The 498,239-nt window shown below is 50.4% G+C and overlaps 12 protein-coding genes, 1 long non-coding RNA gene and 1 pseudogene across 30 annotated transcripts; 7 read left to right on the forward strand and 7 right to left on the reverse strand.

Annotated features, from left to right (window-relative positions):
• Window positions 1–2,436: 2,436 nt before the first annotated feature.
• MRPS5 (mitochondrial ribosomal protein S5) lies at window positions 2,437–33,644 on the reverse strand. The gene is made up of 12 exons (XM_008007931.3): window positions 33,322–33,644; window positions 29,585–29,665; window positions 26,304–26,441; window positions 22,879–23,004; window positions 21,142–21,375; window positions 19,398–19,432; window positions 17,630–17,720; window positions 14,347–14,393; window positions 13,491–13,548; window positions 13,133–13,195; window positions 5,363–5,499; window positions 2,437–2,819 (listed from the first exon to the last, which is right to left on the reverse strand). Exons 1-12 carry the CDS (start codon window positions 33,377–33,379, stop codon window positions 2,595–2,597), a joined length of 1,293 nt encoding a protein of 430 aa, XP_008006122.1. The 5' UTR covers window positions 33,380–33,644; the 3' UTR covers window positions 2,437–2,594.
• A 26,779-nt stretch (window positions 33,645–60,423) lies between these two features.
• Window positions 60,424–82,207, reverse strand: ZNF514 (zinc finger protein 514). 2 transcript variants are annotated; one of them, XM_038004130.2, is made up of 4 exons: window positions 79,878–82,207; window positions 65,921–66,047; window positions 65,456–65,551; window positions 60,424–63,053 (listed from the first exon to the last, which is right to left on the reverse strand). In XM_038004130.2, the coding sequence occupies exons 1-4, from the start codon at window positions 80,019–80,021 to the stop codon at window positions 62,068–62,070; spliced, it is 1,353 nt and encodes a 450-aa protein (XP_037860058.1). In that variant the 5' UTR covers window positions 80,022–82,207; the 3' UTR covers window positions 60,424–62,067. The 2 variants fall into 2 exon arrangements, with proteins under 2 accessions (XP_037860058.1, XP_008006130.1); XM_008007939.3 differs by lacking the exon at window positions 79,878–82,207 and adding an exon at window positions 76,051–77,216.
• Window positions 82,208–83,818: 1,611 nt separating this feature from the next.
• Window positions 83,819–102,701, forward strand: ZNF2 (zinc finger protein 2). 2 transcript variants are annotated; one of them, XM_008007937.3, is made up of 5 exons: window positions 83,819–84,639; window positions 93,613–93,684; window positions 95,204–95,330; window positions 97,863–97,976; window positions 98,791–102,701. In XM_008007937.3, the coding sequence occupies exons 2-5, from the start codon at window positions 93,652–93,654 to the stop codon at window positions 99,786–99,788; spliced, it is 1,272 nt and encodes a 423-aa protein (XP_008006128.1). In that variant the 5' UTR covers window positions 83,819–84,639; window positions 93,613–93,651; the 3' UTR covers window positions 99,789–102,701. The 2 variants fall into 2 exon arrangements, with proteins under 2 accessions (XP_008006128.1, XP_008006126.1); XM_008007935.3 differs by having other exon boundaries at window positions 93,633–93,684.
• A 4,893-nt stretch (window positions 102,702–107,594) lies between these two features.
• Window positions 107,595–108,472, forward strand: LOC140713278 (uncharacterized; annotated as a pseudogene).
• A 5,486-nt stretch (window positions 108,473–113,958) lies between these two features.
• Window positions 113,959–126,943, reverse strand: LOC119625921 (uncharacterized). 2 transcript variants are annotated; one of them, XR_005242137.2, is made up of 3 exons: window positions 126,600–126,943; window positions 124,229–124,342; window positions 113,959–115,600 (listed from the first exon to the last, which is right to left on the reverse strand). It is a non-coding gene; the product is annotated as an uncharacterized lncRNA (long non-coding RNA). The 2 variants fall into 2 exon arrangements; XR_005242136.2 differs by lacking the exon at window positions 113,959–115,600 and adding an exon at window positions 120,502–121,288.
• ZNF892 (zinc finger protein 892) lies at window positions 126,943–185,238 on the forward strand. 4 transcript variants are annotated; one of them, XR_012095434.1, is made up of 7 exons: window positions 126,943–127,315; window positions 128,119–128,207; window positions 130,921–131,023; window positions 131,494–131,580; window positions 180,617–180,729; window positions 183,272–183,327; window positions 185,198–185,238. XR_012095434.1 is itself a non-coding variant. In XM_073023173.1 (6 exons), exons 1-5 carry the CDS (start codon window positions 127,297–127,299, stop codon window positions 180,679–180,681), a joined length of 363 nt encoding a protein of 120 aa, XP_072879274.1. In that variant the 5' UTR covers window positions 126,943–127,296; the 3' UTR covers window positions 180,682–180,729; window positions 183,272–183,354. The 4 variants fall into 4 exon arrangements, 3 of the variants coding, with proteins under 3 accessions (XP_072879274.1, XP_072879275.1, XP_008006125.1); XM_073023173.1 differs by lacking the exon at window positions 185,198–185,238 and having other exon boundaries at window positions 183,272–183,354; XM_073023174.1 differs by lacking the exons at window positions 183,272–183,327; window positions 185,198–185,238 and adding an exon at window positions 181,295–181,826.
• On the forward strand, window positions 183,485–204,282 carry PROM2 (prominin 2). Of its 2 annotated transcripts, XM_008007932.3 has the most exons (25): window positions 183,485–185,243; window positions 185,598–187,962; window positions 188,583–188,632; window positions 189,035–189,237; window positions 189,331–189,451; window positions 189,697–189,760; window positions 190,052–190,141; window positions 190,421–190,623; window positions 190,986–191,060; window positions 191,776–191,839; window positions 192,046–192,205; window positions 192,873–193,025; window positions 194,249–194,372; window positions 194,946–195,037; window positions 195,141–195,225; window positions 197,995–198,141; window positions 198,665–198,736; window positions 199,504–199,596; window positions 199,815–199,868; window positions 200,145–200,225; window positions 200,399–200,467; window positions 201,210–201,299; window positions 201,482–201,588; window positions 201,905–201,977; window positions 202,195–204,282. In XM_008007932.3, exons 2-24 carry the CDS (start codon window positions 187,719–187,721, stop codon window positions 201,966–201,968), a joined length of 2,505 nt encoding a protein of 834 aa, XP_008006123.3. In that variant the 5' UTR covers window positions 183,485–185,243; window positions 185,598–187,718; the 3' UTR covers window positions 201,969–201,977; window positions 202,195–204,282. The 2 variants fall into 2 exon arrangements, with proteins under 2 accessions (XP_008006123.3, XP_008006124.3); XM_008007933.3 differs by lacking the exon at window positions 197,995–198,141.
• Window positions 204,283–210,251: 5,969 nt separating this feature from the next.
• Window positions 210,252–300,378, forward strand: KCNIP3 (potassium voltage-gated channel interacting protein 3). 3 transcript variants are annotated; one of them, XM_008007946.3, is made up of 9 exons: window positions 210,252–210,388; window positions 222,274–222,439; window positions 291,904–292,028; window positions 292,455–292,524; window positions 292,745–292,815; window positions 296,353–296,460; window positions 297,133–297,237; window positions 297,959–298,021; window positions 298,732–300,378. In XM_008007946.3, exons 1-9 carry the CDS (start codon window positions 210,374–210,376, stop codon window positions 298,777–298,779), a joined length of 771 nt encoding a protein of 256 aa, XP_008006137.2. In that variant the 5' UTR covers window positions 210,252–210,373; the 3' UTR covers window positions 298,780–300,378. The 3 variants fall into 3 exon arrangements, with proteins under 3 accessions (XP_008006137.2, XP_072879276.1, XP_008006139.2); XM_073023175.1 differs by lacking the exon at window positions 210,252–210,388 and adding an exon at window positions 210,456–217,972; XM_008007948.3 differs by lacking the exons at window positions 210,252–210,388; window positions 222,274–222,439 and adding an exon at window positions 258,229–259,290.
• Window positions 300,379–317,875: 17,497 nt separating this feature from the next.
• On the forward strand, window positions 317,876–327,394 carry LOC103241057 (oxaloacetate tautomerase FAHD2A, mitochondrial). Of its 3 annotated transcripts, none has more exons than XM_073023181.1 (8): window positions 317,876–318,183; window positions 318,781–319,031; window positions 320,179–320,395; window positions 323,870–323,929; window positions 324,204–324,366; window positions 326,690–326,798; window positions 326,932–327,019; window positions 327,158–327,394. In XM_073023181.1, exons 2-8 carry the CDS (start codon window positions 318,787–318,789, stop codon window positions 327,218–327,220), a joined length of 945 nt encoding a protein of 314 aa, XP_072879282.1. In that variant the 5' UTR covers window positions 317,876–318,183; window positions 318,781–318,786; the 3' UTR covers window positions 327,221–327,394. The 3 variants fall into 3 exon arrangements, with proteins under 3 accessions (XP_072879282.1, XP_072879281.1, XP_072879280.1); XM_073023180.1 differs by having other exon boundaries at window positions 317,876–318,042; XM_073023179.1 differs by lacking the exon at window positions 317,876–318,183 and having other exon boundaries at window positions 318,239–319,031.
• A 14,476-nt stretch (window positions 327,395–341,870) lies between these two features.
• LOC119623674 (oxaloacetate tautomerase FAHD2B, mitochondrial) lies at window positions 341,871–350,747 on the forward strand. 5 transcript variants are annotated; one of them, XM_073023182.1, is made up of 8 exons: window positions 341,871–342,031; window positions 342,784–343,034; window positions 344,182–344,398; window positions 348,080–348,139; window positions 348,414–348,576; window positions 350,043–350,151; window positions 350,285–350,372; window positions 350,511–350,747. In XM_073023182.1, the coding sequence occupies exons 2-8, from the start codon at window positions 342,790–342,792 to the stop codon at window positions 350,571–350,573; spliced, it is 945 nt and encodes a 314-aa protein (XP_072879283.1). In that variant the 5' UTR covers window positions 341,871–342,031; window positions 342,784–342,789; the 3' UTR covers window positions 350,574–350,747. The 5 variants fall into 5 exon arrangements, with proteins under 5 accessions (XP_072879283.1, XP_072879287.1, XP_072879284.1 ...); XM_073023186.1 differs by having other exon boundaries at window positions 341,881–341,948; XM_073023183.1 differs by having other exon boundaries at window positions 341,904–342,173.
• A 199-nt stretch (window positions 350,748–350,946) lies between these two features.
• On the reverse strand, window positions 350,947–363,950 carry GPAT2 (glycerol-3-phosphate acyltransferase 2, mitochondrial). Of its 3 annotated transcripts, none has more exons than XM_073023176.1 (22): window positions 363,887–363,950; window positions 361,190–361,312; window positions 360,926–361,039; window positions 360,157–360,230; window positions 359,645–359,749; window positions 359,307–359,435; window positions 356,859–356,958; window positions 356,289–356,422; window positions 355,881–355,980; window positions 355,573–355,785; window positions 355,073–355,195; window positions 354,820–354,902; window positions 354,373–354,491; window positions 353,674–353,744; window positions 353,336–353,594; window positions 353,098–353,246; window positions 352,831–352,908; window positions 352,220–352,351; window positions 352,017–352,137; window positions 351,871–351,936; window positions 351,579–351,634; window positions 350,947–351,188 (listed from the first exon to the last, which is right to left on the reverse strand). In XM_073023176.1, the coding sequence occupies exons 2-22, from the start codon at window positions 361,250–361,252 to the stop codon at window positions 351,072–351,074; spliced, it is 2,406 nt and encodes an 801-aa protein (XP_072879277.1). In that variant the 5' UTR covers window positions 361,253–361,312; window positions 363,887–363,950; the 3' UTR covers window positions 350,947–351,071. The 3 variants fall into 3 exon arrangements, with proteins under 3 accessions (XP_072879277.1, XP_072879278.1, XP_072879279.1); XM_073023177.1 differs by having other exon boundaries at window positions 354,376–354,491; window positions 363,887–363,941; XM_073023178.1 differs by lacking the exons at window positions 352,017–352,137; window positions 352,220–352,351 and having other exon boundaries at window positions 351,081–351,188; window positions 363,887–363,941.
• Window positions 363,951–442,711: 78,761 nt separating this feature from the next.
• On the reverse strand, window positions 442,712–446,504 carry ADRA2B (adrenoceptor alpha 2B). The gene has a single exon (XM_008007961.3). It carries the CDS (start codon window positions 445,968–445,970, stop codon window positions 444,624–444,626), a length of 1,347 nt encoding a protein of 448 aa, XP_008006152.3. The 5' UTR covers window positions 445,971–446,504; the 3' UTR covers window positions 442,712–444,623.
• A 5,583-nt stretch (window positions 446,505–452,087) lies between these two features.
• On the reverse strand, window positions 452,088–468,620 carry ASTL (astacin like metalloendopeptidase). The gene is made up of 9 exons (XM_038004136.2): window positions 468,419–468,620; window positions 467,595–467,720; window positions 465,392–465,453; window positions 464,030–464,123; window positions 463,376–463,493; window positions 462,529–462,710; window positions 459,722–459,803; window positions 459,372–459,526; window positions 452,088–454,198 (listed from the first exon to the last, which is right to left on the reverse strand). The coding sequence occupies exons 1-9, from the start codon at window positions 468,471–468,473 to the stop codon at window positions 453,777–453,779; spliced, it is 1,296 nt and encodes a 431-aa protein (XP_037860064.2). The 5' UTR covers window positions 468,474–468,620; the 3' UTR covers window positions 452,088–453,776.
• A 7,254-nt stretch (window positions 468,621–475,874) lies between these two features.
• On the reverse strand, window positions 475,875–478,786 carry DUSP2 (dual specificity phosphatase 2). The gene is made up of 4 exons (XM_008007964.3): window positions 477,650–478,786; window positions 477,442–477,566; window positions 476,848–477,067; window positions 475,875–476,731 (listed from the first exon to the last, which is right to left on the reverse strand). Exons 1-4 carry the CDS (start codon window positions 478,035–478,037, stop codon window positions 476,517–476,519), a joined length of 948 nt encoding a protein of 315 aa, XP_008006155.1. The 5' UTR covers window positions 478,038–478,786; the 3' UTR covers window positions 475,875–476,516.
• Between the last annotated feature and the right edge of the window lie 19,453 nt (window positions 478,787–498,239).

A 498,239-nucleotide genomic window follows, 5' to 3' on the forward strand; every position in this document is an offset into this window, starting at 1 on the left:
GATCCGCCTGCCTCAGCCTCCCAAAGTGCTGGGATTACAGGCGTGAGCCACCGCGCCTGGCTGCCTAGTGATTTATTCGATGCCGAGTATTGTATATTTTACTTTATTGGGTATATTTTTGGTATTCCTATATTCTTGAGCTTTGTTCTGGAACACAACGAAGTTACTTGGAAACAGCTGTGTTCCAGTTTGGTCTTGTTTTTAAGCTTTCTGAGTTGGGACCAGGGGTAGTTTTTATATATAGTTAATTTTTCTACTACTAGGGCATCTTAGTTCTCTTCCAATGCCACCTAGATTACAAGGTTTTCCACCGTGGCTGCTGACACTATTTTCTGCTCCAAACACTGTTCCTTCTAATTCTTTTGGGTGAGTTTCCTCACAGGCACGCACCGTTAGTGTGTAACTAAATATTTGATGGAAACTCTCTGCAGATCTTAGTTCTGCTGTGCAACTCTCTCCTCAAAGGCATTCTCCCCGTGAACTCTAGCCATTTCGGCTGCCCAAATGCACCTCAACTCCAGGAGACCGCCAGGTCCTGATGGGGTAACCCTTCCTAGAGCCACAGACTTTCTGCAGATAGTAAGGACGAGTAATTTTGTTTCCCCTCTCCAAAGGATCATTGTCCTTTATTGCTTAAAGTTCATTGTCTTGATATTTGGTAAGTATTTAAGGAAAGAAGGTAAACTAACAAGACAGGTAACTTTTAGGAAATAACTACCTTACTCTAGCAAAATACCACAGAAAAAAAAAGGGACCCCACCCTCACCAGATAATGTCACAGGCTGAAAACTTTCACCATCCAGCCTAACATGGACTTCTCCCTATCCCATGTCATTAGGGTGCTCCTCCTACTTCCAGCAGAATGGCATTAGCAGAGGTCCCGAGGACAGCGGTAGTAGGAAACCTGGATCTCCATCCTCACCAGGCAGTAACGAGCCAGGGCCCCATCCCACACCAGCACCGTCAGAGGAAGCATGCTGAGAGATTTAAATAAGTCCCAGAGCTTCATAACGTGACAGTGACGATGTCCAGGATACAGCCAAAGTCACTCATCATAACAAGAAACAGGACATTGTAAACTTGAATGAGAAAAAACCTCAAGGGATGTCAACACTAAGATGACACAGATGTTGAAACTTTATGACAAGAATTTTTTTTTTTTTTGGAGACAAGTTCTTGCTCTGCTGCCCAGGCTGGAGTGGCATGAACAAGGTTCACTGCAGCCTCAACCTCCTGCGATCAAACGATCCTCCCACTTCAGCCTCCTATGGAGCTGGGACTACAGGCGCACACCACCATGTGTGTCTAACTTTTACATTTACTTTTATTTTTTGTAGAGATGAGGTCTCACTTTGTGGCCCAGGCTGATCTCAAACTCCTGGGCTGAAGCAATTCTCCTGCCTCAGCCTCACAAAGTGCTGGGGTTACAGGCATGAGACACCACACCCACCTGATGACAAGGATTTTAAAGCAGCCACCATAAAAATGCTTCAGTGAGCAATTATAAACACTCTTGAAGCCATTAAAAAAAAAAAGTCTCAGCTAATAGAAAGCCTCAGCAAAGAAACAGGAGATATAAAAAAGAAATCAAATGGAAAATTTAGCTGAAATATACAATGATAGCCAAAGTTAAAGTACTGCATAGATGGTTCAAGAGCAGAATGGAAAGGAAAGAGAAAATAACCAGTTATTCTGAAGATAAAACAATAGAAATTACCTAAACTGAGCAACAGAGAGAAAACAGACTAGAAAAAAATAAACAGAGCCTCAGGGACTCACGACGATAATAAAAGATTGAACATTTGTGTCATCAGTGTCCCAGAAAGAGGATGTGGGTGGGGCAGAAAGAGTATGCAAAGAAACAAAAAAAAAAAAAAAAACGTTCCACAGAATGGGTAAAAACTTTTGTAAAGCATGCATCTGATAGGGGCTTATATCTAGAAACTATAAGGAACTCAATAATAATAAAAAATAATTTTTTAAATGGGCGAAGGCCCTGAATAGACATTTCTCCAAAAAACATATAGAAATGGCCAATCAGCACGTGAAAAGACGCTCAACGTCATCGGCCCTCAGGGAAATACAACGGTGTACAATTGTACGATGGTGTACAATTAATCGCCACTTAACATTCCCAATGTAGCCAACAACTTCCATTTCCACTGTGGAAAAGTTTGGCAGTTCCTCAAGGTAGTCAAGTTACTTAACTGCTCTGTCAAATGAAGTTAATCACGTTCACTTTGGATGAATGAGTTCATATATATCAGCTATAATTGCTACAGCGATTACCACTGTGTACATTATTACCGATCGGGTCAAATTATTAGCCCCGTCTCCCTAATTCATTTACTTTTGTTACTTTGGATGAATATTTAAAGTAGCCTTGAACTGAGAGACGTATGTAAAGGTTCTATCACATTGGCATATAACATGTGCTCAATAAACGAAAGCTGTAATTATTTATTTCTGAAGAGTTTACAGATTAAACTTTCCTCAAAACAAACAAAAACCAAGGCCACACCCCAAGCTGTGAGGGGCTGAGTCTCTCCTGGTCTCTCCGAGGTACAGGAACTGGCTGCACAAGGCCAGAGAGCTTACGTGGCGGCTCTCTTCAAATTAGCCCACACAGAGCGCTTCATCCCCTGCTCAGCCTTCACGTCTTGCCAGTCCAGTTTGATGTCTGGAACTTCCTCTTCTGGCTCCGGATCCTTCCTCAGGGCCCCCCGGGGAGAGGCCACCACAATGGGCAGAGGGCCACACTCCTCCCGGATTTCCACAACATGGAGACCCTTCTTATCAGCCAGCTGCTGATGGGTTTCCTAGGCAAGACCAGATTCCCAACAGATTAGGTCTGAAGTACATTTGCAACATAAAGAGCAGCAACTTCCACAGGCCAGAAGAGTACAGCCTGGGGGAATTCAAAGGCCATGTCAGTGGATTTGGGTTAATGTGTTTTGTGGCTAAACTCTAATAACCTGTCATGGGTGGAGCCATTTCAGCCTCACCTGCCGCATCTGCCCACCCCTAACTGGGACAGAGGAAGGGCCTTGGCCTCTGGTCTCTTGCCTTCTAAACCCTCCTGATTATGCACCATGCTGTGCCAAACCGCGCACTTGAATCTCACCAACCCCCTAGATCTAACTACCAATTTAGAGTAAACACAGGAGAGATAAGACATGAAGGACCCTACAGGTATTTTAGTCAGCAACAGGCCAGGAAGCACCACAAAACAAACAACCTGGTTTCCTCAACAAAAAATCATAAAGGGGCAGGGCGGGAGACGAGGGGAACCTATTTAAAAGGCATAGCAAAAACATACATTAACCTGTTCTGCAAGCTGATTCAAACATATTGTGTAAAAATTTTTTTTTTTAATCTAACAAATGGAATTTGTTCATTTGTATGAACACTGATTGGATGTTTGATGATACAAGTTACTGTTAATTTTTTAGGTATGGTAATAGTATTACAGGATTTTTAAAATCCTTATCTTTTCGAAGATATATACTAAAATATTCAGGGGTGAAATAAAATGTCTGAGATTTCGTTCAAAATAACGGGGGGTGGTACTAAGAAGCAAGACTGGTCATGAGCTGGGTGACGGCCATGGAGATTCACTGCAGAGGGAAGCCACAGAGTTCTGGAAGCAGGCACATCAGTTCAGTAGACGTTATTCATGGTACAGTGACATACCTGCTATGTCAATCCTGTGATCCCGGGCCTTATGGCTGCCTTGCACTATTCTATGTATGTTTGAAATTAGAAAAGAGATGAGCCATTCCACAAACAAAATAAAATAACTTATATTGGTGTATCTTTCAATCAAAGCACATCAGCTAAATTGGTGGCATCTTTTCCTTTATGAGTGGCATATTAAATAATGCTTTTATAGCTGATGGCATTTTAGGAGAGATGATATATGGTAACTACATCAGAAGATTTAAAAGACTAACAGAAAACAAAAATATCACATAAAAGAACAAGCCTAGGCCAGGCACGGTGGCTCATGCCTGTAACCCCAGCACTTTGGGAGGCCAAGGCAGGTGGATCATGAGGTCAGGAGTTCAAGACCAGCCTGACCAACATGGTGAAACCCCGTCTCTATTAAAAATATAAAAATCAGCCGGGCATGGTGGCACGTGCCTGTAGTCCCAGCTACTCAGGAGGCTGAGGCAGGAGAATTGCCTGAACCCAGGAGGTGGACATTGCAGTGAGCTGAGATGGAGCCACTGCACTCCAAACCTTGGTGACAGAGCGAGACTCCGTCTCAAAAAACAAAAACAAACAAACAAAAAAAAACAAAAACAGAACAAGTCTACTGGATCATAAATAACACCTATCTAAAACCAATACCTTAATTAAACCTCTAATGTTTCCATTTAGAAGTGCTCTGAAGGGTGTTTAGACAGTACCTACACACAAAAGCTGTTCGGAAAACAGAAGGCTTTTACCCAAAGCCTTCCTTTTCTTTTAATTTTCCTATTTTAAACAGAGACATGTAAAATTTCTCCATGGATCACTCTAACTAAAACCCACTACTGTACTCCTGAAGTGTCAGGAAGTCTGCCAGAGTCCTCAGCTAACAGGGTCAGCAAATGGAGCCTACTGAACCTGGTTGTCTTTTCTGCTCATCCACCATGCTGAGGTCTACCCATCCTTTCAAGAGACAGGCCAGCCCTGCGGGGCAGGTAGGGCGGCCGCCCAAGAACGGGGGGCCGGTGCAGCCACAGCCCTGCCCTCCACGGTGGGTGACTGGGAGCCGGGCCCAGGGCTCCCACCAATGAGGAAAAGTAACCTGGCATGTTAATGTTCAGAGTCCCACCAACCCAGGCGTCAGTCCGAACCCTCAGTCCGAACCCTCAGTCCGAACCCCTACACAGGTAACCTGGCATGTTAACGTTCAGAGTTCCCTACCAACCCAGGCATCAGTCCGAACCACCTACACAGGTCACAGGGAACTCACTGTGCCTGCTCTGAGTGCAGAGGTGCCCTGGGTGCTTCACCCTAGCCCCAACTGAAAGGACTAAATTAGGAAATAGACTTTCTCTTTTGATTTTACTTTTCCATACTGTTGGAGCTTTAGAACAAGCATGTGTGATTTTCCTAATAACATGTAGACTGTAATTATTGGCTTTAAAAAATGCTACTTAGAAAAACCCATGAAATACTTTTTATAAGGTAATTTTCATGAACTCGTCATTGGATTTAACTAAACTGATATAGTCACAGACAGCAAAGAATGCCCAACTCCTCAGGTAGCCCCAGGAAAGCATCGCCAGGCGGCCCCAGGGCATCGCAGCCCCAACACACACAACTGATATACAAACTAGAACTTCTATTTCAGACCCCAGGGAAGGATTACCTGTCTGGAGAGCCCATAGAAGAGGCCCCGGGTGAGGTTGATCATATTAACAGACCCAGAGACCTTGGCATACATGTCTTTGATGCCAATGAGCCGGCAGATGGTGATGATGGCTCTGTGGCAGCGGAGCCCATAACCTAGAAAAGGAGAACTGGGTGAAACACAGCCCACTCGCCTGCAGCGGGAGGAGTCGCCCTGCTGACTTTCGCATGGCTTCACTCTGGGCTTCGGGAAACCGGTTCACATTCTGGTATCACCACTTCCTGGTGAGTTGACCCTTGACAACTTACTTAACTTCCAGGATGACACTTCAACAGGATACTACAAGGATTAAAAAGATGACACCTACAAATATCCTGAACACGTATCCAGGGCAAAGAAACAGGATTGTTACTGAGATTAACAAACATGCATGGAGACTCCTGACACTCCAGACTCACGCTAACTAAGGACGGAGGGACACACTTCTTCTCACCCTCCTTGATAGTTACGTTACCCTGAGCAGACTGGTCCACTTCCTCCTCCCAGAGAAGCTCTTCTTTTCGTGTTGGTAACACATCCTCTCCTGGCTTTCCTCCTAGCTGTTGGCCTGTCCTCCCCTCCTTGCTGGCCTCTAACTCTTGGGGGGGGGGTCTCCCCTCCAGCCACTTGCCCTACCCTTTTCTGTCTGTAATCCCTTCTCCAGAGAGCTTTAAAAACACAAACCAAACACGTTGTTCCCCATTGAAAGATCCCTCCTTCCCACTGTTCTTGAGATTGAAATAAAGAATGCCATGGCCTATTCACAGCCTTCCGTGCCTGAGAGTCCTGCCCACCTCCCTGACCTCATCTAGAGACGTGACACCTCCTGCTGGCTTCCTCACCTTAAGGACTGCACTTGGGATTTCCTCTGCCTGGAATGTCCTCCCAGCTCCGCCCCCTTGGCTCCTTCTCTTCTTCAAAGTCCCATTCAAATTGCTCCTCCTCAGACAGGCCTTTGGTGACCATGCTAGTCAAGATGGCATCCTTCCTTCTGCCTTCCTCCCTTGTACTCTAACACAGTACCCTGATTAGGGCATTCAACAAAACCTGTTTATCCAATGTTTCCCCTGAATGGAAGACGGCCCCCATAAGGGCCAGGATATTGTTTGCTCACCGTGGTGTCCCCAGAGCCTACAGCAGCATCTGGCAAATGCAGGTGAGTGAGGGAGCTGCAGGGCCCAAGTGTGGCCTCCAACATTCTTATTTGCCAGACGTACGACTCAGCACACACCTCTTATGCTCCAAGGCAGAAGATCTCCTCTGGAAGTTGGACATTACTGGCTTTCCAGTTTGACTTTTTATGGTCAAGAACTATTCCTTCTACTTGAAAGGGCCAATGAACTGTGGCCTCCATAATTATGCCAGAGCATGCAAGACCTTAAGAGGAGAGCTAAAGACAGGTCACAATGGGGTCCTCTGTTCTTCCAGGTGGAGTTATTCACACACAGAACAGGTGCCATCCATGTCTGGATGAGCACGGGTGCGCACACACCTAGAGAGAGGTACACGTGGAAAGGGGCATCGTGCAGATTCTGGAAGGAGCTGAGAGGCAGCCTCTACCCTGACACTGCTCGCTGGATAACCGTGACAAGAAGGCCCCCCCTTAAAATACCTACTTGGCAGGGCTGCTGGTGAGTGCCGCGAAGGTGTGTGATACACAGTACCTGGACCAGCACAGACACTGCAATGAACGCTGCCACTGCGTGACGCACACACCAACACCCACGTGGTCGTGGTCGGTCCAATGGTAATGATTTCACTACCTTCCAGGCAGAGACTGTGTCAAAAAACACTGAATAAACATGGCCAAATTTTGCAGTGCTGTGTGTGGAACTGAACACTGTTCTATAGCCGAGGCAGAAGTGCTCCATGGTGAAATAAATTTGGGAACACCACACCCTCCATTTCTCTTGGGAGATTCATATTGCATGGCAGTGCATTAATGACTGCAACATTCACAAAGACGCACAAACACTTTTGGTGCCTTTCCTTAATCCAGTTCTGCCATTTGGCATCCTTTTTGGAGTAACACCTTTTCTATCTCCTACAGAACTAGTAACACATAGGCGACGTTGTTTAGGAAATGCCTATTTGAACATGTATGTACAAAATGTCTATAAACGTGCATGTATTTAGGAAATGTGTAATGGTCTAGATAATACAAAACCTGAAAAACACAGCTTTGATTAGAAGACAGGAAAGATTTTAAAAGGTAGCTTCTTCAATTAAATTAAAATTACAGCAGTCATTTGAATAGGATTCCATTCCAAGATGGCCGAATAGGAACAGCTCCAGTCTGCCGCTCCCAGTGTGATCGACGCAGAAGATGGCTGATTTCTGCATTTTCAACTGAGGTACCTGGTTCATCTCACTGGGACTGGCTGGATGGTGGGTGCAGCCCACGAAGCAGGGCGAGGTACTGCCTCACCTGGGAAGCGCAAGGGGTCAGGGGATTTCCCTTTCCTAGCCAAGGAAAGCTGTGACAGACTGTACCAGGAAAATCGGGGCACTGCCCCCTACATACTGCGCTTTTTCAACAGTCGTAGCAGACGGCACACCCGGAGATTACACCCCGTGCCTTGCTCAGCGGGTCCCACGCCCACGGAGCCTTGCTCACTGCTAGTGCAGCAGTCCGAGATCCAGCTGTGGGGCAGTCCTGGCTGGGGGAGGGGCGTCCGCCATTGCTGAGGCTTGAGCAGGTAAACAAAGCGGCCAGGAAGCTCAAACTGGGTGGAGCCCACTACAGCTCAACAAAGCCTACCTGCCTCTGTAGACCCCACCTCTGTGTGCAGGGCATAGCTGAACAAAAGGCAGCAGAAACTTCTGCAGACTTAAATGTCCCTGTCTGACAGCTCTGAGGAGAGCAGTGGTTCTCCCAGCATGGTGTTTGAGCTCTGAGAATGGACAGACTGCCTCCTCAAGTGGGTCCCTGACCCCCTGTAGCCTGAGAGACACCTCCCAGTACGGGCCGACTGACACCTCATACAGCTGGGTGCCCCTCTGAGACGAAGTTTCAAGAGGAAGGATCAGGCAGCAATATTTCCTGTTCTGCAATATTTGCAGCTCTGCAGCCTCCACTGGTGATACACAGGCAAACAGGGTCTGAAGTGGACCTCCAGCAAACTCCAACAGACCTGCAGCTGAGGGCCCTGACTGTTAGAAGGAAAACTAACAAACAGAAAGGACATCCACACCAAAACCCCATCACCACCATCAAAGACCAAAGGTAGATAAAACCACAAAAACAGGGAGAAATTGAGGAGAAAAGCTGAAAATTCTAAAATCCAGAGCACCTCTTCTCCTCCAAAGGATCCCAGCTCCTCGCCAGCAACAGAACAAAGCTGGACGGACAATGACTTTGACAAGTTGGTAGAAGTAGACTTCAGAAAGTCAGTAATAACAAACTTCTCCAAGCTAAAGGAGGATGTTCGAACTCCATCACAAGGAAGCTAAAAACCTTGAAAAAAGATTAGACAAATGGCTAAATAGAATAAACAGTGTAGAGAAGACTTTAAATGACCTGATGGAGCTGAAAACCATGGCACGAGAACTACGTGACAAATCCACAAGCTTCAGCAGCCGATTCGATCAAGTGGAAGAAAGGGTATCAGTGATTAAAGATCAAATGAATGAAATGAAGCGAGAAGAGAAGTTTAGAGAAAAAAGAGTAAAAAGAAACGAACAAGCCTCCAAGAAATATGGGACTATGTAAAAAGACCAAATCTACATTTGATTGGTGTACCTGAAAGTGACAGGGAGAATGGAACCAAGCTGGGAAACACTCTTCAGGATATTATCCAGGAGAACTTCCCCAACCTAGCAAGGCAGGCCAACATCCAAATTCAGGAAATACACAGAACACCACAAAGATACTCCTCGAGAAGAGCAACCCCAAGACATAATTGTCAGATTCACCAAGGTGGAAATGAAGGAAAAAATATTAAGGGCAGCCAGAGAGAAAGGTCAGGTTACCCACAAAGGGAAGCCCATCAGACTAACAGTAGATCTCTCAGCAGAAACTCTACAAGCCAGAAGAGAGTGGGGGCCAATATTCAACATTCTTAAAAGAATTTTTCAACCCAGAATTTCATATACAGCCAAACTAAGCTTCATAAGTGAAGGAAAAATAAAATCCTTTACAGACAAGCAAATCTCTCAGAGATTTTGTCACCACCAGGACTGCCTTACAAAAGCTCCTGAAGGAAGCACTAAACCTGGAAAGGAATAACTCGTACCAGCCACTGCAAAAACATGCCAAATTGTAAAGACCATCAATGCTAGGAAGAAACTGCATCAACTAACGGGCAAAATAACCAGTTAACATCATAATGACAGGATCAAATTCACATATAACAATATTAACCTTAAATGTAAATGGGCTAAATACTCCAATTAAAAGACACAGACTGGCAAACTGGATAAAGAGACAAGACCCATCAGTTTGCTGTATCCAGGAGACCTATCTCACATGCAGAGACACACATAGGTTCAAAATAAAGGGATGGAGGAAGATCTACCAAGCAAATGGAAAGCAAAAAAAAAAAAAAAAAAAAAAAAAAAAAAAGCAGGGTTTACAATCCTAGTCTCTATAAAATAGACTTTAAACCAACAAAGATCAAAAGAGACAAAGAAGGCCACTACATAATGGTAAAGGGATCAATTCGACAAGAAGAGCTAACTATCCTAAATATATATATGCACCCAATACAGGAGCACTCGGATTCATAAAGCAAGCCCTTAGAGACCTACAAAGAGACTCAGACTCCCACACAATAATAATGGGAGACTTTAACACCTCACTGTCAATATTAGACAGATCAATGAGACAGAAGGTTAACAAAGATATCCAGGAAGCAGACCTAATAGACATCTACAGAATTCTCCACCCCAAATCAACAGAATATACATTCTTCTCAGCACCACATCGCACTTACTCCAAAACTGACCACATAGTTGGAAGTAAAGCACTCCTCAGCAAATGTAAAAGAACAGAAATTATAACAAACTGTCTCTCAGACCACAGTGCAATCAAACTAGAACTCAGGATTAAGAAACTCACTCAAAACCACACAACCACATGGAAACTGAAAAACCTGCTCCTGAATGACTACTGGGTACATAACGAAATGAAGGCAGAAATAAAGATGTCCTTCGAAACCAATGAGAACAAAGATACAACGCACCAGAATCTCTGGCACACATTTAAAGCAGTATGTAGAGGGAAATTTATAGCATTAAATGCCCACAAGAGAAAGCAGGAAAGATCTAAAATCAACACCCTAACATCGTAATTAAAAGAACTAGAGAAGCAAGAGCAAACACATTCAAAAGCTAGCAGAAGGCAAGAAATAACTAAGATCAGAGCAGAAATGAAGGAGATAGAGACATCAGGAGATAAAAACCCTTCAAAAAAATCAATGAATCCAGGAGCTAGTTTTTTGAAAAGATCAACAAAATTGATAGACCACTAGCAAGACTAATAAAGAAGAGAGAAGAATCAAACAGACACAATTAAAAAATCACCACCGATCCCACAGAAGTACAAACTACCATCAGAGAATACTATAAACACCTCTACACAAATAAACTAGAAAAATCAAGAAGAAATGGATAAATTCGTGGACACACACACCCTCCCAAGACTAAATCAGGAAGAAGCTGAATTGCTGAATAGACCAATAACCAAAAAAAGTCCAGGACCAGACACATTCATAGCCGAATTTTACCAGAGGTACAAAGAGGAGCTGGTACCATTCCTTCTGAAACTATTCCAATCAATAGAAAAAGAGGGAATCCTCCCTAACAAATTTTATGAGGCCAGCATCATCCTGATACCAAAGACTGGCAGAGACACAACAAAAAAAGAGTTCAACCATTGTGGAAGACAGTGTGGCGATTCCTCAAGGATCTAGAACTAGAAATACCATTTGACCCAGCCATCCCATTACAGAGTATATACCCAAAGGATTATAAATCATGCTACTCTAAATATGCACACGTATGTTTATTGCGGCACTATTCACAATAGCAAAGACTTGGAACCAACCCAAATGTCCATCAATGACAGACTGGATTCAGAAAACGTGGCACATATACACCATGGAATACTATGCAGCCATAAAAACGGTTAAGTTCATGTCCTTTGTAGGGACATGGATGAAGCTGGAAACCATCATTCTGAGCAAACTATCACAAGGACAGAAAACCAAACACCGCATGTTCTCACTCATAGGTGGGAACTGAACAATGAGATCACTTGGACACAGGAAGGGGAACATCTCACACTGGGGCCTGTTGTGGGGTGGGGGGAGGGGGAGGGATAGCGTTAGGAGATATACCTAATGTAAATGATGAGTTAATGGATGCAGCACACCAACACGGCACATGGATACACATGTAACAAACCTGCACGCTGTGCACATGTACCCTAGAACTTAAAGTATTAAAAAAGAAAAGAAAAGAAAACGTGAATATAATACATAAACATATGGGGACCTTGCCAGAGAAATTATTTTTAAAATAAAAATTGTAGCAGTCATTCAAAAATCATTCAGATATAAATGTGTCTAAACCATGCTGCCCAACATAAGTATGATCCAAGCCATAAGCAGAAGCCACATACGTAATTTTAAATGTTCTCATAGATACATTTTTTCAAGTTTTTTTTTAAAAAGTTTATTTAGTGATGTGTTTTATTAACCCAACATGTCTAAACATTATCATTTAAAATGTAACCAATGCAATAATATTTGTGAGATTTTATATTCTTGTTCTGTACTAGGTCTTTGAATTCTGGTGTGTATTTGACAATTAGAGCACATCCCAATAGCCACATGTTAAGTGCTCAATAGCCAGGCCAGCTAGTGACTAGTGGCTGCTGTATGGGACAGCACAGATCTAAACCTTGAAGTCCACTTAACACCTTTTCTAAAGACAAAATACGTGGTTTTTATCCAGCACTTAAATCATTAATTATGGCTTTAAAGCAGAAGGCAAGTTCTGATGCATTACCACAACTGATTCTGTATTTGAGGGTTTTTTCCCCTGATTTATTTCCAAGCCATGGCTCTAGCAAAGTTGTATTAGAAGCTTCGATATGAAAATTTAACGTTTTATCTCTTCTGACTCAAACTTTTTGAGATTTAAATACCAAAAGTTATATAAAATTATTTTTTACTGATTTTATATAATCAGTAAAATGCAAATCAGAAGGTTCAAGAATCCTACACTCAGAGACCACCAGGCATGACTGCCCTAGCCCACGACCCTGAACTCTGTCTGCCTGCCTGCTTGTCCACAAAACAGGAAAGGCCATCTCTGCAGCATCCCTAGCGCCCAGCATAGCACCCAGCTCACAGAAGGCATCCAATCAGAATGTCATGAGCAGTAAACACCTGGACCTGAGTAAGTCAGAACAGAAACACCTAAATGCATCAATGAATTCCCTGTGAGGAACTCATGTTCCCACTCCTCCAAACCCTACCACTCGCTCAGGTGCTATTTCCTGTTTCCAATGTGCTCTCCCCACGTAAATTTTTTCTGGAACAGGCCTGTGCTCACAGGAGCCTGTGTGCCTTGACTATTCTTATTTCTCCAAAAGCCTCATCGTTCTTAAACCTAACATAAGCCTTTACATTTTGGTGTTTCCAAGATGAGTTCAACTAAAGATGAACAAAAATAGAGGAGAGGATAGACCTGTTATAATTTCTCTGCTTTATCATCGACAAATGGGAAGAGTTTTAAAGTTACCTTTGCGTTGTTTCTTCATCCTGATACGCGTCCTTTTAAATCTTAATGAAATATCATGGAATACTGGAGGGTAAAAACATAAACACAGAAGGATTAAGTGTGTGGCTTTAATAAGCCTTTGCAAATATCGCAAAGCAATTTATACTAGCCTCAACAGCCAGCACATACTGACCGAAGATAAACGGTAAGCTCTGATTTCATTCACTTTAGTAACCTTCTTAGATTTGTTTTCACACTTCATATATTTGTAAGAGTGTAGTAAGAGAGAAACACAAAGATACTTATAGAGATATATTACCACACATACTTTAACAAATGTAATCCTGCAAATTAAAAAAAAAAATAGATTAACACTCACTTGTATGGTCTTCATATCGCTCTATATAATGCAAATAGTGAACTGCTCTGTTCTTTGCCTGAAAGAAGGAAAATGTTTTTCTTAAATCTATTGTTGAAATTCACATCTTTTCAAGGATTCCAAAAATACCTTTAAAAATGTTTCATTACTAAAAATTCACTTATGCAAAAAGGTTAGTATATACTTCTAAAATATAAGGACTTATTTTTTAAAACTCTTAACCACAATATCGGTATCACCCCTAAAAAAATTAACAATAATTCCTGGCTAGGCGTGGTGGCTCACATCTATAATCCCAGCACTTTGGGAGGCCGAGGCAGGCCAATCACTCGAGGTCAGGAATTCGAGACCAGTCTGACCAACATGGAGAAACCTCATCTCTACCAAAAATACAAAAATTAGCCGGGCCTGGTGGTGGGCACCTGTAAACCCAGCTACTTGGGAGGTTGAGGCAGGAGAATCGCTTGAACTCAGGAGGCGGAAGTTGCAGTGAGCCAAGATCACATCATTGCACCCCAGCCTGGACAAGAGTGAGGCAACGTCTCAGAAAAAAAAAAAAAAAAAAAAAAAAAAAAACTGTACAATTCCTTAGTATCTTCAAACATTCTGTCAGCGTTCAAACTTCCACAGTTGTCTCATAACTTGGCTAGGCAATTAAAAATCTGATTTAAAAAAATGGTGCAAAGGAATATAAGTACTTCTGAAACTGATTTTTACGAGCTAATTAACCCTTGACAGCAAGCCTCATGGGAATGCTTTGGGACAAATTATTACTGCTTTGTGGTTCCCACCGTGCCCAGCATATAACTTATTAATCTTTTACTAAGTGTCGACAAAGGAAAAAAAACGCACATACTTTCCTGAAAGCGTCCATCCGATCAGTGGCTTTCCCAATAGCAAAACCTTTAAACAAAAAAGCAAAAATAAGCAAAGAGACAGAAATTTGGCCCATGTGGTTTTCGCCACATTTCAAGTTTCTGCTCCTACAATATTTCATAGCACTTCATCTTTCTACCACCCACAAAAGACTTGCTATACAAAACCAGTGATAGGCTGGTGTGATGACTCACATCCGTAATCTCAGCAGTTTAGGAGCCTGAGGTGGGACGATCGCTTGAGCCCAGGAGTTTGAGACCAGCCTGAGCAACACAGCAATGCTTTGTCTCTATTAAAAACAAAATTTAAAAAATTTGCCAGGCATGTTGGTGCGTGACTGTGGTCCCAAATACTCAGGAGGATGAGGTGGGAGGATTACTTGAGTTTAGGAGTTTGAGGGTACAGTGAGCTATGACTGCGCCACTGCACTCCAGATAGAGCAATACCCTGTCTCAAAACAAAACCAGAACAAAAAAACTAACAATAACATAGCATGAGGTTACAGAGATCTGTTCTGAAGCATCCTGGAAATAACAAACTTAGATGTATTTTTAAAATCCAAGGTTAGATGCCACCTTTTAAAAATAGCTAGATAAAATACACTCAACTTTTAAAAAACTAAATATGTTCTAAATTAATTAGGCAAATCACTTTGGACATTTAAAGATAGATTAAAATAATCAGAAAGGGGCCAGGTGCGGTGGTTCACGCCTATAACCCCAGCACTTTGGGAGGCCAAGATGGACAGATTGCTGGAGCTCAGGAGTTCACAATGAGCCTGGGCAACATAGTGAGACCCCGTCTCTACCAAAAATACAAAAATTAGCCAGGCATAGTGGTAGGTGCCTGTAATCCTAGCTACTCAAGAGGCTGAGGTCGCGGGATCACTTGAGCTCAGAAGGTTGAGACTGCAGTGAGCCGTGATGGTGCGACTGCACTCCATGCTGGGTGACACAGCAAGACCCTGTCTCAGGAAGGAAAAAATATCAGAAAGGGTGGGAAAAAACATCCACTGCTAGAGAGTAAAACCATGATTTCAATGGAACTTCAAATGGAATCCAGATTTTAATTAACCAGGAAACCAAATTAATGACTTTAGTTTCTGAACACTTCACTAGGAAATACAATTTACCAGCTGTTACAGAGACACTGCCATTATTTGCTGCCACTGTATTTTGTTTTGAACAATGTGTTTTGTTTTTAAATTATACATGGGAAAATAACATAAAACAACACTGCTCCATAAGACACATGGGACCTCTGAGCCCTGGGACAAAAGAGGCTGCGAATGCCAGTTCCTGGTTTAAACAAAACAAACTAAACCACGGAGTCCTAGAGGAAAATACGGGGAAACTTACTGACATTTATAATCTTCAAATGAGGCTTTCTAAGCAAGACACAAACCCAAAGTGGTAACTAATATTTATAACCCAGTAGTGATACAAGACTGATAAATTTGCCACAGAGCTTAAAACTTCTGTGTGGAAAAAAATTAAAACCTAAGTCAAAATATCTGACTAACAAAGAGCTAATGTCCTTAACTTACGAAGAGCTTATACCATTCAATAAGGAAAATAATAACCACCCAATAGAAAAATGAGCAAAGCACATAAACAAACAGATCTCAAAAAGGAAATAACAACAGGCAATAAACATGTAAAAGGGTGTTCAAGCTCTCAGTTTAAAAAATAAAAGTCAGGCCGGGCGCAGTGGCTCAAGCCTGTAATCCCAGCACTTTGGGAGGCCGAGACGGGCGGATCACGAGGTCAGGAGATCGAGACCATCCTGGCTAACACGGTGAAACCCCGTCTCTACTAAAAATACAAAAAACTAGCCGGGCGAGGTGGCGGCGCCTGTAGTCCCAGCTACTCGGGAGGCTGAGGCGGGAGAATGGCGTGAACCCGGGAGGCGGAGCTTGCAGTGAGCTGAGATCCGGCCACTCACTCCAGCCTCGGCGACAGAGCGAGGCTCCATCTCAAAAAAAATAAAATAAAATAAAAGTCAAAACTGAGAGATTTGTTTCACAGATCATATTGACCATCAATAAGGTTTGATGATACCCGAAGCTGGCAAGGGTGAGATGGTGTAGAGGAACACAGACATTGATGTAACCCTTTGTGGGGAGGCAATCTAGCAATATTTATCAACACTTAAAATATGTATAACCTTGGGGCAGCAATTTCACTGCAAGAAGTTTCCCCTATTGATATACTTGCAGCAGTAAAACAAATTACATAAACATGAACCATACTGTTTTTTATAATTAGTAAAAATTTGGAAACAACATAAATATTCAGCAACAGGGAAAAGGTTACAAAAATTATTCATAGACAATGGAACACACTTTGCAAACAGTACAGAGAATCAAGGAGAATGTTTCTGTTAATCTGAGTATTAATATCTCTGAATATAATACTATGGAAGAAAATCAAGGTGCAAAATTATGGCTATAATGTGATTCCTTTGTGTAAATTTTTTTAAAGATATGTGATAATAATATGAACATAAAATTAAGGAAAATTACAAAAGTAGCTGTAAGGCCTGGTTTCCTTTGGCCACATACTATACACATGTATTACTTTTGTTTTGAAAATGTCAGTATGGGCTAACTAGGCCATCTTCCTGTGTTCCTTTCCTTCAAAAGACATGAATACATTTCAAAAACAAGTGTCCACTACGGTAACTATACATAGAAGAAAATTTAAATCATCAGCAAACCTACTAATTGGAGTAAACACTATTAACCTTGACAGTGTATGGTTTTCCAGTCTTTTCTTGGCATATAAATATACTTTAAAAAAAAAACAAAACTAGGATTTGATATGGTCTTATATAAAGCTTTTGTGTTTTTTTAACTTAGCATTATAAGTGATTTCCCATAATTCTTTAATGGATACAGAATATTATACTGTATGGCTACATTGTTTTTATAACCATGACCCTATCGAACATTTAGTGTTTTTCTCCCTGATTTTCCACTATTATACATAATAAAATAATGTCTTCAGCCTTTTATAATATTCCTTTTCCTCAGAGGAAAAGGCAAGTATAGTAGAGTCTATTCTCTCTTTTCTAGGGGAAGTCATGGGCTTACCACAAGCTTTGTGAACTCAAACCACTAAAAAGTTTAATCAGCAGAAAAAGTCTGGCCAGCAGCATGAGCCCATGGGCTCCACAGCACAGCCCCGTGCCACGCCTGTCCCTGCGTGTCACGCCTGTCCCTGCACACCACTGCCACTGTGCAGCCACCACTCCCCATTCACCTGCAGCTCCTTTTCCGTTCCCCACAGCCACCAGGACACGGACCGATTTCTTTCTTCCCTCTTTCGCTGTCATATTGAAAACATTTCTTACCTAAAAGGCAAAACGTCTCATAAATATTGCACATTAAGAAAATCTGAAGGAGGGAAACAGAGGAAGCTGCCTTCCTTGCAGGCATACACGGTGAACAGGCGCACACAGACACAGGCGCACCATCCTCCAGCTCCTGAGCACAGCGGCCTTTCTCCAGATGGAACCTCCTCCTGGACTGTTACAGGAAGAAAACAGAAACGAGACTTTCTCTTCATTTCACAGGCTTATGAGAAGCTTCAACTGAGAAAACCTTTAAAGGTATTTGACATTATACATCTCGACATACCCTATCTCAATGAATGTATCACAAGAAAGAAAAAAGTTGCTGTCAAACTTTGATGTAATTTATCACTGATTATAAGATGCATTCCAATGTCAGAGATGATAAAATGTGAGGAAAATATATACCTTAGAAATTATGATGTGCAGCGTATAGACATAACCAGCACAGGACTGGCGTCTATGCTAACGATGACCATATTTGGAAATACCTGCTTACTCCATGTATTTTTTTCTCATGTATTTAAAAGGCCAGGAACAGCTGGGCGCGGTGGCTCACACCTGTAATCCCAGCACTTTGGGAGGCCGAGGCGGGCGGATCACAAGGTCAGGAGATTGAGACCATCCTGGTTAACACGGTGGAATCCCGTCTCTACTAAAAATACAAAAAATTAGCCAGGCGTGGTGGCAGAAGCCTGTAGTCCCAGCTGCTTGGGAGGCTGAGGCAGGAGAATGGTGTGAACCCGGGAGGTGGAGCTTGCAGTGAGCTTGCAGTGAGCGCCACTGCACTCCAGCCTGGGTGACAAGAGCCAGACTCCGTCCCCCCCCCAAAAAAAAACCTCAAAAAAGGCCAGGAACTACTGAACTGTTAACTAAACTGCTTACATGGCAGCTGGCTCCCTGGTGCATAGCGGTCTCTTATCCCATAAAACGGGGTTAAAAGAAAAGGGAGCTTGAATCCACCTCCATGGATCTTATAGAAAATCACCCACATATATACGAATTCTTCAAAGAGATTAACTTCCAAAAGCTGTAAATGGGAATACCAAAGACATAATATGTATTAACATTTTAAATCCTACAATGGAATTGATATTGAGGAAACAATACAGATAATCGTATTTAACATTGAGCGTTCAGCGCCAGCTCAAAGGGAAGCTGACTATTTTAGAGACTGCTCTGGAGAGTGACAATAGCTTACCTGACACAGGCTTCAGTTTCAAGGGCCCGTGAGCAACCCAGAGACCATTTCCCCATCAAGAACCAGACACGCACCACAACTCTAGGCTTTCCACCCTGCCCAGGGCTCCCCGCAATCCCAGCTTCCCACACAGAGTGCTAGATACAGCTGGTTTATATTCAAACATAGACTCCCAAAGCTACTTTAGCCTTAGGAAGGAGAAAATTTAAACCTCATCTCCAAATCCTGTAGTTAACAATACCACCTTATCATGAGACCTCAATGGTAGCCCCCCAGAAAAAAGAGGGTAGTAGTCAGAAGAGCCAGTGTCAAGTAACTGAAATTAAAGTTGCATAATTTCCTTACCCAGATCAGCTGTGTGTCAGAAATAGTCACGCATCCAAGGCCATCCCTTACAATTCCTCTTGCCCTGTCCCTGCCCCACCCACCCCAACCTCTCCAAAGGCTTAACCAGGTATTTAATTCTGCATGCCTACCTCAAGTACCCTGGTATCAAAATCCTCGTATGTTTCTGTAGAGAGAAAAGAAACAGGAATACAGATGAAATGTGTGTACACAACTAACAGGAAAGCATTTTTAACACAGGCACCATCACAGACGTTTCAGGGAGAAAGAATCTCAGATCTTTTGGTCCCACTCTCAAGGCCACGCCCCAGTCACCCCTCATCACTACAGACCACTCCATCAGTAAGTTCATAACTCAGTCACTGATCTCCCTACCTGCATCCTCCTCCCCGTCCAACTGCCTCTCATCAGTTCCTGGCCCCTCCAGACCCTGGATCCCTGCTCTCCCTCCTGCTTTCCTCCATCTTCGCGGCCTCTCCCCCTCAACCAAGACACCACAGTCCATCATTTCCACCAGACCTTGTGATGCCCTCAACCCCTTCACCCTTTGCTCTCTCCACCACACTAGCCAGGCCTGAATCCATGCAGCTCTCTGGCCACTCCTGAGCTGCTAGGTGCTGCTGGAAAGAAGTCAAAGTATGCATACACAGGGCCCGCTAAAAATCCATGGGCTCCAATTCCATCAAGTCCTCCCTGCTGCCAGCTGGCCTTTATGTACTTTCAATTCGGTCTCTCTCCGTTCACCACTGCAGCCATTTCAGAGACTCTCTACATTCTTTTATTTTTTAAACATTTTTATCACAGACAATTTCAATCAAACAAAAATAGAACAGCAGAAAGCTTTACGTATACATTAGTCAGCTTCAACACGCATCAACCCACAGCCTATCTTCTTTCCTCTAAACTCTGCTCAACTCTCACTCCGTTGGATAATTTTGAAGCCAGTTTCAGATATTCTACCTTTTCATAAAGAAAGAATCTGGAGGCCAAAATCATCAATGTCCCCACCTCACTCTCCGCAGATGATTCCACCTCTTCCTCACAGACCAACTGCGGCCACATCACGCAACACCCCCACCTACCTTTCCACTACAACCCCACAGGCTCACCTGATCCTGCACCCTGCCCTTCCTCCTGTGAACAAGTGAAGCCATTTCCCCAGACTCCGGATCTGGGCCGTCGTTAGGGACTTGGTTCACAGATTTTTTTCTCTCCCTCCCATACCTTCATCCTCCTGACTGAAGCATTTTGATCAGTTCTAAGCATGGTCCTTGGAATCTCTCAATCTCTCCCCTCCTCTTTAAACTTCTTAAGAAAGCAGCGAAACTCTTAACTATTTCTTCTTCCTCCACTCACTGACAAGAACACGTCTCTTGGATGATGTTTACTGCTTTACATACTCAAGGGGGACGGAGGGAAACTTTGTTTTCAAATTTGGCCTAAGTATTTTCAATTTTTGCTTCATGTGTGCTTTTCCAGGGCTAACATGACAACTATCTGCTTTCCTGATTTCTCGACAGAAACAGCATTCCCAAGCCACGCTGCTCCACTGGCGCCCCTGTGGCCACCTGTGTTTTGGAAACAGTGTATCCTACAGGCAGCTCCTGTAGGTCCACAGGGCACATCCCCACATTTAAGGATCTGAGAAGGTACATGATAAACACCAAGAACCCAGTGCTTTCTATCTTGTTAGTGGAATACTTCTGCACTCCACAAAATACAGTTGGGATATTAATGCAATATGTTATTTCAAAGATGTTCAAATCTTTTTGGAAAAAGGTAGTACGAACAGACAAATAATAACACCACTTCAAGGAAATTCTAAACTACAAGTACTCTCTGTCACAAAGGCAAACAAAACCAGGAGTCTGCTACCTCCATTGGGGCCAGGGTCAGGGGGGCCAAGACTGACGCCTCCCCAGGAGTTTCCAGTCCATCCTCGCTCGCGTTTAACCTTTATCTTTCTCTTTCGGTCCCACTCTTCTCTCTGCTGGATCATGTCGGCCTCCACCTTCTTCTGCTCTTCCTTGCTTCTTTGGGCAATGGTCTGCACTGCTCCATTTTTCATAAGAGGGACATTCAGACCAGGCCACAGAAAACCGTAACGCCCTGAAGGTTTAAAAATATAAATAATAATTTTTTTAAAGTACTCATTTTTCAAGTGTTAAAATGCCAGGCAATGCATGTACAGCTAATGACGACACATTGTTCGCTGGAGCTTCAGCTAACATTATTAACTTAATAGGCCACTTGGCACAATCACAATTTTACATAAACTTCATGGTATTACCTAGAGAAACACTCACATATAGGTACAAGGCATATGGATGCTTGGACAAGGACGTCCACTGAAACATTATTTGCAAAGAGAAGAAATGCAAGCTATCTAAATGTCCAGCAATTATGGACTGGTTAAATGAACCACAGCATCTCCAGCAGAGGAAACACCCTGTGCTAAATCAAACGAACAAGGTATCGCTCTAGGTTCTGATGTGGAATGATTTCCAAGACCTATAATTGAGTGAAAAAAGTAAACTGTACGACAGCATGTATCATGTGATATAATCTACATTTTTTTAAAAAAGAAGATACCTATTTATTTTCAGGTATTTATGCAAAAATTAATAAAAAAATTAACACATAATACCTTTTGCATTAATCTTTTTGGGTATTTATGTATAAATAACTAAAATTTAGTAAATACCTTTTTAGGCATTTATGTATTAAAAAAACTGAAGGAAACACACCAATATGAGGCCAGTGGTTTCCTTGAGGGAGACAACAGGATTGAAGAAGGTAGAAGCAGCATCCAGGGGGACTTCATGTTTCTCTATAATCTTCACATTTTTTACTGAGAAAGTATACATACATGATCCTTATAATTTAAAAAAAAGTGTTAAAAAAATAAGATACAATAAAGAAAAACATCCAAGTAGATATGCGATGCTGGAAGTGTGGTGCCAGGTGTTTTCTTTATCCCTGAAGGCCGTTACTATCAAAGATGGTTTGGCAGCAAGCACAGTACAAGATGGGCTGACTGAAGTACACTACACTATTTTTACTCTTCCAAAAGCATGAGTATAAACATTCATGTGTTCTAGGTGTCAACAAACTAAGGCCCACAGGCCAACTCAGTTCCTGGCTTGTTTTGGTACGTGAAGTTATACTGGAACATAGCCATACCTATTCGACTGTGTGTTGTCTGTGGCTGTTTCCTTGCTACAACAGCAGAGCTGAGCGTTTGCAAAACAGACTATGTAACTCACAAAGCCAAAAACATTTACTGTCTTCCCTTTGCAGGGAATATTCGCCAACTCTCCATTTAGTCTCTCTATTTTACCACTGATTACAACCTCCTTGAGGGCAGGCACTGCTACAGGAGCTGACACATAGGGACATTTAATCCTTGCTGAATGAATAAATCCATTTCTATGGGATTTTCCTCTCCCAGAATCCTGGGGCAATGAGTAAGTCAACTGGTTGAATTCTAAAACCATAGATCCTAGTGCCCTTCATGAGAAATGTTTTGATGCTTCTAGTTTGTAAAGTATCTATAAAATCTAGGGTAAGAAACTTAAAAAGCACTTCAGCTATTTTTATAAACAAGTTTACCTTCACCCATGATCTGACCCCTGTTCAGATCCTTTCTTTTCCTCTTTTTAGTTCTTTTGCCTCTTCCTTTTCTTGATCCAGCACCACTCTCCGCTAAAGCGCCTTTCCACAGCTCTTCTGCAGTCACTGTAACGAAACAAGGTTTCTTTTTATAATTCTGTAGTTTTCAAGCAATGGTCTATGCTCTCCTATTGAATCATAAGAGAAGTGGAGGTCTGCTTACAGCTTTATCCACGCATCACTGAGGTGATGAAAGCAAAATCAAATCATTCTTTGCACACATCAAGACGGTTACATTTGGAAAGCCCAAGAAAGACAATTCTATCACTTTCCCCCACAAAACTCTCAGTAAATATTTTGTTTTTCCCTCTAACGGCTTAAAAGCCAGCGTTCCGATCTCAGTTCTCCACAAAACTCTCACTAAATATTTTGTTTTTCCCTCTAACCAGCGTTCCGATCTCAGTTCTCCACAAAGCTCTCACTAAATATTTTGGTTTTCCCTCTAACGGCTTAAAAGCCAGCGTTCCGATCTCAGTTCTCCACAAAACTCTCACTAAATATTTTGTTTTCCCTCTAACGGCTTAAAAGCCAGCGTTCGAATCTCAGTTCTCCACAAAACTCTCACTAAATATTTTGGTTTTCCCTCTAACGGCTTAAAAGCCAGCGTTCGAATCTCAGTTCTCCACAAAACTCTCAGTAAATATTTTGTTTTTCCGTCTAACGGCTTAAAAGCCAGCGTTCGAATCTCAGTTCTCCACAAAACTCTCACTAAATATTTTGTTTTCCCTCTAACGGCTTAAAAGCCAGCGTTCCGATCTCAGTTCTCCACAAAACTCTCACTAAATATTTTGGTTTTCCCTCTAACGGCTTAAAAGCCAGCATTCCGATCTCAGTTCTCCACAAAACTCTCACTAAATATTTTGTTTTTCCCTCTAATGGCTTAAAAGCCAGCGTCCGAATCTCAGTTCTCCACAAAACTCTCACTAAATATTTGTTTTTCCCTCTAAGGGTTTAAAAGCCAAACGTCTGAATCTCAGTTGCTTACCAATAGGTTCGTTTCCCTGACATTTTACCAACCAGGATACAGGCATCTTCCTGTCCTCTTGCCTCCACTATAACCACTAAGATAACTAATAACTGTCCTTCCTAAGTATAAGTTTTCTAGTCCAAACAAGAATCAACATTTCAATCTGAACCCATAAATCTGGAACACAATCTATGGTTATAAAATCAACTGTTGGCCAAGTACAGTGGCTCATTCCTGTAATCCCAAAACTGTGGGAGACTGACGCAAGGGGGATCACTTGAGCCCAGAGTTTGAGACCAGACTGGACAACATAGTGAGACCCCATTTCTACTAAAACTTCAAATATTAGCCAGGTGTGGTGGCATGTGCCCGTGGTCCCAGCTACTAGGGAGGCTGAGGTGGGAGGGTCACTTGACCCCAGGAGTTTGAGATTACTATAATCATGCCACTGTACCCCAGCCTTGGGGACAGATGAGACCCTGCCTTCAAAAAAAGAATGGTTCCATGACCAATTTCTTTAATAAAGAATCAGAACCACAAAATGTTGTAATAGTAAAAAATCTAAGACACATTTATATCTATATACCTGAAACACTAAACAAATTCTAGAAGACAAACGAGTACCTTCATTCTCTTATGAATGCTCAGAGTTTAAAACGTCTACCTACTTGCTTCCTGCAAGGTCTTACGTTGATCCTCTAGGTAGATAACACGAAAAGAGAAAAATGTTTTAGGTTTATAATACTTTTAAATGCTCTATATCTGTACAGCATCCAATTTTTCAAAAACACACACACGTATCACAACTGGTCTTCATAAGCGAGGCTCAGTGAAGTGCGATTCCACGTCGCATGTTGCTTTGGACATCCCTGATCAGAACAAAGGATTCAGCTCATCTTTAAGCTGACTCGAATTCACTTTAAAAGACCACAGGCTCAAAATAAAAGTACCAACCTCCAACCAAACTCTCACTAACGATTTGATTTTTCTCCATAAGTGCTAAAAAAAACGGTGGTACCTATAAATGCCATGGAAAACTTGAAATTCACTTGTAATGGAGGCATACTAAGAGGCCAATCAATCACAGAGTTTTCTTTCACTTAGAATCAGAACTCATAAATCACTCATTACGATTAAAAGAGACTCAATTTTAAAAAGAACTTGACATTGAGACAAAAATGTAAGCTCTTTCGTATACATAGTAAGAGAAAAATAAAATATTTAACTGCATTTGAAAAAGACAGCAAAGTCATTAGTCAATCTTTGAATGCCACTATGCTATTAAAAATGTTTTAATCCTTTTTCAAATTATAAAATAGCTATTTTTTAAAATCTGGAAAATACAGAATGCAAAAATAATCATAATCCCATTACCACTGTTAGATAAGAATGTGTATTCTGCCTTTTTCTTTACACATGCATACATAATATATATTTAAGCAAAATTATACTACATGCACATTTGTATCCTGTTTCTTAATTTAACATTACATTGTGAGTCTTTTCCCATATTCTTAAATATTATTCATCAACACAATTTTGTAATGGCTACAAGGTGAATTAAGTTCTTTCAATAGAAATTTTACTATTTTCACATCAGGTCTAAGATTCTAAATAACCTAAAAGGCTAGTTAGAATACATCTACTATTATTTCAATTCTTTCTGTCATTTTTCCATAAGGGTGCAGTTAGGTTAATACATACACCTATTACTATTATAGTTATAAAAGATTAAGTTCACTTTTTTTTTTTTTTTTTAAACAGAGTATCACTCTTGTCGCCCAGGCTGGAGTGCAGTGGCACGATCTCGGCTCACTGCAACCTACGCCTCCCGGGTTCAAGAGATTCTCCTGCCTCAGCCTCCCAAGTAGCTGGGATTACAGGTGTGAGCCACCACGCCCGGCCAATCCTAATTTATTTTAATCTGCTAATGCGGAGTTTAAATTCAACCTCCATTTATTCCCTGACAAGCCAGTCTCAGTTCAGATTAGACTCTTTTAAACGCTATCACAAATAAGGGTAGTGTTAGTGAACAGTATCTCTTTAAAATTAACTTTTTCCAATTAGATGTCCTGTCTCCTCAACTAAGGCACAAATGAAAACATGAGTATATTCTTGGTGTGAATCTAAGTCAGTAAGAGATATGGGCCATGATTCGATATCCTTCAGGCCTCAGGTGCCCCAAACAAGGGGACTAAAGCAAACTAGTACTCCCCAAAATACAACTGGTAGCATTTGAGATAATTCTAGGACGTACATCAAGGAATATTTTCATTTTAACAGTACATTGTAAACTAATCACTAAAATCTTAATTCATGTAAAAAAGAAGAAAAATTCAGATATAAGAAATTCTTTTCCTGTTTCAAGAAACAGGAAGTTTGTGGCCATTCTACATACATTTAGTGAAGAAACTATATGGTCTATACTGCTGGCCCATCAGGTGACTGGGAGAAGAAACACAGCATTGTGTCTGCAGTGCGTGGCTCAAGCTGGCGTACGGATGGGTGTCTCTGGTTCCCAGTGATGACAAACAGCCTGTAGGCAGAGGGGTTAAACTTTGAGTTACATGTTTCGCGGCTGTGGAAAAACACTGCTAGCATCAAATAATCATTACTAATAAAAATAAGTCACTAAAATCCTGAACTTTTAAGAATCAGATTTTTAGGGCAGTCTTTCTTTTAAAAATAAAACAAAACTTTTGACCAACAACCACCTAAATGCCCAGCCTGGCTGGGAAAGTTATAGTTCATCCGCACAATGGGTGCAGCTGGGTAAAGAAAGAAGTAGATTTGTCCATCCCGGGGTTTCAGCACTGCACTGGCTAGCCTAGGTGAGCAGTCTACGCTGGGCAAATGGCGCCCTCTCCTGTATGCAGCCGGCAACACACTGCTGCCGAAAGACCTGCAACTGGCCAGGTCAGAACAGCAAGGTGCAGAGAGCATGTACACCATCCTACTCTTCCTGTTAAAAAACAAGGAGCGGGTGTGAATGCATTTCACAGACTAACCCAGAAGTACGTAAGAAAACCTGGAAACAACGGTTGCCACTGGGGAAGAAATCTGATACATTTAAAACTGGGTATGAGGGACTTGCTTTTTTTGTTATTTTTTGGAATTGTTATCATCCAGCGCATATATTACTTAAAAAGTTTTTAAACATCCATGTCTTAGAGGCAGCATCTAATCAATTCATGGAGGGTAAAGTCCTGTGAGGAAGGGGGGAGTTGAGAATTGGTGCATGTGAAGAAATGGGAACATTGCTAACAAAAACAGTGCACACACCCTTAAGCTTTGCATTTCAATAGAGAAACTAATGACTCCAAGAGAAGTGAAGGGAATTAAAACGACCCTTGAGAAAAAAAAAAAAAAAGGTTATTTAAGAATACTTGGCTTAAAAAAAGAAAACCAAACAGTGACAACAACATCTATTTTCAAGTCTATGTGAAGTTATGAAGAAGACGGTTAACAGCTGCTTTATGGCCACAGAGGGCCATACACCAGCAATGATCTTACGTGGCAATAACAAGTAGTATTAAATGGTTACAGTAGGCTATCGAAATATCTCCATTGCATAGACATACTAAGAAATAAAGGAATAATCTCCTTTTAATTAAATTAGATGATCTTTAAAACCATTTAAACATCTAATTAAAAGGTTATTCCTCTTTTAATTAATTTAAATGATCTAATTAAATTAGATTATTTAATCCAATCTTTTCATTTTACAAAATAAACTTAGGCCTATGAGGTTAGGGACTTGCCAAAAGTCACAAGGCTAGTTAGTAGCTGGGATTTAAGCACTAGTTCTAATTCCAGATGAGTTACTCAACTGCACAGAGGCAGGGAGATGACACACTGAGTTCCCTCTCAGCGCGCTTAATGAACTAGTCAATAAAAAGTAGACAGGACATACTGGCGTTTCATTTTTAAACTCAGGACTTCATCATTCTAAATTCTGTCATGCAGCACACACTTTAGCTTTAGCTTTTCTTGTATGCTCCTTAATTTTCTTCCTTTTTTTTTTGAGACGGAGTTCTGCTCTTGTCACCCAGGCTGCAGTGCAATGGCACAATGTCAGCTTACTGCAACCTCTGCCTCCCAGGTTCAAGAGATTCTCCTGCCTCCGCCTCCCGAGTAGCTGAGATTACAGGTGCCCGCCACCATACCCAGCTAATTTTTGTATTTTTAGTAGAGATGGGGTTTCACCATGTTAGCCAGTCTGGTCTTGAACTCTTGACCTCACGATCTACCTGCCTCAGCCTCCCAAAGTGCTGGGATTACAACTGTGAGCCATCACTCCTGGCCAGCTCTTTAATTTTCAACAAAATATCTTATTTAATATTGTTATTTATATTAATATTAAATAAGATATTTAATCTTGTACTGTTTAGTACTGCAATCTCTGACATACTTAAAAAGTGTAAAATCATTACTAACAAATGTAGAATTCTTTAACTTTTTTTGAAAGCCTGAAATACTTCCCCAGCTAATAATGTACCTTAAAAGGTCCAACTGTCAAAAGCAGAAATAAATTGACTTTAGAATTGAGAAACAGTCACTTAAAATACACTGTTACTACAACTGACTTTAAAATGTGTTATAATTTTTAAAACAGGAGGTGGCATCAGCTTATGCTAAATTACTCAGTTATAGATTATCCTTCAATGATCAATTATCAGTTTGGGTTTTGTTCTTATTCTCTGAATTCTTATTAATTTCAGACCATGAAGTCCCCATCTTAGGAAACAATTGCCCTGGAATCCAAAATGGGCCGAGCCCAACAAGCACCGTCCTGTGGGTTATGTAAAAATACAAAAATTAGCTGGGTATGGTGGCACATGCCTGTAGTCCCAGTCACTCGAGTGGCTGAGGCAGGAGAATCACCTGAACCCAGGAGGCGGAGGTTGCAGTGAGCCAAGATCAAGCTATTGCACTCCAGCCTGGGCAACAGAGCAAGACTCCATCTCAAAAAGAAAAAAAAAAAGACACATAGTCTGACCTCAAGGAGGATTCCGTTTCAGCATTTACAGTTTTCACTACGATAAACTTCTTCCTCCTAATTGAAATCTCATCTACTAAATCAAACCAGCTGATCAGTGATGTGTTTGAGAGATTTTAGAAAATTATTGCCATTTGTCTGACCAATCTATTGCAGCATTTAGAAAAATACTGTAACAGACACTAAGGAAATTGTTGTAGGAAAAAAAAGAAAATGTAATGATAGAATTCTACCTAACTCAGCTATAAATATATACACAAACTTAACAATAAAAACACTGACCAGAGAGTCTATCAAAATTGTGCTTATAACTATGTTGGAGAAGGCAGGGACAATGAAGCGTTAAATTTTCAATTAACATAACCATTGGTAAATTGAAAATTCAACTCTTCATTGTCCCTGCTCTAAGCCTAATACACAGAAACTACCCTGTAATCGTTATTTAGTTACTATTTTGTAAAGCCTTGAACAATTGCAATCATAAGAAATCTGAAAATCCTCTTCAGACCCTATGTATTTGTATCATAAAGAATGCGATTATTGAAGTAAGACTAACCAGGCTAAAAAGTGAAAAAGAGAGAAAAGAAAAAAGCAGGTGATTACTTGTATTTTTAAAAACTATAGAAACTACTCCGACATTACATCTTATGAGAAAAGGTGGTAGCATTAACGAATCTCACCATTGCTCAGAGCAGTCTTCCATGCCAAAATGGAAGCTGCTGGTAAGGTGCTTAGGGAACGCTGCCTCCCCAATAAATGACCTGCAAATTGGGGGAAAAAAAAAAGATTAAGATACATTTCTACACGAAAAGGAACATTTTAAACAGTAACACCCACAAAATATATCTATAGAATAAAGAACCAAGACAAGGGAATAAGTAATTTCTGGGCTCCAGGGCAACTTGTCAAGTAGCTGACATCATACCTCATCTTCTCCCTTCACCCTCACATCCAGCCAGTTACCAAGCTCTTCAGTCTCCTCAAAAATCAATCCACCTGCCAGCTGTACCTTTTCCTGTGGCCTCAAAGCCCCTTCTTTGCTCAAGCCTCATCACCACTCAGCCACAGAGTAACAAGTTTCCTAGCAGGTTTCCTACTTTCAATCTCTCCCCCTCTGCTTCACGGCTTTTCTAAAATAAAAGGTCTGGTCACTTCACAGCTCTGACAGATTATTCTCTGGCTCCCTTCTACCTTCAGAACAAAGTCAAAACTCCTCAGCATGGCCTACAGGCCTGCCACATGGCCCCAAGCTTCCACACCAGCCTGCTGCCTCACCTTTCTCTCCTCCACCTTCCCTCTGGCCACGCTAGGCTTGTAGTCAGCCTTGAACCTACTGTGCTCTCGCATACTTCTGTGTCTCTGCAAGGTTCTCTGTTTGCCTGAAACATCACCTCTTAGTGAAGCCTCCCCGATCCTACAATGTTCCCCCTTCCCTCTGGAACCCCTGCAGCACCAGGCTGACTGTACTGTGTACTCCCTCACACAGTGTGGTACTCCAGAACAGGATCTGACACAGCATTTATGGGCAAGTGATTTTTGACAAGTGTGTCAAGATCACTCAATGAAGAAAGAATCATGTTTTCCACAAGTGGTGCTGGGACAACTGGATATCAACATGTAAAAGAATGAAGTTGGCACCCTACCTCACACCATATATAAAAACAAATTCATAATGGACCAACGACTTACAGGTAAAGCTAAAATGATGAAACTTAGAAGAAAACATAGAGGTAAATCATCATGACCTTGGATTCTGCAATGGCTTCTTACATGAGACAGTAAAAGCACAGCAACAAAAAGAAAAAAAAATAGATAAATGAGACTTCATCAAAATTTAAAACTTGTGGCTTCAAAAATACTGTCAAGAAAGTGAAAAGACAACACACAGAATGGGAGAAAAATTTTGCAAATCATATATCTGATATAAGGGTCTTGTACCTAGAAAACATAAAGAATACCTACAATTCAACAATAAAAAGACAACCCAATATAAAAGTGGGCAAAATATTTGAATAGCTATTTCTCAAAAAAAATTTTTTTGTATATATATATACACAAATGGCCATTAGCACATGATAATATGCTTCTTATTCATAAGGGAAATACAAATCAAAACCACAAACTGATACCACTTCACATCCACTGGGCTGGCCAGGTATGGAGGTTCATGCCTGTAATCTCAGCACTTTGGGAGACTGAGGCAGGAGGACTGCTTGAGCCCAGGAGTTCAAAACCAGGCTGGTCAACATTGTGAGACCCTGTCTCTACAAATTTTTTTTTTTTTAAATTAGCCAGGCATAATGGCACACACCTGTAGTTCCAACTACTTAGGAGGCTGAAGTGGGACGGTCACCTGAGCCCAGAAGATTGAGGCTGCAGTGAGCTGCAACTGTGCCACTGCACTTCTACCTGGGTAATGGGGCAAGAACCTGTCTCAAAAAAAAAAAGAAAAAAATAAAAATAAAAAAAAACCCACATCCACTAAGATGGTTATAGTCAAAAAGACAGACATTAAGTGCTGGCAAGGAAGTAGAGAAATTGGAAGCCTCATATACTGCTAGTGGGAATGTAAAATGGTGCAGCTTTGGAAAACAGTTTGGCAGTTCCTTGACACCTAAACGTATGTTTCAGCATGGTGGCTCACACCTATAATCCCAGCACTTTGGGAGGCCGAGGTGGGAGGACTGCCTGTGCCCATGAGTTAGAGACCAGCCTCGGCAACATAATGAGATCCGCTCTACAAAAAATAAAGAAAAACTAGCCGGGCATGGTGGCATGCACCTGTAGTCCCAACTACTCGGGAGGCAGAGGTGGGAGGATAGATTAAGCCCAGGAGATGGAGGCGGCAGTGAGCCATGATCGTGCCACTGCACTCCAGCCAGGGCGACAGAAGGGAGTTAAAGAAACATTAAACATCATTTCCATATGACCTAGCAATTACAATCCTAAGTATATACCCAACAGAAATAAAAATATACTTGCAAAAACATTGCACACAAATGTTTCTAGCAAAATGGGCCTAAGAGCCAAAAGGTGGAAACAACTCAAATGTTCGACTGATGAGCAGATAAACAAAATGTGGTATTCATACAATAAAGTCTTGCTACAGAGAGAGGGAAAGCACATCAGTGGTTGTGCTGGAGGCCAACGGGAAGCTGGGAAGTGACAGCTAAAAGGCACAGGTTTTCTTTTTGTAGTGGTTATCATGGCTGCATTGCTCTGGTGATATACTAAAAACCACTGAAATGTACACTTTAAATGGATTCATTGTATGGTATGTGAATTATGTCTCAACAAGGAAGCTGTTACCAAAAACAAAAAACAGGCTTTGGAGCCAGGTGATATGGATGCAAAAACCTGATGTCCACCTAGCCTAACCTTAAGCAAGTTTGTGAATCTACGTGCCTTAACTCCCTCATTTGTAAAATGGGAATAGCAGTACATACTTCATGAAGACATTGCGAAGATTAGGTGAGGAAAGTGAAGGAAAGCTACAACAGCTAGGAGCTATTTGAACAGGGCCTTGAAAAAGGAGGAGACGGCCGGGCGCAGTGGCTCACGCCTGTAATCCCAGCACTTTGGGAGGCCGAGGCGGGTGGATCATGAGGTCAGGAGTTCGAGGTCAGCATGACGAACATGGTGAAACCCCGTCTCTACTAAAAATACAAAAATTACCCGGGCGTGGTGGCGGGCGCCTGTAGATCCAGCTACTCAGGAGGCTGAGGCAGGAGAATCGCTTGAACCCGGGAGACGGAGGTTGCAGTGGGCGGAGATCGCGCCATTGCACTCCAGCCGGGGCGACAGAGTAAGACTGTCTCAAAAAAACAAAAACAAAAACAAACAAACAAACAAAACAAAGGAGAAGACGGAGACAACATGGACAAAAGAATGTTCAAGTCAGATTTTCTGCCAAATGACTTCAGGTTAAAGACTGCCGCTAAATGAGTTTTAAAATACACATATTCGGGCTTTAGGGGTCTTCGGATTTCGAAACTACAAACGCTGGATTGTGGATTCCGGTAAAATTGAGCAAACAGAAAACGCAAAGTCAACCACGGAGCGCTTCCTAGAGATAAACGTTAAGCCGGAGGACAAACCCACACCGATATCCAACGACCCCGGGGGTCGCACGCGCCCCAAAGGCGATGCGTGCCAGTTCCCGCTCCTCTGCGCCAAGCACGCTCAATCGGTTTTGGGAACTGGGAAGAACCTTGGAGAACAACGTCCAGTTCCCCCTCATTTGACAGACAGGAGCTGCGCGACCCAGAGACGGAAGGGACGCGCGCAAGGTCACACAGCGGCTCCGGGGGAGGTGGAAGCACGGCGTACGGAGCCGGCGGCCGCGGCTTCCCGCTTCCCTCCGCCCGGGCTGCTGCAGGCCCCAGGCGAGCCCCGCTCCCAGCGTCCCAGCTCTCACCTGCGGTCCCGCTACACAGCGCCGGCAGCCGGCCCACAACACGCGCCGCGGTCGCCATGCTGGAGCCCGAGCCTCGCCTCGGCCCCCGCCCAGAGCAGCCTCGCCCACCGCCTGCCGCGACTGCTCCTCGTCAAACGGCGAGCCTTGGGCCGCAGCGGAATTCCTGAGGCCCGAGTCCACGCAGCAGCGCAGGCCGGGGTGAGGCACTGTCCGGACGGGCCACACGGCAGGCGGAGCCCGGCGCGGCCGCGGACAGCCCCGCGGGAGCCTCGCGTTAGGACCCGAGGGCGGGGCTTGGGCGGGCGGCCGGGCGGGGCTTGGGCGGGCGGCCGGGCGGGGGCGGGGCTTGGGCGGGCGGCCGGGCGGGGCTTGGGCGGGCGGCCGGGCGGGGGCGGGGCTTGGGCGGGCGGCCGGGCGGGGGCGGGGCTTGGGCGGGCGGCCGGGCGGGGGCGGGGCTTGGGCGGGCGGCCGGGCGGGGGCGGGGCTTGGGCGGGCGGCCGGGCGGGGGCGGGGCTTGGGCGGGCGGCCGGGCGGGGGCGGGGCTAGCTCGCGCCTGGGGCGCCGGAGAGAGGGCGCGCACGGCCAGGTGAGTTTGGCTGCTCGTGCAGGGGCGCTCAGGAGGGGTCCGCTGGCGGGGGACCCTCGGGCTTACCAGAGCTGGCACCGCGGACGCCTGCGAGGTTCACAGAAGCACCGAAGGGGTCCAAGTGCAATGAGGAGCCAAGGGATGAATAAGACGAGGAACGTAGAGAAGGTGTTCATCCCGAACTCCAGTAAAGCTCTGAGTTTCATTAGATTAAGCACCTAAATGACCTGCATTTCACACACACTTGTGGATTCACACTGATTTTAACGTTTGGTCAAACATGTGTATCTCAGCCCTGGGTCATGGTTTTTTATTGCCTCCATACCACGTACGTCTACTCAAGTGACCCACACACCTGCAACACAGCAGGGCACAATGTCTTGTAAGAGGGTAGCCTGCTCAGATAAACGTCTGGTTTTCAAGTCTAGCATAAAATTTTTCAAACATACAGAAGAGTAAAATTACTGACAAGCTAGAGTTAAAGATTATCAAGAGGAACACAGTTGTTTCATCTACTATTTTCCCATTTTCTTTGCTGAAATAGACAACTTATTTCACTCCAGGTTATTTTGATGCACACCATTTTCAACAGACCTTTTACATCTTGAGTTGGTGAAATTAAGAGAAAAGAGATTGATTACACCTATGTGTAAAGCCAACTGCTTCAGCATATTTGGGAACATGGTAAGACCAGCTAATTCCACGAGCAAGGACCTACTGCCACACTTCATTTGCTGTGGAGTGAGTTCCTAGGTCAGAGGCAACAGTGTGTGAAATAATTATTAAGTCCAAGGACAGTTGTTTTGGCAGACGCACTGTGGGCAGGAATAGCAAATCCATATCCAGAGTGTCTATTCCAGTCAGAACAAGTGCTGCCCCTTCCATGGTCCAATGTAATCAACCTAGAGCCAGAGAGCTGGCTGAGCCCCCAGAAGTGGTGCTGTATCAGGAGCTGTAGCCAGATTGACCCTGGCGAGTGAAAGTCCACGTTGACCCCATGTGTAACCTCCATCCCTAGCCCTTTATTCTTGAGTCCATTTGGCTAGGTAAAGAGGCTGACTGACATCCACAAAATGGGTTATTCTATCCACCTCATTAAAATCCTCTGTGGAGGTCGCCCTTTGATAAGCACTCATGTGGGAAATAATTATCTTCACATTCTGGGCCGAAGTCCATCCACATACCTGTTCCCTAGACCTCCTTGTCACCAACTTCCTAATTATGTTCCTCTCAAGTACTGACCATCCAGCCAAGCCATTAGCCACTGCTCATGAAAAAGTATAGATCTATACTTCTAACCAGGCAAAATGAACAACCAGGTACACTACTCTTATCTTCTTCCCACTGGGAGGATCTCCCTTCACCACCATCCTTCAGAAGCATCCCAGAGTGGGATTGCAGTACTGCAGCTGTCCACTTTCAGGTGATACCAGCAGATCATGCAGAACCATGAGTAAACCAAGCCCAAGAGTTTTCTTCTTCAGGCAACTGGTCATAGGTAATTCCTCATGAAGCTGTGGGTAGGGGTTGAGAGAGAGAAGATCATGTAGCTTGCATGTTCAGGTCCTACTCCAGTTCAGTCTCATATGTACCATTTGCATTCGATGATGGAGTGTTGCTGTGCACGCACAACTTTATGGCTTGGTGATCATACAACAGCCAGTTCATGATGAGCAACTTAAACTGCATGGTAAGTTGCTGGTCGATGGTCACGCCTTCAGACTCTGTTAAGGCCCAAAACCAGTTTGGTTTTGATTACTTAGTCGTTTGTTTCTAACTTTTAAATTTAAAATAATTACAGATTCAAAGATACAGATAGGAAGTTGCAAAAACAGTATGGAGAGGTCCCATGTATCCTTTACTCAGTTTCCCCAGATGGTACATCTTACATAACTATAGTACAACATCAAAACCAGGAAGCTGACATCGGTACAATCCAGAGAGTTTATTTAGATTTTATGAGTTTTACATACACTCATTTGTGTGTGTGTGTAGTTCTATGCAATTATGTCACATACAGATTTCTGTAACCAGCACCACAATCGAGATACGGAACTGTTCTATCTCCAAGACCACTTGTGCTTCTCCCTTTGAGTCAAACCCACCCCCTCTTCTATCCTCTCCTCCATCATCTCTAACCCTTGGCAATCACTAATCTGTTTCTCATCTCTATAATTTTATCATTTGAGAACATTATATAAATGGAATCATATAATACATATAATACATGATCTCGGCTCACTGCAAACTCCCCCTCCCAAGTTCAAGCGATTCTCCTGCCTCAGCCTCCTGAGTAGCTGGGATTACAGGCCTGTGCCACCACGCCCAGCTAATTTTCATATTTTTGTAGAGACAGCATGTCACCATGTTGGCCAGGCTAGTCTCAAACCTCTGACCTCAAGCAATCCGCCTGCCTCAAGCAATACACCCGCCTCAGCCTCCCAAAGTGCTGTGATTGTAGGCATGAGCCACTGTGCCCAGCCAGAAATTTTAAAATTGTGGTAAAATATACATAACATAAAAATTGCCAGCCGGGCATAGTGGCTCACGCCTGTAATCCCAGCACTTTGGGAGGCCGATGCGGGTGAATCACGAGGTCAGGAGATCGAGACCATCCTGGCTAACATGGTGAAACCCCGTCTCTACTAAAAAAAAAATACAAAAAATTAGCCGGGTGGGGTGGTGGGCGCCTGTAGTCCCAGCTACTCGGGAGGCTGAGGCAGGAGAATAGCAGGAACCCAGGAGGTGGAGCTTGCAGTAAGCCAATATTGCGCCACTGCACTCCAGCCCGGGCAACAGAGCAAGACTCCGTCTCAAAAAAAAAAAAAAAAAAAAGCCATCTTATTTTTTTAAGCTGTTGCCCAGGCTGGAGTGTAGTGGCATGATCTCAGCTCACTGCAACCTCGGCCTCCTGGGCTCAAGCAATTCTCCTGCCTCAGCCTCCTGAGTAGCTGGGACTATAGGTGCCTGCCCTCATGCCCAGCTAATTTTTGTATTTTTAGTAGAGATGGGGTTTCACCGTGTTAGCCAGGATAGTCTCGATCTCCTGACCTCGTGATCCGTCCACCTCTGGCTCCCAAAGTGCTGGGATTATAGGTGGGAGCCATCGCGCGTGGCCCACCTTAATCATTTTTTCAGTGTGCAGTTCAGTGGCATTAACTACATTCACTTTGTTGTGCTGCCATCACCACCATCCATCCACAGAAGCCTTTTATCTTTCAAAACTGAAACTTCAGCCATTAAACAGTAACTCCCCATTCCCCTGTCCCCCAGCCCTGGCAACCAACATTCTAGCTTCTGTGTCGATGAGTTTAACTACTTTAGGCACCTCATGTAAGTGCAGTTGTATAGTACTGTCCTTTTGTGACTGGCTTGTTTCACTTAGCATGACGTTCCCAAGGTTCATCCAGGTATAGCGTGTGTCAGAGCGTCCTTCCTTTTAATATTACGAATAATGTTCCGTTGTATGAATAGATCATATTTTATTTATCCATTCATCTGTCAATGGACACTTGTCAATTTCACCTTTTGCCTATGGTGAATAATGCTGCTGTGAACATGAGTGTACAGATAATCTCTTCAAATCTCTGCTTTCAATTATTTTGAAATATATCCATCATGTACATGATTTTGTGTGGCTATACGTTTTCATCTAGGGGGATAAATGTCAAGCTGTGAGACTGTCAGATTGTGTGGTAAGTATATGTTTAGTTTCTAAGAAACTGCCAGCTGGGCGCGGTGGCTCACGCCTGTAATCCCAACACTTTGGGAGGCCAAGGCAGGTGGATCACCTGAGATCAGGAGTTAGAAACCAGCCTGGCTAACATGGTGAAACCCCATCTCTACTAAAAATACAAAAATTAGCCAGGTGTAGTGGTGCACACCTGTAATCCCAGCTACTCGGGAGGCTGAGGCAGGAGAATCTCCTGAACCCAGGAGGTGGAGGTTTCAGTGAGCTGAGATTGAGCCATTGTCCTCCAGCCTGGGTGACAAGAGTGAAACTCCATCTCAAAAAAAAAAAAAAAAAAAAAAAAAGGAAATAAAAAGAAAAGAGGAAGGAAGGAAGGAGGGAGGGAAGGAGGGAGGGAGGGAAGGAGGGAGGGAGGGACTGCCAAACTACTTTCCAAAGTGGCCATTCCATTTTATATTCCTGCCAGCGATGTGTGAAAGATCTAGTTTCTCTGTATCCTCACTAACACTCAGTGTTGTCCCCATTGTTTTTAGATGCTCTCATAGGTATGGGGACATATCATCATGGTTTTCATTTACATTTCCCTAATAGCTAGTGATGCTGAATTTCTTTTCATGTGCTTCTAGAATTGCCATCTGTATACCCTCTTGAGTAAAATGTCTGTTCATATCTTTTGCTCATTTTCTAGTTGGATTATTTGGTTTCTTTCACTGCCGTGTTTTGAGAATTCTTTGTCTATTCTACACGTGAGTCCACTTTCTTTTTTTTTTCTTTCGTTTTTCTTGGAAACAGGATCTTGCTGTATCACCCAGGCTGAGTGTGCTGGCACCATCATAACTCAGTGCAGCCTCACACTCCTGGCCTCAAGCAGTCCTCCTGCCTTGGCCTCCCAAAGCACTGGATTATAGGTGTGAGCTTCCACACCCAGTCAAGCTCATTTTCAAATAGGTTGTTTGCCAGTATTTCCTCCCAGTCTGTAGCTTGCCTTTTCATTCTTGCAGAAGGGTCTTTCACCAAGCAAAAGTTTTTAACTTTGATGACGTCCACTTTATCCTTTTTGTTTGTTTTATGGATCATGATTTTGGTGTCATGTCCAAGAATTCTTTCCCTAATCCATGGTCTCAAAGACTTTCTCCTGTGTTTTCTTCTAAAAGTTTTGTTGTCCCGATTTTACATTTAAGTATGTGACCCATTTTGAGTGAATGTTTGGACAAATGTGTGCGGTTTAGGTCAAGGTCTATCTTTTATCTTTATTGTGGTCTGTGTACATCACTCCTGCACCATTTGCTGAAAAGACTGTTGCTCTTCCATTGAATTGTTTTTGCACCTTTGTAAAAAAATCACCTGCACACACTTGCATGGGTTTTCTATTCTGTTCCAAGGCATTTTTCAAAAGGGAAGTTATTACGCACAGAGGATGGCATGGTTTTGCTCCACTACCCTCAGGGTCTGCACTGTGATTCACCAACAGCAGCCTGCCAGAGGCTCCACACAGCATCCCTATCTGCCACTGACGCTTCAAACACAGTCATATCTGCTGGGTCATGGCAGCGTGGCAGAGAAGCTCACACAGCAGTCTGGATCTTCTAGCCATCTCTTGTCTTGAGCCCGACTCAAAGCTAGCAGCTTTTCTGGTTACTCGGTACATAGGTCAGAGTAGCACACCCAAGTAAGACGTACGTTACTTCCAAAATCCAAAAAGGCCTGCTAGGCTTTGTGTCTCTTTCTTAGTGGTCCCCCTCAAGAGGCCAAATGCAACAACTTTTCCTTTACCTTGGAAAGATATCTTGACATGCCTCAGACCACTAGGATCCTACAAATTTTACTAAGGTGGAAGACCCCTGAATTTCTGTGGGATTTATTTCCCACTCTCTGGAATGCAGGTACATTGCCAATGTATGTATCTAGGTTAGTCACCACTTCCTACTCACCAGATCCAATCAGCATAATACGATCAGTGTAATAGGCCAGCCTGATCTCCTGTGGAAGGGAAATGCATTCGAGGTCCTTTGAAACTAGATTATGACTTCGGACTACAGGTTAGATATATGCCTGAAGTAGGACACTGGAGGCGAAGTCCTGACTTTGCCATCTGAAATCAAACTACTTCTAATACTCTTGATGAACAGGATTAGAGAAAAAAAGCATTGATCGCATCAATAAGCATACAAGGTGCTAGGGGATGTACTGATTAGCTGTAAAACCACATCTGAAACAACAGCTGCAAGGGGAGTCATCACCTGATTAGGTTTACAATAGTCCACCATCATTCACCAAGAGCCGTCTATCTTTTGAAGAGGCGAAATGGGCAAGTGTAATGCAGATGTAGTAGGAACTGCCTCCTGGCATCTTTCAAGTCCTTGATGGTGGCATCAATCTCTGCAGTCCCTCCAGGGTTATGACACTGCTTTTGGTTTTCTGTTTTGTGGGTAGAGGCAGTTTCAAAGGCCTCCTCTTGGCTCTTCCTACCCTAATAGCTCTCGTTATAAGGTCACAGAAGCCATGAGGAGATTCTGCCAGTTACTGAGTGTGTTTATGTGAAGTATGGAATCCACAGCTACAGGAATAATCACGGGATGGGTTCTGGAACCTACTGCACCCACCGTGAGACAGACCTGACCTAAACCTCCATCAGTCGCCTGATCTCTTTATCCCTCTGCCCTGACGGGTCACTGTGACATTTTGGGTCTCTAGGAATTGGTGTCAGCTCAGCCAGTGCTGAGTAATCCTTAAAACATCTGATAGTCTCTGTCCTTCACGCATAGTCATCCTAGTAAATGGCTACGGGTACCTTTGGGGAAGGCTGAAAGGAAGATGAACAGCATCCACTTTTGGTAGCGTACCAGTGCCTTTCCTGAGGGGGACCTGGCCTCCCCTTCACTCAGGAGACTCTGGATCTGTGAACTCACTCAAGTCTGGGAATTGATGGAGGAGACATGACTCCCTCTTTTGGTGATTCAAGTCAGACTTCGGTTCACTAGGCCTAGATCTTTTCTGCTTATACAAATCCAGTAAGATTTCAGTAGGTTCCCCATCTCTTTTATTTCCAGAAGCACCAGGTAGCAACGCCAAAGGTCCTGGTGAGCCTGGCTATTCTGATGACGGTGTTTGTTCTACTGTCTATATGGTAACCATATCCAACTTCTGTTCAGTGATTAAATGCTGCCACATAGTACCTGTCACCTCATTATCTTCATTGTGTTTAGTGTTTTTGGGGGGTTTTTTGGTTGGTTTTTTGTTTTTTTTTGAGACAGAGATTTGCTGTTATTGCCCAGGCTGGAGTGCAGTGGCATGATCTCGGCTCACTGCAGCCTCCGCCTCCCGGGTTCAAGTGATTCTCCTGCCTTAGCCTCCCGAGTAGCTGAGATTACAGGTGCTCACAACCACACCCAGCTAATTTTTATATTTTTAGTAGAGACAGGATTTTACCATGTTGGCCAGGCTGGTCTTAAACTCCTGAACTCAGGTGATCCACCTGCCTCAGCCTCCCAAAGTGCTGGGATCACAGGCATGAGCTACCACACCCGGCCTAGTGTTTCAGTCTGATGGTAGCTGTTCTCTCTATATTTCTGACCTAAAGAGCCATGGCCACATGCAGTGGCTCACACCTGTAATCCCAACACTTTGGGAAGCTGAAGTGGAAGGATCGCTTGAGTCTGGGGGTTCAAGACCAGCCCTGGGCAACACAGTGAGACGCCACCTCTACAAAAAGTTTTTAAAATAAAAAATTAGGGCTGGGCGTGATGACTCATGCCTGTAATCCCAGCACTTTGGGAGGCTGAGGTAGATGGGTTGTCTGAGGTCAGGAGTTCAAGACCAGCCTGGCCAACAGAGTGAAACTTCGTCTCTACTAAAAATATAAAAAAGCCAGGCATGGTGGCGGGCGCCTGTAATCCCAGCTACTCAGGAGGCTGAGGCAGGAGAATCGCTTGAACCTGGAAGGTGGAGGTTGCAGTGAGTCGATTGAGCCATTGCACCTCAGCCTGGGTGACACGAGCAAGACTTCATCTCAAAAAAAAAAAACAAAAAAAAATTAGCTGGGTATGGTGGTGTGCGCCTGTAATCCCAGCTACTTGGGAGGCTGAGGCAGGACAATTGCTTGAACCCAGGAGGTGGATGTTGCAGTGAGCCAAGATCATGCCACTGCACTCCAGCCTGGGCGACAGAGTGAGACTCTGTTTCAAGAAAAAGAAGAAAGAAGATGAAGAAGGAAGAGGAGGAGGAAAAGAAGAAGGAGGAGGAGGAAGGAGAAGGAGAAGAAAAAGGAAGAGGAAGAAGGAAGAAGAAAAATGAAGAAGAGGAGGAGGAGGGAGGAGAAAGGAGGAGGAGGGAGGAGGAGAAGGAAGAAGGATAAGGAGGAGGAGAAGGAGAAGGAGGAAGAGGAGGAGGAGGAAGAGGAGGAGGAGGAAGAGGAGAAGGAGGAGGAGGGAGAAGAAAGGAGGAGGAGGAAGAAGGAAGGAGGAAGAGGAGGAGGAAGGAGAAAGGAAGAGAAAGGAGGAGGGTGGAGGAGGAGTGGAAGGAGGAAAAAGAAGGAGGAGGAGAAGGAGGAGGAGGAGGGAGAAGAAGAAAAAGGAGGAGGAGGAAGAAGGAAGGAGGAATAGGAGGAGGAAGGAGAAAGGAAGAGAAAGGAGGAGGGCGGAGGAGGAGTAGAAGGAGGAAAATGAAGGAGGAGGAGGAGGAGGAGCAGGAGGAGGAGGAAAGGTAGAAAAAGCCATCACGGAGCTCTTCGAGGATGCTGAAGCTCATCTTACAACTTATTTCTCACAACTGTAGTGAAAGGAGGATCCTCTGACCCACTCAAGGTGGATGAGCAGGTCTCATAAGATAAATCCACTCTATCATTCTAATCTCCCCAAGCCTTTGGATCTCTTCCTCTGTAGTATACTAATGAAATTCTGGTATTTCCGTTTCTTCTGGTATAGGCTACCCCGGATCTACACTTCTGTCAGTCTACCAAGAAAACTGTTGGTGACATTTTTAGTCTCTTTAGCCGAAACACTGACTCTGAAAGTTTTGCTTAGGGAGCAGTTTCACTTCCAGGGTGGTGTGGTGAGGAGCTATGCAGACCCACTTCCCAGTGAAATAAGCGTAATTGGTGAAAACTATTAAGAAGCTTTTTAATCTCTGGAAATTGTCCTAAGGACGTGCAGCAAACGAAGAAACATGTATTCAGGAGGGTCTACTAAAACTCAGTAGGAACAAAAGAGTCCATGGCACTTGAGCTACAATCCACTCCATCCCTCAGCACCCTCCTTCCCAGCTCAGCTTGATGAAGGTTCCATTCTCACAAGTGTGATGAAGAAGACAGGGCTCCCCTCAGCTCCCAGTCAAGGGATGTGGTGTCTCGCTGGGAAAGGCAGACCACAGGATTCTCATCTCCTCCAACTCCTAGTTGAAGAGGCTCAATTCCTACTGTGTGCGGCTGAGAGATCAGAGACTTCCGTCCTCCACACTGGTCCCGCTTACGGGATAACCCTGGATCACTGGTGCCCCAGGCTGAGCGGATAGGGGCTCCCATTGCCCTCATCTCAGTTCATTCATTGGACAGGGATTCCACACCAGGAGGATCAAGCCAAGATCTGAGGCTACCAACCCCACCCATTGCCTGGGAGTAGTGGCTCAGAGATTTTTCCCAGTGGGAGAGAGAGTCCACAGGACTAGAAAGCTCCAAAGCTACCCCTGAAGGCATTGACTTTATTTAAAGCAGAGTTTGGGGAAGTTCAAACCTAAGGGAACTCTTAAGAACAGTTATTTGTTGGTCAGCAAGTAGGAGGAGTCTGGTAACACCACCTAATTAAGCACAGCCAGCTAGGGGGACAGCCAGAAAGAGATACCTAAGAGGTCTCCAGGGGTCTCTTATTTATTTATAATAAAGAATATGTGGTTTTGGAGGAGGATAGACAGATTGACAGAACAGATTAGAAAATCCAGCAATACACAAATATGCCTGTTGTGTATGGCCTAAAATTAAAGCCCAATAATATGTACTGCTGCCTTGACATCTGGTGAAATCAGGAGGGCTCCTAACGGCCTAACTATAAGATCTATTCCCCACTCTTCCTCATGGATAAGAATCAAACAATGCTTTATATCAAAGGGACCAGGCACAGTTCCTGCTTATCTCAGAGTAATGGAGTTCAGTTCCTGCCAGCCCACAGAATTATTCAAACAAGCCAGTACATCCTCCCGCAGGAACCCGGAGTCATCTCTCCCTCTTAATACCACAAAGCCTGTTTCCCACAGCCCTTGCTGGTTCACTCTGTTTCCAAATGCAGCCCCACATTGCCCAGTGGGCCCAGGGTATCCTCCTCTCAGTGCATGTGGCTCATAAACCACTGTGGGGCTCTTCTTTCCAGTGCTGGGTGTCAGGTGTTCAGCCATCCCCAAACCCCAGAGCTGGGATCTCCCCTCACCAACAGAGTGAATAAGAGGGCATTAAAACAATGCCCAACTGATTTGTTTACTAAAAGGCCAAAGAAATTCAGTAAGGAAAAGATAGCCTTTTCAACAAATGGTGCAGGAAGAACTGGACGACCACAGGCAAAATAAATAAGCCACAACCTGAACCTTCTACCTTATCAAAGAATCAGACTTCTACAAAAAAATTTTAAAAGCTTTTATTCAATGAAAGATTCCATTAAGAGAATGAAATGGGTGAGGCACTGTGGCTCATACCTGTAATCCCAGCACTTTGGGAGGCCACGGAGGGTGGATCATTTGAGGTCAGGAGTTTGAGACCAGCCTGGCCAACATGGTGAAACCCCGTCTCTACTAAAAATACAAAAATTAGCCAGGTGTGGTGTCAGGCGCCTGTAATCCCAGCTACTCAGGAGGTTGAGGCAGGAGAATTACTTGAACCCGGGAGGCAGAGGTTGCGGTGAGCGCCACTGCACTCCAGCCTGGGTGACAGAGCGAGACTCTGTCTCAAAAAAAAAAAAAAAAGAGAGAGAGAATTAAATGACAAGCTACAGACTGGGAGGAAAATATCTGCAAGCCACATACCTGACAAAACACTAGTATCTAGAATTTATGAAGAATTCTCAAAACTCAACAGTAAAATAACAAGCAATTTGATTAGAAAATGAGGAAAAGACATTTCACCAAAAAAGACGTACAGAAGGCAAAGAGGTACCTGAAAAGATGTCCCACCACATTAACCATTAGGGAAATGCAAATCAAACCCACAACGATATATCCCTACACACCTATCAAAATGGCTAAAGAAAAAAGTAGTGCCAGCACCATGAATTGATGAGGATGTGAGAAGTGGGATCGTTGCTGGTGGGGATATAAAACGGTGCCGCCATTCTGGAAGACATTTTGGCAGTTTCTTAAAAAGTTAAACATGAGGCCAGGCACAGGGGCTCACACCTGCAATCCTCGCCTTGTGAGGGGCTGAGGTGGGAGAATCGCTTGAGCCCAGGAGGCTGATGCTGTAGTGACTTGTGACAAGACCACTGCACTCCAGCCTGGGCGACAGAGAAAGACCCTGTCTCAAAAAGAAAAAGGAAAGGTCAATTTCAAAAGGTCACACACTGTATGGTTGAATTTACATAATATTCTTGAAATGAAAAACTTATGGAAATGGAGACCAGATGAGTGGTTGTCAGGAGTTAGGAAGGGGGTGGGGGCAGGAGGGAAGTGGTGTAGCTATACAAGGGCAACCTGAATCCTTGTGGTAATGGAAGTACAGGTGGCCCTCCATATCCATGGGTTCCTTACCTGTGGATTCAACCAACCAAGATAAAAAATATTCAGAAAAGAAAGGATGGTTGTGTCTGTACTAAACAGGTACAGACTTTTTTCTTGACATTATTTCCCAGGCAATACAGTATAACAACTACTTATAGAGCATTTACATTGTATCAGGTGTTATAAGTCACCCAGAGATTAAAGTATACAGGAGGATGTGCATGGGTTATATGCAAATATTATTACATATCATTTTGGATCAGGGACTTGAGTAGTCTCAGATTTTGGTATCTATAGGGGTCCTGGAAGCAATCCCTCAGGGACATTGAGGAATGACTATATTCTGTGTCTTAATTGTATCAATGTCAATATGCTGGCTGTCATATTGTTACTGTTTTGCAAAGTGTTACTATTAAGAAAACTAGTTGAAGGGCACATGGGATTTCTCTGTATGATTTCTCACAACTGCATGAGAATCTACAATTATTTCCAAATAAAAATTTTAATGTAACAAGTATATGAACTCAAAAAAGTTCAGCTGACCATGAGAATGGATATCTTATACCAAGGACTAAAGGAATCTTTTCCCCTACCAAGAATCTTGGCCAAATTTTTTTTTATTAGGAGTTGATAGCCTCTCAAAAATCATAAACTTTGTGATTTTTACAAAGGTTCTTTCTGGTGGTCGCTGGATGTCCAAACCACATCTCATCACCCTTACTCATTTGCTCAAACCAGGCCAGCAAATTAGGCCTCAGTCTTAGGGATCACCCCTATTTCTGCACCCTGGTTATTCAAACCACTTCTCAAGGCCTCCCTCCCAGGTGTTTCCCTGGAAGGACTTGCTACCGATGCTCAGGAGAATTAGATACAGGCAGTTCAGGCCATGGTTAAGGTTCCCCAGTTCCCTAGGGCTGACCTCATCCCCTTTTTTAATAGCTGCATTTTAATATATTTCACATACTACACAATTCACTCATTTAAACTGTAAAACTTGGTGGTTTTTAGTATATTCACAGGGCTGTGCACTCATCATCAGAGTCAGTTTTAGAATATTTATTACTACACGAAAAGAAACCCCACACCCTGTAGCTGCTTCTCCCCTAAACTCCGTCCGGTCTGCCACTCTAGCTTAAAGCAACCACTAACTTAACTAAGAACCCACTGCCAAATCTGAGGTCACGAAATTTAGCCCTGTTTTATTCTATGAGTTTTATCATTTTAGCATTGATGCATTTTGCGTTTATTTTTGTACACTGGGTTAGGTGAAAGTCCAGTTTTTGCATGTGGCCGTACAGGTATCCCAGCACCATTGGCTGAAAAGACTATTCCTCCCCATAGAATGGTCTTGGCACTCTTGCTGAAAATTAGTTGACCACAGACACATAGGTTTATCTCTGAGCTCAAAATTCTGTTCTGTTGGTCTCCATGTCCATACTTTACCAGTTCCATATTATCTTGACTACTATTGCTTTGTAGTGAGTTTTGAAATTAGTAAGTATGAGTCCTTCTATTTCATTATTCTTTTTCAAGATTGTCTTGGCTATTCTAGATACCCTGCAATTTCATATAAATATTAGAATCAACTTTTCAATTTCTACAAATAATATAGCTGGGATTCTTATAGGGATTGCCTTGAATCTGTAGATCAATTTGGTATTGTTATCTTAACAATAGTAAGTCTTCCAATCCATGGACGTGAGATGCTTTTTCATTTATTTATATCTTCTTTAATTTCTTTCAACAGTGTCATGTAGCTTTCAGAATATAAGTTTTGCCATTTCTTTTTTTTTTTTTGGAGACGGAGTCTCGCTCTGTCACCAGGCTGGAGTGAGCGGCGCCATCTTGGCTCACTGCAAGCTCCACCTCCTGGGTTCACACCATTCTCCTGCCTCAGCCTCCTGAGTAGCTGGGACCACAGGCGCCCGCCACCATGCCCGGCTAATTTTTTGTATTTTTAGTAGAGATGGGGTTTCACCGTATTAGCCAGGATGGTCTCGATCTCCTGACCTCATAATCCACCCACCTCGGCCTCCCAAAGTGCTGGGATTACAGGCGTGAGCCACCGCACCCGGCCGCCATTTCTTTAGTTAAATTTATGCCTAAGTATTTTATACATTTTGATGCCATTGTATTATACATGGAATTGTTTTCTTTCCTTCCTTCTTTCTTCTTCTTCTTTTTTTTTTTTTTTGAGACAGGATCATGTTCTATTGCCCAGGCTGGAGTACGGTGGCATGATCATGGCTCACTGCAGCCCCAACCTGCTGGGCTCGAGCAGTCCTCCTACCTCAGCTTCCCAAGTAGCTGGGACTACGGGCCCACACCACTATGCCTGGCTAATTTTTGTATTTTTTGTAGAGACAGGGTCTCACTATGTTGCCCAGGCTGGTCTCAAACCCCTGGGCTTAACCAATCCTCCTGCCTCGGCCCCCTAAAGTGCGGGGATTACAGACATGATCCATCACATCTGGTCTGGAATTGTTTTCTTAATTTCATTTTTGGATTGTTCCTCACACATGTATGGAAATATTATTCATTTTTGGCCAGGCGCAGTGGCTCATGCCTGTAATCCCAGCACTTTGGGAGGCCGAGGCAGGTGGATCACAAGGTCAAAAGATCGAGACCATCCTGACCAACATGGTGAAACCCCTCTCTACTAAAAATACAAAAATTAGCTATGCCTGGTGGCCTGTAGTCCGAGCTACTTGGGAGGCTGAGGCAGGACAATAACTTGAACCCAGAGGTGGAGGTTGCAGTGAACCAAGATTGTGTCACTGCACTCCAGCCTGGTGACAGAGTGAGACTCCATCTCAAATAAATAAATAAATACATACATACATAAATAAAATATTATTCATTTTTGTATATTGATCTTATATCCAGCAATGCTGCTAAACTCATTTACTCTAAAAGGTTTTTAATGGATTCCTTAGCATTTTCTGTATACAAGATCATATCATTTGTGAACAGAGTTTTTCATGTTCAACCAACTAATTAAACATTTACAATATTCTTTTTTTTTTTTTTGAGATGGAGTATCACTCTATTGCCCAGGCAAAAGTGCAGTGGCGTGATCTTGGCTCACTGCAACCTCTGCCTCCCAGGTTCAAGTGATTCTCTTGCCTCAGCCTCCTGAGTAGCTGAGATTACAGGCATGCACCACCCCGCCTGGCTAATTTTTGTATTTTTAGTAGAGACAGGGTTTCACCATGTTGGCCAGGCTGGTCTTGAACTCCTGACCTCAGGTTATCCACCCACCTCTGCCTCACAAAGAGCTAGTATTACAACCATGAGCCACTGCGCCTGGCCTACAGTATCTATTATTCTCTCCCTCTGACATTTCCGTTCACCACTGCGGCACTCTGAATCTTGCCATTCTCCTGTTCCTAACACTAACAAAAGGGGGGGACTTCACAATTGTCTTACCTAACAGACAGTTATGGAACTTCCTGTAGCTCACTCAGATCCCTTAGAGACTCCTGTGAGAACCATGGGCTAATATTTTTGTTGTTTATGATGGATGATACCTTAAAACTGAAACTGGAGGTTATTAAGCAGTATAAACTATTACTAATTTATCTTTAGAATATAGTCCCCTATCTGAGGTAAAGTCAGCCCAGATGGCAGAACTTATCTCACTTACTATATAAAGCTCATCAACTAGTCAAATACCAGAGAGTAAACATATGTACAGATGGCAGACATGCTTGGGAGGAGTACATGACTTTAGGGTACTCTGAAAACAAAGAGGGTTTCCTAACCTCAGATAGAACCCTCTTCAAAAATGAACAACAAATTAAAGAACTTATATTAGATAGATGCACTCCTACTTCTTAGATTGTAGCTGTTACGAAAGCTAAGGCTCATGAAAAGATAGTGCGAGAAGTGATAATATGAAAAAGATAATATGGAAATGAAAGAAAATGCTCTAGCTGATTTCTACGCCAAAGAAGCAGCCTTACCCAAAGCTGTGTTCCTCACTGAACCCTCAAAGGATCCATCTCTGGAGGAATTCCAAGAGATTAAAAAATACCAATATTAAGGCCCTGATTCTGGAAATGAAAAGTGTTAAAAATTACAACCTTCACTCAAATAATCCCTAGTGCTCCCGAAATGGCCATGTGGTTGTGCCAGATTTTTTCAAGTGGGCATCAGCTAAATTTCTCCATTATATTATCCATTATGGTACATATGAATCAGCTACTATCTTAAATTAACATTGATGAAGACACTTTAAAGCACAGGTTTTAAACAGTATTTTTAGGCTGTACACTATCTGTCAACATAGTCCTGGAAAAACTGTAAAGGTAGGACATGGCCGGGAACCAAAGTCTCAAGAGCCCTCTGGAAACCTTCAGATGGATTTTATCCAGCTTCCTCCCTTCATGATATTTGAATATGTTTTAGTTATTGTATGTTTTAGTATTGTATGTGTTATATTAATGGGTTGAAGCATTTCCTCTCTGAAAATTTGCAGTCCTTACAGCCACTAAGAGGTTTCTCACCTGGAACATCCAAACTTTTATAGCAAGTGATCAAGGCACACACACGTTAGGGGAACTGATAAATTAACAGTTTGGATATTTGTCCCCACCCAAAACTTATGTTGAAATGTAATCACCAATGTTCGGTTGGGGCCTAGTGGAGGTGATTGGATCATGGGTGTGGAATGAGTTCTCATGGGATCTGGTCATTTAGGTGATACCTCCCCCTGCCAACTCTTTCTCACTCCTGTTTTCACCATGTGATGTGGCCACTCACCCTTTACCTTCCACCACGATTGTAGCTTCCTGAGCCCACGCCCAGAAGCTGAGCAGGTGTCAGCACTATGCTTCCTGTAAAGCCTGCAGAACTATGAGCCAGTTGAACCACTTTTCTTTATAAATTACTCAGTCTCAAGTATTTCTTTATAGCAATGCAAGAATGGCCTAATACAGAAAATTGGTATCCAGCAGTGGGGCATCGCTATAAAGATAACTGAAAATGCAGAAGCAGCTTTGTAACTGGGTAACAGGCAGAGGGTAGAAGAGTTTGGAGGGCTCAGAAGCAGACAAGATGATGAGGGAAAGTTTGGAACTTCTTAAAAGACTAGTAAAGTGCTTGTGACCAAAATGTTGATAGTGACATGGACAATGAAGTCCAGGCTGCCAAGGTCTCAGATGGAAATGAGAAACATATTGAGAACCAAAGCAAAGGTCACCCATTATGCCTTAGCAAAGAACTTGGCTGTATTGTGTCCATGCCCTAGGGATCTGTGGAAGTTTAAATTTCAGAGTGATGATTTGGGGTGTCTGCCAGCAGAAATTTCTAAGCAGTAAAGCATTCAAGATGTGGCCTGGCTGCTTCTAATAACCCTATGCTCAGATGTGGAAGCAAAGAAATGACTTAAAGTTGGAATTTATATTTCAAAGGGAAGCAGAGTGTAAAAGTTTGGAACATTTGCAGCCTGATCTTGTGGCAGAGAAAGAAGAAGCTTTATTGGGAGAGGAATTCAAGCCACATGTGGAGCAACTACTTGCTAGAGATATTTGCATAACTAAAAAGGATACAAGTGCTAACAGCCCAGACGATGGGAAAAAAGCCTCTAAGGCATTTCAGAGACCATTGTGGCAGCCCCTCCCATCACAGGCCCTGAGGCCTAGGAGGAATGAATGGTTTTATGGGCCAGGCCCATGGCCACACTGCCCTGCACAGCCCAGGAAAATGCTGCCCATATCTGCTGCTTTAGTTCCAGCTGGGGTTCAAAGGGGCTCAGGTACAGCTGAAGCTGCCACTTTGGAGCACACAAGCAGTAAGTTTTGGTAGCTTCCACGTGGTATTAAACCTGTTGGTGTGCAGAGTGCAAGAGTGAAGAAAGCCTATCAGACTCCATCTAGATTTCAGAGTCTGTATGAGAAAGACTCAGTGTCCAGGCAGAAGCCTGCTGCAGGGGTGGAGCCCTCATAGAGAACCTCAACTAGGGCAGTGTTAAGGGGAAATGTGGGGTTGGAGCCCCCACACAGTGTCCCCAGTGGGGCACTGCCTAGTGGATCTGTGGGAAGGGAGCTGCTGCCCACCAGATTTCAGAATGGTAGAGCCACCAGCAGCTTGCAATCTCGGCATGGAAAAGCCACAGAGGTGGAGCTGCCCAAGGCCTGGGAGCCCACCCCTTGCAGCAGTGTGCCCTGGATGCAGGATATGGAGTGAAAGGAGGTTGTTTTGGCGCTTTGAGATTTAATGGCTGCCCTGCTGGGTTTCAGAGTTGCATGGGGACTATAGTCCCTTTCTTTTGGCCAATTTCTCCCATTTGGAACAGGAACGTTTACCCAATGCCTATATACTCCTTGTATCTTGAAAGTAAATAATTTGGTTTTTTATTTTTTAGGCTCATAAGTGAAAGCAGTTCCCTTGTCTCAAATGAAACTTGAGACTTCAGACTTTTGAGTTAACTCTGGAATGAGTTAAGACTTTGGAAGACCATTGGGAAGGCATGATTGTGTTTTGCAATTTGAGAAGGACATGAGATTTGGAGGGGGCCAGGGACAGAATGAAATGGCTTAGATATTTGTCCCCATTGAAATCTCATGTTGAAATGTAATACCAATGGCGAGGGTGGGGCCTGGTGGTAGGTGATCGGTTCATGGGGGTGCAGTTCTCATGAATGGAAAAAGTGCTTACAAGATCTGGTTATTTAAAAGTATGCCTGGGAGGCAGCCATAAAAAAGGATGAGTTCATGTCCTTTGCAGGGACATGGATGAAGCTGGAAACCATCATTCTCAGCAAACTATCACAAGGACAGAAAACCAAACACCGCATGTTCTCACTCATAGGTGGGAATCGAACAATGAGATCACTTGGACACAGGAAGGGGAACATCACAAACCGGGGCCTGTCGGGGGCAGGGGAGGGCAGGCTGGGGGAGGGATAGTATTAGGAGAAATACCTAATGTAAATGACGAGTTGATGGGTGCAGCACAGCAACATGGCACATGTATACCTATGTAACAAACCTGCACATTGTGCACATGTACCCTACAACTTACAGTATAATAATAATAATAAAAGGCCAGAAAAAAATTTAAAAATTAAAAAAAAAAGTTTGGTGGGGAGCCAGGCACAATGGCTCATCCCTGTAATCCCACCACTTTGGGAGGCCAAGGCAGGCAGATCACTGGAGGTCAGGAATTAGAGACGAGCCTGGCCAACATGGTGAAACCCCATCTCTACTAAAAATACAAAAATTAGCCAGGTGTGGTGGCATGTGCCTGTAATCCCAGGGAGGCTGAGGCAGGAGAGTCACTTGAACCCAGGAGGCAGAGGTTGCAGTGAGCCAAGATCACACCACTGCACTCCAACCTGGGTGATGGAGCAAGACTTCGTCTTGAAAAAAAAAAATGTTGGGATGTTGGAGGACGCGAAGGCAGAAGAATGATATGATGGAGCCAGGCGCAGTGGCTCACACCTGTAATCCCAGAACTTTGGGAAGCTGAGGCAGGCGGATCATGAGGTCAGGAGCTACAGACCAGCCTGGCCAACATACTGAAACCCCGTCTCTACTAAAAATACAAAAATTAGCCAAGCATAGTGTCGCATGCCTGTAGTCCCAACTACTCAGGTGGCTGAGGCAGGAGAATTGCTTGAACCTGGGAGGTGGAGGTGGCAGTGAGCTGAGATCATGCCACTGCACTCCAGCTTGGGCAACAGACACTTCATCTCAAAAAAAAAAAAAAAAAAAAAAGAATGATACAATGGATGGACTTCAGGGAGGGAAAAGGTGGGAGGAAGATGAGGGATAAAAGACTATACATTGGGTACAGTGTACACTGCTTGGGTAATGGGTGCACCGAAACCTCACAAATCACCACTAAAGAACTTATTCATGTAACCAAATGCCACCTGTTCCCCCAAAACCCAGTCTCAGGTATTTCTTTATAACAATACAAGAACAGCCTAACACAGGAACCACTATAACAAAACTCCATAAGGAATTAACCCTTACTCAAAAATTATACTTCCTTTACTATCCACAATCTTCTGGAATGCTTGGAAGAATAAATAGCATCCTTAAGTTAAAATAAACAAAATTTTCAGAAACCCTTGTGCTTTCTAGGCAAAGGTACTTCCAGAATCCCTTATGGCCATTTGGTTCACTCCCCTGGGGACATATCAGTTCTCCCGCTAAGAACTGGTAACTGGAAGGCCCACTTATTTAGGGATTTTACCTCCAATACTATATGCTACCATGCTGTATGCAGGCACGGCAAAATAGGGTAAAGGACTCAAGTACTGTCACCAACAGCCTTATCACCAACAGGTTGAGGCCACCTTCCCATATTTTCCTAAACAGCCTCTTTATAATGTTAAATCATAAGATTTTGTCTACTGGAAAAGTCATCCAAGAAAAGCTGCTTTTGAACCTTATTGTGAAGGATGTTATCAGGTACCATTAGCAAAAAATAGAGCAGTGAAACTCCAGGGAACCAATCAATCAAACTCTGGGGAGTCAAGTTGTCCTCATTTCACAACTAAGGAAACAATTAAGAATTAACGTAACAAGATCCCAGCACTTTGGGAGGCCGAGACGGGTGGATCACGAGGTCAGGATATCGAGACCATCCTGGCTAACACGGTGAAACCCCGTCTCTACTAAAAAATACAAAAAACTAGCTGGGTGAGGTGGCGGGCGCCTGTAGTCCCAGCTACTCGGGAGGCTGAGGCAGGAGAATGGTGTGAACCCGGGAGGCAGAGCTTGCAGTGAGTCGAGCCGGCCACTGCACTCCAGCCTGGGCGACAGAGCGAGACTCCATCTCAAAAAAAAAAAAAAAAAATTAACGTAACAAGATGCCTACTCCCATAGAAAATTACAAACTAGGATTCTCCAGGGCATTCTATACATAGCTGATCTTCAGAACTATACAGATAATTCAAGACCCTCAGAATAAACTACCCTGAATGGTAGATAGCCTCTGTGCAAGATGTCAGACCAAGGCCTCTGTGAAGATTGTTTTGTTTGTCCTCTGCTTGCTTATGGTCATTCTTCTTTTCATATTCTTGTTTTTTTTTTTTTTTTTGAGACAGAGTCTCGCTCTGTCACCCAGGCTGGAGTGCAGTGACGCAATCTCGGCTCACTGTAAGCTCCGCCTCCTGGGTTCGGGCCATTCTCCTGCCTCAGCCTCCCGAGTAGCTGGGACTACAGGCGCCCGCCACCTCGCCCGGCTAATTTTTTTCTATTTTTTAGTAGAGATGGGGTTTCACCGTGGTCTCGATCTCCTGACCTTGTGATCCGCCCGCCTCGGCCTCCCAAAGTGCTGGGATTACAGGCGTGAGCCACTGCGCCCAGCCCTCTTCTTTTCATTTTCTATACACCCCTGCTTGTCACCCACCCGCGATGGCCCTTTGTCTCTTTTCTTTCATTTTTGTTGTAATTGTTAGGTCAGAACACACTCATTCTAATGCCATTCTTACATTACCCCAAACAGTAGCCACTGCCCTCCATCTTACACTGGTTACACCATCTGTCACTAGACCACCATGACCAATACATTTGACAAGTTCTAGTCTCATCGAACGCGTCCATAGGGGAATTATAGGCCGTGGCTTTCTCACTTGCACCGACAGAACAAATGACATTAAATAAACACACCTGTGGTTTTACTAGTGTCCTTCTCTCCCAGAAGAAGAAACAATTATGATAATATGTCGATCTGACTCCAGGTAATTCAAAATTTGAACCCAATGAACTTCATAGGGTGATGAGTGAGTTACTATGACCTGGAAGAGACGTTAATAGGAATCCAAATTTGTAACACAGTTAATGTAAGGCCTTTGTTCCAATTTTGAGCCATGAAACCACTCCCTTTTTTTCTGGAGTTTTATGTGCCCCTACCAGGTTCAGGTTCACTTCATGTTTAGCCAGGACATCTATTCTTATTTTCCTCAGATTAAGGAACAGTACTTCAAGACTTGCCTGTGTATTGAAATCCTAACTCTAGTCACCAATGCTGGAAATTCCAACTCAGGCAGGAGCTCCAAAATGAGATCCCTCGTGATTATTCAGGCACTCTACTTGAGGAATTGCTTACTTACTGTTTATGTGAACAGAGCAGTGTTCCAATGGTAGGAAATAAAAAGACTGAAAAAGACCTATCGCTACCTCTGGCAGAATGTATGAATGACACCACCTCTTCCCCAGATGGAACACAGATCTGTCTCAACTCACTGCACAAGTTGTGATGGACGATTGCAGTGCCAGGATTGCCTGTTGGCTAATCAAGGTAGCATCTGTGTCATTGCTATTACTTCTTTCTCTACTTGGATTAATGACACAGACATGGTAGAATAAGCTATACATCACCTTAAAGAAAGCACTTCTTTGCTCAGTGCTTCTGTACAACTGCTCTCTTATCAGACGATTGCCATAATGACACAAGAAAAAGATCAAGAAGATATTCTGGTACAATTTACTACAGAGACAACGAAACAATCTCCAAGTGGTGAAGGTCTGGATGTTGTGCCTTCTCTGAACTGGTCAATCTTTCTCAATAAAGAGAATCATCAAAAAGGAAGTCCTTGACAGTCTTAGTGTTTGTGACTTGTTTATTTGAATAATAATTGAATCATTTTCATATTGATTTGTTTGAGGTTGTGTGCTTGTGTAATAAAGAACTTGGGCCGGGCGCTGTGGCTCACACCTGTAATCCCAGCACTTTGGGAGGCCGAGGCGGGCGGATCACCTGAGGTCAGGAGTTCAAGACCAGCCTGACCAATATGGAGAAACCCGTCTCTATTAAAAACACAAAATTAGCCGGGCATGGTGGCACATGCCTGTAATCCCAGCACTTTGGGAGGCCGAGGCGGGCGGATCACCTGAGGTCAGGAGTTCAAGACCAGCCTGACCAATATGGAGAAACCCGTCTCTATTAAAAACACAAAATTAGCCGGGCATGGTGGCACATGCCTGTAATCCCGGCTACTCAGAAGGCTGAGGCAGGAGAATTGCTTGAACCCGGAGGGCGGAGGTTGCAGTGAGCCGAGATCGCACCATTGCACTCCATCCTGGGCAACAAGAGTGAAACTCTGTCTCAAAATAAATAAAATAAAATAAAATAAAATAAAATAAAATAAAATAAAATAAAAATAAAGAACTTGGCTGGACTTTGTCCCTAGCTCCTGGGAAATCACCTCTAGATCACTGGAATTTCCTGAGGGATAGAAGTACCTTTTACTATTCACGGTACGCCACATCTTGTGGGGGTTCAGTCAGGATGGTGGGGAAAATTATATGACGCAAACCTTCTTGGAAAGCCTGGAGGGTTTGCTCAAGTAATAAACTTGGCTGAAGGCAGCCTTGTCCTCTTAAATAAATTAGAGTAGAAACAAAGGAATGTGGGGAGTTTACCTAACTAGTTTGTTTACTCATGTGGTCCTAAGACTAACCTTTGATGTACAGCGGGTGCTTAACTGCTTTCTACTTGGGAAGTCCACAATGTCAATTACCATCTAGTGGTGTTGACTCAAGCCTCTGTCAATTAATCTTTACTGAATAAATGCAAGTCTCACTGGCTGGCCAGGGCAGCAGTCCCAACCGTTGACAGCACTCTGCTTGGAGTCTGTAAGCAGCCTGGACACTCAGCTGGACTGGCAAAGCAGAACGTCTGTGTGTCAGTGGACTTTATCCATCCATTGTTGGGTCAGGGTCTGCAGGACAGACTCCCGCAGTTTCTGATAGTTTATGCTAAAGAGGTGACTCACGGTTGGCCTCTACTTTATGCTAATGAGCTAACAGGATGGCTGCGATGGCTGCTGGTCATGCCAGAAATACCAAGCATGTAATTAGAGTTGGGGCTTTGAGCCATGTAGTATCAGCCACACCCCTAGGGAGAGGAGGGGGAGCTGGTGATTTGAGTTCCACTGTGAGGTCAATGATTCAATCATTCATGAATACGTAATGAAACCCCAATAAAAACTCTGGACACCAAAGCTCAGGTGAGCTTCCATGGTAGGCATTTCTCTGTGCATTGTCACACATCAGTGTGCCAGCAGGGTAACATGCTGCAGGGGAGACAGAAGCTTTGCATTTGGGGTACTCCCATACTCTTCCCTATGCATCTCATCCTTGGGCTGGTTCTGATTCATATCCGTTTTCTATAATTGTCATCATAAATACAGAACTCTCCTGAGTTGATATTCATTCTAGAAAGTTATCAACCTGCAGGGGTTAGGGGAATTCCTGAATTTGTAGCCAATTGGTTATAAGTAAAGGTAGCCTGGGAACTCCCAGATTTGTGGCTGGTGTCTGAAGTGAGGGCAGTCTTGTGGGCTACTGTGTCCTTAACACATGAAATTTGGCTTAACTCTGGGTAATTGGTATCAGAAGTCATCACATTGCTACAAAATAACACTGAATTTCTATGTAAGCCCCCCTGCTACACACACACCCCAACCTATCCCTAGAAGATGGATCAGTGCTGATCTATATTTGCATTTGAAAAATAACTACAGTAAGCAATATTACATTTTTCTAAAGAAATATTTAACTGGTAGTTTTCTAGAAAGAAGGCTTTTCATCGAGTACAAATGCATGCAGTTGGAAGCACTGAGAAAACTGGGTAACACAAGAGAGGTGTGAGATGTGACACGAAGCAGCTGACAGTCTGCGTAAGTCAAAAATAAAATTCTAAGCACACAACCAACTGAATGGACCCTTCTGCTTGGCCAAGAGCATTCTAAAGTAAACCTGAAACACTAGTTCAGGCCATGACGGGAATGGGTGGTCAGACATACCTCATTATACCTTCCTCTCATTCAGGCACAGTGGACCAGCATTAACGTTAAAACAGAGACCTTAAGGCTGACAAAAACAGACTCTTTGTAACAATAAGGTAACATGACAGATAACAGGCCCTGAGAGAAATCTAAGTATTTTACCCTAAAATAAATTTCTCTTAAGTCTGATAAGAAGCATTTACAATCTACTCTCTCTGAAGCCTGCTACCTTCTGGCTTCATCTCCTAGTAAGAACCTTGGTCTGCACAACACCTTATCTTAACCCAGACATTCCCTTCTATTGATTCCAGGTCTTTGGACAAACCCATGGCCAATCAGAAAATCTTTGAATCCACCTATAACCTAGAAGGCCCTCCCTCTGTCCCTGTCCCTCCCCCACCAGCTTCAAGTTGTCCTGCCTTTCTCTATCGAACCAATGTAAATCTTACACGTATCGATGTCTGACATTCCCCTAAAATGTAAAGATGCATGAAACCAAGCTGTAGCCTGACAGCACAACTGTCTCTTCTTCTCACATATCCTTGCCATGTTAACCATACTCACCAGTTTGAACCCAGTGTCCTGCCCTCCAAAAATCCTTTGCCCTTCCTGCAAGATAAATCCTCACCCCCGTGTGTGGTATACAATGTCCTCTTTAGGCTGCCCCAACCTGCTGCTGCTCCTGACAAGAGCCACTTTGGGCACATGTTCTCAGGATCTCCTGGGGCTCTGTCAGACTTGTTTCTTATCAGACTTAAATCTATTTTGGAGTGAAACACTTTGATTTCTCTCAGGACTTACTGTCATGTTGTTATTGCTACAAAGAGTCTGTTTTTGTTCGTCTTAACGTCTCTGTTTTAAGGCAAAATGTTGGTCAACTATGCCTACAGGTCACTCATATTTGTCTCAGAACAAATCTCTTAAAATATTTTACCATTCGACTTTTTCTGTTGTCAGCTGGTTCAGGAAATAAGAAAGTGGTAAAGTGATAAAAATTATTTAAATAGATCAAGTCGGTGATAAGATTTACCACAAGTCTCGATATCATCCATTTTTTTTTTTTTTTTTTTTTTTTTGAGACGGAGTTTTCTCGCTCTGTCGCCCAGGCTGGAGTGCAGTGGCCGGATCTCTGCTCACTGCAAGCTCCGCCTCCCGGGTTCACGCCATTCTCCTGCCTCAGCCTCCGGAGTAGCTGGGACTACAGGCGCCCGCCACCTCGCCCGGCTAGTTTTTTGTATTTTTTTAGTAGAGACGGGGTTTCACCGGGTTAGCCAGGATGGTCTCGATCTCCTGACCTCGTGATCCGCCCGTCTCGGCCTCCCAAAGTGCTGGGATTACAGGCTTGAGCCACCGCGCCCGGCCGATATCATCCATTTTTAAAAAACTTATGCAAACAAATGTTTATGATTACAGATGGTAAGATATGACTTCATATCAGTTTTCAACAGAACACCTCTCCGAGGAAGGGAAACTTACACGGGTTTCTGACTGATTACGTAGGCTTCAGGTAGGTAGAAAAGGTGCCCCAGGCCGATGGAACAGCTAAGGTAAAGGTTTACAGGCGGAGAAGTAGAAAAGCATGTCTGAGGGACGATAAGCGAGCGTTTGTGCGCAACGGAGGCTCTTGTCAGGAGCAGCAGCAGGTTGGGGCAGCCTAAAGAGGACATTGTATACCACACACGGGGGTGAGGATTTATCTTGCAGGAAGGGCAAAGGATTTTTGGAGGGCAGGACACTGGGTTCAAACTGGTGAGTATGGTTAACATGGCAAGGATACAAGAGAAGAAGAGACAGATTTTGGACAAAGACCAGTTACAAAATTGTGACAGATGTCCAGGTATAAAGCGATCTGGGTAGGTACAGAAAAGGGCACTGGGAAAAAAGGGAGAGATGGAGAAAGAAAATATTTGCTATTTCTGCTCCTGTAAACCTTGGCTGTCTGGGAAGAAATTTCTGTGTGATTTTTGGGCTCCAAGACTGGCATCTCGACCTCAGTTGTCCAAGTACTTCCAGATCCAGATGCCCCCTGTGCATCCTGCCTGCCCTGGCCAACCTTGTGGAGTCTTAGACCCAGCCTGTCTGCATGGGCCCGCTTTGTGCTGGTTCCCTGAATTCTGGGCTCAAGTTCCTCATCTGGACTTTAAATACTTGAAGGATTTCCCTCGGTATAGGCCAATCCTATTAGGCAAGTATCCTTCGGTCTACACCAGCTCCTGGTCTAGGCTTCTCCACCTGGGTTACCGAGCCAACATGGCAGGGACTCTAAAGAAGAGCCTGACAAGGTTCTGAGACCTGGTACATGCAGGGGTAACTATTACAGAAAATAGAAAGTGATACCAAAAATGCACAGATGGCTTGAAGTAACAAACAAAACAGGAACATCTGTTTAGCAATGGTTGGTATATCTGTAAATTTGATTTTGAAAAATGATTTTATTGAAGTATATTTGCCATAAATCTGCCCATATAAAGTGAACAATTCAATGATTTTTAGTGAAGTTACCAAATTATTCGACCATCACCACCATATAGTTTTAGAACATTTTCATCACCCCGAAAAGATTCCTTGTAACATTTGCAGTTACTTTGTTTCTGAAGATCTGCCATTTCTGGACATTTCCTAAAATGGTACTAGAAAATGTGTGGTCTCTGGCATCTGCCTTCTTTCACTTAGAATCATGTGTTTGAGATCTGGATTGTGTATAATGTACCCATATTTTAGTAATTTTAATGTTTAAACAAGGTTTCATTTCATTTCAAAAATTCCAAATCTATTAGCATAAAGATGTAATGAAAATTGCTTTTTGTTCAATCCTAGACCACTCCATTGCCTCACAAAGAAAGGTAACATGTGCTACAGAGAAAGCAGTGCATGGAGGTGTTGTACTGGAAAGGTCCAGTCTACTAATCTCCATGCTGCAGCTGTGAACCACAGGAAAGAGGCCCAGCTGGTCGCTTTTTGAACATCAGTTTCATTGGCTCTAAACTACGACTGGGCTAGATCATGGGTAGCCGTCTACCTTTCTCAGCCTCCACCCTCTGCACCATGCATGGCACCCTGCCCCGTCAGTAACAGCATGAGGAGGCAACGCACAAGTGTGGTTATACAAATGGCCCCACCAGGCAGAAAACCACCAGACAAGGTGGTTTCTCAGCTTCTTTTCAGCTCTAGTTTTATACATCTCAAGTTGGAAAGGAACTTTCCTCACATTCATCATGTTCCCAAGGTCTCTCTTTGAGGTGAATACTGAGGTTTGAACTGTACTAGTCGGTTTTCCCAGTTTCACTAAATTTGAAGAGTTGCTCTGGCACAAATGCTCTAATGTACAAAATCCTCTAATGTGTTTTTGTGGAACATCCATGAAAGCCTTTCCCACGCTCATTACATTACCAGAGTTTCCAGCTAGTAGGGAGAGTTCTAAGGGGCTTATACAGCAATGAGGTTTGGCTGAAGGCGCTCCCACATTGCCCACATTCACAGGCTTTTCTCAGGTATGAATTTTCTGATGCTTAATACGGGATGAGCTCTGACTGAAGGCCTTCTATTTCCTGCTTTCATAGGGCCTCTCTCTAGTATGTGTTCTTGGTGCCTAGTAAAGGAAGAGATACAACTAAAGATTTTTCCATACTTACCACACTTGTAGAATTTCTCTCCAGTACAAGTTATCTGATTTTCTTAAAGAATCAGTATGTAACTGAAGGCTTGCCACACTCACTGCATTGATAAGCCTCCTCCTCAGTGTCAGCTGTCTGATGCTGAATAATATGCATCCTCTGATCGAAGCCTTTCCACATTCATTGCATTTACGTGGTTTCTCACTAGTATGGATTCTCCTGTGTTTGGTAAAAGAGGGGAGACCCACCCGCTCCTGACATTGATAGGGATTCTCTTTAGTAATTATTTCCTGATGTGGAACAAGAGGTGGTCTTCCCATACACATTACACCTTCAGGATCGCTCTCTGATATGAATTCTTTAAGTTCTGGTGATATCTGTACTCCAGCTGAAAGCCCTTCTATATTCACTGAATTCATAGGGGTTTTTTTCCAGCATGACTTCTCTGATGTTTAATAAGCGATGCAGTATGAGCAAAGGCCCTTCCACACTCATTACATTTGTAGGGTTTCTCTCCAGTGTGAAATCTGTAATGTTGAGTGAGAGATGAACTCTGGCTGAAGGCTCTCCCACATTTATTACATTTGTAAGGTTTCTCTCCAGTATGAAATCTGTAGTGCACAATGAGTGATGAGCTCTGGCTGAAGGTTCTCCCACATTCCCTGCATTCATAGGGCTTTTCTCCAGTATGAGTCCTCTGATGCTTAATAAGGGAGGAAGTGTGGCCAAAGGCTCGTCCACACTCATTACATCTGTAGGGTTTCTCTCCTGTGTGAAATCTATAGTGCAGAACAAGAGATGAGCTCTGGCTGAAGGCTCTCCCACATTCACTGCATTCATAGGGCTTTTCTCCAGTATGAGTTCTTTGATGTTTAATAAGGGATGAAATATGACCAAAGGCTCTTCTACAGTCACTGCATTCATAGGGCTTTTCTCCAGTGTGACATCGCTGATGGCGCCGGAGTTCTGACTGGAAGTGAAAGGACTTCCCACATTCATTGCATTTACAAGATCTCTTCTCTGGATGGGTTCTCTGAGAGTTATTTCCCTCTGGAGTCTGCCTGAATTCGGTGTCACATTTATAAGACCCTTCTCCCATTAGAACACTGTGTTGGTTAACAAGGACTGATCTTAAACCTAAGCTTCTCCCAAATCCATTCCATTCGTAATCTCTGCTAAGGGTGGTAGCAGATTTGTGAGTGGTTGACATTTGTTTCAGATGTGTCTCCTGTTTTATCTGCTGCATCTCTAACTGGCCATCGCAACCGCAGGCTGCTTTCAACTTTGAGAACTGCAGCACATCTTGAATATGTTTTTCCACTGATACTACCTGGAATAATTCTTCTTTGGAAATTCCCCAACTTGGCATTGATTCCTTGGATTTAGACCTTCTCTCCCAGTCTGTTTAAAAAAAAAATGAAGGCATTCTAGTATGTAGAATGTCCTATGTATCAAGAAAAGCAAGCTCCTATAATAAATGTGAAATAATTAAGCTTTAAAATAATACCTAAAAGGGATGTATAGATTTTTTCAATAATGGCTTATGTCTGAAAATGGTTTTGGAGTATCGAGAACAAGGGATGAGCAGACGACTGGAGATTAAGAAAATCTGAGAGATCTGTGTTTAGATTCCAGTACACAAGGTGAGTCCAAAGACCAAAGATGAGAGGAGGGTAGGAAGGGTGACAAGGGAAACAGACTAAGTTTAAGGGATGGGGACAAAAATCAATAAACCAAGTATAGGATTATAAGTCACCAGGTACAGATTCTATATTCTCACAATTTCTTCAGGCCTACATAATTGTAACAGAGTTCTACCCAGTCTTCCTACCTCCAGGTTTCCTGAAACCCTTCACTTTCTTCTTTTCCAAATGCCCATTTCCTTAAGTTTCTTCCCAGTCTTAATCTTCCAAAGGCTCTCCAGTGCCTACAGGATAAACCCTTAATCTTTCACTATAGCTCTATAATACTTTACCAGGTCCTGTCCTCTTTTTCAGCAAGTGCCTTGCGCACAGAAACTGGCTGCCTTCCTGTTTCCCATATATCCACTGCCCCTCTCACTACTCTCTTTCTTTAAGACTTTGTGTACCTTTCAGGGACAAGCTCATGTCCTCCACAAAGTATTCCTTTAACACCTTAGTGCATACTCTATATTATTATATACTATGCACATATACATATAACACATATCATATCACTCTACATAATTATGACAGGAAGAGAAACTCTCCCCTAAAGATGCCCATGTCCTAAGCACAAGAACCTGTGAGTGGTCACCTTACATGACAAGAGGGACTCTGCAGATGTGACTAAGGGCTCAGAGCTGGAGATGGGGAGATTCTCCTGGACTATTTAAATAGGTCAAATCTAATCACGTGCTTAAAATCGGAGAGCATTTCCCGGCTGCGCGGAGAGGTGTGTGAGCCGCTGCTGGCTTTGAAGATGGAGGAGGCACACTTTCAGCCAAGTAATCTGGAGTCTCTAGAAGCTGGGAACACCCATCTGTTTACAGCCAGCAAGAGAACAAGGACCTCAGTTTTAGAACTGCAAGGTATTGGTGCTGCCAACAACCCAAATGAAAAGAAAAAGGTGCCCAGACACTCCAGAAAGGTACACAGCCCTGTGGGCATCATGGTTGGAACCATGTGACACATGGGCCAGACTTCTGACCTGTGAACTATGACATGAGTTTGTGTTGTTTAAAGCCACCAAGTTTGTGCCACTCTGTTTCAGACACAGTGGGAAATTAATACAATAATAATAACAGGCACATTTCTGAAGAAGGAAAGGACTGGTAATGCCTAACCAGTGGTCCCAGAGACCAGTCAGAGAGTTTCTGAGTCAGTAGATCTTGTGTGGCTCCTGGGAACCTGAATGTGTAACAAGCTCCCTGGGACATTCTGAAACACAGCCATGCTTATACACCACTGTTAAATAAACAGATGACCAGATCCAGATGTCAAACCCTTGATCTCATTTTGGAAGGAAAAAAGATCAAGTAAGTACCAGTACAGAGGAGATCAGTGTCTTCCCCCTCTGCCATAACCTAGGTTCCTCTCATAAAGCCCAGCCTGTCCTCTCAGGAATTTAGCACCACTTTCCTGAGCTTCAGCTATGGCCACGGGTAAGATTCTGGCTCATGGAAATGAACTGGCATAGACTGTCCTGTGCCCCCAGTGTGCTTGGGTCACACACGGCAGTCAGGAAAGCTTTGAGTCAAGAATTCTGCTCCAAGGCATACAGCCTACCAGGTACTCTCCAGTCACCTAAGAATCCAAGGTCTCAAAGGGAAGCTGTCAACAGCTGACAGGGAGTGGTCTTTGTTCCTGGAATCCCTTTTTTTTTGAGACTCAGCTTAATCAAGCTTGAAGTGTCCTTACCTGGATTTTTCTGACATCTCCTGTCTGTCACTGCCTGTAACCCTTTCATTTCTGGGGTGCTCAACTTTTCTGCCTGATCCCTCACTAACTCCCTTAACTCTGCTGATCTAGGACTGCCTGGCCCTATATGATTGTTGATCCATCTAACATTGACTATGAGACATCTCGTGATGCTGCATGGCACCAATAACCCAGAAGGCATGGGTGGAGATGGGTACCAAACAAAGCATAAAACCTAGAAAAGAAAATGAACATCTCCTCTTCTGACACCAGAAATAATTATAAACTTCAACATACCACAGCTGAGTGCTCCTGCCAAGTGAGCTCATCTTCTGAAAAGACAGCACCCTGACCAAAGGCTCAGGGCTACCTCCCACCCCAGCTGGGCGTTAGCATATGCAATGCTCTCACTCCCTCACTCACCTGAGTAGGCCCCTGTTGAGATTTCTCTCTCCACGATGAAGGGCTCGCCCCCTTCCTCCAACTGGCAGATCACATATGGTCTGGATACTGGAAGGCCTGACGGTAGAGAAGGAAAAGGATTTTGGTAGCGTGTGCCAGTGGCCAAGTCTTTGGATGTTCATCTTCAAGGTGGAGAAACACTGTAGGTGTGGAAAGCCTCCAGGGAACAGGCATTGTGAAAAATCAGGAACACAGCCAGGTAACTTCCTATTTCAACTCCATAAGTAGCTGGATGTTTCCTAGAACTCGGAACAGAAATACCGTACCACTGGGCCCCAGAGAGAATGTAAATGTCTAATTCCAGACTTCCCAAGGAAACCCAACGCAAGACTCAGTCAACTGGCCCAGACATCGCTAACTCTTACACATCAAGGAAATCAAGAAGTCCTGTGGGCAGGCTTTGGGCTTTGGAGGCCTTGTGCTCACCCAGAAAGGCCAGATTCCTGAAGTTCTCCAGCATCACCTCCCTGTAGAGGTCCTTCTGAGCAGGGTTCAGCTGCCCCCACTCCCCCTGGGTGAATTCCACGGCCACATCTTCAAATGTCATCAGGTTCTGAAACACAGAAGACACTCCTGCTGTACCCTGAAGGAGCACCCTCATGGCCCGGGGGAGAAGAGCCGGCAGGCATCTAAGGAGAACCTCAGGGCATGCAACAGGGATTCTCAGTGCTCGCCAGCTATCCCAGTGCCCACAGAGTTGTGGGTTTTGTTATCTCAAAAATATTTAAGCTGCTCCAGGGATTGTACCATCCTTACTACTTGGTATCCCACCCAATGTCCCACCTAATGTCCACTATCAACATGAAACTGCTAGGAAATAGAACCAGTGTCTCAGGTGAATCAGGCCTATGGAGACATTCTTCTTAGTCAGAGGTAAATGTAATACATTTCCTCATCTGTCAAAAGGTCTTATTCTCAATCTAGTTACATTTAATTGGAATCAATTAGAATTAATGATGAATATGCTTTGCATTCTCAAATGCACAAGGATCAACAGTTTTCTAATAAAGTGTTTTTGAAACCTGTGACCTATGATTTGAACAACAGTAAGGCCAAATCAAGTAATCTGGAGCTTATGATAATCTATCCTCCACCTGCCTGCCAGCATACAGTTCTGCAAAAGTAAATCGAGTGGCTTTATGATGAAACAGTAGGTTTTGTGAGTCTGACTAGCATGATCCTTTCCCCCAAAGCCTGATCATTATTCAATCCCTAAGTTTACAAAGCTGAGCATGAGACCCTGGACCCCAGGTCACCCTTGTAAAGTATAACGACTCCATAGGTCCTGGCCAGAACTAGCCTGTCACCTTCAATCTCAGTAATTAGAACACCTCCCATTTGGCTTATAGTGTATGGCAATCCACTAAAAAGCAGAATAGGTGAAAGTACTATAAATTCCTGTTACTTTTACCCCAAAGGGTTTAGAAATCAAATCCCATTTAGATACGGATTCCACAGAAAAGCTGAAGTAACAATTTTATAATATAAAAATCATCCAAAATAATCAAACATGAAAAATTCACTACTATAGTGACCTCTTTTGATAGGTTATATTATTTGTCCAAAATATCCACTAGCCCTCCCTAAAGAATTGAGCTTCTGCCTCCTCCTGCCCCAGGTGGGGTGACGTCATCTGCTTTCTCACATGGAACGTGAAAGACACGAGCTACAGGTGAGCAAAAGCCTTCAGAGTCAGTGGGGGTTCTGCGGTGGTCCTTTCCTGTCTGCCTTGAGAGTGGCAAATGCTCTGAGTGAAGATGTGGGCAAAGCCACGGCTGTCAAGTAACATGGGCAAGAGGGAACCCTTCATGGCGTAAATCTCTGAGGGTTTGCTGTTGCTATCACGGCATAACTGGCCTATACTGACTCATTAAAAAACTGGTACTCAAAGTGGAGTTCTGCCATAATGAAAAGCCAAAAACAGATGACACTGGAGTCCAGGCCAGGCAGTGAGGAAACTTATTGGCAAGGTGGCAACCCATGTAATTTGGTGGTGAACTGTTTGGTGAAACGATTGCCTTCAGTAACTTGAAAGATGAACAATGAAAGCATGAACTTGTGATGTTATGAGAAGAGACTGGAAACATAACATTAGTAGTGTGAGTTGGTTTTATTGGCTGAGTTTGAAAAAGTATTACAAGAAAAAATGAGCTCAAGAGTTTGTGGTTTGCAAAACAAAAACGGAAGGCAATAGGAAACGTCCAGAAATGCTAGGACTTGCAGGGTTGGAGACAAGCAGTTCTCATTTCCAACTGGCCAAAGACAATATACATCAGCTTCTGCATGACAACGACTAATTAAAACTCAGGCTATTATCAGGGACCAAATCATAGATACGGTTGTCAAACCTTTGGTTTAAACCTCTGAGTAATTTCAAAAGGCTCCCAGTAAATCTCCCAATAATTTCAAAAGGCTCCCAGTAAAGGCTTTCAGTGGGACCAAACTGTTTAGAGTGAAAAAAGTATGGATTTTCAAAGGAAATCCAAAAACTCCACAATTAAGGCTAACGAAGGGGGCATATTTCAAAAAGAACTATGGGTCAAACCACTGACACATGGAGACAACTGGAAACAAATTCATAAAAAGCTGACGAAGTTTTTTAGAGTTGGACTTAAAACAATCCTGGGCCACCAACCTACTCTGGCAGGATGAAAAAGCTGCTTTGCCCCCAAGGAAGCTTATTCTCCAGTATCATCTTCATATGACACCAAGCAGGTATCAAAAGGAAGGAACTTCCCAAGGGCAAAGCCAACAGCCAAGGAAGACACTCGGCTGGGGAGCATCACCCAGGGACCAGAACCAGGGAGTAACCTGCAGACTTCCCCACTCCAAGACCAAGGGTCCTCACAGTGTCTGTCCAGTGGAATTTCGCCACTGCTATGGACCTGGGACTGGCTCTTCCCATGCTTCCTCTTTCTGCAAAGGAATGTTTACCAAGGCCATCCTGTCCCCATTGCTCACTGTATATTGTATATTGGATACATAGATTCAGGTAATTGTCCTTTTAGTTTATAGGTATCCAGACCCACAGGATCTCCATCCAGACTATCGCGCCATCCAGGACTTTGATCATGATGCTCTGACTGGATGCGGCTCCTGGGTTAATTCTCTTGGAGGGCATTTTGTGTGCAGGAGAGGGAAGTGAACATCTAGTTAAGAAAATATACAGTGATAGATAAATTACTTGCTTAACATAATCCCTGCTCTTCCCTTTGGGATCCTCACTCTAGGAGGCTAATACTCCCCACTTCATTAACATTAAGACTGGCCACGGGACCTGCAGCAGCCAGTTGGTTGTGAGCAGAAGCCACATGGGCCACTTCTGAGTGGAAGCCCAAAGAGCTATCCCCGGGTTCTGACACTGCTCTTTCCCTCTGATACAAGAACAGCATAGGCTGGGGGAGGGGCGCCCGCCATTGCTGAGGCTTCAGTAGGTAAAGAAAGCAGCCAGGAAGCACGAACTGGGTAGAGCCCAATGCAGCTCAAAGAGGCCTGCCTGCCTCTGTAGACTCCACCTCTGGGGGCAGGGCATAGCTGAACAAAAGGCACTTAAATGTCCCTGTATGAACAGCTTTGAAGAGAGTAGTGGTTCTCCCAGCATGGAGTTTGAGAAATGAGAACGGACAGACTGCCTCCTCAAGTGGGTCCCTGACCTCTGAGTAGCCTAATTGGGAGGCACCTCCCAGTAGGGGCCAACTGACACTTCACATGGCCGGTTGCCCCTCTAAGACGAAGTTTCCAGAGGAACGATCAAGCTGCAACATTTGCTGTTCTGCAATATTCGCTGTTCTGCAATATTCACTGTTCTGCAGCCTCCGCTGGTGATACACAGGCAAACAGGGTCTGGAGTGGACCTCCAGCAAACTCCAACAGACCTGCAGCTGAGGGTCCTGACTATTAGAAGGAAAACTAACAAACAGAAAGGACATCCACACCAAAACCCCATCTGTACATCACCATCATCAAAGACCAAAGGTAGATAAAACCACAAAGATGGAGAGAAACCAGAGCAGAAAAGTTGAAAATTCTAAAAATCAGAGCACCTCCTCTCCTCCAAAGGAATGCAGCTCCTCGCCAGCAACAGAACAAAGCTGGATGGAGAATGACTTTGACAAGTTGAGAGAAGAAGGCTTCAGATGATCAAACTTCTCCATGCTAAAGGAGAAAGTTTGAACCCATCGCAAAGAAGCTAAAAACCTTGAAAAAAGATTAGACAAATGGCTAACTAGAATAACCAGTGTAGAGAAGTCCTTAACTGGCCTGATGGAGCTGAAAACCATGGCACGAGAACTAGGTGACGCATGCACAAGCTTCGGTAACCGATTCAATCAACTGGAAGAAAGGGTATCAGTGATTGAAGATCAAATGAATGAAATGAAGCGAGAAGTTTAGAGAAAAAAGAGTAAAAAGAAACGAACATTTCTCCAAGAAATATGGGACTATGTGAAAAGACCATATCTATGTCTGATTGGTGTACCTGAAAGTGACGGAGAGAATGGAACCAAGTTGGAAAATACTCTTCAGGATATTATCCAGGAGAACTTCCCCAACCTAGCAAGGCAGGCCAACATCCAAATTCAGGAAATACAGAGAACACCACAATGATACTCCTTGAGAAGAGTAACTCCAAGACACATAATTGTCAGATTCACCAAAGTTGAAATGAAGGAAAAAATGTTAAGGGCAGCCAAAGAGAAAGGTTGGGTTACCCACAAAGGGAAGCCCATCAGACTAACAGCAGATCTCTCAGCAGAAACTCTACAAGCCAGAAGAGAGTGGGGGCCAATATTCAACATTCTTAAAGAATTTTCAACCCAGAATTTCATATACAGCCAAACTAAGCTTCGTAAGTGAAGGAGAAATAAAATCCTTTACAGACAAGCAAATGCTGAGAGATTTTGTCACCACCAGGCCTGCCTTACAAGAGCTCCTGAAGGAAGCACTAAACCTGGAGAGGAACAACCAGTACCAGCCACTGCAAAAACATGCGAAAATGTAAAGACCATCGATGTTAGGAAGAAACTGCATCAACTAACAAGCAAAATAACCAGCTAACATCATAATGACAGGATCAAATTCACATATAACAATATTAACCTTAAATGTAAATGGGCTAAATGCTCCAATTAAAAGATACAGACTGGCAAATTAGATCAAGAGTCAAGACTCATCAGTGTGCTGTACTCAGGAGATCCATCTCACACGCAGAGACACACATAGGCTCAAAATAAAGGGATGGAGGAAGATCTACCAAGCAAATGGAAAGCAAAAAAAAGCAGGGGTTGCAATCCTAGTCTCTGATAAAACAGACTTTAAACCAACAAAGATCAAAAGAGACAAAGAAGGCCATTACATAATGGTAAAGGGATCAATTCGACAAGAAGAGCTAACTATCCTAAATATACAGGCACCCAATACAGGAGCACCCAGATTCACAAAGCAAGTCTTTAGATACCTACAAAGAGAGTTAGACTCCCACACAATAATAATGGGAGACTTTACACCCCACTGTCAACATTAGACAGATCCACGAGACAGAAAGTTAACAAGGATATTCAGGACTTGAACTCAACTCTGCACCAAGCGGACCTAACAGACAGCTACAGAACTCTCCACCCCAAATCAACAGAATATACATTCTTCTCAGCACCACATCGCACTTAGTCCAAAATTGACCACATAATTGGAAGTAAAGCACTCCTCAGCAAATGTAAAAGAACAGAAATTATAACAAACTGTCTCTCAGACCACAGTGCAATCAAACTAGAACTCAGGATGAAGAAATTCACTCAAAACTGCTCAACTACATGGACACTGAACAACCTGCTCCTGAAAGACTACTGGGTACAAAACGAAATGAAGGCAGAAATAAAGATGTTCTTTGAAACCAATGAGGACAAAGACACAACATACCAGAATCTCTGGGACATATTTAAAGCAGTGTGTAGAGGGAAATCTATAGCACTAAATGTCCACAAGAGAAAGCAGGAAAGATCTAAAATTGACAACCTAACATCACAATTAAAAGAACTAGAGAAGCAAGAGCAAACACATTCAAAAGCTAGCAGAAAGCAAGAAATAACTAAGATCAGAGCAGAACTGAAGGAGATAGAGACACAAAAAATCCTTCAAAAAATCAATGAATCCAGGAGCTTGTTTTTTGAAAAGATCAACAAAACTGATAGACCGCTAGCAAAACTAATGAAGAAGAAAAGAGTTAAGAATCAAATAGACGCAATAAAAAATGATAAAGGGGTTATCACCACTGATCCAACAGAAACACAAACTACCATCAGAGAATACTATAAACACCTCTACACAAATAAACTAGAAAATCGAGAAGAAATGGATAAATTCCTGGACACACACACTCTCCCAAGACTAAACCAGGAAGAAGTTGAATTCCTGAAAAGACCAATAACAGGCTCTGAAATTGAGGCAATAATCAATAGCCTACTAACCAAAAAAAGTCCGGGACCAGACGGATTCACAGCCAAATTCTACATACAAGCAGGAACTGGTACCATTCCTTCTGAAACTACTCCAATAGATAGAAAAAGAGGGAATCCTCCCTAACTCATTTTATGAGGCCAACATCATCCTGATACCAAAGCTTGGCAGAGACACAACAAAAAAAGAGAATTTTGGACCAATATCCCTGATGAACATTGATGCAAAAATCCTCAATAAAATACTGGCAAACTGAATCCAGAAGCACATCAAAATCCACCATGATCAAGTGGGCTTCATCCCTGGGATGCAAGGCTGGTTCAATATATGCAAATCAATAAATGTAATCCATCATATAAACAGAACTAAAGACAAAAACCACATGATTATCTCAATAGATGCAGAAAAGGCCTTCGACAAAATTCAACAGCCCTTCATGCTAAAAATTCTCAATAAATTTGGTATTGATGGGACGTATCTCAAAATAATAAGAACTATTTATGACAAACCCACAGCCAGTATAATACTGAGTGGGCAAAAACTTGAAGCATTCCCTTTGAAAACTGGCACAAGACAGGGATGCCCTCTCTCACCACTCCTATTCAACATAGTGTTGGAAGTTCTGGCCAGGGCAATCAGGCAGGAGAAAGAAATAAAGGGTATTCAGTTAGGAAAAGAGGAAGTCAGACTGTCCCTGTTTGCAGATGACATGATTGTATATTTAGAAAACCCCATCGCATCAGCCCAAAATCCCCTTAAGCTGATAAGTAACTTCAGCAAAATCTCAGGATACAAAATCAATGTGCAAAAATCACAAGCATTCCTATACACTAATAACAGACAAACAGAGAGCCAAATCATGAGTGAACTCCCATTCACAATTGCTTCAAAGAGAATAAAATACCTAGGAATCCAACTTACAAGGGATGTGAAGGACCTCTTCAAAGAGAACTACAGACCACTGCTCAATGAAATAAAAGAGGATACAAACAAATGGAAGAACATTCCATGCTCATGGATAGGAAGAATCAATATCGTGAAAATGGCCATGCTGCCCTAGGTAATTTATAGATTCAATGCCATCCCCATTAAGCTACCAGTGACTTTCTTCACAGAATGGGAAAAACTACTTTAAAGTTTATATGGAACCAAAAAAGAGCCCACATTGCCAAGACAATCCCAAGCCAAAAGAACAAAGCTGGAGGCATCATGCTACCTGACTTCAAACTATACTACAAGGCTACCATAACCAAAACAGCATGGTACTGGTACCAAAACAGAGATATAGACCTATGGAACAGAACAGAGCCCTCAGAAATAATGCCACACATCTACAACCATCTGATCTTTGATAAACCTGACAAAAACAAGAAATGGGGAAAAAATTCCCTATTTAATAAATGGTGCTGGGAAAACTGGCTAGCCATATGTAGAAAGCTGAAACTGGATACCTTCCTTACACCTTACACAAAAATGAATTCAAGATGAATTAAAGACTTAAGTGTTAGACCTAAAACTATAAAAACCCTAGAAGAAAACCTAGGCAATAGCATTCAGGACATAGGCACGGGCAAGGACTTCATGTCTAAAACACCAAAAGCAATGGCAACAAAAGCCAGAATTGACAAATGGGATCTAATTAAACTAAAGCGCTTCTGCACAGCAAAATAAACTACCATCAGAGTGAAAAGGCAACCTACAGAATGGGAGAAAATTTTTGCAATCTACTCCTCTGACAAAGGGCTAATATCCAGAATCTACAAAGAACTTAAACAAATTTACAAGAAAAAAATCAAACAACCCCATCAAAAAGTGGGCAAAGGATATGAACAGACACTTCTCAAAGGAAGACATTATGCAGCCAACAGATACATGAAAAACTGCTCACCATCACTCACCATCAGAGAAATCCAAATCAAAACCACAATGAGATACCATCTCACACCAGTTAGAATGGTGATCATTAAAAAGTCAGGAAACAACAGATGCTGGAGAGGATGTGGAGAAATAGGAACACTTTTACACTGTTGGTGGGACTGTAAACTAGTGCAACCATTGTGGAAGACAGTGTGGCGATTCCTCAAGGATCTAGAACTAGAAATACCATTTGACTCAGCCATCCCATTACTGGGTATATACCCAAAGGATTATAAATCATGCTGCTATAAAGACACATGCACACGTATGTTTATTGCGGCACTATTCACAATAGCAAAGACTTGGAACCAACCCAAATGCCCATCAATGATAGACTGGATTAAGAAAATGTGGCACATATACACCATGGAATACTACGCAGCCATAAAAAAAGGATGAGTTCATGTCCTTTGTAGGGACATGGATGAAGCTGGAAACCATCATTCTGAGCAAACTATCGCAAGAACAGAAAACCAAACACCGCATGTTCTCACTCATAGGTGGTAATTGAACAATGAGATCACTTGGACACAGGAAGGGGAACATCACACACCGGGCCTGTCGTGGGGAGGGGGGAGGGATAGCATTAGGAGAGATACCTAATGTAAATGAGTTAATGGGTGCAGCACACCAACATGGCACATGTATACCTACGCAACAAACCTGCAAGTTGTGCACATGTACCCTAGAACTTAAAGTATAATACAAAAATAATAATAATAATGCTAAAAAACAAAACAAAAACAAAAACAAAAATAGAACAGCATATCCCAGAGGGGGCTGACCTGTCAGCCTGAAACTCAGAGAGAAGAGGGTGTGGAGCAGAGTCACAGTTAGCCCACGACCGATGAAGACAGCAGAAAGAAGAAAGACACTCTTTCTGACTGCGAGCTATCGAGAGACGGGGCCGTGATTACCACACTGAACCCACCTAAGCACTCGATCAACCTCCGAATGATTGTACGTCAGGGCCAAAAAGATTTAAACGCTATTTATGACTTTACTGATTAAATGCCTTCCTGGGGGAGTTCCCGTTTTGGCCTGAAAGTTAAATGTCAGTGTCTATCATCAAGCCTGAATCCCACGCCTATCCTGGATGCTGGGAGACCCCGGAGGCTGGCATTTGTACCCCTCCACATCCAGCTCACTAGAGCCAAACCTGAATCCCCCTTGAGGGCCAGTCACCATGATCCCTGATGCCAACAAGGATTAGACAGTTACCATCTGCCAGTGGAACTGCCAGCGGACTCTAAGAACCACATGAGGCGGTTCTATGATTGAGCGGTTAAGATCTCAGAGCTAGACAGCCTGGATGTAAACTTGGGGTCCCTTCCTCACTAACTGGATAACCACGAACAGGTTACTTTCTCTCTCTGTGCCTTGATTTCTTCAGTTAACGTCTCCACACTTTGGTTATCATTCTTTAAAATGGTAACCATTTATGGGACTGTTTTAGAGACAAATGACTTAGTATGTGTAAATTGTAGAGAATAGTTCCTGATACAGGTTTTGTTCTCCATAAATAATAATTATTTTCATTATCATTAACATTATTATAGTCTTCATGTGACAGGAGGCAAACCAATGCATAGAGAGGTTGGGTGACTCATCCAAAGCCACACAGCCTGTCAACAGTAAAGTTAAGTGTGTCTCCTCCCTAATCCAGGGAGATAACATCTGAACAGGGACCCAGCCTCAAATGGCCTGCCCACCTGTCTATACCCTGAAAACCCACTTGTCCCCAATTCTCCACAAGCTTTCCCAACCTCTCCGAACAGGCCAATTCCCCTTTTCGTGAAAGGCCTGGAAAGGCCTGTGTGTGCCACTCCATTTGGCATCAAACCATTCACATCGTGTTACTGGTGACTGCGTTCTGGGTGTCAGGGTCCTCTCCCACTGTGGCTGTGACATTCTTTCAAGGCCAGGGCTGTCATATTACCTGGTGGTCACCACAGTGCCCTTTCCAGAAATATGCCGGAGTAAGCCCAGATGATCTGAGAAGGTGCACAGCAAGAAGAGAACACCCTGGGCAGGGCAGGGAGCCATCACTCACTTGGATGGGCTCAGCCTCCCGCAGAGACAGCACTGGGTCAGTTCCCTCAGTGAACAAAGAGGCTACTGTTTGGTGAAAAGTAGGCAAAGCTAACCATGGTTCAGGCATTTGAGGAAAAATGGAGAACACAACTCACCTGAGGCCTAGCTTTCAGGAATGAATTGGTTGTTCCCTTTTCTCCTGGGAATCTCTCTGGAGGAAGAGCAGGATTCTGAGAAGGGGAAGCTGGGAAGGTAGAAGGAGACATGAGGGAAGCTGACCCTGCTGGCACACACAGCTCTCAGACTTCCCAAGCCTGAGACCCAGAACAGCTCTGAATGTCACCTCCGTGGTCCTGAGGACACCAGTGGGTCAAAGGGATCTGAGAGGCAGCTTCTAGCCTTCAAACATTGAGAGAAGCGCCCCTGTACACAGCTGCATGAGGCTCCCATCTGTCCAGAGGCCCACATCAGTCTACAGGTGAGTGAAGTGTGACCAGTCTGGCCACACCACTGAAGTTATTTGCTGGGCATACGGTATGCAGGTCATCTCCTAGGACTTTTGGAAATATAAACATGGAAAAGACCTTCAAGGAACTTTACATCTAGCCTACAGGTTAACAACTACACAAGACCCAAGGCAAGGCCATGCGGGATGATGAGGCTTTAAGGGAAGGAAGTTACACCTCTCCCCTCATCCTTGGGAACCCAGCTCAGAGGCTACCTCTTCCTGAGAAGCTGCCCCTGGTGTTCCCAAGCTCTGTTAGGTCTCTGCAGCACACATGAGAGCTCCTTCATTAAAAGGCTTTGTATCATACTGTTTGTAAAGCCTTAAAACAAACAAAAAAACTAGCCCAAATCATGCCAGAGAAGTAGTTAAGGCTAACAATATGGATGTAAGCAGGCAGCATAGCACAGGTCGGCACTCCTAAAGCTTCATCTGTGCGTGGATCCCTGAGGATCTTGTTAAACTCCGGTTCAATACTTGCTAAGACCCTGTTTGAGGATGTGTGGGGCCCCAGAGTCTGCAATTCTAGAGAGCTTCTGGACAGTGCCTCTGCTGGTGCCAGAGCCACACTGATTAGCAAGGGTATAAAGGAAAAAAGGGTTGGGAGGCCCAGGGACTGGGCCCAGTTCTTCCACTGGCCAGTTTCGTGTCCTTGAGCATGTGCACTGAAGGATGAACAGTCGGATTAAAACGCCCACCTGGTGAAAGACAGGACGTTCTAAACTTAGGACTGGCTTAAAATCTCCTGGGTCCCCTGGATTGCCCTGCTCCAGTGCTACTGGGGGAAGGGCTCACAGGCGGTGCCAACCATGTACACTGCTGACCTTACACACTGCTGAGCTGGAAGGGCTGGAAGAACCTTATTAGTGAGGTGATTAAGGAGGTGGATGACAAGACTCCAAATGGCCCTATTGTTCTCTGATCCCTGGCCAAGGGCCACTCCCTCTTGGGTTTGCTGGTCCTCTCCCTGCAGCAGCAGGACGAGATCAGATCCTCTTCTGCTCTCCTCGCTCTCCTCTCTCTCCTCTGGCCATTGGGACAATTTTCCGTGGCCATCCCCTCCACCTCTGCCACGGTCATCGAGAGACCCCTGCCAGACCCAGCAGGCCGCGGCTTCAGCCTCCTGGGTCTGGAAGATTAACTGTTACCACAGGGAAGACAGATGCAGTACAGCCTTCCCCTTCCCCTTCAGTGCGATTCCCCGGCCTCTTCCTGGGGTCCTCATGACATCGGCCCGGTACTAGCTCCCCAAGAGGGCTCCTGGCCCTCTGCACGCTCCAGAGCCAAACCTGATGCTGTGGAGTCCATAGCTGGGGCTAAGGAGCGACGTCCTTTCACTAGGTCCAAATCTCTGTCTTTCGGCCACAGCCCTGTGGTCCTCCCGAGGGTTCAGGGAGCGGGACGCAGGCTGGGGCTGCCTGGGGCACACGGGGCATCCCCAGTAGGCGCGGCGGGGCCAGCGGACCTGCAGGGCCCAGGGCAGGGCCGGCAAACGCGGGTGCGCCCGGCGCCGTGCTCTTCCCCGGCCAATTCCAGCCTCCTCCCCCCGCTCGGCTCCGCCTCAGGACGAGGCTCTGGAACCCAGCTCCCACGTGGATCCACACGCGCAGTGGGCTCAGACCACCAGGAGACACGGCCACAGCCACGACCGCGACGCGGGGGCCCGGCGCCCTTCAGCTGCCCGGAGACAGCAGGGATTCGGTGAGAGCCTCACAGGGCAGGCACAGGCCCCATCAGCCCGGCTTCCCCGCTGCCCCTGCCTAGCTCCGGCCTGCACAGTCCCTAGCCGGGGGCACTCGGAGGGACACGCCCCGCTCTGTAAGGCGCCGGGGAGCGGGCCCAGGACAGGTCTGCGCGCCCGCAGTCTCCGAACGCGCACGGGGCTAGGCCCAGCCCCGCCTCCCGAGGCCGTCCCCAGCTCGCGCAGACGCGGCCGCCGCCGAGGCCCTTCGGAGCGAGCGCCGGGGGTTGGGGGCGGGGTGGGGGGCGCGGCGAGGCCCGAGAGGACCTCAGCGGGGAAGGGCCGTGCGCGCCGGCTTTCACCCCGCTCTCCCTGGAGGGCCGCACCTACAAGCGTTTCCGCTCTCGCGCGTGCCTTTGGTACCCGAGCCTCATCTCCCTCTCCTTTTTTGGAGACAGGCTCACTCTGTCGCCCAGGTTGGAGTGCAGTGGCGTGCTCTCGGCCCACCGCAACCTCTGCCTTCTGGATACAAGCAATTCTCCTGTCTCAGCCTCCGTAGTAGCTAGGATTACAGGTGCCCGCCACCATGCCCAGCTAATTTGTTGTATTTTTAGTGGAGACGGGGTTTCACTATGTTAGCCAGGCTGGTGTCTAACTGCTGACCTCAGATGATCCTCCCACCTCAGCTTCCCAAAGTGCTGCAATTACAGGTGTGAGCCACCGCGCCCAAGCCGCATATCTCGATGTAAGGCTGTTCAGCAGAAGCCGCAGTCCTACCCTGGATCTGCCGAGTGAGGATTTCCAGGAGGTTCTCCTGGCTGCCTAGGAGATACTGGGGGCTCAGTGCTAGATACTGCTTCTACAGGCTGCCCCGTGCCTCTTGCCTTTCTCCATCTGCCCCTGAATTCAGCGAAGGGTGATGGAGAACAAAAGAGGATTTTGGATGCCCTCCTACTCCAGAAACAAATATCATTTAGGACCCAAAAGAAATGGAAAAATGGCCTGCTATGGTCTGAATGTATGTGTCCCCTTCAAATTCATATGTTGAAACCTAACTCCCAAGGTGATAGTATTAAGAGATGGAGCCTTTGGAAGACTCTGCCCTCATGAATGAGATTAGTGCCCTTTAAAAACAGGCCTTAGACCGGGCATGGTGGCTCACATCTGTAATCCCAGCACTCTGGGAGGCCAAGACGGGCAGATCACATGAGGTCAGGAGTTTTAGACCAGCCTGGCCAACATGGTGAAACCCTGTCTCTACCAAAAACATATTTTAAAAAATTAGCTGGGCGTGGTGGTGCACGCCTGTAATCCCAGCTACTCAGAAGGCTGAGACAGGAGAATTGCTTGAACCTGGGAGGTGGAGGTTGTAGTGAGCCAAGATCATGCCACTGCACTCCAGCCTGGGCAACAGAGCGAGACTCCATCTCAAAAAAATAAATAAATAAATAAATAAAATAAAAATAAAAACGGGCCTTCGCTCCCTTTGCTCCTTCTGCCATCTGAGGACACAGAAGGTGCCATCTATGAGAAATGCACCCTCACCAGCCCCTGAATCAGCTGGCATGTTGATACTGGATTTCCCAGCCTCCAGAACTGTGGACAACAAATTTGTATTGTTTACAAATCACCCACTTTAAGATACTCTGTTAGAGCAGCGCTGAGGCCTAAGGCACAGTCTGAGTATTAAAACAGTGGTTTTCTCGAGGCAGCCCTCAGCCAGAGAAGGGCCACTGGTGAGGATAGAGAGATTGGTTTATCAGCTCTATTTAGGAGTTTGGGACAAAATAACTCACAAAATCAAGGCAAAGAGCCCATTCTCCTTTCCTGCTTTTGCAGTCTGTTTCACTTCTCTGCCAGCACTTCCAGTGACACAGATGGCCAGGATGGCGCAGCAAGCAAGCCCTCGTCCACGCAGGGGGACATTGTCTGGGAACCATGGCTGGTATAGGAGCTTTTCCCTCTTCGGTGCTCTGAACCAAAAAGGTGAGGGGATGGACAAATGAGAAAAGATTTTCATCTCATTGATGGCTCAACAAAACTAGAGATGGAACTACTTCAGATGAACTTGAGGGCCACTGCCTTTTCCTGATGCCCATCCTCTGGGCCTGCTACAGTGTCTAAAATTCCCCAATCTTACATTGTGTCCTTTGGGACAGATCTTGATTCAGAGGCCCTTGTTTGTTACAATGCACGTTAATTATCCCAGGCATATTCTCTCTCCTGCTCAGTGCTCTAGTGCACCATTTCATCTCAAAGCACTGTTGGTGGAGCTCCAGTCCTCACCAGCCTATACACTCTCCACCACCTTCAACATTCCTTTTACTGTTCCTCTGCAAACACATCTTCCACCCCAACCCATGACCACTGCTGTTACCGGTCCCTATAGTTTTGCCTTTTCCTGAATGTCACATAAATGGAATCATACAGTTTGTAAACTTTTTTTTTTTTTTTTTTGAGACGGAGTCTCGCTGTCTTCCAGGCGGAGTGCAGTGGCACGATCTTGACTCACCACAACCTCCGCCTCCCGGGTTCATGCCATTCTCCTGCCTCAGCCTCCCGAGTAGCTGGGACTACAGGTACCCGCCACCACGCCCGGCTAATTTTTTGTATTTTTAGTAGAGACGGGGTTTCACCATGTTAGCCAGGATGGTCTCAATCTTCTGACCTCGTGATCCGCCCGCCTCAGCCTCCCAAAGTGCTGGGATTACAGGTATAAGCCACCGCGCCCAGACTACAGTTTGTAAACTTTTAAGACTGGTAGCTGGGTGCAGTGGCTCACACCTGTCTCTGCTAAACCCTGTCTCTACTAAAAAATACAAAAATTAGCCGGGTGTGGTAGTGTGCACCTGTAATCCCAGATACCTAGGAGGCTGAGGCAGGAGAATCGCTGGAACCCAGGGGGCCAAGGTTGCACCACTGCACTCCAGCTTGGGTGACAGAGCAAGGCTCCGTCTTGAAAAAAAAAAAAAAAACAAAAACGGCTTCTTGGCTGCAGTGGCTCACACCTGTAATCCCAGCACTTTGGGAGGCCGAGGTGGGCATATCACCTGAGGTCGGGAATTGGAGACCAGCCTGACCAACATGGAGAAAACCCATCTCTACTAAAAATACAAAATTAGCCGGACGTGATGGCACATGCCTGTAATCCCAGGTACTCTGGAGGCTGAGGCAGAAGAATTGCTTGAACCCAGGAGGCAGAGATTATGGTGAGCCGAGATCGTGCCATTGCACTCCAGCCTGAGCAACAAGAGCGACACTCTGTCTCAAAAAAAAAAAAAAAAGGCCATGAAGCCTCTGTCTTGTTCACTGGGACCCTCTTAGAGCCCTGAAATGTGGTGCAAGAAGCCTGACTGCCCCGAGGTCACCATGCTGTGAGAAAGTCCAAGCACAAAGAGATGTTACGTGCGGGGACTAACAGTCCCAGCTGAGCCTGGCCACAGGTGCCAATCTGGGTGCCAGATACAGTCCTCCCAATTGAGGATCCAGAAATTGGGAAGCAGAAGCGAGCTGTGTTAGGCCATTCTGCACTGCTATAAAGAAATACCCGAAACTGGGTAATTTATAAAGAAAAGAGGTTTCATTGGTTCTTGGTTCTTCTGGCTGTACAGGAAGCATGGCACCGGCATGTTTGGCTCCTGGGGAGGCTTCAGGGAGCTTTCACTCACCGTGGAAGGTGAAGTGGGAGCTTGTACTTTGCATGGTGAAAGCAGAAACAAAACAGAGTTGGGGAGGGCAGGAAGGTGCCACACACGTAAAAAACCAGATCTCAGGAGTACTCACTATTACAAGGACAGCACCAAGCCATGAGGGATCTGCCCCCATCACCCAAATAACTCCCACCAGGCCCCATCTCCAACACTGGGGATTACATCTCAACATGAGATTTGGATGGGATATCCAAATGATATCCTTGTGTGCCCATCCCTGTTGTGCCCATCCAAGTTCCCAACCCACAGAATGTGCTGGCCTAATAAAATTGTTGTTTTAAGTCACTAAGTTTGAACTGGTTTGTTAAACAGCATCAGATGGTCATAACATCCTGCAATTTGGCAGAACCTACAAGCTTGTGGGCCCAAGAGATACCTGTTTTACTCTAAAAAAATGAATGTATGTCACTTCTTGGCTGCTTAGCTTCCATATGCTCCCCCTAACTCTTTTGAGAAAATCAGTTAAAATTCTCTTAATCTTTCCAGTAATATGGCAGATTAGATGGCCTAAACAGCCCTCTTAATCAAAAAAACTAAAAATGCTGAAAAATTACAAACATCTTTATAAACACACTGATAAGCAGGCATGAAAGTGAGGAATATGTAAACATTCAAAAAAATAAAGTGAAATGGGCCAGGCACAGTGGCTCATGCCTATAACCCTAGCACTCTGGGAGGCCGAAGAGGGTGGACTGCTTGAGCCCGAGTTTGAAATCAGCCTGGACAACATGGTAAAACCCCATCTCTACAAAAAAAAAAAAAAAAAAAAAAAAAAAAAAATTAGCCTGGCCTGGTGGTGCACACCTGTAGTCCCAGCTACTCTTAAGGCTGAGATGGGAGGACTACGTGAGCCCAGGAGGCGGAGGTTGCAGTGAGCTGAGAGCATGCCACTGCATTCCGGCCTGGCTGACAGAGCCAGAGCCTGTCTCAAAAAACAAATAAATAAAATCAGAGCTAGAATTCTGAGAATCGAGCAACAAACCTGACTTTGAGGCCGCTAAATCCTAGAGAATATAAACTTCCACTTTGTCAGCTACCTGGAAGCAGTAAAGACAAAGCCTAGGGCCTGCCAGTGGGTGCAGAATATTCTAGAAAGAAACACTTTCAGGACCCCAGTTTCCATCCTCAGTATAAAGCTAAATAAATAATAAAAACCACTACACAGCATGGAACAAAAAGAAAATATTTCTCTTATGGATGTTGTGACTTTAATCAAGCTCTAATCTTCTAGGAAGGTCCAAACCCCTTAGTACAACACAAAGTCAGCCACAACCTGGCTTTACCTCAAGATAGTTATTGGCCCCTAAACTTCATCCACAAGCCATTGATTTTGCTACAAATTCTTTTCACTTTTATCCTCTAGACTATGCCTTTGCAGGTGCTATTCTCTGTTTAGATCACACTTTTTTTTCTTAAGTAATTACTTTAAGTACACCAATTATAGGAATCCTTTTCCACCTTTCCCGACCATAGTTAATAGCTTCCTTCCTCCATTGTACTCTCATAGTATGTCGAGGGTGACATAAATGGAGAACATACTGCCTCTATTGTGATTTTTTCCATTGGACCAAGAGTTCATTTGGGTCAGTAACTTACTCAACCGTGCCTTGCTTATGGTGAGCAATTAGGATTTTTTTGAATGAAAGTGTAGTCTTATGGAGATGCAGAGTAGAAGGATGATTAACAGAGACTGGGAAGGGTTGGTGGGGTGGGGAAGTGGCGCTAGTTAATAGGTACAAAAATAGAATAAGAAATAGTATAACTAGTATTTGATAGCACATCGGAGTAACTACAGCCAATAATATTGAACATTTTAAAGTAATTAAAGGAATATAACTGAATTGTTTGTAATACAAAGGATAAATGCTTGAGGTAATGGATATCCCATTTATCCTGATGAGATTATTACGATTGCATGCCTGTGTCAAAATATCTCAGGTGGCCCATAAATGTTTAACCTACTGTGTACCCCCAAAAAACTTAAAAAAAAAAAAAGAAGTATTAACCTGGAAAAATGTAGTTTTGTAGGATTTTATAATATTCTTTGTAATTTTCAGTCTTCCCTGAGCTATAGCTCAATGGTTCTTAGCTTTAGCTGCACGTTAGAGTCACCTGCAGCTCTTTGCACACTTTCGCTCCACAGCTGGGCCTCAGGCATCAATGTCTAAAGCTCTCCGGGTGATCGTAGCTTGCAGCCAGCGCCCTTCCAGCAACTGGTGTGCGCTCAAGCTGTCGGGAGTCGGACCAGCTGCACAGTTAATACATATATGTCCTAGGCTCTTCTCTCCTTCCAACGCAAATATGTGCACAGACCCTGCCTGGAACCGCAGCCCTGTTCTCAGAACCAAACTGCCTCTCGGGCCAAAATTCCAGAATCAAATTTCTGCAAGTGGACAAACGGAAGCGGAAATAAGCCCTTTCCCAACGCTAGATGACTCGATTTCGTCTCGGTCTTGCCCTGCGGGCTGGGCAGAGGCACCAGGATCAGACAGACACATTCCCTGTGGACGGCGCTCCCATCGGATGACTGGAGGGACTGGACACCAGACGCAGGCAGTACTTCAGGGTGACCATAAGTCTCCCAAACATCCACAACGGCTCGCTCTCTCAGCTAAGGTGACAGCGCTGCCATTTTGGATCCTGTTCAGCCGCGCGAAGCCGGCGTTCGCACAGACTTTCGTACGTCATATTAAAGCGCACCGGGCGCGCAGACTTCTGGGAGATGAAGTCCTTGCGAAGGCAGCGCATTGATTGGGAGCGCGGGCGCCAGGACCTTTTGCGCAGGCGCGTTGCTTACCCGACCTGAAGAGGCGCCGTCTTCCCGGGTCCCGAGCACTCTGTGCCGGAGGTGAGGGTTGTGGGTGTGTGTCTTCGAGGAGCGGAGAGAGCGCAGCAGCTTAGAGACGGGACTTGAGAACTTTGGGGAGGTGTTGTGGGAGCAAAACGGGGTGACAGGGGCGAGGCCAGCAGAGCGTGTGTCGCGACGACTCGGTGCGGAGGGAAAGTTGTGCACCCACCCCTGTGTGTGCGTGTGCCCCGTGGGGTCTGGGCACCCATTGTCTGTCGGTCCCGGACTTTCAGGTTGGAGGTTTGGAGTCTTCCTCCGCCTCTCCCGTTTCTTCTTCCCATAATGGGTGCTTAATGAACGTGGGTGGAATTGACACCAAATTTAGGGTGCTGCCCGCTCCCTCTTTCCCAGCAAGCGCCTCAGCTTGCCTCATTTAGCTCCCTGCCCTGGGCCTCCGCATGAGTGCTGGAGGGCTTCATGGAGGAGGTGGGATTTGACGTGAAAAAAAAAGAAAAAACCAGGAAAGCAGCAGCTAAGCGTTAGGCAGATTTGAGCTGGAGAGAATGTTTACAGAAATTTAGCAACAGTGGTAGACAAGGTTGAAGAAAAGGTACGCTGAGAGCTCGGGCCCGGGACTCAGAGAATCAGGACAAGACCCAGTAGGCAAGGTGGCTTGTATAGGTGTGATCCAGGGACTGACACGAATCAAACTATTTGGGGACAGTTGTTCTAGAGGTCACATTCAGGACTAGAGAGGGGAAAGGACCAGAAGCAGAGAGCCAGTTAGGGACGTATGGCAGTTTTGAAGTAAGCTGTTGCGGACCTGAATTCAGGTGGTGGTAGTGAAAGGGAAGGATACAGATGACATTGCAGAAGAAGAGTCAAAAGGGCCTGGTGACTAGATTTGGGGGGAAAGAGAGTGAGGTAAGAGTTTGAGTTTGGGACACCTGGGAGAAGAATAAAACATCTGATACAAATGTAAAGCCAGGAAGAGGCGTGGATGTGGGGAATTGCCTAAAGGGAGATAGTTTTGAGGTGATGGCGGAACGCCTAATTCAAGGTTTGCAGTCATTTGGAAATGCAGGATGAGTTTGGAAGAATGCAGTACAGTTGTACAATTACAATACAGTTACAGGACATGGACATCTGTAGAGTTGGAAAATGGAGCCCTGAGTGTGGATGGACTTTCTGAGGGATGGCAAAAATGAAGAAAGTACAAAGCCTGAGCTATGGGCAGCATCCATGTTTCTAGGGCAAAAGTGGGGAAAAAGAGTCACAGAGAGACAGCAATTTTAGTGGTTGGAAGAAAGGCTAGTGCAGTATCATAGCAGTTACAGTAACCACTGGAACAAGCAGAAGCTTGTCAGAACAGTGAAAAGCTACAGAGAAACAGAGATAAGATCAGAAATGCATTGGTAGGCCGGGTGCAGTGGCTCATGCCTGTAATCCCAGCACTTTGGGAAGCCGAGGTGGGCAGATCACTTGAGGTCAGGAGTTCAAGACCAGCCTAGCCAACATGGTGAAACCCCATCTCTATAAAAATACAAAAATTAGCTACTCGGGAGGCTTTGGTGGGAGAATCACTTGAACCTGAGAGGTGGAGGTTGCAGTGAGCTGAGATCATGCCATTGCACTTCAGCCTGGGTGACAAGAGTGAAACTCTGCCTCAAAATAAAACGGGTAGCTTTCAAGCATGCCCTTTCAGGTGTGTGAGGGGCAAAACTGAAAAACAGGGACTGGAGAAGAGTAAGTGGTGACAGTACGGAGTCAGTAGGTTTGTATTACTTTCCAAAAAGTTTGATCATGAAAGGAAAGCTTAAATGAGAACTGTTTTACTAGAAGGAGGTCATGGGATTCAGTGAAAATAGTTTCAGGTAGAGGAGGCTTGTATGTCTTTGAAGATGTCGAAAGAAAGTACTACTGGGGTGGAAAATGCTGGGGGGGGAAAGACTGGGGGCCAGGCGCAGTGGCTCATGCCTGTAATCCCAGCACTTTGGGAGGCTGAGGCGGGTGGATCATGAGATCAAGAGATTGAAACCATCCTGGCCAAAATGGTGAAACCCTGTCACTACTAAAAATACAAAAATTCTGTAATCCCAGCACTTTGGGAGGCCGAGACGGGTGAATCACGAGGTCAGGAGATCCAGACCATCCTGGCTAACCCGGTGAAACCCTGTCTCTACTAAAAAACACAAAAAACTAGCCGAGCGAGGTGGCGGGCGCCTGTAGTCCCAGCTACTCCGGAGGCTCAGGTAGGAGAATGGCGTGAACCCAGGAGGCGGAACTTGCAGTGAGCTGAGATCTGGCCACTGCACTCCAGCCTGGGCGACAGAGCGAGACTCCGTCTCAAAAAATAAAAATAAAAAATAAAAAAATAAAAATACAAAAATTAGCTGGGCGTGGTGGTGCATGCCTGTAGTCCCAGCTACTCCGGAGGCTGAGGCAGGAGACTGGCATGAACCCAGGAGGCGGAGCTTGCAGTGAGCCGATATCGCGCCACTGCACTCCAGCCTGGGCCACAGAGCAAGACTCCGTCTCCAAAAAAAAAAAGAAAAAAGTTAGAACACAGGTAAAGTCCTGGAGACAGACATTTCTGTCTTGTTGACCTCACACATCTTGCTGTCTAGCACATAACGGCTACTTGGTACATAGTCGTTGAATAGTGCAATAAGTGGATGGATTGCACTGAGCAGTAGAAAGGAAGAGAACTTGTATTTGTTGAATGAACTGGATGATAAATGCTTTATATTAATGGTCTTACCATTTGTAACTACTCTGTGAGTTAGGCAGCAAACAACTATTGGCTTAAGTAACTCATCCAAGACTTCATGGTTAATAATTCCATGCCTGTGTAGTGCTTTCTACCATATAACCCTGCTTCCCTTGAAACTCATTCCTGGGAATCTTTGGTGTGGTAGAAGACAAAAGTTATGCAGAAATTTCTTGCTTATACTTAGCTAAACTTGTTTTTCCAATAAGTTTTTGGTTGTTTTTCACATAGTTTTTGCAAACTGGTATTCACCCTCAAGGTAATATTCCTTTAAAATTTTGCTTGGCCAGTGTGAACCCATTATTAAATAACCCTGAGCTGCCTGGCAACCTGTAACTCTTAAGCTATAATGATTTATTTTCATGAAAAGATAGCAAAGGTAACAGACCAATAGACTACAACAGAAAATTCCCAAATATCCAAGAATAAGATAGCCCCATTATAGAATAGAGTTAAATGCTGCCAGACAGACTAGTAAATATCTATTGATCTGGTCTTTTGGCATTTTTGAAAACTTAGTTGTTCCTTATTTGTATCTTTGATTCATAAGTCTAGCTGTAGGACTCACCTCCTAAGGGAGAAAGGATGAAATCTGCGGTTACTATGCCTCTTTGGAACCAGAGGTAGGTTCATTGTTAGTAGAGCCCATTTTTCTTTCTACCTGTAGTTACCTGTAGCCCCAGTACTGATTAGTCCTCCCTGTTTGGGGTATGTATTTCCGTGCCTGGAATTACCTGGTTTATTCCCATTCCAAATTTCTTTTTACATACTTAGATGAGTAGATACAAGTATATATCCCAAGGGTACATCTATACTTTATGAATAGTCATACAATTAATAGAAAAAGTACCTTTTTATATAACTTAAGTTTTAAACATTGCCTTCCTTGTATTGCAACTTTTATGGCATACTTTATATTAACTTCTCTATTTTGAGTATGAAACTCATAGCCCTTCAAATTTCAAATTATTTTATTTAGCACTAATGATTTTTATTACTTATCTGGCCAGTGGGAGCCAGAGTCATCTGAGTTTTCTTATTCAAGGATATGGGGTCAGCTCAAATTCTGAATGTCCAAAACTGTACTCATTGGTTTTCCCTTCAGTCCTCCTTCTCTGTTGCTTATCTCCATGAACAGCATCATTATCCACGCCACAATGGTAACCTGGACATAATTTTTGCCCTCATCACCTTCAGCCTCTTCTTCCAGCCAGTGTATTGTCTGTTCTTCTTCTTCTTTTTTTTTTTTTTTTTCCCCAAGACGGAGTCTTGCTCTGTTGCCCAGGCTAGAGTGCAGTGGCGTGATCTTGGCTCATTGCAACCTTTGCCTCCCAGGTTCAAGCGATTCTCTTGCCTCAGCCTCCCAAGTAGCTGGGATTACAGGTGCTCACCACCGTGCCTGGCTCATTTTTGTATTTTTAGTAGAAACAGGGTTTCACCATCTTGGCCAGGCTGGTCTTGAACTCCTGACCTCATGGTCCACCCACCTCGGCCTCCCAAAGTGCTGAGATTACAGGTGTGAGCCACTGCACCTGGCCTGTCTGTTCTTAATAGCTTGACAGCAGTTTCCTCCATTTCTGCTTTCACAGCTTTCATTCAGTTTGTCATCTTTCTTATTGAAGTACAGCACTCTCCTCAATGGTCTGCTCACCTCCATTCTTTCCTTCCTGTAATCCCATCACACCACAGCCACTCAGTGTGGCGTGGCCACCTGTGTTGGGGTCCCCAGGATCACCCCAGGTTCAGGGATTCACTAGAAGGACTCAAGACTCGACCCGTAGTTGTACTTCTGGCTAAGAGTATGATGATGGCCCTGCAAGGACAGGCAGCCAGATCATAAGGGGAAAAGACAAGCCGGGTAGAGGAATCCACGTACAGGCTTCTATTCTCCTTCTCCCATGAGGGTGTCACATGGAGCACACTCCTTCCCCCAGCAACGAAAATGCAGCAACAATTTCTGCTCAAGGCAGCTCACTGGAGACTCAGCCCAAGGTGTTTTTTTTTTTTTTTTTTGAGACGGAGTCTCGCTCTGTCGCCCAGGCTGGAGTGCAGTGGCGCAATCTCGGCTCACCGCAAGCTCCGCCTCCCGGGTTCACGCCATTCTCCTGCCTCAGCCTCCCGAGTAGCTGGGACTACAGGCGCCCGCCACTGCGCCCGGCTAATTTTTTTCTATTTTTTAGTAGAGACGGGGTTTCACCATGGTCTCGATCTCCTGACCTTGTGATCCGCCCGCCTCGGCCTCCCAAAGTGCTGGGATTACAGGCGTGAGCCACCGCGCCCGTCAGCCCAAGTTTTTACTGAGAGCTGGTCACCTAGGCACCATCTGTCTAACACATACCAAAATTCCAGAGCCTCCAATAGGAAAGCATATGTTCACCATAAACCACATTGTTTGCATAAATAGTTTAGGCATAGTAGACCCCCGTTACCTCTTAGGGAACTGGGGAACCCTCTCAAAATCGAGGTTTCCAGCTGCCAGCAAAGGGCCAGCATGCAAGCGGAACTTCCTAGGAATAGCAGTCTCAGGTCCGCTATAACTTTTCTGCACACCACTCTTCTTTCCTTCCTGTTATTTTTTCTGTACACCAAAATAAGGATATACTCTTGCTGAAAAAAATGTATAAAGAATGGTAAGAAAATAAAAATCTCTTATAACTCACCACTGAAATTTCATTCACATTTTAATGTGTTCATCCTTTTTCTATACATAATGTGCACGTACAAGTATGTAATTTTAAGAGTATACATTCTTCACGTAGTATTTTTGAATTTCTTAGTGGTTTTTTTTTTTTTTTTTTTTTTTTTTTTTTTTTGAGATGGAGTCTCACTCTTTCACCCAGGCTGGAGTGCAGTGGCATGATCTCAGCTCACTGCAACCTCTGCCTTCCAGGTTCAAGCGATTCTCCTGCCTTAGCCTCTGGAGTAGCTGGGACTACAGCCATGTGCCACCATGCCTGGCTAATTTTTGTATTTTTAGTAGAGATGGGATTTCACCATGTTGGCCAAACTGGGCTCAAACTCCTAACCTCAAGTGATCCGCATGCCTCGACCTTCCAAAGTGCTGGGATTACAGGTGTGAGCCACTGCGCCTGGCCATTCTTTGTGAGTTTTTTTCAATTTTTGATTTTTTTTTGTAAGAAACAAAGCATTATAAAGCTGAAGTATCCTGGGTATCCCTCCCCAGTCTTATTTCCCTATCTTCTCAGATATGTACACATTGGTGCTTATTGTCCCATGTGTTAATAGATTTTTGCAGGTATTATCTACCTGTTTTTAAATTTTATGTAAATATTATACAGTAAGTCATTCTATAACTTATTTTTTGCCCAGTAATTATGTTTTTTTGCGATTTATCTCTGTTAATAATGTATAATATTCATATATCTGTATATATTCACAAATCTATTATCTGATTAATGGACATTGAAGTTGTTTGCAGTTTATCACTAGTGATGTTCTCCCCACTGACTTGTAATGCCACCTCAGTCACACATCAGGCTTCCCTAATGCTTGGATATGTTTTGGGATTTTCTGTTCTAGTCTATTCATCTGTAACTGATGTGGCTATCTTTTCATGAAAATAAATCATGATAGCATAAAAGTTAAAAGCTCCCAGGCTGACTTGGATTCAAGTTCTACCTCAATTTCTTACAACGCCTTAATTTACTAATATGTAAAATAGTATTTTCCTTATTGATTTATGAGGATGGAGTTAAATTATCCTTATAAAAAGCACTTAGCACAATACCTGGCAAATAGCAAATGCTCAATAATGCTAGTTGTTATTAAGATGATGGGTTTTTTTTGGTTTTGGTTTGGTTTGTTTGAGATGGAGTCTCTCTCTGTCGCCAGGCTGCAGTGCAGTGGCACAATCTTGGCTCCCTGCAACCTCCGCCTCCCGGGTTCAACCAATTCTCCCGCCTCGGCCTCCCGAGTAACTGGGACCACAGGCGCGTGCCACCACACCCAGCTAATTCTTTTGTATTTTTAGTAGAGGCAAGGTTTCACCATTTTGACCAGGATGGTCTCCATCTCTTGACCTCGTGATCCACCTGCCTCGGCCTCCCAAAGTGCTGGGATTACAGGTGTGAGCCAATGCGCCAGGCCAAGATGATGTTTAATAGTGTTCCACTTATGTACGGACTGGACCAGAAATTACTTAACCAAGTCTCCAGATGTTTAAGGTATTTCAAATTTTTGCTGCCTTATTGAAAAGATTAAATGAGATAATACATATAGAGTGCTTAGGAAGTGCCCTGGAACATAGCTGTCAGTAAGGGTTAGTGTTAATGATGAGTCATAAAAAGCTGTGTACACATTATTACTTATTTCCTTAGTATAAATTCCTAGGAGATAATTGCTGGGTCAAACAGTATGTTTCAAGGCCCTTGCTGTAAGTCACAGTGGTTTTTCTAAAGCACAGATGTGATGACATGTCCACACCCAAACCCTTTGGTAACCTCCATGCCTGTGGAGAAAGGGCCGTGCAAAACTCCCCTTGATGAAACTGGCCTCTGCCTACCTCTTTAGCTTCATCTTCCCCACAGCACGACTCACAGCCTAGACTTCTACCATTCTAAGCTGATTTTTGTTGTTAATCCTTTCCATGTAAAGACCTGCCTCCTCCTTTTTGAGAAACTTGGTTTTTTCCTCAAGATTTAGAAGGTTCTGGCTCCTCCCACAAATGAAAACTTAGCTTGGATCCCACTCCTGTCAAGAAAGCTGCAGTGCTCCTCCCTCCACCCCTCCCTGCTGGGCTACGTGAGCCTCTGAGGTGCTCTCATGGATTGCTGTGCCTATCGCTTTGCTGCACTTACACATCCTGGAGTGAAACATTATTTCATTTACTTGTTCGTTCTCTGTGCTAAGCTGTAGCTTCTGGAGGACAAAGACAGTGTCTGACAGTTTTTTTGTGCTTGGTATAAGTAGTTGGTGCTGAATAAATGCTGGTTGAAAGAAGGATGAATGAGTCACAAGAAGCACTGACCATATCCCCTTGACTGTTGGAGAATGGTCAGTGCACCACAAATACGCCTTTTCCTCCTCCTCACGAGGACCACACCATCTCCCAGCCACCATAAATCCCAGAAATGTGGGATTTAATGCTCTTGTTTTATTTTTATATGTTTTATTTTTGTAGAGACCAGGGGTCTTGCTATGTTGCCCAGGCTGGTCTTGAGAACTCCTGGCCTCAAGTGATCCTTCCACCTCAGCCTCCCAAAGTGCTGGGATTACAGACATGCGCCACTGTGCCTGTTGTTTTAATTAGACTCTTGATTGCGAAAACCTGAGACTTCGCTAATCCCAGTAAAGGGAATTAGTGATAAGATCTTGCACAGAGCCCAAGAGGGTTAGAGTATTATGGCAATCTATGAATAAATAAGGCTGGTTTGCATGGAAATTGGACCCGTGGGTGGTGCTAGGCGAGGTGAGGGCCTCCCCAGGAATTCTTAGGTCTCTGCGTCAGTGTTCCACCGCTGGTGGGACTGTGCTGGGCTACCCCTGCCTGCCCCTGGTCCCGTGGTCTATTACGACCTTTTCTCTACCTCGTACCTCCCACGTGCCCACGGGTTCTGCTGCTGGAAACTTTGGTTCCCCAATCCTCGTGGCTGCTTCGGGACCTCATGATATCCTTTCAGCTAGTCACTTACTTGTCCTGACATTTCTTAGTTCACATTCCCAAGGAAGGATGTCACCCCTTTTCAAGCCAGACCACGTCTCAGTCTACTAGTCACCTATGCATTGCCCACCTGTGGCCTAATCTGTGTGGCTCCGGGAATGAGACACAGGGTCACATGGTACAAAACCTGCCCAAGGGATGGTCGTTTAGCAGGGGCTACGAGTGGGGTCTTTTTCCTTTGAAGAGACTGGATTGTCTTTGATATGTCTTGTCCCTGTAGTCATTTACAAAATTGCTTATGGCTTTTGCCCAGTAATTGTTCACGGCAATACTGAATGTGAGTTTATACATATACGTACTGTGTGAATCTTACACAGTTCTTGACTCTCAGGAATAGAACTCTGCCTCTAGCATCGTGGTAAAACCACCACCACATTGTGGTCTAATTCGCAATTCCATGGTTGTTGGCTCTCATTCTGGGGTGGTCTGGGGTTGTTCCTGGCCTTGCTTGACTTTGACCCCCTTTTGTAAGGTACTGAGAATGACGTATCCCCCGGGTATGGGCTTCATGGGTCAAAACACTATGCGACGGTACTGGTCTTTCTCGTACCTTCTTTCTCACCCCACACTTCTGCTTCATTAGGACTCTGCTCTTGTCTACAGGGAGAGCACACAGGAAAGAATGGCTGCTGTGTCTCCGACCACCAGATGCCAGGTGAGGTGGCCTTTTGTGTTTCCAAAGTACTCCATTCGTCTCCGGAATAGAACCACTTTTCTTTATCCTGGAGCCTCTTTGAGCAGACCCAGCCAGGAAGATGAAGGACTCCACAGGGAGTATTTCTTTCCCATTTCACTTGAGGTATCCTTTAGTGACCTTTTCTTGCCGTGAGCATGTGCCCACTAGCTCGTCACCAGACTTACAACTCCTGGCGCCTTCGCTGTGAGTGATTGTGCCTAGAAGCCAATGGTAGGGTCTGACTGGAAGGTTTGGGGAATAGTGGGCTGGTTCTGGTACTGACTGTCCCTTTGGTACATTCACTTGTGGACTGAGAGGAGGCCCCAGTGTCCAGGGAGAGTGGGGCTAGGCGGGGATGTGTGGTACACACTGTAGAGCACCTGTCTGCAGGTGCCGAGAGCCCTGAAGAGTCTCCTGTGCTACAGACATGTGGCTTGCTCCATTCCTGCCCAAGGGCAGAGTCTTGAATTCTGCACCCTGGCCTAGAACTTTTGCCAACACACTGGAGACTCATCTGAGGTTTTAGAACTGGAGGTAAAGAGATGCAATCTTACAGAATCACAGAGCATTGGAATGAAATGAGGGGGATCCTACAGATGATCTAATCAATACCATTATTCTAAGGATTTGTAAAAAACAAAGACAATTGGTGAAATCTGAGTAAGATTGTAGATTAGGTAATAGGATAAGATCAATGCTATTTTCTCCTTTTATTTTATTTTTTGAGACACAGTCTCACTCTGTTGCTTAGGCTGGAGTGCAGTGGCACGACCTCACCTCACTGCAAGCTCCGCCTCCTGGGTTCAAGCGATTCTCCTGCCTCAGCCTCTGGAGTAGCTGGGACTACAGGCGCCGCCACCACGCCTGGCTAATTTTTTTGTATTTTTAGTAGAGATGGGGTTTCACCATGCTAGCCAGGATGGTCTTGATATCCTGTCCTCATGATCTGCCCGCCTTGGCCTCCCAAAGTGCTGGGATTACAGGCATGAGCCACCGTGCCCGGCCTATTTTCTCCATTTTTTATAGTTATACTGTGATTATAACAACATTACACCCTTGTTTTTACAAAACACATATTGAAATATTTAGGATTAAAGACATCTGACGTCGGCAAGTTAGTCAAGAGGCTTAGCAAAAAGATAGGAGAATGTGTATCTAGAGAGAGACAGAAAGATAAAGCAAACATGGAAAATGCTGCCGTTTGAGGAAGCCAGGTGAAAGGCACACACGGCTTTTTTTGTGCTGGTTTTAGAGGTCTGAAGAACGAGGCTGATACTCAGAAGCTCAGCTGCAGGTGTAGTGCTGTGAGATTCTGACCAAGAGCTCCATGTCCTGGGTGATGAGGCCACTTTTCCCAAGTGCTTTAAAGTTCTACTTAGTCAATTGTTTTTCTTCCCTCCCACCATGCGTCCTCCAGGGCTGTCATCTTTGACATTTTTGGTCTGGTCCAAATAAAGAGAAGGGTTAAGAGTAAAGGAGAATGTGACTGTATTTTCAGGAATCAGTGACATTCGAAGACGTGGCTGTGGTTTTCACAGATGAAGAGTGGAGTCATCTGGTCCCCATACAGAGGGACCTCTACAAGGAGGTGATGCTGGAGAACTATAACAGCATTGTGTCATTGGGTAAGGGGAGCCTCCATGAGGAGGTACCATCTGTCCTGTGCTAATGTGGGGCTGAGAGGGCTGAGGAATTATTACCTTTCTCCTCCCCACTGAGTTCTGAGCCACTTGAGAGACAAGGTAAGAGTTGAAAGATGTGGCATCAGAGTACAGCAGCGGTGGGCTCAATACTGAACCCCAGCATTGGGCAGACATGCCTCCCCAGCCATGGGCGGTGCTGGACAACCATAGGCTCTCTCGCTCAGCAGCCTGCCCTGGCAAAACGGAGGGAGGGCCAGTGAGGGCTGAGGGAGCAAGTGGAATGTGTGTTAGAGGCAGGGAGCTGGGTCTCCAGAGGGGCAGGCAGAAGACGCTGAGTTCCATATGCCCAGCTCTTCTCCCAACTCGCCAGTCAGGTAACTCAGCTCACCCAGAGGACTATGCGCTGGGGCAGGGGGCCATCTTGTCGAAATACAGAGTTGTGCCTCTGAGGTCACCAGAGATATGTTTGATTTTGAGTATTTGTCTTAGGTACAGTCTTAGATGCTCACAGAACACACTTTGTAATTATAGAGACTTGTGTGACAAAGAGAAAGTTAAGAGTCACTACTGATTCCGGTATTAGTGAAAAGTAAAGTTGGGCTCCTGGAGGTTATGGGAACCTCTCAGGGGCTTCACGAGTGAGAGGCTGAGGGAGTGCCCAGAATGAGAAGCCGGTTTAAAATCAGCAGCAGTAACAGGACTCACAGTGCAGATTTCCTACCAGGCAGGTCTAAAAGTAAGTGCTAACACCCCCCAGAGTAATGTAATCAGGCCAGTAGTCTCCCAAACAGAATGGAATATTCAGGAAGGAGCCTTTGTTACAGGCCTTAGCAGATGGCTGTTGAGGAAAATAGAGCCCCTGAGGGACCCAGAGCCACAGGGAGATGCTGGGTGTGGCCATTTTGTCAACAGAGAATCCACATAAAACCCAGTAGACAGTCCTTGGGCCCAATAAGAAAGTGCCTGTTTCCCAAGTTGGGGCCTCAACAAAAGGGAAGTTTAGAGCCCAAGCCTATTTCCAGGATCTATTTTTTAATATAACCAAAAATGGATAGATTTGCTTCAGGGAATTTATCCTAAGGAAATAATAGGACTAACAATCCGTGGTATATGGAGATATTCATTACACTATTGTTTGTTAATAGCAAAACATTAAAAATGATCTAAATGTCTGTCATAAGGGAATTCATTAAATAAATTATGTTATCCATACAATGTCATATCCCGTAGCTATTACAATGGTGAGGTAGATCAGTGCTGATTGAAATAAAATAGTATTTTAAATTTATTATGTGAAAAAAAAATCAAGTTTACAAGTCAGCATCATTTCATTATCCAGTTTTTTATTTTTTAATTTAATTTTATTTTTTCATTTGAGAGAGTCTTACTCTGTTGCCTAGACTGGAGTGCAGTGATGCAATCTCGGCTCACTACAACCTCTGTCTCCAGGGTTCAAGCAGTTCTCGTGCCTCAGTCTCCCAAGTAGCTGGGATTACAGCCATGAGCTACCATACCCTGGTAATTTGTGTATTTTTAGTAGAGACGGGGTTTCACCATGTTGGCCAGGCTGGTCTCGAACTCCTGACCTCAGGTGATCTACTCGTCTTGGCCTCCCAAAGTGCTGGGATTACAGGGGGGGCCACTGTGCGCAGCCTCATTATCCAGTTTTTAACAGAATGTATCTAGAGGCATCTTTGGATATCTGAATAGAAAGAAAGAAAATACACTGTATGCAAGGTGATTTTTTTTCTTTTTGCTTGTATACACTTCTAATTTTCCTAGAATGAACTGGACAGATTTGTTTCAATGAAAGCATAGTGCTCAAGGCAAACAAATGAACAAAAATGGGCAGTTTTGATACCCTTTTTTACTCAAGGTGACTTAATTTCATTCTCATCTCCCCTAAGCCTTCATCCTACCAGTACTAACACCGGGAACTTCCCATTCACTTCACGGGGAAGAATAAACGTGTGAATCCACATGGGTTCTCTCAACCTTCTGACCTTGTGCCACTTGCTCCTTTTATAGCCTCAGTCTTGGCCTCTGTCCAGAGTTTCCTCTGCTTTGGACTCTGCATTCTTGGCCTGTGCATTCTGCCTTTTGCATTTTCTCTCTAAAAGACTTAGACACTGTGTCCAGGCACAGTGGCTCATGCCTGTAATCCCAGCTGTTTTGGAGGCCAAGGCAGGCGGATTACCTGAGGTCAGGAGTTCGAGACCAGCGTGGCCATCATGGCAAAGCTCCGTCTCTACTAATAAATACAAAAATTAGCCAGGTGTGGTGGCACCCGCCTGTAATTCCAGCTAGTGGGGAGGCTGAGGCAGGAAAATCACTTGAACCTGGGAGGTGGAGGTTGCAGTGAGCCGAGATCGGGCCACTGCACTCCAGCTGGGGCGACAGAATGAGACTCTGTCTCAACAGCAACAAAAAAGTCTTAGAAGCTGGGATTGAGCTTTGGGAGAGTGATATTTCATCACACACAGCCACTTGCTTTGTTTCTTTCTCTTTGACCAGGCCTTCCAGTTCCTCAACCTGATGTGATTTTCCAGTTGAAGAGAGGGGACAAGCCATGGGTAGTAGATCTGCATGGGTCTGAGGAGAGAGAACGGCCAGAGAGTGTCTCTCTAGGTAACTGAGTGTGAACAGGACAGGATGGAATTTTGTTATTTGGGTGATGGGGGAACATCAGCTCTCGCCTTTCTCTCACATTCCAGTCTTTTGCTTGTTATTTATTGTGTGTCACCCACTAGCTTTCATTTTTTCCCTTTACACCTTAACATGTTATTCGTCTATATTCACCAAGTGTTACTTTCTCACATCTGTAACACGGCGCACTCATGCCTTGCTCTTTCCTTTTTTTTTTCCAAGACAGAGTCTCGCTCTGTTGCCCAGGCTGGAGTGCAGTGGGGCTGTCTCGGCTCACTGTAACCTCCGCCTCCCGGGTTCAAGTGATTCTCCTGCCTCAGCCTCCCAAGTAGCTGGGATTACAGGCGCCCGACACCACACCCGGATAATTTTTGTATTTTAGTGAGACGGGGTTTTGCCATGATGGCCACGCTGGTCTCGAACTCCTGACCTCAGGTGATCCACCCACCTTGGCCTCCCAAAGTGCTGGGATTATAGGAGTGAGCCACTGCGCCCGGCCACACTTTGCTATTTCTATTGAGCGCCATCCATTCCATTTGGCATGCTTTCGTAATTGTGCTGGCCATGCTCCTGCTGGACATTCTCCTGTTTTCTGAGGTGTCCACCATCCGTTCTGTTCCCTGCCACCTTCTTCACTCCCAGGTCTCAGTCCCTCCCTGCAGTGCAGTACTATTTGTGGGAGCAAGCAATGCAGTGACCATACATTACTTTCAGGCTCATGGAAGCATCTCTTCTTTCTGCTGTAATATTTTCTAGTCCAGGAAAAAAAAATGCATCTGTTTTCTGTTTGTTCCAGAAACTAAGCCTGAGATTCATGATGCTTCAGACGAAAAATCAGAAGGATCATTGAGGGAATGCCTTGGAAGGCAAAGTCCTCTGTGTCCTAAATTTGAAGTTTATGCACCCGATGGCAGGATGGGAACAGAAAAGCAAAGCCCTTCAGGGGAGACTCATAAGAAATCTCTCTCCCGGGAGAAAGGCGTGCGGCGAGGGTCAGCCCTGCCCAGGGAAGTTCTCACTAAAGAGAGACACCAGGAATGCAGTGACTGTGGGAAGACCTTTTTTGACCACTCATCCCTCACCCGCCATCAGAGGACTCACACTGGGGAGAAGCCCTACGGCTGCCGTGAGTGTGGGAAAGCCTTCAGCCACAGGAGCAGCCTCAGCAGACACCTGATGTCGCACACCGGGGAGAGCCCGTACGAGTGCAGTGTGTGCGCAAAAGCCTTCTTCGACCGCTCGTCCCTCACTGTCCACCAGCGAATCCACACCGGAGAGAAGCCCTTTCAGTGCAGCGAGTGTGGGAAAGCCTTTTTTGACCGTTCGTCCCTTACTCGACACCAGAGAATTCACACTGGAGAGAGTCCCTATGAATGTCATGAGTGTGGGAAAGCCTTCAGCCAGAAAAGCATTCTCACTCGCCACCAGCTACTCCACACTGGCAGGAAGCCGTACGAGTGTAACGAGTGCGGGAAAGCTTTCTATGGGGTCTCGTCACTGAACAGACATCAGAAGGCTCACGCCGGGGACCCTCGCTATCAGTGTAACGAGTGTGGCAAAGCTTTCTTTGACCGCTCATCCCTTACGCAGCATCAGAAGATCCACACTGGAGATAAGCCATATGAATGCAGCGAGTGCGGGAAAGCCTTCAGCCAGCGGTGCCGGCTCACGCGGCATCAGCGCGTCCACACGGGAGAGAAGCCCTTTGAGTGCAGCGTGTGTGGGAAAGTTTTCAGTTCAAAATCTTCCGTTATTCAGCATCAGCGGCGTTATGCCAAGCAGGGAATAGACTGAGGAGTTGGGTGAAAGCTTGGGCGGGACAAGAACTTCCATACAAATTCGAGATAGGTCTCCCCTGTCTTAAACAAAGCTGCCATTTGCTCATTCTACCCACCCTGGCTGCCACTGTCCTGGCCTGCTTGTGCACCAGAGTGTTCAATAGGCACTCCCTTCCTGCTGTGTTACAGAACTGCAGGCAGGCCACGGAGATGACTCCCTTCCTGCCGTGTTACAGAACCGCAGGCCACGGAGATGACTCCCTTCCTGCCGTGTTACAGAACTGCAGGCAGGCCACGGAGATGACTCCCTTCCTGCCGTGTTACAGAACTGCAGGCAGGCCACGGAGATGACTCCCTTCCTGCCGTGTTACAGAACCGCAGGTCACGGAGATGACTCCCTTCCTGCCGTGTCACAGAACTGCAGGGAGGCCACGGAGATGACTCCCTTCCTGCCATGTCACAGAACTGCAGGCAGGCCACGGAGATGACTCCCTTCCTGCTGTGTTATAGAACCGCAGGCAGGCCATGGAAATGACTCTTAACGATACAAAAGTTTGATGAGGTTTGTCAGACAATAGGATAGATGTTAGGAGGAGACACACCTCTTGTCTGAGAACCTAGGCCCCAGGTATCACTGCACTTTAAGTAACTGGCGGCTGCAGCAGGAGGGAAAGGCAGAATGATATCAGAGCAGTACTATTTTTTTTCAGAACAGTTGTTTTGATGGCTGTTTTAGTCCCCCTGTCTTGGAGCTTTTTGGGGCCCTAATCTTGTTCTCTTGTGTCCCAGCTTTTAGATCTCTTCCTTCTACTGCTAGTAGCTGGCACTTCCTGAGCGCTTACGATGAGGTAAAGACTCAGCTAAGGGTTTTACAGGAAGTAGATTAACTGATCCTGTCGCCAACCCTATGAAGTAGGCACTGTTACCATCTGCATCTCTAGATGAGCACCCTGAGGTTTATAGAGATTAAATCACTTGCCCAAGGTGACCCAGCTGGTAAAAGGTGATGCCAGGTCTTGAAGACAGGTCCACCTTCAAAGTCTATTTTCTTTACCATTATGCTCGATGGTTTGTTTTATAATTTATGTATATGTATTATCCTCTCAACTAGATTGTAAGCACTTGGAGGTGTGACTTACAGGTCTTTGTATCTCACACAGTGCCTTGCTAATGGGTGCTCAATAAATATTTATATGAATGAATGACTTTTCTACTTACCAGATTCTCTCCATTCAAAACACCTTTTGGATTTGCATTCTTTGTCTGAATTCACAGCCCAGCCTACACTTTTATCATTCCCAGCTCCCACTCCTGGCAGCAGTAGCTTCCTAATTCCAATTCTTCCCACTTGATTGTTGAAGAGGGATGTGCTAAGATGTGGTACAGTAATAGCCCACAGAGAGCTATGTCTCCCTTAAAACCTGACGGGAACCACTCTGTCTTATTCTGTCCTCATTATTTGGAACATCTGGCTTCCAAAGTCACCACAAGGGAGGAAGAGAAAGCTAGAGGAATTTGTCGGATTTCTTTTTAGACCCAGGCTTACATCACGTCTGTCCACATCTAAGAAGCCAGAACCCAGCACTTGGAGGCCAGGAAAGTAAACAAGCACCTCGAAAGCTGGTTAACACCGAGAGCCTCTGTCACAAAGTAAACAAGCACCTCGAAAGCTGGTTAACACCGAGAGCCTCTGTCACCATTACAGTTTGCATATTACTGTTAACCCAGTCTTTGCGAGTGACCCCTTCCTGCCCATCGTTGCCTTCCTCAAGACCTAAAATAGCTCCCTATTCAGTGAAAAATCTCAATATTTAAGATCTGCCTTAACATGATCCCCATTGCTGAACTTTACCTCCTGACTCCAAAAACTCTTCTATTCCCTGGGCCCAGTCCTATATTTTCATTTTTATTAAAGGATACGCACTAGATGACTTTGACTCTAGGCATCTGCATTCTCTTGCTCTTCACTTAGGGTGAAGCTCAGAAAAGGACCTGGTTCTGAAAGGCTGTCTGGAATTAGACTGCCCTACGTGATTCCCCATGGATTGAGATGAATTTCCTCTGGAAGTCCAAGTCAGATTCGAGAAGCTGAATTACCAAACAGACCCTCCTCAACCTACTAACAACCCTATTCCTCTGTTCACCCTAGAGCAGACAAACAGCAGGGAAGACTTGATCTGTGGACTTTTGAAAGCAACTTGAGGAAAAACACGTAACAGAATCTGTGGGTATGGACAATATGTGATACTGCTAAATAATGTCAAGTAGGAAATAAAAAAGACTGTGGACAGACTTTTGGCTGATGACTGTCTGGGAGTTCTGAATTTTTACTGCCTCGTTAAAAGTAAATTGAGGGTCAGGTATTTTCCTAATACATTCTACCATTTTCAGCAAGATGAGACTGGAACAAATTCAGGATTCGATGGACATCTTTTTTACTCTGTTATCCTTGGAAAAGATACCAGTGGACTGTTGAGCACAGTAGTAATGGAAACAGAGTGGAGATATGGATTTGATGGTTTTCCCTTTGTTCCCCTTTTAAATTTGGTTATCAGAGCCGGTTTTTTTTTTTTTGTTTTTTTTTTAATGTGGATACTGTTCCACTTCCTTCTAAAAACAGGAAATGGCCATTTTATCTTTTAATTAATATCTCCCAATATGGCATGTAGTAGTGGAGACCTTAAATTTTGAGGTTTTGGCTTCACCTAATGGCCATTAGTAGGGTCAAATCTTGGAATCAGAAATTGATCAAATTGGAAGAATATCAGCATTCTTAAGGTATAAAGCAAAAAAGACGGGATAGTGTTTGCAGGGGTTTGAGCCTCAAAGAAATGAAATAATATCACTGATGTCAAGCTTTAAAAGGAATTTCAAAAACATGAAATAATATTACTGATGACAAATTAAAGTTTTTGTTTTTTGTTTGTTTCTTTCTTTTGAGACACAGTCTCGCTCTGTCGCCCAGGCTGGAGTGCAGTGGCGCGGTTTCGGTTACTGCAACCTCTGCCTCCCGGGTTCAAGCAATTCTCCCACCTCAGCCTCCCAAGTAGCTGGAATACAAGGCGCCTGCCACCACGCCCGGCTAATTTTTTGTATTTTTAGTCGAGATGGGGTTTCACTATGTTGGCCAGGCTGGTTTCAAACACCTGACCTCATGAGCCACCCGCCACTGCCTCCCAAAGTGCTAGGGTTACAGGTGTGAGCCAGTGCGCCTGGCCAAACTCTTAAGTTTTAAGAGAGAATTGAGTGCTTGCCACACAAAGGCACAGAAGCATTCCACGAATCAAAAGAAAGGTTGGCAATGCTAGAGAAACTTGCAATGGAAAGAATATGGCAGATGGCAAAAAGCTGGGCACCGCAACCTGGCACAGACAGTTGGCAGGCCCACCAATCCCAGAAATGCATCTGGGGTGTCAGGATGCTAGGGCGGCCAGCGGGAGGGTTGGCTAGCTTCTGGGCTCAGGCACACCCACCCCCTCCTCCCCAGGCCTGCATTTCTAAGAATAACCCCCTCTGCAAGTCTGACATAATAAATCACACAGAGCTGAAGATGGAAGCAAAGATACCAGGTGCCAGCCATTAGACCAGATGAATATGTTCATTTTCAATAACCAGCTAGAACTGATTCCTCAGGAAGTCTAAGAGATTGACTGCAATGGATATCAAGTTCCTAAGTGGTCTATGTTATTGAGGCAAGACTCCTGTGGTAAAAAGCAAGTTGAAGTAGACATGTTGAGTTGGGTGATGGGGATCCTAGTGAGGGGGCTTCTCTGAAATGCTTTTACAAGGGTTTGAGTGGATTGGGAAATGTATATACAGATTGACCATTATAATTTGAAATCCAAAATGTGAAGCTTTTTGAGTGCTGAACTAAAGCCACAAGTGGAAAATTCCACATCTGATCTCATGTGATGGGTCGCAGGAAGACCAAGATTTAAGGGGCGGGAAGACAGGACGAGGCTTCAAAGGAGAATGAGTAGATGGAGATAGGTCAGAGAAATACCAGGGGACAGCAGTGTCACAGAAGTCACAAGATTTTCAAGAAAGAGGGAATGATCAAAACACTCCAAGTTGCCAGGTAATCAAGGAAGACAAAGCCTGAGAAGGCTCCACTGGAGTTTATCAGTGACATTTAGCAGTGATATTTACAGAGTTGGAAAGATGATGATATATTGCTAAATGATAAACCCAGGTTACAAAATGTTTGGAACTTGAATACATTTACAATATATTTCCACATATATGCATAGAAAAAGAAGGACCAATACTAAGATATTATCCCTAATTATCTTTGACTAGAAAGCTTATATACTACTTTCTTTTTTTTTTTTTTTTTTTTTTTTTTGAGACGGAGTCTCGGTCTGTCGCCCAGGCTAGAGTGCAGTAGCATGATCTCAGCTCACTGCAACCTTCGCCACCCGGGTTCAAGCAATTCTCCTGCCTCAGCCTTCCCAGTAGCTGGGATTACAGGCATGCACCACTACACCCAGCTAATTTTTTGTATTTTTTTTAGTAGAGACGGGGTTTCACCATGTTGACCAGGATGGTCATGAACTCCCGAAGTCAGGTGATCCACCCGCCTTGGCCTCCCAAAATGCTGGGATTGTAGGTATGAGGCAACATGTCCAGCCACTTTATACACTTTTCTTTATCTCTCTTTTTTTTTTTTGAAACATAGTCGCACTCTGTCACCAGGCTGAGGGCAGTGGCGCCATGTCAGCTCACTGCAACCTCCGCCTCCCAGGTTCAAGTGATTCTCCTGCCTCAGCCTCCTGAGTAGCTGGGACTACAGGCATGCAGCACCACGCCCAGCTAATTTTTGGTGTTTTTAGTAGAGACAGGGTTTCACCATGTTGGCCAGGATGGTCTCGATCTTTTGACCTCATGATCCGCCTGCCTCGGCCTCCCAAATTGCTGGGATTACAGGTGTGAGTCACCGTGCCCAGCCTATCTCCTTTTTATACTTCCCAGTTGTCTCGAGTGAACATGGAATGTTTTAAAATATTTTTAAAACTGCAAATAAAATGAGGAAGCACATTTTAAAATACGTGGAGTGATGAACACCAAATTTAGTACAATGGTTACCTCATGGAGGGGAAGAGAGGAGATGAGGGAGGGGCTTCAACCTTAGTGTTAATGTTTATTTCTTAAATTAGGTGGTGGGTCCATAGGTGTTGGCTTTAGTCTTTATGCTTCTTGTATGTCTTAGGCATTTCATAATGCATTTAGAAACTAAATACAGAAAATGAGGGCTTTATAAATTTCACTATTTAACTTTTTTTTTTTTTTTTTGAGACAAAGTCTCACTCTTCTCCCTAGGTTGGAGTGCAGTGGTGCAATCTCGGCTCACTGCAACCTCTGCCTCCCGGGTTCAAGTGATTCTCTTGTCTCAGCCTCCCAGGTAGCTGGGATTACAGGCGCTCGCCACCACGCCCAGCTAATTTTTGTATTTTTAATAGAGACGGGGTTTCACAATGTTGGCCAGGCTGGTCTTGAACTCCTGACCTCAGGTGATCCGCCCGCCTCAGCCTCTCAAAGTGCTGGGATTACAAGTGTGAGCCACCACGCCCGGCCTATTTTACATTTTTAAAAGCCAAAGCCATCATAATTTATCTTTTTAAGGATTTCTAAAAAACTGTTTATTGATGTTTATAGTTGTGTTTTATATTATCTAAAACTCTTCCAGTTGAATTTGTATTTTCATCAAATTCAACAAAATTGCACAGATATATAATTAAGGGATACAAATTCATTATTTTTAAAGCTATAAAAGAAAATGGCTTCATGGGGTTGTTCCTGAGGTGTGGAACCTTCTCCATATTCCACTGCTCTAAGCCAAGAACTTTCCCTCAACCAACAAGAACACCAGGTCCACATGGGGGACATTCCCAGATACTCATCAGGTAAAGAACACATGAACCACTTCAAAGAGACCTAACTCCGATTTTCTAGAAAGTCGCCCTGACTTCCCTTCAGAGAGCTGTGTATGTGATTCTGGAAAGTAGCATATGCTTGCTGGACAGTTTTATGTTCCCCCCTAGAAAGTAAGGCACTGCTACTAAACCCTGAGGTGGCTATGGGTTTCTATCCTAAACAGCCGTTTCTCATTCTGTTCTTTGTGAATAGGACTTTTATTTCCTAAACCTGATGTGATTTCCCAGTTGAATGGAGGTGGACAGCCATGGAAACTTGATATTCAGGAAGGTGAAGTGAGACAGGGTGCAGGAAGTACTTCTGTAGGCATGAGTGGATGGGCAGGTGGGATTTAGTGGAAGGTTCACATAGAGACCCCTCCTTGGGGTCTCATAGGCCTATGGAGATGGTCATGGTCACACTGGGCCTTTGCCCCAAAAATCTGTGCTCCAGATAAGCACATGGCTTTCTTGTCACTTTTTCCAAGTCTTTGCTCAGATGTGCCCCCTTCTCAGCCAGGCTTTCTCTGGCCATCCTGTCTAGAAACAGAACTCTGAGCCAGGCACGGTGGCTCACACCTGTAATCCCAGCATTTTGGGAGGCCAAGGCAGTTGGATCACTTGAGATCAGGAGTTCAAGACCAGCCTGGCCAACATGGTGAAACCCTGTCTCTACTAAAATAATACAAAATTAGCCAGGCATGGTGGCTCATGCCTGTAATCCCAGCTACTTGGGAGGCTGAAGCAGGATAATCACTTGAAGCTGGGAGCTGAGATCACGCCATTGCACTCTAGCCTGGGCAACAAAGTGAGACTCCATCTCAAAAATTAAAAAATTAAATAAAACAGAACTCTCGCCATCCCTTCCACACTTCCCAGCCCCTGCACTCTCAGCTGTCTTCCCAGCTCTGTCTTCCTGACATTTTTACTTTTTACTTTTGTTTACTGTCTGTACACACCTACCCCTAATTAAAATGTCAACACCACCAGAGATTTTTTGTTTTATGTTCTCACCTACTGTCAAAACACTAGCTGGTACACAGCACACACACAGATAATGAGTGAGAAAGTGGAGCTGTCCACAGCAAGGCCCTTCCTGTTTGTTTTTCTTGGGGGTGGTAGTGGTGAGGGGTGAGGCTGGGAGAGGAGAGGGCTGAGACACACCTTTATTTCAACTCTGATAACACTTTTTCATCTTTCCTGCTTATTTTGTTATTATTATTTTTTGAGATGAAGTCTCACTCTGTCACCCAGGCTAGAGTACAGTGACACGATCTTGGCTCACTGCAACCTCCACCTCCTGGGTTCAAGCGATTCTCCTGCCTCAGCCTCCCAAGTAACTGGGACTACAGGCACCCGCCACCATGCCTGCCTAATTTTTGTATTTTTAGTAGAGATGCGGTTTCACCATGTTGACCAGGCTGGTCTTGAACTCCTGACCTCAGGTGATCCGCCCACCTCAGCCTCCCAAAGTGCTGGGATTACAGGTGTGAGCCACCGTACCCGGCCTCTCCTGCTTATCTTTTACCACCTTCCTTTTCCCGTTAGATCCACTCAGTAGTCACAGGCAGCTACTTTCCCAGGAGCTAGCCTGTCTCCCTACTTTTTCCCAGATGTTTACACTCCTCTACCCGTAGCAAGCTGCCCTGCTCACTCCCTCTTCTATAGCTCTATGTACATCTGTAGGGAAAAGAAAAAAAAGATCAGACTGTTACTGTGTCTACGTAGAAAGAGAAGACATAAGAAATTCCATTTTGACCTGTACCTGAACAATTGCTTTGCTTAAATGCTGTTAATTTGTAACTTTGTCCCAGCCCCTTCGCCCCAACCTTGTGCTCACAGGAACATGTGTTGTATGGAATCAAGGTTTAAGGGATCTAGGGCTGTGCGGGACATGCTTTGTTAACAAAATGTTTACAGGCAGTATGCTTGGTCAAAGTCATCGCCATTCTCTAGTCCCCATAAACCAGGGGCACGATGCACTACAAAAAGCCAGAGGGACCTCTGCCTTGGAAAGCCGGGTATTGTCCAAGCTTTCTCCCCATGTCATAGTCTGAAATATGGCCTCATGGGATGAGAAAGACCTGACCATCCCCGAGTCCAACACCCGTAAAGGGTCTGTGCTGAGGTGGATTAGTAAAAGAGGAAAGCCTCTTGCAGTTAAGATAGAGGAAGGCCACTGTCTCCTGCCTGCCCCTAGGAACTGAATGTCTCGTTATAAAACCCGATTGTACATTTGTTCAATTCTGAGATAGGAGAAAAACCGCCCTGTGGCGGGAGGCGAGACATGTTGGCAGCAATGCTGCTCCGTTATCCTTGCTCCACTGAGATGTTTGGGCAGAGAGAAACATAAATCTGGCCTATGTGCACATCCAGGCATAGCACCTCCCCTTGAATTGAATTATGACATAGATTCTTTTGCTCACATGTTTTCTTGCTGACCTTCTCCCTATTATCACCCTGCTCTCCTACCGCATTCCTCTTGCTGAGAAAATGAAAATAATAAAAACTGAGGGAACTCAGAGACCGGTGCCAGTGCAGGTCCTTGGTATGCTGACTGCCAGTCTCCTGGGCCCACTGTTGTTTCTCTATACTTTGTGTCTTATTACTTTTCTCAGTCTCTCATGCCACCTGATGAGATATACCCACAGGTGTGGAGGGGCAGGCCACCCCTTCATACATCTGCTATTTTTCTTCATATACCTCTTTTCAAAATGCTCTTCTTTTGGCTGTTCACATGATTAACTTCCTTCTTTCAGACCTTAGTTCAAACATCAATTCTAGATGACCACTCTTAAGGATCTCTCTGAAGCCCCTACTCCAACTCCCACTCATTATTTCCTTCACTGCACTCATCACCATCTGTCATATTTTGTTTGTTTCTTTGCCATTTGTGTAGTAGAATATAAGCATCATGAGGGCAGGGACTATGACTGTCTTAGGCATTCGTGTTTCAGTGACTTACCATGCCCAGCACTTAACAGGCACACTAGATGATAAATAGCTAAAGCATGAATAACTGAACCGTGTTTAGTGTACTAAATGCCCACTTTCTACTTCTAATCTCTATTTCTCTTTTCCTTTGCTATTTTTCACCCTGTCCCTGTTGTTTTTCTTTTAAGGAGTTACCAATCAATCACCCAGTATTTTGTACTTGTTCTTAACACATACAATACTTTCTTCTTAACTAGCACTCAAAGCTGTGATCTCTATTTGCTATTTATTTTAGACCAGAAGACCAGACCTAAAAGCCAGAACTCCATTCAAAGGCAGGATGTTTCTAAAAAAGTAAAATCACTAAATACATTAATGAAAAACTCTGAAAAGATTGTCCTCTGGGTCCTGCACTTATCCCTGAAAAGCCTGAGGGGAGAAAGAAGAAAACCCATTCAGGGAAATGTTGAAGAAATCTGCCCCCAAGGAGAACGACTGAGGCAAAGATCTACTCCTGCCAAGAAAACCAACAGTAAGGGGAGGAACTTTGAATGCAGCGTGTGTGGGAAAACCTGATATAACCACGTATTCGTCACCCATCATCAGAGGACTCACAGTGGAGGAAAGCCCCATGACTGTCAAGAATGCAGAAAGGATCCACGCCAAGATGGCTGAATAGGAAGAGCTCCAGCCTCCAGCTCCCAGCATGAGTGACACAGAAGATGGGTGATTTCTGCATTTCCAACTGAGGCACAGGGTTCATCTCACTGGGGCGTGTCGGACAGTGGGTGCAGGGCAGTGGGTGCAGCCCAATGAGTGAGAGCTGAAGCAGGCAAGGCATCCCCTCACCCAGGAAGCGCAACAGGGAAGGGAATTCCCTTTCCTAGCCAAGGGAAACCGTGACACACAACACCTGGAAAATCGGGTCACTCCCACCCTAATACTGCACTTTACCAAGGGTCTTAGCAAATGGCACACCAGGAGATTATATCCTGCGCTTGGCTTGGAGGGTCCCAGGCCCACAGAGCCTCCCTCATTGCTACCACAGCAGTCTGAGATCTAACTGCAGGTGGCAATGAGGCTGGGGGAGGGGTGCCCGCCATTGCTGAGGCTTAAGTAGGTAAACAAAGTGGCCAGGAAACTCAAACTGGGTGGAGCCCACTGCAGCTCAAGGAAGCCTGCCTGCCTCTGTAGACACCACATCTGGGGACAGGGCATAGCTAAACAAAAAGCAGCAGAAACCTCTGCAGATGTAAATGTCCCTGTCTGACAGCTTTGAGGAGAGTAGTGGTTTTCCCAGCACGGAGTTTGAGATCTGAGAATGGACAGACTGTCAGCTCAAGTGGGTCCCTGACCTCCAAGTAGCCTAACTGGGAGACATCCCCCACTAGGGGCAGACTGACACCTCACACCTCACATGGCCGGGTACACCTCTGAGACGAAGCTTCCAAGGAATGATTAGACAGCAACATTTGCTGTTCAGCAATATTCACTCTTCTGCAGCCTCCGCTGCTGATACCCAGGCAAAGTGGGTCTGGAGTGGACCTCCAGAAAACTCCAACAGACCTGCAGCTGAGAGTCCTGACTGTTAGAAGGAAAAATAACAAACAGAAAGGACATCCACACCAAAACCCCATCTGTACGTCACCATCATCAAAGATGAAAGGTAGATAAAACCACAAAGATGGGGAAAAAGCAGTACAGAAAAGCTGGAAATTCTAAAAAACAGAGCGGCTCTCCCTCTCCAAAGGAACACAGATCCTTGCCAGCAATGGAACAAAGCTGGATGGAGAATGACTTTGACGAGTTGAGAGAAGAAGACTTCAGACAATCAAACTTCTCTGAGCTAAAGGAAGAATTATGAACCCAGTACAAAGAAACAAAAAACTTGAAAAAAGATTTGACAAATGGCTAACTAGAATAACCAATGCAGAGAAGTCCTTAAACAACCTGATAGAGATGAAAACCACGACATGAGAACCACGTGACAAACGCACAAGCTTCAGTAACCAACTCAATCAATTGGAAGAAAAGGTATCAGTGATTGAAGATCAAATGAATGAAATGAAGTGAGAAGTTTAGAGAAAAAAGAGTAAAAAGAAATGAACAAATCCTCCAAGAAATATGGGACTATGTGAAAAGACCAAATCTACATCTGACTGGTGTACCTGAAAGTGACAGGGAGAATGGAACCACGTTGGAAAACACTCTGCAGGATATTATCCAGGAGAACTTCCCCAACCTAGCAAGGTAGGCCAACATTCAAATTCAGGAAATACAGAGAATGCCACAAAGATACTCCTCAAGAAGAGCAACTGCAAGACACATAATTGTCAGATTCGCCAAAGTTGAAATAAAGGAAAAAATGTTAAGGGCAGCCAGAGAGAAAGGTTGGGTTACCCACAAAGGGAAGTCCATCAGACTAACAGCAGATCTCTCAGCAGAAACTCTACAAGCCAGAAGAGAGTGGGGGCCAATATTCAACATTCTTAAAGAAAGAATTTTCAGCCCAGAATTTTATATCCAGCCAAACTAAGTTTCATAAGTGAAGGAGAAATAAAATCCTTTACAGACAAGCAAATGCTGAGAGATTTTGTCACCACCAGGCCTGCCCTACAAGAGCTCCTGAAGGAAGCACTAAACATGGAAAGGAACAACCGGTACCAGCCACTGCAAAAACATGCCAAAATGTCGATGCTAGGAAGAAACTGCATCAACTAACAAGCAAAATAATCAGCTAACATCCCAATGACAGGATCAAGTTCACACATAACAATATTAACCTTAAATGTAAATGGGCTAAATGCTCCAATTAAAAGACACAGACTGGCAAACTGGATAGAGTCAAGACCAATCAGTGTGCTGTATTCAGGAGACCCATCTCACACGCAGAGACACACATAGGCTCAAAATAAAGGGATGGAGGAAGATCTACCAAGCAAATGGAAAACAAAAAAGGCAGGGGTTGCAATCCTAGTCTCTGATAAAACAGACTTTAAACCAACAAAGATCAAAAGCAACAAAGAAGGCCATTACATAATGATAAAGGGATCAATTCAACAAGAAGAGCTAACTATCCTAAAAATATATGCACCCAATACCAGAGCACCTAGATTGATAAAGCAAGTCCTTAGAGACTTAGAAAGAGACTTAAACTCCCACAAAATAATAATAGGAGTCTTTAACACCCCACTGTCAACATTAGACAGATCGACAAGACAGAAAGTTAACAAAGATATCCAGGAATTGAACTCAGCTCTGCACCAAGCAGACCTAATAGACATCTACAGAACTCTCTACCCCAAATCAACAGAATATACATTCTTCTCAGCACCACATTGCACTTATTCCAAAATTGACCAATAGTTGGAAGTAAAGCACTCCTCAGCAAATGTAAAAGAACAGAAATTATAACAAACTGTCTCTCAGACCACAGTGCAATTAAACTAGTACTCAGGACTAAGAAACTCAATCAAAATCACTCAACTACATGGAAACTGAACAACCTGTTCCTGAATGACTACTGGGTAAATAACGAAATGAAGGGAGAAATAAAGATGTTCTTTGAAACCAATGAGAACAAAGACACAACATACCAGAATCTCTGGGACATATTTAAAGCAGTGTGTAGACAGAAATTTATAGCACTAAATGCCTACAAGAGAAAGCTGGAAAGATCTAAAATTGACACCCTAACATCACAATTAAAAGAACTAGAGAAGCAAGAGCAAACACATTAAAAAAACTAGCAGAAGGCAAGAAATAACTAAGATCAGAGCAGAACTGAAGGAGATAGAGACACAAAAAAAAACCCTTCAAAAAATCAATGAATCCTGGAGCTGGTTATTTGAAAAGATCAACAAAACTGATAGACTGCTAGCAAGACTAATAAAGAAGAAAAGAGAGAATAATCAAATAGACACAATAAAAAATGATAAAGGGGATATCACCACCGACCCCACAGAAATACAAACTACCATCAGAGAATACTATAAACATCTCTATGCAAATAAACCAGAAAACCTAGAAGAAATGGATAAATTCCTGGACACGTACACTCTCCCAAGACTAAACCACGAAGAAGTTGAATCCCTGAATAGACCAATAGCAGTCTCTGAAATTGAGGTAATAATTAATACCCTACCAACCAAAAAAAGTACAGGACCAGATGGATTCACAGCCGAATTCTGCCAGAGGTACAAGGAGGAGCTTGTACCATTCTTTCTGAAATTATTCCAATCAACAGAAAAAGAGAGAATCCACCCTAACTCATTTTATGAGGTCAACATCATCCTGATACCAAAGCCTGGCAGAGACACAACAAAAAAAGAGAATTTTAGACCAATATCCCTGATGAACATCGATGCAAAAATCCTCAATAAAATACTGGCAAACCGAATCCAGAAGCACATCAAAAAGCTTCTCCACCATGATCAAGTGGGCTTCATCCCTGGGATGCAAGGCTGGTTCAACATATGCAAATCAATAAACGTAATCCAGCATATAAACAGAACCAAAGACAAAAACCACATGATGATCTCAACAGATGCAGAAAAGGCCTTTGACAAAATTCAACAGCCCTTCATGCTAAAAACTCTCAATAAATTCAGTATTGATGGAACATATCTCAAAATAAGAAGAGCTATTTATGACAAACCGACAGCCAATATCATACTGAATGGGCAAAAACTGGAAGCATTCCCCTTGAAAACTGGCACAAGACAGGGATGCCCTCTCTCACCACTCCTATTCAACATAGTGTTGGAAGTTCTGGCCACGGAAATCAGCCATGAGAAAGAAATAAAGGGTATTCAATTAGGAAAAGAGGAAGTCAAATTGTCCCTGTTTGCAGATGACATGATTGTATATTTAGAAAACCCCATAAAAACCCTAGAAGAAAACCTAGGTAATACCATTCAGGACATAGGCATGGGCAAGGACCTCATGTCTAAAACACCAAAAGCAATGACAACAAAAGCCAAAATTGACAAATGGGATCTAATTAAAGAGCTTCTGCACAGCAAAAGAAACTACCATCAGAGTGAACAGGCAACCTACAGAATGGGAGAAAATTTTTGCAATCTACTCCTCTGACAAAGGGCTAATATCCAGAACCTACAAAGAACTCAAACAAATTTACAAGAAAAAAACAAACAACCCCTTCAAAAAGTGGGCAAAGCATATGAACAAACATTTCTCAAAAGAAGACATTCGTACAGCCAACAGACACATGAAAAAATGCTCATCATCACTTGCCATCAGAGAAATGCAAATCAAAACCACAATGAGATACCATCTCACACCAGTTAGAATGGCAATCATTAAGAAGTCAGGAAACAACAGGGGCTGGAGAGGATGTGGAGAAATAGGAACACTTTTACACTGTTGGTGGGACTGTAAACTAGTTCAACCATTGTGGAATACAGTGTGGCGATTCCTCAAGGATCTAGAACTAGAAGTACCATATGACCCAGCCATCCCATTACTGGGTGTATACCCAAAGGATTATAAATCATGCTGCTATAAAGACACATGCACATGTATGTTTATTGCAGCACTATTCACAACAGCAAAGACTTGGAATCAACCCAAATGTCCATCAATAACAGACTGGATTAAGAAAATGTGGCACATATACACCATGGAATACTATGTAGGCATAAAAAAAGGATGAGTTCATGTCCTTTGTAGGGACATGGATGCAGCTGGAAACCATCATTCTGAGCAAACTATTGCAAAAACAGAAAACCAAACACCGCATGTTCTCACTCATAGGTGAGAATTGAACAATGAGAACACTTGGACACAGGAAGGGGAACATCACACACCAGGGCCTGTCGCAGGATTGGGGGAGGGGGAGGGATAGCATTAGGAGATATAGCTACTATAAATGACGGGTTAATGGGTGCAGCACAGCAACATGGCACATGGATACACATGTAACAAACCTGCACTTTGTGCACATGTACCCTAGAACTTAAAGTATAATAAAAAAGAAAAAACAAAAAAGAAAGCAGAAAAGGCTTCAGCTGTAGGAGCCTTAAGAAAAACCTGATGTCAGCCGGCGTGGTGGTTCATGCCTGTAATCCCAGCACTTTGGGAGGATCACTTGTGCCTAGGAGTTTGAGACTAGCTTGGGCAACACAGTGAGACCTTGTCTCTATAACATTAATTAAAAATGAAAAAAGAAACACTGCTGTCACACCCTGGGAAGAGCCCCTTTGAATGCAATGAAAACTTTCTACAACTGATTAACCCTTACTGGACATCGGTGAACTCATCCTGGAGAAAGTCCTTATGAATGCACAGCGTGTGGAGAGCCCTTCAGCGGGAAAGCTATTCCGGCCACAGCTAACCCGCCCTGGAGAGTGGCCCTAGGAATGCAGGGGCAGGGCAGAGCTCTGTTGGACCAGTCATCCCTCATTCGACACAGGACAGTGCACACTGTAGAGACGCATTCCGAAGATGATGAGTGTGGGAAGGTTTTCTTTGACGGCTCATCCCATAATCAGCAACAGAAAATTCATAGTGGAGACAAGCCCCATGAGTGCATTGCATGTAGGAAAACTTTCCTGCAGAAAAGGTGGCTCACTCGCCATCAGAGAGTGCACCCTGGAGAGAAGCTCCACGAGTGCAGCACCTGTGGAAAAGTCTTCAGTCGCAAATCCTCTATGACCCAACATCAATGATGCTTATGAAAATCAGGCTTCCAGGTACCGTGGAGGTGCTTCAGCCAGACAAGCAGTCCCCAAAGAGACTCAGCACGTGTTTGTTCAAGGTAATGGCGATTTCTGTTTGAGCACCTTCTATCAACTGCTTATCCTCATACCTCCATTTGGGACCACAGTCTTCATAAATAGTCTCAATTAACCATGCCATACGCTTCGTTGGGATACCTCAAATTTGAGATGATGCCTGGAGGATCCCCAAATTGGTCAGAAGCTGTCCAATCAATATGCTTTGCAGGTGTTTGAAGGAGACCCTAAGATAGGCAACAGACATATTATTTATTTATTTATCGCAAGGCTGAATGCTGCAGGAGAACAAGAGCTCCTTCATATCTGTGTATTGCTGTGTTCCCAGTGTGGTGCCTGGCACTCATCATATATTTTCTTTCTTTCTTTTTTTTTTGAGATGGAGTCTCACTCTGTCACCCAGGCTGGAGTGCAGCGGTGCAATCTCAACTCACTGCAACCTCTGCCTCCCGGGTTCAAGCGATTCTCCTGCCTCAGCCTCCTGAGTAGCTGGGGCTACAGGCACCCGCCACCATACCCGGTTAACTTTTCTATTTTTAGTAGAGATGAGGTTTCACCATATTGGCCAGGCTGGTCTCGAATCCTGATCTCGTAATCCACCCGGCTCAGCCTCCCAAAGTGCTGGGATGATAGGCATGAACCACTGTGCCTGGCTTCATCATGTATTCTCTAAACAAATGAATACCTGAGTACTTGAGCCAAAAATCAAATGCACTTATACAACTACAAACTTTAGTAAGAAAATAAACATCAAAGAAAATTTGGTGCTTATACACAATGGAGTACTATTCAGCCATAAAAAATAATGAGATCCTGTCATTTGCAACAACATGGATAGAGCTGGAGGTTATTATGCTAAGTGAAATACGTCAGGCACAGAAAGACAAACATCACCTGCTCTCACTTATTTGTAGGATCTAAAAAACAACTGAACTTATGGACATAGAGAGTAGAAGGATGGTTACCAGAGGCTGCAAAGAGTAGTGGGGGGTAGGAGGGAGGTGGGGATGGTTAATGGGTACAAAAAAAGATAGAAAGAATGGGCGGGGCACAGTGGCTCATGCTTGTAATCCTAGCACTTTGGAAGGCCGAAGCGGGCAGATCATGAGGTCAGGAGATCGAGACTATCCTGGCTAACACGGTGAAACCCCGTCTCTACAGGCACAGTGGTGGGTGCCTGTAGTCCCAGCTACTCGGAGGCTGAAGCAGGAGAATGGCATGAACCCGGGAGGTGGAGCTTGCAGTGAGCCAAGATCGCGCCACTGCACTCCAGCCTGGGCGACAGAGTGAGACTCCGTCTCACAAAAAAAAAAAAAAAAAAAAACATAAGAAACATCAAGCTTCTATGTACTTAGGGCTGCCAATGCCTTCACTATAGCTGTGCTGTGAGCTCTTCATCTGCTCCTCTTGTCTCTTCCTGGAGCTCTGATTCTGGTTATGTGCTCCTGTTCTTCACTCGGCTCAGGACCCTGTGTTTCCTTTACTTGTGATCTTCTGGCCCCAGACCTGACCTCTGGGTTCTGGAAGACAAATCCATCACCCAACTATCCTTGTTTCTACAGTGGTGGTGGTTGTTTCATCTTTGTTTATTGATAACCAAGCTTCCTTAGTCTGGCTCTGCCATTCCACAGCACCCTGGATATAGCCCCTTCCCTTTCTCTCTCTCTCTCTCTCTTTTTTTTTTCTTGAGATGGATTCTTGCTCTGTCGCCCAGGATGGAGTGCAATGGCGCCATCTCAGCTCACTGCAACCTCCGCCTCCCAGGTTCAAGTGACTCTCCTGCCTCAGCCTCCTGAGTAGCTGGGACTACAGGTGCATGCCACCACACCCAGCTAATTTTTGTATTTTTAGTAGAGGCAGGGTTTCACCATGTTGGCCAGGATGGTCTCGATCTCTTGAACTCATGATCTGCCTGCCTCGGCCTCCCAAAGTGTTGGGATTATAGGCGTGAGCCACTGTGCCAGACCTTTCCCTTTCTCACCATATATTCACTTGTAGCTGTGGAAGGGAAACATGTTCATCCCAAAAAGTTTGGAGTCCTGTGCAGCATCCAGGCACAGCCGTGGCAGCTAGGTGGGGTCCCAGGCTGAAGAGGTTAGCCACCGTGAAAACGGCTACAGGAAATGGGGCTGTGTCTAATCTCAAAGGATACCACAAAGTGAAAGTTAACTCCAGACACTGCTTGTCCACAAATGGTCATCCCTCAGTACCAAAGCAACAGACATGAGGATGTGACTGAAGGCCAGGCCTATGAGACATGGTGTCCTTCCTGCCCTCAACATCAGCACCATGAAGCCAAGACACAGACTGTCCTGTCTACACCTACACAATAGAGACTTAGATCAGCTTCCTCACATCTATGGCTTTAAGAAATCCTGCTTAGGAGTAAAGCAGTAATTTCAGACAGCTGCTGAGAGTGTGTGAGCACCAGGATGAGGAGGAGGATAGGCTCTTGCTATCCAGGCATTAAAAAGCATAATTATTTTAATTTCTTGTCCCATATTGGCACTCCTATGGATGAAGGATAGAGAATTAGCATGGCCCTCCCTTCTTTCATCCTGTAAATGAGCATGAATGTGGAACTTCAGGCAGGATAAATAGAGTGATGGTAAACCCCAGTAGCAGAGGCCTCAAAAAAATCAGTCCTCATGATGAGCAAATATCTGGCCCCCGGTGTGGTACCCAGCCTGTTGAACATGCCAGAGGTGCCACATAAAGATGTGGATTCCTCCCCATCATACTTGTGTACAAAACCTGTGCAGAGTCTGCAGAAGATGCAAAAGGGCCATCTACTCTAAGATCAGAGGTTCAGGGTTTCCAGCCACCCTATAGATTCTCATGATGAAGTAGCTGGCAAGAGCTAAAGTGTTGACAAAGAGCACTGAGTAATGCTTACTGCAGCAGAAGCTGTTCGTGTCTAGCCAGAAGTCATTCTTCACCTCCTTAATGATAGGAACTCTGGTTCTATTCTGAGCAGCAGAGCACCCAACTATATTTCTTGGCTTCTTTTGCAGCTAGGTATAGCTAATCAGGCCAATGAAATATTGATAAATCAAATATCAGGTGAATGCTATGCTGACAAAAATCAAATTTTTTGGATAGGACTTCTGGTCGGGTACTTAAAAGAAAGAGTAACAGCTAGGAAACTCCCTTTTGGCCTTGCCTTTTCCTTCCTTCTACCTGGAATGTGGATTTAATGGCTGGAACCCCAATAGCCACCTTGTGACTTTGAGGACGTAAGCCATGCCTTAAGGATGGCAGAGGAGAAAAATAGAAGATGCCTGATTCGCCGATAATCTTACAGAGCCTTCAACTCAGCCCTGGACTGCCTACTTCTGGACTTGAATGTGAGAGAATAAAACCCGATGTAATTAACCATTGTACTTACAACCAAAGGAAGTTCCTGTCAAACTTTCCAAAACAATACATAGATTCCATAGAAAAACAGCTAACTCTTCCATCCTCATATTGGGACCAGAAGGGAGGTGAGCAGTACCTCACTATGTGGCTGGCCTGACCTCAGAAGCTTTATGGTCAGCTCCAGAGCACTGACGCCTCCAGGATTGTAGCTCACAAGGGCAGAATAATAGTCACGGAGGAGGTGTGGACCTTCCCTGTCCCCACAGTCCAGCATCAATCTTTGCAAATCCCTCATAAGTATCTGACAGTTCAATCCCAGCATCTTTCAAACATCCTTTGGCTGGTTCTCTTCAGGCCAACTTCTCTGCCACTCTTACTAAAAATAAATCCATTCATCCATATAAAACTATCTTTTCAAAGTACAGGCAGAATGAATTATAAAAAAAATATACAACCACACTGTTCACAGTTGGCTAACTGGTTGCCAAGAGTCACTTCAGTATGGAGTTCTTGACTATTATTACACCTGGCTGTGGCTAACTGGCTGCCAAGAGTCACTTCGATAGGAGTTCTTGACTATTATTACACCTGCCTGTGGAGATGCCTGATGGCCCTCCAGGTCTGCTACTTATCTCATTCTGTTGTGTGGAGGTGGTGAAAGGGACATCCCAAGCATCCTCTTGGTGCAAGAGAATGACAGGATATAGGCTGGAAGGTGTTTCTCATCTAAAGGTCTATTTGTTTTCCTCACAACATGGGTGCCCATTCCTGCTATTTCATTCCTAATAACCCCCAACAGCTACCCTGCTAGGAAATGGGAGTTTTCTATAACTCCCTTGAAAACCATATCAGTAAGTCTATCTGATGGAAGCATGGATGGAAATAAGACCCCCTCTATTGATTATGACTTTATGAGTTTCAAAGAATCCATAATACTCGTTTAGCTATTGTGGGGGAACAAGCCAAGCAGATATCAGCAAACCAAAGACAGGCTAAAACCAACCCTGAATGTCCTGTGTCTGGGCAAAGTGGGTGTGGACCACTGTACCACCTGGCTTGACAGAAACTGCCCTTATAGACCTCCATGTCCCAGATATTTTTGCATGCTTCAGTCTTCATGGTTGCTCCTTTCAAATACCAGATAAAATGCCAGATCAGCATTTATCAGGTCCCAGAAGTCCATCTGGTTATTGCTTGTGATGTCAGCAGCTGTCTTGGCCTCATTCTGTGACTCTTTTCTGGACTGCTGTTTGTAACAGCTCCTCTACCACCAACGTGAGTTCATCAGTCAGAGATGGCCAGAAATTTCACAAGTAAATTCCTGCTATACTAGAGTTCTTTAAGGCTCTGGCCACGACACTAAGGCTCCTTGAGCAACTCTAAGACGGTAAAGGAGTAAGGGATTTGCTTCCTTGAAGTTCCTGGTGCTAGGACCAGAGCCCCTCTGTCATTCTCCCCCAGGGGCTTGTCTCCAGGCTCCTCCTCGCTTGATCCAGGCCTGTGGCTCTGCCTTCATCACTTGATCCTAGCCACTGCTCCTGCTCCACCATGAGTCACTGCTCCTGGCCCACAGTTCTCCCTTGTGACAATGCTGCCATTAGAGGGACCAGGGGTCACAGGCAGTCATGCTCCTAGTCTTAGCCCAAATTCCCTAGGAAATAGAGCTCGAGGCAAGGATTAAGAGCTGGTGCTTTATGAGGTGCAAACCTAGGGCGACATGAGTGAGGAAAAGGGAGTGAAGCAGGAAAGGATGGGAAGAAATGCAAGATGATGTTTGCCTGTCGACTTTTACTTCACCAGCTGGGAGAGAGATTATTCAGCATGTGCATCTACTTGGCTCTGTAAGAAGCCCACATTCCAGCGTATGTGCAGCGACTGTGCCCCGGAGCAATAATGGGTACAGGGAAGCCGAAGGAATTAATCTGATCAGCTCCCTCCATCTCTTGGATGCCCCCACACTTCAGGTGGCATCACCCAGCCACTCCTAGGGAAGCCAAACCCCACAACCCACTGTATGGCCCTTCAACAAGGCCAGAAGTGGTGTGAGGGGTCCAAAACCTGAGTGTGCAGCTCTTTGGCCTTCGGCTGGCAGGAGGAGAGCCTGGCACTCCCAGGCAGGTAACCGTCCAGCTGCGGGTGGTGCAAACGGAAGAGCTGAGTGGATCGACAGGCCCTGGCAGCTGAAGTGGAACAAATGGCCGAGGGCCTCTGCAGACGCCTAAGGGATGTGACGAGGCACAAGACACAGGCCCGATGAACTCCCTCTGCTCCTTCACTCCAAGCCTGACTTCCTGCCTCAGGTCTGCCTGCCTCTCACACTATCTGAGGCCTTTGGCACCTCTCTCTCTCATATTGAATCTCATGTACCCCAAATCTTCACCCGTTTGCCACCCAAATCCTTCCTTCACATTTTTGGCTTTGCCGTCTTCCATGGTGATGAACAGATTCCGTATTCATTTCTCTTAACATCAGCTTTCACATCAAAGTAAATGGCCTTTTATGGCACTACTGCTGCTTAAGACAGGCAAGGATGCTTTCCTGACAGGATGTCAGACCTATTAGAAGGAAATAGATGTTCTCATAAGTTTTGGAAACTCAGGGTTAATCTACCTGTAAGAGACAATGGGGACTCACAGGTTTTTATTACAAGGTGTTCCAATTCCATCCTGCTGCTGTGTGACACCTATTTATGTGCTGCAGTGGGAGGCGGCGCCACTGCTGTTCAAGGCCACATTATTCCAAAGTAGTGCCCGTGTCTATGTGTGAAGAAAGTTCGAATTTTCCAGAAGGGCACAAATTAAAGCCAAGAAAAGCAATGAGAACCACATTACTTTCAGGTACTTTTACCTTCTCTGCATCATACAGAGAAGAGTACACTGTCCTTCAGTTACTGACCATGTCAGTACCAGGCAATATTCTGGGGATGCTCCTTCCCCGGGGAGCCTGATCCCTGGTGCATGTGCATGGGGGGACACTCAACAAATAAAATTAATAATTATAATATCAGAAAGAGATAGGTGCTATGGAAAAGCAATAAAGTAACGAAGGACAAAAAGGCTTCACAGAGATGGTGAACAGAGGCTTGGCGCTGGTGAGAGAGCAAGCCTGGCGGCCATGTGGGGGAAGGATTATGCAGGCTGAGCTGGGCGTGTAGCTGGGCGTGTAGCGGTGCCTGTAGTCCCAGCTACTCGGGAGACTGAGGCAGGAGAATCACTGGAACTCAGGAGGCAGAGGTTGCAGTGAGCCAAGATTGCGCCACTGCACTCTAGCCTAGGTGACAGAACGAGACTCTGTCTCAAAAAAAAAGAGTAGAGCCAATAGAATTTTCTGAGGAACTGGATGTGCAGTGTGAGATAAAGAAAATGGTGACTCCAAGGTATCTGAATTGAGCAACCAAAGGATCAAGTTGCCATTTACTGAGGTGGGGAAACTGCAGGGGGAAGAGGTTTGGCAGTGGAGAAGGGGGAACAGCACAGGTTCACTTTCGAACATGCTACATTAAAGATGTTTATGAAACATCAAATCCAGAGGTGGAGGAGACAGCTCAAGGTCAGGGTTTGGAAAAGCCCAGGCTGCAGATATAAACTGGAAGCTGACCACATTTGGGTGGTATTTAGAGCATGTGGGTGGAACAAGATCGTCTAAGAGTAGTTACTGCTATCCTAGTGTTGACAGAAGAGAGGCCCAAGGCCTGAGCTCTGGGGCATTTCAACATTTGGTTGATTCTCAGATGAGCAGCTTTAGCATCATCTGGGAAGTTGGTGGAAACACAAATTCTCAGGAACCACCTCAGACCACCTGAATGGGGGTGGAGTTCAGCACTGTGTTTTAACAAGACTTTCAGATGATTCTGATTACCATATAATTGTGTGCCACAAAACAGCATTTCAGTCAATGGCAGACCACATATATGATGGTGGTTCCAAACAATTATAATGAAGCTGAAAAATTCCTATTGCCTAGTAACATTGTAGCCATTAGCACAATACATTACTTGTGCTTGTGACGATGCTGGTATAAACAAGCCTACTGCACTGTCAGTTGTACAAAAGCACAGCAATACAATTATCTACAGTATACAATACTTGCTAATGATAATAAACGACTATGTTACTGGTTTAAGTACTTACTATACTATACCTTTTATCATTATTTTAGAGTATACTCAGTATACTCCTATTTATAAGAAAAAAGTTAACCGTAAAACAGCCTCAGAGAGGTCCTTCAGGAGGTATCCCAGAAGCAGGCATTGCTATCCCAGGAGATGACAGCTCCATGCCTGTTACTGCCCTTGAAGACCTTCCACTGGGACAGGAGATGAAGGTGGAAGACAGTGAGATTGAAGACCCTGACCTTGCATAGGCCTAGGCTAATGTGTGTGTTTGTGCCTTAGTTCTTAGCTTTTTCTTTTCTTTTCTTCTTCTTCTCTCTTTTTTTTTTTTTTTTTTTAGATGGAGCGTTGCTCTGTCGCCCAGGCTGCAGTGCAGTGGTGCGATCTCGGCTCACTGCAACCTTTGCCTCCTGGGTTCAAGAGATTCTCCTGTCTCACAGCCTCGGAAGTAACTGGGATTACAGGCATGTGCCACCACGCCCGGCTAATTTTTGTATTTTTAGTAGAGACGGGGTTTCGCCATGTTGGCCAGGCTGGATGCGAACTCCTGATAGGTGATCTGCCCGCCACCACACCTGGCCAGAAAAGGTAACTTCTTGAAGGGCAATTCTTTTTATAAATTTAATGTAGCCTAAGTGTGCAACAGTTATAAAGTCTACAGTAGTGTATAGTAATGTCATAGGCCTTCACATTCACTCACCATTCAATGACACACCTAGAGCTGAAACCCACCCAATAGTCCCATAGACAAGTTTTTTTTGTTTTTTTTTTGTTTTTTTGTTTTTTTTTTTTGATAAACATAGAATGTGTCCCTTCTAGTCTTAAAGCTTGAAACTTAAATTTGTTTTGTCTGAGTTCCTTCCTCAGGAAAGAACTCCAGGCCTCTCAAAAGTATCGAAGAACGGGCTGGGCATGGTGGCTCACGCCTCTAATCCCTGCACTTTAGGAGGCCGAGATGAGTGGATCACGTGAGGTCAGGAGTTCAAGACCAGCCTGATCAACATGATGAAACCCCATCTCTACTAAAAATACAAAAAATTAGCCGGGCGTGGTGGCAGACGCCTGTAATCCCAGTTACTCAGGAGGCTGAGGCAGGAGAATCGCTTGAACCTGGGGAGGTGGAGATTGCAGTGAGCCAAGATCGTGCCACTGCACTCCAGCCTGGGCAACAAGAGAGAAACCTCGTCTCAAAAAAAAAAAAAGTATCAAAGAAGGGAAACCCACCAGATCACTACACTCAGACAGTGAGACACCAGGCCTCTCATGTATCATGATTGCCATCCTACCTCTCCTGAGTTCCTTTTTTCCCACACATTGTTACATTTCTTCCCTGCTATATAAACTCCTAACTTCAGTGGGTCAAGGAGATGGATTTGATACTGACCTCCCATCTTCCAGGCTGCATCACCCAATAATCATCTCAATCATTGGCTTCCTGTGCAGTGAGATCATGGTCTCAGTCATGGGCTTCCTAAGCTGTGAGTGGCAGGACCTAGACCTACAAGAAAAAACGTTAACTGTAAAACAGCCTCAGAGAGGTCCCTCAGGAGTTATCCTGGAAGCAGGCATTGCTATCCTAGGAGATGACAGTGTTTTGGTAACAGAGTAACTTCCAGTCTTGCAAGCTCCAGTCATGGTAAGTGCCCTGTACAGGTGCACAGGACATGTTGTATCCTATGTTATGTTAGATACACAAATACCATTGTGTTACAATGACCTACAGTATTCACCACGTAATCTGCTGTACATGTTAATAGCTTTGGAGCAATAGGCTATGCCATATAGCCTGGGTGTGCAGTAGGTGATACAGTCTAGATTTTCATAAATACATTCTATGGTGTTCACGCAAGAACAAAATCACCTAAAAATTCATTTCTCCGAGGGTATCCTGGTTGTTAAGCGATGCATGACTGTTGTTTGGAAAACACTGGTTTAGAGCTGGGGAGAAGAGGAAATACCTAATGAGATTGAGAAGAAGTGACCAGTCAAGGAGGAAGAAAACCAGAAAGTATTTCCAGGAGCAGGGAGCAGCCAAGTGTTATCACCTATTAATAAAGTGAGATGAGGACTGACAATTGACATGGTAACAAAGAAGGGATATCTGTGATGGGGATGGTTAGCAACAAGAAGAAAGGGGTGCTCCAGACACATTGAAACCAGCCCAGTAGTCCCATAGACTTTATTTTGGATAAACATAGAAAGTGATTTTTTTTTTTCTTTTGAGATGGAGTCTCGCTCTGTTGCCCAGGTTGGCGTGCACTGGCATGATCTCAGCTTATGGCAACCTCCACCTCCTGGGTTCAAGCGATTCTCCTGCCTCAGCCTCCTGAGTAGCTGGGATTACAGGTGTGCGCCACCAGGCCTGGCTAATTTTTCTATTTTTAGTAAAGACAGGGTTTCACCATGTTGGCCAGGCTGGTCTTGAACTCCTGACCTCAAGTGATCCACCCGCCTCGGCCTCCCAAAGTGCTGGGATTATAGACATGAGCCACCTAGCCCGGCAGACTCTCTGGTCTTAAAGTTTGAAGCTTATACTGTTTTATTACAGTTCCTTCCTCAGGAAAGAGCCTCAGGCCTCTCAAAAAAGTATCAAAAGGTGATTCTGAGAGAGCATTTGATGAAAAAAAAAAGTATCAAAGAACTGAAACACACCAGATGACGGCATCCAGACAAGGATACACCAGACCCCTCATCATCATGATTGCTTCCTTATGTCTCCCTCATTCCTGTTCCTCCCACACGGTTACATTTCTTCCCTGCTATATAGACCCCTGGTTTTCGTAGGTCAGGGAGATGGATTTGCAGCTGGTCTCCCATCTCCTTGGCTGCAGCACCTGACTAAAGCCTTCTTCCTTGGCAATACTCCTCTCAGTGATTGGCTTTTTTGTGCAGCAAGCTGCAGGGCCTAGACCTTATCCCTGGGGTTTCCGTAACAACATCAGCGAGTGGTGTCTTTCATACGAAGCATCTTCTGAAGGAAACTGCCCATCCCGTATCTCCTGTAGAGGGAAGGGTGGGGAGACTCCCTTTGGCTGCCATTTGAGCTGGCACGGCTGTGTCTCTACCACATGTCCTTTATCCCCACCAGCCCTAGCTGCCTGTACCAAATATGGCCAATCTATGGACCAGTTAGAGATACGTGTGGTTATCTCTGCAGAAGAAACCCAAAATAATAGTGGCTTATACAAAATAGAAGTCTGCATCTCTCTCATGCCAAAGCCCAAGCTCTGTTCCAACAAATTACTCGGGGCTCCGTTCCTTCTACCTTGTTGGTTTACCATCCCTAGGGTGCAAACTAGTTCACAGGGCCCATGATGATTCACTATGTTCCAGGCAGCAAGGGGCTGGGAGTGCTGGGGAGGGCAAGGGCAGGAATAATGATAAGCCTTGGGAAACCTTGAGCCTATCTAAAAATTGGAGATTCTGTTGGAGAAAGGTCAATTGGACATTGAGGCTTGTATCCAAACAAGGACATAGCTAATTAGATTTTCTCTAGGGAATCGGAACTGGACAGAAAGCTGGCACTTTAACGTGGGAAGGTAAGTGAAAACACGCCCTAGCCTGAAGACCCGCCCACCCCTAGAGCTCCTGGGGAGTCTGCAGGACCTCCAGGCTCCAGCCTCCTTGGGGCAGCAGCACTAGTTTACTGGTTCTTCTTGGAGACGTGGCTGTTGTTGGGGTTGAGGTGATTTCGGGATTGAAATTCCATTTTTCTTTATTCCGAGGTGCAATATGGAACAAACATCCCTGCTTACTTTAAACTGAGATCCCCTCTGTGCCGGCCGCGAAGGGCCGATGGATGGAGCCGCAGCAGCAGGGACGCCGCCGGGCGCCTCCCCTCCGAGGGAGCACGGCAGCCCGGGAAGGATCCCACGTGGAGCAGGGGCGCGCCTTCCGCCGTCACCGTAGTGGGGACGCGAAAGTCCCACGCCAGGCGGGGTTTGGCGCGTCCGCCGCCCACAGTCGGCACTGAGGGAGGAGCGGCCCTTCGACAGCCACGGGCAGGGATTCGCCAGCTGCCCAGCGATCCTCCAGGCCAGTCAGGCGCGCGCGGCGCCAAGAAACGCAGCCCGGGGCGCAGGAGGCCGCGGGGCCCTCTGGGAAGCGACGTTGGGCGTGACGGCCGCCAGCCGCGCCCCGCGGAGGATTCTGGGAGTGGTAGTCCGGCCTCACGGTTGGCCGGCGCTAGGCGTCGCAGCCGGCGGTTAGATGCCTTTGTAGTCGGGCTCGGCTTGCCAGTGTGGCTGGAGGTTGAACCCAGGGTGGAGGAGGGCTGAGCGCATCCCTTTTCAGTCTGAGTGCCCGGGAGGAGGGTGGCGGGAGGACCCCCGGGTGGGGGCGCCGGGCCGCCAGCGCGTGCGTTCCGGGCCTCTTGGGGGACCCGAGCGGCGGACCCCCGGCCCCTTCCCTCGCGGCGGTTGCCTCCAGCGCGGGCTGGAGGAAGGAGTCTCCATGGAACCTGGGGGCAGAGGTGAGGATTTGGGAGTGAGGCGGCCTTGGTGCCCGCTGGAGAGGGAGAAAGGGAGAAAGCGTGGGGCAGGCTCAGGAAGGAGTGGCGTCACGAGCCCCTTCCCGCTGGCCGCTCTCACGTGGGGTTTTGAGGGACAGCCCGCCACTTCCATTGCCCTCCTGGTCTGTAGGCGCTGGACGCCTCCCTTGCCCAAGGGAAGATACCAACACATCCGAAGTTTGGCTTCTGATAATGACTTCTTTTTTGATGTTAGAGGAGCTCCATAAGGCAGTAGGAAGGAACTATCTGACCCTTTGGGAAGGAAGGGAAGGCGGGGATTTGAGAAGTCATGGAGTTTGTTTACAATCTTGGTTTGTTTTTGCTGGTGGTGGTGGTTCTTCCGTAAGACCCATCGCTTTTTTGAGTCAGTCGGTATTGTATCAATATCTGAAAAGCCAATGTTCAAAAAGAATTTAACTCGTCTTCGTTCATCCTGTGAGCCTGAAATACAACAGAGGTGAATCACAGAGGCATGGACATTCAAAGACTTGGAATATTATTTTGACTACTTAGCACATGCAAGATAAAAATACGTTTAATTTATATGTCTAGATGCTCATTCTACTGGAGTTTAAGGGCAGAGGAGAACAGGAGGAGCCTGAGGCAGCAATGGGCAAGGCTGTCTTGATTAAAGGATATTATGCGATTGTCCTTTGGTTCCCAGTGTTGACTCTTCTTAGATGACAACTAGCTGGTGTGTGGCACTTCCTGCTAGTTTATTGCAAGGAAAGTGTAATCGTCATGGCTCCTGTCTCCACTTTTAGGATCACTTTTTGAGGACTCAGACCTTCTCCATGCTGGAAACCCAAAAGAAAATGACGTGACTGCTGTGCTGCTGACCCCTGGGTCCCACGTAAGTTTAGATTTCTTCTTTTTTTTTCCTTCTGTTCTCAGAGCAAGGATATGTTTCCTTCCACTGTTACGGAATTGCTCAGCCCTGATTCCTAGACCACTGGGTTCATCCTGATAAACTGATGACTGAGGAACCCCACAGGAAGTGCTCTTCGGTTGTGCAGAACTCTCTTCCCAGCGTTGCTTTCTCCCTACCCACTGAATGTTTGCTGCACACACATTCAGTACTGTAATTGGCCTTGGTGAGGTGCAAAGAAGTAAAAGCCACTTGCTCCTGCGTCGTGGAGTTTACTAAGGCAGTGAGAGATATATAAATAAAATAAACATGAGGAAATAGATATTTTTTAAACGTAGAAATGTCTAGACAAGTCGTAAAAGTCTCTGAAAGAGATTTTCTTTTAATCATCTGTTTGGGAGAAGTGTAGGATAAAAACTGTACTTTGAAAAATAAGAGAGATTGGGTAGTCGGAGGGTAGAATAAGGGAATATTCCAAGAGAGAACAGCTTTGGCCAAAAAAAGAAAAAAAAAAGTCTTCAAATCATGAGGGAGTTTGAGGTCTTTCAAGGATGTGTGGATGTGTGAGTCGCTGTGGGGTGACCTAGACTGTGGTGAGGGAAGCTTGGCTGTGTTGTACCCAGACCCCAGGACAGTCTACACTCAGTCTTATTCCAGAGGTAAATGACGGCCCCATGAAGGTTTTTAGAGGCCCAGCAGGACGAAACATGCCGTAGCTGATTGGAGAGAGAAGATTCGTAAAGATGCTTCTGTAAGATCTGGCCAAGACAGCGGGAGATTGGCAGACCCTTTGGTTCAGGTGCTGGGACTCTTTCTTTCCGTCACACCAGGCCTAACAGCATACGGGTACTGATGATCCTTATAAAACCATGGGAGAAAATGCCAGTATTGATTTTGATCTGTGAATTTGTAGATCGCGTTCAGAGAGATGAGGGGAGAGAAAGTCAGTAGCACCTGCTGACGGTGTCTGATTGGCCTGCCTGTGCCATTCGACCCCGGCACAGGCACTTAAGTGAGTGGATTGCTGAGGTTTTCTTAGGGAACTGAAGTCTGAGGGCAACTGCCTGTTAGTCTGTTGGTGTTAGCATTGTTTGTACAGAACGAAGATGGTGCAGGTTACGTTACTTGTGCTGATTGCTCCTGAGGCATATTGCCTTATGTGTGGGATTTCTTACTTAAAGTGTTAAAGAGTGTATTTTGGGCAGAGAATTTTCAGAGTAGGTGGTTCTTTTAACTTTATGTCATTAGGTGCATTGTTTTACTAATAATGTTTGAAAGACTATGAAATATACATTAGAAAGCTGAATACAAACAAAATTAACCGTTTGATTCATATATATATATATATATATATATATTCATTCAAGGGGCTGTGGTCCAAGTCGTAGTTTAAAGAGCTGTAAAACTGATTCATTTGCTAACCCAAGGACTGGTTTGTTTTACTCTAAGTTAAACTATAGTCGCACAGAAATTTAAAAAATAGAATTTGAAAAATTATTAGACATTTATCTTAGCAGTAACAGATTCAAAAGAGTATTACCTGCTCTACTCCCTTATTTCAATATTTTAGTAAACAAACTAAACTTTGTGCCTATCATCTAGAAGAAGTTTAGGCTAAATACTCCTGCAGTGTTTTCTATGTTTAATATGCTTCTGTTCTCCTCCCCACTTCTGTTCCCATGCACACTTTTATAGAACACCCCATTTAAACTTGTTTCTATTAATTCTTGTTCCTTCCTTTCTTTCTTCATTCAAATATTCAACGAATATTTACAGAGTTTCTACTCTGTGCCAAGTACTAGGGCTGCTTCAGTGAACAAAAACAGACCTGGCCTCTGCTCCTGTGGAGCTGATGTTAGTCACAAGGTCTCCTCTATGTGTACAACCCAAGGGAAGGGAAGGAACATGTGTTCTAACCGGAGGGTCAGGGAAGGCTTCCCCTGAGTAACACCTGAGCTGAGATCTGAAGGGAGAGAAGGATTCACATTGCTGAAAGGATGGGGCAGGGGGCAGAATATTCAGGAACAGGAAGCAGGATGTGTAAAGGGGCCAAAGGGAATAGGACACACACTTCAAGCAAATGAAAGAACGCCACCAGCTGGGGGGCAGGGGCAGACTGATCAGGGTCGTTGTGAAAAATGACAAGAACACTCTAGGAACTTTCATAGTATTTTGGGCTTCAGATACTGTTTTACAAATAAGTCTATATTCTGTGACGTGTAGGAAACATCTTAATTTTTAGTATATATGGAACTGATTTCATTCTTAGGAAAACTAGAGAAAACAATACTTCCATTTCTTGAACCCCGTATATTTTAAAAACTATACCATAAGGAAAATATGTAATTCATCATTACATTTTTCTCCCCCTTTTCCTATATAAGTAGTAGCAAATTCTGTAGGTCTGCAATTTATTAATAAATAAACTAAGAAGTTCATACCTTCAAGTTTTACATTGAAGGTACTTTCCTTCCTACTTGCAGGTAATATGCATTTCTGTTGCCTGGAGGCAAAGAGTGAGTCTGTGGACTACAAATTCACCAGAGAATGTTAGTACTGGAAAGGGTGGCCGAGGCCATGTTGTCTGTCCTCTTTTTATCCTTCCTGTCTTCCTCTTCCTGTGCTGTCAGCTTTAGCCCTCTTCAGAGGCCTCTATAAGGAGGCTCGTTGGTGAGCACCAATCTGTTTGGTTTTTCAGGAACTGATGATCAGGGATATGGCTGAGGCTCTCACCCAGTGGAGGCAGCTGAACTCTCCTCAGGGAGATGTGCCTGAGAAGCCCAGGAATCTGGTCTTGCTGGGTAAGGATGGCTCCCCCAGTGCCCGTGATTTTACCCAGTGTGGTACCTTGGTCTCCTCAGTTCCTAGGAGCTCCAGGGTCCTTATATTCAATGATTCTTAATTCTAGTAGGGCCTGAGACAGGCAATTTCTGCCTTTTGTTTCTGGATATAGTTTTAACACTCCTGGAATTAGACATAAACACCTTTATTTTATAGACCTGTAGCATCCTTCTTCTCTACTCCTTCACCAAGGATGTGGAGACAAAGTGCTAATGAAAACAACTCTTAAGAGAATGGATGCTTATTCTTTAAATAGGGGGAGGTAAAATTGATGAGGGACTCAACCCCCTATCAATCTTCCTACCTCGAGAGCACTGTCGAGGAAGAAATGGAGAACTGACCTCACTCTCCCTCTCTTACCATGTTCCTGAAGACCAAGGAACGAACACTGAGGTCTTTACCAGACTCCTTTTTCTTTCCCTATGAATAGGGCTTCCAATTTCCACACCTGATGTAATCTCTCAGTTGGAGCATGAGGAGGAACTGAAGAGAGAAGTTTCAAAAGCAGCCGCTCCAGGTGCGTGAGTGTTGAAAACAGTGCGAGTAAAACCCAGATTGTCAATGGAAATGCTTATGGAGGAGGAGCCTGTCCAGATATTGCTAGACCCATGGAAAAGTTGAAGTCCCTGTCTTTCCCCTGTGCCACATCCTAGCTCCGTGGATGGTGATCTGTTTATAAAGTTATAATTTGATGTTTTAGAAAGTAAATACTTTCTACTCTTTCAAACCAATTCTTTTTCCCAAATAAGGTGCAATGAAACCAACATTTTAATGTTTGTTAATAACTTGCTTGGGTTCAAGGCTCTAAAGCAGGATTTTCCATGTGTCATTTTATCTTTGCCGAACGCCATGTTTTTGAGTCTCAGATCAATGACTGTAAATTCATCTCTGGGTTTTCCCTTGCCACCTTCTCTGTCTAAGCAGAGGCGGCATGGCATGATGGTTAAGACTGCAGACTTTGGAACTAAGCTCCCTTGGTTTAAACCCGATCTTAGCTACTCATTAGCTTTGTGACCTTTAACAGGTGACTTGTGTTCTCTGTGACTTAAATTTCCCCAGTGGTGAAATGGGGATAGTGACAGCACAGAGCTTATACTGTTGTGGTGACGGTCAAAGGAAATAATCCAAGAGAAGTGTTTTAAACAGTACCTGGCTATATGCTAAGCAAATGATAGCTGTTAAGTCCTCGTAACTTTTTTGAAAGATGTTATGGATTTGACCCTGTTACTTCTGTTACTGCAATAGACTACTGGTTAATTATACTTTCTTTACTCTTATCTTTGTAAAATTGAGGCAGCATAATACTGCTAGATGCCCCAGTGAGTTGCTTACACTGCCAGTTCTGTATTCCTCTACCTGCTTTCAAAGCCGTTGTTAGTCTACCTGCCTAACTTTTTTGCCTTCTCTGTTCTTCAGCTTGAACTCTTAACATCAGATAAGCAAGTCCCTCACTGTCCTCCACTAACCGTGTGTTCTTCGTGAACATTTGGGGCTTTAATTTTTACACTCCCCTTAGCTGGAAGTCCGTTTGCCTTACCTCTTCTACCTATTTAAAATCCCAGGCACTTCCCTGAGTATATCTCGTTGAGAGCACTGTATTGTATTAATTTATTTCCTGTAGAGACATGATTGGAATGGATATTGAAGACCGCTTAAGCTTGCAAGGATTGAAACATTTTTAGCAGTGAAGCTTTTCCCCTCAAATTCTTACTAGGAAGCCCAGGAACTTGGGGCAGGTATCTTGAGAGGTTGGGGACTAATCTGAAACATGGAGTTTCAGCCTTCCTCTCGCAACACACTGCTGTTTTTCTCTTTCGTTCCTTTCTCTCTTTTTTCTTTCTTCTTGGTTCTGTTTTACTCTTTCCAGTTTGCTGGGTCTAAGGTGGTGGTAAGCAATGAGAGGCGATTAGTTGCTTTCCAGTTAATAAGCTTTGTGCTCATTTGAGTTTGTAGACCTGGACCATGTTGAATGCTAGCTTCTAGAATTTGTGTCTCATCTTGAGACAGTAGAAGCAACAGATTTTTGTGAAAAGGAGATGGTTTTCAGCAATTAGTCTGTTAGCAGTGGTTGGGACATATTGGAGTAGGAAAGGATTGGTGGCAAGGAGATTAGCTAAAGATGGTCATTCTCGAGGCATGAAACGATAAGGCTCTGGTCAGATGGGTACGGTAAGTCTTTGGAAGACCATCTTTCTCTGATCCAAGCCCTGTCCCTCTAAGTCCTTTAAAAAAAATCTGCTATTTCTCCACATCACCTCTTGTTAGTCTCATTCTGTTATTTTTCGTTATTTCCTATCCTGCTGCATAGGGGAACGTTGAGTACCTGTACACACTCTCCTTTACGCAGCTGTACTTCTTTGTCCAGTCATCTTTTTTTTCTTGTGTTCTCCCAAGATTGCAAGACTATTTTTGAGAGCTTTGAAGTTCATGTGTTCCCTGTAAATATTCTTAACAAACATGTCTCATTAATTTCCTACCCCAGCAGTTATTTTTCTCCCAGGGTAGGAAATGATACACGTGTGTATTTTTGCTCATTTCAGACTGGGAAACAATACCAGAAAGCAAGGAGCTCACTCCAGAGAAGGGTATTTCTGAAGAAGAATCGGCCCCTGGGGTGTTAATTGTAAGATTTTCAAAGGAAGGTTCTAGTGAACGTGAGGATTCTTTAGAGAGTCAGCAGGAAAACCATGAGAAACATTTAATCCAAGAGGCCGTCACTCAGAAATCTTCTAGGGAGAGAAGTTACCAATTTGATGAATTTAGAAGAAGTTGCACTCGGAGGTCCTTACTCGTTCAGCAGCAGGGAGAGAGACTACATCATTGTGAGTCATTTAAAAATAACTTAAAACAAAATTCAGAAATAATTCGGCACGAGAGAATTTGTGCAGGAAAGAAACCTTGGAAATGCAGTGAGTGTGAGAAAGCCTTCAGTTACTACTCAGCTTTTGTCTTACATCAGAGAATTCACACCGGAGAAAAACCCTATGAATGTAAGGAGTGTGGGAAAGCCTTTAGCCAGAGCATACACCTTACTCTGCACCAGAGAATTCATACTGGAGAGAAGCCCTACGAATGCCATGAGTGTGGGAAAGCCTTCAGTCACCGCTCAGCCCTTATTCGGCATCACATCATTCATACTGGAGAAAAACCCTATGAATGCAATGAATGCGGGAAGGCCTTTAACCAGAGTTCATACCTCACTCAACATCAGCGAATTCATACTGGAGAGAAACCTTATGAGTGTAACGAATGTGGGAAGGCCTTCAGCCAAAGCACATTCCTTACCCAGCATCAGGTCATTCACACTGGAGAGAAACCCTATAAGTGTAACGAATGTGGCAAAGCCTTTAGTGATCGGTCAGGTCTTATTCAGCACCAGAGGACTCATACTGGGGAGCGGCCTTACGAGTGTAACGAATGTGGGAAAGCCTTTGGCTACTGCTCAGCCCTGACTCAGCACCAGAGAACTCACACTGGGGAGAAACCCTATAAATGCAATGATTGTGCCAAAGCCTTCAGTGACCGCTCAGCCCTTATTCGTCATCAGAGAACACACACTGGAGAGAAACCTTACAAATGTAAAGATTGTGGAAAAGCATTCAGCCAGAGCTCGTCTCTTACAAAGCATCAGAAAACTCACACTGGAGAAAAGCCGTACAAGTGTAAGGAATGTGGAAAAGCCTTCAGCCAGAGCTCATCCCTCTCTCAACATCAGAAAACTCATGCTGGAGTGAAAACCAAGAAATATGTCCAAGCTTTTAGTGAGCACTTAACCTTTGGCCAACACAAGAGAATTCATACTGGATAAAGACCATGTACATGTGGTACATTCAGAGCATACTTACTGAGCATTTACCGTGCTTGCCATGGGGGTCTACAAAGAGATTTAAGATGGTGTTGCAAAAAAGTTATTGAGAAGTCACTGCTGATATGGGTTGTAGCATGATTAGACTGTGAAAGTATAGTTTTACATTTTTAAAAGTGTTCTGGCAGAGGACGCTGAATTTCCGTCAGGAAAGAGGGAAATTATTTGTAACACCCTAACGTGTATGTAAATTACCATATCCTTGGGAGAGAAATGGGGTATGCTGTGGTGGAAAGGGGACATCTTGACTGTGCTAGATATTTTCATAATACTAAGAATATAAGTTTTAAAGGAGATAAGTTATACTTTTAGGGAAGTTGCGTGGGTAGAAATAAGAGATTGAGAATTCACAATGAGTTTGTCCAGAGTCAGGAGTGGTGGTGGAAGGGAAGTTGTCCTGCATTCTTAAGTTTAAAGAGCCAAAGGAAGTAGAGGGAAAGGATAGAAAAAAAGAGCTCGGGGAATGAACCCAAAAAATATTGATTATGTTAACTACTCAACTGAATATTCACAACCGTGAAAAATATTAGACTTAATAGTTGTCCAGTTGAAAAGTTTCTGTGAGGGTAGCTTTACCATGCAGCTAAGGACTGTTGGCTGACTGTTTCTGTGAGGGTAGCTTTAGGCTGCAGCTAAGGACTGTTGGCTGACTGTTTCTGTGAGGGTAGCTTTACCGTGCAGCTAAGGACTGTTGGCTGCAGGGTAATGCAGGGTGTTTGCTTCTGCACTTTTTGTCTTTTAGACCTTGCTTACTGAGACATCGCCTACTAAATCATGTTAATTTCCAAGGGTCAGGAGCCACAGCTTAGAAAATTGAGTACAGAAGAGACTTTTGATGTATTCAAACTGTTTTAAGGTATCTGAGTTACCTGAGAATGTGCTTATTTATAAAGATTTACCTCAGTTGTATCTAGTTTGTCCCTTAGATTTTTTATAGCTTATAGTAAAGTTTAGTTGTAGATTTGCACTGACACTGCATATTAGATTATGAAAAGCTTGAAAAGACTTTGAAATACCGTTTACCATTTTACTCTTGGGTAGAGGCAGGTGGCGTCTTTTTATATATTTTTTTTTCATTGAAACTTTGAAGATTATTGGACACATTATTTTGAGTGCAGAGTTTTTAATTTTAGGAAGCTGTACTATGATGTATCTTGGTGTGAATTTCTTTTAGTTTACCCTATTGGGTTTGCTTAGCTTCTTCAATGTGTAGGTTTATGTCTTTTGCCAAATTTGGTAGATTTTCAGCCCTCATCTCTTTAAATACATTTCAGCCCCCACCTTCTACTCCTTTTCTCCTGGGACTCTAATGAAAGAAATAGGAGCTCTTTGGTTGTCGTCTCACAAGTTCCTGAGGCTCTGTTCATTTTTTCTTGACGATTTTTGTCTGAATCTGCTCAATCTGCCATAACAAGACAGCATAGACTGACCGGGTGACTCAAAAAAATATGTAATTCTAACAGTTCTGAAGGCTGGGAAGTCCAAGATCAAGGTGCCTGCTGACTCTGCCTCTAATGAGGGCTTTCTTCCTGGCTTACAGATGGCTGCCTTCTCACTGTGTCTTCTCATGTCCGTAGTGCATGCAGGTGGGCCAGCTGGGAGAGGGAGAGAGAAATAGCTCCCTTTTCTTATCAGTCCACCAGTTCTAGCAGATTAGGACTCTGCCCTTCTTACCTCATTTAACCCTAATTACCCCCCTGAAAACGCTGTCTCCAAATAAATTCACATTGGGGATTAGGACTTCAACATAATTTTGGGGAAGAGGGGATACATTTAGTCCATAACGTTCCACCCCAGCCCCTCACCGAATTTATGTCCTTGCATGCAGAATACATTTATTCCACTCCAACAGCCCCAAAAGCCCTAACTCATTCTAGCATTAGCTCTAAAGTCCAGACCTTCAAGTAAATATCACCTAAATCAGATACGGGTAAGACTCAAGGTGCAATTCATCCTGAGGCACAATGACTTTCCAGCTGTGAACCTGTGAAACCAAACAAGTTATGTGCTTGCAAAATACATTTGTGGTCTGGACATAATGTAGGCATTCCCATTCCACAGAGGGAGAAATAGGAAAGTAGGAGGAGGGATGTGTCCTGAGCAAGTCCAAAACTTAGCAAGGCAAATTCCGTTAGGTCTTGTGTTTCGTCAGATCTTGTGAGAGTAATCCTCTTTTGTGCCTCCCGGACCCACTGGGGTAGAGGTCCTGTCTCTGGTACTGCCAGGTAGCCCCTTGCCTAAGCCTCTAGGGTAATTCTGCCCCTAAGGCTTCAGTTGGAGGCTTTCTGTTCTGTTGAAACCAGGGTGATGGTTCCACCCTTTGAAACAGGAGGCATCCCCAGTGGTCTCTGAATTGTTTTCAGGGTCATTCTCTTTTCTTGAAGGATAACACATACTCATAGACAAATGGCTCTCTGGTTCTGTAGGATCTAAGAAGTCCTAAAGCCTGCCTTCATTTTATTTTGTTGTTTTTCTGTCCCCTTTAGTGCCAGGTGGCTGTGTTTCTGCTGTTATAATCCCATTATATTCCTGGCTTCTCCTGGGGCTGCTAAACCCATTTGATCTATTTATCAAATGGTTGAAATAGTTTTTAAGCCACACGCTTAGTGTTTTCTTCATAGCACATTTTCTCATATTTTTGTGATACGAATGGAATTTTCACGTTTCTTTAATTGTGCTTCCTTGTTTCTTAACAGTTCCTTCTTCACTTCATCTCTCTCCTCCCACATTTTACTACAAGCACTAAGGGGACCCAAGCCGCACCTTCAGTACTTTGCTTAGAAATCTGCTAAATAAACAGTTTCATCACTCTCAAGTTCTGCCTTTCAGAAAACACTAGAACAGTTCAGAGAAGTTCTTTGCCACTTTATAACAAGAGCCACCTTTTTTTTTTTTTTCCCAGTTCTAATAATATGTACCTCATTGCCATCTGAGGCCTTGCCAGAGTGGCCTTTAATATCCGCATCTCTAGCATGTACCTCAGAACTCTTGGTCTCTACCCATCACCCTGTCCAAAGCTGCCTCCACATTTTGAGGCGTCTGTTACAGCAGCATCCGCCTCTGGGTACCGGAATCTCAATCTGCTTGGTCGGCCATAACAAACATCCATAGACTGGGTGGCTCAAAGCACAGAAATTTATTTCTCAAAGTTCTGGAGGCTGTAAGTCTAAAATCAGGGTCCAACTGCGTTCAGTTCCTGGCTTGTAGATGGTTGCACTCTCACTGTGTTCTCACATGACCTGTTCTCAGTGCATAGGTGTGGAGAGAAGTTGGATTGGGACCCCACCTTTAAGGTCTCTTTTAACCTTAATGACTTCCTCAGAACCTATCTCCAAATATAGTCACATTGAGGGTTAGGGTGTCCACATAATGAATTGGGGTGGGGGGACATAGTTCATCACAGTTTTCTCTCTTCATATTGAGTATTTTCTGTTGTTCTGTCTTCCAGTTCACTAGATCTTCCCTCTGTCCTTTTGATTCTGCTGTTGAGACCATCCTTGAATTTTATTTCAGTTATTGTATTTTTTAGTTGCACATGATTCTTTGTTTCCTTGCTGAGAGCCTTTCTTTGCTTATTTTGTTTGCATTAAGCATGTTTGTAATTACTCTTTGAGGCATTTTTGCGATGGCTGCTCTCAAATCCTTGCAGGTTATCCTAACATCTGTGTCATCTCAGTATTGACATCTTTGGGTTATCTTCTCATTTAAGTTGAGATTTTCTTGGTTCTTGGTGTGAGGAGTGATTTTCAGTTGAAGTCTGGACATTTGGAGTATTTTGGTGTGAGACTCGGTATCCTGTTGAAGTCTTCTGCATTGACAGGCCTCCTCGGATACCGCTGTGGTGGAGAACGTGTTGCGGGGGTGCTGCCTCCTTACTTTAAGTTGGTGTTGGAAGTCCAGGTTCACCATTGGCCTCTAATGACTCCTGGGCAGGGGTCCTCACTACTGCTGGGCAAGGGTGGGATTTACAGCTCCCCACTAGGCCTCCGCTGACACCACACTGGCCAGGGAAGATCAGGAACGCCTTGTTACTGCTATTTACGTGGCCTCGATTGACAGCATGGTGTGGGGTTGAGGGTGACATCATTACTGTTGGGAATTGGTGTAAGTCTTGACCCCCCACTTGGCTTCCACTGAGACCACACCAGTAAGAAAGAAGAGAGATGGCTCTGAGTAGGGGGGACACTGCCAGGGTGATGTGTGGGGAGGTGTGGGTTTTAGAAATCTATCTGCCCACTTGGTCTTCTCTGATACCACCCCAGGCTAAAGGTGGAGGACTGAGAGCCTTGTTACAGCCTGGTGAGGGTGGAAGTATAGGCCTTTGTTGGTGGGGATAGGACCATAGCTTACTTCTGTGGTCTTTTAAGTAGGATTGTGGTTTCCTAAACATTTTCTGTCTTGCTAGGCTACTCCCTTTCCAGTCCTTTGGCTAGAAAAAGCAGATTTTTCTTGGGGCTTTTTTTTTTTGGGGGGGGGGTCTGTGCCTGTGCCTGTTGGCATTTCTGGGTTGTCAGCTTCTCTAGAACCCAATCTGGGATAGATGAGGCAATAAGAAAACCCAAGAACGTCACTGCTGTGTTCTTCCTCAGGTTCTGAGGTCCCTAGCCAGTCCATTCTCTCTCCACCTTCTAGAACTTTCTTATGTTTGCTTTGTATATAATATCCCAGATTTTTAGTCGTACTTAGTGAGAGCAGTAGGAGAAAGTAGTGCTCCACCTTTCCCGTGACATCCTTGTGCTTGACACTGAAATCACACATCAAGTTGTGGTATATATAGGGTTTGTGGTGTATACAGGTCATTTGTAACCAGTTAGGAATAGGTACTAAAAGAAATGCTCGCTGGATTCCTGAAGATAAGCTGCCAATTTGGTAGATAGAAACTATCAGCCTGCTTCATCTAGCTTTGAAGAAACAATAGTTTATAAATTGAGGAAACACCAGTATTTAATTGTAGGTTATAAACTTGAGAAGGATAGATATGACTAAGAATATAAACTAAAGGGTTAAATTTTTTGTATTTGTATTTTTGTTTGAAAAGCATATAAGAAGCACTGGAGAACTGGACTCAGAATTTCAGATTTTTTTCCAGTTGTATGTTATCTACATGTGGCTATCTGTTCACTTTAATTTGCCATATGACATATGAGATCATAGAGAATCAACAGAATAAAGAATGAAAATAACTGAGATTTGGGACAAGTCACCTTCATCCTTTGATATCTATCTCCTCATAGATAAATGTTTTAAAATTTAATGCCTACTTGAGAATGATTAGAGTTAGGTAGAAAAGGGATGCAAATGTGGTTTGTAAGCTATCAGGTGCTACATAACTATTAGGTATTAATGATACAGTCATTTAGAAGACATATCCATCATGTATGCTTCACAGTGGTGACCCAATAAAAACAACTGTGAATATAATGGAATGAGACTTTTTATCTTTTTAAATAAGTTTTCTGGGATCCTGTTAAAATATGCATCTTTTGAGATAACCATGTGGTTCCTTTTCATCTATTAATGTGGTAAAGTACATTGATTTTCTGATGTTAAAGAATCCTTGCATTCCTGGGATGCAATTTCATGATTTTTTTTCTCTCTCTCTGGGGGAGTTTGTGTCCCTTGAATTTTAGTTGCATTCATCTGTTAAACTGGGGTTATTGTGTTTGTAGTGTGTGGTTTGGTTGGTTTTAGGGGCTATTTAGATTTACTATTTCTTCTAGAAAGTTGTAGGTTTTTCTAAAAATGTATCCTGTTTGGTCTTCGAGTTGTTTAAAATGGTTTTATTTTCAAGTACTTGTTCTATCTGAACTTATGTCCCTTTTTTCTTTCCTGATGTTGCTTATTTGTATCCTCTATTGGTAATGTTTCTAGAGATGTGTCAATTTTACTAGTCTTTTAAAATAACTGACTTTTTGAACTTTTGCAAAAATCAACTTTTATCAAAGTGCACAATAAAATTCACTCACTTAAAGGTGTTTGCTATGTTTGACGAAGATATTACCCTTGTAACTACCACCATAATTGTGTGTGTGGTTATAATAGTTCCTCCTTCTCCTTCTCCCTCTCTCTCTCCTCCTTCCCATCTTCCTCCTTCTCCTTTCACCCCTTTCTCTTTCTTTCTCCCTTCTTCCTTTCTTCCTTCCACAGTTCTGTCTTAAAACGACCTGTGTAGACTTGTGTAACCATCACCATAAAGGGTACAGAACAATTCCACTGCACCAACAAATTCCCGTTGTGCTGCTTTTTTTTAAGAGTGGCTCCCCACCCTGCATTGAGTATAAAGGCTTTGATTTTCATCAGTGTTGTGTCTTTTATTAATTTTGATTGCTGAGTAGTTTTCCATGTTAGGTACCACAGTATTCTTAGCCATTAACCCACTGAAGCACATTTTGGTTGTTTATAATTTTTAGTGATTATGAATAACACTATTACAAACATTAGGTTTTTGTATGAACATAAATTTTGATATCTGTAGGGTAAATATTGGAGTAAAATGGTTAGGTCATATCGTGAGTATATGTTTACCTTTGTAACACAGGGCCAACCTTTTCCAGAATGATTGGTTGAATTTGTTTTCCCACCAGCAATGTATGAAGATGTGGTTGCTCCATAATTTGCCAACACCTGGTATTCTCATTGTTTTTATTTTATCCATTCTAGTAGATGTGTAGTGGTATCTCATTGTAGCTTCAGTTTGCATTTCCTTAATAACTAATGATGTTGAGCATCTTTTCATGTGCTTTTGTCCATCTGTGTATCTTTGATGAAGTGTTCAAATCTTTTGCCATTTTAAAAGAATTCTATTGTTTGTTTTCCTAGTTTATTTTTGTAGTTTGTGGTTTGTCTTTTTATTCTCTTTTATTCAATTTTTATTTCAGTGTCTTTTATAAAGCAAAGGTTTTAAATTTTAATGAAGTCCAGTTTTTCCTTTTATGGACCATACCTTGGTGTCATATTTGAGAACCCATCCCGAACTAATGTTTAGGAAATTTTTCTTCTACTAGCTTATTGGTAATGTTTTTCATATTGTGAAAATTTTCACATTTTTATATAATGTGTTAAAGGCCTAGGCTCATTGTTTTTACATGTGGTTATCCAGTTGTTTCAGCATCATTTGTGGAAAAGATTGTTTCTCCATTGAATTGCCTTTGCCCTTTTGTCAACAATTGATTGCTCGTGTTTAAGTGGCTCTGTTTCTCAGTTTTCTATTCTATTCCATTGATCTACGTGTCCATCCCTTTGCCAAAACCACACGTTATCTTGGTTACTGTAGCTTTGTAGTAAATCTCAAAATCAGGTAATGTAAGCCCTTCAAATTTATTCTTTTACTAATTTATATGCTTCCACTGTCATATATTTGTCTATATGTTATGTCAAGTTTTACTTTATGTATTTTGACACTTGGTTGTTATCTGAATACAAGTTAAGAATTGTCAAATCTCTGGTGATTTGAATGTTTTCTCATTATGTAGCAACTTTCTTTAAACATAAGAATATTTCATAACAGATAATAGTGGGGTTTTTTGGAGGGGAGGAGGTTTGAAACAAGGTCTCACTCTCACCCAGGCTGGAGTACAGTGGTGGTGATTTTGGCTCGTTGCAGCCTCAACCTCCTGGACTCAAGCAATCCTTCCACCTCAGCCTCGAGTAGCTGGATTACAGGCATGCACCACCACACCCAGCTAAATTATTTTGCATCTTTTGTAGAAATGGGGTTTCACCATGTTGGCCAGGCTGGTCTTGAACTCATGAGTTCAAGCAATCTGCCCACCTTGGCCTCCCAAAGTGCTGGAAATACAAGCATGAGCCACTCTGCCCCACCACAGATTTATTGAGATATAATTTACATTCCATAAAATTTACCCATTTAAAATGTACAGTTCAGTGTTTGTGTATTCACAGAGTTGTACAACCATCACCACAATAAATTTTAGAACATCACCTCTAGAATAAAACTTTTAGCTATAACCTCTGCTATGGTCTGTATGTTTGTGTACCCTCAAAATTCGTAAGTTGCAATCCTAACCCCTAAACTGATGGTATTAGGAGATGGGGCCTTTGGGAAGTGAGTAGGTCAAGAGGGCGTAGCCCTGATAAATGAGCTCAGTGCTCTTATGAAAGTGGCCACAAACAGGTCACTCACCCCTTCTCCCTTGTGAGGACACAATGAAAAGACAGTCATCTGTGAGCTAGAAAGTGGGTTCTCACTCAAATTTCATTATGCTGGTGCCTTGATCTTGGACTTCCCAGCCTCCAGAACTGTAAGAAATCATTTGTTGTTGTTTATCAGCTACTCACTGTGTGGTACATTTGTTATGGCAGCTGGAACAGACTAAGGTAACTCCCAACTCCTCTGTTCTCCCCAGCACTAGGCAACCATGAATACACTTTCTATGTGTGTAGATTTGCCTGTTCTAGACATTTCAAATAAGTGGAATCATACAGTCATTATACAGTATATGATCTGGTGTGGTTTGAATGTGGATTAGGCCGTTTTCACACTGCTATCAATAACCTGAAACTAAGTTATAAGGAAAAGAGGCTTAATTGGCTCACAGTTCCACAGGCTGTACAGGAGGCATGGCTGGAGAGGCCTTAGGAAGCTTATAATCATGGTGCAAGGCAAAGGGGAAACAGGCTCATCTTACATGGCCAGAGAAGGAGACGGGGGAAGGTGCCACACACTTTTAAACAACCAGATCTCATGAGAACTCATCACAAGAAGAGCACTAAAGGGGGAAATCTGCCCCCATGATCTAATCACCTCCAATCAAGTCCCACCTCCAACATTGAGGATTACAATTTGACATGAGATTTGGGCAGGGTCACAGACCCAAACTATATCAGAATATGTCCCCTAAAGTTCATGTGTTGACCACTTGATCTCCAGTGAGGTAGTTCTGGGAGATGGGGCCTAATGGGAGGTCAGTAGATTATGGGGGCACCACCCTCACGAATGGATTAATGCTATTGTGAGAGTGGGTCTGTTGTCGCAGAAGTGGGTTCCTTACAAAAGAACAAGTTTGGCTCCCTCTTGCTCCTCTATTGCCCTCTCTTTCCCCTTTGGCTAGGGAATGGTACAGCAAGAAGGCCCTCAACAGACACCAGCTCCTTGATTTTGGACTTCCCAAACTCTAGAACTATGAGGAAATAAATTTCTATTCATTATAAATTACCCAGTATAGCATTCTGTCATAGCAGCACAAAAGGGGCTAAGACATGGTCTTTGTGATTGGCTTCTTTCACTTACCATAATGTTTTCATAAGGTTTATGTTATGGAATATATTAGTGCTTCATTTATTTTATAAACATTCTTTCCTTTTAAAAAAAAACTCAAATGTGATAGTACTTTTTTATTGTGGTACAAAACACATAACATAAAATTTACCCTCTCAGCCATTGTCTTAGTTTGTTTTGTGCTGCCATAACAGAATACCACAGATGGTCATTTATAAGGGTGGAAAATTTATTGCCTCACAGTTCTGGAGGCAGAGAAGTTCGAGATCAAGGGGCCAGCATCAGATGAGGCCCTCCTTGCAGCATCATCCCATGAAGGAATGTGGAAGAGGAGATTGAACTCACACTTTTGTAATGGCACCAATTGCACCCACAAGGGTGAAGCCCTCATGGCTTAATCACCTCTTAAAAGGTCCTGCCTCTTTAAACTCAACACCGGCAATTAAATTTCAACATGAGTTTTGGAGGGGGTAAACATTCAAACCATAGCATTCCACCCCTGGCTCCCCAAAACTTTTGCCCTTTTCACATACAAAATACATTCATTCCATCCCAATATCCCCAAAAGTCTTCACTGATTTCAGAATCAACTCCAAATTCCAAAGCCCAAGAGTCTCATCTGAAATCAGATATGGGTGAGACTCAAATCACTATTCATCCTAAGGCAAATTTCCAGCTCTGAGCCTGTGAAATTAAACAAGTTATGTGCTTCTGAAATACAGTGGTGAGCCAGTCATAGGATAGACATTTGCATTCCAAAAAGGAGAGACAGAGAAAAAGAGAGGAGATCCTAAGCAAGTCTACTCTGTGGCTTTCCTGGGCTCAGTCCACACAGAAGCTCTCGTGGGTTGAAATCTTGTGCCTGCAGCTCTCCCAGACTGGTGTTGCACACTGGTAGCGCTACAGTTCTGGGGTCTTGGGAACGGCCCTGCCGCCACAGCTCCTCTAGGCCTAGTGGGGGACTCTATGCAGTGGTTCTGACCCCACAGTTCCACTGGGCATTGTCCTAGTGGGGTCTCTACAGTGGCTCCACCCCTGTAACAAGTCTCTGCCCCAGGCTGTTCATGACATCCTTTGAAATCTAGGGCTACATTTAAGATCAGGTCATCTGCACATAATTTTATTTTTTCCTTTCCAATTTATTGCTTAATTACTCTTACTAGGACCTCTAGTACTATGTTGAATAGAAGATGTGAGAGTGGGCTTGTTCCTATCTTGGAGGAAAAGCTTTCAGTTTCTCACCATTGAGCGTGATATTAGCTATGGATTTTTTATATATTGCCTTTGTTATGTTGAGGTAATTTCCTTCTGTTTTTAGTTTGTTGAGTGGTTTTTTAAAATCATGAAAGGGTGTTAAATATTGTCAAATGCTTTTTCTGCATTAGTTGAGATAATTGTGTGTTTTTTTGTTTTTCATTCTGTTAATATGGTTTATTGCATTGGTTCATTTTCATATATAAACCATCCTTGCATTTCATGGATAAATCCCACTTGGTCATGGTCTATAATTATTTATTTATTTATTTTTATATAACTTTCATTTTTTAAAATTATACTTTAAGTTCTAGGGTACATGTGCACAACGTGCAAGTTTGTTACATAGTATACATGTGCCATGTTGGTGTGCTGCACCCATTAACTCGTCATTTACATTAGGTATATCTCCTAATGCTATCCCTCCCCCATCTCCCCACCCCACGACAGGCCCCCGGTGTGTGATGTTCCCCTTCCTGTGTCCAAGTGTTCTCATTGTTCAATTCCCACCTATGAGTGAGAACATGCGGTGTTTGGTTTTCTGTTCTTGCAATAGTTTGCTCAGGATGATGATTTACAGCTTCATCCATGTCCCTACAAAGGACATGAACTCATCCTTTTTTATGGCTGCACAGTATTTCATGGTGTATATGTGCCACATTTTCTTAATCCAGTCTGTCATTGATGGACATTTGGGTTGGTTCCAAGTCTTTGCTATTGTGAATAGTGCCACAATAAACATATGTGTGCATGTGTCTTTAGAGCAGCATGATTTATAATCCTTTGGGTGTCGCGATGGCTGGGTCAAATGGTATTTCTAGTTCTAGATCCTTGAGGAATCACCACACTGTCTTCCACAATGGTTGAACTATAATTTTTTATTATGCTGTTGAGTTTAGTTTGCTAGTATTTTTTAAAAGGGATTTTGCATCAATTCCTCAATAAATCCTGATCCATGAATACATCAGGGATATTGAGCTGTAGTGTTGTGGTGGAAGGTGAAGAGGAAGGAGGCATGTGTTACATGGCCAGAAAAGGAGGAAGAGAGTGAAGGGGAAGGTGCTACACACTTTTAAACAACCAGATCTTGTGAGAACTCACTCACTATCATGAGAACAGCAGGGGGAATCCCACCCCCATGATCCAGTCACCTCCCACTGGCCCCTCCTCCAATGCTGGGGATTACAGTTGACATGAGATTTGGGCAGGGACACAAATCCAAACCATATCATTCTATTTCCATTATTTGGAATGGTTATTTTTAATATCTTAATTTAAGAGACAGGGTCTTGCTCTGATGCTCAGGCTGGAGTGCAGTGGCACCATCATAGATCACTGCAGCCTCAAACTCCTGGGCTCAAGTGATCCTCCTGCCTCAGCCTCCCAAATAGCTAGAACTGCAGGTGCACACCATCATACCCAGCCTATTTTTAAAATTTTTGTGAGATGGCAGGGGCTCACCTTGTTGCCCAGGCTGGTGTTGAACTCCTGGCCTCAAGTGATCCACCCACCTTGGCTTCCCAAAGTGCTGAGATTACAGGTGTGAGCCACCACACCTAGTCTATTTATATAAATATATATGTCTGTGTGTATATATATATATAGAGAGAGAGAGAGAGAGAGAGACAGAGACAGAGACAGAGACAGAGTCTCACTCTGTCACCCAGGCTGGAGAGCAGTGGCGCGATCTTGTCTCACTGTAACCTCCGTTTCTCGGGTTCAAACAATTCTTGTGCCTCAGCTATTATTAATACTTTAACAAGCTAAATTAGCTTAAAGCGTATTTAAGACTCTAAAGTTAATCAGTTTCTTTATTGTTCCTACAGTGAAATAAAGGACCTTAGAATGATTTAGCATCAGTCATTTCGGTATGGGTTAGCTCTTGCTGCAAGCAAATATTCTAAAATGTAAAGGTATGAAATGATAGCCATACATAACTCCTCATGAATCTAACGGTCAGCTTGATATTGCTCCCTCTCCATTCAGGCTGGGCTCAGTTATGTGTCTGCAGCAAGGTGATGGATCAGCTGTGGCTGGCTGCCCTGTGATGGCCTTGGCTCTGTTTTCCTAGCAGCCTAGCTAACTCAGGCATGCCCTTCTGGTGGCAGGAGTTCCAGAGAGCAGAAGCATGCCAGCCTTTTTGAGGCTTCCACTCCGAACTGGTGCACTGAAACTTTGATCACATTCCATAAGCCAGAGTTACAAGCCAGCCTAGGTGGGGAGAAAATCAACTCCAGCTCCTGATTTAAGGGGCTAGAAGATCACATTGCAATGAGTGTGGACCCAGACAGGGATGAAGAATTGGGTCAGTCTTTGCAATCAGTGTGGCAGAATCACCGTCCCTCCGAAGTATTGGTTTTATTTTACTGACATTGTCATTGTTTTATACAATCAATATTTGTTTAGACTTGCCCATGTGTGTATCACTAGGCCTTCTTGCATTCCAGAAGGCCTTCGTATTAAGGTAGTAAAATGTAAACTCACAGGGCCTCCTGGAATAACTTTTTTTCTGAAGGCATCTTTTTTGAAGTTAGTCTGGTGAGGATCCATAGCTGATAAATTGTCAGTTTCTGTTGAATGATGACATTTCCGTTTCCGTTTGACATTTTTGCCTCAGTTCCTGAAATGTATTTTCACTGGATGTGAGGTTCTAGGCTGCTGTTATTTTTCTCTCATCTCTTTAAAGCTAAACGTACTTTGGTCCGGTTTAGCTTCTCATGGTTTTATAATCCTGAATTGTGAGCTTACATTTTACTGGCCTTAGTATGTAGGGATTCCGGAAGGCCTGTGTTGTGGGGTGTTTCTCCGAAGAAGAATTAAGTAAATTTATTTCTTGAATTGAGATTTCCTGGACTAAACAAGAAACATTACCTCAAATGCCAGACTCTCCTTGGGACAGGTCTGTGGTTATTGACTCACTAAGGGAAGATCACCCCATTCCCAACTCCCATCGCCGAGTGTGGGGTGCTTAGAGAGCCACGTGTCCCTGTGGGCCCCCATTTTAGTGGTTAGATGCATTTTCCACCACCTGTTTCACTAAGTGTCTCAATCCGCTGTGGTGTCCTGGATCCAAGTCACTGCCTGCTCACGCCCGAGTCCTGGTCTCCTGGCTTAAGTGGCTCTTGAGTCCCAAAGTCCCAGGGAGTTAAGAGCAGCATGCAAGGCAGGAAACTTCCGGTTTCTTTTGTCCTTAGAAATGAAGTGTTTTATTAAATGAATTATTTTTCAAGACAATGAAATAATCACTACCACAATTTATTGATATGGCCCTAGAAAGAAGGGACCTGAGGCTCCTCTCTCCTCCCTCCCTTCCTTTCTCCCTCCCTTCCTTTCTCCCACCCTTCTTCCCTCCCACCCTCTTTCTTTTCCTTTCCCTTCCCTTCCCTTCCCTTCCCTTCCCTTCCCTTCTCTTTGTCTACGCATGTTTTCCTTTTGCTGAACTATCTGCAACAGGATTGCTGACATCATGGCATTTTACTACTCATGTCCTGTATCTTATAAGAATATGTATCAGCATGTGTTTTATTTTATTTTTTTATTTTATTTTATTTTATTTTATTTTATTTTATTTTATTTTATTTTATTTTTATTTTATTTTATTTTATTATTTTATTTTATTTTATTTTATGTTATTTTATGTTATTTTATGTTATTTCATGTTATGTTATGTTATGTTATTTTATGTTATTTTATTTTATGTTATTTTATTTTATTTTATGTTATTTTATTTTATTTTTTGAGACAGAGTTTCACTCTGTCTCCCAGGCTGGAGTGCAGTGGTAAAATCATGGCTCACTGCAGCCTCAACCTCCTGGGCTCAGGTGATTCTCCCATCTCAGCCTCCCAAGTAGCTGGGACTGTAGGTGCACGCCACCTTGCCCAGCTAATTTTTTTTTTTTTTTTTTTGGAGAGACAGGGTTTTGCCGTGTTGCCCAGGCTGGTCTCAAACTCCTGGGCTCAAGCCGTCCTGCCAAAGTGCTGGGATTATAGCACGTGTCTTCTATGAGCAAGTATATTCTCCAATATAATCGCAATGCTGTTATTCAACCCAAGCCATCTAACTCTGATGCAAGATTACTGCCTAACACACAGTTAGTTTAAATTTATCCAGTTATCCCCAGATGTCATGTACAGCTGCCTATCCAATTTCCAATCAGTTGGGACACACTGCATTTATTTGTCCCGCCTCTTCAGTTTGCTTCTGTCTAGAATGGTCTTTCAAGCTTGTTTTGTCTTTCATGACATTAATATTTTGAGAAGTCCAGACCAGTTGTTTGGTAGAGTGTTCCACCATCTGCATTTTCTGTCAATTTCCTCATGATTAGATCCAGATTAAGCACTTTTGGCAAGAAATCTACATATATGTGTGATTTTCATTAAATGACATTAGGAGGGCTGGGCTTGGTGACTGTCCTCTGTAGTTTCAGCTATTCAGGAGGCTGAGGCAAGAGGATTGCTTGAGCCTGGGAGTTCCAGGTTACAGTGAGCTAGGATCACACCACTGCCCTCCAGCCTGGGTGACAGAGTGAGACCCTGTTTAAAAAAAATTTTTTTTTTTTTTACGTCACATCAAGAGACTGAAGATGCCAATTTGTCCTATTCCTAACGCTAAATTTGATTACTTTGTTCACATGTTGTCCAAATTCTCTAGTTGTAGTTAATAACTTCTCCCTTTGTATGAATATCTTGGCTCCTAACAACGTTTCACCAGTGTTTTTGCTCTCCATGGATGATACTTGCCTGAATCTATTATTACATTAGTGCCTACAAAATGGTGTTTTTGTAATTCTGTTATTCCTCCCACATTGAGTGCTGGCTTTCTTATGAAAAGAAGAGCTTTCTATCTTCACTTTCCACCTGTTGGTATTTTTTTTTTATTATTATTGTGAAAGGAAAATATCTTGGGGCCCCCCCCGAAATCATTAAGGAAAACTCAAGCTGGAAATCTGCTTACAGCAAACCTGCCTCCTGTTCTGTTCAAAGTTACCCCTCTGCTCACTGAGACAGATTCATATCTGATTTGCCTCTTTTGGAAAGGCTAATCAGAAACTCAAAAGAATGCAACCGTTTGTGTGTCACCTGTCTGTGACCTGGAACCTCCCTCCCCACTTCCAGTCTTCCTGCCTTTTCTTCCAGTTGTCCTGCCTTTCCAGACCAGACCAATGTACTTCTTACATAGATTGATTGACGCCTCATGTCTTCCTAAAACGTGTAAAACCAAGCTGTGCCCCGATCACCTTGGGCATATGTCGTCAGGACTTCCCGAGGCTGTGTCATGGGCATGTCCTCAACCAGGGCAAAATAAACTTTCTAAGTTAACTGAGACCTGTCTCAGATTTTCTGGGTTCACAGGATCACTATGGGTCCATGGATTCCTTTTAAAGAAAGTTTTAATTGAGGGTTAACATTCCTAACATGTATAGATCTTCAGTATATGCTTGGTGAATTTTTATATGTCTATAAACCCAGGTAACAACCACCCAGCTCTTGGTCAAGATACAGACCCTTTTCGTTCTGCTGGAAGGCTCCTCCATGCCCTTCCCTTCCCAGTTAATCCACCCCATGCCACCCCACCTCATCCTCCCAATGCTGCACCTCCCTGTCCCCGTGGGTGATCACGGGTTTGGTTTCTATCTCCTCTACTAGTTTTATCTGTTTGAACATTATTTAAATAAGATCCTATAGTACATACTCCTTTGTATCTGGCTTCCTCACCCCACATTTTGTATGATTCAACCATTCTGTATCAGTTGTTCTTTTTTTTTTTTTTTTTTTTTTTTTTTGAGACAGAGTCTTGCTCTCTCGCCCAGGCTGGAGTGCAGTGGTGCGTTCTCCGCTCACTGCAAGCTCCGCCTTCTGGGTTCATGCCATTCTCCTGACTCAGCCTCCCAAGTAGCTGGGACTACAGATGCCCGCCACCACGCCTGGCTAATTTTTTTTTTTTTTTTTTTTTTTTTTTGTATTTTTAGTAGAGACGGGGTTTCACCGTGTTAGCTAGGATGGTCTGGATCTCCTGACCTCGTGATCTGCCCACCTCAGCCTCCCAAAGTGCTGGGATTACAGGCATGAGCCACCACGCCCGGCCCAGTTGTTCTTTTTCACTGATGATGTGGTATTCCACTGTGGGAATATACCACAGTTTGTTTATTCATTCTACTGTTGATGGATAATTGAATTGTTTCCAGTCTGGGGGCTCTCATGAATATAAGTGCATTTTCCTTGGGTACGTATACCTAGGAGTAGAATTCCTGGGTCATAGAGCAGACAGATGTTTAGCTTTAGAAGATAATGTCAAATGGTTTTGACTTTACCAATTTACAACATCTCTGTCAGCAAGGCATGAGTTCCAGTTTGTCAACACTTTGTACTTTTCGTCTGTTACGTTTTAACCATCTGGCTCATGTGCAGTGGTCTCTTATGCTGGTTTACATTTTCATTTTTCTGTGGTATATATATATACCATGGAATAAAAGGAATGAAATAATGGCATTTACCGCAACCTGGATGGAGTTGGGGACCATTATTCTGAACAAAGTAACTCAGGAATGGAAAACTAAACATTGTATGTTCTCACTTATAAGTGGGAGCTAAGCAATGAGGATACAAAGGCATAAGAATGATATAATGGACTCTGAGGACTCAGGGGGAAAGGGCGGTGAGGAGGTGAGGGATAAAAGATTACACATTGGGTACAGTGTACACTGCTTGTGTGATGGGTGCACCAGAACCTCAGAAATTACCACTAAGGTACTTATCCACGTAACCAAACACCACCTGTTCCCTCCAAAATTTGAAATATAAATAAATGAAATAAATTTTCATGTTTCTGAGTACTACTAATTTTGATCACTTTTTCAAGTGTTTATTGGATATTGGTTATATTCTCTTTAAAAGTGACTGAGTCTTTTATCCATTTAAAAAAATTCGGTGTTTTAAGTTCCTTTGCAGAAGTTCTTCACCCGTATTCTTAATGCGAGTCCTCTGGTAGCTGTCTGCGTCGGGAACACGGTCTCCCAGCACTCAGCGATGGTGGGACGGGAAGTGGCAGACTCCATGCCGACTCCTCCATCACCACCTCTGGGCGCCTCCCTGCTTCCGTCGTGATGGAGGTTTGAGGCTCACTTTGTTCTTTCCTTGCACCAAATCTGGAATCAGCCAAGGATCCTTGGTTCCTTTCAGTGAGGAATGACTGTGTGTTTTGGGGTTGCTCCTATGTTTCCATGAGATGATTTATGATGTTTTAATCCAGCATTTCCATTTCAAAGTTTGGGGAGTTGTAGAGAATGCCCGCTTCACCCAGTGCTGACCCGATAGTGTCTGTGAGTGAAGTGTGGGGAGTTGTAGAGAATGCCTGCTTCACCCAGTGCTGACCCGACAGTGTCTGTGAGTGAAGTGTGGGGAGTTGTAGAGAATGCCCGCTTCACCCAGTGCTGACCCGACAGTGTCTGTGAGTGAAGTGTGGGGAGTTGTAGAGAATGTCCGCTTTGGCCGGGCGCGGTGGCTCAAGCCTGTAATCCCAGCACTTTGGGAGGCCGAGATGGGTGGATCACAAGGTCAGGAGATCGAGACCATCCTGGCTAGCATGGTGAAACCCCGTCTCTACTAAAAAATAGAAAAAAATTAGCCGGGCGCAGTGGCGGGCGCCTGTAGTCCCAGCTACTCGGGAGGCTGAGGCAGGAGAATGGCGTGAACCCGGGAGGCGGAGCTTCCAGTGAGCTGAGATCCGGCCACTGCACTCCAGCCTGGGCGACAGAGCGAGACTCCGTCTCAAAAAAAAAAAAAAAAGAGAATGTCCGCTTCGTCCAGTGCTGACCCGATAGTGTCTGTGAGTGAAGTGTGGGAAGTTGTAGAGAATGCCCGCTTCACCCAGTGCTGACCCAACAGTGTCTGAGTGAAGTGTGGGAAGTTGTAGAGAATGCCCGCTTCGCCCAGTGCTAACCTGATAGTGTCTGTGAGTGAAGTGTGGGGAGTTGTAGAGAATGCCTGCTTCGCCCAGTGCTGACCCGACAGTGTCTGAGTGAAGTGTGGGGAGTTGTAGAGAATGCCCGCTTCACCCAGTGCTGACCCGACAGTGTCTGTGAGTGAAGTGTGGGGAGTTGTAGAGAATGCCTGCTTTGCCCAGTGCTGACCCGACAGTGAGTGAAGTGTGGGGAGTTGTAGAGAATGCCCGCTTCACCAAGTGCTGACCCAACAGTGTCTGAGTGAAGTGTGGGAAGTTGTAGAGAATGCCCGCTTCGCCCAGTGCTGACCCGACAGTGTCTGTGAGTGAAGTGTGGGGAGTTGTAGAGAATGCCCGCTTCGCCCAGTGCTGACCCGACAGTGTCTGAGTGAAGTGTGGGAAGTTGTAGAGAATGCCCGCTTCGCCCAGTGCTGACCCGACAGTGTCTGTGAGTGAAGTGTGGGGAGTTGTAGAGAATGCCCGCTTCACCCAGTGCTGACCCGACAGTGTCTGTGAGTGAAATGGTTCGATACTTTCTTATAAAGATACCCATTGACCCAGCAATCTGACTCCTGAATGTTTGCCCAAGAGAAATGAGCACATATGTTCACAAAAAGACTTCTTCAAGCATGTTTCTAGTAATGCTTTTCACAACTGGAAACAGCCCAAATGTCCATTAGCAGTATAATAGAAAAACAAATTACAGTGTATTCACACAGTGGACTACTCAACAATAAAACAAATGAGCTCATTTCAAAACATCATGTTGAGTGAAAGAAGTCAGAACACTACAGTACATTCTGCATTATTTCATTTACATGAAACTCTAGAAAAGTCAGCCCTCATCTATAGTGACAGAACGTGGAAGAGTCACTGCTACTTAGAGGGTTACTGCCTGGGAAGGGGCAGAACAGATTTTCTAGGGCGATGACACTCCTTATCGCGATTGGGGTGTGCATACGACTGTGTATCTGTTTGTCAAAATTGTACAGTTAAAATTTACATATGCAGTGTCTATAAAATGTTCCTAAAATGCGTATACATATGTGAGAGTGTGTGTATAAATTATGTCTCCAAGTGTAAAACAAAAAGGAAGGACAGAAATATTAACTGCCTAGCCAAAGCTTGAAGTTGGCTGAGTAGATCAAGTTAATTTAACTCCAGGGGAAGGTTTGGCAAAAGGGAAACAGGAGTTCTCTGCACTGTTACGGGACTTCAGGGCTGTCATCCAGGGGCTCAGCACTGGTTTCACTTGTTTTAGGGGTTTACTTGCTTCCAGAACGTCCCTGTAGTGCCCTTCAGCCTCAGCAGGTGGCAGTGTCCTATCAGCTGGGGCCTGAGAACCATCAGCTCTCAGGAGACCCTGGAGCAGCGGGAGAGCAGGTGCCATTGTCGTCATCGTCGTCTTTGGGCAGACTATGACTCATACCCATTCACCAGGCTTAGCTGGACATTTTTTATCTGTTTCCAAAAATTATATCTAGGGCACAAATGTGCCACCTTTGCAGGTATTCAAGAGACTGTGCCTGAGGCCCCATGGAAAGCTGGGTGGAGGAAGAGCTCCCAAATCCAACATGTGAGCATCCCCCTAATGGAAGACGTGTGTGCGGCCTGATTCCCTGTGGAGGGGTCTGGAAACATGGAGATGGTTTCCCTCCACAGAGACGTACTTCTGTGACTTTCGATTTGACTGGAGGCCCCCGGGCTTCACTGATGATTATTCACATGCAGTGAGCATTTACCATGCATCAGGCACTGTTTGAGTTGCTGGACATACGTGATATCATTTCTGGTCTAGGAGGTAGGGACTATGAATATTCCAGTTTTTCAGGAGAAGAAACAGATACCAAGGGGCATTCCAGTGCTTGTGAGAAGGCAGCTGGCCTGACCAGGCAGTCCACTCCAGGCTACGATTCAGGCAGGGCGCCCGGGACACGCCTCGCCTAGCGGCTGAGCAGACGATAGGAGAGAGATTTTGGCAAACATTTCCATTACAGTATTTTGCTCTTCATGTCTTTAAAATCTTGGGATCCCCCAGCTCAGTGTTTGTCTCTTTTGGTACATCTTGTGCACTTGGTGACACTGGAGCTGCCATTTACAGCCTCTCTGCTTCCAAGCACACTATAAAGAGGTCAGTCTCTGTAGAGGCTTTGTCTATGGACAGCAGCAGCAGCAACAACAGGAAAAGGATTCTGTTTTATCATCGGTACTTAGCACATCTTTGTACCCTGGGCTTTTTAATGCTAATATAGACTGCTTTAAATATGCCTATATATGCATGCATGTGTGTGTGTGTGTGTGTGTATATATGTATGTATATGTACGTATTTAAGGGATATGCCTATATATACATGCGTGTGTGTGTGTGTATATATGTATGTATATGTACGTATTTAAGGGATATGCCTATATATACATGCGTGTGTGTGTGTATATATGTATGTATATGTATGTATTTAAGGGATATGCCTATATATACATGCATGTGTGTGTGTGTGTGTGTATGTATGTATATGTACGTATTTAAGGGAATAGAGTTGCAGAAATATTCCTCCATTCCCTCTTGCTTTAGTGTGGTGGAGTAATAGGTACTAAGTACATAATAGGTACATAATAGGTACTAAGTACAGGTTTGCGAGCTGAATGGCCTGTTGAATACTTGGCAAAATGCACCTGAAATTATGTTTAGCTCTCTAATTAGTTTGCCTCGTCATGTGGGATGTCCTCTTTCCTGCCTAATTGTTTTTGAAAGGCACATTCCTGAGGGATGACTTCAGGTGACATCCCGAGACTCTGGTTTTATTTTCTGGAAGCACACCTTTGTCCAGAGTTTCTTTTCAGGACTCCAAATTAGAGTTTTTGTTTCTGTTTTAGTTTTACACATACACACAAGACTTTCATTTGATTTTTTCCTTGTCTTTTTTTTCTTTTTTCTTTTCTTTTTTTTTTTTTTTTTTTTGAGACAGATTCTCACTCTGTCGCCCATGCTGGAGTGCAGTGGCGCAATTACAACTCACTGCAGCTTAGAACTCCAGGGCTCAAGCCATCCTCCCACCTCAGCCTCCCGGGTAGCTGGGACTATAGCTACATGCCACTAGACCTGGCTATTTTTTGAAAAAAATAAAAACCTCTCGCTATGTTGCCCAAACTGCTCTCAAATTCCTGGCCTCAAGCAATTTCCCTGCTACGGCCTCCCAAAGTGCTGGGATTACAGGCATGAGCCACCTTTCTTTGTTTTGAGAATAGGTCAGTTTTGTGAAATATGTGTGTCTTTTCTTTTCTTTTTTTTTTTTTTTTTGAGACAGAGTCCCGCTCTTATTGCCCAGGCTGGAGTGCAGTGGCGTGATCTCAGCTCACTGCAACCACCGCCTCCCGGGCTCAAGCAATTCTCCTGCCTCAGCCTCCTAGTTTTGTAAAATACGTGTGTCTTATTCCAGGAAGCAGTGGTGCAAGTGGGAGTAGGTGTCCATTTAAATGAGGTCTCCGTATGGCACCAGCAGTCAGGCGCTCAATGAGGAGCGTTTCTTTGGAAACAAAAGATAAACAAAGTGTTTATTATGATTAGAAGAAGGCCCCAGAAAAAGAATTTCTCTCTCTGACATTTTCCTACCCCTCTTTCACCTGCCCAAGGCAGGACTCTAATCTGATTGTGGGTCTAAGACCTTCATTTCAGAGAAGGTCCTGCCCCACTCACCCTGGAAGAAGGAGTGCCGCACAGAGAGGCCAAGGAGAATCTGGACAGACGGGACTTGCAGGGTTTCCCACCCAGTCTGTTAGCATTTGATGATGCTCTTTTTGTCCAGTCACGTTTCTACATGGTTGTTCAGGCTTCAGCCATGCCTATCCAATGAAGGTTCCATAAAAGGCCCAAGAGGACAGGGTAGGAGGTTCCAGGTAACTGAGCACATGGAGGCTCACAGGAAGGTGAACAAAACTCATTCCCGTGCCCAGAGAGTGGAGCACTCCAACTCCACGCGGGCCCTTCCAGACCTCACCCTGTATGTCTCTTCATCTGGCTGTTTACTTGTACTTTTTAAAATGTGCTTTGTAATAAACTGGTAAACCGAAGTCTTTCTCTAAAAACGCTTTGGGTTTTTAGATCGTAACTTGCTAGAGCAGCTCACAGGACTCAGGGAAACACATGAATCTGGTGGGTCAGAAGTTCCGGAGGCCTGGACTTGTGCTGGTTAGAAGGAGGGGAGGGCCTTGTGGGAGTGAGTTCTCACCTGTGGTTTCTTGGGCCATCTCTGGGTAGACAGCATCAGAACTGAACTGAATTGGAGGTCACCCGGCTGGTGTCCACTGCACAACTCATTGCTTGCTTGGCGCATGGGGAGAAATCCCCACACATTTGGTCACAGAAGTCTTCTGTGTTGATTGTTGCTGAGGGAGAGAACAGGAAAAAGCAAACTGAGTGTTGTTTTTTTTTTAGATTTTCACAAAGATTCATAATTGGGAACCTAGTCTCTGAGTCCAGACGGCATCCAGTCAAGATTTCTAGAGTTGAGCTCAGAGCATCCTTAGATGATGGAATGCAGACAGCAGTTGTAGTTTGATGCACCTCCTGGTTTGCAGCTGGAATATTTTCAGTTATGGCACTGGATATTCCAGTAAACTTTTTTTTTTTTTTTTTTTTTTGAGTCGGAGTCTAGCTCTGTTGCCCAGGCTGGAGCGCAGTGGCGCAATCTCAGCTCACTGCAACCTCTGCCTCCCGGGTTCACGCCATTCTCCTGCCTCAGCCTCCTCAGTAGCTGGGACTACAGGCGCCCACCACCACGCCTGGCTAATTTTTTATATTTTCAGTAGAGACGGGGTTTTACCGTGTTAGCCAGGATGGTCTCAATCTCCTGACCTTGTGATCCACCCACCTCGGCCTCCCAAAGTGCCAGGATTATGGGTGTGAGCCACCGTGCCCGGCCCCAGTAAACTTTCTCAGTGGCTCAGACAACAGCAGGCATGCAGTTTGTCCATATGGGATTTGTTGTTGCGATTTCTCTGAAGTTTATATCAAGTGGTCAAGTTTAGTTTGTTAGGGTTTCAGGAAAAGGGAAATTTTGCTTTTTAATGATTCCAAATCGGAAGGGTGGGAGAAAAATTGGAAATGTGTAAAACAGCAGGAGCCAGTTCAAAAGAGGAAGAAGCTCAAAGGTGGTGAATACAGTACTGTTCAACGCCTCCCCAAAGGATACAGCTTTAGTTGGAACAGAACTGTCTCCCTACAGTCACCTCCATTTTCATCAGAGATCTCCCGAACTGCTTGGGCCCACCGGGAAGTAACCTTCTTTATTCACCTGGAAGGCAGGGGACTCTGTGGGCAAGGAGCCAGCCTGGTTTTGTCAGGGGGCTTTACTGATTCCACGATGTCACCTCTCTTTCCTTAAATCCGTCTGGTCATATCTGAAAATAGGACATTCCAGTCAAAGCCTTGGCGATATAATTAATGTTTTCAAATCGTGTCTTGCTATAGACTCTTGTTGGACCTATGCAAACAACTATATTGCCATAAAAATAAGAATACTCAAAGTTTCCAGAGTTTTGGAGGAATCAGGTAGGAAGAAGAGGAGAAATGTCTCAATGTTATTTACAAAGGTATAATTTACCAGACTGCTGTAAGCTATAGATAGCTTAAGAGAAAAGAGAAAAGGGTTTCCTTAAATATGGTAAACAAGATGTTAAAGCATCACCAATGTTTTAAACAGTTATAAAAACTACAATCATCTTCTTTGGTGCGTTCAGTTCCATGTAATTAATTCTCGTTCTGCTCTATCTTGGATTAGCAGTTTTCTGAATCCATCCTTTTCTTGCATTAGAGCTATAGAAATTCTTACCACGTTCAGTGGTATGATCTGAACATTGTCAGGAGCCTATATCATCGCATAGTACTTGTCAGAGTCTTTCCATGAATCTGTTCGAAGATAAAACACTTTTGTCTGTAGCTAGTTGTAAGAGCTTTCAGGAAAGCATCAGAGTACAACCACCATCTGTGACAGACAAAACAAACAAGCAAAAAACAACGACCCTCTAAAATAGTCATGATTGAGGATGTGGTGAGAGTTTACTATAATAGAGTTGGCAAGAAAATTGTATTTCTGTGGAATACAACACCTTAAGATACATAGAATTATGACTGATTATATGGACACTAAGGGCATTGACAAATTTCTAGGAATTTCACATACAGGCGTATTTTTATTGCACTTTGATTCTTTATTACACTTTGCAGATACTGTGTTTCTTACAGATGGAAGGTTTGTGGCCACCCTGTGTGGGCAGAATTTATCCAACAGCATGTACTCACTTCATGTCTCTGTGTCACATCTTGGTAATTCTCACAATATTTTAAACTTTGTCACAATTGTTGGATCTGTTATGGTGATCTGTGATCGGTGATTTTTTTTTTTTTTAAATTTTGAGACAGAGCCTCCCTCAGTCGCCCAGGCTGGAGTGCAGGGGCGCGATCTCGGCTCACTGCAACCTCCGCCTCCCGGGTTCAAGTGATTCTCCTGCCTCAGCCTCCTGAGTAGCTGGGACTACAGGTGCCACCACCACGCCCGGCTAATGTTTGTACTTTTAGTAGGGACGGGGTTTCACCGTGTTGGCCAGGCTGGTCTCGATCTCGAATCAGTGACTTTTAATGCTACTATTGTGGCTGTTTGGGAGCACCATGAACCACCGTTAAGATGGTGAACGTAATTGATACATGTGTGTTCTGACTGTTCTCTGACCAGACGCTCCCTCCCCACCTTCCTAGGGCCTCCCTATTTCCCTGAGACGCAGCAATATTGAAATTAGGCCAATTAATAACCCTGCAGTGGCCTCTCAGTGTTCAAGTGAAAGGAAGAGTCACAAGTTTCTCATTTTAAGTCAAAAGCTAGAAATGATCAAGCTTAGTGAGGAAGGCATGTCCAAAGCCGAGACAGGCTGAAAGCTAGGCCTGTTGCACCAAACAGTTAGCGAAGTTGTGAATGCAAAGGAAAAGTTTTTGAAGAAAATCAAACATCCTACTCTAGTGAACATGCTACTCTAGTGAACATATACATGATAACAAAGTAACGCAGCCTTATTGCTGATGTGGAGAAGGTTTGAGTGGTCTGGATAGAAGATCAAGCCAGCCACAATATTCCCTGAAGCCAAAGCCTAACCCAGAGCAAGCCTTCAGTTCTGTGAAGGCTTAGAGTGGTAAGGAAGCTGTAGAGGAAAAGTTTGATGCTACCAGAGGTTGGTTTCTGAGGTTTAAGGAGAGAAGCCAACCCCATCACATAAATTAAGCACAAGATGAAAGCAGCCAGTGCTGACAGAGAAAATGCAGCAAGTTATCCAGGATATTTAAGACCATTGATGAAGGGGGCTACACACAACAACAGATTTTCAATGTAGACAAAACAGCTTTCTATTGGAAGAAGATGCCGTCTAGGACTTTCATAGGTGGAGGGAAGTCAATGTGTGGCTTCAAAACTTCATGGGACAGGCTGACAGGATGGGCTGACGGGACGGGCTGATGGGACGGGCTGACGGAATGGGCTGACAGGACAGGCTGACGGGACGGGCTGACTGACGGGATGGGCTGACTGACGGGACGGGCTGATGGGACAGGCTGACTGACGGGACAGGCTGACAGGACAGGCTGACGGGACGGGCTGACTGATGGGATGGGCTGACAGGACGGGCTGATGGGACGGGCTGATGGGACGGGCTGACGGGACAGGCTGACTGACGGAATGGGCTGACAGGACGGGCTGACGGGACTAGCTGACGGGATGGGCTGACGGGACAGGCTGATGGGATGGGCTGACTGATGGGACAGGCTGACGGGACGGGCTGACGGGACTGGCTGATGGGACGGGCTGACGGGACGGGCTGACGGGACGGGCTGACGGGATGGGCCAATGGGATGGGCTGATGGGACAGGCTGACTGATGGGACAGGCTGATGGGACAGGCTGGCTGACGGGACAGGCTGACGGAATGGGCTGATGGGACAGGCTGACGGGACGGGCTGATGGGACAGGCTGATGGGACGGGCTGACGGGACAGGCTGACCCATGGGACAGGCTGATGGGACAGGCTGACTGATGGGACAGGCTGACGGAATGGGCTGACGGGATGGGCTGACTGACGGCATGGGCTGACGGGAGAGGCTGACGGGACAGGCTGACTGATGGGACGGGCCAACGGGATGGGCTGACTGAGGGGACAGGCTGATGGGATGGGCTGACTGATGGGACAGGCTGACGGAATGGGCTGACGGGACAGGCTGACGGAATGGGCTGATGGGACAGGCTTATGGGATGGGCTGACTGACGGGACAGGCTGATGGGACGGGCTGATGGGACAGGCTGATGGGACGGGCTGACGGGACAGGCTGATGGGACAGGCTGATGGGATGGGCTGAGGGGACAGGCTGATGGGATAGGCTGACGGGATGGGCTGACTGATGGGACAGGCTGATGGGACAGGCTGACAGGACAGGCTGACTGATGGGACAGGCTGACGGGACAGGCTGACTGATGGGACAGGCTGACGGGATGGGCTGACGGGACAGGCTGACGGGACGGGCTGACTGATGGGACGGGCCAACGGGATGGGCTGACTGAGGGGACAGGCTGACGGAATGGGCTGACGGGACAGGCTGACGGGACAGGCTGATGGGACAGGCTGACAGGACAGGCTGACTGATGGGACAGGCTGACGGGACAGGCTGACGGGACAGGCTGACAGGACGGGCTGACTGATGGGACAGGCTGATGGGACAGGCTGACTCTCTTGTTAGGGCTAATGCAGCTGGTGACTTTAAATTGAAGCCAGTGCTCATTTGTCATTCTGAAAATCCTGGGGCCCTTAAGCATTGTGTGAAATCTACCCTGCCTGTGCTCTGTAACTGGAACAACAAAGCCTGGATGACAGCACATCTGTTTACAGCATGGTTTACTGAGTATTTTAAGCCCAGGGCTGAGATCTGCCGCTCAGAAAAAAGATTCCTTTCAAAATGTCGCTGCTCATTGATGGTACGCCTAAACACCTCAGAGCTCTGATGCACAAGGAGATTAATATTTTCATGCCTTCAGATACAACATCCACTCTGAAGCCCATGAATCAAGGCGTGATTTCGACTTTCAAGTCTTACTATTATTTAAGAAACACATTTCGTAAGGCTATAGCTGCCACAGTAATTCCTCTGATGGATCTGGACAAAGTAAATTGAAAACCTCCGGAAAGGAGTCGCCATGCTAGATGCCATCAAGAACACTCGTAATTCATGAGAGGAGGTCAAATATCCACATTACCAGGAGTTTGGAAGAAGTTGATTTCAGCTCCCATGGATGACTTTGCAGGGTTCAAGCCTTCAGTGAAGGAAGTAATTGAAGATGTGGTGGAGAGAGAAAGAGAACTAGAATTAGAAGTGGAGCCTGGGCCGGGCAGTAGCTCACACCTGTAATCCCAGCACTTTGGGAGGCAGAGGTGGGTGGATCACCTGAACTCAGGAGTTTGAGACCAGCCTGGCCAATATGGTGAAACCCCGTCTCTACTAAAAATACAAAAATTAGCCAGGCATTGTGGCACGTGCCTGTAATCCCAGCTACTCAGGAGGCTGAGGCAGGAGAATCGCTTGATTCTCCAGGAGGCGGAGGTTGCAGTGAGCCGAGATTGCACCACTGCACTCCAGCCTGGGTGACAAGAGCAAAACTCTGTCTCAAAAAAAAAAAAAAAAGAAAAAAAGAAGTGGAGCCTGAAGATACGACTGAACTGTTGCCAATCTCATGGTAAAGCCTGAACAGACAGAGTTGCTTCTTGTAAATGAGCAAAGGAAGTAGTTTCTTGAGATGGAATCTACTACTCCTGGTGAAGATGCTGTGAACTGTTGAAATGACAACAAAGGATTTGGAATGTTACATAAACTTAGTTGATAAAGCTGCAGCAGGGTTTAACAGGAGGGACTCCAATTTTGAATGGAGTTCTACCATGAGTAAAACACTATCAGACAGCATGCTACAGAGATATTTTGCGAAAGAAAGAGCCAATTGATGTGGCAAACTTCACTGTTGTCTTATTTTAAGAAATTGTGACAGTCACCCCAACCTTCAGCAACTGCCACCCTGATTAGTCAGCAGCTAGCATCATCGAGGTAAGACCCTGCACCAGCAAAAAGATAGTTTTTTTTTTAGACGGAGTCTCACTCTGTCACCCAGGCTGGAGTGCATCTAGCTCTGTACCCCAGGCTGGAGTGCAGTGACACAATCTCGGCTCACTGCAACCTCTGCCTTCTGGGTTCAAGCAATTCTCCTGCCTCAGCCTCCTGAGTAGCTGGGATTACAGGTGCCTGCCACCACGTCCAGTACTTTTTTTGTATTTTTAGTAGGATGGTATTTCACTATGTTGGCCGGGCTTGTCTCGAACTCCTGACCTCAGGTGATTTGCCCACCTCTGCCTCCCAAAGTGCTGGGATTACAGGCATGAGCCACTGTGCCTGACCTAAAGGATAGTTTAAATATTACTTTTATATGCACTGGGAAACAAAAAATTTGTGTCACTTGCTTTATGGCAATATTTAACATATCAAATAAGCTTAAGGAGTCTAGTATATCTACTTTTATAAGATGAGAAACAAATCCTTTAAGGTCATCCAGGGGTTCTCTGGGAAATTCCAAAGTTAATTCAAGGTTGGGAAAAAAAAAAAAAAAAAGACTTTATTTAGAATTTGTTTTCGGAGAGGAGCAAAGATGTCCAGTTAGAAGCAGCTGTGGTTTGCAGCACTCACGGAGGGGAATGAAAGGAGCAAGTTAATACAGCACCTTCAACCGAAATATCCAGGTTCTCACGCTGGGACTGACTAGGCAAACGACTCGACCCATGAAGAAGGAAGAAAAGCAGGGTGGGGTAATGCCCACCCAGGAGCAGCACAGAGTCGAAGGAACCCCCACCGCCAGTCAAGGGAAGTGGTGAGTAACTGTGCGACCGCACTGGGGAAACCATGCTTCTCCCATGGATCTTTGCAACTTGTGGATCAGGAGATCTCATGAGCCCACGCCACCAGGGCCTAGGGTCCCTTACAAAAAGCTGTGTGGAGTCTCAGCAAAGCAGCAACTCAGGCACACACAGAGACCCAGGAGTTTTACATACCCCAGCCCTGGGATCCCCAGCCAGGCGGGAGGTCCACTCGTACATACCCCTAGAAAGGGTGCGGAATCCAGGGAGCCGAGCAGTGTCATTCTGCAGGCCCCACTTCCATGGCACCTCTTAAGATAAGACCCACTGGTTTGGAATTCCAGCCAGCCAGCAGCAACTGGCTGGAGTCTGCCAGAGACAGGACAGAGTTCCCAGGGGTGGGGCAGCTGCCATCTCTGCAATTTGCTCCACTCAGCCATTCCAGTCTGCTGGCTTTGGAGAGTCCAAACTGTCCAGATGTGGAAGGGTCCCCACCCCACTGCCCCAACGCAGCACACCAGCTCTACCAAAAAGCAGCCAGACTACTTCTTTAAGTGGGTCCTTAATTCCATTTCTCCTGACTGGGTGAGACCCCCCAACAAGCATGTCTGGGCTGGCAACAGGTCAGTACCCTCCTGGGATGGAGCTTCTGGAGGAAAGAGCAGACTGCCATCTTTGCTATTTCATAGTCTTCACTGGTGATCACCGCCAGGCACAAGAAAAACTGAGGCCACTAGGGTTTGGAGTGGACCCCCAGCAAACTGCAGCAGCCCTACAGAATACTGACCTGACTATTAAAAGAAAAACAAACAGAAAACAAAACAACATCAACAAAAAAGACCCCACAAAATTCCCATTCAAAGGTCAGCAACCTCAAAGATCAAAGGTAGATAAGCCCACAAAGATGAGAAAAAAATCAGTAGAAAAGTGCTGAAAACTCAAAAAGCCAGAGTGCTTCCTCTCCTCCAAATGACCACAACACCTCTCCAGCAAGGGCACAGAACTGGGCTGAGGCTGAGATGGCTGAAGTGACAGAAGTAGGCTTCAGAAAGTGGACAATAACAAACTTTGCTGAGCTAAAGGAACATATTGTAACCCAATGCAAAGAAGCTAAGAATCATTATAAAATGATACGGGAGCTGACAGCCAAAATAGCCAGTTTAGAGAGGAACATAACTGACTTGATGGAGCTAAAAACACAACATGAGGACTTCACAATACAATCACAAGTATCAATAACAGAATAGACCAAGGGGAGGAAAGAATCTCAGAGCTTGAAGACTATCTTTCTAAAATGAGACAGGCAGATAAGAATAGAGAAAAAAAAATGAAAAGGAATGAACAAAACCTCTGAGAAATATGAGATTATGTAAAGAGACTGAAGTTACAACTGACTGGGGTACCTGAAAGAGACAGGGAGAATGTAACCAAGTTGGAAAACATACTTCAGGATATCACCCAGGAGAACTTCCCCAACCTAGCAAGACAGGCCAACATTCAGGAAATGCAGACAACCCCAGTAAGATACTCCATGAGAAAATCAACCTTAAGACACATAATCATCAGATTATCCAAGGTCAAAATGAAAGAAAAAATATTAAGGGCAGCCAGAGAGAAAGGCCAGGTTACTTACAAAGGGAAGCCTATTAGACTAACAGCAGACCTCTCAGCAGAAAACCTTACTAGCCAGAAGCAACTGGGGGCCAATATTCAACACTCTTAAAGAATTTCCAATCCAGAATTACATATCCAGCCAAACTAAGCTTCATAAGCAAAGGAGAAATAAGATCCTTTCCAGACAAGCAAATGCTGAAGGAATTTACCACCAGGCCTGCCTTGCAAGAGCTTCTGAGGGAAGCACTACATATAGAAAGGAAAAACATACCAGCCACTACAAAAACACACTGAAGTACACAGACCAATGACACTATGAAGCAATTGCATAAACAAGTCTGCAAAATAACCAGCTAGCATCATGATGACAGGATTAAAGTCACAAATAACAATACTAACCTTAAATGTAAATGGGCTAAATGCTCCAATTAAAAGACACAGAATAGCAAGCTGAATAAAGAGTCAAGACCTATCAGTGTGCTGTCTTCAAGAGACCCATCTCACGTGCAAAGATGCAAATGGGCTCAAAATAAAGGGATGGAAGAAAATTTACCAAACCTGTGGAAAACAGAAAAAAGCAGGGGTTGCAATCCTAGTTGCTGACAAAACAGACTTTAAACCAACAAAGATTTAAAGAAGACAAAGAAGGGCAATTACATAATGGTAACAGGTTCAGTTAAACAAAAAGAGCTATTATAAATATATATTCCTAATACAGGAGCACCCAGATTCATAAAGCAAGTTCTTAGAGACCTACAAAGAAACTTAGACTCCCACACAATAATAGTGCAAGACTTTAACACCCCACTGACAATATTAGATCATTGAGACAGAAAATTTGAAAAGATACTCAGGACCTGAACTCAGGTCTGGATCAAGTAGACCTGATAGATATCTACAGAACTCTCCACCCCAAAACAGCAGAATGTACATTCTTCTCATTACCACATGGCACATACTCTAAAATTGATCACATATTTGGAAGTAAAACACTCCTCAGCAAATGCAAAGAACTGAAATAATAACAGTCTCTCAGATCACAGCACAATCAAATTAGAACTCATATTAAGAAATTCACTCAAAACCACACAACTACATGGAAGTTGAACAACCTGCTCCCAAATGACTCTTGGGTAAATCATGAAATGAAGGCAGAAATCAAGAAGTTATTTGAAACTAATGAGAACAAAGAGACAACATACCAGAATCTCTGGGACACAGCTAAAGCTATGTTAAGATGGAAATTTATAGCACTAAATGCCCACATGAAAAAGCTAGAAAGATCTGAAATTGACATCCTAACATCATAACTAAAAGAACTAGAGAACCAAGAGCAAACACACCCCAAAGCTCAGAGGGAAACTGAAGGAGATAGAGACATGAAAAACCCTTTAAAAATCAATGAATCCTGGAGCTGGTTTTTTCTTTTTTTTTGAGACAGAGTCTTGCTCTGTTGCCCAGCCTGGAGTGCAGTGGCACAATCTTGGCTCACTGCAAGTTCCACCTCCTGGGTTTACACCATTCTCCTGCCTCAGCCTCCCAAGTAGCTGGGACTACAGGTGCCCACCACCATGTCCAGCTAATTTTTTTTATTTTTTAGTAGAGATGGGGTTGGGGGTTTCATCATGTTAGCCAGGATGGTCTCAATCTCCTGACCTCGTGACCCACCCATCTTGGCCTCCAAAAGTGCTGGGATTACAGGCGTGAGCCACCGTGCCCAGCCTGGAGCTGTTTTTTTGAAAAAAGAAAATAATAAAATAGGCTACTAGCTAGACTATAAAGAAGAAAAGAGAGAATAATCAGATAAACAAAATCAGAAATGATAAGGGGGATACATCATCACTTACCTCAAAGAAATACAGACAACTATCAAGAATACTATAAACAGTTCTATGCACATAAACTAGAAAATCTAGGAAAAATGAATAAATTGCTGGACACATACACCCTCTCAAGACTGAGTCAGGAAGAAATTAAATCCCCGAATAGACCAATAACAAGTTCTTAAATTGAGGCAGTAATAAGTAGCCTACCAATGAAAAAAAAGCCCAGGACAAGACAGATTCACATGCTGAATTCTACCAGAAGTACAAGGAAGAGCTGGACTATTTCTACTGAAAGTATTCAAAAAAATCGAAAACGGGGGACACCTCCCTAACTCATTCTATGAGGACAGCATCATCCTGATCCCAAAACCTGGCAGAGATGCAACAAAAAAAGAAAATTTCAGGCCAATATCCTTGATGAACATTGATGCAAAAATCCTCAATAAAATACTGGCAAACTGAATCCAGCAGCACATCAAAAAGCTTATCCACCACAATCAAGTTGGCTTCATCTCCGGGATGCAAGGTTGGTTCAACATATGCAAATCAATAAATGTAATTAATCACATAAACAAAACAAAGACAAAAACCACTTGATTATCTCAATATGCTGAAAAGGACTTCGATAAAATTCAACATCCTTTCATGTTAAAAATTCTCAATAAACTAGGTATTGAAGGAACATACCTCAAAATAATAAGAGCCATATATGACAAACTCACAGCCATATCATACTGAATGGGCAAAAGCTGGAAGCACTCGCCTTGAAAACCAGCACAAAACAAGGATGCCCTCTCTCACCACCTCTATTCAACATAGTATTGGAAGTTCTGGCCAGGGAAATCAGGCAAGAGCAAGAAATAAAGGGTATTCTAATAGGAAGAGGGGAAGTCAAATTGTTTTTGGAGATAACATGATCCTATATCTAGAAAACCCCATCATCTTGGCCCAAAAGCTTCTTAAGCTGATAAGCAACTTCAGCAAAGTCTCAGAATGCAAAATCAATGTGCAAATATCTCTAGCATTCCTATATACCAACAACAGACTAGCAGAGAACCAAATCACGAATAACTTATATTCACAATGGCTATAAAAAGAATAAAATACCTAGGAATACAGCTAATAAGGGAAGTGAAGGGCCTCTTCAAGAACTACAAACCACTGTTCAAAGAAATCAGAGAGGACATAGACAAATGAAAAAATATTCCATGCTGAGGGATAGGAAGAATCAATATCATAAAAATGGCCATATTGCCCAAAGTAATTTATAGGTTCAATGGCATTCCCATTAAACTACTATCGACATTATTTACAGAATTAGAAAAAAACTATTTCAAAATTCATATGGAACCGAAACAGAGCCCAAATAGCCAAGACAATCCTAAGCAAAAAGAACAAAGCTGGAAGCATCATGCTACCCAACTTCAAACTATACTACTAGGCTGCAGTAACCAAAACAGTATGATACTGGTACAAAAACAGACATATAGACCAATGGAACAGAATAGAAAACCCAGACATAAAGTTGCATACCTATAGCCATCTGAGCTTCAACAAAGTTGACAAAATAAGCAATGGGGAAAGGACTCCCTATTCAATAAACAGTGCTGGAATAGCTGGCAAGCCATATGCAGAAAATTGAAACTGGACCGCTACATTTCACCATATACAAATATTAACTTAAGATGGATTAAAGATATACATGTAAGATCTCAAAGTATAAGAATCCTAGAAGAAAACCTAGGAAACATCATTCTGGACATTGGCCTCAGGAAAGAATATATGACTAAGTTCTTAAAAGCAATTGCGCCAAAAACAAAACTTGACAAGTGGGACCTAATTAAACTAAAGAGCTTATGCATAGCCAAAGAGACCATCAGCAGAGATTTTCTCGCATCAACAGAATGGGAGAAAATATTAACAAACTATGCATCCAACAAAGTTCTAATATTTATAATCTATAAGGAACTTAAATAATTAAAAACAAATAACCCCATTAAAAAGTGGGCAAAAGACATGAACAGACACTTCTCAAAAGAAGACATACAAGTGGCCAACAAACATACGAAAAAATGCCCAACATCAGTAATCGTCAGGGAAATGCAAATCAACACTATAATGAGATACCATCTCACACCAGTCAGAATGGCTATTATTAAAAACTCAAAAAATAACAGATGCTGGGGAGGCTGTGTGGAAAAAGAGAATGGGTATACACTGCTGGTGGGAATGTACATTAGTTCAGCCACTATGGAAAACAGTTTGGCGATTTCTTGGAGAACTTAAAACAGAGCTGCTGATCAACTCAGCAATCCCGTTACTGAGCATATATCCAAAGAACACTAATCATTCTACCAAAAAGACACACGTGTCTTTGTTCATATGTTCATTGCAGCACTGTTCACAATAACAAAGACACAGAATCAGACTAGGTGCCCATCAACAGTGGACTGGATAAAGAAAATGTGGAACATATACCATGGAATACTATGCAGCCGTGAAAAAGAATAAAATTGTGTCCTTTGCAGCAACATAGATGCAGCTGAGGCCATTATCTTAAGCAAACTAACACAGGAACAGAAAGCTAAATACCACATGTTCTCACTTACAAGTGGGAGTTAAACACTGGGTACTCGTGGACACACAGATGAAAACAATAGATGTTGGGGACTGCTAGAGGGAAGAGTAAGTGGCGAAGGAGGGGCAAGGGTTGAAAAACTAATTACTGGGCAGTGTGCTCAGTACCTCAGTGACAGGATCAATCGTACTCCAAACCTCAGCATCCTGGAAGATACCCAGGTAACAAACCAGCGCATGTACCTCCTGAATTTAAAACAACAGATGAAATCATATTTTAAAAAGACAACATGAAGCACAACAAATTATTTTGATGGGATATAGACTTTTTGTTTCCCAGGCAGACGCCTAAAAAAGTAAAGAAAACCCTTCATAACGTGGGAATTCTCATAAGGGATCAAAGGCTGAAAGAAACGGCAAGACCTGCTGCGTGTGTATCAGGTCAGACAAGGAGAAGCGACTGCAGAGAATAGCTGGCTATGTGGCGAGGTGCAAGGAAGGTCTGTTTGCAGGGAATTCTCTGGTCAACAACTCCCCACTGAAGAATGTTCCTTTGTCCTGGAGGAAGGAGGGCACCTTTCACGTGGGAGTTTTTGTCTCCTGTTTTCTGGGAGAGAAGGAAGATCAGAGTGCCCTGGCTGCACCTGCTGTTTCCAAGTTGCCTTTGGCTTGAGGTATCCTTCTGTCAAAGTGGCCTGTTTTGGGGTTGAATGTTCTGCCACTTTTCACTGGGATTGGAGTGTGTGTGTGTATTTGGGGGGATTGGAGGCTTGAGTTTGGCGGCTCTGCCAAGACCCAGAGATCCAGGCAGATGGAGGCCCCACCGTCTTGTCACGTCACCATCTCAGCACGTGGCTTCAGGGTCTCCCCGACAAGGAAGGAAGCCCGGCGACCTCACATCTACTTTGCTGTGCTTCAGCCAAGAGGTAACCCACCTTACTTTTACGTGCAGCCTGCTCATCGGAATTAGCCACATGGCTCCGAGCCAACTGCAGTTGAGGCTGGAATACGCGATCTGCCCCAGCATCTGGGAGAGGAAAATGAACATGGAGCATTGTCTTGGCTGTGGTGGCCAACAAACGTTTGGGACAGAACTTGACTGTGGGGGCACCAAGTGGGAGGCGAGTGTGATGATCCGACGGCTTCACTTGTGAGCTCTTCGTGATAATATGGGCTAGACCCAAGCCCTGGGCTCCAGGACAGGCAGTCTGCTGCCTTTGGCTAACTTCTAAGTGCAGAGGTGCTGGGCTTCTCCGCAGAGGAGCAGGCACTGCTGAATCACCGTGGTTTCCCTGGAGAGAGGGTCCTAGGAGGGGATTCCAGCTGTTCCCCTCCCCACCTGAAGTAAAGGCTGTTCTTCCCACGGGAGTGCTCCCGGGAAGGAGCTGCACTTAACCCTGGGCTTCTTGTCAGAGCTGTGGTTTGGTGAAACCTGGATCCTGGAGCTGCCCTGGGAAGCTTCTGTCTCCAAGATTCACACCCAGGTCCGGCTGCTGCGTGGCTCCCGACGTATCACAGAGCCCAGTCTCCTTCTTCTGGCGGGCCCGTGTCTGAGTTTCTGCTTTAAGCTTCTGGTGCTTCTCCCTGCAGCCTGCTGCCTGTTGCAACGTGTGCTCACCTGCCGTGCTTCGCTTCTGCGTCTGTGCTCACCGGCTCATCTCGTTCCTGCTGGGCGCCAAACACACACCCACCCTTTTATGCTGACCTTCTGTCCCTTCCTGGGTTTGCCACCTCCTCGCTTCACACTGACTTTGAAACAGTGTGTCTGTCCTCCATGTTACCTGCCTGCTCCCCGATCTAGCCTAGATCCTGAACGCCAGCCGTCCCCTCAGCTCTTCCTCTCAGGCTCCTTTCTGCTGACACAATTCCTGCTTTGTCTCCCCTTCTTATCAAAGGCCCGATCTTCATTTGGGGGCACTGCCTCCCTCACCAAAGTGCATTCCTGGACATCCTAGAGCAGCCTACTTCACCAGGTTATAATTTACACCACAGGTCCCCCGAGGACATTGCCAGTCTCCACGGAAACCTTGACAATGAAGCCAGTCTCCTGGGTTCTCATCCTCTCTCCCTCTGGGGACAAGAAGACTGACTGCAACAGTGAAGGGCCCGTTTCTGTCTCCCTGGGCCCAGACAAACTGCTGCCTCTGCCTCTGCTGTCTCGGGCCCTGCCTCATCTGCAAGAATGCTGCTCAGTGGGGCAGAGCTCCTGCTTCCCGCATGACGGGAGGTGGGATCACCAGCAGCCGACTGGTGAAGCCAGGGGTCAACCTCAGAGGTCAGCAAGGCCAAACCCCGCTTTGGCACATGGAAGACTGGGGTCCTCAGTGGCTCGTGAATCCCAAATGAGAAGGTGAGGATGGCCTGCAGCCCAGGTGGTTCTCTCCAAGTGTGCAGTGTCCTCTAGGCACCCCTGCAACAGTGGCCTGCAGAGTTGTGTACGTGGAGAGGGCTCACACTCCAGCCCCAGACAGAACCCCATATGATGTTATCATCAGGCTACAAGTTTGGGTTTTCAGTGCCAGGATCTGAGACAGGAGGAGACTCACGACAACACAGAAGAGGGAGGCCCTGCAGGCAGGCAGGGCCCAGAGAGATTCCCATCGCGGACACCTGTGAGGGCATCAGGAGGAATGTGATGACTGACATTCCTTCCTCTGTGTCACTTACCTTCCTTACCCCCAACCCTTCGTCAAAGACCCTTACACAATTTTTTTTTTTTTTTTTTTTTTTTTTTTTTTGAGACACAGTTTCGCTCTTTTTGCCCAGGCTGCAGTGCAATGGCGTGATCTCGGCTCACTGCAACCTTCGCCCCCTGGGTTCAAGCGATTCGCCTGCCTCAGCCTCTCGAGTAGCTGGGATTACAGGTGCCCACCACCACACCCAGCTAATTTTTGTAGTTTTAGTAGAGACAGGGTTTCACCATGTTGACCAGGTTGGCCTTGAACTCCTGACCTCAGGAGATTTGCCGGCCTCAGCCTCCCAAAGTGCTGGGATTACAGGCGTGAGTCACCAGACCTGGCCTCCACAATTCTTTTAGTGGAGATTCAGGGACAAAGGACAGGGACTGGCTCCCAGATTCCAGGTTGTGACCAGCAGCAAAGTGAGCAAGAGGACACTAGAGAATCCTCTGCTGTGCCGAGGTCTTCGATAGAGGAGTTTGCCTTGCAAGGAGGTGGGAGGGATGCTGTGGGATGGGCTGGGCCATCTGGTTGGATATGAAAGGAGAGGGCCTGGGGACCTTCAGGCAGAAGTCCCTGGAGTTCCTCATTTGCTCCTGGTCATGCATCGAGTTCCAGGGCCATGGCTGGTAGGAATGGGCCCCGTGCAGGTGCTGGGGGTTCCCCTTCTCCTTCAGAGCTACGTGGAGGCCGTTGGTGCCAGTTGGTGCATGCTCTACCATGTTTAAGTACCAGCAGAGTAAAACAAGAATGAAAGGGAAAAGAGAAGACAGGAATTATTTCGTTTACGCATGATAAGTGCAGGATCCTATTTTAATACGACACAACTTATGGATATGTGTCTTTATTTTCTTCAGTACTATGTCACTTGCTTCTAAAATACTTTTACTAACTGGGGGCTAGGAGAGGAAAACTTAAATGTATTGGGCAGCCAGAATGCAAGCGAGGGAGAAATGAGAGAGAACAACCACACTTTCTGACCTGTGCTCTGACAGGGAGAATTTGCCTGGTACACTCAGAACAAAATGCGTCTACAGTCAAATAACTTCGAGACACAGAGGATGTCACTGGAGGCCGAATCCACACGTGTCTACACTCCCTTCTCCCTGAGCGACAGAGCTCTGGCTTTATTCCAGGCAGCTGAGTGCCCGGCCGAAACTTCATGTTTCCCACCCTACCTGTAGCTATGTGTGGCCTTATGACCAAGTTCTGGCTAATAAGATGTGAGTTTAAGGTCTGGGGATGACCTCCGGGAAGGCTGTTTAAAGGAAGTTGCCTCAACCAGGAGGGTTACAGCTCCTCTCAGCCATCTCTGAGCCTGGGATGTGGATGTGATGACTAGACCTTCTGCAGCCATTTTGTTCCTTGAAGCAACCACAAGGTTAGAGACTGCCTTGGGATGATAGAGTAGAAAGAGAGAAGGAGCAGGGGTTGTTGACGATTGTGGTGCTGCTGGGACAGCCCTAGATTTTCAACCTCCGGTCTCATTTTAATGTGAGAAGAAATATATTTCGGTTTTGGTTTCCCCACTGTTATTTGGAGTTTTCTGACGTATTCAACTGAACCTGATCCAAGAGATACTTGACACAGAAATCCCCCTTCTGGGAGACTCAGAAGTTACAGTAGCAAATTAAAGACAATAAGGGGCTTTATAATCAAGAAACCTATTACAGGCAGAATTCTAAAGATGTCCCTGGAGGACTCCTGTCCCTTGGCTGTTCAATCAAATGTCATTCAAGGTACGGCTGTGACAGGACATTGCAGATGTAATTATGGTTACTAACCAGCTGACTTGAAGATAGGGGATCATCCTGAAATATGTCATTGGTCCCAGTGTGAGTCCTTAAATACAGATTAGGAAGCAGACGAGTCAGAAAGATGAGGCAGAAAAGATGAGAGAATATGGCAGATTCAGGAGTCAGAGAGATTTCAAAGGTGAGAAGGATTGGATGTACCCATGGCTAGCAGCCAGCAAGGAAACGGGGGCCTCAGTCCTACAGCCACAAGGACCTGGATACTTCCAACAACTTAGATTCTACCCCAAAGCCTCCAGATCAGAGCCCAAGCCATCAACCCACACCTTGATTTTAGTCTTGTGAGACTCAGAGCAGAGGAACCGGCCGAGCTACCCAACTTCCTACCTACAGAACAATTAGATCTTACATTCGCATGGCTTGAAGCCACTAAGCTTGTGGAGATTTCTTTCAGAAATAATAGAAAAATGAATACAGAAACCGGGTCACTTTCACATAAAATATTAAACTTTTGGCAAAATATCACATACATTTGGTAAAAAATAAAGCAGTACGAAAGGAATTATACTGAAAAATCAGCAAAAACCCAGCCCTGCCCTTGCTGCCTGCAGTCACGCTTTCTTCTCTTAATTCTTTTTTTCTGATATTACCTCCATATCTCTAAAAAATATTGCTGTATCTAGATTTGTGAACACAGTCATTGCTTATTAACTTTCTATTATGAGACACTTAAATGTAGCTGCTTGATCCTTTTTCATCACACTACAATTGCTTTAATATGTTTGTTTTTATTTTTTGTTTCTTTGGGTTTTTTTATTTTGGTTTTGTTTTTTTGTTATTTTTGAGAAAGTCTGGCTCTGTCGCCCAGGCTGGAGTGCAGTGGTGCCATCTTGACTCACTGCAACCTCTGTCTCCCGGGTTCAAGCGATTATTGTGCCTCAACCTCCAGAGTACCTGGGACTACAGGCATGTGCCACCATGCCCAGCTAATTTTTGCATTTTTAGTAGAGACTGGATTTCCCCATGTTGGCCAGGTTGGTCTCGAACACTTGACCTCAGGTGATCTGCCCGCCTCAGCCTCTCAAAGTGCTAGGGTGTGTTACAGGTGTGAGCCACCACGCCCGGCCACAATTGCTGTAATATGAATGAATTCCACCTCCAGCATTGGCCTGACTCTTGCGGGTGTGCCATGATCCCATCTCTTTTCTTAGTCCATGTTATAAAATTTCCCTGTTTGGTAACTTGCATAATTTACTAGACATATATCTTTATTTCCAATCCTCCTTCAGGCACCTTCTACAGAGTTTTCCTTCATTCTAGAATCCCTATCCCCAGGTATCCCTCTTTCCCGTCCACCCCCACACACACACTGCTCCTCTCCCACTCTAATCTGGTCTGGGTGGTCTCCAAGTTATGTAACCAGCGGGTTGTCATCCTGAGGTGTCTCTGCCTCTCTTTTGGCATCGATTCGTTGTTTCCTGATTCCTGTATCTTTCTTATTCTTGGCTTGTGCCACCATTTTTGAGGAAAACATCCTCTAGGAAGTTCTACAAAAAATCATGCAGGATGTATTAATGTTTTAGGTTCTTTAGGTCTAATATTGCCATCTTTATGGCACTGAAATGGTAATTTGGCTGGTTATAAAAGTCTGAGGGAAGATCACGTGGCCTCTGCCTTTGGATCCACACTGTGCTGCATTCGGAAGCACTGCTCCGCCGTCTCTGCACTGGGAAGTCGCCAATGCCCTGTGCGACATGTTAGGAAGGCACTGCTCTGCTGTCTTCGCACCGGGGGGCACTGCTCTGCTGTCTCCGCACGGAGTGGGGGGGAACTGCTCCGCCGTCTCCGCACTGTGGGGGGGGTGGGGGGCACTGCTCCGCCGTCTCCGCACGGGGCTGGGGGGCACTGCTCCACCGTCTCTGCACTGGGGGGCACTGCTCTGCCGTCTCTGCACTGGGGGGCACTGCTCTGCTGTCTCCGTACTGGGGGGGGCACTGCTCCACCGTCTCTGCACTGGGGGGCACTGCTCCGCCGTCTCTGCACTGGGGGGCACTGCTCCGCCGTCTCTGCACTGGGGGGCACTGCTCTGCTGTCTCCGTACTGGGGGGGGCACTGCTCCACCGTCTCTGCACTGGGGGGCACTGCTCCGCCGTCTCTGCACTGGGGGGCACTGCTCCGCCGTCTCTGCACTGGGGGGCACTGCTCTGCTGTCTCCGTACTGGGGGGGGCACTGCTCCACCGTCTCTGCACTGGGGGGCACTGCTCCGCCGTCTCTGCACTGGGGGGCACTGCTCCGCCGTCTCTGCACTGGGGGGCACTGCTCTGCTGTCTCCGTACTGGGGGGGGCACTGCTCCACCGTCTCTGCACTGGGGGGCACTGCTCCGCCGTCTCTGCACTGGGGGGCACTGCTCCGCCGTCTCTGCACTGGGGGGCACTGCTCTGCTGTGCTCAGCACTTGGATGTTACAGCTCACTGTACTCCAGCTGGGGGCACAGCTCCAGTGTTCTCTGCATCTGGAAGGAAACATTCCAGTGTTTTCTGCAGGGGGAAGCCCTTGTTCCATCCTTCTGTGGATGTGGAAGGCATTGCTCTGCGTGTGTGTTTGGGGGACACTGTTCTGCCGCTCTCTGCTCTCCATCGTCTTCGTTTGCAGGCACAAACCCTGTCTTCTGCTGCGGAGCTGCGGCCCCCCGCCCTGCCCCCTGCCCTGTGCAGGCTGAGGCACCCCTCCACAGCTTCTCTTCCCTCGGAGTCCGTGCTCCCCGTCATCGGCACTGACCTGGGACTGCTTGGCGGTCCTGTGTATTTAAAGAGGCTGCGTTCCCTCTTTGCGCTGTAGGTGGAACGCTCACGACCCACACTGTTGTATTGGGAGGCAGGGCTCCCGGGCCCATTGCACTTGGCTGTCTCTGCTGCTCTCTCACGTTCATCTGGAGTCACTGCTCCCCTGCCCAGTGCATTTGGAAGGCACAGCTGCCCTGTCCTCTGCCTTCGGTGGAACTGCCCCACTCCACTGTGCATCTCCACGGGTCCCTTGACCCCTGCATGTGGAAGACACGGCTCCACTCCTCTACATTCAGAGGCATTTCACTGTGTTCGGGCTTTGGGGACCCCGCTGCATTTACCCTGTGGTTTGGTTTGGATCTATGTCCCCTCCACATCTCACAGTGAAATGTAATCCCCAGTGTTGGAGGTGGGGCCTGGTGGGAGGACTGGATCATGGGGACATACCCTTCATGGATGGCTTAGCGCCGTCCCCTTGGTAATGAGCGAGTTTTCCCTGTGAGTTCACACGAGATCCGGTTGTTTAAATGTGTGTGGCACCTGCCCCTTCTCTCCCCTGCTCCTGCTCTCACCATGTGATCTGCCTGTTTCCCTCCACCTTCCGCCAGGAGGGGAGGCTCTCTGAGCCCTCCCCAGAAGTTGAACAAACGCTGGCACCTGCTGTGTGTACAGCCCACAGCACCGTGGGCCAGCTACATCTCTTTTCTTTTCTTTCTTTTTGTTTTTGAGGCAAAGTCTCGCTCTGTCCCCCAGGCTGGAGTGCAGTGGTGTGATCTTGGCTCACTGCAGCCTCAACCTCCTGGACTCAAGTAATTCTCCTGCCTCAGCCTCCCGAGTAGCTGGGAATACAGGCGTGAAACACGATACCCGGCTAATTTTTGTATTTTTAGTAGAGACGGGGTTTCACCATGTTGGCCAGGCTGGTCTCGAACTCCTGACCTTAAGTGATTGTCCTCCCAAAGTGTTGGAATTACAGGCGTGAGCCACCGTGCCCAGCCTCTTTTCTTTATAAATGGCCCAGTCTCAGGTAGGCCTTTATGGCAACGCAAAAACAGCCTAACATACCCTGTGTCAGAGGCTCTGCCCACAGCCCTCCACATTTGGAGACATTGGAGCTCCTGTCCTCTGAGTTTATGTGGATGTCACTGATCCAATGTCGTCTGCATTTGGAGCTGCTGTTCCACATCCTATGCTTCTTTATTTCTTTGAGACAGGATCTTACTCTCTCACTGAGGCTGCGGTGCAGTGGTGCATTCAATCATAGCTCACTGTAACCTCGAACTCCTGACCTCAAGCGAGCCTTCCACTTCCCAAGTGAGTCCTGTGCTTCTGGAAGGAATGGCTCCAACACTCCCTGTCCTTCTAATGCACTGCTAATCCACTCTCCTGTGCATTTGGGGTGCTGCCTCACTGTCCTCTGCACTTGTCCTCTGCACTGTCCTCTGCACTCTGCACTTGGCAGATGCCACTGCTCCATTGCCATCTTCATTTTGAGGTCCTTTCTCCGCTGTCCTCTGCATTTGGAACGATCAGCTGGAGTGAGGTGGGCGTTCGTGCAGCGGAACTGCTTTGGTCACTGACTTCATCTGTTTTCCTGCCAGCTTGGTAGTCCATCCCGAAGAGCTCCGTGTAGACTTGCTGGCCCCCAGTGGTCCCCCAGAGCACCCCACAGGCTGCCCAGACCTTGGCAGGGAGTGTCTGCATCTCTCCACATGCCACAGTGGGTGTTACACCCTAAATTCCAGCTGCCCCCCAACGAGCTGAAGGCTTCCTGAGATATGTTCTGGGGCCCATCTGCAGCCTAGGCTCCTCCGGGCCACCCAGCTGCTTCCCGCCCCACCCCCTGTGAGAGCGTGGGGGGCACCCACTGTCTCCCACCCTCCTTTCTCATGCCTATGCCTTACCTGTGTGTCTTGGTCCCTGGGGCCTGGTGCAAAGGCTACTTATTCTCAGGGTACAGGCTGCGGTGGACGTGGAAGGTCGGGGGAGAGACGACCACAGGCAGGGAAGGGATCCTGACACCCCCTCACCAGCCCACATAGAAAGGTCAGGAACACATGAGGTGGGGGTGCCCCTGCCCTACAGGATAAGAGCTGTGTCCTGTGAGGGGGGCCTGCGCCGCCCTGGCAGTGGCTCTCAGGCCTCCTGGCCCACCAGAACCTCCTGGCAAGCTCACAAAACTCACAAACACTGAACTCCACTACAGGAGATTAGAATCTGGGGGCTCTGGGACGTGAGCCAGGCATCCGCAGGTGACTCTGACGGGCAGCCAGGTGGAGACATGGGGGTGAGAGATGAGCTCCCATTGCAGCCCACCCAGAGAGGAAAGGCCTTTCCTTTCAAAGAGCCTCAGAAAGCAACGGTCCAGGTCCTTCCTGCTTCCTGGGAGACGCCACGTGGATCTACTTCTGAGAAGTCTGAGCAGTGGGTGTGGGAGCGCCTGGGGCTCCTGGGTGTCAGGTGTCCTGTGTCCTCTCCCATGGTCTGCAGAGAGTCTGCAGAGTGCGCCAGTTGTGCAGGAAAGGGAACTGCTGCTGAGAGTGGGACCCTGGAGGACTGCGCCAAAGTGCCTGTCCTCGGCCTTCCATGCCTTGAACGAGGTGTGGGTGGCCGGGTCTGTAAGGCAGAGAATGTGGGTAGGAAGTGGGGGAGAAGGCAGGGTAGGGTCAGATCTCTGGCTCCTCTCAGTGTGGAAAATGGGAAGCCGACGCCACCTTCCCCTGGCCTTCCCATTCTCCCTCCTGGCCCTTGGGAGCGGCTCCTGTCCTGGCTCGGTGCTCCTGGCCCTGCCTCATCTCGCTGTCACTGTCCTGCGAGGGAGTCCAAGCTGCAGAGCAGGGCGGGGCAGGGCAGGACCCTGGCACGGGCCCCAGCTGCCGGACCTTTGGCCTCCAGGGCCATCTAGCCTCGCACAGGCATGCTGGGTGTCTCGCCACACCGTTAACTCACGATAACTTGCGGTCAGCTAATCCTTGACAGTCTTTCTGTTTCCACAAACAGTTGTGAGTCTGCGAATCCTTGAGTTGGCCGTTTCATCCCTCCTGCCTCCCTCTCGGGCAGTGGGTGTGAGCCCCATTCCAGTCTCTCCACATCCCTTCCAGGCCCCCTCCTGCCATCGGGACCGCACACTTTCCTCCTGCCGGTTCTGTGCAGTAGGCCCTGCTGATGAGACTGGTCTCCAGGTGCTGAGCAGGGCAGGCTGTGAGGAGAGCAGGTAATGGGCCGCCAGGATCTTCCTTCAGGCTTCGGGTCTCACGTTTCCCCCCAGGGTGGCACCCCCATCCCAGGCTGTCTTTCGTCTTTCGTCTTTCGGCCTAGCCCCACCTCCTCCTGGGCCCCACTGAAGAGAAGCCTCTGCTCTTCCCTCCTGGGACTCCCAGAACTGTGTCGGGGACAAACAGTGCAAGAGAAAGTCTGTCTGTTTCAGTGTCAGTGCAGAGCTGCTGAGCATCTGAGCAGGTCACATCAGGAGACTCCAGGGCCACACAGGGCTTGGGAGAGTTTGATGGGCAGTGCTGCTGTGAGGCCCCCAAGAGGCAGAAACAGACACGTGGCCCCTCCAAAGGGGGGACACCAGTGATCTCTCCTTCCACTGAATGTGGGGGAAGAGACTGAAGGGGAGAAGGTGTCAGGTTAGGCCCAGCGGCTTTTAGCCAACGTGTGTCCACTGTCTTTCTAAGTCCAGTTCTAGGGGTGCTCCATGATGCTCCCAGACCACACGTGACCTCAGCAGCCTCGAGGTTCTGCACACCAGGCTTCCGTCTCTGTCTCCTCCCCAGGGTCAGGGCTCCAGGGAGACGGGCAGCTGATGCCGGTGTCAGGTGTGGCCTGAGCCTAACCCGAGACAAGCCCTCTGCTGACCTGGGAGAGAGAGGGCATCCAAGGAGGCTCTGGCCAGTGAGGAGATCTGGGTCAGGCTGGAAGACGCTGCTCTCCCATTTGACACAGAGACCATGGAGGGGGGCAGAGGGGACTCACCCGACCGTGGAGGGGGGGAAGAGCACTCACCTGGCCATGGATCATGGAGAGGGGGGAAGAGCACTCACCTGACCATGGAGAGGGGGAAGAGCACTCACCTGGCCATGGACCATGGAGAGGGGGCAGAGGGGACTCACCTGACCATGGAGAGGGGGAAGAGCACTCACCTGGCCATGGACCATGGAGGGGGGCAGAGGGGACTCACCTGACCATGGAGGGGGGGAAGAGCACTCACCTGGCCATGGACCATAGAGAGGGAGCAGAGGGGACTCACCTGACCATGGAGAGGGGGAAGAGCACTCACCTGGCCATGGAGAGGGGGAAGAGCACTCATCTGGCCATGGACCATGGAGGGGGGCAGAGGGGACTCACCTGGCCGTGGAGGGGGGGCAGAGGGGACTCACCTGGCCATGGGGGGGGGAAGAGCACTCACCTGGCCATGGAGAGGGGGAAGAGCACTCACCTGGCCATAGACCATGGAGAGGGGGCAGAGGGGACTCACCTGGCCGTGGAGGGGGGGAAGAGCACTCACCTGGCCATGGACCATGGAGAGGGGGCAGAGGGGACTCACCTGACCATGGAGGGGGGGCAGAGGGGACTCACCTGGCCATGGGGGGGGGAAGAGCACTCACCTGGCCATGGACCATAGAGAGGGAGCAGAGGGGACTCACCTGACCATGGAGAGGGGGAAGAGCACTCACCTGGCCATGGACCATAGAGAGGGAGCAGAGGGGACTCACCTGACCATGGAGAGGGGGAAGAGCACTCACCTGGCCATGGACCATGGAGAGGGAGCAGAGGGGACTCATCGAGGGGACTCACCCGGCCATTGAGAGGAGGCAGAGCCTATCCCGTGGGCCTGGGCTGCAAGGACTGAAGTTTTTAGTGGACCCAAAGCCTTCCTACAGCAGCTGTTTCTGGAGGATCTGTTTGATTGTGGCCTGCTTTTTCTAGAAGCTCATCCTGCCACAGGGAACCAGAGCACAGCCACCCCTGCCTACAGGGCCCCTGCCCTCCCGACTCTGACCACTTCTAACAAAGCTCCCTGAGGCCCTGATGTCCCGTGGCCTTCTAGTCCCTGCCAGGTAGCCGTGGTGAAACCTTACCGGCCTGCCGTCGCTGTCATGGGGACTCTCGACACTCTGCTGAAACCCTCACACACTCCCACACTTGGGTAGCCTCTGTTTGGGTTGCCTCCCGTCCATACTGCTTGGAGAGGCTCATGAAGAAGGTCCCAGGGCTCACTGAAGAGACCCCTCTCTTTCCCACCCCAGCCACCTCACCCTTCCCCGCCAGGCTCACTCACCACAGTGGCACAGAGTTTTAGTTTAGGGACTCACCCATTCATTCTTCTTTTCAAAACATCTATCTATTTATTTGTTTATTTAAAGACAAGGTTATGAGACTGGCTAATTTTTTTGTTTTTTGTATTTTTGGTAGAGACAAGGTTTCACCATGTTGGCCAAGCTGGTCTTGAACTCCTGGGATCAAGCGATCCACCCCCCCGGCCGAGCCCGCACAGTGCTGGGATTACAGGCACCCGCCACCAACCCAGCTAATGTTTGTATTTTTAGTAGAGACGGGTTTTCACTATGTTGGCCAGGCTGGGCTGGAACTCCTGGCCTCAAGTGATCCGCCCGCCTTGGCCGCCCAAAGTGCTGGGACTATAGACGTGAGCCACTGCGTCCAGCCAGGGGTTTTGGTTTGTTAATTTTGATGGCCCTTATGGGGAACAAATCTTATCTTTAAATGTATTCAAATGATGTGCTTTTCCAAAGTTTCGAGACTGGAAAATATGCTGGGTTCTGTGTCCAGAGCTGAAGAGGATGTGACGGTGAGTAAACTCAATCCTGTCTACATGGGGGAGACAGACAGGGAAACGGGGAATATGGGGGCAGGTTTCACATTAAGGGATGCCTTGAAAGGACTGCTCACTCAGCCTGGGGGTCCTCGAGAAGGTGACCACCGAACCAAGCTTAAAGGATGAGCAGAAATTGGGTGAACGTGGAGGCTGGGGATCAAGAAGGAGAATCGTGAGCAGGGCCAGGATGGAGGGAGTGTGGTAGGGTGAGCCAAGGATGGCAGGAACTAACCAGGGGAACTGAGAAGGGCTCCAATGGTGGAGGCCCTGGAGACAAATTAAGGAGTCCAGTGTAGGAGCCGTTAGGAGGTTTGAAGCAGGGGAGCCCGGGGTCCATCTACATTCACAATGGTCCATTCTGAAGCAATACTCAGGAGGGGTGCTGGAAGGCTGGAGGTGTGGCTGCCTGCCGGACCGAGGGACCAGAAGTCAGGCAGGGACCCACATTCTGGGAGCGTGGTGGTCAAAATGCTCCAAAATATTCCCAGAAAGGCATCCCAGAGGCCTGTTCCCCCAGGGCCACCGCATGCCACAAGCTTGGGCCCAGCCGCTGCGCTTGCTCCCTGTAAGGATGTCGCGGTCAGAGGGCCCTGGTGGACTGGGAGACCCCGCCTCTGGTTGGGACCCTCAGTTTCCTCCCGCTAGGATGAAGAGTGTGGCCTGTGGTGCTGGCAGGACTCATAGTAGACCACCTGGGAGAACAGGCAGACTCAGATCGGCAGGGCAGCCCTCTCTGCCACGTTGGACGAGGAGAGTCCATTCGGCAGAGGAGGCCGACGCCGCCCCAGAGAGAGGGTCTGAGACAGACATGGGGCCCTCGATGGATTTCCTGTTCCAGGCTCTGAGCCCTCCTGAGGGCCCTTGGACTCCAAAAGTGCGCTTGTATCTCTATAATAAATGCTCACGTTTCAAATCCTTCCGCTGACCTAAGTGGGTTTTCATTCTTGCCATCAAAAATGGTGACTAAGACGGTGGCCATGCCGTAGCCCTGATGGTCTGGTAAGTGGGTCTCTGTCCCCTTGAATTGGTTTAACACTCATTCCCAGCGTATGGCGGCGATAGCAGAGGCAAGAAAGAAGAGGGGCCTGTCTTCTTGTCTGAGGTTTCCCTGAGAGTGTCTGAGCGTCTTGCCGGCCTGTTCCCAGCGTGGCCGCGTGAGGCAGCCAGAAGGGCCCAGGGGCTTTCTGGAGGGCAGAGTTCCTCCCCTTGCTGAGGTCTCTGCCTCTGCCCACCTCTTCCCCACCTTGGGGCTGTGGGGTTCAGGAAACATCGATCTTCTGGAGATGGTGAGTCAGGGTCAGCACGTGGCCCCAGGAGGTGTTTCCAGGGCAACCGGGAGCAGCTTCTCCTGGTCAACCGAAGAATTCCCCATGGAGGTCAGAGGGTGCGGGGGTCAGCAGGAGCAGAGAAAGTGCAGGTGTGCCCAGAAAGATGGGAGGAAAAGGAGGGTCCAGGACCACCTTGGCCTCCCGTCCCCACTTCCAGAAGCCCTCCAGCTGGGTGGCCTGCCCCACCGCCCAAGGCCCTTAGTGGCCACTGCAGGGGCACCCATGCTTGTGAACAGCCCCCACCCGCCTGCGTGCTGGGCTTTTCCAGGAAATTCAGGGAGAGCAGTGGCTTCCTCGCCTCTTCTGCCCAGCTCCAAGGCTGGATCCTGAACCCTACCTGCTCTCCCATGCAGGGCTGGGGGTGGGAGGAGGCAGGGGCTGACCAGCAGGTCTGATGATAAATTGTTTATCGGGATCCCGCTGGGGAAGGGGGGCTGTCGTGTCCGCTCCTGGCTTGGCTGCTAACTCAGAATAGTCCTTTCTTCCATGCATCTATTTCTCCATCTGTTCAACAGGCAGATTCAGCATCTTCATCCCGCCCTGGGCTGAGGAAGAGACTTGGTATGTTTTTGTTTATCCCAGGGGAAATCTTATCTTCAAACCACAGTGTTTTTACCATACACACAAATAAAAACAATAGCAGTAGCCAATGATTGGCTTAATTATGACAATAATGGAGAAGAGAGAGAGGGTGGGAGTGGAGCACCTGGGGCCAAAGTGCTTATTTCCCAAGTCCCCGAGGGCTTTTAGCACTAGCCAGGAAGCTGGGACCTGAATCCCCCACCGCTGGTGCGCTGGAGTCAGAAGATACAGAAACGCCTAAAAGGCAGGTGCTCAGTTGAGGGCTGTGTGCATCTTGCTGCTGATGGGGGGCTGTTAGAAAACCATCCCAGGGGAAGACGTTCTTTCTAACAGCCTAAATTGGAGGGAGAAGGAGAAGGGAGAAGCAGTGAGGCCCTGGAGAGACCAGCCCTTCCTCAATGCAGCCTCTGGGGAACCAGGAGCCCCCAACATAGATGCTGGGCTCAGGTGAGTCGGGAGGAAGGGCTGTGGGCAGGCCTAGGTGGGCACAACCTGCACTGAGCTTCACAACACGGTCATAGGCAGTGTGGCCAGGGGCCTCTCTGCACACGCTGGGGTCGGAACCCCACAGGAGGAGCTGGCCCTGGACCCTCCCTGGGGTCCACAGCCTGCTCCCACCAGACCTAGGGTGCCAGGACACTCCTAGACTGTTCTTCACTGTATCCCTGATCCTCACCTCTGAATCACCTTTTGATGAGGCCCCACTTCCTCTCTCGCCCCACTATTAACTGGACTATGCCTTCTACCACTGTGTTCTCTCGTCCCCTGGCTCTGAGAAAGCCGCAGAGGCAGCAGCCGGGAGTGTAAGAGCTCTCCTGGGGGCTCCGCCCTGATTCACAGGTAAGGCCCTAATTGCCTGATAACCCTCCCAGGGACAGCCAGACATCCCTGAGCCACTCACCCACCCTGCAGACCATCCTGAACTATTGCCCTGGGCTGAGCTTGGGGGTCCTGGGAGCCACGGAGCGAGCCACGGAGCCAGCCCTTCTCTCCAAGGCTCCCAGTCAGGGGCAAGGAACTGCCAATGGAAACTCACGAACTTCGATTACTTATGTAAATACGAGTAACACACGTTTAGTGCACAGCAATGAGGAAGTACACGTGAGCAAAAGAATGAAAAATTGCCGGCAACCCCATTGAGAAATGACTGCCATTTTTCACCTTCACTGCGTGTACTGGTCTGTAATCTTCTTTTTTTTTTTTTTCTGAGATGGGGTCTTGCTCTGTCACCCAGGCTGGAGTGAGTGGTGCAACCTCAGCTCACTGCAAGCTCCACCTCCCGGGTTCACGCCATTCTCCTGCCTCAGCCTCCTCAGTAGCTGGGACTACAGGCACCCGCCACCACGCCCGGCTAATTTTTTCTTTTTTTGTATTTTTAGTAGAGACGGGGTTTCATGGTGTTAGCCAGGATGGTCTCCATCTCCTGACCTCGTGATCCGCCCGCCTCAGCCTCCCATGTGGTCTGTAATCTGCTATTAGTGGAAATCATCACCGTTTTACACCTTTACTGCGTGTGCTGGTCTGTAATCTGCTATTTGCACTTATGAGTGCATGTGAGTATTTTTCAGTCGCAAGAGACATTTCCACAGCACGTTCCTTAGCAACTGCCCAGTGTGTGATGTAAGAGGCTCGTTTTGTCCGTTCCTCAGTGGTGGCTTTCGGGACTGTTTCTGATTCCCTCCAGCCCTTCGGTGAATTTTTCCCACGACCTGCTCAGCTGCCGGCAACTTTCTGGGCATTGGGCATACAGCTGTTCACAAAACAGAGACCTGTGCCGACACATTTCTGGTCACATCCTATCAGTTCTTTCAACTGCTGACTGGAGGAGGTATGCCAGGCCACAGGGCACACCTCCGGGATTTGCCCTTCCAAAGGCCTGTACCTATCAGGGTGGGCCTGTGTTCCGGATTGGCCCGGCAGTGGGCACCGGGCATGACCTGCGGCGGGGACAGTGCAGGTTCCAGATGAAGCAGGGAGAGCGAGCCTGGGTCCTGGCTCTGTGTGTCTGGTCTTATGACCATTTTGGCCAGGGCTTCACCAAGCAGCTATTTTCCCAGCTTCCAGACTGGGCTGCTGGAGCTGGGTGTGGAACAGAATATTTGAAATGGAGCCACTCTAGGCAATCCCAAGCTGCTGAGGTACCTTTTGGACCCAGCTCGAGGCAGCCGTTGCCTGCAAGGATCTGGGTGGTGGGGAGCCCGGGCTTCCACCCAAGGCCACCAAGGGCGGTCCCAGCCTGGCCCTGCCCCTCCCCTGTGCCTCCACCCCTGTCCTTCCTATGCTCCAAGGCAGGTAGGGAGGCGGGAGGCCAGGTAGCTCAGGAACCTAAACCTGTTGGGCAGGTTTTGAGAGCTGTGTAGAGAGGGACAGAGGCTGGAGAAGGATGCACGGCCTGCCCTGGGCTTGCCTGTTCCCTCCTGAGCCTGAGCCTGAGCCCCTTACCTTCCTGACCTCATGAGGCACGCACTGGCTCTGCTGGCTCCCCTGCTGGGCCTGGGCCTGGGGCTGTTCCTGAGTCAGCTGGCAGCGGGGGCCACAGACTGCAAGTCCCTTGGCCCGGCAGAGCCCCTGACATTCACCCCAGCGGCCAGGGCCCGGTGGCTGGCCCCTCGAGTTCGTGCACCAGGACTCCTGGACTCGCTCTACGGCACCGTGCACCGCTTCCTCTCCGTGGTGCAGCTGAATCCTTTCCCTTCAGGTGAGTGTGCACCTCCCCAGCGAGGGCCTCAGCATTGGGGTCCCCAGCCAGGCTTCCTCTGCCCCCTCTACCATGAGATGTGCCCAACTTACCAGCAGGCACTGGCCGTCTTCCTGGGGTAGAAGGCGGAGGATTTGGGGCTCCAGAACCTGCTGTGTGACTGTGGGTAGCCCTCGTTTCCTCTCTGAGCCTCAGGTGCTCTGTCTGTAAAGTGAGGAGGTTACATTAGAAATACATTAGACCCAACTCAGACATCCTCTGAGTCTAGTGGTGCTTGGGTTGGGTGGTCCAGGAGTGGCTGAAGGACCCTCCCAGTCTTGTCTTTTGCTGCTTGAGGGGAAGAACTGCCAGGCCAGGCCCCTTCTCTCCCTTTGCCCAGGCTCAGGACTGACCTGTAGGGTCCAGGAGGAGAGGTCTGCAGCCCTCTCTCACCCTCCTGTAGCAGTGCTGAGGTCAGGGCAGGATGGAGCACGGCTGCGGTGATGCAGCCTCCTGCGAGGGTGCCATGGTGGTGGCAGGAGCCCTGCCTCAGAGCCACTTTGCCCTAGCAGTGGGGAGAGGATGGGCACGGGGCAGGGTGGTGGCTGCCCCCGAATCCTCAGCTTGGCTCTTTCCGGTAGAGCTGGTAAAGGCCCTGCTGAATGAGCTGGCCTCCGTGAAGGTGAATGAGGTGAGCAAGCTGGGGAAAGGTGCTGGGGGAGGGAGTTCCGGGGTGAGCAGCAGGACGGGAGCAGAAAAGCCCCCAGTCCCCTCAGTCCCCCAGGCGGCGGCTCGGGCGTCCTCCCCCTCCTCTGTGGGCCCTGCCATCCGCAGACCTGGATGCAAACCACAGCTCTGCCTTTTACTGGCAATGAGGTTTGCAGGGAGCTGGAACTTCCTGAACTTCAGCTTCCTCCCGTATAAGAGGGTGATGAGCAGTAAGAATGCGGTCGCCTCTGGGACGCGTTCCATGAGATGCAGGCCATGCCCCCGACGGCACTCCCGCCCCTTCTGGTTTCCCTCTGGACTCCGGCAGAAGCCAGGGCTGGGCAGTGGGGGTGGGGTCGCCCCTCATGCCCTGCCGCCTGCCCAGGTGGTGCGGTACGAGGCGGGCTACGTGGTGTGCGCCGTGGTCGCCGGCCTCTACCTGCTGCTGGTGCCCGCTGCCGGGCTTTGCTTCTGCTGCTGCCGCCGCCGCCGGCGCTGCGGGGGGCGAGTGAAGACAGAGCACAAGGCGCTGGCCTGTGAGTGCGCGGCCCTCACGGTCTTCCTGCTGCTGACCACCCTCTTGCTGCTGTAAGGCACTGCCCAGAGCCCGGGCGGGGCGGGCTGTGGCCCCAGGCTCCCTCTTACCCCGCAAGCGCCTCCCTCCTCCCTCCGTTCCCACAGGATTGGTGTGGTCTGTGCCTTAGTCACCAACCAGCGCACGCATGAACAGATGGGCCCCAGCCTGGAGGCCGTGCCTGAGACCCTGCTCAGCCTCCGGGGCCTGGTCTCTGATGTCCCCCAAGTGAGCACTGTTACCCCTCACCCACATGCGCCCCTGTGAGCACCGGGCCCGGGCAGGACAGAGCCGAGTGGGCTCTCGCTGGCCCATCGCCAGCGCATCTGAAAGCCGCCTCCTGTCCCGCCTTGCCTGAGAGTCCACCACCCTCAGGGCGGATGCCATAGGGGCAGGGAAGGGGCCAGGGAGAGATGGGGGTCAGGACTGCGGGTGACCAGGAAGGGCAGCCTCAAGGCCTTGTGTTTGCCTAGGAGCTGCAGGCCGTGGCACAGCAGTTCTCCCTGCCCCAGGAGCGCGTCTCGGAGGAGCTGGATGGTGAGGGTCTCGGGCGCTGGCAGGTGGGCTGGCTGCAGGGCCCCTGCTCGGGTACCTCGGTGGGGGCCTCTCACTCCCTCATTCTGGACCCCACCTGGGAACAGGCTGGTAGAGGTGGGGATCAGGCCGGCTGGAGAGCAAGAGTGGCCATCACTCAGCTGCTGGAGGAAGAAGCCATGTTGCCCCTCCTCCACTCCCCTCCACCCCCAGGCTCCTGCGGAGGCAGGATGGGAATGAGGAGGCCCCTCCATTCTTGGGGCCTCACCCTGCAAACTGCCGTGTGCCCTGCAGGTGTTGGTGTGAGCATTGGGAGCACCGTCCACACTCAGCTCAGGAGCGCTGTGTACCCCTTGCTGGCGGCCGTGGGCAGTTTAGGCCAGGGTGAGCTGAAGCTGCCCCTGGATAGTGTGGAGCCCAGTGGGTGTCCTCCTGGGGCGGTCCCACCTGCCCCCAGCCCTGGATTTCCTGAGCCACCTCTGCCCCACCTATACTTCCCCATCGCTGTACCCCAGGATCCAGCCCCCCTCCCCTGGCTTGACGTACCCAGGGCAGTTTCCATTGTAGGCAGGAGGTCAATGATTTGCAAGTCCCTGTGGCTGGGGGAGGGGAGTCTGGGATGCCTATGGGGGCCACCGTTCAGGCTGGGTGTGGGTCTCTCAGCCCTGCAGGTCTCCATGCACCACCTGCAGGCCCTGAACGCTACAGTGGTGGAGCTGCAGGCCGGGCAGCAGGATCTGGAGCCAGCCCTCCAGGAACAACGGGACCGCCTCCTCCAGCTGCTGCAGGAGGCCGGGTGCCAGGGAGACTGTGCAGGGGCCCTCAGCCGGGCCCGTGCCCTGGAGCTGGGTGCTGACTTCAGCCAGGTGCAGACCCAGGACAGAGTCCTCTTAAAGTCATGGAGGGCTGGCTGCCTGTCGCTCCTGGGATCCAGCAAATTCCCAGTCCCCTTCCCCCATGTTCCTCCCTTGCCCCACCCACCCGGGGTTAACGCCAGTCATCCTGGCTGTGGGTGGAGTGCTCCCCGGGCCACGCCCTCTGCGTGAGCTTCACGTGTGTGAGCTCCTTGAGTTCTGGCTGCCGCCAGGGACAGTGGGAGCCATGGCAGTCCCCATTTTACACTTGAGGACATTGGGGTTCAGAGGCACCTGCCCCCTTCATCCGCCCTCAGGGATCCCCTTCAGGCTTCTCCTTGAACTTTATAATAATCCACCTTCCCCCATTTCAGGTGCCCTCTGTGGACCATGTCCTGCACCGGCTAAAGGGTGTCCCTGAGGCCAACTTCTCCAGCATGGTCCAGGAGGTGAGAGCCACCTGGTCTGCCTGATTCCTCCCTCACCTGCCAAGTGAGGGCCTCCGTTTCCCCCTTTTGGGCAGGAACCCAGTTGAACCTAAGACTTGGGGCCCCACCCACCACACAGCACCCTGGGCAGGGGACTCCCGACGACCACCCTTGGTGTGCACACAGTGTGTGCTCGGAAGGGAGAGCTGGGACATTTAAGGCAGCAGGTGTCTGGGGGTGGCAAGGGAGCAGTACCCAACCTGAGCCCAGAGGGCAGGCGGCTCCCTCGGGTGGAGGTGGGCCAAGGGGGAGGACTTGGTGTTGTGAGTCAGTGCCCAGGACCCAGGACCTGGAGCTAGGGAAATGGTGAGTCAGCTGTGCTGAGTGGCCGGAGTAGAAGGTTCCAGAAGGAAGGAAGTCAGAGCCAAGGCTGGAAGGGTGGACTGGAGCTGTACCTTCAGGAGCTAGACCTGGCAGTTGTGTGGAGGACAGCTGAGAGTTCACTGCAGTGGTGGGAGAGGGATGGGGGTAGGAAGAAGAGGTCTGGGAGAAGCAACGTTTTAGAAGTTGAGTCAAGCTGGGCCAAGGGAGGGGAGACGAGGGCAGTGACCAAGAGAAAAGAAGGAAGCTGGGAGCACTGAGGGGGGCCCTCCCTCTAGGCCTGGTGACTTTGGGGTCTCCCAAGAGGGAACACTGGGCAGAGATGGGCAGACCCACCCCTACTTGGTTCCTGCAGGAGAACAGCACCTTCAACGCCCTTCCAACCCTGGCTGCCATGCAGACGTCCAGCGTGGTGCAAGGTGAGGCCGAGGCCGCAAGGGTCAGAGGCAGCTGCCAGGCACAGCTTCCCGCCCCACCCCTACCACAGAGGCTTGTTGAGAGAGGACTGGGGTGGCAGGGGACCGTCCTCCCTCTGTGGTTCCCAGATGTTCTTCCTGCCCGCTTGTCTTGTTCCTGGGCCCCAGGGTGCCCTCCGCATCCCACAAGTCCCTGCTACTTTGGGCAGAGCTGAAGAAGGCAGTGGCCCAGCAGCCGGAAGGGTTGAGGACACTGGCTGAAGGGTTCCCAGGCTCGGAGGCAGCTTCCCGCTGGGCCCAGGCGCTGCAGGAGGTGGAGGAGAGCAGCCGCCCCTACCTGCAGGAGGTGCAGAGATACGAGACCTACAGGTGCTGGGCACCCGCAGGGTGGGGTGGGGTGGGGCGGGCAGCCCAACCTCTAGGCCACCCTGACACCCTGAGCCCCATTCCCAGCCCCTGTCAGCCCCTGACTATACTGAGCCTCTGTGTTTGTTTGTTTGTTTGAGACGGAGTCTCGCTCTGTCACCAGGCTGGAGTGCAGTGGAGCAATCTTGGCTCACCGAAACCTCCGCCTCCCAGGTTCAAGCGATTCTCCTGCCTCAGCCTCCCAAGTAGCTGGCACTACAGGCATCTGCCACCACGCCCAGCTAATGTTTGCATTTTTAGTAGAGACAGGGTTTCACCTAAAACCTGTTGGCCAGGATGGTCTCTATCTCTTGACCTCGTGATCCGCCCGCCTCGGCCTCCCAAAGTGCTGGGATTACAGGCGTGAGCCACCGCACCCGGCTGCCTCTGCATATTTTTAAGCCAAGACCCCTGACTCCACAGGCTTCCAAGTCCCTACCAGGCTGTGTGCACTCGGAACCTGATCCTGGAGACCACACAAGAGCAGTAGGGCCTTAGGAAGGGTCTGTATCTGTTTCTGAAGCCCCGGCCTTGGGGTTAGAGGCCACACCCAGCCACCAGGTCCCACACCTATCCATCTTGGTGCCAGCCACCTCCCTTCTTAGTGACACCCGTGTCCTCTCTGTGGCAGGTGGATCGTGGGCTGCGTGCTGTGCTCTGTGGTCCTGCTCGTGGCACTCTGCAACCTGCTGGGCCTCAATCTGGGCATCTGGGGCCTATCTGCCAGGGAGGACCCCAGCCAGCCAGAAGCCAAGGGCAAAGCTGGAGCCCACTTCCTCATGGCGTAAGAGAGGGCTGGGAGAGGGGAAGGGTCCCCCCTTACAGGGCTGGCCGATTACTCTCGCTCCTGAGCACAGCTCCCGTGGCTGCCAGTGTCCTCATCTGAATAAAGGGGTTGAACCAGAGCAGGAATGGCCAACAAGGAGCTCTTCCCTCCTACAGCAGAGGCAACTGTTGTAGCATCTAGTGGGCACTCCTTCCCCTGAGTCAGACACAGCCTAGAGTCCTTACCCCAGCTTCCAGGCAGCCCCCACCACCAATAGGCAACAGCACCAGAGGTGGAATCTGTTTGCCAACCCCAGACTAGACGGTCTCTAAGGCCAAGGCTGCCACATACAGTTGTACAGGCTGTTCACTGAACAAGAGTGCCTGGCTAAAGAGGTAAGTGAGGGCTGAAATCCACCCCACGTTTTACCTTCCAAGCCTCACAGCCTGACGTAGGGCTGTGCCTACCTCACAAGCCCTTCAAGCCTCCTGGTCTAAGATCTTTACTCCTCAGGCCTGCTGGGATTCTGCCCCGTCAGCAGGTCATGCCTGTCCGTGCCAGGTGACCCTTTTGAGTGCTGGGTCCTGGAGCAGGTCACCTCCACGGGCCCCAGGCACAGAAGTCAGCAGTCTTGACTCTTTGGGTTTTGTTTTGTTTTGTTTTGTTTGTTGTTGTTGTTGTGACAGGGTCTTGCTCTGTCACCCAGGACGGAGTGCAGTGACACCATCATGGCTCACTATAGCCTCAACCTCCTAGGCTCAAGTGATTCTCATGCCTCAGCCTCCTGAGTAGTTGGGACTACAGGCGTGTGCCACCACGCCCAGCTCATTTTTAAAATTTTGTAGAGACAAAGTCTCACTCTATTGCCCAGGCTGGTCTCATACTCCTGGACTCAAGCTATCCCCCCACCTCAACCTCCCAATGTGCTGGGATTATAGATGTGAGCCCAGCTAGTCCTGGCTCTTTGAACAAAACAGCTGTTCTCTCCTCTAGGCTGCCAGGGCCAGCCCGGGCACCAGGGACAGGGTGGGGATGGGGTGAAGGTGAGGCCAGGACAGTCAGGAATTCTGGGTTCTCCCTCCCCGCCAGGAGGCCAAGTCCTCCAAGCTCCTCTCCTCTGAAGGCTCTGTCCTGGGGCCAACTGGCTGAGCAGGCTGGCCCTGGGGTACGGGTAGGACAGAGGGTATGGTCAGGGCGGCCAGTCCCTGCTGTCCCTCAGTCCTGCCTCTCACCTTCCACAGAGGCGTGGGCCTCAGCTTCCTCTTTGCTGCCCCCCTCATCCTCCTGGTGTTTGCCACCTTCCTGGTGGGCGGCAACGTGCAGACGCTGGTGTGCCAGAGCTGGGAGAGCGGCGAGCTCTTTGAGGTAGGCCCGTCTCTGCTCACAGGCCCTCCTGGGGAGGGAGGTGGGGGGCAGTATGGGCAGACAGGAGGGTTGGGGGAAAGTGGTGGTTGGGAGTAAGAGGAAGAGAGGGAGGGGAGAAGTGAGACAGACATGGCCAAAGAAAGAGACAGAAACCTGCCGGTGGACGGTGGAGGGTGGTGGACGGTGGAGGGGGAGAGCACCCATGAGTCCCTGAGATGCTGCCCAGGCCCCAAGGCAGGGACCTGAGAGATGGCACCCTGACCCATGCCCTCTCATCTCCTAACACTGTCTGGGAGCTGGCACCCTGGTGCCCGGTGAGCTGCAATGCTGGACTGGGTTCTCTGCAGAAGATCGGGCTGGCCTCCCCTCCTAGGGATTCATGGGAAGAGCCCCTGTAAGGATTTAGGGTCCAGAGGTCACCAGAGTTAGAGGCCAGGTGTGAGCTGGGCTGAGGGGATGTTTCCTGCCCCTCATCTCTGCTGTGCCACAGCGGCACAGTGCCAGGCCCTAGGGGACCGGGCTGGCCTTGCCCCCGCCCCGCTCTGTGCCCATTTCTCACTGCCCCATCCCCAGTTTGCAGACACCCCAGGGAACCTGCCCCCGTCCATGAACCTGACGCACCTTCTTGGCCTGAGGAAGAACATCAGCATCCACCAAGCTTATCGGTGAGCGGACAGCCTGGCGGAGCTGGGGACTGGGAAGGAAGAAGGACACTGGCCCTCCCGCCACCCCCAAGGCTCATCGTCTGCACCCCTCACTCCTCCTCAGGCAGTGCAAGGAAGGGGCAGCGCTCTGGACAGTCCTGCAGCTCAATGACTCCTACGACCTGGAGGAGCATCTGGATATCAGCCAGGTGAGAGAACGTTTCGCGAACTGTGAGGAGCCCTCCTCAGATCCCCTCCTCAGATCCCCTCCTCCCGTCTTTTTGCCTCTGCGGAGGCACCGTCTCTTTGAACCCAGGAGACCCGAGAAGTCTGTGTGAGCGATTAAGGTGCCCAAGGGCAGAGGCCCAGTCACCAGCTCTGGGGAAGGTTCCGGGTGTGTGGGTGGGTCCGTGTGCACCTGGAGGCTATGTCCAGCCCCAAGCACAGCCAAGGTGGCAACAGGAAAAGCTGGTGACAATGAGCAGGAGGACGAGGGGGCACATGTGTCCTGGCTGAGGACAGGCATTAGCCGGGATGCTCCACTTGGGAGGGGGAGGCTGGGGAAGGACGTGGCAGTGACACGGACGGCGGTGGGTCTGGCTAACGCTGGGGGAGGGCCTGCCAAGCTCACGCAGGTGGGAGGTGGCGGCGGCAGGATTCCACCCCCAGGCTGACAAACCAGCCTCTTCCTGGAACCTCTGGGCTTTGCTGGGACTTGGTGTGCAGAACTGGAGACGCTCGCCGATGCTGGCCAGAGACCGTTCTAGAACGAAGGCAAGGAAGGGCTGTTTCACAAGAGGGATGGACGTTGAGAACGGGGTTCTCCTCATGGTGCACAGAAGCCGGAAGACATTCCCTCCTCCACTTCCAGGCTCCTGAGCATATGCTGGGGAAACCCCCCATCCCCGGCCCCGATGCCCCTCTCCCTCCCCAGACAGAGCGTGCTAACTCCTGACTTTGCATCGTCCCGGGAAACCCTTCCAACCCCTGGATCAACCAACCAGCCTCGGCCCATGGACGGCACAGCCACATGGCCCAGTCCCAACTCTGTGTCTTGAACTACACAACCGGGGACAGTCAGGCAGCTCACTCCTCCTTCCGCATCTTTAACCAGACAGGAGGCCGCTGGAGCAGGCGATATCTCAGTGCTAGGCCGAGACACTGCCCTGTGGAGGAAGGCTGGCCAGCGAGGGATGAACCAGGAGCCCCCATCCCCTGCTGGCGGGAAGCCATCGCTCTCGAGGGGAGGAGTCCTGGGCTTTGGATTCGGATGCACTGGGCAGTCCTTTGAGTCCTTTGAGGCCACCTGACAATGTACCCAAAGTGGTTGTAAGAATCCTCGTCCCCAAAGGAGATACGGATGGGTACGCAGACCTGAGTAGGACACAGGGCTTTCCAGAGCACAGGGAGGGCACCACGCACCTCCCCACTTCTCGTGAAGCTGCTGCCACTGATGCCTGAGACACGGCCCGAAGGCCCCCACCCGAGAGGGCCAGGCCTTTTCTCCTCCAGGAGAAGGCAGCCCGGAGGGATGCGGGGAGGAGAGCCAAGCTGGGCCACAGTCTCTAACCAGCTGTGTAACCTTGGCAAGTGGACGCTCCACTCTAACCTCAGTTTCTCATCTGTTGAACACTCGGGCTGCATTTTATGACGTCTAAATCTCTTCCAGTGATAGTAGGAAAATGCTGAGGCTCTTTCCTGAAAATGCAGTTGCGTGCGTTCATTCATTCATTCATTCACTCATTCACACAACTAACAAACTTGTACCCTGCCCACCGTGTAGGAGCCTCTGAGTTAGATGCTGGGGGTTGGGGTCAGAACAGGCAGGCAAAGCCCCGCTCTCGTGGAGCTGACAGCAATGAACAATTAACCTACAAGTAACATCATTTCAGAGCAACAAGCGCTTTGAAGGCCTCGACACAGCTGACGGGATAAAGAGGGGATGGGAGAGCTATTTTATTTCAGGTCGCCAGGGAAGGTCTGTGTCTTGGCCCAGAAGCCAGATAGGCACTGGAGGAAGGCCAGGTCTTGGCATTTGGGACAGGGGCCTATGGGGAGCCTGTCTGGGGCTTGGGGTGTCTAGGGCAGGGGGCCCTGAGGGCCTGCCATGTGAGTCTGTTCTTGCGTTGCTATAGAGGAGTACCTGAGACTGGACATGGTGGCTCACGCCTGTAATCCCAGGACTTTGGGAAGCTGAGGTGGAAGGATTACTTGAGCCTAGGAGTTCAAGACCAGCCTAGGCAACATGGGGAGACGCCCTCTATACAATTTTTTTTTAAAGCCAGGTGTGGTGTTTTGCACCTGTGGTCCCAGCTACTCGAGAGGCTGAGGTGGGAGGATCACTGGGACCCAGGAGGTCCAGGCTTCAGTGGGCTGTGTTTGTGCTATTACTCTCCAGCCTGGGCAACAGAGCAAGACCCTGTCCCTTCCCCCAACCAAAAATTTAAAAAAGCAAAACCTGAGGCTGCATAATTTATAAATAAAAGAGGTTTCAGTGCAGGCTATACAGGAAGCGTGGCACCAGCACCCGTTTCTGGGGAGGCCTCATGGCAGAAGGCCGAGGGGAGCCAGCGCATCACACAGGGGGAGCAGGAACAAGAGAGCCAGCACGTCACACAGGGAGAGAGCGAACGAGAGAGCCAGCGCATCACACAGGGAGAGAGGGAATGAGAGAGCCAGTGCGGAGGTGCCACGCTCTTTCAAACAACCAGGTCTCACGTGAACTCACTGAGCAGAAACTCACTCACCACCCGGGCAGCGGCACTAAGGCCTTCGTGAGGGATCCGCCCCCGTGATCTAGTACCTCACACCAGGCCCACCTCCACCCGCAACACCCGGGGGGTCACATTGCAACATGAAATTTGGAGCGGACAAATATCCAGACCATATCGCCTGGTGACCGCCTCGCTTAGGGGAGCATCTCTGGGGTCCTAGCTCAGCAACTGGGCATGACCCCCACCCTGCCCCCACCCTCCCAGTACACCAACAAGCTATGGCAGGAGTTGCAGAGCCTGAAGGTAGACACACAGAGCCTGGACCTGCTGAGCTCAGCCGCCCGCCGGGACCTGGAGGCCCTGCAGAGCAGTGGGCTCCAGCGCGTCCACTACCCCGACTTCCTCGTTCAGGTCAGCGGTGGGCACCTCAGTGGGGCTTCCTCGGCCAGGTGGTGATGGAATGAAGGGGCCCACAGAGGAGCCGGGTGTGCATCTCGCCTTATCCCGGCTCTGGGCTCTTCCACGTTTCCTGGGGCCTCTTCCTGTGGAGGTGTCCCCAGATCATGTGCCCCTGGGCCTGTCCTCCTGCCACCACCCAGGTCACACGGGAATGGGCACCTTCTCCCCTAACCCAGCAATGTGTGTCGCTGTTCGTGGTTCTGAACCCACTGCTGCGGCGGACACAGTGGGAAGTTGCGTCTTCCTTGAGTTACACCAGAGGGTGCCTTATTTGTTCTTGTTTCTGTCTCATTGGGAAAATGTCTGAAATATCTCACAGTTCCAGGGAAAACCCACTATGACTCATGCGTCACAAAACCCTTAGCTGGTGTCAGTTCTGTTTGATAAGACTGGAGATTTGGAGGCTGGGAGCGGGTGGTTGTGGGCCCCAGGGGAGCTGGGTTCATCCCTCCTGGCCTCTCCTGTCCACCTGCAGATCCAGAGGCCTGTGGTGAAGACTAGCACGGAGCAGCTGGCCCAGGAGCTGGAAGGACTGGCCCAGGCCCAAGTGAGAGGGAAGCAGGGCCCCCACTGGGCAGCAGGAGAAATGGGGGACTTGGGAGGCAGGAGAGGGTGGGAGGATGTGAGGGCAAAGGCAGGGGACTGAGGACCACCACCAGTGAGGCCTGAGGCTCCTGACTCTGCTGGGCTGGGGGGTTTTGCAGCATCAGTTCTTACTAAGCTCTGCCACCCACTGGCTGTGTGGCCTTGGGCAAGACATGCAGCGTCTCTGAGCCGGAGGTTCTTCATCTGTTGGGTGGCCTGTCCTCCGTCTCAGAGCAGATGAAGTAACTTTCTGGCCTCATGCAGTTGGGCAGGTGTTTCTATGTGCGCCACTTGCGGGATTTGCTGGGACAGGGGCTGTGAGGACTTTGGGATGAATGAGATGTCGTGGCAGTTGCCCTTGAGGGGAAAAATAGCATTTTATATTTATAGCTATTTAGAGTTTAAAAGTTCTCTTTGAAACATCCCATAGGCCCCGCAACAACCCCACAGGGTGGGCAGAGCCAGGAGCATCCTTAATTTCCGCAGGTGCCCCTGCAGCTCAGGCATGTTCTGTGACTGACTGGGGGCACCCAGCAAGCTAGAGTGAACCTAGAACTTGGATCTAGGCCCCCCAAACCCAGATCAGGCCCTGGAGCTTATGGAGGCTTCGGTTTTCTGCCTCTGAGCCCAGCACTCTCACTTCCCCTTGGTACGTCAGAGTGAAAGTCTGGGTGAGGGGTAGATGTGTCTGTCCTGGGTGGGGCCGTTCTGATTTTTGTATCCTTTCAGGGCAGTTCTGTGCTGGGGCAGCGGCTGCAGGAGGAGGCCCACGGACTCAGAAACCTTCACCAGGAGAAGGTCGTTCCCCAGCAGAGCCTTGTGGTCAGTTTGCAGGCCCAGGGAGCCTGGGGCCTGGGGGAGGGGAGAGCTGGAGAGGGGACAGTGAAAGGGGAGGGAAGCTCTGAGAATCTGTTCCCTCCCCTCCCCTCCCCTCCCTTTCTCTCCTCTCCCCTCCCCTCCCCTCCCCTCCCTTCCTCTCCTCTCTCCTCCCCTCCCCTTCCCTTCCCCTCCCCTAACCAGCCCTGATCTCTTCTCCACAGGCAAAGCTCAACCTCAGCGTCAGGGCCCTGGAGTCCTCTGCCCCGAATCTCCAGGTGGCTGCTGATGGTGGGGACGTGTGGTGGAGCAGGGGGGCCGCAGAGGGAGGCAGGAAGTAGGAGCCCATCTCACTCCAGACCTCAGAGCTCTGCCCAGGTTGTGGGTGGGGTCAGGAGGAAGATGGGGGTGGCGGCAGAGCCTGGGGGATCACCATCCTTGGCCTGTCTGTCGGGGCCGAACCCTCTCCCGCTGAGGTGTGCCGTGGTGTGTGTTGGATTAATGAACGGATGCGTGAATGGAGGGCACTGAGTTGAGGCCCTCGTCCCCTCCAGCTGGAGACCTCAGATGTCCTAGCCAATGTCACTTACCTGAAAGGAGAGCTGCCTGCCTGGGCCACCAGGATCCTGAGGAATGTGAGTGGTGGGTGGGACGGGGAAGGGGCTTCCCCCGAGACTTCTACAGTCCCAGCTTCTCACTGTGGCTCCCAGGAAAGCTGGGACCGTCCTCAAGTTGCCATGCATGGGAGGTGGCGCGGGCAGGGGGCTTCTGGGACCCCTGCGGCCCAAACCTCCTCTCCTTCCTGCAGGTGAGTGAGTGTTTCCTGGCCCGGGAGATGGGCTACTTCTCCCAGTACGTGGCCTGGGTGAGAGAGGAGGTAAGTGGGGCCTCAGAGCAATGACCGATTCCCTGCCCCAGCAGACCAGCTGTTCCCTCTGCTCAGCCCTGCCCCCGCCCCCAGAGCCCCTTGGGGGTGACCCAGGCCTTCAGGATCAAACCCAAACTCCCAAACCTGGCATCTGCACCCCTGCTTGCTGGCCAAGCTCTGCCCACCCCACCTCTGTTGCAGCTCTTCCCTTAGCTGAGTGCGAGCAGGGTTGGCGTTCTCCAAAATGTTTCCTCACAGCTGGCCTGCAGGTTCTTCCCTGGGCCGGCCCCTTCCCCAGCTTGTCCAAGGCCAATCCTCAAAGCCCACCTCCCGCTGCAGACCCTTGCTGAACAGAGCCTCTGCAAGCTGTCTGGACCCCACACTAGGTGGCAGGGGTCTGGGTGTACCCTGAGTGTGTCTGTGTGCCTGTGTGTGTGTGTGTGTGTGCACGCATGCACACACACGCATTGCCTCCCCAGTGAGAGTGGCTTGAAGCACGGTGCTGGGTCGTAGTAGGCCTTAATCCAGGCTGGTGAACAGATGGAAAGGGGAGGGCCAGCGAGGAGCCTGTGGGGTATGTCCCCATCTGTCTGTACCTGCCTCACTGCATGTGTGTACGAGTGTGCGGTGACCCCAATGGTGTCCCCAGGCCTATCTACGTCCCTGTCAACCACTCTCCCTGAGTTGAATGCGGGTGTGCACCTGTGGGTCCGGGTGTCTCTGTGTCACCTGCCTCGTGTTGGCACCACAGGTGACTCAGCGCATCGCCACCTGCCAGCCCCTCTCTGGAGCCCTGGACAACAGCCGTGTGATCCTGTGTGATATGGTGGCTGACCCCTGGGTGAGTGCCCCAGCTCATCAGGGCTCGTCCACCAAGTCCCCAAGCCTTCCTGCTCTCCAGGGAAGACCGGGTGAGCAGGGAGTGAAGCCAGGCATGGCCCCTGCCCCAGCTCTGATGACCAGGCAGCTGGGTGGGGCTGGGTACCACGTGGGCTGGTGAGCCGACCTCAAGCTCCGTTGCAGAATGCCTTCTGGTTCTGCCTGGCGTGGTGCACCTTCTTCCTGATCCCCAGCATCATCTTTGCTGTCAAGACCTCCAAATACTTCCGTCCTATCCGGAAACGCCTCAGGTGAGGGGCTGCCAGGGCTGCAGGCAGCGTCAGGGGCCAGGGCGGTGTCCTTTCCGTGGCCAGGTCCCCTGTCACAGCCCCTCCTGAGGCCTCCCAGGCAGAGGAGGCTCATGGCCGAGCCCTGGAGAGCCGGGAAGTTCCCCTGTATGTCTGCCCCTTGCCCTTCTTGCTGCATCCGTTCGGGCGCAGGTTCGTGGGACCCTTCCCATCCCCCCCAGGGCTTCCTAGGAGAAACCCTCAGGGCTCTGGGTTTGTCCCTGTGTTTGGGCTGAGGGTCTGGGGTGAGACCACGCTCACTCTGTCTTCGATGCTGCAGCTCCACCAGCTCTGAGGAGACTCAGCTCTTCCACATCCCCCGGGTTACTTCCCTGAAGCTGTAGGGCCTGTGGGTGAGTTTTCCCCAATGTCCTTAATTGCTCCCTGCCAGGGATTGAGGGAGTGGGGCGGGGAGGGGCTGGGGCCTGGGGTTTCTGGGGCCTTGGAGGGCAGGAAGGCTTGGGGACATGGTGGGGTCTGGGTGTTGGGTGTGGCCCGTCCAGCAGCGGGGCTGACAGCCCTGTTCTCCCCTCCCTCCCCTTCACCCGTTTCCTTCTTAATCCATGACAGGGTGAGCTGACCCCAAGGCTGCCTGTCCTCCCCTTTGATTCAGCCTGGGCCACTGGACTTCGGTAGCTCTTGCCCCAGAGCCCAGGCTGGCATCCGGGCTTGGACTGTCCCTAATTCCGGCTTGCCTGGCCCGACCTTGCCTGCTCCTTTCCACCTCTTTCTGCTCACGACCCCCATCATTCACTCTCAGAATTACGTGGGACTTCTCTGCAGCTGCAGAGCCAGCAGGTCCCTCCAGGCGTCACCCCTCACCCCCCTGCTGGTGGCATCCTCACGGGAAGAGCCTGTTCTCCACCTGCTGGAGCCTGGACCCTGGGGTGGGACCGAGGCCTCGTCCAACCCCACTCCCATTCCCGTGTGTCCTCCCTGTGTCAAGCTTCCCTCTGCCCTTCTCTGAGCTCCTCGCCCCCCACCCCATCCTCATTTGGCCTCCCCGCTGGCTCCCGCTTCCCTCTTATGCCCTTCCTGGCCCTTTGCTTCCTTCCTTTGTCCCCTCGTCACCATATCCCCACTGCTACCTTGCTGGCCCAGGGGACTGCCCTGCCCAACCAAACCACTCAGGTAACACCACTAATCAGGCAAGGGCACCGTGGCCTAGGTCTGGGCTGCTGCAGGCCCTGCCTCATGGCCCCTGAGCCCTCCACTGCCCCAGAGCCCTGGGCCCGCTGCAGATCTCATCCTGGATTTATTGGTGCCCAGCGGGGTGAGGGAGGCCTGTGTGAAGGCCGAGCCCCCCTGCCTGCACCCAGGTTAGAAACGGGGGTACTAGCACTTAGCTCCTCTCTGAGTGCTGGCTCCCGAGGAAGGGACCTGGGGCCTGGGCCACAGTGGGGACTCGCCCTTATCTCTTCAGAAGGAAGCATCTTCCGCAGCCCCCATCCAGCTTTCTTAGGAGTGGTCTGGTGGCCAGAACAGGATTTTGCACTGCCCCTTCTGTCCTGCACGTGTGGCCTAGGGTCATCCCCAGCCCATGCCTGTGTCAGCCCTGAGTGCTGGACGCTGTGTTCCACAAATGAGGAAGAGGAGAGAGAGAAGAGATGGACAGACCTCAGATCCATTAAAGCGTTCTCACTTCCCTGAGACTTGGTTCTGGGTCCTTAAAACCAGGTTTCCTAGGCTGGGGCCCTGTACACAGTTGGTGTTTAATGAGTGTGTATGGAGAGGAGAGTTCTAAGGTCACCTCTGGCTGCAGGCATCCAGGGGTTATTCCAGCAATATGCAGGTAAGGCGTGCGTCCCAGCCTGGGAGCCTGCTGTCAGGTGCAGGCAGACCTAGACTCCAAGCCTGGCTGTGATACTTGTTCGCTCAGCTTCTCCGTTTATAAGATGGGGAGAAGAGTCACAGCCTCCGCAAAGAGTTGTGCAGATCAAATGTGATCATTCATGGAAAGCCCTTAGCAGTGGCCTGGCACAAAACAGACGCTCAGTAGGTGGAAGCTTCCTGTTATTATTGTCGTTGTTTGCCATGACTGCTCTGGGCCAGGGGTAGAGCTAGTGTCTGGGCGTGTACAAGGGAAGAGGGAGACAGGCCTCTGTTCAAAGGCAGAAAGTCCTTTCAGATTGTGGTGGGCTGGGTTTCAGGGAGTGTCCGTGTTGTTTGCTTTTGTTTGTTTGTTTGTTCGTTTGTTTCGAGACAGGGTCTCGCTCTGGCACCCAGGCTGGAGTGCAGGGGTGCAATCTTGGTTCACTGCAACCTCCACCTCCTGGGCTTAAGCGATTCTCATGCCTCAGCCTCCCAAATAGCTGGGACTACAGGTGCGCGCCACCATGCCTGGCTAATTTTTGTATTTTTTATAGAGACGGGGTTTTGCCATGTTGCCCAGGCTGGAAGTGTCTATGATTAACTGCATCTTATAAACCAGCTACAAGTTTTCTACTAGAAATTAGAATGGTGCATACACAATGTATTGTTATCACTGTCAGAAGATCCTTGAATGTAGTGTGACTGCCTCTTTTTTGCCTTTCCTAGAGGGGTTTTTTTTTTTTTTTTTTTTTTTTTTTGCTTGTTACTCATCTGTTGACCTACCTGGGGGAAGTAGCACCCTTGCATTTAAAAAATAAAATTGATGGGATTACAAATGGAATAGAAGCCATTTTTTAAATATTTTCGGTTTTCTTTCAAAATTACCTATTTTATCTTTTATCTATTTGAACGTATTAAGCATAGCTATTTTAAAGTTCAGTTAGTCACTTATATGGAGCCTCCATTAGTCTGTTTCTAGTGTCTGTTGTGTCTCTTGTTTTTTGTTAGTTTTGTCCTGTCTCCTCCCATACTTGGCAATTTTTTTTATTGAGTACAAGTAATTTCAGGTCGGGGATGGAGTTATCTTCCTCTGTGAGGATTATGTCTACATCTGGCAGGTGGCCGGGGATGCAGAGAGCCAGATCTCTTTCATCTACTTGTAGGGAATGAGATGATTTGAGTTACTTTAAGGGCTGGTCTACTTCTGATTCATCCGTATTCATCGGGTGAAGCCCCCGCTAGGGCTCCAACCCGAAGCATAAGACATTTGCCAGGCAGCCTTCCTGTGGGGGCTTCACAGTATCTTCTAGAATCTGCAGACCCCCTACAGAAAACGTAGTCCCAGATGCCGTGCGTGTGTCTCTGAGTTGCCTCCTTTTCCTAGATCTTGGCCTTGTAATTCTTCACTGCTTTGTTTCCTTCCCAATACTCTCAATTAGACTTAAATATATATGTACATATATTTATTAAATAAATAAATAAATATAACTTTAAAAGCTGTTCAAAATGCCCGCCACCCCCCCCCGCCCCCCCCCCACACACACACACAAATTTTGAGCAGCTTTTTAAGTTGTCCTGAACTGGGAATTTCGTCCAAATTACCCAGCCCACAGTTATTAGAAGTAGTCCTAAAAAATTGACTTTGATGTTCCCCTTGTAAACTGGGAAAAAGTTGCCACTGTTTGAATTTAGTGTCCAGAAACTGGGGCCCAGCTAATGCAACATTGTCTTTTGCAAAGGAGTTTTGTTTCGAGAGCGCCACGGTAATACCGGTCACCCGGGGATGGGGTGGCACTCGGAAGTTGGCAGAGAGACAGAAATAGCCACAGAGAAAGATAAATTACCTATTTCTCTGGCTTTTAAAATTCTGGAATCCTGAAATGCTAGTGCTACTTTATATGGGAAACAAAGCCCCTCTGAGGTCACAGTCTGTTTCTTCTGTCCGATGACAGTCTCTGAGGGAGCAAATTCTTATCTGGTTGAGCAGAGGAAGCTCCAGGAAGTTCCATGGTTGGTTCAGGATCTCAGAAGTTGAAACCCAGCCAGGCTTTGGAAGCAGGTCCCCGGGTCCTGGTGGCCCTGGAGGTTTCTTCCTGGAGGCAATGCCAGTTCCCATTCCCTGTGGGCATGCGGGAGCGAGGCCCTATCTCCAAGGTGACTTGAACCAAGTGTCCTTGCTGTCCCTGTGGCAGGGATGACAGATTTGGGGTGCTAGGAGTTCTTCCAGACCCTCCCACCTGGCCCCCCAGCAGAAGGCCTCGTGATAGATTCTGCCAAAGAAATGCCAGATGGGCCAGGGTGTCTGAGGTCCCAGGTGGCTGCTCAGGGCGGCTCCAGCTGGCTTGAGGTGTACAAAGGGAGAGCCACGTGGCCGGGGCAAGAGCCTGCCCAACTACCTGAAGGGACAAACACTGTGAGTTAATATTTATTTACTGAGTTCTGAGCATAAGTCAGGAAGCGCTTTCCATGAATTAACTGGGAGGCAGGTGTTGTTATTTCCCTGCCTGACAGTTGAGAAAGCTCAGGCAGAGACTGGATGTGGGCGGAGTAGAAAGAGCGACACTCCTCCGAATGAATCAGCAGAGAACAGTGCCACTCAGGCCACATCTGAGTCTTCTGGAATCAGCCCGAGGCCCCGCTCTGGGCGAATGTGGACAGCGTCCCCCTTCCCTGCCCTCCCCAAGCCAGGGCCGTCCATCGCTTCTAGCCTGAGTGCCAGGAACTGAACCAGGAGGCTGGTGGCCAACCTGGTGCACACAGCACCTGCTGCCAGAATGAAGTTCCTTCTCCGTGGTCCCAGCCCTTCCTAGCACATGCTGGGTGTGCCCGTCCTTGGGTGGTCCGCACTCATCCATCTTACAAATGCTGGTCGAGAACTGCAGCTTGGGTGAGGAGGGAGGGAGGGGGTGAGTAGACGGTGGGGCCTCATCTGAGCCCTTGACCTCTGCCCATGAGTGAAGCAGAATTTAGGGAAGAGGTGGCTGAGCCCCTACCCACACTGAGGGCTGGAATGGGAGCCAAGGAGTCAGGCGCTGAGGTTAGAGGAGGGAGGTTTCAGGGAGGTGAGCTGAGTCCGAGGCGTGTGGTCAGCCGCCCTTTCTTCACTTCAAGCTGCAAGGAAAGGGGCTTTAAAGAAAGCCGCCAGAGAGCTTTCGGTGTCCCCTGAAGTCTGAGAAATCCCTTGGACTGATGCCGCACCCACTGCAAAGTCTCGAGGGCAGTCAGGCTGGCTGCCTTGAAGGCGAAGCTAAGGAGAGGGCGGGCGGCCCAGGTGCGGGCCTCCTGTGAGAGTCGGCATGGAGTCTCCTAGGTCCAGTCGAAGGAGGCCGCCCAGAGAGTGAACCGACCTCAGCCCAAGAGGAGGCAGAGCTGCCATTAGTTACTGGGGGCTTGTGGGTTCCCTGAGGCCCGTGTGAAACACTCTAGTCAGGGGACCGCGAGGCCAGGCTCCGAGGACCCTTGGAGGAGCCCACAGAGAAAAAGCAACAGCTCTCAACCTCTGCAAACCCAGAGCACAGCTCAGCTGGAGGCTGCCGTGCCCACCGCCCGCCCCAGGCCGCCACCCCCAGGCCTGAGCTGGGTGGGGAGGAGGAGAGTTGACGATGACATGGGCCTGGATGGGGGCTGAGCCTGTGTTGTGAGATGTGAAGTGATGAGGACCATTTGTATTTTCTTACCAAGATGCACCCAGCCGGCCAGGCTTCTCTCTCTCTCTCTCCCCCGCCTTGTACCCCTCAGCCAGGGCCCAACAGAAAATAGGGCCTAAGGAAAAGAGCCCTGGACTGGGGGCTCCACAGAGCTGGGTTTGGGGGCCTGGGGAGGAGGGACTTGAATTTGGGCCTGGAATGCGGGATCACGAGCAACAATGGAGGAAGGTGCAGAAGCCCCCAAGGTCTGTAGGCGGGGGCACCGTGAGCCGCTCACCTGGGGAGGACAAGAGTGAGGGCCCTGGTCAGCTGAAACAGCCCACGACGGCCTCCTGAAACACTGTGACGAGAAGAAATGTGACCTTCATCCGGGCTTGAAATCATCCCTTCCTTTCTCACCTCCAAACTCCCCCCAGCCTCGGTTTCTCCCCACAGCCCCTGTGTGAGGAAGCCACAGCGGGAAACAGGGCTGAAGCGTTCCTAGCGGACAAGACGAGGTCCTCTTGAGCCTCCTTAACCTCCCATGGGTCTGACACACCACAGAGAACACTGGGAATTGCCAAGGCTGTCTCTGGGAAGCCAGCAGATGCCCGTGTGCCCACACCAGGGCCGCCTCTGAGCCCACATGGGAGTCCCAGACCCCTTTCTCCTCCCCTTCTCATTCCTGTGTTCTCCACAGGCCCAGGGGAGGGGCCCAGCTGGGAGTGCCTGGGGCCCTGGACAGGCCACTGAGGAAGCAGGGTGTGGTGGCAGGGGGCACACACGCTCCACCCCTGCATTTTACGAGGGGTGCCCACCTGGGTACTAGCTGCAGTGGGAGGTTCGCAAGGCCCGAGCAACTGGTGGGCCCAGCAGGGCAAGGCAGTTGTCCCAGGCCTGTGGTGTCGTACCTGTGAACACCAAGGACAGTGCATCTGAGTGTGGGATGTCGGTGAGGGTGCCAAGCAGGGGTGAGCGACTCTCGGGGGTGCTGCTGTGACGAGTGGGCTCCTCTGCTCCTGACCCCTCCGGCCAGGCCATCGGGAAGGCCAGCCCATCATGGCAGTGCAGTCACTGATTTTCCAAGCTGCTGTGTAAGCTGTGGGCATAGAGCCGCCAGCGGGATCTCAGCACCCATGGTGCTCACTCTGGGAAGAAGGCGACAGGCTTTGGGCCCTGGCTTTACCACTCCCTAGCCTGTGACTCGGGCAAGTAATTTAGCTTTTCTGGGTCTCACTCTGTAGAGTAAGATAATGACACTTTTCTCCCAAGGCCACTATGAGGACTCAAGATGCTCAATGAGTCCCTGCTTGCGGAGGCTTGCTCAGAGTCAGAAGGGCAGGACTGTCCCAGGCACTGAAGGGAGGATAGGGCTGGGCATGGTGGCTCACGCCTGGAGCTCCAGCACTTTGAGAGGCAGAGGCAGGTGGATCATTTGAGCCCAAGACTTTGAGACCAGCCTGGGCGCCATAGTGAGACGCCATCTCTACAAAAAAGTATAAAAATTAGCCGTGCATGGTGGCATGTGCCTTGTAGTCCCAGCTGCTTGGGAGACTGAAATAGGAGGAGTGCTTGAGCCTGGGAGGTCAAGGCTGCGGTGAGCCATGATCACACCACTGCACTCCAGCCTGGGTGACAGAGTGAGACCCTGCCTCAAAAAAAAAGCAGATGAGCTCCCAGGATGCTGGCCCTGAGCTGACAGCCATGAAGGGGCCTCCCTCCTCCCCCCCCTTCCCAGGGTGCAGTGTGGGTGGGGCGCGGGGGAGCTGGGGAGTCCTCCAGGCTCTGCTGAGCCCCTTCCCTGGTGTGAAGTCCAACCTGTCCTGAAGTTGCACAGGGCCAGACACCTGGGCTGCCACCTGCCCTCTGGAAACCTCCTCCAGGACTGCCGCCTGCCCTCTGGAAACCTCCTCTTTGCCTGGGTGGGTTGACAGCTCCGGGCTATTTTCTTCCCATGAGGATCTGAAAGTTGGAGCTAATTGGTTGGCTCCAAAAAAAAAAAAAAAAAAAAAAAAGAAGAAAAAGGGCATGCAAGCACAATTGTGCAGGCTGCGAAGGAGGGAGGCATCCCAGGGCTTCGTCTCCATGGGAACTGCTGGCACAGGCTGGCTCCTCTGGGCTCCAAAAAGGGAAACTTGGCAAAGATTTCGGGCAGCTGGCTCCTGAGTGGTTTGCTTGGGGGCCAACCAAAAGCCCAGGAGCTGCCCGGCCGAGGGACGGGACAGAGCCCCCTCTCGCAGGGATGCCTGGGAGCCCTCACCCCCATCCCCCACCCTCGCACCCCAGGAGATCCCATCAGGTCCTCGGCTGCCCTGGACGCGTCCCGACTTGGGAGCCAGGAGGGGCCCAGCACAGCTGGAGAGCATGGGCAGCTCATGCATTGGGGAGACGCCCACACTTCGAGGCCCTCGGATGGGTGAACGGGAGGTAGTCAATGAGGAACAGATGAAAGAGGTGGAAGGACCCTGAGTGTCATCCTGAGGATGTGACCCTGGTGGCTGTCACTGTTTCTGGGTTGTGAGCCCCAGACCAGCACCCCAGGCCAGGACCCCAGGCCAGGACCCTGAGAGAGGACGCTTCAGATGCTGGGAGCACGGCTCCCTGCTCTCCTGGGGCCTCTTGGGCTGAGATCATCATAAGGGTGGCACCGTCCTGTGTCTGTAGAGCGGCAGGCAGGACGGGGGCGGTGGGGGTGTCCTGACTTGCTCTGGAAAATGCCTCCAGAAATGATCCGTTCCTTTTCCACTTCCACAGTCCCTCCTGGGCACTCTGGGTTCAGCTGCTGCTCCCCGACTTCTTGGGGCAGAAACTCCTGCCCTGAGCACCCCCTCTCCCCAGCCCCAAGTTCCCCGCACCCCCTACCCCCCTTCTCCTTGGTGACCAGGAAAGGTGAGGAGCAGAGGAAGAGGCAGATGGCAGAGGAGGCCCAGAGAGATGCTGGTGACAGGGTAGGGGAGAGGCCAGGAGAGCCAGACAGAGGCTCTCTACAGGCTCTGAGAGGCCGGATTAGGGGCCATGGGGGGGGAGGAGAGAGAGAGAGAGAGAGAGAAAGAGAGAGAGAGAGAAGAGAAGAGAGAGAGAGAGAGAAGAGAGGAGAGAGAGAGAGGGAGGGAGGGAGGGAGGAGGAAGAGGGGTGGAGCGACAAAAGCCGGCAGGGAGGAAGGGGTGGGCAGGGGGAGGGCGAGAAGCCTCCGTTGACAATTACGTCTGGGTCCAAGCAAACATGAGGCAGCTGCCAGCCGGCCTGGGCAGTCCTGTCTGCCTCGGCTGTGAAGTGGGGAGACTGGCAACAGTTCCCTTCAGCACCCAGGATGCAGCCGGCTAAGGTAGGCGCTGGGAGAATGGAGTCTTGCTCTAGAGGGGGGTAGTGGGGAGGAATGGGGGGTTCTGGGGGTTGCCCTGGACCAGGAAGCATTTTTCTTTGACCCCTGTCCCCTCTTGTTCCACTTTCCTTTGGGGAAAGTGAGCTTTAGGGTGTCGTGGCTGGCGTTGGGGTGTCCTGGCTGGGAGGCTGAACTCCTGGGGCTCCCTTGGGATGGGAGAGGTTTTAAGTGTTTGCGGAAGAGAAGCTGGACAGAGGAGGAGCTTGGGGTCAGCCCCCTGCTCAGTTAGGCCCCTGGGCCAGGTGCCAGCATGGCTGACACTGAGCCCGGGCCCCACAGCCTTCAGGGTTGGGGGAGGGGTGAGCCTGGGAGGGAGTCACTTGAGCTTGGAAGTTGGTCAATGGACGCATCTTCTAATCAAGCAATCGAGTAATGAATGAGTGCTCACTTCCTTTCAAAGGGCTCGGAGCCCCTGACAACAACACCCCCCACCCATTCCCTCTCAGTGGGCTGTGGGGAGGTCAGAGAGAGAACACGAGGAAAATGCCTGGCACAGAGTTCGAGAAACAGTCGAGCAGGGACTGGTGGGGAGCAGGGCAGGGTGACGAATTAAAGAAGGAACGAGGGAAGGAGAAATAAGCTGCCTTCCAGCCTCTAGGTGACTCTCGGAAGGTCTGGCCTGCTGGCCTGTGAGCTGCCCACACATTCAGGATCGCTCAGGACCAGGTCTGGCCGCTCATAACAGAACGCCCCAAGTCACAGTGGCTGGAACAAGGTTAGCGGGTTTCTGTCTCATGCAGAAGTCCAGAGGGGCCGTGGAGGCTGGCTTGGAGGCCACCTGGTCAGCAGCGTCTCAGGCCCACTCTGCATCACTGCTGAGGTTGCCTTAAGGTGCAACCTGGCTGCTGGAGCTCCAGCCAGCACACATGGGCTCATACCGACATATGGGCAGGAAGGAGAAAGAAAGGGCAGAAGGACCCAGAGAGAATCAGGGTCTTGAGTGTAGGAAAGAAGGGATATGGGGTTGGCACCTCAGTGTCTCTGGCCTGAAGAGATGGCTTCCTGCCTCTTTCACCTGTGAGGACAAGCATCCAAGCAGGGGCGGGTGGCTTGGACCACACTGCCCCCAAACTCCGGGCCGCCCTAGATCTGTCTGCTCCATCTTCGCGGGCGCCAAGAGGATCCACTGAGGTGGTGGCATGAAGCCCTTTGAGCATGGCAACACTGCACATGGAAAACGTGCCTTCTCTCCTGTCGCCCCAGCACGGGGGTACACAGTGCCACGGTGCCCAGGGGCAGAGACGCATTGCGTGACCCTGCATGACCTCAGAGATGGGCATTTCCAGAGCCAGGATGCACACAGATGTGCACACAGCCAGCTCTGGCCACCAGCAGAGGACAGTCCTCCCCTCCCTTGCTTTTCCTCTGCTGGTCTTAACGGCCAAAGGTCACTCTGGGAGCTTGGCCACTCCTGCCCCTGCCACACTGGCAGAGTGGGTGGCCTGAATCCTGTACTTACCTCTGGTTCTTCCCTTGGCCATTGTGGCCCTACACTGCCCTCCACCATCCCACAACTGGCTCCTGGGCCCCAGTGAGTCTCACTGTCCTTGTGTCTACTGGCAGCTTTCCTGTGACTGGCCCGGCCAGGGAGGGGAGTGAGACCCACAGCTTCTGGTGCTGGGCCCAGCAGAGACAGTGGTCCTTGGAGAAGCCACCACTAGGTCTCTCATCAAGATCAATGGGAGATGGTGAAAAATAACCTTCGTCTCTTGTGGCAGCAGGGACTGTAACCAGAGCTCAGGCTGGGAGGTGTTCTGACTCCTCAGGGTCATGGTCAGTGGCTGCCCCCGAGTGACGCCCCATGACTGCTCGGCTCCCCAGCCTTCTCCCCACACTCCCCAGCCATTCACGAATTCTCACCTGGAGGGAGGCGGGGTCACTGCCATTCCCATTCTAGACATCGAGGCTCAGAGAAAGGGAACAGCTCCAGGACCCCATGAGCTCTTAGGAGAAAGGATTGAAGGACCCGCAGGCTCTGCGGCAGGAGCTGCGGTCGCGGTGTTGGGGCTGTGGTGTCTTCACGGCCAGCACGTGCACCAGGAACCCCTTCTGCCTGGCTTCTAGCCTTGTTGCAGGGCACTGTGCCAGATGGGCCATAATTTGCTCCCACATTTCAAAAGACCCCAGGCTGCGATGGAAGAAAGGGGCTCTGCCTCAGCTCTCCAGGAGAGCCCAGGAGAAGGGCAGGGCTGAGGGCCAGGAGCCTTAGGGTGCCAGCGCCCATCCGGGCCATTGTCTCCCGCATTATCTCCCTGGACTCTCGTGCAGCCCACAAGGCAGCTGTTGGTCTCATCCCCATTTCACAGATGGAGAAACAGAGGCCTGCCCCAGACTGCAGGCTACAAAGAGCTGTGGCTGAGATTTGAATCCTGCTCTGTCTTACTCCAGAGCGCAGCAGGTCCCTAGGGCTTGGACGTTGTGGAAGAAGACGCAGGAGGAGAAGGGCATGCTTTTAACCGGATGGCAGAGGAGGGGCCTATCCCAGCCATGGGCCTGACTCCCTGGGCCGGTGGTCTGTTGTGCCCTCTGAGCCCTCTAGTGAGTGACACAAGCCAGACTCCACCTGGCCACATCCCCTGCAGGAGCCACATGACCTGGAGCTGGTTGCCTCCTATTTTTGGGCTGTGGATCCAGAGCAGGGAAGGACAGGGCCCCGGCATTCTAAATTCAGGCTGCCTCGTCTTATCAAGACGTTCTGCGGGAGGCAGAGAACGGCTTTGCTGACGTAGCAGAGAGGGCTTAGAGCCCACCAGCCCTCCCCAGCCCAGCCCTGGGCGTCCCAGCGACTTCCAGGAGCAGCCAGTGTGGCTTCTGTGGGGAAGAAGGCACTGTCAGTTCCCAGAGTGAAACAGAAGAGGGGAGAGAAGTGAGTGCATCTTCCTGACCTAGGGCCCGGACCCGGGGCAGGCAGGAGCCTGAGAGTTGGGGAAGGGCACATAGTGGGGCGAGCCCCGTGCTGCTCCCTGCCCAGGGCTCCCGGCCCCGGCTGACTGGTGTTACCCTTGAGCAGGTGCATCTGTCACCTGTGATCAGCTGATGCCCTAGAAGGCCACAGAGCAGCCCTGTGGCAGGGAGAGAAGCAAGGGGACCTGCAGAGTTGGAGAAGGAGCAGCTGAGCTGAGACGGGAGGGCAGCTGGGGGTGGCCTGTCCCACACTAGGGTGGGCCCAGTGTGCAGATCCAGGAGCAGATCCCCCTCCGATCTGCTACCTCACCTCTCTGCCCAGCATGCCCTCTCCATCAGTCTGGCCGGGCCTGGGCCCAGCTCAGCCAGGAAAAGCAGCTGGTGGTCTTTTCTGACCTCACCTCCCAGCCTGCCCAACGCCCCTGGCCCTCCCCAACCTTCAGCACGTGGACAGTGGGGAGGTGCCGGGGTAGGCAAGGGGCAAGTCCCCTGCATCCCAGTCCCCTCCTGCCGGTGCCACACGCCCCTGTGCCCAGCTCTGTCGTGGGATCCTCTCTCAAGGTGGGCACTCTGGACAGTGCCCCAGAGAACCAAACTGTAGCCCCACCTCTGCCCCACTGACTCAGGGCAGGGTCCTCCCCTCTCTGGGCCTCAGTCTTCCCATCTGGGTCTGAGAGACGCTCATAGCGTCTGCCAGGCCCTGTGATGAGCAGTGCGGGGTGGGAGGGCACGGGCCTGGCTGACTCAAGTTGGGGCCACTGCCAGCAGTGCCCTGCATGTGCACACAAATGTCCATGGGTCTTGCACAGAGCCCAGATCCTCACCGTGCGGGACTGAAGGACCCCAGGCAGGAGACTGGCATGGCCAGAAGGTGTCATGGCTGTGCCTTGTTGGTTGTGAGCCCTGACTCTGCACCAGCAGACCTGGCTCAGTCCTGGCTCCGTCACGCACTGGCTGTGTGTCCTCTGACAGGTTACTTAGCTCCTCTGTGCCACTGTCTCCTCATTTTCCTGGGGGACGTATGAATATCACAGAACCCCGAGATAAATGTGATCCTTTACCAAGCGGCTTGACCTGGCCCCTGGCACGGAGTGAGGCCTCCATATGTGAAGGGAATGCCTATGCCATCCCTTCTGGCCGTTGGGGAGAGCCTGGGAAGGCCACCAAGAGGCAATGTGGCCACGGGCAACTCAAGCTGTCCCCTGGGTGAACGTGGCATCCCCGCTGCCGGGCAGCACGGAGAGCTTGTCCTTGCCAAGGTGGCAGCCATCAGAGCGGGGGGCACAGCCTGGCTCTCCCGCTCTGGTGCTGTGAGAGGGCTGGGGCGCAGTGCTGTGTGTGCGTGTGTGTGTGCACATGTGCGTGTCTGCGTCTTCACGGACTCATGACGACCGCGGCTCCCCTGACAAGGCAAGCCGCCTGGCCCATGTCTGTCTGTGCCCAGTGGTGGGTGAAGAATCCAGGCTCTCCAAAGCTTCCCAATTCCGTACCCTGGGGCCTGCACGACACAACGCCCACCACTGCTTCCTGCCATCTGTCCCGAGGGATGGAAATAGAGCCAGCGACAGCAAGCAGTGCCAGGTGGGCCAGTCTGCACTGCAGCAGCCGTGGACAGGGTGGGGGTGGGGAGCCCCACGTCTGAGCAGCCCAGATGTCCCCTGCTGGCCCCGGCCTCGGGGAACCCCTCCCAGAGAGGAAGGGGGTGAGAACAGGGAGACCCCCTTCGTCTTTCAGGCAAGGCCAAGAATTTTCTATTTGGAGGGACAGACACTCTAAACAAATTCTCCAAGCGGCATTTTCAGATCTACCAAGGAGCTTTATAAGAACGGAGTAGCCCAGGCCTCTCTGCCTCAAACAATCCAGCCCCTGGGCAGGCGGATGGTGGGAGCCTCTTCGCGTGATTCTGGTGTGCGGCAGCTGAGAGTGGCAGGTTGGGCTTCCCTGCCAGGCATGCCAGGCTGCGGGCTCAGACAGCCAGACCCTCCCTGGGATCAGAAGGGCGAGGAATACTGATCCTCCCCCACTGGGCTTTTTGTCACCTCGCCTTCCCCTTAACCCTGTGAGGGCATATTATCACCCCCATTTTGCAGATGAGGAAACTGAGGCTCGGAGCTGTCAAGTTCTCTGTCAGGGTCACCGAGCTGGGAAGCAAGAGTGTGGGATTCACATAACTGGTTGGCCACAGACCCCTCCCACTGTCCTCGCTGCTGGACATCACATCCACCTGCCTTCAATCTCCTACCCTGCCCCCCACTAGCTGTGCCCTCTGAGCCCACACCCAGGGGCCCTGGTGGCACATGCAAAGCCACTCACTTCTGTTTTGCATCCGTTAAGTCTGCAAACATCTGGGAGGAGTCAGCGATGCATGTGCTCCTAGAACGCCACCTCTGGGGAACGGAGCCTGGACACTTTAGCACAGGTTTCCCAGGACCCTGCCTGGCCTCTGGCCATGCACCCCACTTCTCACAGGCTGCCATGTGCCCCCCGCTCACCTCTGCCACGTCTGCTCTGGACGGCTCTCTGGGAGTTTCTCCAGAGCACAGTTGATAAGAACCACGGAGACTGAACTGGCAGCTCAAGGGTTTCACCTTGGCACGCCCCTGACAGTCTGACTGCATTTTCTCAGTCTGATGGGCCTCCACAGGACAAAGCTGTGCCATGCTGGGCATCGGGCAGGGAGTGGGATGCTGCCCCGTGGGCCTGCATGAGAGGGGGTGAGTTAGAACCCACTGCAGGATTTGGGGCTCAGTTGGATGCGTTGGGTAATTTTGAGGTTCTAAGGAACCTCAAAAAGTTGGTGTGACCATTAAATAAGATGACCCCTCCAAACAACTAACTGAGCACCAGCACACAGCAGGGGCATCACCCACGCCATCCCTTTTCCGTCCCTCCGTGACTCTGCACAGGCTTAGAGGGAAGTTGGGGCCTGGTCCTGGCCTGCCTGGCTGGACAGGAGCCACAAATCTCGGCCCCCAGGTGACTGGCAGAGAATGGCCTGCCTGGCCCAGCAGCAGCCTCTACCCTTGAGGGAACCTTGTGACCTTGGAGAAGGCTGCAGGTCCCCAGCCCAGCCTAGGGCCGTTTCTGGGACACAGCCCTGAGTGCCCACACTGCCAAGTGTGCCACCAGGGACTCTGCCTGAACCCAGGGCCCAGATCTTCTGGCTTCACTGGTCTCTGCCACTCAACCCTGGCCATCCCCTGAAGCTGGTGGACAATGACAGTTCTGTTGCCCATTAAAATGAGGCCGGCATCGAGCAGGAGTGGGAGGGGAGAGTCCCGGGTGAATTAGGAAGAGCACAGGGGACTTTTGATCATTCGTGAATATTTATTCAGGGCCTCGTGCATGCTTGTGTTTTTAACACCCTCTTTTTGGGTGCGTGAGAGTATTTTTTGATGGAAATCTTTTTTTTTTTTTTTTTTTTTTTGAGACGGAGTCTTGCTCTGTCGCCCAGGCTGGAGTGCAGTGGCCGGATCTCAGCTCACTGCAAGCTCCGCCTCCCGGGTTCACGCCATTCTCCTGCCTCAGCCTCCCGAGTAGCTGGGACTACAGGCGCCGCCACCTCGCCCGGCTAGTTTTTTGTATTTTTTAGTAGAGACGAGGTTTCACCATGTTTGCCAGGATGGTCTTGATCTCCTGACCTCATGATCCGCCTGTCTCGGCCTCCCAAAGTGCTGGCATTACAGGCTTGAGCCACCGCGCCCGGCCTGGAAATCTTTACTGAGTTCATTGTAGATTCACGTGCAGTTGTAGGAGCTCACACAGAGGCCCGTGTACCCTTTACCCGGTTTCCCCAAAGACAGCACATTGCAAAACTACAACACAATAGCACAACCGGAGTGTCCGCAATGACGCAAACCACCAGCCCTAACCGATTACCCAGTTCACACGCACTCATTCCTGTGTGCGTTTTCGCCACAATTTCATCACGTCTGTAGGTTCAGGCACCCAACAGCACCACCGAGATGCGAAAGAGCTCCGTCCCCACAAGGTCCCTCCTGCCGCCTTGAGAGAGCCACACCCCTCCCCTCCTGCCACCTCCCCCCATCCTTAACCCCTGGCCCTCTCCTTTGTTCACCATTTCTGACACTTGGTTGTTTTACAATGTTATATAAATAGAATCACACAGAATGTGACCTTTTGGGTTGGCTTTTTCATTCAGCGTCATTCTCCGGAGGCTCACGCAGGTGTGGTGTGCGCCAACGGTTTGTTTGACTTGTTCAGGATTCCGTGGTATGGACGCACTGCAGTTTTGTAATCATTCACCCATCGAAGGCCACTGGGATGCCTCCAGTTTGGGGCCGTTCCAAGTAAAGCTGCCATGAGCATTTGTGTACAGGTTTTCACTTGAACATAACTTTTCATTTCTCCAGGAGAAACGCCCAAGAGTACCGTGGCTGGGCTCTGTGGTAGCGCATGTCTGGTTTTTATAGGAAGCTGCCAAACTGTTTTCCAGAGTGGCTAAGGTGTTTTCCCTTTCCACCGGCAATGCAGGGGAGATTCCGTTTCTCCACATCCTCACCAGCGTTCAGTTGTCATTATCTTTGGTTCTAGCTGTTCGGACAGGCACATGGTGGTGTCTCACGGCGGTCCTCCTCTGCATTGCCAGAATGGCTGATGACGGTAACATCTCCTCCGCTGCCTTTGCCATCCGCACGTCCTCTCTGGTGAAACGTCTGTGCATGTCTTTCGCACTTTCTAACCTGACGTCTGCTCTTTGACTGCTGAGTTTTGGGAGTGAGGATCTCTTGGGTGCCAGGCTGTGTCACGAGAAAAAGCAGGTCACGTGAGCATCAGGTGTCACTTCGCAGAGCTGACGCGCTAAAGGGGAGAGACAGAAAATGCACCAGAAAACACAATAGTAGGATCGGTTCACAGTTCACCAGGGCTGGGTGCTGTGAAGAAGGGCTGAGATGGAGGCACACGGGGGAGGGTGGCCTAGGTAGTCAGGCAGGGACTCTCCCTGAGTGAGGCCTTGAACGCCCAGGGCAGAAGCATCCAATGCTGGGAGCAGCAGGTGCCAAGGCGGTGGTGTGGGAGCAGACTTGTAGGGGCACGGTGGGGCTGTCAGGGCCTAGCAGGGAGGCTCTGGGGCTGCCAGCAGCCTTGGGGCATCTAATTCATGTTCCATCTCATCACTGCCCCAGCTTCTCTCCCAGCACCAAGGCACCGTGGGGTGAGGGGCCATGGGGCCGCCTCTGAGGACACCCCCCATTCTGTGCTGTGAGCCTCCCAAGTCAGCCAGAGGGTGCCTGCGCTGCTATTTAACATTCCCTTACAGCTCAGTCAGACCCTCTTCCAGACAGACAAGTGTCAAATATTCATGAGGATGACCCGGTCACTCTCCCTCCTCCAGCCTCCCCGACAGCCTGATGGGCCCCAGTGCTTCCCAAGCTCGGTTGCTGGGGTCTCCCTGCCCTCCCCGCCCCCTTCTCCTCAGAACCCACCGCCTGCCTCACACTCACACAGAGGGTGGCCGTCCCAGGCCTACCTCACACAGGGGGTGGCCGTCCCGGGCCCGCCTCACAAAGCGGGGTGGCCGTCCCGGGCCCGCCTCACAAAGCGGGGTGGCCGTCCCGGCCCGCCTCACAAAGCAGGGGTGGCCGTCCCGGGCCCGCCTCACACAGGGGGTGGCCGTCCCAGGCCCGCCTCACACAGTGGGTGGCCATCATGGGCCTGCCTTATGGGGTTCCCAGGTGGGATTCTGGCCCCTCAGCCAGATGGAGGAGACTGGCCTGGAACCCCCCCACTACTCCACCCAGACTCTCTCCACTGGGGCCCCCTCGCCCAGGAGGACGTCACAGCACTCCCCAGCGGTACTCTTGGAAGGCTGTTGATGTGCCTAAGGGGCTTCAGAACACATCCAGCTCCAAAGAGCGCCCCAGGGACAAGGCCGAGAAACAGTGTCAGCAGCAAAGCCCATGGTCAAGCCCCTGTGAACCCTGGAATCAGATGATACGTATAGCGTGGCCCTGGCACGTCCCAAACTCAGGGAAATCGTTTCCTCATCTGCAAAACGGGGATTGTGTTACCGACCACAGGGGGTTGTAGTGAGGAGATTCCTTTCAGCTCAGCGGTCAACATCCACTTGGGAGGTGCTCAGCCTCCCCTTTGGGCTCAGCCAGCCTTCCTGGGAGGACAGAGCCCTGTGAGCTGGAACCCAGGACACCCATGGGATCTCCCGAAGGACCTGGGCCTGGGGCTTCAAGACAGAATCCCTGGGACTAACCCTGGGCCCCGAGAAGCAGCCTTGCCCGCCAAGCCAGTGCTGTTCTGAGATGGGCTGCAGACGGGGCTGGGGGTCTCAGCAAAGAGCTCCTGCCAGGGGCTCCCAGGCTGCCTCAGTTTCTTCTGATGTCCTCTGCTCACCCGCCGTGCAGAGCCTGTGGCAAAGAATTTGTGAAGTAACGAAGCGCCCGCTGCCCCTTTCTCCCCTACTCCCCTCCTTAACCCAAATAAAGACTTCTGAGTAAGATCCTGAATAATGGAGAAGCCGCGTCTCTGACCCAGCCTGACAGGACGTGTGTGTGTATGTGTGTGTGTGTGTGCACGTGTGCATACGAGCATGTGTACGTGTGTGCATATGTGTGTGTGCATGTGTGTGCGTGTGTGCATGTGTATGTGTGCTTGTGTGTGCGTGTGTGCATGTGTATGTGTGCATATGTGTGTGTGCATGTGTGTGCGTGTGTGCATGTGTATGTGTGCATGTGTGTGTGCACGTGTGCATGTGAGCATGTGTACACCTGTGCGTGCATAGCATGTGCATGTAGGGAGCTTCCCTCAGCACCCCAGGCACCCGTCCACTCCCAGCTGTCCCCCTCTTTCTGCTCCATCAGCATGGTCAGTGCCTCTTCTTGCTGCAGCTCTGGGCACCACTGAGCCCCCTTGTTGCTTGGTGAGCCTTGGAGAAGGGGAGGGACGTGCAGGGGTTGTTGCCAAGGCTGTGTCGGAGGAAGGGTGGATGATGACTGTGAGCTGGAGGACTGGTAGTTGGGACCTAGCTGAGGAAGGCCCAAAAGCCAGGATAAGGGATCTGGACACCTCCCGGCCTAGGGGACCACTTCACTAAACTGAACAGTGGGCCGGCTGCCCATCCCAAAAGTGGATGGGCCTCAGGGGACCATGAGCCAGTGAAGTACCCAGAGAGTCCTCCCTCAACTGCAGCCTGCAGTGTGTAGAGACCCGTGGGGGTCCCAGGCCCAGGCCTCAGGAGAGGGGCCAGCCTCTGCAGCAGCAGCAGAGCTCCGTCACTGGGCTCTGTGTGGACGGGCACGGCCAGGGCCGGTGTCCGGTGCTGTTCTCTGATCTCGCCTGCTTTCTGGGGCTGGCTCTCTGTGCTTCCCTGCAGGCTGTGACTGGCCCGGGCTCCCTGCTGCCAATTCTCCCAGTTCATACCAGCCGGAGTCAGTCTCTGGCCCTTGCACCTGAGAGTACAGCTAGCACAGGGCTGTCTTGTGGGGCTGCGTCTGTCTACGCTGCTTGACAACTCTGCCCATCTGTTATTTACTTTGAACAACCAAATACTTTTCAGGACTGCGCAAAGGTAGCACATGAGACCCTGTGACCTGGGAAGGGCACGGCCAACCCACCCCCGAGTGACCCTCTTCACTGGCCAGTGAGCCCAACCGCTCAGAACCCATGTGCATATGGGGGTGGCGCCGGTGCCACAGCTGGAGCTCAGGCAGTGTGTCACGGACAGAATGGGCATGTCCAATTGGCCGGGCCACACCTGTCCCCCTGCCACCCCTAGCAGGAAGGGACAGCCAAAGGCAGCAAACTAGACCCAGCAGGTGCACAGAGGTGTGGCCAGTGGTAGCCAGCCTGCCATGCACCTCCTTCCTCCGGGCCTCACGGGCCAGCCGCCAGCATGGGAACTGAGCATGATGGGCAGTTCGGATGTCAGGATTGGGGGACCTGAAATACGTGGTAGGAGTGCAAATCTTGCCGCCCTGGGGCCTCCACCATGACCCCAGGCCGTTCTTTTCCTATCCACACTGACTCAGGCTCATGGCCCGCTGCCTCTTTTTTTTTTTTTTTTTTTTTTTTGAGACAGAGTCTGGCTCTGTTGGCCAGGCAGGAATGCAGAGGCACGATCTCGGCTCACTGTAACTTCCATCTCCTGGGTTCAAGCAATTCTCCTGCCTCTCCTGAGTAGCTGGGATTACAGGCGCACGCCACCACGTCTGGCTAATTCTTGTATTTTTAGTAGAGACAGAGTTTCATCATGCTGGCCAGGCCGGTCTTGAACTCCTGACCTCAGGTGATCCACCCACCTCGGCCTCCTAAAGTGCTAGGATTACAGGCGCGAACCACCGCGCCGGCTGGTCCACAGCCTCTTAATGACCACTCACGGCTTGCTCCTCCCAACACTCTCCCGTCCATAGCTGGAGCCGTTTCTTCAGATCCCTGCCAGCCTCAGTGGTGGGTTCCATCAGCGCAGCCCTCCTGGGGTCACCACCTAGCCTTTCATTCACTCTCAGCTTTGCCTCAACATGAAAACTCAGGCAGAGCAGTGACCCTGCTTGGGGAGTGAGGGAGCTGGACCTGGCTGTGTGACCCTGTACTGATCCACTTGCCTCTCTGGTCTTCAGGCAGGCGAGGGATTGGGACTGTGATTTCTAAGGGGCCGCCCAGCTCTGGCAACCTGGCCTGTGCCAAGGGGGAACCCAATGAGCAAGTCTGGGATCACTGCTGACAACCCCTACCTGCACCCCTGTCCTCCCTGCTTCCAGGGGTCTCGTCTTACACCACAGCCAGGTTGTAGAGTGAAAGGAACCTGCCCGCACTAGGCGTGCAGCCCTGGAAGGAGAACCCTTGGTAGTGTTCAGGCTGGCCTCACCTAGGATATCAGGGCAGCTGGGGACCCTCTAGGGGTCCTCCTTCTGAGCAGGGGCTCAGGGCTGCTCTGCCTGTTCCTACTGCAGGAGGTGACAAAGGCATCGGACGGCAGCCTCCTGGGGGACCTCGGGCACACGCCACTTAGCAAGAAGGAGGGTGTCAAGTGGCAGAGGCCAAGGCTCAGCCGCCAGGCTTTGATGCGATGCTGCCTGGTCAAGTGGATCCTGTCCAGCACAGCCCCACAGGGTTCAGGTAGGGCCAGGATGGGCTGTGGTCAAGGGTGGGGGTGGGGAGATCTGTTCTGAGCACTGTCCTTTCTGAGGGCTCAAAGGCCAGCCTGGGACCCCAGCCTGGGCCACACCGCCCCTGTCTCTATCGAAGGTGTGTTTTCATTCACTCACACCCTTCCCCATTCACTGAGTGCCTGCTTCACACAGGCCACTGAGCTCCCAGTGGGACCCACAGAGCATGGGTACAGAGAGCTGGGACCACACTGGGGTTTTCCAGTTGGCTAGGAAGACAGAGCCGGGCTGCAGAGTCCGACACACCAGGCTCCACCCTGCCCACTGCTCACGCCCTGAGTAAGCCGGGGTACCTCCTTCATCCTTTCTAAGCCCTCCGTGAGAAGGCAGGCTGGAACCTGTCCACAGGGCACATTTGAAGAAGGGAAATAATGTGTGCAGTGCCTGGTGATCAGGAGGTCCAGCCCTCAGCCCCTCCTTGGTCCTGTTCAGTGCACCCCAAGGATTGGTGCTGGTTCTTTGTCTTGGCCTGCGTTCTGGTGTGTTAACTAGAGAACTGGCAGGAATCACTGCCCTGGGCTCGCCGTGGGTGATATTTGGTGCTTGCCGGGTGTGACAGGGCCACGATCTCACACACACACGCAGACACCTCCCACTCACACCTGTGCACACACGCCGGTGCCTCTACCACACATGAGCTTGCACACTCACCATAGACATAGGTAGCCATACCATACACACTTGCATACTCACATACACACACACCACATGCAGGCACACATGCACCACGCACACTCATGCAGGCACACACACACCGTGCACACTCATGCAGGCACACACACACCACGCACACTCATGCAGGCACACACACCACACACACTCATGCAGGCGCACACACAACACGCACACTCATGCAGGCGCACACACACCACGCACACTCATGCAGGTGCACACACACCGTGCACACTCACGGGATCACACAGGTGAGCATGGTGCGTATGAGTCTGCCTCTGACTTTAAGGTAAAGATGCAGACTTGCCTTTGACAGCTGCATCTGGTTTGCTGTCTTGGACCCTCTCTAGCTGTGTGATTTCCAGGAAACCTTGGTCCCCTGACCAGGGAATGGGCACAATAGGGGTCCCAGCCTCCCAGGCTTGATGAGGGTCATGCATAGAGGTGATCACCTGAGGGGTCTGGGCAAACATCAGGCAGAGTGGCTGACAGCCACAGCCAGAGGTCCACACCTGTGCACAAAGGGACTGGCTGCTACGCACCAGATCCCCGCCGTCCTTTACCCACAAACACCACTCCATGGTGCTCCCAGCACGATTCCAGCCCCCTCCCTTTTGCCACCACCACCTCTGCTTCCCTACAGAGCCCCTACCCATCTATGAGGCTGTCACCTTGGCTGACACTTGTTCCCATCCCCTTTCCATGGAAGCACTGGCACTTGTGAAGGCACGGGTGAGGTCCACGTGCACCCCAACTTCCCGGGGATGGGGGTGGTAGGTTTTACAGGTGGCAGAAACTTGATGAGTTGACTAGAAGCACATGCACATAGCTCGACCGGGAAGAACCACCTTCAGAGCACTGTCTGTTCTGCATCAGAATGAAAATGCATCTGTTCTCCCTTAGGGTGGGGACGAGAGCACGGTGGCCGTTGCATGTGCTGGGGGCTCAGGTCCAAGCTGACAGGCACAGCTTCATGTCGTGTGAGACTCATATTTCCTCCACTTCAGTCTTCCGGGGTTTTCTTGGTGGCAATGAGTATTTAAGGGGTGCTGAAGTGGAACCTCCCTCTATCCCTCAGGTCCTGCAGATGCTCCGCCTCATCCTCCCGTCTCTGTCTCTGGCGGGCAGAGGTGGCTCGGGACGGTCTGGGGCTGGTGTGCACCCTTTGCCAAAGCTTTCTGCACACCCGTGACAGCAGCAGCTGTTCTGAGTGAGGTGGATGGGGAGGAAGGCGAGACAGGGGCTGGCTTGGCGTGTTCAAGTCAGGGCTGGGGGGGACCACCCCAGCATGCCCCACCTTACCTCAGGGCAGCTTCCTGGAGGGCAGGGCCTTTCCAGACTCAGCTGTCAGGACACGTTTGCCGAACAGCTTGTCAAAGACACACAGGCGACAGGGCCAGGGCACCAGCGATGGGTTCGCTCCCCCGCGTGGATGCGTTTACCGGACCTTGTGCAGACACTGGGAGCAGATGTGAGTGACACGTCCAAGAGCCTGTTTGATTGTGCAAGGGAGCAGTGTGAAGCTCATCTTCCTGATGTGCCAAAGCGTCCACGGCAGCTCGGGGAGGTCACATGACTCAGCAGGTGGCACAAGAAGCGGGGGTTGGGGCGGGGGGGAGCTCAGGCCCCGAGCTCCACGGTGCCCACCTGACGAGCGTCTTTGGTGGGAGCTGAGGGAGGAGGGAGCCCAGGGACCTCACAGATGGAGGAGCCAGGACTCCGATGTGACCTTTGTCTCCCTTGGCCATAGCTCCTGGGTCTCCTGTCTTCAGTCCCAACATGTGCCGCGTGTGTCCTGCAAGGAGGGCGGGCTGGTGTGGTCACACCGGGGGCTTTGTGCGCGTGTGAAGTGCTGCGCCGTGTGCGGACAAGGCATCCCCGCTCTGTGGGAGCCTGCACAGGCTCTGGGTGCAAAGAACAATGGGGCCCATTCAGTGTAGCCCCGCAGCATGCTCTGCGAGGCCCCGCACGGTGTCCTGAGCCTTGGGGTCCTGGGGGAGGCGGGCAGCCCAGATACTGTGCCCTTGTGCTGGGGTTTTTCCATTTGGCAGAAGTGAGGCCAGAGACACAAGTCGGGAACAGCTGGGAGTGAAAGCCAAGATCCAGCTTGGGCGAGGTAGAATGTAGGCAAAGAGTGGGCAGGAACCAGGGGCCTGGAGACACTGGGCAAGGGCTGGAGCATCTGTGGCTGGGCCCTGAGTGGCCCCTCCTGGGTGTGAAGATCCCAGGATGGAGTCAGGAGGTGGCCAACAGCGGGGCCTCTAAGAGGGGAGCCCAGGAGACTCAGAGCACAGGCAGCCTGGCCCCACTCTACCCAGGAGATGCCCCTGATCCTCAGCCTACAAGCTCCTTGGACCCTCCTCCATTATCCGAAAGCTGGGACTCTGGCCTGCCCTGTGTGTCTCCCCCGCATCTGAAGTCCCTCCCTGCAGGACGCCTCTCCAGAGGCATGGCCAGTGCCACACTGGACAGACCCGTTTCTCAAGCCTGGTGCCCACAAGGGCTGTGGGACTTGGGTTTCTTCAACTGGAATAATAATGTCACCCACAAATAACCTGGGGTCCCGGCTGCAGACAGCTGAAACCGGGCAGGCGGGTTTAAGAGGAGGCGTCTGCTCCAAGCCTCAGGAAGTTCACAGAAACTCTGGAGAACCAGAGAACGAGGTCTGAATGGGATGAAGCCAGGGCCCCACCTACCGCCTTGGGAGATGCCTGGCATCCTGGACCACTCTGGCAGGAACGCTCTAGCAGCTGCTGCACCCTTCTGTATGACACGGTGCAGCCATTTCTCATACACACACACACGCACACACACAAGCGAACACATGCACACACACATACACACACGCGCACACACATATATGCACACACACAAGCACACACACAGCACACACACATGCACACACAACCACACACACGCACACACATAAATGCACACACAAACCACACATGCGCACATACAAGCACATACACACACAAGCACACACATGCACACCATGCACACATACAAACCACACGTGCACACACACACAAGCACACACATGCACACACAACCACACACACGCACACACAAACCACACACGTGCACACACACAAAGCACACACATGCAATACATGCACACACAAGCACACATGCACACACAGCACACACACGCACACACATGCACACATGCACCCACACGCACACACACAAAGCACACACATGTGCGCACACACGTGCACACACACGACCACACACACGAGCAGACACACACGCACATGTACACACACATGCACACACACACACGCACACACATACCCCTCCCCCAGAGAGAAGACCCACATCCTCCTCAGCCGCCCGTGCGTCCCAGGGAGACGCTCATTCTCCCCCGGGTTCAAGGGTAACGCCACGTAAAATCATCACCACCACCAGTGCTCCTGGGAAAAAGGGGTCGCAGAAAGGTATGGGAACAAAAGGTGAATTAACTTGTCTCTAATACATAAAGATCTATAAACATAATTTTCGTGTATTTGAAGATACAAGATACAATTGACATCATGAGGCATCGAGATACATGACATCAAAGTGAGATGTTAGATTGGTGCAAATTGTCAAGGGTTTCTGAAAATTATTATTAATCCCTTTCCATGGGTTGTAGTGTGACATCTGTGGCCATCTTTAATCCACCACAAGGGCCTTGGCTGAGTCCTGGGTGGAGTGATCCAAACCCCCATTCCTGAGGGATCTGAGTCGTTGGTGGTCCTGCCTCAGTGGGGTTGCTAGAAGCCCCCACTGACTTCCATCACTGTAACTGGCAGTGTTGCTGGCTCCCTGGAGAATTCACTGGATTTGAGGTAGAGTCCTCCCTGCTCCCCTTGATACCAGGGTCATTCGCTGACCGATGGCCCTTGATGCCAGTTGGTCTGAGTGGTGTGAGGGACCCAGCATGGCCAAGCGGCCGTCCCCGCTTGCAGTTCAGCAGACCCCATGCCGCCTCCTGCAGGGAACGCATTCTCCCACGGGAATCTGAAGCCTCTAATCCAGAGCCTGGACTATTGGAGACGAGCAGCAGAGGTGCGGTGAGCGGGCCTGGATGACGGAGGGGCCTTTGCGTGTTTTCCCGGTCTCTGAGCTTGCTCTTCTGACGCGGGGAGAGGCAGCACATCCAGCAGGGTCACCAGCGCTGGACAGGGCAGCCCTGGAACCCACAACTGGTGCCAGAGCCAGTCTTCAGTGGGTCTCGTCACTGTTCCGTGAGGCCGGCTGCTTCTGGGGTGGGCACAAGACGGGGACAGGAGCCTGTGAACCCTGGCCTTTGACCACACTGCTCTGCTCCAAGGTGAAATGAGTCTGTTGCTCAGGATCTATGGCGCGGGGGCACTGTGATGGGGGGAGGTGCTGGCAGCACCAGGGCAGGCCAGAGGGAAGGTCACACCCAGAGTGACCGTCACTCCCCCAAGGATAATGGGAGCCCCGGAGTGATGGCAGGGACGCAGAGCGGCTGACCTGCCACCTGGTGGCCAGCTGGGCACTGAACAGCAGCTGCAGCCTGATCAGCCCAGGGAGAAGTTCTTTCATTGAACCCATGGTGTTTGGTTCTCAAGCAAACGCCAGAGGGGCCGGGAACAGAGGCTGTGAGGTGCACAGAGGGGACCACTGGCCCACCTGATCGTCCAATCGTCCAGCGTCTCCTCGGCCCTAGCCTCCCTCGGAGGGCACCTGTGAAGCACTTGCTGTCCCACTCTGGGTGGTTCCTCCCCAGGCCTCCCAGCCCTCACTCCCCCGACCCTGCCCCTCCACCTCCCTGACCCCTGAACTAATGGTTAACAGCCATCCATGATCAATGTAAACCTGTGCCTCGGGCCCTCTCTTCTTCAGACAACGTGGGCAACACACGTACCAGGAAGATGTCCCTTCTCCACGTCCTTCCCCTAGGTGGGCCTCAGTGTCACCTAGAGTTGGTGCCAACATTTCTTGCAGCTCTATCTATAAGTCACCTCTGAATGTTTTTCCTCCTCAGACGGCCTTGGAGACCGTGGCGGGCGGGCTGTGGGGAAAGTAACAGTGCAGCAGGCACAGTGGGAGTCACAGCCCCCACAGGTACAGCCTGTCTGCGCCCTCCAGACCCGCCCTGCCTCGGGCCCCGTCCACGGCACCTGGGCATGACGACAGAGCACTGTGTGCACATGCAGATACCAGTGGGGCTGGGCGAGAGGTTGATACTTGGCTCCTGGTGGGCGGTTCGGGGTTCATGGCCACCTGGTGGGTCTGTCTCTGTCTCTCCCACCATCAGGCGGTCCACCCCCACAGCAGCCCAGCAGTGGGCAGTTAGCTGAATGCCAACAGGAAAGATCTTTGGCATTGCTCAAAACCCAACAGACCACAGATTTCCCCTCTGGGGGCCTGCCATGGCCCCGCAGAGCCTCCCAACTTGCCTTAGACTCATCGTGTGTCATTAAATGTGCTGGGTCATTAGGCCCAAGGGGCAGCGCTGCTTGTGCTTGGCCTGCACCTGCGGCACAGCCTCTGAGCGGCACATTTAACCGCAGTGCACAGGAGGCCCGCCGGGCACTGCACCTTCCTTTATGGGCGGGCGTGCGAGGCGCAGCAGCTTGTCTTTCCCTCTGCAAGGGATCCCTTGGCTTGCCTGAACTTGCGTGTAACAGAAACCCCAAGTAACTGTGGCTTGGTCGAGACAGGTGCATCAGCTCCTACATGGGAAACAAGGGGCAAGGCAGTGGCTGGAGCTAGTTTGGCAGCTGGGGGACGTCAGTGTCAATGTCTTTGGTTCTTCTACCGTTTCCCTCACTGTGGCAAGGTGGTTGCTTTGCAACCCACACAGCCTCATTTCAGGCAACAAGAAGGAGAACCAGGTGGAAGGGGAGAGTGGTGGTCCCCATGGCAGGAAGGCAGCACTCACAGAAGTCTCTGGAAGACAGATGCTTCCATCCCACTGGCCGGAGCTAAGCTGCCCTGGCTGCGAGGAAGGCAGGGGAATGGTGGAATTCTCAGCTGGGCGCGTTTCCATCTCCGACAGCATCTGAACCCTGTTGGTGAAACTCAGAAAGAATGAATACAGAACTAGCATTCTCAGCCACATGGAGCTTGCAGGGTTGTTTTGATGACTGAAGGCACTCACTGGCATCCGGAAAGACCTTAGCGAGCTGCCTGGCTGTAATTGCTTTTATTTATTGCTAGGTGCTCAAAAACATGGAGGGCAAGGGGTTGATCAGCTCCAGTCATGAATTCGGCTCTCCCTTCTTCTCAGCAGCGGAACCCCTTCCCACTTCCCCTTCTGCACTTTAGAGAGGCACAGCAGGGCTGAGGGATGAGGCCGGTGGATGGAAGTCAGAGGTCAAGAGACAGCCTAAGGCTAGGGCCCTACCTCTGCCCCCGTTCTGCTCAGGGCCCCTGGCCCCGAGCCTCCTAGGCAGGGACTGAGTGGGCGCAAGCTGCTCCCTTTCTGGCTGCGGAGAAGCCCTGGAGCCTGCGTGAGGCCCCTCTGCAGTGAGATCACAGCCTCAGCTGATAATCACACCAGCGTCACCTCCTCAGTTGGTGCTGGGCGCTCAGGAGCGATGCCCCATCCTCACACCTCCCAGCCCAAGAAGCCGCAGGGGCCCTTCTGCCTCCAGGAACAGTGAGCTCCGGGGGCATGGAGGCTGAGGCCAGGCACCAGGTGAAGGGGCAGCCCTGGGGCAGGGGCAGGGGCAGGGGCTACTTGAGGAGGCCGACCCAAGGCAGGGGGGCTGAGTGCGCACTGGCTGCCCTGGGGCTCTGGGCTGAAGGGCAGGCAGTCCCTGGAAAGGCTGGGAGAGCCAGAGGCAGGGACAGAGAGTAGAGGAGAGAAGGACAGGCCCGGAGAGCCCAAGACACTGGGAACAAGCTGAGACCAGGAGGAGAGACACTGCGTTTGAGAGATAGAGACAGACAGACAGACCAGGAGAAGGGAGTCCTGGAGAAAGAAAGGTGCTGAGTGTCAGGCTGAGGAGAGGCTGGCAGAGGAGGTTGGGGAGCAGGCTTGTGAGGGCACCACCTGCACAGTGGCAGGCAGGGCAGAGCTGAGGGCAGGAGCCGGGTGGATCAAGCCACGCCTAAGGATGACAGGGTGCAGCCCTGGCCCAAGGCTCCAGGAGTGCCAGCATGGCTGTGGGAAGCACCTTGCAGGCACCATCAGCGTCGTCTTCCGCTTCATCTCTGGGAACCTGGCTCGAGGTGAGGGCTGCTTTGGTGGGGCTGGGACAGGGCTGCAGAAGGGGCAGCTTTGGGCCGAGGACGGGGCCTGCCTTGTCTGGAGGTGACGGGGGCAGGGGTGGGCAGTGGCCCTGGGAGCAGGACCACAAAGAACTGCAGCCTCTGCAGCCAACGGGACAGTGAATGCCAAGCCTGGGATCCCCAACTCCTGGGCTCAGGGAGAGCAGATGGGGAGGGGCCGGCTTCTCCGTGGGGTACACAGACTCAGGCCCAGCCTGGGCTGGGAGGGAGTGGGGCGGCTCTCAGGCCAGCCCTCCTGTGCACACCGACTCCACTGCCCAGGCCCTCCTCACTGGAGACTGTCTCTTCTTCCATCAAAGGCAGAAGTGGTGTCAGTGATGAGGATTAACAAAAATGGGCAAGTGTGTATTGAGACCTCAATATAGAAAGTCTCAATTAATGACAGCCACCTCCCCAAACCTATGAAACCCAAGCAACCTGGAGGCCTTGGCAGGGATGTAGGGGGCTCCCCGAGTCTGCGCTTGTGGGCCCAGGCCCATGGGAAGCCCCGGAGGCGGGTGATCCACAGCCAGCCAGTCCCACTCCTGGCTTCGGCTCTACCTCCTCGGCCTGTGCCCGGGGCCGAGCAGGACCAAGACCAAGGCTCGGCCTTGGGGACCACGAGGCAGGCACAGGGGTGGTGTCCTGCATGGGGGGACCTGGCATTTGCTGGGAAGGACACGGGGGAAGGGTTGATATCAGGAGCTTCCGATCCTGAAAGGAGTGACCATCAGCCGCTTGGAGTGCTGAGCAAGGCTGTGGGGACATAGAGGAAAGCAGGCTAAAGAAGTCAAGTGATTTCCAAAGAGAGATAAAATCAAGTCCCTAAAACAAAGATGAGCTGGCGTAGACATGTGACATGTACATCCCAGGAGCTGGTGCTGCCAGCTGCCTATGCTGCCAGAAGATGCTGCTCCACACTGAGAGGTCCCCTGCAGTCGCCGGCAGGGCTGGGCTGCCACAGCCGCTCCAGGGACGAGGGGCTCGTCCGCCCCTGTTGTCCCTGCCTTGTCCTGAGTGCCTCGCACAGAGCCTGGCACACGAAATACCTGTCGAATTCATGCATGACATTTTGAGAAGCATGCAAACGTAAGACGGAGCACACACTCACGCATCCCCAAACCGGAAGCATAACAGAGGCGTGGAGAGCGGTAGATAGCACAGAGTCTGCAGGACGAAGGCGGACCCTGCCGTGCAGAGGCTGTGTGGAGCGGGGGGCTCAGTCTAACCCCAGGTGGCAAGTCGGGTGGCTCTGGGTAGGGACCCGGAGAGCCCCAGGCTCCTGGGCCTTCCAGTTTTTCAAGACAGGGGAATTCTGTGGCTACGTGTGCTGTCCCTTCGCAGCGCCTCAGGCTCCTGAGTCTTCCCTTCCTCAGGAAGTTTTTGTGGGGAAGGAGGAACTTTGAAGATAGTGGACCCTGGGCTGCTTCTGTGTGAGGTGAGACACCAGCGGGCCAGGCCCGGGGGAGAGGAATGTGCCCGGGGTCACTGAGTCACTGGGCACGAGCCTCCGAGCTGGGCGCTCCTCCTCGCTCCTCCTGGCTAGTGACCCCGAGCATCCCTCCTGCCCGCCCTTGGCCTGGCTCCTCATCTTCGCTGGGGGTTAGAGTGACAGTGCCTCCTCCACTGGGTGACCCAGAGGGCCGGTTTATGGCCATGGTGTTGCCATAAGCAAGAGTCTGTATTGCCGAGACCTCCGGTGCTTGTGTCATGCCTTTGTCCTGCCTCACAGGCGCTCGGGCTCCTGGTGCTCCCTCTGGCTCCCTCCGCGACACCATCTGTCTCAGTCCATGTTCCTTGTCTTCCTTGAGGAGAGTGAGACATAAGCCTCGTACCGGATTAGGAGGCCAGGAGGGCTGTTCCCAAGGTGGTCACTGAGCCCCAGCTCAGAACAAGGGAGGGAGGGCAAGAGCAGCGGGTGAGCCTCTGCCCGGGGCCCCAGGTGCCTCTCCCGGCACCGAGAGCTGGGGCTTGCTGGTCGTCCTCTGAGCTCCTCCCAGCTCTGGTGATGCCGGTTCTGGGATCCTCAGCAAGCTGGGGAGGTGCTCTTTGGGAGCCGGGGTGAGGAGGCTGAGAGCTGGCTGGGTGTGGACCCAGAGGTGCAGTGGAGAACGAGGTGGGTGCCACTGAAAACAGCACTGCCTGCTGCCAGGGTGTGGAACGACGTGGAGGGAGCCTGAGGCGCTGCAGCCTCTGACCCTCGGTCCACTTGCTGGGGCCGCCGCTCTTCCCTGCCATTTGCATTCAATTTTCTGCAGATCCTGTGGTCGCTTTTCAGGCGTCAGCAAGTACTCAGGGAATCCCTTCCAACCCAGCACCCTCCTTTGCTTCGGGACTCCCTCCTGCCACTCACGGCAGCCTGGCGGGTTGGGGAGGAGGAGGCAGGGTGTGGTGCGCTGTGGGCGGGTCCCGGAGTCTCTACGCCCTTCCCAGGCCTGCCCAAGGTCGCCACCCCTCAGCGGCCCCTGCCACCCCTCGGCCTGTCTCCCAGGTGCTGAGCCTGCCCCTCTCCAGTGGTCCTTCTTGTGGGGAGGTTGGGACTTTGAAGACGGATTTCCCAGGAGCATCTCCTCCGGCTCCATGATGGCCTCTGGGTGGGTGCCCAGTTCACTGTCCTCACCTTGGCAGCCGCCAGCCAGTGTAGCCAGTCACCACCCGACCTCCTCCAGGGTTAGATCAAACCCAACTGGCCCCGCATCCCCCAGACTCCAGGGGCACATTCAGATCACCACGGGCTTCTCAGAAGTCCCTGAATTGGAGGGAGGAGGGGACTGAAGCCCCCCAGGGTGGGAGAAGGAAAAACCGCAGCACCCCACCCAGCCTTCCCTAAGCCCTCTCCTCCCCGCCCCCCAGCCTCTCCTCCCCGCCCACCCAGCCTTCCCTAAGCCCTGTCCTCCCCACCCCCCAGCCTCTCCTCCCCTACCCCTAGCCTCTCCTCCCCACCCCACAGCCTTCCCTAAGCCCTGTCCTCCCCACCCCCCATCCTCTCCTCCCCACCCCCCTAGCCTCTCCTCCCCGCACCCCAGCCTCTCCTCCCCATCCCCCCAGCCTTCCCTAAGCCATGACCTCCCCGCTCCCCAGCCTCTCCTCCCCACCCCCCCAACCTTCCCTAATCCCTGTCCTCCCCGCCCCCCAGCCTCTCCCCCCCACCCCCCCAGCCTTCCCTAAGCCCTGTCCTCCCCAACCCCCAGCCTCTCCTCCCCACCCCCCCCAGCCTCTCCTCCCCACCCCCCCAGCCTTCCCTAAGCCCTGTCCTCCCCACCCCCCATCCTCTCCTCCACACCCACCCAGCATTCCCTAAGCCCTGTCCTCCCCACCCCCCAGCCTCTCCTCCCCACCACCCCAGCCTTCCCTAAGCTCTGTCCTCCCCACCCCCCAGCCTCTCCTCTGCACCCCTCCAGCCTTCCCTAAGCCCTGTCCTCCCAGCCTAGGGAAGCCTAGGCCCTTTCCTCCCCAGCCCCCCAGCCTTCCGTGCGCCACCCTCAGTGGGTGAAGGGTTGGGTCACGGAGCCGGTCAGCACCTTAGTGTGGCCTGCAGAGCTGGTCCTGCATCTCTCGCACTGTTCCTGGCTGTTGAGACTTCTCTCAAACTCAACAGGAAAAGTTACATTTAATACCAGATACGAGCACGGAATTCACATCAAGAGAGCACCAGCCCTGTGCTCTGGGCCACTCACCCTATCACAGGGCAGGTGCCCCCGATGGAGCCCCAGAGACAAAGCTAGGGTGCAATGGAAGAAGGGGGGTCAGGGCTGGGGCTGGGGCACCCGACGGAGGCAGCAGAGACTAGAGGTTACACACAAAATGGGGCACATCTGGCTTGAATTGACAAAGCGTCATTCTGACGCACTAAAATGCCATTCTGCAAATAGACACGGAGTGCGTGTCAAGGTTCTGTGGAACTCCTTAACAAGGAGACGAACACGGGGCTCTTTAGAGGGTGGGAACAAAAGGCAGACAGAGACAGGACTGCTCAGTTACACAGACGGGACGTGAAACAGAAAGACCTGGGTGAGTGAGGCCACTGCCTGCAGGCTTGTCTTCTCTGCCGCAGGGAGGAGGAAACCACGGCATCTTATCCGTGTTACAGGCCTGGAAGACGTCGGAGCCCTTAGTTCTGCCTCTCCAAGAGTCAGATGCCCCGACCGCCATGCTAGATAGTACCTGGCGGGACCTCAACGGGCACTCAGTGCTCCTCAGGCCACAGTGCCACGACTCTTAAGCATCTCATCTCTGCCGCTCATAGCTCTGTGTGAAGCAAATTGCTTCTAACCTCTCTGAGCCTCAGTTTCCTCATCTGCAAAATGGCCATAAGAATAATGAGGTTGGCAGGGCCTGGTGGCTCATGCCTGTAAATCCCAGCACTTTGGGAGGCCGAGGTGGGCAGATTGCTTGAGCCCAGGAGTTCGAGACCGGCTTGGGCACACAGTGAGATCCCATCTCTACAAAAAATACAAAAATTAGTCGGACACGGTGACACACCCCTGTGGTCCTAGCTACTTGCTGGGAGCATGGATGGACAGATCGCTTGAACCCAGGAGGTCAAGGCTGCAGTGAGCTGTGTTTGTGCCACTGCACTCCAGCCTGGGTAACAGAGTGAGATCCTGCCTCAAAAAAAAAAAAAAAAGGATGAGGTCACAGTGGAGGTTGTTGTCAGAGGCATGTGAAAAGCCCTGTCCCCCCGGGACAGCCTGCTGCCCTCCCCACCCTGCTGTGACCTTGGGCAAGCTGCTGGGTCTCTACGCATCTCAGTCTCCTCATCCATCAAATGGGCATAATGGAGAGTGGTTTTAAGGAGTCGATCAGTGTCCATAAAGGGCCAAGGCAGGGCTGTCCCTGGCCACAAGGGCAGGGCTGGTGATAGTGGGACTGGTTTCAAGGCCATGGGTGGGGCCTCGGTTTCCTTGTCTGTGAAGTGAAGGATGGAGAGAAGGATTTTCAAGGTCTAGGATCAGATGTCTCTCCCGTGATTTCTCCCCTCCCCGCTTATCCAGGCACAGGGGCCAGCAAGCCTGGGGTGTGCTTGTGGCTTCTGCTCGTGGGACGGGGCCTGCCTTCAAAACACCAGCCAGCCCCGGCCCTTGGCAGCTCTCCCTGGCGCTTCCGGTGCTATGAGGCCCTGTGCCCCTCCGCTCAGAGCACTTCTCAAACGCTTCCCCAAGGCCTTGCGGATGAGGCAGAGTTCGTTAAGAGCCACTGCGAGCAGGTCAATGCTCTTCTTTACCCAGGAATCTGGGATTCTCCAGGAAGAACGGGCTGCTGTGGTCCCGGCCCTCGCTCTGGCCTCCACCCACCCAACCTCTCCCATTGCCTGCCTCCAAATGGCCAAATAGAACATGTAGGAGGGGGGTGGGCAGGAACTCTATAGGAGGGTCAGCAGAAGGACGAGCTGACTGGTGAGGTGGAGGGGGCAGCCTCCAGAAAAGTGCAGAACTACCTGCCCAGGCACAGGGCCCGTTGGCCCCATGGCCACCTTCCTAGCGCCAGGCCCCTCCCCCGTATGCTGTGCATGTGGGACCCACATCCCTGCCCTCTGGGGTGCAGGAGGTTGGGAGTTTTTTCGGAAGGTGGGGAGAGGAGACGGGAGCAGCTTTAGAGGAAGGTGGGAGGGAACGTCTGTGTGTGCTTGGGGCGACCAAGGAAAAGGCAGAACTGCGGTGGCAGAGAGGGCAGTGGGTGCCCAGGGCTCCGCGGCGGTATCGCCCAGGCTGGAGCCTGCAGGCCTGGCCACCCCTCTGGGAAAGGGCCCCTCCCGGCCGGCGCAGGAGCGCTCTCTGCAGGCGTTCCGTCCTCTTCCACCAGGGGCAGCAGGTGCCAACGCGTCCGCCTCCCGGACCACTTCACTCCTTCAGGTCACCGGCTCTGCTGCGTTTTCTGTTCCCACCTGTCACAACGTTGGGGCTTAAAGACACCAGGATCTGGCATCCCTGGGATGCCACCTGTCTTCCGGGATGTGTCCTGGCTCCCAATGCCCTGAGCTAAGCCCCGGACAAGCTGGGACCCTCTCCCCAGCAGCCTCTGCCCTGGTCCCTATGTCCCCGCAGGCCTTGGGGTGGCCGTGGCCTCGTCCCTTGTCACCCCAGAGGCAGTGGTTTTGAGACATCATCTAGGAAGACCTGTCCTCCTGTATGGACGAGGGGCCAGCTCCTGCGGGCAGGCGAGGGGAGGGCTGCCAGGGCCACGTGCGGGGCTCCTGACTTCGGGGCCTGCACCTGACGGGGCGGTGGAGGCTGAGGGAGCCCGTGGCCACTGCCTTGGACTCCCCATCACGCAGATAGACCGCGGCTCCTCGCCTCCCCTCCGTGGGCTGGCGGGGCCTCTGCGGGGAATGAGGAGAGATGGGCCATGGGCTGACTTGGTCAGCGAACTAAACGGATTCCCTGTTGCAGACTCAGGTTTCATTCTTGTTTGAAATAATGCCGAGTAGTTTTTCTTAATAACGTGAGATTGTTTTTTAAAAACAATTTTTTCATGCCCTTGCTTTGCAAAAAAAAAAAAAAAATGACAGTTTTGGCCGAGTGCGGTGGCTCACACCTGTAATCCCAGCACTTTGGGAGGCCGAGGTGGGCGTATCACAAGGTCAGGAGATCGAGACCAGCCTGGCCAATATGGTGAAACCCCGCCTCTACTAAAAATACAAAAATTAGCCGGGCCTGGTGGCAGACGCCTGTAGTCCCAGCTACTCGGGAGGCGGAGGCAGAAGAACGGCTTGAACCCGGGAGATGGAGGTTGCAATGAGCTGAGATGGCACCACTGCACTCCAGCCTGGGCGACAGAGTGAGTCTCCGTCTCAAAAACAAAGCAAAACTAAACAAAACAAAACAAAAGACAGTTTTATGGCCTCTTCCAATTTGGGAGGAAATGCAAAAAGCCCAGAACCACGGTGGCAAACTCCTGGCTGACTGAGGCTGGGCTGGGAGGTAGAAGGGAGCTCCAGTCCCTTGCTGGCTGAGTGACCGACAGGGACAGTGTGGGGAGGGAAGTGTCCTGGCTGGGCCCTTGCCTCCCTTTGGAGCAAGGTGCAGCCACGCTGGTGGGGTCCACAGGCCTGGACCCCAACTCGACTGACTGAGAGCTGGCCGTCCCAGAGACGGATGGGTTTGGGCCTGGGCCTGAGCAGTGACGGGAATCCTGGGACTGGAGTGGGGACTGGCGGAGACGGAGACGGTGCAGGAGCTCATCTGAGCAGCAGGGAGGTTGTGGCATGGAGTGCTGGCCGCAGCTCAGCCCAGCAGGAGGGGCGCGCGGAAATCTGTGCTAACCTCTAAGCCTAAGAAAGGACACAAGAGGACAGTCGGGGGATGTCCCAGCAGCTTGGGGTCTGGCTGAAAGCTGGGTATCATGTGAGGAGGGTCCCGGCCAGGCAGGAGGTTCAGGGGGCCAAGGCAGCCATTGTCCCCTACCCCCAAAACAGGTTGCCTGGAGTGAGGCAAGATGCCCAGGGCAGGGGGCAGGTCAGGGCACATTCACGCACACACACAGTCACGCACACACACAGTCACACACACATACACATACACACTCACACATACACACACATATACACACACTCATACACATACACACACACAAATACACACACTCATACACACGTACACATGCTCATATACACACTCATACACACGTACAAATACGTACACACACTCATACACACACACACTCTTACACACATACACACACACATACACTCATACACACACTCATACACATACACACACTCATGTACACACTCATACACATACACACACTCATACACACATACAAATACATACAGTCATACACACATACACTCATACACATACTCATATACACACTCATAAACACACAGACACATTCATAAACACACACTCATAGACACTCATACACACACATTCACTCATACACATATACACTCATATACACACTCATACACACATACATACACATTCACTCATACACACACATACACACACTCATAGACTCACATACACACACTCATATACACACTCATAAACATATACACATTCACTCATATACACACTCATACACACACACTCATACACATACACATTCATACATGCATACATACACTCACACATACACACACACACTCGCATACACATACTCATATACACAGACACATACACATGTGTACACACATGCACACACGTGCACACATACACGCTCACCCCAGCACACACTCTCACATGCACACACACTCACATACACATACACACACTCCACTCGGGAGGGCCAAGAACAGCTTCAGGTTGGGCTCTGGGAAGCCACCAGCTCCCAAATTCCTAGTGCCCATCATGGCCTACAGGGCCTGTGGACCTGGCTCGGCCTGCCGGCTGTGTTCTCAGATGGGGAGCCCTACCCTGCACCGCGGCTGTGCTTGTGAATGGCGGTGGGAACGCCCATGGCGGGGTTGTTCTTGACTTGGTTCCTTGTTCCCCGTCTCCCACCTAAGGTGTCCCCAGAGGGCAGGTGTCCTCTGGCCACCTAGCCCAGGGGCAGCTTCAGAAACATAAACTGGAGTCTGCCACTGTCCTGCCAAAACCCTGGTTTCCGTTGGTCCTCGAATAAATTCCAAATGTACCTCGGCCTACAGGGCCCTGTGGGACCTGGCTCTGCTCACATGGCTGAGCCCCTCAGTCCCAGTAGGCCTCTGCCTGGAACTCCCCTCGCTCTGCCCTTCCTCCGCAGGGCATTCATGCGTGGGGCCCTCGCTGCCCCCAGCACCTGCACCTTGGGCTGCTCTCCCCAGCAGGGCTCGGTTTACAGGTCTCCACCTCAGAAGCCTTGCCCCCTCTTATCACCACAGTGCTCAGCGCGTGCTGGCTGCCCAGTCAGATTGCACGGGACCAGTCCCTCTCTCGCTGGAGGACTGAAGGCCAACTGTTCACTAGACCTAGACTGTGCCACGTCTATGGAACAAGCCTTGAGTAGGTCACCGCCTAGCTCCATTCTAGGCACCCTAGGTCAACCTGCCAACTCCCAAGGTCTCTGCAAGTCCTGATGATGGTGCCTTACACTAACCATGCCCACCTTGTCTGTAGTGAGTGCCACCACTTGCCCCCAGTTCCTATCCTGAGGACCTCATTGCCCCCACCTTGCACTCAGCGATCCCAGCTCAATGGCTCTGAGGCCACATGTGGGACCCCCTGCCTGCTTTTCAAGAACCTGGATGTGCACTCACACACATTCACACACACGCACACATGCACACACTCACATACACTCACACTCACACATGCACACACGTACACTCGCTCACCATGCGCACTCACACTCTCTCACACACACACGCACTGGAAGCAGTGGCTGTTGTTTTCATTTATAGCCATAGCTGATGCGGCTTCCGAGCACCTCCTGGGGCCACAGCAAGGGGATGTCCACTGTGAGGAGGGAGCTGGAGTGGCAGGACACCTTCTCTGTCTCGGGCAGGTGCTGGTGCTCACCTGTGTCCTCAGCTCGTCCTCATGCTAATCCTGCAGCGGGCGTCACCGTCGCCCCCATCTTCCCGGGGAAGAGCTTGAGGCTGAGAGAGGGAATGGTTTGTCCGTCCATCTGTTCATCCATCCATCCATCCAACACACAGCATGAGACACCCTGGAGGCTGCACACAGCAGGACTCAGCCCAGCTGGGAGGGAAGAAAGAGCCAGGGAAGCCTCCCCACCTTGCAGGTCCCCTTCCCATCTCACCCCAAACTTTCATGCTAAACTTGCGGGAGAATCTGCTGTGGTTGGGCTGTCGGGGACAGACCTGAGCTGGGGAGATTTGCAGACCTGCTGCCAGCCTGTACCAGACAGACCTGGGGCTCCGTGGCCCCCACACACTCTCAGGGAAGGAGAGCAGAGGCCCATATGCAGTTTATCTCGGCCTCACCCCCTGGGGCCTTCATCATGAGGCTCTCACACATGCAAACCTGCACCACCCCCGGCCCCTGCCACCTTCCCCGGGACTGGGAAAATGGACCAAACATGACGGCACACCCTCCCCGTCCCCGGCCCCGCTGGCCTTCGTCGTAGACCTGCTGAGCTCTCATGGCGACAATGAGGAAACTGAGGACTAGAGAAAGAATGAGCTGTCTGAGGTCATTTAGGTCTAACTCCCAGAGCCGTGCTGCTGCTGCTCCGCTGTCTGAGCAGCAGTGTCCCACGTGGGAAGTGGAGGCCCACACGGGGAGGCTGTGGGTTCTGTCCGAGCGCCTGGAGGAGAGCGGCGGGGCGGTCAGGGGGCAGCTGAGCTGGTTCCACGCACTGATCTCACAAAGGAAGTGGTGGATCCAGGGAGGGCGGGTTGGACGCCGCTGCGTGCCCGCTCAGGTGCGTGTACCCATGTGTGTGGCACATGCAGGTGTGTGCACACCCCTGTGTGTGTGAGCGTGCTCACCACCTTGAGGTCCTCCGTGCCTACCGTGCCTGTGTGCTGGGGAAGGGCTCGGGTGCCATTCTTGCGGCAGCATTCTCAGTCTGTAGTCAGATCTGCCAACTGACTGCCAGGGAGCCTGGCCTAAGCAGACATTGCTCCCCAATACCAGACTCTTGGGGTGGGGGAGTGTGTGCCCCAGCACACACCTTGGAGGAAGAAACACAGGTTTCAGCTCTAGCTGCCTCCGGGCTCTGGCCTTTGCTGGGCCTTAGCTATGCCCTCAGCAATGCGGGCCGCTGGCCGGGGCCAGGGACGTCCCTCAGTGACCCATGGAAGGAAGAGGGAAGCTGCAGAGGATGGGGGGGCAGAGGATGGGTGGGTCTCAGTGTAGCCCAGCGATCTCTAGGAAGGGTGGGAGGGCTTGGACTGCAGCGACCTTGGGCGAGTCACCGTGCCTCTCTTGGCCTCCACTTCCTCATCTTTAACATGGGCTGTGATGAGAGAAGAAATTGCCTCTTTGGGTTACTTTGAGGATTAAACAGAACACAGCGATTAGCCCAGGAGTGCTCTGTGCACAGTAAGTGCCTAGTTTGTGCTGTGGCTCCCAGCGCCGGGCTGAGCCTCAGAGTGGTCCTACAACCCTCTCATCCCACAGCACCCCTGTGGAGAGCATCCCACTTTCTAGAGTAAGCAGGTCCTGTATTTCAACTAAGCCAAAGGCCTGGGGTAAGAGCAGAGGCCCAGGCATCTCCCTTGATACCTGCCCTTCACCTCTGGACCACCAGACCCCAGGCCAACAGGACTGGCATTCGCTGGGCACTGGCCACCCTGGACACTGCACTGGGCTTTCTCACATGCCCTGATTTCATCACTAGCCCATCCTACAGGGGATTAAGCAGCCTGTCCGGTGTGACCAAGTTGGTAGGGCCCCCCTGTATCTGACTCCAGACCCTGTGCCCTGAGGGCACCTGCACCGCTGGGGCTCCCTCACCTGGGTCTCACATAGAGCTGGCCTGGCTGCCGGGAGCGGGGGGACCCGGGAGCAGGCTGAAGCTGTGCCCTCTGGCCGGCCTGACGGGGGTCTGCTAGGCACGGACCCTTACATCAGGTTCGTGGCTGGCGCGCACGTTCCCAGTTAGGCCGAGTAAATATTTACAGCCATTACAGCCATTGATCGCCTTCGATCCTGGGCGCTGCTGTGCGATGCCCCTGCTTACTCATGCTTTCTTAAAAACAGCTCTTCCCTGCGTGTCTTTAATAATTCAGCTCCTAATTGTCTCCAGACGCAAACCTGAAAATGCCAACTCAGGGCCTTCGCCCCCGCTCTGGTCCCCCGCTCGTCCCCCCTGCTGGGGACCCCTCTCCCCTTTTCTGCCGCAGATCCTGGCCTCCCTGCCCTGCCTCTGACCACTTCTTAGGAGGGGCTCAGGACGTCCCTCACCTCCGGCCGCAGTCACCGCCGGCTGCCGCAGCAGAAGTGAGCTGGGAATAATTGACTTGCAGGGCTGGGGCGAGAAGAGGCAGGAGGAGGAAGGTCTGGCCGCGGCTCCCCAGGGCGCCCTGAAGTGCTACTGGGCAGGGAGGGGCAGGGATCTGGGGCATCTCGAGGTGACAGGGGAGGCTGATCCTGAATGGGTCCCTAGACAGGCCTCAGCCCAGACCTCCCCTGCCAAGGGCTGGGGGTGGAGGTGAAGCCAAATCAATATTTATAGCATCTCCTGGGCACCAGGTCTCCTGGCTGTGGCTGCTCCCCAGCAGCCTCTGAGGGCCATCCCATATGGGGTGGAGTCTAGGGGACTGCGTTGTGTCCCAGCCCTGCCCCCGGGGCAGGGTGACCAGGGGCTACCAAGAGCTCCACTACCAGCTTCACTTCCCTCTCCCTGGAGGCCCAGACAGGGTCACACATCGGTGTTAGGGTAGACTCACCCGTCCGTGCCCCCCAGGGCAGCTTCCCAGTGTAAAACTCTCACAGCCAAACACCACCCAGGGCCTGAGAGGACAGACACACAGTCACTAGGACTGCAGCTGACCCACAGCCAGTGGCCACCGATGCAGAGGGCCCTTTCGGCCAGGACGCCGGGGCTGTAGCTCCCAATCCCAGGTCACCGGGCTGGCACTGATCCCTCCTCTGCTCTCTGGTCTGAGAACACCCCGTTGTGAAGCCGTGGGGCTCCTTGTCTGGCAGGCAAGGTCCCAGGCTCTGGGGACACGGTGGGGAACCGGACGGAACAAAACGCCCTAGTGCGTATAGGCTGTGAAATGTGTGATGAATAAACGATCTATGGGAAGGGAACAGGGCTGCAGAAATTACCTAGGATGGGGAAGAGGGGAGGAATGCCCAGGGTGGGGCCTGCAGGGCACATGGCATTCAAATACAGATCTGAGGGGTGAAGGAGAGTGAAAGGGAAGCTGCCCAGGCAGGCAGAGGGGCAGCAAGGGCCAGAGCTCAGGTGTGAGGCGAGCTGGCGGGAGAGGCCCCTCCTGCTGTTGAGGGGTGGAGGCTGAGCCCCAGGGCGGCAGGGCTGTCCAGGGTGGCAGTGGAGGAGGGAGGGAGCAACAGTGCGTTTGGAGGCACTTTGAAGATGGGACCCAAAGGATTTGCAGATGTCCTGGGTGTCAGCTGCGTGAGAACGAGAGGAGCCAGGCCAAGGCTTTTGACCTGAGCTGCTGGAAGAACCAAGCTGTTATTCACTGTGGTGGGAAAAACAGAAGCTGGCCTGGCAAGAGGGGAGGAGGGGGCTTGGCGGTAGCATTTCAAGTCTGAGACATATAAAGAGATCCTAGCAGAGGCTTCAAGGAGGCAGGTGGGATCTGCAAGGGTTGGAACTGGAGGGATACATTTGGGAGTCATCAGCACATAGACGGATTTGAAGCCACAAGACTGACTGAGCCCGGCGTGCACACTGATGTCTAAAGGACTCCTTGCCCCCTCTGCCTGCGCCCATCTCTAGAGCTTGTCTTGGACATTTGCAGAAAGCTGCTATTGTTTTTTCTGTTCAGAAAGACACTTATCCACATTCCAAAGAGTGCCCCGCATCCTGTTCTGCCATCGGTAGCCACGAGGGCTCCCAGCTTCTTACCAGATCCAGCTGGTCAGTCATAACAGGAATGCCCACTGGCCAGGGCAGGTGCCTGACCCAGGCTGGGCCAAGGAGATCCCTTCCCAGATCTTTTGACAGTGGGTGGCCCCGTGACTGGGATGCAGAGGCTGTGACATGGAGGCCTGGGCACCCTCTTGTAGCCAACCATGAAGCCACATGGAAGCAGCCACTCGAGAAGGGACACTGACGTGCAGCATTTGCATGTGAGAGGTGGAGGACGCAGTCAGTCCGAGCGGACTTTTCTGGTTATCCCTGCCCCGTTCTCTTCCCGTGGTTTGGTTTAAGGGCTAAGTCCCTTTGAGTGAGCAAGTTCTCTCAAGTTAGGCTTAATACAGCATCTCAGCATTCAGACAGAGAGAAGAGGCACAGGCCGAGGAATCCAGGGGCCCAGGAGCACAGGCAAAAGGCCGGTCCTCCTGATCCCTGGACCAGATGGCACAGAGCCAGGCGAGAACGCGCATGTGACACACAAATGGCCCTGGCGCTCGGGGGCAGATGCGTACCAACAGGAGAACATACTGATGATCTGATTCTATTCTGAGTCAACTGTTTTAAGGTTTATATCAGGCTGGCCAGCGCGGTGGCTCACGCCTGTAATACCAGCACTTTGGGAGACCGAGGCGGGTGGATGACCTGAGGTCAGGAGTTCGAGACCAGCCTGGCCAACACAGTGGAACGCCATCTCTTATTTTGAAAATATCAAAAAGAACTTAAGAGTCATGGAGGAGAGTTCGGCATGCTCCTCTTTCATCTAAAAGGAGTCCCAGAAAACAGGTGAGGGGACGGAGAGGAGGAGGTGTACCTTAATATTAAAGATAACAAATGTAAGCATTATTTCATTTCGTCTTCAAGTGTGGGGCATGGGATATTAATATGTGTCATGTGGAAAGGTATTTTGTGGCAAACACATTTGGGGAGTACTAGTCAGATGAGGCTACACAAATTCTTTCCCTACAGACCTTCTCAGAGCCTTTATTACACACCCTTTATATTTTCAAGACAATGTGGGGGCCCTGGCTTTGGAGTCTCAGACCTGGGTTCTCAAGCTTTCCCTGCCTCTTTTTATCTCTGTGACATTTGGGACGACCTTTTGTCCCTCCGGCCCTCAATTTCCTCATCTGTTAAATGGGAATCACATTTAACAGAAGACCCCAAGAATCACATCCTTGGGGGTCTTCCAGACTTAGGGAAAAAGGGAGAAGACAAATGTGAAGATGCTTAATAAAATGTAAGGTTATGTGAATGTGAAATGCCCTGTCTTGCGTGAGTTCTGTGACAGCCTCTGGCTAGGCCTCACTTGCCTCACCTGTGAAATGGGAGTTGTGGTAAATCACTGTAGCTCCCCTACCCCGCATGTAGTCACGCGCAGCTAGAGTGGTTGTTGTAGAGAAAACAAAAACCAAATGAATGCTCCCTCGCTCTGAGGATAAATCCCCGGTCACAGGCTTGGCCATGTCCTTATAACTGTTTGACTGTTTGCCTACACCTCTAGAGTGTAAGCTCCTTGAGGCCAGGGCTGCAGCTGCAGCATGTAATGCCACATCTGGCAGGCACAGAGTTGATTTGGGAAGTATTTATCAAATGAGTAAATGCATGAAGTTAGGCCTCTTCTAACTCTGAAATCTTACATCCCTCTGGATTGAGAAAAGAATCAAAAGCCTTTCTCCCACTACTGCTGTGGGAAACAGACTCCCCTGGGCCCTGACTCCTCCCCTGTGGTGGCCTCACCAGGGCCCGCCCTCAGCCAACCTAGCCTCGAAGAAGGGAATGCGTGGGTGTTTCCAGGGACTCCTCAGAGCATGTGCTCAGGGTAGAGACCGTATGGGCAAGTCCTGTAGCCTCTGTTAGTTGCCATTGTGATCGCTCGTAGGAGCACAGTGAGGATTCAATGATACTATGTCAGTGAGTGCCTAGGACAGTGCCTGGCACATGGTAAGCAGCAATGAATGACACTGCTGCTATCCGTTATTGTTACCCAATTCCCTCACTGAGTCCAGAGGGCATGATGGGTGACTGAGTCCTCCCAACTTCCTTGAGGCAAAGGTGGAACTCGGATAGGGGGCGTCTCACTCCTGCCCAGCACCCAGGTTGCTCCCTGCTGCTTTCTGACTCGGACCCCAAGGTTTTTATTCCCAAGTCATTCATCTGCATTCAGCTGACACAGGCCATCTGCAAGACACACACTTCTCCGAGCTGTCAGAAGACACCGCAAAAGCTGAGATCCTGGCATCAAGCGTCCCAGATGGAAATTCCCCAAGACACCCTTGGGCCCTCGGCTCAAGTTCAAACAAAGAAATGCTTATGTTCAGAGATCTTCACAGATCACCAGCGAGGATGTGACTTGAGAGCACTTTGCGTCAGCATCATAAAACATGAGGATTGATGACCCGTGCGACTGGGGCGAGTGCCAGGGGAACGCAGGCTCTGAGTTGGCCGGCGGTGCTTCCTGCGTACACTCTGTGCAGAGGGTGCCAGCCTAGACTGAGGGGCCGGTTGGAATAGTGCCACACTAGTTAGCATGTCCCGCAGACCCTTGTTTACAGCACACTCGCACAGGCATGTGTGCATCTGGTACTCATGACGATATGCGGGCTGGGCAGGGATTAAGGAATACGTCCCCACTGTGGGGATGAGGGAAACTGAGGCTCGAGGAGGTGTGAAGCCAGGCCGCTGAGCTCACACGGTCTTGGGTCTCCCTACTCATCACTACCCTCTCCTCTTGGCAGCAGAGAGAAGTAGGAAAGCCAAGGTCAGCCAAAACCCAGAAATTTACCCAGAGAAATCCACACACCAACACGGTGGGCCTTGTACAAACTCTAGGACTATGAAGAGAAGAGCTACAGATGGCCTTACCCAGCCCTGTCATGCTGGGGCCGGTCAGCTCCCCTGGACTGCATCTGGGGAGGGGCATGAAAAGACACAAGACGGGATGAGAAGTCCTCCGCATGAGAGAGGAAATGGGAACCTCGCATCACTGCGGACCAGGAGGCAGGGTGAGGGGTTCACAGGACAAGCTGGCCTCAAACTTCCCCTTCCATGGCCTGTTCAATGTTACTAGATACTTGCAGATCTCTGGCAGAACAGATGGGGATTTGGATACACCTTGTATGGGGATGGGGGCAATAAGAGAGATTCGTTCCCCCGACCAAGAGGGAGTGAAACAGGTCACTGAGCGCTCAAAGGAGAACATTCCCGGAGTTATGCAGTGAGGGGCCGGCTATCACAGTAACACCTGGGAATGTGTCAAGTCCCCACTTGGCCAAGTAGCTTGGTCTTCTCCTGCCTTCCAAGCCTTACCTGACCATGAGAACCCTGGGAACCAGAACTACTTAATTAAGGAACATGAAATTCCTTTCCTTTCAGATCACTGGTCCTGATTCTGGCCTAAGATGCTAAGAGATCACAGCTCCTGTGACGGGAAAAGATCTGTTCCCAGAATGTGGTTCCGACACGGGAAACGCTACAGTTTTCAGTTCTTAGCGAAAGGGAAACATACAAATTCATCTCTAACAATAGCTTTTAAACGATTTAGCTCAGGCAGGAATTTACCACATAGATCTTTTTATAATGAGCAATATTTTTAATTGTGATCTTATAAAAAGCATAAACATTCTGTTTTTGTTATGTTAGCATGTTCAGTTCATTGCTACGTTGCCTGTTCAGTACATCTTGTGGAACGTATCCACTAATGACATATTCTCATAATTTTTACTTAACTCAGAATGCCTTAATTTACCCTTCATTTTTTAAAAGACATTTTTACTGGGTATAGAATTCTAGGATGGCCAGTTACCGTTCTTTGAGCACTTTGAAAATGCTATTCCATTGCATTCTGGCTTCTGTGGTTTTTGTTGTGAAGTCTATCAACTTTTCTGTATCATTATTTCTCTGAATATAATGTGTCTGTTTTTCTTCTGGATGCTTTTAAGGTTTTCTCTTGACTTCTAATTTTTAGCAGTTTGACTATGTACATGTCAGAGTCTCCACACCATAGCACATGTACCTACCTGTGGTTTTCTTTGTATTTATCCTGCCTGGGGTTCATTGAGCTTATCAAACCTGTAATTTGATGTCTTTCATCAGTTTTGGAAAATTTCTTCAAATTCTATTGTTATTTCTTTAAATTATTTTTGTAACTATTATCATAATTTATTCAAGTTCTAAATATTTCTTCTAATTCTAATTCCATGCTTTTCTCTCTCTTCTTTTCTTCTGAGAGTCTAGTTATACATTTGTTAGACTTTTTTACTTTGACCCACACATCCTCCTTAAATTCTTTCCTGTTTTTTTCTTCCATTCACTTTTAGTCCATTCACATTTAAGGTAATTATGGATATGATTGGATTTATGCTGCCATTTTGCTACTTGTTTTCTATCTGTCACATGCCTTTTTGTTCCTCTGTTCCTCCTTTACTATCATCTCTTGTATTTGCACTTCCTTGTCTCTTGCCATGTCTTGTAACTTTTTGTTGAACACTGTAGCTCTGTGACAGTGTGAACTTCTTTTGCAGGTCGCCCGTGTTGTCAGGTTTGGGGGTAGTGAGAGACAGATGTGGGTTCTAGTTTGTCCTTTTGAGTTCCAGTTTGCTCTCATTTTCTCTTACTTCGTGTCCAGTCTCTCCTCCCATTTTCTGGTCCTGCTGACCTACAGCAACTTCAGGCATATGCAGAGGCAACAGCCCTCAATAAGACTTCTTCCCCAGCTTCCACAACTATACAAGGTCTCATTCTTATAACAAAGCCCAGATTCCATATCACTCATAGTGGTTCCACGTCTCTGATCAAGGCTTCAATGATACAAGATGCAAATTCTCCGTTAAAATTTAAACTGTATCTTTTCATTTATTTTGTCCATTTCTTTTTTCTATTTTTTTAAAAAAATATTTATCATAGTTATTTTGAATCATGTCCTTATCTGCTAACTTAAACATCTGAGTCATCTCTGGATTTCATTTCTATTGACTTCATAATCAGCCACTTTCTCCCTCTTCTCATGTCTAACAATTTTTTATTGCATGCTGGAAATTGTGAGTGATATGTCATACAGGCCCTGGATTTACTTACCTCCCTGTAAAGAGCATTGAGTTCTGTTTTGGCAGGCACTTAAACTCCTGACAAATCACACCATTCCTGTCAAAGTTTGTTTTTAGCCTTTGTTAGGATGCATCTGTTTCAGCTTTTTTCCTTATTCATAGAGTATAGCTCTTCTCTTAAGGCATGATCTTAATCCTAACAAATGGCTTTTCTGAGGTCTCAACAGAAAGCCCAGGATGTTCACCAGTGTTCACCAGTGTTTTGGCTGGGCCTGAACCTCCAGATTTCCTCAGTGCTGTCTGACCCCTGGGATCTTTGCTCTGCTCTCAACATCGTGGCAGCTGTTCTCCGCAAGCACTCCAGAGTCTCTCCTGCTAATGCAGAGCCTAGCAATTAGCCAAGGCCCCGAAGGATCTTTTCATGCAGATTTTGGGGGCTACTTCTTCTCTGTGGCTCCCTCCTTTCCAGACCCCCATCACCTCAAATCATAGCTGCCTTAGCAGCCTTGAACTCTGAGCTCTATTTCCTTTATCCAGTGTGACCATCAGTGCTAGGAGACCTTGTACGCCCAGCATTTTGGAAAATATACTCGAGGATAAAGATGAAGTGAACTGCGGGGTCCATTCAGTGTGATTCTCTATTCTCGAGGATCATTGCCCTCTGTTAGTTGCTGTCCAGTGCCCTCACAGAGTTGCTTTACTTACTCTGTCCAGATCCTAGAGCTGTTTTCAGTGGTCAGATTAGTCTGATGCCACCTACTGTATCATGGTTGGAACCTTCCTTTCCTGGATTCGAGGGGCGGGGAAGGGAATGATGTCTGCATTGTTAAAAATACAAATTTATTCAAACTCATCTATGTTCCTGCTTGGTCTCTGAGCATGTCTTTGGGATATAAAATGAATCTTTTCTCTGTCATAACAGTTGAGGCTATAGCCCTTATTGAGTACCTCAAATGGACCAAGGTTTATTCTGAAGTGCTTTATACATCTAATTGATGCCACCTTCCCGCTCACTCTGAGACATATGCACTACCATCATTCCCGTTTTGTAGTTGCAGAAATCGAGTGATGTTGAGGCTAAGTTACTTGCCCGAAGTCTGTTGGCTTTATTACTTCCCCTTGATGACGTCCCCACCTCTCCAGTCCTTCTGCCACCACCTCAGTCCAGGCCACCCTCATCTTTCACCCAAGCTCTCCGCTGTCCTCATGATGGGCTTTTCTGCTTCTAGGCTTCTCTGAGAAGCAGGGCCAGAGTAGAAAGGTGGGCAGCTAGGCTGGGGGTGCTGATGAGGACTAGGGCCAAGAAAGTCCAGGCCCAACCATGGGGCTACAGTGTGGGGAACTGGCGGTGGTGGGGGAAGCAGGAGAACAAACAGTGAATGCTTCTCAGTCAGAGATTAGGCCTGTGGAAGGAGACACGGGCCCAAGACTGATGGCCCACGAGGAGCAGGCAGACACCAGGCAAGGCAGAGGTCCCGAGGCATCGGCAAGGCCAGGGCAGGAGGTGGGTGGGGAGGTAGGGGCCGTGGGGCAGCATGTCACTGTGGCACTGCCTTCAGGCTAAGTTTAAACCCCAGCTCTGCCTCTCACCAGCTGTGGACACTTGGGCACATCTCTTAGGCTCAGTTTCTTCACCTTAGAATCCATTTGAGGTTGACGTTAGCTTCATGAAACAGAACACCTAATTATGGTGACTTAAATGAGACGAGTTTAGCTTTCTCAAGCAATAAGAAATTCAGAGGTTTAGCTTGGCAGCTCCAGCCATCAGAGCCCAGGAACCTTCTTTCATCTGTGTCCTTCTTTCATGGTTCCAGGGACGGTCATCATAAGCCCATCCTGGAAATGAGGAAGGAGAAATGGCAACAAGAGGATGCTGGCTGAGTCCTTCCCATTTCCATAAAGATGGTTTCCTAAAAGCCCTACCCAGTGGTTTCTATTTATGCCCCACTGGCCCAAACTATATCACACGGTCATCTAGCCACAAAGACCCCGGGAAATGTAATTCTGTGGCAAAGAACACTGTTGCCCCCAATGAAACTAGACTTGATCTCAGCCAAAAGGCAGAGAAGCAATTCTGACAAGATAAGGAGTCTACTCGAGGGGAAGAAGGGGAGAGGTGACACGAAATTGGCAACCGGAAGTCTCTGCCACAGGGCTAAATGGCGTCACTTCCTTTATCCGCGAGGTTGATGTGAGGACGAAATCAGGACATTCGTGTAAAGCACCGGACGGGTACTTGTTCAGCAAATCGCAGCAGGTATTCTTGAGTTTGAGAAACTTTCCTAATGACCCCTCGAAGGCCCACCCCCAGAGACAAGGCTTCATAGGTGCTTGCAGCATTGACTTGGCTAAGCCTCACCCAGAGAGAGGCCCATCAGTACAGGCTGACGGGACGCAGCCTGCAGCCGTCGTAAAGCCCTGCCTTGGAGGGAGGTGATGCTCTTTACTTGCTATCTTGACTCAGGGGGTGGAGGATGAGGCTCTGAGCCCTGTGCCTAAATACCACAAGGAGCTGGGTGTTCGTGCAGACACTGCCAATTGTCTGCCCCCATCTATCCCTCTCCTGCTTCCTCTTCTAAAAGCTCTGCTTTTGGCCCCAGTTTCAGGTGTCCTCCCTCCTCCTTCAGCCACAAGGGGAGCCAGGCCTGACTGATCTGATCATCATGCTTGTGGTAATTAGGTCAGGACAGGTGCGGTGGCTCACACCTGTAATCTCAGCACTCTGGGAGGCCGAGGCGGGCAGATCACTTGAGATCAGGAGATCGAGACCAGCCTGGCCAAACATGGTGAAAGCCTGTCTCTACCAATAAAACACACACACACACACACACACACATTAGCCGGGCATGGTGGTACATGCCTGTAACCCAGCTACTTGGGAGGCTGAAGTGGGAGAATCACTTGAACCCAGGAGGTGGAGGTCACAGTGAGCTGAGATTGCACCAGTGCACTCCAGCGTGGGTGGCAGAGTAAGACCCTGTCAAAAAAAAAAGTTTGAAAATAATAAGAAGAATTATGTCAGACCAGGTGCTGTAATAATGAGACCCCCAAAGCCCAGTGGTATCGGTCTTATCTCTTCTGTTTTGTCCAAACGCAATTGGCTTTTTCAACACTGTGAACAAGCCTTCAACACCTTGTATCTCCATCTCTCTTTCCACCTCTGTTTCCAAATTGTTGGCTCTTACTTGATCTCATCTCTTTCCTTAAGGCATTAAAAAAAGTGTATTTCTTTCTCCCTTTCTCCCTAGATGAGAGTTCTAGATTGGTGGGAGGGTCTGTTCCATGCAGCCATTCAGGCACCCAGGCCCTTTCCACCCTGTGGCTGTTTTCTTCCCCAACCCCTAAGATCTGCATAGCTGAGGCTGGTCACCAACAGGTGTGAGTTCCGGCCAGTGGGAAAAGAGAAGCAAGAACAAGTAGGAGAGTCACTTACTGTCTTAAGACCTCCGTCCCAGGCTGGGCACGGTGGCTCATGCCTGTAATCCCAGCACTTTGGGATGCCAAGGCAGGTGAATCACCTGAGGTCAGGAGTTTGAGACCAGCCCGGCCAACATGGCGAAACCCCGTCTCTACCAAAAATACAAAATTAGCCAGGCGTGGTGGTGCACGCCTATACTCCCAGCTACTCAGGAGGTGAGGCAGGAGAATCACTTGAACCCAGGAGGCGGAGGTTGCAGTGAGCTGAGATGGTGCCAGTGTGCTCCAGCTTGGGCAAAAAGAGTGAAACTCCATCTCAAAAACAACAACAACAACAACAACAAAACCTCCATCCCCAAAGCCGCAATCATAGCCTCCTCTGGCAACAACACACATCCGCACTAATTACAAGGAGGCCTGGGAGGTGCAGTCCCTGCCAGACGGTCACACGCGTAGCTAAGACTTTGTCACTGCAGAAGAGAGGAGAATGGGTCTTGGTGACAAGCTGGCAGTCTCTGCCACAGTATGGCCTCTTTTCCATTGCCAGCAATTGGTTTCGGCATGGCATGTGCCGCAACCGTAGCCAATGAGAGGATTTTTCAGGCGAAGTTTAACGGGAAAGTCTTTCTCACAGTAAGAGATGCCGGAAGAGGTGGTTTCTTCTCCCCTTGGACAGTATCATGTCAGAATGTGATATCTGGAATTAGCACCTGTCTTGTGACCGTGATGGGAACAGGCTGTGGTTAAGGCAGATGCTCTAAAGTTGGTAGAGCCGTTAGATGTAAGAGCCCAGGTTCTTGCTGGTACCACTGCATCTAACTGGCTGCCCCGGAAGCCACACTCTGGCTGGACTTCCCACGTGTGACATTGGACATTCCCTTACGATTTAAGCCAAGGAATGGGGTTTTCTGTTACTTGTAGCCTTAAGCCTCCCAGATTTCATGTGAAGTTGGGCCAGAGCAGAGGCTGTGTGGAAGGGATCTGTGCGGCCCCTGGGGGTCTGATTCAAGGGTGATATGGTTTGGGTCTGTGTCTCCACCCAAATCGCAAGTCGAATGGTAACCCCGAATGTTGGAGGTGGGGCCCCGTGGGAGTTGACTGGATCATGGCGTTGTGAGTTAGTGCCATTCACTTGGAGCTGTTCTCACGATAGACAGTGAGTTCCTGTGAGACCTGGGTGTTTACAAGTGTGTGGCGCCTCCCCCCTCACTCTCTGTCTTGCTCCTGTTCCTGCATGTGAGACACGCCTGCTCCCCCTTCACCTTCCACCATGATTGAGGATACCAGCACCACGCTTCCTGGTCAGCCTGTGGAACCATGAGACAAATACACCTCTTTTCTTTACACATTATCCCATCTCAGGGATTTCTTTATAGCAATGTGAGAACGGACTAATACAGAGGGCTTGGGCAATATTCTAAGGTCAAGAGAGCCGGGCTCCCTTGGTGTCATTTCGTAGGTTGTTCTGGCTCTGAGGAAACAGGTTCTCTCCAGAAACGAGGTCCCTCTTGCGTGTCTTGAGATGCTTTCATATCCATAGTCCACCGTGCAACAGGCAGGTAAACATCACCAAGTGACTCCATTTTACAAGGAGGAAAGGAAGGCTCAAAGAGGCAATGTGCTGTGGCCACGTCCATGAACAGTCTAGGGTTGGGACCAGGAACTCAGCCCTGGTTCTCCTGGACTCCCAGGCCTGTGCTCTTGCTAGTGACACCAGGGCATCCTCTGCTGAAACACTTGGGAACAGATGTCGTGGGAACCCTGTCAATTATAATAAATATTTATACAAGACAGGCAATCGCCGTCCCCTCGGGAAGCTTGCAGTCTAGTGGGAGAGCAGAAACAAATAAACACGTAAGCAAATATCTACATTCCCACTGCAGTAGCTGCAAGGAGGGAAAAGGACGGAGGTAGGGTGGAGACAGATGACAGGCAGGAGATCTAGGAAGGTGAGTCTGCGGAAGTGACATTGGAGTACAGACCCCAAGGATGATGAGGCATAAACTGGGCAAAGACAGGGAGGAGGAAAAGTGTTCACAGTTCAGGGAAAAGCATGTGCGAAGACGCTGAGATGAGAGAGTGCTGGGCTCATTCGGGTAGCTGCGAGTATGACCAGAGCCACACAAGCAAGAGAGAGGAGGGGCCCGGCCACGGGGGCCAGGTTGAATTGAAGTCACAGGCTTTGCAGCTGGACTGCTTGGGTTCAAATCCCGACCCTGGTTTATCAGCTATGTGCCCTTAAGCAAAGCATTAACCACTCTGTGCTTCAACTTCTTCCTCCTTTCCAGTTCCTACCTTATCAGAACTGTGAGGAATGAAGAGATGAGTCATGTTGAAACACATGGTACATAGTAAGTGCTTTAGCTGCTGGGATTGGGGCCTTCCTAGGACTGTGGTCTTTGTTGCATGAGTAGTAGAGAATGCATCAGTTAGGACCCTGTTGGCTGCAGGGGACAGCAATCCAACTCACACTGGCTTAAGCCACAATTGGCAGATTGATTGGTTCTTATGTCTGAAAGATACAGGCTTAGATGTGTCACAGGGCACAGAGCATTGCCAGCTGGATTTGGTCTCTTTCTCTTCATTTTTTGCTGTGTTTTCTCCGGAGGTGACTCCGTTCCCAGGCCCGCTGTTCCCACATGGTGGCAGGCTGGCCACTTAGCTACTATAATCTCCTGCTTTTCCCCAGGCCAGTCTCATGGCAGGCTCTCACTGTACTGGCTCCCATCTGGTGGCCATCCCTGAGCCAATCACTGTGGCAGCAGAGGGGCGGTATGGAGTGGAAAAGAGAAATTGACACTGATTGAGCAAACCTCCAAAGTCACCGCACTGAGGCTGCGAAAGGAAATTGGGGTGTGATCACCAGCCACACAGGCAAACACGGTCAGTGCTGAATCAGGGGTCCCCTGAGGGTTTCCCATCGGGAAGGGGCAGGGTCTGATTTTTGTCTTGAGATGATCATGCTGGTTGCTGAACCGAGAAGAGGTAGGAGGAGAATCTCAGTGGAGGTGGGGAGAGGCACCAGGGACCCATGTCGGGAGTCCAGGAGGGAGAACGATGCTGTGGCTGGGCTGGTGGCAAAGGGGCAGAGATGGACAAGGAGGCACAGGGCGAGAGTGTGGTGACAGGGTGGACAGGGGTGGGGACAGGCAGATATTCCAAGGTTAGAGCCAGGGTTCTGGCTGAACAACTGAGATGGGGAGACTTGGGGAGTGGCAGGGTGGGAAGGATGAAGAGGTCAGCTTTGGAGGTGCTGAGTTTGAGGACCCTTGCGGGTGTGAAATTCCACTCCTGGGCATTCTTGTCTGGTTTCTATGAAATATGGGAAGAATAAATAAATTGAATAATGGCTGCTTTGCCCAGTAGAAAGCACTAGAACTAAACTAGAAAAAGGGAGGCCTCCCCCAGCCCCGCTCCAGGAGAGTTGGGACTGGACCAGTGTGCTGAGCTGTTTTCACGGAATGGGTTCCTCAAACAGCATGCATCCAGCCCAGACCGCCCTAATGAGTCCAGAGATTTCCTGAAATCCCCGGGCAGCTAGGTGGTCAGGAACACTTAGCATGGGACATCCAGGGAATGTCGGTCAAACTGACAGAGTCCCAGGCCCTGGGAACCGCCAGTGCAGCTGTGGTAACAACATGGAAGATGCCAGGGCAGAGAGCCAAAACGCAGGGAGGAAGAGTGTGGCCCAGGCAGGTGTGCGCTAGTTCATAGGCAAAGCCAGTCAAGGCAGGGCTGCCAGAATCTGGGTTGGCTTCTTGGAGACAGAACTGGAGTGGCAGCTTCAATATTCCAGCAACGGTCGTGACCTCAGCTGTGGGGTGCATGTCCAGGTTTAGAGTGACCCCCCACCCCCACCCCAAAGCAATTTTCTCTGAAAACTTCCTAAACTAGAGCAAGACACAAGGCATCCCTGTCTCCTAGTCATCCTGAGGACTTCAGGAGAGGGCTCAGGGCCCCAGCCTTCTCCAGTCACCCCAAAGACCAGTGAACTGCTCCCTCCACATTGCCCCTCAACTTGTCCCCGCCTCTGCAGCAGCCCTTCCCTAACTCCCCGCCCTGCAGAGGTTTTTTTGCATGTGCCTCACCTCCAGCCTGTGCTTCCCCCAAAGCAATAAGTGCCACCCACATGCAGCATACTGCCACATGGAGGCACTTGGGGTGTGCTGGGGATGGAAGAAATGCACACCAGGGCAGATAGTCACCTGGGAAGGCACTTCATGGGTGGGTGGGGGGCACATGGGGCCTCAGGGCTCACCTGCTGGCTTCCTTCTCCAAGTCCCAGGGAAGGGGACTGTGATAAGACCCTCAGCCCAGCCTCAGTGGGCCCACAGTGGCCCCAGAGCTGACAGGCCCTAAGCTGGTGAGTGAGCCTGGGAGTCAGCTCCCCATCCATTAGGCCCGTAGCCCAGGCGGCTAATGCCGCGTGGACATTCTGCTCTCAGGCCTGGTATCCACTTAGGCGTTGTTAATATTTTACACGGCACAGCCAGAGGATCGATGTCTTGTTTATAGCTCAGGGTTTATGGGCAGTCATCGAAGCTCTCACTGGGAACTGGGAAGATGCTCAGGAGCACCCAGGGAAACAGAGGCAGAGAAGAAGGGTGGATGCCAGCCTCAGGAACCCCAAGATGGCCTCCTTCGCATGCTCAATTCTCCATCTCAAGCATTGGAGCCCCTGCCACGTGCCAGCCTGCATCTCATTCCATCCTTTCAAGCTCCCGGAGAGGATGGATTATTGTTCCCATTTTATGGATGAGGAAACTGAGGCTTAGAGGGGTTATGTACCACTAGGCTTTCACAGGTCACTGATGGAGGCTGAGCCAGCACTACCTGGGCACAGGCTGGATCTTGCTCAGCACTTACGTGTGTAAATTACATTGCAGGAGGCTCTTTAACCTTTAACAGCTCTGCTCCAACAGAGCTGTTTTCTCTGGGGATTGTTAGCCTCTCTGCTTAGAACTTCTGCCTTTGGTCAGTGGAGAATCACCACATCCCAATCAACTGGAATTAAAAGCTATGCATTTACAGTTCCTTAAAACTATTGCCAACGGCTCAGACATTTAACTAGGCAGGCAATACAGTGAGGCTGCACTGCGCAGCCCTCTCCCACTCAGTTCCCACCATAAACAGGCTGGTGTCACGGGAAAGTCCCCGCTCCGGACTCCAGCAGGCCTGGCTGTCCCTGTGCCCCTCCCATAATTAGCCCCCTAGCCTAGGTTTCCTCCCCTGTAAAATGGAGGAAGAGGAATGCCCACGGGGGAGTCCTTTAAGAATCACACGTAAGCCCAAAGGCTTGGCCCACATAGGCGCGCTCCAGGGGGCCCTGGCAGCCACACGCCGCGGCTCCCACCCCACCCAGGCAGCGAGCTCTGTGCCCGGGGCCGAGCATCAGCTGAATGAATGGCCGAGCGAGTGGCAGAGGCTCCCTAGAAGGAAGCTGCAACTGCTCAGGCCGTGAGTCCAAACAGGACTGGCGCTCACAGGCGTGGGGCCCCACTGGATTTCTCCCGTGGCTAACGCAGCGGGAAGGATGAGGTGAAGGCCGTGGCCGTGCTGCCCGGCGGAGTCCGTCCGGCGGGGAAGCCCGCGGTGCGCCGCGCCCGCTGGGGGGCAGCCGAGGGCCAGGCTCCCGGCTCGGGTCTCCGGACTCGCGGCTCCGAGGACCCCGGGCTCCGCCCGGCCACGCCTCGTCCTCCTCTATTTTCTCCTTCCTTTTCGCGGCTTCCCCTCCTCTAACGGCCCCCGGCAGGAAGAAAGCCGCCCACAAACGAATAAGCATGCCCTTGCCCTGCCCGCGCGTTGCGCTCCGCATCCGCTTAGCTCTTCCCCGCCGCCCGCCCGCCCGCCCGGAGGCGCGCGTCTCCCCCTCGCGGAGCAGGAGGCGGCGGCGGCTGCGAGTCGGTGACTTGACCAAGGTCACGCAGCAAAGTCAGCGCCCGAGCTCCGCTCCGCGGCCGCCAGGGCCAAGCCCACGCTTCCCCCAAAGGCCCGAGCGCGCGCGGGTTTCCGGAACGGGAGAACTTTGGAGACCAACTTCTGCATTTTCAAAGGGGGCTGCCCGGGCCCAGTTTACCCTCCGGCGGAGGACCCGGGTTGCGGGAAATGCGCCGGGCAGTGAGGGCTTCCCGGATCCCCCGCCGCCGACTCCGCGCGGGCCAGCGGGGCGTGGCGGGCCGGGCTCAGCGCCTCCCCCGGAGAGCGCAGCCGCCGCCCCCTCCTCCCGGGCTCCCGGCCCCTCCCCAGCCCCTCGGCCCCATCCTGCGCGTGGGAGAAACCGCCGACCGCGCGGCCTCCGGGCGCTGGCGGAGCAGCGGTGGCGACGCGCCAGACTCCGTCCCGGGCTGGCCCGTGCTGGGCGGGGCGGGGCCGGCTCCCTCCGCCCTTCCCGGGCTGGCGCGGGGGGGCCGCAGGGACGCCTCACGCAGTGGCCGGCGCCCCTAGGCCAATGAGCGCGCGGGGAGCGGCGATGGAGGCTGGGGCGGCCAGGAGCGCCCGGGACCCCCGCGCCCCCGCGCCCGCGGGGCTGGAGAGGGGGCGACAGAGGCGCGGCGCCCGCGCGGGGCATGGAGGCGCCGCTGGCCCACGCTGGCCGTCCGCGCTGCGTTTCGCGCCGCCGCCGCCGCGCCTCGAAGTTTGCCGGCTGACTCGGAAAGTTGCGCTCGGGCTCTGCCGCCGCGTCCAGCCTCCGGCCTGCCCCGCTCGCCGCCGCCGCCCTCCGCGGGGCCCCGGCCCAGCCAACCCCGCAGCCCCGCCTGCCGGGGGCATGTGAGCCGTCGCCGCCCCCGAGAGGCCGTGCGGGCTGCACGGGCCCCGGCGCCTCCGAGGCAGTGTGTGGGCGAGGGGTGCGCCCGGGCCCCAGGGCCCCAGGCAGCCCGGCTCGCCATGGGCATCCAGGGCATGGAGCTGTGCGCCATGGCCGTGGTGGTGCTGCTGTTCATCGCTGTCCTCAAGCAGTTCGGCATTCTGGAGCCCATATCCATGGAAGGTAACGCGTGGCCACCCGCCCCTCCGCCGCCTCCGCGGGAGACCCGTGGTCTGGAGGGAGGGACCGGCACCCGCACGCCGGGGTGCACTGGTCTGGCGAGAGGCGGCCTGAGCCGCCGCCCCCTCCCGGCTCCGGAGGGTTGTGCCTGGGAATAAGGAGACTTAGAGGGCCAGGGCTCCCTGGAGCCCCAGAGGGGACGAAGCCGCAGCGCTTGGGCTGGGTGTGAGCGAGGCGCCTGGTGACACCTTTAGCGGACAGCCCCTGCCGTCCTAGGCCTGCAGTCCGAGCGCCCCTGGTGAGGACACCGGCATGGGCCGCCCTGTAGTGGGAGGTGGCGCAGGGTGCAGATGACAGGAAGGACCCTCAGCCCAGGGCACCTGGTGGTGGGGAGAGATTTGAGGCCTCTGCCGTGTGGTGGGGCCTCCCCTTTCGCCCCCCACCTGGTATCCAGTTACCCCTCCCCAAGTAAGGTTCAAGCCCGTGGGATCAGTAACCAAACCCGCAGGCGCCACATTTCTGTCCCAATAAAATATTAACTGAGGAGACAGACCCACACTTTGATCAGAGACTGACGGCCCCCTGGGGCCCTTCCGTGGCACACCTGGTTCTGAAGGGGACCCTGAAGCCTGGGATGTAGGTTGCCCCCTGTTCAAAGAGGCCCCGCACCTCTGGACCGTGGGGAAGGGGCTAGCTCGTCCTGTTCTCGTCCCTGCTGCCCTCTCCGAGGACATGGGCATCCTGCCTGCCCCAGCAGTCTGCTGACCTTGCCAGGCTCCGGATCTCAGTACTGAGACCCAGAGGCCTGGGGATGAGAGAGAGCGAGCCTGCCCCTGCCTGGGAGCTGCCCAGCAACCCCTCGGGCCTGGAGATGTGCCCTGAGCTCCTGTGAAGGGCTGCTGAGGGCAAGGGGCAGGAAGCAAGGCTTCCCTCCATTCTGCCTTCGGTGTCCAGGGCTAGCTCTTTTCCCAAAGTCCACGGCCACATGCCACTGAGAAGCCACTGGACTCTGCCACACCTTGTCTCTTGGTGAGTGCGTGAGACCCAGAGAGAAGGGGCTTGCTCCAGGTGACTCAGAGGGGTGCCACCAGGAGCTTTGGACTGGAGATGGGGAAGAAAGTGGCCCAGGCTGGGCCTTCACTCGGCCAGATGCTGGCCCTGGCAGGGGAATCTGTGACAGGGAAGGAACTTCGTGGGAAATACAGGTGCTGGGATTGGGGCAGAGTGTGGAGGGGTGAGCGTCCTGTGCTGCTGTGCCTCAGAGGACCGTGCCTCCTGCAGGGAGTGCCATCCCCTGTCCCCTTGTCCCATTTTCTTTCCCCATCTGGAGCCTGGGGTGGGCATGGAGGGTGGCTGGTGCCCAGGGAAGCCGTGATCTCGCCATTGCTCTTCCCTGATCCTCGGGGCCTCCGGTGGCCAGGAGCAACAGCCAGCCTCACTTCACTTAGTACCTCAGACCTTCCTAACAGCAGGCTCACCCACAGTCGGGGGCAGTGTGAAGTTTGCCTTTGTGATTTCTGAGGAGGGATTTCTTTGCAAGGTGGACAGTATGCACAAGACAACAGACGGTTTATTCCACCTGCCAAAAACCTCATTCAGGCTCCCGTGAATCTCCGTTTTCTGGTGCATGTGCCCACTCATACCCCTGGAGTTCTGGGGTCTTAATCCAGTTGGGGGAGCTCAGAGCCTCAGAGTCAGCTAGGCCTATCCTGGGACCCTGTCGCCTTCATAAACTGGCTCTAAAAATCCCTGAAACAGTCTGAGCCTCAGTTCACCATCTGTAAAGTGGGGCCGATAAGAATCCTGCTCCCTAGGGCTGTGGCGGGCTGGAACCAGTCAGTGGGGTTTGCATGGATAGTAAATGTGCAGGCTTTGTGAGCCATCCTTATCAGGGTTACTAGCAATGAGTATGTCAGTGATACCCACAGTAACAGCACTGAGTGAGCCATTCTCTCACTTAGACACCCCCACGCCCATCAGAGGGAGAGGGTTGTGAGTTCCAGATGTTCTGTTGGTGGGGAATGGTGTCAGCCAGCCGAGGGCCTGGAAGCTCCCATTGGCCAGGCAACGCCTAAGGAACTGTCAGATGAGCTGTGAGGAGCCCAGGCTGTCCCAGCAGTCTGGATATGAGCGATCCTCAGTGCCGCTGGGGGCCGGAAGGGGACTGTTGGCCCAGCTCCGCTCCAGCCTGCGCGTGTGTAGTCAGAGGGGCCTCTTGTCCTCTCTGAGCCTCCGTGGTTCTCATCTGTAATAGACCAGACTTATGGTGCCCTGGGGATTGCTAGGAACTAATGGATCCGGGTTCTGGGGACGCAGCCTTCTAGAAATACATGCAGCAGTCAAAGAGGCTTCCTCTCTGCCCTGGGTCCCCCATCAGTCTCTTTCCCTGGATGACCTCATGGAAGAGTCACCGCAGTCACTTTTCCTGAGCACTAATGGAACAGGAAGCTCACCCCTTGATCCATGGACAAGGGGGCTGAGCCCGGGGTGGTGGCATGGCTATCCTGACCACCAGGGCAAATCAGTGGGCAGCAGGGCATGGGCCTGGCCAGAGGCCAGGCTAGCCTCCGTGTGACAGACTGTGGGTGGTAGAAAGGCAGTCCTCATCCTGTCTGCTTAATTAGGATTTCTCCTTCCCTGGTAACCTACGAGATATCAGAGATGAAGAAGCTGCCTGCCATCCATGAGCTTCACCTCGGCTAGGGTGCGAGAGCCTGGAGCTGCTGGGATGGCCCTGAGGGCCATCACGGGGATCTCGTTTTGGCTTTGGGACCTGGACCCTGTGGGGCAGGGCTGGGGGTGGGGTCTGCATCTGAGGGGCTATGGTGCCTGACACTCCATGTTTAACACCGTGGGGTCCCAGCCCAGAAGGTCCATAAAGCTCCTGAAATTATGGGCAAGATTGCATGTTTGGTGCTTCTTCCTGGAGTGCTGAAATACGGTTCTCAAGGGGATCTGTGTTCCCCAAGTGCTCGAAGGCTCGCCCCTGTGGCTCTCCGTGGAGCCTTGCTGGTGGAGGGTGTTGGTGGGCCCCGGCGGGCAGCATCCCTAATGTGCTGGTGACATAAAGGTCCTCCTTGTCCCTCTGTGGTTCCGGGCTCCGAGCACATTCCTTGTAGGAGCCAAGACTCCCTTACATGCTTGAATTTTCTCCACAGTCTTGTCATTCCCTTAAGATACTGGGTATCTCAGTTTCTTTATCGTTAGTTCACGGTCTTTCTCCCCCAGCTGCGGGTCACATGAGGGCAAGGACTTTGTCCTGCTCACATTAGCACCCTGTGCCTAGAACAGTGCCTGGCACCAGGCGGCAGCTCGGGGAGGATTTGTTAAATTCATGAGGGAACCTGCTGACCAAGAGGGAGAGCTGGAGCCTTTTTCTGTCCCATCTGTCCCAGCCCCTGCTGGCGAGCCTGAGGCCAGGTCCTGTGAGAGCTACTGCCTGGATGGGCACAGAGCGGGGGGCCCAGAGCAGCAGGGGTGGGGGCTGCTGCAGAGAGCACAGAGGCTTGAGGTGGGGTGTACTCAGTGTCGTCAGGGTAAGTGGGTAGAGCCAAGTGAGTGAGGAGCGGTGGCAGTGGAGGTGGGGGCCACTGGTCTCTTCACCGAGCTGCACATCATCATTATAATCATCTGGGAACTTTGAAAACTACCTGTCGTGCCCACCCTGGGGCATCAAACCCTAAATCTTTGGGTGGAACCCAGGCACTGGGATTTTTAGGAGTTTCTGCCCTGGGTCCCCCATCAGTCCCTTTCTCTGGGTGACTTCATCGGGGAGTCACTGCAGCCACTTCTCCTGAGCAGTGTTCAGTGTCATCAGTGGTGAGCGAACTCTGAAGCCAGAGTTGGGAGTTGAGGTACACGGCCTTGGAGGACAGGGACTCTCAACGTGTGCTGTGGGTCAGCAGCAGCAGCAGCCCAGGAGCCTGGTAGAAATGCATCTTCAGGGCCGGGCGCAGTGGCTCAAGCCTGTAATCCCAGCATTTTGGGAGGCCGAGACGGGCGGATCATGAGGTCAAGAGATAGAGACCATCCTGGCTAACACGGTGAAACCCCGTCTCTACTAAAAATACAAAAAATTAGCCAGGCGAGGTGGCGGGCGCCTGTAGTCCCAGCTACTCGGAGGCTGAGGCAGGAGAATGGCGTGAACCCGGGAGGCGGAGCTTGCAGTGAGCTGAGATCGCGCCACTGCACTCCAGCCTGGGCGACAGAGCGAGACTCTGTCTCAAAAAAAAAAAAAAAAAAAGAAATGCATCTTCAGGCCCCTACCCCAAACCTGCAGGCTCAGAAAGTCTGGGCTTGGGCCCAGCAGCTTCTCTCTTCCCCAGCTCCAGATGCTGGGGACATACTGAAGCCTGAAGACTACTGCCCTGGCCAGGGGTGGACCTCCGCAAAGACATTTGCTTTTACTGTCGGAGAAACCCAGAGCTATCGGAAGGTTCCGAGCAGAGGAGTGAAGTGGCTTTGCCTTTCCGCAGGGTTCCGCTGACTGCTGTGTTGAGAGCAGACCTGGGGTGCGAGGTGCCAGGGGAAGCAGATCCTGTGAGAGGCATTTGCAGCCATTCAGGAGGGAGACAGTATTGGGGTTGGGGGAAGTCACCGGTTCCAGATGTATTTCCCAGGGAGAGCTGTTGGTTTGCAGTGGGGCATGAGAGGAAGGGAGGAGTCTGGAAGATTGGCCTGAGCACCTAGAAGGTACAGCGGCCATCTGTTGAGATGGGGAAGCTGGGGCGGGGTGCAGGTTTGTGGGAAGGTCAGCAGCTCTATTTGGACCTGGTAAGTTTGGGATGTATTAATTTTCTATCACTGCTGTGACAGATTCCCACAGATTCAGAAGTGGCTGCAGTGGCTCCCCCATGAAGTCACCCAGAGAAAGGGACGGATGGGGGACCCAGGGCAGAGAGTCCCCCAAGAAACTCCTAAAAATTGCAGTGCCTGGGTTCCACCCAGAGATTTAGGGTTCAGTGCCCCAGGGTGGGCCTGGCGGGTATTTTTTAAAGTTGCCAGATGATTTGGTTTCATTCCTGAAACCAAAACAAATTTACTATGGTATAGCTCTGTAGCTCAGAGACCTGCAGGGACCTCCCTGGCTCATGCCTGTAATCCCAGCACTTTGGGAGGCTAAGGTGGGAGGGTCACGGGAGGCCAGGAGTTCCAGACCAACCTCGTCAACATAGCAAGAGCCTGTCTCTACAAAAAAAAAGGTCCAAATGGAGCCATGAAGGAGGTGTTGGGGTGTGCGTGTCAGGAATTTATCAGAGTAGTCTGGCTGAGAAAGAATTTTACAGGCCACTGGCAAATGTGGGGATATAGCACTGTGAGACTGGGGGAGTCACCAGAGAAGTGGGTAGGACAGGCCAGGTGAAGTGGCTCAGGCCTATAATCCCAGCACTTTGGGAGGCCGAGGAGGGCAGATCACTTGAGGTCAGGAGTTCAAGACCAGCCTGACCAACATGGTGAAACCCCGTCTCTACTAAAAATACAAAAATTAGCCGGGCGTGGTGGCAGATGCCTGTAATTTCAGCTACTTGGGAGGCTGAGGCAAAATAATCACTTGAACCCAGATTGCAGTGAACTGAGATCATGCTACTGTACTCCAGCCTGGGCAACAGAGCAAGACTCTGTCCCAAAACAAACAAACAAAAAACAAACAAGAAGTGGGTAGGACAGAAAGGGGACCAGATTCAAGGGCCCAACCTGGGGCCCTCCAGCATTTGTTAACAGGTCAGGGAGAAAGAGCAGGGTCCGGAACACTGGAGAGCTGTGTCCTGGAGGCCAGGGGAGGAGGGGTAGCCGGGGAGGGAGGGAGTGGTCCTGGGGTCAGAGGCCGCTGCCCAGCTGGTTGTGGACTCTGAACATCCAGGCTCCAGGTCACCTGAGGACAAGACCCAGCACCGGACTTAGCAGCCCCTCCTGGAATCTCCATGCCCCCCCGACCAGCCTTCCCCCCAGCCCTCCCTCTCCAGTCTTCCCTCCCTCCCTAGCTCTCCTTCTCCTGCCCTCCCTCCCCTGCCTTTCCCCCCAGCCCTCCCTCCCCTGCCTTTCCCGCCAGCCCTCCCTCTCCAGTCTTCCCTCCCTCCCTAGCTCTCCTTCTCCTGCCCTCTCTCCCCTGCCTTTCCCGCCAGCCCTCCCTCCCCAGTCTTCCCTCCCTCCCTAGCTCTCCTTCTTCTGCCCTCCCTCCCCTGCCTTTCCCCCCAGCTCTCCCTCCCCTTCCTTTCCTCCCAGCCCTCCCTCCCCTGCCTTTCCCGCCAGCCCTCCCTCCCCTGCCTTTCCCCCCAGCCCTCCCTCCCCTGCCTTTCCCCCCAGCTCTCCCTCCCCTGCCTTCCAGTTCAGGGACATCCTGTTGCCAGTTAGGGGCTGACCAGGGGGCCTGCCAGGGCCCTGACCCACTGGCAATGCCAGACCTCCCCTGGTCATCACAACTGCTTACCAGACATGTCCAGGAGGGAGACAGGAAGGCAGATGCTTTCCTGTGTGGAGTTGATAACAGTCTGGTCACCCTGCAGGAGGCCTCCTGTCCGTGGCTGAAGAGAGCGTGCAGCCTGTCAGGTTGTTGCTTCAGTGATTTGGGGGTTCCCAGGCATCTGCCCCCTAAACCTGGCACTCTGTCCCCATGGCTATAGTCCCACCATTAGCCAGATGGGTTAGAGAGCAAACACTGAGCGTGTGTGCTGGGGTGGGAGCTGTAAGGGCCTCTCAGCTGGGCGGGATTGGATTGTGACTGGGGCAGGGGTGTCTCCTAATGGGAGGACTGAGCCCTATGCACAGAGTGAGTGAGTGGCCAAGACTCAGGAGGCAAGGCCCTAGGAAGAGAAAGTGCTTTCCATGCGGAGAACCTGGGTGGGGGCCTCCCCAACCACTCCACACAGAACTGATCCCCAGGCCCCTCACTGGATGTGGCCGTGTGGTCCAGTTCACCTCCCCTACGAAGGGCCTTCTGGGATCAGATCAGATTCAGGGGCCAGAGTGGGAGCAGCTGGCATTGGGCTGGAGCCGGGCATCCCGGCCTGCAGGCCCTGCGTCGTCTAGCACACTGGGTTTTCCCCCGTTCGAGCCCGGCTTGGCTACCTGCTTACAGGGTGACTTCTCTATGTTTAACCTCCTTGAACCTCACCTTCCTCTTCTGTAGAATAACGATAATCATACCTCCCAGTATCCACTTTAGCCAGAGCGGGTGCTGAGCCAAAAACACTTTGGAAAAGTTGAAAGAGGAACTCAGGTCTCAGAACTTCAGACGGGGAGGGCAAGCAGAAGTAGGTGCGGGCGGGCGAGGCAGATGCAGCCCCGACCCAGAGCTTTGTGACCACATCTGTGGCATGAGGCTCGACTTTGGCCTCTGCTTCTCTTCGCTCAGCTCAGATTTCCATGCGACTCTCAACCAAGGGCAGTTTTACCCGGCAGGGACATTTGGCAACGTCGAGACATTTTTGGTTGTTGCAGCTGGGGAGGTGCTACTGGCATCTGGGGGGTACAGGCCAGGGGTGCTGCTCACCGTCCTGCAGCATGCAGAGTGGCCCCAGCACAGCGAGGTATCTGACCTCTGTCAGTAGCACCGAAGTGGAGGACGCAGTCCTAGAAGGAGCGCTGGCCGAGGGCTGGAAGTGCCACTTCACATGGACAAGTCGCTTCTGTCTGAGTGGTTTCCTCACCTGTAAGTGAGGGGTGGGGAGCAGAGGCACCGTCTCCCCTGGGAACTCTCCCGGACCCTGCCCTCGCCTTGCCCCCTCAGGTTGTGTTAGATACGCTGCCCTCAGATTTTCTGTGTTCCTGTCCCGCCCTGCCGTGGGCTCTCTCAGAGCAGCAGGGGCGTGTGTCTCTACACTTAGGGCCTCACAGTATGCCCAACACTGCCCGGCAAGCAGCGGGTGTTCAGTAAATGTAAGTTAGATGCCACCATAGCACACACTTATCGAACACACATTTTTTGCCAGGCAGCACAGGTAACACGGAGTCTTGGCCCTACCTTTAGAGTAGCTCTGGGACGGTGCCCTCTGCAGGGAGGGTCCCTCTGGCTGGGGCGGAGGCAGGGAGACTGGGTTGTGGGACCCTATGGTTTAGGAGTGACCTGAGCGGCAGAGACAGCAGAGGTGTGAGGTGTGATGGGGAAGAGGAGACTGCCTAGAACCAGGATGTGCAGGGTCTGGCCCACTGCCCTTGCTCCTCCCTCCTGGGAGGTGACCCCAGACACTCTGCACCTGCCCTCTGCGCACCTGCCCTGAAAGCGTCTCTAACTGCAGGGCCAAGGGGACCACCAGGGGCCTGGTCTTACAAAGGTGACCTTGGGGCCTGCTGGATCCGCAGCCATCTCTTGGCTTGGAGCAGGTCCAAGAGGCCATTGTGATCCTTCCTGCTCGTTCTCTTGCTCTCCTTCCCCACAACACCCTCTCCCAGCTTTGCTGGGGCCAGTGGTGATGCTGTGGGTGTGCTGCGTGCCCTGTTCCCTGGCTGGGCCTGCTGCCCTGTAAACTGCTAGTCCCTCAGGTCTCCTGCAGCTCCTTGGGCAGGCTTTCCAGATCTGGGATGCTGATGACAGTGATAGGAACCAACCTCTAGAGAGTGCTGTCTCCTTGGGGGCACTTTGTGCATATCCCAATCTTGTCCTCATCAGCAGGCTCGTTTCATCAGCGAGGAAGCTGAGGGCCAGGGAGCGGCAGAGCCAGGACCTTTCTGAACACCAGCACACCTGCTCTGAATGCATCTACCACTGCAGGGCCTCGGGGACCACTGGAGATGGTTGTGTGTGTCCCGGCCTCTTACAGGACAGGTGTCAGGAGCCCAACGTGGAGGCAGCTGCCCTGGTCCAAGCCCACAGTGAGAGGACCCCTGCCCTAAGCCGCTGTGGAGACTGCATGTGTGAGTGTGCACAGGTCTTTCAAGGCAGCATCCGGCACGGAGGAGGCGCTTTCTTTTATTATTATTATTATTATTATTATTATTATACTTTAAGTTCTAGGGTGCATGTGCACAACGTGCAGGTTCGTTACATAGGTATGCACATGTCATGTTGGTTTGCTGCACCCATCAACTCATTATTTACATTAGGTATTTCTCCTTATGCTATCCCTCCCCCAACCCCCCAGCCCCCGACAGGTCCCAGTGTGTGATGTTCCCCGCCCAGTGTTCAAGTTATTTCATTGTTCAATTCCCACCTATGAGTGAGAACATGCGGTGGTTTTCTGTCCTTGTGATAGTTTGCTGAGAATGATGGTTTCCAGCTTCATCCATGTCCCTGCAAAGAACATGAGCTCATCCTTTTTTATGGCTGCATAGTATTCCATGGTGTATATGTGCCACATTTTCTTAATCCAGTCTGTTATTGATGGACATTTGAGTTGGTTCCAAGTCTTTGCTATTGTGAATAGTGCCACAATAAACATACGTGTGCATGTTTATAGCACCATGATTTATCATCCTTTGGGTATATACTTAGTAATGGGATCGCTGGGTCAAATGGTAATTCTAGTTCTAGATCCTTGAGGAATCGCCACACTGTTTTCCACAATGGTTGAACTAATTTACATTCCCACCAACAGTGTAAAAGCATTCCTATTTCTCCACATCCTCTCCAGCATCTGTTGTTTCCTGACTTTTTAATGATTGCCATTCTAATTGCGTGAGATGGTATCTCATTGTGGTTTTGATTTGCATTTCTCTGATGACCAGTGATGATGAGCATTTTTCATGTGTCTGTTGGCTGCATAAGTGTCTTCTTTTGATAAGTGTCAGTTCAGATCCTTTGCCCACTTTTTGATGGGGTTGTCTTTTTTCTTGTAAATTTGTTTTAAGTTCTTTGTAGTTTCTGGATATTAGCTCTTTCTCAGATGGGTAGATTGCAAAATTTTTCTCCCATTCTGTAGGTTGCCTATTCGCTCTGATGGTAGTTTCTTTTGCTGTGCAGAAACTCTTTAGTTTAATTAGATCCCATTTGTCTATTTTGGCTTTTGTTGCCATTGCTTTTGGTGTTTTAGTCATGAAGTCCTTGCCCATGCCTGTGTCCTGAATGGTATTGCCTAAGTTTTCTTCTAGAGTTTTTATGGTTTTAGGTCTAACATTTAAGTCTTTAATCCATCTTGAATTAATTTTTGTTTAAGGTGTAAGGAAGGAATCCAGTTTCAGCTTTCTACATATGGCTAGCCAGTTTTCCCAGCACCATTTATGAAATAGGGAATCATTTCCCCATTTCTTGTTTTTGCCAGGTTTGTCAAAGATCAGATGGTTGTAGGTGTGTGGTGTTATTTCGGAGGGCTCTGTTCTGTTCCATTGGTCTATATCTCTGTTTTGGTACCAGTACCATGCTGTTTTGGTTACTGTAGCCTTGTAGTATAGTTTGAAGTCAGGTAGCATGACACCTAGGAGGAGGCACTTTCAGAGTATACATTCGCCTCACTTCTTGCCTGAAATGACCCAGGCCACATTCCCCCACAGCTACACATCACTACCTGTGTCCTAGGAGTTAGTGGGAAGGGAAGATGCACGTGGCTTGCACTTGGTCACGTTGGGCGTCCTTCATCCTGTGCCCTATAGAGTGAGGAGCCCAGAGGCTGCTGGCCCGGGGACTGCTGGGCTGGGCTTGCCAGTGTGGGTGGCCTCTGCAGGAGACAGTATGGGCTGGAGCCAGATGTTTGATGTTGCTCTAGGCTGGGAACCTGGGCAAGGCCCCTTCCTCCCCAGGTCAGTGGCTCCACTGTCATGTACCTAGACACAGGTGGTAGCATCACAGCAGTCTCACCACAGACTCGCCAATGAAGTCTTACAAGTCCAGTGCCCCTTGATGGGTAAAAGGGACGGCTCAGCTCAGATTCAAAAGGGAGTCTTGCCCCAGAGGCCTCCCCTCACCCCACGACAGTTCCTGGACCTTCTGTGGGACCCTATGGTTTAGGAGTGACCTGAGCAGCAGAGTAAGTGAAGGCTGAGATCTCCAGCCCGGGACAGGGCTATGGAGCCCCATTTCGTGGTGTGCGGGACGTCCTGCCCCAAGCCCTCATGGATGGTCAGCCAGAGGCACCAGTGGGCAATGCCAGGGCCTACTGCACCTCTCAGGAGCTGAGCTCTGGTCCTCTAGAGGCCGGGCCCCTGGGGCAGTGGGTGGGGCTGCTTTCTTCCCTGGTCTCCACAGGCCTTATGGGCATGAGGCAGCCTTCCTGCCCAGTGCACAGTCGCTAAGGAGGGTATGATGTGAAGTCATGACTGTAGGGCCACACCGAGGCTCTCAGTAGACCCAGGACTGCAGGAATTCCAGGGCTTCCCATCAGTAAATTAAATTAACAGTATTGAAATGCAGTATCTATGTCAGGAAGGCCACGAGTGTTCCCCTTGGTGACCACATGCATACTTTTGGAAATATCAGATCCAGTCACAATCCAGCCTGGCGCTTCGCCTTGCTGGCCTCGCCTTGCTGTGACTGGAGCCGGAACTGACTGGCTGTTGTCTAAGCCAGCTGTGCCCACCCCTGGCTTCTGCGTGTGTCAGGTACAGGCCGGGCACTGTGTCACACAGGGGCATGAATGTGCTGCAGTGCACCGAGGGGACCTTGACCAGCAGCTTTGGGGAGTACTGGTCGGGGGAGCATCTGAATGGAGTGTGTTCAGGAGGGATGGGAGCTGGGAAGCATGGCACCTCTTCGGAGTTTTGGCACAAAGAGGACAGGATGGGTGACAGCTGGCAGGAGGCATAGGCTCGAGAGGTTTTTAGAGAATCTTCCATTGCTTCTGCTTCTCTCCTCTGTGGCAAGCTGCAGGAGGCCTATGAGGGGCTTTGCAGAGGTACTGGTACAGCTCAGAGAGGTTTCACAGGCTTCACCCATGGGGTGGCCAAAAAGTGCTCCTTGCCCAGTACCTGGTGCATTTCAGCTTAGTGAGTTAAAGATTTGGAGCCACTTTGCTGAGCTTTTGCACAAAGAGGACGACATGGGGTATAGGACAGGACCTGGACTGAGACTTTTACACACTGGGAAGAAAGCTCTGCTTGTAATCTGTCAGGCTGCTGTACAACTTTTAGACATCAAAAAAGCCCTCATACTTTTACTCCTGTGGCAAAACGCTTGTTGGATAGAGGAATTCAAACTTGATTGCAGCCCTCCTGGCTGTCAACGGTGTGTTAGCCTGTTTTCTGCTGCTATAACAGAGTACCACCGAGTGGGTAATGGTATTGTACAGCAATGTATTGGTTTACAGTTCTGGAAGCTGGGAAGTATGAGGTTGAGGGGCTGGCATCTGGCGAGGGCCTTCTTGCTGTGTCATAACATGGTGGAAAGCATCACATGGCTGAAGGGCCCAGGGAGCAAGAGATAGTAAAAGGGGCAAACCCACTCTCATGGTGACAAACCCACTGCTGCAATAAGGGCATTAGCTCATTCGTGAGGGCAGAGCCCTCGTAAACTAAACATCTCTTAAAGGTCCCACCTCTTGCCAAGCATGCTGGTGCACACCTGTAGTCCTAGCTACTCGGAAGGCCGAGGTAGGAGGATCACTTGAGCTCAGGAGCTGGAGACCTGCCTGGGCAACACAGAGAGACCCCCCTCTCAAAACCAAACAATTTTTTTTTTTCCCCAAAAAGGTCCCTTCTCTTAATACCATTGCAGTGGCAACCAAATGTCAACCTGAGTTTTGGACAAACATTCAAACCGCAGCATTCTGCCAGGCCCACCCCCGCAAAATTCGTGTCCTTCTCACGTACAAAATATATTCATTCCATCCCGATAGCCCCCAAACGTCTTAGCTCATGCCAGCAGCAGCTCCTAAGCCGAGTCTCATCTGAATCAGATGTGGGTGAGACTCAAGGCATGGTTCATCCTGAGGGAAATTCCTCTCCAGCTGTGAACCTGTGAAATTAAACAAGTTTCATGCTTCCAGAATACAATGGTGAGACAGTTGTGGGATAGACATTTCTGTTCAGGGAGAAACCGGCCAGAAAAAAGGGGGTAACTGGTCCCAAGTACTTCCAAAACCAACCGTGAAGAGCAACATTAAATCTTAAGACTCGGGAATGATGTTCCTTGACCCCACATCCTACCTCCTGGACACACTGGGGTCCCGGCAGCCCCAGCCCCATGGCTTTGGTGGGCTCGGCAGCCACAGCAGCTCTCCCAGGCTGATGTTGCCAGCTGGTCAGGCTGTAGTTCTGGAGTCTCAAGGGCAGCCCAGCCCCTGTGGCTCCACAGGGCATTGTCCTAGCAAGGACTCACTGGAGTGGCTCTTCCCCTGCGGCAGGTCTCTGCCTGGACCCCCAGGCTGTCTGATCCAGCCTTTGAAATCCAGGCAGAGGCAGCCATGCCTCCACGGCTCTTGAACTCTGTGTGCCTGCAGAATTAGCACCACATGGATGCTGCCAAAGCTTACTGCTTGCACCCTCTGGAGCTATGGCCTGAGCTACACCCAGGCCCACTTGAGCCACAGCTGGAGCAGCCAAGGAGCACTGCGGTGAAATGTGAGGAGCAGAGTCCCAAAGGCAGTTCGGAACAGCGGGCCCTTGGAGGGGCCTTGAGCCCATCCCCTAAAACTATTCTCCCCTCCTAGAGCTCTGCGCCTGTGATGAGAGGGGCAGCCTGGAATATCCTGAAATGCCTTCATGATAAGTTCTGTCTTTAAATCATTTCTTTCTTCTTTCATTTTACTGTATGATATTAAAGGAAACCACACAGCACCTTCAATATTTTGCTTAGAAATTTCTTCTGCTGGGTATCCTGGTTCATCACTCTTTTTTTTTTTTTTTTTAGACGGAGTCTCGCTCTGTCATCCAGGCTGGAGTGCAGTGGCGCGATCTCGGCTCACTGCAAGCTCCGCCTCCCGGGTTCACGCCATTCTCCTGCCTCAGCTACTATAGGCGCCCGCCACCACGCACGGCTAATTTTTTGTATTTTTAGTAGAGATGGGGTTTCACCGTGTTTGCCAGGATGGTCTCGATCTCCTGACCTCGTGATCCGCCTGCCTTGGCCTCCCAAAGTGCTGGGATTACAGGCGTGAGCCATCGCGCCCGGCCTCATCCCTCTTAAATTCTGCCTTCCATACTCCAGCCCAGGCGACAGTGTGAGACTGTCTCAAAAAAAAAAAAAAAAAAAAAAAAAATCTGCCTTCCATAAACATGAAGCCACTGGGCATGGACACAATTCAGCGAAGTTCCTTGTCACTATAAGGATGGGCTTCTCTACAGTTTCCAATACCTTATTTCTCAGTTCCCTCTGAGACCTCATCACCATCCATATTTCTGCCAACATTCTGATCACAGCCACTTTAATATCCGAGACATTTCAGACTTTTCCTACAGCTCTTCTCTTCTTCTGAGCTCTTAATGTTCTGTTCATGGTGACAGGCCTTTTTCTAGTCTGCTCCTCCAGACTTCCAGCCTCTGCTCACTACCCAGTTCCAAAGCCACTTTCCCATTTTTAAGTATTTGTTATCACGACACCCAGTTTTCTGTCTTAGGCTGTTTTGTGCAGAATACCACACACAGGGTAATTTATAATGAACAGGTATGTATTGGCTTACAGTTCTGGAGGCTGGGAAGTCCAAGATCGAGGGCTCGGCATCTGGGGATGGCCTTCCTACTGAATCATCATTCCATGGCGAAGAACAGAGAGAGAGAGAAAGAGAGAGAGAAAGTGAGAGGGGGCAAAGCTGCTCCTGTGATAATGGTGTTAGTCCATTTGTGAGGGTGGGGCCCTCATGGCCTAAACACTTCTTACAGGTTCCACCTCTGAATACTGTTACAGTGGTGACTGAATTTCAGCATGAGTTTTGGAGGGACAAACATTCAAACCACAGCAAATGGGGACTTTGATAGGGAGGAGGTGACCCAGGACTAGCCCCTGGAGAAGGAGGAGAAGGGCCGCGCTGGGGGAGAGGTAGAAAGGGAAATGGCTGAGTTTGTTGGCATCACAATTTTGCCCTGAGCAATCTTCTATAAGTTAACATCTAAACACACGGAGCTGGAGCCCTGATCAATAGTAAAAGTCCAAGTTTCCTGTAGACGGTGCTCTAATGTTACTTTGAAAAGCCATGCAGCTATCTTCTTGCCTTATCTTCCATTTCTGGGTAATTTTAACATCCACGTCCTGGTAGATGACACCAGCGGTCACTCAGTTTCCCAGGTCAGAAATGCGAGGGTCATTCTGGATGCTGCCTACCCCACCCTGGTCAAGTCAGCAGCTAGAAACTCTGGCTTCTTCATTCCTGACACCTTCCGCCAGTTCCCTTCACTCCATTCTCTTCACTGTGAAACCCTGTGGCCAGAGTGACCATTCTGGAGTGGAAATCAGACAACCCTTTCTCTGCTTTGGGCCCTTCGATGGCTCTCGTGCCCACCTGTGCCTCGGCTCACCTTAGACTCCGTGCTCAGGTGCCCTTGACACCAGTTCACCTGCTGTCACTAGACCCGAGTCTTGGACTATTATCTCTTTTTCTCTGATTCTCCTGCCCACTCTGTGCCCAACAGGTATAAACGTCAGGGAATGCTGGGGCCTGGGACAATCTGCAGGAGGCAGGCTCTGCCTAGAGGCATTAAAATTAAAGCCGGCGCCGGTACTCCATAAACTCACCCGAGGAAACATAGCTGGGAGAATCCTACCCAGCATGTGTTCCAGAGCAGCTCCCATGCACAGGCACTGTTCCAGGGCTGGGTATGGCAGCGAGGAGACCCGAATCCCTGCTGCGGTCACCCTGCAGTGGGAGAGACCAACAATATACCAGGTGTCTTAGTCTTATCTGGCTGCCATAACAAAATAACACAGACTGGAGGACTTAAACAGCAGAAATGTGTTTTCTCCCAGCTCTGGAAAGAAAGTCTGAGAAGAGAGTGCCAGCAGGGACAGTTTCTGGTGAGGGCTCTCTTCCTGGTGTGCCTTCTTGCTCTGTCTTCATGTGGCCTTTCACTGCATGCATGTGGAGGCAGAGATAGCTGTCTCTCTTACTCTTTTTATTTTCTTTTTGTTTTTGAGATGGAGTCTTGCTCTGTTGCCCAGGCTGGAGTGCAGTGGCGTGATCTCAGCTCACTGCAAGCTCTGCCTCCTGGGTTCAAGTGATTCTCCTGCCTCAGCCTCCTGAGTAGCTGGGATTACAGGCGTCCGCCACCTCGCCCGGCTAATTTTGTGTTTTTAGTAGAGATGGGGTTTCTCCATGTTGGTCAGGCCGGTCTCAAACTCCTGACCTCAAGTGATTCGCCCACCTTGGCCTCCCAAAGTGCTGGGATTACAGGCATGAGCCACCACGCCCGGCCTCTTACTCTTCGTATAAGGCTACCAATCCTATGGGATAAGGGCTCAACCTTGTGACCCCATGTAACCTCGGTTACCTCCTAAGGACCCTATCTCCAAATACAGTCACACTGGGGGTTAAGGCCTCAGCGATGAATTTGAAGGGACACAGTTCAATCCATAGCACTAGTAAATAGAAATCTGCATATGCCAGGAAGTGATAGCCCAATGAAGAGAGAAACAGATGGGGATAGAGAGAAATGGAAGTGTCCCTCTGAGGAGGAGGTGACATTTGAGCAGAGGCCGGCAATAGGGGGACCCTACGGGGAGAGTGTGCCTGGTAGGTTTGAGGGGCACCCACATGGCTAAGGTGGAGGCAGTGAAGAGAGAGACATAGGAGATGAGGTCAGAGCTGGGGGGCTGGGGACACTTATCAGCCATCTAAGGACTTTGAATTGTATACTGAGAGCTTGGGGGAAGTTGCTGAGCAGTGGCGTACGTGATATATTTACACACTAGCTTCCTCTGGCACATTTGAAGAATAGACTAACAGGGTCCAGGGTAGAAGCCTTGGGCCTGAGTGGAGGGAGGCGAGGGGAAAGGCAGGCTCAGAGGCAGAACATGTGTTGACAGTGGAGCTGGCGGGACTTCAACATGGGCTGAGTGTGGCCCTCCCAGAGCTCCAGCAGGTAGAGCTGCATCAACTGAGCGGGCAAGGTTGTGGGTGGAGCAGGTTTGGGGGGAGGCTCAGAAGCTCACTTGGGACATGTCCCCTTAACAACCTCCCCAACATCCAGTGCAGATGGCAAGGACGCAGGTGAGCCCGGAACTCGGGAGAAGCTGCCCACATCCCTGATCAAGGCTGGACTTCAAGTAACTTTCAGGTTTGGCAAGTTAAATGAGTAGCATCTTTTTCTCATTGTTCTCGTGCGTTTTCCATACTAATGATTTTGAATACCTCTGTGTGGGCTTTCCCAGCTTCCCCCTCTGTCAGTTGCCTTTTCACATTCTCTGACTCTTTCTCCTGGGATTGCTGTCTGCTTTCTTTTTTGTCCAAGCATCCAGGGTTTAATCCAGACCAGAGGTGTCTGTTCACGCCTCCACTTCACCCCGCGTGCTCTCTCATTTTCTCTGGCTCTGGGAAAATGAAATTGTAACCAATTCAATTAACCTCTAATAAACATATATTTAATATGTGAGTTATAAAGAATAACATACTGAACACCAGTGAACCCACCCTCCCCTGTCCCAGCCCCATGGAGGTTCCCCTAGCCAGATCTGTATGTGTCATTCCTTGATTTTTGTTCTTATGATTTTATCTCTTATCTTCCCTACAAATAGAGGATTCAGTTGCTCTTGGCTTTGAATTTTATGAAAAATGGACTTATACTGGTTTCCTAGGACTGGTTTTTCATTCAGCAAGATGTAACTTGCTTTGTGTTAACACCGTTCACTCATGTTTTCACTGCTGTGTACTATTTCATCAGGTGCATACACCACAATATGTATTTTTTATTTTTTCATTTTTATTTATTCAGTTTTTGAGACAGGGTCTCACTGTGTCACCCAGGCTGGAGTGCAGTGGTGTGACCGTTGGCTCACTGCAGCCTTTTGCCTCCCCACCTCAGCCACTTGAGTAGCTGGGACCACAGGCACCCACCACCACACCCAGCTAATTTTTGTATTTTTGGTAGAGATGGGGTTTCGCCATGTTGCCCAGGCTGGTCTCAAACTCCTGGGCTCAAGCGATCCTCCTGCTTCGGCCTCCCAAACTGCTGGGATTACAGGTGTGAGCCACCGCGCCCGGCCTAAACCACAGTCTATTTATCTGCTCTGTTGTCAGTGGACGTTTGGTTGATTCAAGCCATTATAGTAAAGAGTGCACCCATGGTTATTTTCATCCATGTCTCCTGGGCACTTGGATGTAGCATGTATACTAGGAGAGGATTCCTGCGTCCTAGGCCCAGTGTTAATTTTATACAATTTATATAATACATAATTCCTAGGAAAATTGCAAATAGATTTCCACAGTGTTTGTACCAGTTCCCACATTCACTAGAGCCGTGGTCCCCAACCTTTTTGGCACCAGGGACTGGTTTTGTGGAAGAGAATTTTTCCACGGATGATGCTGGGGGAGGGGATGGTAATGAGCATCAGGCATTAGGTAAATTCTCCTAAGGGGCGTGTGCAACCTAGATCCCTCCCATGCTCAGTTCACAGTAGGGTTTGCACTCCTGTGAGAATTTAATGCCGCTGTTCATCTGACAGGAGGTAAAGCTCGGGCAGGAATGTGAGCAGTGGGGACTGGCTGTAGATACAGATGAAGCTTCACTTGCTCACCTGCCGCCCACCTCCTGCTGTGCGGCCCAGTTCCTAACAGGCCACTGAGCAGTACCGGTCCTCGGCCCAGAGAGTTGAGGACTCCTGCACTAGAGTGTTTCAGAATTAACATTGATCTACGTCGTTACCCAAAACCTTATTTTTTCATTATTATTATTTCTTAGCAATCTAGGAGGTACTGCATTCTCATGCTAATTTACGTGTCCTGTTTATTACCAAAATTGAGCCATCTTTCGGGTTTGTATCCATCTTTCTGGTTTCCTTTTCTACTGATACCTGCTCTAGAAATTCCTCTTTCATGATTTGTGAGCACTGCACGCTATCTTCTTCTGTTCCGTTGAATGTCTCACTCTGACCTTTGTTGAACAGAAATCTTTCATTTTGATGTAATCAGAGTCATCCTTTTTTTTCCTTGTGGTTTGAACTTTTGAAGTTTTAAGAAGTCCACAACCTTAGGTTAACGAGAGACTCTTTTATATTTTATTATAGCTCTATCATTTACCGTTCACATTGGGGTCTCTAATGCACCTGGAACCTACTTGTGCATGTGGGATATGGAAGGAGTCTAGATTGGTTTTCTTTATATGGTGATCCAGTTTCCCTAACACCATCTACTAAATCCTCTGACCTTTTTTCCCATAGCTTTCATGAAATTCCGTCCTACACCTCAGTCTCTTTTTTGAGCTCTCTGGTCTGTTTGTTGGTATGTTTGTCTGTTCTTGTACCAACCCTACAATTTTTATTACAATGACTATACAACGTGTACCATTGTCTGAGAGAAACGCCTCACTTATTATTCTTTTAGATTTTTATGAATTTTTTATTTCTCCATATACATTTCAGCGTATGTTTATCAAGCTTTCCCAAAAAAATCCAATTATTGGAATTGCATTGAATTTGCTTACAGATTACTTTGGGGAGAAAGGACATCCTTATATTATGTGGCCGTAAGATGGAGTTGCCTCATGTATTCAGAATGTCTTTCCATGTAGAGGTCCTTTGAGTTTTTATTACTACTTAGAGATACTCTTTAGTTTTATTGCTGTTGTGAGTGTTTATCTTGGTATTTTTAATTATGTTTTCTAGATGGTTATTACTGGTGTAGAAAACTGCTATTGATTTTTGTATCGATTAATCTTGTATCTGGCAACCTTACTGAACTCTCCTGTCTGTTGATTCTTTTAGTCCCTCTAGGGACCATGTCATCTAAATAATGTTAATTTTCTCCTTTACTTCCCAATTCATACACTATTTATTTCTTTTCTAAATTTCCTAAGAGCAATGGCAAGACATTGATTAGTGGGGACTGTGGCCAAACTTGTCCCAAATATTAAAGAGAGTGTGTCTAAACTTTTGCCATTAAATCCAATGTTTTCTGTTAATTTTTTTGTAAATATGTAATTTGCAAATATAAGCAAATCAAGTTAAAGAACTTCCCTTTGACTCCTGGTTTGCTGAGAGGTTTTTTGTTTGTTTGTTTGTTTATTTTAATTATAAATAGACATGGAAGCTTATCAAATGCTCTTTCTACGTTAAGATTTTCATGTGATTTTTCCTCATTATGTTCTTCCAGATAAAATCTTCTTGATCATGATGTACTTTTTAAAAAAATGCCATTGGCTTCATTTAGCTAACATTTGGTTTAGGGTTTTGCACCTGTCTTCAAAAGTGGCATTAGGCATACGTTGTTCACTCTTGCGTTGTCTGATATGGTTTGGAGGTTTGTCCCCCGCCACATCTCACGTTGAACTGAATCCCCAGTGTTGGAGGTGGGGACTAGTGGGAAGTGTTGGGTCATGGGGACGGATCCCTCCTGAATGGCCTCGCACCATGTTCACATGGAGGTGGGGACTAGTGGGAAGTGTTGGGTCATGGGGACGGATCCCTCCTGAATGGCCTCACACCATGTTCACATGGAGGTGGGGACTAGTGGGAAGTGTTGGGTCATGGGGACGGATCCCTCCTGAATGGCCTCGCACCATGTTCACATGGAGGTGGGGACTAGTGGGAAGTGTTGGGTCACGGGGACGGATCCCTCCTGAATGGCCTCGCACCATGTTCACATGGAGGTGGGGACTAGTGGGAAGTGTTGGGTCATGGGGACGGATCCCTCCTGAATGGCCTCGCACCATGTTCACATGGAGGTGGGGACTAGTGGGAAGTGTTGGGTCATGGGGACGGATCCCTCCTGAATGGCCTCACACCATGTTCACATGGAGGTGGGGACTAGTGGGAAGTGTTGGGTCATGGGGACGGATCCCTCCTGAATGGCCTCGCACCATGTTCACATGGAGGTGGGGACTAGTGGGAAGTGTTGGGTCACGGGCACGGTCCCTCCTGAATGGCCTCGCACCATGCTCACAGTACTGACTGAGTTCTCTTCCTGAGTTCATGTGAAATCTGGCTTTTATACAATTTATATAATACATTAGAGAGCTGGCACCTCCTCCCTTGCGTCTCTTGCTTCCACTCTTGCCACGTGACCTACTTGCTCCCTCTTCGCCCTCCACCACGATTGGAAGCTTCCCGAGGCCCCCACCAGAGGCAGATGCCAGCACTGTGTTCTGTGTACATCCTGCAGAACCACGAGTGAAATAAACCTCTTTTCTTTAAAAACAATGCAGTCTCGAGGATCACTGGAGCCCAGGAGTTTGAGACCAACTTGGGCAACATGACAAAACCCTGTCTCTATTATAAATACAAAAAATTAAATGGTTATAATGTAATGGTGTGTGCCTGTAGTCTCAGTTACTTGGGAGGCTGAGGTGGGAGGATAACTTGAGCCTGGAAGGCTGCAGTGAACTGTGGTTGCACCACTGTACTCCAGCCTGGACAACACAGTGAGACCCTGTCTGAAAAAAGAAAAAAAAAAATTTACCTAGTCTCAGGTAGTCCTTTCTACCAATGCCAGCATGGATTAACTTCCTTGCCCTTATGTCTCTTTTTTTTTTTTTTTTTTGAGATGGAGTCTCTCTCTGTCTCCCAAGCTGGAGTGCAGTGACACGATCTCAGCTCACTGAAACCTCCGCCACTAGGATTCAAGCGATTCTCCTGCCTCAGCTTCCCAAGTAGCTGGGATTATAGGCATGCGCCACTGTGCCCACATAATTTTTGTATTTTTAGTAGAGACAGGGTTCCACCATGTTGGCCAGGCTGGTCTTGAACTCCTGACCTCAGGTGATCCACCCGCCTGGACCTCCCAAAGTGCTGGGATTACAGGCATGAGCCACCGTGCCTGGCCCCTTATGCCATGTTTTAATCAAAATTACAATATTGACCACATGGAGATCATCCACGATCCTTGTAAGAGCGGTTTTCTTGGAGTGGAGTAAGTTCGAGGGAGAACAGGAAGAGAGGAAGTGAAGGCAGGGAGTTACAGGAGGTGAGAAAAAGGCTTAGAGGAAAGTACGGTGAAGGAGTTTTGTTGTTTTTAATGGAAGAAATAGTGGCAGGTTTGGAGTTTTCATCTTACTTTGTTTCTTAGCCCATGGGAAAGAGGATTAAGTCCATCCTACTCTGTGGTTCGTGGGGTACCATCAGCCTTGACCCATTTATAGCCTCTCATTTGTTTTTCCTCCTTTACGCCCCCATTTCCCTCCTCCTCATAGCTAAGTATTCTAATTTTTTCTAATTTAATGTAAAATATACCTTTTTGGCTGTCTAGTTCCATGAATCTTGGTACATGCATAGTCATGTAACCATTACCACAATCAAGATGTAGAACAATTTATGTTAATTTAATTTTTATTTTTATTTACTTGCTTTTTGGAGATGGGGTCTCTGTCGCCCAGGCTGGAGTGCAGTAGTGTGATCATAGCTCACGGCAGCCTTGAACTCCAGGGCTCACGCATCCTTCCTCCTCAGCCTCCTGAGAGGTCGAACCACAGGCGCACACCACTACTCCTGGCTAAGATATAGAACAATGTCATCACCACAAAAAATGGCCTTATGCTGCCTCTTTGGTAGTCAACCCCTAGGCAGCCACTGATCTGTTCTCTTCCCCGGTAATTTTCTGTACTTTTATCTCTTCCAGACTGTCCCATACATGTTTCAGACATGATCTGCCTCTGGAGTCTGGACTTTTTCACGTCATTGCATGTGCGATTCATCCACGCTTTGCGTGTGTCAGGAGTTTGTTCCGTATTGCTGCTGAGTACCTTTCCTTGTGTGATGTACCACAGCTTATCCACTCACCAGTTGGAGGGCATTCGGGTTATTTACAGTTTGGGGCAATTTTGAATAAAATTGCTCTAAGCATTTGCCTAAAGTTGAATATAGTAGCTTTCATTTTATTTGGGTAAATAACCAGAAATGGGATTGCTGGGTCTTCTGGGAAAAGCCTCTTTATAAGAAAGTGCCAAGCTGATTTCCAGCGTCTCTCTCCTGCCAGCAACATAGAGTGGTTCCCGTTGCTCTGCATCCCCCCACCGCAGGCGCCCGACGTTGTTAATATTTGTTATGCAAGTGATTCTGGTGGGTATATATTAGCATTTCATTGAGGTTTTGATTTGTATTTTCTTAATGGAAAATGATGCCAATCCTCTTTCTTGTGCTTATTTACCAGCCCTGTATCCTCTATAGTGAAGTGTTTGATTAGGTTTTTTGACGTTTACTAATTTGAGTCCTTTGATTTCTTACTGCGGAGTTTTGAGACTTCTTCATATATTCTGTATATCCTTTGTCAGATATGCAATTTGCAAATATAATGTTTTCTCGCAATTTGCAAATATAATGTTTTCTCGCAGTCTGTGCTTACCTTTTTATTTAACAATATTTCTGTAATCCCAGCACTTTTGGAGGCTGAGGCGGGGAGATCACTCAGGAATTCCTGAGGTCAGGAGTTTGAGACCAACCTGGCCAACATGGTGAAATCCTGTCTCTACTAAAAATACAAAAACTACCCAGGTGTGGTGGTGTGTGCCTGTAATCCCAGTTACTTGGGAGACTGAGGCACGAGAATCACTTGAACTCGGGAGGCAGAGGTTGCAGTGAGCTGAGATCATGCCACTGCACTCCAGCCTGGGTGACAGAGCCAAACTCTGTCTAAGATAAAATAAATAAAATAATAAAATAAAATAAAATAAAATTTAAAATACCAATATCTTTATTCTTCTTTCACAAAATTATTTTAGCTATTCTAGTTCCTCTGTCTTTCTAGATAAATTTTAGAGTATGTTATCTGTATGTACAAAAAACTCTTGCTGGGATTTTGGTAGGAATTGTGTGAAATCTGTAGATCATTTTGGAGATAATTGGCATCTTTGTAGCACTGAGCCTTTCAGTCCATGAACATAGTTATGTTTCTTCCCTCATTTGAATCCTCCGTGATTTCTTTCATCAGCATTTTGTAGTTTTTGGCATATATGGATTATATACATGTTTTGCAAGATATATACCTTAAGTATTTCATTTGTGAGATGAGTAATTGTAAATGGTATTGTTAAGTTTTGGGTTTTTTTATTTGTGTGTAAGATTTTTATTCTCATTTGATTTGCATTCCAAGGGAAATTACAAAATCCATTCACTTCTTTATATAAAAAAGTGACTTAATTTTTTTTTTTTTTTTTTTTGAGATGGAGTCTCGCTCTTGTTGCCCAGGCTGGAGTGCCATGGCACGATCTCAGCTCACTGCAACCTCCACCTCCCATGTTCAAGCGATTCTCCTGCCTCAGCCTCCTAAGTAGCTGGGATTACAGGCACCCACCATCACACTCGGCTACTTTTTGTATTTTTAGTAGAGACAGGGTTTCGTCATGTTGGCCAGGCTGGTCTCGAACTCCTGACCTCAGGTGATCCACCCGCCTCGGCCTCCCACAGTGCTGGGATTACAGGCGTGAGCCACCGTGCCTGGCCTGTGACTTAACATTTTAATGCAAATTATAAAACATGATAAAGTTGCAGGACAAACTAGGCTAGTTGCTTGGACTAACAAGTTTTTAAGTCACTGTTTTCTACCTCCATGCTAAGGATAACGAATTAGTGATCAGCTGTGCTGTAACAGCAGCATAACCCTGAGACCTGAGTAAACAGAAAAACTGAATATCTTCTCCAGTTCCCGGCCAGGTAGTTTTCTATGCCTGCTCCTAGTGGCAAACAGCAACTGTCACCAAAAGTGAGGATCTAACGGCATAAGAATGATACAATGGACTTTGGGGACTCTGGGAAAAGCGTGGGAGGGGGGTGAGGGATAAAAGACTATAAATTGGGTTCAGCATATACTGCCGGGGTGATGGGTGCACCGAAATCTCACAAATCACCACTAAAGAAATTACTCATGTAACCAAACACCACCTGTTCCCTAAAAACCTATGGAAATAAAAGAAAAAAAAATTAAGTGGGAGTCATAACCATTTTGCCATCCTTCATTTCTCTTACAAAATTTGTGTCTTTGCCATCCCATTTCTGTCTGTGGACACGTTTGTCTCCATCCAGACTAACAGCAGACGTACTCTAACAGTGTACAGTGTCTGTCAGCAGCCCTGGTTTCTCTGTGTGATTGAATTTGCTTTGAGTCCTGGTCACCACTTTGTCTCCCTCCTACTGACAATCACTGTTGGTTTGGTCACATTTCCACCTGCCCAGTGGCAAAGCCTACATCTTTGATGACCCTTCATGTAGTCATCAGAGTTCTGACTGTCCTTCAGCTTCCAGGTAGCACCAAAAGCCCCCACCATCCTTCCCTCTCCCTGTTTAGCTCCAAAACAGATAAAAGAGACCGGAGCAAGGATCTTGGATCTTACTGCCACTGAAATTCAGGAGACACCTTTGCCTAAATTTTGATTTCTAATTGTTCATTACTGATCTATAGAAATGTGATTGATTTTTGTATATTGACCTTTTTTCTTGTGGGGAAAACATTCTGTTTTTTACCATTAAGAAGAGGCCGAGACGGGCGGATCACAAGGTCAGGAGATCGAGACCATCCTGGCTAACCCGGTGAAACCCCGTCTCTACTAAAAAAATACAAAAAAACTAGCTGGGTGTGGTGGCAGGTGCCTGTAGTCCCAGCTACTCGGGAGGCTGAGGCAGGAGAATGGCGTGAACCCGGGAGGCGGAGCTTGCAGTGAGCTGAGATCGCGCCACTCACTCCAGCCTCGGCGGCAGAGCAAGACTCCGTCTCAAAAAAAAAAAAAAAAAAAAAAGAATGACATTAACTATAGATTCTGTGTAGATGACTTTTATTAATGTGGGGAAGTTCCCTTTCGTTCCCAGTTCTTTTTAATGAATGGATGTTGAATTTTGTCAAATGCTTTTTCTGCATCAATTGATATGATTATGTATTTTTTTCTTTTTTAGACTATCAATATGGTGGATTATGTTGATTTATTTTCAGATATTAAATTAACCTCATGTTCCTGGAAAACGCCTCTTGGTGTGGTGTATTATCCTTTTTATTCATCAAAGGATTCAATTTGCTAATATTTTGTTGAGAAATTTCACACCTGTGTTCATGAAGAGTGCCGCTTGGGACTATTCAGGTTATCTTTTTCACCTGGGATGAATTTGGGTAGTTTGTCATTTTATAGAAGTTGTTGAATTTGTGTCTAAAGACTTATTCATAATATCTCCTTTTTAATCCTTTTAATGTCTGGAAAGTTAGTAGTTATTTCCCTTGTTTCCTTCCTGTTATTGGTAGTTTACGTCTTCTCTCTCTCTTTTTTTTTTTTTCAATTTTTTCAGTTTAATTATTTTTTTTGAGATGGCATCTTGCCCTGCTGCCTAGGCTGAAGTGCAGTGGTATGACCATGGCTCACTGCAGCGCCAAGCTCCCAGGCTCAGGTGAGCCTCCCACCTTAGCCTCCCAAGCAGCTGGGACTACAGGTGCACGCAACCACGCCCAGGTAATTTTTTTGTAGAGACAAGGTCTTGCTATGTTGCCCAGGCTGGTCTTGAACTCCTGGGCTCAACCAATCCACCTCCTCAGCCTCTGAAAGTGCTGGGATTACAGGCGTGAACTACTGCACTCAGTCCATCAAGTGAATTTTTAATTTTAGGTATTGTTTGGTTCAAGCTTAGAAGTTCCACTTTGTTGTTCTATTATAGTTTTTAATTTTTCTACTAAGATTCTCGTCTATTATGCTTTCTTTATTTCTTTCAGTGTGTCGATAATAGTTGTTTCAAAGTTCTTTTCTAATAATTCTAACAATAAAAGTCTAATAATTCTGCTTATCCTTTATCTCTTTATTATGGTCACATTTTCTTGCTTCTCATGTCTTTTTATTTTTTGTTGTATGTTGGACATTGTGAAAGGGATCGTGTAGGGAATGGATTGTATTGTTTTAATATAAATGCTAACAAACTTTAGTTTGGCAGGTAGTTAAAGTATTGGCCAACTCACGTGATCTTCACAGACTTTGTTTTAGGCTTTGTTAGAGTAGGTTTGTTTTGACTTTGTCGTTGGGTCTAGAGCACGCACTTACTCAGGGATGTGGTTCACAGTCCTAAAGCAAGCTTTTCTGGGTTCCAGCTAACACCTGAGTTGCTTAGGGAGGTAGCTCCACTCTGGCTGCGCCAGTACTCCCGTTTCACATCACTGTGTGAATTCTCACACGTCCTTCGAAGTACCTTTTCCTGTGCCTATTGGCCAGTTGTATATCTTCTTTTGTGACGTGTCCTTATCTTTTGCCTATTTAAAAAATTATTAGTCTTATTGTGTTGATTTGTAGAAGTTTATTATGTATTCTGGAAATGAGTGCTTTGTCAGACACATATCCTGGAGATATGTTTTTCCAGTCTATGACTTGAGTTTCTTAATGACTTTATTACAAGGATTGTGGCTATGCTTATATTTGTCATTGATTTTTTTTTTTTTTTTTTTTTTTTGAGACCAAGTTTTGCTCTGCCGCCCAGGCTGGAGTGCAGTGGTGCGATCTCAGCTCACTGCAACCTCCAACATCCTGGGCTCAAGTGATTCTCATGCCCCAGCCTCCTGAGTAGCTAGGATTACAGGCGTGCACCACCATACCCGGCTAATTTTTTTTTTTTTTTTTTTGGATTTTTAGTAGAGACAGGGTTTCGCCATGTTGGCCAGGCTGGTCTCGAACTCCTGATCTCAAGTGATCCACCTGCCTCGGCCTCCCAAAGTGCTGAGATTACAGGCATGAGCCACTGCACCCAGCCTGTCATTGATTTCCACTCTTATTTTTATTATGCTCTTTCTTCTATTTACTTTGAATTTAATTTGCTCTGCATTTTTTAGATTCGGACTCTTGAAGCTTATGTCATTGCTTTTACACCTATCTTCTTTTCTAATAAAGGAATTGAAAGCAATAAATTTCCCTCTCAGCCCAGCTTTACCTGCATCCAGCAAATTTTGATATGCTCTGTTTTTTTAATCATTCAATTCAAAATGTCTCAAAATGTGATCACCTTGCAGTTTATTCTCTGACCTATGAGCTAATTAGAAACGTATTGTTTATTTCCAAATACTTGAGATTTTCTGAGTATCCTGTTCTGAATTTTAACTTAATACCATTGTGGTGAGAGTCTGTGTTCCAGCATCTGATATATCTTGGTAACCACAGGATATGCTTTTGAAAAGAATGTGCATCTACAATTATACAGTGTTCTATAAATATTAATTAGGTCAAATTGGTTGATGGTGTTTTTCAAACCTTTTATATTGTCACTTGTCATGCTATTTACTGGAGAAGGATGCCAAAATCCTGCAATTATGATTGTGACTTATTTGTTTCTCTCTTTAGTTCTGAATTTTTTGCTTCAGGTATTTTAAAGCTGTTACTAGGTGATGTCTATTTTAGATTATTCTGCCTTCTTGATGAATTAATCCTTGTATCATTATAAAACATCCAGCTTTCTTATTGTTTTTCCAGTCTTTTATTTTAATTTTTGTTTTGTTTTGTTTTTTGAGATGGAGTCTCACTCTGTCACCCAGGTAATGGTACAGTCTCGGCTCACTGCAACCTTCGCCTTCTGGGTTGAAGTGATTCTCCTGCTTCAGCCTCCCGAGTAGCTGGGATTACAGGTGCCCGCCACCACACCTGGCTCATTTTTGTATTTTCAGTACAGATGGGGTTTCACCACGTTGGCCAGGCTGGTCTTGAACTCCTGACCTCAGGTGATCTGCCTGCCTTGGCCTCCCAAAGTGCCGGGATTACAGGCGTGAGCCACACACCCTGCTTTAATCTATCTTTGTATTAGGAGTATCCCTCTTGTAAACAGCATCTAGTTGGATCTTGCTTTTCTAGTCTGGAAAGTCTGCCTCTTCATCAAAGGATTCTTACTGTCCATCCATCCACGCTGCCGTGTGTACGTCTGCTCCACGGCAGTTCTCCCCAGTGTGCAGCCTCCATATTTCGCCTACCCATCCTGCCTGCTGTAAACCCCTGAGTTGCCTCCAACTCTCCCACCAAAAACGCTGTTGCTGCGAGCATCCTTGTGCTCCCGGGCAGGGGAATAGTCTATGTGGGATGCTTGCCTGGCGTGGGATGCTGGTTTACAGGGTTTGCCTGTACTTAATATGACTAAGGATTCCAGATTCTACTGTATGTCTATGTGGTGATGGGAATGATCCAGAAGAGAGGACAAGATGATGAGGAAAGAGCGGGAGACTTGCTGGCACCACTTGCCTGAGTAGGCGAGAGGGGTCGGGACCCACCGCACAAGAGGCGGGTTTGCCTTTGCTGGGAGCAGGCACAGTTCAGCCACGGAGCAGGCAGGGGTGCAGACGTCTGAGCCGGGTGCAGGCAGGTGGGTAGTGAGGGGTGAGGGCTTGGGGAAGTTTTCCCCCGTGGCTTCTGTCTTCTCAGTGAAGTGGGAAGTAACCTGAGGGTAAGGATGGGAGAGGAGATACTGGAAACGTACGGGGAAGGATGGTATGAAATAGTTATCCTGAGGGTAAGGATGGGAGAGGAGATACTGGAAACGTACGGGGAAGGATGGTATGAAATAGTTACCCTGAGGGTAAGGATGGGAGAGGAGATACTGGAAACGTACGGGGAAGGATGGTATGAAATAGTTACCCTGAGGGTAAGGATGGGAGAGGAGATACTGGAAACGTACGGGGAAGGATGGTATGAAATAGTTACCCTGAGGGTAAGGATGGGAGAGGAGATACTGGAAACGTACGGGGAAGGATGGTATGAAATAGTTACCCTGAGGGTAAGGATGGGAGAGGAGATACTGGAAACGTACGGGGAAGGATGGTATGAAATAGTTACCCTGAGGGTAAGGATGGGAGAGGAGATACTGGAAACGTACGGGGAAGGATGGTATGAAATAGTTACCCTGAGGGTAAGGATGGGAGAGGAGATACTGGAAACGTACGGGGAAGGATGGTATGAAATAGTTACCCTGAGGGTAAGGATGGGAGAGGAGATACTGGAAACGTACGGGGAAGGATGGTATGAAATAGTTACCCTGAGGGTAAGGATGGGAGAGGAGATACTGGAAACGTACGGGGAAGGATGGTATGAAATAGTTATCCTGAGGGTAAGGATGGGAGAGGAGATACTGGAAACGTACGGGGAAGGATGGTATGAAATAGTTATCCTGAGGGTAAGGATGGGAGAGGAGATACTGGAAACGTACGGGGAAGGATGGTATGAAATAGTTATCCTGAGGGTAAGGATGGGAGAGGAGATACTGGAAACGTACGGGGAAGGATGGTATGAAATAGTTACCCTGAGGGTAAGGATGGGAGAGGAGATACTGGAAACGTACGGGGAAGGATGGTATGAAATAGTTACCCTGAGGGTAAGGATGGGAGAGGAGATACTGGAAACGTACGGGGAAGGATGGTATGAAATAGTTACCCTGAGGGTAAGGATGGGAGAGGAGATACTGGAAACGTACGGGGAAGGATGGTATGAAATAGTTACCCTGAGGGTAAGGATGGGAGAGGAGATACTGGAAACGTCCGGGGAAGGATGGTATGAAATAGTTACCCTGAGGGTAAGGATGGGAGAGGAGATACTGGAAACGTACGGGGAAGGATGGTATGAAATAGTTACCCTGAGGGTAAGGATGGGAGAGGAGATACTGGAAACGTACGGGGAAGGATGGTATGAAATAGTTACCCTGAGGGTAAGGATGGGAGAGGAGATACTGGAAACGTCCGGGGAAGGATGGTATGAAATAGTTACCCTGAGGGTAAGGATGGGAGAGGAGATACTGGAAACGTACGGGGAAGGATGGTATGAAATAGTTACCCTGAGGGTAAGGATGGGAGAGGAGATACTGGAAACGTACGGGGAAGGATGGTATGAAATAGTTACCCTGAGGGTAAGGATGGGAGAGGAGATACTGGAAACGTACGGGGAAGGATGGTATGAAATAGTCATCCTGAGGGTAAGGATGGGAGAGGAGATACTGGAAACGTCCGGGGAAGGATGGTATGAAATAGTCACCCTGAGGGTAAGGATGGGAGAGGAGATACTGGAAACGTCCGGGGAAGGATGGTATGAAATAGTTACCCTGAGGGTAAGGATGGGAGAGGAGATACTGGAAACGTACGGGGAAGGATGGTATGAAATAGTTACCCTGAGGGTAAGGATGGGAGAGGAGATACTGGAAACGTACGGGGAAGGATGGTATGAAACAGTTATCCTGAGGGTAAGGATGGGAGAGGAGATACTGGAAACGTACGGGGAAGGATGGTATGAAACAGTCACCATCTTGGACACTGGGAGTGTGTGTCGACCAAAGACACAGCCCACTTGCTGAGCAGCTTTCAGGGTGCTCTTGTGGTTAGTAAGAGTGGGCAGTGCAGGCTGACTTTCCCGCCACGCTCTCGGGAGAGGCCTGGGTAGGGAGCAAGCTCAGCACAGGACCAGTGCCCGACACCATGCCAGCCACCACGGGCACAGGATGAGCGGTGCAGGACAGCTGCCCCTGAAGAGCTCGCTGTGCAGTGGGAGAGGCAGCAGCTGGCACCAGCCATGCGGGCGATTATGGATCACCGCCATTCTGCGTGGCCCAGGGGAGAGAAGGCGACGGGGCCGCAGGGCCCGTGTGTCCTGGGTCCATGGGAAGGTGGCGATCTCTAATTGTGAGAGGGTGCTGCTCAGCAAGGGGCGGGCACTCAGTGCTGTTTCTAGCTTTATTTTGCATTGTAAAAGTGATGCATGTCACACCAAAAGAAATTAGGAAAATGTTTTTTTAAATCATAAATAAAAAAGTAAAAATCACCTGACATCGCACCTCCCCACCAGATGTAGCCATGGTTAGTTAACAAGTTTGTGGGTTTTTTTTTTTTTTTTTTTTTTTTTTTTTTTGAGATGGAGTCTCGCTCTGTTGCCCAGGCTGGAGTGCAGTGGTGCGACCTTGGCTCACTGCAACCTCCGCCTCCCCGGTTCACACCATTCTCCTGCCTCAGCCTCCTGAGTAGCTGGGACTACAGGCGCCTGCCACCATGCCCGGCTAGTTTTTTGTATTTTAGTAGAGACAGAGTTTCACCGTGTTAGCCAGGATGGTCTCAATCTCCTGACCTCGTGATCCACCTGCCTCAGCCTCCCAAAGTGCTGGGATTACAGGCGTGAGCCACCGCGCCCGGCCTTGTGTATTGTTTTTAAAGGACGGGTCTGATCCCTGCCCTCACGGCCCTGGAGGTCTAGCCTCCTACCCAGGTGTGAATAACGCTCCTCTGCCAACTGCAGCTGAACAGCGTTGCCTTAGGCTTTGAGGGCCAAGGAGACACCCTCTGCATTCCTGGGGGACGTCCAGGGAGGGCCACATGGAGGAAGTGGTCTAGGAATTGGATCTTGAAGTTCAGGAATCCCTCATGCCTGTCTTGCTGTCTTTCCCCCTCCTGTATCCCCTCGTTCAGCATCTTTTTAGGACAAGAGCAGCTCCCACCTTGTCCCACTGTGCGGCTGACAAGGGGACACACTGCAGGGGCTGCGATGGGGAGGCCTGCCCTGTTGGGGGCAGGAAAGCAGAGGCACAGCTCTTGTGTGGGCCACTCAGTCACACCCCCTCTGTTTGTGCAGTGCACAGCCTGTGTGACTGTACATGGTAGTCATGTACGGAGAGTTCTTCCACCCACTATTTTGGCCCATGCGCTGGCCACACCGGAGCACGATGGAGGAGCAGGGCTACAAGACTTACCCTCTCTCATCTGTGTCCCACTCCAGACAGCAGCGACGGTGAGCTGGAGCTGTCCGCGGTGCGCCACCAGCCGGAGGGGCTGGACCAGCTGCAGGCCCAGACCAAGTTCACCAAGAAGGAGTTGCAGTCTCTCTACAGGGGCTTTAAGAATGTGAGTGTTCCCCATTCCCCCGGGAGAGGCCTTGGAGACCCGGGCCCAGGGAGGCCTGGAAACTTCTCCGTGCCACAGTAAATATCCCAGGGGCCTTGAAACGGCTTCTGTGTTGTGGGAAGCTGTCTGGCGGGGGCAGGCCCCGGAATGGGCGTCACTGAGGCCGCCACGCTCCTCCCTCCGTGTCTCTGCTGCTGGTACAGAGAAAGAGGGTATGGGGGAGCAGTCACCCCCTTCCTATTCACCCCTGCTCCCTCTCACCCCACCCCTGCCCAGGCTTTCCACAACCCAGGCCAGGAGGTCTCAGCAGTGCCACGGGCAGCAGGCAGCCTCCAAGGGGGTGGAGAGAGGCCAGCCAGGCACTGTGCAGAATCGGGCTTGGAGCTGGGGGTGGCTGAGGGCTGAGGGGGTGCCTTCCTGCTGCAGGAGTGTCCCACGGGCCTGGTGGACGAAGACACCTTCAAACTCATTTACGCGCAGTTCTTCCCTCAGGGAGGTGAGTCCGAGGCAGGGCAGCCCTGCTGTGTCCCGAGTGTGGAGGGAGGGGACCCTCCTGCTGCCCCTTGCATCCTGGAGGCTTGGTGCGGCCCCTGTCCCATGGAAAACAGGGACTCCAAACCAGGACACAGTTAGCACCCCCAGCTGGGGTTGCCTGGGGTGGGGGATGAGTCACCAGGCAGCCCCACACACCCCAGCCTGTTCCTTGCCCTCCCCAGATGCCACCACCTATGCACACTTCCTCTTCAATGCCTTCGATGCCGATGGGAACGGGGCCATCCACTTTGAGGTAGGTCCTCGCCGATTCCTCCCACATGTCCTGCCCCTGTGGCTGCCGGGCTGAATCGCTGCCCTGGCGTCACTCTCAGGGCTGTCGAGAGAGCCATGGTCCTGGGTGGGAAAGGATCTTGTGAGTCACCCTGGGAACGAGTGGATGTGGCTGGCCCTGGGCCAGTGAGCTCTGGGCTGTTTGACTTTGCTGGGCTGGCACCACGTTCTCAGCCTTTTCTTCCATTTGAGAGTTTGTATCCAGCTCTGTCCAGTCAAGGGAGCCCCCGAGGCACACACGGGTGGTGGTGACCCAGCAGGAATTTGCATTTTCAAAGGGATCAGGGCTTAACCCAGAGGCCTGGTTTGCTGATGGTGGGATGTGCGACCTCCATTTTCAGAATTTACTCCTTGTTACCCAGAAAATAGGCCAGAAATATCTAGAAAGCTTCCCAGCCGGAGCAGCCTCCAGGGCTCATCCCAGCTGGGCACTGAGAGTGAAGCCTGGAGTTACCCACTGGCGGAAGGAGAAGCCTATCCCCCACCCAGACAGCTTCCCTGTGGGGCCCGGCCGGGCTCCCCCCCAGACCCGCCACAAGGGATCATTGGAGAGAGGCCCCATCTGCGGAGCCCAGGACTCTAAAAATAGCTGCAGGCGAAAAGCTGAAACCGCTTTGGGGAGGAAAACCTTGCTGAGAGCCGGCTTGATCGATATCCCGACAACTTGGCTTCCAGGCCAAGGGCAGCTAACAGGAAAGCACAGAGAAGCACATGGGGCCAGAAGGCCCCGGCCGCACGGGGTAATAATAACTTGTCGATAACCGGCGCGGGTTATTTTTATGCCTCGAGCCCGCTGGGCACACTGACGCTCCCCGCCTGCCCTGTGACCACAGGACCCCTCCACTCTGAGCCACATGCCGAGGGCTCTGCACACAGAAGCAGACCGTGTTTTCAAATCTTGTTTTCAGGTTTGAAATACCAACCCCACAGCACACAGAAAGCACCCGGTTAGCATGGAGGAGCCTCAGGGAGGACTCAAGGCCCTTTCCCTGCTTCTTCCTCCTGGGGTCTGCCAGAGGAGCCCCCCACCCAGCCTCCCACGGCTCCACCCTCACTGGGGCCTGGTGCCCTCTGGGGCTTCCTCCCCACTCTGCTGGGCTGGTCTCCTGGTTCTGGGATCCCTGATCTTCCTTTCTCTTGCTGTTCGGGGGCTCACCGCCCAGCCACTTCCTATAAAAGAGGATGTGAGCTGTAACTTTGGAGCCTTTGAGCACCGGGAGTGTCTTTATTCTGTTCTTACTCTTGCTTGATCCGTTGTAGGGACCAGCTCTCCCAGGGGTGCTGTTCTCCTTCAGAGCGGGGGTGGCATCGTGCCCTGGGCCTCCTGCCTCAGGTGCCCCTGCTGACGCTGTCCCGGGAATGGGACCTGATTTCGCTTTTTCTGTTTGGCTTTGCCTTTCTCTCAGAAAGTTTATAGGATCTTCTCTTTGCACCCAATTTGCTAAAATTTCACTATAATTTCACTATGCAACTAAACTGCAGGATGTTTTCACACGTTGTGCCACGATGTGGTGGATGCTGGAGATCTCTGCTTCCAGTCTGGGAAATCGTGTTTCATGATTGCTCCGACCCGCTCTCCTCCGTTTTCTCCCATTCTCCCCGAACTGCCTATGTCCCAGCATCGGCCCCTCTGGAGTGCACCTCTCATTACCCTCTCTCTCCCCTACGTTCCAGCTGTTTGCCTTCTCATTCCACTTCCTGGAAGATTCCATTTGCTCTCCCAGCATTTCTTCTAAGTCTGTCGTTTTGCTTTCTTATTTTTAATTTCCAAGAGCTCTTTCTTTTTTCCAGTTACCCCTTTTGTATGACATCCTATTCTTACTTTAGTGATGCAAGATTTCTAATCTCTGAACCTAATAGTTGTTGTCGAGTTTTTTCTCCTGGGATAATTTTTGTTCTTCCAAATTGCTTTTCTCTGTCTCTCTCTCTCATGGTACAGACTTCCTCCAATCCCAAAAATCTAACACTTGAGGGGCCTCAGGGCCTCGGTGCATGGCCCTGTCCCTTGCACTCTGACCGTCCTCCATCCACTTCGCTGGTACAGCCCTTTTCTCACCCCTTTCTTTCCGAGTAGCCTGGGAGGACCTTTCACCTTTAAACCTTCCAAGAGGTAGGGGGAAAACCTGCTTTCTACCAACTACTGTAACAAAACAGTTGAAATTGTCACATGGAAACCATTCGAACTGTCATATTTTGTCACATTAGTAATAAAGTGTCACATGCCAAAGGCAATGGCCACACACAGCATGTCATGACTCAAGAGTTGAGCACCAGGGTTCGGCAAGGTGGCCCTGGGATTAAATCCCAGCACTTTTGAAGGCCAAGGTAGGAGGATTACTTGGGGCCGGGAGTTAGAGACCAGCCTGGACAACATAGTGAGACCATCTCTGTAAGTATAAAATAAACTCGCCAGGCATGGACTACTCCAGGGGGTCCCAGCTACTCAGGAGGCTGAGGTGGAGGATCGCTTGAGGCTGGGAGTTGGGGACTGCAGTGAGCCGTGATGGCACCACAGCATTCCAGCCTGGTGACCGTCTGAGACTTTGTCTCTAAAAACAAACCACAAACAAAAAGCTGAGCATCATTCCTTTAGCTTTTTAAGCTAGAAGTTTTCAAGCACCTTTGCCATGCAGATGCTTGGCAGACTAAACATAGAGCACCTCCTTTATTAACAGAGCACCCCCAGGCGTCTCCCGAGGCAGCACGGCATTAAACGGTCTAGGACACCATATATATTTGCATGTCTTTATCTGACATCAGTATCAGCTACCATGCCGCTCCTGACACACATGCAGACACATGCGCGTGCACTCACCCAGGTGCACACACACACAGGTGCACACACCCAGGTGCACACTCACACAGGTGCACACACTCACCCAGGTGCACACACCCAGGTTCACACACCCAGGTGCATACACACAGGTTCACACACTCAGGTGCACACACCCAGGTGCACACACTCACCCAGGTGCACACCCTCATACAAGTGCACACACACAGCTTCACACACCCAGTGCACACACTCACCCAGGTGCATACACACAGGTTCACACACTCACCCAGGTGCACACCGTTGCACAGGTGCACACACCCAGGTGCACACACCCACATTCACACCCTCACACAGGTGCATACCCTCACACAGGTTCACACACTCACCTAGGTGTATATGTACACACTCACCCAGGTTCACACACCCAGTGCACACACTCACCCAGGTGCACACACAGGTTCACACACCCAGTGCACACACACAGGTGCATACACACAGGTTCACACCCTCACACAGGTGCACACACTCACCCAGGTGCACACCCTCACACGTGCTCACACGCGGGCACACACTCATCCTGTGCTGACCTGAATGGACGCCGTCAGTCTCTTAGGGAGGCTCTGCACCTGTGGAGACGTGAATTTCAGTGGAAGCCACACAGCAACTGGAACTAGACCTGGGCAGTGATTGGATTGTCACGCCCCGCCCTCTCTTTCCCCACAGGACTTTGTGGTTGGCCTCTCCATCCTGCTGCGGGGCACAGTCCACGAGAAGCTCAAGTGGGCCTTTAATCTCTACGACATTAACAAGGATGGCTACATCACCAAAGAGGTAGTGGAGGGCTGGGGGCAGGGGCTGTCCCCTCCTCCCCTCCTGCTGCTCTACCCCCCACCCCTCTTCCTCTCCCTGCTCCTGCTGCCCACCTGTCTTCTCCCGCTCTCCATCCAGAGTCTGGCCCTGGGGACAGCAGCCAGCAGGCTCTCCTCCTCTCCTGGGCCCTCGGTCCTGGACACTCAGGTGTGGAGGGTGGGCTCATGTACCCTGCACCACACATCTCGGTCCAGCTCAGCAAGTGTTCCGGTCATCCTGTCTTACACAGAAGGCCTCGGGGAGACTTAAGTGGAGAAGCCAGAGGTCCTGGCCTTGGCCCCCACCAAGTGAAGGGGGCAGTGCAGTCCCTTAAGGCATGGGTGGAGATGGGAGCCCTCCCGCACGGGCCCACAGACAAGTTTTGTTTGGTCCAAGCACTTTTTCTGCTACAGTGTCATATTTTGGAGATAAGCACATAATCCATCTCCCACTTCTCTGAGAGATGAGCTTCCTGTGGAGTCAGAAGCTCGCTCTGGGTGCCCCGGAAGCAGGAAAGCCCCTCTGTCCAGCTCGTCTGGCCCCTGGCACTCACTGGCCTGGAGGTGCCCTGCACTCTTGGATGCCGCCTGCTCCCTTTGGGCCCTCACAGCCACCCCAGCCTTGCAGCGGGCTCATGCCAACCTCCCCCTCCAGGAGATGCTGGCCATCATGAAGTCCATCTATGACATGATGGGCCGCCACACCTACCCCATCCTGCGGGAGGACACACCGGCAGAGCACGTGGAGAGGTTCTTCCAGGTGAGCGCGCGCCAGCCCTGCCTAGGGAGAGGAACCTGGCAGAGAAGGGGCTTTCGCTTTTGGGCCCCCTCCCCCAGGCAAGTGCCTTGCCCCTCCAAGCCTCCCCACTCCTCATGAGGAGGTTAAACTTGCCCCTCCCATCTGGCTGGTTGTCAGAACCCCTGAGAAGCGAACTACACCACCGCTCTGCCCTGTGGACCTCATCTGGGGGCCAGGGCTGGGATCCCGAGGCAGCCGACCCTGGGCCAGAGCTCCATGCCGCCTGAGAGCTGTATGGCTCCTCCAGGAAGATGCTCTGGGAGAGGAGCGGGTTGGGGGCCTTCACCTGTATGCATGGGGGTACAGGGGCCGCAGGCTTTGCCTCGCGCTTGCTGGGGCCACTAGACATGGGCCGTCCTGTGACTCAGTTGCTCCCTCTGCCCTGGCTGCCTCTCAGGAAGGTGAGTGTGGGGACAGATTCTGGGAAACCCAAGCCCAGGAAGACTCAGGGAAGTAGCCTAGGGGAGCAGTGGGAAGATGCGTGGAGCCTCAGCAGTCGGTTGGGAGGTAGCTGTGAAGGGTGCATTGTGTGGCCTGGATCCAGAAGAGTCACAGGGGACAAGTCGGAGTGGAGGGAGCCCACCCGCCCATCCATCCACCTGTGACTTCTGCGTCTTCAGGCCAGGGGCAGGGCTGTCTCTGCTGGGGCACAGACTCACCTTGGGCGTGGCTTGGGTTGCAGAAAATGGACCGGAACCAGGATGGGGTGGTGACCATTGAAGAGTTCCTGGAGACCTGTCAGAAGGTAGGCGGCACGGGAGGCCGGGCCACAGTTCTCTACAGGCTTTGCTACAGAGGTGGGTGGTTGGCAGCACCCGCCCCTTCCCTCACCCCAGTCCCACCCCTGCCAGCCCAGGACGTTGCAGCTGTCCTTGGCCCCTCGCCACCTCCTGGGCAGCCCCAAGCTCCACTTGCCCTCTTGTTTCAGTCTCCTCCTCCCCACCCACCCCTGCAGCCCACAGCATCCCCCTACTCCCCCCACACCCTCCCTCAGCCCTGCCCCTGGAGAGCCTCAAGTTAGGGGCAGACATGGGGCCACCCGGAGGGAGAGGGTCACCGTGGGGAGGCACCAGAGCCTCTGCAGTGTTGCTGCTGGCCCTTCCAGAGAGCACCTCACGGGGCAGGACCCTGGGCCTCCAGCGCCTCCACTGCCCCACTCCCAGAGCAGTCCTGGTCAGCCCCCGCCTCTGCTGGAGGCCAGCCGGGGTCCCCTTCATCAGCTTGTCCCAAATGGGCTTTCAGTCAGGAGTGGGGTTGAAGACAGGCTGTGCCTCACCAGCCGGGGACCTCGGACCAGCTACTTCACCTCCCTGTCCCCCAGCTCCCTGCCACCCAATGAGATAGACAGACAGGAAGTTGGCACAAGCTCCGAGTCCCTGGTGGGAATCTGCTCAAGGGGTTCGGATTTGGAGCCCACCCAACACCTGACCAGCCTCCCTTCCTCTCTCCACGCAGGACGAGAACATCATGAGCTCCATGCAGCTGTTTGAGAATGTCATCTAGGACACGTCCGGAGGAGTGCATGGCCATGGCCACCTCCACCCCCAAGAAACCTCCATCCTGCCAGGAACAGCCTCCGAGAAACTTTTAAAAAATAGATTTGCAAAAAGTGAACAGATTGCTACACACACACACACACACACAGACACACACACACACACACACACACAGATACAGCCATTCATCTGGGCTGGCAGAGGGGGACAGAGGTCAGGGAGGGGCTGAGTCTGGCTGGGAGCCGAGTCCAGGAGCCCCAACCAACCCTCCCCAGGCCAGCGAGGCGAGGCTGCTTCTGGGTGAGCGGCTGACAGAGCAGGTCTGCAGGCCACCAGCTGCTGGGTGTCACCAGGAAGGGGCTCAAGTGCCCCTGCAGGGGAGGGTCCAATCTCCGGTGAGCCCACCTCGTCCCACTCTCCATTCTGCTTTCTTGCCACACAGTGGGCCGGCTCTGGGCTCCCCTGGCCTCCTCCCCACAGCCACTACCTACCCACGACCTACGCCTCTAGAAAGCCTCTTACCTCAGGACCCCAGAGGGACCAGCTGGGGGGCAGGGGAGAGGGGTGATGGAGGCCGAGCCTGCAGCTTTCTGGAAATGCTTCCCTGGGGGTCCCAGGACCCCCTGCCAGTCCACTGACCTGGAAGAGCTGGGTACCAGGCCACCCCCTGTGGGGCAAGCCTGGGTGGTGAGGGCCACTGGGCCCCATTCTCCCTCCATGGCAGGAAGGCGGGGGATTTCAAGCTTGGGGACTGGTCGTGGTGGAGAATCCGAGGGCACTCTGTCCCTCCACAGGGTGGGATGAGCCTTTCCTTGTCCTAGTCCTGGTTCAGTGGGAATGCAGTGGGTGGGGCTGTACACACTCTCCAGCACAGACTGTTTCCTCCAAGGTCCTCTTAGGTCCCCGGAGGAGGCACGTGGTTCAGGGACTGGCAGCCAGGGAGCCCGGGGCAGAGCTCAGAGGGGCCTGGGAAGGGGCGCGTCCCTCCTCTTCCTGCAGTGCCCCTCCTGTGGCCCAGCGGCTTGGCTGAGCCCCCTCTCCTGAAGCAGTGTCGCCGTCCCTCTGCCCAGGCTTGCCCCAGCCTTGCACAAAAAGCACAAGCATTCCTTAGCAGCTCAGGCGCAGCCCCGGTGGGAGCCCAGCACGCTGCTTCTCAGAGGCCAGGCCCTCCTGCTGGCTGAGGCTTGGGCCCAGGAGCCCTGGTACGGTGGCCCTAGGAAAGAGGCCTGGGGGGTCTGCTCTGTGCCTGAGATCAGCAGGGCCCCAAAGCCCAGCCCAGCTGACCAACATTCAAAAGCACAAACCCTGGGGACTCTGCTTGCCTGTCCTGTCCATCTGGGGATGGAGAGTGCCAGCCCAAAGCTGGAGCCAGCGGTGAGGGCTGAGGAGCCTGCGGCTGGGTGGTCAGCGGAAACCCCCGGAAGAGAGACGCTGCTCTGCTCGCACCTGCCCGGGCCTCACCGAGAAGGAAGCTGGTCCCAGGCCGCACGGCCCCTCCAGGAACATTCCCACATAATACATTCCATCGCAGCCAGCCCAGCTCCACTCAGGGCTGGCCCGGGGAGTCCCCAAGTGCCCCAGGAGGCCAGCCCCAGGGTGAGCAGGGCCCTCAGAGGAAAGGCGGTATGGTGGAGGCCCCTCGGCATTCAGGCACAGCGTGGCCTCCCCCGTGGAGCTGCACAGACGCCGGCTCCAGACTCCACGCTGACTGGGGGCCTCTGCCTCCAGGAGGGCATCAGCTTTCCCTGGCTCAGGGATCTTCTCCCTCCCCTCTCCCCCTGCCCAGCCCTCCCAGCTGGTGTCACTCTGCTAAGACCAAGGCCTCAGGAGAGAGTCGCCACCACACCCCTGCCCGCGTTGACCTCGGGGCCAGACTGGCTGCACAGCCCAACGGGGAGGGGTCTGCCTCCCGCACTGGAACCAGACCGGCCGCATGTCTGCATGGCAGAAGCGTCTCCCTCGGCCACGGCCTGGGAGGGTGGTTCCTGTTCTCAGCATCCACTAATACTCCGTCCTGTATATTTTAATAAAATAAACTTGACAAAGGAGAGGGATTCCTGTTGGCTTTATCCCAGCTCTGAACTTCAGCTCAGCTTTTCCCACTCCTGCTGCCATTAGCTGCGGATCCTGCCCCGAGCTGTGCTGGTAAACGTTTGAGAACTGGCTCTGGGGGCAGAGAACGCCCCTCAAATTCTCAGGCTCGCAGTGTGACCTCATTGAGGCTGAGTGAGGCCGAGATGCACACAGTGGGCCTTCAGGGCCTTCCTGGGAAGCGCCAGCCCTGGAGCCTCCCCACAGACCCCACAGGGCAGGAGGACTTCTTGAGACACCATGTGTATTTCACCCCCAGGTAATTTTTCTTTCCCAGTTGTGGGAAGTCATTCTGGGTGTCCCCTTGGCTGGAGAGTGAGGGCCACGGGGCAGAAGAAAGCAGTGTTTGCCTGAACACATCTCCTGGTGTTTATTTTCAAAAGTGTAAGCCCTATGAGGACAATGATGGAGAAGAGACAAGAATGAGAGCCCAGGGGGAGGGAGGAGGAGGGTTCCCCAACTCCCCAGTTCAAATGGAAGAAATCTAAACACGTCCTAAGCAAGCGAGATAAAAGGGAACTCACCTAAACATGTTACAGTGAATTGCAGAACACCAAAGACAGATGACAAAGACAGCCAGAAGCGGACTGACGGCCAGCTCTCCTCAGTGATAGTGATGCGGAAAGACGGGAATGGCATGTCCAGTTTGCCGAGAGAAAAGTAACTGCCAACCTGGAATTTTACACCAGGCAAATAAAATATTTTCAATGTGGCACGGTGGCTCACGCCTGTAATCCCAGCACTTTGGGAGGCTGAGGCGGGTGAATCACCTGAGGACAGGAGTTCAAGACCAGCCTGGCCAACATGGTGAAACCCCATCTCTACTAAAAATACAAAAAATTAGCTGGGCCTGGTGGCGAGCGCCTGTAATCCCAGTTACTAGGGAGGCTGAGGCAGGACAATTGCTTGAACCTGGGAGGCAGGGGTTGCAGTGAGCTGAGATGGTGCCACTGCACTCCAGCCTGGAGTGGAATAGACTCTGTCACAAAATAAATAAATAGATAATAAATAAAAATAAATAAATAAATAACTTAAGAGACTTTGCCACCAATAGATAATAAAGAAAAGTCCAAGGGCTTTACTTCACGTGGAAGCAAGGCGATCTCCCAGCTAAAAGGTCGAAGATGCAAGAAGCATGAAGGGTGTAGAGCGCAGTAAATATTGAGGGAATCTAAAGAAATGTAATGTTACTTGCAAAAATAGTAAAATATATATATATGTATATATATATGATTTCCAAAAATAGCTAATGCAATATTTCTAGTCTCACTGCTCTCCCAGACCTTATCACTTCCTCACCAAGAGATGGAGACTAGTTCTCCTGCCCTCAGAACTCAGTAGGACTTCATGTGACCGTCCTGATGACTAGAACGCGGCAGAAGTGCGGTTCACTCACTCACATGCTGGACAGTTGGTGCTGCTGGCAGTAAAGCTGCAGCATCAGTTGGGGTTGTTGGCGGGAACACATCTATGGCTCTCCACGTGGCCTGGGCTTCCCTGCAGTGTGATGGCGAGGTTCCCAAGGGCAAGTGTCCTCAGAGAGAACCAGGCACGAGGGCACGAGCCGTATTGCCTCGGATGACCTAGTCTCAGAAGTCAAGTTTCATCACTTCTTCCACGTTCTATTCATCAAGAGTCACATGAAGTCCTACTGAGTTCTAAGGGCAGGAGAACTAGTCTCCATCTCTTGATGAGGAAGTGATAAGGTCTGGGAGAGCAGTGAGACTAGAAATATTGCATTAGCAATTTTTGGAAATTACACTGATTTTTTTAATTACTATTTTTGCAAGTAACATTGCATTTCTTTAGATTCCCTCAATATTTACTGCTCTCTACACCCTTCATGCTTCTTGCATCAGCCTCAAGCACACAGGACAGACAGAAGTTCCCCAAGAACCCTTGTGACATAGTCACCCATCTGCCACAACACAAACCCCAGTTCACCGTTCACCTTGGGCAAGTCACACAATCTCTCTGTGCCTCGGTTGTCTCATCTGTAAAACAAGCACAAGGAGAGAGCCTGCATTACAGAATCAGGCTTCAAGGAGCACAGGATGTTCAGATAGCACATCCAGCTCCAGCAGTGGGGTTAGACCATCTCATGGCCTGGCGTTTGGGAACAGAACATTCCCTGCCCTGGCACTGCTTCTGCTAAACGTGGCTGCCCTCTGCCTCAATTCTGTCTTGTGCAGCATCTTCTCTCCGTAGGGCAAACTCCCACCACCCCCAGAGGAGTTGACTGGATTGAGGAGTTGACTGGACTGAGGATGGCCCTTTCTGCTGGGCACGGCTTTCCCCTGCCAAGCCTCCCAATGGCCCATGGATTGGCTGCCCCTGGGACAGGGTCAGGGCTGGTCCAATCCGCTCTGGGAGCCAGCACTCCCAGGTCCTCACTGGGTGCAGCTCCCACCCAGTTAATGTAGAAGTCTGGGTGGGAAAGGGGCAAACGCAGGGGAATCCTCTTGCTCCCCTCACCCTGCCCAGAGGACAGAGGAGAGCTGTGTCCCCAGTCCACATCCCAGGTGACTGCTTGACACACGCCATATCTCTAAAGCCTTGCGGCATCTACGGCACAGGGCAATGCTTCCATTCTGGAACTTTCTGTGTCGTCTTGAGTATGTCAGTTTACCTTGCTGGGCCTTGGTTTCCCTTATCTGTAAAATAAGCAACGAGAACAACAAAATTCCTCTGCTAGGGCTGGTGTGATGGTTCCGCACACACATCTCCTCATCTCTTAATGAACACAGGCGTCCCTCCTTCCTAGCCACTGACGTGTGCCTGCATCTGTCCCTTTTTACGGAACGGTGACTCACACCGATAGGCCATCAGAGAGCAGACAGACATTTCAGAAGGAGTTTCCAGGTCCCCAGAGCCGGTGCTGGCACCTGGGCCTGGCCTGTCGCATTCACCCCAAGGGCCCTCTCGACAGGTAGGGTGGGAAAGGCGTGTCTGAGACGGTGGCCAGCGCGCCCACACCCTCCCTGCTGTGCCCTGTAGTACAGCTTTCCAGAGAATTGGCCACTCGTGTTTAGAAGGTCCCAGGCTTCTCGGCTGCAGGAGTGATTTCGCAGGAGACAGGAGTGAGGCGCTCGAGTGCTGTGCCCCCTCCACTGACCGCCGGGGGCGATGGGGCCCCACCACGGCCTCCCACTCCTCCCTCCTTCAGCCTGAGGAAGCTCCTTGGAAGGAACTTGTCATTTCCTACACAGCCCCAAAGATACGTTCTGATTTCTACTTCACTCTCCACATGGTTTGCCCCCAAAACTGAATGTATCAAGTAACCAGCCCACCGAGTGCACCAAGCTGGGTGCTGGGGACAGGCACGACGCGGGCGCTCCTAAGAAGCCGGCCCCTGACCCGCTAGGCTTTCCGGATTGGACCGAAGACAGCTTGCGAACACCACTCACACCCTTCACAGGTCCCCAGGTCAGGAAGGCGGGAGACAGCGGCCTTCCAGGAGCCCACGGAAGGAGACCCTTGCAGATAACTGAGGCCTACAGACCCAGACTGACAGGACCACGGCCTGCCCCAGGGAGGCAGAGACCCTTCTGCACTCGCTAGGGACTCTGCGGCCTCTAACCCGTGCCCCGTGGCCCCGAACCCTCAGGAACACCAACACTGTCCTCCACGTTCGCAGCCACCTCCCAGGCTCCCGAGGCTGCAGGGTGCTTTGTCCTCCCTGAGCCCTAATCATTGCATCTCTGCTTTGGGTGGGGCTTTGACCTTCACTCCCCACACCTTCCAAGCTCTGCCTTCCCAGGTCTAGGCAAGGCAGGTGCCATTCCCCATTTATTAAACACCTTCCACACACAGGCACAGCTGCATCTTGAGTCCACGGGGAAGAGGCCGAAGTTCCTGCTGTCAGGAAATTCAAGTCTTGTGTGGGCAGCAGAAGGCAATGAGAACAGGCCCTGAAGGTGATGGGGCCACGATGCGGAAAGTGACCTCGGGGCACAGGCTGGGGACTGCACTTGTGGGGATGCGATGGAGGGCTGGGACATCCCCTAGAACTGTGAACAGAACAGGAGTGAGCAGAGCCTTCCTTGGTACGGGACATGTCTGCCATGTGTTCAGATCACTGAGGAGCCTTTGATCCCCATCGCCTGCCCTGACTTCCCTGCAGGGCACATTCCAGGCGGAGTTGTCTAGAGTGAGTAAGGCTTTGACACCGACCACAGAGGACCTCTCTGACCCAGTTCTACCCTCCTCCAAAGGTGGTTCTCTGATCTGTTCATTGCCATCATCAACCTTCTGGGTCCCAGACAAGCCCCCAGGTCCAGAGGCACTACTGCCAGTCCAAAGCAGGCACGGGGCCCTCCCCCAGCCCTCTGGTCCTTTCACCTGGGCCCTAGCCCCTTGGGTTAGGGGCCTCCCAAAGGCCGGCCATCCCTGGAGAGGATATCGCTGGTCATGTGCGGGCTGCAGTGGCCTGGACTTTGTCCCTACCAGCTGGTTGTCAAGCGAATGTGCAGAGTCAGCTCCCTGCAAGGTGAGCTTCACAGGGGTCAGAGATTGGGAAAGAGCTTGAGGGTGGGGGAGAGGTGGGGCCCCGCTGCGCAGGGAAAGGGCTTGAGGGCTGGTGACAGAGCCAGCATGGCCAGCAGCAACCTCATGCCTGAGTGAGGCCAAGACGATGGTACCAGAGAGAAACTCTCCCCACCCCGCCCACACCCCCGCCACTCAAACATCTCACGGATCCAGAAGGGGAACACATGGGTCTTATTCACTTTTGGCCAGAGCTGAGAGGCCCTGGCAAAGGGGCTGTGTACTGGGCGGGGACCTGTCAGGAAGGCCCTGTGTGGCCTTGGAAGGGAGTCAGGCTCCTCCTGCACAGTGCCAGAGCACAGCCATCTTTAAGTGATGCTGGCAGCACTCAGTGGACCACCATTGCCTCCCCTGCCCACCCCCACCTGACTGCTGCCCCGCCACCGAGGGCCATCAGTCTTAGCCCTGGGCTCCCTGCCAGCCCTGCACACCTTTCTGTTCTCTCTGTTCCTCAAGCAGGAAACACGGCTTCTCTCGAGCTCACCAGGCCTGGCCGTACCTGCCTTTGCTCCTGCCCTTTGACCCGTGCACAGAGTCCCCTCCGTTCAGCTCTTGACCAGCTTTGAACATAATCAGACCTTCCGTGCATACAGGATCTATGTCTACCCCATCTCTCTGCCTGAGATAAAAGGCCCCAGGAACTTCTCTCTTGCTCATGGCCTTGGGCACCATGAGGGCAAGGAGGAAGGTCTCCTGACCGAGCACCAGTCTTCTGCCTCCCCAGCCTCCTCCCTCTTCTCCTGCCAGTAGCCCCCAGTCTCACTGGGGGACCCCTCCTCCACTCCCCATCCGTGAAGCCTTGGAGTCAGCCCTCACCTCCAAGGGAAAAGAGTGAGGCCAGGCCTAAGCCAATGGGTGCATTGTCCCCCTCGGGTCCCAGTGATTGGTGGGGGTTGGGCACATGACCTGATTACCATCGAGGCCCAGGGAGACCTTTGCTGGGAAGGCTGGGAAAGATGCTCCCTCCTCCGCCATCTCTGAAGCTGCAAAGGTGTCAGTCCTGGAGCTGTTGCTGCCATTTTGCCACTGTGTCCTCACAGTGCCATGGAAGGAAGCCAGCAGGGGAAGCCCTGACTGAGGCCCAAAGAGAGAGGAAGCAAAACCTGGGGGGTGCAGCCCTGCAACTGCACCTGAAGCCACCTCCTCCCAATCTCTGGGCTATCTGCTTCTGCGAGCCAGTGGGAGGCAGGGCTCAGCCAGTGAGGCTGAAGTCAAGGTCACAGGGAGGGAGGCCCTGGCAGGGCTCCCAGGGAGGGGCCAGGCACAGGGCCCTGAGCCTTTGGGGTCGTGAGGCCAGCTGTGGGGTTACACCGGGGTCGGAGGCTCTTAGAGACATCTCTGCTGGCGGGCTGCCTGCACTGGAGGGCCTCAGCCTGGGCACCCACCCCAGCCCAGCCCCTCCTCCATCTCCTTTCCTCTCCCGAGCTCTCCTGGCTGTGTCCCAGCTCAGGAACACAGCATGTGAAGCCAGGCCGCACTTTTTCCCAGGTTTGAAAAATCACCAAATACAGTAAAACATCCAGAAACTAAAACTAGGGCCCCAAGGAGACAGGCGCCCGTTAGTCCTGACAGCCAACCAGGATTTAGAAATCCTCAAGTTTCTTGCTTTGTTGACAAACTTTCCCAGCAGTAAACTTTCCAAGTAGGTAGAAGTGTGTTCTGGGCAGAGCAAACGGGCCCCAGAGGGGAGGAATTGCTGGTCTCCTCCTTTCTCCCCCACTGCGCCCCCACCCCATTCCCTGCCCACTACAGGGACTCGTTCCCGCTGCCCCTGCAGATGTGGAAAAAGCGACAAGACACTGGTTGGCAGGGACAACCATCTATCCCATCTATCCCACCCGATCCCCCGTCTGCCCATTGCTTCATTCATTCATTCATTCATTGAAACAAAAAACAACAAAAAATAAGTTGTGCACCCAGCACTGTGCCAGGGAATGGAGATAAAATAGCAGAATACCTGCAAAGCCTTCCCTGGTGGAGCCTATATTTTTTTGGAGACAAGATGTTAATAAATTAAATCCGGCTGGGCGCGGTGGCTCAAGCCTGTAATCCCAGCACTTTGGGAGGCCGAGACGGGCGGATCACAAGGTCAGGAGATCGAGACCAGCCTGGCTAACATGGTGAAACCCCGTCTCTACTAAAAAATACCAAAAAAAAGGCGGGTGAGGTGGCGGGCACCTGTAGTCCCAGCTACTTGGGAGGCTGAGGCAGGAGAATGGCGTCAACCCAGGAGGCGGAGCTTGCAGTGAGCCGAGATCTGGCCACTACACTCCAGCCTGGGTGACAGAGCAAGACTCCGTCTCAAAATAAATAAATAAATACATACATAAATTAAATCCTATGAAAAGTATAAATTTACACCCGATGTCATGATCAGGAAGATGAGGCCCATGGTTTGGTGAGAGCTTTGGGCCAGGCGCATGACCTGGGGACTCCACCAGAGAGCAGCCTTTGAGCCCAGCCTGCAGGATGAGGAGGAAGGGGCTGGGGAAAGGTGTGAGGGGTGGGAGGGACTCAGCATGCCAGGGGCTGCAGCCAGATCCCAGGCGCAAATGCTGGGGAAATGGGAGAGGCCTGCAGAGCCACCCCAAAGGTGTTGGCCTCAGCCCGAGAGCAGCACGGAGCCACTGAGGAGTATTACATTAAATTGGTGTTTTGAAAACCCCACTCTGACTGAAACATGGACACCAGGTTGGAGAGGACCCAAGTGGATGCAGAGAAACCAGAAAGGAGGCTTTTCCGTTTTAGCTATTGCCACACAGCCACTGAGCTACATGTTACAAGGCCGGGACTTGACTGGGCCCGCTACGTGATTCTTGGCATGGTCTCTCATGACTGTTGCAATTAGACAGCGGCTGAGGTGGAAGTCAGCTGATGGTTGGAGTGTTCACGGCCAATAGGCATGAGCTTGAAGCCTCTGGAAGGCACTAACAGGAGAACCATCACAGCTGGACCGCTAGGATTTTGGAGCTGGTCTACACCGTCTCCTGGAGACAATCACTCTCCTTTTCAGAAACAGCCTCTAGCTTTGCTGTTGGGCTTTGGTAAAGACTGAAAACCTAACCATGGGCTGTCAGGTGACCACGTGGTCTGAGCTTCCTAAAACAATCTGTATTGTCTGACTCACCTAGTCATAAGCTGGACGTGCCATCAAGTGGAAGTGGCAGACAAGAGATGGAGCTCAGGCAGTGGGAGGGGACAGCTAAGCTGCAGGAGCCGGTGGCTCAGATTCCTTTGACAGCAAGTTCGGTTGCATTGCTTCCTCTCCCTCCATCCCTGCCTGTGGCTTTCTGCATGTTCTTTAGGATCAATCTACTGAGGAAGAAGAAACTCAAGCAAGACTTATGAATGGATCTGTACAATCGGCTTATGCCATCCAAAAGTGACAAGCTGCAGATGGCAGCCCCACGCAGGGATGACTCTGAAGGGCAGTGGTGAAGGAAGTCCCCCCAGTGGATAGAACTTTGAGCAGTATATTTGGCTGTCTGGAGTAAGGAGATGGCGGAAAGTATGGTGGAGGGAATGGGGTCTATGCGTGGTCTCAACTACGTGGATTTCCCCGTCTCAAGGTGGACCTGGCTGACGCCACTGCTCAGACTCAGTTTGCCAACAACAGAGACCAGTGAAAAGTCCTTGCTATGGCACCACTCCCCATGGAAACTAGCCAGCCAGCTGGTGGCAGGTTGATTACCCTGGACCTCCTCCACTGTGGAAGGGGCAGAGGTTCTCCCCACAGGACACATATTGCCTGCCCAGCATCATCTATGGACTATAAGGAGTGGGAGTGCTTCTCTTGCTAGTACATCTAATAACTCATTTACAGCAGTTTTGTTTCTTGTCCTGGCCACTTTGAGCTCTGCTAGCTTGAAGATATTAGTACTCAAAAGGAGAGAGCCTCCCCCAGGAGACAGAGAAGTTAACACTGCTTCCTGGTCACTTTGGGTTCCTTATGCCACTGAATCAACAGGCAAAACAAAAGGGTTGATCCAGTGGCTGCAGTGATGGGTCCTGATGACCAAGGGGAAGATCTGGTTCCAAAGGGAATATGGTTGCTACAATAGACGCAAGATTCCAGTGAGTTTCACCAGCGCAAAACTACAGCAAGATCTGGATCTCATGGTCTGTATGGTGGGAGCTTCTTCCCTGTATCTTAAGAGTTTGGCTGCTTTTTTTTTTTTTTTTTTTTTTGAGACAGGGTCTCCCTCTGTCCCCCAGGCTGGAGTGCAGTGATGTGATCGTGGTTCACTGCAGCCTCAACCTCCCTAGCTCAAGTAATCCTCCCAGCTCAGCCTTCTGAGTAGCTGAGACCACAGATGCACACCACCATGCCTGACTAATTTTTAAATTTTTTATTGTAGAGACAGGGTCTCACCATGTTGTCCAGCCTGGTCTCAAACTCCTGGGCCCAAGCAATCCTCCTGCCTTGGCCTGCAAACGGCTGGCATTACAAGCATAAAACACCACGCTCAACTTGGTTACTCCTTATACCTGGTCCTTCCTTAGTCCTTAGAGTTCTCTTTACTTTTTACCAGCCTATCCCTCATGGCTCCAATCCCCTGCCACAGTTGCTACCTCCTTATATTAAACTCAGTCTGTTCCAGTCCCTGCGTGATTTTTCTCTCCTGATCGGACCTAGACTGATGCACTGTCCTGAGAGCCAGGAAGCAGCTGGGACACCGATTAGAACCTAGGTGAGATGGACTGCACTGCGTCCCCCCCCCCATCCACATGTTGAAGTCCTGACCCCAGGACCCCAGAATGTGACTGGATTTGGTGATAGGGCCTTTAAAGAGGTAATTCAATTAAAATAAGGGCTCTAGGGTGGGCACTGATCCAGCCTGACTGGCGTCCTTATAAGGAGAGGAGATTTGGACGCACAAAGAGACACAAGCGCCACGTGTGCACAGAGGGGCAACCATGTGCAGAGGCAACCAGGAGACAGTGACCTGCAAGCCAAGGAGAGAGGCCTCAGAAGAACCCAGCCCACCGACACCATGATCTCAGACTCCTGGCCTCCAGAACTGAGGTGACAAATTGTGGCTGTTTAAGCCCCCAGGCTACGGTACTTTTTGTGGCAGCCAGGCAGCCTGACAGGCTAGCTGTGGAAGGAACGCCGGGTCCTTCCCCCATACTCGTCAGAAGTGAATTGCTAGGTTCTGCCCACAAGAAAGGCAACGGATATGGAAGGCATGTCAAATAATTTGAGGACATGTTTTTAAATCATCACAGAGGCCACAGTGGGAGTGCAGCCAGCAGGGTCAAATAGCATCTTGGCCCGGGGTGGTGGGAAGTCCATCGGTTCAGACGATGTAGGGAGGTAAAGTTGCCAGGATGTGAAGATGCAAACAGGAATAGTGTAAGGAAAAAGCAAAGACTGAATTCTGGCTTGGGGGCTGCTCAGGTGGATGGTCAGGGGATGCCATGACATCCTCTGAGATACAGAAGAGGACCACGTTTGATGTGGAAAAATCGTGAGTTCATGTTGAGCTTTTGGTGCCTTTGAGACATCAAAATGAAAGTCTCCCATAGACAGTTGAGTTTATGGAGATGTACACATGTGAGTCTTCTTTCTATAGGTGGCAACTAAACCATCAAACATGAAAAATGTGGCCTGAGGGATCCTGTTGAGTGAGAAGAGACATAAGTACCATGCTTTGAGAGGCGACAACATTTATAGGTTGGACGGAGGAGAGTGAGTCTGAAGAATGACTGAGATAGAGGAGGAAAATTCAAGACAATGGGATATGACAGAAGACCTATCAATGTTTGGCTGCAAGAAACAGGGATCCAGAATAATGGGAGCTTTTAAAACCATATTTTTTTTTTCTCTCTTGCATAAAAGGCCAACAGAGCATTGTTTGGCATTGGTTTGGCAGCTCAACAATCCTCAGGGATCCAGATCCTAGCTCTGGTAACCTGTCACCTCAAGGCCAGAGATGGTCCTTCATGCTCCAGCCGTCACATTCACATTTCAGCCAGTGAGAAAGAAAGAAAGAAGGGCGGGCCGGGCGCGGTGGCTCAAGCCTGTAATCCCAGCACTTTGGGAGGCCGAGACAGGCGGATCACGAGGTCAGGAGATCGAAACCATCCTGGCTAACACAGTGAAACCCCGTCTCTACTAAAAAATACAAAAAACTAGCCGGGCGAGGTGGCGGGCGCCTGTAGTCCCAGCTACTCGGGAGGCTGAGGCAGGAGAATGGCGTAAACCCAGGAGGCGGAGCTTGCAGTGAGCTGAGATCCGGCCACTACACTCCAGCCTGGGCGACAGAGTGAGACTCCGTCTCAAAAAAAAAAAAAAAGAAAGAAAGAAGGGCGAAGAGTAAGGGCCTGCTGATTCTTTTTAAATAATTCCTTTTTTTTTTTTTTTTTTTTTTGAGACGGAGTCTCGCTCTGTAGCCCAGGCTGGAGTGCAGTGGCGCAATCTCGGTTCACTGCAAGCTCCGCCTCCCGGGTTCACGCCATTCTCCTACCTCAGCCTCCCGAGTAGCTGGGACTACAGGCGCCCGCCACTGCGCCCGGCTAATTTTTTTTTCTATTTTTTAGTAGAGACGGGGTTTCACCATGGTCTCGATCTCCTGACCTTGTGATCCGCCCGCCTCGGCCTCCCAAAGTGCTGGGATTACAGGCGTGAGCCACTGCGCCCGGCTAAATAATTCCTTTAACTCCCAAATTTTCTGTTTAGATCTCGCTAACCAGACTAACTCTCATGGTCTCATGTAGCCTCAAAGCGTGACTGAGAAATGAATCTCTCTATTCTAGGCAGCCACGTATCCAGCAAATAAATGGGGTTTTACTGCTAAGGAAGAGGGAAAGAAAGGATACTGGAAGGCAACCAGTCACCTCTGCTGGGAAGCCACGGGAAGGCAGTATTTAAAGCACGGGGAAATGGCCCAGAGAGGCCAAGAGTGCTTAGAGGTAACGATAAAAAGTGTCGTTTGAGCCGGGCGTGGTGGCGGGTTCCCCTGTAGTGCCAGCTACTTGGGAGGCTGAGGCAGGAGAATCGCTTGAACCTGGAGGCGGAGGTTGCAGTGAGCGGAGATCGCGCCACTGCACTCCAACCTGGGCGACAAAGCGAGACTCCATCTCAACAACAACAACAACAAAAGTGTCTTTTGGTCTGAGCACCATGGAAATCACTGGGGACTTAAGACGTGTTTCAGTGGAAGGATGGGGGCAAAGGTCAGATCGGGATGAATGAGGAATGAATGGGAGACAAGGAATCAAAGCGAAGATTCATATGGGAAGGAAGCTCCTGTGGGAGACTTTCCGAGGAAGGTTGGTGAGCTATGAGGGAGGAATTCTCAGTGCAAGGCAACCACGGTGCAGGGGCTCCCGCACAGGACTTGAGGCCTGGGAAGGAGGACGCTCCTCATCAGCGGGGCTAGCACACGGCAGGTGCAGGTGTGGAGGGTCTGAGGGCATGGGAGTAGGAAATGCCAAGTGAGGGCTTCTGTTTTCTCTGTGAAACATGCGAGTTACCAATCAGAGCAAGGGAGAGGCAGAGAGAGGAGCAAGCCGCCTTTGGGGCTGGGCATGCGTTGAGGCAGTGACAAGGAATTCATGGCAAAACAACCCACATCATAAGGGTAGCCACGGAGAAAGCAGGGGTCAAAAGCTTTTATTTCCCCTCTGATTATTCAGTCACAATTGTCAATGGAAAAAGTCACAAAATGTAGAAATTTAGCCAGGAGAGTTTTATCTCTTAGAAAGGGTTGCCACCTGCAGGCTGGTCATCCCACAGGTGGGGAAACAAGGCCTTTAGCAGAAACCAAAAGCAGGCACTTCGGAGGAAAAAGTGGTGAGGCTGAGGCGTATGCCCAAAGACAGGAACTATACATACATATTCAGTAAGTTATATGAGAGCCTTATGAATATTTATGAGGGGATCCTAACACGTGCAACTGAATAATCCTGTGTGTTGCAAAAAATCCGTGCTCACTTTGGGGTGGAAACGTAACATTAAATGCCTAAAATTAGCCTGTAAGGGTCAAAATGTAAAAGTTAGAACATTAGCCAGGCACAGTGGTGTGCGCCTGTGGTCCCAGCTACTTGGGTGGCCGAGGTGGGAGGATGGCGTGAGCCCAGGAGGCAGAGGTTGCAATGAGCCAATATCATGCCACTGCACTCCAGCCTGGGCAGCGGAGCCAGACCTGCCATAAAAAAAAAAAAAAAAAAAAAAAGAACACAAAGGTACTCAGTGCACAGCCTCTACAGACTGGCCAGAACCAGCCCACAGTCAGTGGTGTCTCATCAGGAGAAAACTACTGAAGTCAGTCTCTTGTTCAGTCAAACCTCTACTTACACTTTGTGGAGTAGAGTCTGGAGGCATCAGTTAGCATCTGGCCATTGGTGAGTTAGAACATTTATTCTTTTAGTGTAGGGGTATGTGACTTTTGCCTAGCATGGCCTTAGTCTTATTTATAATTTAATAACTTATAAGCCACAAAGAGTACATTCTGTCAGTCTTATGATCTCTGTTTCACCACCCTGGATTTGTCCAGCTCTCCACCATCTCGTCCTAGGTACAAGCAGTTTCTCCAAGGACGTGTCTACACCCAAGCAACCACTGGCCTGTTTCCTGTCACTGCACATTCATTTGCATTTCTAGTGTACTGTAGTCCCTTCTTATCCATGGTTTTGCTTTCTGAAATTTCAGTTACTCAAGATCATCCATAGCCCAAAAATATTAACTGGAAAATTGCAGCAATAAGCAATTCTTAAGTTTTAAATTATGTGTTGTTCTGTGTAGTGTGATGAAATCCTGCACTATCCTGCTCCATCCTACCTGGGACAGGAATCATTCCTCTGTTCAGCTTTTCCATGATGTCTGCCCTCCCTGCCCCTTAGTCACCAATGAGCTGGCTCCATGATTAGATCCACTGTTGTTGTACCGCAGTGCTTCTGTGCAAGGCACCATCATCTGACTTCATAATGGCCCCAAAGCAAAAGGGGAGTGGTGCTGGCAATTCCGATATGCCAAAGAGAAGCCTTCCTTTAAGTGAAAATGGGAACGCTCCTGACTTAAGGAAACAAAAATCACATGATGAGGTTGCTAAGATCTACAGAAAGAACAAATCTTCTATCCATGAAATTGTGAAGAAGGAAAAAGAAATGTATGCCAGTTTTGCTGTCGCACCTCAAACTGCAAAAGTTATGGCTACAGCGTGTGAGAAGTGCTTAGATAGGATGGTAAAAGCATTAGATTTGCGGGTGCAAGACGTGAACAGAAACATATTATGATTGACAACAATCGTGTAGCATCAGATTAACTTCATCTGGATTAAATTTGATCACGGGCATGTATGTATACGAAAACATATGGCAGATGTAGTGTTTGGTACTATCTGCAGTTTCAGGCATCCTCTAGGGGTCTTGGAAAGTACCCCCCAAGGATACTCTATCCAAATGAAATAATTCCATACGTACTCATTTTTAATCTACCTTTTTCATTCTGACTATCTTGATCTAGATCCATGTTGCATCAACAATTTGTCCCTTTTTATTGCTGAGTATTCCCTAGTGTGGCCACACAGTGTTTACACATTCACCTGTTAATGGAAAACCAGGTGGTTTCCAGTTTGGAGATTTTGTAAAAAGGCTGCTGTGAACATTTATGTGTAAGTTGCTGCATAAGCATATTTTTTTATTTCTCAGGTAATTACTACAAAACAAAAAAAAAATCCGAATTATGCAAGGAGAGAATTTACTCTAAAGGATTGTTGTGGGGGTTTGGGGGTGATCATTGCAACAGGGAAATGCGGCAGTGCCCACTCGCAGGCTTCCCATATGATCTGCAAGTGTCTCAGAGGTTAGGCAAGGGGCTGATCTTGTATAGGGTGGCGTAAACGTGGCTACAAAGAACTGTTATGGGAAAGTGGGCTGAGCAAGAGGGTCACTATCGAGCAGGTCTTACCCTGAGGACAGCCTGTTCTCAGGAGGGACCCTCAGGAGGGCTGTGGGTTGGCACAAGCTGCAGGTGGGCCAAAGCTCAACAGCCTGGAAAAGGAGAGAATCCGAACCAAGGTTTGCTTACAGGCATTTTGTTCTTATTGATCTGTAGGGACAAGCAGTTCGGCTAATCATTTATGATGCCAAGAATGGGAATTTAGAGGGTCTGTGTCTGGCCTGGTCATAGATAAACAAGGGAGCATCTGGGAGTCTTATCCAAGTTATATGGGAAGTCACTGGTTCTTTCCAGTAGGGTGTTATCTGGAACAAAAGTGTGGAGGAATTCCTTAACCTTCACTATTTCTAGGAGCAAAGGGCTAAGATAAAATTCAGTACTGTCAAGAGTCAGGATTGAAATGGCTAGATCATATGGTAGGTGTATGTTTAACTCTCTTCATACACTGCCAAATGGTTTTCGATCCTGGCGGTACTATTTTATAATCCCATCAGCAGTGTACAGGAATCCCAGGTCCTCCACATTCTTGCCAATACTTTTTATAATCAGTCTTCTTTGTCCATTCTCGTAGGTATAGGTGTGAGAAGGTGTCACATTCTGCTTGTATTTGCATATCCTTAATGATTAATGATGTTGAGCATCTTTCCATGTCCTAATTTTCTATCTGTGTATCTTCTTTGGGGAACTGTCTGTTCAAATTTTTAAAATTTTGTCCATTTAAAAAACTGAATTGTTTGATTTTATCTATTGATTTTTAAGTGTTCTTTCTATATTCTGGATACAAGCCTTTTATCAAACAGAGCCTTTGCAGATATTTTCTTCCACGCTGCACCTTAGCTTTTCAGAAAGCCTTTGGGAGCTATGGCTTAGCGAAACGCTTGTGCCAGGTTCTCCTCAGCGCATCCCCCCAATCACAGCCACCCCCATAGGTTCCATTTCTTTCTTTCTTTCTTTCTTTCTTTCTTTCTTTTCTTTTCTTTCTTTTCTTTCTTTCTTTTCTTTCTTTCTTTCTTTCCTTTCTTTTCTTTCCTTTTCTCTCTCTCTCTCTCTCTCTCTCTCTCTCTCTCTCTCTCTCTCTCCTCTCTCTCTCTCTCTCTCTCTTTCTTTCTCTCTTTCTCTCTTTCTTTCTTTTGAGACGGAGTCTCCCTCTGTCGCCCAGGCTGGAGTGCAGTGGCGTGATCTGGGCTCACTGCAAGCTCCGCCTCTCGGGTTCACACCATTCTCCTACCTCAGCCTCCCGACAGGCGCCACCAACACGCCCCGCTACTTTATTTTTATTTTTAGTAGAGACGGGGTCTCACCGTGTTAGCCAGGATGGTCTCGATCTCCTGACCTCGTCATCTGCCCGCCTCAGCCTCCCAAAGTGCTGGGATTACAGGCGTGAGCCACCGCGCCCAGACACAGGTTCCATTTCTATATCTGTGGTTACCTTCTGCAAGCTAGGCTGAAGTCCCAAGCTCCAGACCCATGTCTCCGACTGCTCACCGTTCAATGCCCTTTGGATGTCCCATGCAAATCGGAGCTCACCATCCTCTCCCCAGACCCGCTGCTCCTCCAGAAGCCCCGTCTCCATGAATGGCCCTGCACCTACCGGGCTAGAGACCCAGGAGTCGGCCTTGTACCTCCTTCCTTCTCACTTCCACCTCCTGTCATCCAGAGCTGTCAGTTCTTCCTCCTGAACATCTCTGCACACTCACCTTCTCCGCCACCCACCACAGCACCACTGTTCTCACCTGCACCACCCACCCAGACACTTTTCCTTAGACGGGTGGCCAGAGAAAAACTTCTCAAATAGAAGTCGGGCCATGGCACGCCAGTGAGGACCTTCCAGCGGTCTCCTGTGCACTTACACGAGGTCCAGACTCCTTCGTAGGACAAGTCAAGCTCTTGACGATCTAGTCCTTGAGTAATGGGGGGCCTCTTGCCCAGAGCCCCTCACACTCTTCAAAGCCGGCAGCTGAAGAGCTGAGCTGTGGCTGGCTGTGGAGTTCAGCCGCCGCTCCCTGCACGCCCGCCCTCTGCAGGGGACGCAGCCCCGTTTCCCCGCTTCCCCACCTGCGCCCAGTGGTGCTGCCGAGAGTGGCTGGGAAACGCCGGGCTTCGGGGTCAGGAGCGCCAGCTCCACTGCTCACCGCCTGTCACTCTGGGAAAACAGCTCTGGCGCCAGGCTCCCCGTAGGTAAAACGGGGGCAGTCATCCCTCCCCTCCTCAACCACACCCGTCAGAATCAGAAGCCACAAATCATTCTCCGCCACCCAGCACCCGCCTCGGTCTCCTCCACCACTTTCCCCACCGATGGGAAGACGGGAACGGCGCCAGGCCCAGAACAGGGCGGAGACTGGATGAGGCCAGCGAAGCGCCCAGGGACAAACGTTCGGGCAGCGCCCACTCTCGGGCTCGGGCAAGTGCAGAGTCGCTCCGAGAGCCACCGTCTCCCGAAGACGCGGCAGGCGCCGGGCTGTGCCTGGAGCCCGAACACCCCCGGAGCAGCCCGCCCCGCGCTGGGCCCGCGCTTCTGGGATTGGGGCCCCGCCGGCGGCGGCTGCCTGTGACGTCACAGGGGCGCGCCCGCTTCTCTGTGGAGAGCGCGCCCAGCGTTCCTGGGTTCGCCGCCGATGCGTTTCCCCAGCTGGCTGTGGTCAGTGGTGTCAGTGCCTAGGCGCCCGCCGCCCTTGACCTCCGGCCCCGCGAGCGCTAACTCAGCGCAGGAGGACCGGCCGCCGCCGCCAGGTAGGACGAGGCTGGCTGGGTCAGGCCAGAAGGGTGTCCCTGGCGCGGGTCTCCCGCGGAGCGCAGAACTGGGACCCGATCCCCAGCCGCTTCTGACCACACCGACGGGGCGGACCTTTCTGAGCGCTCACTAACTGCAGGGTACGGAGATGGGCATGTGGGAAACTGGGGGACCGGCATGGGGGTTCCAGGCGAGTGGACGGTGGGATGGGATCCGACGTGCACACCCACGTTTCAGGCTACTGTTTCCACCTCATGTCGCCGTCCCTTTGCTTACGGACTCTCGCAGAGTTGGACTGAGCTCGGGCCCTGTGACTTAGTGGTGGTTGCAGAAGCCCCAGGGCCACTTTCTGACTGGCACCTTGGGCACCTGACGTCGTCCCTTCGAGTCTCAGTGTCCCCTTCTGTAAAGTGAGGGCGCGCTACCTGAGGGGACCGCTGTCAGGTTGGAATGAACCTGCATGTGTGTCACGTGGGAAGGGAACAGGCAGTGGGGCCTGGGGTTCTCTTGGAGCGCTGGTAACCAGCCTCGTCCCTGAGGCAACAGCCAGAGGGCGCCTGTACTTTCACCTTATGAAGTATAGCAGGATAAAATACAAGCCTGGACCACTTCCCATGTGGTGTGCAGGGAACTGTTGATGGGGCAAAGGGCCTTGGGCTATAGTCCTAGGAATTTCAGGGATCCTGATGATGGCTCTGGGATCCTCCATCTCCTGGATCCTGCGTTTTTCTCTGCAGGCTCTGATGCTGGTGTCTGGTAGAAGAAGGTTGCTCACAGCTCTGCTGCAGGCTCAGAAGTGGCCCTTTCAACCCTCCAGAGACATGAGACTAGTACAGTTCCAGGCACCCCACCTGGTGGGGCCTCACTTGGGCCTGGAGACAGGGAATGGTGGAGGGGTTATCAACCTCAATGCCTTTGACCCCACACTCCCGAAGACGATGACGCAGTTCCTAGAGCAGGGAGAGGCCACCCTCTCAGTGGCAAGAAGGTAAGTAAGTGGACAGCATCGCCCTGAAGCAGCTGCCCTGGTTCCCCCGCACCCTCCCACCGCATTCCTGTTCTGGGAAACAGCACCAGCAGGTAGTTCTTTTGCAAGGGAGCAGAGTAACCCCACCTTTTATTTCTCACTTGTTCTCGTAAAAGATCCTTAGAAGTCTTATGTAATAACATCTTCAGTTTTCAGAGGAGAAAACTGAGGCCTAGGGGAGGTGATTAACAATTTCAAGGCCGTACATTTGGTGCTGGAACCAGGACTCTCTACTTCATCACACTGCCTCCTCTGGGAATGAAGTCCTGGACTGACTGACGGGTCTGGGCCAGGGGGTCCTAAAAGGCATCTTATGCAGCTGGGGGAGTGATAGAGACTCCCAGCTCCTACAAGGAGAGAGGACTGCAGGGAGGTTTTTTACAAGACAGTTCCTGGATTTGGACTAGATTAGGTGAGAGCGTCCCTGAAGCCTGGACCCCTACAGAATCTGGTCTAAGGAGCTGATGAACAATAAAATAAAAACACGTTAAGATGTCGTTTTCATCTATTAAAATAGGAAAAAATACAAATGTTTCACGGCTCACAGTATTAACAGCGTGTTCCCATATTGCCATATTCCGCAAAGATGAGAAACCTCCATGTCCCTCATTAGGGACTTGTGTATATCTCTGTACAGCAGTAATATACAACCACAAGCAATAAAGAGGACGCCCTCTATGTATTGTTACATATTGTTAAGGAGAGATCTCTAAAAGCAGTTGTTTTTATCAAAAGTGTAAAGATTGGTGCTGTCATTTGCATACAAAAGGCTGGGAGAAGAATATCCATAGAGTAGCTGCGAAGAGCCAGGGGAACAGGGGAACCAGAAGGGGAACGGGAGACCTTTCTGTGTCTTCCAGTTTGTATCTTTTACATGGACATGAGTTACCGAAGCGGGAGAGGAAATCAACACTGGAAAAATAAAAGCCCTGCTCTGGTATCAAAGGACGATAGCTCGGCTTGATTTTCATACTGACTCTGATGGTTGACAGAGCTAGGAAATACATTTCAAAAAGCAAAACCTGTAGCTGCTGCAGGATCTGCCCAACCTGCCGGGATTGCTGACCTGTTCCCAGCCAGACCCTCTCACCTGCTGTGGTCTCTACAGAGCCTTGGCTGCCCAGTTGCCAGTCCTACCACGATCGGAGGTAACCTTCCTGGCTCCAGTCACACGGCCAGATAAGGTGGTGTGTGTGGGCATGAATTATGTGGACCACTGCAAAGAACAGAACGTGCCTGTGCCCAAGGAGCCCATCATCTTCAGCAAGTTTGCCAGCTCCATCGTGGGACCCTATGATGAGGTGGTCCTCCCACCAGAGAGCCAGGTCAGTGCCTCCCCACGCCCTCCCTCGTCACTGGGCCATCGCAAGGGCGTTCTGAGCTCAGTGTTCAGCCTGCTGGAGCCAGCTCTTGCTCAATAGTACATTCAGCAGGGGATTACTCTAGGGGATTATACACTCAGTAATAACGGTGGCCTTGGAAAAAAAAGTTAATGTGTGTGTTTTCCTGATTACAAAAGCAATACACCTTCACTGTGGGTAAAATGGAGACAAACATTTAAAAATTACGTCACCCGTTATCCCACTGCCCAGGGCTTGCAATATTAATGTTTTTCTGTCTGTCTTCCCAGTGTTTCTCCACTCCTGCATATGTTTATACTGTACATACACTTATCTTTTACTTAAGACTCCATCAGAAGCATTTTTTCATGCCATTAAATATTCTCCCTGACATATTTAGGTTACCACGGAGTTTGTTATATAGGTTAGTTTACTCCCAATTACCTTATTGCTGGATACTGTTTCTAGTTTTCGCCTTCTATAAATAAATGTTGCAATAAACATCCTTATATAGAAAAGGCTTTGCATGTCCATTAATACATTATTATTTCCTTTGAATAAACCCTTAGAATTTAAATATGTCAGAGTATAGGCAGTATTTCAAAACTTTTGAAAAATTCTGCCAACTGGCCTTTTAAAAGATTGTAAAAGCAACTCACACATCCACCAGTACTGTATATACCCTTATTAACACTGGTTACTTTTTCTCTCTGATTTTTATTTTGGAAATGTCTTGGAAATTATAGAAAAGCTGGGAAAGTAACACAGTGAATGCTCAGATAACTTTTCCACCTGATTTCATTGTAAACATTTGGTCATATTTCCTTTTTCTCCCTTGCCTTCTCCCTGCCCTCCACATGGCAAACATACACTTTTTTTTTGTTTTTGCAGGGGGTGGGGTGAAGGAGACCTTTTAAAACACATTGGGAATATTAAGACAATTTAGTCAGAAAAACTTAAATAGGCATCTCCTAAGAATAAGGACAGTGGCTTGCATGACCATCCCACCATTATCACTACCAAGAAAATTAACTTGAATAATATTTAATATAAAATCCAGTTGCCCCAATTTCCAATCAGAAGTACTGCTGACTGCCCCAAAGGTAACTTTTAATTTGCTTACTTTTTTTATTGCTCCTTGATCAACCAAGGCCACACACTGTATTGTTTTATCTCTTTAGTGGTTTCAATCTAGGACAAGGTTCCATAGACCTTTTCTTAAACGGCTGTTTTAGTCTGTTCTCACACTGCTGATAGACATACCTGAGACTGGGCAATTTACCAAAAAAAAAGAGGCTTAATTGGACTTACAGTTCCACGTGGCTAGGGAAGCCTCAAAATCGTGGCAGAAGGCAAAGAGGAGCAAGTCACATCTTACGCGGATAGCAGCAGGCAGAAAAGAGCTTGTGCAGAGAGACTCCCATTTTTAAAACCGTCGGATCTCGTGAGACCCATTCACTGTTGTGAGAACAGCACGGGAAAGACCCGCCCCCAGGATTCAGTCATCTCCCACCGGGGCTTCCCACAATATGTTGGAATTATGGGAGCTACAAGATGAGATTTGGGTAGGGACACAGCTAAACCATATTGGAATTATGGGAGCTACAAGATGAGATTTGGGTAGGGAAACAGCTAAACCATATCAAGGGCCAATTAGTAAATATTAGGCTTTGAGTGTCAGATGGTCTCTTTTGCAGCAATTCAACTCTGCTGTTGTAGTGTGAAAACCACCAGGGACGATACAGAAATAAATGGTGGGTTTCCATTCAAACTGTTATAGCAGACAGTGAGCTGGCCATAGTTTGCCAACTCCTGATCTCAAACATGCTCCCTGCCCTTTCCTTGAAGAATCCAGTTGTCTCATAGCATGTTTCACAGCCTGGGTTTGTCTGGTCGTTTCTTCATGATTAGTGTCGGGGTAAGCATTTTTATCAAGAGGTCTACAAAGATGTTATACATTTCCCATTGCATCCCACTGGGAGGCTCATGTCAAAGGTCCAGAATTTGACCACTTGGTTTAGCTGACATTCACTAGGTCCCTCCATTGGGAAGATGCATTTCCATTTTTGTAATTAATAAGCAGTCTATGAGTGGTAGTTTGAGATCACATAACTATCTTACTGCCCCATCTTCTCATCCAGGGATCCTGTGGTCATCCTGACTGAATCCATTATTGCACTGGGGGTTAGAGGACAATGACCTTTTTTTTTTTTTTTTTTTTGAGACAGAGTCTCGCTCTGTTGTGCAGGTTGGAGTGCAGTGGCATGATCTCAGCTCACTGCAACCTCTGCCTCCTGGGTTCAAGTGATTCTCCTGCCTTGGCATCCCAAGTAGCTGGGATTACAGGCGTGTACCACCACACCTGGCTAATTTTTGTATTTTTAGTAGAGACAGGGTTTCACCATGTTGACTAGGCTGGTCTTGAACTCCTCACCTCAGGTGATCTGCCCGCCTCGGCCTCCCACAGTGCGGGGATTACAGGCGTGAGCCACCATGCCCGGCCAAGATCAATGACTCTTCTCAATCATGCCTTCTGTTTTTATTGGCTGGCATTCTTCTATGAAGAAAAGCTGCCTCTCCTCTTTATTCCTGTGTCTTCAATATCACTGTGAATTCATGATTTTTGTTTTTACTCAATTGTTTGTAATTCATCATTTACATTCTTTAGGTGACCTCAGTTTGGCCAGTGAGGGACCTTCAAGTTGGCTCCATTCCCGTCACTTTTTGTATATCCTAGCTTTTTGACCAAGATGTTCTAGTCTTATCATGTACTGTCTGTCTCGGACCTGGAATTAGCCATTTCCCCGAGGAACCCGGTGCTTCTTAATGGGGAGTGGTATTAGAGACCAACATCTGGGTGTCAGGTGTACTCATACCAACTGGTTATTATCAGAAAGAGCTGCCAATTTTAAAGGCCAAATTATATCTATTTTGTAGTTGTATTTTATGGATTATGGGAGAGGCTGAGCATATTTTCATGTTTTCTGGCCATGTCCATTGCCTTTTTGTGAATTGCTTACTCAAGTCCTTTGTGGGATGTCAATCTTTTTCTTACTAAAGTGAGTTAACAACATTACAGCATTTAGAATAGTGCCTGACACACAGTAAGGTTACATATTGCTAGAGGATATTACTTCGTATTTATTCTTCGTTAAAAGTATCCAGAGTAACTTTTAAACTCAGTGCGCCGGACACGTGTTGCTCTTCTGCAGTCACAGTGGGGAGAGGACCTGTGCCTGCATCCCGTGATGCTGTCTGCCACTGCCCAAAATGTATGGGTCTGCAAGTCACAGGTCCCTTGTCATTCACTTGGCTCTGGTTCATGGTGATGGCAAACATGGGCTGGCACCTAAGCCCTAATGACAAAGGTCCAGGCCCTTCAGCACCGTGTGCAGCCTCTCAGCATGGACAATGGGCCCCAAAGCCACTGCAGCTCACTGTTCCTCTCCCACCCTACAGGAAGTAGATTGGGAAGTGGAGCTGGCCGTGGTCATTGGAAAGAAAGGCAAGCACATCAAGGTGAGGTGGAAAGGTGGGGCTGCCAGGCCAGGGTATAGCAGAGGCCCCAGCTCCTGCCTCTCCCAGTGCTGACCTCTCACCAACACACGGTGCCAGCTGTCCCTGACCCTGGGAAGCGGTCAGCCTCCTTGCTCCCTGACACTGCCTTGCCCTTCACCCACCTTTGGCTGGCCCTGGCTACTAACACGGGATAACAGCTTAGAGATCCTTTGCCAAAGGTGTTGGTGTCACCCGTGATCTAACCTCCTGTATGGCCATATCCCCTGCCCCATAGGCCACAGATGCCATGGCCCACGTGGCCGGCTTCACTGTGGCCCATGACGTGAGTGCTCGTGACTGGCAAATGAGACGCAATGGGAAACAGTGGCTGCTGGGGAAAACCTTCGACACCTTCTGCCCTCTGGGCCCTGCCTTGGTGACCAAGGACAGTGTAGCAGGTAGGTCCCTGGACCCTGCCCCCTTGTACCTACCATTGCACAGATGAACAGCGTTCCAGGGAGGAGCGTGGGTTCAGGTACATGCGGCGCCTGCACTCCCTGGCCACCCTTTCACTGCTGACTCCACACAGGCCAAGTCTCTTACCCTCAGCCATGAGTTCTCCCATGGGCTTCCTTCCCAAGCGCCCTAGAGGGAACACAACTACCGAGGATGTGAAACTGCAGGAAGTAAAGTGCAAAGAACACTGAGCTGATGGGTGGATCAGGCTTCCTGTGGCTGCCACCATCTGAAACGATCTAAGTTGAGCATCGTGGAGCATAGTTATCACAAGGCCCTGGCATCTTCCACAGTACAGGACATGAGAGCCCGTGTGACTCACCCAGGCATTGTGGAAACAGAACAGCACCGACCACACACAGTGAGGAGACAGCGCCAGGACGGGGGCAGTGCCCCAGAGGGCAGAGCGCAGTCTCTTAACACAGCCGCCCACAACTGTGGTGGAGATGGGGGGAGGTGTCCCTGTGGGCCAGCCATGCCAGGATGCCAAAGACCCCATTACCTCACAGCACCCCATGCAGAGTCCTCAGTAAAGTTAAATTGTGTTTCAGCCGCTCTACTTAAGGGGGGTAGAGGCCGGGTGCGGTGGCTCAAGCCTGTAATCCCAGCACTTTGGGAGGCCGAGACGGGCAGATCACGAGGTCAAGGGATCGAGACCATCCTAGCTAACACGGCAAAACCCTGTCTCTACTAAAAAAATACAAAAAACGGCCGGGCGCGGTGGCTCAAGCCTGTAATCCCAGCACTTTGGGAGGCCGAGACGGGCGGATCACGAGGTTAGGAGATCGAGACCATCCTGGCTAACACGGTGAAACCCCGTCTCTACTAAAAAATACAAAAAACTAGCTGGGCGAAGTGGCGGGTGCCTGTAGTCCCAGCTACACGGGAGGCTGAGGCAGGAGAATGGCGTAAACCCGGGAGGCGGAGCTTGCAGTGAGCCGAGATCCGGCCACTGCACTCCTGCCCGGGCGACAGAGCGAGACTCCATCTCAAAAAAAAAAGAAAAAAAAAAAAAAAAAACAAAAAACTAGCCGGGCGAGGTGGCGGCCCCTGTAGTCCCAGCTACTCGGGAGGCTGAGGCAGGAGAATGGTGTAAACCCAGGAGGCGGAGCTTGCAGTGAGCTGAGATCCGGCCACTGCGCTCCAGCCTGGGTAACAGAGGGAGACTCCACCTCAAAAAATAAAAAGAAAAAAAAAAGGGGGGGTAGAACACTAGGACCACCACCAACAGTTGAAAGTGCTGGTTAGCCAGGATGTTCTTTTTTTTTTTTTTTTTTTTTTTTTGAGGTGGAGTGTAGCTCTGTCGCCCAGGCTGGAGTGCAGTGGCCGGATCTCAGCTCACTGCAAGCTCCGCCTCCCGGGTTCATGCCATTCTCCGGCCTCAGCCTCCCAAGTAGCTGGGACTACAGGCGCCCGCCACCTCGCCTGGCTAGTTTTTTGTATTTTTTAGTAGAGACGGGGTTTCACCGTGTTAACCAGGATGGTCTCGATCTCTTGACCTCGTGAAGCCAGGATGTTCTTATACTAATCCATCCCCTGCCAGCGTCCAGTACACGAGGGTTTACTGTCCCGGCTAGAACTATTACCTCACTGCTTTATAGATGCTAAGTCTTTTTTTTTTTTTTCTTTTGGAATGGTCTTACTCTGTCACCCAGGGAGGAGTGCCGTGGCCCAATCTCAGCTCACTGAAGCCTCAATATCCAGGGTTCAAGCGATCCTCCCGCCTCAGCCTCCTGAGTAGCTGGGACTACAGGCATGCATCACCACGCCTGGCTAATGTTGTTATTATTTTTTATAGAGACAAGCACTCACTACGTTCCCCAGGCTGGTTTTGAACTCCTGACTTTAATCAGTTCTCACCTGCCTTGACCTCCCAGAGTGCTGTGATTACAGGCGTGAGCACCAGGCTTGGCCCTGCCCAGGAGCCATTTTTGTATCTACAGGTGTCATCCTATGCTGTAGACAGATGCCCTTTTTTTTCAAGGCAAAAACCCGAGCCATTTTTCTCTCCCTCTTCAGAGTCTGGAACATCCTCTCAACTCAGCCCTGTGATTACTGCCTGGGGCTCTTGGCAGGGATGCAGGGAGGCCTGAAACGGCCAATGTCTATACAGAAAGTTCTAACGTAGAGCACTGAGTCAATGTGGGCACAAAGCCCTTTCACCTGGCAAGTCACAAAGCTCCGCTGCAGTTGTGTTTATGAAATACGGGGGGGGGGGTTGAGGGGGGAAAGGGATAACCCCAAGGTACCATCTTTGCATTTCAGATCCACACAACTTAAAGATCTGCTGCCGAGTGAACGGGGAAGTGGTCCAGAGCAGCAACACCAACCAGATGGTATTCAAGACGGAGGACCTGATAGCCTGGGTCTCCCAGTGAGTGCCAGGGCCTGTCCTGCCAGTCCCACTCCATCCGCCCACATGTGGAGGCTGAGCTGAGCCCTCCACCCTTGGCTGTGACCACCTCAGCCAGCCCCTGGTCTCACCGGGTCCTTTGGCTTTGCTCCAGGTTTGTCACCTTTTACCCAGGGGATGTCATCCTGACTGGGACCCCCCCAGGTGTCGGTGTATTCAGGAAACCTCCTGTCTTTCTCAAGGTAGGTTAGCGAAAAGGAAAGAGAGCAAGGGCCCCGAAGGCCTGGCAGGCTTGGCTCAGACTTGAGAAGTACAGGCTTGTGTGGATGTGCGTGTGTCTGACGGAAGGGCTGACACCCTCATGGCCTGCTCTGTTGCAGAAGGGGGATGAAGTCCAGTGTGAGATTGAAGAACTAGGTGTCATCATCAACAAGGTGGTGTGATGGCTCCTGCACAGGCCCTGGACATAGGATGGGGGCATCTGCTCCCGCTCAGCCTAGCCCAGGGAAAGGCCCAGTGACAGGTATGGGCAGGTGCCGGCCCTGCAAGCCGCCTCTTCTGGGTAGAAGGGAGAAGGACAGAGCTCTCTTCAATAAATTTGTCAGGCCAAAGCAGCAGCTTGGCTTCTACTGTTTGTCTTCTTTTGGGCTTTGTTTCATGGGACAAGTCGGGGCATTTTGTGGGACTGGGGAAGAAGAGAGCAAATACACACGCATACGCCACAAAGATACTCCTGGGCTTGGGAAAAGACAACCTGTCTGGTCCCCTTGTTTATCACATCAAAGGAGGAAGAAAGCAAGAGATGGCAAGGGGCAATGAAGCCTCAATGATTGTATTTATAGACCAGCTAAGGGTTTGCAGCCTCCTCTCCGTCTTCTGGCTCTAGGACACAGCTGTGTTGTGGGGCTGAGAAGTCTCGGCACAGGCTCCTTCTCACAGTTCTAGCTACAAATGAACTGCCGGATAAACTGTTCTAGTTTTTGCTGATTCTCCCGGCTGGCAAAAGTAGGGGACAGGTGGAGCCTGGGGCCTGCAGGGCTCGGCATCTGCTGCAGAACCTGGGCCATGGAAGATGGACCATTGAGTACCCTCAACACAGAGACTGTGTCCACCGGGCCCAGGGACCAAGCCTGTCCCCCAGAAACCTGCTGTGAGACCTCTGGCCCCTTAGACCTCAGTGTTTGAGTGCAAAAGCTGCCTCAAAGCAGCCCTAATACCCCACCTAGAAGGAAGAGCCAGTGATTTGGGAGACCAAGAGGCAGGAAACCATCCCATCTTCTCCAGCCCATCACCACGTATGTTGCTGGAAGACACCAAGTAAATCCTAGGGTCTTAATGAGATACCATCACGCCAGCCCTGTGGGGTGATGGGGACATAGCTGGGTTTCCCTGAGCCACTCTATCGGGGTGGGAACGGGGACAGAAGATGGTGACACTGGCTCCTCTCACCCCTAGGTCTCTGAAGGTCCAGATAGCACTGATGGCGAGCTTTCGGTCCGCACACTCTGGAGAGGAGAGAGAGGTGAAGGCTCTAGGTAGGGAGGACAGGGAGCCACTGGGCACAGGGTTCTCTCCTCTTGTGTAAAGCAGCAGCCCAGGGAGGGCTAGAGCTCAGACTGGACAGAAGACCCTCTGAACTCTGCAGCCGCCTTCCTAGAGTTGGGTTCACTGTCCGGCAGGGGGCAGCAACCACCAGCAAACACCCCTGCCTCCAGGAGCCTGGGCTGACTGGCTGGGACTCACCTAAGATCTCTTCTTCCTGGGCAGTGGCCTGGAGGAACTGGAACAGCTGCTCTGTGTAGCCCGACTCTGCGGAAAAGAGAAGACCTAGACCTGGCGCCCTACACAGACAGCCTGCCTCAAGGACTGCAAGGGAACAAGGGCCTCACCAGTATCGGGCAGCTGGCCCTGGTGGAGGAAGGCGGCAGCCTGTGCAAAGGCCTTGAGCAGTGGGCTGAGCAGGCGGCAGAGGAAGAGAAAGAAGTCTGGGCAGTGTGACTGCTGGCTGAGCTGTGGGGGACAGGCCGGGGTAAGCGCAGCTCCCCACCACTTCCCTACCACCTCCCTCCAGGGGCAGCTTCTTGAAACACACCCTAAAGTACCGACCCTCAGCCTCTTCAAAGTCATCACTGTCACTATCAGTAAAGTCCCCACTCGGTTTCCACAGCAGCTTCCTGCTCAGTCGCTGTCGCCCTGTGTCACAGGCTGACCGGGAGCCTGGGGTCTAGGGGCCATGGAGTCATAGTTCTCTGACAGGCTGGCCAGGGATCAACCCTATACCCCCAGACCAGGTACATGCAGGTGAATCCAGTAAAAGCAGACCTAGAGACCCAAGAGGTTGCTATGCAGAAGCTTTTTAACTTGATGTGCTCCCATTAGTCCAATTTTGCTTTGGCTGCCTCTGTTTGTAGGGTATTGCTACATAAATTTTTGAGCAAGGTGTAGTGGCTCATGCCTGTAATCCCAGTACTTTGTGACACTTACAGGGGTGGATTGCTTGAGGCCCAGCTACTTGGGAGGCTGAGATGCGAGAAAGGCTTGAACCCAGAAGGTGGAAGTTGCAGTGGGCAGACAATACGCCACTGCACTGCAGCCTGGGTGATAGAGCAAGACTCTGTCAGAAAGAAAGAAGGAAGGCAGGAAGGCAGGAAAGCATTTTTGCCCAGACTAATGTCCTGGAGATTTCCCCCGATGATTTCTCGTAGTAATTTCATAGTTCAATATTTTAAGTCTTTAAACACTTTTGATTTGATTTTACATATGGCAAGATACAGAAGTCTAGGATTTACTTTCATTCTTCTTCATATGGAAATCGAGTTTTCTCAGTACCATATACTGAAGAGACTGTCTTTTCCCCAGTGTGTGTTCTTGGTATCTTTGTTGAAAATGAGTTCACTGTAGGTGTGTGGATGTGTTTCTAGGTTATCTATTCTGTTCCATTGGTCTATGTGTCTGTCATTATGCCAGTACCATGCTGCTTTAGTTACTATAGCTCTGTAGTATAATTTGAAGTCAAGTAATGTGATTCCTCCAGTTTTGTTCTTTTGGCTTAGGATAACTTTATCTATACTGGGTCTTTTAGGGTTCCATATACATTTTAGGATTTTTTTTTTCTATTTATGTGAAGAATGTCATTGGTATTTTGATGGGGATTGCATTGAATCTGTAGGCTGCTTTGAGTATTATGGACATTTTAACAATATTGATTCTTCTGATCCATGATCCTGGAATTTCATTCCATTATTGGATGTCCTTTTCAATTTCTTTCATCAGTGTTTCATAGTTTTCGTTATTGAGATGTTTCACTTCTTTGGCTAATTCCTAGGTGTTTGATCTTATTTGTGGCTATTGTAAATGGGATTACTCTTTTAATTTCCTTTTCAAATTGTTCACTGTTGACATCTAGAAATGCTAGTGATTTTTCTATGTTGATTTTGTATCTTGCAAATTTACTGAATTTGTTTTTCAGGTCTAATGTCTTTTTGTGTGGAATCTTTAGGATTTTTTGAAATACAAGATCATATCATCTGCAGACAAGGATAATTTGACTTCTTTTCCAATTTGCATGCCCTTTATTTATTTCTCTTGTCTGATTACTCTAGCTAGGACTTCCAGTCCTATGTTGAATCAACAGTGGTGAAAGTGGGCATCTGTGTTGTGTTCTAGATCTTAGAGGGAAGGCTTTCAGTTTTTCCCCATTCAGTATGATACCAGCTGAATGGTATTGTGTTTTAATTTCAAGTTCCACTTGTTCATTGTAGGTATCTAGGAACGTGATTGGCTTTTGTACATTAACCTTGTATCCTGCAACCTTGGTATAATTACTTATTAATTTTCTAATTTTACATTTTTTTTTCTTTCTTTTTTTTTTTTCTTTTTTTTTTTTTTTTTTTTTTTTTTGAGACAGAGCCTCACTCTGTAACCTAGGCCAGAGTGAAGTGGTGTAATCTAGGCTCACTGCAAACTCCGCCTCCCAGGCTTATACGATTCTTCCACCTCAGCCTCCCAAGTAGCTGGGATTACAGGCATGCACCACCATGCCTGGCTAATTTTTGTATTTTTGGTAGAGACAGGGTTTTGTCATGTTGCCCAGGCTGGTCTCCGAACTCCTTGGCTCAAGTGATCCACCCACCTTGTGCTAGGATTACAGGTGTGAACCACTATGCCCAGCCTAGAATTTTTTTGTTTATTCTTTTCAGATTGTCTATATAGACAAACATGTCATCTGCAAACAGAGAGTATATTTTTTCCTCCTTTCCAATCTGTATACCTTTTGTTTCCCTTTCTTGTGTTATCACATTAGCTAAGACTCTGGCACAGTGTTGAAAAAGAGTGGTGAGAGGAGACATCCTTGCTTTGTTCCTGATCTTAGCAGGAAAGCTGTTTCTCACTGTTAAGTACAATGTTAGCTGTAGGATTTTTGCAGATATTCTTTATCAAGTTGAGGAAGTTCCCCTCTAGTACTAGTTTACTGAGATTTTTTTTTATCATGGGTGTTGTATTTTGTCAAAAGTGATTTCTGCATCTATTAATATAATCATGTGATTTTTCTTCTTTAGCCTGTTGGTGTGATAATTTATATATCTAAATAAGTTTTGAATATTAAACCAGCTTTGCATACCTAGAATAAATCCCTCTTGGTCTTGGTGTATAATTCTTTGTTTACATTGTTAGATTCTACTTGCTAGTATTTTGTTGAGGAATTTTGCATCTGTGTTCATAAGAGATATGGGACCTATAGTTTTCTTTTCTTATAATGGCTTTGTGTGATTCTGGTACTAGGGTAATACTGGCATCTTAGGATGAGTTAGGAAGTATTCTCTCTGCTTCTATTTTCTGGAAGAGACTGTAGAATAGTGACATAATTTCTTCCTTGAATGTTTGGTGGAATTTACCAGTGAACGTATCTGGGCCTGGTGCTTTCTGTTTTGAAAGGTTATTCATTATTGATTTAGTTTCTTTAACACAGATAGACCTGTTCAGATTGTCTTTTTTTTCTTTTTCTTTTTTCTTGAGACAGGCTGTCACTCTGTTGCCCAAGCTGGAGTGCAGTGGTGTAACCACTCCTCACTGCAGCCTTGACATCCTGTGCTCAAGCAATCCTCCCACCTCCAGCTCCCAAGTAGCTGGGACAACAGGCATGCACCACCATACCCATCACATTTTTTATTTTGTAGGGACAGGATCTCACTGTGTTGCCCAGGCTGGTCTCAAACTCCTGACTTCAAGAGATCCTCCCTCCTCAGCCTCCCAAAATGCTGGGATTACATGCATGAGCCACCATCTCCCAGCACAGATTGTGTATTTCTTCTTGAATGAGTTTTGACAGAATGTGTATTTCAAGGAATTGTTTCATTTCACCTAGGTTAACAGATTTGTGGGCATCAAGTTTTTCATAATATTCCTTTATGATCCTTTCAATATCCATAAAAGGACATTAGTGATGTCACCCCTTTCATTTTTCATAATAGTAATTTGTGTCTTCTTTTTTTCTTAGCCTGGCTGGAGGCTTATGAGTTTCACCTACCTTCAAATAAACAGGTTTTGATTTTGCTGATTTTCTCTACTGACTTCCTGTTCTCAATTTCATTGAGTTGTTTTAGTTTTTATTATTTACTTTCTTCTGTTTACTTTAGATTTAACTTTTTTTTTTTTTCTATTTTCCTAAGGTGGAAGCCTAGATTACTGATCTTTGACATTTCTTCTTTTCTAATATAGAATCTAATAATCACTTTAATTCATTCAATGTTATAAATTTCTCTCTAATCACTGCTTTTGCCACATCCCACACATTTTGATTAGTTGTCTTTTCACTTTTGTTGGTTCAAAATCTTGTTTAATTTCCCTAGATTTCTTCTTTGGCCCAGACATTACTTAAAAGAGTATTGTTCAATCTCCAGGTAATTTGATGGTTTCCAGCTGTCTTTATTTTATTGATTTGTAGTTTAATTCTGCTGTGGTTTAAGAGCACACAGTATATGACATATATTCTTTAAATTTGTTAAGATGTGTTTCATGGCCCAAAATGTGGTATCTTGGTGAATGTTCCACGCCAGCTTGAGAAGAATGTGTAATTTTCTGTTATTGGATGAAGTAGTCTGTAGATGTTCATTATATCCAGCTGATTGACGGTGTTGTTGAGTTCCACTATGTTCTTACTGATTTTCTGCCTGCTTGCTCTGCCAATTTCTGATCAATGAGTGTTGAAGTCTTCAACTTTAGTAGTGGATTCATCTGTTTCTCCTTGCAGTTCTGTCAGTTCTTCCCTCATATACTTCTACGCTCTGTTGTTAGGGGCATATACACATTCAGGATTGTTATGTCTTCTTGGAGAATTGACTCCTTTTTCTTATGTAGTGTCTCTCTTTATCTCTGGTAACTTTTATTGCTCTTCAAGTCTGCTCTGCCTGAAATTAATGGAGATATTCTGGGGATGTTTTTGATAAGTATTAGTATGGTATATCTTTCACCATCCGTTTAATTTTAATCTAGGTGCATCTTTATATTTAGGATGGGTTTCTTGTAGACTACATATAGTTGTGTCGGATTTTTTAATCTACTCTGACAATCTCTTTTATTTTATTCTTTCTTCCCACCTTTTATTTTATGTTCAAGGGGTACATGTGAAGGTTTATTACTATGTGGGTCAACTGCATGTCACGGGAGTTTGGTGTACTGGCTATTTTGTTACACAAGTAACAAGCAGAGTACTCAATAGGTAGTTTTTCAATCCTCACCCTCCTCCCATCCTCCACCCTTAAGTAGGCCCCGGATGTCTGTTGTTCCCTTCTATGTGTCCATGTATACTCAGTGTTTAGCTCCCACTTATAAGTGAGAACATTCATTATTTGGTTTTCTGTTCCTGTGTTAATTCACTTAGGATGATGGCCTTCAGCTCTATCCATGTTGCTGCAAAGGACATGGATTACATTCTTTTTTATGGCTCTGTGGTGTTCCATAGTGTATATATAGTCTATCATTGATGGGCATCTAGGTTGAATTCATGTCTTTGCTGTTGTGAATAGTGCTGCGATGAACATATGCCTGCATGTGTCTTTATGGTAGAATGGTTTATATCCCTTTGGGTATACACCCAGGAACGGAATTGCTGGATTGAACAGTAGTTCTGTTTTAAGTTCTTTGATAAATCTCCAGACTACTTTTTACAGTGGCTGAACTAATTTATGTTCTGACCAGCAGGGTATAAGCATTCTCTTTTCTTCACAACCTCTACAGCATCTGTTATTTTTTGACTTTTTAATAATAGCCATTCTGACTGCTGTGAGATGATATCTCATTGTGGTTTTGATATTGAGTATTTTTTCATATACTTGTTGGCTGTGCAGATATCTTTTGGGAAGTGTCTGTTCATGTCCTTTGCCCATTTTTAGTGTGGTTCTTTGCTTTTTCCTTGTTGATTTAGGTTCCTTATAGATTCTAGATATTAGACTTTTGTTAGATGCATAGGTTGTAAACATTTTCTTTCATTCTATAGCTTGTGTATTTACCCTGTTGATAGTTTTTTTGCTTTGCAGAATCTCTTAGTTGGTGTATTTAGACCATTGGCATTCAAAATGATTATTGACATTGCTAGAGTAATACCTACCATATCTGTTACTGTTTTTCCTATTTGTTGCCTTGTTATTTGTTCCTGTATTTTTGTCTTCCACTTTTTTTTTTTTTTTTTTTTTGCCTTTTGTGACTTTAATTCAGCATTTTATATGACCAAAAAATAAATAAATTGTCTGCATATTTCTGCTAGGGTCTGAATATGTTCCCCAAAATTCATATGTTGAAATTTAATCACGAATATAAGAAGTGAGGCCCTTAGGAGTTGATTAAGTTATAAGGGTGGAGCCTTCATTAATGGATTAGTGTTTTAATGAAATAGGTGAGGGGGGCTATTCATCTTTTCCACCACACAAGGACACAGCAAGAAGGTACCATCTTGGAAAGAGGGAATGAGCCCTTATCAGACACCAAACCTGCTATTGCCTTGATCTTGGACTTCCCAGCCTCCAGAACTATGAAAAATAAATTTCTCTTATTTATAAATTATGCAGTCTAAAGTATTTTGTTATAGCAGCCCAAGTGGATGAAGACAATTTCTTTAAAACAAATATTTTTCTTATTTTTTTCACTTCTTTTAGTGTTTTCCTTAGATTTGCAATATATGTCTACAACTAATGCAAGTCCATTTTCAAATACCATATACTACTTCATGGGTTGTACCAAGCACCTTATAATAGCAAAATAATCCCAACTCCTGCCTCCTATCTCTTATATCACTACTGTCATTCATTTCACGTATACATAAGCATACTTAAGTATATATGTTTTGTGGGTATATATACACATATATGAATACATAATTGAATACGTTGTTGCCATTATTATTTTGAACACTGTTATCTGTTAGATCAATTCAGAATTTTAAAAAATAACAGTTTCTATTTTATCTTCACTCATTCCTCCTTCAGTGCTCTCTTTCTTTATATAGATCCAAGTTTCTGACTTGAATGTTTTTCTTTCTCGTTGAACAACTTCTTTCAATATTTCTTACAAGGCACGTGTACTGACAATAAATTTCCTCAATTTTTGTTTGTCTGAGAAAGTCTGTATTTCTTCAGTTTTGAGGAATAATTTTGCAGGGTGTAGAATTCCAGGTTGTTTATTTTTTCTCTCTTAGGATGTTAAATATTTCACTTCACACTCTTCTTATTTGCATGGTTTCTGAGGAGAAGGCAGATGTTATCCTTCTCTTTGCTCCCTGTAGGTAAGGTAGCTTTTTCCTCTGGCTTTTTTCAATAGTTTTGTTTTGTTTTTGTTTGTTTGGAACAGTCTCGCTCTGTCACCAGGCTGTAGTGCAGTGGTACAGTCTCAGCTCACTACCACCTTCACCTCCTGGGTTCAAGCGATTCTCCTGTCTCCACCTCCCAAGTAACTAGGATTACAGGTGCCCCCCATTACGTCCAGCTAATTTTTGTGTTTTTAGTAGTGATGAGGTTTTGCCATGTTGGTCAGGCTGGTCTCGAACTCCTGACCTCAAGTGATATATCCACCTTGGCCTCTGATCAAACTGCCTTGGCCTCCAGTAGTGTTTTATTTTTATTTTTATTTATTTATTTATTTATTTTTGAGACGGAGTCTCGCTCTGTCGCCCAGGCTGGAGTGCAGTGGCCGGATCTCGGCTCACTGCAAGCTCCGCCTCCCGGGTTTACGCCATTCTCCTGCCTCAGCCTCCCGAGTAGCTGGGACTACAGACGCTCGCCACCTCGCCCGGCTATTTTTTTGTATTTTTTACTAGAGACGGGGTTTCACCGGGTTAGCCAGGATGGTCTTGATCTCCTGACCTCGTGATCCGCCCGTCTCGGCCTCCCAAAGCGCTGGGATTACAGGCTTGAGCCACCGTGCCCGGCCTAGTGTTTTATTTATATTTGATTTTTCTAGTTTGAATATCCTGTGCCTGGGTGGGTTTTTTTTTAGCATTTATTCTGCTTGGTGTTCACAGAGCTTCCTGGATCTATGGTTTGGTGCCTGATATTAATTTGGTGAAAATCTCTGTCATTTGTTGTTGTTGTTGATTTATTTAAAAGGTGGTGTCTGGCTATGTTGCTCAGGCTGGAACCTTCCACAGGTGTGATCGGCAAGGGAATTTTGACCTGTTCCATTTCTGACCTGGGCCAATTCACCCCTCCTCAGGCAACCTGGTGGTCCCCCATTCCCCAGAAGTCACCATACTAATGCCAAACTTAGTGCAGACACCTAGGCGGCATAGTGCGCTGCAGCCCGGAACTCCTGTACCAACTCAAGCTATCATCCTGCCTCAGCCTCCCGAATAGCTGGGACTACAGGTGTGTGCCACCACATCGATTTATTTATTTTTTGAGACACGGTCTCACTCTGTCACCCAGGCTGGAGTGCAGTGGTGCAATCATGGCTCACTGCAGACTTGACCTCCCAGGCTTACATGATCCTTTTACCTCACCCCACTGAGTAGATGGGACCAAAGGTGTGCACCATGCCCAGCTAATTTTTTATTTTTTCTGTAGAGATGGGGTCTCCCTATGTTGCTCAGGCTATGATTGTTTTAAATATTTTTTCTGTTTCTCTTCTCTTTGTTTCTCTTCTTTCTTGCATCCCCATTATGTGTATGTTATTTATTTATTTATTTATTTATTTATTTATTTATTTATTTATTTTCTGTAGTTGTTGCACAGTCCTTGAATAGTCTATTTCACTTTTTCAGTCTCTTTGTTCTTTGCTTTTCTGTCCTGGAAGTTTCTATTGATATATCCTCAAGGTTAGAGAGTCTTTCTTCAACCATGTCTGGTATACTCATGGGCCTATCAAAGGCATTTTTCATCACTATAACAGTGTTTCTGATCTCTAGTCTTTCTTTTTATTCTTTCTTTGGATTTCCATCTCTCTGCTTAACAGGTTCTTGCATGCTGTCTACTTTACTCATTAGAGCCCTTAGCATATTAGTTGTAGTTGTTTTAAATTCCCAGTCTGATAAGTGTAACACTCCTGACATATCTGAGTCTGGGTCTGATGCTTGCTCTTTTTCTTCAAACTTTGTGTTTTGCCTTTTAGTATGACTTGTAATTTTTTCTTGATATCAGACATGATGTACTGGGTAAGAGGAACTGCAGTTAGTAGGCCCTTTAATAATGTCGTAGTAAGGTGGCAAAGGGCAGAAGAGTGATCACAGTCCTATGAATAGGGCTCAGCCTTTTAGTGATCCTCTGTCTCTGAAATGCTAACTTCGCAAGTCCTTCTTGGTTTTCCCCTTTTGGATGGAACAGGACAGCTAGAGCTCTGTATACACCTAAAAAACAAACAAACATTGAACTTTAGCCAATGTATGCACGTTGAAATGTTTGAGGGGGGCAGGGAAAGTGTACTGATGTCTATAACTCACTTTGAAAGTCATCAAAAGACAAGATGGATTGATAGACAGGTGGAAGGATAGATAGACATGTGATAAAGCAACTACAGTAAAATGTAAATTGTAAGGTCTAGGTGGTGAGTATACAGGTTTTCATTGTACTTTTTTTTTTTTTTCAACTTTTTTGTATGTTTGAAAATTTCATAATACAATGTTCAAAAAGTTAGCCCTACAGCCTAGGGAAATAGGTCAGAGTCAGTAGGATGAAATTTAATGCCAGTGAAGAGCAAGTGGTCTCTTCAGGTGCAGATGCTATTTTGCTTAGGTGATGAATGAGAAAGTCATTTTCTGCCAGCTGTTCGTGTACATAAGGAATGGGCTACACTCAAATGATGTGCTTCTGTAAGAGATGCTGAATTCATAGATGTTTCCATCATCTCTGGACAAGGAATTGGGCATACTATCCTACTCCAGACCATTCACACTATCCTACTCCAGACCACTCACATCTTCTTAAGGTGAGATATCCCACTTTCTAAGAGACTTTGGCAAATGAGTCATATCAGTCAGGATGGGCTGAGTTTTGCTGCAATAACAAAAGACTCCCAAATCTCAGTGTCATCTCCCTCACATTCCACATCCAATGTGAGTTGGCTGTGGCTCGATCCATGTCATTTTAACTCTGGGACACAAGCTGACAGAGTCTGGCTTTTATTTAGAGCATTCCATCCAGTAGCAGAGGGAAAAGAGACATGACAAACACAGGCTGGCTTTTACAGAAGCCTTGTAAGGGGCCTATGATGCTCCTACCCACATAGCATCAGTCAAAACAATTCTTATGGCAAGGCCATAGTTCAGCTAGATGCAAACACCCCATCCTCCAGAAGGAAGAGGCACAGCTGATGATGACCAACAGTCACTGAATTTACCCCAAGGAGATTATCAGAATGATCTGAGGTCTAAGAAAGGCAAGGGAACTAGGAGAGAGGCGGCAGAGGAATGACATGCTGGTTTTATTCAAACATTTTAGAAAATGCAGGACAAGATGTGCTCTGCACAGCTCCAGGGGCAAGAAGAGGACATTTCTACCAGCTAGGAGTCACAGGCTTTTGGTTGTCACGGGACGCACATTCTGACAGGAATGACTACCCAGCCATAGGAAACACCGAGGTCACATTGTTACCTGGGCTGCTCAATGCGCCCAGGACAGTGATGACACTTGAAGACAGTGTTGCCCTCCATTCTCCCCCTCCCCATAAAGTACTGGGCCCAGTCGCCCACACAGCAGTGAGCTCCCTGTCCCTGAAAAAATGTAAGCAGACCCTGGGTGCTCCTGGACAGAGGGCTGTGGATGGAGCCCCTGCATCGCAGGGTGAAGCAAGACCACAGCAAGCCAGAGGAGGGTGTGTCTAGCCCAGAGTATACGCAGGACAGAGCACCTGGCAGGGAGGCTGTGCTCCTTCTTGCTAACATGTGCCCCTCTCAAGCTGCCAGGAAAAAAAAATCACATAATGAGGTTGCTAAGATCTACAGAAAGAATCTTCTATCCATGAAATTGTGAAGAAGGAAAAAGAAATTTGTGCCAGTTTTGCTGTCGCGCCTCAAAATGGAAAAGTTAAGGCTACAGTGTGTGAGAAGTGCTTGGGTAGGGTGGAAAAAGCATGAGATTTGTGAGTGGAAGATGTCAACAGAAATGTATTCCGATTGACAGCAACCGTGTAGCACCAGATTAACTTCACCTGGATTAAATTTGATCACTGACAGGTATATGTAGGAAAAGACATGGCTAATATAGGGTTTGGCACTATGGCAGTTTCATGCATCCGCTGGGGGTCTTTGAAGATATCCCCCAAGGATACTCTATCCAAAGGAAATAATTCCATATGTACTCATTTTTAAACTACCCTTTCTCACTCTGAATAATTATCTTGATCTAGATCCATGCTGCATCAACAATTTGTCCCTTTTTATTGCTGAGAAGCATTCCCTAGTGTGGCTATACACAGTGTTTACACATTCACCTGTTACTGGAAAACCAGGTGGTTTCCAGTTTGCAGACTTTACAAAAGGCCTGCTGTGAACATTTCTGTATACATCTTTGCATGAGCATATTTTTTAATTTCTCATGTAATTACTATCAAAATTATAAACCTGGATTCTGTAAAAAGAGAATTTATTAAAAAGGATTGCTGTGGGGTGTGGGGGGGACTATTACAATAGGGAAACAGTCTGACGATATGATCCTCAAGTGTCTCAGAGGTTAGGCAAAGGCCTGATCTTGTATAGGGTGGCGTAAATGTGGATACAAAGAACTGTTACGGGAAAGTGGGCTGAGCAAGAGGGTCACCATCAAGCAGGTCTTACCCTGCAGACAGCCTGTTCTCAGGAGGGACCCTCAGGAGGGCTGTGGGTTGGCACAAGCTGCGGTTGGGCCAAAGCTCAGGGGCTTGGAGGAGAGAATCTGAACCAAAGTTTGGTTACAGGTATTTTGTTCTTATTGATCTGTGGGGACAAGCAGTCCAGTTAATCATTTATGATGCCAAGACTGGGAATTTAGAGGGTCTGTGTCTGGCCTGGTCATAGATAAACAAGGGAGCATCTGGGAGTCTTATCCAAGTTATATGGGAAGTCACTGGTTCTTTCCAGTAGGGTGTTTTCTGGAACAAAAGTGTGGAGGGATTCCTTAACTTTCACTATTTCTAGGAGCAAAGGGCTAAGATAAAATTCAGTACTGTCAAGAGTCAGGATTGAAATGGCTAGATCATATGGTAGGTGTATGTTTAACTCTCTTCATACACTGCCAAATGGTTTTCGCTCCTGGTGGGACTATTTGATAATCCCACCCCATTCTCCTGCCTCAGCCTCCCGACAGGCGCCACCAACACGCCCCGCTACATTTTTTTTTGTTTAATTTTTAGTAGAGACGGGGTCTCACCGTGTTAGCCAGGATGGTCTCGATCTCCTGACCTCGTCATCTGCCCGCCTCAGCCTCCCAAAGTGCTGGGATTACAGGCGTGAGCCACCGCGCCCAGACACAGGTTCCATTTCTATATCTGTGGTTACCTTCTGCAAGCTAGGCTGAAGTCCCAAGCTCCAGACCCATGTCTCCGACTGCTCACCGTTCAATGCCCTTTGGATGTCCCATGCAAATCGGAGCTCACCATCCTCTCCCCAGACCCGCTGCTCCTCCAGAAGCCCCGTCTCCATGAATGGCCCTGCACCTACCGGGCTAGAGACCCAGGAGTCGGCCTTGTACCTCCTTCCTTCTCACTTCCACCTCCTGTCATCCAGAGCTGTCAGTTCTTCCTCCTGAACATCTCTGCACACTCACCTTCTCCGCCACCCACCACAGCACCACTGTTCTCACCTGCACCACCCACCCAGACACTTTTCCTTAGACGGGTGGCCAGAGAAAAACTTCTCAAATAGAAGTCGGGCCATGGCACGCCAGTGAGGACCTTCCAGCGGTCTCCTGTGCACTTACACGAGGTCCAGACTCCTTCGTAGGACAAGTCAAGCTCTTGACGATCTAGTCCTTGAGTAATGGGGGGCCTCTTGCCCAGAGCCCCTCACACTCTTCAAAGCCGGCAGCTGAAGAGCTGAGCTGTGGCTGGCTGTGGAGTTCAGCCGCCGCTCCCTGCACGCCCGCCCTCTGCAGGGGACGCAGCCCCGTTTCCCCGCTTCCCCACCTGCGCCCAGTGGTGCTGCCGAGAGTGGCTGGGAAACGCCGGGCTTCGGGGTCAGGAGCGCCAGCTCCACTGCTCACCGCCTGTCACTCTGGGAAAACAGCTCTGGCGCCAGGCTCCCCGTAGGTAAAACGGGGGCAGTCATCCCTCCCCTCCTCAACCACACCCGTCAGAATCAGAAGCCACAAATCATTCTCCGCCACCCAGCACCCGCCTCGGTCTCCTCCACCACTTTCCCCACCGATGGGAAGACGGGAACGGCGCCAGGCCCAGAACAGGGCGGAGACTGGATGAGGCCAGCGAAGCGCCCAGGGACAAACGTTCGGGCAGCGCCCACTCTCGGGCTCGGGCAAGTGCAGAGTCGCTCCGAGAGCCACCGTCTCCCGAAGACGCGGCAGGCGCCGGGCTGTGCCTGGAGCCCGAACACCCCCGGAGCAGCCCGCCCCGCGCTGGGCCCGCGTTTCCGGGATTGGCGTGCTGCCGGTGGCCACTGCCTGTGACGTCATCGGACGCGCCCGCTTCTCTGTGGAGTGCGCGCCGAGCGGCCCTGGGTTCGCCGCGGCTGTAGTTCCCCGGCTGGCTGCGGTCACTGGTGTCAGTGCCTAGGCGCCCGCCGCCCTTGACCTCCGGCCCCGCGAGCCCTAACTCAGCGCAGGAGGACCGGCCTCCGCCGCCAAGTAGACCTGTTAGGGGAAAGTGGGCTGAGCAAGAGGGTCTGGGTTAGGTCGGAAGGGTGTCCCTGGCGCAGGCCTCCCGCGGAGGGCAGAGCTGGAACCAGGTCCCAGGCTGCTACCGACCGTACGGACGGGGCGGACCCGTGTGAGGCCCCACTAACTGCAGGGGATGGAGCTGGGCATATGGGGAAACTGGAGGTTTCCAGGCGAGTGGACGGTGGGATGGGATCCGACGTGCACACCCACGTTTCAGGCTACTGTTTCCACCTCATGTCGCCGTCCCTTTGCTTACGGACTCTCGCAGAGTTGGACTGAGCTCGGGCCCTGTGACTTAGTGGTGGTTGCAGAAGCCCCAGGGCCACTTTCTGACTGGCACCTTGGGCACCTGACGTCGTCCCTTCGAGTCTCAGTGTCCCCTTCTGTAAAGTGAGGGCGCGCTACCTGAGGGGACCGCTGTCAGGTTGGAATGAACCTGCATGTGTGTGTCACGTGGGAAGGGAACAGGCAGTGGGGCCTGGGGTTCTCTTGGAGCGCTGGTAACCAGCCTCGTCCCTGAGGCAACAGCCAGAGGGCGCCTGTACTTTCACCTTATGAAGTATAGCAGGATAAAATACAAGCCTGGACCACTTCCCATGTGGTGTGCAGGGAACTGTTGACGGGGCAAAGGGCCTTGGGCTATAGTCCTAGGAATTTCAGGGATCCTGATGATGGCTCTGGGATCCTCCATCTCCTGGATCCTGCGTTTTTCTCTGCAGGCTCTGATGCTGGTGTCTGGTAGAAGAAGGTTGCTCACAGCTCTGCTGCAGGCTCAGAAGTGGCCCTTTCAACCCTCCAGAGACATGAGACTAGTACAGTTCCAGGCACCCCACCTGGTGGGGCCTCACTTGGGCCTGGAGACAGGGAATGGTGGAGGGGTTATCAACCTCAATGCCTTTGACCCCACACTCCCGAAGACGATGACACAGTTCCTAGAGCAGGGAGAGGCCACCCTCTCAGTGGCAAGAAGGTAAGTAAGTGGGCAGCATCGCCCTGAAGCAGCTGCCCTGGTTCCCCCGCACCCTCCCACCGCATTCCTGTTCTGGGAAACAGCACCAGCAGGTAGTTCTTTTGCAAGGGAGCAGAGTAACCCCACCTTTTATTTCTCACCTGTTCTCTTAAAAGATCCTTAGAAATCTTATGTAATAACATCTTCAGTTTTCAGAGGAGAAAACTGAGGCCTAGGGGAGGTGATTAACAATTTCAAGGCCGTACATTTGGTGCTGGAACCAGGACTCTCTACTTCATCACACTGCCTCCTCTGGGAATGAAGTCCTGGACTGACTGACGGGTCTGGGCCAGGGGGTCCTAAAAGGCATCTTATGCAGCTGGGGGAGTGATAGAGACTCCCAGCTCCTACAAGGAGAGAGGACTGCAGGGAGGTTTTTTACAAGACAGTTCCTGGATTTGGACTAGATTAGGTGAGAGCGTCCCTGAAGCCTGGACCCCTACAGAATCTGGTCTAAGGAGCTGATGAACAATAAGTTAAAAACACGTTAAGATGTCGTTTTCATCTATTAAAATAGGAAAAAATACAAATGTTTCACGGCTCACAGTATTAACAGTATGTTCCCATATTGCCATATTCCGCAAAGATGAGAAACCTCCATGTCCCTCATTAGGGACTTGGGTATATCTCTATACAGCAGTAATATACAACCACAAGCAATAAAGAGGACGCCTTCTATGTATTGTTACATATTGTTAAGGAGAGATCTCCAAAAGCAGTTGTTTTTGTCAAAAGTGTAAAGATTGGTGCTGTCATTTGCATACAAAAGGCTGGGAGAAGAATATCCATAGAGTAGCTGCGAAGAGCCAGGGGAACAGGGGAACCAGAAGGGAAACGGGAGACCTTTCTGTGTCTTCCAGTTTGTATCTTTTACATGGACATGAGTTACCGAAGCGGGAGAGGAAATCAACACTGGAAAAATAAAAGCCCTGCTCTGGTATCAAAGGACGATAGCTCGGCTTGATTTTCATACTGACTCCGATGGTTGATAGAGCTAGGAAATACATTTCAAAAAGCAAAACCTGTAGCTGCTGCAGGATCTGCCCAACCTGCCGGGATTGCTGACCTGTTCCCAGCCAGACCCTCTCACCTGCTGTGGTCTCTACAGAGCCTTGGCTGCCCAGTTGCCAGTCCTACCACGATCGGAGGTAACCTTCCTGGCTCCAGTCACACGGCCAGATAAGGTGGTGTGTGTGGGCATGAATTATGTGGACCACTGCAAAGAACAGAACGTGCCTGTGCCCAAGGAGCCCATCATCTTCAGCAAGTTTGCCAGCTCCATCGTGGGACCCTATGATGAGGTGGTCCTCCCACCAGAGAGCCAGGTCAGTGCCTCCCCACGCCCTCCCTCGTCACTGGGCCATCGCAAGGGCGTTCTGAGCTCAGTGTTCAGCCTGCTGGAGCCAGCTCTTGCTCAATAGTACATTCAGCAGGGGATTACTCTAGGGGATTATACACTCAGTAATAACGGTGGCCTTGGAAAAAAAAGTTAATGTGTGTGTTTTCCTGATTACAAAAGCAATACACCTTCACTGTAGGTAAAATAGAGATAAACATTTAAAAATTACGTCACCGTAGTCTCACTGCCCAGGGCTTGCAATATTAATGTTTTTCTGTCTGCCCAGTGTTTCTCCACTCCTGCATATGTTTATACTGTACATACACTTATCTTTTACTTAAGACTCCATCAGAAGCATTTTTTCATGCCATTAAATATTCTCCCTGACATATTTAGGTTACCATGGAATTCTGTGTTGTACAGGGTAGTTTATATTCCTGAGTACCTTACTGCTGGATACTGTTTCCAGTTTTTGGCTTCCATAAATAAATGTCGCAATGAACATCCTTATGTAGAAAAGACTTTGCATGTCCATTAATACATTATTACTTCCTTTTTTGGGTTTTTTCTTCTTTTTGAGACAGAGTCTTGCTCTGTTGCCAGGCTGGAGTGCAGTGGTGCTATCTTGGTTCACTGCAACCTCTACCTCCTGGGTTCAAGTGATTCTCCTGCTTCAGCCTCCTGAGTAGCTGAGACTAAAGGCGCATGCCACCACGCCTAGCTAGTTTTTGTATTTTTAGTAGAGATGGGGTTTTACCATGTTGGCCAGGATGGTCTCGATCTCTTGGCCTTGTGATCTGCCCACCTCAGCCTCCCAAAGTGCTGGGATTACAGGTGTGAGCCACCACGCCTGGCCTTAGTGTTTCCTTTGAATAAACTCTTAGGATTTGAATATATTAAACTATAGGCAGTATTTCAAAACTTTTAAGAAAATCTCCCATTTGTCCTTTAAGCAAATTGTAAAAGCAATTTACACTTCCATCAATAGTGTATATACCCTTACTAACACTAGTTACTTTTTCTCTCAAATTTTTATTTTAGAAATGTCTTGGAAATTGTAGAAAAGCTGAAAACATAATACAGTGAATGCTCATATATTTTTCACCTGGTTTCACTATAAACATTTTGCTGTATTTGCTTTCTCTCCCTTGCCCTCTCCCTGCCTTCCACGTGCAAACACATTTTTCTTTATTTTTTGCATGGGTGGGGTGAAGGAGACCTTTGAAAACACATTACAAATATTAAGACAATTTAGTCATAAAAACTTAAATAGACATCTTATAAGGACAATGGCTTGCATGACCATACCATTATCACAGCCAAGAAAATTAACTTGAATAATATTTAACATGAAACCCAGTTGCCACAAAGATGACTTTTAATTTGGTTACTTTGTTGCTCTGTGATCAACTAAGGCCACACACTGTATTCAGTTTTATCTCTTTAGTAGTTTTAACCTAGAACATGGTTCCATAGACTTTTACTTAAAGGGCTGTATGAGTCTGTGTTCATGCTGCTGATAGACATATCCGAGACTGGGTCATTTACAAAATAAAGAGGTTTAATTGGACTTACAGTTCCATGTGGCTGGGGAAGCCTATCGTGGTGGAAGGTAAAGAGGAGCAAGTCACATCTTAGGCGGATAGCAGCAGGCAGAAAAGAACTTGTGCAGAGAGACTCCCATTTTTAAAACCGTCAGATCTCATGAGACCCATTCACTGTTGTGAGAACAGCACGGGAAAGACCCGCCCCCAGGATTCAGTCATCTCCCACCGGGGCTTCCCACGATATGTTGGAATTATGGGAGCTACAAGATGAGATTTGGGTAGGGAAACGGCTAAACCATATCAAGGGCCAATTAGTAAATATTAGGCTTTGAGTGTCAGATGATCTCTTTTGCAGCAATTCAACTCTGCTGTTGTAGTGTGAAAACCACCAGGGACGATACAGAAATGAATGGTGGGTTTCCATTCAAACTGTTATAGCAGACAGTGAGCTGGCCATAGTTTGCCAACTCCTGATCTCAAACATGCTCCCTGCCCTTTCCTTGAAGAATCCAGTTGTCTCATAGCATGTTTCACAGCCTAGGTTTGTCTGGTCATTTCTTCATGATTAGTGTCAGGGTAAGCATTTTTATCAAGAGGTCTACAAAGATGTTATACATTTCCCATTGCATCCCACTGGGAGGCTCATGTCAGTGGTCCCAGAATTTGACCACTTGGTTTAGCTGACATTCACTAGGTCCCTCCATTGGAAAGACGCATTTCCATTTTTGTAATTAATAAGCAGTCTATGAGTGGTAGTTTGAGATCACATAACTAACTTACTGCCCCATCTTCTTATCCAGGAATCCTGTGGTCATCCTGACTGAATCCATTATTGCATTGGGGGTTAGAGGACAATGACCTTTTTTTTTTTTTTTTTTTTTTGAGACAGAGTCTCGCTCTGTTGTGCAGGTTGGAGTGCAGTGGCATGATCTCAGCTCACTGCAACCTCTGCCTCCTGAGTTCAAGTGATTCTCCTGCCTTGGCATCCCGAGTAGCTGGGATTACAGGCGTGTACCACCACACCTGGCTAATTTTTGTATTTTTAGTAGAGACAGGGTTTCACCATGTTGACTAGGCTGTTCTTGAACTCCTCACCTCAGGTGATCTGCCCGCCTCGGCCTCCCACAGTGCGGGGATTACAGGCGTGAGTCACCACGCCCGACCAAGATCAATGACTCTTCTCAATCATGCCTTCTGTTTTTATTGGCCGGCATTCTTCTATGAAGAAAAGCTGCCTCTCCTCTTTATTCCTGTGTCTTCAATATCACTGTGAATTCATGATTTTTGTTTTTACTCAATTGTTTGTAATTCATCATTTACATTCTTTAGGTGACCTCAGTTTGGCCAGTGAGGGGCCTTCAAGTTGGCTCCATTCCCGTCACTTTTTGTATATCCTAGCTTTTTGACCAAGATGTTCTAGTCTTATCATGTACTGTCTGTCTCGGACCTGGAATTAGCCATTTCCCCGAGGAACCCGGTGCTTCTTAATGGGGAGTGGTATTAGAGACCAACATCTGGGTGTCAGGTGTACTCATACCAACTGGTTATCATCAGAAAGAGCTGCCAATTTTAAAGGCCAAATTATATCTATTTTGTAGTTGTATTTTATGGATTATGGGAGAGGCTGAGCATATTTTCATGTTTTCTGGCCATGTCCATTGCCTTTTTGTGAATTGCTTACTCAAGTCCTTTGTGGGATGTCAATCTTTTTCTTACTAAAGTGAGTTAACAACATTACAGCATTTAGAATAGTGCCTGACACACAGTAAGGTTACATATTGCTAGAGGATATTACTTCGTATTTATTCTTCGTTAAAAGTATCCAGAGTAACTTTTAAACTCAGTGCGCCGGACACGTGTTGCTCTTCTGCAGTCACAGTGGGGAGAGGACCTGTGCCTGCATCCCGTGATGCTGTCTGCCACTGCCCAAAATGTATGGGTCTGCAAGTCACAGGTCCCTTGTCATTCACTTGGCTCTGGTTCATGGTGATGGCAAACATGGGCTGGCACCTAAGCCCTAATGACAAAGGTCCAGGCCCTTCAGCACCGTGTGCAGCCTCTCAGCATGGACAATGGGCCCCAAAGCCACTGCAGCTCACTGTTCCTCTCCCACCCTACAGGAAGTAGATTGGGAAGTGGAGCTGGCCGTGGTCATTGGAAAGAAAGGCAAGCACATCAAGGTGAGGTGGAAAGGTGGGGCTCCCAGGCCAGGGTATAGCAGAGGCCCCAGCTCCTGCCTCTCCCAGTGCTGACCTCTCACCAACACACGGTGCCAGCTGTCCCTGACCCTGGGAAGCAGTCAGCCTCCTTGCTCCCTGACACTGCCTTGCCCTTCACCCACCTTTGGCTGGCCCTGGCTACTAACACGGGATAACAGCTTAGAGATCCTTTGCCAAAGGTGTTGGTGTCACCCGTGATCTAACCTCCTGTATGGCCATATCCCCTGCCCCATAGGCCACAGATGCCATGGCCCACGTGGCCGGCTTCACTGTGGCCCATGACGTGAGTGCTCGTGATTGGCTAACGACACGCAATGGGAAACAGTGGCTGCTGGGGAAAACCTTCGACACCTTCTGCCCTCTGGGCCCTGCCTTGGTGACCAAGGACAGTGTAGCAGGTAGGTCCCTGGACCCTGCCCCCTTGTACCTACCATTGCACAGATGAACAGCGTTCCAGGGAGGAGCGTGGGTTCAGGTACATGCGGCACCTGCCCTCCCTGGCCACCCTTTCACTGCTGACTCCACACAGGCCAAGTCTCTTACCCTCAGCCATGAGTTCTCCCATGGGCTTCCTTCCCAAGCGCCCTAGAGGGAACACAACTGCAGAGAATGTGAAACTGCAGGAAGTAAAGTGCAAAGAACACTGAGCTGATGGGTGGATCAGGCTTCCTGTGGCTGCCACCATCTGAAACGATCTAAGTTGAGCATCGTGGAGCATAGTTATCACAAGGCCCTGGCATCTTCCACAGTACAGGACATGAGAGCCCGTGTGACTCACCCAGGCATTGTGGAAACAGAACAGCACCGACCACACACAGTGAGGAGACAGCGCCAGGACGGGAGCAGTGCCCCAGAGGGCAGAGCGCAGCCTCTTAACACAGCCGCCCACAACTGTGGTGGAGATGGGGGGAGGTGTCCCTGTGGGCCAGCCATGCCAGGATGCCAAAGACCCCATTACCTCACAGCACCCCATGCAGAGTCCTCAGTAAAGTTAAATTGTGTTTTAGCTGCTCTACTTAGGGGGGTAGAACACTAGGACCACCACCAGCAGTTGAAAGTGCTGGTTAGCCAGGATGTTCTTACACTAATCCATCCCCTGCCAACATCCAGTACACGAGGCTTTACGGTCCCGGCTAGAACCATTACCTCACTGGTTTATAGATGCTAAGTCTTTTTTGTGTATTTGTTTTGTTTTGGGTTTCTTTTTCTTTTTCTTTTCTTTTGGAATGGTCTTACTGTGTCACCAAGGCAGGAGTGCAGTGGCCCAATCTCAGCTCACTGAAGCCTCAATATCCAGGGTTCAAGCGATCCTCCCGCCTCAGCCTCCTGAGTAGCTGGGACTACAGGCATGCATCACCACGCCTGGCTAATGTTGTTATTATTTTTTATAGAGACAAGCACTCACTACGTTCCCCAGGCTGGTTTTGAACTCCTGAACTTAATCAGTCCTTGCCTGCTTTGACCTCCCAGAGTGCTGTGATTACAGGCGTGAGCACCAGGCTTGGCCCTGCCCAGGAGCCATTTTTGTATCTACAGGTGTCATCCTATGCTGTAGACAGATGCCCTTTTTTTTTCAAGGCAAAAACCCGAGCCATTTTTCTCTCCCTCTTCAGAGTCTGGAACATCCTCTCAACTCAGCCCTGTGACTACTGCCTGGGGCTCTTGGCAGGGATGCAGGGAGGCCTGAAACGGCCAATGTCTATACAGAAAGTTCTAATGTAGAGCACTGAGTCAATGTGGGCACAAAGCCCTTTCACCTGGCAAGTCACAAAGCTCCGCTGCAGTTGTGTTTATGAAATACGGGGGGGGGGGGGGGGTTGAGGGGGGAAAGGGATAACCCCAAGGTACCATCTTTGCATTTCAGATCCACACAACTTAAAGATCTGCTGCCGAGTGAACGGGGAAGTGGTCCAGAGCAGCAACACCAACCAGATGGTATTCAAGACGGAGGACCTGATAGCCTGGGTCTCCCAGTGAGTGCCAGGGCCTGTCCTGCCAGTCCCACTCCATCCGCCCACATGTGGAGGCTGAGCTGAGCCCTCCACCCTTGGCTGTGACCACCTCAGCCAGCCCCTGGTCTCACCGGGTCCTTTGGCTTTGCTCCAGGTTTGTCACCTTTTACCCAGGGGATGTCATCCTGACTGGGACCCCCCCAGGTGTCGGTGTATTCAGGAAACCTCCTGTCTTTCTCAAGGTAGGTTAGCGAAAAGGAAAGAGAGCAAGGGCCCCGAAGGCCTGGCAGGCTTGGCTCAGACTTGAGAAGTACAGGCTTGTGTGGATGTGCGTGTGTCTGACGGAAGGGCTGACACCCTCATGGCCTGCTCTGTTGCAGAAGGGGGATGAAGTCCAGTGTGAGATTGAAGAACTAGGTGTCATCATCAACAAGGTGGTGTGATGGCTCCTGCACAGGCCCTGGACATAGGATGGGGGCATCTGCTCCCGCTCAGCCTAGCCCAGGGAAAGGCCCAGTGACAGGTATGGGCAGGTGCCGGCCCTGCAAGCCGCCTCTTCTGGGTAGAAGGGAGAAGGACAGAGCTCTCTTCAATAAATTTGTCAGGCCAAAGCAGCAGCTTGGCTTCTACTGTTTGTCTTCTTTTGGGCTTTGTTTCATGGGACAAGTCGGGGCATTTTGTGGGACTGGGGAAGAAGAGAGGAAATACACACGCATACGCCACAAAGATACTCCTGGGCTTGGGAAAAGACAACCTGTCTGGTCCCCTTGTTTATCACATCAAAGGAGGAAGAAAGCAAGAGATGGCAAGGGACAATCAAGCCTCAATGATTGTATTTATAGACCAGCTAAGGGTTTGCAGCCTCCTCTCCGTCTTCTGCCTCTAGGACACAGCTGTGTTGTGGGGCTGAGAAGTCTCGGCACAGGCTCCTTCTCACAGTTCTAGCTACAAATGAACTGCCGGATAAACTGTTCTAGTTTTTGCTGATTCTCCCGGCTGGCAAAAGTAGGGGACAGGTGGAGCCTGGGGCCTGCAGGGCTCGGCATCTGCTGCAGAACCTGGGCCATGGAAGATGGGCCATGAGTACCCTCAACACAGAGACTGTGTCCACCGAGCCCAGGGACCAAGCCTGTCCCCCAGAAACCTGCTGTGAGACCTCTGGCCCCTTAGACCTCAGTGTTTGAGTGCAAAAGCTGCCTCAAAGCAGCCCTAATACCCCACCTAGAAGGAAGAGCCAGTGATTTGGGAGACCAAGAGGCAGGAAACCATCCCATCTTCTCCAGCCCATCACCACGTATGTTGCTGGAAGACACCAAGTAAATCCTAGGGTCTTAATGAGATACCATCACGCCAGCCCTGTGGGGTGATGGGGACATAGCTGGGTTTCCCTGAGCCACTCTATCGGGGTGGGAACGGGGACAGAAGATGGTGACACTGGCTCCTCTCACCCCTAGGTCTCTGAAGGTCCAGATAGCACTGATGGCGAGCTTTCGGTCCGCACATTCTGGAGAGGAGAGAGGTGAAGGCTCTAGGTAGGGAGGACAGGGAGCCACTGGGCACAGGGTTCTCTCCTCTTGTGTAAAGCAGCAGCCCAGGGAGGGCTAGAGCTCAGACTGGACAGAAGACCCTCTGAACTCTGCAGCCGCCTTCCTAGAGTTGGGTTCACTGTCCGGCAGGGGGCAGCAACCACCAGCAAACACCCCTGCCTCCAGGAGCCTGGGCTGACTGGCTGGGACTCACCAAAGATCCCTTCTTCCTGGGCGGTGGCCTGGAGGAACTGGAACAGCTGCTCTGTGTAGCCCGACTCTGCGGAAAAGAGAAGACCTAGACCTGGTGCCCTACACAGACAGCCTGCCTCGAGGACTGCAAGGGAACAAGGGCCTCACCAGTATCGGGCAGCTGGCCCTGGTGGAGGAAGGCGGCAGCCTGTGCAAAGGCCTTGAGCAGTGGGCTGAGCAGGCGGCAAAGGAAGAGAAAGAAGTCTGGGCAATGTGACTGCTGGCTGAGCTGGAGGGGACAGGACAGGGTAAGCGCAGCTCCCCACCACTTCCCTACCACCTCCCTCCAGGGGCAGCTTCTTGAAACACACCCTGAAGTACCGGCCCTCAGCCTCTTCAAAGTCATCACTGTCACTATCAGTAAAGTCCCCACTCGGTTTCCACAGCAGCTTCCTGCTCAGTCGCTGTCGCCCTGTGTCACAGGCTAACCGGGAGCCTGGGGTCTAGGGGCCATGAAGCCATAGTTCTCTGACAGGCTGGCCAGGGATCAACCCTATACCCCCAGACCAGGTACATGCAGGTGAATCCAGTAAAAGCAGACCTAGAGACCCAAGAGGATGGCCAGAGCCATGCCACAGCACCTGCTGGGCCAACTTGCAGAGTGGGAGGAAGTGAACTCCCACCCTCAAGGGCAGTGGCTGTGTCGCCAAGAAATGTGGGGAGCAGGAAGTGTGCAGAGAACCTCAGAGGCACACATGTCCAGTGCTATCCAGAGAGAGAGACAGAACCGGGGCATAGGTGGCCATTTCCCAAGGCACGGAGCGAGGTGTGAGCTGGGCTTCCCCGCTGCAAGGCCAGGGGCAGTCCACCCCCACAGCACACACAGGGCAGAGGAGGAGCCTGGGGCAGCTGGCACTCAGGGTGTGAGGCTGGAGGATGCCAGGCCCAAGGGAAGGGTCTTGTCTCCAGCTGCCCTGCCTACCTCCTCAGCGACCAAGAGCCCGCACTGGATGAGCCGGTCCAGCACCTCCTGACAGTAGCAATAGGAAGACTGGCAGGGCTGGGGAGAAAAAGGCACCCATATGGCCTCAGGCAAGCCAGGCACATGATCAGGGGCCTAGCCAAAGGTCGGGCAAGGCCAGATCTACCACCCAGGAGGTTTCAGAGGTAGGGCTTGGGCAGGGTTGGGCCATTCCTGCCACCAAGAGGGGAAGGCCTAGGAGCAAGTGGGCCATAGGGGAGGCCTGACCTTTAGCAGCAGCAGGTCTTGCGGCAGCAGGTGCATCAGCAGCAGGATCTGGCGGTACAGCTCATTCTGGCTCAGCAGTAATATGCCCTGCAGCTCCCAGGGCCCCTGGGGTGGCACTCTGCCTGCCAGCAGCCCCCGCACTGCACAGGCTGGGGGAGGTGGGTCCATTATGAGGATGAAGCTGTTCCTTTCACCACTGCACACACATCCCACCTACCCCGTGCACCTCAAGACTCACCGCCCACAGCCTCGCTCAGGAAGACGGGCAGCAGCTCAGCACTCAGCCGTGCCAGCTGCGTGAGGCCTGGGCCAGGCCGCGGCACCACCAGCAAGTCACCCTGGCGGATGCGCAGCAGGGCCACGTGCGCCCGCAGCAGGCTCAGAGAGTGCTTCAGCAGGCTCCGCAGCTGCCCAGAGAAGCCTACATCAAAGCCACGCAACAGTATCTCCTCCGTCAGCCAGGAGAACTCCCCCAGGAGCTGTGACAGGAACACGCCCTGGGTGGGCAGAGCAGGCCTGAGCAGGAGAGCCACACCCCACCCCCCGCCCAGGTCCCCACCACGTGGCACCCGCTACCTTCTGGTGCTTGAAGAGCAGCAGTGTCGCCATGATGGCCGTGCTCATCACTGCAGCGCTTCCCACACTGGCTGGAGTGGGGCGGGGTCGGGGGTGGAGATGCTGGTCAGGGGTTGAGGCCCAGCAGCCTGGTCCCTCCATTATCTGGCAAGTCTTCCTAGCCACACATCCCAGCTCCACCCCAGGGATGGGGAATGTACACCCGGAGCAGTGGCTTTTATCACACAGGCTGACAGCCAGGCCAGGAGCTCGTCCTGGGGCCCACACACCAACCCACAGCCTCTACTACAGAGGGCCACTGGAGACAATACTGATGGCTCGCTCTATAAGGGCCCTCTGCACAGGCGCTCTGCTAAGCCCTTACACGTATCATTCCATTCAGTTAACACCATCCCCATCCAAGCTAAGGAGACTCCCCTCAGAAGGCAGGGCTGGGTGTGGCCTTGGGGAAGCAGCTGCAGCCTCCTGGCCTCAGGCCACCATCTTTGTGCATGCACTTAGCTGCTCCCTCATGCCAGCCCTGGCTGCCCTGCTCCTCCTGTAGGAGGAGGGTTCCATTCTTCACATGTCCCCAAGGTACCATAGAGGGTCTCATGTGCAGACACTCACTTGGAATGGAGAACCCTGGTGACTGGCTGACCCAGAGAGGGGACGATTCAGGGACCCGCCCCCAAAGGCCCAGATCTGGTTCACTCTCACCACTCAGGACATGACAGCTGAGTCTCCTGACCAGGAGCTGGTCCTCTTCCTTGAGGGCCAGGAGAGGCCCAGTTATGGGAGTCCACTCCTGCTCCTTCTCAGTGTCTGGGACAGCAGTACTGAGATAGAGACAGATTACAGAATGAAGGGACCAAACACAAAAACAGCTGTGGGAAAGCCTAGAGCTTTCTAAAAGGTAAGGGTGTTTCCCCTCTCCCAGCCCCAGGATAGAGGATGGCTTCTATAAACCCCAGTCCCTTCCACGCCTCTGTGCCATATTCTCACACTCAGACTACTGGAAAGGCGGGTGCCTGGAACTATCCAAGATGACCCCAGAATATGTGGTGACGGAGGTCTGCTAGTGTGTGTATACTAGGGGGGATACAGAAGCTGGTGCTGAAGGGCTGCCTGCCTTGCCCCTGAGACCGCACGATCCCATGCCCCTACCATTGGCCCAGCACGATGGGCTGCAGTAGCTGCTCCAGGGTCTGCCGGCCGCCCCAGCAGCTTCTGGCACTGACGATGTATTCCTGCCCAGGACAAGGCTCTTAGGTGGCCTGCGCTGGACTATCAGGAAACTTGCACACAGCCCACTGGAAGTAGGCAAAGCTATCCCTGCAGTGGCTTCGAGAGCCAGACTGCCAAGATGCCTAGGACAGACCCCTTAGGTACTCCCAGGCTTCCCCAGCTGACTCCATACCTGCAGGGAGAAGGGCTGAGCTAGGTGCACCCTGGAGCAGATCCGGCGGCTGCAGCCCCAGTGGCTCCACAGGCTACGTAGCACAGCCAGAGCTCCTGTCCACAGCCCCAGGGGGGCCGAGGCCTGCAAGGAGGGAGAGGATGACTATAGTCGCCAGGGGCACTGCTCTGGGGTGGACATCAGGGCTGCCCACCCATCCTGGTCTCCAGAGGTATACTCTGGTCCCAGCATGCTCATTTTATCTCAGGCCCAAACTGGTGCATGACCTTGTCCCAAGCTCCTCTTTTCTTATCCATGACACAGGAAAAATCCCTCCCTATCAAGGTCTTCAGAGGATGAAATGAGATGATGGTAATGGCCTTGGCAGGTGCTGCCAGATGATTCCTTTGTACCCCCAGCAGCCCTAAGAGAGACTCAGCCACAGGACACAATATTTTGCCTCCTATCTGGAGCTGGTGTCCACCCAGGGGCCCAAGGGCTAGAGGGTCTCACGTTCTCACATGGTATATGTCACACAGTGCATCCGGAACCAGGTCATAGGTGACGGCCACTGGTACCAGCAGAGCATCTGGGACGATGCCCACCTGGACTGCCTGCACCACAAACCCCAGCCAAGCCTGGCCCAGGGCTGACAGTCGTGGCCCTGGGGACTCAGGAGGTTCCTCCAGGAAGATGAGCAGGGGCTGTCCACTAACCAGCAGCTGCTCTATGACCTGGAATAAGTGGGGACAGGGGGTGTTAAGGCCAGAGCAGAAACGGACCCCTGTTCTCTTAGCCTGGCCCATATGTAACCACTGGGGGCACTCACCGCCTGGACCACAGCCCTTGCAAGGAGCCCCTCAGCGCTGTCCAGGGAGAGGTTGGCCTCTGGGGGCAGGAAAAGGCCCCCAAGCTTCCTCAGGAGAACTCTGTGGGACATAGGGCAGAACTTGATAAGGAAAGGGGCTCTGGAGATGAGAATGAACGGGCTAGTGAGAGTCTCAGCTTCCCCACGGCCAGCCTGTGTCCTACTTGAATACCCTGAGGTGAAGTCATGGCCCTAGGCCCTGTGGCTGACCCCTCCATCTAAGCCCCACAGGCCAGACTGCTGTATGGTTGGGATGAGAGAGGCCACAAAGAGGGCTTTAGCAGGGAGCTGCTGCCAACACACCCCAATACACACCCCACCCCAGCCTGCGGCTTCTCCCACGTATGTCTAGAGGCAAAAGCTTTTTACCTGAGGGCAGGGGAGCAGGCGCGGGAGTCCCAGGCCACACGGAGCACACCCAGGCCCTGGGAGAGCAGCATAAAGGGCAGCAGGATCCCGTCCAGGAGGGTTTTGTGAGTAGAGAGGAGGACAAGCGGCGAGCCCTGCTCCAGGGAGAGCCAGAGGGAAGTGCCAACCTGCCCCACCCTGAGGACACAGGCAGCCAAAGACCCAGGGCAGCCCGAGAGAGGGAGGGTCCAGCTGAGAGTTCTTCCTCTGAGCACATTTCCCAAAGGCAAAGGAGACTTTAGACAACTTTTAAGGTAACTGCACTGATGCACTGACGTAATGGTTGTTAAGACCATGATGGAAAGACGTTAGAGGAAGCCCCGTGGGAGCAGGGCCGTGAGACATAAAGGGAAGGTCGGCAAAGAGCAGGGGATTTTTCCCACCAGCTGATGGGGACTGGACTGCTGTATGGCTGGGAGCAGAGAGGTCAGGAAGCAGGACCAGATGGGGGCTGCTCCTGACTTACGGGCTTGGCCCAGCCTCTGCTCTTCTGCTCCCACCATCCCTATCCCAATGGAGGGCGGGCCTTACTGCCTGGGCGGCCTTCTGGACCATCTTCATCTGACCCTTGTGGAGCTGCACATTCAGGAAGAGGCAGTTCAGGAACCGCAGCAGCGCCCAGCTGAACAGCCTGGGGAGGGACACCAGGCCTGAGGTGCGGCAAGAAGTGACGCTCGGCCCGGGGCACTTGGAGGGCCACCCAGTGCTCCTCTAAGGCAGGCCCCACCACTGTCCTCATTTTACAGAAGAGGAAAGTGAGACTCAGGGAAGCTACAGAACTGCTTCATGGTAACGAACACTAAGAAGTAGCAGTGCTGGGACTGGAAGTTCTGACACCACAGTTCATGCCCACTAGACGCTGCTACTCTCCCACGACCTCATGGTGCAGCTGCCTCACATCAGAATCAGAGCATCTGCCTCCATTTACCCTAAAGGAGACTAGAGGACCAAGCCTCTCTCCAGGCAGAACCTAGCCTGTTCTTCGCAAACTGCCAGGAAAGGTCAAATAAAAACGAAGGACTAGTGATAGAAGAAGGAAAGGGGACAACTGCAGGGGTAAAATCCTTGGTGGGCAGGCGGGTGGGGTTGTCCATCCAGCCCAACAGGAGGACCGGCTCTATTTATTTGTTAAGACAGGGTCTTGCTCTGTTGCTCAGGCTGGAGTGCAATAGCACGAACTTGGCTCACTATAACCTCTGCCTCCTGGGCTCAAGCGATCCTCCCACCTCAGCCTCTCAAGTAGATGGGACCATAGGCACGCACCACTGTACCCAACTAATTTTTTGGAGAGACAAGTTTGCCCAGGCTTGTCTATGTCGCCCAGGCTGGTCTTGAGCGCTTGGATGATCCACCCTGTTCGGCCTCCCAAAGTGCTGGGATTACAGGCATGAGCCACTGCAACGGTGTAGGACCAGCTTTAATTTAGGACAGATACATAGCTGCAGTAGCAGGGAAATGTGGCGGATAAGCAGCAAGTCCCCATGTGATGGCTTTTATCTTTCTGTGAAGCATGAGATGCGGCATCAGTTGACACTGGATAAGTCTAAGAAGGAGCAGGCTAGATGGGAGCCCTGGAGGGTGCCATGTGTCCCTGTGATATTTGCACTTAGCAAGGAAACCAGTCCACTGGTGTGTGTTTCTCTAGCAATGCTGGGCTGCTGAGGTGCAAAGAGAAGGCAGACAGTCGGGGGTCATGCCTATGATTCCCTCACAAGAGCATTACTCGCACCCTGAGCCTGCAATCTCAGCTAGGCTCGGAGGGAAGGCAACACAGACAGGGAGGCCGATGGCTGATGTCAAGGGACATCAAGGGACTAGAAATCTTGACAAAGTCAAGGAATTGTCACAGTGGAGGGCTGGCCAAGGTCACCAACAACCTCTACTTTCTGTCCTTGCTCAGTTGGCCACTCAGCATATTCAAGACAGCTGAGCTTGACACACGCTGCCCGAGCCCTGCTGCACTCAGGGACTCATTCCTTTCCTCGGCTTTAAACACCGTGTGTGCCAAAGCTTCAGTGTCTCTGGCCCCAACCTCTCTCCTGAGCTCCAAGCTCCTACATGCAACTGCCTCCTCAGTGTCTCCACAAGCATGTCAAGTACCAAAACTCTCTGTCCAGATTAGCTTTCTGGGCCAACTCACTTCTCCCAAAGCCTGTTCTCTGTACATACCACCAGAAAGTAGGCTAGAAATGGGGCTGTCCTGTAACTTCTCCAGTTTCCCTCACTGCCCTTTCTCCCACCGTCCAGTCCATTAGTGAGTCCTGTTAATGTCATCTCGATCTCTCAATCCACTTTTCAACCTCTACTGTCCACCATCATCTCGCACCTGGACTAACAAAACAGCCTTCCAGATGCCCTTCTAGTCTCCACCCTTGACCCTAATCCACGATGTCGTCACTTCCCACTTAAAACCTTGCAGCTGCTTTTCACTGCACTTGGAGATATGGTCCAAACTTGCACAGCTTTACATGATTTGATCCCTTCTGCCTCTCGATTTCACCTCCCACAGCTCTCAAACCCTCACCTGCTGGCTTCCAACCAGGTCAGCTTCTTGAGCAAACCTAGTCCCTCTCCTGCCCAAGATCAACACTCAGGCTATTCCCTCTAGCAAGACTGTTCCCCTCATTCTTGTACCCTCAAGGCTGGCTCCTTTTCCTCCTCTTGGCTCTGGCTTAAACAGTCTCTTTGTCCCCTTACTGGTATTCTGTCTCAGCCCTGTTCCTTCCTTCTTGCAGCCACGCGTATCTCTGTTTGCCCCTCCATTTCCCTGGAACAGTGCACTGCATGTAACAGAAGCTCAGACCTGTGCTGGGGAATGTGGGGATGGGAGGCGGTGGTGAAGGCAGGCTGCAGGCCACTCTGGTAAACACTACCCAGCTCCCTAGGAGGAGAGTTCAGCACTTCCCCACGCCCAGCCAACACCCACTCTCCAGAAGGACAGTCCCCAGCCCAAGGATGAGTGCCCCTCAGCACAGTTACCTGACCAGGAAGGGACGGGGTGAGGCCTGGATGTGACCCAGGATGCGCTGTACCTCTTTCTTCACAAGGTCAGGAGCCTGGCCTTCGCCAGCGCCTCCTGGGACCCTCCCTGAGAGGAGGTTCTGCACCCTGTGAGGGGGTTGGGAGGAGTGATATGAGGCTGCAGCAGGGAACGGCCTCCAATCTTCACCCTTCTCCTTAAGGAAGGGTCCCAGGCAAAGCTCATGCTCTAGAAGCCTTGCCCCAGCCAGCCCTCTGAACCACCCCTACCTACTGTCATTGTCATCCCATTCAGGATCCCAGAAATGCCAGCCAGACCTCATTCCCTGCCTCCTCACCCGGTGCTTTCCACGATCTTCTGTGGGGCATCCTGGCAGGGGGGGATGTGCTGCTCCAGGGACCACAGGAAATAGCAGAGCCTCCGAACCAGCCAGCCCCGAAACCTGGGTACAGCTCCCAGAGCAGGAGGGAAGATCGTTCAGAGAGCCCACCTCCACCAGGGCTCACAGAGGGCTATTCAATCAGAAAGGGACCACACCCCAGTCCCATGTCCCAGGAACACCTGAGCAGGAAGAGGAACTGCCTGTCCATCTGTGCCCCATTCCCACCCCTCACCCTGCTGAGTCAGGGACAGGTTCACAGCCTGAAACACGGTGGGCAATCCACACATGCTCACAGAAGGAACTGCAGGAGAGCTCCACGTCTGCCCCTCCCTGCAGGCTTGTGGAACAGAGGACGGGGCCCTTCTTTTTCTATCAGCAAGAAAATGGCACCAAAAAGCAGGGCCCCAGCAGCCCTGCACCCAAGGGGCCCTGTCCCCAACCCTGCTCCAGTCTGTAGCTCTGACTACCTGGTGTTCTCCTCCTTCACCAGGATCACACTGCAGAAGCCTAGGTCCGTTATGCTTCTGTGGAAGAGGGACTCCTGCCAGAGAGGTGGAGAGACAGCATGTCTTGGGGGACCTTTGCAAACTGGCAAAGAAAAGCCCCTGTGCTGCCCTCTGGTCTCTGCCTGGTGGCCTGCCAAGTCTTCCAGGAGAAAACATTACAGCACCGTATTTCCCAAAGGCGTTTGACTCCAGATCCTAGGCTGGCTCAGGAAAAAGGGGCCCATGCTCAAAACTGAAGTGCTGTATCCTGTACAGAATCACCCTTTCTCAGGTGGCATATGAAAGTCTCCAGGAAGTTATCTTCTCAACAGCAGAGAACAGGCAACCCGGGTCTCCACGAGAAATCTGGGCCCCCTCACCACCATCACGTGACACGAACCGAAAAAGAGGTCTTCAAGCATAAGCTGAGTGCTGGGGAAGTCTGAGTGGGTGGTGTCCCCAAAACTGAACAAGAAAACTCACACGGGCATGATGAGACCCCAGCCCCCTGGGCACACCCTACCACACTTAGGCCCCTTTGCACTTCTCCCACCCAACTCTCCCAGGCCTGGGAACAAGCCACAGCCCAACACACAACCAATCCCAGTGCACCCCTTCCCCTGCAAGACAGAGGCAGAGGCATGGGGCAGGGAAGAGCCAAGCCTGGAAGGGCATAAAGGAAGCAGCTTCCCAGAGCTTTGGCTCCGAGAACCAAGCTTCCTGGTCGCGGCCTGGCCCTACCATCACTCACCCAGCTCTTGGGGGTGCAGGTCTGGCAACAGCGACCCACAAAGGGGCGATACTTTCCCAGGAATGGGGTGATAGCTTCCAGCTTCATCCCAAAGCCTGAGGACCACAGGCTAGTCTGGAAAGGGCAATGAGGAGAGATGAGAGGACTCAAAGTCCTTGGCAGGAGAGAGGGAAAGATGGAGCGACAGAGGCTCTAGAAGTAAGGGGCACAGCAGAAGGGGTGGCAGAGCAGAGGGGATTTGAGGAATGGGACGAGCCACACTACCTCTCGGCCACTGGGGCTACTCCTTGGCTGAGTCTGGCGTCTGCCTTCCAACATGGTGGCCATGAGAGCCTAGAAGAACCACGAACCAGTCACCTCTGCCACTCTCCTTCTCCCCACAGAAACCTGAGCCAGGAAAAGGTACAAGGATGGAGCCATAAGAATCTGAGCTATAATCCAGGGACTCCTGAAGTAACTGCAACTCCCCCATCACAGGACAGACAGACATCACTTAGGCCATCAGCGGTAAGGAGAACCTAGGCTGGAAACTAGGGGCTGGCTCAGATCAAGGCCCTGCCCCACACCCACTGGTCCCACAAAGGAGCCAGCTCTTCTCAAAAAGTCTCACAGTAGCCAGGTCAGGGCCCTCCTCAGGCCAGTATGAGAGGGATGGGTTGTCTTACCATGCACACCCACCCTGCCATCTCCTAGCACAGATGAGGGCTCTACCGGAGATGCTGATCTTTTCTGTGCAGAGGGAAAGAATAAGGGCTGGACTGAAAAGACGGAGGCATGAGACTGCAAAGGAGGAAGAAGACTATCGCCATGAGGCTACCAGGTCCTTCTCAGCTGCCCTTCCCCTCCCCACCAGGAGACAGCCCTGTAACCACCCAAACATATGGGAATGTGGGCTGGCTAATAGAAGAGGGACAACTGGGGGTCAGAACACAGAGGCCTACTCGCAAGAATGAGCATCTAGTTGAGGACAAGACAGACTTTTCCACAATCATTCCCCTCTCATATTAACATTCTCCACAGAAGACGCCACTTGTATCTCCTCAGCCCCTCCATCCCACCACGATATTTCCCTCAACTAATAAATATCTATGTTCCTTCAAACAGCACTGAACGCCTCCTGGGTCAAAAATTGGGGCCTAGAAGCCCCTCTTCCCTATTTCCCAGCATGACCCTGATGAATAGGCTGCTCTAATCATGTTTCCCCATCCCCACCACACTGTAATCAGGCCTATCTGGGACCCTCTCCTTTCCCAGCCACTCACCCAATTCTGCCCAGGGTTCTAAGTCCACGATGCTTCTGGAAGACCCTCTAAGCCCTCCCTCTCCTCCTTGGGTTCCCCAGCCCAAGCCTGCCGGACAAAGAGCCATTCGAAGCCCCCCTCCAGGACCATGGTTTCATCTCCCTACGTGGTTGGAGTGTCCTGAGGGCAGGGGCTCATCTCTGTATGTCCAGCAGTCCGCCCTGCGTGCAAGAGGGAACCAGGCAGAGCCAGCTGACCCACAGTAACGTCCTCCCAAAAGTTCTCCAGGCACGTTCCTCCTTTCCCCAGTCAGCTCAGTTTCCCGACATGAAGCCAATCAATAATGGGATCAGGATCCTGCAGTGCCCGGGGTCTGGGGGGCCACGGGAGGCTCATCCCAAAGGCACTCCGTATCTTGACAATGTTCGCATAGCCCTGTTCATAGACACATGCTACAGCAAGGCTACAAGCCGAGGCCTGTGGTGAGTCCTGCCTGCTCTGCAAGGCGGATATCTGTCCCTTAGCCGAAGACCACCCCCAATCCCCAAATCCAACCCCATTAGTTCTGTGCTAACTCTACGGAAGCAGAGTCAAAGCTAGGGCAAGAGGTTACCCCCATCTGCCAATTACCTCAACGACACAGCTCAAGACTCCTACAGCAGAGGATGTAAACTGGCACCTCGAGGGTAAATTCAACTCATATATATACTCACTCGCGGCCGCCTGCAGCAATCCCCTCACACCGCGGGCCACACACACGCGCACACACACATATATTTCTTTGACTATACAACGCGCTGAGACCTTATGAAGTAAAACCAACGTTTAACAGCAGAGGGCTTGTTACATACATTTTTTAAAAATCAAGGTTTCCAGTCGCGGTTGTAATGGAAAAAGCTGAGCTCTGGCATCTGAGCACACACCCCACAGGGCCCAGCTGGCCGCCGCTGTCCCCGTAGCCCGACCGCAGGAGCCCTCCCGTCTGCCTCCACCTTGATGATCATCGACGCCTGAGCCCGTGCACATCTGCGCGTTCAGCCCTTGATCAAGGGTCAGACTCTAAACCTGCCCCCTTTGGGAATGTTCGCGCCCTACAGAGAGCCGCGAGAGAACTCCACCTTCCCGGCTCTGCTCCAACGCGGCCGGCCGCGGCGCCCCACAGCCCCGCCCAGGGCCCCTCAGGCCTCGGCTCTCTCGCCAGACCGTGGCAGGCGCTCCCCGAGCTACCCCAGATACGCGAAGGGCACCTGCCCCACGTCAGGTCCTGGAGGCCCCCTCCGGATGGAGGAGGACCAGGTGCCCTGGACCTTGAGGCAAAGCGGGGCTCTCCAGCGCCGCCCCCAACCCCACACCCCGCAGGGGCTCATTCCCGCCACAGGCCCCGCATTCCCGCCACAGGCCCCGCATTCCCGCCACAGGCCCGCCAGGGACTCATTCCCGCCACAGGCCCGCCAGGGACTCATTCCCGCCACAGGCCCGCCAGGGGTTCATTCCCGCCACAGGCCCCGCATTCCCGCCACAGGCCTCGCATTCCCGCCACAGGCCCGCCAGGGACTCATTCCCGCCACAGGCCCCGCATGGCCGGCGCTCCCTCCCCTTCAACTTCTGCCCAGTGCCCAACAGGCCGCTCAGACCAGGCTCTTGAAGCAGGAAGGCCCCTGGATGATCCTGGTCGGCGTCTGACCTGGCCTAGCCAGGGAGTGGCCCCCGCGCCTCTCACCTCACACCAGCCGCCAACTCCCGCCAAAGCAGTAGCTCCACTAGGCGGCCGGAAGGCGTGGACTGCCCAGGGGAAGGCGCGCACCGCCCACCTCGGCGCGTCCGGCTAAAAGGCAGCCCCGAGAACCAATTGGGATGCGCGCTGGTCCAGAAGCCCCGCCCTGCGCCCCGTGCTCCGCCGCGCTGGCCGTGGGCACATGACCTGTGCTCAGTGGGCGGCCTGCTCGCTTCAGGTCTCTGTGCTCGGTGGGCGGCCTGCTCGGTTCTCCGGTCTCTGTGCTCGGTGGGTGGCCTACTCGCTTCTCCGTCTCTGTGCTCGGTGGGCGGCCTGCTCCCTTCTCCGGTCTCTGTGCTCGGTGGGCGGCCTGCTCCCTTCTCTGGTCTCTGTGCTCGGTGGGCGGCCTGCTCGCTTCCCGGTCTCTGTGCTCGGTGGGCGGCCTGCTCGCTTCCCGGTCTCTGTGCTCGGTGGGTGGCCTGTTCCCTTCTCCGGTCTCTGTGCTCGGTGGGCGGCCTGCTCGCTTCTCCGGTCTCTGTGCTCGGTGGGCGGCCTGCTCCCTTCTCCGGTCTCTGTGTTCAGTGGGTGGCCTGTTCCCTTCTCCGGTCTCTGTGCTCGGTGGGCGGCCTGTTCCCTTCTCCGATCTCTGTGCTCGGTGGGCGGCCTGTTCCCTTCTCCGGTCTCTGTGCTCGGTGGGCGGCCTGTTCCCTTCTCCGGTCTCTGTGTTCGGTGGGCGGCCTGCTCGCTTCCCGGTCTCCGTGCTCGGTGGGTGGCCTGCTCGGTTCCCCGGTCTCTGTGCTCGGTGGGTGGCCTGCTCCCTTACCCGGTCTCCGTGCTCGGTGGGTGGCCTGCTCCCTTACCCGGTCTCTGTGCTCGGTGGGCGGCCTGCTCGCTTCTCCAGCCGGCCCTGGCCCGCGGTGTGAGGGGATTGCTGCAGGCGGCCGCGAGGCCCTGGGTGCCCGAGCTTCAAGCAGGGACTCAGGCCAGATTCTGATTAAACAGGCTATCCCAGGGCTCAGTCACCCCAAACTGGGGTTCAGGCTCTAGCAAAATTCCGAGTTGAGGACGATTAGAAAGGAGAGAAGGTCGTCAGGAGACAGCTGCAGTCATGAAAAACAAGTCAGGCCTCCCCAGCGTCATTTCCTTTGTTAATGGGAAGCCTAGACCAGTCGGGAACCTCCCGCAGCCGCGAGGTGCCGAGGTTTCAGCTGGGCCTGTGACCAGTGCGTTCGTTCGTGTGGTTATTTGATTAAGACCCGACTCCTGTCTCGGCCCTAAGCTCCGCGTGAACGAAGACCTTCTGGGTTCATTCGTGTTGTGACTGTGTTCCCAGCACCCAGCAGGAGACCAGCCAGTGGGAGGCAAGCAGTATAGAACAGATGAATGTGGGAATGACTGTGCTCTCTGTTCCTGCCCCCGTGGAATGAGTCCACCTGACATGCCAGAGGATTCCGGAGTTCCAAAGCATGTGACACACATGTGCCCGAGAGAAGCCACACGTGAGCCTGGAGGAGCCTAAGAGAGCACAGAATGTGTTCACATCCCTCCTTCCTCTCTGACTCACCAGCTCTGATGTGACTCCCACAGCCTGCCCCTCCAGGATGTAGCCTTATCTCTCCCTTTGTGCCATTTCGTGTCTGTCCAGGCTGTTTGTGCATCCACTCACCTGCACTGGAATTTGCAACATCCTCCCAGTACCTGCAGAATCCATTTTGTACCCTGTCTTACCTTTCTTTTCTATCACAGTGCCCTGTGCACATCGAGATCCTGAGACTGAAGCTGAAAAACGAAAACTATAGACCTTCATTTCGAAGTTGTAACTTGCGTCCTAAGAGTGCAGACTTGAATTTACCGAGGGCTGACGCCCCTTAGTTCTGGGAACACCATCTGTACAGGCAGCTGAGTTTTGCCGTTGTGGACATGTCCCCACCTCTTAAGGAGTTCTCATGCTGAGAAGTACCCCCAAGGCAGAGACTTTAGACTAGAAGTTTGCATGGATTGACCGTAGAGACGAGGCCCGCCCGGCATCTCAGAGTTCAGCTCTCAGACGTGCTGCTTCTTTGGAAGAAATATATTTTGTTGTGGTGGTGGTGGTTTGCTGCAATTTGGACATTTGAAAAGAAGCATCCCTCTCAGACCCGAATTGGGCTACCAAGGACTCAGTGTGCTCTTTCTCCTTCAAGCGGTTTGCAGGAGAGGCAGAGCTGCAATGCAGCAAGACCTGTAGGCCAGCTGCCATACACACTGATTGTGACTGACCCCACCCTGAGAGAAACAGAAACTGATTTGAGCTGAGCCCTGCCCAACCTGGACTGGACTTGGTAAGCCCCATCCTGGACTCATGCCAGAACGCATTACCCAGAAGGTCCAGACATGTAACTGACTGCCTGTGCCCAGAGGGACAAAGGCCCTCCCTATGGCTGGGGACAGGTGTTCCCTGAAGGCACTGACAGGCCTTTCTCCTGTACATCCCCTGGAGAAAAGGACTTGGGCTGGCATTAGAATGAGCAGGGGGGCTCTCGCCCATCTGTCCGTGGAACACCAGAGGGCTGGGAAGAGGAGATGTGATGTTTAATTCTAGGTGTCAGTTTGGCTGGGATACCCAGATCCCCAGAGAGCTGGTAAGGCATTATTTCTGGGTATATCTGTGAGGGTGTTTCTGGAAGAGATTGGCATTTGAATCACTGGACTGAGTAAGGAATATTCACCTTCACCCAGTGGGGGCAGACACCATTCAATTGATTGAGGGCCTTGATAGAAAAAAGGCAGAGGAAAAGAGAATTTGCATGCAGGCGCTCTTGCTCGCGCGCTCTCTCTCTCTCTCTCTCCCCCCCCCGTCCCCCTCTCCCCCCCTCCCTCCCTCCCCCCCCTCCCCCTCTCCCCCTCCCTCCCTCCCCCTCTCCCCCTCCCTCCCTCCCTCCCCCTCTTCCCCTCCCTCCCTCCCTCCCCCTCTCCCCCCTCCCTCTCTCCCTCCCTCCCCCTCTCCCCCCTCCCTCCCCCTCTCCCCCCTCCCTCCCTCCTTCCCTCCCCCTCTCCCCCCCCTCCCTCCCTCCCTCCTGCAGCTGGGACACCTATCTTCTCCTACCCTTGGACATTAGATCCAGGCGTTGGATTATATAACTTGTACCAGCAGCACCCCCAGCCCCAGGTTCTCAGGCCTTCAAACTTGGACTGAGCTACACCACCAGCTTCCCTGGTTCTGTAGCTTGCAGAAGGCACATAGTGGGGCTTTTCAGCTTCCATAATCACAGGAGCCAGTTCCCATAATAAAGCTCATCTGTCCATCCCCTAACTATGCTCATGGTTCTGTTTCTCCATTCTAGGCTGTGATTTGCTGCCACGTTGAACAAGACTTTATGGAAGATTCTGGAATAATAGAAGGGATCTACAACATAGATACCACCAGTGGTTACCTCTGAAGGTGGCTATGCTCAGAACACCTGGGCCTGGGAGGGAAAGGGCTGTCTCAGAGGCAGGCGTGTCTCCTCCATCAGTTAGGGTTATGAGAGGCAGGCGTGTCTCCTCCATTAGGGTTATGAGGAAATGCACTTTTCCATTGCTTTTTGTTCTATCAAGGCCCTTGACCGATTGGATGGTGTCTGCCCCCATGGGGTGAAGGTGATTATTCCTTACTCAGTCTGGTAATTCAAATGCCAGTCTCTGAGGATCCCTGATTAATGGAGGAGACATGCCTGTTTCTGATACACTCCTTTCCCTCCCAGGCCCAGGTGCTGTGAGCACAGCCACCTCCAGAGGTAACCATTGGTGGTGCACTATGTTGTGGATCCTTTCCATTATGCCAGAACCTTCCATAACATCTTGCTAAGCATTGCAGCAAACCAAAGCCTAGAATGGAGAAGTTGAATTTGGGTGCTAGTGGCAGGAAAATGGAAACATTGGTGCTGGGAAGCTGCCAACAGACACTCACTTTCCTCTGGCCAAGGCTGGCACCCCCTCTATAGATAAAAACTTGAGCCAAGAGGCTGAGATAGAGTGAATGGGGAACCTGAGGTCCTTTCTAATATTGGGGATCTGGGATTCTGCGAAGACCAGGGACAGTGTGAGACATTCAAGGGCTGATCCCTGAGGGAGGAGGGTGCTGCATGCTACAGTGCTCTCTCTTTCACATCGGTATCTTCATCGCCAACTTGGAGGATGGCACAGAAGGCAGGCCTGGCCTTCTGGCAGATGTCATAAACCAATGAGGAATGAAGGGTATTTCCTGACAGAATCTAGATTCAAAGACAATTTGAAAGAAGGGGAATTATGATCAAAATAAGCCCCAACTTAAAAGAGTCTGGTGGAACCTGAGGGGTGAGAGTTCAGTAGAGGGGGCAGACAGTTGGATTTGCTGGTAGGAGCTCTGTTCAGTGGGACTCTTTCTTTCCACTTATTCCAGCTCAAGTGTGCGTAAGCCAAAAGATCATGGTTTGGCTCACATAACTGGAAAGTATGAATGTGTTAACTTCAGGCATGGCTGGACCTAAGTGTTAAAGCAACATTGTCAGGCCTCTGGTTCTCTCTCATGTGTCCATACTGCTCGTCTCTGCTTGGTTTTGTTCTTGCTGAAGCCTCTTTTCTATAAAAACATGACTGTCAGTCGCCCAAGACTTATATCCGCCCTCCTCAGCAACCTTGGTAGAAAGAAACTTCTGTCCCCCAATATACACGTGAAACCCCAGGGAAGACTGGTCCTGCGAGGATTGTCCTCCTACCGTCTCGACCAATCACTGTGGCTAGCGGGTGTTGCATGTCCTACCATAGTGGCTGGACCCACACCATTGCCCCCTTTCCTGTCTTTGGTGAGGGGGCACCACGATTGACCAACCTAGGAGGAATGGAGGGCACGGGGCTGGTTCTCTCAGAGAATGGTGCTGGCTGACAAGAACTACATGTCCACCATGGTGTCTAATGCTGACTGGACCCATTTGACCATTTGTCTGGTCTCTGCCACATCCCAGGGCCAAGAAGCTGCTGCACTGTGAGCTCCGGATAAATGTTTTTCAGGTCATGAGTGAACTTCCTTCTCCGTGGACCTTAGCAGGAGTTGACTTCTCCTCTTCTCTTGAATGGAGATGATAATCTGTCTACTTACTTCACAATGTCGAGGTGTAACTCAGTCAAGTCATGAGGCAGACAGGCTGAATGAAGCACATCAATCCTCCCAATGCCCGGGACGAGGGGGAAGCAGCCAGTGCCACCTCATGATGCTAGCTAGGAGGGTTGGGCCACGCTAGGGAAAACCAGAAGTTCTGTTGCTCTGTGTCCCCTTGCCCGTTGCCCCAACTTCCCACCATACCTGCTTCCTCCAGGACACCTGGGTTTCATCCACCCAGAAAACATAGGTTCTGTGACAGGATGTTTCCTCCCTCTTGCCAGGCATGGCTGGGAATGGAAGCAGTGGTGCTGAAGAATATTCCAGGCCCACTCTGTCTTCCTCCCTGGAGATCTCCTCCCTAGCATTGATTGAGCAACTCCATCCATTGCTGACTAATTGGTGGGTGGGAGTAGAACGAGGGTATAGACACTCCCCAAGTAAAGTCATCCCTTGCTCCTAGGAGGGGTAGCCTAATATATGGAGATGTCATTTCTCCCTCAATTCATCAATCACTTCACTATAGTCCAGTAAAGAGTCCAGTTTTAGAAACTTACTCTGAAACATGTGAGAAGGGATAAAGGTCCACAGATGCCTAAGCCAAAGGAGTGTAGGCAGGAAGCTCCCTCTTCCAGATACTCCGGTACTCGCTAAAGGTGCTGTTGTTGTCTTAAGCAGTATGATGACAGTGAACCAATAGACAACACACTGACAGCATGGAGAGGGGAGATACCTGGCTGGAGCGGAGCTTCGTCTATGATAAAAGGTGCATCACGAGTCAGTGGGAAAGAGTTGCTGTTCTTGTTGGAAAAACTCTTTCCTACTATATGGAGAAAAACAATGTGATCCCATATAAGGTGGATGCTCAAATGTTGGATTAAAGAATCATTCACTGATTCTTTTTTTATCGTTATACTTTAAGTTCTAGGGTACATATGCACAACGTGCAGATTTGTTACATAGGTATACGTGTGCCATGTTGGTTTGCTGCACCCATCAATTCGTCATTTACGTTAGGTATGTCTCCTGTTGCTGTCCCTTGCCCAACCCCCCACCCCCTGACAGGCCCTGGTGTGTGGTGTTCCCTGCCCTGTGTCCATGTGTTCTCATTGTTCAATTCCCACCCATGAGCGAGAATATGCAGTGTTTGGTTTTTTGTCCTTGTAATAGTTTGCTGAGAATTATGGTTTCCAGCTTCATCCATGTCCCTGCAAAGGACATGAACTCGTCCTTTTTATGGCTACAATAGTATTCCATGGTGTATATGTGCCACATTTTCTTAATCTAGTCTATCACTGATGGACATTTGGGTTGATTCCAAGTCTTTGCTATTGTGAACAGTGCCACAATAAACATACATGTGCACGTGTCTTTATAGTGGCATGATTTATAATCCTTTGGGTATATACCCAGTAATAGGATCGCTGTGTCAAATGGTATTTCTAGTTCTAGATCCTTGAGAAATTGCCACACTGTCTTCCACAATGGGTGAACTAATTTACGCTCCCACCAACAGTGTAAAAGCATTCCTATTTCTCCACATCCTCTCCAGCATCTGTTGTTTCCTGACTTTTTAATGATCGCCATTCTAACTGGCATGAAATGGTATCTCATTGTGGTTTTGATTTGCATTTCTCTGATGGCCAGTGATGATGAGCATTTTTTCATGTGTCTGTTGGCTGCGTAAATGTCTTCTTTTGAGAAGTGTCTGTTCATATTCTTTGCCCACTTTTTGGTGGGGTCGTTTATTTCTTGTAAATTTGTATAAGTTCTTTGTAGATTCTGGATATCAGCCCTTTGTCAGATGGGTAGATTGCAAAACTTTTCTCTCATTCTGTAGGTTGCCTGTTCACTCTGATGATAGTTTCTTTTGCTGTGCAGAAGCTCTTTAGTTTAATTAGATCCCATTTGTCTATTTTGGCTTTTGTTGCCATTACTTTTGGTGTTTTAGTCATGCAGTCCTTGCCCATGCCTATGTCCTGAATGGTATTGCCTAGGTTTTCTTCTAGGGTTTTTATGGTTTTAGGTCTTACATTTAGGTCTTTAATCCATCTTGAGTTAATTTTTGTATACAGTGTAAGGAAGGGATCCAGTTTCACCTTTCTACATATGGCTAACCAGTTTTCCCAGCACCATTTATTAAACAGGGAATCATTTCCCCATTACATGTTTTTGTCAGGTTTGTCAAAGATCAGATGGTTGTAGATGTATAGTATTATTTCTGAGGCCTCTGTTCTCTTCCATTGGTCTATATCTCTGTTTTGGTACCAGTACCATGTGGTTTGGGTTACTGTAGCCTTGTAGTATAGTTTGAAGTCAGGTATTGTGATGCCTCCAGCTTTGTTCTTTTTTCTTAGGATTGTCTTGGCTGTGCAGGCTCTGTTTTGGTTCCATATGAACTTTAAAGTAGTTTTTTCCAATTCTGTGAAGAAAGTCATTGGTAGCTTGATGGGGATGGCATTGAATCTATAAATTACCTTAGCAGTATGGTCATTGTCACGATATTGATTCTTGCTATCCATGAGCATGGAATGTTTTTCCATTTGTTTGTGTCCTCTTTTATTTCGTTGAGCAGTGGTTTGTAGTTCTCCTTGAAGAGGTCCTTCACATCCCTTGTAAGTTGGATTCCTAGGTATTTTATTCTCTTTGTAGCAATTGTGAATGGGAGTTCACTTACGATTTGGCACTCTGTCTGTTATTGGTGTATAGGAATGCTTGTGATTTTTGCACGTTGATTTTGTATCCTGAGATTTTGCTAAAGTTGCTTATCAGCTTAAGGAGATTTTGGGCTGAGATGATGGGGTTTTCTAAATATACAATCATGTCATCTGCAAACGGGGACGGTCTTTCTCTTTTCCTAATGGAATACTCTTTATTTCTTTCATTGCCTGATTGCCCTGGCCAGAACTTCCAACACTATGTTGAATAGGAGTGGTGAGAGAGAGCATCTTGTCTTGTGCCGGTTTTCAAAGAGAATGCTTCCAGTTTTTGCCCATTCAGTATGATACTGGCTGTGGGTTTGTCATAAATGGCTCTTATTATTTTGAGATATGTTCCATCAATACCTAGTTTATTGAGAGTGTTTAGCATGAAGGGCTGTTGAATTTTGTCAAAGGCCTTTTCTGCATCTATTGAGATAATCATGTGGTTTTTGTTGTTGGTTCTGTTTATGTGATGGATTATGTTTATTGATTTGTGTATGTTGAGCCAACCTTGCATCCCAGGGAGGAAGCCAACTTGATCGTGGTGGATAAGCTTTTTGATGTGCTGCTGGATTCGGTTTGCCAGTATTTTATTGAGGATTTTTCCATCGATGTTCATCAGGGATGTTGATCTAAAATTCTGTTTTTTTGTTGTTGTGTCTCTGCCAGGCTTTGGTGTCAGGATGATGCTGGCCTCATAAAATGAGTTAGGGAGGATTCCCTCTTTTTCTATTGATTGGAACAGTTTCAGAAGGAACAGTACTAGCTCCTCTTTGTGCCTCTGGTAGAATTCAGCTGTAAATCCATCTGGTCCTGGATTTTTTTTGTTTTGTAGGCTATTATTGCCTCTGTTTCACAACCAGTTAATTGGTCTATTCGGAGATTCAACTTCTTCCTGGTTTAGTCTTGGGAGGGTGTATGTGTCCAGGAATTTATCCATTTCTTCTCGATTTTCTAGTTTATTTGCATAGAGGTATTTATAGTATTCTCTGATGGTAGTTTGTATTTCTGTGGGATTGATGGTGATATCCCATTTATCATTTTTTATTGCATATATTTGATTCTTCTCTCTTTTCTTCTTTATTAGTCTTGCTAACAGTCTATTTTGTTGATCTTTTCAAAAATCAGCTCCTGGATTCATTGATTTTTTGAAGGGGTTTTCGTGTCTCTAACTCCTTCATTTCTGCTCTGATCTTAGTTATTTCTTGTCTTCTGCTAATGTTTGAATTTATTTGCTCTTGCTTCTCTAGTTCTTTTAATTGTGATGTTAGGGTGTCAATTTTAGATCCTTCCTGCTTTCTCTTGTGGGCATTTAGTGCTATAAATTTCCCTCAACACAGTGCTTTAAATGTGTCCCAGAGATTCTGGTACGTTGTGTCTTTGTTCTCATTGGTTTCAAAGAACATCTTTATTTCTGCCTTCATTTTGTTATTTACCCAGTAGTCATTCAGGAGCAGGTTGTTCAGTTTCCATGTAGTGCAGTTTTGAGTGAGTTTCTTAATCCTGAGTTCTAATTTGATTGCACTGTGGTCTGACAGACGGTTTGTTGTGATTTCTGTTCTTTTACATTTGCTGAGGAATGTTTTACTTCCAATTATGTGGTCAGTTTTAGAGTAAGTGTGATGTGGTGCTGAGAAGAATGTGTATTCTGTTGATTTGGGGTGGAGAGGTCTGTAGATGTCTATTAGGTCCGATTGGTGCAAAGCTGAGTTCAATTCCTGGATATCCTTGTTAACCTTCTGTCTCATTGATCTGCCTAATATTGACAATGGTGTGTTAAAGTCCCCCATTATTATTGTGTGGGAGTCTATGTCTCTTTGTAGGTCTCTAAGGACTTGCTTTATGAATCTGTGTGCTCCTGTATTGGGTGCCTATATATTTAGGATAGTTAGCTCTTCTTGTTGAATTGATCCCTTTACCATTATGTAATGGCCTTCTTAGTCTTTTTTGATTTTTGTTGGCTTAAAGTCTGTTTTATCAGAGACTAGGATTGCAACCCCTGCTTTTTTTTTTTTTTTTTTTTTTTTGCTTTCCATTTGCTTGGTAGATCTTCCTCCATCCCTTTATTTTGAGCCTATATGTGTCTCTGCACATGAGATGGGTCTCCTGAATACAGCACACTGATGGGTCTTGACTATCCAATTTGCCAGTCTGTGTCTTTTAACTGGAGCATTTAGCCCATTTACATTTAAGGTTAATATTGTTATGTGTGGATTTGATCCTGTCATTATGATATTAGCTGGTTATTTTGCTTGTTAGTTGATACAGTTTCTCCCTAGCATTGATGGTCTTTACAATTTGGCATGTTTTTGCAGTGTCTGGTACCGGTTGTTCCTTTCCATGTTTAGTGCTTCCTTCAGGAGCTCTTGTAAAGGCAGGCCTGGTGGTGACAAAATCTCTCAGCATTTGCTTGACTGTAAAGGATTTTATTTATCCTTCACTTACGAAGCTTGGTTTGGCTAGACATGAAATTCTGGGTTGAAAATTATTTTCTTTAAGAATGTTGAATATTGGCCCCCACTCTCTTCTGGCTTACAGAGTTTCTGCCACAAGATCCACTGTGTGTCTGACGGGCTTCCCTTTGTGGATAACCCGACCTTTCTCTCTGGCTGCCCTTAACATATTTTCCTTCAATTCAACCTTGGTGAATCTGACAATTTCGTGTTTTGGGATTGCTCTTCTCAAGGAGTATCTTTGTGGTGGTCTCTGTATTTCCTAAATTTGAATGTTGGCCTGCCTTGCTAGGTTGGGGAAGTTCTCCTGGATAATATCCTGAAGAGTGTTTTCCAACATGGTTCCATTCTACCTGTTACTTTCAGGTACACCAATTAAACGTAGATTTGGTCTTTTCACGTAGTCCCATATTACTTGGAGGCTTTATTCATTTCTTTTTACTGTTTTTTCTCTAAACTTCTCACTTCATTTCATTCATTTGACCTTCAATCACCGATACCCCTTCTTCCACTTTATCAAATCAGCTATTGAAGCTTGTGTTTGCATCATGAAGTTCTCCTGCTGTGGTTTTCCGCTCCATCAGGTCATTTATGGTCTTCTCTACACTGTTTATTCTAGTTAGCCATTTGTCTAACCTTTTTTTCAAGGTTTTTAGCTTCCGTGCGATGGGTTAGAACATGCTTCTTTAGCTCAGAGAAGTTTGTTACTACCGACCTTCTGAAGCTTACTTCTGTCAACTCATTAAAGTCATTCTCTGTCCAGTTTTGTTCCATTGCTGGTGAGGAGCTGTAATCCTTTGGAGGAGAAGAGGTGCTCTGGCTTTTGGAATTTTCAGCTTTTCTGTTCTGGTTCCTCCCCATCTTTGTGGTGTTATCTACCTTTGGTCTTTGATGTTGGTTACCTATAGATGGGGTTTTGGTGTGGATGTCCTTTTTGTTGATGTTGATGCTATTCCTTTCTGTTTGTTAGTTTTCCTTCTAACAGTTAGGACCCTCAGTTGCAGGTCTGTTGGAGTTTGCTGGAGGTCCACTCCAGACCCTGTTTCCCTGGGTATCACCAGGGGAGGCTGCAGAACAGCAAATATTGCTGCCTGATCCTTCCTCTGGAAGCGCCATCCCAGAGTGGCACCCGCCTGTATGAGGTGTCTGTCGGCCCCTACTGGGAGGTGTCTCCTGGTCAGGCTACACGGGGGTCAGGGACCCACTTGAGGAGGCAGTCTGTCTGTTCTCAGAGTTCAAACGCCATGCTGGGAGAACCACTGCTGTCTTCAGAGCTGTCAGACAGGGACATTTAAGTCTGCAGAAGTTTCTGCTGCCTTTTGTTCAGCTATGCCCTGCACACACAGGTGGAGTCTATAGAGGCAGTAGGCCTTGCTGAGCTGCAGTGGGCTCTGCCCAGTTCGAGCTTCCTGGCTGCTTTGTTTACCTACTCAGGCCTCAGCAATGACGGACATCCCTCCCTGCCCCCCAGCCCCTGCCAGGCTGCAGCCTCACAGGTCGATCTCTGACTGCTGCACTAGCAGAGAGCAAGGCTCCATGGGCATGGGACCCACTGAACCAGGCACAGAAGGGAATCTTCTGGTCTGCTGGTTGCTAAGACCATGGGAAAAGTGCAGTATTTTGGTGGGATTGTACCATTTTTCCAGGTACAGTCTGTCACAGCTCCCCTTGGCTAGAATAGGGAAATCCCCCTGCCCCTTGCACTTCGCAGGTGAGACGATGCCCTGCACTGCTTCAGCTTGCCTCCATGGGATGCACCCACTGTCCGACCAGTCCCAGTGAGGTGAACAACGTACCTCAGTTGGAAATGCAGAAATCACCCATCTTCTCATCGATCTTGCTGGGAGCTACAGACCGGAGCTGTTCCCGTTTGGCTATCTTGGAAGCGACTCATTGATTCTTTAATCCAAGAATCATTCATTGATTCTTTAATCTATGATCTGAGCATCCAGCTTATATGGGATCGTTTCTCACATTGACCATCGTGAATGGCCAGATTATAACATGTTAGAAAACAAAACACATAGGGGAACATCCCAAAGGGAGTAAAAGATTTCTTAGACAAAATTTCAAAGCAGAAACCATAAGGCAGAAAAAAGGGAGGTGATTTCATGATGTTAAAATCAAATAGATCTGTTCCAAATGACACATGGCAAAACGAGAGAAGTTATGTGTAGTCTAATACTGACAAGAGATTAGTAGCCTCAATATACAAGGAACTCCTGAAAATTAACAAGAAAAATAAATGGACAAAGGACACAAGCAGGCAGTTTTTGGGAGAGGAAACCCCAAAAGCCAGGAAGCGTATGAGGAGGTGGCCAAGATCATTAGTACAGAAATACACATTATAACAATAAGATATATAAGGAAGTAGTTCTCCAAAAAAGATATACAGATCGTCAGTGAGCACACAAAAAGGTGCTGAGCATCACCCAGAATAAGGGAAATGCAGACGAAAACTACCGTGAGATAGCACTTCATACCCACTAGAACAGCTACTATCAAGAAAACTCAAAAATACCGAGTGTTGGTGAGGAGTGAGACATTAGACCCTTGTGCACTGCCGGTGGGTATGTAAAATGGTGCAGCCACTGTGGACAACAACATGGCCATTCCTAAAAAAAATTCAAATAGAATTACCATATGACCAAGAATTTCCACTTCTGGACGTATTCCCAAAAGGATTGAAAGCAGGCTGTCAAAGAGATATTCTGTATCCAAGTTCATAGCAGCAGCATTTACAGGAACCAAAAGATGGAAGCAAGTGTCCAATGGACGAATGTGTGAGCAAAGCGTGGTCTATACATGCAATGAAACATGATTCGGCCTTAAAAAGGGAGAGAATTCTGTGACAGGCTACACTGGGGATGAACCTTGAGGGCTTTATGCTAGGTGGAATAAGCCAGGCACAAAAAGACAGGATTCCACTTACATGTGATACCTAGAATAATCAAATTCATAGAAATAGAAAACAGAATGATTGCCAAGGGCTGGGCAAAAACAGAATGGGAGGTTAGTATCTAATTGGACACAGTGTTTCAGTTCACAAAAGTAGAGTTCTTGAGATGGATGATGGTAATGGTTGCACAACAATGTGAATGTATTTGATACCACTAAAGTGTACAATTACGAATGGTTAAGATGGGAAATTTTACCTTATGTGTGCTTTACTACAATTTGAACCAGATACAACCTTACACGCTCAGTAGGCAAAATTCTCAACTGAACCCCAATAGGCAAGCCCTTCTGTAACACTCTCCTGGTAAGTGTGCTTCTAATCAATAGAGTCTAACAAAAGTGATGAAGTGCCATGTGGAAGAGGGGAAAGGAATTTGCCAATGTACTTCAAGTCCCTGATCAGTTGACATTAAGTTAATAAAAAAGGACATCATCCAGGGTGCATCCAATCAGGTGAGCCCTTTAAAAAAGGATGTAAAGGTATGAGACTCTCTCCTGCTGACCTTGAAGAAGCAAGTCTCCTTGAGTTCTACAACCACTCGGAGATGAAGTCCGCCAGCGACCTGAGGCAGCCTGGAATCAGTCTTTCCCCGGGGGAGCCTCTGATGAGAATGCAGCCTGGCCAACACCTGATTACAGTCTGAGCAGAGGACCCAGCTACACCGAAGGCAGAATCCTGGCCCACAGAAAATGGGAGATGAAAAGTACATGGTGTTTTAAGCCACACAATTTGTGTTAACTCGTTCTGCAGCCGTAGAAAACAAATGCAGTCTATTAGGCAAAACTTAGCTGGGAAAAGACAAGCATTGGAGCTGGGCACAGAGATACATGCCTGTCATCCCAGCTACTCAGGAGGCTCAGGTGAGAGGATCCTGTGAGCCCAGGAGTTTGGGGCTGCAGTGAGCTATGATTGCACCTGTAAATAGCCAGGGCAACAAGTGAGACCCTGTCTCAAAAAAAAAAAAAAAAAAAAAAAGGTTTATGTTGGGTGGGAAAGTGGGGAAGTCAGTAAGGGCACTGCTTGTGGAGTGTAGACCAGAGCCACCATTGTGGAGGGATTTTGGTCAATAGCATGCATCCCTTCCACCCCTGCTATACCACTTCCAGGTAGAGATGTAAAAGATAAGTGACACAGATTCATCGAACATACACACGAAGACGTCCACTGCAGGGTTCTTTGTGGTAGTGTGGGGATGGGGGCTGTGGGAGGCACCCTAGGGGTCTACCCTGGGGAGAATGGAGAATGGGGAGGCAAAATGGGAATGGTCCACACCATGGAGAATTATGCAGCCGCAAGGAGAGATGAAATGCACACATAGCCACAAGGATGGGCCTGAACACGGGGCTGAGTTTAAAAAGGAGGAAGCAACTTGGGAACCCAAACATGACCATTTGCAGAAATTAAACGCATAAGGACAGTATCTTTTGCAAGAGCATTTGAAAAGCACAGGACTCTGGGGAGTGTGTTGCCCATGCAGGGGAAGGGAATGGGAGTGAGTGTGGAGAGAAAAGAATACATAAAACAGCTGTTTTATTGGACTAATGATAATTCACTGAGGAGTTTAGCTCAACTTGAGAGTAAAATTAATGGCTCCTGGATCCGGGGTGGCTGCAGAGGCAGCGATGTCCGGGCCTTTGTGCAGCGGGGGTGAGGTCACCTATGCAGGTGGGGAAAGAGTAAATGCCAATGAAGCAAGTGTGTGTGGTACAGAGAGAGCAATAAAGGAGAGATTAATTTGGCCTAAGAGGGACATCTGCATTTATATTACTCATGAGTTTCCCGTGTGAGCCACAGAAAGCCCAGCTCAAATTGATTTTTTCTTTTTACAAAGAGAATGTGTTGACTCCAGTGACTAAAAAGTCCAGGCTGACTCCCTTGGGTGGGAAGGATGGTTCCCAGCAGGGCCGGGCGTGTTCTCTCAGCAAGGAAACCAGAACTGTGGATCTCCCTTTCTCAGAGGTTTCCTCAAAAGCCCCAGGGCCCCAAAAGCCTTTGGCCAGAAAGAGTGACATGTCTGAACTAATCCCCAGGGCCAGGCCCGGGTCACATCACCTGCAGACAGCAAGGTCATCCAGCATAGGCATGGCATGAGCACAAGCTCGTGGAGGGACATCTTTGGGAATGAAGCTGGAGAAGCAGGAAGTGAGGTTCCATGGCTGCCCAGCTCAGGCATGACCTTCGCTGCCACTCCCTCAACATGGCGGCTAGCGGTGGATGGAGGAGAGCCCTGGAGCATTTCCTCCTAGAAAGAAAATGCCTCCAGAAGTGCCTCCCTCTAGGTCCCTCTCACGGCCAAAAAGTCGCTTTCCCAGAGAGAAAGGAGGCTCAAGGGCTCAGCGTGTTCTCAACACAAATGACTGTGGGGAGAGCCCTCGTGGGGGCCTGGATCATTGCAAGAGGGAGCTCATGTGGATGCAAATCTATATAATCGGTTGCCAAAAAAGTACTGAGCCGGCCTGTTTTCATCCTCCACCAGGAGGCCTGCAGAGGACAGAATGTCCACACTGTCTCTACAGAAACCCTTTCCGGCCAGCCCCAGGGACTGGGGGTTCTCTAGCACTTAACCGCCAGCCTTCCTGCCCTGCCCGGCGCAGGAGCAGCCAGTGTGTGGCTGCTGTCATTGTCTCCACAGGCACTGGGGGCGATGCTGGGCTGGATAGGGCTGTGTGGGCTGAGGGCATTGTGGGTTCTGAGGGTCAGGGAATGGCCTTCCTTTATGCACTCCCACAACACCTCCCCCAAACCACTCTTCCTGCTGCCTGGGGTTTTGAACACAGTCTTGGCCTCTTTATGGCAGTGGCAGGCAGTGTGGTTTTGGAATCACCAGCCTGCCGCAGGAGGCAGAGCTCCCACTGTGCCGGCAAAGAATAAGCACTGTTCTTTTCCCCATAGTGGGGCTGCCCGGTACTGGTCTGTGCCTGTCTCTCTGGAGCAGGAAGTCGAACAGAGGGAAATGAGTGGATTGGTTAGAGTGCCTTCAGCTGCGAGAAACAGAAAACCCAACTCAAAGGGTCTTAAAACAGTGAAGATGTGTCTCCTGTGCCAAGCAGTGCAGAGGTAGGACAGCTCAGGGCTGGTTAGATCAGTGCCACAGCGACCCAACCGGGACCCAGGTTTATTCCACCTTTTCATGCTGCCCTCTTCAATGGGACAGTCTGTTTTCAGGCCAGCTTTCCTCATAATCACAAGCCAGCTGCCGCAGTTCCAGGCACCACCTCCAGATATGACAACATCCAGCAGAGGAAGCTCTCTCTTCCTGGATCCATCTTTTAAAGAGTAAGGGAACTTTTCCCAGAATTTCACCCAGCAGCTCTATCATCATGCCTCACTGGCCAGAATTGCATCACAGACCTATCCTTAGCCAGTATTTGACAGAGGAAACAGGAAAGCCCTGACTGGCGTGAAGGGCATGGACTACCCCAATAGCACAGGGTTCGGACACTCCTGCAGATGCTCCAACAGCCTCCACCACACCAGAAGACAGAGGCCCTTCCCAGTTGGAGATCAGCTTTATTCACCATTGAGGATGTGATGTTTGGAGCCGTAGGGGCCATCTTGCAGCAATGGGTGAAAATCAAGAACATCTCAGACTTGCCAACCTCATGCTTTGCCTTTACTGGGCTGTGAGACTATCCTGGGACCACATAGGTTTGTTACATGAGTAAAATTAACTCCTGTTCAGTGAGCTTACAGCCCAGGCTCAGTTGTTTTGAGCAGTGGAGGGAGAGGAAAGGCTCCAATGGCGGCCATTCTCCTTTGGGTTCCCATCTCTGTGATGAGAAATCCTCGTAAAATTAACCCACCAGGACACTGAGATGGCCAAGTTTCTGCTGACCTTCCATGTGTCCTTGCAAACTTGAGAGGAAACTGGACCCTGGGCAAAATGATGAAATTAGAGAGTCCCTGAACCCTTCTCCTTCTCACCAGAAAACTCCACCCATCACCCAAATTCCCAGAGGACATAGGATTGGATCAGTCATAATTGCAAATAACAAAGACTCAGAAACATGACAAGAAGGTCTTAAGCAAACATGGTTTGGGGTCTTTCTTTTCCATGAGTAATGAGAAACCCAAAGGCCAGGACCCATCATGGTCCCACTGCTGCTGTTGGGGTGAGGCTATAGGGGACCAGGGTCCTTCCAGCTCCCTACTTTGACACCCTCAGCAGGTGCCTTCATCCTTAGGGTCACAAATACCTGCTGCTACACCTTCAGGCAGAGTTTCATGCCCCAGGGAGGAATGTAGGGAAGGGGAAAGGTACAGGGAAGAGCCACCAGGTCCAACAGGAAAGCAGTAGCTGTCGTGGAAGCCCCACTCTGAGGATGCCTGTCTTGGGCTATACTGTGTTGTGCAACCACTTTTGGCTTTGAGGGAGAGGAAGGGGAGAATGGCTGTGGGCTGGACAGCTAGCTGCATGGGTCACCAGGTGTGGAGTCAAGAGACCTGGGACTCAACCCCACACTGCTTCCTGCTGCCTTCAGTAACCCCAGGTCATTGCTGCAGCCTCAGCAGCCTCTCCTGCTTGGCACAAAGTGGGGGAAGAGAACTGCCTCCATGAGGGTCCCTGAAGGCTGGGTGTTCTCTTGACCTTCTCCGCATCTGGGGCAGTGGGTCCTAGGGCAAGCATGGGAATGGGAAGGGTGGCTTATTCAAGGCTCTTCTGATGTCAAGTGATAGAAATTGATTCAACTCATCTTTAGGGAAAAAGGGCAGGTGATAATTGATTTATTTCACACCCAATGGGCACAAGGAGCAGTCAGACCTCAGGAAGGACCTGACCTCATGCTAGCAAGCCCTGGGAGACAGAGGCAACTGCTCCTTCTGGCTCCCCTGGCCCCAGGGTTGCCTGCCTCTGCTGTTCTCCCCTCACCCACTGTACCTTCTTTCCCTCTGGATGGAAAGGGGTTTCTCAGCCCCACAGCTTCTGCATTCCCATGGACAATGGGCTGCCGGCCTCTCTGAATTCGTATTTCACATTCCTAGGAGAGACTGTCTGATGATCCAGCTCACTCTGGTGTCTGTCTCTTGTCCAGTCAATCCAGCCACAGAGTTAGAGAAGTTCCCGGAAAAGAGGGGCTGGATGAGGCTGGCCAGCACACCTCAACATTGACTCCAGGGAAGAAAGAGAAGCAGAGGCAGGAGGGTCCTCTTGGAGATCTGGGGGAAGGAGAGACAGGGCATTTCTTTAGGACCTGCCTCAAAGACCAGTGGGAAGAGACAGCTGGGTGAGGACAGGCTTTAGGTACTCTCCTGTGTCCAGATCAAATACGGCTTTAACTCCTGTCTGATCATTGCAAATCTTTATTTTGCAAATAGCAGAAAATCCCATTCAAATGGTTTGACCAAAAAAGAGAATGTGTGGACCCACCTCACTGAAAAGCCAGAACCAGGAGGGACTCAGGCATGGTTCAATCCAGAGGTTCAACATTTACTTGCAATATTTTCTCTGCAAGTTTCATTTTGTTTCTGTTTCCATTTCTCTACAAGTCATTCATCTGTATTTCTTTGTAAGACAGTTTCATTTGAGGCTGGCTTTCCCCCTGTGGCACAAATGGCTGCTTTCTGTCAGCATTTCAGTGAAGTCTTTAGATGGGCTCTGAGTGGCCCAGCTTTTCTCACATACCCCCTCCTGAACAAATCAACTCCTGTTGGGAGGGAAGGTAGTTTGCTAATTGGCTTGGTCAAGTCACATTCTCCCTTCTCACCACCTTCAAGGAGGAAATCGGCTTCTTTGGGGTCACACCATCCCCCAGCAGATCTCTGGACTATAATCAAGAAAAGGGAGAAAATGAAGCAAGTGTCCCCACACCAGTCATTTCCAAGACCTGGCCAGTTTGCAGAGAACAAGAAAACAGGTGCACGGGGCACTGGTATGTGGGCACCTGAAGAGGGGCTGCGAAGATGTACAAGTCCTCATTTCCAGAACCCATGAATATGTTAGGTTACATGGCAAGGAGAAGTTAAGGGCCCACATGGGATTAAGGTTACTAATCAGCTGACCTCAATGTCAGGAGATTATCCTGAATTATTCAGGTGGGCTCCGTGCAATCACAAGCGTCCTTTCGATGTGCAAGAGGGAGGTAGGCGAGTCCGCGTGAGAGTGCACCGTATGAGAAAGTCTCGCAACAATTGCTGGCTTTGGAAATGGAAGGGGGCTGTGAGCCAGGGCAAGTGGGCAGCTCAGAGAAGCACAGAAACAGATTCTTCTCCACAGTCTCCAGAAAGGCACGCAGCCCCGATGACACCTTGGCTGCGGCCCAGTGACACCCAGGTCAGAGTCTCACCTCCAGAACTGCAAAATCATAAATGTGTGTTCTGAGCCACTGAGCTGGTGGTAATTTGCTACAGCAGCAGTAAGAAACAAAGACGGCATTCCAAGGGCAGGGCACTGCATGGCAGGAGTGACAGAGCGGTGCCCAGTGCAACAGTGTGTGACAGAAATACAACGTGCACTGCAGTGGGGATCTTAAGTATTCTAGTGGCCACATTAAGAAAGAAAAAGAGGCTGGGTGCGGTGGCTCATGCCTGTAATACCAGCAGTTTGAGAGGCCGAGGTGAGTGGATGACTTGAGGTTGGGAATTTGAGACCAGTCTGGCCAATACAGTGAAACCATGTCTCTACTAAAAATACAAAAATTAGCCAAGAGTTGTGGCGGGTGCCTGTAATCCCAGCTGCTCAGGAGGCTGAGGCAGGAGAATCACTTGAATCTGGGAGGCAGAGGTTGTAGTGAGCCAAGATTGCACCACTGCACGCCAGCCTGGGCAACACAGCGAGGCTCCATGTCAAGAAAAGAAAGTAAGAGAGAAAAAAGAAAGAAAAGAAAGATTAATTTCAATAATATGTTTTAACCCAATATATTCAAAATACTATCATTTCAGTGTCTCATCAATATACAAAATATCAATAAGGTGTTTCCCATTCTTTTTAATCCCCATTCTTTAGAATTCAGTGTGTATTTCACACTCACAGCACATCTCAGCATTTCTGAGCTCCTTTTCAGTGCTCATCAAGCACACGTGGTCAGTGGCTGCTGCCCTGGATGGCACAGGCCTAGTGATTGTACCTCTGGTTGTAAGGGTGGCAGTGGCCGGCATGAACCAGAACAAGGGTCTGTTTGTGACAGTGACAAGGAAACCACTAACCCATGCTGATCTGTGTGTCCAGTTTTATTTCTCTCTTTTTTCTAATTTTTTGTTTCCATACACACACCCTGCTTATATCAAGCTCTTTTCTGATCAGGGATCCTCAAATGACAGGAGTTGGCCTCTGATTGTGTTTGTGCATTTCAAAGCCCAGAGCGGTGACCTCAGCCAAGGTGGGCAGAATGGGCGCTGGAGAAGGGCATTAAGGCTGCCAGCTTTGTGGGGGAAATGGCATCTTCTTAAGTGGGGACGAGTCCACTAATATTAGAATATGCACAGAGTAGGAGGGACATTTTTAAAGCCTGTGCTTGGAACATTCTTTCTCTAAAGGATCAGGTGAGCTGGCTCAGAGCAGGGAGCCAACTGCTGAGCCAGGGTGAGAGGGCTTCGTATTTGGAGAGTGCAAAGAATACGGTTGCTTGGGCTTTGGATTCAGAGCATCAGAAACTCCAGGAGAAATGAGATCAGCTGAAAAAGAAATGGGTTTGATGTTGCAGACCAAACGTGAACAGTGGGGAACAGGCTGAAAAACGAGGGGGAGGAGAACAGTCAGCAGCTTCCACGGCTTCTCCCAAATGGAGGGAAGTAGGACCAGCTCAGCGGACAGGCTGGAGGCTTATGATGGAAGGTGGTGGAGTACAGGTGTGCCAGGAGAGGAGGCAATGCTGGGGGCTGCTATGGGAGAGGGGGGCAGAGGGAAAGTTGTGCTGCTGATGGGGCCACAAGAGTCACTTATGGCCTGGGGCCTTCGAGAACCAAGAGAAGCCCTCCCAGAGCCCTGCAACACAGCAAGCAATGCTCACGGCTCCAGCCAGCAAGAGTGGGGGTAGCAGCCCCCACCCTCTCTCCCCACACTGGGGACAAAAGAGAACTGGAGAAGCCAGACAGAGGGAGCTGGTCAAGCCTTTCCAAAGGGCACAGCCCAGGTCTCCACCATTCTCTCCCCATATGTGTTCAACCCTTAAACACTTTGCTAAGCATTACAGGAGTTCCTTCTGCTAGAAGTGGCCAATCAAATGCCCCTGGCCTTGAATCTTGGTCCATGGCAACATTCCTTGCTTTTGGAGAAGGTGGGGGGTCCAGGAGCTAAGTGTAACCTTCAGCCAAGTCATATATCCTCTCACTAGACCTCACAATAATCATTCCAGGTGGTATCATTCTTACCCATTTTACAAAGGTGAGGTTGACCCTGTGTAATAGTCAGGGTAGGCTTGGTTATGCTGCTATAACACACAGTTCTAAACATTTCCTAACACAGTAGTTTACCTCTCACTCCCACTCATGGGGGTTGGTGAGGGAATCTGCTCCATGCAGGTCACTCAGGGATTCAGGCTGATTGAGGCTCCGCTCTCTGGAACAGTGGCCTCTGCCAACTCCCTGGCAGGGGAAGACACACATGGAGGTGCATACTGGCTCCTTTAGAATTTGGCATGATCCTCCCAACTAGAAAGGTGCTTAGAAGTCTGAGGAGCATCTGGGCTGTCTGAGGATCCCCCAGTCCCCTAGACTGGGAAGTGGGAGCGAGGCTTAACTGAAGCGTATCTAATGTCAAAGTCCTTGCTGCAAGCCCCGCCTTATGCAGCTTCCCCGCCAAACCACTGTGAAAATGTGGGCTGTGTGGTAATGTGCAAATTCCAGGGGTGTCAACACCATGACCCCCAGATATTCTCATATACTGCCTCCTTAGCCCATCCCAGGCAAAGAGGGCTCTGCAAACCAGAGGCCCTGTGAGGCCAGGGGACAGTGGGTTTATACTGCCCCAGCCCCTCTGGCCTGCCTCCCGCCCTTCTAGCCTGCTCACTGTGTCCCTGCTGAGTCCCATGGCTCTCAGCTGCCCTCAGGATCCCCAGTTCAAAGAGTCCTTTCCATCCCATGGAATCTGGAGCCTGGTCCTCCTCGCCCAAGGCAGCACCTGCCAGGTTCCTCACTGGCAGCAAGCAGCCTTGCTAACAGCCTTGCTAATCCTATAATTACCTGCTTCTAGCAGAGAAGCTGTTAATTGAAAACTCCACCCCCTCCTTTAACTGCTTGCCTGCCTCTGGCTGGCTAGGCTTCCCTGGGTTCTCTCCAGGCCCACAGCCCTTGGTTCTCTACCTTTGGGCTCCTGACTTCTTCCTGATCAATAAAGGTGTCTGTGGCTGCCTCTGCAGTGCTCGTTACTGGGGTTGCCAGGTGAGAATCCGGGGCTACACTCCCTACCCCGCAGCTAACAGCCTCTCTCCTGCCCACTGTGGGAGGAAGGAAGGCACTTAAGGCAATTTGCCCCAGAAGTTAAGGGGGAGGTACTAGGCCAGTGGGAGGATTCCACGGGGGTGGGGGGAGGGGAGGGGGGGTGCAGATTTTACTGAAACCAAAGGCGGAACTCCTGCAGGTCAGCTGGCCAGAGGGGTCGGCTGAACTCCTCTAGGTCAGAGCTGGCCGGAGGGGTCGGCTGCCTGGAGGGGCTGCACCACTTCCTGGAAGGCTCCACCCTGACACTAAGTCTCAGCCCTGCCCAGAGGATTTCTGACCTCAGTCCTTTGAGTCTGGACGCACAAGGGCTCAAGGTGGCCCTGACTTTGTTCACCACTTCCCTCCCAGACACATCACCAGATTCACCAGGCACAGATAGAATTTGGCAATGCCAACAATCCGAAGAGTGAAAAAAGTGAATTTCAGAAAAATGAGGTCAATATCCCATTTTCCAGTAAAAATTTATGAATGTTGTGTACATGTGATGATAAACACCTTTTCTAAAAGGTCTGATACAAAGCCCACCGAACTCTTAAGAGCGGCTACTTCTAGAGAGTGGGATGGGAGAGGGAGAGGGTGAGGGAGGACTCACAATGGGTCTTTATTGTTTGGATTATTTCACTAGAAAGGGAGCAGGCGAGCCTTAGTCCTCAATGGCCCTATGACCCTGAACAAGGCGCTTGGCCACTCTGAGCCTCACTGCCTCATCTGTAAGATGGAGGTGTCTCCCACGTCCCCTTTTACTCTATATTAAGACGTGTGGTTGAATGCAACCTAAACCAACCCAGCTTGTATAAGAAAAGGGGAAGAGTTTCCTGGGACACAAGGATTTTTATGCATCCAGACCTTAGGCAGCAGAGAGAATCCTGGGGAGGGCTGTGCACCTCTCACTCTGTGCCTGCTTCCCGTAAGGTCCTCTGAACAGGCTGCACCATGGTCAAGCCATTGTGACCCCCGTGACCCACATGTATAGGCCTCCTGGAGTCACAAGGCCTGGAGCAACAGGAGAACTACTAAAGAAGAAGAAACAGCTAGTTCCTGCCTTAACTGATTAGCCGACCTGGCGACATTCCACCACCGTGGTCTGTCCCTGCCCCACCCTAACTCATCAATCCACCTTGTGATATCATGCCTTGTGACCTCTCCCCACCTCGTGACTATGCTCCTTGTGACATTCTTCCCCTGCCCGAAAAAAAATTGCCCCTAACTGTAACTTCCCACTACCTACTCCAAACCTATAAAACGAACTCCACTCCCACCAGCCTCCACTGACTCTCTTTTCGGACTCAGCCCGCTCCCACCCGAGTGAATAAACAGCCTTGTCGCTCACACTTAGCCTGTTCAGGGCGTCTCTTCGATCAGATGCACGCAGAACACGTCCTTCTCTGTCTTTGAAAAATGATCTCTCTGCTTCCACAATCCCACAGTGCAAAACACAGCAGCCAGGTTTACACCTTGCGAGCCCAGCCTTCTAGAGAGGTGTAGGTCCTATTTCTACAGTCCTGGGCAGGGATCTTACTGGCCAGATTGGTGACTGCATGGAGCCTGACAGGCCGGGTTATGTGGGTAACAAGTAGCCCACTGTTTTTTTTTTTTTTTTTTTTTTTTTTGAGACGGAGTCTCGCTCTGCCGCCCAGGCTGGAGTGCAGTGGCCGGATCTCAGCTCACTGCAAGCTCCGCCTCCCGGGTTCACGCCATTCTCCTGCCTCAGCCTCCCGAGTAGCTGGGACTACAGGCGCCCGCCACCTCGCCCGGCTAGTTTTTTGTATTTTTTAGTAGAGACGGGGTTTCACCATGTTAACCAGGATGGTCTCGATCTCCTGACCTCGTGATCCGCCCGTCTCGGCCTCCCAAAGTGCTGGGATTACAGGCGTGAGCCACCGCGCCCAGCCACAAGTAGCCCACTGTTTCAGTGGCTGAAAAGTGTGAAGTTATTTCCGACATATGCAGTATGTCCGCTGAGTCAGCAGGAGGGCTCCGGGCATCCCAGTCACTCGGTGACCCAATCTGACAGGTTTCATCTCAACAGGTGTGTCCAGGATCTCAGAGACAGGGACAGAGAACATGCAGGCCCACACACGGGCTCCTAAGGCTTCTGCCTGAAAGTGACATTCCACCCACTTCCACCCACATTTTGTTGGGAAGAGCCACTCACATGGCCATGCTTGAATTGAAGTGGATGGAGACGTCAGCTCCCACCATGCGCCTGGCGTAAACATCTGTGAACAGCCCCGATGACTACCGTAATGCCACCTCACCAAGAGCCCCTGCCCACTCCGTTTCACCTGGCCCATCGCTGCAGCACTTCCCACGGTGCAGCTGAATGTTGCCAGGGAAGGAGGGAAAGATTCCGTGGAGGGTTCGGTTTCTAGCTGCTGCTATCTGGCTCCTTTTCTGTGGCAATAAATACATAAAAAATATCACGGCAGAGGTGTAGAAGTCCCGCAGGAGGCTCTCTGTGAATTCCAGAAAGTTGCCAAGCCCAGCCTCTGGGCCTCAGAGTCACAGTAGGGAAGTTGTCGTCCCAGTTCAACCCCTCTCCTCCTCTAGCATGAAAGATACACTTTTGAGGGTGACGGCTGGGTGGGGGTGAGGTGGGAGTGTGGCACCTTTGGCATTTTCTACCTGAACAAAACTGCGGCCCCTGTCTGCCTTGGTGGCTCTCCCTGGCTTTGTTTTCAGAGACATCACCTCCCTGTGGTCATTGAGGAGGAAGATGTGCAGTCGGGATCCGGAGACCTGGGTTCAGGCTCTGGCTCTATCGCTAAGGGGCTGGCTCTGTGACCTAGGCAGGCCAGTGAACCCTTCCAGAGCCTGCATTTCCTTATCTGTAAACGGTGTTATAACGTCTGCATCCCCAGCGAGCCCTCTGGATTCTCTGAGGACCGGCTGTTATGGGGGCATCCCGGCTCTTTGTCCAGGTGACACGTGGGAAATATGAGGACTTATCCCTGTGCTGTGGTCTTCTTGGGATTCTCCCTGAGGACTCGCCTGCCCTGCATTGCTCTTGTCCCTGCAAATAGCCCACCCTGTTTCGTGCCTCCCCACCCAGACGCAAAGCAGTCGCTCTGCCAGCTCTCAAGGACTCATCTCTGAGATTTCAGACAGAATAATTTCCTCTCCCTCTCACGCCTGCCTGTCCGGGAAAATCGCACAACCCACGCAGGCCCCCCCTACCTGCACCCACACGCCCCACAGCCATTATCTCCTGCACCAGCCTGCAGAAAAGCAGAGTGGGGCATGGGAGGCGGATGTGGAGGCTACAGGAAGGGGGGTGACACCCCCACCCCTGAGGGTCTCCAAGTGTCAGGCCAAGGGCTGACATGGACATGGGGAGACAGGAGCCAGGCTCCTTCCAGATCCTCCCACAACCTGAGTTTCAGCCACCCTCAGCCACCCTGCCGAGGCCACAGGCACTGCACAAGGCCACAGGCAAACGTCCTGCTGAGGACTGAGGTAGAGGCTGGATCCCACAGCCCATTGGTGGCAGAGACTGGATGAGAACGCCCAAGTCCAGTGCTCTTTCTGCACTGCTTCCCAGAACTTCCTGCCCCGAGGGACCTGCAAGCTGGACGGGACAGGGCAGGAGGTACAGAGAGAGCCTGCTCCAAGGGAGAGCCTCGGGACACGGGGAGTTCCATTCCTCCCTGCCAGCACGAGCCACGCCCATGCCGCTCAGGCCTCAGCCACAGGGCACTGCTTGGGCCAGGGCTCACTGTCCCTTAGGGACAGCAGGGCCCGCCTCCCAGACACTACCCCATGGCAGGGGAAAGCCTTGGGGTCCCCATAAAATGTGGGCATCCCCAGACAGAGAGTAAGTCTCCCCAAGATGGGAAGATTTGCCTAGTGAGTGGCCACCCTTGATACCCTGCCCTCCCGTAGGAGCCAGGATCTGGAAGATCCCCCGAGGGGCCGACGTGGGTCTCTCTCCTTAGACCATCCAGGCCCACAGGCCTGGAGCTAATGGTGGGGAAAGGGGGCTCCAGGAGCTGAGGAGGGGCAGAGCCAGCGGATAGAGGCGGAAGTCCAGCAGATCTCAGGTGCATTTTCTGCAGTGATAAAGACCTTCTGCTCAGCAGCTAGCTTCCACAGGCACTTCTCCCCCACGTGACACCACACCAGGGCCCACAGGAGAAAGCCCGGAGTAGGCGGAGGCACTGGGTCCCCTCCCTTCCCCAAACACACCTGTCTGCGGGGGGCACTGTCCCCTCGCAGAGACTGGGGGTGGAGGCTTAGCTGCAGGGGGTGGGGTGGCTCCGGGACAGGAGAGCCACCCAAGAGAAGGCCAGGGCTCTGGGAGAAGAGGGGGTCCTACCACCCTCCCGGAACAGGGATCCTGGCTCCATGAAGCTGTCTCCACGGCTCCCACAGCTGCCTCCTCCTGCCCCTCCTTAAACTCCCACACCCGTCTCCAGCTCCCGCGCCATGAGGTCCGCTCCACGACCACAGGAGCCAGACAGAGGCCGGGGTAGCCTCGGGCAGACAGACACTTTCGTGGGTGTTCACCCAGAGCTAGACCTCAGGGAAAATAGGGTTGGCCTGGGGGCTGAGAATCAGGCAGTCCCAGCACATCCAGGACCATAAATATACCATGCTCTTTGACCCGCTGATTCCACTGTTTGGAATTCCTCCCAAAAATATAATTGCAAGGGGAAAAATAGCTATACGTGCACAACTGTTTATAGCAACATTATTTATCATAGTAAAAAAGTCGAGTCAGCCAAAATACTTTGCAAGTTGCGGGAGGGGGAACTGTGGGTCAATAAGATGGGATATTTATTATACATCCAAGAAAAATGGTAAACTTGTAAAATTACTCATAAAATAATGTTAAGGGCAGTGATAGGACAAACTTGCACATATTTGTTCAGGCAGCAGAGGATGACTGAGCACCCCATCTGGGCTACGCAGCTGCTCGAGGTGCCAGAGAGACCCCTGTGAACAGGACCAAGTCCCTGCCCTCATGGAGGGAACATTCCAGAAGTGCGCCACAGGGTCAAAGGTGAATCAAAAACACAGGCAAGTACTTCCCCAAGGCAGGGAGATGGACAGAACCGAGTGTTGTCCACTCTGGGGCCCATCCTGCCTGGGCTGGGTGGGTCACCAGGGAGTGGCCCCACAGAGGTCTGCAGGCTCCTAAGGAAGGAGCCAGACGCAGGATCAAAGTGAGGGGTGCCTAGCCAAGGGCAGTGGGTCCTGCCAGACCACAGGGTCTTCTCCCCACAGCAGGGAAATTTGGCAGGCAGGTTTTAGGAATCCCATGAACCTTTGGGGTTTGTGGATGAACCAGGGGAGGAGCAGTGCCCAAGAGTGTGAGCTGAGTTTTCTGCTAACCTAACAAATTCAGAAGGGTCACCACTGAGCGGCTGGGGGTCCATCCTGGCCCCAGCATGGCCAGATCTGCAAACAGGAGACATCATATGGTGGCCTGGGAGGCAAGGGCATCTGAGTCAGAGGTAAAGGTGTAATCTGAAGGTGGACTGGCCCCATCCTGCCGGCTCCCTGTGGTCCAGAGAGTTGGAGAAAGCCCCTTGGACCAGAGCCTTACCACAGTTGGTCCTGTGTCGGGTAAGGAGATTTGCAGGAGGCCGTTTCTGCTCTTCCAGAGCCCAGACGGACTTCCCTGGGGTGGTGGGAGCCAAGGCATGGAATTGCAGTCGCCTACCAGGTGCAGGGCCCTGGGTGGAGCTGCTGGCTGCAGCCAGGGACAGGGAGCAGAGATGCCCCTCTGCCAGCCTGCCCCACCCCAGGCAGTGAAGAAACTCCAAGCTCTGGGCCCGTGGGAGGCACCAAGCGAACAGAGGAGTTGGCAAGCTAAACATGCTATTAGCAGCGATGGAGAAGTGACGATTATCTGCACAGCTGTCAGAAGCAGCTCTCCGCCGCCTGGCACTAGCACCTGGGGAGGGGCTGCCACTCATCGGCCTTCACAGAGATGCCCCAGGCTGGGAAAGAAAGACCGGCAAGCTGGACATTCTGTGCCACCACTCGCTCGTCCTTAGCTGCAGGGATCTTGCCCTTCATCCAGAGGCTCAGACCTAGAAGTGAGGCCCACCTCCACACCTGCCCCCGTAGCTGGGCCTCCGTTCCTCAGACTGTAAGCTGGGGATGAAAGTAGCACCACCTTTGGTGGCGGAATTGTTGGGAGGGACCAGTGGGATATTTTGTCTGAAAGCACCTTGCAAATGGTAAAGGGCTGTAGGGTCACTGCTATTACAATTCTTCTATCAAAAATCTAATCTTCAGGGCTTTCACTGTCTGTTTCATTCACACAGAATGAAATTGAGGCTCAAGAGGTTACACGATTTGACCAAGTCACATAACTGCAAACAAGGGGGTGTCGGTTTCCAGGATGGAAGCCAGGAGGAAGCTCAAAGAGCATCCAGCCCCCATACTGTAAAAGGGATTCAAGACCCAGAAACAGAAGGTGATTAGCCTCGCCGCAGGACACAGGGCAGACAGCACTCAAGCCCAGCTCTCCTCGCTCTGCTGGGAGCACTTCCCAAGCCACTGTGGACCTGGGCCTCGTCCTCAGCTCGGGGTGGCTGCAGGAGCATGCTGAGGAATGAACCCACGCCAGAGCACTGAAGATGTCCCCACCGTCCCCGCCGCAGGCTCCCCACCCAGGTCTCTTCATCTCAAAGGGGTTGTCACAGAGGCCCAGGGCTGTGGCCTGGAGGAACACACTCCATCTTCCTTGACATCCAGCCCATGTATCACTCTGATGGTAGAAAGACGGGTTCCAGAGCCTGCTCAAGACACAGTGTGCAGAGCAGCGAAGGAGCCTGCTTGGCACAAGGCAGGGGCACCTCTCAAAGCCTCATGTGCTGCCTGGGGCCCTTCACACCCCAAGGCCTTCCAGGATGCTTGAATTTAGTCTTCTCGGCCCTGCCACTGCACCACTTGACAGAAGATGGACTGGGAGGTGAGAGGCACTGCCCGCCTGACTACCCACCACCCGTCACCTCTGCCTTTTGAAAGCACTTTCATGGGCAGAGAGGAGGGAATGCTGATTGCACCGTGTGGGAGGGACTTGGAGGGTGGGGAGGTGACTCACAGGACAGTGGGGGATAGGAAGCAACTCCAGGGCCTCCCTGATAGTGGAAGGGAAGGGTGCTGGTGACTCAGGGACAGCTGGGGAGGGGTGCGTGGGGAGGGAGACAGCTGGGGAGGGGTGCGTGGGGAGGGAGCTCATTCCCCCCGACTCTGTGCCCTGCATGCCTGGGGAGTGACCTCCTGCGGTGGCCCCAGCTCTTGCCCCTGTGGGGCCGTCTTCACCCTCAGTTTGTTTCCCAGCAGTAGCCAGGCACCCAGTAGCTGCATGCTGAGTGAATGCCAATCTCGCCCGCTGCCACCCAGCTGTGCAGACCTTCGGCAGGCTGAGTGCTCCTCTGCCCTCACATCCAGGCCTGTAGATGGAAGCAGAGCCCCACTCTGAGAGCCAATTGCCCATCCTGCAGCTGTGAACGTCGCAGCTTCCGGCAGGTTCTTGCTGCAGACTTGCTGAGAGGACTGAGTGCTGTGGCAGGCCACCCCAGCCTGCTGGGCACCCCCTCCGAGATGGCCCCCACAAATAGTAAATAAATGCCCTACTCCCAGGCCCGCTTGCTTCCGGTGCTCCTTTCACCCCTGCCCTGCAATGAGCCCCCTGACTATGGCTCCCTGATTCATTCTAACCAACACCCGGTGTCCCCAAAATGCTACACACTGGGCCCTGGCCAGGCACAGGGGAAACAGCACATCTCAGACTGGGGATTTTCAAACCCAAAGAGAGTCTCCCAGCTGGAAAGAGGCAAAAGAGAGGCAGACTCACAGGGTTGAACTGGGTCCCCCATCCCCGTAACACTCAGCCCATCCCCTACCACCTCCTCTCAGGCCACCTTCCCTGACATCAAGCCCATCCATCACCAAAGTCTCCCCAGAGCCCAACTACTGTCATCCCCAGCCCTGCCTCAGCCAAGCCACTGCCCCCTTCACTTTCTGTCCAGGAGACCCAGTCAGTCCGTCAGCTCTGTCCTGAGATGGAAATGCAGCCACAGGGAGGAGAGCAGGGGCTCAGATTTCTTCCCCTCCTCATCCACCCATCCATCCATTGGTTCATCTGTCTGTCCATCTATCCACCTATCCATCCATCCATCCATCCATTCAACTATCCACCCATCTGTCCATCTACCATCCATCTATTCATCCATCCATTCACTCATCTGTCTGTCCATCTATCCATCCATCCATCTATCCACCAATCTATCCATTCATCTGTCTATCCATCCATGCATCCATCCACCCATTTATTCATTCCTCCATCTGTTCATTCATCTGTCCATCCACCTATCTGTCTATCCATCCATCTACTGATCCATTCATTCACTCATCTGCTTGTCCATCTGTCCATCCATTCATCCATCCTTCCATCTACCATCCATCCATTCATCCATCCATGTATTCATATGTCTGTCCATCTATGCATCCGTCCACCTATCTTTTTATCCATTCCTTCATCCATTTATTCATCTGTTCATCCAGCTGTCCATCTACCATCCATTCATTCATCCATCCATCCATTCATCTGTCTACCCATCTATGCATCCACCCACCTATCTGTCCATTCCTCCATCCATGCATTCATCTGTCCATCCATCTATCCATCGACCATTCATCGATCATTCATTCATCTATCTGTCCATCTATCCATCCATCCACCCATCTATCCTTCCATCCATCCATCCATCCATCTGTTCATCCATCCATCCATCCGTTCATCCATCCATCCATTCATCTGTTCATCCATCCACACGTCCATCCATCCAATCTCAGAATACTTAATGATGTCACCCTGTGCACATGGGTCTCCTGGAACATCAGTTCTAAAGGGGGAAGGATTACTGCTGGGTTTGTTCTCTGTGGTATGCTAGTGCCTAGAAGTTGGCACAAAGTCAGTGTTGAATACATATTTCTTGAATGTCAAATGACTGAATGAATGAATAGATTCTTCACCTGGAGAAGGGGAGTAGAGCCCACCAGCACTCATCTTCAACTCTGGATGATGCAGGCCGAATCTCAGGCCACCCAGAGGTACAGCCCCAAGTCTAGGGAAGGCCATGACTTGTCGAAGGCCACTTGGCCAGGAAAGAGCAGGGCCAGGTGCCCGGCCCAGGGATTCTTTGCCCAGATTAGTGTTTTCCCCCACTGACTACTAAGAGCCTTCTGTGCCGGCAGTCCCTGGGAGCAGCAGCAGAAGCCTAGAGCCCGGGGTGGAGCCAGTGGCCAGAGTCGGGAGCCGAGACTGGGAGCCTCTGAGGAGCAAGAACCTGCCTGAGCAGGGTTTGGATATTCCCAGCAGGAGAAAGAGTGTGCGCTGGCTGGCAAAGCTGTCCCAGCTGCCCAGAGGAACAGCAAGTGCTCTGCTGGCTTTGCAATCCCATCCTCAGGGCAGGATGAACAGGCTCTGGCCTGGAATGCACCAACTAGGCAGCCCTCCAAGCCCAGCCAAGCCCCTAGGCCTTTATACCCCTTCGACTCTAGCTCTGGGGGCCCCAGGAGCCAATGCTCACTTCAGCCCCAGCCAACATGGCCTGGGATCCAGTCCAGTCTAGGCTCTGACCTCAGCTCTGCCGCTGGCTGGCTGTGTGGCCTTGGAAAGCTCACTTTTCCTCTCTGCCTTAGGCAAGCTCCGCTCTTCAGCCTCACTCAGGACCTCGGAAAAATGCATGTTCTTGGGCCTGTCACTAGAGATTCTGCTTCAACATGTCTGCAGAGGACTCAGAAATAAGCAGTTTACAAATGCTGCCGCTCAAGCATCTGGGGAAACAGGCCGAATGAGGGCAGAGGGTCCCACGGCTGAAGCCACCGCATGGCATCTGGCTCTGGGCCACCTAAACACTGCCCAGCCTCAGTCCTCTTACTTGCTCAATGAGGATGCCCAGGGAATCCTGTGGGTGTTGGCAGGTCCTGTGGGAGATGGTGTGGTGACAGCACTTGGCCATACCGTACAGGAGCCGAAAGGGTAAGGGGCTCAGGTGTGTTGGGATCCATTTCTGCTGTAACAGCACCTGAATACCATGGAAGTTGATTTCTTTCTCCTATCTGTCTGTGGGAAGCCCAGAGCACTCACTGGCTATGCCCTGCAAGGGAGGGGGTCTCAGAGGTGGAGGGAGCCCCCACCCCACAGCCCCAACCTCCCAGGCAGCCTAGGGTGGGAGCAGGTGCATACAGAAGTCCTGCTTTCTTCCCTCTGCCTGCACTTTTCAGCTGTGTGTGGAGCCTTGCTGGGCCTCAGTTGCCTCGTCTGTGAAGTGGGTGTAGTGATAGTGTCCACTCTAGGAGGTGGTCACTTTGAGGATTCGACGAGGTCATCTGTGCAGCATGCCCGCTCAGGGCCTGCATGTGGCACTCCACAGGGCACAAGGCCAGCTCTGCTCCTCCAGGCTGCTGCAAAGTGCTGCTGGTGCAGGGGCCTCTCCCTGGGGACTCGGGAAAGGCCAGACTCCGTGAGGCTGTTGCTCTGGCCCTGCTGCCCATGTCGCTGATCCATCCTCAGCCTGAACCTCAGGGGCTGCAGCTCAGACACAGCTCTGCTGCTGCTTCCTAGGAGCAGAGTGAGGACTTGAAGGGGAGGTGCTGGGAGCAACCATGGACTTCAGTGCCTCCTTCTCAACCAGACTCCCTGGGCCCTGAGCCCTAATGGTTCTCCCTCCCACTGTGGCCTAAGTGTCTTGGCATTCAAGGCTCTGGCAGTTAAGGGGATTACATCTCAACATGAGATTTGGAGGGACCATCCAAACGATATCACACAGTAAGACATGATGGGTGTTTATACACTTTATTGGACAATTTGTTTACTGACAGCCAAAAGCACCTTAACAAATACAAAGGATCAACACTATCTGGGGAGTCTTTCCAGCCTCGTTTTCCACCACTGCCCTTTTGATGCCTCTCTGGGTGAAACATGTGTTGCTTTCTCTTTGCTTTGGCTGCTAACTGCCAGGCCCCTCTAGTCTCCTCGAATTGGTGAACTCCTAGTCATCCTTCAAAGCCCAACTCAAATGCCCCGACCTCTGCAAAGGCTTCTGAGCTCCCCTAGGCAGACTCAAAGCCCTGTCTTGCTGCCTTCAAATGTCTTCACTGTGGAATTTCTCACATCATTCGCCAGCCACTTGTCTGCTGGCCACTCCGCTGCACTGTGAGCCCTTGAGTGCTTCAGCCTTTCTCTGTGATCTATTATCTCCTAGCATTGCACCTGGTATGCTGCAGGCGCTGGTCAGTGCTTCATATTGCATTACTGAAAACACTGCTTCGTCCAGGCCTCCTGGAACCCTCGGCTCTCCTGATGTTCTTGCCCAGCTGGGCAGGAAGGTGGTGCATCTCTCATGTCCAGGGGAGAGGAGCTCTCAGCAAGCGCACGGTATGGGAATAGGCTCCTGCTGCACCTCACTGCCCCTGCTCTCTTCAACCCAGGTGGGATCCCTGGCCCAGAAGGGAAAAAGGACACCCAAGGTCGCCAGGCTGCTTGGAGCAGAGTGGGGCCTCCAGAACTGGGTAGGGAACACTGGGTGTGTTTCATTGCTGGCTTGACAGCTGTCCAAATTGACACAACAGTGCAGGAGGCAGGCGCTGTGGGAGTGGAGAGAGCTGTCAGGTGCTGAACAATGCCACCTGCCAGGCACTGAGGAACACAGGGGATGGGGGAATGGGGGGAGAGGGAGGGGAGCTTGGCACCGGGAATAGGTCTGGGACGCCTCCCCCAAGAACCCTCCCCCCACAAGCCCATGTCCCTCAGCCTCAGGAACCAGAGGGGCCCTGGGTGAGGGGGAAGGAGCGACAGAGCTGAGTCAGAGCTCCCCTTGGGCAAAGGTGTGGACTGCTGGCTCAGGGTCCACCAGGGCTCTTTTGGGAAGCAAACAACGACCGGGACTTAGAGGACTTTGGCGACTACGATGGTGCTTTGTCTGTCTGCGGGGCGGGGACCGGTGCCAGGAATGTCATGCATTGCTGGGGAGCTGGGCCAGCCTCCTGGGCTCCCACCGTGCTCCTCTGACAGCGGACAGCAGGATCAAGTAACCACTGTGTCCCCTGAGCCTTCCTGGAGCCCCATGGAGCTGGGATCCAGGTGCCGAGATGCCCTGGCCGCAGCACACACGCTGAGAAGTCGGGGAGGTCTCCTAGGAAGGCAAGCTGCAGGCCAGGGCTTGCCTTCCTAAGACCTGAGCTCCCGGGCAGGGTGTGCAGGGGGGAAAAGGCCACAGGCTGCAGCCAGGAGTTGCTTTGTTTCTCTTTATTATTGGAGTTTAAAGATTCTTTTAATTGTCCCAGAACATCTCTGTTTGTTAGGAAAAAAAAAACCCAGAAGTATTACAGGCAGTTCTAATATGTCTCTTAACCACCTAACCCTCCCACAAAACACACTCCTGTTTCTAGAGGTAACCGCCTCAGCTAGTACTGTTTAATAAAAATAATACATGTCACCCTCCCAAAAAAATACACTTCAAGCCATACCAGATGTCTAAGATAAAATGTTTCCCTTCCCCCAACAATCATGAACAATTTCCTGGGTACTCCTCCGGATCTTTTAAAATTCATAATCCTATTCAGGCACCAGATATTTGCTGTTTTCTCATAAAGAAGAATCGACACTTCATGACAGGAATAATAGGTCCTGCTCTGCATCCCCCCCACCTCCTGGGTTCCTGTGATGCTCTGGCTTCTCCTTGCACACCCAGAGAGACCCCGCCAGGGCCCCGCACTTTCTTCACCCTTTTCCCTGGGGGTGGACGCCTGTAGTCTTTCCTGTCTGTTTCCCAGGCAGCACAGGAGAAGCACGCATACCCTCAGTGCTGGGTGCATGTAGGGTGTCTGCCCCCGAGGTCGCTGCTCAGCGGGTCCTGGGCAGCCTCTGCAAGGACTTGGCCTCCACTTCCTCCACTGCAGCTGGGGGGTTGGACTGGATCTAGTCCATTCGCACCTCCCCAAGGATGGGCAGAGGGCACACCCCTCCCACTGTGCCTGTCCTAGCAGATGACGGACCCAGAATGTGGGAGCGCCAGCTGGGTTTGCTCTGGGCCAGACACCCCAGACACCCCTGCCCCTCTGCCCTCATCTCTCTTTACTTCTTCTTTCCCTCCCAATACCACAAGTCCCCACGCCATGGCAGAGACAGGGGCCTGCGTGGCCAGCAAGCCAAGTGAAGGGGACTGGGGCGTCATCCCCACCCCCAGCAGAGGAGGGAGAACACCCCCGGCCAGCTTTGCGGCTCCCCTGTTTCTCCCTCTCCCGCTGCTGCTACTGGTTCAAAAGATAAAATAAAAACCCTCTGCATCAACAAATAAAATCAAATCACAATAAAACATTTAATATTCCTGGGATGCAGGTCTTTCTAAACAGGAGCAGCTGCTGCCAGAGCTGAGTTTGGCAGAAGCAGCACTGGGCTTTTTTCCCTACTAGGAGTTTCTTTTTTTTTTCTTTTATTCCCAAAGAGTCACGTCTAGTTAAAACACATTCCTGATGGGAGCTCCGTGTGCTTTCCTGGTCATCAAAGCCGCCGTTTGTTAGTGTGTCCTTTGCCCGTTAGCTTGTTTGTTTGTGACGATTGCTGGAGTTTCTTTTTTGAGATGGAGTTTCATGCTGTTGCCCAGGCCTGAGTGCAGTGGCGCTGTCTCACCTCACTGCAACCTCCACCTCCGCGGTTCAGGCCATTCTGCCGACTCAGCCTCCCAAGTAACTGGGATTACAGGCGCCTGCCACCACACCCAGCTAAGTTTTTGTTTTTAGTACACATGGGGTCAGATTGCTGGAATTTCTGAGTGACAGGATGTTGTAGCAGAGGTGGTGAGTGCGGGGGAGGGCAGTATCCACAAAGTCAGGGGAGCTGCCTAGCAACTGGAAGCCAAAGGGGTCAACCCGCCAGCCCCCCTGGCGTCAGCTTTCTGCAACTCAGAACCTAGTTGAATACGGCAGCCACTCTATCGGCTAAACATGCGGATGCGTTGAAGACGTTTGCAGACATCTTTTCTTCTATTGCGCCTTTTCTCAGGAACTTTTAGAAGCATTCCGTCAAAACTACAGACTAGAACATGAGTCACCCCCTGTGTGATGCCCAGTCCCGTCACTGGGCAGTTTCCTGAAAGCTGCTACTGTCCCCATCTGAGTTCCAGATGCAGTGCCAAAGCTGGGCTGGGGGCACGGGGAGGAACTGGCCCAGTGAACGGAGCACAACCCAAGACAGCCCAGTGAGGGGTCCCCAGCAAGACAAAGAGCACAGGGGTGCATTCAAGATTCAGGTTCCCAAGACCCCTACAACACAGACTGTACCCAGTGTTGGCATGTGGTAAGGGGTCTGTTGTGCAGGTTGGCCACTGCTAAACTAAAGAAAAAGTGGCAACTGCCAGAGGCTGGCCTTGAACCAGGTTCAAGCTACCCACTCTTTAGCCAGCACTCTGCACTCTGTTATGTTGCCATTATGGAATGAAAGTATAGCCTGAATATTGCCCCAGTCCTGGACCCTGAGAGCTCAGTGCCACTGGCTGCCCGGAGCCCCTCTCTGTGTGTCTCTCCTTGGCCTGGAGGAGAGCGGGGCCACAGGTGGTTTCCAAAGCCTTTCCTTAGGGCCTTCTCCTGACCGATCCTGCTTCCCGGGCTCAGGCGACATCTCCCGGAGTTCCAACCACACGACTGAAGATCCAACCAGCCTCATGGAAGGGGTTGTGTGGTCTCTTTCCCACGTCCCTTTCTTCTCTCTGTCCCTCTGCCCCTCCCCGTGCCTGCGAGAGCTCCAGAGTCACCTTCCTCCATCGCAGAGCAATTGAGCTCCACGCCAACAACCCTAAGATGGGCAAACCCAGCCCATCTTTGGCTCCGCCAAATCCTCCAGCTCCCAGCCACCCACCCGCTTGCAGACACAGATACGTCTTCATCCCACAGGTGACCTGAGCCATACTCCTAGGGGTGTTCAAACTCCTGCCCCTGTGCCACTCTATGAAGAGGGGCCGGCTTCCATCCATGGGACTCAAATGGATGAATCCTTACGCTTTCAAGGCACAGATCAACCAGGAGAGCCACAGCTGGGACAGGAAGAAAGGGGCGTATGGCGCTCTGGCTTTCCTGAGTCATGAGCCTGGAGCTCCTGCTGGCAGTGGCATGGGCTTACCTGGGCTTTTGGGGGAATGAGGGGGCAATTCAAACTCCTCTCCTGAGGGAGAGGAAACAGGGCTCAGGAGGAAGATGCTGAGTGTCTGTCCATGCCCCTCAGCCAGGCCTGAATCACTGCTTTCTCCCCACGGACAAGGGAGCTGTGGAAACAGACCCAGCCACGCCAGGGTGCGAGGGCACCGCCTTCTGGCCGGGGCTGTTCCTCAGCTCACACCCCTTTCTGGGTCCCAGGGTGACCTCCATCCTGGGAGGATGAGGGGAAATGGACTCTGTGGGGAATGCACGGCCAGTCTCCACTCCCTGGCCACTCTAACCTGGCTGTCTGGAGGGCTGTTGGAAGAAGAATTCGGATATGGCCTTGGCTCAGAAGGAACAAACGCAGCGTGACGGGCACAGACGTGGTCAGATGGGGCCAAGGATCTGTCAGAACAGCCTAGATGCCTGTGAGATCCCGGCCTGGCACATGTTCACTGCTTCTCTGATCAGACAGCAAGTGCCACAAATGCGGCCGCACACCCTCCGAGGCCACTCTGAGAGACCAGACCGGCTCTGGCGGCTCCAGAGGTGAGCCCCATTCCCGGAGGAGCAGCTGCAGCTCAGGGGAAGGGGTGATGCTCCCTCAGGGAACAGCGTCATGACTCTAGACAGTCAGTACTGGCAGCTGTCAGAGCTGTCATTCCCTGAGCGTACCTCCTAATGAAGGCCCATTAAGTCTCCTCTTATGACTGCATAATTATTGCCACAAGGAGGCTTTGTTCTCTTTATTTCAGAAATAAACCAGTTTTACATCCCTAAGGCAAGAGAGGTGCGCACCAGCTGGGGGCTCGCACTGGAGAACACAAAACAGCAGGGCGGGGGCTCCACTGGGTTGGGGCTGTGGTGTCTCCAGGCTACTCCAGACACCGCCCAGAGCCCAGGGAGCAGCAGCTGTTGTTTCTGCAGCAGAGTGGAGGGGCCGGGTCAGCTCCAGCCCCCCTGTGAGCTGTGGGAAGTTGCCACAGGGCCCACCGGCCCTCCTCACTTCTCCCGTAGCTCCCAGCAACTGTCATCATGAACCACCTGCGCCCTCACCACACCTTAGGGGCTGGGCAGTGCTGGGGCCCTTATTTCCCTTGACCTTGAGAAAACAGAGGATGCTGGGTGGCCTGGCCAGGGTCCCTGGGGTGTCAGAGGAGGATTAACAGGAAGAAGAGGTTGAGCATGTCCTATGTCCCAGGCACATGTGCTCTAAGTCTTCACATGCACGACCTCACCTGCTCACCACCACAGGCTGCAGAGGAAGAGCTGAGCTCCCATGTTAAGGTGAGGCTCGGAGGCATCAGGTGAAGTGTCCAGTTCACCAGCTTCTATGTGACCAGCCGGGCTTTCAGCCCAGATATTTCCACCTCTCCAGCTTCCCATCCTCAAGAATGGGGCTGGGCCAGACCTGGACTCTGAGGGCATTCAGGGACACTCTGCCTCGCCAGCCCGCTGAAGTGCTCAGAACGCGTGTCCTGACTACACTGCGTGCCAGGAACCGTGCACTGGGAAGTGGGTGGACATGAGAGACAAGACATGCTCCTTCTCCAAGAGGAGTCTGCAGGCAGCAAGAGACACCCTTAGGTAAGCTTGAAACAGCCGTCCACCACTGGGAGCTTGAGCTGCATCCTGCCTTGGGGGGCTGCTTTGCTGGGAGTGTGCTGGGCGGAGAAGAAGGGAAGGGCATGCCGGCAGAGGTGGCGTCTGGCCAAAGGCTCAAAGGTGCAGAGGTGAGAGGCATTTGGGAGCTGGTGAAGGCACTGGGGGAGGCCTCCTGTTGAGGAGGAATGAGAGGCAGGGGCCCCGTACTTTCCCTTGGGGACTTGAGTGGGGCTGGCTCTGCACCCCCACCCCTGCCCAGGGAGGGCTCCACTGTCCTAGGCTGCCCAGAGAAGCAGTGGGTTCTGTCAGGAAGGGGAGGCTCCTTTACCCCGTTCATGAGGCAGCCGGGGGAGGGGGAGGAATGCAGTGGCATCCCACAGAGTGGCCCCGGGCCACGGACCTGCCCTCTCTGCCCCATTTCCTCACCTGTGACATGGGGACCCACACACTCCAGCCTCTAATCTGCTTCTAAGAATGTCGTGAGAGCCAGTGATGGTCAGAGGACTGCTGATTGTAAAGCAAAAGCTCCAATAGGCTGTAAGTGAACTGGCCTGGGACACCAGAGCTGAAGGGCCCTGGGCTATCTGAGTGCCCAGCCTTCATTTAACAGCAGAAGAAACAGACCCAAGGAGGTCACAGAATGTGTCCAAGATGAGCCGATGAGTTCGGGCAAAGACAGAGCCTGCCTTCTCTCCTGGACCACGCTAGCTCCAGACTGGCAACCCTTTTCTCAGCTCTGCCTGCTTCATCCCAAAACATTTCTCCTCAGCCTGCATGCGGAATGGGATCACAGCATTAGAATGGTTTCTTGGAGGTGGTTACTATGCATGCCCTTCTTGGGGAGACTTTAACTGGGCATCAGTCACTCACACTTTAGTACGAATTAGTTTTATCAGCAGTTATTTAGCATTGGTGGCATGAGGATTTTAAAGAAAAGAGCAGAGAGAGGAATATTTGTGGACCTAGGAAGGACAAGCTTGAATGCACCCAAGACAGCTGCTACAGTATAAAGAAGAGATCTGGTTTCCAGTCCAGTTTCTAGAATGTATTCACTCTGAGCCCCAGAGCCCATCTCTATAAATGGCAGCCATCAAGTACTTCCAGGCTGACATTCTGGTTTTCTCCACCATAGGAGAGCATCCCCAGAAGCGGGACCAGGCTCAGGACAGGAAGGCCAGGCCTCTGGGTTCTTCATCTCATGGGCCAAGCCCTGTCACAGATCTCCACAAAGCCAAGGCTCCAGCAGGAGTCAGTCACAGAGGAGAACACTGCCTCCTTGGCAGTGCAGGACGTGGACTGAGCCCCAGCCAACCCCATCTTCAGCTCCCAGCAGCCTCTGCCAAGCAGGAGGTCCTGACTCTCCCATGACAAACATAAATATCTGCTCCATCCATCCTACAGAGCTCTGTCTTGTCCATTCCCTTCTCTTTGGTAACAGTACTTCACTAAAGTGCAGGATAATTAACATCTAGTGAAGGACACAAATCCTAAGCTATGGCTTGATATATTTCTACACATGCATACACTTGTAGCCATCACTCGCATCCAGACAATAAAAGGAACTTGCAATGGTGTAGTTGTATTGATCTCTCTGCCCATTGCACTAGTGTTTATATAAAATTTACTTCCACATGCTTATTATTTTGCTTTAAATGGCCAAAAGTGTTTTCTAAAGTAAAAAACAAAAGATAATCTCTTATATTTTCCATGTATTTACAATTCCTGGTCCTTTCTATTTATTTTGTGTAGTCCAGTCTTCCATCTGAGATTCTCTCCCTTTGGCCTGAGAAATTCCTTTAGTACTATTTATAGTGTCGCAATGAATGCCTTAAGCTTTCGTTTGTCTAAAAATGCCTTGATTTGGCCTTTATTTTTGAATGACATTTTTACTGGATATAGACTTCTAAGCTCACAGAATTTTTTCTTTGAGACCCTTCAAAGTGGTTCTTCAATTGTCTTCTAGCTGCCTTTGTTTCTAGTGAGAAATCAGCTACAATTCTTACTGTGTTTCCCCTAAATGTCATCTGATTGTATTTTCTGGATGATTTTAGGATCTTTTTACCTTTGTTTTCTAGCTTGATGATGATATCTCTAGGTGTAGCCTTTCTTGTATTTATACAGTTTAGGGTTATTTTTATTCTTGGATCTGTGCGTTGACATCTTTCATGAGTTTTGTGAAGATGTGTTCAGTCATTCTCTCTTCAAAGATTCTCATTCAGGCCCCATTCTCATTCTCCTCTCCTTCTGAGACTCCAGTTATATGTATAACATGCCATTTAACATATTGTTTCATAGATTTTGAGGCTCTATTACAAGGGTTGACAAACTGTTTTCTAAAGGGCAAGATTTAATATTTCAGGCTTTGCAGGCCATATGGTCTCTGTCACAACTACTCAGCTATTCTCTAAACAACGTCTGGTATGTCTGGGTTCCTATAAAACTTTATTTACAATAGCAGGCGGCAGGTCAGATTTGGTCCATGGGCCCACAGTTTGCTGACCCTTCCTCTGCTCTGTTGTTGTTGGTTTCTTTCTGTGCTTCAACTTGGAGAACTTAATTTGGCCTGCCTTTGAGTTATTGATCCTTTCTTCTGCTTGTATCCAATCTGTTGTCAGCCCTATTAAGTGAATACTTCATTTTAGTTTCTGTATTTTTCAGATCTAGAGTTTGCATTTGCTTATTGTTAACAGACATTTTTTAAAGTTTCTTTCTTTGTTAATAGATTTTATTTTTTAGAGCTGTTTTAGGTTCATAGCAAAATTGAGCAGAAAGTACAGAGTTTCCCTTCGCCCCCGTGCCACACATACACAGTCTGCCCTACTATCAACATGGACCACCAGAGTGGTACTTTTCTTACAATTAAGTCACATTCATATCACTGTCAACCAAAGTCAATATTTAACATTAAGGTTCACTCTTGGTGTTGTGCTTTCTATGGGTTTTGATGAAAGTACAATAACATGTAGCCACCATTGTAGTGTCACGCAGAGTAGTTTCACTGCCCTAAAAATCTGGGATGCTCCATCTGTTCATATCTCCCTCCCTCCTAACCTCTGTCAACCCCTGAACTCTTTACTGTCTCCACAGTTTTGTCTTTTCCAGGAGATTGCACAGTTGAAATCATACAGTATGTAGCCTTTTCAGATTGGCTTCTTTCATTGAATAATAGGCATTTAAGTTTCCTTCTTGTCTTTGCATAGCTTAAAAGCTCATGTGCTTTCTTTTTAGTGCTAAAGAGACTTTAGCACTAAAGTCTTTTAGTGCTGAATTCTTTTCTTTTTACTGCTAAATAATATTCTTTGGTGGTGGCTCACACCTGTAATCCCAGCACTTTGGGATGCTGAGGCAGGTGGATTGTTTGAGGCCAGGAGTTGGAGACCAGACTGGCCAACATAGTGAAACCTTGCCTTTACTAAAAATACAAAAATTAGCCAGGTGTAATGGGGTACATCTGTAATCTCAGCTACTCAGGAGGCTGAGACACGGGAATCACTTGAACGTGGGAGTGGAGGTTGTAGTGGGCAGACAATGCACCACTGCACTCCAGCCTGGGCAACAGAGGAAGACTCAAAAAAAAAAAAAAAAAAAAAAAAAAAAAAAAAGCCCTGGAGATTTTCCCAGTGATTTCTTGTAGTAGTTTCATAGTTAGAGGTTTCAGATTTAAGTCTTTAATCACTTTTGATTTCATTTTATATATGGCAAGAGATAGAGGTCTAGGATCTAGTTTCATTCTTCTGCCTATGGATACCTAGTTTTTTCAGCACCGTATATTGAAGAGACTGTCTTTTCCCCAGTGTATGTTCTTTGCACCTTTGTTGAAAATTAGTTCACTGTAGGTGTATGGATTTGTTTCTGGGTTCTCTATTCTGTTTCATTGGTCTATGTATCTGTTATTATGCCAGTACCATGCTGTTTTAGTTACTATAGCTCTGTAGTATAATTTGAAGTCAAGTAATGTGATTCCTCAAATTTTGTTCTTTTTGCTTAGGAAAGCTTTGACTATACTGGGTCTTTTAAGGTTCCATATAAATTTTAGGGTTGTTTTTTCTATTTATGTGAAGAATGCCATTGGTATTTTGATGGTGATTGCGTTGAATCTGTAGATTGCTTTGAGTATTATGGACATTTTAATGATATTGATTCTTCCAATCCATGAATCATTCCATTTTTTTATGTCCTCTTCAATTTAATTTAATTTATTTATTTATTTATTTATTTATTTATTTATTTTGAGACAAAGCCTCACTCTGTAACCTAGGCCAGAGTGAAGTAGTGAGATCTAGGCTCACTGCAACCTCTGCCTCCCAGGCTCAAGCGATTCTCCCACCTCAGCCTCCCAAGTAGCTTGGATTATAGGCACGCACCACCATGCCTGGCTAATTTTTGTATTTTTGGTAGAGACAGGGTTTTGTCATGTTGCCCAGGCTGGTCTCCAAACTCCTGGGCTCAAGTGATTCACCCACCTTGGCCTCCCAAAGTGCTAGGATTACTGGCATAAGCCACCATACCCAGCCTAGATTTTTTTTTTTTTTTTCAGATTTTCTACATAGACAAACATGTTATCTGCAAACAGAGAGTATAGTTTTTCTTCCTTTCCAATTGGTATACCTTTTATTTATCTTTCTTGTATTATCACATTAGCTAAGACTTTTGTACAAAGTTGAAAAAGAGTGGTGAGAGGAGACATCCTTGCTTTGTTCCTGATCTTAGCAGGAAAGCTGTTTCTCACTGTTAAGTACAATGTTAGCTGTAGGATTTTTGCAGATATTCTTTATCAAGTTGAGGAAGTTCCCCTCTAGTACTAGTTTACTGAGATTTTTTTTTATCATGGGTGTTGTATTTTGTCAAACGTGGTTTCTGCTCTATTGATATGATCATGTGATTTTTCTTCTTTAGCCTGTTTGTGTGATGATTTATATATCTAAATAAGTTTTTAATATTAAGCCAGCTTTGCATACCTAGGATAAATCCCTCTTGGTCTTGGTGTATAGTTCTTTGTTTACATTGTTAGATTCTATTTGCTAACATTTTGTTGAGGAATTTTGCATCTATGTTCATGAGAGATATCGGTCCCATAGTTTTCTTTTCTCATAATGGCTTTGTGTGATTTGGTATTAGGGTAATGCTGGCCTTATAGGATGAGTTAGAAAGTATTCTCTCTGCTTCTATTTTCTGGAAGAGACTGTAGAATACTGACATAATTTCTTCCTTGAATTTTTGGTAGAATTCACCAGTGAACCTATCTGGGCATCATACTTTCCGTTTTTGAAAGGTTATTAATTATTGATTTAGTTTCTTTAACACAAATAGACCTGTTCAGATTGTCTTTTTTTTTTTTTTTTTTTTCTGGAGACAGGCTCTCATTCTGTCTCTGCTACTTCACTCCCAAGCTGGAGTGAAGTAGCACAGTCACCTCTCACTGCAGCCTTGACATCCTGTGCTCAAGCAATCCTCCCAGCTCCAGCTCCCAAGTAGCTAGGACAACAGGCATGCACCAACACACCCATCAAATTTTTTATGTTTTGTAAAGATAGGGTCTCATTAAGCTGCCCAGGCTGGTCTCAAACTCCTGGCTTCAAGAGATCCTCCCACCTCAGCCTCCCAAAGTGCTGGGATTACATGCATGAGCCACCATCCCCGGCACAGATTGTCTATTTCTTCTTGAATGAGTTTTGACAGAATGTATATTTCAAGGAATTGTTCTATTTCACCTAGGTTATCAGATTTGTGGGCATCGAGTTTTTCATAATATTCCTTTATGATCCTTTCAATGTTCATAAAAGGCCATTCATTAGTGATGTCATGCTTTCATTTTTCTTATTAGTAATTTGTGTCTTCTCTCTTTTTTTCTTAGCCTGGCTGGAGGCTTATGAGTTTTACCTACCTTCAAATAAACAGATTTGGATTTTGCTGATTTTCTCTGCTGATTTCCTGTTTTCAATTCGTTGATATCTGTTCTAATTTTTATTATTTATTCTGCTTACTTTGGATTTAATTTACTCTTTTTTCTACTTTCCTAAGGTGGAAGCTTAGATTACTGATCTTCAATATTCTTTTCTAATATAGAATCTAATAATCACTTTAATTCATTCAATGTTATATATTTCCCCCAATCACTGCTTTTGCTACATCCCACACATTTTTATTAGTTGTATTTTCATTTCCATTAGTTCAAAACATTGTTTAATTTCTCTACATTTCTTCTTTGGCCTGGATATTACTTAGAAGTGTATTGTTCAATCTCCAGAGATTTTGATGGCTTCCAGCTATCTTCCTTTTATTGATTTGTAGTTTAATTCTGTTGTAGTCTGAAAGCAGATAGTATATGATGTATATTCTTTAAATTTATTAAGGTGTGTTTCATGGCCTAAAATATGGTATCTTGGTGAATGTTCCATGTGAGCTTGAGAAGAATGTGTAATGATCTGTTGTTGGATGAAGTAGTCTATAGATGTCCATTATATCCAGTTGATTGCTGGTGTTGTTGAGTTCGATTATGTTCTCACTGATTTTCTGCCTGCTCAGCCTGCCAATTTCTGATGAATGAGTGTTGAAGTGTTCAACTTTAGTAGTGGATTCATCTGTTTATCCTTGCAGTTCTATCAGTTCTTCCCTCACATGTTTCTATGCTCTGTTGTTAGGTGCATACACACATTCAGGATTCTTATGTTTTCTTGGATAATTGACTCCTTTTTCTTATGTAATGTCCCTCTTTATCTCTGGTAACTTTCCTTGCTCTTCAAGTCTGCTCTGCCTGAATTAATAGAGATATTCTGGGGGTGTTTTTGATAAGTGTTAGTATGGTATATCTTTCTCCATCACTTTAATTTTAATCTAGATGCATCTTTATATTTAGAATGGGTTTCTTATAGACTACCTGTAGTTGGGACTGGTTTTCTTATCTACTCTGACAATCTCTTTAATTTTTTTTCTTTCCACCTTTTATATTAGGTTCAAGGGGTACATGTGAAGGTTTATTATTACATGGGTAAATTGCTTGTCATGGGAGTTTGGTGTACAGAACATTTTGTCACCCAGGTAATAAGCAGAGCCAATAGATAGTTTTTCAATCTTCACCCTCCTCCCAGCCTCCACCCTTAAGTACCCCCCGGATGTCTGTTGTTCCCTTCTTTGTGTCCATGTGTACTCAGTGTTTAGCTCCCATTGATAAGTGAGAACATGCAGTATTTGGTTTTCTGTTCCTGTGTTAATTCACTTGGGATGATGGCCTCCAGCTCTATCCATGTTGCTGCAAAGGACATGGATTGCATTCTTTTTTATGGCTCTGTGGTGTTCCATAGTGTATATATAGTCTATCATTGATGGGCATCTAGGTTGAATCCATGTCTTTGCTGTTGTGAATAGTGCTGCGATGAACATATGCCTGCATGTGTCTTTATGGTAGAATGGTTTATATCCCTTCGGGTATACACCCAGGAACGGAATTGCTGGGTTGAATGGTAGTTCTGTTTTAAGTTCTTTGATAAATCTCCAGACTACTTTCCACAGTGGCTGAACTAATTTATGTTCTGACCAGCAGTGTGTAAGCATTCTCTTTTCTTCACAACCTCTACAGCATCTGTTATTTTTTGGCTTTTTTAATAACAGCCATTCTGACTGGTGTGAGATGGTATCTCACTGTGGTTTTGATTTGATTATCGATAATGAGTATTTTTGCTATGCTTGTTGCCTGTGCAGATGTCTTTTGAGAAGTGTCTGTTCATGTTCTTTGCCCATTTTTTAATGGTGTTGTTTGTTTTTTGCTTGTGGGTTTAAGTTCATTATAGATTCAAGACGTTAGATTTTTGTTAGATGCATAAGTTGTAAACATTTTCTTTCATTCTATAGGTTGTCTGTTTACCCTGTTGGTAGTTTCTTCTGCTTTGCAGAATCTCTTAGTTGGTGTATTTATACCATTTGCATTCAAAATTATTATTGACATAGTTAGAGTAATATCTACCATACCTGTTGCTGTTTTTCTATTTGTTGCCTTGTTGTTTGTTCCTCTATTTTGTCTCCCACTCTTTTTCTGCCTTTTGTGGTTTTAGTTCAGCATTTTATATGATCAAAAAATAAATAGTCAGCATATTTCTGCTAGGGTCTGAATATGTTCCCCCAAAATTCATGTGTTGAAATGTAACCACCAATATGATAAGAAGTGAGGCCCTTAGGAGGTGATTAAGTCATGAGGGTGGAGCCCTCATTAATGGATTAGTGCTGTAATGAAAGAGGTGAGAGGGGGCTGTTCATCTTTTCTACCACGCGAGAACACAGCGGGAAGGTACCACTGTGGAAGCAGAGAGTGAGCCCTTATGAGACACCAAACCTGCTCTTGCCTTGATCTTGGACTTCCCAGCCTCCAGAATTGTGAAAAATAAATTTCTACCATTTATTAATTATGCAGTCTGAGGTACTTTGTTATAGTAGCCCAAGCACACTAAGACAGCTTCTTTTTTTGTTAAAAAACAAAAAAAACAAAAAAAAACTTTTCTTATTTTTTTCACTTGTTTTAGTGTTTTCCCTAGATTCACAATATATGTCTACAACTAACGCAAGTCCGTGTTCAAATACCATATACTACTTCATGGGTTATACCGAGCACCTTATAATAACAAAATAATCCCAATTCCTGCCTCCTATCTCTTATATCACTACTGTCATTCATTTCACTTATACATAAGCATACTTAAGTATATGTTTCTGTGGATATCTATATATACACATATATGATTAAATAATTGAATATATTGTTGCTATTATTATTTTGAACAAACTGTTACCTGTTAGATGAATTCAGAATAAAAAAATAACACTTTCTATTTTATTTTCACTCACTCCTTCTTCAGTGCTCTCTTTCTTTACATAGATCCAAGTTTCTGACTTACATGTTTTTCTTTCTCTTTGAAGAACTTCTTTCAATATTTCTTACAAGGCAAGTGTACTGACAATAAATTTCCTCAATTTTTGTTTGTCTGAGAAAGTCTGTATTTCTTCTTCCCGGAGAGTTGTGGATGGAGCCCCTGCATCGCAGGGTGAGGCCAGACCAGAGCAAGGCAGAGGATGCCGTGTTCCTTCTCACCAACACATGCCCCTCTCAAGCTGCCAACTGGGTGGCTGCACAACCAGAGTTCCAAATACAAGCATGTTTTCTGGGAGGGGCCACAAGGCAGACAGCCCCCTACCTCAGGCAGCTGCCCAGGCCTTAAGCCCTGGAGTCCTGGCTTGGGCTATTACTGACCATCCCTGTGATCTTGGGCAAGAGGTCTCTGCAGGCGAAGAGGTGCTGAACTAACACCCTTGTGCATAACTCAGGTGGCCCAGGCGGGCCTGCATCTCCAGGCCTCTCCAAGCAAAAGGTAAGAGTGTCGGCTTGTGTGGCTCCCATGACCCACACAAGGTCTCACCTTAGGGCCTTGCCATGCACAGGCGGTCCTGCGAGTGCCACACTTCTCCCAAGGCCTGAGGTTTGGAGAGCCTGGGTACTCAGTCGTTGCTGATCACTTCATAAAGCTATCAGAGTCATCCAGCCGCGGTAATAGCTCTTCTCTCGAGGATGTCCTTCTAGCCTGCAAAATGCAAAGGCTCCAAGCCTGTGTCCTGACCAGGCCAGGCTCCAGTCTTGGACTCATACTCACCCTAGCCCACGGCTACTCTGCAAGGGGACAAAATGGAGCGAGGGCCAAGATACCTGCCTGTCCCCCGGGACCTCTTTGCTTGGCCAGCTGAGGTCATCAGGTCATCGGCTGGAAGGCCAGCTCTCCTCTCCACCTCCCATTCTGGCAGCACTGCACAGTTTACAAAGGAAGCTTCTCCACTCCCAGGAGTGTAACTGACCTCATTACTTCCTTAGAGAGGAGGGAAGCTGCTTGCCCAAGGCCACACCACTCATGAGGAATAGGCAGGGACAGGGACTCACATCTCCTGTCTCTCGGAGCCCAGTGTAGCTTACACAGCTGCCCTCCCTCCCACCCCATACATGGGCAGTTCTCAGGCTGCCTTAGGTGTCCAGGAAGCCCACCTGCCTCTTCCCCTAGGCCTGGCAGGGCCACCGCATCCTGGGGTCAACGCCCAATGAATTTGGCAGGCACTGTGCAGTGACACTTTTATCAGGAGGCTGATGAGATGGAGGCTGCCATAGCTTTAGTAGTGGCCCTTTCCTTAGTCCTGCAGACCCTCCCTGCTCCAGCTCAGCAGAGCCTGGTCGGTCAGCCATTGGCCTCCAGCCTGGCAGTGTCGGAAGGAGGGGAAGTCAGGCCTGGCGCCGGGGCTGGACAGCAAGGGGCCAAGGACCGCAGAGCTGCTCACGTCCGCACATATCTAAGCATCCACATCCCGTGACCTGCTTCCAAGGGCCAAGGCCCCCGCCCCTCCACTGGGGACAGCCGCCTTCTGTGCTCAGCCAGAGGTGGCCCAAAAATTCTGGCTGGCTTAGCCTCATGCCCCGACCTCAGCAGAGAGGCATGCAGAAGGCCACGTCTGCCAAGCCCTCCCAGGCCCTGCCCTGCCCCAGGCGTGCACAGTCAGAGGCCGTGCACGTTCAAATCCTGACCCCCATATGGGCTCCTGCCACCCCCAATCCCTGCAGGACCCTAGGGGGAGCGGCTCACCCTCCCTCTCCAGCCTCAGAGCCATTCCCCACTTCCTGCCCCTTCCTTCCTTAGTGCCTGAGTTAGGCACATGCCTGTCACCACCCACACTGAGCTGCAGGCCCCATGAGGGGCCACTCACATGATTTATGTTCATTTTCTCTTCATCTCCATTCCCATGGATGTCCTTGAATGCACACGCATCCTCAAAACTGTCTAGTGGCCCAAACCGGGGATAACGGATGAGCGTGCGTTCCATCCCAGCAGTCACAAAGAACTCCAGAAGGCATCGCTCCCAGAAGCCAGAGGATTTGGTGCTCATGGCCATCGTATCCAGATTTCCAGGACAGGAAGCCGCCCTGATACCCGGGGATGCTGTGGCAGGTGCAGGCGCTGTTGGGATATTGCTCACCAAGTCCCAGCCACGGAGTAAGGGAGCAATGCCCTCTGCCCCTGGGTTGTCCGCGCTGTTTCTGAGGCCAGCTCTGGCTTGAACGCATGAATCACACGTCACGTCCCTGACCGCGTACCCCGCAGCCACCCTCCAGCAGCCACCTCTCCTGAGAGAGCAGGGCGCCCCCTGGGTTCCACTCCACCATCCCACCCTTGCTTCTTGCTTGTGAGAGTCCTCGCCGTGTGTGTGTCTGCCTTTGTTCCGTGCTGTGGGTTTTGTAGACCACCCTGGACGCCCTCCAGCTGGGTGTGATGGATCCTCTCAGCAAGCCTCATGCTTTGCACTGTCCTGGTGGTGAGCTTTCCACCAGCCTGAACACGCCAGGGGGCATGTTCTGAACAAACAAATGAACAAATGAACAGACCACGGTGTGAGCCTGAGAAATGGTGGGGCAGCCCCTGGCCAGCAGGCCCTTCCCAGCGGTCTTGGAGAGTGGGCACCTCCTCCAGGCCCAGGGCCTCCCTCCCTGACAGCCAGGGCCACCTGCACTGCTTTGGCTAATCCGGCAAACCCTAAGGGAGGCCCAGAGGCAGAGCAACGACCAGAACGGCCTGCCCTGAGGACCCCCCTCTGGTTTGCCACTGCCTGCAACCAGTCAGGGGCTGCTGGACTGGAGGAGGCGAGGAGGCGAGGAGGAGAGCAAGCCCAGAGGTGCAGTCAGCAGGGGCTTCACATGGGCCTTGGGGTGTAGGTGGGGTTTAGATGACGGACATGTGGAGTGGAGGAGAAAAGGGAGAAGCTTCTAGTCACAGGCAACTGTGTGCCCAGGCCCAGCACAGGGGAAGCTCAAGCCACCAGGGAGTGGCCCTGAGTCTGTTTTTGGAGGGTCCAGATGTGGGGAGAGGAGGTGCAGGTGCTGAGGCTGCAAAGGCAGGAAGACCCCTGGGGACAGTGCCAGGCCCCCAGCTAGGCTGGGCAACCCAGACTCTCCTTTCGGTATGAGGCCAAGTTTCACCCCTGAGCAGCCAGGAAGAGAGTGTAGCCAGGCACTCTCTCAGGACAGGAGGCGTTGCTGACTGCCAGCAATGCAGGCCTGGGCTGCAGAGGGAGGGCTGGGACTGAGGGGTGGGAGTGGGGGTGGTGATAGCAGAAGCCCCAGAAGAGGGTCTGACTGCCCATGGAGAGAACCAAGTGGATGCAGGAAAGCAACCGAAGAGAGACCCTGGGAACCCGTCATGCAAGGGGCAGAAGGTGGGGGAGACCCTGGGAACCCGTCACGCAAGGGGCAGAAGGTGGGAGAGATGGAGATGTGGTCAGGAGGCCAAAGGAAGAGGCAGGGACACCAAGTGAAGAGGGGTTCCTGGGAGCAGAAGGGGCAGTGTCTCTGTGGGGGTGCTGAGGGGCCCTCGGGTTTGGAGATTGGAGGTCTCTGTGGGCAGCGGGGGTGGCTGATGCTGCAGACAGGACACATGCAGCCACACGTCTCTCTCTGTGAGGATGGACAGGGCAGAGGAAAGGGAAGGGCTCTGTTTGCCTGCCTGGATCAAAGAGGTCAGGTCTGCTTGAGATGAGGAACGAGGCATCAGAAAGGCAGAGAGGCAGGAAGGACCGAGGACAGTTCACAGGAAGCCCAAGGGCCAGGGCCAGAGGATGGAGGGACGGGCCATCCAGGTGCTGGGCTGCTGGATAGCTGGGCCCTCCCTGCTTTCTCCTCACCCAGCTCCACCTCTGGGGATCCAGGCTTTCCACAGCTGCAGGGGAGTACCTGGACACCACCCCTCAGGCTTTATGTCCCTACAAGTAGGTGGGGGGCACAGGCAGAAGGCACCTGGGGGAAGGTGCAAGATCAGGCCTGGGACAAGCTGCAGGGCTCCAGGCCTGAGCTCCAGAGTCGCTGCCCCAGGATGCGCAGAGCCCAGTGTGAGCTCAGATCCTGTGGTCGGTCTGTTCATTCATTCGCCCACTGACTCATTCACTCTTCATTTCCCAGCTCAGCCCACCCCGTGCACTGGGCTCTATGCTGGGATGGGGCCCTTGAGGAGCCACACTCTGGTGGACACATAGGCCTGTAACCAAATCCTGGCCACAGAGGTTGACGATACTGCAGGAACCCAGGGTGACTCAGGGCGGAGCAGACATACCATCCGCCAGCGGACAACAAGGGTCTGGAATCTCTGGTGAGCTATGCTCTTGCAATGCCCAAAAATGAAATTTAGAAAACAATTTTATTTACAAACAGCATCAGATAATAAAATATTTAGGAATAAATGTCATAAGAAAAGTGAAAAACTTAAACCCTGACAACCATAAAACACTGTTGAAAGAAATTCAAGAAGATCTAAATAAATGAAAAGATACCCTGTGTTAATCAATTAGAAGACTTAATATTATGAAGATGAAAATACTCCCCAAATTGATCTACAGATTTAATGTAATCCCTCTCAAAATTCATCCAGCTTCTTCCAAAAAAATGACAAGCTGATCACAAAATTCACACAGAAATCTAAGGAACCCAGAGCAGCCAAAATAATATTGAAGAAAATCAAAGTTGGAGGATTTCCAATTTTAAAATTTACTGCTAACCTACATTGATTAAGACTGTGGCACTGACATAAGGATACACATTCCAATCAATGGAACAGAATTGAGAATCTAGGAATCAACTCTTGCATTTACGGTCAAATTGATTTTCAGCAAAGTTGCCAAGACAGTTCAATGAAAGGAAGACTAGTCTTTTCAAGAAATGGTATGGGGCCGCTGGATATCCACATGCAAAAGAATGAATTTGGTTCCCTGCCTCACACCGTATATAAAACTCGAAATGAATCACAGATTTAAATACAGGAGCTAAAACTATAAAACTCTTACAAGAAAGCATAAACGTAAATCTTCGTGATATTGGATTAGGCAATGGTTTCTTCACTATGACATTAAAAGCACAAACAACCAAAAAATTAGATGAAATGGACTTCAAAATTAAAACTTTTGTGCTTCAAAGAAAGTGAAATGACAACCCACCGTATGCGAGAAAATATTTGCAAATCGTATATCTGGTAAGGGACAGATATATAAGATCTGGATTTATCAGATAAGGGACAGATCTGATAAGGTACTAGAACGTATGAAGAACTCTTATAACTCAATAACAAAAAGACAAACGGTCCAATTTTAAAATGGGCAAAGTATCTGAAAAGACATTTCTACAAAGAAGATACACAAATGGCCAGTAAGCACTTAAAAAGATATTAGAAATAATTAGTCATCAGGGAAATGCAAATCAAAACCATGATGTGGTACAACTTCACATCCACTAGAATAGCTACAATAAAAAAAGACAGACAAGTCAGGCACTATGGTGTGTGCCTGTAATCCAAGCTACTTGGGAGGCCGAGGCAAGAGGATCACTTAAGCCCAGGAGTTCAAGTCCAGCCTGGGCAACATAGTGAGACCCCATCTCTAATAATAAAAAATAAAAAGACAATAACACGTGTTGATGAAGATGTGGAGAAATTAGAACCCTCACACACCACTGGTGGAAATATAAAATGGCGTAGCAACTTGTAAAACAGTCTGGCAGCTCCTCAGAATGTTAAACATAGAGTTCCCACAGGAACCAGCACTTCCGTTTCTAGGTCCATACCCAAAAGAAATGAAAACACATTTCCCCACTGGAACTAGTATACAGATGTTTATAGCAGCATCATCCCATAAGAGCCCCAAAGTAGAAACAACCCAAATGTCCATCAGCTGATGAATGGACAAATAAAATAAATGTCTAGCCACACCACGGAATATCATTCGGCAATAAAATGGAATGAAGTACCGAGGCGCGCTCCGGCGTGACGGGCCGGAAAACATTCTGCTCGGTGGAAGGAGTCAGCCACAAAAGCCCGCATGTGGTCTCACTCCATTTTTAAGGAACGTCCAGAGTAAATCGCTCCGCAGAGGCAGTATGAAGATTCGTGGTTGTCCAGGGCTGGGATGGGGGTGCATTGGAAGCGGGGGGAGGTGGTGGCTAAAGAGTATGGGGTTTGCTCGTTTAAGCGATGGAAATGGGTTCATATTGATTGTGGTGATGATGGCACACTCCGCGAATATACTAAAAGCCATTGAAGTGTGTACTTTAAATGGATGATTACATGGTAAGTGGATGATATCTGAATAAAAATGTTTATTTAAAAATCCTCTTTGGAGAGGCATTTGCAGCTCTGCCCTCTTTTCCAGGGCAAAAGCTTCAAGGAGAGGAAGGATCACCAGCCCTGGGGCCAGAGCCCAGCAGTACCGCAGACCTGCTGGGTTACCTTAGCCAGGTCTCCACCCCTCTCTGACCTCAGTCTCATCTCTGATCATTTCTGAGGGCCTTTGGGCTCTTTGAGCTGGCAGCCCCAGCTCTGGAAATCTGGACTGAGGAGCCGTCCTCACGAAGGACAAAGCTCTATGCTCAAAGGACATTCAGCGCAGCTTTTTCTGTAATGGTGAAAAACCAGAAGCACCTGAGTTTCTGACAACAAGAGGAGAGTTACATAAATCAGGAGCTGCAGCTGTGCCATTCTAAGCAGGGCCTGCAGACCCCGGTGAGGCGGGGAAGTGCTGCTGCTGGGAGGTTTGCTGAAGGCAGGACAGAAACCTAGTGGCCGGGACAGCCTGGGGCTGGCGGGACGGGGGGCAGTGGTGGGACTGGGAGAATGTTGTCCTCTTCTACTCAGAAGCCCGTCACTGTCGCCTTCACGGTGTCTGTGTGCCTGTAGGCTGGAAGTGGATCCCCGATGTGGGATCTGTGTGTGCAGGCTGCCTGCAGGCTGCAGCAGCCCGAGGGGCAGGCAGACTTGGAGCAAGGAAGCCATTCCTCAGGCTGCCTCTGAAATGGCCCAATGGGCAGAGATACCCTGGGGCAGCTGCCATGGACCCCAGTGAGGTCCAGCAGGGAGTCCTGCCAGTACAGCCCGTAGAGTGTCCTCACCCAGCTGGAATGGGGATGCCGTGGATTAGAACACCCCAGGAGGAACAGGGGCTCCCTCTGGAGGGAGTCACTGCCCCATCCCAGAGGCAAACGCCTCCTAAACAAAGATCACTGTTTGTGAACCTTCTCTACCTTGTCCCTCCACAACGGCACCTCTACACCAGCACTGCGTGTGATCCAGAGCACGTTCGAGGGGATGAGGAAGAAACGTGAGAAGGAAATGTGGCCTCATAGTCCAGCCAGGGCTCCCCTTCCCAGACTTACCGGGGCACTGGCAGTGGCCTTGAGCGGCAGGCTGGGTCCTCTTCCCCAGCCATGCCAGGCTTCGCCCCATGCCCAGCTCCCCTCCAGTCCTTTCACAGGCCCAGGTCACAGCTGAGTCGGAACCCTGGGCCCAGGGGTACAAGCTTTCCACAACTGGGCCAGGTGCTACCTCCCTTCCTTCCTCCGCCCCTGCCTCCTGTGGGTGGCTCACTACAAGCCTTCAGGTGTCTCTCTCCCACCCCATACTGCACAGGGACAAAGGAGGGAGCCCACACACTCGTGACCCCCTGCACCTGGGAGGAAGAAAAGAGGGAGGGTGGAGGACGAGCAGGAGAGAGAGCCGAGCAGGGCTGCTGTCCCCACCGCCCCCAGGCTGGCTTGTGTCCAGCACTGGCCGTGAGAGTCCCTTGCTGTCTGGAGGCCTCTGTTCTCATTCGACTGTCCTCAGCTGCATCTGGTCAGCAGCTAGCTGCAGCGTGGCAGGTGGAGAACCGCGACGGGCCCTGGTGCGGATTCCAGGCCTCACTTGAGTCCTGCTTGCTGCCATTTGCCTTGACAACAGCTGACATTGAGTCTCCGAGACAGAAAAACAGGTAGAAAAGGGAACTGTGGCAGAAGGTGCCCCTGAGAGAGGGGCTGTGGTGGGGCAGGGGCTGGAGTGTGCTCTGGGCCAGGGAACCTGCTCCTGAGAGTCTGGGAGAGTCTTTTCCATTTTCCAACGCGGTTTCACGTTCAGGGCGTCAGTCCGCCTCACAGCACCAGCCCCGGCCTGAGACCGGCAGGCCCAGCCCTGCTAACAAATGAAAGAGCCACTTACGGGTCCTGTTTTGTGCCGGCCTTTGCAGCTTTGCTCTGGCTACTGGTGGGACCCAGTCCAGGGAGAGACAGACAGAGAGACAGATAGACAGATAACTGAGAATGGTGCCACAAGGGAAGTGCTCCAGCTGGCGTGTCCCCAGGCCACAAGTCCCAGGCCCAGGAGGAGCGTGGAAGCCGGGGGCTCAGAAAGGCCTGCTAGAGCAGTGAGCCTAGGAGGAGGCCCAGAATGGAGCCAGCTGGGAAGAAAAGACCAGGACAGGGAAGAGACATGAAAAGGCCTAGAAACTGCAAAATAGCTTTAAGTACTGAGGGCTTACCAAGGGCCAGGTGCCTGATGGTCCATCTTTCCCATCATTTTTCGACGTAGACGTTATTATCTCATTCCACAGACGAGAAAAGTGGTCTCATGTTACACCACTGGCTCAGTTACTCCTAAGATTTTTGTGAGTCAGAGTAAGCGAACTGCTAGAACAAAGAATCCCAGATCTCCGCAGCTGAGCACAAGTTGACTTCTTGCTCACGTCACAGTCTAGGGTGAATCCAAGTGGTGACTCAGGGACCCAGTCTCTATTTATTCTCTAGTGCTACCATCTTTAGCTTGTGGCCTGCATGCTTGCAACAAAAGGGAAACTGAGTAAAGGATCCTGCTTGGGAGACTTTCATGGGCCAAGTGGATGTGGCGTGTGTCTCTCTCTTCCCTCCCTTTCCATTGGCCCAACTCGTGCCTAGACCAAGGGGGCTGGGAAATGTGGTCTCAGGGTGGTCAGGAAGAGGGGGACACCAGGAAGAGGGGGACACCAGGAAGAGGGAGACACCAGGAAGAGGGGGACACCAGGAAGAGGGAGACACCAGGAAGAGGGGGACACCAGGAAGAGGGAGACACCAGGAAGAGGGGGACACCAGGAAGAGGGGGACACCAGGAAGAGGGAGACACCAGGAAGAGGGGGACACCAGGAAGAGGGGGACACCAAGGATGTCAGGGGACTCTGGACGGCCCATCCCTGAGCAGCTGATCCTGGGCCTGTGTCCTTAGCCAGAGGCTACTGCCCTTCATGCACCAGGGAGGAACTGGACACCCTGGGGAATGGCAAGTAACTGGGGTGGCGCCTGGACTTTGTCCTGTGGGCAGCCAGGAGCCACCAACACAGGCTTTCAGGAGGGAAGTGCCGTGGGCAAGCCTGGGTTGCAAAGAGATAAAACTGCGGAGGAGAGAGCGTCAGGGAGGCAGGGGCGAGGTGACCAGGCCTGCAGGTCATGTGAGCAGCCCAGAGTCCTTGGGGACTCCAGGCTGAGTCTCTGGACCCCTGCTCCAGCACTCATCCTCCTCCTTCCTAACCCATCATGAAATCCTGGCTGCCCGAGACTCGGCCATGCCTTCCCAACAGGGGCAATAGGCTGGACACCCAGCCCCACCCCAGAGTGCAGCTGAGGGGAAGGCCGCCCTGACTGCAAGAGGCAGCAGGAGGGCGGACGTCAGGCTGTAATTCTATTGCCAGCGTCTGGGAGCCAGCAGGGGCAGAGGCACCGATAACCACATTTGGTTCGTTGCAGGCGCCGGGGACATCGCTCAGGCCCGGCGAGGAGCCAGTCACCCACACTGCATGTGCCCTGCAGGGAAACTGTCTCCCAGCATCCTCGTTAGGGTTAGGGGCTTGAACAGGAGACTGAGGGAAGACCTTGGCAGGGCCATTTCAGAGGCTGGGAGGCTGGCAGCTTCTGAGAACCACTGCCAGGAGCTGGTCCCTGACTCTAAACCCCCGCTCCTGGAGCCCTGTGTCGGGCGCACAGGGCAGTGTGAAAGGAGCCAGGGGGTGGGGGTGGTGCCCGCCCCAGGGGGAAGCTTGGTGAGGCAGGCAGGAAATCGGGCCCTGGATCTTGGCTTCCTTAGCTGGAGCGGAAAGGTGCTTCCTGTTGTATGGGAACACCTGGTGTGCAGGTACATGCTGGCTCCTGTAAACCGCCTCGCACCCATTCCCACTCAGTGCTGCCTGGTAACAACACCTCTCCCTCCTCAGTCCCCTCCAGGTCCTTCAGGCTTTGCAAAAGGAGATGGATGAGGCCCCTGTGGGATTTCCCCAGTGCCCAACCCTGACGGCAGCTGCTTCCTCATCCTCGTCCTCCCTCCCATCACAGGCCTCCTGCAACAACCATCCCACCTCCCGATGCTGGCCCCCAGGACATGCCTGTTCTTGGGCTTGCACTACCCCACCTCGTCTCATGACCCTTGTGAGCCCTGTGCTCTCCCCAGTCCATGGAGGATGGCCGGCTCCCCAGAGAGGGGAGGGAGCTTGCCTGAGGTCACACAGCCACAGGGGGTAGAGTCAGTCCATGAACTCACAGGGGTGTCCTGCAGGAATTGCTACCACTTCCCTCCTGCCCTGGCCCCTCCTCTCTATCTTCAGACCTTCGCCCTTCCCTCCCACGGCAGGGTCCCTGGAGCTGAGGACATTATAACCAGACCCCGCATACGCACTTCCTCCCCGGTGCCCCAGGAATGGTGGGAAACCGATGCCCGCCTTTACTGACAGAAGCAGCCAGAAAGGATCCCCAAAGGGCAAGAGGGAAGCTGGCAGCAGGGAGGCTCACCTGCAGGTCAGCCCTGGAGACACTCTGTGGCGGCCTGGGGAAGGTGTCAGCTGGGACAGGCTTAGAAGACAGGAGAGGAGGGAAAGGCTAAGGAGGCTCATGGTATTTAGTCTCCTAGTTAAGGATCTTTACTCACTTAGCCATGTAATCCAATGAGGTATCAGGTTCAAGCCGGTGCCTAGGTGAAAATTGTTGATATTCTAATTCCTTCACAAACAGCTTCTGCAGGTGCCCAAAGCTGTTGCTTCATCTCCTCCATATTTGGGCCTTGCCCCACCTGTCTCGCTGACAGGGTGCCAACCTGTGGGCAGAGGTCTGGGGCAGCCCGCTGGCAGGAATAACTCCTGTAGCACTAGCCTTTCCAGGGGCCGCACAGGGGAGGTGAGGGACCCTTTGGAGCCAGAGGTCTGGGTCTGCATGTCCAGCCTCTCATTTAAGGGCTGTGTGCCCCTGGGCAAGTGGCTTCGCCTTTCAGGGATTCAGTTTCCTCTTGTGTAAATGGGCTAGTGTAGCCAAACTCGCAGGGTGGCTCTGAGGATCTCATGTGGGCAGTTCCCACCACACCTGGCACTCAGCAACCGGGAGCTCCCACTATGACAGAGTCCCAGCCACCTTGGGACATTTCTTCTGTCCATTGTCCCATAGACTTTAAGTCAGCTTCTGGAAAACTGACCTCCTTGTCTTAGTCTTCACTCCAGATCTTCCACTTAACTTCCACATTTCTGACCTGAGAATGACATTCCCCTATGCTGAGGCTAAAAGCTATGAAATAATCTTGAACTTTGTCTGTTGGCTTAAGTGGCCACCATGCTTTGATTAAGTCCCTCACTCAAATTTGCTTTCACCCCTTCACCCTTCACTCCATATTCAGACCAGGGTCAGGATCAGAGGCTGCCCATGGCAAGGGCCCATTCTGTATGAGCTACAAGGTGTGGGCTAGGGGTGGGGATACAGAGTGGGGGCCCTGCCCTCCGGGAGCTTCCAATCAAATGCAGGAGGACAACTTGCCCAATCTTCACCATGGCAGAGGCGAGGGGCCAACAGCGCTGCCGACCAAGAGAAAATAGCAAGGCCACAGGGAGGAGGGGGCCTTTGGATGGTACTGTGCAGAAGAAGGGAAAAGGCATTCCAGGCTCGGGAACCCTGACTGTTCATTTGATGATATTTAAGTGCCTGTTATGTGCGGGAGGAGACTTACACCCAGTAACTAGGACAGAAGACTCTGTTCTCAGAGGGCTTACAAATTCAAACATGATTAGAATTATAGGGAAAATAAAACAAGGTCATGTGGCAGAGAGTGACAATGGGAGGCCTCTCTAAGGAGACATTTCCAGAAGATCTCAGTGATAGAAAGGAGCCACGTGAGACAAGGGAGGAACATTCCAGGCAAAGGGAACAGCAAGGGCAAAAAAGATACGCCTGGTTTTTTCAGGAGAAAAAAAAATACAATTTACAATACAAATGATGTGGTATTGGCATATAGACACATAGACTAGTGGAGTAGAATTGAGAGTCCAGAAATAAACCCTATATATCTGTAGTCTACTGATTTTCAACAAGAGCAGCCTGAACATTCAATGAGAAAATAATAGTCTTTTTGATAAATGGTACTGGGAAAACTGGATATCCACATGATAAATAATGAAAATGAACCCCAACCTCACACCATCTACAAGAATTAACTCAAACTGGATCCAATATCTTCCATTTAGTCAGTGCTTAAACTATAAAACCCTTGGGAGAAAATATAGGGGTAAATATTCATGACCTTGGATTTGGTGATGAATTCTCAGCTATGACACCAAAAGTATAAACAACAACAACAACAAAATAGGTAATTAGAATTCATCAAAACTAAAAACTTGTTCCTCAAAGAATACCATCAAGAAAGTCAAAAGACAACCTACAGAATGGGAGAAAGTATTTGAAAATCAAATACTTACACACCTGATAAGGATCTAGTATCGAGAATATGTAAAGAACTCTTTCAACTCAATAACAAAAAGACAAAGAACCCAACTGAAAAACTGGGCAAAGGATCTGAATAGGCATTTCTCCAAAGACAACATACGAATGGCCAAACAGCACAGGAAAGTTGCTGAACAGCATTGTGTGTTAGGGAAATGCAAATGAGAATCACAATGAGATACGACTTCACACTCGCTAGACGATCAGAATTTTTAAAAGCAAACAATAAAAAGTGATACTACAGAGGTGGAGGAATTGGAACCCTCACACATTGCTGTTGGGAATGGAGACTGGTGCAGCCGCTTTGGAAAACACTGGCGGTTCCTCTAAAAGTTCAACATAGAATTATCGTAGGGGGCCAGGCACGGTGGCTCACATCTGTAATCCCAACACTTCGGGAGGCCAAGGTGGGTGGATCACCTGAGGTCAGGAGTTCGAGACCAGCCTGGCCAACATGGTGAAACCCCATCTCCATTAAAAATATAAACATTAGCGGGTGTGGTGGCGGGTGCCTGTAATCCCAACACTTTGGGAGGCTGAGGTGGGTGGATCACCTGAGGTCAGGAGTTCGAGACCAGCCTGGCCAACATGGTGAAACCCCGTCTCCATCAAAAATATAAACATTAGCCGGGTGTGGTGGCGGGTGCCTGTAACCCCAGCACTTTTGGAGGCTGAGGCGGGTGGATCACCTGAGGTCAGAAGTTCGAGACCAACCTGGCCAACATGGTGAAACCCCATTTCCATTAAAAATATAAAAATTAGCCGGGTGTGGTGGCGGGTACCTGCAATCCCAGCCACTCAGGAGGCTGAGACAGGAGAGTCACTTGAATCCGGGGGGCAGAGGTTGCAGTGATCTGAGATCGCACCACTGCACTCCAGCCTGGCCGACAGAGCAAAACTCTGTCTCAAAATGAAAAAAAAAAAGGAATTATCGTAGGACCCAGCATTTCCACTCCTAGGTACACACCCAAAAGAATTGAAAACAAGGACACTAATGTTCATAACAGTCCTAGTCACCACAGTTGGATGCAAGCCAAATGTCCCTCACATGCTGAACAGATAAACAAAATGTGCTCTGTCCACATTTCGTTGCAAAAAGGAATGAAGTACTGATACCTGCTGCAACGTGAATGAACCTGGAGAAAATATGCTAAGTGAAAAAAGCCAGACACAAAAGGCCACAAATCATGCCCTTTCATACATATGAAATATGCAGACTAGGCAAATCCATAGAGACAGAAAATAGATTAATGGTTGCCAGGAGCTGTTGCAAGGTAGAAATGAGAAGTAATGCTTAATGGGAATGAGGTTTTCTTTTACGGCGATGAAAATATTCTGGACTGAGATATGGGGGATGGTTGTATAACGTTGTGGATGTACTAAATGCCATTGAATTGTATATTTTTAATGGTTAATTTCACGCATTGGTAATTTCACCTCAATTTAAAAATACATTTTCTACTTCAGGAGGCCAAGAGGGGACAGATTTTTTGAGCCCAGAATTCAAGACCAGCCTGGGAGACATGGTGAAACCTCATCTGTACAAAAGATACAAAAATTAGCCAGGCGTTGTGCTGCACACCCTTAGTTCCAGCTACTTGGGAGGCTGAGGTGGAAGGATCCCTTGAACTCGGGAGGCAGAGGCTGCAGTGAGCCGTGATCGTACCACTGCCCTCCAGCCTGGGCAAGAGAGTGAGACCCTGTCTCAAAAAAAAAAAAAAAAAAAAGAAAGAAAGAAATTCTGACAAAGTACTAATTTTCAGAATACATAAAGAATTTCTATAAGCCAGTAAGAAAAAGACCAAATAAAACAATTTTTAATGGGTTAAAGGGTTGAACAGGCACTTCATCAAAGAGGATATCCAAATAGCCAATAAGCCCATGAAAATATGCTCAACATCACTAGCCACCAGGAAAATGCAAATTAAAACCCATTAGGATAGGATGGCAATTATTTAAAAAGAAAGAAAATAAAATAACAAGTATTGGTGAGGAGGTGGAGAAATTGAAACCCTTTTGTTCTGTTGGTGGAAATGTGAAATGCTACAGCCACTGGGAAAAGGAGTATTGCAGTTCCATTTTTTTTTTTAAGACAGCGTCTCATCTGTTGCCCAGGCTGGAGTGCAGTGGTGTGATCTCAGCTCCATGCAACCTCTGCCTCCTGGGTTCAAGCGATTCTCCTGCCTCAGCCTCCCGAGTAGCTGGGATTACAGGCACCCGCCACTAAGCCCAGCTAAATTTTGTATTTTTAGTAGAGACGGGGTTTAACCATGTTGGCCAGGCTGGTCTCAAACTCCTGACCTCAGGTGATCCACCTGCCTCAGCCTCCCAACGTGCTGGGATTACAGGCGTGAGCCACCGCACCCAGCTGAAAGCAAGATCTTGAAGAGATATTTGTACACCTGTGTTCACAGAAGCAGGATTCACAACAGCCAAAAGGTAGAAGCAACTCAAATGTCCATGTACAGACAAACAGAAAAACCGAATGTGGTTTGTACATACAATGGAAGATGATTCGGCCTTAAAAAGGAAGAAAATTCTGACGTAGGCTAGAACACGGATGAAACCCCAAGGCATTATGCTAAGTGAAAGAAGCCAGTCATCAAAAGACGAACACTGTTTGATTCCACTTACATAAGGTAGCTACAGCACAATCACAGAGACGGGAGTAGAATGGTGGCTGCCAGGGGCTTGCGGGAGGGGAAGTGGGGAGCTGCAGTTTTATATGATGAAAAGATTTCTAGGGATGGATGGGGGTGATGACTGCCCAAATTGTGAGTGCGTTTAATACCACTAAACTGCGCACTTAAAGATGGTTAAGGTGGTACATTTTGTTATGTGTATCTGACCACAACTAAGAAAACTGGGGAAGAAAACACTCCCTTCTTTTCCAAAGAAAGTACCCACAGGGAGATATTACACACTCGTCAGAATGACTAAAAGCAAGAAGACCAATAACACCAAATGCTGGCGAGGAGGTGGAGCAACCGGAACTCTCCAACGCTGGAGGTGGACGTGTTCATTGGCAGGCTCACTTTGGAAGATTGTTTGAATACCCACGAAAGCTAAATATTTGCTTGTCGTATGACCTGGTAACTCCACTTCTAGATATTTACCCGAAAGAAAGGAATGCTTCTGTGCACAAAAAGACCCATGTATGAATATTCCTATTGGCTTTACTTATAGTTGCCCCAAATTGGAAACAATCCGATGTTCAGCAAAAGGATCGACAGTGACACATCCATACACTGGCATACTACTCAGCAGTGAACAGGAAGGAACGCACGCTGAAACAACCCGGATGACTTTCCTAGACATTATATTAAGCAAAGGGAGCCAGACACAAGAGACTGTTTTCATTACATTTACACGAAAGTTCTAGAACAGGCAAAATTAATCCATGCGGTGGAAATCAGGATGGTGCTCCTTCTGGGTGGTGTCGACTGAGAAGGGGCACGGGGGACCTGCTGGGGTGAAGAAAGCACCCTACCACTTGTTTGGGGTGCTGCATGCGTCTGTAAACTGTCTCTGAGCTGCACCGGGAAGGCTGTGCCCTTCGCTGTCTGCCCTGGGTAATCATTTGTAGAGGTCTCTCGGAGTGCAGGGTAGAGAGGGGTTTGTACAGGTCTCAGTCAGAAATGGGGGCCCTGAAAAATTGGCACATCCATCAGCAAGCATCCCCTCGCCCCCAAACCTGGCTGGTCAGGCCTGAACCCCAGGAGCAAACCCAGTGTGGACCCCAAGCAAGAAGAGGTCTTTGGGAGTGTTTTTGTCCCGTGGCCTAGATGGCAAGGCCCAGGCCCACAGAGGAGGAGGGACTCGCCCCACAGGGCAGGGCAGCAGAGCAGGGCAGAAGCCAGGTTCCTCCCAGCCCAGGGCTCACTCCCAGCAACAGGCTGTTCTCACAAAGATGCTCTGACGAAGGTGACAGTCTATCTTTTGAAAGTCCTAAAAGCTTCTTTCCCGGTAGGGCAGAGGAGGGCAGGAGAGGGTCACTCTGAGACCAGATGGGGTGGACAAGGCATTTCCACCCCTCCTTGGCAGAGCGAGGAAGGAACAGGGTGGTAAGACCAGCAGTAGCAAGCTCTGAGGTGTCCAAAGAAATTAGGGCCCTGATAGGGCCACCCTCCACCCAGGATCCAGTGGGTTCTGGCTCAAATTGAGACGAGTCTGGGGAACTTGGAGAATAAGCTACTTGCCTCAGAGAAAGCTGAAAGGCCTGCAGGAGGGGGGTCCAGAACTGGCGGATGCTGAGCAGAGCAGGCCAGGCCTGGACCCGGGCTCCCTGTAATCCCAGTGTGGCAGTGAGCTCGATTAGCCCCAAGACCTGCAGTTTCTAGGTGAGGGACGGGGCTCACTTCTGAGGCCCCCACCATTGCCAGGCCCTCCCTCTGGGTTGAGAGCGAGGTGGCAGCCACCCTCCGCCTAAACATCCCATCAGCCTCAGGGACTGCCACCAAGCCTTCAGGGCTCTCCAGAGCAAGGGGGATGGAGAAGGGAGGGTGGGGAGAGGGTGAGAGGACCTGGAGTTTGTGGTCCCCAGCTCCCTGATATCCTTTACCCTGGTCTGGAAGAGGCTCTGTCGATGAATCCTGGCTGTTAAAAATAACCCACCTCTCCATCATCCCGACAGCCGCGCTCTGGGACAGTGTGTTCCAAGGCCAGGCTGCTCTCCAGGGACAGGAGCTGTGGGGCAGGAAGGGCTGTGGATTCTCCAGGCCGGCCCAGGCTGGGAGAGAGGCCCACAGCCCTACGTCTCAGTCCAGGCATCCCAGTCATATGTGAGTCCACCTGCCTCCCAAGACCCTGGGGTCAGGTCCAGTGACAAGGGCCTCTGGGTTCCAGGGGTGCTGCAGTGACCCCAGAGGCTCATGTTGCTATAGGATCTGCAGGCCTCTCCTGGTGACCTGGAACTCGCTTCCCCCTTACACAGAATTCGGCAAAGAGGACACTGCCACGTGGCTTCCTCCTCTGATTCTCAAAAATGCCTCTGGCTGGGACCACAGGGGGCTTGACAGGAATCAAGAAGACGGAGGGACTCGGGTGTGTGTGAAACCCATGTTCTTGTCCCACAGATGCAGTCCCCTCTCTGCTGCCATCCCCTCTACATAGCACTCAGGGCTAAGAGCCCAGGCTCTGGAGGCAGAAAGACCTGGGTTCAAATCCCGAAACAGCCCTCACTACAGTGAGACTTGAGGAAGTTACTTAACCTCTCTGTGCCCTGAGTCCCTCACTGATGAAACAGATAACTGTGGCTCTAACCTTATAGGGTTGCTGTGAAGCCAGATGAGTTTCCAGTGTTCCTAAATGCAGTGCCTGACACACAGTAAGAAAGAATGAGGAGGAGGAGGAGAAGCAGGAGGAGGAAGGGGAGGGGGATGGGGGGGGAGGGGGAGATGAAGGGGGAGGGAAGGAAAATGGGGAGGGGGAGAGGCAGGAGGAAGAGAACGGGGAGGAGGAGGAATGGGAGGAGGGGGAGGAGTAGGAGGAAGGGGAAGAGGAGAGGGAGGATGAGGGGGAGGGGGAGGGGGAGGAAGAGAAAGGGGAAGGGGAGGGGGAGGGGTTGAAGGAGAAAGGGGAAGGGGAGGGGGAGGAAGAAGTCGTTCATCCAGCATCCTGGTTAAGAGCATTGACTATGGAGTGGAATTTCACATCCCACTTCCTCTACTGACCAGCTGTGTGGCCTTGAGCCAGTTGCTTGACCCTTCTGGTCTCTGATTTCCTGGGCTCTAAAATGGAATGATGACTCCTCCTGGAGCCATTGCACGGCCTCCGTGTGGGTGCCCTTAGGTTGGGGCTAAGCAGAAGTCGGCTCTGGACGAGTGTGTGAGGCCCCAGTCAGGACACAGGAGAGCTGGAGCCCCAGAGCCTGCTGAGCTGTAGGCGGGGCGGGTGGGGGTGAGGGCAGCTCCCTCGGCCACGTTTCTGCAGAAGCAGTTAGGCCTTCCTGGCTACACACACCACAGAGGCTGCAAGCTCTTGGGCGTAGGCTCACCTCACCCCGGGCTGGGGAGCCCAAGGGGCTCCCTGAGGCTCCTGCAGAGCAGACCCACCCAAGGCAGCAGGGCCCGCCTGTCCCCACCAGCCACCTTCCCGCAACCCCACTGCATGCAGGGGTGCGGGCAGAAGGAGCTGGGGAGAGCGAGAAGGGACCGAGGGAAACCCAGAGAGGAGGCTCAGGGTCCAGGAAGAAGGAAGGACAGAGGAGAGAGTGTGGGAAAGGGAGCGGAGAGAGACCCAGGAAGACAAAGGGAGACAGAGAAGACATTTGGAAACGCTGGAGTGACCTCTCTAGAAGACTCAAATGGGAGGGAGGAGGAACAGCTGGGGAACCCCAAGGAGGGCTGTGAGGGACAGTGATGGAGCTTGGGGAGCTGGAGACAGCCTGACTCTCCTGCAAACAGGGCTTTTATCTAAGGATGAGTAAGATGTTGTTACGACAACAGATGTAGCATTTAGGGTAATTACTGGTGAATAACCAAGAGAAGAGGTGACAGCTCTGGTGGGTGCTGCAGCCCAAAAACAGGGTCTCAGAGGCAGCCCTAGCCCCCATTCACCCCTGCCTCATCCCAGACCCTTTCCTCCACCTGAGCCTAGCCAGGACCTTCCTAATCCCTGAGGCCAGGCCACTCCAGGGCAGACCTTCTGAGCCATAGCCAAGGGCCCAGATCCCGCCTCCTCACCCATCCTGCCTAGGGCTGACAGCAAACCCAGGCCGTGTGCATGGACACTGCCTCTGTGACAAGCATCTCAACCTAACTCTCCTCAGGACCCTGAGAGTGAGGTGCAGCAGGAACCTCATTTTACAGATGATAATATAAGACTCAGAGAAGTTGAGTAACTTCTCTGAGGTCAAACAGCAACTAAACTGCTCTACACGGTCCCACCCCAGATGATTTCCAGGGCCAAGAACTGCTCCTGGGCAGATCTAGAGACAGGCTACTATTCTTACAAACCTCATCCCCTGACACCTCCTGGAAAACGTTGGAGACAGCATTTGTGGATGAGAAGAAAAGGAGACAGAAAGTGTTCTCTGCACCTGGCTCTCTACAGAGGCTGCACTACTGTGGCCCTTGAGATGATTATTTCTATTGCAACCCACTGGACACTCCAGTATTTGGGAAACACTGCAGAGTTACTGTGGGACCTGGGCTCTATTTGGTGGAATCTCTTAAGTCTGGGGAACCCTGAAGGCCAAGGCTCGCATCTAGCCCTTCCAGCCTAGGGGAGCTCCAGCCACGAGGCCTGCAGCATCCACAGCTGCCCTTTCTCCTCTGTCCTCTGGGCCACAGGCCTCACACCCACAGAACCTCCTGGACATCCACCCCAGGACTGCCAGGTCCACGGGACAGGGGCACATCCCAGCCCTGGGGAGCTCGGAGGGCAGGGAGAGAGAGTGGCCTGGCCCGGGCAGCCAAGAGCTCAGACACAGCTTCTGCAGGGGGGCCTTGTCTGGATCCCAGGCTCTGGGAGGATGAAGCCCTGAACTTTCACATGCCTCGGGTCTCCTGCCCCAAGCCCAGGTCTCTGCCTGGCTGGCATCACTGGGAATGAGAGACGGCTCTCTTCACAGCCTCCAGGGTCATCGCGAGGGAGCTTCCTCAAGGACGGGACCCAGACCCCAGCACCTCCCTGAAATAGCACCCTGGACCTGGAAAGGCAGGCCAGGAGCGAGGGGTGACCCAGCTGGGAGAGAAGAGAGCCCAGAGGCTGGGGCTCCAAGCTGACTGACCCTGAGGAGTGGGGCTGTTGAGTGGGAAGGGGTGTGTGTGTGTGTGTGTGTGTGTGTGTGTGTGTGTGTGAGAGAGAGAGAGAGAGAGAGAACTAATGTGATGGAACTGCAGTCGGTGAGGCTTTTTTTTTTTTTTTTTTTTTTTTGAGAGAGAGAGTCTTGCTCTGTCCCCCAGGCTGGAGTACACTGGCGTGATCTTGGCTCACTGCAACCTCTGCCTCCCAGGTTCAAGCGATTCTCCTGACTCAGCCTCCTGAGTACCTGGGACTACAGGCTCATGCCACCACACCCAGCTAATTTTTGTGGGTTTTTTTGTTTTTTGAGATGGAGTTTCGCTCTTGTTACCCAGGCTGGAGTGCAATGGCGTGATCTCGGCTCACTGCAACCTCCGCCTCCTGGGTTCAAGCGATTCTCCTGCCTCAGCCTCCCTAGTAGCTGGGATTATAGGTATCTGCCACCATGTCCAGCTAATTTTTTGTATTTTAAGTAGAGATGGGGTCTCACTGTATTGGCCAGGCTGGTCTCGAACTCCTGACCTCAGGTGATCTGCCTGCCTCTGCCTCCCAAAGGGCTGGGATTACAGGTGTGAGCCATCACACCCAGCGAAGCTGAGGATTTGGAGCCCTTCTAGAGAATTCTTTGACAGAAGATTTGATTTAAACAAAGACAAGGGGAGGAATTGAGAAGAGGGAGTGCAGGGGGCCAAGGCCCTGTAGGACAGCCCTTTGTGCAAGCCGCCCCACTGTGTTGGACTCCCTTGCATGTCCCCGGATGTGGGTCTGTCCCTGCAGCTGGGAAAGGCCTTAGGTTGACAGAGGCGGAACATCCCCAGAGAGCTCGCAGTCAGCTGTGATCAGAGGGGCACAGGTAAACCCAACAGGCACTCAGTGGAGTGAGCTGCCCTCTCGGCCCTGCACTGAGGCTCCAGGGCAGCGGGTGAACCGCGACCTCGGGCAGTCAGGGTTCACCCCAGTGGAGGGAGGTGCAGGGAAAGGGGGTGCACTGGCCACAGGTGGCCCCAGCCCAGGCCTGGGGAGCTGGTGTGCCCAGGGGAGGCGAGGGGCCCGGGCAGAGTGAGAGCAGCCTGCATCTTCTGCGGCTCCACCTAGGCCAGAGTGTGGACACGAGGGGCTGTGTCCAAGCCACCCCCGTGAGGTCGGCAGCCAGGACGGGAGAGGGGCTCCCTACTGGCCATGAAAGGCAGAGGGCTCGGGGCGCCCACACGTTTACCCTTCAGTGGTATCTGGAAGCCTGGCAGGTGGGCTGAGATGGGTGTCATGTGAACCCGATGGCTGTGGGACAGCTGGGGCCCGCCTGCCCCGGCCCTCCCATCCACACCCAGGGGCCTGTTCTCACAACCGCAGGCCGCCCCTTCCCTCCTGCCCCTGCTCCTCACAGGAGTGTGGGCTGAGGCCCCACGCAGACGGCTGTGCCCTGGGTGTGTGGGGACCTGGGCTCCAGAGTGGTTCCACGCATTATCAGACACAGGAGCTGGGATACATCCCTCAACCGCCTGGGCCGGGTTTCTTCGTTTGCAGAATGGAAGCGTTAAAAATCCAATTCAAAGCACCAGGTTGTTCTCTTCCTCCAAACAGCCTCCTGGAAACCTGGTTCCTTTTGCCTGCACTCACAGGGTCCTCTCTCCCACCCTCCACTGCCTGGGATTCTAAGACACTCTCAGGACACAGGGGTGCTAGGTGTGCAGCAGGGCTCCGGAAGACCAGTGCCCTTACCCGACCCAGGGGGCAACAGCCTGAGACTTCAGGCCAGAGAGAAGAAAACCAAGTTTGTTGGACACCTTCAGCTGTGACTGCTGTCTCCCCTTTTCCTCTTCCCTGTCTTGTCCCCCTCCTCCTCTTCCCCCTCCATCTCTGGCTCCCCTTCTTCCTCCTCTCCCCCTTCCTCCTCCTCTTCCTCCTTTTCCTTCCCTTCCTCCTCTCCCCCTCCTCCCCCCTCCTCCCTACCCCTCCCCCCTCCCTCTTCCCCCTCCTCCTCCTTCCTCCCCCTCCTCTCCCCAACTTCCCTTGCTCCTCCACACTCGAGGCCAGCTCCTGACACTCATCACTCTTCTCCACTTCCTGGAGACAGGAGACTCTGACATCCCAGCTTATTTTAGTCCACTGCCTCCTGGAGCCTGGCTGCTGGCCTGGGGCCTCACTGCCCTGTCCCTTGCCCCTGAGGGGGCAGCCTGGGTCCAGAAGTCACCTCAGAACATGCGCGAGCCCACACCCAAGCCACAATCTGGATGGCATGCCCCCCACTCCGCTTCTCCTGCCTGTGACGCTGGCCTCCAGCCCTCTAGCCCTCTGCAGGGCCACCCTCCCACAGACCCTCCTCCCTACTCTCCACCAAGGCCCACCCACTCGGGTGCCCGCTGATCCTTGCCTTCCCCAAGGGTCACTCACGCCATCCCTCAGTGCTCTGTGCCCTTGGCGCTGGTGGCTTGACCCCATCTCACAGCTAGGGTGCAAGGTGGTGTTGGCTTTCTGTGGTCTTTGAGCCTGGCACAGAGCTTAGCACACTGGAGACTAGTGTCAAGGTAGATTTGACACAGGGCGCTGTAAATTGTGTATCCTGGACCAGCAGTCCATCCTGTGACTGCAGCTGAGGTGGGTGCAGTGGCAAAGGGCACGTGCCCGCCTCCAAGGTCTCCAGCAATTCCCTTCCAGCCCCAAACTTGCCACCCTACTCAGCAACACCAACCCTGTGCTGTAAGGGCGCTCAGCCCGGCCGCCCTCCGCAAGGCCCCTTAACAAACAACCAGCATCTGTTGTTGTTCAAGCCTGTCTCTGGAGGCTTCAACTATTCCTCCCTCTCTGGGAGGAGATTTTATAAATATAGTTTTCTCCATCTCACCCCTTTTCCAGGGATATTTTAGCACCCCTGAGAGACTGGTATCCGGGGCCACTGACAAGCCAGGCCAGCCCTTCCATTTTCACTGTTTGCTGGACATTGTCACACATGGTTCTGGGATACACAGGGAATGAGACACAAATATCTTGACACACATGGATGGGGGCTCCCTGTGTTGTCAGGATGGGAACTGCAGGGTTGGCCCCTTTGCTGTGGAGCACTGTGCTGGTAGAGGGAATTCAACTGTGTGGGCTCAGGTGGTACTTGAACCATCCTTGCCTTGCTTTCCACACTCCTGAGAGAATAGGACCTCCAAGTGCCCCTGCATCCCTTCATCGCCCTTCCCGCCCATCTCCAGCCTAAGTCAAGGTGTGCTGGCTCAAGAAGCTCCCATCCTCGCCAACACCTACCCTTCTCTCTGCTCACTGGCTGTGTTTCTGATGCAGGCTTCCCCGAATACTGGGGTCCTCCTGGGTGCTGACATTTGACCCCTGGATGCCCCTACTGCAGGAGCAGCACGGGAATCCTAGAGGTCTCTGGGGACGGCCCTCTTTATTGCCCTGGGTGACACCCCTCACACCAGGGTGGGCAGCCCTTTCCCCTACACCCACCAAGGACAAGGCTGGGGTTCTCCACAGATCTGAGGGACAAACGGTTTCATCTTTCACACCAGCGATTGTTTGCTGCCTGAGACTCCCTGCAACTTTGTCTTAGTCATGGAGAGAGCTCTGGGGCCCATTACTGATGTCTGGAATGGGCACAGCAAGAAGGGCATAAACGCTCACATGTGGCACATTTGACACAGCTGCCTGAGAACCTTCCCCTACTAGCTCCACACTGGAGAGGGCCTGCCGAAGCTCTCCATGGGAGAGTCCTGGAGCCCACAGATGCATGGGGTGAGAGGAGGAAGGACACCAGGCAGAGACCACCCTCCTTCCATCAGGCCTCTCAGCAGGCGTCAGAGGACAACTGGGGCAGGGAGTTCTGCCCACGCACTTTGAAGAGAACCTGAAGGTCCAGAGGATTAAATGTAATGGGTCTGCCATTCGCAGGTGCCTGTCTGTACCCTCGCACTCTATAGGAACACCTTACATGTCATCTCTACCTCTCAACACGCTCCCCAATCTTAAAATAGTTGATTTATCCCATTTTACTTATTTATTTTAATTATTTTCTCCCTTTTTTTTTTCTTTTTGATACAGGGTCTTGCTCCATTGCCAGGCTGGAGTGCAGTGGTGCAAGCACAGCTAATTATGGCCGCAAACTCCTGGGCTCAAGCGATCCTCCCACCTCAGCCTCCCGATGGCTGGGACCCCAGGTGCACGGCACCACACCTGGCTAATTTAAAAAATTTTTGTAGAGATGGGATTTCACTATGTTGCCCAGGCTGGTTTCCAACTCCTGGGTTCAAGGGATCCTCCTGCCTCGGCCTCCCAAAGTGCTGAGGTTTCAGGCACGAGCCACCACACCTGGCCCATTTTAAATGTGAGCAAGTCAAGGCTCAGAGAGGTTTAGTGGTCTGAGACCATATATCTGGTAAGGAGTAGAGTCAGCTGTGACTCCAAAGCCAGTGCTCTTTCCATGCTGCTCCAGGAATGGCCCCACCCATGCCCTCTCTCTGCCCATCCCCTCCTGTCGGGCCCTGTCTGAGCCTCTGTTCTCTGGGTCTGGCCCCTGCCACCACCTCTCCAGATGCCCTGGTGCGTCCCAGGTGCTGTGGGGACAGTTCTCCTGCCTCTAGCTCAGCCAAGACCAGGATGGAGTTTTCCGACAGAATTTCTCTAGGAAACTATGGAGAAAACAAAACAAAATGGAAAATGAAAACCCCAAATCAGAGACACTCCCAGAGCCCAGGGTCCCCAGCCTTAGATAACCAAGGCTGCCCCAGTTTGCTGGGAAAACTCACTTCCCCAACAAATATTTCCTGGGCACCTGCTCCAGGCCAGGTTCTGCTGGAAGGTGAGGAGCACAGGTACAGACGAGGCAGCCAAGTCCCTGCCCTCTCGGGCTGTCCTCTCAGAGGAAGCCCCTGGGCACAGACCCAGCCCTGCTGGGGTGAAAGCAGGTCTCTGGTTAGGAGCTGCATCTTCTCGTGCATCATCCTGAGCCATGACCCCGTGGAAGCCTACTTTCCCAGAGCCCACCTCCCCACTTGCCCCTCCCAGAGGATCTCACCCACTTCCTCCTCTGTTGCCCCCCAACTCCAGCGCCCCTCCCAACCTTACTGTAGACACCATGTCCAGCCCAGGCATGGCCACTCCCCTCTCCCACCCGCTTCCACCTGCCCTGGGGAATGTCTTTCAAGATGACCCTTCTGGGGCTCAGCCACCTAGATTTCCCTGGGACACAGGTGAGGGGTGTGACTTGAGCCCGGATGGGGTTGGGGGATGGAGGCTACGTGGGTGCAGGCAGGAGGGCAGAGGAGGAAACCTGGTGAGCAGTGAGGGGAGCCGCTTCCTAACAATCAACAAGTAGAAAGGTTGGCAGGCGGGGGGGGGGGGGGCAGGGGGCAGGATGCCTCGATTTCCCCTCATCTCTCCAGGGGAAGCGCCCAGGACATCATTAGAACCATGCTCCTCTCTGACCCCCTCACTTGACAAGGAGGCATCTGAAGCCCAGAGAGGTGAGCAGACTTGCCCGGGGCCACCCAGCAATTTGGTGGTCCTCCTAGGATCACGCTCTGAGCCTCTGGACCCCGAAACAGCTGAGGAATCCCTCAAAGAGCTGCTAGCCAGGTGCCCACCCAAATCCAGCTGCCAGGCCAGCGGGGCAGAGGGGCCGCAGGCTGAGGGGATTTGCAGCTGGAACAGCTGCATCAAAGCTGAACCTGACAAACAGGGACCAGTGGAGCCTGCTGCTGTGGCTGCTCCACCAGTCCTTCCCGCACCGGGAGGAGGAAGGCTGCGTTTAACCCTTGGCTCCCCGACTGGGGAATCCAAGCGGCGGGCCCGAGTAGCCTCTCACCCTCCCTTTGTGGCTGTGACTGGGCTGGGCTGAGCTGTGACACCAAGACACCTGGGTCCCCCACACCACACCACAGCCCTCTTCCCTCTTGAAGCAGCTCCAGTCCCCACGGGTGGGGAGCAAATTCCGAGTCCCAGCTGCTCTGAGATTGGTGGGGTCCACCCTGCAGCTCCAGAAGGGGCCTGCCCTCTCCCCGGGGAAATCAAAGGTCAAGACCCTCAGCAACTCCCCCGCCTGCCCTGCCGGAGAGCGGGGGCCCCATGGGCTGCTGCAAGGACAGAAATAGCCCTGACTTTCCAGGGAGGGAGGCTCTTTTTTGGTCTCCAGTCTGTTCCGGTCCCCTCACAGGCACCAGTGCTCTATGGAGCCTGTAAGCTCAGGAAGAGCCAGGGACCATCCCCCTGGGCAAGGCAGGGGTCAGGGGATTAGCAGGAGGCAACAGGAGGTTCGGAGGAGGGGGAGGTGCTGAGGACCCGGAAATGGGAAGGGCCAGGATAGGGTAAGGGAAGAAGGGAGGAGAAGGGAGAGTGGAGGAAGGTGGGAACGTAGAATCCCAGGGGGTAGCGGGTGGGCGGTAAAGGGGCACCTCATCTCTGAAATCACTGCTGATCAATCGTTGGCCTCAAGGCCACGCCAAGGGCAGGAGCCTTTGGCCAGGGTCAGTCCAGCGTGTGAGAAGATCAGAGCAGACAAGCGGGGGGGAGGGTGCGAGCTGACATCCAGGCCCTTCCAGCACTGGCCTTCTGACAACAGCCTTCCCCAAGCCCAGATGGAAGAGCGGACGGATGCAGGAGCACGAAGAATCCCAGAATCTAAAATTAGCCCAGAGCTCCCCGCCTCCCTTGCTGACAGTGAGCAGAGCCTGGGAGGGTGGTAGTCTTGTACCCCCTGCCAGGGCTCCTGCTCTCGTGGAAGGGCCACCCAGCAGGGAGAGCTGCCCAGAGTGGCTGGGGTCAGCAGGGGAGGCTCCCCAGCTCACACAGGGCAGGGGCTCTGCTGGACTGGGAAGGACCCAGAGCTTGAGCTCTGGTGCTGGAGGCAGGGCTGGGGAAGAGGCAGAGGTTGGTTCTGGAGGCAGGGCTGTTGAGGAGGCAGAGTGAGGCCAGTGGGTGACACCACTGAAATGAGATTGGGTACATTTATGTCCTGGTTCTGGATGACCTCAGCCGATTGCCTCTGCCTCAATTTCCTTGCCTGTGAAATAGGAATAGTAATCACATCAATTTCCAATGATGGGTGTCCGGCCCTGGACCCTAATATCTCAGGACTGTCATGATTCCTTTCACCACGGCACATCTCAGAGGGCCCCAAACCGATCGGTTACTCCAGAACCGTTTAACTTTGCGCTGAGGTACAAAGGTGAGGAAAACACCACCGCCATCCTGCCCACGAGCCTGACACTAAGAACAACTGATTAACTCCCGGAACCTTCATGTCTGGGCCTCCCAGGGAGCTGGGGCAGGGAGTGGCAGTGGGGGGAAGGCAGAGATGGAGCCCCAAGCTGGGGAACCCTGGGGACCGCAGGGGCAATCCTGCCTGGGCAGACGAGGACACTAAGGCCCAGAGGGGGACCGAGTCCTGCCTAAGGACAGCCCAACAGGTGGTGGCAGGGACAGGACATGACTCCTGTGTTCCCCACCTCCGCCTGCCCTGCCACCCACAGCAACCAGGATCTGGGAGCAGAAAGCCCTGCCAGTGCCAGGGAAGCCAAATGCTGTCCAGGTCCAACTGCAGACAGGCCGATGCCTCCTCCCCAGCCAGCGGCAAACCCATTTGCAGGTGGGAGCTGGGCAAGGTCTCACACCCCTTGCCAGTGGCCCCCCACACACAGGGTGACCATGCACAGGATGGGGAGAGGGTCCAGGGCCTGATGAACCCTCAAGCCTCCTCCACCTTGAGTACTGGGGGCAGATCAGCCGGGCTCTCCTGCCACAGGTCCCCCCTTAAACAAGGGTCAGGAGTCCCTTCAGCCACAGTGCTCCAAAGAGGAGCTCTCAGCAGCCCCAAAGTTCTCAGCAGCCCTCCCAAGGTAGAGCTGCCTCTTAAGGCCCTCTCAAGGGTATCCTTGCCATGTAAGGACCCAGGTTCTCAGAGAGGAGGTGCGGCTGTGGAATGTTCCTCATCCTGCTCTGCCCAGCTCCTCTTACACTGCATTCTGCAGCAGCGCCTCCCTTCCAGCAGGGACGTCTTAAGAAAGGGGTGTCTGGAAGGATGATGTGACCGGCTGAGACAGCTGCCATCCACCTGGTGAACTGCCAGGCCTAAGCGCCCCTGCCGGCCTCGCACCCGCCCCCCACGCCTGCCACCCTCACCGCCAGGTGACCTGCCAGGATTATTCCTGGAGGCAGAGGGCTGCCCCTACCCCACTCCCACCTCTGCTGCTCTCAGCCAGTCTCATCAACCTGTAGCCCTCAGATGGGCTCACGGCGAAGTCAAAAGCAGGTCCTACTCACAGAGAGCTGCGGGAATGGAGCGTGAGAGAGAAGGCCTGATAGGAAGCCAGGTCCAGGGCCCAGCTCCAGCTGCACCCCATTAGCTGAGGGGCCTGGGCAGGTGCCTGAGACTCCGCTCCCCAGTTCCTCATCTGAGAACTGAAAGAGATAGCAAAGTGGGGACGAGCCAAGCACAGGTCCTGCCACACAGCTGACTGTCAGTGGACGTTTCCTGAATGTGGGCCTGTTATTCCTTGAGTTCGGATGCAATCCCTTCAGTGTGAAAGTGTGGCATGATGGGCAACCTGGGTCTAGATCTAGATCCAGCTCAGCCAGCTGTGTCTGTGTGACGACCCCTGAGGTCAGTCATCTCCTCTCTCTGGGCCCCAGTCTCTTCCTTCATACAGTTCAGGGGTTGGACTGAGCTGTCAGGAATGGAAAATCTAGGACACACCTGCCATCAATTACATAGTCTGTGGCAGTGGCAGACATGAACAATCAATCACAGCATAGTCACCTGCTGAATTCACCACCTGCAGTTTCAGGATCTTCGGATACCCAGCGCCACCGAATGAGAGCTGGCCGAAGAGATGGAATCACGATTCTTCATCACCTGAATTTCACAGTTTTGTGATTTCAGGACCTAGAGAGGTCTCTTTAAGTCTCAAATTTTTTTTTTTTTTTTTTTTTGTAAAATGATCACTCTCATCAGGGTTGTGAGGATTAACAAGATAATGTATTCAAAATGGGCTTGCAAATAGTCCTGTTCCAGGAGGGTATATCTTTCTACCACCACTTCCAAAGTCTGGGCGGGGTTCTCTACTCCCAGGCTCAAGGGCCTGCCCCTTGCAGACGCTTAAGCACCGGGGAACAATGTGGTCCAACAGAAAAAGGCTGGGCCTGGATGACCTTGAGCAGGTCATTACAGCTTTCTCAGCCTTTATTTTGCTAGTATAAAAATGGGCTGATACTTACCTTACAGTCAGGCATAAGGATTAAGTGAGGTCATCAGACAAAGAAGAGCCTGGATCAGTAAAAGGGAGTCAATGAACCATCCTCATCTACGCATATCAGGCCTCTGGGCATCACCAGTGGGCACTTCGGCAGGTGTGGGGAGCTGAGAGCAGGGCAGGGCATGTCTTTCTTGTTAAGTCCTCAGTGAAGCCCATGTCCCTGTGTCCGTCAGTGATGGTGGGTACACTGGAGGTCTCGCTGGTTGTCCCTAGCAGAAGCATGGCCCATGCCAGTACGGAGGTGGTGAGAGTGAAGATTCTGGGCCAATGTGGAAGTAAAGGGATGGCCTCACACTGAGGACCCTGGGGCTTCACGTCTCCTCCTTCCTCCCTCCCCTCCCTGGGCTGGCCACTGGTGCTGGCCCTGCCCACGGCCTCCTGCTACCAGCCTGCCATCTGCCCCCCTGCCCGTGGGACCAGGCCCACCTGGTTCAGCCCCAGGACTGCCCACTCTGTGGCGACTAAGTAGGGCAGGAAGGCAGTGGCACCAGACCACCTGGGGCTAGCTTGGGGCCGTTTTCAAACTCAGTCACATCCTTTACACATGCCCTTCCCCCACCAAAACACCCTCCCGTCTCGCCTCTTGGTGTACTCCTGCTCTTCCTCCAAGACCCAACCCAAAGGCCACCTCCTCCAGGAAGTCCTCCCTTCTCCTCCCTCCCGGGAGTCAGTCTCAGGCTCCTCCAGCCACCCTCACCCATTGGCTTGTGATGATGAGTAAAGATGCTTCGTGGACAAAGGTGGGTAGGAAGGGCAGGGTCTTGGGGGGACCAGCCAGCCACATCTCAGGGAGGAGAGGACTACTGGCCCTGGGAGGGAGCCCCAGCTCATTGGGCCAACACCCAGAGTCTGCTGTGCCAGCCGCTGAGGAATAACTGCTCCAGGCAGCCTTTGGGCAATAAGGACACCACTTACTTATTACAAAATATCTTTTATTGATAAAATAGCTCAGAGTTTTTTTTTTAAAAAAAAAAAAAAAGCAAAACAAAAAAACACCTGCATGTCGCAATAAGAGGTCACAGGGGTCCCATGGGGCACACACAAGACTGACCAGCAGAGGGTCACAATCAGTCCCTCCCCTGGCCCAGCTCCCCACCACATCCCGGGGCGGTGCTCTGGCCTCATAACAACCCACTGAGGACCGAGCTGGGTGGCCTCCCGCACCCCAGGAAGGACTCTTTTTGGTCCCCTCCATTCTCTCTACACCCAGAAAACTCCCTCAGTGCCCTTCTAAATCTGGCAGGTCCATCTGGCCCGTTGCCCCCACATCTGCCAAGCTAAGATGCCTGCTGGCCCAGCGTTGAAGCCAGGCCCTCCCCAAGGGAACCTCCTTTCCACACTTCCAACTGTCCTGGGTGCCGGGTTTGGGGTGGGACTGAGAACCAGGAAGCGGGGGGTCCTTAGTGCACAGCCCCATCAGAGTGGGGGAAGCAGCGTGGCTGTGTCTGAGGCCGTCCACAAACATCCCCCTGGCGGAATCAGTTGTGGTTCACAAGGACTCATTTGGGGCTTGGAGACCTGGCTGGTCACTCCAGTGGGAGACTCCCCTAGGGGCCCACCAGGCTCTCATGCCAGCACACCACCTGGGGGCTCTGCCACCTGTCACAGGCTCTCATCTTAGACTGTTCCCAAGGCATGGATATTGTGGGCTGTCCTGGGGAAATTGCCTCCTTGCTGACAAAGGACTTATCCCCACTGGGGAGGCCCAAGCCGCTAAAAACCCTCTTGGTGCTGCAGGTGAAATGTCGAAACGCTGTCAATGTAGCATAATAACTCAGACCTTTGCAGCCACAAGAACACATTCTCAAAGAGATCTTTAACTTGAAATAGTGATTCTGTCTACCACTCCCTGCTTCCAGTTTGGGGTAGGAACTCACACACCCCAGGGACAGAACCAAAGTCTACAGGAAGACAGGTGGCGGTAAACACAGAGGAAAGGGATTTTTATATCACCGGATAATCACATTTTTGGTTCTCTAGTGTGCTCCCCCACGGAGCTCAAAGCTTTCTGCAAAGCCTTTCATCTCCCTGCAGCAAGTAGGCGGCGAGCTATTGTCGCCCCGATTTTTGCAGGGGGTGAATGCCAGTGATCGGGGATCTCCCGTCGAGGCAGAGACCAGGCCTCCAAGACCGCCCCAGCGAGGCATCCACGTGGCCACCCACCTGCCGGAGGGGTGCTGGGTAAGGAAGCCGATCCATGGTTCTGGCCTTTAAAGGAACCACAGATCCAAAAACGGGTGAAGGGGGAAAGGAGGGCCCAGAGATGGTGCCACCCCATTAGCCCCCATCCCAGCGCCTGCCAGGGACCGCGAGTGCCTAGCGTGGGCGATCAGTCTTCGTTTCTTCCTCCTCCTCAGTAGCAAGCCCCCCTGGGAAAGTGGAAGGCTGGCTGCGTGCTCTTTGTGGGTGGGGGGAGATGAAAAAGAAACAAAAACACCACAAGCAAGTGACCTGCCAGGAACACAGGGTCCTCAAGAAACGGAAGCCCAGACAGTGGCCTGGAGAGCTCGGAGCTCTGGGAAGGAAGTGCTCTCTCTTCTCCTGTCTGGGCTATGTTCTGGAGGATTTGAACCACCTCCATCAGCCTGTGCTCAGGGAGAGGGTGGAGAAGGGGTCCCCCACAGCTAACATGGCAAGGGGAGGCTTCACTGGGACCCTTGCTAACAGCCCCCCCCCGCCCACCCCTCCCGAGGGGTTCCTAAGACAAAGCCTGCAGGATCTGGGCAGGGAGCAGAAAGCCCAGGGGAGGCAGTCACACACAGCAGGGCAAGAAGCAGGGTGGCCCCGGCACCACCGCACCAACCCCACAGGGGCAGCGCAGGCGGGCTCACCAGGCCGTCTGGGTCCATGGGCGGCACAGGATCCTCCGGAAGGCACGGCGGAAGTCCTGGTTGAAGATGGTGTAAATGACAGGGTTCAGCGAACTGTTGCAGTAGCCGATCCAGAAGAAGAACTGGAAGAGGCCATGGGGCACCTTGCAGTGCTTCGGGCAGATGGCGCCCAGGCTGTAGCTGAAGAAGAAGGGGAACCAGCAGAGCACAAAAACGCCAATGACCACGGCCAGCACGAAGGTGAAGCGCTTCTCCCGGGTCAGCTGCGCCCGTCGACGCCACCACTGCCCACCTATAGCACCCACGCCCCTGCCCAGGAGCACCTGGCCACGTAGGGTGGCCAGCACCCGGGAGCCCTGTGGCTGCTGCAGCGGGGGGCTGCAAGCTGAGGCCGGAGACACTGGCCCTGCCTGGGGTTCACACTCTTCCTCCTCCTCCTCCTCCTCCTCTTCAGCTTCATCCTCTGGAGATGCCCCACAAACACCTTCCTTCTGGCCCTGGCGTGAGTCGGGAAGGGCAGCCCAACTGGGTGGCAAGGCCCGGGTCACAGTATCTTCAGAGGTCTCCCCCTCCTCCTTCTCCCCAGTGGACTTCGAGTGTCCATTGGCCTCTCTGGCAGAAGCCAGAGAAGCCAGGGCTGGCAGCTTGGCTGAGGCCAAAGCCCCACCACGGTTGGGTCGGGGCTGCTTGGACTCACCCTGCCCAGACACCCCCTTGGCCCTGGGACCTCTGCGGTTGCTGCGTTTGGCGATCAGGTAGATGCGCAGGTAGACAAGGATCATGATGAGGCAAGGAGCAAAGAACGATCCGATGCTGGAGGCCAGGATGTACCAGGCCTCCTGGTTGAGCTTGCACTGGGGGCGCCCGCGCGGCTGGGGGCCCTGGTCGCCCTTGTAGATGAGGGGCGGCAGCGAGATGACGGCGGCGATGAGCCACACGGTGAGGATGATGCACTTGATGCGGCGCGGGGTGCGCTTGGAGTTGTACTCCAGCGCGCGGCTCACGGCCCAGTAGCGGTCCAGGCTGATGGCGCACAGGTGCACGATGGACGAGGTACAGAAGAGCACGTCCAGCGCCAGGTACACCTCGCACCACGTGCGCCAGAAGTACCAGTAGCCGAGGAGCTCGTTAGCCAGCGAGAAAGGGATGATGAGCGTGGCCACCAGGATGTCGGCGGCGGCCAGCGACACCAGGAACAGGTTCTGAGGGGCGCGCAGCGAGCGGCTGGTCAACACAGCCAGGATGACCAGCGCGTTGCCGAAGATGGTGAAGAGGATGAGGAAGGTGATGACCGCCGCGATGGCCGCCGTGGCCTGCACGGAGTAGGGGTCCTGGTGGTCCATGGCTGGGCGGGACGTGGGCAGAGGGAGCGCTGCCCGCCCAGTGCACCCCGTGGACGACAGCGCTGCCCGGTTCGGCTAGACGAGAGCGGCGCCCCTCCAGAGGCGCCGAGGGCGCTGGAGTCCCATGGCCTGGACGAGCGGGGCCTAGGAGGTCGGGAACACCCGGGACCAGCCGCCGCCCTCCTACATCCTCCTCCGCCGGCGCCCGGGGTCCCTGCCGTCTGCCCCCGAGAAGTTTTCCAAGTTGTCCCGCCGCCGTCCCCGTCCCACGCGGGACCGCAGAAAGTCGCGCCCTCCCGCCACGCGGATGCCGGACGCGCTAGACTGGGGGCGCGGGCCAGGCTGCGCCGGTTCTCGGAGGAGGCGCGGAGGAGGCGCGGAGGACCCTGCGCCCGCTCAGCTCGCGGGCTCTCGCCCCAGCCGCGCCTGCAGGGGAGCGGGGAGCGGGGCGCGCGGCTGGGAGGGCGGAGACTGGAGGCGGGCGCGGAAGCGGGAGGGAGGCGGGGCTGCGGGCGGACCGAGGTGGGCAGAAGGTGCGCTTCGCGGGAGGCGTGAGCCCCGGACCCCCGGACCCCCGGACCCCCGCGCCCGGACCCCGCCCCGCGCCTCTGCCTCCCTCCCTCCCGGCGGCCGCACCTCCGGAGAGCGGAGGGGCCCGGCGGCCGGGGTCTTCGGCCCCCGCGCAGGACGCGTGCAGCTGTGGAGGGGTCGGTGGGAGCCGGGAGCCGGGATGCGGAGCTGGCGCGCGGGGCGGCACCGGGACGGGACCCTCCTCCCGGGTAGTCGGGCTGGGCCGGGGGCCGGTGCGCGCTGCTCTCCCTTCCGCCGCCCGGGAGCCAGCAGGGAGGGCGGGGCGGGCGTGGGGCTGGGGGCCGGGTCGTAACACACCTCCCGGCCCGGCCGCGGAGACACCCCGCGGAGAGGTGGGGGAGCCGGGAGCCGGCCGGACCCTTCCCAGGCGCTTCCCCTCGCGCTTCCCTCCGTCGGGCCAGCGAGCGCCCCCTGCTGCCGCCCGCGAGCCCAGCCCGGGTCCCGGAGCCACCGTCTGCAGCCTGGGACTTAGGACTTCGGCGTCTTGTGTCTCCGCAGCTGCCTCAGTTTCCTCCATTAAGGGCAAAGGAGGTAAGAGGGAAACTGGCTTGGACTCGAATCACAGCATCAACTGCGACTCAGCCGAGGGTTTGTACGGGGCCCGGGGCACGGGGCGAGCTGCTGCCGCTTGACTGATGCGAAGGGGAGGTCCCTTCCTGGGAATAAAGCAAGGAGACCCTGCGGTGGGGGAGCAAAGGGTGGGGCCTTTGTCACACAACTCCAAGAAAAAGCAGGTCTCAGGGGCAGCTGTGAAGGGAGGAGTGAAGGGAGGAGTGTCCCTCCGATTCTGTAGTGACCCCGGAGGAAGGGGTTGACCCTCCCTCCCTGCTGCGGTCCTGCCTGGCTCCCCCCATATACACTGAAGCTCTTCTGGGGGTGACAGTGGAAAGAGGGTTGGGGTAAAAAAAAAAACTTCAGACTAAGGCCCCCCATTTGCCTTCAAAGAGCTATGAGCAACCTCTCTCCCTCAGGGCCCCCACTCACCCTCCCTGCCACCCGCCACCAGCACCAGCCTGGGCAGCCCTGAGGGCATTTTCCCGTTCTGGAGCCCCTAATGTCATAAGCCCCGCCTTGAGCCAGGCCTCTTATTCACAGCCCAACTCTGCAAGGCATCCTCTGTGTAAATAAGCGCCAATCCACCTCTGACAGTGGGGCTCCCCGCAGGCCCGGTCCAACCTGCTGGACCTCCTCTCCTCCCTGCCCCCTCCATGGGAGCAGAGCATGTGGCCTCTCAGTGCCCACAGACAATGTCTAGCGCCTCCCCAGGCTCAGGTGGGAGGTGCCCGTCTCAGGTACGCAGACCAGCACCCCAGCCACAGGGGGGTGCTGGGAGTAGGTGCCTCCTTGATCCCCCCATCCCTGTCATTCTGCCAGACTCCCCAGCTTCTGATGAGGTGCAAGTGCCCACAGCCCATGGTGTGGATGCTGCCAGGGCTGGGTTCAGACAGGGCAGTCAGCCTCCTCCCCACCCCCGACCCCAGGCTTCAGCTGGAAACCGACCACTCTGCTAGACACAGTTTCCTGGATGTGTCTTTCCCACCCTCTGGGCTGGGCAGGGCCTGGGCACCGCCTGGGCATACATCACCAGTGATGGAGAGATGCCAGTAGCCCCTTCCCTGAGGAAGGACAGAGGGTGGCCATGAGAGCCTGGGAGCAGCTACTTAGGCAAGTGCCTGCCCGTCCCGGGGCTACCAAGGCCTGCACAGTCTGGGCCTGCCAGAGGCCCACGTGGGCATTGGGAGGAATGGCCTTTCTACCATCTCCAACCACATGTGGGTTGGGAGCCAGTGAGCAGCTCCCCAGACTCCGCAGCCAGCGTCAGCCTTTGTCTTCTGACCCATCTTCCTTCAAGGGGTGCTGCAGGAGCTGAGACTGGGTTGCCCGTGTGCCCTCCCCACCCTGCAAGTCCCCACTGAGGACGCTCACCTGGGCCTTCCTAGAAGTGACAACTTTGGGTCTACTGAGTGTCAAGCCTTGCTAGGCATCTTTCGTTGGGCCAGCTGGGCACGAGGCCAGGTGGGGACAGCCAGGAACAGAGTCTACAGCTGGCAGACCTGGGAGATATGTGCCCTCTGGGCAGCAGGAGCTGCTTTGGCATCCATACGGTTGCCCCAGGCTGTCGCCTTCTACTGCAGCCGTCTCCTCCCAGCTGCATCCCAGTACGGACAAGGGCAGTGTGGGTGTGCTGGCTCTCCAGGGCCGTGCGGGCCATGACATAACACAGCTCCTGCTCCTCTCTGAGGCTCACCGTCTTCCCACACACACACACACACACACACACACACACATACACACACACACGCACACACCTTCAGGTCTTGCCTGCTCCAACCAGCCCCATGAGGCTGCCAGGTGCAGGAATTGGAGCCTACTAGCCATAGCAAGGCTTCCTTCAGCTCTTCCCAAACTAGACCTGACCTTGCGCCAACATCCTGTTCCACAGGGATAGGCATAGTTCAGTCCCGGACCAGCAACAGCCAGCAGCAGGAGCAGCTGGAGCGTTCCCCGATGCATAGCAGGGGAGTGGGCAGGCAGAGCACAATGTGGATCCCAGCCCTCCATCCATGCCCTGCCAGGCCAGTGTTGGACTCTGGAAGTGCCCTGGGTCTCCACTCTCCAGACCTTCCCTGAGGCTGTTTGCTATGATGGAGATACCCTGTCACCCTTCCTTCTGTGCTTGGTGGGCTCCTACTCACACTTCAAGGCCCACTCACCAGTCACCACACCCTCAGGCAGAGGACCTCCATTCTCCAGGTTCCTCGATCCCAGGCGGCACCACTTCCACACTCAGCACACTGTACCCAGATGGCGTCTGATGGGTTTGTTACATCGCTGCTGCCCAGCACAGTGGACATCCCTTCTCTGTCCCCGGTACCTGGCACAAGGTCACTGGCCGTGAGGGACAGTGGCAGCAGGCAACAGTGCACACATAACATGAGCATTCTAAGACAGCCCAAATGAGGGTGCCCTGGAGGGATGTCCTTGGGAAGAGGGGCCATGGGGAAAGGACCTAGCCGTGGAAGCGATCCACCTTTTCCAAAGAAGGGCAAGACGGTTGTCCCATCGCTGGCTGTGAGACCTTAGTTGGAAGCCATGGAGCCACTTCTCCAGGCCTGAGAGGTGAGATAGTGCCACCAGATCTCCTGGGCTGGGGCTCCAGCAGCTCACAACGGTGCCTTCCCTCCCCTAAGGGCCCACTGGGACAGACCCCCATCGGGCCACACACCCCACCTGTCTCCAGACGCCTCCCCCAACCCGCAAACCAGCCTTTCAGTCCGTGGGACTCTTATCCCCAGACCATCCCGTATGCCCCAACCTCCCCACTTCCCAGATCCTTGGGTCACGTCCTCTATGATAGAAGTCAGTCGTCCTCTCTGCATAAAGATCTTGACAAAACCCCAGCTCTGGTCAAACCTAAATCATCTACCCACTGCCTGCCTTTGACCAAGCAGCTGCTCTTTCCGGAGCAAAACACTCTCTGCATCGACTGGCCTTGCTCTAAATTCGTGACCACAAATCTCCAAACTTCCCTAGTTCGTTCACTTTCCCACTTGTTAAAATTGGCATCCCTCCCTCCCTCCCTCCCTCTCCAACCTCCCAGCCGCTCCTCCGCCCTCCAGGCTGTGACTCCACCTGGTACTTAGGGGGAAAGGGAAGTCCAGGCAGGAACTTACCCCCTCCCCCGACGCCTGCCTGCATCTGACCTCAAACTCTCTTTGCTGATTGACGGGCAAGTCCTCAGCCTGTGCCCTGGAGCCCAACCCCTCTCATCTTACCCCGGGGTTCCCCTGCTTCAGTTATCCCCCCTTATGGTCACTGCCTCTATTCTACAAAGCCAGCCCCACCCCTTAGAAGCCCCCCACCCAGCCCTGTCCCCTTTCTGCTGCCTCCCATAGCCTCCTCACCTTCTCCTTAACCCCCGCAGGGCATCTGCAGACCCTCCACCAGGGTCTTCTGTGGGTGCCCTACTGCACATCACCAAGCACCAGGCTTGTTCTGCCCTCTTTCTCAGCAGCACTTGGCATAGCAGCCCTTACCCCGGAACACTCACAGGGTCTGTGATCGCCTTGAAAACCACTCTGCAGCCTTTTCTTCTCCCAAACTCTTAAATCAGAGGTTCTTGCTAAGAGTGATTCTCTCTCCCCCTCTAAAGGACATTCGGCACTGTCTGGAATACAGGGAGGGGGCCACTACTGGCATCTGTGAGTAGGAGCCAAAGATGCTGTCAAACGTCCTGCAAGGTTCAGGACCGCCCCCACCACAAAGAATTACCAGGTACAAAATGCTGAAACACTAAAATTAAGAAATGCTGCTCTAAATGCAGCACCCTAGCTCGGTCTGGGGATCCTTCCTCTTCTACACCCATGACTCCCCTCCAGATGCGACAGCACTTCCCCAGGCACCTCCTGACCTGCTCTCCCTGCTGAACTCCAGGTTCCTTCAGCTCACCTACTCGCTGACCCCTTTGGACACCTCAGACCTGACATACCCATTTGCCCCAGCCCTGCCTTGCTTGCCCCAAGGTCCTCAGTGCTGGATTCTCAGTGAACGGTGCAGCTCCCCACTCAGAGCCTGTGCCCTCACCCCACACATGCAATCACAAGTGGGGCCACTGTGACCCCTAAACACTCCAAAAGGACCTGCTCCTGTCCATCGCTGTAGCCCCTCTCCCTTGCACAACAGCAGTGGCTTCCCAGCTATTCTGCTTCCAGCCCATTCTCCAGAATGCATCAAGGACTTTTAAAACCTGAAGTCAGATGTGGCACCATCTTCCTTCAAACCTTCCAGGGGCTGCCGCCTGTTGCTTGTGGAGTAAAACCCTCCCTGTCTCTGGCTTGGCTGTGGCCCCCTCCCTGTGCCAGTTACACAGACCCAACACACCTTGCTTTTCCCTGCCTCAGGGCCTTTGCACTGGCTACTCAGTTCCTGAATTTTCACAGGCAGCCTCCTGCCATTTAGGGCTAGGCTGAAATGTCACATCCTCAGAGGGGCCCTTCCTAACCAGCAGCCTAAAGGGGTGCTCCCCTCTGCCATCATTTGCCAATGCCAGATGTTTTCTGGTTTGCTGACTTATTCTCCAACCCTCCCCGCCCTGAATAAGCTCCATGAGAAGAGGAACCCACCTTGCTCACTGCTATTCCCAGCAGAACAGAGACTGCCTAGTATGTTGGATGAGTGAACAAATTGCCCCTACACAGCTACATGGTCGGTGACTGAGGAGGTAAACAGGCCACAGACCCCTGGGAGGGGATGGCTAGCTGCCTGGGCTTGGTTAATACCCCAGGGCCCTGTACCCTTCCCACCACTCAGGCTGGGGCTCAAAGGACTGAACTTTGTCCCTGCCCTCCCCTTAAGCCACCAGGCTCAGACAAGTGGCATCTTTAAGAGAACCCAGGATCAGAGACCAAGAGCCAAATCCTAATGGAGGCTGGTGATGGGTGACCCGAGAGCCAGGGGCCACCCGGGCATGAAGCACAGCACCTCCTTCCACCCAGCGGCAGAGGCCAAGAGGAGTGCCAGCCTCTGTCCTTGATAAATGGGGCACTGCATGTACTGCCTCTGTCCTAGGGCTGCCTCAAGGTCTCTGCCTGGGAGCCTCCCAGCAGGGCCGTCCCCTACTCCTAGGGGCATGGCCAGAGTCCCTATCTATTCTACACTCACCCAGACCCCACTCCCCCAGCCAGGAGCAAGAGGAGGAACAGCACCTCCCCGCAGTCCTTCCCTTGTGCTAATGCCCAGGACTGGGCCGCTGTTCAGTCTCAGGGTTCGTGACTCACGACTGAAACCCAAGGTCGACTGAAGGCAGAGGCCAGTGTCCCCTGAGCGCGTCCTCGTGTCCCCAGTGCGGCCCCAGCATTAACCCTCCAGAAGGCTGGCAAACAGCAACCTCTCCCCAGAACTTGGGAACTTCAAGCTTCAGCCCTGCCCTGCTGCTTCCTGGCCAGGACCCCTGGAGCACTTGCTGAAGTCTTTGTCTTCCCTGGAAGGTGGGAGAGCCACCTGGGGCCCCAGAGGGCAAGGGGCGTTAAAGGCACACAGGAGGCAGGAAGGTCAGCACAGCACACTCCACTTTATTCCCTCCCCCAACATGTGGGCCTCCTACCCCCTTCCACCCCAAGCAGGCCTTCTTTGACCCTCTGAAAGGCCAACAAAACAGTACCCTCGGGGACTGAGGGGCCTCTGACCCAGGCCCACTCACTGGCACCCTGGATGCTTTCTTCATGCCTGGGACAAACCTCACGGGGAAAGCCAGGAGCTGGGGAGGAGAAGTGGGGCCTGCCTGGAGGAGGGCAGACCAGGAGCTGGGGCAGAGGAGGAGGGGGGCCTGCCTGGAGGAGGCCCAGGGCTGGGGCAGAGGAGGAGGGGGGCCTGCCTGGAGGAGGCCCAGGGCTGGGGCAGAGGAGGAGGGGGGCCTGCCTGGAGGAGGCCCAGGGCTGGGGCAGAGGAGGAGGGGGGCCTGCCTGGAGGAGGCCAGGCCAGGTAACCCCAGCCCTTTCTCCTTCCAAGGCTGCGCCTGGCTGAGCTCCAGGAAATAGCGGTCTGGGGTAGAGATGACCGAGTCTTCTGTTCAGAGGCCAGCTGGGGTTCCCATTGTGCAGTCTGGGGGATGCCCACGTCTTTCTCTTCTCCCTGATGGGTGGCAGCCCTTGACCCAGCACCTTCCTGCTCTGCAGGGGATTGAGTTGGGCTCTCAAAGCCTCCTGGAGAGAAGGGCTGGAGGCCACACCACCGCAGAACGTCCCCCATACTTGGGTATGTTGGCTGGGATGGGAGGCTGTTCCCAGGGTCCCAGCCACAGGGTTACCCTGAGGGAGAGGTAGGGACACCATTAGTCTATGCTGGGGGGCAGGGTCTCAGGCACAGGAGGGATTCCAGGGTTCTGGCATGACTGGAACCTACTTCTTCCCCACTCCTTCAAGGACCTGTCCCTGGAGAATGTCACCTCCCATTCCCAGCGTCTTCCAGGACTGGGGCAAAAGTCAAGAGCAGGCAGAGCCAGGCCTGCCTTCCCCTGTGGCAGAGCTAGAAGAACCCCTGGCCCTAGGAGCCCTTAGGGAACACCGTGGAGAGAGACGGGAAGAGGCCCGGCCCTCTGAGATGGGGTGGTAGGTTGGGGCTGGAAGATAGTGTGTGGCCCAGAGGAGCCAAGAGGTAGATGACTCAGCTCCACTGGGCAGAGGATGCCCTCCCTACCTGGTGACAGAAGCCACAGGCTTAATCTTTGGACCTGCCCTTGAAATGATTGCCAGGTACACAGCCCCCTGGCAGAGCTGGGCTTCCCTGGACAGAGACTGGCTGGATTCCCGCTTCTGAAGATGGGGCTGTGGGCTCAGTGGATGCTCCGGCCAGCCAGGACTGCTCCTGAGCAATACCGGGCACACCTGCTCCAGACCTTGACCTCGGGGAGGAAGCCAGGGTCTGAGGCTGCCTTGCCAAGGCCTCCGCACTGAGCTTTTTCAGGACAGGGAACTCCCACCCACGTGGGCTCTCCCCAGGCCCCACGGGAACGGGCTGGCCTCCCGCACTGGAACCACTGGGGTCGGGGCTCCTGGATTCCGCTGACAGTGCCTCCAGAAGCTGCTGCAGGGATGGGGAGGCCAGAGCGGGGCTCCTGCCAGGGCTGTGGGCTTGAGACCCTGCAACAGGACAGACAGGAGATAGAACCTCAGAACTGGACGATGACATGTGGCCCGGCTGGGCGGAGCCAGAGCTGGCTTTAGCGTTACTCACAGGGACGAGGAGCCTGGCTCACCAGAGTGGTGCCCACCCATGCCACCGCCTAATGCCTCTAATACTGGATTCCCACACCGCCAGAGACCAGGACAACGAAGCCATCCCATCTCTTCCCTGCCTGGCCCCCGAAGTCACCATCAGAACGTCAGGCCACTCAGGCTTCTACCACTGCCTCATTCACACCCGAGACTGCCGGGACAGTTAAGTCGCCTGACCCAACACCAAAGCGCCCGCCTTCCGGACCCTTCACCCAGGCTGCTCTGCCCACGGCCATACCCCACTCACTTGCCCCGAACCCAAGACCAGCCCTAGAACTGTTCCTGCACGGAACGGCCACATCCAAACCCTGCACTGTGCCAGGAGGCAGGCTGGGGCTTCGTTCTTCACTGTCATGCCAGACTACGACTGTACCCCACCTCTTTGTGGGCACTCTTCCTCATTTAAGCCCATGTTCCCTGGCTGGCCCCAGCCCCTCAGCACTGCCTCCCATCCCAGTTCCTCCTGGGCACGCAGCAAGGGCTTCACCAGGAGCCTCTTCCCTCAGCTGACCCTGACCAAATCCTCGTTGCCACGCTTCAACTGGCGACTCTTCTACCAGGTCCTGTCAGCCTCACAGCCCACACCTCCCTCTGGATCTGGTCAACACCAGGAGCTCCCACCACTGCAGCCCGTTCCTGGGGGCCACCTTCCACAGCACCCCCTCCACCTGTGCACACTGAGGTAGCGCGGCTCTGCAGACACTCCGCGGGCCCAGCATCTTCCTACCGCAGCCCTCTGCACTTCAGATCACTCCCACCTACACAGGCTCCACGGCCCCCATGGCCGTCAGCCCCTCGGAGGCAGCCTCAACCCCCTTTCCCTGCCCTCACATCTGCCACCAGACCCAGTCCTAGAGTGCTGGCATCCCCCATGTCTACCAGGCATCTCCCACTCTTCAGTCAGCAGAGGCACATCTTCTCCTGTATTTCCATCCCCCTCTCCCTACCTCCGGTGGCCTCACCTCTGTGTAACAGAGGCCCCCGCATCCGTACGTCAAGATCCTCCTGCAGACTTGGGTCTATTCCTGTCTTCTTCGTTCCCGCTAGATCCAAGGAAGTGCCTCAGCTCCCACCACAGGCAGCCTTTTTCCAAACATTCTGGGTGTCCTTTCTCCTCGCCGTATCCACCCCTCTCTTCCAGCAGGTCATGGTTCCAGCATCCGAATGCACTCTCATGCTCACCATCTTGATGGACCCATCCCTTGACCACAGGCCTTTCCACCACCTCCCAATTCCCTGGTCATGGTAGTCAAACCTCTAGAAGAATTACATACAAGGCTAGGCACAGTGGCTCACATCTGTAATCCCAGTACTTTGGGAGGCTGAGGGAGGCGGATCACTAGAGGTCGGGAGTTCAAGACCAGCCTGGCCAACATGGTAAAACCCTGTCTCTACTAAAAATATAAAACATAGCCAGCATGGTGGTGCTCACCTGTAATCCTAGCTACTCGGGAGGCTGAGGCACATAAGACTCCATCTCAACAAAAGAAATTACAAATTTCTTATTACAACTATTCTTTAGGGTTTTTTTTTAAAGAAGATACTTAGTACAGTAAAAAAAAAAAAAGTATAGGGGAAAGAATGGTGCTGAGCAACTGGCTAGTTACATGAAGAATGAAGTCGGACCCCTTCCTTACACCCTGTTCAAGGGTTCACTCCAAATGGGTCATATACCGAAATGTAAAACCTGAAACTAAGACTTACATGAAAACAGGAGCAAATCTCCATGACCTTGGGTTAGGCAAAGGCATCACAGACACCAAAAAGGAGTGACAAAATGGGTCAGTTGAACTCTTGAACTTTCCACATTTCAGATGTTGGTGTTCAAAGGACATCATTGAAAAGTGGGTAAAACGAGAAACATAGGATGTGATGAAATATTTAAGGGCAACATCTGATGAGGGACATGTGTCTATATATATAAAGAACTCTTACAACTCAGAAGAGACAACCCAATTGAAGACAGACAGAGGATATGAACATTCTCCCAAGATACAGATGACCAACAAGCATATGAAAAGATGTTCAACATCGTTAGTCATTAGGGAAATGCAACTCAGAACTACAACGAGATACTACTTCATACTCACTAGGATGGTTCTGATCAAAATGATAGATAAGTGTCAGCAAGGATGGGAGAAATCGGAACCCTTGTACACTGCTGGTGGGAATAAAAATGGTACATCCACTTGAAAATATCTTAGCAGTTAAACATGGAGTTATCATAGGACCTAGCAATTCCATTCCTAGCTGTATACTCAAAAGAAATGACATGTTGACACAAAATCTTGTACATAAATGTCCACAGCAGCTCTATTCATAATAGCCGCAAAGTAAAAATGCAAGTGTCCCTCAACTGGTGAATATGGCATATCTATCTGACGGAATGTTATTCAGCGATGTTATTGATACATACGACAACATGGATGAACCTTGAAAACATTAAGAAGCCAGACACAAGAGGCTATGTGTTATGGTTCCACTTAGGCGAAATGTCTAGGATCAGCAAATCCAGAGAGGCAAAGTAGGTTAGCGATTACCTGGGGCTGGGGGCGGAAGCAGGTAGTGAGGGGAGGGAAAGGGCATTTGCGTGCAAGATGACCTAGGAGTAGAATCTGGGTCAGGGGTTATGTACACTTCGGTCTTCCTGGATGTCAAGTTGTTTTACAAATTGGGTACAGCCACTCATATTCTTATCAATAGGGTCTAGCATTTTCATTCCTCACTCTATATCCTTGCCAGCATTTGGTATCATTGGCCTTCAAAGTGTCCAGTTTAGTGGCTATAGAATGGTATGGTAGTCTTCATTTGCATTTCCTCAATTACTGAGGTTGAGTATCTTTAGTGTGTTTCCCATTTAGTCTCAGATGTCTGCAAAGTCTCTTCCCGTTTTTTGTTTGATGGTTTTATTTTTTTCTGGAGACAGAGTCTGGCTCTGTTACCCAGACTGGAGTGCAATGGCATGATCTTGGCTCACTGCAACCTCCGCCTCTGGGTTCAAGTGATTCTCCTGCCTCGGCTTCCCTGAGTAGGTGGGACCACAGGTGCACACCACTATCCCCCTCTAGTTTTCTCCAGAGATGGTGTCTTACTATGTTGTCCAGGCTGGTCTTGAACTCCTAAGCTCAAGCAATCCACCCACCTCAGCCTCCCAAAGTGTTGTGATTACAGGCATGAGCCATCATGCTCAGCTGGTTTGTTCTTGTATTAATGTGTGTATATATATATATACACCAGGCACAAGACCAGCCTAGCAAACATGGTGAAACCCCGTCTCTACTAAAAATACAAAATCAGCCAGTCATGGTGGCACGTGCCTGTAATCCCAGCTACAAGGGAGGCTGAGGCAGGAGAATCACTTGAACCCAGGAGGCAGAGGTTGCAGTGAGCCAAGATGGCACCATTGCACTCCAGCCTGGGCAAAAAGATTGAAACTGTCTCAAAAAAAAAAAAAAAAAAAAAAAATCTTCATTTGTAACCTGTATTTTCACTTTCTTTTTGGTGCCTTTGGACAAAGTTATAATTAATGTAGTTGAATTTATGAATCTTTCTAGTTTTACAGTTGGTGCTGTATCTCATTTAAGCAATCCTTCCCTATCCCAAGGTCATGAAGACATCTTACTGTATATTTTTTTCCTGGATGTGTTAAAGTTTATTACATGTGTCTTTCATGCATCCAGAGTAATTTGCGCAGGAGTTAGGAATTTTTAAATAGATGTTAAATGGCTCTAAGACAAGTAACTTAACTGTCCTTTACTGGTGACCATCAGAGGCCCTTTATCAAAGCTCTGTTTCTGAATGGGATCCGTTTCTGAATTTGGTTCCAGTGGGCAGTTGTCTAGCCTTGCCCCAGTGCTGTGCCTTTACATAAAGACGTTTCATGAACTACATGACTAGTATCTGCTAGGGCAAGTCTTTCTAGTTTTTCCTTCAGGGATGTCTCAGCTATTACTGACCTTTCGTATTTTCATATAAAAACTTTATAATCACCCCATCAATTGGGAGGCCAAGGCAGACAGATCACTTGCAGTCAGGAGTTCGAGACCTGCCTGGCCAACATGGTGAAACCCTGTCTCTACTAAAAATACAAAAATTAGCTGGGTGTGATAGCGGGCACCCGTAAGCCCAGCTACTCAGGAGACTGAGGCACAAGAATCACTTAAACCTCGGAGGCAGAGGCTGCAGTGAGCCGAGATTATGCCACTGCACCCCAGCCTGGGTGACAGAGTGAGACTCCAACTTTAAAAAAGAAAAAAAAGAAAAAAATATGTATCACTCTCTCAAGATCAACATTGAATTGATATTTTGAGTGGGAATTTATAGATTAATTTGGGAAGACTGAATTTTTATAACTTTGCCTTCCTTTCAATAATGGGTGTATTTCTCTGTATTTAAGTATTATTTAATGATTTTAATAAAGGTTCATTTTTCCTCAAATGTTTGATATAGCTGTCAGATTTATTCCTTGGAATCTTTATAATTGCTATTATAATGGTATGTTTACTAACAATTGTGTTTTCTGACTAGCTGTACAGAAATACGATTTTTATATTAACTGTATTTACCTTTTCTAATTCTTATTAGTTCTAATAAATTGTTTATAGATTGTTGCTTTCAATACAGGTAATAATCTATTATGAACAATTTTTTTGCTTCCTTTCCAATCCTCGGACCTTTAGTTTCATTAGCTCTACCTCAGTGCCCAGGCCCTCCACTGCCACACAATGTGGAGGAGATGGGAAATAGCGGGAAAAGTTGTCTTGGTCCCTGTTTTAATGTTTTACCCTGAACTTTTGCTCTAGGTTTTTGGTAGATGTTTATTATCTAGGCTAAGGGAGGGAACCCGATTCCTCTTTGGTCAGAGCTGAGTCATAGTGAGTGTTAACTTTCCTCAAGTGCTTGTTCTGCGTCCTGTGGCCCCCGTGATCTCACCCTGCTGTCCCTGCGACCTCATCTCCCTCCGTGTCACCCTCCCTGACACCATTAGAGCACAGGTGCCTTCTCCAGGCTCCAGTCACCTTCCTGCCACACCACTCACCTCTCCCACGGGGCCTGGGGCCACTTGGGCTGCAGCCGTAGAGTTTGAGGACCCGCGTGATGTCTGAGGCACTCAGGTTCCATCGCTGGCCGATGTGGACGCTGGGAGCCCAAAGCGGTGTGATGGTGGGCAGCCCGCGCCGGCTGAAGGCGAGCCTGGAACCCAGTGGGAGACCCCTGAGTCCAGACCAGGGAGAGGCTGGGGCAGCAGAGGGAGAAGAGGGCAGGGTCCTCACCTCCCATAGTGCATCACAGAGGGAGACCCGAGTCCGGACCAGGGAGAGGCTGGGGTAGCAGAGGGAGAAGGGGCAGAGGGAGAAGGGGCAGAGGGAGAAGGGGCAGGGTCCTCACCTCCCATAGTGCATCACAGAGGAGTAGTCATAGGGCGTCAGCATGTTGCTGCTCCGAGACTTGATGAAGTTGATTTCAAAGCCTAAAAATACAAAAACAATACAACTTACTGACATATAAAGAGGAAGGGCAAGAAAGGGCGGGCAATGGCTGGGAGGGCAAGAAAGGGCGGGCAATGGCTGGGAGGGTCTTCTGGGAGCTCATAACTCACCCAAGCTGAGGGACTGAGCCCGCAGCCACCATGCTGCTTCTGGCACCAGCCCCACTCTCCCCAGCCCCAGGAGGAACCCCAACCTGTACTAGTTGAGTTGGAGGCACAGGGACCCCATGGCTGGCCAATCATCACCTCATAGCAGTTCTCTCCACCCATCCTTCCTCCTTGCATATTCACCCTACACAGGGCTCGTCTCTGCATAACCCACAGCTGCCATGGGTCACACACTGCTCAGGGTCTCATGCTTCTCCCACCCCAGATGCCATATCTATTCCTTGACCCAGCTTTGAAAACCTGCCACGCTGTCATCGGCAGTGGTGACCCCCAGTCCCCAGACACAGACCCACCTTCTCCGTGCGTCAGGCCACAACTTCCCCAGACTTGGAGCCCCTCTCCCCCTCATTCAGGTCCCCCAGGCCTGGGAGGGGCAAGGTTCCTTCCTGCCTTCAGAGGCAGCCCCTCTATCTTTGCCCCCACAATTCCCTCAAACCCAGCCAGCCGCCCATACACCCCACCTCGGTCTGCTCCTCTCCACGGAGCAGACCAGCACCTTCATACCCCACCACCTGCCTAACAGCTGCCCCTCAAGCTCTTTTTCTTCCTTTTAAAAACTCATTAAGGCCGGGCGCGGTGGCTCAAGCCTGTAATCCCAGCACTTTGGGAGGCCGAGACGGGCGGATCACGAGGTCAGGAGATCGAGACCATCCTGGCTAACACGGTGAAACCCCGTCTCTACTAAAAAATACAAAAAATTAGCCGGGCGAGGTGGCGGTCGCCTGTAGTCCTAGCTACTGGGGAGGCTGAGGCAGGAGAATGGCGTAAAACCCAGGAGGCGGAGCTTGCAGTGAGCTGAGATCCGGCCACAGCACTCCAGCCTGGGCGACAGAGCGAGACTCTGTCTCAAAAAAAATAAAAAATAAAAAATAAAAAAATAAAAACTCATTAAACATTTTGAATAAGTAGTATATTCATTTGGTTCAAAAGTCAACTATTGAGATGTAGTAAAAGTCTCCGATTCCATCCCCCGCTTCCCGCGTTCCCACCTCCCCACCCCACAACAGTTAATTACTGCTATTAATGTGTCTGCCCTGGCAGAGTTTCTGTACATATTAACCTAATGAGAACATATTAACCTAAATGAAAACAAACAAGTTCTCATTTTTTCCACTGGGGAAGTGCTGTGTTAACCTGTTTTATCATTAGGAATAATTAGTGGTGTTTTCCAACTCAGTTTCTGCTTTTACCCTTTTTTTAATTTCCTCCTGCTTTCATTTAATTTGGGTTGACATGCTCAATTTGTTCTGTTTACTGATATGTAAGTCTACACATTTTCTCTGAGCATTGCATTAGCTGTGAACCACTGGGTTTTGTCAAGTCTTTCATGATTTTTTAGAATTGCTGTACTTTAACTCTAGAGCTAAAAGAAAGTTTTGTTGTTTTCTTTCAATTTCTAAAGAGGAGAAGCTTTTGGTTTTGGTGTATTGGTTTCTACTTTATCTCATGATCAGAATGTTTATATTACTTTCAGAGTTGCAGGTTTTCATGGCATTTCATGGTGTATCATGAAATTATCAGGGTAAATTTTCACAACTGTTCCACGAGCATGGGGAAGGATCAGTCTGTTTTCAGGATACAGAGTCACTTGTCACCCCTCCTCACTACCTCCTCAGCCTGGTCTGATTCAATGTCCATCCCCCCTCCCTTTGTGAGGTGCTACCCACGTGCCCCAGACATCCCTTTCTCTGTGACTTGTGTTTGCTAGGAGCCACTGAGGAAGCGGTGTTTGGGGCTGGGGAAGGTCCCTGGGCCCAGGCAGCTTCTCTGGCTACCTCACCTGGCTAACATGACAGCAGTGAAAGGTCTTGTGCTGGACGCCCTCCACCTGTGGGAGGCCTTCTTCCCACTCCACCCTCTAAGCCAGATTCCCACCCACACCTCCTCTGCCCCTCCCTCGGCGGGGGGGGTCTTCCTGCCTCCTCAACGGAGAAACCCCACCGTCACCAGGATCTGATCCCCGGCACCACCCAGCTGCTGCTGCCACCACAGGAACCACAGCCCACCTGCCTCCAGCCTCCACTCTCCCACGGCCACAGTCTGCGTTTCTTCTACCTGCTCACTGGCACATGTCCCAGTCCCACAGCGCTGCCCTCAGCCCGTGACCCAGCACGTGGCTTGTACAGCCTGCTACCTTGGGGTTCCGCTTTGGCTCAGCTCCCCAAGCTGGCACACAGCCCCAGCCCATGCTGGTGGTGCCTAGTACATAAGACCGCTGCTAGAGTACTCAACAAGCAGGCATCATGGGTACTGCCTACCCCATCCCCAGGGCGAGGACAGTGTCAGGGATGAAAAGCGAGACAGAGCAGGTGGTGGCACCCTCACTCAGGCACAACTGCAGGTGGGCGGAGGAAGGCCTGGGGTCCAGAGCAGCAGCTGGACCACCTCCAGGTCCCAGAGAAGCGAGACCCCCACCTTCCCCACAGGAAGCAGGCAGGTGGTGGGGAGGATGGACAGCCTCATCCATGGGAACCAGGCAACTTGGGCCCAAGCCCTGCTGTCCCCTCCCCGGCACCAGCCTGACCTGCGTGTGGCTTACCTGGGAGGATCTCGTTCCAGTTGACACGGATATAGCGGTCCCGATCGGCCCGCGCGTGCTCGTGCCAGAAGCCCAGAACGTGCATGAGCTCATGAAGGACGATGCCCCGGCCCTTCTGGAGACAGGTGGGTGCCAGGGAGACCACCTGCATCCCTCCACTGCGCCCCACACTCGAGAAGCACCTGCAGGGCGATGAGAGCAAGCAGGGTGAGCGCCAGCCCAGATCCCCCCAGACACACAGACCTGGGCGCTCCCTCCCCCCATACCACAAGATAAACACCCAACAGGCAGGGCCCCACTCTGGGTGCTAGTCTCAGGTTCACCGTTCTCCAAGCCCCTTTACTGCCTGGACTTCTGTGAAATGGGCATACCAGACCCCCATCACCAGCCTGGGCCGCAGGGAGGCAGCAGGAACTGATATGAACGCAGAAGACAGAAGCAGCTCACTAAGTGAACACACCCTCCTGGTCAGCCCTGACCCGAGGCTTTCACGCACATTGCCTCAGCCCCCTGACAAGCTAGGAAGCAGGTATCGCCACCACTCCCGCCCCAGAGGGTGCAGAAGAGGCTCAGAAGTTAGGGAACTTGCCAGAACTCAATGACTCATGCACTGTCTGCCCCACAAAACCTCCCCTCACCACCCCGTGGAGTCCCCCGGGAGAGGAGGGCTTTGTAAATGAGGGTCTAGCACCGTTCCCATCCCTTTTCCACCTTCCGCCCTGGAGGTCCAGCTCACATTGGGCAGACCCCTCAGGGTGGGCAGGGGGACAGAGCCCTGGGGGATGGGCCCAGAAATAAATTTTAGACAATAGACTAGTTGATTCCGGGCTGAACGCCCAGCACTTACCCATACATGGGGATGATGGAAATGAAGTCTCTCTGGCCCTGGTAGGCGACAAACCTGACGCACGTGGAACGTTCAAACTCCGCGAGAGCCTCCAGGATGACCTGGCGGCTGGGCTCATCTGAAAGACACCACCCGGCTGAGCCCCCCGAGCCCTGGTGGTCTCTGAGCTCTACATGGGGGTCTGGGAGCAGAGCTCTGAACTCTCTCCCAAAATAGCATCAAGAAAGGGCAACCTACTGGTGCGTCTCTAATGGTCCCCCAATTCCCATGCACACAGGTCCTGATTCCCACATCTTTGCGGTTCTGGTGCCCCGGGGTGTGGTACCCTTGGGGCACAAAGCTGCCCCAAGACAGACCTTGGCTGTGTGGCCTTCGGTAGGTCACTGCATGGTCTCAAGGGGAACCACCTCCACACTGCATGGTCTCAAGGGGAACCAGATCCCCCTAGACACACCTTCCCATCAGCTCTCCCAGGATTTTAACCCTCCCGACTCAGGAGACCTTCAGCAACAGAAGGGCTTCTGTGGATGGGTTCTTGGGGTGGGGAGGTGGAGGGGAGGTGGTGGTGTAAGAGGAGAAAGGAAGAGAGGAGCACCTCTGCTGCATTTGGAAGAAGGGGCTGAGGAAGGGAGGGAGCCTGCCACGCTCACTCACCGTACTTGCTGGAGAGCAGGAAGGGGACCTCCACGACTCCGCCACCACCCGTGGGCCACTTGCTGCTGGTTGCTGACAGCAGCCGGAAGGGACTCTGAGGAGAGAGCAGCAGTTCAACCGCTGGGGACAGAGGCCACCCAAGCTCTATGCCCCAAGGGTACCACACCCCGGGGCATCAGAACCCCAAAAATGTGGGAGTCAGGACCTACGTGCATGGGAATGGGGGACCATTAGGGACAGGACAGAGGCGTGGAAGGCAAGGGGCCAGCTACATGAACCTTGATGCACAAGACAGTCCCTTGGCCTATGACGAAAGAATTTCAGTCTCAAGCAAAGAGATTAGTGTCTGAGGATGTTGGCTAGGAGGCCCAGCACCCCAGGGTGCCCTGGATCAGAAGGGCTTGGGCCGGCAGCCCCACCCCAGCATGTGGGCAGTGCCCCTCCCAGAGGCAAACAGCCACCAGGCTTCCCTGAACGTGGGATGGTCATGGGGACAGAGCCTATCTGGAGTGAAAGCGAGGCAGCACCCTGGCCTCGGCCGCTCTTCCCCTCTCCAGCAACCAGAGCCCTTCAGAGCCCAGGCTCCACAGCACCCCGTGTGCCTGCGCCATCAGTTGGAGGCATTTGATGCTGCTCCTGGTGGTCACCTGCCACCTCCCCGAGCACTCACTGGATAACCCGGAGGGATCTACCCTGCCCCCGGGGTCCCCTGGGAGCCTTGGGCCAGCCTCTGGCTCTGCTGCCCAGCCAGAGGCTGTGCTATCAGTGGCGGCCTCCAGCAAGACAGTCTTGCCTTCCCCTGGGTCATTGTCCTGTTCAGGAGCCTTCTGCCATTCCCAGTCGCCTAAAACACAGCGCTGCTGTCCTGGGCACAGTGTTCCCTTTTCTGCTAGCAAGGCACCCCCAATCCCCAGCAGCCTCCTCCCTTCAGGTGCAGCCACTCGACCACAGCCAAGATGGTCAAGCTCCCTACCACTCGTTGTTCCACCATCCCCAGGTCGCCACTGCCACCAGGCCCTTTATCCCCCACAGGCCATTCTGCCAACCCCTGCTCATCTCTTCCTTTATCTGACACCTCCCCTGGGCAGGGTACCAAGCTGTGTCAAGTGTTCAAACCTACTCCTTCAGGAAGCCCTCTCAGGCCGACTGTGCCAGCACTTCAGATACCAGCCTCCCTTAGCATTCAGGCTGGTTTATTCGTACTTCATAACAGAAGAGTCGCTCTGACCTTGACAAAGAGAGGCAGCTACCAAGCTATGTATGTCCCTCCCACATCAGGCCCCACATCACCCAGGGTGGGCTCCGAGGGCCTGTCACCAGCTGTGGGCTGATCCGCACCCACACACGTCAGACTGCACTCACCGGCCGGACGATGTCCCCCTCGATGAGGAAGCTGCTTTCTGGGGTTTCTTCCGGGATGAGCCCTGGGAAGGGAGGGAAGGACGTGTTGGCCCATGTCCCCCAGCACACTGACTCGAGGGACAGGCCAAGCAAGTCCCTCCTTAAGTCTATTCTTGTGTCTTTCTTAGCGGATTGTTATTATAACTTCTTAAATGGCCTGATAAAAGTACAGGTCACTGGCTCTCCGAGCCTGGGTGTTTAGCTAAGTCATTAGTTGATGTTTGAGAATATCAGCCACCCTGGCAGGACTGTCTGCAGGCGTGAGGGGCTGGGGGACAAAGACAAAGGAGTCTGAGGCTCGGGGTCTATCCCTGCCCGACTGTGGAGTTAGAGGTTCCCTGAGCACTGAGGGAAAGTCGCACAGTCCCTGAGTGTGCGAGGCTTCTTGGCTGGACCGCATCCTTCCCCTGCTCAAACACAGCCCACGACCTATCCAGTCCCAAGCCCGGGTCCCTGCGGCCAGGAAGCAGCGGCCTCTTCCAGCCTGAGCCGCAGTCCTCAGAACAGGCCCTGGGCTCTCCCACCCACCTCATCCCTCACTATTCCTCACCCATCTGTTATACTCAGGCCCCTTGAGGTGGCAAATTCAAATTTGTTCCACCATCAAAGGTAGGCAAGTACCAGCTCTCACCAACCCCTCACCCCTCTTAGCCCCTCTGCTTCTCGTCTCTCCCACAAGTGACTCATGGAGGGAGTGAGGAAAGCAGGAGAGAAGGCAGGGAAGAATCCAGGCGCAGCCTCAGCTGGATCCCATGGGCGCTTCGGACCACAAATGGCACCTTTGACTTGCACAGCCTTGAGGCAGGGGCCAGACTCCTGTCCCTTAGGAGTCACGGTGGGCCACCTCGGGCAGGCGAGGGAGTAGCCCCCAGGCACCTCTGGCTGAGGCAACTCCTTTTGGCTGGGGGCGTCTTGGGAGGCAGATACAGCTGTACGGCATTAGCCATATTCACAGCGGCAGGTGCTTCTCAGGAAAGCATCAGGTGAGGCACGGACAGCCATTCTGAGATAGCCTCACTGTAGGTGATAGTTGTTGGGGTCACCAGCATTTGGGAGTTTTCTCTATTGGTTCTGGTTACCTCCAGATCACTCACGGTGAGCCAGGGGTGGGGCGGTGCCTGGGGCTCAAGGCTCAGTTGGCGCTGGGTCCCTAAGTCAGCTCTGGGAGGAAGAAGGGGGCAGATCACACAGTGGCTACCACATCTGGTAGGATCTCACCCACCCTTAGAGCAACACTGGCCCCTGCTCCCCGGTGCTTCAGCCTCATTGCTCCAACATCTGAACTCCAATCTCCATCTCGACTGGCTTTGTTCAGGCTATTTATACACCCTCATTCCTCAGGTGACATCCCCAGACAGCAAGACACTGAGCGTCAGACTTCTTAATCACACCTGCAGACAGTCCTGCACAGGGTGGCTGACGTTCTCAAACATCAACTCACTGCTTGGCTCCACACCCAGGCTCAGAGAGCCAATGATCTATACTTTTATCAGGCCATTTAAGAACTTAGTTTTTCTTATAAAAGTGACAATCCACTAGGAAAGATACAAAAAGAAAAAGTAGACTTAAGCAATTGCCCATAGAATTTCCACCCATTCACACCTGTAGTCCCAGCTGCTCGGGAGGCAGAGGCAGGAGGATCACTTAAGACCAGGAGTTCAAGACCAGCCTGGGCAACATAGCGATACTACTCCATCTCTTAAAAACCACGGCCGGGTGCGGTGGCTCAAGCCTGTAATCCGAGAACTTTGGGAGGCCGAGGCGGACAGATCACGACGTCAGGAGATCGAGACTATCCTGGCTAACACGGTGAAACCCCATCTCCACTTAAAAAAAATAAAAATACAAAAATACAAAAATTTAGCCAGGCACGGTGGTGGGTGCCTGTAGTCCCAGCTACTCGGGAGGCTGAGGCCAGAGAATGGCGTGAACCCGGGAGGCAGAGCTTGCAGTGAACCAAGATTGTGCCACTGCACTCCAGCTTGGGCGACAGAGCAAGACTCTGTCAAAAAAAAAAAAAAAAAAAAAAAAACAAGAAAAAAAGACACTTACAGCCTAAATAAGCTGGTCCATTTCCTCCCAGGCTCTGCATTTCTGAGTGTTCAGTGTGGTTTTCCCACTACATAATGTCATGCCCCTCCAGGCCCTGAGAAGATGCCCTCACCTTGGTTAATTGCAGGAATGTCGTTGTCCCAGGAGGCCTGGGTTCCCTCAGGGGTGAGGCCATCTGGGAAGCTGGTACCACAGGCTCCTGAGCAGCTGGAGGCCAGGGGCGCTCCTAGGATCATACCTGGTCCAGACAGACAGGGGCATACACAAATGCCTGGAGCACCCACCAGTGAGACCGGACAGCAGGACATGGGGTGAGTGGGGGGGATCAGGTTGTAAGACTCAGTCCCTAGGAAGAGTAGGCTCCAGCACAAAGCCAAAGAGCCTTTCTAGCCTCCCTGCTCAACCCCAACTAGCGCCAAAGTCTAGAGGACCTCGGAAGGAGCTCCCCTAGGGGGACCAAAAGGGCACGTGCCCCACCTATGAGGTAAAGGAGGAACAGGAAGGAAGGAGGCAGGACAGACCTCAGGTTCTGACGCCCGTGGCAAGGGCAGGGCCAGCTCAGACCTTTCTCTATGACTCTTTCTCAGCCCAGGCTCTTGGACAATGGGCTCAGCCTGGAGTGCGGACTTACAGCCTACCCCCACCCCAAGACAAGTACGCCTGGGGCACAACACCTGCCATCTTCTGCCAGGCAGGCCCTCTGCTTCCAGGACCTTCAGGAGGCCTCCCCTTGGCCCCCAGGAGCTGACTTCTAGAACAACCCTGGAAAGCTCTGTGCTCTGAGCCACTGAGCTCAGCTACAACCCTGGAAAGCTCTGTGCTCTGAGCTACTGAGCTCAGCTACAATCCCTGCAGGTTCCAGCCACAACCTTCTGGCCTCTCCCCAGCTTTCTCCAGGTTGGAGCCAGCAGCAGGAGGGACAGGCAGCCAGCTTACCTGGCAAGGAGAGCAGACCCAGCACCCAAGGCCAGAGACTCCCTACACCCTCCATGGTAGAGTTCTACTGCCCCTTCAGCAAACAAGACTAAGCCCCAGCAGGACAGAGTAGCCTAACTACAGAACCAGCACTACCACCACCACCTCTTAAATAGCAGCTGCTCCAGCTCCCACCTTACTCCCACCAACCAGCTCCACCTGCAGCCCCGTCCCAACCAGCTCCACCTGCAGCCCCGTGCCAACCAGCTCCACCTACAGCCCCGCCCCAACCACCTCCACCTACAGCCCCGCCCCAACTACCTCCACCTACAGCCCCGCCCAACCAGCTCCACCTGCAGCCCCGCCCCAACAACCTCCACCTGTAGCCCCGCCCCAACCAGCTCCACCTACAGCCCCGCCCCAACCAGGTCTGCTGGCAGCCCCGCCCCAACCAGCTCCACCTACAGCCTCGCCCCAACCAGCTCCACCTGCAGCCCCGCCCCAAACAGCTCCACCCCAACCAGCTCCACCTACAGCCTCTCCCCAACCAGCTCCACCTGCAGCCCCGCCCCAACCACCTCCACCTGCAGCCCCGCCCCAACCAGCTCCACCTACAGCCCCGCCCCAACCAGCTCCACCTGCAGCCCCGCCCCAACCAGCTCCACCTACAGCCCCGCCCCAACCAGCTCCACCTACAGCCCCGCCCCAACCAGGTCTGCTGGCAGCCCCGCCCCAACCAGCTCCACCTACAGCCTCTCCCCAACCAGCTCCACCTGCTGCCCCGCCCCAACCAGCTCCACCTGCAGCCCCGCCCCAACCAGCTCCACCTACAGCCCCGCCCCAACCAGCTCCACCTGCAGCCCCGCCCCAACCAGCTCCACCTACAGCCCCGCCCCAACCAGTTCCACCTGCAGCCCCGCCCCAACCAGCTCCACCTGCAGGCCCGCCCCAACCACCTCCACCTGCATCCCCGCCCCAACCAGCTCCACCTACAGCCCCGCCCCAACCACCTCCACCTGCAGCCCCGCCCCAACCACCTACACCTGCAGCCCGGCCCCAACCAGCTCCACCTGCAGCCCCGCCCCAACCAGCTCCACCTGCAGCCCCGCCCCAACCACCTCCACCTACAGCCCCGCCCCAACAACCTCCACCCTGCAGCCCCGCCCCAACCAGCTCCACCTACAGCCCCTCCCCAACCAGCTCCACCTGCAGCCCCGCCCCAACTAGCTCCACCTACAGCCCCTCCCAACCAGCTCCACCTGCAGCCCCGCCCCAACCAGCTCCACCTGCAGCCCCGCCCCAACCAGCTCCACCTACAGCCCCGCCCCAACCAGCTCCACCTACAGCCCCGCCCCAACCAGCTCTACTGGCAGCCCCTCCAGTGCCTACCTGTGGTTCCCACCCCAGCGCAGTCCCCTTCCCGGCTGCAGTGTGTGAAAGACAGGGGGGACCCGCTTGGAGTGTGGCTCTGCTGAGGTGCCTTCCCGCCACCAGGGAGCAGAGAGACATCGCAGAAAGTCGCTCCAGGCCCAGCGGAGGCCCCAGCCCCGGTGTAGACCTATCCTCCAGCGAGGGAGACCCCCTTTCCTGCCCCAGCCAGTGCTGAGACACGAGGAAAGCTGCCTGAGACCCTGGGGCACCCCCGGTGTATCTCTGGAAGGAGGTAAAGGTCACTGCACTTTCACAAGCTTTTATTTTAGCACATATAGAAAAGTTCACTATCACAAGCACAGGGCTCCAGGAAATCTCACAAACTGAACAGTGTGCAACCAGAACCCCAGAAAGCCTGCCATGTGGGAAAGGTGGAACCCCCAGATGCCCAGAGCCTCGCAGGGAGTCCACCCCCTAATCCCACAGCCGCTGGCATCATCAGTCAGTGTTTATTCCCATTTCGCAGATTTGGAAATGTAAACTCCTTACCTATATGCCCCCTCCTCCACACCCCTGAGCCCCAGAGCCAGGTCACTCAGGGCCCCACCTGGACTGAAATTCCGGAGGCGGGGCTTGTCAGTACTGGGCAGCCTTTGGGGACAACCCCACAGTCACCTGCGCCCATGAAGGGAAGCGACAGAGCCAAGAAGACGAGCTATTGTCCACAAGCACCTTTCGGCATTCCTGCTCTGCCTGGAATCCAGAGCTTCTCCAAAGTCAGGAATCAGAATCACAGGGAGACGGTGATGGAAGCAGACGCCCTGCTGCCAGGGCAAGGTATTGACAGACGTCAGGATACACACCATGGATGTGCTACTTAGCTTGTTGTGGTCATCATTTCACAAGGTATGCATATGTGAAAATATCACGTACACTTAAACATATACTACTTTTATTTGTCAATTATGCCTCAGTAAAGCTAGAAAAAATAAGTAAAATAAAGAATAGGACCCATCAAAAAACAAATGCATGAGGTTGACCACTTAAGATGAGTGTTCAAGAGGACACAAACAAATGGAAGAACATACCATGCTCATGGATAGGGAGAATCAATATCGTGAAAATGGCCATACTGCCCAAGGTTATTTATAGATTCAACGCCATCCCCATCAAGCTACCAATGAGTTTCTTCACAGAATTGGAAAAAACTGCTTTAAAGTTCATATGGAACCAAAAAAGAGCCCGCATCTCCAAGACAATCCTAAGTCAGAAGAACAAAGTTGGAGGCATCACGCTACCTGACTTCAAACTATACTACAAGGCTACAGTAACCAAAACAGCATGGTACTGGTACCAAAACAGAGATATAGACCAATGGAACAGAATAGAGTCCTCAGAAATAATACCACACATCTACAGCCATCTGATCTTTGACAAACCTGAGAGAAACAAGAAATGGGGAAAAGATTCCCTATTTAATAAATGGTGCTGGGAAAATTGGCTAGCCATAAGTAGAAAGCTGAAACTGGATCCTTTCCTTTCTCCTTATACGAAAATTAATTCAAGATGGATTCGAGACTTAAATGTTAGACCTAATACCATAAAAACCCTAGAGGAAAACCTAGGTAGTACCATTCAGGACATAGGCATGGGCAAAGACTTCATGTCTAAAACACCAAAAGCAACAGCAGCAAAAGCCAAAATTGACAAATGGGATCTCATTAAACTAAAGAGCTTCTGCACAGCAAAAGAAACTACCATCAGAGTGAACAGGCAACCTACAGAATGGGAGAAAATTTTTGCAATCTACTCATCTGACAAAGGGCTAATATCCAGAACCGACAAAGAACTCAAACAAATTTACAAGAAAAAAACAAACAACCCCATCAAAAAGTGGGCAAAGGATATGAACAGACATTTCTCAAAAGAAGACATTCATACAGCCTACAGACACATGAAAAAATGCTCATCATCACTGGCCATCAGAGAAATGCAAATCAAAACCACAATGAGATACCATCTCACACCAGTTAGAATGGCAATCACTAAAAAGTCAGGAAACAACAGGTGCTAGAGAGGATGTGGAGAAATAGGAACTCTTTTACACTGTTGGTGGGATTGTAAACTAGTTCAACCATTATGGAAAACAGTATGGCGATTCCTCAAGGATCTAGAACTAGATGTACCATATGACCCAGCCATCCCATTACTGGGTATATACCCAAAGGATTATAAATCATGCTGCTATAAAGACACATGTACACGTATGTTTATTGCGGCACTATTCACAATAGCAAAGACTTGGAATCAACCCAAATGTCCATCAGTGACAGACTGGATGAAGAAAATGTGGCACGTATACACCATGGAATACTATGCAGCCATAAAAAAGGATGAGTTTGTGTCCTTTGTAGGGACATGGATGCAGCTGGAAACCATCATTCTTAGCAAACTATCACAAGAACAGAAAACCAAGCACCGCATGTTCTCACTCATAGGTGGGAACTGAACAATGAGATCACTTGGACTCGGGAAGGGGAACATCACACACAGGGGCCTATCATGGGGAGGGGGGAGGGGGGAGGGATTGCACTGGGAGTTATACCTGATGTAAATGACGAATTGATGGGTGCTGACGAGTTGATGGGTGCAGCACACCAACATGGCACAAGTATACATATGTAACAAACCTGCACGCTATGTACATGTACCCTAGAACTTAAAGTATAATAAAAAAAAAAAAAAAAAAAAAAAAAAGATGAGTGTTCAGGCAGGCGCGGTGGCTCATGCCTATAATCCCAGCACTTTGGGAGGCCGAGGCAGGTGGATCACGAGGTCAGGAATTCAAGACCAGTCTGGCCAACATGGTGAAACCCCATCTCTACTAAAAAAATACAAAAATTAGCTGGGCAAGGTGGTGGGCGCCTGTAATCCCAGCTACTCCGGAAGCTGAGGCAGGTGAATCGCTTGAACCCAGAGGCGGAGTTTGCAGTGAGCCGAAATTGCACCACTGCACTCTAGCCTGGGGGACAGAGTGAGACTCCATCTCAAAAAAAAAGATGAGTGTTCAGTAAAAAAATTAAAGTAGGCCAGGCGCAGGGGCTCATGCCTGTAATCCCAGCATTTTGAGAGGCCGAGGCAGGCAGATCACTTGAGGTCAGGAGTCTGAGACCAGCCTGGCCAACACGATGAAACCGCATCTCTACTAAAAATACAAAAATGAGTTGGAAATCCCTTGAACCCGGGAGGCGGAGGTTGTAGTGAGCCGAGATTGTGCCACTTCACTCCAGCCTGGGCAACAGAGTGAGACTCCGTCCCCCCAAAAAAAACAAAATTAAAATAATGATAAGAAATAATCACCCTGCTTGGGGAGAGAAACAGAGTCTTTATGAGGACATGCAGTTGATCTGAGGGTATTTTGCTGAGTGAAGCAAGCCAGTCACAAAAAGACAAATCCTGCATGATTCTACCTCCAAGAGGTATCTAGAGTAGCCCAATGCACAGAGACAGAAAGTGGAACAGAGCTTACCAGGGGCTGGGGACTGGGGACGGGGAGTTATCATTTAATAGGTATAGCATTTCAGGTTTGGAAGATAAAAAAGCTCTGGATATCTGTTGCACAATGATCTGAATACACTTGATAATGGTAAAGATGATCAATTTTATGTTGTGTTCTTTACCACAATTAGAAGTTTAAAAACTTAATAGGAAAGAAGGAAAGGAGGGAAGGAGAGAGAAAGAGAAGGGCAGTTTGCTAGATGACAAGCTATAAAAAGCACAGGGAAGGGAGGAGAGGGGAGTGGGGCTGGGTAGGGTGGGATGAGGTAGGGCCGAGGGTGGGGTGGGCAGAGGCCTCAGCCGGCATTGCAGCTGCGTGTGAGATGAGGCTGTGTGGTGTGAAGTCCCCTATGACTTAGAGCCCCAGATGTCCCCCGTCCACCCAAGCTGGGCATGGGGGTACAAGTGGGTCCCAACAGATGCCCACTCAGGTCCTAATGAAGGCAGAATAGCAACCCCGGCTCTGCCCAGTTCACACTGGAGTGGCTCACCCCACCCCTCAGACAGCAGAGGGAACAAGGATCACCCTTCATTCGGCCCCACAGAGCAAGCGCCCACCTGTGCCGGGCTCCGGGAACAAGGCTAAGCGGACCCCATGCCCAGCCGTGTTGAGTGTTCCTCCTGGTCCAGATGCACACCTCGTACCTGCACACTGAAACTTCAGATCAACCTCCCTCCTAGGGCCGTAGTTACCTAACATTTTCTGAGTGCCTACTATGGGCGGGCACTATATGGATTGACTTGTGTAAGTCTACATCCTGAGAGGTGGGTGCTAACAATGAAACTCCATTTTACAGACAAGAAAACTGTATACAGCAAGGTTAAGCGAAACCAGCCCCCACACTGTCAAACTCTGCGGCCCCCTGCCCCACAAGTACACCCTCGCAGGCATTCAGAATGCCGTAAGACAGCAGTTCCCAACCTTTGTGGCACCAGGGATTAGTTTTTGTTTGTTCCTCTGTGCAAGATGGAGTTTCACTCTTGGCGCCCAGGCTGGGGTGCAATGGTGCGATCTAGGCTCACTGCAACCTCCGCCTCCCAGGTTCAAGCAGTTCTCCTGCCTCAGACTCCTGAGTAGCTGGGATTACAGGCGCCCGCCACCAAGCCTTGCTAATTTTTGTATTTTTAGTAGAGATGGGGTTTTGCCATGTTGGCCAGGCTGGTCTCGAACTCCTGACCTCAGGTGATCCACCCATCTCGGCCTCCCGAAGTGCTGGGATTACAGGCATGAGCCACCGCGCCTGGCCCAGGATGGTGACAGGGATGGTTTCTAGGTGATTCAAGTGCATTACACTTATTGTGCACTTTATTTCTACTATTACACTGTAATCTATCATGAAATAATTATACAACTCACCATAATGTAGAATCAGTGGGAGCCCAGAGCTTGTTTTCTTGCAACTGAAGAAAACATCTGGGAGTGATGGGAGACAGTTGACAGATCATCAGGCATTAGTTAGAGTTTCATAAGGAGCATACATCCGATATCCCTCCAATGCAGTTCACAACAGGGTTCGAGCTCCTATGAGAATCTAATGCTGCCACTGATCTGATAGGAGGCGGAGCTCAGGCAGTAATGCTAGCAATGGGGTATGTGGGGAGCGGCTGTGATACTGATGAAGCTGCTCACCTCCTGCTGTGCAGCCCAGTTCCTAACAGACCACAGACAGTTGGTGCAGAGGCAACCCTTGGCTGGATGACACTCCCAATGGCCGAATGTCCCAGTGAGCCTGAAGTAGGACTGGCTCCCGCACAACCATCCCCAAAGGCCTCAGCAGCCCTGCTCACAGGCAGATCACAGCACCTTCCGGCAGCCTCGACAGGTACCCCTAGGCTTCTGGCATGGGCGCGGCCCTTGTCTCAGGTCTCCACTGAACCTTAGTCCTATGCTGGGCCCGTAACTGGAAGTTCGACCAAGATGTGCTAGTTGGGTGGGTGTGCAGAACAATGAATCCCATCCCTGGTGAGAGGTCCTCTGCACCAGACATGGGGCCACATGCCTTTGGGGGACATGAAGGAGCTCTGGAACTGGGGGCACCATGAGCCCCAGCCCTGGGATATAGAAGAGTAGGGAGGACATGCGGGCCTGCCGTGAGGAAGCAGAGACCCACAGGGCCTGGGAAGTGCCTCTCGCGTGGGCGTGCACACACGCTCCTACAGGAACGCCACGTACAACATGCACGGGCGCACAGGCCAAGACCACCCACCCCCACAGGACCACACCCTCAAGCACACACTCGCACGCATCCTTCCACGTTCCGAAAAGGAAGCGGGGTCTGATCGGGGCAGGCCTGGGCCTGGCTCTGAATCACAGACGGGACCCCAGCCTCCCAGAAACAACCCTATTCAGCTCTGGAGCGAGGTCCCTGCCTGGGAAGACGCCAGCGCAGGGAGAACTGAGGGCAAGAGAGCAGCCTTTGCGAGGAGGGTCAGACCTGCCCCCTCCGGCCACCGGCCCCTCTGCCTGTTCCCTTCCGAAACCCTGAGGGCACAAGGAAATGTGAGGTCCAAGCAGGCTCCCAGGCATCAGATGACACCAGACACTGGGTTGTTGTTTTTTAAACAAAACAATATTTTATTGACACATCCTGAATGATCTGTATAAATATAAAGTGCTAAGTTTCCAATCCCTGCCCACAGGGCTAGGAGGAAGCGGGGGAGGGAGTGTTAAATGTCAGCTGAACACAAATAACTTTCCAGCGCCAGCACAGGCGTGAAAGGCTCACAGACTGACACACACAGCACGACACACCCATCACTTCCTAAGTCCCCAGCTTCCCCAGGAACACAGGGCTTGGACTCCAGGCCCTGGGCGGACCAACCCACGGACAGGGCTCCTGGTTGTCACAGCTTGTTCCTTGGAGCTCTCAGGCTGCCAAGGGCTTCAACATGATGGTGGACCAGGGAGAGTCCACGGTATAGAGTCCAGTTGATTTCTGCCAGAGGATGGGATGGGAAAGAGCAGACACACCCGAATGAGGGCCAGCCTCAGTCCCCCGGCAGAAGAGCACCAGGTCGGAAAGGCCAGCATGCCGGCATTGCTAGAGCCCCCATGTGGGGGCTTCTCAAACTGTGAGGAGGTAGCAGCCCTCCCAGAGGTGAGGGGACTGTGCCGGCCCAGAGAGGAGCCCACCCGTCCACAGTCAGCTCCTGCCAGCACAGTTGCGGGGGCAGGCAGAGGGGCACCACCTCAGTGACACAGCACCTGGGTCTCAAACTGCAGCAGCTGCCCCATGAAACTGAAGTTGGGGGAGATGACCCCCCGACGCTGCTTAACGAAGTCAAAGGCCTCGTCCAGCCGCACACGGCGACTCTGCATGAGGTAGGCCAGGCAGATGGTGGCCGAGCGCGAGATGCCGGCCTGGCAGTGCACCAGCACCCGGCCTCCGCTGTTCTTCACCCAGTCTGCAAGGGAGACAGGGGAGTGCTGTCAGACGGCATGTGCACAACCCAGGAGACAGGTGCCCCCAGCCCTCTCCTCTGGAGCCCCTCGGGACCTCTGGGCAGAGGCGCCCCCTTACCAATGAAGCCTATGGCCTCCTGGAACCAGGCGCTGATCTCCACCATCTGGTTGTCCTCCACAGGGATACTCTTGTAGCGGAAAAGGCCCTCAAAGTGGTTGGGGCAGCTGGCAGACACGTTGAGGACGGCTGTGATGCCACACGCCTGCAGCCCCTGCAGGTCTGACGAATGGCTGCAGCTGCCCAGGAACAGGTAGGGCAAGATCTCCACAGGGCCACCCTGGAGGGGGTAGACGGGCGGTGAGGCCTTCCCAGCCCAGCCCTGGAGGGCTGGAGCTGGTGGAGACCCCATGGGCTGGCCGAGACAAGAGGAGTCCTCAGCCAGTCCTCCTGACCTGAGACAGGACTCAGGAATGTGCGGGGGACACACCGGGACACACGTGCCCCCTCACACTCCCAACATACACATGCAAACGTACACAGACCCACACAGACACGTGCGAGCAGCCGTGCCCCACCCCCCCTACACACACACGTGTACAGGTGCGTACATGGGCAAACTGCTCGCATCCCCAAAAGGCAGGCCCTTTCTCCAGAGGCGCCCGGTCTGCGGTGGGGAGGGAGTGAGGGTCGGGGGTGGGGGGCAGGACTCACCTGGTCGTAGATGGGAGCCCTCGGGTCGGAGCAGCTGGTTTTGCTCCCTGCCGGCGGCGGCAGCGCAGGGGCGGGGGCCTCAGAGCACAGATCGGGACAGCAGCCCTGGAAGCCGTCGAAGCCTCCTGCAAGGAGGGGAAGGGCACGGTCAGCAGGGAAAGCCGGGCTGGAGTCGGGTGGGGCGGGCCAAGGGCAGCCGGCGGCTTACCTCGCAGGAAGAACACGGCGGTGGGCCCCGCGCGGGTCTCGTGCAGCAGCGCGGCCAGCAGCACGTGGGCCGGGCCGTCGGGCCGGAGCTCCGCCACCGAGGCACTGCGCTCGTCCAGCACCACGGCCCGCGCCAGCTCCCCGCGGCCCAGGCGCGTCCGCAGCGCGCGGTCGGGTAACAGGCAGGCGAGAACCGCGGCAGGGGGGCCCCGCGCGCGGCGCCGGAGCAGCGCGTTCCAAGGTACCGGGCGCGCGGCGCGCACGTGGCGGCGGCAGAAGGCCAGGAAGGGCCGGCAGTCCAGCAGCAGCGTGCGTTCCGCCTCCCGCGGCTCCCGCAGCAGCGTGCCCAGCGCCGCGCACTCCAGCTCGCGCGCCGCCTCCAGCCCCATGGCCGCCGGTGCCTCTTCTTCCTTTCGCTCGTTACCGCGTCCCGGGCTCTAGTGGCGGTGGGGCTGCCCGAGCAGTCGACTCCGAGCGCCCTCCGCGGCGGTCCGGGTTAAATACCCCTGGGCCGGCCTCCGGGACACCATACAAGGGCAGCGCAGGAAGGCGCTGGCGCCCGCCCCCGCCCCTCACGTGGGGCGCAGGCTGGGCTGACCCGGGGACTCCGGAGGCGGGGGGAGGTTGGCGGGGAAGGCAGGGCGCGGGAATGAACACACGGAGAGGAGGCGGGGACCAGCGACTACGGGAAGGGAAGGCGTTGTCCGGAGTCGAAGGGACCAGCACCCCTCCCTTCTTTGTGCCCACCCTTTGACCTGTCCCAAGCCACTCAGTCCTGGGGAACCCAGCTTCACAGATGCAAACCCCCACTTAGGGCCAGCGATGTCCCTTGGAGTACCCCACTCGCCAACCCACGCTTCCTCTGCCTTTTCCCTTTCCCTCCCAGAATTTTCCTCTTAGAAATTTGTCACCGCAAACATTGACAAATGCCTGCTGCCACGGGTGATTTCTAGACTGGATGATGGGGAGGTCCCTGCTGAGATGTCCTATTGCTCATATATTTGGAGACCTTGGGCCAGAGGGACTTTCCCTCTCCCCCTCCCCACCCCCCATTGCCTGGATGAGACCAGCACTCAGCGTCTTGCAGTAGGTTGGTGTCCAAGCTAGGCCCGAACACAGTCCCCAGGCCCCAGGCCCCTGGGCTTGGGCCGAAGGGAAATGAGGGGGTCCTGGGGCCTTTCGTGGGGAAAGCAGGGGTCTGAGACCGGCTTCCAGTTAAGAGTGGGGCAAAGCTTCCTCCTCCTGGGCGCAGGGAAAGCCCCCAGGCCCCGGAGAGAAGCACTTCCCCTTGCCACAAGCCCGCCCTGGAGGGAAGTCCGCTGACGCTCCCAGCCCTCCCCAGGCCTGCGGGGATTTCAGGACCTTGGCAAGGGGAAGAGAGAGAGGCAGAACAGAACTGGCCTCCCCCATCCTAGGCCTCCCTGTCCAGCCCCGCTGGGCAGCAAAGTCCAGGGCTAGCACTGCACCAGGAGGACTGGGGGCCTGGGTATCCCCTCCATCCTGCCCTCCCCCAGCCCTGCTGCCGGATGTGGTGAGGCCTAGGTGTGCGTGGGGTGTCTGAGCCACAAGAATTGTTGGCAGTGAACTCCCAAACTCAAGCAGAGAAGTTCAGGTGGGTGGAGACAGTGTTACTGAACTGGAGCTGCCCTCGCCCTGCCCCCAGCTGCGTGGGATTTCAGAACCCACCCTCCAAGCCCCCAGTCTCCTGAGGCCCTCCTCCATGTCCTCTGAAAGACCCTTCCGGTTCTCCCGCAGACCCCTGTGTCCACACCCTCTTGAAGAGTGACAGCTGGGACCTGCGTGAAGCCCCCAGCCTTTCTGGACTCGTCTGCTCTGAGCTCCTCACAGCAGTGTGCTGTGTGCCTGGCTGTGTGCACCGGAGCATCGTACCTGTGCAGTTTCACTACGTGTGAGAAGGAGCTGGAGCTTGTGTGTGCTGGGGTCGGAGCAGATGCAGAGGAGAAAACCCCAAGGACCCCAAAGGTCCCTGGGGCCACGTCACCGTCTCAGTGTCTCCATCTGTAAGGGGGAGCACATCATGGCGCAGCGGCCCTTCCACGCTGGTTCCAAGGCTCTAAGGCTACCCCACCGTCTGCGCAACTTGGCTGAGGCCCTGCCCTCCCTGGCAAGCCATTCTAGAGGCTGAGGCAGCAAAGCTCACAAGAGAGCCGGGGAGTCTGGGCCACAGATCCCAAAGGCTGATAGGAGCCCTTATCATTGGCATCGGCCTCCAAATGACTTAATGCTGATTCCAGGGGCAAATTACAGAGTGTGCAGGACAATCAGGTCCAGTCTTGCTGCTGGGCTGGGAACCACAGCCTTCCAGCTCCGTGGGAGGACCCCAGCCAGGTGGGATCCCTGATTCAGGAGTGAACTCAGCTCAGCCGTGTAAGGGGCTCCAGACCCCAACTCCTATGCTGACCTGGGCCTCTTCCCCTCCTGGAGAACCTGGTATACCTTGCCGGGGAGTTCCGTATGTGGGGAGAGCATTGCTGAAGGTTTGCTGTGATAGCACAGTCCCTGGGACCTGGCACTCCTGGCCACAACCAGTGGTCTCTTTTTAAGTGACAGGATCTTGTTATGTTGCCCACACTGGCCTCAAACTCCTGAGCACAAATGATCCTCCTGCCTCAGCCTCCAGAGTAGCTGGGACTATAGGCACCTGCCACCACCCAGCTCAGGACTGGTGATGGCTGCCTAACGTGGCTGCACCTGTGTCACCCCCTTGAGGCCATTTGCCTTGGGGCTGTCCCCTTTTCAGCTCTGGAACGTGAACTCATGGAGGCCCAGCCTAGCCATGAAGGAGGGCCTTCCTTTGCCTTCTTTCCCTACTCCCAAACTGGGGAAAGCGCCACCCCCGATTACTGGGTGAAAGCCCAGGGCTGGGGTAAGAAGAGGGGGAGAGACTCACAAACCCATGTCCCTCTCCCGCTTTTGCTCTGACAAAAGCCCCCTAAGCCTTGGGTGCTGCCGCTGGCGATCATGGTGCAGGACGCCTGCTCCTCTCCACCACCCCTTCAGAGTCTCCCCAACCACCGTTCGCCAGAGCCCAGCCTTGGGAGCCACAGCAGAGAGGAGGGCATTGGGTGTAAGGGTGAGGACGCGGTGAGGAGGGGTCTCTGCTAGGCTGGATGCCCCGCAGCCTGAAGGCTCTGGAAGCAGGACCCGGTCCTCGCCACTGGATGGAAAAGGGGCTGACCCAGGTTGGGGGTCCCTGCTCAGAGCTCTCTCTGTTTTTGTTTTTCTCGGCCTGGCTCTTACAGAGCAGTCACTGTCAAGTAAGTTTGGACTCAGCACTTTTTTTTAAATTGAAAACCTATGAGACTCACAGGAACAAATGATGATTCTGCGTGTTATTCTTTTTATAACCATCTATTTTGACGGCTGTTTAAGCGTCACTGGCTCCTGCCTTTGGGATTCCAGGTCTTTCCCGGCCCCGGCAGCACGTCCACCCACCTCCCCTCACAGCGAGCCTCCCTTCCACAGCTGCCTCACTCAGCACCACACTGATGCTGCAGAGCCTTCCTTCCTCCTCCCGGCCCCCACCCCCAAGCAGATGCCCCACAGCGGGTGGGAGGTGAGTGGCTTGGCTACAGTGCTTGGGCCAGTTTAGGGATGAAGGTGAGAGTGACGGGCCACCCCAAGCTCCGCCTGAGGGGTGAGTCAGGGATGACGTCGGGTTTCCTGTGCCAGGCCTCTGACGAACACGCCGATGCGGCGGCCACCCCCACAGGCTCCTGCCAGGTGCGGATTCACACCCCACGCGCCAGGCTCCAGGAACAGCCCCTGGGTGAGGAAGGCGTGTCCAGCACAGTGCAGGGTGGGAGCAGGGGGTTCACCTGGGGCACCCAGCCCTTAGCAAGTCCTCCTCCTGGCCGAGATGAAGCAGGAAGGCTGCAGCCGAAAGGGCTGATGTCTGTTCCCACACTCTGTCATGCGTCATGTCACATGCATGTGTGTGAGCAGGACCACCCAGGAGCAGGGCTGCCGGGGAAGCTCTCCTGGACACTCGGAGGCCTCCTCAGGGGACCCGTCGCTCAGGCTAAATGCATGGGGGCCCGCGACATGCCCCAGCCCTGGCCCTGCCTCTCACCCGGGTGCCACCCTGAGCTTCAGGTACCCTGGCGTGCACCCCCCAGCAGGACGTTCGGGTACTCAGACACCTCGAGGCTGCATCCAGACCAGCACTGAGGAGTCCCCAGCCATGCGCGGAGGACATTCTGCCTTTTTCAAGTCAATCAGTCCTTCTGAGTACATCAAGAAGAAAGTCTCCATCTGGGGCTGGCATCGCTATGACCCCTAATACCTGCCTTTCCTCATTTTAACCAAGAGGCTTAGGGCTCCTTTCTGCATTTATCACGTACTCAATCCTGCATTCAGAAATACATTTCAAGAACCTGTTATGTACCAGGTACTGTTCTGCGTGCTGGGGATATAGCAGTAAATCCCAAAGCACTGCCCTCAAGGCGCTGACCTCATTGCTTCAACAATATATACTTTTGTGATTTTGTTGTGTTCATGATAAATGATACTAATTATCCACCTAGAGTAATGACATCTTTTCCTTTTAAAGTAAATTTTAGGTTTGTAAAAACTGAGTTCACTTAAGGAAAACTGTTGGGAACAGATGGTACCCAAACATCTTAAAAAGTGAGGTGCACGGCCGGGCGTGGTGGCTCACGCCTGTAATCCCTGCACTTTGGGAGGCCAAGGCGGGAGGATCACCTGAGGTCAGGAATTCAAGACCAGCCTGGCCAACATGATGAAACCCCGTCTCTACTGAAAATACAGAGAATTAGTCAGGCATGGTGGCGCACACCCATAATCCTAGCTACTCAGGAGACCGAGGCAGGAGAATCACTTGAACCCGGGAGGCGGAGGCTGCAGTGAGCTGAGATCGCGCCGCTGCGTTCCAGCCTGGACAACAGAGCAAAACTCCGTCTCAAAAAAAAAAAAAAAAAAAAAAAAAAAAAAAAGATAAAAGCAAAAAGAAAAACGTGCGGTGCAAGGAGGAGATGCCAGAATCAGGCCGCGTTGTCGGGGAAAGGATCCTATGGCCCCTTCCAGCTTCGGGAGGTGCGGTGCTGTGGAATCTGGCTCCCCCTTCTGCCATGGTTTCCCATAAAGAGAGGAGGCCACAGCCTGAGGAAGGGACTCTGGGAGAACTCATTGCCAAGGCCCCACTTGCCTGTGGGCCTATCCAGCAAAGCAACTGTGTGTGTGTGTTCCCAGATGGGCCTGGGCCTGGGCCTGGCGGTGGAAGGGACCCCCTCTCTGGGCTTTTCCCTGGGCACCCACCCCTGGCACACCTGTGGCCCCCAACCCATGGGGTTCCTGGTAGTGAAACTGATTCCCACCCTGCTAGCCAGAGGCGCTGTGGCTTAGGCCCGGGTATCCAAGGAGGGAAGAGGAGGTTGTGGCCGTTGGTAAGAGTTGGGCAAGAAATGAAGGAGTCTCAAAAATGTGACTGCACTTGAGAGGGGGACTGAGAGACAGGACTAGCTGGATTTCCTAGGCCGACTAAGAATCCCTAAGCCTCGCTGGGAAGGTTACAGCTTTCAACACGGGGCTTGCAATTTAGCTCACACCCGGCCAATCAGATAGCAAAGAGCACTAAAATGCTAATTAGACAAAAACAGGAGGTAAAGACATAGCCAATCATCCGTTGCCTGAGAACACAGCGGGAGGGACAATGATCAGGATATAAACCCAGGCGTTCCAGCCGGCAGCGGCTCCCCTCTTTGGGTCCCCTCCCTTCGTATGGGAGCTCTGTTTTCACTCTATTTCACCCTATTAAATCTTGCAACTGCAAAAATAAAAAAAGAAAGTGACCTCACTGTGGGCACAGGGCAAGTGGCTCTGTGACAAGAGGCCTCCTGGGACTCCCCTGTGACCACAGTTGGGTGCACTGTTGGAGGGGGACTGACAAAGGGACCTCCTTCCCACCTCACCAGCACTGCTGACACCTTAACTACCATCGAAGACCAGGCCAAGCGCTCTGCCACCCCCCAAAACCAGCAATCCCAGCACAGCAGCAGCAGCGGCGGGGGCAGCTCTGGGCATCAGTGAGCTGTGGGGGCTCTGAGGCCACTTGTCTTGGTCAGACACAAGCGGGCTGCTTCCCTACAGTGTGCTCTTGGTCTCGTCCCTCATTAAAAAACAGCGATCACTGGCACTGTGTTCGGTGCCTTGGGAGCGTCACTGCGCCTAGCCTCACACCCTGGAGAGCTGCCTCATCCCCCTGCTCTGCAAATAGGGAAACCGAGGCCCAAAGGTGTTAGGGGGCAGAACCAAGGCCACACAGTCCCTATGCAAATGAAGAACTGGGATTGGAACCTGGGCTTAACCACTAGGCTGCCCTGCCCCTGGCCAGGGTCCACATGGGTCCGCCTACGTGGTGTCCCCAGCACACACCCTCCCGCCTGGGTCTCTTGCTTCATGGGACAACCACAACAACTGACACCATTGTGTGCTTGCCACGTGCCCTGACTTATCCCAAGAGCTTAACAGAAATTATCTCATTTAAACCTCAAAGAGCCCCACAGGTGGGAGGGATCGGCACTCCAAATACAAATGGGGGAGCCACGGCTCAGAGAGGCTGAGGAGTTTGCCCGAGCTCTCAGAGCCAAGGCTGAAATTCACAATTTTGTGTCACCTCCTGACTGTCTGCAGAATCCAGGTCCCCGTCCTCCAGGCCCTTCCCATCTGCTTCCCACCCTTGCCCACAGCCCTCTTTTCTCTCAGGTGCCATCTTGGAGGACCTTCAGGGCATTAGTGCCACCTCCCCAGCTCCGCTGCAAACCCCTTGAGGATGCACAGTGCCCAGGGCACTGCCCCTCTGAGTCCACTGGGAAGCACAGTGCCCAGCCCTGAGTGGGCCTTGGTGCATCTCTGCAGGCGTGAGGAATTGCCCCCGTGCCCCCAGGTAGCCCTCGACAGGAAGCTGACACAGGAAGCTGAAATCCACAATGTGGGATGAAGTCATTGTCAGGCTAGGCCTTCATCCCTCACCATGCCTCAAGCTCCAGGGAAAAAGAGATGTCCTCAGGTGCCCGGAGCGGACACTCCAGGCATTTCAGTCAAAGAGCCCACCGTGAGGCTGGCATGGCGGCTCATGCCTGTGATCCTAGCACTTTGGGAAGTGCAGATGGGCAGATCACTTGAGGCCAGGAGTTCCAGACCCGCCTGGCCAATATGGTGAAACCCCGTCTCTACTAAAAATACAAAAATTAGGCTGAAGTGGTGGCACATGCCTGTAGTCTCAGCTACTCAGGAGGCCGAAGCACAAGAATCACTTGAGCCTGGGAAGCAGGGGTTGCAGTGAGCTGAGATTGCACGACTGCACTCCAGCCTGGGCAACAGAGTGAGACTCTGAGACTGTCTCAAAAAAAAAAGTCCACTGTGACAACCCACCGAATGTCTTAGGTTCAAGGACAAGCTCTACCACACACAGCTCTGTGGCTCTGGACACACCGTGAGCTTCAGTCTTCCTGCAGGTCCCAGCACTCGTTCACTCACCAAGTGTTACTAAGTGCCAGGCTGGCTGCTTTCAGGGTGCTAGGGATGCAGCCGTGAACGAGACACACAAGGTTCCTGCCCTCTGGGGCTGGCCTTCCAATGCAAGGCCAGAGATGGGTGGAGTAAGGAAACGAATGAGACCACGGCAGACACTGGGAGATGTTACGAATGACGCTGCAGAGGGGCATGAGACGAGCAGGGGCGAGGGCACCAGGGAGGGTTCTCGGAGGAGATGGCCTTCTGCGGCAACTTCAGGAATGACAAAGAGCCTGCCAGGGCTGGGGCAGGGAAGAGCGGCAGGAGGCAGAAGTTCTGGCAGGGACAGAGGCCTTGCAGCAGGAGCTCTGGTGGAGCCTGGGGCCCTGGTCAGGGTCTGATTTCATTAAAAGGACAATGAGAACCGTTGGAAGGTCCTGACTCGGGGTGGGCTAGGGAGGGAACCTGTGAGTGGAGAGTGGACTGTGGTGCAGGATTGGCTGTGGGGAAAGGTCAGGAGTTGATGCAGTGATTCAGGGGAGTGACTTGACCCTCGGTGGCAATAAAAATGAAGGAGGCTCCAGGAGCAGCAGGGGCAGGGCTGGCAGGAGTCGTGGGCGGATGGGATGGGGGTGGCGATGAGAAAGAGAGGGGCGGGGATGGCTCCCAGGTCTGGGCTGAGCAGAGGGCAAACAGGTTCCTGAGGAAGGATGAGGTTCCCTCCTCTCCCCCGTCACCCCAGGCCCTGCCACGGCTCCTCCTCCATGAGACGGGGCCCGGGAGCAGCTGAAGGAGACCAGCTGCTGCCCAGTTTTATAATCTGGAAGAGGGGCATTTGTTCGGCATAGGGTGAAGGCCAGAGAAGGGAGGTTGGCCCTGCCACAGCCGGAGAGAGCTGGGGAGCTGCAGCAGGCAGGGGCAGGTGAGGGGCACGCGGAGCTGAGGCTCAGGTTTAGAGCACAGATGGCTGGGGTGACGCCAGACAGGAAGAGACTGATCAGGGAGGATCAGGGCCCAAATCCGATGATACTTCCTCGAGAATGACTGAGCCTGGAAAAGCTGAGGCCATCACTGCTCATGGAGCGTCCAGACACCCAGAGAGGGCCATGTGTGCGCACACACATACGTGTGTTATGTGCACACAGACTCATACGCACACACCCTGCACTTACAAAGCCACACTCACACCTGTCCTCCTGCGCGCGGTGCTGCACAGCCAAGCCTAAACATCCTCTCCATTACCCACGGACACCCAGACACGCCCACGGTGATGTGGCCTCCCTGGCCCCGGGACAGCCCACAGAGCCCTCCGTGATGAGTCCTGCCATGGCACCAGTGGCCCCAGGAACAAGCCCCCAGATCCATGGGGGACCCATCCCTGGCTCGCATGCCCCAGCTGCCCCGCCACAGTCCATGAACCTGCACTCCTGACCACCAGCCCTGAGACCCACCGCCACCCCCCAGCTCCCTGCCCACATTTCACGTGGACACAACCCTGCCTGATACAAGCCCTGAGTCCTTTTCTCAGACAGCGCCGGTGAGTGGCCCCTTCCCTACTTGACCAGCACCACCCGGAAGGAAGCAAGTTCCTGGACTGCGGGGGCCATTCAAGCAGGGCCATTTCTGGGGCCCTGGCCTCAGCCCTCTCCTCACACGTAAACACGGGACGACCACACACCTGCCACACACACACACACCACACACACACATACACACCCCAGAACACACACACCACACATTTGTGACTATGAATGAATCTCTCATTGAGTGTTGCAACCCAGAAGAGGTCACCGCCGATGTCCCCTGCTTCCTTCAGGGGCGTAGCTGCTGCCCTGAGAGGTGTGTGGCCCTATCCCCAGCTCGACTCACCCACATCAGGGCCTAGGCAGGAAGTGCCTGCCTCAGTTTCCCCAGGGGCAGGACTCAGGTTTAGTCTGAGAGAGGAAAGGCCCTGGAGGAGTGGCTCCCAGTGGCCACCAAGGGCCTCTCAGGCGGGGCCTGGTAAAGGCAGTAGTGACCTAGGTCCAGCTTCCTAGAGCCTGCAGGGGTCAGGCACACCTAGTGCTTCGCCAGCATGGCGCTGGCCGGCTGTGGTTGTGAGATCACCCAGGAGCAGGGCCGAGTGAGGGCCCCAGGGGACAGCCCCAAAGACAGCAGTCACTGAGCCAGAACCCCCAAGCCAGGAGGCTCCTCTCTGCTGGCCTGGGTGCTGAGGGCAAGGGAGAGGCACGAGGGACACAGGATGGCCCGCAGGGTGTGCCGCCCTTACCCAGACCCTGTGGGAGGACCCCGGAGAAGGGCAGGAGGGTGGTGCCCAGGGAGGCACCCTGTGTGCCAGCACAGAAGGCCTGCAGCTGGCGGGCCACCTGCCCTCCTCCCTTCTCTCTCCTGTCTCTCTACCTACCCACTGTCACTTTGTTCTCTTCCTCCTCACCCATCTCTCTCCTCCTCCCCAGCCCCTCACTGCTCCCCATCTTCAGGCCACCACCTAACCTCAGTAAATATGCCCCTCAGCCAGAGGAGGCCAAGGGAGGGGAGCTGAGCAGTAGCTGAGGCAGGGACGCTGGTCCTGGCCCACCCTTGCCAGGATGCCCTGGCAAGCCTTTCCCGGGACTCCTGCCCCTCGTGTGGACTTAAAGGACTGAGGCCCCTGATGCCAGTGCCTGGCCCAAGATGAACCAGTATAGAGCCTGCCTCTCCCTGCTCAGAGCCCATAGTGGTGACAACCAATCCCCACTCATGCGCCTGGTGTAGATGACTCGCCACGACCCCCATTCACATTGCAACCCCAACTCCACACCCCACTCTTGCTGTTCTCCACCCCTGGATTGCTGGAGCCGCCTCCTCTGTGGAACCATCTGTGTCCCAGCCCAGTCCTCCTGACTTCTCCATTCTGGGCTCAAGCACGGCTGCCTCTTCAGCCTGCGACGCACTCCTGGAGGCCAGAGGAGGTGCTCTGGGACTGCTCCTGAGCACCAGGTCTGCAGACAGGCCTGCACGTGCCCAGCCTTGCCCTGGCCAGGCCTGCTGGACCAGAGAAACCCACGGGATAAAGGCCCAAGGTCACAATGCAGGGGAGCTTCCCACGCCCTCCAGGGAAGGCGCCCAGAGCCGAAGTCTTCTCCCTCTGGGGACTGAAGCCCCTCCTTGAGGCAGGGGAACAGCCACACCACCTCAACACAGGTCGCTCACCAGGCACAACAGGATTGTTGGTGGCTTCTGCATGCACCAGAATTTCACCTCCCTCCACCCTTCTCCGCCCACCAGACCCCTCTGCTCAGCCTCAGATCCCAGCCCAGAATGTCTAGTTGCTAATGGCCCCAGTCAGTGAGCTCCCAGAAGCTGCTCCGTGCTCCCCAGATCCTGGAGGCCAGAGTAGCCGGGGGCCTGGCTGCAACCGCCCTTGCTCAAGACCCAGAGGGTTTCCTCGGCTCCATTCCAGCAGCACCAGGCACCTGGATGTTGTCTCATTCTGGTTAAAAATAAGATCTACTTGGCAATGTTTTCCAATAACTTCCCATTGTTGTGAACCTACCATGAGCTCGCGACATTAAATCACACTTCTCATCAGTTTCACATCATTTCGAGAGACAGGAATTACTTGCTATTTCCATTTGGTGGATGAGGAATTTTTTCCCCAATGTCAAGGCAGAACTGAGACTCCAGCCCATCATTTCCTCATTAAGACCCCTGGGCTCTGTGCATCGGTCCTGCCTCTCAAAGGCGGTAAGGTCCTCCAAGGAAGAGGAGGCCTGACATGCCTCTGCCCACGCTGCCGCCCGTGCCCCTGGCACCATCTGATCTTGGTTGGGGCCCAGCAGTCCCCCATGCCCACCCAATGGGAACAGAACAGAAATGCGTGTGTGCCCAGGCCCCAGGGTACAGATTAGATGTGGGTGAGAACCCCAGATGGGTTTGCCATCTTCCAGGGGCTGGGGAACCCCTCCAACTTGGCCGAGAGGTGAGCCCACTTCAAACACACTTTTCCCTTTTTCTTATTCTCCAAAATTTGTTTGGAATGATGACAAAAAATATGAGAAAAAGAAACATGCACTGCTTTTTAAACCGGAGAAGCAGAGACGTGGCTAACTCCACGCTGCAAAGGGATCAGAGACCCGGCATGTCATGTGCCCACACCAGGGCCCACGCTGGGTGACTCCAAGCGGTGTGACAAATTGGTTTGGGGGCCAATGTGAGGTTGCGGCAGAGGTTTCCCAAACCAACCAGCCGGTTTCAGAATCAACCAGGCCCTGTTGTCTCCTAACCAGACTATGATAACAGCCACCCTCCAGGTCCTGGCACCTCTGCCTCTCCCAGCCCTGTCTGCCCAACCCTCCCACACAGCCCAAGTCTTCTTCCCCGAGGGAAATCTCACTGAGTCCCGGCTCCCTGGAGTTGCCTCTGGGAGGCATCCACACCCTTCAGTAGGGAGTCAAGGCCCCATCCTTTCTTCTCCTTACCTGGTTCGTGTTCTTCAGCAAAGCCCAGCTCAGTTCTTCCCACCACCCTGTGCCCCCGGCCCCCAAACCACCTTGCTCACTGCAGCCACTCTGTGTGCAGTGCCCTCCTCATGGACTCAGAACGCCCTCGTGCCCGCCTCCCTGGGGCCAGCACCAGTGCTGCCTCCTCCGTGAAGCTTCCCCATCACCCTGGCGGAGCGGGGTCTCTCCCTGTCGGGTGGCCTGCAGCACTGTGAAGCCCTCAGGGACTTGCTGTCCCTTGGGAGCTGCTGTCATGCAGCTGCCTCCACCCTCTTGGATGTCTCCCTCTGTCCTCACCCCAGGGATTGTCATCAGCCCTTCTTTACAGATACGGAAACCGAGGCCTGGAGAGGGAAAGTGAGTCACTCTGGGTGCATCCTAAGCAAGAGGCTGGAGGGGCAGAAGACATGTCCTGTACAGGTTGCCCAGAGCCGTGCTGCCTTCCCCCTCCTCAGCAGAGCCTGTCTGTCCCCAGGTCAGCCACGATCCCCCCAGGAAGGCCCCCATGTCCGAACACGGGGGTGGCCCCTGCCAGAGCCACACTGGGCGAGTACGGCTGTGGACAGAACCAATGCACAGCCACGATTCCTACAGGGCAGGAGGAACAGGTCACAGAAGAACCACTGGCATCATCCTCAGTCAACTCCCACCTCCCCAAGGAGCCCCTGGGGACTGGGGACAGGTCGGTAGCAGAGGAAGGAGGAGGGGCTTACAGACTTCTCGGCCCTGGCACGGAGTAGAAAATGGGTGAGCACGTGGCCACATGGGTCGGGAACCATAGGGTCAGGCAGCGTCCGGCAGCCCAGAAGCCCTGAGCTGAAGCCAAGTGTGGCTCTCCCCGCACCCCACCCTGGGTGGAGGAAGTCCCCTGCTGGGTCCAGGGCTGGGACAGTGACAGGCCCCAGCGGGGAGGGGGCCCCACAGTCCCAGTCAGTCAAGGGAAATTGAAACTGCTAACACGCCAGCAGCAGGGCGCACACGGGGTGCCTTCCCTCATGGCGTGCGAGGAGGGGTGGCCCCTCTGTGTGGGCGGTGGCAGTGCTGAATCATGTCACTCTGCCCCCGCTGCTTCGCTGGGGAAGGGGTCCGGGCAGCGCCACCTCACCCTGCTGTTGTGGGAACTGAGTGAGCCACCATCCGGGAAGGTATTTTGGAAGCTGTGAAGGGCCTGCCATACGTAAATAATTGAAATAATGTAGGAACAACAGACTCATGAGTGCAGGCAAGTGGGCTGGCCTCCCAGGACAGGGGGCAGCCCCCACCTATAGGGAGACCCCAGAAGAAGCCTTTGTTCTGCCCCATGGCCCCTCCCCAGGCATAGGGCTCTTCCTGGCCCCTCTGCCCACGTGTAAGCGCCTCTCACAGCCGAGGACGAAGCCTTCCCCAGGACCCTCCTCTGGTACCTCTCAGCCTCCTGGCCCTTGACTCCCCAACGTTGGATCCTGTGGGGCAAGAGAGGGCAGTCAGGGAGGGCAGAGGCCCCGCGGTTGTCAATTCAGGGGCAGCGTCACAGACAGCGACCCCCTGCCCCACCTAGCTGGGCCCCTTCCTTGGGCATCTCCGGGCTGCTTATGCTAAGAGAACCTTTCTTTTCCTGATCGGCAGCGCTTTCTGTAGGCTCCGTGATCGGCTCCCAGCAGGTGCTGGGACGGAAGAAATCCATGCTGGTGTGCGGCGGCCACTGCTCCCAAGAGGATCGCCTCGGGGCCTGCTGCCCAGCAGTGCTCGGGCAAGGCTTGCTGAGTGGCTCAGGGCACGGGGGATCCAGGAGTCCAAGGTGGACCCAGGGGGCCTGGCCGCCTGCACAGCCCCTTCTTGTCCTAGCTGGGCAGAAAGCCCTCAAACCCCGGCCAGTGAGGTCCAGAGAGGCTGCACTAGGACGGCCCAGTCACGTCAGGGGCAAGAAGAGTCATGAGAGAGCCAGCAGCTAGGTCACGAGAGGCGGCTGGTCACTGTTTTTGGCCCCAGCCCCTTCTTGCCCCTTCAATAAACTTCTCCTCCGCCCTGGAATTTCCCCAGAAGGATCACACACATTAGACGGGCGCTGCCCAGAACCAAGACCTCCGTGAGATTCAACACGTGTTTGTGGAGCAGCCCTTATGTGCCAGACACCACTCTGGGCTCTGGGAATGCTGTGGCTTTGCTGGTTACTCTCTGTCCCCTTCCCCTTCCCCTTCCCAGACCCGTTCTCCTCCCTGCTCTGGGCCCACAGGCTGCCACGCGTGGACAGTCAGGTGGGCTCTGTCGCTCTCTGCTTCCTGACTCCTCAGCCAGAAGGCACCAGGAGGTGAAGCAGGGAAAGAGTCTTGGGGACTTCCACCCCTGCTCCCCCTCTGTCCTGACACCAAGGTGTGGGCCGGACTGGGTCCCTCTGGGACTCCCACTCCCATAACTCAGCCCCTCTGCACAGCCCTAGCTGTCCCAGGCTCTGACAACGTCTTCCCTCTTCTTGTTCCCCCAGTCCAAAAAAGAGGAATGGCCTTGTGACAGTGCAAAAATGACTACAACATTCTGATGCTCTTCTGTCAAGAGGTGGAGTCCAATTCTCCACAACACATTGAGGCGAGTCACAGGACAGCCCAGCCTGTGGCACAGGTGCTTTCTCACGCCTCCTGCCCAGACGCCCATGGTTGCTGGCACTGTGTGTTTGCCCTCGCAGCAAATACGCCCGATTTGTTCAACTACAGCTGTGTTCCTCGTGGTCTTTGGCTGGAGGGGGTTGACAGACCCCACCTCCATTCTGGTTCCAGCCTCACCCCTCCTCCTGTAGCATCTGGAATGAACTTTCTAAGTTTCTAAATTGCTCTGCTGGAAACCTCTCAGTGGCACCCAGGTATGTCGGCAGCAGTTCCATTTGGCTGACAGGACAGTGGCCCGGGTTTAAGTGGGGACTAGGAGCTCAGGCTGGTATGCAGGCTCTCTTCCCCAGAGCTCCCAGGCATATAAAAACTATAAAAACCCTACAAGAAAATCTAGGAGATACCATTCTGGACACAAGCCCTGGCAGAGACTCCAAAAGCAATTGTAACAAAACCAAAAATTGACAAATGGGACCTAATTAAACTAAACAGCTTCTGTACAGCAAAAGAAACTATCAACAGAGTAAACAGACAACCTACAGAACAAGAGAAAATATTTGCAAACTATGCATCCAACAAAGTTCTAATATCCAGAATCTATAAGGAACTTAACAAGCAAAAATCAACCCCATTTTAAAAAATGGGTAAAGGGCTGGGTGCAATGGCTCATGCCTGTAATCCCAGCACTTTTGGAGGCCAAGGCAGGCAGGTCACTTGAGGTCGGGAGTTCAAGAGACCAGCCTGGCCAACATGTGAAACCCTGTCTCAACTAAAAATACAAAAATTAGCCAGGTGTGGTGGCTCGCGCCTGTAGCCCCAGCTAGCTACTTGGGAGGCTGAGGCAGGAGAATCACTTCAACCCAGGAGGCAGAGGTTGCAGTGAGCCGAGACCTCACCACTGCACTCTAGCCTGGGTGACACAGCAAGACTTTGTCTCAAAAAATAATAATAATAATAAAAATGGGCAAAGGCCATGAACAGACACTTCTCAAAAGAAGACATGCGTGTGGCCAACAAGCATATTAATAAAATGGTCAGTATCACTAATTATTAGAGAAAGGCAAATCAAAACCACAATGAGATAGCAATTCATACCAGTCAGAATGGCTACTATTAAAAAGGCAAAAAATAACAGATTCTGAAGAGGTTGCAGAGAAAAGAGAACACTTCTGTGCTGCCAGTGGGAATGTAAATTAGTTCAGCCACTGTAGAAAGCGTTTGGAGATTTCTCCAAGAACTTAAAGCGGAACTATCATTTGACCCAGCAATTCGTTACTGGGTATGTACCCAAAGGAACATAAATCATTCTACCACAAAGATACACGCACATGAATGCTCACTGCAGCACTGTGCACCATAGCAAGGAGGAGGAATCAACCTAAATGCCCATCAGCGGTGGACTGGATAAAGAAAATGTGGTGCATATATACCATGGAAGACTACACAGCCATAGAAAAGGAGATCATGGGCCGGGCGCGGTGGCTCACGCCTGTAATCCCAGCACTTTGGGAGGCCGAGGTGGGCGGATCACAAGGTCAGGAGTTCGAGACCATCCTGGCTAACATGGTGAAACGCTGTCTCTACTAAAAATACAAAAAATTAGCCGGGCGTGGTGATGGGCACCTGTAGTCCCAGCTACTCGGGAGGCTGAGGCAGGAGAATGGTGCGAACCCGGGAGGCAGAGCTTGCAGGAGCTGAGATTGCGCCACTGCACTCCAGCCTGGGCGACAGAGCGAGACTCCGTCTCAAAAAAAAAAAAAAAAGGGATCATGTCCTTTGCAGCAACATAGATGGAGGTGGAGGCCATCATCCTAAGCAAATTAATGCAGTAATAGATACCCAAATACCGCGAGTTCTCACTTCTAAGTGGGAGCTAAACATTGAGCACACAGGGAGCCTACTTGAGGTGGAGGTGGAGGATGAGGGTCAAAAAACTACCTGTCTAGTACTATGCTTATTACTGGGGTGACAAAACAATCTGTACACCAAACTTCCATATCATGCAGTTTACCCAGGTCACAAGCTTGCACATGTACCCTCTGAACCTAAAATAAAAGTTGGAGAGGGCCAGGCGCAGTGGCTCAAGCCTGTAATCCCAGCACTTTGGGAGGCCGAGACAGGAGGATCACGAGGTCAGGAGATCGAGACCATCCTGGCTAACACGGTGAAAACCCGTCTCTACTAAAAAGATACAAAAAAAAACTAGCCAGGCGAGGTAGCGGCGCCTGTAGTCCCAGCTACTCGGGAGGCTGAGGCAGGAGAATGGTGAAAACCCGGGAGGCGGAGCTTGCAGTAAGCTGAGATCCGGCCATTGCACTCCAGCCTGGGCGACAGAGAGAGACTCTGTCTCAGGAAAAAAAAAAAAAAAGGTTGGAGAGAAAAAAAAAACAAACTTTAAAAATTTTTAAAGTTTCTGTATGCTCAAACTCACCACAAACAAAAGTAAAGGGTGAGTGACAAAGATGGAGGAAATATTTAGAAACAGGCCAGGCGTGGTGGCTCACGCCTGTAATCCCAGTACTTTGGGAGGCCAAGATGGGTGGCTCGCCTGAGGTCAGGAGTTCGAGACCAGCCTGACCAATGTAGCGAAACCCCGTCTCTTCTTAAAAATACAAAAATTAGCCAGACGTGGCGGCGCGTGCCTGTAATCCCAGTTATTCGGGAGGTTGAGGCAGGAGAATTGCTTGAACCCAGGAAGCGGAGGTTGCAGTGAGTAGAGACTGAGCCATTGCACTCCAGCCTGGGCAACAAAAGCAAACCTCCATCTCAAAAAACAAAAAGAAAGAAAATATTTGAAAGCAAGTGACAGATAAAATATCATTCATTCATTCATTCATTCATCCAACAGTTAATTGGAGGGTGCCTATTAGGCACCAGGCATTGTCTCAAGTGCTGGAAACCTTCACATAGACAAGTGACAAAACCCCTGCCCTCTTGGTTCTCACATTCTAATAGGGTGGGGAGGACAAGCAACAAAGAAATAAACACATCGTACATCAGATGGTGGTTATGGAGAAAAGCCCAGCAGGAAAAGAGGACAGAGAGTGTGAAGAGAGTGAGTAAAGATGCGAGGCGTCCAAAAACAAATAAGAAAAAGTCAAACCACACAACAGGAAAAGGGGCAAAGAATAGCAACACAGAATTCACAGACCAAGAAACGCAAATCTCCAGTAATCCACAAAAGCCATGCTCTACCCACTAAAACAAGGCGGCGCGATGATCCACCCGTCAGGCTGGCAAACATTCAAGAACTGGGGAGGGTGGAGAATGAGTGAACTTGTGCCTTTCTGGTGGGAGTGTAAGTTGATAACATTTTTTTAAAGAAAGCAATTTGACAGAACCTATCCAAATGTTTAAAGTACATGCTCTTCAACCCTGCAACCTCTCTTCTGGGTAAAGAAACTTGTCCAAAGATTTCCAAGGCAGCATTGTCTGTATCGGGAGGAAAAATGGAATACAAAATTTTTACTCTTCTATCAAGTATCTGTAAAAACAAATGATGAGGTAAATCTACACACGCTAATCCAGAACAAGCTCCAAGATAAAGTGAAGAAAAGTGAGTTGCCAAATAGGTTCGTATAGTATGATCCCATTTCAATAAAAACAAAAAAGAGAAAGCTCCACATTCTTGTTTGTTTTTTGGTTTGTTTCGTTTCAGGTTTTTTTTTTTTTTTTTTTCTTTTTTAGGCAACTCTGTCACCCAGGCTAGAGTGCAGTGGTTGATCACAGCCCACTGCAGCCTCAACCTCCCAGACAAAAGCCATCCTCTCACCTCAACCTCCTGGGTAACTGGGACCACAGGCGCACGTCACCACACCCGTCTAATTTTTTGTATTTTTGGTAGAGATGGGGTTTCACCGTGTTGCCCAGGCTGGTCTCCTGGGCTCAAGCAATCTATCTCGGCCTCCCAAAGTGCTGGGATTGCAGGCATGAGCCACCGCACCTGGCCTATGTTCTACATGAACATAAATGTGTATGAAAAGCTCTAAGAGAAAAAGTCTGGTTACAAATCAAGGAAAAAGCGTTGAACCACCAGAAGGGGATGGTGACTCAGTAAGCCTCAGGGCACCGCTCAGTTGGGGCTGCTGGGGAAGCAGGGGCACAAGCCTTCCACTACGTGGGATTTGACTGTGGTCTGGACTGTGAAGGAGAACCCCGAGGCTGGCTGAAGGTGTGGGGGAGCCATGGACCTGACAAGGAAGGAGAACGATGGGCCAGCAGGGAGGCTGCAGACTTCAGAGAGGAGGGATCTCAGGAAAAGCCCTGAGCAGGCCAAGACGGGCGGGCTCAGGCTAGGTGGGCACAAAGGCCCCGGTGACATTGACCACACCACTCAGGCTGGGGATTCCCTCTGCACCCTGTGCTGGCCGACCTGCCCGGAATGGCTTCACCCACCCCTCCCCTGCCCATCCTTGAGGCCCCTCAGGCCTCACTTCCTCCAGGAAGGCTTCCCAGATCCCCAGGCTGAATCAAGGGCTTCTCCCAGAGCCTCCCAGAACTTGGGCTCGCCTCTGGCCTTCACAGGCCTCATCAAGGCACCCACCCAACACTGGTGCCTCCCTGAAGCCAGGGAGTGCGCCTTGGCGGGTTCACGTTTCCTGCACCTGGCTCAGGCCTGGCCCGCGGTGTTGGCTGACGGACAGCCGGTGAGCTGTTTGCCCTGTGTCTCCATTGATGGCCTTGGGTAGGTACCAGGCCTCCCTGGGGGAGCTGGGAGCCCTTATTACGGTTTAATCCCCATCTCTCTGAAAGGCAACATCCTGTCCTTCTCTTGCCCACCATCCCAGTGCAGGGGTCAGATTCTGCCCTGGCCAACGGCCAGGCCGAACGGGGGAGGCCTGTCTCGGAGCAGGATGTAAGGGCGCCCACACAGCCCAGGATCTTTTTCCGTGGCTCAGAACTCGCTGTACCAGGTGGCCGCCTCTGCTGGGTGTCACCTTGCTTCTCACAGCCCCCTCTCTGCTCACATCCTGTTTCCACCCCTCCAACACTGCTGGGCCCCCGCGCCCCTGGTCTCCGCCCCCAGCTGCTGGGTTTTCACATGGCCTTTCCTGCGTTGTTCTAGGGGCACAGGCCTCTTATTTTTAGCTCCTTGGGGGCTGAAGGAATTTACATCTGAGTCTGCTCTCCTGAAGAGATAGACGGTTTCAGATGTGTCTAATGTGGTCTCCCGGGCAGCCTCAGCCTAGGCCAGCACCAATGCAGAGGGGAAGGAGTGAGACGGCCAGCCCAGCATCCGGAAGCTCCAAGCCCACTTCACCACCGGCGCACCGTGTGGCCTCAGGCAGGGCCCACAAGCCAGCTGAGCCCCACTTTCCTCAGCTACCAAGTGGGAACCCTGGGGAGGTGACCCCACTGGTGTGAGCCAGGAATAAGGATGCCCATGGGACGGGCAGGGAGGCCCTGGAAATGCCCATGTCAGGGGAAGGAGCCCTCACTCTGGGCAGGAGCCTCATCTACCATATCACCCTGCACACATTTGTCACACATTTGTTATTTTCCCTAATTATCCCAGAAATGCCTCCACACTAGGAAATTTGGAACACACAGAAAAGATGGGAGAAGACAGTAATGCGTTGCCCATAACCCATCACAGTTCCTATGTGGAGCTGCCCCTCCCTGAGCCCTTTGCAATGCACTCAGAATGAAAGGCAGGAGAGGAGGTTTCTTACTGCAAACAAAAGCATACTGTTAGCCAATAGGGCCTGGCAGGGAGCCCCAGGCAGTGTCCACCGGCCCTCCTCAGGCAGCATCACAGGACCCAAGCCCCTCTCCCCTTCCCTTCCTCCTTCCCGGCTCATCCCAGCAGCCGCTCCCTGGTGGCAGCGCTCCCAGAGCCCGTCAGTTTCTCCCCTCCCGAGGTGGGTGCGGGGTGGGCTGCAAGGCCGGGCCTGCCCCCAGGGGACGGCAGCAGACATCCTGCGGTGAATATGACTGGTGGTCACTGGTCCCAATCTCCTTCCTACCAAACGCAGAGTCTTGTCCTACTCAGACCTCTCACACTTGGCAGAGCCATGTGACTTACTCCAGCCAATGA

The sequence above is a fragment of the Chlorocebus sabaeus genome, chromosome 14 (genome assembly GCF_047675955.1).
Source record: "Chlorocebus sabaeus isolate Y175 chromosome 14, mChlSab1.0.hap1, whole genome shotgun sequence".
Classification (NCBI taxonomy): domain Eukaryota; kingdom Metazoa; phylum Chordata; class Mammalia; order Primates; family Cercopithecidae; genus Chlorocebus; species Chlorocebus sabaeus.

Coding starts and splice junctions, on each gene's coding strand:
- MRPS5 (XM_008007931.3), bottom strand. CDS start 33,379: ATGGCGACCGCGGCGCGTGTTGTGGGCCGGCTGCCGGCGCTGTGTAGC. Junction 29,666..33,321: donor GCTGTGTAGCGGGACCGCAG/GTGAGAGCTGGG, acceptor CCCAATTTGCAG/GTCATTTATTGGGGAGGCAG. Junction 23,005..26,303: donor ATATAGTTTCTTCACTAAAT/GTATGTAGAATG, acceptor GTTTCGTTACAG/TGACTGCAGAAGAGCTGTGG.
- ZNF514 (XM_038004130.2), bottom strand. CDS start 80,021: ATGGTTCCCAGACAATGTCCCCCTGCGTGGACGAGGGCTTGCTTGCTG. Junction 66,048..79,877: donor GGGCTCTTTGCCTTGATTTT/GTGAGTTATTTT, acceptor TCTGTGTTTCAG/AACCTGATGACATTTGAAGA. Junction 63,054..65,455: donor CTCAACAGGGGCCTACTCAG/GTGAGTGAGGGA, acceptor TTTTTTAAACAG/ACTGGGAGAGAAGGTCTAAA.
- ZNF2 (XM_008007937.3), top strand. CDS start 93,652: ATGGCTGCTGTGTCTCCGACCACCAGATGCCAG. Junction 93,685..95,203: donor CTCCGACCACCAGATGCCAG/GTGAGGTGGCCT, acceptor CTGTATTTTCAG/GAATCAGTGACATTCGAAGA. Junction 97,977..98,790: donor GCCAGAGAGTGTCTCTCTAG/GTAACTGAGTGT, acceptor TGTTTGTTCCAG/AAACTAAGCCTGAGATTCAT.
- ZNF892 (XM_008007934.3), top strand. Junction 128,208..130,920: donor TGCTGACCCCTGGGTCCCAC/GTAAGTTTAGAT, acceptor TTGGTTTTTCAG/GAACTGATGATCAGGGATAT. Junction 131,581..133,603: donor TTCAAAAGCAGCCGCTCCAG/GTGCGTGAGTGT, acceptor TGCTCATTTCAG/ACTGGGAAACAATACCAGAA.
- PROM2 (XM_008007932.3), top strand. CDS start 187,719: ATGAGGCACGCACTGGCTCTGCTGGCTCCCCTGCTGGGCCTGGGCCTG. Junction 190,142..190,420: donor CGTGGGCAGTTTAGGCCAGG/GTGAGCTGAAGC, acceptor TGGGTCTCTCAG/CCCTGCAGGTCTCCATGCAC. Junction 200,226..200,398: donor CCACCAGGATCCTGAGGAAT/GTGAGTGGTGGG, acceptor TCCTTCCTGCAG/GTGAGTGAGTGTTTCCTGGC.
- KCNIP3 (XM_008007946.3), top strand. Junction 292,029..292,454: donor TCTACAGGGGCTTTAAGAAT/GTGAGTGTTCCC, acceptor TTCCTGCTGCAG/GAGTGTCCCACGGGCCTGGT. Junction 296,461..297,132: donor ATGGCTACATCACCAAAGAG/GTAGTGGAGGGC, acceptor CTCCCCCTCCAG/GAGATGCTGGCCATCATGAA.
- LOC103241057 (XM_073023179.1), top strand. CDS start 318,730: ATGATGGCTCTGGGATCCTCCATCTCCTGGATCCTGCGTTTTTCTCTG. Junction 326,799..326,931: donor CTGATAGCCTGGGTCTCCCA/GTGAGTGCCAGG, acceptor GCTTTGCTCCAG/GTTTGTCACCTTTTACCCAG. Junction 327,020..327,157: donor AACCTCCTGTCTTTCTCAAG/GTAGGTTAGCGA, acceptor GCTCTGTTGCAG/AAGGGGGATGAAGTCCAGTG.
- LOC119623674 (XM_073023182.1), top strand. CDS start 342,790: ATGCTGGTGTCTGGTAGAAGAAGGTTGCTCACAGCTCTGCTGCAGGCT. Junction 344,399..348,079: donor TCCTCCCACCAGAGAGCCAG/GTCAGTGCCTCC, acceptor CCCACCCTACAG/GAAGTAGATTGGGAAGTGGA. Junction 350,152..350,284: donor CTGATAGCCTGGGTCTCCCA/GTGAGTGCCAGG, acceptor GCTTTGCTCCAG/GTTTGTCACCTTTTACCCAG.
- GPAT2 (XM_073023176.1), bottom strand. CDS start 361,252: ATGGCCACCATGTTGGAAGGCAGACGCCAGACTCAGCCAAGGAGTAGC. Junction 355,786..355,880: donor CAAGGGCTGTGGTCCAGGCG/GTGAGTGCCCCC, acceptor CACTTATTCCAG/GTCATAGAGCAGCTGCTGGT. Junction 351,635..351,870: donor CCAGGAAGAAGGGATCTTTG/GTGAGTCCCAGC, acceptor TCTCCTCTCCAG/AATGTGCGGACCGAAAGCTC.
- ADRA2B (XM_008007961.3), bottom strand. CDS start 445,970: ATGGACCACCAGGACCCCTACTCCGTGCAGGCCACGGCGGCCATCGCG.
- ASTL (XM_038004136.2), bottom strand. CDS start 468,473: ATGGAGGGTGTAGGGAGTCTCTGGCCTTGGGTGCTGGGTCTGCTCTCC. Junction 465,454..467,594: donor CATTCCTGCAATTAACCAAG/GTGAGGGCATCT, acceptor CTCCCTTCCCAG/GGCTCATCCCGGAAGAAACC. Junction 464,124..465,391: donor AGGGGGACATCGTCCGGCCG/GTGAGTGCAGTC, acceptor CTCTCTCCTCAG/AGTCCCTTCCGGCTGCTGTC.
- DUSP2 (XM_008007964.3), bottom strand. CDS start 478,037: ATGGGGCTGGAGGCGGCGCGCGAGCTGGAGTGCGCGGCGCTGGGCACG. Junction 477,567..477,649: donor CGCCGTGTTCTTCCTGCGAG/GTAAGCCGCCGG, acceptor CCCTCCTTGCAG/GAGGCTTCGACGGCTTCCAG. Junction 476,732..476,847: donor GGAGGCCATAGGCTTCATTG/GTAAGGGGGCGC, acceptor TCTCCCTTGCAG/ACTGGGTGAAGAACAGCGGA.